A 536,529-nucleotide genomic window follows, 5' to 3' on the forward strand; every position below is an offset into this window, starting at 1 on the left:
GTCTGACAGCTGGGTCAGCACCTTGGGCTTTCTGTCATTTTCCTCGATCCATTTGTTGGATTTTTTTTCTTTTTTTTTTGTATTTTGGCAGGGCACATTGTCCTGCTTGGGGAGACTGCTGCTGCTGTCTGGCAGTGCTGTTGCCATAACAGGGTGTGCTTAACCCTCCTAAACATTGCTGGAGAGTAATAATGTTCAGGAGGTGGTAGATGTCAAAGCAGCATCCACACAGATGCCAGAACCCAAGGTTACTAAGCAGAACATTGCAAGATGATCGATGTCATTCACATCACCTGTCAGTGGTTTTAATGTTGCGGCTCAACAGTGTATTGTGTTAACCCTCCTGTTGTCCTCATTTACGGGCCCAAAGAAATATAGTTCCAATGTCTGAAAAAAAAAAAAATTTCAGCAAAAAAATTACCCAAATTTCTGAAAATTTGAAAAACCTTCAGGAAGAAAATTCCAGTAATTCCTTAAAAGTTTCCTTAAAAAGTTTTCTTTTTAAAAAAATCCCAGAAATTTGACAAGAAAATTCTTGTAAATATTTTCAAAAAATGAGTAAAAATCTTCCAAAAAATCTTAAAAATATCTAAAGTGATTCCATATTCACCAGCGAAAACTTTTTTTTAAAACATTTCTTTTTTCCACCAAAAAATGTTTCAAGATTTTCCAAAAATGTTGAAAATGTGGACATCACGTTTCATCACTGTGAAAATATGTATATTTTTCCACATTTTCAAACTTTAAACCGGGTCAATTTTGACCCGCAGGACAACACAAGGGTTAATTATAAACCTTTACAGGTACCGATTGCATGATTTGTTAACTTTGAAGACAGCTAGGAAACCCATATATAAAGCTAGACGATAAACATATTGCTCAAAAATCAAACAATTGCTTAAATCTGTCAAATTTATTGTATAAAATTTCAAAAAATGGTCAAAATAAAAGCAAGCCTAAATTGCTTGTTTCCGCAATCAACGCTAAAAAAGCTGAAAATATTTAATACCGATCAAATAAAACATAGAAATGCAACAAAACATCACAATTAAGAAGCTTGAATCAAGTCAGATGGGCTAGACAATTGATTAACTGATTGATTCTTTCAGCTCCTAATTAAACCATTAAAATAATGGATAGCTGCGGTGCTTAAAATCATATTAACATATCTGGAGAAAAGCTGTTTTGTCTGAGCTGAAGCCCCTCCGCTGTGTTGCGTTACACCCAGAGGAGAAGAGCAGATGTCCCAGAGAAGTGCTACTAGCTCCAGGCAGCCCGTCCTCGGGGGGGGCCTCAAGACAGGAAGCAGCTCCAGATGGGACATCCTGTGTCATAAATATTGTGTGAATTGTACTGACTATAATGGCACATGCCAATTTCTGCAGTGCTGGTGAGTAACCTTGACCGTGGATTTACAAGTATGGGCATAAATCGCGGTGAATGATTTAGAGGCGGCAGGAGTATTCATTGAATTACGCCGACAACGTTTAGAGTTATGCCCCGTGTTATGCCTTGTAGCCAAGCTTGCCACACGACTGTATATTGTTGCGAAGTATTTATTATTTCTTCCTTATGTTGCCGTGTAACTGTAACAACTAGCGTCTACAGGAAACAAAAATGCGCATATTAATTTACTACCCGACAGCTTTCTTCCCTTATTAGTTTTTATCTGGGGGTTTAATTACATCTTCTCTCTAAAGGTCTTGTTTAGATAATGTAGTAGGCTCTAATTAACCAGCTTGCTCTCCCACTTGTAGCTGAGGTCACAATATTGCTTTGTTCTCGTTGATCCAGCAGCTAAGCCGAAGCTCTCTGCTCTCCATTATACTTAAAACCAGAGAATGCTGAAGCAAAACTACAAAATGAATTCTGGGGCAAGAAATGCAAACGCTGTGCGAGCCGTGTGAGCTGAGTGGATTATCTATAGCTGCAGTCCTGCTGCCTCTCTGGGATAGTGCCTTTTATTATGGAGTGTTTTATTGCTGCTGGAGTAAAGCTGACATGGAAGAGGCAGCTATAAAATGAAGCCTCCCATTCTTGGTCGTCTGCCACCTCCTGTGAAAGCGCTGCAGTCTGTATGCATGCATGTTCACATGTAGCGTGTGTGCATACAGGGGAGTGATATGCATTGAGAGCTTGTTTGTTTGTGGGGTCGGAATAAGAAGCCGACTTTCTAGAATAAATAACACATCAGTGATTACTCGTGTGTCAGTGTAATCTATGTGGCTCTGATATCTAATCTGCACTGTACTACGACTACAGAGTGCGCACAGGAGTTTATTTGTAGAATAACATTAGCAGGAAGTTTGAGAAATGACTCATTTTAATGTGCTGCCACATCTGTTTTTGGGGCTGACAGAGTTTTGGCTAAAATTAAATGTCCCAAATATTTTTCCAGAACCCACAATGAGCTAATGGTTCAATCCATAAAACAACAGTTGAACGATGCTGTATATCACTGAAATGTGTTTGTTTTTCACCTTGCTGTACATCAGCAGATGCGGCTTCCCTGGTGGACGGTGGGACACACCCACAGAGATTTTTCCAGTGCCAGTGTGTGGACGACCGTGTTCACATGCTCTGCAGTGGGGAGCAGCAGGGATCAGTGGAAGCAGAGCGCTGACAGGTTGACCCATACCAAAGCCCTCTGTCATTACAGGGATCAAACTGTTCAAGGCCACAGACTTTCACTTGTACTCCTACTGAAAAAATGCCCTGCCTGCCCTCCTCACTTATACAAGCACAGTCACACAATCGGGCAGTTTGAGGACCATATTTTGTAATTTTGGGCTTTTCGCCATTACTGTAGCTGGTCTCTGTCTTTAGCACATTGTGTGAGCATAAATGCACATGATGCATGCTTTAGCAGATTTCAGCCTCACTGCCATTCATGTGGAAAACACTCTGTGAGGCTTGAAAGTTGCCCAGCATCTATAATTTTACCCTTGTGAAAATTATGCAGAGGCCTATTTTTGATGAAATTACTGTACTTCTCTGCAACAACCCATTGAAGTTTTGTACGTAGATATTAAATCTTTTCTGTTTTATGCTTCCAAGAAATGAATATTTTTCTTCGACTGTATCGCTCTCCCTGGCCTTCCCACACTGGATGTTTTTTGCAGGAAAATAAAGACAAGAGGGAATAGCGAAGACTTGATATCATTTTGTAAGTGTATATACCAGAAATGGGTTTTGCAAATGTCCTTAGAAAAAAAATCAGAACTGCAACCTGGACTACAGTTTTATTCATTAAAGAAGTGTTGCATTTTGTGGTGTACAGAAATTGTGGTGAGGTGGTTAGTGGGTACTGAGGCAATGAAAGATTGGTGCAAGAAAGTAAGTGTCTGGTTAAATATTGCAAAATTATACATGATGCATGTCATGCCTCAAGCTAGTGTTGATTTTTGAAATATTCTACCACAGACCTCAAGCTTTTTAGAACCATATCCAAGTTCTTTCGGTACTTAAGCTTATCGATAGGCTCATATGATTGCTACAAGCAGGTACTGTGGGGAAATGAAATGTTTTGCTGAAACATTGAGGTCAGCATTTCATAACTTGACTGATGCATCTATTGAAGATGTCTGGTGGAGTTGTCTTGCAAATAAAGTTTCTGTTTAAGTCGATGTTACCGGAACATATGGTGTGGTATCCTTGAAGAATACCAGAGTCAACATTAAAGGTCAACATTAAACATAAAAGGGTTTATAGAAGCAAGTTGTGCTTGGTGTCAAAATTTAGGGAAATTCCTGTAATTTCACATGATGTCTTTTATTTTTTGATACCACCTATCCCACATGCTGATATTGACCTTTGAATCCGAAGGTCGGACAGATATTTTTGATTTTTAGCTGTTCATATTTCATGCATTACATACCATAGCAATTTCATTTTATACAGATCCAATCCTTAGATAGCCAAATTATACCACATAAAATTTCTAATGGATATGATGATTAGTTTTTGTGTAATGGGTGGCCAAATGTAGCAGTTTAGAAGTTTGTGATGGATAAAATCGCAACTTTGTCATTCTCTGTAACATGCAATTATAAATATAAAGTAAATATTTTCACATTTCTGAGGACTATAGGTCACTGTGAAATGATTCTGAAAATTTCAGATCTCCATCTTTTGTTGTTCAGAAGTTATAGAAGTCTGAAAATGGTCAAAAATTTCAAGTCTTAATTTTTGCTGCAATAATAGGGTACCCCCTACCTACTTCAAATGGCCATAACTTTGAAACTAATGACAATAAAGCATTCAAACTTTGGATTTTCCCATCATATATAATGTACTGAATGTATGTAAAAACGTAGCAAAATCTGAGAGGGTCAGGTGGGAAGTTGGTTGATTTCATATGGAATGACCTGCCAAGTAAGCAGAGTGCATTCACTATGAACTAGGAAATCTACATTGTTTACATCCGTTTCTACGTACTAGAAGCTGAGTGTCTTGTTATGTTACTGCCTGGTGTATCATGTCGGCTGAGAACACACATGCACAACAAAGCGCTCTAATGCATTTCCTCGTATACATTAGTACATTAAATTCTAGGAGCCAGCGTTGTTGATTTACACCAGTCTAGTGTTTTAATAATGGCCTCAGAAACAGAGGCATCCATCAGATGTTCAGCAGCTGTTTGAGCAGTATATCTGGGGAAAGGAAATACTAAGTTATAAGTGCAAGTACATGTTTGTGTGTTTATGTTTTCTAACACTAGAGGGAAAAGGAAGGTGTCTGTGGCGAGTGAGTGGGTTTTTCTCTCCTCTCCCCGTCTCTGATTACTGCTGTTTTGGCAGCTGACGCCCAGTAATGGAGACCTGGCTGTCAGGGAAATTTGTAGCTGTCTGCCGTAGCGCAGCTCTTCATTCCAATCAGCAGCTGTCAGACCAGCCTAGGCCGTTATTAATGATGGCCACTAACTGCCTCACAAATTCTCGGCACTATTTGAGAGCCAGCGTGAAATAAGGTTACACTCTCCCAGTGTGCTGCTGTGGGTTAATGGAGAGATCTCAAATATCAAACAACTCTGGAAGCTACTTCTGAAGCCTCTCTTATTTTAAGGAGCACATGAATCATATAAAAAGAAGGCTTGTGATTTTTGAATGAAAACCGTAATAAGCAGGACCACAAATTAAAGTTTTGTTCTTGAGGGTGCTTCAGCTGTTGGAACAGTTTGCTCTTTAAGTCGCTGTTATCGTGCTGACGCCTGCAGTGCCGTGTCGCTGTGTGCATTGCTGATGTAGTCACCTTGTTTGATTGACTTAGATAACTGCATCATAAAAACTCTTTTATACCCTTGTATGGTCAAGGCCGCACTAATAGAATTGTGTGCGAGGCCATAAATGCGACGTGACAGAAAAAGCATGCGTTTGTCAGCTGTTAAACATGGGCCGAGGGCATTCAGAACGGCACATTGGGGAACAGCTGTCATATAAATCACTCACCTTTGAAATGCTGCGATGAGCTTTCCGCCCTCACCGTTGATCTACGGGGGAACACAGGAGCGATTCAGTGGGGAGCAACTGACACCCAGGACGTGACTATGGCTGTAGTCAGCCAAAAAAAAAACCTTGCTCCACTGAAATTGTACTTACTGTTCAGCCAATTGATTGGAAAGGGGGAAAAATCTCCACATTATCTCTACAGTAGGTAAACTGGCCACCGTGCACTCCACCCCTAAGCCTTATTAACCTAAATGAATTAGAAATAAACATAAAAGGCTAGTATTTGCAGCATATTAAATCATTTTAACCTTTTTTAATGGCCCACATTCATTTGAAAATAGAACTACATCAATTGGTGGTTAAAGTTAGTCTGCTATTGTAGGTGCTTAGCTGTGATATACTGACTGCTGTTTGCAATGCTTAAATTCAATTTTTACCATCAGTTTGAATAATATGAAGCCAACAAATTCTTTGACATGGTTGGACCTGATTCTGAGTAGACATTCAGTGTAGGCATTAATTAGCCAAGCAGTTTCCAATTGATTGGGTGAGTTCAAAATGGTAAATGGTTGTATTTATATAGCACTTTTATCCAAAACACTTTACATGATACATCACATTCACCCATTCACACACTGATGGCGGAAGCTGCCATGCAAGGCACTAACCACAACCCACCAGGAGCAATTAGGGGTTCAGTGTCTTGCTCAGGGACACCTCAAGGTGAGCTCGACAGGCCGAGGATCAAACCGGCAACCTTCCAGTTACAAGATGGCCACTCTACCCACTGAGCCATGCCGCCCATAGTTGTATGAATGGTGTTCAGAGATCATTGGATTCCCTGCCAAAAATAATTAACCCAGGAATGCTCTTATTGTAGTACAATAACGCCCACAATTTCCCAGCCAATGAGAATCAGGTCAAGGACATCATCATACCATCCAATCAACCAATCAGCCTGGACTTTACTGCCCTAGATGTGATTTCACTTCTAATCTCCTGATGTTATGTTTGTACAAAGATAATTTGCATCAATAATAACTTTTGTAATTGACATATTTGGAAAGTTTTCAAAATATGGAAAGGACACTTATTTTTGAAACGGTCACTAACGCCACTTTTGTTTTCTGTCCTAATATTCCCTTGTAGTGGCTCCAGCATTATTAGACTTTGTACTGTTATATTTATATACATTCTTGTAAATCAGCCATTAATAAATGTATCACTACATTCAACACAAGTTGCCAATCCAGCCTAATCCAGCCAGCAATTATGTTTCATCACCAAAACGATTTGACAACAGATAAACGTAACTCCTAGCAAAGCAGCAGAGAACATCACCGGCGTCCACTCAACAAGTTTCTGGTTGCTTAAGCCTGCTGCACCCCTGCTTCCTTTTTGATTCAGGTAAAACAGTGCGGTGCAGCACCGCCCAGAAAGACACAAAGAATTTTACCACAAGCTGAACGGTTGCATTGACTCACACGGTTTCCCTGTTATCTTTCATCTGCCAGATTACTTATCCACCCTTTTAGGTTGATGAGTTACACCACAAAGAAGATTGATGCTCTTGGCTATTATGGGTCTTGTAAAAGAAGGAAGATTCCTGTCCTGTGACAGGTAGCAATTAAGTCTTAAAGAGGTGTAACAAGGTCTTGGATTATTCTTGTCAGAGGTCATATCAAAGAACAGTGAGTCTGCTCTTTGTGAGTTGCTACAGAAGGATCAAGTAGATGGAGTAGAGATTGTTGTTGATTTTTTTTCTGTGTGACCTTTAGTTCACAGGTAATCCTTATCTCAGGAATCTTTAGCCTGTTTCCTACCGTCATTCACAGGGCAATCTTTCCATCCCTCCCAGTCTGCAAAGGAATGCTCACACCTGTAGCACTTCACCCAAATGTGAAGCCTGTTGTGGGAATTCATCGGGGCAAACCGTCTGCTTGCACATGCTGATCACTCCTCAGATAACAAGCTGTTGTTTTGGCAACAGCCAGACATCTGAGAAATGATAGAGCAAAAGAAGGAATGATAATAATAATAATAATAGTCACTGTTATATGAGGTGCTGGCGCCCTGGAGTCCTGTGGCTGTTTGTGGTTCATTAAGACCTGTTCTCCCTCCGCTTTAGTGTTGAGCCACATTCCACAGCGTGTTAAGTTGTTTGTTAGCGGCTGTGTCGTGCAGTGGAGGGTGGAGAAATGGATATGTGTGTGAGTCAACAGCTCCACTGATCTGGGATTGAGAAAAAAGCAGTGTGACATACAGCTAAGCACTCAACCACCTGTCAATCCGCACGCCGTAACCACCCTGCCCTGTAGGCACATCACTGGGAAACTGCTGACAATTACAGGAAGCTGTAGATACAGTTTCTCCAGGAGGAGGAGCGAACAGATCTTGAAGTATTCTGTGGTATTCGACCTGCAGTGTCAGGTTTATAATTTAAGAGCCGTTGTGTCAGGCTGATGCTCTTCTGTGGAGTCATCTCCCTCTAGCTAAAGAATGACAGGACAAGAAGTGGCTGGCAGCTTAACTCTGATCCTCATCTGAACGATTGTCTTTGAGAAAATATTGCAGCAGCTTTTGTTTTTTAGCCACACTCATATTTATAAAAGACAATCAAGGCAGAACAGTCAAACAAAAAGATACCCGAAAGCACACGCACTCATCAACACAGCAGGGGAAAGCCTTGGGTCTAGTTTCACTTATCAGTTCAGCGGCTGCATAATTGTCATTAGCTGTCAATTACTTTGACCAATTGTAAATATGTAACAAACGTATGTGGAGTTTCATGGTTGGCTCTTGCTTCTTGTTTGCTTGTAACCACAGTCAGACCTGAAACATGATCGGATGCCTGAAAAGATGAAAGGAGAGCGTGGTGGGACAGAAGGCCACCGAGCCTGAGGCAGCGCTGTCAGGTTCCTGTGTGACACTTCACACCCGTACACAGCAACACTGCAATGGACATGATCAATTCTTTTCACTTGGTTTTGTGCATACACAAACAGAATTGTGCTGTTCTCTTGCAGTGCTAAAAATTGACAGGTAACTAATATCACTGCCTTATTTCTGTGTAATCCAATAATGTTTGAATGTATGATGCAAAAAAAACCAAAACTATTTCCAGACTAGCTGTTTAAAGCTGGAGTTCTTGGGCAAAATGTGCTTTGCTCTAACAGCTAATTGTGAATGAGTTGATCTTAGACTGTATTTAGTAGATTGATGCAGCCACAGCGATGCTACCCACTGCTTTGAAGTCTAGTTTGACAATTTGCCCATCACCATATTGGTTTTACAAACCCAACATGATAAAGTGTGGATCTCTTGCACTTCCATTTGGTAGCAACTTGTCAATCACAGGGTGGCCACACTCTAAAGCATGCCTCACCTTTTTATCTAGTTTTGCTTTAAATGGGTCGATAATTTACAAAATACGCAATCCTCTATATTGAACAAGACTTGAAACTAGTGATTGAGATCATAAACTCATTATGAAAATATTTACTATGGTAACAAATCAAGTGAGAAGTAGGGTCAGATTCTCTTGGACTTCCATACAGTTTAACTTCTCTTTACAACCAAAACAGTCACCCCTGCTGGCCATTAAAAATAATGCACGTTAAAGGCACTTCTGAGATCCAAAAGGTACATCCACCTTTAACCTTCTGAACCCCCAAACCTGCCTGCATGTTTGGATATCATGTTATTGCTAAAATAAATCCACAGTACTGCACTATTTATCATCAGAATCATCAGATTTTCAACTTCATTTAATAATTTCAACTTCCTTTAATTAATCATCTGTGATGCGACAGTCCATCCAAAAGAACTTTACCAACTTTACCATGGTACATTTGGACATTTGCCAAAAAAAAACTGTTAGCTCTGACCGGATTATGTAAAAACACACAAAAAAATGACACTCCAACAGTCAGAAAAAAGTCCAAGTTACATCAGCTTAACTGCAAGCTGTATTTTTACAAAACAGATATTTGACTAGTACAGAAGTATATAAAAATGTAAGTAGTAAAATACATAGTATGTAGAGTCACCATTTTTTCAGTATTAGTGACACCTGTGGAAGCTTGAAAAATGCTGTGTGTGTTGATTATGGTTAGAGAAATGTTTTCCTATCAATTTTTGTAAATGAATAAAAAAAAGAAATTCCGCTCTTGTTTTTTTCTTTAAGTTATTCATAGTATAACTTGATTATACTGCGCAAAAGACATTTGTGAATTCTCTCTACTTCTAGCCATGGATGTGCTGTTTTCATGGAGCAGCAGGACTTTATGCTGCAGTGAGAAAGCCCACAGACCAGTGGCTAATGTTGGCACGCCAGCTAAGAACACACAACATTATATCACCACAAGACAGCTTTAGAATTATTGAGCAGCAGTTATTTTCTTTCTGAAAAAACTTTATCTTTCTTGTTTTCATTTTAGACCAATTTGAGACCAATTAACTGATTAAAATAATCAAAGGATCAATTAGTGATAAAGCTGCACATATAACAGGAAGGCAGAATTTTATCAGGATTACGCAAAATGATTTTTGTCTGATCACGACTGAAAATACTGAAAATAAGTATCTTACATGTGTAATGTAAAAAGGAGAAGTGTATCTTTGACGACTGACTAGCTGACTCCTCTCAGGAATAAATAGAAGTGACTCTGGGACCTGCTAAATCCATCAGCCTTTGTGAGTGTAACACCACACTGTCAGGGGAAATGGTAAACCTCACTTTTGTTCATGTCAAACAAAACATGATGAACGGTCATAAAGTCGCACTGCATTAAAAGTCCACTTTTCCCACGTCGCGCTGCCACAGCACAGGGCACGTCTGCACAACCACAGGACTATAACTCTTGCACGCTCTATAAACTAATCACTTCCTGGGTTTCCTTATTCCCAGGCAAGGCTGTTTCATCTGTGTGCAGATGACAAAATCATGGGTTGTGAAATTTACACTCGCTGATGTATCGGCTTATTCTTAAATACTCAGCGGACAAAGAAACACCTAAAACTATTTCATAAGGGAGCTGTTATATTCACAGAGTCGCTGTTCTTCTGTGTACTTTTGCGAATCTAGTTTCAGATGCATGAAATAGGATGCGTCTGTGTGGGTAAGACCCAGACGCTGGGTGTCAGAATCGAACGTCTGAGTGGCTGGGAAGTTGTTTTAGCACTGATCTCTAGAGGAGAAGCAGCAGTTAAAATGTGCTTTAAAAAAAAAAAAAAAAAGAAAAAAAGACTGGACTAAGAAACTGCTACTTCAACCCTCAGTGGATTTCACACTTCCATACACTCACATTTCAATTCATTGTTTGGATCACTCTGGATGAGCACCTCGAAAATTGCAGCCAGGCCTCATAAAGTTGTTTTCACTGACATTAGCAGCTGAAGGGAATGTGTTTGACCTCACAGATCGGTTCACTGCAGTGTGTCTCTTTAGAGTGACTGTCAAAGGGATTTTAAAGTGTAACATGGACGGACTCTTTTGTCCAGAGCACAGTGTTGGTCATCATTTTAATTAGTGACAGTGGATTGTTCACACTCGATAGCGGGACGTCATGAGGGTCACATCGAACTTATCAGTAGGCCCACCATAACTATCCATCATGTCAGTGCATCGTGTGAGTAATTTATTAACATCTGGAAAAAGCAATGGACAAAATCTCACCTTAAGTATCTTTTCACATTGAAGAACTAGAAGTTAAAAACAAAAAAAAAAACAGACCTTACAATGACAAGTAAGGAAATCAAGCAAAAAAGTAACACAAAACAACAGAGTTTAAGAAAGGGATTTTATTTTGAAAAAAAAGAAGATTACATGTTATTTTGTACGTTTATTTTTAAGTCTCAATCTAAATCTGAAAAAAATGAGGATTAAATTGCATCCATTCCTTTGTCTTTAGCTGGTCTGTTTCGTTTTAAAATGAGCAAATATTACAGTTATTTTAATGACTTCATTAAATAACATTAAATCTGTGCCACACAAGCTGCAGTGTATTATTCTTGCTACATTCCCACTGCAGACATGCATTTAACTTTCTCGTCAAATCTTCAGTGGCCTATGTAGCCGGAATTGGCTAATGGACAACTGCCAGATCTTAAAATCAGTTGTAAAATTAACAGCAATCTGGAATGAGGATAATATGGCAGCTAATATGTCTCCTAATCCTCGTTAAAAGTGTGGCTGTGATTAACCTCGGTGCAGCCAAGTTGTTTCATGGATTAAATCACATTATTACGGCCCACGTTCCACAAGATGAGCTCCTAAACTGCACTCCAGTTTCAGGAGTCGTAGACGCGTTTAGCATGGAGGGGGAACTGTACGCCGCTCGCAGGCTTCCATGACAGTGTCCATGATGGAGTGTCATGTTGAAACAGGCTTTGTAAAGAGGCACCCACAAATACAGCGAGCTGCTTCCCTGATGGAGTGCTTTGTAAGGACCAGGCTGTTAAATGTTGGTTTAAAAAATGGATTGTGTGCAGCACAGCAGGCTGACATCGTGGAGCCAAAGAGGAATATCAGCCTCAGTGTATCTGCCATACACTGAGAGCAAACACTCCAACAGGGAAAGGAAACCATGGAAATTAACAATTTTGTGGCTAAGCTATTAGTGGCTTTTTGGCTGGCAATGCTAAAGATGGATAGCTTATCTGACTTTAATAGCTGGCACAGCAGCATTAGTGCTGAGCTGGAGCGAAGAGAGGAACAATACGGCACATTAGAGGAGCAGCCAGCACACGCCAGAAACTGCTCCAGACTTCTAATTAGCATTCATTAACAGTAGGGGAAAGAGCGATTATGGTCTTTAAGTAGTGCATTAGCTAATGTTGCTTTTTCTCATGTCAGCAGATTTAAATAGAAGGAGTGTGCTGCCACATCAGAGCCGCTGCTTTGTGCTGACTGGGAGGCTTTGGTTGATGTTTGTGATGACCTTAAAATACACTGCTGCTGTTTGTTTACACTAGTTATTACTGCTAACAAGGCCACAGGCTCAGAAGAGACATAGCTGCCTGTTTGCTGCCATCACAGCTGCTGCAGGAGCTTCACAGCAGCTTCCACGTTTTCATGTTGCCGCCGTACAGAGTTGCTAGACAGGTAGAGAAGAAATGTTGCTTTCTTTGTGATCGCTTAGGTTGGTTTTAGTTGTCAGACTTATACTCATTAATCTAGTGAAATTAAATAGCAATTCAGTCCAGTTATCTGGCTTATGTTCTCCAGTACACGATACTTAGAAAGGTCTTATCCCAAAAAGGCTCCATGGGTGTCATACTCTTGCTCAGAGCTACCAGGCAAATAGGGCTGCCACTAATAACTATTATTCTATCAATAAATCTATCAATTATTTCATGAAATAGTTGATTAATTACTAAGCAGTAAATAAGCAATAAATTTTCCTCCAAAAAGGCAGAATGAACGTATCATTTATGTTTTTTATGACATACTGTATATCATTGTATAATTCATGCACATAATGTAAACAGAGGTTAACATAGGAAAGGGTAGAGTTAAACTTGAGACTCAATCATGATAGCAAAATAAATTACATCCAAGTTTCTATTAAACCCTTAAACAAAGTGAAAAGCTTTGGTTCATGTATTAAAGCCCACCACTCATTTTCTCTGTATTGTGAAGTCATTCTTTTTGCAGTAACTTCAGTAGTTGTAGTTGCAGGAATTCTGTGAAAACATCGCAACACAGCCGTCGTCTTTAATTCATGTGTGGTGAACTTGTCAGGCGTCACGGATTTATAGTCAGGATTTTAGCAGTTCACAAAACAGCAGGTGGGAAATGACTGCTGGTTAACATGTAGACGTGATGAGCTGCCTTTCTGGCACTTTTTCATACTCACTATGTTGTCTGAGAACAGAAATAGAAACATATATATTATGAGGACATCTTTATTGGGAATTGAGCTGTAATGTAACGCAGTGTATGTGAGCACAGAGAGCACATTGTCTGACGCTGTGGCGCTGACTGCAGCCGATCAGTGACTGGAGCCAAAAGCAGCTGATGTCATGGCACAACAATTGGATTGTGATACTGAAGAAAAGCATTTGTTAGAAGAAACTAAAGTAAAAAAGAAACATAAGGAATGTTTATTTTGACTCATTTTCAGTGTTGACGTCATGGATTCATACTAGTATACTGAAACTCATTCAAGCTGCAGCTTAAAACAAAAATCTAAAGTCTATGAAGCCACTTATCTTTCTCCACTTGCTGCAACTGGAGCACACCAGCTCACCTTCAACTCTGCTGAAATACTGTAAAACTACTCCATGATGCACAGTGGCGAGTTGTAATATTGGAGTAATTCAACTGTACAAGTCAGAAACAGATTTCTGAAGAATAATGATACAGAAAGTCTCCCCTACAAGTCGACAGGTTTGGCTGTTTGGGTTTTTTTTATATATAAAAAGTCTGAATCCATGTTTTTGAGACAGACGTTAGTGCACTGCAGCTTTAAGGTGGAAATGCTCAGCTGCGGTGTTAACTTCTGATGTGTTATAGCACATAAAAAAAACACCAAATTGAAATGTTAACAAAGAAAAAACCTTGATTTTCATCATGAGGGCTCTTTAATGAAATTTTGGTGGCTCACTTTGTGTCTTGAGGGAAATATCTGGCTTTTTGGCAGCTAAATGTTCCACTGTGTTCACCAGCTAGTTCCCTGTTTGCTGTCTTTGTCTATATTTGTACAGTGTTTTTTTTTTTTTGAGTTGTTGGCTGTTTTTTTTAGCTGACTGCTGTGGCTGGAAATGACACTAATGAGCAGCAAGAACACAAGAGGAACGGTGAATCGAAAGCAGCTATGGCGCTCCTTAGAAGTGATGGAACCACAGTCAGATGAGTTCTTATTTGAATTATTTCTTCAACAGTGTCTTCAATGTTGCTTAACATAGAAACATGAGACGGTCCCTCATAATCCCACTTTATATACTGTTGCTTCACACAGAGCTACAAGAGCAGTGCTGTTCACAGTATTTCTACATCGGTTATCACGTGATGAGAATACAGACTGCCTTGGAACTGTTGGCTTTAACGTCACTGTTTCAGCACAACATCTTTTCTGTAGACATACTGAATGAAGTGCATGTTCAAGTCCCTTGTTTTATAAGATTTAAGTTGTGAAATGAGTAATATGAATATTCGGCATCTGTAAATGCAGCATATTGTGGGATTATTAGCATCATGAAGTGTTTGTAATGCACACCACTTCTACTGTTCACTTGTAAATAAAATTCAGGCCATTATATTGCTGGAAAATAATCCTTTCTACCATAAAATGGCTTAGATATAATGGTACCCCAGTGCTTCTTCTAGAATGTGCAGATCTATGATGTCCCCTCCTCATTCTCCATTTACCCCTCCCCACTCGCTGCATCTTGAGTACACCAGCTCAGCTGCAGCTCTGCTGAACAGGGGCGGATCCAGATTAATTTTAGTGGGGGGTGGGGGCACAGGAGGGTCACCGAAAAGTTGTAAGAAAAAATTAAAGCTGCTACCGACCTCTCGCTTTTACAAAGTATTTTTCATGGTGTTTTTTTTTGGCTCTTTAACCCAGTAGGAAAGCCGTATATGACCTTCTCATTTTGGATTATTAACATTCAAATTATGATGGACTTGTTTTCTTGTTTATGTGAATTACAACATCATTAGCTGCAGCATCTGCCTGTTATGTAAAACTGGTAAGTTCAACAACAGTATCCTGAGGGCAATTAAGTGACAAATATTGTGCAAGAACAGCACTATATACAACCCTGTGGATTTCCACTTCTTAGAATGTTTACTGACAATTATCACACCTAAAATAGGAAAAATGGAGGACTACTCATGTCCTCCATAGCCCTTGAGTTTAGTGAGTAAAGTAAGAGCAGAAAGGGAGCTGCCACTCTCCATCCAGAGAGGACCTCTTTGTGCTGTCGCTGCAACACATACTGCCCTAGTTGAGGTTTTAGGTGGAATATTCCTTTTAACCAGCCCCTCGGGTCTCTGAGGATTTTGGATGGAATACTCGGTTAAACCAACAATTTAGGTGCATGTCCAGGGATTTTTGGTGGAATGTTCCTTTAAGGTGGATGTGTGAGGACCTTGTAGGTGGAATACTTCCTGAAACCAACCCTTTAGGTCAACATTCAAAAATTTAAGGTGGAATATACCTTTAAACCATCCTAAATTTCATGTTTTGACCATTATCAAGTGAGAAACCTCAATCCAGACTCCTCATAATGACGTTTGAGATTTATGCTGCTGTTATTTGTTTCGTCCAGACTAAATGACAGAAATCCACAACTGTAATTTTATTTCAGGACTCGGTTATTAAATGTCAAAACCATCCATGTGACTCTAAAAACTCAACAGCTTTACAAACTCTAAGATTAAACTCTCCACAAGGATCCAGAATAAGTTGGACTTCTACATGAGAGCTTTAATTATTCTTCATCTAATTCCTGAAAAGTTTGGTCAATAAAAAAGACAAAAACTAATACTTTCCGCTGAACTAAAGGCAGACTTAGTGATTTTTCTGCTCACATATTTTGTTGCTGTAAACCTTTTCAAATAAACAGCCTCCTAACCCCCTTGAAACCAGTGTTTGTCTTGTTTTTGTGTCACTCCTCGGCGACCCTAGACAGCTGGGTTGTAATGTTTTTTGAGCAACACACCATACTATGACGTTTTTACAGTGAAGGTTCTACTATGAAGCCAGTTTGACATGTTCAGGTGTTCTTTGTGTGAAAACTCAGAGATTTCAAGTATCAGAAGGTGGTTTTCAACTTTCTTTGTTAACTTTCTGCTTCAACTTTAAACTAAATTTACTTCACTAAGCCAGCCCTCTGGACTTCCAATAAGCTGTGTTCCTATTGGCTGTCCAGGTGGCTGCTTGGTGTTATCAGGAACACCTGAGCAGCTCAGTGTCTTCCTGCTTTATGTCTGCAGTCAAACGTTTCCTCTGCTTCTCTTCACTAAACTGGGTTTGGCTCCATTGCTTTAGTTTGTTCTTTAGGCATTGGCTTGCAGCTTCCAGCAGTAAAATCATCTTTAATGTGTATCTTGGTGTGTTTTAGGGCTTTGTACTGGATAGTTGTCTTGGTAAATGTGGTTCTTTAGCCACAGTTAGCACATGGTGCTAATGTATGCAGTGATTAGTGGATTTGGTGCAGCTGAGTTGTCTTTATCTTGGCTGTAGTGAGTCTTTAGAGGTTTTTGGTCAGACACATTCTGTATTCTTGTTTGTGAACCAATGTTGGTTGTCCAGAAGGTGAGAGTTCCTGTCCTGATTCTGTTTAAAGAGGTTCTCTGGTAGGCTGCAGGAGACCTTAGTGTTTGGGTTGTGCTAGTTCGGTTTTTGTACGGTTTCATTTGGACGACTATCTTGAGGCCCCTCCATGTGGAGCAGCAGAAACATTTGTCAGCAGTTTGAGCAGGAGAAGGTGAGCTTCAGAGTAGAAATGAGAAGGAAACCTTCTTGACCCGTGTGGTGAGGTCCTGTACCAAGAGTTTGAGCAGGTTGTGAAGAGTCTGTAGTTCACGGCCAAAGCGTGAGAGTTGGCAGCCCAAGTAATTTAGCATTAATTTCCTGATTTTTGGCTTTAGAAGCCTCCAGGCGATTGCAAGATGTTTTCCAGAAATCTAATTTTAAATTTAAAACCATTATAATTGGTATATTTTAACCGTAATGGTTCCAAAAGTTTTTTGTTAAAATAGCATCTAAATTAAAAATAAAACAATGCAAATGAAATTCCACCCAGAATAAACTTTCTCTGCTCCAAATTTAGAAGCTGTGATACTCATTATGGGAGTTTGTTAAATTGAAAATAAAAAGTCACAAAATGCAAGTTTGTACATGAAAATCAAAACAGGAGTCTGCTACTTGTTAGACTCTCTCTCTCTCTTTCACACTCACACACACACCTGTGAGTCTGCTGCTCCTACACACTGTTTATCCAGTCCTGCAATTAATACATGAAGCTTGCTTTTATTCATGTATTCTGCTACTGGCCTGTATTAAGTTACTATAAAGTAATATTATGGCTGCATGCCTGTTGTGTTCTTTTGTGTTGTCGCTTTGCTGGTGTTTGGATAGGAATATTAGTTTGTGTGTGTGACTGCACACAGCATTTGTATGCTTTAGTCTCCAGGACAGTGGGGGTGGTGAAACTCTGGTATCTTTATTTTGTGGGTCAGTGGCTGAAAAGTCTGAGAACCTCTGCTATGTAGTGAAGAAATGTACACAGTCAGAACTGAGACACTCAACTAAAATGGCGGAGTGTAAATATCGTGGATTGTTTCGTAAATAGGGAGAGATTTCGGACACAGCCTAAGTCTGTGAAACGCTTATGTGAGAGACAGATAAAGAGTGATAAGGCGAGTGAGTAGGCCTGCATGTGGTGAATAGTCTAGTAGGTTTGCTTATCTCTGTGTTTTGTGTGTGTGTGTGTGTTTTATGGTTGGGTAAAGCTGTTAACATTATGGCTGCAATGTGTAACCGAAGATAAGAATTTAATATCTGCATTCAGATTAAAAACGTGCTTTGGCACATAATACAAGCTTTTATTCTCGCTGCCAGCAAGTTTGACAGCACTTTGTTTTCATCACCGACACACAAACTACACAATGGCCCCAGTGACAAACCCGTTTTACAACCTCAAGGACTCAATGAGCTTAATGACAGAAATGCCGCACACACATAAACACAGCGTTGCCCACACGGAACAAGAATGCCGTGTGTGATTTCACAGGAAGACATTTCACAAGTGGCTGTTATTGTGTATCTGTGATAAAAGGCGCAGAGTGAGAAAACATTTGTGTATGGACCAGACTGCGAGCTCCACCTCAGCACCTTCAGCTCTCTCGGCCGACAATCATCAGCTGCGGTTCTCTTGCTCTGCTTTACATTAGCACCACAGCTCCAGCCTGGACAGGTCCACGGCTGTTATCTCAATGATGTTCTAATTCTAGTCAAACAGTTCTGTGTTTGACTCAATAGAGGCAGTGTTAGTCAGGAGAGTCAATATTAGCAGAGCACACAGAGCAGGGCTGGTGTTAGGAAAGACAGGAGTTATGTGTGTGTATGGTGGTGGGTGTGTGACAGGATACATGGTTAAGTGTGCTCTGCTAGTGAACCTTGACCGCCTGCTGCAGTAATAATAATAAAGATAATAAGAAAAAGGAAGAAGGTGAACTTCTGCTTACTTTTGCCTCAGTGGCTTCCGTGTTTGACCAGAATGACATTTCTTTTATCACCTGTCTCTTAGGTGGATGTTATTGTTAGACATCAGAGTTCCTGCATTCATTCCTTACTGCCTGGACTTGCTAACATGTCCCACATGAGCGGCTCGGCACTTGAGCTGAAGGTCTCGAAGGAGACTTTGGTTCAGTTCATTCAAGGTCAAACAGCTGCCAATGTAAACAGCCTGATTAGAATATTGTCGCTATCAGATTGCACAACTGCTATATTAATCTGTCCTTTCAATAAATGTGGTGTCGATGTGTAAAGTCAAAGTGAAGTCAGACTTAAAGGCCACTCGCTTTGACTTCAGTACATAAAACATGTTGTGGCAGAAAGCATACTTGTGGCTGAATGAAGTTTTAATTACAGAGGGCAGCTGAATAATGTTTGCCTTATTTATAGTTGTGAAATAAGAGGAAATTATAAACCCATCAGCTAACAGCACCTTCTGTTTGTTCAGGATTCATCTAGCAGCACAGTTTACTCTACAGGAGATTGTGGAAAAAACATCAAAAATATTGAGCTTCTGCATCTGCCACACACTCTGTTTTTTGTGTGTCGACTACTCCTCTCTTCCATTTAATTATTTGTAAAAGACTCCTTGTTGGGAATTTTGAGGGACAAAGGGAAAGATGAGGGGGAAAGAAATACACTTTTTTTTGTTTCTCCTTTCATTCCTTGCTTTTTTGTGTTCCCCCAACATCTGTGGCCAGAGGTATAATGTTTTTGGATGTTTGTCTGTCCATCCATTTTATTATTGTAAACATGATATCTCTAGAACTTCCTGAGGGAGTTTCTTCAGATTTGGCCTAAATCTTCACTTGGATTTAAGAATGAACTGATTAAATTATGGTGGTCAAACATCAGTGTGACCTCAAAAATCTGTCTTTTGGCCACAACTAAAGATTTCATGATCTCACATAAATATTTCCAGCCTTCTTGTTCATTCTTCTTGTATCACATTAAGTGTCATGCAAGGCAGCTTATCTGTCAACTGTATATTCATCCATTGTTGTGCACAAGTTTGTTTACATGTGTGAGGCTGAATCTCTGGAAACTTGATCACCCTGTTGGACTATAATTAGAGTAGGTTAGTTCAGTTTGATTGTCATATATTGGAAGTATTGGAGCCCAGACTACATCAAAAGGAAGATGAGACTCTGAGAATGGAGGCAGAAAGAGAAAATACTTTGTAAAACTGCTGGTTGATGATACGCTGGTCGGACAGACTTTGGGTTTGGGTGGTTGATCAACATATCTTGTACTTTTTGGTAAAAATCCTGACCTAAAACATTTGCTACAAAGAGTGGGAGCTGTTGCTTTTGCTGTTGCATTTTTGTACCCAGCTTACAGGTCTTTGGCAGCCAGATTTTTTTTTTCTTTTTACTGTCAGACATTTTCTTTTCTTATTTACTATAAGAGAACTTAGTTTATTGATTTCTGTTAGAATGTAAAGACATTCTCAATAAATACAAGAAAAAATGACTCTGGAATAAATTACATACTCTAGCTTTAATGTTACGAGAGAGACTTTTATTGCACTTTTCCATTAACACCTGCTCTACTCAACATAACTTGACTCGACTCGGTTTAGGTTGTTTTCCATTACAATTGATTACCACCTCATCGTGGATAGAGTCACCATCGCACAGCGGCCCCGAAGTCCCTTAACGCTATTTTCGACACAAATGCAACACAACAATGGAGGACATCGAGGTGATGGTATACCTGTTGCTTGGTCTATAGCTTTTTGTCAGATGCAAAGTACAAGAAGAGAGTCAGAGAAAGCTGAGGGCGGTGAGTCGAAATACTCAGGAGCGTTTGGGAGGCGATACAGTGGAATCAAGCTGAAGACAAGAGGATACGAACTAGACGACTTATGAGGGCAAGCTAATGCTAGTTCGCTATAATAATTGTATATCAGTCCTGTGTACAACCCTGCAATGGCTGCAGTTTGTTGCTATTAGTTATTAAAATATATATGCTGTGTAGTGTCGTCACGCCCTGTCCAATGAGTGGCCTGCACTCTGTAGACATCAAGTTAACAGCTCGACTCAGCTCGCTTGGAATCCCGGCCCAGTAGGTACTAAAGTAGTACCTGGTACTACGTCCTAATGGAAAACCTCACAAACTGGGTAGAGTCGAGCCGAGTAGGTGCTAATGGAAAAGCACCATTAGGATGACCACTCACCTATGAATGAAGCAAATGTCTTGGGTAACATTGGCTTCGTTTGTTACGGGCCCAAATCAAAAGAAAATGCGTAACAGTTTATGTTAGCTGTAGGGTATGCTAGTTAAATTGAACGTTATGTTTATGCAAATAACTGCAACTTCTTACATTTTTGCTGTTATATTAATTCACCTATATCTTTATGCCAATGGCTGCATGCACACTGCTTCATGGTAGAGATTTTAGATCACTACAGGGCTAATCAGGATTGTACAATCGCTGTTTAGCGAACGGTCAATTCAGCAATAATTCACGTTTCTGTAATTCATCACCAACTGTATTTAAGTGATATGTGTAGTTGAGCCCAGCCATGTGGATCAGAGGCAGGCCATGTTTGTCAACCACATGAAAGAGGAAGAGCTGAATAGCAGGCGGCTGCAGATGGCAGTGCAGCAATCTTTTCTGCTTATGTGGTTTCATTTTATCCCTACAGGCCCTCACGGTATTTTGAATTGCCCTGGGTTATGTATTCACTCGGTCATGTAAGCTAAATGAACCATCCATAATGTAAATGAGAAAGAAAGAGAGATTGAGAGAGAGACAGGGATGCAAATGCAGTGGTGCCCCTGGTGTTAGGAGAGAAGAGAAAGAGATGTCAGCATTTTCCCACATTTCACTTTCAAATGAGCCACAGCTGACTGGAGAGTCAGACCTTTTCACTGCATACGCCAAATAGTGCCATTACTTACCAAAAGATGCAACAATCTGTGAATTTAAAAAGTCAAAAGCATTACAAATATGTTTTATTCTGTAATTTATAGCCAAGCGTTTCACATTCTTGTCTTGGACTGCGTGAAGAGAGATGATTCAACAGTCTCTGCCCCATCATTTACAGAGCTGCTGACTCTCTCTGACTGGCTGGCAGGAGTTATGTGCTTGTGTTTACTGTGGTCGAACGTCCACCCCCACTTCTTCTGTACCCACAACATCCCAAATGCCCTGTTTTCCCATTTTGGAGACGTAAGGCACTTTTGTAAATAGTTAATAGCTTTCAGGGGACACAGGTCGTGTTTTGAGTGCAGAATAATCAACGTTGGAATTTCTTGTCTACTCGCTTGTCCAAGTCACAGCACAAGGTAGACACATAACAGCACTGCTGCTGTCTGCACTCCATCTCATTTCAATCAGTAATTACCCAGCATATTTGCACTTGGCACCGTGAAACATGATGCAAGTTATTTTGTGTCCTCGATGAGAAATATTTCCTGGCATTTCACTGCTTCCAAAATATTACAGCCAATTTGATATTAGATAAATATTTGAGCTGGCATGCAATGAAGCGTATGTCAGATGAGCAAAAAGCACTGGCACTAAGGATGCATTTAGCTGCTCAAAGGGAGGAAAAAGACAAGGGAGAGGCCTTGTCTGTTCTCCATTAGAATCCACTCACTTCTTCTACAAACAGAGAGGATGCTAGCCAAACAAGCTTATTCAAGGGGGTTCTGTGTGGACCGTGTTAGCTCAGCAAATCCAGCTCCACAAACATGCTTCAAAGAATCCTGCTATCTCCGCAGAGCCTTTGATGTGGGTATTGATCATGCAGCGGTCTGTGAGAAAGAGGGATACAGTGGAGGTTTAGTATTCCGTTCTGGCTCAGATAGAATAGATAACAGCAAAAACATGCACTCCCATCACGCCGTGCTGTGCTTCAGTTATGACAGCTGCACAACCATTTTCTAGCTCTGAGGTAGATGTGATTAGGAGTAAAAGACAAGGGAAGAGCAAATCAGATCATTCGCCCTGAGGACGGGTCACAGCGCATTATGTTTACCACAGCAGAGGAGCCACAGCAGAATCCAAATACAGTCAAAACATCAGTTGACAGAGAAGCGCGCTGTACCTCCAGGTGGCGGCGGAAACAGTCTGAGATTCGTAAACTCACTTCTGAAAGCATTAATGCATTCCTGTTTTGTAAGGTCACCTCGTTCTCAGGAGGAAAAGCGGCACATTTTTTGATAGGTCTTTGTGTCGCACTACAGTGGCAGGGAAAGCAAAGCAAACAAAAACAAAGCTAACACTTCCAGAATCACACAGTCACGCTGTATGCTATAGAAAGACAAACAAAGTCTGTTCTTCTTAGCATGGTAAAACAACCACCCACAGCCCTGCTCCTGTCTCACACTGAGACCATTAGTCACAATGATTTCTCTGCCAGCTGTCCTGGTGTTTGCTTAAGCTAGCCTCACAGGCAGTTTGAGCCTCATTTTAATTCTCACTTCAGTTTATTAGGCATGCACTGAATCATTAGCATCCAGTAAGGCCGATGCAGATGTGCTCCTCAGGTGATGTTCAAATGCAAAGCTGAATGGTCATTAATCATGCGGATAAACACACCATGAAAGTAACATGCTCGGAAATTGTATGAACCCACAGTCATCCAGTGTTTTTGCTTTTTTGGAACAACTGTCTCATTCACCTTGTCAACAGTGGCTGCAGCCAGCGCTCTAATCTTATTTGTGCACATGGATGCTATAATCTCAGCCTTTATATTCATACCTGCGTGGCTCTGTGTGATAAAAGTTGCTGTTCTATTAGAATGAATTAACTTTGCAACTTAGCAATATCCAATGAATCAACTAACAGCTCCTTAATGTGTATGTGTAATTGCCTACCATTTACCAAGTGCAACACGCAAGGTACTGGAAAAAAGCAGCAGACTATTTTAAGATAAACGGCGGATGTGTGGGTTCAAAGAGGCTTTTGTGTTTGCTTTTGCATGGGAGTTTGTGTGGAGGGGCCCGACTGAGCTTTATGCAGATATGAAAATCATGTGGCGCTATTTCACCCTCCTCCAAATGCCACCCATGATTGTTCACAGATAAGCTGGTTCTAGTGTGAGTAATTTGCATGAAAGCATTGGCAGGACAAAGGTTTGAAATAACATTCTCTTCCTTTCTGCAGCAAACAAGGACTCATAGGTATCAGTTTATTGGGTTAATAAGCAGAGTTTTCAGTGCTCATTTGTTCTTTGTCCTTGCACAGCTGAAGCTAGAAAATTAATACGATTTGAGAAAATTGAATCAGTCTCCACCGCATCCAAATACCATTTAGTCATCATACATCATCCTGCATTGTACCATTGTCAGTACAACAATTTCTGGCATCCCCTCTCCTTTCATTTCATCAGCAAACTGCTTGGAACGCTGCTTAAATAATCAGCCAACTGCACGCAAAGCCCGGTTACGCCGCAGCGCTAACTAGATGAGATCAACCACTTGTAAAAAAGCACTCCGACTTTTCTGTGAAGGACACATTGTGGTTACAATGAAAGTGAGTCAACGGAAATCAGTCATGGCATACTGTCACCACAGTAAGGACACAGCCAGCTAAAAGTGCAGCCAAGCCACATATACTGGGCAAGGAGAATACACTCAACTGACAGCTGCAAGCACTTAGTCGGCCGCCAAGAACAAAGACAGGGAGGAAAAAAACACTATTCAGCCCAATTTGGCTATGACAAGCCTACACAGCTATTGCCCCAATATTTTCAGTAAGAAATCAGTCATGTCTTCACTTTGTTTGTCAGAGGTCAGCTCTCTCTCTCAGTTGATGTGTAACCACAACAACAAGCATGAGGACAAATGGATTACTCAGAACAACATGAGCTCTTAATGACAGCTTGGACATGAGTAAAGGAAATGGACAGTGACAGACTCAACATCTGTTGTGCTCATCTTTGTAAAAAAAAAAAAAAGCTGCATAAACTACAAAATCAGATCAGTGAGATATATATTGTCTGATAGTCTGAATGGAGCAGTTAAGTGTCATGAAGGGCTGGAAAGCAGAGCTGCAAGAGGAGCAGCAGATGGGATGAGGTGTTCTAAACCACTAACCAAATGCACTTAAGGGTCAGAGCAATTCTCATCCAGCGTGCTTCTAAACAGCTGAAAAACCAAACTTTACCTCTGGGAGTCTGTGCGAGTTTGTGACTCTTTGACCCATCTGTTCGTCACAGCCGCACCAGCAGAAGAGAGAGCGTGGGAGCTTTTACCTCTTATTAACACTGAACACGGTGCCTCATGCCTCCACTGTGCATGTTAGTATGCATTAAGGCAGATGAGTGTGAGGTGAGCAAGCAGTGAAGAGGAGCCTCGCAAAAAGAAAAAAAAGCCAGATGAGTCCCGAGTGGCTGGGAGATGGGCTGAATGACAATTGACTGGCTGTCAACACTCATCTGCATTCGCATATCTTTCTGGCCGACACATTTAGCTGGCAGACAGCCACGGCCTTGACATATGAAGACGTAGTGTACAGACTCCGCTCAGAGCTTTGGTTTGCAAAGCTCTGCTCTCATGCAGTATTTACTGCTGTTTCCCACTAATTGACTTTAATTGTCAGGGATTGTTATTCTTGCTGCTAAAAGAAAGCAGAAAAGCGTGTAATGGGTTCTGGTTTAAAGGACAGCTGTGGCTGTGATTGAGTCACTTGCTTCAACATGCCCTTCAAATCGGCATTCACGTCAGTCAGTGTGATTCAGCTTCAGAGGCAAATGGAACAACCACCATACCTCAGATGCCCCCTATAGCCAAGTATAGCGTGTTACTGGATAGGGTTACACTTTCATCACACTTATTTAAACTCATACCCACTTTTCACTGCCTGATTCAGAACAGTGTGTTAATCATGTAAGCAGAAAGAGGTCATGTAGCCTACCTGCTGGCAAACATCCCCTTAAACGCTGCTATAATCTGTGTTTTTAGAACAATAGATCAATTGACTGTGTAATGTGAAAAATATTTTTTCAAAATGATGACCCAGTAACCGATAATTTTCAGAGTATAGTATAAAAAAATAGTAGTGACAACTGGCTAATGGGAGGATTTAGTTTTTCGTCCATGTTTCAGACAGAACAGGAGATTGTGGCCAAAGTGGAAATGTTGAAACGGACACTATGATTGGTTGACGCTTCACCGTGTCATTGGAGCGTTGAATGAAGTCGTGGTCTGCTGAACTTTCACTGGTAAAGCATCACACGACAACAAGCGTCGGGCTTCATTTTGTAGTTTCATATCACCGACCTCCATTGAAAAAGACTTGTAGCCGTTTGCTTTCTTAACGGTAGTCTGAGCACACCATTAAAAATACCCCAGACAGACACAGTTAGCGACTAGCCACTGAACCCTGCAGAGCATTTAGCAGCTAAAGAAGCAGAAATGTTCCCTTAGGGGTTTGTGAAGACCAAAAGCAGAAACTAAAGAAGAGGAATTTTAAACTAATTGGTCAGATTGACAGAAACATGAATGATGTGCTGGATATGTAAACAGACAGCAGTTTGCTAACAGCTTCACCATGTCAAATTAAAAGGCATGCTGCAGTTTGTCACTGTTGTGTTCACACTTTATTTTTAGCCCTTGGATGGCCAAAGGTAGGCTCTTGAGCTACAAGTGAGTGCAATAACATATTGTGAAAGGTCAAATTATACGCTGATGAGCTAAAACATCTTCACCAACCTGCCTAATATGCTGTTTGATGCCACCAAAACAGGCGTGGACTCAATAAGACCTCTGAAGGTGTCCTGTGGTATCTGCACCAGGATGTTGGCAGCACATCCTTCAAAGGACCCATATTGGACCTCTTTTTAGCAGGTTAATCAGAGTCTGACATCTCCCCCACAGGGTTTCACAGCTCAAAAAACTACGAAGATGGTTAATGTAATCATAACTGTATAACCGCTGGTTTTAGGGCCAGTCTTAGGGCTGTCTGCTTGTGTGATTGACTGCCATAGCTGCCAGTTTGAGCGGGATGACTGCTGCTTAGTTGAATACCTCTTGTGCCTTACCTACTTACTTCTAAAGGTGGCAGGCTATCTGAGGAATGGCAGGAATGGCAAGTAAATGTATTTATGTCTTAACAGCTGATATTTCAAACCTCCACATTTATAACCACCACAAACACAATAGAAATGGATTTTCACCATATGGCACCTTTAAGTCCTTTAAGTTGGAGCCACAACAGATCAGTCACTCAGTATTTACCACTGCTGACTGTGAGCATATGCAGGGTGGCCCTTGTCAAAGTTGCTCACATCTGCAAATTTTCCCACATTAAACAAGTTGTCTACGAGAACCATCTGTTCACTGAACATCTGACATATCCCAGACCTTAACATATCAGTTGTTACAGGATAATTAACATTGGTTGCTTCATCTGTGAGTGGTCCAAATGTTTTGGCACATTGGTGGAGTTTAAATCAGATAGGAAATTATTATCTGACAGGTAAAATACTGGACAATGTCACTTTGAATCACTGAATTATGAACGGTCCTCATCAGCATCATAGATTGGTGTGAAAATTACTTCATCCTGCCTGTGCCAAAAGGCAGCTTAAGACCTCTTTATCAGAGTCGTTCAAGCAAAGAGTCAATAAAACACTGCAATTAGGCCTGCTCTTTTAAAATCTGAGACAGTCTAATTGACTGTGTATTCAAGTAGAACACCAGAATTCCCTCCAGCAAGTTTAATAACATTGATAAGCAGCATTATGCATAATCATAAGCTCGGAGCTCTGAAATGCAGAATGATGTATTCTTACCATGCAGTTGGTTGAACAGTGTTGTCTTTAAGATTTAGTTTATGCTTCTTGCAGGCCTTTGTGTGCAGTTTGATTTATTTCCCTCAAGTGTCTCTTTGAAACTTCTAATGTTGATCAGGGGCTCAACGGAGTTTCATAATAACATCTTTATAATGCTCACGCCACTTGGTTGTGGAGGGCTTGCAGTGAGGAGCTGGGGATAATAATGCGGTGCAGCACATCAAACAGAGCCTGGTCAAAAAGCAAAGCACTCAATATCTCATAGGAGGGAATTTAATGGCCACTGGTTGCTCTGGGCTCTTGACCCTCTCCAAGAGGCTCCATGTTAGTCACTCTCCAGTGCTTTCCAATTGAAACCCAGCCAGACTGGTAGTAGATGAGATTTCAACGGTCTACTCAAAGCCTGGATGACTGTACCACTAGCTTCAGCTGGTCATTACACTGGTGATGCTCGGCTGATAAGAGATTGTGAAACTGGACGCTGTCAGTTTAGCCAGCTGGAGTTTTTCTGGTGTATTCAGACATAGGGCTTTTTCACACCCATCTTTTTATAGTGATTTCAAATGCATTGCAGACTTATTAAATCAATAATTTGTCCTGTACTTTGAAGCTGCAAAAACATAAATAGATTTAGTCCAGTACTTTTGCTAAGTACAGCTTTAAGTTACCTCCTCTGTACTACATTTTTAGAGGTGAATATTGAACTTTTAACTTCACATATACTTAACAAATATAGTTGCTTTAAAGAAGCTACTTTGTCACTTAGTGAGTGGTTTTACTTTTGATGTTTTGAATACATCCGTTTACTAATAGTGAATGCAGGATTTCATGAACTCTACTATTTCCACAAACACCAACTTTGGCCCTTGTTCTGTCAGTTCAAAGTATCAAAACCATTTAAACAACAAAACCAACCACATAGCAGTTTAAGTCAGGACACAGGACATATTTGGGCTTTTTGCCAGCCTGGGACACAGCTGACTTGCCCTGAGGGCAGCCAACCACACTGATTTAATATGCATTTATATACAAGGTGTCTTGTTTAACATAATGAATATCTAATCAAGCATGAGCACAGGAAAGCAATTTCAGCAAAGTAATTGAAATCAGACTTTGTTTATATGACAGAGTATTGCTCCACTCTTGGCACTCAGTCGCCCAGAGCGCTAACTCGACATTAAATCCCTTTTCAAGCATCGTTTTGAAGCAAATTTGTTTTCTCTCTGTATTAGCCTGTCAACCTCTAACTGTTAAAATTGGTCTTTGCAACTGCCAAAACTCTAAAATGTGAGCAGACATGATAAAATTGTGCCTCTGTTCAGTGACATTGATAAAGTTCACTTTTCATGTTGTATTATTATGGTGCCCACAGATTGTGTGGTATAAGGGATGCCTTGTCATAGTTGTACATCCACTGTTTCAACTGAACATATATACCGTCTCACTGTCCTGTGCTGCCATCTAGTGTTCAAAAACGATCTTGGCCACAACAAAGCAGTACTTTAAAGGAATTTTATTCCTGAGTGTACAGTGAAAGAAAAAACTTCCAAAATAAGCTGATGATTTAAACTTTACCTGTAGCTCAGTGTAATACAGTCAAACAGTTTATAGCAGACATAAATCAATATTATGGCAGCTTCACAATAACTTCTCATGTGCCGAGTAACAACTGTGCAAACACTCTTTTTCTTTTCAGCTGTAGATCCACAGTAACTAAACATCTGCCACTCATTTGACTCAGTCCAACAACATTTGTATTTGACTCAACAGGGAAAAAAGCGTATAAAATACTTTACAAAATAGCTTTGGCGACCCAGGTATATACACTGTTGCATATATAAAAAGCATAGAAAATGTTTAAATATAATCCCTAGAGCTACTACAAAAACAAACTTCAGACTATTGCACAACAGTCAGGTCAGGAGAGAGGAGTGTAGTGATCACTGCTGCAGCCGCTCAACGCTTTCAAGGTTTTCTGCGCCTGTAAGAGAAAACTGAGTCAGTCGTAATCTCCAGCTGTGCCTCAAAACAAAATGCTGATCTAGAAAATTGAGCGCTTACTTGGTGATCCCGTGGTGCTCATATCCGGGTCCCATGTTCGATCCAGCCCTCATCTCCATGGCCACGGAGCACTGGGATGAAACGGTAAATTGTGAACCAAATCTAAGCTGAAGTCTTAAATTTACCGTAATACAAAGAGGACTGTAACTGCGGGATGCATTAGCACTAATACAATAAAGATTGCTAGCTCTTCGTTTCTATTTGTTGACGCTTGCCTATGCTAAAAATGTTTGTATAAAGTTAGAGTGCTACGCAGCGACGGTAACTGTGTTGCCAAAACATCAGTGACATCGACTCAGTGCTGTATGGATATGGACCATAGACTGTATATATAGTGGACGTAGCATCTGGCTCCAGAATTGAAGCCAACCCGGAAGTGTCAAAAACTTGCAATATCACGCCGTCCGCTAGGGTTGGCTCCAAAAAGCTTTTTCTCCATAGACCCCAATTCATTTTTGGAAAAAATAAAATTTGATAGACTGATGTTCTACAGCTCAGGATTTTTTTCCCGTTAGTTTTCATGGTCAAAATGAGAGATCAGGTGGCCGATCTCAAAATAAATCAATACTGAATTTTAAATAAATCGTTAAAGTTGGCGGAGCCAGGGGGCGTGGCTATACTTGATAGACAGCAACAGAAGCCTCTGTGGTAAAATGTGGGTGGGATAAGAAAGTCCTCAGGCAATCCTGCCCCTAGTTGCTCTCCGGTCCAGTCTGTTTGATGACGCTTTTTATGTCACTGGCTCCAAAAAATCCAAAATGGCGACCAGGAAGTAGCAAAATCCGGGCTTCATTTTCTCGGCGTTGAAACCAACGGGTGACGTCACGGTTAGTTTCCGCCTACATACTCAGGAAAACTTAAGTTCATGCCATGATCTGGTTGCTTTCTCAAGATAGTGTTAACTTTACGTTTCTGTGAGGTAAATTTCTGCAACTCTCTCTGTATGTCTGTGTGTTCATGCTCAGGAATAGATTTCATATACGGAATATGTAGACACCGATCTGATATTTATGTATGAGAACGTGTCTTTCAGATTAGAACTTTGTGTAATATAATAACATTGATGCGTTCTTGCCTTTGTGTGCCAACAATCCAGCCTTAAACCAGCACACAGAAAGTTTAATTGAGACTAATCAATTTTATCATCTTACCCTTGTCTCCACATCAGTCCAGGCTCCATCTGTTCCATCCCCACCTGTCGGGGTGCCTTCTGAAGATTTCCTCTTCCGGCTTTAGAGACAGATGTAAAATGAGTATGCTGTTAATTATTACATCTTCACGCGTTTGGAATGAAATTTAGTGCTTTGGCACCTGAGCGAGAAACAATTAACAACCTTTTCAGAATAAAAAAATAAATGTTAATGCTGGGTGATGAGTGTAAAATAAGTCACTATAATATTAATATTATGATTAATGAAATGTGATATTCAAAATGTTTAATGCAGTTTTACATGCAGCAATAACCATTCACACATCTTAAAACTATACATAACTTATGTATTAAATGATAAATTTCAATATTATTGCTAAGTCAAAGTGCACAAAAACTCTGCCCATAAAATCTGTCAGTGTGATTTTTCAGACAAATACTGTGAGTTATTTCTCTCTTTTTGACAGTTAAATATTGTGATTAAACAACCATTCAGAATGAGAAATGTATCAGTGCGGCAGGCTTTTCTCAAGCAGTGGAAAGTGTACTGACATTTTTTGATAAAGTAGCTCAACTTGCAAACTACACACGTGGACAAAATTGTTGGTACCCCTCAGTTAAAGAAGGAAAAACCCACAATTCTCACTGAAATCACTTGAAACTCACAAAAGTAACAATAAATAAAAATTTATTGAAAATTAAATAAATCAAAATCAGCCATCACTTTTGAATTGTTGATTAACATAATTATTAAAAAAACAAACTAATGAAACAGGGCTGGACAAAAATGATGGTACCCATAACTTAATATTTTGTTGCACAACCTTTTGAGGCAATCACTGCAATTAAACGATTTCTGTATTTGTCAATGAGCGTTCTGCAGCTGTCAACAGGTATTTTGGCCCACTCCTCATGAGCAAACAGCTCCAGTTGTCTCAGGTTTGATGGGTGTCTTCTCCAAATGGCATGTTTCAGCTCCTTCCACATATGTGCAATTGGATTCAGATCTGGGCTCATAGAAGGCCACTTTAGAATAGTCCAACGCTTTTCTCTCAGCCATTCTTGGGTGTTTTTGGCTGTGTGTTTTGGATCGTTGTCCTGTTGGAAGACCCATGACCTGCGACTGAGACCAAGCTTTCTGACACTAGGCAGCACATTTCTCTCCAGAATGCCTTGATAGTCTTCAGATTTCATCGTACCTTGCACACTTTCAAGACACCCTGTGCCAGATGCAGCAAAGCAGCCCCAAAACATTACTGAGCCTCCTCCATGTTTCACCGTAGGGACAGTGTTCTTTTCTTCGTATGCTTGGTTTTTGAGTCTATGAACATAGAGTTGATGTGCCTTACCAAAAAGCTCCAGTTTGGTCTCATCTGTCCAAAGGACATTCTCCCAGAAGCTTTGTGGCTTGTCAACATGCATTTTTGCAAATTCCAGTCTGGCTTTTTTATGAGTTTTTTTCAGCAGTGGTGTCCTCCTTGGTCGTCTCCCATGAAGTCCACTTTGGCTCAAACAACGACGAATGGTGCGATCTGACACTGATGTACCTTGGCCTTGGAGTTCACCTTTAATTTCTTTGGAGGTTGCTCTGGGCTCTTTGGATACAATTCCAACGATCCGTCTCTTCAATTTGTCATCAATTTTCCTCTTGCGGCCACGTCCAGGGAGGTTGGCTACTGTCCCGTGGGTCTTGAACTTCTGAATAATATGAGCCACTGTTGTCACAGGAACTTCAAGCTGTTTAGAGATGGTCTTATAGCCTTTACCTTTAAGATGTTTGTCTATCATTTTTTTTCCGATGTCCTGGGACAATTCTCTCCTTCGCTTTCTGTTGTCCATGTTCAGTGTGGTACACACCTTTTCACCAAACAGCAGGGTGACTACTTGTCTCCCTTTAAATAGGCAGACTGACTGATTATGAGTTTGGAAACACCTGTGATGTCAATTAAATGACACACCTGAGTTAATCATGTCACTCTGGTCAAATAGTTTTCAATCTTTTATAGAGGTACCATCATTTTTGTCCAGGCCTGTTTCATTAGTTTGTTTTTTTAAATAATTATGTTAATCAACAATTCAAAAGTAATGGCTGTTTTTGATTATTTAATTTTCAATAAATTTTTATTTATTGTTACTTTTGTGAGTTTCAAGTGATTTCAGTGAGAATTGTGGGTTTTTCCTTCTTTAACTGAGGGGTACCAACAATTTTGTCCACGTGTGTACATCTTCCTCCAATCCTTGTGACCATGTAACTGATAGCCTTTCTCAAAATGTACAAACAGTTCAAATGGCCAAAAATAAAAAAAAATATAATTCAAGACATCTTAGGGACAGTGGACATCATGAGTAAATGTCCGTAGCTTACTACCTTGGGACTGTGGTGAGCTCCTGTTTCAGTGTCTCGATGTCTGTGAACTGGACGGCTTGTCCTCCTCCTCTGGTTTTAAGCACATCACCCTGAATAATGAAGAACAAATATTAGGTGTTAGCCAACTTTTATTTGCAGTTCATCCAGTCTTAAAACTCTGTAAATGTGGTGTTATTCATGTTGAAATACAGATGCAGGCTTGTTTTTTTTTTAACAGATGAAGTACAATGCATTATAAAAAGCGACACATGGTGACATTGTTTGAAATAGAAGTGATGTGTTCACACTTTAACACCTCACTAGTCTCTCCTTGGACAAGCATCGATGAGACTGACACCATTACAGACTTTACAGTCAATGTACAGAAATAACTTTATTTTTACAATTAACAGATTTCTTTGAGTAACATAAAAACTGCTCAGAGCACCAACTGCTAGAGATACTGGCTGGTTAGGGCAAAATGTGAGCTCTTCCGAAACAGGAAATAGCTAACATAAATATGTTGTCAGACTGAGATCAGATGGAGACTTTTTCAGATATGTTTGTAATATCCTCCTGCAGCATATCTCACCTTAATAAGTTGGGTCTTTATCTCGCCATCAGAGGCAACCTCCTGGTGCGTTAACACATATTTGTCACACTTAGACAGGTTCTTCTCACTGGGTGTAGACACCTGGATGGCATTAGGAATGACGGGCTGCAACACTGTGCCCAAGTCCAGGCTGGAGGTCGGCTTGTGGTCCACCCACTTCTCACCACCGGCAGAACGGGAACGACGGTGCAGCGGCCGTACTGGTGTCGTCGTCTGCTTAGATCAACCGAATAACAAATTAAAGAAGGAAACGCCCCAAAGAGGGAAAAACAAACATACAACTCAGTCAAGTTATTACAGAGCTTGGCACAAGGTGTCATAAGAGGATATTTTTACATGAAGGAACCTTAACCGTGATCAGAGCCACCAGGTTTCATTCTACAACTTCATCCTGCTATCTGTAGCTAACTCACTGACCCTGGAGCTTCTCTGAAAAAGATCTAGGTCAAACGGAGGGCAGCAGGCTCGTTCTTCCTCTCTATTCAAGCACATAGCTCTTCTCTTGGACCGGCTGGCTGAGGGGCCTGCTGGAGACTGGGTTCTGATGGGGGTGCAAGGGGAATGGTATTCCTGTATGTTGTCTTGAGCTGACCGCTGCTCCCATGCAGAGGCAGAGATAGAGGTAGCCACAGACCAAGAACTACTGGTGCTGGGGTAGGGGCAGGTGGGCTTTGGGTTCATCTCATCTTCCTCGACTCTAGCGGTACTGACTGGCTGTGAATCTATCACTGGACTGACTTGAGGAGAATCAACATGGCACTGGGGGCAAAGTGGAAACACCGCATATTAACAGTTAGTTACAGACACAAAAGACACAGGAAAATTTAGATCTGTACAGTGATCATGCTATAGATTAGAGTACTGCTTTGTGAGTAGTAACAAGAAGTCAACTGACAACAATAGTTAGCAATATATTTGATAACAGCATAATAAGAAAACGGTCAATTCATGTTCCTCAGTGTAAGAAACTACTGATATTTTGTTATTAGTGCTCTTAAATTTGATGTAATGGCATGTGAAGATGTCAGTTTGGACATTTTTCACCATATTATAGACTATGCAGCTGAGTCAAGTAATAACTGAATAATATTGATTCTGCAAATACATTAGTTAGTCCTTTTTGCAATGCAATTCAGCTCATCTCAGCAGTCCCAAAAATAACAACATCTCTCTGACATTTTTCAGTTTCTCAGTGGTAATTAACAGTTCCTGGACTACATTATAATATGCAAGAGGTGTCTTCTGCTGTTCTATTGTGATTAGCGTTGTTAGTCAGGATGGTTATCAGATTTACACAGAGGTAGATAGATGTTCCCTTTGAAAGGACAGAATTCTGTTCCACCGTTTATGTAATCCAACAACATTTAGCAACATAAATGAAACAGAAGCTAAGCATTATGAGCATAACATACAGGAAGAGGCGACGGGGAGGCAGATCTCTTTGCCGGGAGGCGTTCCTCTCTGGAAGGCCGCTGAGGCTGCGTCTGACGCGGTGGAGGCTGGGGACGTCCTGGAGTCTTGCTCTCTGTAACAATGGCTTTCAGCTGCTTCAGCTTTTCGTCTTTCACCCAGAGCTTGTTTTGCATCTCAAGCTGCATTGCATTAACGCGTCTCTCCTGCACAATAATAGCATTATTGTCCAAGTGCAACAATCACAAGTCATTATCATTAAAATGATAAAAAACATAATAATCCCAGGAGGCTAAAGAGTTTGCTTGTATAATGCGGACAGTAAACAAAATGTTACCAATTCTGTAATTTCTGCATTATGAAAATAAAAAACTCACACATTCTTTCTCCCATTTGTGCTGAGTGTCTGAGACCATGCCGTGCATGCGCTGCTCCATGCGTCTCTTCTCAGACAGTTCCCTGTGCAGCCGCTGTTCTCTGGTTTCCAGCTCCTGCTGCATTGACCGCTTGTCATCCTCATAGATTTTTGTTGTTTTTTGCAGGATGTCGATCTGGAAGAGTGCCATGTGAGACATTTAATAAAACTAAACTATCTTCTTGTCAGCATTCTAAGGGACACTTAAATATTTTTATGTCCCACCTTATGTTCTTGCATCTTGTTTTTCTTTTCCAAACGTTCCATCTCTGCCTTGTTGCTCTGGATGATTTTGTCTCTTTCTGCCAGTTTGCCATTTTGTTCATGAATAAAGTTGTCTTTGGAAATGAGGTTGGCATCCAGATCCTGAAGCATAGACTTCATCATGTTGGCTAAAATAACACGAGGGAAATGAAAGGTGAGCCAAGATTTTTTTTAAAAAGTCCAACTTTTCAAATACCCCAGCCTGTCAAAGCCACCAAGTAACAGCTGGACTAAAATGTGAGCAGACACCTGCTTTGTTGTAGTCTTCAATCATCATCTGTCTGATTCTGTGTCTGTTCTGCAGAGCTTCAATCAGTCGTGGCAGGGTGATGTCATCATGTGGGTCAGTGAGCTCGGAGGAGGGGAGAGGTGGGAGGCTGTGCACCATGTAGTTCATAACAGATGAGACATCTACAAAAACACAATAAACAACTTCTTAAACTCAGTGTTTTTATCAGCATACAAAATATATTCTATGGATAAAACATCTCCACACAATTATTGGTCCAAAGACAATGCTGTGTATTTTTATGGAAATTACTTTAAAAAGTCGGGCTGTCTTCAATTTGAGGACAAATTTTAATGTGACGATGCATCAATCTGCAGTTAAATTTGAAATAAAGTCAGTCTGCATTTAGTGCTTGATAGAAGTGTGTACAGGACTGGCTAATAAACTGAAGCAATAATCATTATCACAGCAGTTACTTATCCTGAAAATCATAAATGAATTTAAAAAAAATCTCTTAATACCTGAATCCACTACTCCATATTGATTCTCTGTGTAATATTAAAATTAGAAATTTCAATGTGTGGCTGCAGTTTGACATGTTTTATTTACATATCTCAGTGTTCACATTTAATGTTTTCACTTCTTTATCATTTTGAATCCACTAATTGTTCTGTCATTTAAATATAGCAGCGTATTCAGATATTAATTATGGCTGTCTGTGATATCATATTAAAAAAAAGTGTCCAACTGTTACCCCTGTCTACTGGACCGCCACGCTCCTCCAGCCGGCGAGACAGCTCCTCTTTGAATGCCTGGTTTCTGTGACGACGGCCTGGAGTGAAGCCACAGATGGGCCTGTCCACTGGCCGAGCCACTTCCACTTCCTGGGTCATCTCTGCAAACCGCATCACCAGCTGCACAAACAGAGCGTGTCTTGGATGTCAGATGAAAGGAAATTTACAAGTTCACTGAACGATAAAGTCCAAGTGTGGGATGAACTTACCAAGGTTTCCTCGTAATCGTCAGCCTTTGGATTCACACAAACAACCATCCTGACTTTTCCTTCTCCATCAAAGTAGTTTTTAAACAGGTGGGTTACTTTGGAGTCTCTGTAGGGGACCATCTGGAAGAGAAAACTTAAATTACCTACATGATTCATGAGTGGGTGTGATTAAAGAGCCCCTATCATGTACATTTACAGGTCTGCAGAGGCAATAACTGGGGCTGACCTGCCCTTCATCCAGGTCTTGTACCTGTCCAGGGTCATGAAGCGGGCAGTGAACATCTCTGCAGACCCCTCACACCCCACATATAAACTCTTTAAACTCCTCCTGTCTGTTGGGCACTACAGAGCACTGTATGCCAAATCTACCAAACACACAGTTTCTTCCCCTAAGCTGTTGCTCTGATGAACCCTTACTACTCACAAAGACTCAAACCACAGTTCAGTAGCCCACACCTATGCGTATTTGCACTATTTTAAATTGTACCACACCTACCTAAATAACCCTGCCACTTTGCACACACACTGAAAATGCTGCTATTAATGGTGTTAATGCTGCTCTTACTTTGATTGTTCTAGGTTATGTCTACTACTCAACCTTTACCTTATTTTTAGGACTTCGTTTTCTCCCTCTGATTACTGTACACACAGAGCTAAGATTCACCAGACACAAATTCCTCGTTTGCATGTTCTAACTTGGCCAATAAAGTTGATTCTGATTCAAATTTTGGGGTACTCTTAGAATGTTTACTTGCTGTAATCAAAAAACATTTTTTTTCTTATACCGTACTTGGTTGCAGCCTCTTTTCTAACCCTCTGTCTGAAATAATCAGTTTTAGCTCCTGTCTCTTCAAGGCATCCTTCACAAAACTCCCAGTCTATTCTAACTGGTCAGAAAGACCAACCAAAGCAAGGCCATGCTGGTTTCACGTCATAGCCCTGGATCTACGAGAATAAGAATGTAGCCCTAACAATAAGAGTTCTAGTGACAAAATACTGCTAACTGCAAGTAAGCTGCTCATTCTAACTACTAAGCAGGGGTTATACAAATGTGTTTACATGCAAGCATAAATAAGTAACCAGTATGTGATATCTGAAGGGCAGGTAAACACACTAAATGATAGAAACACAAAAAGGCATATTTTGGGTTCTTTAAAGTACCGCTCTAGAAGCATTTTGACCACACATACCCTGTTTGTGCCACACATTTGGTTCTCTCGAAGTATCTCAATGCACGTCCGCAGATTCAGCAAAGACTGGTTGATGTTACCTGAAAGGTAAAATGCTGTTAAATCTCACACAAACCTCAGCTGGCATTAAAACATAATCCTGATGTCATTAGCAAACCTGCTTCCCGTATACGAGTGCCTTCTGCCCCCGTCCTGCCAGTACGCTCACTTCCAGCCAGATCCACCAGGCACAGCTGACTGACGCTCACCTGGTTCTTATCCTGACAATCAAAATGAGAAACAGACTGTCAAATACAATTTATCCAAGTAAGAATTACAAACCTGCATTCAACTCTACAGCCAGAAATTTGGCTTCATTTTGAGCTAACCTGGAGAAGGTCGGTGCCGTCTGCGTCTAGTGGAGCTTGAGCCATTTTAATAATGAACACACTGTGTGAGCGACTGGACTCTCTGTTCAGACAGGTGTTTGCAACCTTCCTCTTCTTTTGACCTGGAAAAAACAGGTAACTTTCAGACCACACTGATTCACAGAGAGCATAGTCATGATTAATTAAATTTAAAAAATTTAAGTACAAAACTATTGATTTCCTATTGAACTATTGATTCTTTCAGCTCTTTTATAACCTGCTCAGAGAGAAGATTAACTGCAGTCATTTCCTGGACAGAGGCGACCCGGAGGCTGACAATTCCAGGTCAGACTCATCTACAATCATCAGTGCAGTGATTTAAAATGAAAAAAGCATCATCAGCCCCTTCCATATATTTGAACCCCCTTCTTACAGCAACTCACCTCTCCAGAACACTTGAAAAGCCTCTTCAGCAGACTTGACTTCGACCTCCATACAACCAGCCACATACATGTTGTGATTCTGATCCTCTCTGAGGATTTTAGACTGAGGAGGTCTACGATGAGAAAAAAAAAAGTTATTCCCTGAGACATGGAACTGAGGTTTCCATGCAACTAAAGTTGAGTATCAAGCATTGAACAGGGGTGAGGCAGGGTAGGAAATGTTGCTTGATTCCAGCCAGAGAAAGTAATCAGTTACAATCGTCATACAGAGTAACACACAGGAGTAAGGACATTCAAGAGCTTTACCATGACGAAGACTACAAGCAGCAGGGGGATATGTAAGGATTCTTAAAACTAAAGGAACCCTCATCAACACTGGAGACGTTACCTGGTGGAGCTTGCAATCAGCAGCTCTGTTAGTCATGTTTTTACAGAGGACTGGGTATTATCATATTATCAGTATGTTTTTAGTATTTCCCAAATGAGTCAACAGCGGTGAGTATAGTAAATTAAAACATTTAGCATGAGGTACCTGCTCAGATTCCAAATTTTGCACGGCTTTTTCTTTGAACATATGATTTTACTTAAATGGTAATTTTTCCAGGTCTAGAGCTGCGTGTGATTTTATTGGTTGTTTTAGGACTCTGGCTTTAGGAACTAATTATGTTAATAGTTAATTAATTACTATTTTGTGGATTAAATAACCAATTATTTGATCAATAATATATACAAATCTTAAATATATTCAGTTTACCATCACATAAACAGAGCGTTTTTGCTCGAGGTTTCTTCCCTGTTAAAAGGGTGTTTTCCTTGCCACTGTCGCCTTTGGGCTTGCTCTGGGGGTCAGGCATATGGGTTCTGTAAAGCGTCTTGAGACGATTTGACTGTAATTGACGCTATATAAATAAAATTGAATTGAATAAACTATGCACAAAAACAATTACTCCTTCTGGACACACTAAAACTTGTCTTGCTTCAAAATTTACTTAAACAAGAACTAATTAATTAAGGTTTTATCAGGTGCTATTCATTTGTGAATACTTTCATTGACTTTTCCAGCCATATTTCACTTTGTTTTGTTTAAAACATAAAAGAATAGAATCACTTTATTCATTCTCTTCAGGGATGAATAAAGAAAAAGAAAAAAGGGATTTGTCAGACACTTTTATACTTCTCACGGTAGAGCACTGATTGGGATCCTATTGAATATAGGTCTGAGTAAGAAGTCTTAGACTGACAAAAAAACAAAAACAAATAGATAATAGCATCGTTTTGGTATCTATACTGAAACCTTGGTTTTACATTAGCAGTGGTATAAAATTGTTTAGAACGATACCCAGTCCTATGTGTTTGTGTAGTTTTTGCGAAAACTGATTTTAGATTTGACACATTTGAGTAACTTTACAAACATCTCCAACATTGACAAGGTTCCATTTACAAATTTGACTGTATGACTGTGTTCAACAGACAAAGTTCAGCTAAATCAGGCTGCTACTTTGATGTCTGATGGACGAGTATTCACTGGTCACATACATGAACTCAGTATTCTGGCGCACAGGTGTGCCTCCACCATTCCACCTAGTAAAAAGAAAGGACAGTAATTTTGTCTTCTACTTTCTTTTTCATGTAAAGAATAAATGACAAGAACCACAATGATAAACAGTTTTATGTTCTGCTACTGTCAACAGATAAGACATGATGCTTATCGTCCTTTCATTTTATGCAAATCCGTATATCTGAATTATATACCTTTCACTTTACATTTCTGTGAACTCACTTTGGCTTGATTGCATCTTCCTGAGTTTCCTCCAAGAGATCATAAATGTAGTTGTTGTAGATTTCAATGTAGGAGACGAAGATGCTGTAGCCGCTGTCCGCATCCACACCATCTGCTTTATAAGCCTCGTCTGGCTTGATCATGTCAGCAATCTCAGGATCAGGCTTTTGTCTAAAATTCAAGCAGGAAAATTTAGAGATTACGTACATATCATTCATCCTACTTCAGATCACTGTGCTTCACCTGGACTCAGTTTTCTGTCTTTATATAGTTCAACACCAACAGTTGTTGAAGTTTTTGCAAGTCATACTGTGCAGTGGGTCTAATAAGATCTCCGTCTGTGTCAGACTGTGTGATATCAACTGGAAGCCTGCCAGAAAATGCAAATATGCGGTGTATTGTAGTGCTACAATGTAAACAGGAAAAAAATGAGAACATGTTGTCAGTTCGTATCATCCATCTGTCCCTCTCTTATGTTTAGAAAATACAGCAATGTTAGGTTTACTTTTTTAGCGCAGTCACAGATTTTTTCCTTTTCAACACAATAATTGTTTTGGCGCGTTTGCTTCTTCAGTACATATAAAATGACATGTACACTACCAGTCAAAAGTTTGGCCACACTTTCTCATTCAATGTTTTTTTTAATTATTTTATACATTGTAGATTAATACTGAAGACATCAAAACTATAAAAGAATGCATATGGAATTAAGTTGTAAATAAAAAAAGTGTTCATCTTCAGTATTAATCTACAATGTAGAAAGTAATACAAATAAATAAAAAGCATTGAATGGAAGGTGTGTCCAAACTTTTGACTGATAGCGTAAAATACGCTGGGCCAGCCAGTATACTTTGCATCAATTCATGTCATACTCCGTGTGATTAGTTTGTCCGTAGATAAGACTCATGCTCCAGTCACACTGTAAGAACTTGGTAAATTTCCCTCTTAATTTTTCCACATAACATCTTGGGTCACCAAAATGCCAAACCAGTCAGCTGGTGCATGAGTCTCACCATGTGATCTAAGATCACCATTTTGGATTAATAGCCACAGGTGTCATTGTGTTTCTCTTGCAATTGTCAACTTATATTTCAGACAACCTAAAATTGAAAAGTGTAAAGGTGTCTTTACCTGGACGAGGGTGTCTTAGGAACAGTCACATTGTTTCCCCGCCTTTGGCGCTCCAACAAAGCATCAACTTCACTCTGAACCTCCATGCCATTTTTATCATCCGTCTTAAAAATCTAAACAAACAGAATGCATTACATTAAATAAATACTATACATTCTCAAATTATCTGGGTACAAAACATAATCAACATCATTTTTGGATGCTACTCTCTTACATATCTGTTGGCCTGGTAGGGACCAATACTGTTGAAGATCATGTTGAGAGAGCGAGGTAGAAGTCCTCCCTGGCCTGGAGAGCCAGTCATGGTGAATGTCTTCCCACTGCCTGTCACTCCGTACGTGAAGAGCAGACCTGCAACAAACAGAGAGCAAATTAACCTCCAATAATAAACTCAAAACCAAACTGCTCCTGGTTCCTGGCATGCTTCAATTCATAAACACTCAGAAAGCAAAACAGAATTTCTTATGTGAGGTAAATGACCAGGCCAGATGACTGTGCCTTAACTGATACTGTATAGACAAAAATTCTCCTGACATATTTTTGTGCTCTTACCATTTTTTCCATGGATGAGGTCATCTACGAGCGGTTTGGCCACATCCTCAAAGAGCTCCATTTGAGATACTGAGATTCCAAAGACTTTTTTAAAGGAGTACTGTGTCTATGAGATAAGAGAGAATCATAATATAAGATTAATTCTGGCATTATCACATAGTTTCCTGCCTTTTGACAATTCACATAAAGCTTAAAACCAACAATATGCCATTTCATTATTCCACACTTTTTATTTTTTCAGTCTTTCTGTGATATTCAGGGTCCTACCAAAGAGTACATCATAAAACAGGCTTTGATGAATATACCTTAAATGCTTCCACATGAAGTGTCCAACAAACATCCTATACGAGCACTAATATCACTTCAAGTACTTCAAGGAGCAGCTGCAGCTCTAATATTAGCTGCTTCTGGTTACGTGAACTTCAAACTAAATAGATTAGATATACCTTCTGACCTGAGAACACCTTGAAATCCCTCCAGGAGAGCTGGAGGACATAGCTAGAGAACTGAGATAAGTGGCAGTAGATTCCTAAACCCGTGAGGCATTCCCCAGATGATAAGACTGCATTTTTGAGTAATATAATCAGTGAGCAGCATGATGATGTATGAAGGATTGACCCTAATAACCTGCAGTGCCATAGTGAGGAAGGAAAGTCACACAGTATGAACCATGTGACTCAACAATGTGTCATTTAATTATTCTTTTATAATAATAAACTTTATCAGGCTGTGGTCACATAGACAATATTTAACAAGTGGATCTATATATGTCTTCATCTTGTCACCCCAACAGGGAAACGTGCTAGAGGCTACGAACACACTCATTTAACTGGAGTTACATTCAGTAACTACTATTTTTCCAGCAGAACTTTTTTTTTTTTTTTTAGAATCTTTTTTCTCTGTGGCTGTCACTCCCATACTTCTGCATTTTAACAGCACAACCACCCTCATTCAACCAGGTGTTTATGAGCAGACAGAAAATGTTTAAATTCAAAGATTTCACGCAACTGTCAGCAAAAAGTGCATGGACAGTATAAAAATGCGTAGGTTTTATTTTGTAACTAACAAATGTGTTTGTACATGTTTTCATAGTTTAAGTGTGTATAATTCAGGTTTAGCTGTGGATTCAACTGAAGCTATCGCACGGAGTCTTGAAGAGTCTGGTTTAAAAATAATTTGAAGAGAGTGGTGTGACGCTGAAAACAAGCGGTACAAACTGCTGAATAAAGCAAGACAGACTCAGAACCTGCAGCCGAAAGAAAGAACTTGCAAAACTAAAAGCTGGATGAACAGAGCGTGATGTCTCAATCAGGCAGATGTCCTGAGTGGAACAAGAACACCTTCGCCGGAACAGTCGTACACGTATTTATCTTAGATAAGGTTACTCGTTATTCTCTTATGAGTTTATCAACAATTAAAAGTTTAGAAATCACTCCAGATATCTAATCAGGTGAGGGTTACACAAAAAGCTTGTTGTACTGTGTGTATGACTTTTCATGTACTTAAAGAATTAGTAAGAGTAAGTGCCAGAAAATGTGTTGTAGTCTTAAAGCGCAAGTCCTCAAATATTACGAAACACAAGTAGCTGCACAACTTTCAAATTTACCATTTAAGCCAAACTGTCTGCTACTGTGTAAGGGTCAATACATAATTGTGGGACTTTTTGTAACATAGTTAACAGGTATTATAGTTGACGTTTTGCTGTTTTCAGCCCTAAAATCAGCATATAACAACTATAACCAAACACCAAATGGCATTTTTACAGAAAGATTCCTCTAAATACTATATATACAATTGAGATATATCTAAAATATATATACATATAAAATTGAAAGTTTTTTTTATAAAGATATTGTAGTGAACCTGTTGGCACGCAATAAATCCACACTTGACTCACACACTACCTTATATTAATTAACTAGGAAAGCCTTGGAGTCTTGCCACTCTTTCTTTCAGCAGGAAAAGACATCATGTGGAGCAGGTCATGATATTTAGAATTAACACACTTCCTTGAGGGGTGTTTTCGTAATAGGTAACTTGGTTGAAAGTGATTTCTCGGACAAAGATACAATTTATTATTTTCCATATAAAATTTGATACACAAAAAGAAATATCTGTCATGATTATCTCAATTTAAGAAAAAGAACACAATCAAAACTATTTTTGAATAGGCTCATTTTATTATTGTTTAACTAATTAGAAGGGGGTTAATATTAAATTCGGACAGTTAGTTAGTTGGCATTTTACTGATATCCAGTCATTTGTTATTAATAAGTCATTGTTTCCATAATAAATAATTATGGAATTTGCAAAGACATGATCATAATGAACATAAAAACATTAGTTATTTTTTTAAACTTTTAATAAAAATGTATGCAAGATATAGCCGATGGACTTCAAAAGTCCCTCAATTATATATTGATCCGTATGTTCAGGATTGTTTTTTGTTTTTTTGGGGTGGATTTTCTGACAGTAAGAAAAACATAGCATATCAGCAAACTCCTATTGTTCTCCCAAACTGCCCTTGGTTCACTACTAGAGCCCCTACCTCTTTATATTCTCCATTGCGGTTGGTTTTGAAGCCTTCAGGGGCGTGCAGCTGGATGGTGGTGGTGCTGATCACCTCAATGCAGCACTCCTCGTCCCCCGCACCCAGAGGCCGCACACGACAGTACACCTGAGGAGCAAAAACCACTAAATCAGATGTACTCCAATTGTATCAGGCTTTTTAATAATGCCTGAATAACTGGTGATTAAATCCGTAACAAACTGCTGTAACATGACACCACAATCAGCCAGACATTCACTTATAACAGCATTACAGTATGTTGTCAGTTAACCTGCTGCAGTGACACTCACCCCAACAGGGTCTTTCTGGCTGTTGGGAGGCTTTTTTGGAGGAGGCCTGCGAGGTGTTCTACCCTTCCTGGAGAAAAAATGAGTTTACATTTAATCGTTAGTTAGCTATTTATGACAGAGAGCAGTTATAACGGCTGAACAAAGCTTCTGCCTAGAGGCTACCTAGCCCCCGGCTAACGGTAAAGCTAAGGTATTTAACACGACAACTCCGTACACTCCTACTCAGCATTTAGCAACAGCATACATGTAAGTAATGTAGTTTGAACGTGATACACGAAATATTAATCTGTACTCACGCTTGTCTGTTCATTGTTTCGTGCTGCCTGTCTCGGTTTCGGCGTTTCTGTTGCTACAATTTTGAATCTTCCCTCCGCCTCAAACTAGACGACGTTTTCAAAACGAGCCAGCAGCAGCCAATTAGATTTCACAACGACCACCACGTGATCCTGCCCTCACTGCCCAGCCTTTTACGGAAGCAAAACTGTGAAATATGTGGAAGTCAACAGATATGTGACATGTGATACTGATAAAATACCTCAGCAAAGTGTTTTAATACAGCAGGTAGAGTCGCCTTAGATACCTATTACCAATAGATACCAAATAACAAATGCAAATACACCATTGGAATTCTCACAGTGAGAATATTTGTTTTAGATAATGAGAAATTTATCTTAGTTTGATGTTTCCAATACATGCAGCCTGTTTATTAAAACATATTTTAAAGTGATTGATTTTAAACTATATTAGAGATTATATTGTTTTTATAAGTGACAATGGTTATCAGGTTTACATTTTACCTGGTCAGCTAGGGAAAAACATTTCACAGAGGAATAAAGATTTCTGATTGTTCCACTGAATTATTCTCAATTTTGTTACACACTTTAGAAGAAGAAAATGAGCAGTCAGTGGTCTTCAGTCCAGCCGAAGGTTTTGTTGTACACCAGACAGAGAGTACAAGCAAACCAAGCCAAACCAGTTGTCCCAATATATATGAACTTAAATAGAATTCTTTATCCCATTCATTGTGCATCAAAGGTCTCCCCAAAGTATGATTATCAACTGATTCTCACCTTCAATCATAAACTGCATTGCTACATATTGTGTGATCAGCTATGTTTATCTTCAAACCCTATACAATATTTGTTGCATTTAGATCATATGACTTTAACATTGAGGCCTGCAGAATGTTTGCTAACCAGCATAACAGAGGCTTACAGAACTAAATTGGACAGTTCACCATTTACTTTCCTCACTAAACATGGTTTTTAACCTTCTGATTATTTACTATCATAACATTTAACATATGCTGTTATGCATTTCCACAGGCAAATTAATGATATGTAAAGACATGGCTTACATGGTCTAAATGGGTATACACTTGATTACAGTTTTCCAAAAAATGTTGCAAACATACTATATCTATACATATTGTTGTTCATTAATGTTGGAATGAAACTGCAGGTTTGTTGCAGCCAAAAAATCACACACAAGAAATGCAAAAACAAACAACATATGCAGAAATGAAGAGGAAGATAAATGTTAAAAGCATAAATAACTATTTTTTTATTTTTTTATTGTGCATATATACATGCATGCACGCATACAAGCATAAATAACTAATGCCGCCACAAAAAAGCTGGCGTGACGTCACTCTGTAGTCCTAACAGAACACCAAACGTGGCGCCCAGTAAGGGTTAGTGTTGGACTAACAGCGCCACCCTCCGTCCAGCAGCTGTAACGCACTCCAGTTACAAAACACGCACATTTTGCGGCCATGAGCAGTCACGTGTACCGCTGCGTTATGAAAACAGAGAAGTTCCTGCTGTTGACCTGCAACGCTGAGAGCTGAACCTCACAGGTAAGAACTAAGAACCTCATTCATGCAGACACACGATCCACCGTCCACTCAAACCATCTGCGTTGTGCTGTTTTCTTTTTAACAGGGGTAGAAATGAAAAGCAAACCTGCCAAGCCAGACGCATCTGATTCAAAGAGGAAAGGAAAGAAAAGAGCCTCAGAGGACTCGGCTACTACTCTGTCCAAAAAACTGAGAAACAAGAAAGATGGAGAAACGTCGAAATCAGGTGAGCAGCGCTGATGGGACGTTATCAGTACAGTCACAGTGTATGAGAAATGTATCTGTGAGGGCTGGTTGTGTTTGTGTGTCTGTCAGGAGCTCCTGTCAAGTCTGCAGGAGTCCAGAGGAGAGGTGTTCATGGCAGTATCCTGCACTACATTTATAAAAGCACTCTGGGCCAAAGTCTGCACTCACAGATGAGACAGGTAAGAAAGAGTCAGAATAACCTCCGTGATAACCCCAGGCTCAGTGTGGATAAATAGATAGATAGATAGATAGATAGATAGATAGATAGATAGATAGATAGATAGATACTTTATTAATCCTGAGGGAAATTCAAGTGTTCAGCAGCTTACATACAACGGCAGGTTAGTAACATTAAAATTAAAGGTTAGTATATACTCTGAAAACTTGCTGTACAATGTTATAAAAAATACTTCTTATTTTATAATCCAAATCTAAATTTAATTAAAGTTCAGTATACAGTAGTTGTCTTTGGTATAGAACTAAGCCAAGATCTGCTCTTTGGTGATTTTGATTTAACATAAACATGGGAGAATTTACAACATATTCGCACAAAGCTCATTAAAGATCAGGTAGATAAGCAGGACCTGCCTTCAGGCTACTGACATTGAACTTGTCTCCCAATCACAGTGGGACTGTGAGCAGTTTAAACTTAACTTATTTTGTATGCTTGCTCTAAAAAAAGCTCATAAAGCATGTAACTTTTCTCATTTGGATCATTATCATTCTATCTGTTCTATCATCAACTGCTGCTCTGTATCTGTGGTCCAAACTGTTATTTTAGCCATTTTCCAAGTGTGTGTATCCTTAACATTTTATCACCCATTTAAACTAAGAACTTATATGTTCTTACACCAAGTTTTCTGGATGTCTGCATGAACAGTGAACATGTATGTTACATCCAGTGTAAGCACACCAGACTCTGTAGACTAGCAGACAAATCTGATCCATTGGTTTTCTACTGACACAATACTGACATCATAAAGCAGAGCAGGTTTCTATCTCAATGTCATTTATAAAATTCAATGCTTTCCCTATCAAATGCGTCCCAATGAGCCGCTGACTCTGCTGTTGGTACCTCAGCAGTCTCTGGTCTCATAGAGAAGATGCCAGTGAGTTTTACTTGTTTGATATTTAGGATAAATCCAGATGCATGTGTAGAGGAGCTCAGCACACCAGCTCATCTGCAACTCTGATTTAAAAAAAACTGTAAAGCTACTCTATGCTACAGAGTGGCAAATTGTAATCTTGGAGCGATTCATCCGAACATGTTCAAACTGGAAATTGGTACAGACAAGCCCAACCCTTTTGCTCATGTTCTGTCATCTAGCATATTAATAAAGCACCACATAAACATGTTGATAAGGCAAAAAAATGTGATTTTCACAACATTTGGTTTTTAAGTTTCTGAAGTTTCTTACACATCCAATGTCCAGTTATACAAAAAGCAGTGTCTTGTCACATTTCAGTTGTCAGCAGTTCCACCAGAGGGGCATTTGTCTTCTTAACATGTCAAATATTTTATTTAAATAACAATATTAGGAACAAAAGGTACAGAAAACCTAATATTTAACAATCAGAACAGATGAGGGGGCTGCACAGTGTCGTAGTGGTTAGCAGTTTCGCCTTGCAGCAAGAAGATCCCTGGTTCAAATCCCAGCCTGAGCCTGGGATCTTTCTGCATGGAGTTTGCATGTTCTCCCTGTGCGTGCGTGGGTTTTCTCCAGGCACTCTGGCTTCCTCCCACAGTCCAAAAATATGCTGAGGTTAATTGGTTTCTCTAAATTGCTTGTAGGTGTGAATGTGAGTGTGACTGTTCGTCTGTATATGTAGCCTTGAGACAGACTGGCGACCTGTCCAGGGTGTCCCCTGCCTTCGCCCGAGTCAGCTGGGATAGGCTCCAGCACCCCCTGCGACCCTAGTGAGGATAAAGCGGTGTATAGAGAATGGATGGATGGAAAAGATAAGGAATTAGTAATAAATGTGAAAATGCGAATATGAATTGTAGCATCAGAAAGTAGTTTTAATGACTTCCAGGATTTACTCTGAAGTAGCTGAAAGTGGCTCCATCTCAGCTATAACATTAAGATGCTCATCAGTAGTAAGAATCTAATGATGTAATATATGAACCTGTATAAATCTGTGTTAACTGGGTTAATTGTTGCAGCTTTTAATGGAGTCGGGAAGCTCAGTTCCTTCTTCTAGTTCTCACAACACAGTGCAGATCACTGTGTTTAGTGTTTATTTTATACATAGAGAATATATTCCCAGTGCAAGTTAGTGAGCAGTTGTAACTCTAACTCTGTCGTCTCTTGTAGTGTCTGCAGGAGCCTTTCGTCCGCTCTCTGTCGTCTTACCATTTCCACGGTGCGATGAGTCCCTTCGATCGCAGGATCACCTGTCTGGAGTGGCATCCCACTCACCCCTCCACTCTGGCTGTGGCCTCCAAGGGTGGAGACATTTTTCTCTGGGACTTTGAGGTGCCCACAAAGAAAACCTTCATTCAAGGGGTGAGCTCCTGCGTTTGGTTTAACTGATGCTTGAATGACCAACAGTATGAGGTGTTCAACAAACTGATTGCAGTTTATGATGAAGCATGATTATATTTGCAGACTGATTTCAGAGCTTTGCTACTTAGATGTGCTTGACGACACTGTTACTGGTTCTCTGCTTAGATGGGGCCTGGAGACTCAGTTACAGACATGAAGTTTAACCAGTTAAATCCCACTCAGCTGTTCACCTCGTCTATGGGAGGTACGACAGCACTTCGAGATTTCAGTGGGACGACTCTAACAGTGTTTGCCAACACAGACACACTGAAGTAAGACTAAGTCGCCTTTTTCTGTGAGCGTAAATCAGACAGGGTTCAGGGTTTTAGCCCTGATCAGTCCAGCATCAGTCTTCTTATCAGACGGTCCTGCGCTGTTTGTGTAGTGGTGAAACGTTCGTATCTCCCCAGTGATAGGCCTGCATTTGTGTTTGTGTGCACAGAGCGGAGCGGGAGACTTTATCGGAGGGATGAAGTTTTGCCCCTCGGACCTCTCTAGAGTCTATGTGGCTTCTGGTGTGGGCACACTGACCATGCAGAGCTTTGAGGGCCGAACACCCACCCTTCTGTCCAGAACTGAGGACTGTGGCCATGATCACCACAACGTTTGGTGAGAAGACTGATACTCCACGATCACAAAAAACGTTTTTTCATTAACCTCTACTGTCTGTGCAGAGAGCTTTGGTCGCATTACCTCAGTTTAAAAGCAAATTGATCCCTCTACATTACTTCAAACTATGCTGGAAATAGAATTTTGTGGTGCTCACAGCATTGAAACAAAAACATGCAATAATGCACTGATTACTCTGGATAGTTCACAGAACATGCTGCTGTTTTTAATAAGATTCATCAGGATGTACGAAAAACAAATACATTTTTAAACCAAGAGAAGAGATGCCTCGTGCTAAGTGAAGTTACTTTTCATTCAAAAATGTTCCCGCCTTTCCTTAGTAGAAAGTGTTTCGAATAAAACTGTTGCTGGAGAAGTTAGTAGATTATAAAGAGTACCAGGAACACCATTTCTTGTAAGACATCTGCATCTGATTTTACTAAGTGTTGTTTTTCAAAGCTGTGAGCAGCACAAACCAGATTTAGTCATCCTCCATTTTTCTGAATGGCATTCTCTCTGTGTTCTCATGTTTTAAAACCAATCTGTTTGCATGGTTACTGAGAGGTAAATGATTTTTTTTTCTAGTTGGCTGAAATGTCAAAGAAAAAAGGGATAGTTATTAATTCAATGCATATATGCCTGGTTACTTTTTATTAAATTAGAATTTGTAGAAAATATGTCATCAAAACATTTTTAGTTAATATCTGCTGGTGGATCACTAATTTTGTGTTCCAACTTTAACCTTCCATTTGTTACATCCACTAAATGCTCGTGGTTCTTCGTCTTCTTTCAGTTACTGGTACTGCTGTGTGGATGTGTCTGTAAGCCGGCAGATGCTTGTGACCGGAGACAATATGGGGCAGCTCGTACTTCTGGGTTTGGACGGTCAAAAGGTGTGTTCACTCCACAAAGAAGTGCCCAAGGGAAATGAATCAAATTGAGATCAGTCGTATTTCTCGTGTGTTTGTGAACTGCTTTGTTCTGTTGTGATGTTTCAGATTTTTAGTGATAAACTGCACAAAGCCAAAGTGACTCATGCAGAGTTTAACTCCCGATGTGACTGGCTGCTGGTGACGGCGTCGGTCGACCACACGGTGAAGCTTTGGGACCTGAGGAACATCAAAGACAAGAAGAGCTTCCTCCACGAAATGCCTCATGAGAAAGCTGTGAATTCAGGTACCACTGTCTATCCGACAAAGCGTTTTTATTACTGCTGTATTAGGACATTTTCAGAAACCTCTGCGGTTTAGAGACACACTGACATTTGCAACATACAAGATACGTTAAACGTGTGCTGACGTTTGAATTTACATTTCACAATCACATGGATACTGAATGTTGTGTCATTATTGGTAGAGCACACTGGTATTTTTGTCTTTTAATTTTTGTTCACTTTTGCTAAATTATTTTGATGAGAAATCTTTTGATGCACTTCAAAGTTCAGAATGACTTAATGAAGAGATGGGAGCTAAAAGAACAAAAGCTATCGTTTGCATGAAGACCAGTCGATGCTTTACATATTTTAGATAAAATACATATATTTTGTCATCGTTCCAACCCCTCTGCAGACACCTGTGTGTGGCACTTAATGTGGATGTACCAAGAAAGCAAATGGTGCTCAGAACATATAATTGTTATGAGGAGATTCTTTCATCCAGAAAGTTTTGATGCATCTTTAACAAAGTTATAATTTAAATAATGACCGCTATACATGCTTCCCATCAGCAGTGCACAAACACATTAGCAAGTTCTACATTTTCAAGAAGTCCTGCACAGAAATCCCAAACTGTAAACCTGAAAAAAACATCACAGACTCACAGAAACATCCACAGGAGCTCGGTGTATTTCTGTGTAAAAATTTGAGGGTGAGGCGACTGCTGTGCCCCTGTTCAGTATAAATAAACCATGTGAGCGTCCGCTTTCCACTCCTAAAGTGACATTGGTCTGAACACAGGGTAGCTATAAATTGACCATTCCACCACTATGACCGCTATATATAACATCAATCTTCATAAAACTCTTCATTTTCCTAAAGCTGTTATTTTCGTCTCCTCATAGCCTATTTCAACCCACTGGACTGCTCCAAGTTGCTCACCACAGATCAGTATGACGAAATCCGTCTCTACTCATCTCCTGACTGGTCCAAGCCTCAACACATCATCCAACACCCACACAGACAGTTTCAGCACCTCACACCCATCAAGGTTTGTTTCCTCTCTAGACGCGTTTATGACCTCTGATATGTTCTGTAGAAATGTCTCCTGATAGATCATGACTTCAACCAGTCGGATGGGGAGAACAGAATTTAGGATAGAAGCACAAACATGTCCAACTTCAGACTTTGATGTCAATTTTTGTTTTGTGTAGGGCTCTTTTAAATTGTTGCAGACCACAACATGTTGCCCTGTTGATGATCTTGAAATGCTTTTTTTGAATGAAATGAGCAGCATAAGTACAGGATACGCCACACCAGCAGTCAAGCACAGCCTGACTTTGATACAGGAAACCCCTGATTCTCTTTACTGCAATTTAAAGAAATTTTCATCTATTTATATGACTTAAAAATCTAAATTTCAGGACAGTGAGTGTCTGGAAAAAGTCGAATACTATCATGGTTTTTTGCCTATAAGACTCTGCCAATAACATCAAAATGGGTGTCAGAGTTTAGAAATAACAGTAATTTTATGTAATAGGTGTGGTAGGATTCTTTTATTACATGAGAACTCTGTTCCAATTCTTCTTTAGGCCACATGGCATCCTGTATATGACCTGATTGTGGCCGGACGTTACCCCGATGACCGGGTTTGCACCGGCGATCAGAGGACCATCGACATCTATGACTCCAACACAGCAGAGCTGGTGTGTCAGCTGTACGATCCCACTGTTGCAGGGATCAAATCTGTGAGTATCTTTTCAGAAAACCATAAACATGTCACAGCTCTGAAACTGTAGTAGGTAAGACCTGAAATTCTGCTTTTACAGATCAACAAATTCAATCCGATGGGTGATGTGATCGGGTCTGGCATGGGTGAGACCATAAGAAGCACACTGTTGATAGATGTGGTGTTTATTTGCTTGCTTAAAATCAGTCCTTTGAGAAAATGTCTCACCAAAGCTGCATCTGTCTGAACCAGGTGTGACGGTGCTGGTCTGGGACCGGAACGAATCTCTGATCAGTGATCGGCACAAACCGCAGGAAAGCTCAGCCTCGGCGGACAGTTTGAGAGGACAGAGGAGGAGTCAGCAGCGCTCCAACAGGGACAGGAAGGCTCCTGCTGTGGATGCAAAGCTCAAGAAAAAACTCTCTCTGGAAGAAACTGAGACCAAAACCAAGACCAAGACTGACAAACAAAAACAAGCTCAGATGAGGAAGAAGTGAACTGAAAAAGAGCCAGAGTCTTAAAAACATCTTTGTGTCTATATTTTTTTTGTTACTGTATGTTGTCTGTCTACCTTCAGGGATTGTCACAAATGTCTTATATCTTTTATAAAGCAGTTTAAATTTTGACCACTGTGTACATTCTTGCAGAAGCTTTTCTACTGTATCACAATAAAAATATTCATTCATACATGTTTGGGTCTTTGACAAACCTTCAGCCACACACAGGATTGGCTATAAATGCACACTAGAGTAAGATTAAAGCCAGATGATTTATTGCATTCACCTTCCATTTGACACAGAATGGTGGTTTGTGCGTTAGGCATAATTGAAGAGATAATTTCCACGTAGCTCGTGGACCGTGACGTTCGCCAGCTGGAGGAGGACTCCACCCCAGGCCTCCTGCTCCCGTCTCTCTTCCTGATGCCGGGCCTGATAAGCAGAATACACCAGGCTCAGGATGAGGTTCTCAAACTGGACCGGAGTCAGGGGCTTCCTCCTCTGATCCTCCAGAGTTTCCACCATCTGCTCCATGGAGCTCCGACTTCTGGGAATGTTGTCATTGATCCGAGACAGGAAAGCCCGTCCCTGCCTCATCGATGCCATCTCCTTGTCAAGCAGGACGATGTTATTGTCCTGGTCGATCTCCACCCCGCCCAGCAAGAGCTGCAAACGAGAAACAGATGCATACATTACTTAGTCTGCAAAGAAAGCAGCTTCATATTAAAGTTATCTGCATGAAGATTTAAGAAAACTAAAGTAACATACTTCAAACATCAGGTTTGCGTCAGAGACTGAGGAGACAGCTGTTTGAGAAGCTGGAGTTGTGCCTGCAGCCACTTCTAAACAGGAAAATAACCAAATTTAACGTACACATTTAAATTAGTCCCTGCAGATAAACTGTCAGTACAGTTATATTCAACACCTCTTGTGCTTTTTAATACATTTTGCACCATGCATGCACTATCATCATGTAATTACAATCTACATTTCTGTCCTGAGCACAGCCCCGTTAGCAGATCTTCTGTCTTTACTCACCTTTTATCACTTGCTCAAACCAAAGCCACAAAATGACCAGAAGGCAGATTTTAATCATGATCGTTCCTCGTTTGATTATTACCGACATAATACGCCACATCCCTCTCATCCCAGCTCTCCCTTGTACACTTTTGTGACTTCAGGCGAAAATCAACCTAGACCGAATACCATGAATATTTCCACCTTGGAAAATGGGACCAAAAGCCAGTTGGCTGTGATTCGGAGCAGCTTAATAGTCTGGGATACAGGATCTTCACATCCACAGCATGAAATCCTTTTAGTTTAGGCTTCTAATTCTTTTAATTTCATTATCTTTAAATAGATCTCCCAATGCAATGTAAAACTAAGCAAAACGCTACTCGGTAAACATTCAAGTTAAATGTGAGGAGACTTTCCTCTCAACATAAAGATCAAGAAGACTTTGCAAGTTTGGAGCTTCACTTGTAAGTATTTGTAACTGAATATTATGTAGTATGTCTTTCTCTTATCAACTGTGGCATCTGTCATTTAAATTAAGCTGCATTTTAAGGTGATATTTTTTATTTGCTGGTCAAAGTAATATCTGTGTACTGGTCATATTATGTGATCTTTGTCCTTTAAAACCATACCTGACGAGGATGTTGATAATTTATCACCAGTTGAGCAGCTTAAATTTTTTGTGTACTAAAATTTACCTTTTTCTTTATAGTGAAATGAAAAATAATGTTTTCTCTAACTGCATCATTATTATCATACTGTACTATCCTCGAGTATTGTCACAGTATGTCCTGGAGTCGCTGCATATCCAACTAACTACCTAAACACTTTCCATTCGTGTCAAATGCACTCACTTTCCACTTTATTAGGCACACCTTACTGGTAAAAGGTTGGATCCCATTTTTCCTTCAGAACTGCTTTAATTCTTCATGGCATACTTTCAACAGTGTGTTGGAAACATTCCTCACAGATTTTGGTCCTTATTGACATGATAGCTGCTGCAGATTTGTCGGCTGCACATCCATGATGTGAATCTCTCGTTCCACCACATCCCAAAGGTATTCTATTGGAGTGAGATCTGGTGACTGTGGAGGCCATTGGATTCCAGAGAACTCATTCTCATGTTCAAGAAGCCAGTTTGAGATGATTTGAGCTTTGTGACATGGTGCATTACCCTGCTGGAAGTAGTCATCAGATGACGGTACAATGTGGTCATAAAGGGATGGACATGATTAGCAACAACACTCAGGTAAGCTGTGGAGTTTGGTACTAAAGAGCCCAGGGCATGCCAAGAAAATATCCCCCACACCATTATACCACCACCAGCAGCCTGAACTGTTGATACAAGGCAGGATGGATCCATGCCTTCATGTTGTTTAGGCCAAATTCTTACCATCTGAATGTCGCAGCTGAAATGGAGACTCACCAGATCAGGCAACATTTTCCAATTTTCAGTTGTCCAATTTTGGTGAGCCTGTGCTAATTGTAGCCTCAGTTTCCTGTTCTTAGCTGACAGGAGTAGGTCTTCTGCTGCTTTAGCCCATCTTCTTCAAGGTTGTGCATTCAGAGATGGTTTTATGCATTCCTTGGTTCCAATAAATGGTTATTTGAGTTACTGCTGCCTTGCTATCATCGTATCAAAGTCACTTAATCCCTTTTCTTCCCCCATTCTGATACTCACTTTGAACTTTAGCATGTTGTCTTGACCAAGTCTACATGCTTAGATGTCTAAATGCATTGAGTTGCAGCCATGTGATTGGCTAATTGGCTATTTGCGTTAACAAACAATTGAACAGGTGTGCCTAATAAAGTGGCCGGTGTGGGTTTTTGCCTATTTACTTTATTAAGCAGAAAAATATCTTTAGTGTCCTCCATCCAGAAGTATTTCGGCGAGGAGCTGCAGTACCACCACGTCGCCACACGCAGGCAGCACCTCCGGTTGGTGTCACTGAATCACTTTACGGCTGCTCCCTGAAAAAGTTTATTTGCTTCCTTGTCAACAGTTCAGCTGGTTCTGAATGATAAAGTAGTGGGGATACAGGTAACCACGCTTGTTCATTTGTCCCTTTAAATCGCTGCGGTTGTTTTGTCTGACAGGAAATCCTAGAAATAATACGTCTTTATTGAAAAGGCGGAGTTTGCACATGAGGGAGTGTTAGCCAGCTAGCTGCTGTAAATGCTAACGGACCTAATCATCATAACCGTAAACACAACACAGCTAGCGTTAGCATTAGCAGAGCCACTGAGCAGCTGAAAACAGCCTCTGTGGACTATCGTTTGTAGTTTATCTGATTCCACGCTTATTCCACTTCCAATGGGGTAAAATAGAGCATCAGATAACATTCAAACATTGTCTCAAAAACCATCCCAGTCCCTTCATCGCTGTGTTGTGAACGAAGCGCTGACTTTCACCAGAATTCTTCATTAGTTCATTTAATGGCAACATAGCTGAACTTTGGGGCAGCTGCCTCTGTGCTGCATTCTATATTCCCGTATAGGTAGTGAATTAGGGTATGAAAACTGTGATGTTAGAGGTAATTTTAAAATTATTACCATTTACCAACCATTAGACCATCTGCAAATTTCTTGACTAAATCTGGGCCTTCAATATTGATCCTTTTGTTTGAATTTCAACATAGGTGTTAACTAATTACAACATATTTTAACGTACACAAAGAAGTTATTCAATACATGCAACAAAGTATGCTTTAAGTCCTGAGGTATTGAAACAAAAAAAATCTAATCTCTTCACACTAGATGGCCATAAACATTTATGGTACATAAGCTCTACATATGGTCAAATTGACATTACAGTGGTCACAATTGTTTGATCAGGGACCATGCAATTAATATAATGCACATCTGATGTCTTGCATATGGAGTGTATAGCATTAAGTTCATTTTCAACTGTAGTAACAGTGGGTTTTGTTGACTCTGTGTCAGGTGAGCAGCAAAGATGGAGTCCAGCGAGGAGGGTGGCCTCAGCGTCGGAGGCTCTGTGGGAGAGGAGAACTACTTCCTGGGATACACGTTCACTGATCGCTCTCACTCGAGCCGAGTGGTGAAGAGCATCATGGATCTGTGCCTGGAGGACGGCCTGTTCGCTGACGTCACCGTCACCGTGGATGGCAAAGAGTTTCACCTCCACCGGCTGGTCCTCTCAGCACAGAGCAGCTTCTTCCGTTCGATGTTCACGTCCAACCTGAAAGAGTCCCACAACCGCACTATTGAGCTGAAGGATGTCAGCGCCACTGTCTTTCAGCTGCTGATTGACTATATCTATCACGGTATGATAAAGCTGAGGGTGGAGGAGCTGCAGGACACCTATGAAATGGCTGACATGTACCAGCTGACTGCTCTGTTTGAAGAATGCTCTCGCTTCCTCTCACGAACCGTGGAGGTCAAGAACTGTTTACAGGTGACTTACTGTTTTGTTTTACAGCTCTAACAGTCATATATTTAGCAGTCATCATGGTGTTTAAGTGTTATTTTTGTGAGTCCAGGTGATGTGGCTCGCAGACAGACACAGTGACCAGGAGTTGTATACTGCTGCCAAGCGCTGTGCTAAAATCCACCTGGCTCAGCTGCACCAGACTGAAGAATTTCTTAATCTGCCTCTCTGTCTGCTCTTGGACATCATCAAAGGTATTACAGTTTTGTATTCTGTCACCATGTCTCAGAATTACCAGTGTTTCTAAATATTTAAGTCAGTTTAATTCAAATAATGTGTTTCTAACATTACTGTTATATCTGATCCAAGTTTCTTTTATAGGTGTTTGAATTCATTTTCTTCCTCATTTCCACAAAATCTTTTTTTTTATTATTATTATTCTGTATGATATATGAAAGACATACGTGGGTCTTGAAAGTAGTCAGGTAGATGATCCTTTATAACAAACACCATCTTTGCTTCTTTCTTTACCATACAAATCCTTTAAAAAAAACTAAAACAGCTGATATGCGGTTTTCTTTGGAACGTGGTTTGCCAAACTACAAACCCAATCAAAGCACATTCTGTGAATCTGCTTTAAAAGGCCTTCTGTTTGTGTTCAGATGGTGTTCCAAGCTCCCAGAATCCAACAGTGGCCATCGAGTCGTGGATAAACCACAACAAGGTTGAAAGAGAAGAGTTCTCCTGTATCCTTCAAGAGAATCTTAAGGTAGCGTTTGTATATAGAATATTTTAGCATATGCAGCTGAGAAACATTTTTAAATAGGGTCCTCTCATTTGGCAAATAATTTCTGATGTTTCTTTATCTTCTACGTCGACAGGAAATCGGTGAGAATGTCCACATTTACCTGATTGGCAAAGAGGAGACGAGGACTCACTCCCTGGCTGTATCGCTGCATTGTGACGAGGACGATGCGATCAGCGTCAGCGGGCAGAACAGTTTATGCCACGAGATCACTGCGGCCTGTAAACATGGAGGAGACCTGTACGTGGTGGGGGGTTCAATCCCCCGCCGCATGTGGAAGTGCAACATGCACACCATGGACTGGGAGCGCTGTGCTCCACTGCCCAGAGACCGCCTCCACCACACCATGGTCTCTGTCTCCACTGAGGACGCTATCTACTCGCTGGGAGGTAAGACGCTCCAGGACACCCTCTCTAATGCCGTCATCTACTACACAGTGAAGGACAACATGTGGACAGAGACCAGCCAGCTGGACACGGCAGTTTCTGGGGCTGCTGGCGTCAACCTGGGAGGCACCATCTACTTGCTCGGCGGGGAGGAGAATGACATGGACTTTTTCACTAAACCCTCCCGCCTCATTCAGTGCTTTGACACCTCCTCTCAAAAGTGCCAGATCAAACAGTACATGCTGCCGTTTGCCGGCTGCATGCACGCTGCGGTGCACATGGATGTGATCTTTATCGTAGCAGAAGGAGACTCTCTGGTTTGCTACAACCCTCTGCTGGAGAGCTTTACCCGCCTGCGCTTCCCTGAGGTCTGGAGCTGTGTTCCTTCACTGTGGAAGGTAGCGAGTTGTAACGGCTGCATATACGTCTTCAGAGACAAATGTAAGAAGGGGGACGCAAACACGTTAAAGTTTAACCCAGCCACGTCTGTCGTATCCGTTATCAGAGGTATTAAAATCCTCCTGACAAACTGGCAGTTTGTTCTGGCCTAACCTGTCCTCTGGATGTTCACACTGTGGTCCAGACACTCTGCACAGACAATCAGGGAAGACTGCTGGATAACTTACCATGACTTCACTCTCCAGACATCCTGTGAGGAGACCTGCCCTAAATGTATTTACTCAGCTGTGTCACTCATTCCATTCACACTTCACCTCCAGCCTCGTAACGACGGTTCACTTGTATTACAGTGCGTCTCATTGTGGAGCCGTTAGCTGAGAAGTCAAACAATGTGTGGTGATGCTGTAACCAGTGACAAACTAAATCTGTTGCTTCCTGTGCACTGCTTGTTTGTTGACATGCATGAACCGCTTTAGTGTAAAAAGTCTGCTGAACACAAAACATCCTCCAGTGTATTTTAAGTGATTAAGCGTGTCATGATGTTGTAGGTTGAATATCCTCAGATGTCCAGTTTTACGTCATCGTGCAGAAACATAACAGGATGTTTTCTAACTTTTCAATTTTTCACAATTTCTTGTCTTAAGATTGTATTTTTTGATGTACAGTGTACATGTTCATGTTAAACTGTTAACTGAAATGTCAAATATATCACTGTAGCTACGAGCTGTCACTGTTTTTTGTGATATTTATGGCCCTTCAGCATTTATGCATTAACTATCTCTCACTAATAATACTGTGTTTACTGCCAGGAATTTAGGATCTTTCATTGTTGCAGTTTTACAGTGATCCATTTAGAAATGGTCCACTATGTTGCTGCACAGCTCCTGAAAACTTTCCCTCAATGAAAACATAACTTCTAATAGCATTTGTCTTTGAATTGGTACCACTGGTTGAGAATAGGGAGATGACAAAGGTGGATGTTTCCGTTCTTGGGGGTGAAAAAGCGGAGCTGAAGACAAGAAAGCTGCTACAGAGTGGCCAAAACTTTGATCCCATTGATGTGCTGCAGGAGGCTGCGCAGCTGAAACCCAAGCCCAGTAACATGTCAGACTTTGTGAACTATTCTAAGCATCAGTTGCTGACGCCGAGATGAGGGGTGGGGGTTTCTGGGGCCACATATGCGCCTCCATAAGGACTTCCAATAGGAACTGACGGCCACCGCGAGCACCATCTGACTCACACTTCTGTAATGTTGTGAATTAAAGCCGCTTAGAGCCTCCAAATCACAGTCTGCAGCTGCACATGTGAAGCTGTGGTCACATCCTGTTGGGGATGAGTGTTTCTAATGTTCCAGAAGGTTGTGGTGGGAAAACTTGCAGTCCAGTGTTGGTCAGTGAGGAGGGTTTAGTGTGAAGGTAGATCGCTAGGAGCTGTAGTGACCTTGGGACTGTTTGCTGAGGGCAGAACATAATTCCTGAAGGGACACATGGTCTAGAGTGACAAGGCCATCTGCTGTAGCGCCAGCAGTAGGAGGAAGGTGGAGGGGGTTGGACACAGGGGTGCTGAGAATTCCTTTAGCTGGGGTGTGGAGGGAGTAGATATTCTGGGATATTACTGCTAGCGCTCCGCCGGTAAACGTGTTTCTTTGACGTTTTTCAAATGGAAATCTGACGGACAATTTCTGAACCCTTGATGGTGAGAGGGGATCGCTGCGTGGTTAAATGGGGAAGACATTTTCTCGGGCCTCCAGCTCTCCACGAAGCATATGGTGATAATGGTCTTGGTGTGTCGCCGTTTTACTTCGGTGGATCCAGTTTCTTTTCCGTCTCAGCAAAGCCGGAGCTGATAGAGCGGGATCTGGTAGGCCTTCTGGCACCGACCTCTCAGAGGATCATCTTCAAGGGATCTTCTTTGGAGCTGTACTGTGCATGGCAAGGATCTACTTTCTTGCTGCCTCACTGAAAGTGCATGGCCTAAACGAATGAATATTTTTATGAGGCGCCTTGCACCAGAGATGGGCCAGGACCAAACCAAGCAGCAGATAGAGAAGGGCCTGAGGTTGTATCAGTCCAATCAGACAGACAAAGCCCTGCATGTGTGGACAAAAGTGCTGGAAAAGACCTCAGATCCTGGAGGGAAGTTTCGGGTGCTCGGGTGCCTGATCACAGCTCACTCAGAAATGGGAAAATACAAAGAAATGCTCAAGGTAAGCCTCCACAGCAACACTATGCTACCAGCAAGAATTCATACACTTTCAACGAGTATACAGTAGTACTTCTTTAAAGGAAAGATTCTGGAACAACATGTACCTGGGTGGTGCTTATTTTTAAGTGGTACTCTTAATCTAAACAGCCTCGTAATCACTTGATGTGGATCATTCATGTGCTATGTGATCATATTTTGTGTTATGTAACCAGCAGTAGGTGTGTGTGTGTGTGGTTGCAAATCGGTTAGTAAATGTCACCAAATGCCTCATCGTTTTTCATGTCATCGTGTCTGCTCGGCATCGTTACAGTTCCTGCTGTAGTAGAACACATTTCCCCAATGTGTCTGTGATTATTGAATGAGAAGAGGTTGAAGGTTACCTTCTTCCATTTACAGCGGTCCTGGAAATCACGGGTTAATTTGTGGCTTCCACACGATGCAGAGTAAATAAGTACCCTGCAACCCAAGTATCAGTGTGGGGTGTCTTGTTGACATAATCATCCTTACTCAAACAGCAGCCACTCTCACTTACACAGTTTTAATGAGGGTTTCTTTTTAAAGTCGGGGCCTTGTATCTAAATAAACTCCTCAAATCTTTTTTTTAAATTGTATCTCTTTCAATTTATGAATATCCGTCTGATTATTTGCCTGCACCTTCGATCCCCTCACCCTCTTCCTGCAGTATGCCCTTGATCAAATTGACACAGCCAGAGAAATGGAGGACCCAGACTACCTGACGGAAGGCTACCTGAACTTGGCCCGCAGCAATGAGAAGCTGTGCGACTTCCAGAAGACGGTGTCGTACTGTAAGACTTGCTTAAACATGCAGGGCACCACTGTGAGTTTGCAGCTGAACGGCCAGGTATGTCTTAGCATGGGCAACGCCTTCCTGGGCCTCAGTGTCTTCCAGAAGGCGCTGGAGAGCTACGAGAAGGCCCTGCGCTATGCACACAACAACGACGACAAAATGCTGGAGTGCAGAGTCTGCTGCAGTCTGGGAAACATCTACGTTCACCTGAAGGTACTCAGTTAGGAGAACGCTGGATTTTGGTGATCTTAGTGTGTGCTACACTGCAAACATTTCATCTCACTCTTTGCTCAGTGTTATTTCTCAGTGAATCTCTTTAAAAATGACTATTGTTTGAGACATTATAAGCAATGAGACTGACCAAGAGATGTTAAAACTCTTTGACCTCTCAGCTATGTTAGTTGGGTAAAACATTCCCTGGACTGCACGTGTGACTTGATTACACAATCAACACTTTGCCAGCGTATTTCGAGTATGGTAACACTGCGGAGCATGTGAGCCAACATCATCAATGGTTAGCTCGTGCAGTACTGGCTATTGTAAAACAAGGGCGGAGTGAGGAGGCTGGCTGCTGGGGGCTCGTGTGGTACCCTTGACATCAGAGATTTGTAAGTGTAATCCCCCAGCTTCCCAGGGAGGATTGGTTTCAGTGAGACTGGGATGAAGTGGTGTTTGAGGAATGTACTTGTATGTCACGTTATTTTGTGAAACCGAAAATATTACAGGCTTTAAAGTGATACAGGAACACACAGGCTAGCAAACAGTCACACTTTGTGGTTGGATTCTTTTTCTGAATACAAGAAGAAAACTACAAACCGAACTGCTGATGTTAGTAGTATCTAAATATGACTTTTGTAGGAAATAACTGGACAGTCAAGGTCTTATTGATTGTTCACATCTGCCTACAGGACTATGAGAAAGCCCTGTTCTTCCCCTGCAAAGCAGCTGAGCTTGTCAATGACTATGGCAAAAGTTGGAGCCTCAAGTATCGAGCCATGAGCCAGTACCACATGTCTGTAGCCTACAGGAAGCTGGAACGCCTGCCAGACGCCATGGAGTGCTGTGAGGTATTGTTCTATAACTGCCATCCTTACTGTCCTCAGAGACGGACTTACATAACTTGGAGAATGTCACAGTTTTGGTTTCCTCACCAACCCGCTGTCCCTCGACGCCTTTGGCTGTTCTGATGTTGGAGCTGCAGATACAGTAGATGCTGTGCTGCTGACAGGTGCAGGCGCACAGTTGTTCTCTTGTATGAGGCCTTAGACCTCGACAAAAATATGCTCACAGAGGCGCTGGTTTAAAGTGTTAATGAAGAGGGTGGCTTTAGTCTTCGCCCTGTTCTAATTATGTACCGAGGGTGAAAAATAACTTGATGTCATTGCCTTGGAGTGTAAAATTATAGTAACAAGACAGCAGGATGCATTTCAGATTTATTACGTTGGCCAAACACTTTTAGCTAATCAATTTACACATCCTGTCATATTCCGAATACCAGAGCACAAAAGGAGTCTGAAAGGTGAAACAGCGTCTCACCTTCCCTGTTGCTTTACTTTGTGGGTTATTTGCACACAAACTGATTTTGAAAATGGAAATTAGTAATTGCTGAATAAATATTTGGCACTGTAGTTTACAGAGATACAGCCTTTATAGGATTTTAAACCACCCTTTACAACAATATACCTTATGAATATACACTATAGGGCTGCAGTATGAGAAAAATATACCTGCTAAGATGAACCGAATTCAATATCAGTTTTTTGATGGTATCACGGTCGTAAGTTGAACTCGTTTTCATGCCATTGCATCTTCTGTCTTGTGCTTTAACAGGAATCTATGAAGATTGCTCTCCAGCACGGTGATCGTCCCCTACAGGCTCTGTGCTTACTGAACTTTGCCGACATCCATCGCTGCAGGCATGACGTTGATGTAAGCTTTCCATTATCGCATTCATGTTAGTGCAAACCAGTCCAGATCTTTCAAAACTGGTCTTTAAAGATACATTTTGTCTTTGCCTTGTAGTCTTGCTTTTTCAAAGTACTAATATTTAGATGTCGTCTTTTGTCAGGTCACTATGCGGTTAACTTCATTTCGTTATTTCTCTTCGTCCATTCAGAAAGCATTCCCTCGTTATGAGTCTGCTCTGGGTATCATGACTGAGATTGGAAACCGTCTTGGACAATCACATGTCTATCTGGGAGTTGCAAAGTGTTGGCTTCTGCAGAAAGACTATGAGAAGGTCCTTACACATATATTAAATATATCTGGAATATGTGTTGTATTGATTCTGATAACAAGTACTTACGTGGACTGTTTATTTTCTAGGCTCTTGATTCTTTGCAGCGAGCACAGGAACTGGCAGATGGAATGGGAAACAAGGTAACCAATGCTCCTTAAACAGTTGATCGATCAGTGAGTTGATAGAATTTATATTTTTTTCTGTCATGGTTAACTGAATATCTTTGGTTTTTTTGGCTGTTGGTTGGACAAAACAAGACATCTAAGGACTGTAAAGAATTTTATAGATGAACATAAAATGCAAATGAATCAATTATTAAAACCCTGTGAATATCCTGCTGGTAAGACAGCACACACAGTCTACCTGTCACATTGATGGTCTGTTTCCTGTGCATAAGCTGTGCACGCTGAAGGTTCACTGCCTGAGTGAGGGAATCTACCGAAGCCAGGGGCAGCAGGAGGAGCTCAGAGAGCAGGTGGTGAAGTTTCTGCAGTGCGTGGAAGAGCTGGAGCTGTACTGCGGCATGTGTGGAGAGTCCATTGGGGACAGGGACCAAAAACTGCAGGCCTTACCCTGTTCCCACATTTTCCATCTCAAGTGGGTGTTCATTCACAGCCTACTCTGGTCTGTTGTTGGTGACATGTCAGAAATAACCCAAACTGTTAACTGTAAATTTGATTTTTATCACCTGTAACCACTAAAGACGTATCCAGTGTGGCTTTACTCACACGGATAAATACCCAAAGACGTAGGATAATATGTGAATAACTCATGTTTGCAGACCAACAGAAAAAGAATTAGTGACGTTTAATCTTTTCTTCTTTCAGGTGTCTGCAGACAAACGGGACAAAGGGTTGTCCCAAATGCTTCAAGTCCTCCATGAAGCCTGGATTTGTGTGATTGTGACACTGTGTTTGTGCATTGGATCCGCAGACACAGCAATGATGCCTCACGGGCTCCTGACTGATCTGAGAGCAGCAGGCAGCCTCAGGATGTGCTGAAGATGTTTAAGGGAGTAACAATTCGCTGCTCTGCGCAGAGGATGCTGAACTGATCCCAGAGCGTCCCAGAGTGCAGCTCAGAGGACACGATCGAGGCTTCGTCGCATTTAGACATCAGTCTGAAGCTGACAGAGGAGATATTACTGGCAGTGTTACATTTCAAGATAAGCTGAAGAGCCCACGTCGTCTCTGATGACTGGCCATTTGATGCAGCATTTAAATAGGATATGGACCGTCGGAAGAACATCTATAACTTTAGTGTATTGGCTATTTTATGCTATAGAATTGTTTGGTAAAAATGAGATGAAATGATCTTTGGAAGAGGAATTCAGCGATGTCTCAGCAATCTTAGTGCCACAGCTTGTCGTTCAAACTGAACTTTTTACACCACATCCAGTTGTTCTTGACTCAACAGTTGAGCCATTTCTGAATTTACCTGATTTCATTCAGATTCTATTTATTATTGTATTCATGTACATACTATTCTCATGTTAATTTGTTTGATTTATCTGAGATGTTTTGTAAAACCTAAAACAAACTAAAATCTCTTAACCATTCAAAAACTAGTATGTCTTTACAAAACAGGTACATGCAGCTGTTTTTTTCCTTATTCACACAGATTAAGGAGCAGGATCAACACACATTGTGTTAATAGAAATTCCTTTTCTTTTCATTTCTGCGAATGTTTTCCTCTTTACTCTGATATCGACATATTGTTGCAGTTTAAGATCAAATATTCTTGAGAAGGAAACCTATTGGGAAAGGATCTTTGACCAATCACACACTTATTATATAGTATATAATTATTTAAGGGAGATGCATACAGTATGTTTTAATGTAGTGTATTTGTAGTTACTTGTACATATGAATTCAATGGTCAAATTATGTCAGTGGTCACGATTATTTACTTGCAAAGGCATTGTGATTTTGAGGGAGAAAGCTTGAAAAAGTGAGCTGTCATATCAGTGAGTGGTTGCATGTTTTATTTCCGATGCCGAGAAACAGGATTAGATCACGATTAGGAATCCGTGTACCTGCGTATTGACTTATTTCACTTGTTTATTGTAGTATTTCTTAATATTCAGTGACTTTTATCATTCATTTTCCTCATAAATTGTTCGATTTTAGACATATTGTGAGTGGGGGGGGGGGGGGGGCGTTTTAATGTACAGTTAAAACACTGACAGCTCCTTTTTACTAAATTTCTTTTTACGATTGTGCTTGTAGTTTGTCAAACTGCTCCCACTGACTTGAATGGGAGAAATCATGAGTTCATATCGCAAAAACAGGAAAAATTCTTGGTACTGCGTTAACAAATGCCATTTTTAAACATTCTTAGTTAAAGCAAAGAGGTAAAAAAATATTGCAAACTTGAGGAGTACACAGTACTGTAGCTCTAAATTTAACTTTTTTTTTCTTCATACAAAATATGAGCAGCACGAGAGGAGATAAGTTTGCTTTTACTGCACAGGCACTTATATCTGACTTTAAGAACATTACTTGAGCTCACTTCTCAGCAGCATCTGACTCTTTGAGGTTTCTGATTCATTGTCTGCTTACCTGCAGCACAGTCAGTGTAAAGCATAGATATCATCCACAGCTTCTTCTTGGTTCTGGGGTAAAGAAACGATTTTACAGTGCAGCCGCTCTTCTTTAACAGTTTAAACTACCTCTGTTTTTGCCTCCAAGCTTTGAGGATACGTGCAGTAATATCACAACATTTAAATCCATGTAGATTTGTATTGTTTTTCTAGACATCATGTTGATATAACCGTGATTTATTTGATTTAGAGTCTGACTACAATGCACTGTTAATATGTTTATGCATTTAGTCAAACCATGTTACTGTGTCGAATATGGAAACGTTTCAATATGGAAAATAAAGTACACTGAATGTGAATGGAAGCGTGACTGCTTTGTGAACTTAATCTTCCTGTTGTCCTGCGAGTCAAAATTGACCCGTTTAAAGTTTGAAAATGTGTGTGTGTGTGTGTGTGTGTGTGTGTGTGGGTGGGTGTGGGTGGGGGTGGGTGGGGGGGGGGGGGGGGGGGGGGAGGGGTATTTTCGCAGTGAAACTTCTGATGTCCACATTTGTAACATTTTTGGGAAATGTTTCAAGATTATTGGGTTTTAAAAAAAGAACTGTTAAAAATGTTTCTTAAGAACATTCACCAAAAAAATTAACCAAAATCCAGCGAAATTCGTTGGATTTTGGTTGATTTTTATGTGAATGTTCTTAAATAAAATATTAGAAGTTTTACTTATATATTTATGTAATTGTTTTAAATATTTTTAGGATTTGTTTTGGAAGATTTTTATTCATTCGAGGGATTTTTTTCAATTAAACCTTTAAGGGGAAACTTTTAAGGAATTATTTGAATTTTCTTCCTGAAGGTTTTGCAAATTTTCAGAAATTTGGGGAATTTGTTTTGCTGAATTTTTGGATTTTTTTCTTCAGACAAGGAAACAACATTTGGTGCCCGTAAATGAGGACAACAGGAAGGTTAAAAGAGTTTGTACTTATCTCTGCTGCTAATTCTCAGACTGCAAAGTTAATGTCATAGCTACAGTGAGCAGTGTTATCCTGCACATTCTATTTAACCAGTCATACTAGTTGGCCAGCTTTTACTGGAGATTCCCACTTGTTCCGCCTACAATGACAACACCTGAAGAGCATGAACTCACTTTACAGGAACTCTTCAGCCTGATGGCAGCAAACACTGCGATCTCTGAGCAGGACTTGCTTTGTCCTCAGTGCTCTGAGATTTATTGTGTTCCTGTTCTTTTAAAATGCGGCCACAACATTTGCAGAGTTTGTTTACACAAATTCTGGGAATGGAAAGGATGTCGAGAATGTCCTGTGTGTGGCTGTGTGTCTGTCCCCGGGAGGCCACCTATCAATTTGGCACTAAAGATAGCTGCAGATGAGTATCAAGAGCGAAGGACCAGCAGGGATGGAGAAGTTTGTTTTCTTCACAATGAGAAGCTGAAGGTTTTTTGCAAAAACGACGAGGAGCCTATATGTCTTGTCTGCCAGATATCAAAGCAGCATAAAGTGCATGAGTGCTGCCCAGTGGAGGAGGCAGCTCACCAGAAAAAGGTAAAGTAAAAACAGAAACCGGGTAACACAAACACAGAGACGGGCTGATGACACAGACTGCACAAGACAAAGAAGACAATTCTATCAGCTATCTGCTATTTATAGCTTTGTAAAAGGGCTTCTAATGTGGCTTTAACCGATATCTAATGCCAGCTGTTCTCTACATTAATAATTATGTTGGTAAAATATCAATAAATAGTGAATGGATCCAAAGAAACATGGTTCAGCATGATTCATGAAACAAAACTACATAGAGAACGGGCAATTATTTGGTTTCAGTTCTTGACTTTAACTCATTAATGCTTCTTTGAACATTTCAGACAGAAATTTCAGCCATGCTGGAGTCCATGAAGAAAAAACTCAGACTACTGAACACGACAAAGGAGCAGTGGGAGGAAACAAAAAAATACATTCAGGTGAACATTTTTAAGTCCTTTATTGGTTTTCTTGTACCACCTGTAACTTAAATTTCACTTTTATGGCTGAATCTTGGTGCTATATTTCAAGGTAAGTGGAAAATCCGCCAGCATGACACACCAACACTTTGTTTACTGTAAATAACTAACTTTCTTGATGTCACAGACTCAAGTGTTTCAAAATGAGACAGCGATCAAGGCGGAGTTTGAGAAGCTCCACCAGTTCCTTTGGGAGGAGGAAAAAACTCGGCTGAAGGTGCTCAAACAGGAGGAGGAAACAAAGATCCAGGTGATGTGCAGGAAGCTGGAAGACATCAACGGTCAGATTAAAACTCTGTCCTCCACCATCAGTGACACGGAGGCAGCACTGACAGCGGAGGATTTACCTTTTTTAAAGGTACACTTACAACCAGTATTCAGACACACACAGACAAAATGCATGCCAATGGACATTTAAATCCACGTCTTCTCATGTTGAGGTCAAAATGTTGAAAAATGCTCAATACAGCAACTTAGTACATAATGAAAACTGTCAAAAATAAACCAGCCCCAGGATGGAAGACAGTGTGGATAATTAAAATGTTAATGATAAATAAAACCAGAATAAGATATTGTACATGATGAAAAGCTGTAAAAGCATACTAACAAAAAAATCTACTCAAATTCACATATTTTTCTATTAAAATTCAGGCTCACAAAAGCACAAAACATTCTTTTTTCTTCAAACCTTTTAGAGTCATATTTTTATATATATAAAACTAAAAATATGAGATAAGACTTCTCTTCTAAACTTAGATTTTGGGTATAGCTTTTCCACGACATTGGCCACTGTCTTGACAGTAAAATCCAGCGTGTTAATCGGGTGTGTTGGCTGGCAGCACTTAAACACAGCGCTGCTTTGAGCTCAGTGTCTGCATGCTGGTGATTAGCAGGTCCAACGTTTCCCATGTTCACTATCTAAGTTTTGCAGGCTGCTAATTCCCACAAAGCACAACAGAGAGCTGAGACTGATGAGAAGGTCACAGCTTTGACAGGTTTTTGATCATGAATAGCAGTGGACACACTGAAATGTTTTGTTGGTAATACAGGAAAAGTCTGTACATCATTATAATCATTGTCCTGTGGGGCTCATGCAAAGAGTTGTTGAGACTTTTCAGACTGAATTAAAGGGTAGTTTGAGTTAATAAAGTTTCTATCTATCTATCTATTGTTACTAAAAAGCCTGCTGTAGGCTGTAATGAGTATAGATACTTTTCTTTTTTATTTTGTTTTATTGCTCTTTGCCAAGTTAAATATTTCCAGGGGTGATTTCATCCATCTATGTTTGTGGTTAATATTTAACAGGTCTTTCCAGGTTCAGAATAGTGTTTGTGGGAGTGACTATGTAGTGACTAGAAGCATGATGAATCTCCTTACAGTAAAGGCCACAAATCTATTTCCTTATTCGAGAGAAATATATGCTAAAAACTTATAAAACAAAAAGTCTAACATTCTCGAGTAAATGAACCTCAAAATAATTCAAAAGGTGTTTAAATTCTTCTTTTTAATTCAGAGCTGGCTAAAACCTCTTACTCAGGCTGCCAGAAACTCCTCAATGCAGGAAAAACACCAAAGAATATGTGATGCAATATTGTCTCTACATTACCACCATGTTTGTTTAAACAAGTGTACACACTGGCCGTTCATGTGAGGTTTTTCTGACGGAGGATTTCATTAATGGAATGTATTTCTCCATTCCTTCAATTTCAGGACTACAGGCAGACAAAGAAACAGTAAGCATTACTCAGTACCTGCTAAAATCAGCACTAACTGTTTCCATCAGACAATGCTGTAATTATTTCAACATGTTTTAGGGCCAAATCCAACATTCGAGAGCCAGAATGTGTCAGAGCTATTCTGATAAATTCTGCACAGCATCTGGGACAACTTAAGTTTGGAATTTGGAAGAAGATGGCCAACATCGTCAGATATGGTGAGCAAACAGACAGCTGCCTGCGTGTTAAAGTTTACTCTAAGGTGTGTGATATTTTCAATCTAACGGACTTAATGTTTTACAGTTCCAATCACTCTGGATCCAAACACGGCCCAGTCCAACTTAGCATTCTCTGAAGAGCTGAGCTGTGTGCAGTACAGCAGCAAACAGCTGCTTCCTGACAACCCTGAACGCTGCACCAGCCGTGTGTGTGTGCTGGGAGCCGCCGGTTTTCTATCTGGAAAGCACAGCTGGACCGTAGACGTGGGCCAAGGCAAAGACTGGTACATCGGAGTGGCCCAGGAGTCCATCAAAAGAAAGAGCACCGTCTTCCTCAACCCCGCTGAGGGTTTCTGGGTAATTGGCCTGTGCAACGGAGACTCATTCTGGGCTCAGACATCTCCTCGCACCAAGCTGACGATGAAGCAGAAGCCCCAGAGGATTACCGTGGAGGTGGACTGTGACAAATCAAAAGTAGTTTTCATCAACGCAGCTGATTTGACAGTGATTCACACATTCAAAGACAAATTTACAGAGAGGATTTTTCCGTATTTCTCCCCCGGACTGTATATGGACGGAAAAATCTCCAGTCCGCTGACAATCTGTCCAATGAGGATCAAAGTGGATGTAGAATAGCTTCACACACAGCAGACATGCCTCTCCTGAGGGTTTATGTGAGGAGTGTGTGCTATAGTTAGTGACAAAAACAACAAACAAGTGATAAAGAATGTGATTTGATGAACAAATGTATACCATACTGCATCCAGTGCACATCAGAAGATCATATTTGATCAAACAAGGCTGTAAACATTTTCAGTTTCAACGATTTTCAGAACAGAGACATTTGATTTGTTAAATCATAGTTAATTTGGTGACATTAACCGTCTTTCTCCTTGGCTTTTTGTTTCCTTTGTGATGCCATGTCTTTCAGTTTAGAGTCCAGTTTTCTTTGCAGATAAGCTTTCTTATTGGGGTCCATGGATTTGTCTTTCTTCCCACTCCCGGCATAAAGAACGCCCTCTTTGCTAATTCTCATTCGAGCGTGAGATTTGGCTTTATCTCCACAGCCGTGAACCTGAAAAAGTGTTTATAACATGACAATCAGATTTTTGGGGAAAACACAGAATAGTTACAAGGTGTGGCCTATAAGTTTTTAGCAACAAATGTGTTATTATTTCAGGTAAACCACACCTACAGTGGGGCAAAAAAGTATTTAGTCAGCTACCAATTGTGCAAATTCTCCCACTTAAACTGATGACAGAGGTCTGTAATTTCATCATAGGTACACTTCAACTATGAGAGACAGAATATGGAGAAAAAAAATCCAGGAAATCACATTTCAGGATATTAAAAGAATTTATTTGTAAATTACGGTGGAAAATAAGTATTTGGTCACCTACAAACAAGCAAGCTCTCTGGCTCTCACAGACCTTTAACTTCTTCCTTAAGAAGCTCTTCTGTCCTCCGCTCGTTAGCTGTATTAATGGCACCTGTTTGAACTCGTTATCTGTATAACAGACACCTGTCCACAGCCTCAAACAGTCACACTCCAAACTCCACCATGACCAAAAGCAAAGAGCTGTTGAAGGACACCAGGAACAAAATTGTAGACCTGCACCAGGCTGGAAAGAGTGAATCTATAATAGACAAGCAGCTTGGTGTGAATAAATAACTGCATGGAGGAATGGACCAAAACACCAGCTACAGTGTGTGCAAACCTGGTGAAGAACTACTGTAAACGTTTGACCTCTGTCATTGACAACAAAGGTGATATTACAAAGTATTGAGTTGGACTTTTCTTATTGACCAAATACTTATTTTCCACCATAATTTACAAATAAATTATTTAAAAATCCTACAATGTGATTTCCTGGACTTTTTTTCCATACTCTGTCTCTCACAGTTGAAGAGTACCTATGATGAAAATTACAGACCTCTGTCATCATTTTAAGTGGGAGAACTTGGTGGCTGACTAAATACTTTTTGCCCCACTGTACATGGCCTAAAAAAAACAAAAACAAAACATACACACACCAAACCAAACACAGTGTTGCTGATGTCTGCCTCTCACCTCTGGTATGTGGTGACTGAGACAGTACTGTCTGTTGCAGAACAGGCAAAGCTGCCCAAGTGTCAGCACAGATGCTTTACACTTAACAAAGCTACAAACGCTGTCAGCCTTCATGACAGCGCTGATCAGTGTGTCAAAGTCATCATCTGGGGCAGCGGCAGCAGCGATGTCGCAGGCGCCAGCCTTGGTTCGGTTCTTTCCTGAGAAGAAAAAATGCAGAATGAAATTATCCACAGAGTATACATAAGAAAACACTTTAAGATGTTTCTTTTGGAAGTTTGCAAACCTTTGGCTTTCTTTGATGACTGGCTGGGAGCTGGAGGATTGTGGTTCTGTTGCTTCTTTTGTTGAGCATTTTCTTCCCTTTTCTGCTGCTCCCTCTTCATTCTCTCCAAATGTAAACTCTTCAGGTCTAATGCACGTGGACATGACGGCTCATTTTGGGGATCTGAGACTGTTTCCTCTTCCTGGGCTTCTTCTTGCGTCGGTTCCTCAGCTGGTGTTGCCCTCAGAGGCCTGGAGACAGTGATAGACCGGTCGCTCCCCTCTCCTTTGCTCTCATGAACGAGGCCCAGCTCCTCAGCTATCTGATGGACCAGCAGGCGGTCATGAGAGTTAAATGAAGACGGAAACTGTAGCTCCCCCTGATTCAGCTCCTTCATAAAGGTCTCTACCTGCTGTCTGATCTCAGCATACCTGCTCTCGTTCTGCTCTTGTTCTATCTTTGATGATGTGCAGGACTTCGTGTGCTTCTCTGAACCAGCAATATTTTCCTTATTGCTGCCACCGGTGGGTTTCTTCTGTCCTTGCTTTACCTTACTGGAAGGCTGATCTCTGACCTTCTGTTTGGTAGATGAGGAGGTGCTGGCAGACGCCGTCTTTGTGTCTTTGTGGTCGCGAGTGTAGTTCTGTGGAACGATATCTTGAATATACTCAAACGCTGTTCTGACCTCGCCAAACTCAGTCATGTGGTCGATCAGGGATTTCAGGAAAGCGTGATTCTGGACAGTTTGTGTGTCGCAAACAACAGCGATGTGGCGTCTTGCACGTGTAACAGCGACATTTATCCTCCTGTCCTCTGCCAGAAACCCAACTTCACCTGAAATAAAGGAATTCAAAAACATGTTTGTAAGTGAAAGGATAAATAATTCATGTTCAATGTGACAGAATCAACAAGTCTTCACATCAGAAATGACCTTTTCTGTTGGACCGAACTAACGACAAAACAACCGCTTCCTTCTCTCTGCCCTGAAAACCATCCACTGACTTTATCTCCAGCTCTGGATGCCTCGCAGAAAGTTTCTGACGTAGAAGATCAACCTTAACAGAGATTTTAAAAAACAAACAAGCATTAAAATTATAACATTCATTGATTTTAAGACAGCACAGTTTGATTCTTTGAAGACTGAAGTGTTCCTGTTTATCAAGACGCTAGTCTGAAATGTTTTTATACCTTATATAAAGTTTTATACGAACAATCTGAATATCTTGCAAAACAGTTGCTCAAAACTGTTTTGACAAATGATTGTTAAAAATATTAAACATTCCTCAATTCCAGTTCCTAATTTTTTTTTGAGGATTTGCTGGTATTTTCAGTCATATTTTATGGTAAATTCCATATTTTTTATGTTTTGGACTGCTGGTTGAACAAAACTGGCAATCTGTCTTGAGCTTCAAGAAATTATTATGGACATTTTTTGTTGTTTTCTCTGATATTTTATCGATACATAAATTCAGTAATCATGGAAATGAGCATCGTTGTAGTCTCAAATATGTGCCTTACCTGTAGATTGTAGGGAGCAATAACAGCAATGTCTTTAGCTTTGACTCCAGCTTCAGTCAGTGCTTTTATGTGCAGTTCAACGATGTCGACCTCACCTGAGGAAACGGTACGAAAACTGTTAAATCTCATACCACACAAAGAGTAGAAAAATCTGTTTTTATGCAATAAAAAATGTTTTTAACCTTGGTTGCCTTTGGACTGCTCATCTGTGACCTCCATTTCACTGAGACCACACCCTGCTGTGTCAATAAGAAGAAGTGGAACATTGGTCTCTTCGACACAGGAGACTCCTGTTAAATCTCTGTTTGGAACAAGGACAATATTTTTCAGAGTCACAGAAAATACAAATGTGAGATATTTTTGAAGGTAGTGTCTACAGATACGGACCCGTACCCATAGCCTGTGGCCTACGGATACGGCACTTTACCTTATCATAAATATTAATGAGACGGCTGATGAACGCGCTTTGTGATTGGCTGGTAATCCGACGTACATAAATATTAATGAGCCGGCTTGGTAATCCGAGTGATGAAGGCGCTTCCGTGATTCGAGGTGAATCTGCGTGCCGAGCCTGTCATGTCAGTCATCTGCTGTTCTCTTTTCTATCATGCATAACGTCTTATAAATATCATTATCTGACTTTTTCACGGCAGCGATTTGGGGGTTGAAATCAGCACTACTATTAAAAATAGCAAAACTTTTTATTCACGTGACCCTGTTCTAATAAAGCACAAACAGCAAACAAAACAAATGGCGGAACTAACAGCCAGCAAACTACAAGTATTTTTTTACCTTCAAAAGTAGCGACAGACTATTACATATTAACAACCTAAACAAAACCCTGACGTATTTTCAACGTCTGTCAACACAGACACTGCACGTCAGTCACTTTAATGTTAGCGGACTCTGTTGAATGGCTAAGTTACATAACCACAAACAAATCTCACAATATCACAGTAAATCGAGTTTGTGGGTTTTTTAAATTCATGCCGAATTAAAGAGCTGCTCCTCACCATTCACCAGTGTTTGTTTCATATTCGACATCCTTAATTTTATCTTGTAAATTAGCGTCCGAAATTAAATGGGAACATTTGCAATGGAGTTCGTCAGCCGCTTCCACCACTAAACGCCGTAAACTAATTAATAGGAACTGGACTTTAAACAATTTAGACACGCGTCTAAAAGCATAAAAACTACACTGTATAAAGTATGAGAGGAGACGGTGTATTTTTGGTTAAATTATACAATGTTCGCCGTCAAAGTCATTCATATAAACTGCCTGTAATGTGCAGCAAATAGTAGTTAACCGGTGCCAGCTCTTCAGTGACCTTAACGGGTCCGTACCTCTAGTACAGATGCTACGGGTACGGGTCCGTACCTGTAGCATCAACCATTTTTGAAATGGATTCTCACTTTAATAAATGCTTCTCCACAGAGCTGTGAGCGACTAGTCGTCCCTGGTACATCTCCTTGGAGGCCCAATCCATGATAGCGCTGTTCATGCGGTATTGAACTGTTAACATTCGGACCACAGAGTCTCCATACATCTGGATCAGTCTTTCCATAAGACTCAGGGACAAACCTTTTGATGCAGCCCTGCATGGGGGACAGAAGAGAGCAACATGTTACATACTGTAAAAATCACTTAACAAGATTCTTTAAAATGCCCTGAAACATTTTTCTTAATTGACTTATTTTTGTGACTGATTGGGAGGATTAAGAAAAAATAGCACACAGCAGTATAGAAATACTCCATCATAAAAGACAGATTTGAAAGAATGTAAAACTGTTTTGTTTCCAAATAGTTGCTTATATAGTCATAAATATGGAATTTTATAGAAAAATGCTTCAGAATTGTTGTTTGAAGAAGAACATTTCAGGTATGAGGAAAGAAAATACATTGTCACTGGATGAATGTTAAATCTGATTTACACATGAATGCATAAAAATAAGAAAACTTGTATTTTTACTTTTGTGATTTGATAGTAGGTGGTAGCTGCTTGTAGTCTCCAGCCAGGATACACTTGCGTGCTCTAAGCAGGGCGATCCAGCAGCTGCTCTCCAGGGCCTGAGCACACTCATCTATCACCACCCAATCAAAATGCTCTGCTGGCAGGAACTTCAGAGGGCCGTCATCACAAGCACCTGCAGACAGACAAGCGCTCTCTGATTGCCTTTCATCATCGCTGCTACAACTGAATCGCATTTTCTTTACCGGAGGCCGTTACTGACCTGTGTTGGTTGATAACACAACATCAGCACTCTTCAGGATCTGGGTGATAGCGGTTGCTTCCCTGCTTTTCAGCTCTTTTCTCAGCTCCCCTATTTCTCGTTTGAAGTTCACCCTCTCTCCTTTTTGCTGCATCTTCTTCATTCCCGTCTTAGAAAAAACACATCAAAGATCACAAATCTTTCAACGTGGCACTAGACTGGCACGAAGAAGGAGCTCAGACCGGTGTACTCACAAAAGCTTTATCAATGTCTTTACGGATGTCAGCGATGATGTTTGCATTGTCACTCTGAGCGAGGATGGCATCCAGCGAATGTTTCTGGATGGACTCCAGCAGCCTGGCAGGGTGACCCAGCCTCAGGACCTTGGCCTTGCAGCGAGCCAACGTCTCCACCAAATTATCCACAGCCACGTTTGACGGGGCACAGCACAAGACCTGCACAGCCAGAAAAGCACATTTATCAAAATAACAGTAGCTAGACAAAGATACCGCTATGACAAAATGCAGCAGCCTGCTCCGCCATCGGCTGCCCTCTGTTCCCTCTGGAGAACATCGCGACCTCCCGCTGCTTCAGCAGAGGAAAAAAGATGTGGGCAGACAGCACACACTCTGTCCAGAAGCTGTTCAGCCTGTTGCCATCAGGAAAGAGACTGAGATCCTCAAAATGCAGGACAAACAGGCTGAGAAACAGTTTCTATCCATGGTCCAGCAGACTCCTGAACTCCAAACACTTGTCTACCTGAATGCACAATGCCAGTTTTTTGCTGCTTTCGTGCAATTTCTTGACATATTTATTCTATTTTATTGGTTCTTATTCCGTTTAATTTATTAATGATGTCATTGTTAATACTGTTTTTTTATATATGTACATTTAATTGTATTATTTAATGTTGATATTTTCTTTCGTATTGTTTGTTGTTGTGTACTGTCCAGCGGAAGCTATTTATATTTTTGTCATGCCATGTATAATGACAATAAAGCCATTGTATTCTATTCAACCAACACACAAATACAAGATAGCTAATTAGTAGAGACAAAATATTCTCTTCTACACAAATAAATTGAACTTGTAGCACCTTCTGGCCTTGCTTGACAGCTTGCAGGATGATCTCTACCACAGTGGTGGTTTTCCCTGTGCCTGGAGGTCCATGAATCACAGCCAGTTCCCTCTGAGACAGAGCAAAGGACACAGCTTCTCTCTGGGAGTCATCCAAGTTTGAGTTAAAGAATTCAACCTCATCTGGAGAAACAAAACAAAAACACACACAGAATTAATCTGTAGACTATGATATTATTACAGGTTTTAGGTTCTGAAGTCAACAGCATTCTACATAATAATGTGACACCATTTCAAAACTACACCTTCACAGAAAAATCAGCAGGACTATTTTGATTAGATAAAAGTTTCACTTACTTGGCTGAGACTGAGAAGAAGGTTTTGTTTCTCCAAAGAGAACATTTATCAAGTTGCCAGCTGGTCCACTGCTGTATCCATTTAGTGCATTCAAGGCACTACAAGAACAAAACAGTGAAATTAAGATGCTTCAAGGTTTCTTTATTTCCACACCCTGTGATAGTTTATCTGCAGATGTTACTCACTTTTTCATTCGTTTGTAGGTGACGTCATTCGCTAACTTCAGGAGGTTGTAAAGACCATCGGCATCAAAACTGAGCCCATCCTTTAAGTCATCCAAGGCCACACTCACTGATGCCTGACTGACTCTTGTCACTATTCCTGTACAGATCTGTGAGGCTGCAGTGCATCCAGCAGTGTCATACAAACCGACTATATCACCTGCAATGAAAGACACAGTGTATAACCTCACAGGAATTACAACACAAAATCAAAATTTCAACAGCACAAATGTTTTATTCTTCCATCTCACCTGGTCCAAAGCTGTTGCTTGGCAGAGACGAGAAACCAAGATGCTTTCTTGGCACTAGAACGACAACTGTGCGACCATACAGGCCTGTAGACTGACTTCCTATCTGCAGCTTCAGCAGGCAAACCCCTTTATTTTGAAGATCCTTGAGAGAAATGTTCTCCTGCCATATTCTAGGGGGACACAATTATGATTAATATCATAAGATTTAGTTTTTTAAAATGTTGTGGGAACGACATTGCAGAATGAGGCCAAAGCCGTGCTTTACTTATGCAATGATCTCTCTAAAGGCACTTAAAAAGTTACAAATGTTGCATATAATAGTTGGTTTACCTGTCTGGGAGACCTCTACTCAGGCTATAAAAAGTTAACAAACGTCTAGCATCTTCTCTGGCGCTGAAAGTGTGTCATGAAAAATGCAATATTTTTACTTTCCACGTCTGCATGGCTGTGTCGCCCGATTTGCCCATGTCATGTATTGATGATGTTTGAAGCATGACCCACACCAGGGGGTAAAATTTGAAATTGTGCTACTCATTTTTTTATCTGTCGCCTCCAAAGTCAAAGAAACAAAATTGCAATTTTGAGTGTCCCCTTTTCTAAAAAAATGACACAGCCTCTACGTTTGTTATCATACCTGGTCTCTTCTATTTCAGCCTCCCGCTCCTCTTGTAGAAGCTCAAGGGTCGTGGACACAAATTTTTCCAAAGCCATCGCTTACTAAAAGACCAAAAATGATAATCAGTTATCAAAACATTTCATCTACAGACAACAGAAAACAGAACAGTCTTGCCTTAGTTACTCCTGTTATGTTGTAAAGTTAATTCCACAAGGTTACATTTCACTGGTGGATTTAACAATGTGATTCAAGGATCAGCTAAATTCCCGTTACAGAGGGACAATCTTAAAGGTCGTGGAAGTACAATTTGTCGAATGATATACTTCAGAACAGGTACTTCCACTTTACTGATTTTTATTCTTGAAATAATAAAAACAGGCAAGTGACTCAGGCAACCTGACTTCCTCGGGCTCACTCCACAGTCTCAGGGCCCCAGCTGTAAACACTCTGTTCCCTTCAGTTTTTAAGATGAGCAAAGAAATAAAAGAACAAACAAATCCTGCCCAAACATCTCAAAGGTCATACCTGTGTTCATCTGTACTAAGAAGTCTGTAATAAATAGGAATAAGATCAGAATGGACCCTAAACAGGATAAATTAAATCCTATAATCTATCCTAAAACAGTAAAGATGCTTTCAGAGGTGAATATTGTACTTAAAGCCACTTCTTTTGTTTGTAGTACAAATAAACTGAATTAAATTGAATTTGAATTGCACATATATGCTTTGCTTTACAGCTCTATCATAAACTTCATTAGTAAAATCCACAAATGTAACATTACACTGGGGTCAGTCTGCTGCTGAATGAGTTGTCTTTGACACTTTGGGTGCATTTACTTGAAATGCACTCACTAGATCCTTACTTGTGTTGTATCTACTCTATAGATACAGATAAGATATATTTGAATTTAGGACTTTTGACTGTAGAGGAGTAATTTTTAATTGTGAATTGCACGTGTATCTCACAGAACAGACATACTCCACTATGGTTTATTTTGTTTAATACAGTGCCGGGTTCTACCTCTCAAACCCTATTATTACATTTACTTGTAGTTAATGTAAGAAAAATAAGAGCAGGAACTTGTATTAGTAGTTTAAATGTTTGCTGTAGGTAACTGCTGACATGTTAGCTAACAGCACAACACTCAGTTTACTTTAGCTACCGTTAGCCAAACAGAAGGACACTTACGGTGAGATATATGAAGACACACCGACGCAGCAGAGGACAGAAAAAGCAAAGTTTACGGCTAGTTAATAAAATAATCTCTGGTAATATCTCCTCCAGTTTTCCATTAGTGTGTCTGTTTGGCTCATGTTGACTTCTTCGGCTAGCATGCTAACATGCTATCCACAGCGCCCCCTGTTTGCTCGGCTGACCTCTCTGCTCCCACTCGCACAAGCTTTATTTTGAAAAACACAAAACCGAGGACGTTACCGGGTTCGTTGACGCTCAGAAACACGTTGATGTGAGTTTTCAGTCAAACAGACACCTACCGAGCAACAGCCAGAGACACGGTGTTCACCATAAATCCAGGTTTTTAGTCGCAGCAGCATGAGCCGGGCCGTCGTGGGCCGCTTCTGTGCTTATTGTCGGAGCTGAGGAGGACTTGCTGCTGTTGAATCTGTCACAGCTCAGTCAGGAAGGAAGCAACTGCACTGAAAACCTGCACACCTGACGGAGACCATTTTTCATTTTACTGCTCTTTTATTTCACCGCCTTTTTTGGAAATGAGAGGGACGTTGGTGCTGCTGCATGTCTTGTCATGCTGCTGGCTGGTCAGCGGCACACTTTCAAAAACTGACGCAAAGAAGTCGCACAAAGCTGAGACTGAGGTGAGGAAACTTCACCTGTGTGGTCATGCAGGGCTCCTGTAATTGCTTGGGGTGTCAGTGGACTTACCAGAATTATCCTGAATCAGACAGAGGCCCCCTATCCAGCATGTGTCCTGTCAGGTTTGTGGTTATCTGTCACTGAAATGTGCTTTGTTTCTGTTTACTCTTGTTGTTTTTAGACATCTCCAGCTGAACAGTCAGTGCTGGACAGAGGCCTGGTGGTGTCAAACCTGCAGTGGAAGGACATAGTGAAGGAGGAAAAGAGACACTGTGCCCACATTAAGAAAACATTTCAAGGTCCAGTGCTTGGATATGTCACACCTGTAAGTCTGACGTCCACTCACCGACATGTCTACGCTCTCTGTTTCTCTTGATAACACTGTTATCACAACAGTCAGAAAGGACAAGTTCAGATTCCGCTCAGTCTGCAAAATTCAGTGAAAAGGTCACATGGTTTCCTGAATGTGAGGTTGCTGAATGAAGCTTCTAGTGTTACAGTCTTTTACTGCAAAAATTCACTCCAAAAGTTGTTTTTTTTTTTGCATACTAAAATAAGAAATAGTATCATACAACTGACAGAAGGCTAGCTTTTTTGACAGTAATTTATTCATGCAACTGCAGGTTTTCAATTGTGGTGGATTTGATGTTTGTTTTTGTTTTTTTTTGTCAAATGTGTCGGCAAATTTAAAATCTGTTAGTTATGGGCTGCCTTAAATGAACATTTAGGTTCATTTTAAGTTGTTTCCTGAGGTTTGATACAGCAAACAGTGATTAAAAACTATATTATCACTGCTGCTAACAATAAAAATAAGATTTTGAATCATATTAGTAACAGCTTGACATGACAGTAATCTGGCGTTGCATCTGTAAACTTATTCAATGCCTCCATCTCTCATGCTGGAGGAAGGGAAAATTTCTTGCATGCTGTGGAGAGCAGGAGTGACCGTAGCAAAAATAAATTCTCCTGCAGAATTTTCAACTTATGCTTTAATATTTTATGTGTATGTTGTGACTAGGGATCGTCCAGTTATCATCATGGCCAAACGTCAGGCATGATTTCAGCATTTTTCCGGTTATCGTTATTTTTAGAAACTTATCCCTGAATAAGCTGTATTTATTTTAAAAAGCTCTACTTTGACGCTGATGCAGCTTTTTCTCTGTATCGCCAATCTGTGGTCTTGAGCAACATCCTGACTACAGCACTATTTAAATTGGTTGTATGTATTGAAGGATGAGCGTTGGAAAGCTCTCTTTGAAATAAACATGTATTCACTTTTGTTGCATTCAGTTTTTAACTTTGGGCTCTGTATTTTTGATGTACTCTTTCTAAACTACTTGTTTTTGATTGCTCATAAGAGGAAATACTCTGCTGTTGAACTTGGAGGAAATGCAACTTTTGAGAGAAGATAAGAAGTGATTCTGCACAGGCTTGTGCTCACTTCTGTGTTATACTATATGCTAAATATAAATAAACTCAGGCTTTTCAACAAATGCGGTAATTTTGATACCAATACTAAAATTTTACTGCAAACATTCATTAGTTCCCCATAATGGTCATCAGTCATTTGATTACTAATAACTGATGTTTGTCCTGCAAAACCATATCAGATAGCCACTAGTTTCGACTCAGTATCTGAATTAAAAGTCTCATTTTCCCTTCCTGCAGTGGAATTCCCACGGCTATGATATTGCTAAGACGTTTGGCTCCAAACTAACATCAGTGTCTCCAGTGTGGCTTCAGCTCCGCCGACGAGGACCTGAAACCTTTGACGTTACGGGACTCCACGATCATGACCCAGGTAGATGATTCACGTCAATGACAGCCAAATGGGAATTCTCTACTTTATTTTACTTATTAACCCTCCTGTTGTCTTCATTTATGGGTACTAAAAATGTTGTTTCCTTCTCTGAAAAAAATCCAAAAATTCTGCAAATAAATTCCCAAAATTTCTGAAAATTTGGAAAACCTTCAGGAAGAAAATTCCAATAATTCCTTAAAAGTTTCATTTAAAAGTTTTATTTAAAAAAAACACCCAAATTTGGCTGGAAAATCCTTGTAAATATTTTCAAAAAATGAGTAAAAATCTTCTAAAAAAAATCCTAAAAATATCTAAAGTGATTTTATATATATATATATATATATATATATATGTGTGTGTGTGTGTGTGTGTGTGTGTGTATATATAAGTAAAACCTCAGATATTTTCTGAAGAGCATTCACAAAAAAATCAACCAAAATCCAGTGAAATTTGCTGTGAATGTTTGTGAATGTTCTTCAGAAAATATCAGATATAACATTTCTTTTTTCCACCAAAAAATTTTCCAAAATTCCCCAAAAATGTTGAAAATGTGGACATCAGAAGTTTCACAGTGAAAATATATTTTTCTCCACATTTTCAAACTTTAAATGGGTCAATTTGACCCGCAGGACAACACGAGGGTTAAAAGCATCACTGCAAATGGCTAATGTATATGAACTAAAATGATCTTTTGTCTTTCCAGGCTGGGTCAAAGCTGTTCGCAAGTCTAACAAAAAGTCAGGATGGGTGAGTTGATGTCCTCCTCACTCACTGCCTACAATAAAAGTCAGATCTGTTGATGTGTGTCAGTTCAGGTGGGTTCCTAGCCTAGCAGCGCTAGACAACCCACGGCAACGAATTTAATTCTCTGCCAGGGTGGGTCTAGTTACCCTCCATAAGGCTCGAGGCTGGATGCTCCTAAAACTGGCCGGACCAATCACCATGAAGTGTAGAGTCAGAAGGCGGGCGTCACGAAGTGACGACAGAGGCGTGACGATTCTGACAGAAACAAGCAGCACAATAAACAGTTATCTTTCGACTCGGCTTTGGCCACAGCCCTTAAAGATTTGAAGCTAAAATTCAACTTGAAAGATAAACAAAGGATGGCACTGAAGTGTTTAATTGAGAAGAAAGACGTATTGGGACTTATGCCGACGGGATATGGCAAATCCTTAACACACCAGTTGGCTCCGCGGCTCCGCTGGTTGGGAAGCTAACGGGACTTAGCCACAATCTGCCGGTGCTCTCGGAACTACGTCAGCCTATTCGTTGCGTTGATTGGTTGTTTACCTACCCAATTGCTGCAGAGGGATTTGATAGACAACCTTTTAGCCCGCCTCCCTCCCTGTCGAGCTTCCCTAGACCCTTGTGCCGTCAGAAACATGGGTGTAGCGTGGCTCGGCTAGTGGGTACTGAGTCGATACTGAGTCGAAACTAGTGCTAGTGGGTTCCGACAAAACAGTTGCTTTATTTTGCATTTCTGACCCTCAGTGCCTCGGCTGTTATTTGACGGCTGGTCCTACCAGGATTATATGAGCGTGCTGGGAAGTGAGGATGAAATTGAGGAGCTGGGAGGTGAGCTGGTGGATGTTGCAAAGGTAATACGGTCAAGTGTTTATCTTTAATTCCCTTGAAACAGAGTTCTGTTTGTTCTTTGTCCCTTTAATGTGAATACTGTGGCCTTGCAGACTGAAGGTTTCGATGGCTTCACCTTGGAGCTGTGGAGCCAGCTGGGAGGCAACAAAAGAAAGTGAGTTCTTCTATTGCCAGACCAATATTGGACACTTTTTTATTTCTGGGGTAAATTAGAAAATAAATGTGTCATCTTTTCCTTTCAGGGAACTGGTCCATTTGGTGAAACACATATGTGAGATTTTAAAAGCTAAAAGACTGGACTGCATTCTTGTTATTCCACCTGCTGTGACAAGGTGAATTAAACAGTTTTATATTCTGCAACTATAAATGCTTAAAAAAAAAATCAGTGTGACTGATACTGAACAGCGTTTGTCATTTTCATGTTTGTCAGTACGGGGCAGCCGGGTATGTTTGGCAGGGAGGAGTTTGAGCAGTTGGCTCCGGCCGTCGATGGATTCAGCCTCATGACATACGACTACTCCAGCGGTTCCAGGTGAGTCCACAGGCACAAGGGGCGTCCATATGTTTCAGGTAGAAATGGAAATGTTGACTCACAGCTACAAGAAGATACACAGCAGATTCAGACAATATACTGAGGTGTGTGTTGTTTCTTGACAGACCAGGCCCGAGCTCTCCCCTGCCCTGGGTGAGAGACTGTGTTCTCCAACTTGCCCCAAACCCTCAGTGGAGGCAAAAGATCTTAATTGGTCTCAATTTGTATGGCCTTGATTTTGCAAGTCAAGGAACAGAGCCGATTCTTGGCGGAAGGTAAGATAATACTGTGACTATTGCTGGAATACTTACTTTTTAGCAGCTACAGTTTGTTTTGTTTGTTTTTAATGTTTCAATCCTTTTGAGTACAGTGGTTCCTCGTCATATAGCGGTTTACTTTTCACGGTCTCATTGTATCGCGGGATTATGCGGTATGTAGGCATTTTTATATATTAACTAATGTGGCAAGCTGTGTTCAAACAAAGGAGAAGCTATATCTGCCTTTGATGCGCTCTGCAAATGGTAGATGTTTTTTTTTTTTTGACATACAGAGAGTGATGCTATTGAAAATGTGGCAGGAAGTCATCAAACACGCTACACGTCACACTTCTGACAACATGACACTTAACCAAAAATAAATAGGCTGACGAAACCACACAAACACAAGTAACACTAACTGAATTTCCCTTCGGGGATGAATAAAGTGATTCTATTCTATTCTAACATAAACCACAATAGTGACATTTAAACCCCCAACACCCTGAACTCCCATGGTGCATTGCAGCAAAACAGCTCAGTCATAGCAACCGACTCTGCGATCGCTACATTATTTTGATTATTTTTGCGGTAAAATAAGCATTTTCTAACCTAATAAATGAAAACTATATATATATATATATATATATATGAAAAGATAATAGTTAAAACATATCAAAGAATATTTAATTGAAATAAAACTCAGAGTACAGCACTGGGTGCTGATTGGCTCAGCGACCAGTCTCCTCTGTCTCTTGTGTGTAGCAGCATTCAGCATCTCACCTTGCCCATTTCACATAAGCGTCTGATCGCTGCACATAGTGTTGCTCTGTGGTGTGGTGCGCTGTGTGAGGAGGGTTTATGAAGTCTAAAAAATATATATAAGTAATGAAAAAATATCGTCGCAACTTCGCGGATTTTCACCTATCGCGGGGGGGTCTGAAACGTAACCCCTGCGATAGACAAGGGACCACTGTATTTCACAAATTCACCATTACCCTCCTACACTTTTGTTGGACTCACAGAAAATTATTAAAATTGATGCTGCAAGACCCACAGATACGTGCTGTATCCAAAATCCTTCTCTTGTTCACTCTTTCACTACCTCCTATGTAACATCCAGTCAGGAGGATATTTCATAGTGGTCAGCAAGCTGGGATTTCTGACGCTTATCATCATTTTACATCATCACTAACGCATGTAGAGACGCTCTGTGATCATTTTGGAACCCGGTTGCATTTAAGGATACATGCCACAGGCACTACTTTTTTTTGTTCCACAGTAAAATTCTTGAAGGGACTATAAAAGGAATACATTTATATGAAAAAAGCAGGCTCCACTGTTTAGAGTATTCTGACTCATAGTGCAGATTTGGGGTATTTCCACTGCAGTAATTTACTCTGGTTCTTTCCCTCTTCCACTCTCTGCAATTTATTGTTTTTAAAATCCCCTTAGCTACAGTAAACAACAACCTGCGAGCAGCAACCTATAAGCTGAAAATAGCAAGTTTACTAACGACTTGGATCTTGCATTGAGACAAGTCTGCTGGGCTCTTTTGGTGAATTATCCATTTCATTGACAGTCCTCGCTTCTGTGTGCAAATGTTCCACCGCAGTGATTCCTCCATGAATATCTTGCAGGGGCCTTATTACTGCCTCCTGGGTGTTGCACTGCTCAAGATGATTGTGATTGTTTTCCAAAAATAAAAAAGCTTTTTTTCCCTCTGTGGTAGAATAATAATGAAGTACAGCCAGACCATCCTCCAGCAATGACACAGTGTTGTGGATAAGTCTGATTAGAGAGACCAAGAACCAAAGTTTTTTTTACTCCATGTGCAATAATTGCTGTCAAAACCTGGTGCCTACATCACCCAAAACGGCAGCTAATCCTGAATACCGTTCCATAATGCCGGCCTCAAGCAGGGATAAGGAACAGGCTACAGATGTTTGGTCAAGTAATCTTTCCTCTCACCCCATACATGTCATTTTTTTACATTTTCAAACCTGACTGATGCTCATTTGACTTGTCATTTAGAAGATTTCACAAAGCGGTCTGTGACTCAACATTTTTTTTTTTTTTTTTTTTACAGAATCATCCCTGTAAATAAGTGGATTGCCCTTGAAAGTATTCTTTTGTTAAAATATTCTAGACCAGATAAACAAGATTTAGAGTTTAAGGGAAAAAATACATCTTTTGTGTGGGGCGTGGCTTGATTAGATTTGAGTGACACTGATGTGGCAACAACCACACAGCTGTTATCAGATATTCAATCAAATGTTGCTAAACTCCACTTGTTGCTCAGAAATGCGTGACCTCAACTGTTTCCAATGAAAACGCATATTTTCTATGAAGTAATCAAAACTTTTCAGACTTTAGAAGAACACACTGAGCTTTATATTCTAATAAGAAGCAGAGGGAAATCATTGCAAAATGCTGACTGACAGGTTTTAAGGTTTATTTTCCCAACTCTCTACGTTTGTCTGATTTCCTGCAGGTACATCGAGATTTTGCGAGAACACAGGCCAAAACTGGTGTGGGATGAATATTCTGCTGAACATTATTTCAACTACAAGAGGTACTAATTTAGTAACACACTGAATCAACAACATATGGCTTGAATCTGAAACTCCCAGGAGCCTCCATTAACAACATCTGTCCCTTCCCTCTCATGTCAGGAACAATGCGGTGAAGCATGTGGTGTACTATCCGTCACTGAAGGTAAAACTTGACTTTTTGTTAGAGAAAATAACAGCCATGATATTTTAGGTTAACGGTGATTTAAGATTAACAGTATTTTAATTGCTTTGCAGTCAATCTACCAAAGGATCTCTTTAGCTACTGAGCTGGGAACAGGAATTTCCTTATGGGAATTAGGACAAGGACTGGATTATTTTTATGATCTTCTCTGAGAGATGGACTTGTTGGGGAAGATAATGGAGCTTGGATTTTTCTTTTTCACAGAACTCGGTGGTGTATGCAGGTTATTGTTTTTTTCTTTGTCTCTCTGAGAAATCAAAATGAACTCTGAAATGAGCCATGGATGGGGTTTGGTTAATACACAACTTGTTTGAGGGTCATGAATGTTGAGAAATTGTGTCTACATGTACGAAACAGAGGTTTACTGATTTAAAAGGTTCTTGGAGCAAACAGAAGGTACTTCAGTGCATTTTATTTCTTCTCATTGTGGAAAAAAACGTACAGTTCAATCAGAGTGCAGTAGCACATCTGCATTCAGCAACAAAAAGGTGCATGATCGTCATCAATGTGTATAAATTTTAAATGAAGGGGTTTGTTTGTGTTCGGAGGAGCTTGTGTGCGACAGACACCGGCAGCATCTGTTCAGTGCTAAACTCGAAATCATCTCTGCTCCTGGAACCAGCTGTGCTCGTTGAAAAGATTCATCCATCATCAAGAATACATCTGCTCCTGGAAAAAGTGTGCTCATTTTTTCTAATATTCAAATCAAGACATTCAACTGTGTGGCTTTTATTCGTTTTATAATAACAACATTGACAAGTAATGAAGTTGTATTTGCAGTTTTGCCAAACATCTGCTCTGACCCAGCATCTTCCAATATTTGTTCAAGATAAGTGTTTGTTTACTTACATGAATATAAATGTGGGACAACTAAGCTGTTGAAATTGAGTGCTCCAGGTGTCTTTTTTTTTTCTTATTTGGCAGTACAGAGCAGGATTAGATTATTTACAGCAAGTGAGGTTGACTGCATATTCTGTCCAGTTATTAGGTGTCTGTCTACGACTATGTGCAGGGCGTCTTCTTGACTTGCTGGAAAACACAGAGATGAACATGAGATGGTTTTAGAAATGATGAGAAATCATTATCTATTAATTCAGTGTCTGTGCTCTACAGGTCAGCTCACCTGTGTATGATCCACCGCTGTCTTTTACAAAGTCTTCTACAATCAAGGGCAGGTTGGCAAAGTCCGGCCTCCGCACCAGTTCAAACACTGACGGCTTGTAAGACAAACAGTGAAAACATGTTAACTAGATGACTATATTAAGACACATTTGACTCGTGTGTCCTAAGAACGCTCACCCCTGTTAAGCTGTAGCCGCTGAAAATCCACCTCTGTCCTTCAGTGGCACAACACAGGGCTGACACTCCCTGTCCCACTGCACACACAGGCTCTGGGCAGACAGAAAAACAGCATGCATCAAAATGTCAGAAAAGACGTGCAGATTTTAAAATTAGCACCAGACTCACTTTGTTGCGAGATGAATTGTGTGAGAATGCGGTGCAGAGAGCCGCTGTGTGCCAGGTCGTTCAGCGCTCCAGGACAGTCCGGGATGAGCAGTGCCTGGTATCGGGCACCTTGGAAGGGTCAAAATGACATAAATGAACAGAGTCTGACCGTCAGCAGATGAGAGAAGAGCCAATTACCATGAATGAATATCCTCACCATCTATAGATTCAAGTTTGGCTGGTGTTGCGTAGGGTTTCACATTGAAGTCCTGCACCCATCTAGCTGTACTTTCATCTACTCCAACAAAGTCTATTGACTTCCCCTGCAATTCAAAGAGACACTTAACACGTAGTATGAAGCACTGAGGTGACATTGTGTTGACCAGTGATTACATCTTAAAATGTCTATCCATGATATCTGCAGTCTAGCCAGAATAATCAAATGTTTACCCATGGTGAATCCAGTGTTGATAATAGTGTGTATGTACTCCAGTAATAATGCTACAAACATGGCTTCATTATTCTGCATTCTTTGGCATATTGTTCAGATATTGGAAATAATTGCTGTTTATACTCCTGAATAACATTTTCACTTCACAGCTGTAACAATTTCAAGTGCTCTATTAAGATAAACTTCCAAGCCGGGGTATATAGTGAAAACGGGCTTTAGAGTGATGTAGGGGACTTAATGTTTTTTTTTTGGGGGGGGGGGCTTATGTCCATAACACATTATTAAGTTTTTGTTTATTTAATGTCTCATTTATATATTTTATACTCTTCTGGAAGAGATAATTACATTTTTTCTTGCACTTGTCTGGATATTCTACTCCTGTTGTGTTGACGGATCGAGATACATTTTTAAAGGTTTGCACTTTCAGTAAAAGGTGTTTGTCAGAGAACAGCTCAACTTTTAAGATCACAGGTTGGATTTCAGACACTCATAAATTCAAAGCCATTTTCATAAAAGCTCCAAGAAAACACGTTGAAAGAAAAAAAATCTTTTTATCCTTTTCCTATGCGGTTGCCATGGACACCGGTGCGTAACCGCCTGACGCAGTGACGTGCTGAGGTCACAGAGGGAAGTTGAAGCTAACTAGCTGCTAGCTTTCAGATAGTCTTACCCCAGGTGTGGCTGTCTGGAGGTTAAACGCTGAGCTGCAGAGATTGAAGGACTGATGGAAAGATTTTGCTGACACCCCTGAATGAACAAAACATATAATTTTAAACGCTTTAAAAGAGCACGGTATACATCTGCTTAGCTAGCTGTAGCAGGTGATGCTGTTCGAGCTTCAACAACAACTGGACTGTCACCGATACAAAACTTATTTAAACTACGAACTAACGAACCCACCTTGAGGAGACGCACTCGCCACTATTAAACAGGTTGGTTTCGCAGACATTTCATTGACCTGTGCTTGAAATTATTAAGACAATATGTGGAAGAAACGATGCAAAAGAAACAGACGAGGAAGAAGTAGTCAGCTGACAACAACCTCCGCCCAGATAATTTCAGCATAAAAGTCAAAAACCTCTGGGGAGGAAAAAGGAGTGGAAATAATAATAAATGCGAAGCACCTTTTATTTGCGTACCAACAAAGAAACTGTATATTTTATATTCATTTTAAAATTCTATTGTTAGCTAAGGCTGTGCTATACGTACAAAACTAAATAAACAATGAAGGCCTTTCAATGAAAAATCAATCAGTGCCTCTCACCTAACACCTTCAGGATCATTTGATTGCGTACAAAATCTTTAGCATATTGAGTAAACATAAGCAATGCAAAAATGTACCATCATATCATAAATATAGAGTGAAGTACATAAAGATGGAACAAAATTTTGCACTTTTTCACTCCATCATGAAGGACCCCTCCCACCCCTCAGATGGACTGTTTGTGGCCCTTCCATCAGGAAAGGAGCAGCATCAGGACGCACACATCAAGGTTCAGCAGTAGCTTCTTCCTACTGGCAGTTAGACTGTTGAACACTCTGCGGCTACAACACAGGTAGACCTGCACCCATCACCCCTATACCCCAATACTGCAGTCACATTAATCTCACTCATTATCACCCCAGTAGTGAGTATGATTGTGTCTGATGTATGCTTGTGCTTTTGTAATCTAGTTTAGTCTTTTTAAATTATCTTACATTTATTTTTTTACCTTATTTTTATTCTGAACTTTTTATAGTATTACCCTCATTTCTGCACTGTGAATGGATGTGAGAAACGTTATTTCGTTTAACTGTGACAAAGTTGAAGTTGAACATGGATTTTATTGCATTGTGGTTTTAATGTGCAGTTTCCTGTCATTTCTGTTAAGGTTAATCATGTAAAACTCAGCCCACAATTGATTTTTTTAGCATATACAAAGCTCTTTTGATGTTCACATTCTCAGTGGCATGTTAGTGGCAATTAGAATAATGTTCATTTATTTGGTATTTTATTAGTACATAATTGCCCTGCGACAGACTGGTGACCTGTCCAGGGTGTCCCCTGCCTTTGCCCGAGTCAGCTGGGATAGGCTCCAGCACCCCCCACGACCCTAGTGAGGATAAAGCGGTGTATAGAGAATGGATGGATGGATGGATGGTACATAATTGAAAATAAATGGTTAAATAGGCTGCTTAGGGGTAATGCTGATGTGTTTTTATGTCTGTTTCATCCTCTGATAAAGTTTTTTATGTATAGAGGAAACGTCAGCTGTATTATTTAGTAAGGGCTTTAGTGTTTTGATAAATATTTTTTTAAATGAAATTTAATTCTGAGGTTGACAAGCCACCTGACAACAACTAAATAGATTTTTAAAATAAGAAATAACTAATTTTTTTAAGTCACAGAATAATTATTTTCAATTGTTTCTACAAAAATTGACGCAAATGGACCAAACATACATCTGAATATTAAATATAACCATTCATTTGAAATGTTTTGAAAACACAATCTCTTCTGTACAGTTTTGAAGTTAGATTTAGCTTAAGATTAGATCATTTAAATTGTCCTTTTTTGTGTAATTAAATATGGTATTATGAATATGAGCACTTATTGAAAACAGTAGCAGTAAATAAAAACAAAAAACATTCAGATTTAAAGAACAAAAGCGGTTATTGCGTTGCTACTCTCAATTAATAGATGATAATCGATATCTATCATGCATAATTGAAAGCAAACAGGTGAATTTGAAGCTACATGAATGCAAACGGTGCTGGCAAGACGACATTTATGTAGTTTGCATCTCCAAATACGGAATGGAAACACGAGTCAGTCTCATGAAACTTGGCGCAAAAAAGGAAAAAATTATAGCTGGCCACAAATTTAACAGACTGGTATCATTAGTGTCAATGGATGATCTGACCCGCAGCTTTTCTTCTGCATATAGGACATTTTGGCACCCACCAGAGGTATAGCCAGCACTAAATGGAAACTTTCAACACCAAAATGTAAATAAATGAAAATTTAAAAACAAAAGATGCATTATTATACCAATTTTGTTCATTGAAATTTAATTTAATCAATCAAAATTGGCATTTTTATGAAATGGCCCAAAATAACAGGAATATGCATAGATTTCTGCTTAATAAGGTGAAACAGAGAAGAAAAACTTTAAAAAATGTTAAAAATAATAAAATACACACTTACGATGTTGATGTTTTGACAGTTATGGAAATATGATGTTATAGGTCTTTCTTACAGTCAGCATGTCACTTGTCATTTTTCTAAGATTTTATTAGATTTTTACTATTATCTTTAATTAAACAGAAGAGGAAAAATCTGCAACACAACAGTTTAAAAATATTTTTTCTATTTTTTATCCATTCATATGGAAACAGAACAGTGCTGTCCAGCAGCATTACAGAGTCTCTAATGTGTGTAGTCTGAAAATGATCTTGTCATAGTTTGAAGTTATGCCTTCACAACATACCGGGATTTGCAAAAGTTCTGTTACACTCGGTTTCGTGATCTTTAGAGACGTTTACATGTCGGAGTGAAAAATTCCATTAAATAAACTGAAAGTTCTACCTTATAGGCAGGTGTCCTTAATACAAATTTTTTTCTCCGGTGAAGTTGTATCAAGATGGAAATCAAAAGAGTTGAGATATCTGCTCTCCTTCGTGCTGAACATCAGCCGGATGACCGTCCACAGAGTTGCGGAGAGGCTAAAGAATGGTGAAGACCTGAAAGATCTTCACCATTCTTGAAAGATCACTAAAAGATCTTCACCATTCTTGAGCCTCTCCGCGACTCTGTGGACGGTCATCCAGCTGATGTTCAGCTGCTTGGCTCTGTCAGACTTGTTGTGGCCAGCATGAAGGAGAGCAGATATCTCAACTCTTTTGACTTCCATCTTGATACAACTTCACCAGAGAAAAAAATTGTGTTAATGACACCTGCCTATAAGGTCGAACTTTCAGTTTATTTAATGGAATTTTTCACTCCGACATGTAAACGTCTCTAAAGATCATGAAACCGTGTAACAGAACTTTTGCAAAGCCCGGTATAGCTGTGGAAATATCTGTTGTTGTTGTTGTTTGCAGTATCTAAGGGAACATTTTACAGTTCATAATGTGTTATATTTTATAATATTCCAGAAAGTCCAAAATCAGTACGGGTCTTCTTCCAAACTCCGATAAAGGCAGCAAGTAAACATCATCCCCACAAGCTGAAAGAAAACAGACACGAGGAACTTGTTAGTTCCGCACTGCACACACACAAATATTATTCACAGCTCAGCTACTCAGGTTTTGTACATTGAAATAGATGTTGATATTAGCTTGTATTTTTGCTCTGTGTTCAAGGCTTTACCTGTAGAAATGCAATCCCAATACCCACTGCACTGAGAATATACAGCTGGCTCAGGATGAACTCTTCTAATTTCTCGATGCAGCCTCCCTTGGAGCACGAGAAAATGAAAAGTAATTAAAATCTTGATTTGATGTAAGATTAGGTCTTACAGAGCCAATAGAAAGCTCTTCTCACCTCCACCTTGTAGATGTTGGAGGGATGGTCCCTGATGCCACAGAGTTCACTGGGAGTTTTACAGCAGCTGTCAGGAACAAGCCGCTCGGTTCGGCCAGACTGGATCCACACACTGTCTGTCCAGTCTGAGGAATTGTGACTGCCACAACACTTAAACTGAAAAGGAGGCGGTTCATGTTTTCAATGGAAAGAAAACAAATGAGAAACTGTGCTAATACAGTATTTGTCATCATTAATCGTATTATAATGCAGGATAAAGAGACTGTCTTTTCAAATTGAATGTTTTGTCCTCAAACTATTTGATTAAAGCCTTCCATCCCCCTAAAATTAACCAGGAGACAAACATCATCCCTCCACACCTCCTGTTGTAGTTTGTCCACAGCCTCCGTGATGCTCTCCTGTCCCGTCTGCTGGTACTTCTGCTGCATGGTCCCCGTCAGGTTCTGTCTGAGCTCCTCATCCAGCTGTGAGACAGAAGAAGCACTTTAGCGGAGAAAAAAAAAAAGAATCTGTCAGCCACAAATCCCCTCCCATCAATAAAAATAGACCCCGGTCAAGTTTCTCTCCTCCCCTATAACATTCCAATCTACCTGTGCAATGCCCACACATAACTCAAATTATATGAGCGCGGATTCTTTGGCCTCACTCCCTGATTCACAGGAACATTCTTCACATGAATTTGCAAATAAAAATAGCTTTTGTTTTGGTTGACTGAAGACAAAACCAACTTATATCAGCCTGTTAGAGAAACGGATTTGTGTGAAATAGAAGACTGTGGCAGCAGATTACCTGGTGGCAGAAAGGGAAACACTGGAGCAGGAGAAAGGGGGAAGAAAGAGAGGTGTAAGAAAGATGGAAAAATGGGACAAATGAAGATCATGCACAGAAAGGCATGCAGAGCAGATTTCACAACAGGGTGCAGCGAGTGAGGTATTGCACGAGTGTTAGATTTAAAATACAAATACTGGAAACAGTGAACGGTCTTTAAAATCACATGGAATGCCAAAAAACAAAATATTCACAGAAAGACAAAATGTCAACCTTGTAATTTCATATTTATAATGAAAGTGATATATCAGACTGATATTAGTGGCTGTGTGATTTGGAGGAACATATACAATGGGGCAAAAAAAATACTTAGTCACCAATTGTGCAAGTTCTCCCACTTAAAATGATGACAGAGGTCTGTAATTTTCATCATAGGTACACTTCAACTGTGAGAGACAGAATATGGAGAAAAAAATCCAGGAAATCACATTGTAGGATTTTTAAAGAATTTATTTGTAAATTATGGTGGAAAATAAGTATTTGGTCAATAAGAAAAGTCCAACTCAATACTTTGTAATAAAGCCTTTGTTGTCAATGACAGAGGTCAAACGTTTATGGCAGTTCTTCACCAGGTTTGCACACACTGTAGCTGGTGTTTTGGCCCATTCCTCCATGCAGATCTCCTCAGAGCAGTGATGTTTTGGGGCTGTCGCCGGGCAACACGGACTTTCAACTCCCTCCACAGATTGTCTATGGGGTTGAGGTCTGGAAACTGGATAGACCACTCCATGACTTTGAAATGCTTCTTACGGAGCCACTCCTTTGTTGCCCGGGCGGTGTGTTTGGGATCATTGTCATGCTGGAAGACCCAGCCACATTTCATCTTCAATGCGCTCACTGATGGAAGGAGGTTTTGGCTCAAAATCTCCAGATACATGGCCCCATTCATTCTTTCCCTAACACGGATCAGTCGTTCTGTCCCCTTTGCAGAAAAACAGCCCCAAAGCATGATGTTTCCGCCCCCATGCTTCACAGTAGGTATGGTGTTCTTGGGATGCAACTCAGCATTCTTCTTCCTCCAAACTCGACAAGTTTATACCAAAAAGTTCTATTTTGGTTTCATCTGACCACATGACATTCTCCCAATCCTCTTCTGGATCATCCATATGCTCTCTGGCAAACTTCAGACGAGCCTGGACATGTACTGGCTTAAGCAGGGGGACACGTCGGGCACTGCAGGATTTGATTCCCTGTCGGCGTAGTGTGTTACTGATGGTAGCCTTTGTTACTTTGGTCCAGGCTTTCTGCAGGTCATTCAGGTCCCCCTGTGTAGTTTTGGGATTTTTGCTCACCGTTCTTATGATCATTTTGGCCCCACGGAATGAGATCTTGTGTGGAGCCCCAGATCGAGGGAGATTATCAGTGGTCTTGTACATCTTCCATTTTCTAATAATTGCTCCCACAGTTGATTTATTCACACCAAGCTGCTTGTCTATTGTAGATTCACTCTTCCCAGCCTGGTGCAGGTCTACAATTTTGTTCCTGGTGTCCATCTACAGCTCTTTGGTCTTGGTCATGGTGGAGTTTGGAGTCTTTGAGGCTGTGGACAGGTGTCTGTTATACAGATAACGAGTTCAAACAGGTGCCATTAATACAGCTAACGAGTGGAGGACAGAAGAGCTTCTTAAGGAAGAAGTTACAGGTCTGTGAGAGCCAGAGATCTTGCTTGTTTGTAGGTGACCAAATACTTATTTTCCACCATAATTTAGAAATAAATTATTTAAAAATCCTACAATGTGATTTCCTGGATTTTATTTTCCATATTCTGTCTCTCACAGTTGAAGTGTACCTATGATGAAAATTACAGACCTCTGTCATCATTTTAAGTGGGAGAACTTGCACAATTGGTGGCTGAATAAATACTTTTTTGCCCCACTGTATAAACACATCCAGATGGACAGTAAAACCTCACGTGTTGGTAGGTAATGTAGGCCAGGACACCAGCGATGATTTCCAGCAGGAAAATACAGAGCAGCAAGATCAAATACTGTGAAAGAGAAGCATCAAAAAATGAATACACTTGAGCCGAAAAATATAACATTTTCATAGTGTTTCAATGCTAAAATACGGCATTAAATGATGTTCTAAATGTAACATAAGCAGTACAAATATGTGTGCCTGAATGAATAAGCAAAATAGAATTAATACTCCAAAGAAGAAGCAATCCAACAGTGCTAAAGGAAGTTATCCATTGCAAAGATTGTGGGGAATATAGAAATAGACATAACGTCACACAGCCTGTGCAGGTTTGAATGATGTCCTTTCACTGTGTGTCTGCCTGTCTCTCTCTCACTCTTCAGTCTAAGCAGCCGCTTGTGATGCCCTCCATTCCTCTGGCATGAGCCAGGCGCTAAATCTAAACTCTTAAAGACACACTCTGCATGACTTTGTCTGTTATATCTGACAGGCACGTCTGACATAATGAGCTGCACTGAAAGCAGGCAGACGAGACAGAAGGTCACCAAGGATTAACTTTCAATACACGACTCAGACGAGGCGGTGTGTGTATAAACAGAAACTTCAACGTGTCTTGGTTTCTGATTTGACACAATCCAATAGAGGGGCAGTTGAGCTTTGGTGCAGTGAAGTGAAACAACCAAAAAATTCTGTTACAAGCTTTGTTTTGCAGGACTGACCACCTTACCACGATCAAAAGACTCTTCATCTCCTTCAGAGTGGCACAGCATCCAATTATCCCGGTCATTATCACAATGACTCCAGCTGCTATAAGGATGTAAGCTGAGACCGAGTAGAAGCTGGAATTCAGTAAACTGATGTAGTCGCTCTTTTCCACCAGGGTCCACACTCCCACTGCAAGCACCACTCCTCCTGCCAGCTGACAGAACGCACTGTTATCAGCTCCACTCAAACCAGATGCTCACATCATGCAGCACATAACTTTTAGCAGTTAGATTGTGATGCAACAAGACAACGCCTCATTCATTCACTCTGAGCCTCAAGAGACGCTCAGCTAAATGAGCTTTTATTATCCAACAGACATAAATCTCTGAGTGCATACAGAGTGCAGGTTTAGGAGACAGTTGTAAAGTGATCAGTTTATCTGTGAAGCCGTAAAGAAATTGAAGTTAATAAAGTAGAAAATACATTGATTATTGCAAAAACAATGCATTAACCCTCCTGTTGCCCTCATTTACGGGCACCAAAAATATTGTTTCCTTGTCTGAAAAAAATCCAAAAAATCTGCAAAATTTCAGAAAATTTGCAAAACCTTCAGGAACAAAATTCCAATAATTCCTTAAATGTTTCCCTTAAAAGTTTTATTTAAAAAAAATACCTCAAATTTTTCAAGAAAATTCTTGTAAATATTTTCAAAAAATGATTAAAAATCTTTCACGAAAATCTTAAAATATGTAAAGTGATTACATATATATCAGTAAAACCTCTACTTTTTTCTTTAAGAACATTTTTAACATTTCTTTTTTTCCACCACAAAATGTTCAAAGATGTCCCAAAAATGTTGAAAATGTGGACATCAGAAGTTTCACTGTGAAAATATAGATTTTTTTCCACGTTCTCAAACTTTAACACAGATCAGTTTTGACCCGTAGGACAACATGAAGGTTAACATCAGAAATTGTGTATTCTGTGCAGTGATTCAGTGTCATAAAAGAAAACTCTTCATTAATATCTATGGCATGTGAAACAAAGCATGGACTGGATGTTGCACCTTTTCGTAAACTATTACTACTAATCGTATTAAAATTCATCACAGCATTCAGCAGAGCTCCTAACACCAGTGTTTGTCATTTTAAATTCTGTAAAAAAAAATAAAAATCTTTGCACCTACCCAGAAAAGAATATTGAAGAGGAAAAGTAGATATTTCAGACAAATTGTCCCACAGGTGTGTGTTTTTTCACGTTGAGTTTCCATTCTGGGTTAAAAAAAAAAAGACACATTAGTAGTCTGTAAGCTGATGCATAAGAGCAGAAAACATTGGCAAATATAAAAAGGTTTTCTGGAAATGATTAGACAGCAGAACTGAAACGCTCCTTAAAGAGTGAACACAAGATGTTCTCAGAAGTCAAACCTCCCAATGCTGCTCTCATACTTTACTTTGGATTAGTAACACACAGCTTTCTGTTTCTATACTTGCATGATGCTTATCGTATTAGTTCTGTATCTGATTGAGACTAGTTAGCTGTGGTCTACAAATAGGAATTTCCTCTTTCAGTCTGCTTTAGTTCCACTTTTGGTGTAAAAAGATGATTTACTCATTGGAGATCAAACACAGCTGTAGCACATATGAGCTTTCCTGACAACATATTTACTGAGTTTTTTTACATACATGACATTGGACCGAATTGTGTTGTGGATTTCAAGCTTGCATCGAGCTGGTGTAGCGGTGCAATGGAAAGAGCTCACAGATGAAATCAAATATGTTGTGGGGAAAACATGCTTAACTACTTGTGTCACATGTCATCCAGCAGACAGATATACATGTCCCTCATCTCAGTAACTTAAGCTGATCATCTCACGCTTCAGTGATTTACTGTTCCTGACTTTCTTAGCTCTTTACTTCATTAATTTGTCAAACGCTGTCTTAATCTTAACCTAAACTGAACTTTTCTCTGTTTCTATTTTAGGAGAAGTTGTGACCCTGAGCATCATGGGAGATGGTGATGTTAAATTTCAAGCACTGGTGAGAATCTCTTTTTCCAGCATTACACAAATCAAGAAAAGGCAAAGGGATAAAAGACGGAAAACACTAAACACATGCAAAACACACTTGTATGTATAAGCTTTCAAGAGAAGCTCCCTGTGCAAACATGAGTGAAAACAATGTCCTAATGGTCATATTCAGAGTTATTTTTAACTCATTGTGTCATGGAAAAACTGCTCTCCCTTTCAGCCGAGACCAAAATACTCCTACCTGATGTTAGATTTTGGGCCCCAGAAGGATGCAGATTATCGGGGTAACGTCTTCTCAGATCCCACTAACCCCAGTGTCAATGTGCCACTGTCTTTGAAGGTTAACTACAACGGAGTAAATTCTTAGCTGACAGTGAGAGCCGAGCCTCCTACCAGGCTCTGAGCGCCTGTCCTCTTTTGGCACAGCAGGCAGTTCGCCCCCTCACAAGCCATACAGAGAGCTTTTCTGCCCCCAGCTGGTTTCTTATGAGCTCGACTGGAGCTAAAATCACAGTGTAGTTTAACAAGCATTCAGTTATTTGAAAAAGCTCACACCAGAAAGGAATCATGAAAAATATCTTTTATTGGATAGATTATAAAGATACATGACAACATGGGTAAACATTACAGAAACAATTCAGTAAACTTGTTCACAGGAAAATCCGATGTTTGTGTCTTCAGTTACAGTCAGTGACTTCAGGGCTTGATAAATCATTGTTGGCACAGGACACAACACTGCTCCACTGAACCATAGCAGGACTCCTGAGACGTCTAGTGTTCCAAAAGCTTCTCTCCCGCTGTTTATGTACAGCAAGTTCTTTGAACCGTGTCCTCAGTCAGTAAAAGTGCATCTTCACATTGTCGATCGTTCTGGGAAACCAACATCCTAAAATGAGGAAAATACAAAATCAATGAGCACAACAAACCACGACCTTTAGGAACAAGAGCAATCCGAGATTTCTGACCTCCGCCAAGGGAAGATGTGGATGGTAAAGCAAGATCTTTTTTTGCAACAAGAAAAGTTAATTCTGTCATGATGATTGTCACTAAATTAAATGACATAAAAATCCGGATCCAGAATCCAGATCCTTATCCGGATCAACACAAAATTTGAATGGAGTCTTCCCTGGGCCAAGATCCACCTCTGGTGAAAATTTCATGAAGATCCGACAAGTAGTTTCCGAGAAATCCTGTCCACAGACACGCACACAGACAGACAAATAAATTAACGGACCCGATCGCATAACCTCCTTGGCGGAGGTAATAACACTGAACTAGCTGTCTGATCCTGTTTCATCTCAGGTTTACGACAAATAAATCACACGTTTAGTTGGCGGTTCAACAATAAAAATATGAATTTATCCATTATATGGTAAAGTTATTTAGTCCACTTGTTTTGATGATCAAATATTGATTCAAGTAACCCACTAGGCAATAAATATGTTGGCTGCAGCTTAGAAAACATGGGGAATTGTAACTTTAGCTAGGATTTTTGAGCTATATAAACAAATTGAATTTAAACAAATTGCATTGCCGCACTTTCTGGTTTAATTTTTCAATGCAAATTCAATATCTTTACAGGTTGAATTGTTTGTTAGAACAATGATAGTATTTGACAACATCACCTAATTGTGCTGTAACAAAAAAAAAAAAAAAACACTGCTATAAAACAATAAAATATAGATTTAAAAATTATCGTATAATTAATAGTACTAAGCAACAAAATAAAGTAGCCACAAACATTCTACAGGATCCAAATTATTCAGTAAAAAATGATGCACAATAAAGAAATGTGATGCCATACCCTGCCAGGTGAGTCATCAGCTCCTCCATGTTACATCCGGTCTTGGCACTGCACTCGTAAAACAACGCCTGGTGCTGCTGTAAAATCCAGGAAGAAAAGAAGTTTGATTTGATTTGATTGTTGTGGGAATCACCGTAGAAATCAGTTTGAATACTGAAATGTCCCTTACCTCTGCCAGCTTCTGCCCGTCTCCCGTTGACACTTCTCTGCTGCGTCTGTCTGCTAAGTCCAGCTTGTTCCCCAGCAGCATGAGTACAGAACCTTCACACATCTTCTCCTGCGACAGACAAACAACAGGTTCCAGCAAACATTATGTACAAGAAAAACACCAGTGGGGAGAAATCTTACTGCACTGTTAAGTAAAAAAGCAGAATCATAATCAAGACTTGAAGTTTCTACTGGTGTCAGCTGGGATTCCTACTGCACCATGCAAACCGTTTTGCATGTTTTTTTCACATTCAACCATCCATGACGACTCCACCTGCTCACCTTAACAGAGTCCATCCACCCTCTCACTGCTGTGAAGGAGGCAGACTGAGTTACGTCATACATGGCGAGGATGCCGTCGGCCTTTCGGTAATATTGCTCAGTGATGCTGCGAAACCTGAATCAGTAAGACGAATGAGAAGAAAAAATAAACATCCACAAAGATCAAAAAAGATGTACTAACCCTTGTGTTGCCCGGCAGGTCAAATTGAACTATTTTAAAGTTTGAAAATGTGGGAAAAATACAAACTTTTTTTTTTACAGTGAAACTTCTGACGTCAACATTTTCAACATTTTTGGAAATCTTTAATAATTTTGTGGTCGAAAAAAAATGTTGAAAAAAATGTTTCTTAAGAACATTCACAAACAAAAAAATCAACCAAAATCCAGTGAGATTCGCTGGATTTTGTTTGATTTTTTGTGCGAATGTTCTTCATGAAAATATTAGAAGTTTTGCTGATCTATATCTAATCACTTTAGATATTTTATGGATTTTTTGGAAGATTTTTACTCATTTTTAAAAAATATTTATAAGAATTTCCTCCCAAATTTGGGGGATTTTTATAAAATAAAATTTTTAAGGGAAACTTTTAAGGAATTATTGGAATTTTCTTCCTGAAGGTTTTACAAATCTTCAGAATTTTTTGGGTTTTTTTTACATTTTTTTTTTCAGACAATGAAACAGTATTTTTGGTGCCCGTAAATGAAGACAACAAGGTTAAGCAGAAAACAATAATATGTTAAGTTTTGCAGCCTAAATATAGCCTAGCCATGCTACACCCATGTTTCTGATGGCACAAAGGTCTAGGGAAGCTCGATAGGGAGGGAGGCGGGCTAAAAGGTTGTCTATCAAATCCCTCTGCAGCAGTTGGGTAGGTATACAATTAATCAACGCAACGAATAGGCTGACGTAGTTCCGAGAGCACCGGCGGATTGTGGCTAAGTCCCATTAGCTTCCCAACCAGCGGAGCCAACTGGTATATTAAGGATTTGCCATATCCCGTCGGCATAAGTCCAAATACGTCTTTCTTCTCAATGAAACACTTAAGTGCCGTCCTTTGTTTATCTTTCAAGTTGAATTTTAGCTTCAAATCTTTAAGGGCTGTGGCCAAAGCCGAGTCGAAAGATAACCGTTTATTGTGCGCTGGTTGTTTCTGTCAGAATCGTCATGCCTCTTTCGTCACTTAGTTACGCCCGCCTTCTGACTCTACACTTCATGGTGATTGGTCCGGCCAGTTTTAGGAGAATCCAGCCTCGAGCCTTATGGAGGGTGACTAGACCCACCCTGGCAGAGAATTAAATTCGTTGCCGTGGGTTGTCTAGCGCGGCTAGGCTAGCCTAAATACTGAATCTGACCTCTCTTGTCCTGCAGTGTCCCAGAGCTGCAGGGTGATAGTGGTGGAGTCCAGAGTTAAAGTCTTCATCTGAAAATCTATACCTGAAAACAACAAAGCCCCATGGTTTCATATTTGACTTATATACACTGAGAAGCATGTTAACTGTTGTGTAAAAGAAAAGCTTACCGACCGTAGTGCTCATTTTACTGTGGAAGTGTCCTGTGCAGTAATGCTGGATGAAGGAGCTCTTACCCACTCCTGAGTTACCCAGAAATACCACCTTGAACACTCGCTGAGGACACATAGTTCTGCTCTAAAATTCAGGTAAAGGGACCAAACAACATTTTAACATCAGTCTAAAGTTTCACTACAATTCTTATGCCTTTAAGAGTGGCCAAATCTGTGCGTAGTAACTGATTTATAGAAAATAAAAGCCTCAGAATATTATCTCCATCATTACTGGTCTAAGTTGATGCTGCATCTGTGTAATTAAATTGATAGTTTAGAATAAATTGAGTAGATTTATAGATATACTTTTCCCCTACCTGGGTCTGGGTCTGGGTCTGTTCAACATTTTCACCCCTGACTCTACATGACAGTTGGTGTCTCTTGGATGCATTTGCCACCTCTGTGTTTCTGTCCTGCTCCAACTCATCAGAAGAGCTCAGCTGTCTTCTGAATCAATAAATACACAAAATTAGTGGCTTTTTGTTGCTTTTGTGCCCATTTGCTGCAAAACAAGGACAAATATATGCAGGTGGTCATACAAACCTTTTCAACGGATTGTCTTGCAGTAAGTAGTTACCTATGACTGACCCTCTCTTCTGCAAAGGCTTTGTGAGATTTGGACTCTAAACGGTTTTTGTGGAAATGGAGGTAGAAGAAATGAGTAGAATTAAGATTGCAAAGTTGTAAGTAGATTCTTAGAGTATTAAATGTATGAATGTAATATGGTACATGTCCTGAAAAACAGTCAACACTATCTTTTCAGCAGTGCCACCACTTGTTTCACACATATACGTAGCTGTGTATATTTAAAAAGCAGAAATGCGGTCCAAATGTCACATTTATTCTGCTACAGAGTACTTTAACATCATTGTCTTTTTCCAACATTACACTTATGTGTTTATAAATTATATGACAAGTAAGCAAAACAAGATGTAACCAACAAGCATCCATGGTTTTGAGGTCATCACAGTTTCTTGAATAAATATTTAGTATTTTTTGTGAGAAGTCCAAAAAGACATCTACAGTGAACAACTTTGGCAAAAATGCTTTACATTAACAAAGACTGCGGATGGGATTAATAAGAACCTGTGGAGAGATGCTAAATTAGCAGTTGTTTGAGAACCGTGATAAAAGGCTTTATAAGATTTGACCCACTTTAGCTCACCTGTATAAATAGTATAAGATGTACAATATGACTAATAAACATATTTACAGTATAACACTTTTTCCTTCAAGCTGACACAAGACAGAATAAATGTCTAGTCAACAAAACCCTTCACTTCACTGACCACAGGAAAACAACATTGCAACTTTGCTAATAGCGTGTCACTGGCATTAATCAATAAGCAAACAATAACAGCTGCCCATATAAACAATGATTGTCCAGAGGATGGAGGAAAGCATGAAGCTATTCCAGCTTAGGGTGAATAACCCTGCTGTGTCCTCAAGGTACAAAGGTCTTCACTGAGGTAATGAGTTAATGGCAGATTAGGAAGGACAGAGTGTCTGTGACTAACCCTCTTCTGGGACTGTTGAGCATCTTTCTCATCTCGCAGCCTTTTGTTCATGTCCCTGACACAAAAAGAGAAGTCACATTGCTGAGTGATTACACAAATAAAAAGACACTAAGAATTCAGACACAGTTCAGCTACAATCGTGGATTTAGAGGTACATTTCCGACTTTACTAAAGCAGCAATCAGCAGCTGTTCAGACTGACCTTAATATCTCCAGTTGTTTCAAGAGACTCTCCTTCTCTTTCTTTATATTTCTTGACACCCTCATCACGTTTCTAAAAGGAAACAAACTAAAAACTGTTTAAATCTGGTGACAGTACAAACAAATCCAATGAAAAGGCCGACACTAACAGTTCACGGATCCAGCTGGCAACTACTGCTGTGTATCTGAAGTCTCATATAGGCGATTCCTCTGTGACAATAGCTGTCAATGGAAGAAATGGGTCTGGAGATGTTTTCATAGAAACCAGTGGGCTTGGAGCTGAGTTTCATAAATAGGGTGGGAAGTCGGAAAATATGAAGAGACAGACTGACATTGTTTGTTAGTGTTTTCATGGGATTTCTTATAAAATACTGAATTACAGCAGCCTTATCCTTTAAAACACTCCTACAACTATGATCAGATCAGCTGCCAGGGACGTAGTAGCCATTTTTGCTCTCAACTGAGAAAACAAATCCGAATGGCTGTTTACAGTAATCTTTTTGTTTTGCACATTTGTGTCTTGTAGAGCTTGTCAGATATATGAAAGATATGGATTTTTTTTTTTTTTAAATATCAGCTTGGCTTTGGTAATATTCTTCCAGTCAAAACCATTTTTCAGTTAGATTGTCTAACTAAAAATTTTGATCACAAGATGTTTAGTTTCCCATCTTTGGTTTATTTACAGCAGTTTCAGAATTTGCTCAGCATTGCTAGAACATCCTTCCTTTATTTTACCACCTGGTCTTTGAATAACCTTAAGAACACACTGCAGCTTTCTTTGTCTCATGCTCTGTTCAAAAGATGTGTAACTGAAGAGTGAAACTGTGGCTCCTTAGGTAGATTTTACATTTTAAATGTGTTTCATAGTCCTCTAGGATGTTCTGATGTGGTGTACTTTGGTCAATTTTATGTTTGTAATGTTATGATAGTGTGGATTTTGGCCAGGTCTGTCTCGAAAAAAGAGATTTAAAGGACTTCCTGGTGAAGTAAAGGTTAAATATAAAATGAACAACACTGTCCAGACAAATTTGCTTTTAGTTGAGGGAACACTTCTGAAACTAAATCATCATTATCCAAATAATTAGGTTTAAAAAAAAAGACAGTTTTTATGACTGAGCCAAATGATGAACTTTTGGCCGCTCACCTTTGCCTGTCCACTTGCTCCTGGGCCGCGTGGTTTTGCAGCATGTTGAGTTTACTCAGAGCGACGTGCAGCTGCTCTCTGCTGCTCTCCACCTGCTCGTGTAACTGGAAGTTGAGCCTCCGTAGTTGTTCATTCTGCTCCTTGATGTTTCCTTGCTCAGAGCTGAGCTGGCGGATTCTGGTCTCGAGCTAAAACAAATAAAAGTCCTGTTAACATTAAGCTAGGACCCTTTTCAGAAATAGCACCATTTGGATGTCTACCTCTTTCTGCTTGCTCAGCGTGTTCTCCAACTCTTGCTCCCGCATCTTCAGATCCTCCTCAAGTTGGTGTCCTCTCTGCTTCTGCTTAATACTGTCCTTCATTTCAAAGTACACTCATTAAATGCTAATATAATCAACACGTGTTAAATGCCACAACAGCTGGAATGACAAGCATCTGTCTGTACCTGAGCGACGTATTTCTCTCTTTCCTCTTTGATCTGAGTTTCCATGTCTTCATATATGGACCGAACGACCTGATCGTGCTCACTCTCCCTCCTAAGAAAAGTGGAATTTGTTCAGAAAACTCAACATGATCCAAACACCTACAGATAACTGAGCAGGAGTCATGTGGTAGGAGGAAACTGTGACCTGCGCAGAGCTTGTTCCATACTGTCTCTTTCTCTGAGGGCATCCTGTAAATGAGACACTGCTTGGACCAAGACGCCCTCCAGGACACTCAGCAGCTCTGGTCTGTCTCTCTGGAGGTCACACCACAGAGAACGGAGCTCCTGCTGACTGACATACAACACACAAGTGTTTAAAAGACTGAAAACATCAAACCTTAACCTCTCACTTTCACATCTCTTGTTTACACTATAAGAAGGTACTGGGTTTAAATGCCAAACTGTATGATTGCATTATGCACATCAAAAATTATCCAGTTCAAAGATTTTAACTGCTGATATTTTTTACATTTTAATTTTTAGTTTTTTTGCGTGAGACAGGAAAATATAGACCTTTTGCACACTCTACTAGATACACCTGTACAAGCTACCAAAGCTCGTGAAACTCTATTATAATACTTATATTGGTTAGTTTTTGTTAAAAAAAAAATCTTCTAAGAAGTGTAAATTCATTATTATGAAGGGCTTACTTTGGAGTAGTGTTCTGCTGGACTTTATTAACCTGTTTTAAATGTCCTGCTCCTCTTGCCTTTGGAAATGTGCTGGGCAAAACAGTTAAACATAATTTGTTATAATGCAGCTGATTTTGCCACAACTACAAAAGTCATCGCAGGGGACTTCAACATAATAATGTCAGGATCTTACATTAATATATGTGAAAAAATTTACAATTCCCTTTGAACAAGCACTTGATGACAGCAGGAAGACAAAAGCTCCCTTTTAACTGGACTCACTGAGGACTGACATCAGCCTTGATTGGCTGGAGTGAGAGAAGAGCAATATACATTTAAGTGATTTAGTACTTCTCTAGATCAAAACTGAACTTCCTTTTCTGTGCAAAGACATAATTTATGGTTGAGCTTTTGTATTGGACTGCTATTAAATAGATTTATTAGTACCTAATAAAATAGCCACTGGGTGTAAATATGTAATATATTTTTCACTTATCGTGTATCTTCATATGACACTGCTGGGATTTGAAGAGCAGCACTCGTTTATTTCTCTAAGACCTATGCATCAAAGGTGAAATACATCATGTAGCGTTTATTCACTTTCTTTCTTTCAACCAATTTAACACAAGCAAGCAGTACCCCTTCAACATGTACTTAAAGCAGGTTCTGAGAAGTTAAGGAAGGTATGCGCTAATATTAGAGGATATACTGTAAGTGGCGCGATATCATTGCTATTGTAGAAGTCAGTAAGGAAATCTTAGTAAACAATTTCTAGCTGAGATCTTACTCTTTGAAAAGTTTGTCAGCACCGAGCTCCATTAGTATGTTTACAAATGTGCCTGCTGTGGGGTCCTGGGACCAGTCTGTCTCGTCTACATCCTCATCTGCTTCGTCTTGACTCAGCTCAGTCGTCTGATCCAGCCCAAGTAACTCACCTGAACCACACAGAGAAGAATACGGAAATCAGATGACATGTTTTTAATAAGTGTAAAGCCACTCAATGCAATACACTCACCAAGCCCAGCTTTGAACTCAGCTGGAGTGAGGAATCCGTTGCTCTCTCGGTCCAGACTATCAAACACCGTCTCCAGCTGTTCAGGGGACAATGGCAACTCCCCTTGTAGACTCTGATCAGAAGAGGACAGAGTTCAACGCTAAAATCCGTCCACATGTTGTTTCTAAATCACAATGGCTGCTTACCTGCATATCCCGTTTGGTGATGAAACCTTTCCCCTCTTTGTCACACAGCACAAACAGCTCTTTGGCCTTCCCCATGGCCTCCTTAGGTGGGCTTAAGGGCATTGCCTCCCTGCCGCGAGGTGAAACCAGCGGACTGCGTCCCCGGCCGGGCCTGGGGCTCCCAGGAGGAAGGCTCCGTAGTCTGGGGCTCACTGGTAATGCCTCACCACTGCCTTGACCCACCAGCACTTCGCCATCATCCAGCCACTTAGACATGACTGCACAGAAGTATAAGGGTGTGGGTGGGCAGTATGTACTTGTTGTCAGCAGGTATCTGAGACATCATCTCAATATTTGAAATATAGAAATGATGTGCTGAATTCATTTATGCTTGGATAATGCTACCTGTCTAAACCAATATTAGAAACACTCACTTTTGCTTTCTAGACAAACTAGAGCACATTCAATGACTATTTGGGTCAATTCTCTTAGCGCTCCAAGGTATTCCTAGAAGCAGGCCGTGCAGGGCCTCCCTTGTCAAACATGAGGCGTAGAACAAACTACTGTGACTGTGCACATTATCTAAGACTGCTGTGATCAGTCTGGCCTAACTACACTGCATTTATTTTCTAACGTCAGAAACATCTCCTACTCAAAACTTTTCCTTTCTGACGACGACACCAAAAGACTTATTCATGCTTTAATTTCTAGCAGACTTGACTGTTGTGATGCTCTGTTCTCAGGCTTCCCAAAGAAATCTTTAAACAAACTTGAAATGATCCAAAATGCAGAACCGTGTCAATATTAAACTGAAAGTTGTAAATGAATGTAAAACCTCTTCATTTTAGAAATCCCTTTGAGATTTTTGTTTTAGTTTTTAAATTTGTTAATGGACTTGCTCCTGACAATTAATCTGATATGTTGGTCAGTTGTGCCCCTTTTAGATCTCCAAGATCCTCTAATTCTAGTCTCTTAAATGTTACCAAAAGTAGAACTAAGACATACAGAGATGCCACATCATGTATCTTTTAATATCTTTTAATATAGAATCATGTAATTTACTTGTTGGTTTTGTGCTTTATTGCGTTATGTGTCATTAGTACTATATCTCTATATTTCTATATTATTTTCCGCTTATTTTTACTGATGTAAAGCACCAAGAACTGCACTTGCTACACAAATAAATTCATTATTATGAAGTTATTGATAAATTTTAGAATGGTTTTAAGAATCCAATATCATAGCACGTTAAAGAGGAAATCCTTTTACATAATTCTATCCGACATAAAAATTCCTGGGCAGAAACATGAAGCACAGCCATCTGTCCTTAGTGTTTATTTAGATGAGGAAAATTCAGGCCACGTATGTTCACCAGGATGTATGAAGGGTAAAAAACAGGATGGTGTCATGTGAGAAGAATTAGTGCGCACTTGAAGGGTAGGGCAGATAGCTACTGGAGAGGAGATGCAAATTAAACATTTGCATTGTCAGAACTACCATGGCAAACTGCAAACAAATTTTACTCTGAGGAACTATGAGGGAAATACACGACAGTCTCTCCATGAACATTCATAAAGCAGTGATTTATGACAGGTACAAGCATCACACACAATCAATCTTCAAGTTAGATGACATTCATATAACACAGGGGGCCGTTTGAGCATAAATCATACATAGTTTAATGTAAACACAAGTGCAGAAGAATTTTATCTCGTGCACACTGAAAATAGCCTCAGTGTTGAATGAAATACTGCCTCACCTTCCTATCTCTATCGTCATGCTATCTATAAAGACATAAAATCCTAAAAAAAAAAAAAACGTGCTGATAGTCACAGTAAAGTATTTTGCTGATGATCTGTGACGCATTAAAAACCAGCATTTAGGATATACTGGAATTCCCGGTAAGAGACTTATGTAAACATTGCATGTTAAGGATTTTCTGTGTCAAGCCAGACTCCCAATTAGCCAACAGCCACACCAAAGGGCAAACCAACTTCTATACACCTACACACCATTTATCCAGGTGTAAATACAAGGTGTGCTGACACTTCATTTCAGGGAAAATGACAGCATGTGCAACAGGCTGAAGGCTACAAAAACTTGAAAATCAACATTTGACCATATTCAGTGTGATTGCGTGGGTGGAGTTGGAACATATGTTGCTTGAAAACACTGGTGATAAAACAACTTTCACACACATTATGTTGGTGAAATTCACATTAGACAGTTTCACTCAAAAACAACCTAGCTGGTTAACTTAGAACGAGCTAAATGGCTCACAGAAGCAACTTTAGAGCAGCTGAGGGAAATAAAACCAGCAGCATGTAGCTACGTACATTTATAATTAAAGAGGAGGAGAACCCCACACAACAAACAGTCGGTCGATAATATACTATAGCAGAGGCAGAATGAAAATAAACGATATCTATTATTTCTAAATAACTCGTATTACCGTAATGTGTATACGTCAGTTCAGCGAAGTTGGAAAAAGTTTGACAACTTACCTCCGGTGCGCTGGACGCAGGTGTCCACTACCTTTGCTCAGCTCACACTTATTTAGGCAAATACTCATCTGGGTCACTGGAGGGCGCTGTACACCGCATGCTTATGAGTTTACCGTAATGCTCAGTGTTGAATCCCCGTACTTTTTCACTAAATTGTTATATTCATCGCTTTAATATTCACAAAGCTGCTTTATCGGCCACAAAATTAGATTCTAATTCACTAATGGACACATAACAGATGCAGAAGTTTCTGTAATTTGGTTAAATTTGCTTTTGAGGACTACTCGGGAAGCCTCTATTTCTAGTGTTACGGTAAACGTAGCGTTACCATGGAACTTACGGAAATACACCCGTTACCGCTAAAAAGCAGCACTGGACGCCCCGAGTGGGCACCGTTGTATGCGAATAAAAGTAGAAATATGCTCAATTTAGCCTTTCTTCTTGTCTCGGAGTTACTTGTTTTCTTTATTCATATGTTTTCGCGGTAAGTACGTGTTGGTGAACTGTGCTTGTGTAAGTGAGCGGAGTTGAACAGTGTTGTGGTGGACATGTCTGCTGTTGTTCACGTAGCAAACAGCTTACAGGGAGTTCTTAAGTTAAAATTTGTGACGTGCCCGTGCCTTATCGAGTATTTTGTTGTTGAAACGACCCAGTAGTAACTCTATTATACGTCTCCAAGATTATCTACCTGCCAGGACCGAGTAACGATAGGCTACCGTCATAGGAAGATTAGATGGGTGAAAAGAGAGAAAGGGAGAACACCACGTCAACAACAACAAAACAAGAGATGGAGGTGTCTGCGTAAGCCACGTTTGGTCAGATCTATAATCCCAGCCTTGACCTCTCAGTGCCCGCCTGTGTAACAACCTGGTGACACTGACCTTACAGGGTTAGCTTTGCTGCTAATTTAGCTGTCTGAGACAGTTACAAAATGTACTCATCCCCCCTGGAGATGGTTGCGGAGTGAAGTTAGAGCTATGAATGCGCATCGGAGGTGACATTTTGCATTAATTCTTTGTCGTTTCACTGCTTCTGCTCTTCCTCTCAGGTGATGTAGCAGATGAGGAGACTATCCCCACCAAAGATGTCAAAATGCTGCATTTGACAGGCTCAAAAACATCTCGCCTCATTTCTTGGACAGCTTGCATTCATCGCAGAGATATTTTTTCATCAAGGACGGTGTTTCTTGACAGAAGAGCAAACCAGAGTGAAGAGCACATACATCTAAAGAACATTTATGGGAAAAAAACACTGCTGCTAACTATGTGCATGGACCATTTGTGACTCATTGATGTTTGCTTTTATACCTCCACGAGTATTTTTATACTGAAGTATGTACGAGCTGGATGTTAACCAAACAGATTCTGTCTCCATCAAGTACCTGGATCTCTGAGGAAATTCAGCCAAAAGCCAGGCATGGAATAGATTGTGAAGCTTGGTAGTGAGCAGGATCAACCCTTTAAAATGCTCCAGACTGGCAACTACTCACTTGTGCTCCTGATCCAACTGGCACTGTTGGCCTATGACCTCTTTGTCAACTCTTTCAGTGAACTTCTGAGAGGAGCGCCTGTCATCCAACTTGTGCTTTTCATGTGAGTCACACGTTGAAAAGATTTGAAACTGGTATATGTACATTTTCACTCAAAAATTATTTGATCAGATTTATACATTTCATAACAAACTGAATTACTGGTCAAGCACAAATGCCCAATTTGTGGTAGTTACTTTACAAATTTGCAGACTTTGTCTTTTTTCTTTAAATCCAAATGCTGTACATTTTACATCATTATCATTCATTATTTAAATGTGTGAAAATCTTTAGGGATTCAGTTTGTATTTTGAAGATGTAACATTTACTTTAGTAGTTTTCAGTGTTTTACAAAGAAATTATTTAACATATAAATCCAAAAGATTAATCAGTAACAAAATGATAATAGTAGTTATACTCAATTCTTCTCATCTCAATAGAAAACTTGTAGCTACACCATGTACCTCTACAGTTATAGGATAAAAACCTAATACTAAAATTATATAAAAACAACAAACTAGACATTTAAAGAAAGAAATTGCCACGCTTTGCATTGCTTAGATATTTGAAATCAGTTTGCGTTGATAACAGAAATTCTCTCACTTTCAAAGTTGCTGGAGCAACCAGGTCTATTTTTGAAATGCATCATTCTTGATAATCCTTGTTTAAAAAAAAAAAGAAGAAACATAGATCAGTCATTATCCTTTTATTTTGTACACAGTGTGTTCTTGAAAAGTGTCAATTATTCTGTGAAACATGATTTTATAAAATGGCTGGTCTTTGCTCAGTACCATGGCCGCTTTGTAACAGCCAACAATCAGAACCGGCAAACATGCCTTAATTAAAAGGAACATCTAGTATCCTCACGATGAAGCAAGGAATTTTGGCTTCAACAACATTGAGGTTTTAATCATTTTAAAATTTCCCATTCAATGAATGAGCCCTTGTCATTAAGAGATGACCCCGAGGATATCACTTCTGGGTGTCAGTCAGTACCTAAATAGCATATACATGTTGTTTTTAGATCTAAATTGCATCATATTTTTGTTTAGTCACTCTCATATCTATTTCGTTAACATTTTATTGTTGCATGAAAAAGTAGCTGAAGTTCATTGTTTACTCTGTCAGAAACTCAAGCTGATGTCTGACACACAACCTGTGGTTCTTGTCACCGTGTTCAATGTAACAGAAACCAATGCTAAAAATAAACTTCTCTAATCTGTGTCTGCAGCATCCAGGACATTGCCATCTTGTTCAACGTGATCATTATTCTCCTGATGATGTTCAACACCTACGTGTTCCAGGTCGGCCTGGTGTCTCTGCTGCTGGAGAGATTCAGGGCTCTGCTGATATTCGCCCCTCTTTACCTGACCCTCAGCATCTGTTTCCACTGCTGGGTGTTGGTACGTTCTGTCACACCTTCCAGACAGCTGTGTGCAAATTAAACTCCCATCTGAACATGAAAAGTTGATTAAATCAGTGCCATCCTGTCTCAAATATACCAGTTAAGTATTTTCCTTTTTCTCTAGAACCTACGATGGCTCGATTCAAACCGTTTTGTTTGGACGGACGGTCTACAAGCTCTGTTTGTTTTCCAAAGAACAGGTAATAGGTGGATTAATTCAGAAGTGCATTTTGCATCACATTTGTCACAGCAGTCCATCTATTGTCACTAAGTATCTGTACTTCTGTCAACAGCGGCTGTGTTGTATTACTACTTGTACAAGCGTACAGCGGAGTATATGGGAGACCCACGGCTGTATGAGGACTCTTTATGGCTGCGCGATGCCTTTGCCAGAGCTCGTCAGTGAAGATGAGATGGTTCAGAGAGGGACTTGAAAGGATCGGAGAAGAAAGGCCCATCTGACACTACTACTAACACTGGCCATCATCATCCGCTACTTTGAATTTTGGATTAATTTAGTAGGTTTTCTTCACGATGTATTTTAAAATTCATGGAGCACAATTTCATGGTGCACCGCCTCATTCTCAAGAGTTTTTTTTTTTTTTTTAACAGATTTGACACTATCAATTGTTGGACTATCAAGCATATATATACATATATATATGTCACAAAGCAACAGGATGATGTTGCACACAACTGGAACTCACAAACTGAGAGGGTGAAGCAAAGTCTCCACCATAGTTTGTGTTTACTGGCTCTTCATTGCCAAGCAGCCAACCAGTTAAATGGTTTACAATCGCAGGTAAGCCAAGCATGGCACATGTAGTATTGTATTAATCAGGATTTAGTCTGTTAACCTTTGTGGCCTTGTAAATAACTTTGGGGTGCAGACAGACTGCAACACATTGGAATAATGTTTTTATTTTAGAAAAGGCAAGTTTGTTTTAATCTGTATCAATTCACAGTTTTTAGAACAATATATAGTCACAGTGTTCTTGGAAATTTCTACTGAAAAAGACGAAACCTGTTGGTTGAAATTGCCTTATGTAAGGTTAGTATGTGCTGTTTACATGATTGATGTAATGTTATTAAGCCAATTTTCCTGTAAAATCTGTTGTCTAACTGGGGATCTTTGAATCGTGTCCCGCTGTTTTTATTAAATAATCCTTCTCTAATTCCAGTGTAATCCTTCATCACTAGGGTAGTCGGTGTTATCCTGGAATGAAGACAAGGTGAATCCGACTGCCCTATTTTTAACACAAAGATTAATCAGGGATTGAGGTGTTAGACGCTGCGAGTGAAACGCACCACAAATAGCCTTCAGAGTGTCAAAATAACCTCCTGTAATCTAGCAACTCGCAGGTTACGTTGCAGTATGTTGGGTCAGTTCTGTAAAAAAAATGTTATTTAACATTTTATATAACTGTTAATCTATCATATTAGAAAATCTGTGGATCAGGCTAAGCAAAAGAAAGACACCAGAAGTTGTACAAATCCCCTTTACTTGTGAAATGAAATCCATAGTCCATATGATCCCAAAATATTGTCAGTGCAGTCCAATTAAATCCAAAATCCAGTTCGTGTTGTGAGTCGTGTCCTGCGTTCCACTGGAATGTATCATATTCTTTTACGTCAGTCACCTAAAACGGCAAGAAAAGAAAAACAGGCAGTTAAGTATTTTAATAATTGAAAAATATGAATTAAACTAAAATATATATTAACTGAATATAAAATAAACTTTTATAAGACAGGATTTTGAATGTACCTTCATACATAGATGCCAACCCAGAGTAGCAAGAACAGCACACCGAACCCCATGAAAAGTGAAGCCACGAGGGAGATCAGGAGCTCTTTATAGACGTCCCTGGTGTATTTTGTTGATGTGACCTCATAACTGACAAAAGGTTAAGGCAACATAGCCCATTATGGTCACATTTTAACCAGCAGTCACTTCATAGACTATTACAAATTGCTACTCTGCACTGCTAAACTACACCTAATGGCTGTGCAGTGAATGTATAATATTTCTATGTAAATATACTATTCAGATAGAAAATCCTATTCTTACACACACACACACACACACACATTGATTTTGTGTCAACTGTTTTGCTTCAAGCTGTCAGTCACAGACCCAGAGTCTTCTTCCTGAAGATGATGTTAACAGCAGCAGCTTATCTGTATTTAAAAGCTACAAACACTGAAATAGCCGATTTAGAACTGGGGTGAAACCAGGTTATACAGTCAGAGTTGCAGTATTCTGACCGGACAAACTGAAAGACACATTCTGTACACATTTGACTTTCATTCATTTGCTAAAAAGGAGCACAACATGGTACCTTTAAAATCTGTGTCTGTTTGTGTTTCCTCTCCCATCAAATGTGCCCCCAATCCCAACAAGTTGTTTGGGGAGTGAGCCGTTATCAAGGATAATTATAAGCTAAACTATGAAAATAAGTCCCAAGTTGTAGTTGTGTAATGTCTTCTTAATGTGCTCAATGACTTGATTGGTCAGCACCGGTGTAAAAGTAGGTTTACCTGCAGTAGAGGCCTCGGAGTGCAAAGGTAATTACACCACCTTCCTTGCTACTCTGCAATACCCACTGGTCTCTGCTACGACCCCCCTCAGTCCCGTTAACCTCAGAGCGTTAAGTAGAACCAGCAGTGGAAGGATACACGAAGAACCAGGCGGTGAAGAACATGCCGATGGCCAGCAGGACCACAGTAAGGTGGGGGAACACAGCCGGGTTCACCGGGCTGGTGTATCTAGTCATGGCCTCGAGTTCCTGCAGCCACAGCAAAGACAGAACGCCGATACAATCAGGTTAGAACACGAAATGGTATTTTAACGTTCTGCTAACACAATGCACATAGGTTTTAACTTATGGTTAAGAGACAGAAATACGCTAGCAAACTTGTTTCATCGAGCTAACGCAGCGGCTAACTAGAACCAGTGAATTAGATACTAGAAGCTAACGCTGTCATGCCCTGCTAGCACAAATTTCATACAGAAAGCCATTCGTTTTATTGATGTAATTGAGAAGGACGTGCACAGGTACACCATGAGTCGCTAAATATTAAAATTAAACTTATCTGAACAAGATAATTGAGAGTAATTGTACCATTTTGCAATGAAGTGGGGATCCTGCTGCTACCGTCCTAGTTGAAAAGGCCACGTACTGATTAACACTTCCTGGTTTTTTGACGACGCACAGTTGACGTTGAGATGTGGAGCATTATGTACCCTCAGTATAGCCTTGCAGGCCTAGTACTCTGCTTTAAGTATGTCTACGACTCGTTTATGTTCTATTATAGGCAATACAATGTTCACTAAAATAATATATCTAAACTTTATCATCTCTGTGTTGTTATTTGATTGCTACAGTGTCCTGTTAAGCCTGGAAGGCCAAATTCAGGATATATATTGTAATCTGTGTAAGATTGTCCTCTCCTGCCATCTACTGGACTGAATGAACAACTGAGTCTCAGCTCACAGAGCAAATTGGCAAACAGAAAATTCAATCACAAATTTATTTACTGCATGCATTCATAGTATTACAGCATATTTTTGACAACAAGAGCTTTCAAAATGTAATGATAAAATGGCCTATAAAGAAAAAGTAGTAATATTAATGTTGCCAACGAGTTTGCCATTTTTTTTTCTTTACTGTGTGTGTGTGTGTGTGTGTGTGTGTGTGTGTGTGTGTGTGTGTGTGTGTGTGTGTGTGTGTGTGTGTGTGTGTGTGTGTGTGTGTGTGTGTGTGTGTGTGTGTGTGTGTGTGTGTGTGTGTGTGTGTGTGTGTCAATTAATTCAATGGGTAAAAGGTAAAATATTACTGATAAAAAAAAATCAGTGATAAAAACAGTATGGTAAAACACATCAGATAAAAAGGAGCATTGGTAGTAACAAAATGAAGCTATACAGTTATATGTAATGCAGTTCTATCAGAGTATCTGACACCAGACTGGTGCAGTGGATACAGCAAAAGCAGTTCATATATATATTTTTATATATATACAGTGCAAAAAGTGCTACAGTGGTTTCATTATGCTAGCTGGTGCATTATAAATAAGCTAAAATAGTACTCTATACCCACTGAAGACATAATAATTATAGCTGAAAGCATTGTACAAGGTCTTGACATTATTATAAATTTCATAAACTTTGTCTGATGGCTGTTCCTCCTATTTAATATCGATATTACATTTGAGTTACAAGTGTGTGTTTTTTCTGAATACAGACAGACAGACAAAATATGAATTTAATAGCAAACATCAACAAACACAACTAAAGCATAGTGTGTGAAATTTGGTGAAGAATTCTTCTGAGACAAGAAAAGGTAATACAAAAAAGCAACCCCATATAATTCATATTAAAGTTGTTATTACTGCATATTCTTAGTTGTACAGGCACAGGAAAAATATTTTCAACATCTAGAGGAAAGCATGAAAGAATCCAGTGTATAATATCCAATTTCATCGCTGCGCCGTTGGTACATAAACTTCTTTTCAGCTTTATGATCAAGGCATATAATAGATCTTCCAAGCTGAAGCAGCTTCTGAGCAACGGTGCATCATTTTAGAGAAATGATTGGGCATGCACCTGAAATGATTTATGCCACTTATTGCCTTACCACCATTGTCCAGTTAGCAAAAAATACAGTATAAGCTATTCCAGTGTTTCTTGAAATATTGTCAGTGTTGGACCTCTTGCATTTCCACTATCAGATGGTAAGAATGGTCAGTGTATATACATGTACATTTTGTTTACTTCTCCAGTCTTAACACAGATCATCCAGTGAATCAGCTAAAAATAATCATGACTCGGGAGTCTTTCAAATGTGTGCCTTCACTTAAGGAACGTTTTCAGTGTAGTCATTTGCACAAATATTATCTGTAACATCTTGATGTTTCATACAGTGTCACACCTGAGATAGAAATACTCCAAAGTATGTCTCTCTGTGTACAGTGTTTAATCAGATGCAGTGGAGTCGACTGCAGCGGCCTCAACACAAAATTCCGCTGCAGAGAGCCACGATTTGCCAGTGTGCACTACTGAGGTATATTCTTAACGCGAGATGCAACGATTCACTGAGGCTCCTCTCCAGTGTCTAAAACTATTGAAAAGTATTTTTGCTTTCAGGTGACACCAATTTCAGTGTACATACAGATTCATAGTATTACAAAGGAAAACAAAAATGTATGCAGTGTCATCTACAACATTTTAGCCTGAACTTGTTGCTAAAAGTAATTATTGTTGATATTAAGTATGGCAGACGTAGTGATCAGCAAAAAAAATGAGCTAGAAACTCATGGACGTTAATTTTCAATAGCAGTTAACAGTGACGCAACACAGTTGACAGTGGCAAAAACATTTCCAGTGACAGGAAAGAAAAAAAAAACTTTGACAGTCTTTAGAACTCCAGTGATCACAGCAAAAAGAGATGTCTTAATGCATATACATATGGAGGGAATTACAGTTGGAGCAGTGGTACAATATATAGTTTGTTCTGTAAGAATACCTTTAAAATAATGTACAATAATAAAACAAAGCCCTATCCTATCACAACAGCATAGAAGTCGAACTGCAATGGAGAAACGTGGTGTACTGTAAAGGCGCTGGGATGCATCATTTTCCTCCTCACACACAGCTGCTCTGAATGATAAAATGGTAGTCAGAGTATGATGAGGGTTTTTCATCGGTGGCACAGCTCACTTCACTCTGTCAATGAAAAGCATTTGAAGTTAAAATCATTAGCCATCCACCTATAATTCATCCACAGTGTCTGAACTGTTATTAATCTATATTTGAGGCCATGTCTACTCACGGACTGGGAGACACGGAAGTGATATGTGACGTCCTGGAAGGACAGAACAGGCAGTGACCACAGATGATGAGTCCCCTGAAAGAGAAGCAGAAAGAATAAAAGAACATGAGAATATCAAAGTCAGTCAAGAAGCAATTTACAATGAGAAGGAAGCACATTTGATAAGTATAGTATTTATTTCATATACTTGTGGTGGTAAAATAAGAAAGCAGGTTGTAATTATAATAGAGACCATGATTATGTGCATCATGATGTACCTTTGCTGATGTCCTCTGTCCACTGTACAGCTCTGTTTCTGTGTGGTTGGGACATAACCGTCCCCTGGTTGTTCCACATTGTCGTACCCACATGCTGTTTGTGGACCTGCAATGAATTACAAATGTTTTATTTTATGAGTCTGAACAATTTCCCAATACATTCTAGAACATTAAATTCAGCATTTTGAACTTATTACAGCAAAAATATAAATTAAGTTGCATTGACTTTTAAAGTAGTGACAAATTTCCTGTGTGATTTCCTTGAAATAACTGATTTATTTTAACCCAAGTTAAAAACGGATTCTTCCATCATTTATTATTGACAACATTTTTCTTTACAGAGACTAAACTGTCAAAAAAATATGCACACTCTGCATGTCAAGCTGACCTGTTGTGCGCTGAATACAATGATCTGGGGCTGAGCTAATTAGCAATGCATTGGAGGTAATAAATGAAAGTGCACCAGTCAACCAGTCTCTATTTCATGTGTTTCATGGGTGCAATTAGTTCAGATAATGTGATTCTTTCCAGGAAATCACTATAAACTCACAGACCCATACAACAAAACCTCACCATTATACCTCACCATGTATGCAGTTACAAACAGCAGACAGTGTTTGTGTACTCACATCATGTGCAAAGTGATTTGTGAGATGGAGGAATTTCTTTTTCCATGAAGTGATATTGTATAGCTGCAAACACAGAGAAAAGATGCATCAACGTACAACATACCTGAATTCTCACTGTAATTGTGCAGAAGGCATTCAAAACATGCAGCACAGACAAATGAAACCTTATAAAACTTTGAAAAATAACAGTCAAAGAACAACAAAGCTGTTATATTGCTTGTAGTTTTTAAGACGCATCAAATTACCTGTAAACAATCCAAAATCGACTCAAAATTAGTCACTTTTGCATATATACCTGCAGCTCTCTGCTGTTGCGCAACTCTGTGCTGTGATTTCTTGGTTTGTCTCCACGATATATACACTAATGAGAGAGGGAGCTGACCTTCCTCCTGCACAAAGAAAAAAAATATAGCTGCATTACAAGCACCAAACCATTCCTTTGTACAGTACGTAGACAAGCTTTGTTTGCAGACGTCAAACAAATGACTTTACTCTGTTTGCATACTGCATATTATGTGTGAGAAAAAAAGTGCCATGCCTGAGCTGTGTTTGTGTTTTTACCCTTTGTATGGAGGCTGCGTTGTCTGCGTGGCACTGGCTGCTGCCCCCCAGGCAGGCGGTTGTTGGCCCCCGCGCCGTCCAGGTCTGTAGAAGCAGGCCTTTTGGACTTGGCGAAGTACATGGGCGCTGAGGTGTGACTCAGACGGTTTCTATTATGGCCATCCTTCTCCATTGGTCTAGACTTGGCCTTCTTCATAATAGTGGCTGGTGTGGGAACCGGGCTTCCTAAACCTAGAGAAGAAAGATACTGAATATGCACAGAAGAAATATGTACAATGTGGGAATGCATTTATTGTTGGAGATATTTGTTTTTACCTGGTGTGGATTGGTTGTTACTCAGTGTCAACACGGTAGCTGATTGGTTGTTTACGGCTGTTGTCGAACAGCAAGCTGCAGGGTTTGAAAGCAAAGGCAGAACAAAAGCATATGAAGTTAGTAGGAATTCATTTCAAAATGGTGAAATTTGGTCTGAGTAAGAACATCTTTTCACCTGGTTCGGGAGTGGTTGACATTGGAGTATTTGGACTCTTGCGTGAGGACCCCAGTGCAGCACTTGACCTGCATCGAACCAATGACACAGCAAAGGAGGTCAAGATGCATGCTCTAGTTAAAGTAATGACACACTTCAAAGGTAATGCATTATAAAGTGCTTCAGTATGTGACCCATGAACTCCTTTCAGACAGGATTAAAGAAACACCCCGCTAAGTAATCAAAGATAAGACTGAAAGGGCAGATCAGAAATAGGAATAAAGCAAGAAAGCTAGGTGTTGAGTGTACCATGGGCAGACAGGCGGACAGACAGTTACAGTGGCAGTGAAGATGGGCATCCAAGAGATGTAGAGAACACAGGAAGGAAGATAGCTACAGAGAGTGGGGACAGATTATACAGAAAGATTTTAATGGAGAGGAAGAAATTGGTGGATTTCACTATAAAGCTTAATTGTGTGTGCCGTAAAAGCACATACCCATCTTTCTCGGTGACATCTCCTCTATGGTGAAGAGTGAGCACATAGAGGACGGACATGGAAATGACACTGTGGACAAATAAAGATTCAGTAAATCATTATCGCGCCATGGCTGTGCACAGATCTAGCAGGTTTCTTGGTGTCCCACCACTCCCTTCCCAAACATTTTTCTCTTCTAACCTGAAGGCCATGACAATGACCAGTGCCAGGATGGTCCCCTGCATGAACTTCTGACTGATGCAGCCCTGATCTGGAAGCGGGCTCTGCAATATAATCATGAAAAGGTGTTGAAAATTCTGCTGTTCACCCGCTCATTACACTTTTGAAAAATCATCACCACAGACCTTGCTCCCAGGTTTGACTGGCTTCTTTTTGAGTGGGCCGCTCCCTGTCCTGCTAAAATAGCTTCCTGATTGGCTACACAGACAGGAAAAACAAAAGTAATCTATTAATTCTGTTCTCTTCATACACGATGCTTTGTGAATGTGTGCACGTCTTCTCTGAGGCCTTATTTTTGCATTGAGTTCTACTTGTGTCTCCTACCTGACAGTGCCTCCGCTCACGGTGCTCTTCATGCTGTCAAGACGACGTAGTTTGGCCAGTTTACGGCTCCAACGCTCCAGTTCATCAATACGAGTCTCCAGGTTGTCTGTCAGCTTACACAGCTCCTTCACTGCTCCGACGTTCTCCATAAAGATACGCTCCTTTGAAATTAGAGGAAGCAATTACATCCGATAATGTGAGTATGAAAACATTGTCTGTGAGCATTGTATTGTTTTTCCATATGCGAATTTATTACCTTGTTGACAACTAACAAGTTGGGGATAGTTTCTCCGTTGGCACACACCACGTCACCCCCCTCCTTTACTGCTTCAGGCAGGATTTGTTGAACCTCTTGTGCGATCACTCCTGTATGAGGATCATAAAGAGTGTCAAAGTGAAAAACAGCAACAAAAGCATGAATACAGGCCCAGATAAAGGACATGCTTGCTTAACATGCACATATAGCAAATGGCATATAAATATGACGACATTAAGATGACAACATGATATACAGTGTACAAAGAAATGAGATGTTGGAATTAAAGACTTTAATTGGAACAGAGGTTATTGATGAAGTTGTTACCGGTCTCTGCAGTGTTCTCTATGCCCACGGTGGCAGCAAACTCAGGCTTGTATTGATAATGGACCAGCCTCATCTGAGAAATCCGTTTTAAATTGTCTGTGGTGTCGACCTACATGTAGACAGAATGACAGTGACACCTGTGCAGATGGCATGAAAAGACGATACACATGCCGCAGATGAAAAAGTGTGTGTCAAGTGTAATAAAAAGACAGCTCGGTTTAACCACGCAGCCAGTGGACTGTGCTGACCGTGGGTGCTTGGATGACATGATTCATGATGACAAGCACAAAACAGTTTAGGAACACACACAGACACACACTCATATATATATACACTGAGAGTCATCCTGACCTCCTGGACATTTTCTTTGGCCCTGATGTCAGACGGGTGAACCAGAGATCCCATGACCTTCAGGTTGCCGTGGACAACAAGGGCCTCGTCGGGTCGGTCTGTATTAATCCCCACTCTGCCGTGGTGGTAGACTGAGTCTGGCAGTTGGCCTCGCTGCCACAACACCTCGTTGTCACTTTCAAATTGGCCCGGGTTGGATGCCTGTAACAAACAAAACACAGAGGGACAGAGAATCTGTGATTCAGACATTAAAAACATAATCTGAAAATATATTTGAAATACAATGCAGTCTTTCAAAATAACAGTTGATATGTTTGTTTGCTTTCTTGTAAAGAGCTGATAAGAAGATTGTGCAGGCTATGGGAAGTCACTGCTCCATCACTCATCTCATGTCTAGATTGAACAGCTGTCAGCTTTCCCTATTTTTTTTAAAATTTGTTAACCTTCTGAACCCCAAAAAACTGCCAGCAGTTTTAAAAATGTATCTTATCTTCTTCCTAATTTTGAGAATTCTCAAAAATGACATCATTTATCACAGTTAAATACTGTTAACAGAGAAAGAATCTTGAGATTTTCAGCTTGCTAACTAGTCGTCGGTGATGCATTTAAGTTGGGAAAAATATCCAAATCTAGGCATCAAAATCCCTTATTCTTCAAATAAATAAATAACTGTCAAAAAGAAGAAGGAGAAAGATCTGAGGCACTCCGAGTTCCTAAAAGTCCTTTATTAGGAACTCGGAGTGCCTCGGATCTTTCTCCTTCTTCTTTTTGATATTTAAATGGATTTTTTCCACTAGATCCTGAAGAGCACCCAGTATACCTTCTTCTATCCACTGATGTACTCATCTTTTTCTTGTTTTTACTAAATAAATAACTGTATCTAAAAATAAAATATTGCAGCTTCCTTGGTGTAACCATGAAGTCAGCAGTGACTCAGCCTAACCAAGAGTCATGTGACAAAAATCCAGGGTCTTTTTGTTTACACAGAGTAGATAGAAGGAAAATAAAAATATATATTCATAGAAATTCAGCATTTGTCTTTTCTTTTAATTCATGGCATTATAATTTTGTTGTACTGCACAAAAGGCATTTTTGAGTTCTGTGTACTCCTAGCCATGGTGGTGCTGTTAAAGTGGTGCTGGACTTTATATTGCAGTAAAAATGAGGTCATGGTGAGGAAATACGTTGCAGAGGCAAAGAAACACCCAGAAGTTGCTTGAGGTTCAGAGGGTTAAACAGTTACTTATGGCTTTTTTTATAATGGAAATAATCTTGCTTTGCCTCCCTCTCTATAATCAGCAGCTTTTTTAATGATCTACCTTCCAGTGATGCTGTTTAGAACGACTTTAAACACATTTAATTTCTGATGTGATTTAACATGTTACACAAACTCAGACCTTTTTTCTAGTATGACCAGATAGAAGATCTGACCTTGTCAGATTGGACTGAGCAAAATTAGCCTAAATAACACTTTACCTCAATCTTCTTATCTAACCTCCTGCAAGAAAGCAAGCAGGCTTGATCAGTGTTCACAGAAAGAACAAATTTGTCCAGTAACTTATGATCTCCTGTAAGCATATTGACTATTAAAAATGAATAATATGAATATGTAGCAATCACAGAGCTCTTCTAATTATTCTTAAAGGTCTGCAGCTAACTACACATTGTAATCCCACAACACTATCGCTGTTCATCAAAAACCATATATATACATGGAATTTAGCATTTTTGATGAACTGAAAATTAAAGATTACTTCTAATAAATTTTAAACTGAATATATTACACTAAATGATTAATAAATACATTATACATTACATTTTATATTTTTAAAAGGTATTAATGCAAAAAGAAAGCATCACCACAAAGCAGAAAGCAAATTATTATTTCTATGCTCTGAAAGGCTGACACTTCTAAGATATATGGTTTTCACTGGACAACGATAGTGCACCTTTATCCATAATCTGAACTCTCCTAAACAATATACTTTGAAGTTTAATGAGGATCACAGCCACACAGAGAAAGAGATGAAAAGAATGAAATGCAGAGAAAATGGTGAGGGCAACACAGTGACTTTAAAATCACTGTGTTACAGGAAGATATGTACAGGAGACCAAGTGAAAGGAGTCACATTCACAAGGGATATGATTGTTGTAGGAAGCAGACAGACATGGCCAGACGTTACCCTGACGATGATCCTCTCAGACACTTGAGCAGCCACAGTATAGCTCTGACTGTGGGACTGAGCATGCAGCGCCACCACCAGCATGAAATACCTGCGAGGACAAAATCATCAGGAGCAGATGTGACCAGTGGAGATTTGGATGTGACCAAACTGTGTCGTATGTTTACATGTGGGGGAGTGTCTCTCACCTCTGATCGGGATTCGGTTTTCCCTTCTTCCTCATGTTATTTGCTGTGGTCTCGCTGAAGTGGAGCCGCCCCACTGTGACCTTCGTGACCTGCTCTGGGGGCAAAGTGACGCTGAAAGAGACAAAAATCATAATGATGTGATGTAAAAAAAAATAAAAAATCCTCCTGCAGCAGATTTTTCCTGCTTCCACTTAAATAAAGACTTCAGACTCACAGCACTGGCTTGAAAGGCCTCTTGCTGCGGTCAGACTGTGACTGCTCCACACTGATGGACTGATTCATCGCTTCCACCTGGCGATGAAGAGAGAAACAATATATGCATTAAATACACTGCAGAGCTAATTCTCATCACATCCAGTCCAGACACTGCCACATCTGTCACTGTGCTGCCTTTACCTTTACTCCATTGAGCTTGAGATAGAAGCAATCAATGGGCTGCAGTCCATCACTTGTCTTGATGTATTTAGGATCTCCGAGCATGCCGATGTATACTGTGACCTGGAAGTGGTTCTTCTTCTGGCACACAAAAGCGTCGTCAGCCAAGGAGAAGTTGAAACCTTTGTCGGCATCGACACGGTACGTTGGCATTGGACTGAAGATAAGGCAAGAAATGATGACACATTAATAATGCGAACAGGAAGCATGTTACCTTACGTTAGACTCTGTACTTCATTTCAGGGGATCCTACTAAGGCCAGTCTATCAATAGATGCACATATGGTTAAGCTATATCCATGGTTTAGCAAAGAGACTGTTTCTACTATCAAGATGTCAAAACCCATAATTCTTTTGTCTGTTGGTCATTGATTAAATCCCTAAAAACTCTTCTGTTCCTCAAAATTACATATCTACATTTTTTTCCATGAAAATTAGCCCTTCAGTCCTAGAGATGTAGCTCCCTTGCTGTCATTAGAAGTCTTGCATCTCTTACAGCTCCAGCTGACCTACGACTCTGCTCAAACACTGTGAAGCTCTCTACAAAAGAGCAGGTTGTAATATTGCAGTAGTTCAGCCATGCATGTTTGAACCACAAACTGATTCTGAACAAGAATAATGACATAGAAATCTGCACCTTGCAAGTTGACAGGATTGGTTCCTTAGGTTTATTCCATATGAAACCCCAGAAGTCTAGGTTTTTGTTTTTGAGATGGTTATCGGTTCACTGCAGTTCAGAGGCAGAAATACTGAACCATGATGTTGACTCCTTTTTTTTGATCATGGTACATCTAGCATACATTTAAAAAAAACACCATACGGGCATGTTAAGAGGGTAAAAAACTAGATTTTAAGCTTTAAATTAATGACACTGTTGTTGAATAAACTTTGCGTCACTGTTGTGGACCCCTGGAAATCCCCCGAGAGCCCCTCGTCTTCACTTGTTCTGCTGCAGGTTTTACAACGCTAAGAGCCTCTGAAAGATTTCAACTTTGTTTTGAAGCAGATGAAAACCCTCTCTGCTGTCACGTAGGTGTGGTGTGCTAAAAGTTGTGATGGTCGACCAGGTGGTTTTGATAACATATCTGAGAGGTCTTGTGAGTTCATTCTAACCTTCCTCCCTATCTATACTTCTTCTTATTTTGGCACTGTAAAAGCACGAGTAGGTGCACACTAATTTTTCCCTTTACCCCCTCCTCACGTTGTCTTTCTGAGCCGAAACCCTGCGCTCGTTCACTCCCCCGCACAGCTCACCACTGAGGAATTTGTAGACCTCGGCAACCCCGCTATTTCTTTGCCACTCCCGCTGTATACTCTGTTGAATTATGCATTCAACCAATTAAAACTCCTTTCATTTTTTGACTCTCTGTGGAGTGCTTTGAGTGCTTTTTGTTCCAAAATAAAGAGCTCAACGTGTACAGGTATGCCAAAACAAATTCCACCCACAGCTCTTTGCAGTTGGCATCATATAGTGGAGTCCACTTGTTCTGCTGATGAGGTTGCCACTTAATGCACTGATAATTTGGGTCCAGGTAGGCGTTGTCTGCATCCTGCATTAAACCTGCGACAAACAGTTTGAAATACCAGCTGTTAAAATGTGACCGACGAAGACTGAGAATGTTTACAACTATTCTGTAAAAGTCTTTATCTTTGCGAGCGATTAAGGGTAGGACAGAGGAGGTGAGGTAGAGGAGGTGAGGAAGGAAAGAAAGATGCCTGCCTACCTGGTTCCTGTTTGATGATACCTGTGAGGATTTGGGAATTCAGGGTGCTGTTGGGAGAGTCGGAGTGCTTCCTCTTCTTAGCCTGATGAACTGGGATGCTGCTGTGAGAGGAAACAGAAACACACATACTACTCACTTCAATCATTCCTTCTGTTACAGTGCAAAGTAGAAACACAACCCCTCCCTCCTGTGTATCTTCAGTACTCACTCTTGGCCCTGAGGATGCTGCAGTAACTGATGGAGCATCTGCGTCTGCTGCATGTCTCCGCTTCCGCTCGTGGCTGGACCAATAGGATACTGCGATATCATGGGCTCAGGCTTCAGGTACATGTCCCGATGCATGCTGGGATAGTGGCCGTGCGGCGGGAGGGGTGGCGTTGGAGTCATCTGACACATGTTCTCTGGTGTCATGGTCCTGATCATGTGAGGATCTGGAAAGGAGCATAATGTTGATTATAGTTCCTGGTTTTCTGCTGACTAAATCTGATCACAGTCTCTCTTTTTTGCATGTCACACAGCCGTTTGTTTGACTCTCCTCCAACCTTGGCTAAAGGTATTTTCCATTGTGTCGAACTGGAGAAATGCCCATCAGATAGCACTATTCCACACCTTTTCACTAATAGGTAAGACCAACACAGGTGTGTGAGTGCCAAGAAATGACTTTGAGTTTTGTCGCTGCTTCACTTGAACGCTGCCAAACATTTTTCACCTGAAATAAATGAGCTCAGAAAGCATGATTTTGATGATAAAATACATATCTAGATGTTCTTTATAAACTGTACGTTAATTAAAGACAGACACCAGCTTCCTTTAGTGTCCTTATCTCTTGATTTGTTTTCAAATGAACTTGAGTTTCTCCTTGTCTTTATGCTCTCTTCAGATACCCTGAAGTGATGAGTAACAGATATTGACTTAACCTGAGAAGTTCCTCTGACCCGCACACAGTCCAAATACTTTAGTGTTTGAGTGCTCTACAAATTAAAACACCATTTTGTTGGTTACTTGCTCTCATTTTCTCTTTCCTTAATAAAAACTTTACTTTTTATGGACACAAAAAACATGGTTCTTACCATTCACCTGCTGAGGAGAGTACGGCTCAGAGCTGGAGTCTGGAGGGGACTCAGGTAGTGTCCTAAAAAAAAAACAGAAAAGCAGTAGAAATTACATTCACAAATACAACAATACCAGAATTTAAAATTCTATATATCTTTGAAATAGTACCATGCTTGAAAATCAGGCTTTTAGTTCCTCTGATTTTCTAAGCTTCCATCATATTTAAGGGAGAAACTCTCCTTTGGGATCACAGTAGTGTAGAGGTTCTTTACACAGGATTGTGTGCGTCAGACTTTTTGTGCAGGATGTAATTTGACTCTCTTTCTCTCTGTCTCTTATCAGTCTCCCTCCCCCTCTTGACCAGCCAATGCTTTATTTGTACAAATGAAGCTTGATCATGTATTGATTGCACAATGGACCTGTACTAGGGTGTGTGTCCGCATCTTGACCATGTCTTAAACGATCCAAAGTATAAATTCGTGCCATTTTCTCCTTCTTGCATCCCTAAAAGTCTGCTTTGCTGCTCACCCTGGAGCGTAATGGCCCCTGTGTTCAGGTTTGACGTGACCCTGTTGCTGCTGCTGGTGTTGTTGGTGATGCTGCTGCTGCTGCTGTTGTCCCAGGCAGGGGTAGCTGTGTCGGAGGCCCAGGGATGGACCTGGGGGGTAGGCGTTCTGACAGCTAGGAGGCCCGGGTGGAGGGGCTCCTTGGCGCAGTGGAATAGGGGGGCTCACACCACACACTAACCCTCCGGAGGAGGACACTCCTGCCTGGGGGGATGAGTAATTTGGTCCTGGGGTGCTGTGGACCTCTGAGAAACAGCTGGGAGAGAAAAAGAAGAGGAAGGAAAAAAAGGCATTAGCCTTATCAGGAAAAACAAATTCCTTTGTAACGACATGATCTGATTTGGTTGGTGCATGTTGTTTTGACGTTGGTGGGTCGGTTCAGAGTCCCTACTGACATGTCAGTGCTATCGTCCTCCTTGCTGATGTACTCTTCCAGGATACTGGTGTCGATGTTGGCTGGCTCCAGAGAACTGGTAATATCATGACCTGTGGTGAAGGGAGGGTTGGGAACATGGAGGGGAGATGGAGAGCATCTGGGGATTAGCAACAGGAATCTCTCAGCAGCTCCACACAGTGCCACAGCAGCTCTGGTTTCAACACGAGCTGGTGTCGTAACAATTCCCTGTAAAACTTCTAACAACATAATGTTCATCACTGATGATGTGAGCAGGTTGCACCACAAGGTGAAATAAAGAACTGAACTTGTTGATTAAATTGTATTGATGTATTTATATCATGAAATGCCTTATCTTGTTGAAAATATAACGATCAAGTTAAAAGAAGAACTCTGATTGGCTTACTGAGAATTTACAGATTAAGGTTTCAGGAGTGACCAACAGCCTAAGGGATGTGGTGGTAATCAGCATTACATACTGATGACATACTGATGATTCAGTGCCTCTGACTGGTTACACATAGAGTGGAATCACTGTGTTCATGGTTTGCAGCTGCATTTTCCACATTTAGAAAAAACACAACGTCAGAATCACTGCACAGGCTGAGTTATCTGAGTTTCCTTTCTTAACTTCAGTTTTAGTTTACGATAATAAACATTACTTCTTTTCATTTCACAAGGCGAGTTTAAAAAAAAAAGTTTCATATGATGATATGGCACATAAATGTAATTTAGGAATTTCCAAATTCTCCCCTTTCTTCATCCCCCGGATCATTTTCACCCTTTGATAAGCAAAGCCTCACAAATCCCAAACACATGACCCTACTTAATCTTTAAACACCAACATGTAGAACAAGCACTTGCTTATGCATATATTTGGAACAGAGGTAAATCACTTTATATAAATAAATATTTCCTGTGGTACACAAAATAAAGGGAGATTTTCCTTAAAGCTGTCCACTTGTTGTCCCAAACTAAAGATGCTGGGAACAGAGTGACTGAAAGTGAGGAGGGGGAAGTCACACAGAGGGGGTAAAGCAGAGGGTAAGGACCTGGTATAAAGAGGGTGGGCAGGCAACCCCAGTCTTTCTCTTTTCTCTTGCCCTCAAACACACACTCACTCTTTCTCTGATAGATTAAGCAGCTACTCAGTTGGGAATGCAAGGAATTTTTGTGTTAGCATTGGAAAAAATTCTCCTTTTACTTTTTTTTGTCTACTACTAACACAGCTCTCCATCAGAAACCAACGCAAATGTCACTACGGGTATTAATGTCACAGTTCTTTTAACCTTCTCCAGACATTTCTACAGTTTTTCACAAATCTCTTAATAGCTGATAATATCCTGTGACGAATATTTAAAGCAGAATTAACATCAGTTGAAACTTTTAGTCATCAAAACCGCAAACCAAACCACTTGTCTCAAATCAGACTCTATTATTTAACATTCTAAATCTTTATGATGTCGTATTTATGGGTGAAACCGACTGTCTTTCTTCACTGGATAGAAACAGATGGTTAATGTCTCTTAATACATGCCAGCGCAAGGGGAGAAATGCAGGATGGTTCCCCTTAAAATAAGATCCAGATGTGCACCCCACCCAAAGAGGCAGTAAATTTAAGCTGGCAGGCCTGATAACGAGAAGTAGAGAGGGGAGGATGGACAGATGGAGGCTGAGGAGAGCAGGGGAAAAGAAGGCAGAATGCAAGTTAGATGTCCAAGGATGGAATGATGAGGAGAAAACGTGAAACAGAGCAGCAGTCAAGACCACCTTTGTGTCCAAGAGACGGTTAAGTTCAAGTCAGCAGTGGAACAAGTTCAAGACCCAGACTGACAAGAATCAAACTGTGCTGTTAATTATATTTCTTTTAGTTAGGTACTTAGGGCCCTTCATTGGATAAAATTTTGCAAACTGTAGGTGTAAGCATGATGAAAAATTGTATCTTTTCACCAAAATGTTGGGGATCACCTCCAAGTCGCGATGTGCCTGCTGCCAGGCTGAGTGCTGTATGATGGATTTGTGATTTGCTCTACAGAAATATGTTCATTTGACTTAGGCATACAGAGGAAAGACATTGAAAGCAAGCATTTAAATGACTGAAACCTGCAACAAACCACTGTCTCGTTCACTTGGGGGCACTGGAAGCATTTGATGAATATAGAAGTGACATATGATAACCTGTTAGCTTATTTATATATTGGCATTCAGGTATAGACTTTTTGTTGGTTACCTGGAAAATGTAAATCCAGTATTCACTCAGTTTTAGCTCTGTTTTGGTCTCTTCACAACAACTGAAGGAAATATTGGGCTCCTTGCAGCATTCATTACTTCGCAGAGTTCACCAAACGGCTATAACACTGAAAATGACGACAGTGAACCAGAATAGTAAAGTTGAAGTCCACCAGCTAAACAAGTACAAACTGACTATTAAGCATCATAAAGCTGAAGTGAGTTCTTTAGGCTCATTACAATCAGTGGCCCCTGTCCTATTGTTTTCACACTGCCTCTCTGTTATATCTAAATTAGTGATCATAGCTGTTTTGATTTGCAGCGGTGAAACTTTAAAGGATTGGTACATGAGAAAACAGATGTTTCATCAGCCGTCATTTAACCTTTACACACATGATTTTGGAGCTGAGCCACAGAAATACTCTTATGTAATGGTTAATACTGTGTGTGTATAGACATAAGAATATTTTATGATCGCAAACTCAAGCACAAAAATGAATGTTACGATCGCTTTCATTCATCTATCAATCTGCACGTACCCCAAAGTATGTGGTCATGCAAGGCCTTTTAACTTTCACTTCCAGCATTCTGCAAAATTATATCGCTGAATACTAATTAAAACTGATGAAAAAAGCACCAATAGTCCCGTTGAAATGTCAAGCAGTTCAAAGTCGATATACTGAATGTCAGATTCAAATTTTTCATTTGTGCGATAAGATCACAAGAGCTAGTAATGAGCGGACAGAACCAATAAAGTTAGTGAAGTGCAAAATGAGTCTAAGTTAAAAAAAATAAATAAATCAAGACCATGACAATTGGACCGGACTCTTAAGTTGAGGCTCGATAAATACAACACTGATTGTAAGATAGGAGCTAAAGCAAGAGTACATCCAGCCACACTGATTCTCTTGTCACATATCATCTGATGAAGATCAGCTCTGAGAACAGCTACAGTTTCTTTGTTCTGACTCAAAGACACTTTCACTGTTACAGCTTTACATCGTGACTTGGTTTTCTCATAATTAAAGGTAGTTCAGGATGTCCTTGAATGTTATGTATGTGGAGGAAGAAGAATAGAAACATAAATTAAGTATCTGTAACCTCTAAATTACTGAATCAGTTCAGCATGAGTCGCTGTGAACTGGATGTGTAAATTTCCCTGTCCTCTATGTTTTTCTCTGTCCAGCTGTGTTCAACGACAAACAGTGAAATGATTGTCAGTCCAACTTCGATACAGACTCGCCTTTTGAGAGATTAGGGGCTGTGAGGGGAATGTGTGTGTCTGTGTGTGTGAGCATACGCGTGTAAGCGCGCACTTGTTTGTTTGTGTGCATATGAGTGTGTGTGTGTGTTATGCCACCATTTCAATGCCTTGGTTGTAACACAGAGGACTGAGTGTTTGAGTGTCCATGAAACATTATTTGACTCATATCATTCAGTCAAAAGTATGTTTTACCTTTTCTTTCCATGTTTTTTTTAAATAATTACTCAAAACGATGTCTTGTCTCCCTGACTCTAGGATGAGATCATGTGGATCTTATATCAATTGCTTGACATTTTCCTGGATCATAGTTTTCACAACGTATGGATTTGTCATGCTGACTGTCTACACTATATATGTACGCTGCTCTGTGTCCTTCTTTGTCTCACATGACAGATTCCTCCTCATGTCATACGCTGTACAGATTGTAAAACTCCTCGACAGGAATTTGTCGCTTTAATCGTACAATAAATTAAACTGACTTGACTTAATTATCATCAGTGCCACTGTCAGTCCAGAAAACCCCTCTGACAGAGGACAAACGCTGAATTTGAACAAAATTTCGAACTGATTTTTACTTCCAAATGAGATCTGCATGCGCTCACATGTATGTGTTAATAATTAAACACTTTCAGAGTAACTTAACGAAGAAGGAACAAAGTCCACGTTAACAGTTAGACTAGAATGAACATGGCTGCAGCTGTGGATACACCATCTGAAGAGTGAACACCAACACAAAACATGCCGAGGCAACAACAAGAAGAAAAGCTTGTGAACAACATTAAAACTGATGATTGTGGAATGTATGTATTTATATTTGACAGCTGTAAAGAACAAGCCGCCAAAAGACGTTTTCCTTTATATTTGGGCACTTTTTGATTTTCAAAAAGGCCTGATTTGAATGAAGTTCTCTATTTGTCTGTTTTTCTCTGGCACATTTGGCCTACACACAAAATTCCACTAAAAATAACCTGATGGATCCCAGCAGTGTCAATACAATCACTGCCCACAAGCAACCAATCTCTCTGTTCTTCTGGAAAATGTAGCTCAGTGTAGAAACATGGGGACTGTTCCTACAGCGTACAGTTAGACACACACACAGACAAAGAGTAAACGAAGGTGAACGTTTCAAATCATCACTACAAAGTGTTAGACGGGACTGCCAGTGCCCGAGATTTGCAGACCTTCTGGGTTTGTTTACAAGACAGAGTTACTGGTAAAAGACTGAGAAGCATCACTATGACACAGAGATTATGAAGTTCTATGGGCAGAAAGCCCCTCATCAGATAGAGACTAATAAATCATGTCTAGACAGAAGCAGAGCGGACAGAGTACCTGCACGTAGCCAAAGCATGTTGAAGTCCTTGAGATGAAAACACCTGAAACAGAAGATGAGAAGAACAATTCCTGTCTATTTTTCACATGTTTCCCTGCTCAGGCTGAAAGACTTTCTTCTGCAGACCTGAGAGTCGCAGATCAGGCTAACAAATGTGTGTGTGTGTGTGTGTGTGTGTGTGTGTGTGTGTGTGTGTGTGTGTGTGTGTGTGTGTGTGTGTGTGTGTGTGTGTGTGTGTGTGTGTGTGTCTGCGCGTGCATGCCTAAATGCAAAAGCATATTGTGTATGTGGCTGAGTGTGTATGTGTGTGAGAGAAAGGCTCGGAGAGTGTTATAATGAGGATTATTTCCCAGTCATGAGAAAGAGCTGTACCAGGCTACCACACACAGTCCTTGTCGCACACAAGCACTGGTCCCACCGGCGGACCTGGCTCAGGAGATTACAGGAGTGACAAGGCTTGGACGGGACACGGAGAGACGCTGGAAAATAGAGAAACGCTGCAAATGTGAGGTCGCGTTAGAACGCCAGAGCTAGACAGAGTTGCAGAGACATGGCGAGACAATGACAGAAGAAGACACTGAGACAGACAAAAAAGAAAAGAGCAAGAAAGAATAGCAAGAGGGAAACTATGACCAAATTTCTTTCACTGATATTGGTCAGAATTTAATTTTTTTATTTTAACAACTAATTTTTAAACACACACCACTTACCAACCTGCATTTACCACTGATTATTACTAATAAAATTCAGGAGGACGTTTGAGATGTGGTCCAAACATCGCTGATTCTTCACACCAAGCAATAGTTTTGCTACCATTTTTACCCACAAACGTGACCGCAAGAAGTGAGCCAGTCTCATGAAGTCAAGTTTAACCATAAACAACACAACCTAGCTGAGGATTACTAAGTTGGCAGTCTGCACTGATGGGAGTGAGGCACAACAATGAAAAATAAAACCTACTAGAAAGCGCAGAAAGCCTGACTGCTCAAAAACAATACATTCCTCCAGCAGTGGTTCTCCACTGAAACTATAAATCAGAGGAAACCTTCCAGACCTAGTCCGTTTCACACAGGTTTTACAAGATGGACGGCAACCTTCAGATCCATTATTCACAACTACTGTGGGAGTGCAGTGATGGGAATTTTCATATGGTAACTCAGGTGATGAGTTGTCTGTGGATGAAGAACATGATGAATCCGTTTTTAGATTTAGATGGTGAGGAGGTGAACATGGTCAACGTTTTACATTTAGCAGGTACATTAACAACAGAATCCTTCACCTGCATGACTTCATTTCAGACTGAACTTTTTTTAGCCACATTAGTGCCGTGACTCCGTGGATGGCAGCGACAGTGAATCAGTTCACAGCAGTCAACAGAAAATGAAATATCTTAACAACTGTTGGGTCGATTACCATGACGTTTACAGACATGCAGGGTGCCCAGAGGATGGATCCTTAGCATCATGTAAACTCATGAATTGTGTTGACTTTGCTGAGGTGCTGACATTTTTGTCTTTGTCCAGTACTCATGGCTAAAAGCAGTGGTATATCCATCCGCATCATATATTTAGATTGCAATCTTACTTCTTGGCTACTACCGCTACAACACCTATTTTAACACCTGATTCATCATTTCTTTCTTTTTTGTTCCAAAATTACTTGGAGATGCATTTACAGCACTGGTTTTATCTACTCAGCTCAGTTGTGACAAATTTTCTTTGTCTTATGTATCTGTAAACTGAATTGCTTTTGGATGATATTGTAACGTGCATTTGTAACACTCTATGTGCCAAATAACGAAGCAGTTAATAATGAAAATATCTTACAGTTACAGACAGTTGACAATAAAAAGGAAAAATGTGAACCCTTGACCCCTACAGTCAGAGGATCCAGCGGCTCTGTTATGCTAGCATGGTTTAGATCCAGTCACTGTAAATAAATACAAACTAGATCTGAGTGACCGCCTCTGTCCTCTGATGTGACGTTTCTATCCTGATGGGAGCAGTCTCTCCTGTGATGACTATATCCCCATCCATAAGGACACTGAATGATTGGATGAAAATGATGAATCAGATGCTTTGACCTTTGTAGTCAGCAGATCTCAACCGAGGTGAACACTTACAGGAGATTTTGGACTGACATGTTAGACATCACTCAATATCATCAAAACGGCAAATATGTTTTGAAAGTATAGGTTTCATCGCTCCAGTAGAGTTCAGATACGTGGAGAATCAAAAGCTGGTCCAACACCCGCTCAGATTCTTTATGTTGGAGTTTCCTTTAATTTGTCACACATCTGTACTTTATAAAATACCTATTGGTTGCAGTTGTAATTCTGATTCAAAGCTAAGTGTAAGTGCAGCTTCACAGAAATTCTGGATCTGCATTTTTTTTCCAGTGGCAAAAAAAACAAACAAATAAATAAAAAAATCATCATGAATCTCACTGCACACAAATGTTTCAGTTCTTACTCATTATGAGGCTGAAAAATGAAACGCAGTCAGCGTGACTTATCGTTTAACCCAGTATTTGGTTGACTTTGGAGGGTGCGTTACTTGCAACGAAACACGACAAATCCTCGATCTTTAGTTTGAGCACACACGGCTCACGGTTTGTTGTCTGAAGTGAGTCAGAGAGGAGAAGGTCAAGTTTTGAGGGGGTTGGTGGTTTTAGTTGGGTTTCTCTCAACACACCGGCCTCTCTCCACCCCGAGTCTGCACTATCTCACCTCCTCGGCCTGTCTGCTCACTGTCACTCTAATGGAGCCAGAGAGAGAGGCCAAATACCCAGAGACACACCAGCCTCACCTCATTGTGTTTTAACAGCCACCGGGGCTATGCCAGGAATGTACATTAATGTGAATGTATACATATTTCACTAATCCTATTAAAACACTGTTTAACAGCACTGAAATCCATTAGTGCCCTAAGTGTGTGTGTGTGTGCCCGCATGTGTGTGTGTGTATCTATGTGAGTGTGTGTTTGTTTTAGCCACAGGGCAAAGATGAACAGGCACCTATTTTTACTAGTTCTGAATTATATAACACTTTAAGACTTACTGGTAACACTCTTTGTTACTAATTTAAATTCATGTTTGATTCTGTCTTGAATTTATGATCAGACAGAAACATAATTAGGTGGTCAGTATCACTTGGGAGGCTGAAATGAAATAGGAAAATAAGCATCAAAGTCAGCACCTACTGTATACTACTTCTCCTGGACAAGTTGACATTTTAGTCCAAGCAAGGGTGGCTGAAATAAAGCCAAAGTAAGAACATGTCTCTTACTCCCAAAGCAAGAATGTAAACACACTAAATTCCTGTCAGAATGGCGAGGAACCTCCGACAGTCATGGATGGCTGTGTATATTTAAGTCAGCACTCAGTGTATACTATTATAAAGTGCATAGTGTCCTCACAGATAACTTATTATGTGGTACGTGTTTTTATGTGCACCTGACGTCTCCTCCAACGCTTGTTTAGCTAATAAAAAAACTCTAGTGGAAGTGAATTAAAGATTGATTCACAGGCTGCACAGAAAAAACTCTTACAATGTGATTATGTTTGCAGGACCGCATGCGATGTGAAATTTACTGCAGGAGAAGATCAGAAAGGAACAGAAACAGGGTCACAAGAACATGCTAAAATTGTGACTAATTAATTGATTTAAATTCAGTGAAGACCTTCAGGCTGCTAAACTCAACTCAGGTGTGCACAAAAAGGTTGGATATGAACTGTTTTTAACATTTAGAAAAATAGATTCACCCATTAAAATCTCAAGTGATTGAAAGTCCCGAAAATGACACTGTGTCTTTATGAAGCATAATAATGTATTTAAACATAAATTGCTGGTTTAGCTCATGTTTATGTTGCAATCTGGTGACCAACACTGCATCACTGCTTCAAGTCGCATCACTCATGTTTCTAACACACACACACACACACACACACACACACACACACACACACACACACACACACACACACACACACACACACACACTTGCAAAACACACCATTTATCTTGACTTGAATTCCTACACCCTTTCAACCCTCAACCCCACCCTCCTCCACCTCTTTTCTTCCCCCTTAGGATTCCCAGTTTAATGTGATCTGTTACCCATCAGCAGCACTTTTGCTCCCCGCACCCTCCTGAACTCTTACAAGTTTGTTTTTTAAGGTGAACAGCAAAGGGGGAAATGTAACTGGAAAGGAGAGAGCGGTGCATGCAATGTCTGGCCAACTGTCAAAGAAAAGGAACTAAAGTAAGATCACTGTAATTGTTCTCTTTTTAAGTTGACCACCTGCCATGCGTAGTGTATGCGGACAGTTTAAATCAGGCTTTTTGACACTGAGGTCACACTGAACATGCAGCTCCCCAGGTAGGGAAACTTGGAGTTGACAAGAACTGAGAGTAAAATCACCTTTTCCTTCATAAAAACTACTTAAAAGTCAAAGACGTTGTGAGAAATTAAAAAAAAGACACCTTTATCTAATCACATACGACATTCTGTGCTGTGAGTTTCATATAAATATTGGCTGTGTATAATAAACCAAAATTCTTACCCTCAAAAAATCTCTGTAACGCTTCTGTTTCATCTACCACGTCCATCCTAGCGGGTCCCACATAAAAAATCCATTAAAGTTTCCCCTTGTCCGAACGAAATGAATTCGGATTGGGGGAAACTTTCACATATACATCACGGAATCCAGATTTTTAACCGACGTCTTCTGGTTTCACTTCACATAAATCCACCGCTTGCGCACAACTTCTGCCTCCTGTTCAGCCACTTGGCACTGAATTGATGTTGCTTATTGCCAAACGCCTCCACTGACGCTCCGCTTCGGGACACAATTGTAAAGTTCTCGGCTGATTTCTTCAATTAAAGTGCCAACAGAAATCCATAGAAGAAATGTGCCTTCAGACGCACCTTCACCTCAGCTGCCGCAAGAGTCATAATAATAAACTTTGTTTCTCGGAGTTTTTCATCAGGCTCTGGAAGAGAACGGCGCAAACTGAGCGTAAAATGCGAGGTTTACGAAATTGAGGTGTGCGTTTAAAGTTGTTCAAAGTAGATTCCAGAGTCCTTGAGGCTGATTCTCTTCCTCGTTTGCCTCTCAGACAGCATGTGTGCAGCAGAGTCGGAGGAGAGGAGGCAGGTGAGGGATGTGCGCCAGACTGCTGCTCTGGAAACTTCAAGTGAATGTAAGGACGCATAGTTTACACGGAGTTCCACAGCTGCTTATGGAACACAACTTTCATTTCAAGACAATTTCGTTAATAAACTGCAACATCACTTTTTAATCAATCAATTAAAAGAAAACCAGCGATTATAATTAACGTAACATTTCAGTTTTTTAATTAAACAGTGACACCAAATGTTTAATATTTGGAGCTTGATTGTTCCTAATTTTCATTCATGGTCTCTACTTTTAAAAATGTGCTTTGGACTGTCAAATAAATCAAGCGTTTTCAAGATTTCAGCACTGGGACGTTTTTCATTATATCTGACGTTTAATTCACAAAATAATACAGAATTAAAATTATGATTAGTTTCAGACAGGTTTGATTTTGTTGTAGATTTGAAAAGAATACATACATGTGTGTATTAAATGTCTTAAACCCTCAAACAAAGCAGTTTATGTGAAATTTAGGCTTAAATACATTTTGTGGGCACAGATTTTTGACATAATTTTACTGCCTCTGTATTGATAATATAACTTCTCTTTCTGTTCTGTAGCAGGCATTTCTCAAGTGCTTGTAGTATTGAGTGTTTTTCTTATTGGTATAGAGGCTCTGAATTCTCTGAAGCACATTTCTGATTCTGTGATAGAAATAAAGTTAACTTATGAAAGCCCTTTTCAAATTTAAAACAGCATAAAGCCAAGGGAAGAAGAGGGCTCCAACATTTGAACCACACAGTTCAGTTTCAACAGCAAATGATGCATTATCCCAGCAATAACTTTCATTGGATCTACTGAAACTTTCAGTGAAACTTCACTGCAGCAAACTTTGGCTTTAAAAGACCTCTGTGGGGACTTTTTTTTTTTTTTTTTTAAATCCTCTATCTTAAACAACCGCACAGCAACAGGAGTGTTTTGTGTCAAGGCTTCCCAAGGGGAGGATTTGAGGGAATGATCCATTTCTCTCAACCTTATCAGCTGCATCCCACCCCCCCACCCCCCCTTATAACAATGCCACTGTGTGCAGCCCCCACAGCCTTGACGCCCACCTCCCCCCTCGCCCACATGTGAGATGCTGTTGTGTTGTCTTGTTCCCCCACAGCTGGAGCATCTCCCTCTGCGGCCCTCCACCCCTCTGCTCTTCCTCCATTCACCCCAAACAACGCCTCCGTTCTTCCAGCCACACTATGCAGATTGTTTCAGAGGACAAGCAAGAAAGAGAAACAGATAGAGGCTGCGGAGGACAATGAAACAGCTGGCTATGTTAAAGCAGTTCATTTTGGTATTCTGTATTTCTTATCTCATATAGCTCTGTAGCTGTACGTGTGTGAACCAGAGTGCTGCGTACTCTTGCTATCTCACATGTTGCGTGGATGTAAACTCTGCCAGCAAAGTCACATATGGACACCCTATTCTTGGAAACAGATGCTCACACATTAGTTAGACGTCTTTGGCATTAAAGTTAAGATTAAATGTGGCTTAACATTTTTTTTACAGCATGTAAAGTTCAGGGACTAAATGGAAGTTGAGCAATGCCGTCCTGTACAACAAAAATCATAAATGCTGAAAAAGTCAGCAGAGAATGTTTGACAAACTGTGTCCTGATATATCAAACTTATGGACTTTGTGGAGGAGGGTATGAGTTTCCACCTCATTACTTATGGTATAGCGTACTGTATCGCACTGATGTCGTGGCTACTTGCCATGAAATTGGTGTTTCATTAATCAGCCATTATTTAAAGCTGCACTGGCAGATTTGTTGGCCTCTTGGCTGCAGCTTAGCAAGAAAAAAATAGAGGAACAATTCAAGTTATTATCACCTTAAATTTGCCAAACAAGCAGTTGGCTGCCTAAAAATCCTGCACATATGTAACAAATGATATTTTATTCACCTGTCAAAACATATATTTACTGTTCATTTTGCTCTTCTTTGGTCTTTTAGCTGCTAAACTCTTCACCAGATTTGCTGGCTGTCAACTACGTCTGGCGCTTAGAACTGGACAGGCTACTTTAGTTTGGTTCATCAAGGCTTTGTGGCTAGAACACCAATAATTAGAGCAGAGTTTGCAGACCAGAAAAGCACTGATCCAGACACTGAGTACAGCGGTGAAGCAGGCTGCAGAGTTCTGGTGTTAATCCTCTCTGGGTTCAGCGACCTTTCGCATTCTGCAGACATGTGCTCCATGTGAACATAAAGATGCATTGATTAAAGTTCAGGTTCAGTGTTTGTTTGTAGGCCGTGTTGCTGATATATGTTATTACATTAGTTACCTGTAAGCTGTGGATTATGTCTGAGCAGAGCAGTCTGGGGTCTGCAGTTTCGCTCACTGGGTGGCATTTATTTCAACACACTGATTGGAAACATAATTTCACCAGCTCTGTGGAGATGCAGATCTGTATGTTGACTTTGTTCCTTTCAAAAGAAGTGGTTAAAGCTATCTTGATATAGTATTCTAATAGAAAAAAAGACAAAATAAGCCTTTTTTATTTTCTTATGAGGATATATTTATTATATTATATCAATTTACTGTTCAGATGAGAGTCATAGGGAGCCTCATGCAGTTAAATTCTGAGCAACAACTAAATTTAAAAAAATAAATCCTTTGCAAAAGTTACAAGCTTGTATTGATCGAATGATGCCTGGATGCTTGGGAAGATGCCTTTCACGAGATTTTTCATTTGGCTTTAGAAAAACAAAGTTGTCTAAGGCGATTATTTAATTGCAATGGATGCATTTTAAATTTTTATTCAATATGTATAAATACTTTTAAAGGAAATAAGGATTGTTCTTCTGGTGGCATCTATTCTTAATCATGCACTATGAAGGAATAAATGGCTCATTCAGTAAATAGTGACCTGCTTTATTTAATTTAGCATTAAAGTGTGGGTGTTTTTCATGCCGAGGAAAAGCCCTCAGCCATGTCTCGGCTGCCTATTTATGTTTGAGGCATTAATCACTTATTATATTTGAAATTAAGTGTGTCTTCAGATGTATAAAAGCCTGTTAATTATACTAACACCTTTATCAGCTTTACAAAAAATCCTGAAAACTTTTAAAAGAATAAAGTAGTGTATTAAACAGATTTCTGGGACAAGCGAACACTCCAGTTTTAATTTGATGTCCTCTCAGGCTGCAGTTCACCTTCCATCCAGCAGAGGGAGACTCATCCTGTTTGTGGTTCCAAGTAACGACAACAAGTCAAAATGGCGATACCAGGACCAGGTGGGTGGACGCGTTGCTATGGTTGCTGTAGACACGCTTTTCTATTAAACCTTTAACTAAGTTATTAGACTATTATTGATTCAATTTCACAGAAAATTTGTGCTGAATCTAACTTTCTCTTTCTGCAGGAAGGTCAGCAGGTGTTGTATCCTTTCATTTCATTCAAATCAGCCGCAGAACAAAGAGACTCTCCTTCTGATGATGAACTGAACTTAACTTTGCACCCAGCTGTCGTCTGTTTCCCTGCAGATCCTGCTGAAGCTGACTGCGGTCTACTTTGTGCTCTATTTTCTCTTCACTCTGGGTTTGATCATCAGAAAGAGTGAGTGCAGGACATGCAGATGTTTAGACAGCGATGAACCTGTGGGCAGTGAATGTGTCTGCTGCCTTCAGGCCTGGAGCTGTCCTATCCTGCTGACGCTGTCCTCTGTGATGTCGGCCTGCTCTTCCTCCTGGCTGCTCTGGAGCTTCTGCATTTCTTCTGTGGTGAGAAACCACATGAAAACACAAAGGGGGCACATTCATTCATTCATTCATTCATTCATTCATTCATTCATTCATTCATTCATTCATCCATTCATTCACACTGTACCCAAGTAAGAACATAAAAGATGTAAGCGCACAAATAAGAAACTTGGACAGCAATAGTTATAAAAATATTACAATACCAGTAGGTAAAATAATGAATAATTAAAACATTAATTAGCATTTAGTTTTTTAATCAAATCAATCAACTAAAACAAGAGCAGCTGGAATAAAAAGTAATCAAGCTTTAGGATGCAGGTTAGCAGAACTGGATTTTATCTTTCAGTATTTTTCCAACTCATAATAGAGATGGCTATTTTTTATTTATTTTTTTGGCTCTGATGAATTTAGTTTTCTCCTGTATTACAAAAAATCAAGCATGCTTTCATTATATGCAGCTACTTTAACATCTTATAAATGCTGTTAAAGCTGAAAAAGATGCAAAATAAACTGTAGTGGTTCATTATACATGAGTCGTTTGTTTTGGTCTGTTGTTTTTTTCACTTTCATAGTCATGCCTTTGTTTACTCTGTATGTTAATACAGACACTAAAAATGCAAATATTTATTTTACAACTTTCCATTATATTAAGGAAAAAAAACAGTATGGTGCTGCTTACATGTAGTCATAACTATGTATCCAAAGCTTCTTCTTACCTTTAACTTACACAAGACTTAATGTGCACGTAGCAGTAAATAACACCAATTAGTGGTGCCACGTCACACCCGATTTCTAGTACATTTTATACTAGTCATTTTTAAACATGGAGACACTTCATTCAGAGATCAAAGTCACTTTCAAGTTAGTCTGAACTGAGAGGCAAACATTTGACGAGGATATCATGATCAAAGTCCTTATAGTCACGTCTCCCCATTCGTTATCTGCCATGGTAACGCCCCACCATCAGTTATTTGAGGCTAACAAGACCAGGTTCCTATTTAAATCATCGAAGAGAGAGCCGTTAGTGCAATTTTAAGAGTCACCAGGACATAAAAACTGAATGTATAAAGTCACTGGTCATATCTGATAAAAACCAGCGTAACAAGTTTGGTCACTTTGGCTGAAAATGAAAGTTATAGAGCAGTTTTCACTTGCATTTCATACTAAAAAGCATAAAAGCAGTTTCTGAACACCTCAACATCAATGCGGTAACATGACTGGCTGCATTCTTCCTGATCTGGCTGTTATAAAATAGATGATTGATGGGACATGTGTCACACAATCACTATTTGTTTTTGTTTATATTTCCCAGCAACAGAATTAAATCCACTCTTAAAAGCATGACAATGACAACAAATAGAGAGAACACATTTTTCGTTGTAATAGTCCTTCTCTAGTCAAAAATCACCATGCAGACTGATGTGTGTTTGACACTGGAGGATTGTTTTCATGTTCTTCTGCTGAAAGTGGAGAGTTTATGACATCAGAAGAACTGACGTGGACATGAAGGCTGCATTGCCCAAATTAAGAACGAACTTTCAGGGATGTAGGAGACATGTTGTATCCAGTAGTTACAATTTTAAAATGAGAAATGGATTTTTGGTGAGGAAAGAGGAGAATATCTAGCAAGGTGTGTATGATCGTCTTTCATGGAAAATCCAATATTGATTTTAAAATTACCTGGAACACACTTTTTAAAAAAATTCCAAGCTTGTATTTTAGTACAGTACTGAAGTAAGAGGAAACTGAGAGTTGTCGGGAGAGTTGCAAAACATAAATGGACCTAAAACTGTGATGTGCAGCAGCATGAATATAAATTACACGACTGAAGATCTTTCATGACGATCTGCAATCTAATAATAATAATTAAAGTGACATCAAAACACCTTCATCAATAATGTAAAAGAAAACAGTAAAGTTCTTTCCTGACTCTTATGTTTGTTTCTGCCTGCAGGAGTGAAGGGGAACCTGACGGAGAGCGAGGGGTATATTCTGGGTAACCTCATCGTGACGGGGACAACCATCCTGCTCACCGTCTACTTCCTGGTGTGGCAGACGTACGTAGTGCGAGCAGACGTCATCATCAGCAGCGTCCTCCTCGTTGTCTACAGTTTAGATGGAATCCTGGCGTTGAGCACGTTAGCTCGACTCGCAAGGTTGGTTCCACTTTCATTAGTTTTTACGATAGCTGTTTGATATCAAACCTTGACAGCTGACAGCTGAAGAGGCTTTTATTGTATTATATTAGCTCACAATCATTTTCTGACATGGCCGCCTGTCGGCTTCAATGATAGACAGGTTGGTAAATTACAATATCTGGTGTCAAACACAGATGAAACACTTCATTATCACAAGAAGAGACTGGCCTACATTTTAGGCTCCATTTGTTTTGATTGACAAGATATGCTGATGCAATTAGCATCTCATACGTATGTTCTGTAAGCCACGACAGCACTGAGCTTTCCTTTTGTCCACACTATTGTCCATGAATGAAAACGCCCTGCTTTCCTTTAGGACTGTGTCTAAATTATTAACATGGGTGGCATTCATTCAAGTGATACTGTATACCTTGTACAATATCGTCACATCCTTCAATTTTCCTCCCAAGAAAAAGCCAAAGGCAATAATCCGCTCTCTTAAGTGTCTGATCCTTGAATAAATCCTTGCTGATCAACATTTATTATAAACGGTGCTAACTAAGAATTTGCAAAACTGATTGTTGGACAGTTATTTCTACAAATATGTTCTGTATTCAATCAATGTACAGTTTAATGCAATAATAGATAATTATGTGCTTTCCTTTGTGTCTTTCAGTGCCTATTCCTGAAGAAATCCTCCTTTTCATCCTTTTATCATCTTACTGCTGAACTCACAACATGTCTATTATGTTTCCTAATTTCAAGCAGAAAATCAGAAAATTGTAGTTTGCACTGTTGGTTTGGAGTGTAAATAATGTGTATTCTTATGAGAGAATTGGTATACTTAAGATGTAGAGTTGTTGTCTCTTGTTAGTGGTCAATTTTTTAACACTTAAACATTCAGAAAACCTTTGTTTTTAAAGACAGGTGGTCAGTGAACTGCAGTCAGAATGCTGCTGATTGCAGTCTGTAAAAATGTGCAGGTGAGCATTCTTGGCAAAACACAAAATGTGTGATTTGTGTTATTTTAACTGTTGATGAAACACTTGATCTTTTTCCTGATTATTGTTGTTTGGTCTAAATGATGGAAGAAAAGGTCGAAAAAAGTCGATCAGATGATGTCCTCAAATGTCCTGTTTTATCCACAACCCACAGAAACTGCTAAATATTCAAGTTTTAGAAGTCAGAATAAAAGAGTTTGGACTTTTTTTCCCTTTAAAAAACTACTATAAATTATCAAAATAGTTGACAATTAATCGAATAGTTACAGCTAACCACTGCAGCTCGACATAAAACTAAATGTGACTGACCAGCATCATGTTGGATCAGGAGGTAACTAAAGCTGTACTTTCATTATAGTTTGACTATAAACTACTATTTTAGACTTAGATTTAGACTAACTTTATTAATCCCCAAAGAGAAATGAAATTGTTACAGCAGCATGGATTTTCAATAAAGGGGTAGCCCATAAGACAACACAGAATATTAGGGTATAAATTGAAGGTAAAATAAAAAAAATACACATATATAGAAATATAATATAGAAAAAAATCAACCGGTTATACAAGAGTGATACAGAAAAGTGCAAATGAGAATGTGCTTGGAAGTGCAAATGAATGTGTTTACAGATAGAATTTAAGGCTATATTTGACTAGCTTGTTCCTTTTTGTGGGTATTGTGTTGGAGTCCTTTACATAGAAATAAGTCAACATGCTGATATAAGCAACTGAGACGGTTGGGAAAAGTCTCATTGACACAAAAGCAATAATAAAGTGACCAGTACATGTAAATTACTTTACAGTCTTACATAATCACCTGTAAGGTATGAGGTCTACTGGGCTGTACAGGCCCCAGGGACAGATTTGATCATACAAACGCAGGAACTGATATTTCTTATTTTATTCTGTATATTTTTTCGAGTGTGAAATAAAAAATCTATTTGTGTTACTCTTTCTTATTTATAATAGAATACATTTAATAATGAGTTTAGTTCATTTTTTGTCCAGTAGAGGGCAGACTTGTTTTGATAAAGATTTTGAACAATGACAAGAATTTACAGTTTTTTCCCCCAATGTCTTTGAAATAAATAGTGCATAACGTGTACTTTTTAAAAAATTAACCAAAAGCCTTAATAACTCAAGTCAGCTGCAGTCTAGTCCCACTTGTGTTTATGCACAAATCATTCCAGTCCTGTCCTTTACTAGAACACCACAATGCTCCAAACTTAAACAAACTGCCTTACAAAGCTCCAGCAGCTGTCCTGGAATGATCACATATCTGAAATTAATTTTTCATGTTGGCTGCTTAAACTTTAACTCTAAATGCTGGATGTTAGATAAGCCCTAATCCAGCACACGGAGCAATTTTTCAATGCTGGTCTATTAGTCTTTTCCGACTCCACTTTTTTCAAACAGGTCATTTTTCAGCACTGACAGTAGAAGTTAATGATCAAACCCAATGGCAAGGTTTCCAAAGTAACCACTCTGAAAACAAATCACAGTTCCTGTGCTTAAGCAACACTGATTAACACTGACTGTAGGTGAAGCACAGTTTATAAAATTTGATTCAACCCTCGTCATCTCGCCCCACTATTGGTGTCTTTAGGAATCTGTTAAACTTCAGGCTTTTTATTGCTCATGTAAACAGGATCATTTGCCTTGTTGTTTATGTAATTTGCTTAGTCTAAGAGCTGTATCTCATCTCATGGATTTTCTGAATGGGGACGGAACACTATGACTGGACAAAGAGTGGTCATTCTTAGCAGGCAGTGACACTGAAACCTGGGCAGTGATCCACACTGTTGCTCCCCTTTCAGCCGCCCTGCTGAGTCCATCCAGGTTAGACCAGACCAGACTGTACTGTGCTACACAAAGAGACACCTGTGGAAACGAAATGATTCAACTGCTGAAGTCCGACTATAGTTTAGATTTATGCATTGGCCACTTTTTTAAAATCTATTTTTTTATGATGTATTTATGCTGGTAATGGCTCCTCTGGCCTCTCATAAGAGGTCATTTAGGGTCATTTGAGTTCTGTTTCCCCATTTTGGGTTCAGGATCTCTCAAATGATCCAAAGATGAATTATAATTCCACAAAATGATTAAATAAAGAAAAAAGCAAAACTCCTGCTGCACTATTATGCATTGTTTTCCTTTATAATAATTATAATTACACCATTTAACTCAAACTGCAGGAAGAGGATCAGGTTAGACCAACCCAGAACTCTTGTCTTTACAAACACACATGCCAAAAAGGTGAAGAAAAATACTCTATGTGGATTATCATGACATTATATTTTAAAGATTGCCGCCTGGTGACGAGTTTTGAAAATTTATTTTTAATTTTTGGTAACAGGTGAGTGAGTTACATCACCAGCACGCATGGAAACTTTCACCATCACAGCAGATTGTGGGAAAAGCTGACAACTCCTCCAAATACAGCGTGTGAGAAGCTCCTCCCCGTCAGGTTGAGTTACCTGCAGTGTCACCTATCACTCACCTGCTGCCGTCTCCTCCTCCTTCAGCCACTCTGTGTCTCAGAACCGGCCAAAACCGTCTGTGCTCGCAGCTGGATGACACCTTGTGTAGTTTAGTTTACAGTACTGGAGTTCTACTTTTACCTCAGACATCCAGAAGGTTCCTGCGGAGTTTTATTGTTTGTTGTCCCAGTCGGCTGCAGGTCTGCATGGAAGGCTGATGTTTCACACGCTGACTCACCCACACTCGTCAACTTGAGCATCCAGTCCGGAAAACGGCTCTGTAAGTTCCCGTGGTGGGTAAAAGATGTTGTTTGTGTGTTTATTTGTTTACTCCTGCAGATGCATGTGTAGAATGAGTTCACGTGGCTTCACGGTGAGCACACAACCTACATAAACATGGTTTTACTTGACAAAAATCGCCACGGAGCTTTCCATCGTCTCAAATGATCTTCCTCAGGTGAGCAGAGGGAGTTCAACCTGATCGGCTCAGTCTTTAACATTCCATTTCATTCCCTCTATACACCGCTTTATCCTCACTAGGGTCGCGGGGGTGCTGGAGCCTATCCCAGCTGACTCGGGCGAAGGCAGGGGACACCCTGGACAGGTCGCCAGTCTGTCGCAGGGCTACATATACAGACAAACAATCACACTCACATTCACACCTACGGGCAATGTAGAGTAGCCAATTAACCTGAGCATATTTTTGGACTGTGGGAGGGAGCCGGAGTGCCCGGAGAAAACCCACGCCTGCACAGGGAGAACATGCAAACTCCATGCAGAAAGACCCCAGGCCCAGGCCGGGATCTGAACCAGGGATCTTCTTGCTGCAAGGCGAAAATGCTAACCACTACTCCTCTGTGCAGCCCCAGTCTTTAACATGTTGAGATTAATTAGTTTAAAGTACTAATTTGCAGTCTCTCTGAGTGAATCGGTGCAGAATATAAGATATTTGGTGCGTGCGTAAAATACGCACCAAAGTTGGCTGCAGTTTGGACAGATGGAAACTATGTGAGGAGATCTGTGTAGCTCAGCTCTGAAACAGACTACATGGTGTGGAAGAAAACTGTCTGAGAATATTAAAGATATTAATTTTGGGGTAAAGAAGAAATTCTTGGTCTAAAGATTTACGCATAATGTTTTATATCTCTGGGTGTAAATAACGAGAAGCTCAGCATTTGTTTGTCCAGAAAATCCATGTTTGTCTTAAGAGCAGCAAGCTGAAGACATATGAAGAAACCCAAACTGAGTACATTTAATATAAAAAATGAATGTGAGGATTAATCTTTGTGTAGCCAGTCTTTAAAACTGAGATCTCTGACAATACTATGGAAAGAAGAAGCAGATTTGTTCTTTGTGCTGCCTGAAAAATACAGAATATGAGTTTATTCAGTTTTCTATTGCCTTTTTTAAAAACTGGCAACAGAAATGCTTTGTTTATTGAAATAAAAAAACTGACTGTAGACCTTCTAAGTATGAATATTGCACATGAAAGACTCATGAATTAACCAGGTAGCTGATGACAGCCTGGAAGAAGAGATAATCTCTGGGTAGTTCTCTTTTTTTTGAGCAGTTCATTTAGAACTTTGGTTTTCTCTTATCTCTTTAATTGCGTCCTCTTTGCTCTTTTAGAAGATGTGCATTTTTGCAAAGTTTCATTGTTTGTAATCCCGTGTGAGATGGGCCACATGTTTGGTTCAACATAAGTCAGTGCCTCTTAGCATGTTTTATTCAAACTGTGCCATTAGGAAATGACTCCTAACAAATCATTCCTCAGGACATCATTGATGTTCTGTTACCGTGGAAGTTTAATTAGCACTTTATTGATTTCTTGCCTTGCTTCATTCAAGCTGTAAGAGAGCAGAGAAGTGCACCTTGTGAACCTCATTTACATCCGATGTCATCTGAAGCCATAATTACAGCGTTTTGCTGCGTGGTCAGAGGAATGTAGTTTCATTAGAGGTTAAAGAGGTTGAGAATGATCCCCCAACATGCTACACATTAACAACCACAGGAGAATTCACTGACTGCTACGTGAGAATCTCAGCCTTTCTAGTAATGCTTTTTCACTGGCACAAGACTGTTGTTGTGTGTTGAGCTCTTGATGGGTCAAATGAATGTCATGTGAACAAACAGGGATCGTGGCTGTGAAATGTGACCTGATTTTATCTTGTGCTTCTGCTCTACACCCAGATTTAGAGAATGCACAAACAATAAACGTGCAACATCATCATTAGCAGTGTGATTCAACCAAATGACTGCATTTCCTTAAATGCGTAATATCAGATAACTATTTTCTCTGACTAAAAGATTAGGGTCATGGGGCAAACTCCAGATTGCTCCTATCAGAGCAAAATCGTGTTTTCATAGATAAATTACATAAGATGCCACTGTCAATATTTTCTATTTCTGTAGTGTGTCAGAAAGTGTTGCAGTGAAAATGACACTGATGTGACCTCACTGTCTGGCTGAAGCGATTTAAAAAGAAAATAGCACTCACACTAGAGGCTGCTAATGAGCATGTGCTTTAAATGCTGAGTTTATCTCACCATAATGAGCCTGTCAGCTGTGATTCACGCAGCTTCAGTTGTGTAATGGGGCGTGTCTTGTGTCGCTTGGAGCGGAGAAGCTTAAGATATATAGATATTGATTGCTGTTGTTGAGCTTTATTTAAAGGGCTAAAACCTCTTGTGGTGCTGATTAGTGCTAACGAGGTTTTCATGTGGCATTAAATGTGTTTGAGCTTTAAGTCTTTGGTTTAGTTTTTGAGCAGACTTGAAACTTAAGATCAGGTGCTTGGTTTTCTGTCTTATTAATATATCCTTTGTGATGTGTTTTTGTATTTTGTTGTTGATATTGTGTTTTGTACAGTGCATTTATACAATTTTCAATGTAATAATGCACTAAATCAATCGATTTTTGATATGTAAAAGAGCTCATGACATGGCAATAGTTCAGAAGTCGCAGTGTGCGTTGGTTAAAGAAGTTCAAAGTGTCTTATCTAATAATCTATAGCACTTGACATAATACATGCATACGTTACTGATACGTGTGGCACTAATAATTTCTTATGTTATCTTATATAGGTGTTTTTCTGTTCATAGTTGAAGGCTTTGTATAAGTTTGAAGATTTAACTGCTTGAATGCATTGACATTTAAGAGTTTTAATGCAAAAGTCATATGACTGCTACCACAAACTCAAAATATTAGACTGTTTAAGGGCTAATTGCACATAACTGCTTGGTTATTTTGTTGCTGCATAAACCAGGATGGGTGCGAAACTTATCCAACCTACTTTCATGAAATTTGAAAATTAAAGCGTCCACATACAATCAGTTGTTGAAAAGGGTGGAATGAAATATGAGACAGCTTTCATGAGTAAGCAAGATAAGCAGCCTCCACCTTTCTTCCTTGTGAGTGATTATTGTTCTTATACCGTGTAATCACCTCTGAATAAGGGGTTGTAATCATTCAACAATAAGCACCTTACAGTAGGCTGAGTGGAGGTGTGCAGGCGGCCTCTTGCCATGAGGCTGACAGCACATGACACCCGTCCCGCCTGCTCTGGCTTCACCTCCCTCCTGAAACCTGGCAGCAGGCCACAGCTGTGAACAATAGCATGGAGAGAAGATGACCGCGGAGATAAGGACAGAAAGAGGAAGCCTGTCTTTTGTGCAGACTCCACTTTGTAAAGTAAATACGACTAGTTTTTGTCAGCTTACCTGCATTTTGCCGTAACATCTTGTCTCCAGTTATGGCCCTGTCTCAGTAAAATCATATTTTAACTTGCATCAGCTATGGCCCAGGTTGTAAAAGCTGTTGTGATTCGACCTCCCTTTGTTTCAGAATATCTGAGAGATTATCTTTGTGGGGCGATTCTGCTTATGATCTAACGCTGGATAAGCTTTCATCTGTAACTTCCATAAACAGTATTTATCTTGTGCATCTGTCGTGTGGAGCTCTTTGATTAGAAACAACAGCTTTGACATCAGAAAGGAGAAAAGGCCTGTCATGCGGAAATGGCTGTGTCATAACAGTTTGGTCCAAAAACGGATGTTTATAATTGTTGTGAGAATCACACCCTGTGCGACTAAATCACATAGGCTCAGTTGGCTTGGTTGTTTCCTTGGTTTGGATTGTAGCTCCAGAAAACTAGCTGGCTGGTGACACCGAATCTTAATCTCTGGCCACCAATTAATAATACAAAATAAGCCGGTTTCTTAAAGTGATGCATGGCTCCTTGGAATCCAGTGTTAATGTCCCTCTCCAGGCTTTGATTAAACCCTAAAAACACTCCTCTCTGTGTATCAGAGTCACATGTTTAGCTTAGTTTTTTTCCCCTTAAACATCCCCTCATGCACGCACACATAATGTACGTTTACCTCAATGCAGTATGCACCTTATAATCACTACTGTAGTCACGTTACCACTGTTATAGTCCCTTTATCCCAACCAGATTTACAGTGGACTTTGTGACCACTGCAGTTTAAGTATGCTTCTATATTTTTGAAGAATTTTGAGAACTGCTGTAGTTTTTTCCTACATTGTGTACATTTGGTTAAGAAATATCAGCAAAGTAAGAATTTCATCTATGAAGATCCATGAAGTCCCTGCCTCTTTGTCCATTCACCCCTCCGTCATTCGCTGCAGTTCAAGCACACCAGCTCACTTACTGCTTTGGTCAAATACTGCAAAAATACTCTATGCTACACAATGGAAAGTTGCAGTATTGGAGTAATTCAGATATACATATTCTTAATGGAAACTGGTTCTGAAGAAAAATAATGACAGTGAAAGCTTCACCCTGCAAGTTGACAGAATTTGTTTTAATGTGAAACTTCAGAAGCTGGAATCTGTTTGAAACTCCTGTTTTAGCCTCTTTACATTGGCTCCCAGAATGTTTTAGGATAGATTTAAAGATTTTACTGCTTTACTTTTAAGGCATTAGTGTCCTCTCTCCCCGCTGCACCTCTGGCCTGTTAGCACTGCATGCATCAATACACACTTTGAGATCCTCAGACGGAGCGTTTGCAGTCGGTGCCCCGAGGCTCTGGAACGACCTGCTTAAAGAAATCAGGTCGACTGAGTCAGTGATTTGTTTTAAGTTCATTCCTAAAATGTATTATTATTGTAAAATCTCTCCTGACTTTGTTAGAATTTTTATTTCTTTTAGTATTAAAAATTTTACCTTTTCTAACACCATTTTAATTTTCTATCATATGTTTAATTTTCTATCATGTGGTGTTTTTATTTGTTATTTAGAATTATTTTATGATGTGGCTGTTGTTATTTTCCCCCCTTATGAAACACTTTTTGATAAGTGATCAATAATAAAGATTATTATTATCATATGGACATGTTTACAAGATAAATAATTTGATTTTCATCATAGGGGCTCTTTAAATTCAACACATATCAGCAGTTCCATTTTATTAAGTGATAAATTCATAGCAAAGGAAACCACACAGAACAATACTCTGTTGTGTTGCAGGCAGCTTGTGTTCAACCCCAGATAGACGTTGCATAACCTCGTCAGTGCATACTTTGACAGACAAGTCAAAGTCTCAGGGCTCAGAGAAAAAGGTGTCAGAGAGTTGGGTTCTCTGGCTTTCTGCTCCCTTTAATCGCTCAGATTTAGATGCAGCAATTTGTTCCACGTTGCTTTGTCTCCTTTGAGGCCACACTAATTATCAGATAGTTAGCATGGCTGGGTGTAAAGCCCAACCAAATTAATTAATTGCAACTATGCAGATATAGTCATCAACAGAGTGGATCTAATTACACAGCGCATATCAGCCGGCTGTCTGCTATTGTCCCAGATCAGTCCCCCGACTACCAGCAGTACAGGCCCAGCACCTGGCTCCCTGCAGCGGAACAACAGGCTGTTTGGTCGACTTTACATTTGCATTATGTATCTGCAATCTCAATGAGGTGTCTATAGCTTTTTAAACTTGCACACTATGGACTGTTTTAGAGAGCTCATTAAAGTGAAGAGACAGAAAAATGAAAAATGCCTGCTGTAAAATGCCAAATTAGTACTTGTGGAAAATGATTTTCCTCCTCCACCAAACACTGTCTCTCATGATCACCCACTCCTTCTCTGATTCTTCTCCTCTTTGTGTCTTCATTCAGGTGGATGCCTAAAATCATGAGCGCACTGGGACCTCCAGAGAGGCAGGCCAAGTGAGTGCCGCACACATTGTCGCTGCTTCCCCTCAGATATTTACCTTTCTGTGTGTTGGCCAACAGTGTTATGCTGAGCTGCTGTCACACAGGCGGAGAGAATCACTAAGCCAGTCTGTGGAAGGTGCTGTGGGTCAGGGACTTTGGGCACAGAGCGCCTCTGTTGAGGATTGTTTGCTTTGCCTGGGCTCCTGGCTCCCTTCATGCCCAACAGCCCCTCTCTCCACCCTCCCTTCTCTCCCTTTTCCACTCTCTCTCTCTCTCCCTCTCTGGTCCATATGCTCCGAATCTCAGGCTAATCTCACCCTGTGCTGGCCAGTCTGCTCCCTGTTTACCAAAGCTACATTTTTTTGTGGGACTTCATGAGAAGTGGCAGTGTGGGATTTTCAGAGGGTTTGTGACATCCAGAGGTGCAGGGGAGAAGATGAAGGGCATGCAGCGTAACCCCGTATCCTCTTCTTGTCATTGCAGTGGAGTGGCCAGATCGGACAGCAAGCTCAGCGCCAAGGCCCTCTACGGTAAGAAGCGTTGTGGAAGTGTACGGAGGAATTGCACGGCTTACGGCAGGAGGAGTATTTGATTGTTGGCTAGTTTTCAACACTTTCCTTTTCGTGCCCCAACATGTAATTAGATCAGCTGTTATGTTTGTTTACAGAATATAATTTTAGAGGTTGTGCAGTCGTACGTGTCAAGGGATAGTTCTAAGAAAAGTCACTGTTGGTACTGTAGTTCTTCTTTGTTGTTCATCCTTATTTCTATACTTAAAAGTTGCCACTGTTTCACGTCAATCTTATTGTTTAAAATTTCAATTAAAAAGCAAAACCAAGAGTTTATTTAACCCTCCTGCTGTCCTCTGTTACAGGCACCAAAAATATTGTTTCCTTGTCTGAAAAAAATCCAAAAATTCAGCAAAAAATTCCCCAAATTTCTGAAAAATTGCAAAACCTTCAGGAAGAAAATTCCAGTAATTCCTTAAAATTTTCCCTTAAAAGTTTTATTTTAAAAAAAAATCCCCCAAATTTGGCAAGAAAATTCTTCTAAACATTTTCAAAAAATGAGTAAAAATCTTCAAAAAAAAAATCCTAAAACAACTAAAGTGATTACATAAATATCAGTAAAACTTGTAATATTTTCATGAAGAACATTCACATAAAAATCAACCAAAATCCAGCAAAATTGGCTGGATTTTTTTTTTTTTTTTTTTTTTTTTTGTGAATGCTCTTCAGAAACATTTTTAACATTTCTTTTTTTTTCCACCAAAAAATCTTCAAAGATTTCCCAAAAATGTTGAAAATGTGGACATCACAAGTTTCACTGTGAAAATTATTTTTTCCCCCACATTTTCAAACTTTAAAACGGGTCAATTTTCACCTGCAGGACAACAAGAGAGCTAACCTAGAAAAGGGTGCCTGTGTACACAACGCTGAAAAAACCACATGAATGACCTGTAATGTTCCTCTGGTTTACTTCATTATGTTTAAGTCAGATCCACATATACCATCCTGCTGCTATAAGTACTGATTAGTGCAGTAAATATGCATGCCTCTGTGGCTGTAACACTATTTACTCATATTTGTGCTTACTTTTTGCCACATTTTCTACTCTTCATTCACTTCATAAAAACTTGCATTTGTGACACATTTTTAAAAGTTTACGGCTTCAGATGAAACCAAACATAAATGCGACATTCACCCCCCACCTTATCCTCTGATACTTTTCCAAACTAAGCCGTGTGGATCAGCACTGTTACACACACAAATCACGGCAATATTCAACTTGCCATGCAAATGACTTTATCAGGAAATTTAGCACTCTCACTGTGTAGCATGTTGCTGCAGCTGTGTGGCGTCACTCCATTATCGCAGTCCTCTCCCCAGAGCACACACACACACACTGATAAGACGGGGCCAAGGTCCTGCTGAGGGGCCCCGTCATGCTCAGCCGGCTGACACCTCAGACGCTGAGGGTCATGGGAGGGAGGCGGAGCTCCTGAAGGGAACTTGAGTTTCCAGCTCTGTGCCAGGCCTGCGCTGCCTACTGGGATTAGCTGCCGGATGCGTCGGGCTTTTTGTGCGTTTAGTCACGTTCTCATGTGTGCTGAAGACTCTCATTCTTTTGTGCATGCTTTGAATTCAGGGACATGTTTGTGTTATTGTAGCGCTGCATTTATGTCTGCGTTGTCAGGCTGCATCACTGATCTGTTGTAACTGCTGTGGAGCTCAGTGATACAGTAACGCCATGGTGTGAAATTTTATTTTAGGTGCTGCATACTTGTATTAGGGTGTGTGTGTGTGACTGAAATGCGCTGTGCTACAGTGCAGGGTGTGTCTGTTTTCAGTGTGCGGTTGGAACAGGGTGGGGATGCCCAAGTCTTGCAGGTGAATAAAAGGCGCATTGAAAAGCAGAAAGGAAAAGGCCCTCTCTCACCTCTGGTCCTCCCCTCGTAGCCTCAGACATTAGCTCACTGGTCCCCGCCAGGGCCTCCTTCCACACTGCCAACACAGTGAAACATTTTACAGCGTATCATAGGCCCGGACAGAAACCAACACCGAGGTATAGCACAACAACCTGCTTTCCCGCTTGGCTGCACTGTTCCAAATTTAGAACTTCCTCACATGGCAGATGACGGTATTACAGGGATGCAAGATGTTCCCAAACCATCTGACTGTGCACCTCGTTGTCTGTGAAACCTTTTTGAGCTGTAAATCATCCAAGTAGCCGCAGGATCCAGCCATTCTTGTGATCTTTGCGAAATATCCCACTGCATGTGTGATGAGCCTGTGCTGTTTTTCATTCTCGTGCGGCAGATGGTCAACCACTACTTTCTCACTGTAGGGTGACGGCAGCACGCCTGTCCTTTCCAACCTGAGAGGCAAGAGAGGGGACGGTAATGTGCACCAGCCAAAACAGTTGTATATATTTGGATGGATGTGGGACTGTTGCCAACACCTCGCTGAAAAAAAAATGCAGACTGATAACAGAGCAGAGCAATTTCCCATAGGCAAATGCCCCCATCATTCTCACAATGCAGTGCAGCAAACAAGTGATGCAAATGATGCACAGGCCCTCCCACCTGATCTGTTATCAGCCGCACTGGGGCAGATGAGAAAGAAGCAACACTGAACTTATCATCTCTGGGCTTTAGACCATCATCCTCAGACGGTTTCTCCTTTAGGAGGATGCCTCTGTCAGGTAAAATGTTTTTAGGGGTGAGACAGAATCAACATGTGGAATATTTAGTAGAAATTCTTTGATCTTTTATTGCTCTGGTGTTTTTCTTAAATATCTGTGCTTTTAGGAGATTCGGCTGACTTTCTCTGATAGATCTGGAACTTTTTAGTCATTCATCCGTGTCTGCCTGAGGTGAATCGGGTTGTGAGATGTGTTGATGGGATATTTTCTGCCAGCTTTAGTGGACACAGCAGTGTGGTCCTGTTTTATTGAAGTGCCCTGCAATTAGAAATTCATATCATAAACTTAGCAAGTACAATCGCTTGTTGTTGAAATTAAATGACCTTTGGATTGAGCTTGTTGATGTTGCTATACAATGTTTTCATCTTTAATATCTACAGTTAGTCTGTCTTTATTAATCGAACTAAGTGAGCGAAAATGTGATTGGATGTATCAAACAGTGTGACCTTTGTTTGGTTTGGGTTGATTCAGGTTAAATATCAGACCTCAAGTTGAGGAAATGATGCATTTATTTGGACTGTTTGATTGATCTGGGCCATGTATGGGTTTGATAATCTGCCAAAGAGCCGTGTTTATCACTGGTCATTGACTTTACAGAGCTCTGAGGATCTGCCCATCTGTCTGCTAAGTGGCTCTTATTGCAAGCTGTTGCGGCACTGTGAATTGATTGGCATAAAAGTCCGTCATTAATAAGACATGGGGCGAGCTCGACTTTCAGAACGACACCTGATGCTTGTGTTTTACCTGCTGGGAGCCGGGCAGGAAGGAATCAGCGAAGAGGAAATGGCAGGAACAGAGAGGGAAGACAAATGCTTGCGTCATTTGTCCAGTGACGGAGGGTTGCACGGAAACAAAGTCATTGCCTTTAGAAATCTTTGTTTAGCAGCGCGAACACGTGTGAGCTCTGTGGGGCATCGTCGTTGTCACAGTGAAAAAGTGGACATCAAATATTGCAACATGCTTTAGAGACTTAATAGACATTTTATTAAGTGTTGCACAAACAGAGCAGCTTTTGTGTCACGTTGCCTGAAAAAGACACAAAGCAAAGTGTGTCTGTATAAAAAGAAAAGCTGTGTAGCATCTCAGTGTTGACTCTGCTGGGCGTAGGACACAAAGAGACCTGATATGAGCTCTGGCAGAGGAGTTAATAGGGACATACTGTCATTTAAGCGTAATTGTTACCTGCAGACTATTCACCTGGTAAATAGGTCAATGAGCACAGTGGCGCTCGTTGGCCTGTTTAGAACCGATGACCTCAGCCAACAGCACTGTACTGCCATGAACCAAGCTGCTGAGAGCTGCAGTGTTTTGATGTCGGTTTGACTGAACATGTCATTTTGCATTTTGAGCTTTTTCTGGTCTGAATCATCTTTTTTTGTCTTTTCAGCTCCTGTAATTTATATTTTATCATAGAATTAATATAGATGGCTATAGGAAAACCATGTGATGAACCCACAGAGAGTCTGAAGTTCCCCTCGACTACACAGAGCTTTGGAGGGAATTCCAGTTCGCTGGCTGCTGAAGGGGGGGCATTTTGTTGTTTTCATCTTTAAATATCTGTTAAATCAGTGACATTGATTAAAAAAAAAAAAATCAACATGCTAGACTGTCTCTGATAATTCCACCTGACTCACTCACTGCTCTAAGTCTTTAATGTAGAGCAGCTGTATTTACAGCTGACTTTACAGCTGACATTACAACATTTCCATAAGTGGAGGTAAAATGCCGTAGATGAGGACGTGCAAACATTCTTGCTGCTGATCTTTGAACCTGCAGTAAATCTCTGCCTCTGGTTGTGCCCTGGATCTTTCATGCCAGCTTGGCCAGCATACTACAAAGTGTAACAGGGCACATTCGTTCTTTTATAGAAAATTTGACAACCAACTTCTCCAATATTTCTCTCCTGCTTCACTGTTAAGTATATCATCAAATATACTATTATCTTGGAAAATGTGCCCTACATCCTCACTATACAGCTAACTGTGGGATCAACAGCGAACAGCAAAAAACGTACACACATTACGTTTCCTTATCACTTCCTTATTGCCCAGCTGCTTGTCGTAGCTTGCACATTAGTGTATCTCTTCATTGGTTCATTCTGCTGAAACGAGCAACATGTGGACTTTAGGTCAGTGTTACGCCGATGTTTATATAAAAGGATATACAGCAAAATCACAGGCAGAACCGAGGGATTTTCTTATTTGTAACATTTTTATTTTCCTTTTCACAGAGCAGCGGAAAAAGTACTCCAACTCCAACTTCATCATGCACGAGACGTCGCAGTATCACGTCGAGGTAAAGTCTTTGTTTCTTGGTGTTTTAAGATTTTTAGTTTGTTTATTTGTTTATTTAATAGGGACAGAACAACAAACATTGTTACATTAACCGATGTCATGTTCATAGGTCAATAGCTAACAGCTAATTCGCAGACCTGGTCCCTCACACATACAAACTACAGAAAATACAGTCTACAAAAGTTTACAAAGAATTACGCATACAGTATTAATAAAAATCTATACATTAAAACAAAGAAATGTTCATCAGTGCTCACAGGTTTGGTTCGATTTGAGCCATTGTTAAATTTTTGGGTTAAATTTGGTCTTTTAACAGCTGTTCTAAACAACGTATAAAATAAGGAAATTTTTAAGGCAGGGAAAAGGCTTGAAATTTGATAGTTTAATGACGTAGGACAGAGTCATGTGAGAGGTACTTTGACACGCTCTACCTTTATTCATTGTTTTGTTGAAAAGCTTTTCAGTTCTCAATAACCCTTAAATGTCAATATCAAAAGTTGCACAGAGGTCCTTAAAGACAGAAATATCCACTTCAAAATGCTAAAAAAAATTACATATTAATATTATTTTTCACTGTCAATTACTTTTTTCTTTTAATCTACATCAGTTCTAATTCTAACTACCAAATGTTAAATACTTTTCAGTATTTTAACTCTTTAAATGCTGGTTTATTTACAGGGTACCACTGTTGTTTTTCATGAAAAAAATAACGGAAAAAGGTTTTTTTTCTATATAATAGGTGATTTTTTTTTATAGAATCGCAGTCGAAAATGTGTCAGTAATTAGTATCAACATTATGCCTGATTTTTCAATTTAGTGTCAGCTTTTTGAAAATAAAAAATCCTCACACTAAGAACCTTAAAGACAAAAATGCCCTCTTCCAAAAAACTGCTTAAAATGTTGTATATGAATATTCTTTTCCACTTTTTATGGCTGAATTATTTTAAGTCCTGATCATCAGTGTACCAAATATCCCTGTAAAACACTACACTTTAAAGCCAAGTTGTTTAAATTATGACATGAAAATGACACAAATGAATTATTTAGATAATAAATGCTAAGTGTAAAATTCCTGTTTTAATGGGTTTCAATGCGGACATTTTTGTCTTTAAGGTCCTGAATGTTTCTGCTTTTGTGTCCGTCTACAAATCAAAAATGTCAAAATGTGAAGTCTGTTTTAGTAAGAAACCTCCCTATGACTGTTCCTAGACATTTTCAGTTACCTTTGGATAGTGCTGTTGGTTATTGTTGTGCGTTTTTGCGTTTTATATTTACTTTTTCATAGAATTCAGCGGATTAAATATTTTGTTGAGAATGTATGTGGTAGCTGTTCACATGCCTGATGACTGATAAAAGCATCAGAGATACAATGAAGTCACTGTAGAAACAGGATAAATAGCATATTTAGAAGTGTTTATAAAAAATAGCAATCAAGCTGGAAAATCCAATACTCTTAAATGTAATTTGTCCCCAAAAAAAGACGTAAAAAGGGAATATTGTAGTGTAAATATATAAGTTTCTATTTCTTTAAAAAGTCATTAACCTTGTGGAAAACAAGATCGAGACACTAGAAACATTACAGTGCATTGTTCTTTGCCCAGTGATAAAACTGGAATGCTAGTTAATCTCTTGATGGTATTTCACTTACTGGAACTGTGGAGTAATAAAACAATCAGAGATCTGATTGCAGCAGCAGGGACCTGATCTTGGGAAGGCTTTAGTTAGAGACGTTCTTCAGATCACAGATGGTGCTGAAGTCTTCCCAGTGCATTTAAACAGGTTTTCTTTAAATGCCTCCCTGTTATCACCCTATGGGCAGATAATCCCAGATAACAGACACACTGGCAGCAGCCACACGCAGAAGCATGACCGTGTCATTACTGCAGTCCTGATATCAGATAAATCAGGACAGTAACTCATGCAGCTAAATACCACTGTCAGCCAGCGGCAATATGATGAATGTGTCTCTGTTGTATATTTACTAGTAAGAGCTATAAGAAGACTATCTTAAATGTCAATACCGCACAGTTAAAAGAATGTCTGAATGCTATTTCCTCTCTTGCTCAGTTAGATAAGAAGATCAATATCACTGGCATGTTTGTGTGTTTAAATTAAAGCTGGTGCCAGTTTGGATTATCATAAAGACTGGAAACAAAAGACAGCTTATCTGGTTCACTAATTAACACATTGCGCTGTACCTCATCTGTAAAAATGATGTCTAAAAATGACACGTAGTGGTGCCTGACTATTTCTTGGCCCAGTACCTTCCTGTTGCGACATTTCCTTTCGACCTCCTCTCAGCCAGGTGAAATGCAGGTACATAGTTCCAAGTAAAACCACAAGTTTTGTTTTTGCACTTCTTTCCTGTGGAGAGATCAAACTAAGGTACCATATTTTAATTGGCAAACTTTGATACTTCAAGCAGAGCCACACCAGCTGTTTATAGTCTGTGCTACACCATGAAAATGTTAATAGTCTCCTTATCTAACACTTGGCAGGAAAGACAAAAAGCCAATTAAGAAATAAGCATGAAATCAAGTCCCAAAGTGTCAAATGATCCCCTTTAATGCAGCCAGTTAAATAGTAAAATATAAGTTTGAAATTACACCCAATCGCTTTGCAAAGCATGCCTTTGTTACCTTCCACACAGTCTTTTTGTTTTTGGTTTACTCCAGATCATAGTCACCAACCACTGTTTTCTCCTCAGCATCTCTCCACGTTCATCATGGACAAGACAGAGTCCATAATCACGGTGGACGATGCAATCAAGAAACTGATTCTTCTGGAATCAAAAGGTAAAATCTGGACACAGGAGATGCTCCTGCAGGTCACCGACAAGGCGGTCAGGCTGCTGGATTGTGACACACAGGTAAACATCCACATGTCTGTCTGCACATCTTTAACCCTTTAAAGGACACTCATCGAAATACTTTGAAATTCATAATTTCAACCCTAAAGCGTTGTTGGAAGATAAAAGACTTTATTTTTGTGACATTTTTCAAAATTTTTAATTTACATGTTGAAATTTACATTACCATATATGCTTCCTTGTCCGTTAGCGGGAAAAATAACATTCCAAGAAATGTATATATCATTACTTAGCACAACTACTCAACCGTGAAAAGTGTGAGTTTCGTCTACTAACCATGGGTAGTTTTGACATCTCGACCACAAATATGGAAGAGGACCAAGCCGAAAGTCCGTCTTTTTCCAACTTTGGAGAAAAGAGGAAGTTTGATACATTTCAGGCCTGTGCTGATTGGTCAGATACCACAATGTAGCGTAGAGGGATCTTCACTGATTGGCTGGGTGAAAACCACATGCTTCTCAGCCTCACTGAGAGCAACGCCATATTTAATGTCTGCGGAAGTTACCAAAATTGATCACTTGCACGATGAAGGGCCACCATTATGTTTCCCTGCAATACATGTCTCTGACAGCACAAAATATACATTTTATATGTCATAGTTAGCTCCATAATTTAGGGGATATGGCCATGGAACCACCTAAGAGGTGTTATGGAGCTGCATTATGGGAATTGTATGACCTACTGTAGGTTTTTTTTTTTGTTTTAAAGTTTTTTGGGGGCCTTTAGTGGAGTTGAAAGTGGAGAGAGGCAAGAAATGTGAAGGACATGCAGCAAATGGCCATGGGTCAGACTCGAACCACACGGCCCTTGTGTATGAGTCGCCCACTCAACCAGTAGCAACAATATTGACTTTTTCTTTGCACAAAACATCCTCCAAACAAGTGCCTAACTTCATCTCTGGAGTGCCGTTGGAAGTTTCAGTTACATATAATTTATATTTATTTGGCAGACACTTTTGTATTGCCACAAGTTCCAACATGCAGGTGCAGGATGCAACATTAAAGTGAAGCGAATGACAGTTACTGCATCTGATGACTAACGCGTTTCTTTGGAAAGCAGTTTAGTTTAGTCCTATCCGAAGAAAACCGCAGCGTAAAATCACACCTTGAAAGATAGTTTGTTAATTAGTTAGCTTTAGGGGTGCTGGTAATTGAATTTTATTGCAGCAGCTTGTCCCTGTTTTCAGTCAATTAGATGATCAACAGCTATCTGTAGCTGCAGAATGCAAACAATGTCTATCTCAAAATTTCAAGATATTACTTTTAATTATTCTTTCTCCATCATACATATCCTTGGGAAGACTATTTGTAGCATTATTTTCTTAAACTGGTGACGTAGCTGACTGTGTTTTGCTCTTTCTCTGCCTCCATCTCTCTCTCTAACTGTTGTTCCTCCTGCAGGAAGAGTTGGAGAACTTCCCTCTCCTCACCATCCACATGTGTCAGACGGTGCTGAATCACGCTGCACGCTACCCCTCCGTGCTGCTGCTCGTGTGTCAGGACAAGGACCAGCACAAACCAGACATCCACTTTTTCCACTGCGACGAGGTGGAGGTGCGTGTCGCTCTTTGAATGCTACGGGCTTGGCTCATCCTTTATTGGATGGCTTTGTGTTTTATGTGGCTTTGTGATTCATCAATCCGGGCGGCTGCTGTTGGAGGTCAGATTTCATGGCTGTTTGCGTGCTTGTATGTATCCCTTTACATTTTTGCAGCCGTGTTCAGAAGTATTTGCCAAAGGGAGGATGTATCTTACTGTGCAAACATCAGCTCTTTAAAAATGAGAATCACTACCATGTTCAAAGAGAGATTTTACTCGGCAATAAACATTCACAAGAGTGAGTTCACCTCAATGTAACGACCTTTGGATTGGCTTTATCTCTACTAAAAGAACATAATGAATGAAAGTTGAGGTTTTCTGGTGCCTTCTGCATTTCACACCAAGGAAGAATAAAATAGCCGTATTTAGAATCCTAAGATTAAGTTAACAAAATGGATTTCACCGTCTGTTGGTTGTAGACTGTTACTAATATGTGCCATTATTTAGTAAGCTTTGTGTATTTTGCATTTTTCAAGAGCAGAGACGACAGATTGCATCACAAGTCAATATAAACAGACAAACCCACACTAAAACAACACTAAAGCTTTGTTTTTGTCTGTGGTGTCACGGTTTGGTTCAAGATGAAGATACACTGAGACTAATAGTTAACGAAGGATAATATGTTAGACCAAACCAAAATGTCAAATTCCGTATTCTCTGCATAGATTTGGTGTAATCAGTAAAGTCAGTGTGTGCATGAGTGAAGCATGACGGTCTTGTGAGACAGTAAACAAAGCATCAGGGTGAATTAAGGCAGCATAAAAAAACAGAATGGGAGGGTCAGAGAGAGTGTTTAGACTGCAGGCAGGACTTAAGTAACCTGAAAACACACTGAGCACCGCAGCCGGTCCGGATCACATTAATCAGCCACCTGCAGAGCAGACAGAGATTCACGTTAGAACCAGATCAAAACACAAGGTGACCCCAGGAGTCATCACAGCGGCCTGTTTTTAGAAGCAGTTTTAAAAAGCTAACACCGCTGACCTTTCTAGTGCCTGCAGGGAGAGCATTAAAACAGCAAACGCTAAGCAGATGCTCTCCACTGTTACAGCAGCTACTGCTTTGTGGCTCCCATACTTCAAGATAAGAAAAAGAGAAAATCAACTAATATTCACTATTGTCAGTGCTGTATACCAGTTATAGTGTTTAGATTAGAAGCGTAATTCAGATTTTCCTCCTTATTTTTCTGCCTGTCCGCTTAGAGATAGATATAATATAACATAAAACTATGCATAATAATAATGTCTAATATCCAAATAGATGTAATATATGCAAAATCACTTAATTATATTCTTGTCAGATGTAAGAAAACTCTAGAGAGGTGGACACTGTAAAACTTTTAACTAAAAGAGTCCAAGTCAGAGACAAGCAAACTTTCCTGTTGATAAGATTTTTTTAAGCAAATTTTGGAATTTGAAATGGCAACTTCATGTGTGGATGCAGGGAAACAAGGTGGGCAGAATGTTTTTCCCTCCTTGTGATATGACTCAGAGTAAAGCTACATGGGAATATAAAATGTTCAGATGTATGTTGAGTTTGACTTTGTGTGTCTCTCCTCACTCTGTCCAGGCTGAGATGGTTCATGCGGATATAGACAGTGCCCTTGGAGACAACAAGCATGGAAAGAAAATGAGGCTTCAGACTCTGAAGTGAGACTGACATATACATATGCAAGTGCATCTCATACAATTAGAATGCGGTGGAAAAAGTTAAATAAATTTCATCAGATATTGCTCGAAATGAAAAAAAGAAATATACTTCACTCAGTACAGAGGTACAGCTCATGAAACCCCCAAAATATTAGAATATTTCAAAGAATCAACACAGATCACTTAATGATGCCTATACGTATATTCTTGCACTTCAAACTCTTGCACATCAAATACACATTTGAGGAGGTACCTCGTAGTCAGCTGACTTGATACCAGAATGCTGAAGGTCTTTGTGCCTCCTCTTCCTTCAGGGTGAACCAGGAGAAAATGAAGCGACACAGAGAAACAATCCTCCCTCCCTCGGCCGCCAAGGGCCCCGCTCCAACTCCAAAAGGACGAGTGGCAGCCATGAACAGTACAGACACTAAAAACAGTAACTAATAAGCTCTTTCAGTGGCTGCATTCATTCGTTTGCATTTAGTGACATGAGTTTTTTTTGTGATCGGTTGCAGACGGACGACCTCCTGGACAGCAGGACACAGAGTCGCATGAAAAACTGGCCCAGCGCATTGAGAAGGATGTGGTTAGTTTTTTATTTTTTAGCCACCTGTCATTACATTACGCAGCTGCTTTCATAATGCTGTTTTCTTCTCGCTAAACCTCCGGCTTTGTTTTCCCGCAGCAAATCCTTAACTGTGCCCTGGATGACATCGAGATCTTTGTGTCGCGGGTGCAAAAGGCAGCAGAAGCCTTTTCCCAACTCAACCAGCGCAACAAGAGTAAGAAGAATAAGAAGAAAGGACCAGCAGGTCTGTCTCCCTTTCTTCTGATGCGGTGGCATGAATGCAGTGACAATATGCTCATATTGCTCACCTCGCCATGTTTGTGTCTCTTTGTGTCCTGTTTCCCGGGACTCTCATCCAGTGATGTATGTGTGGTAGTAGTGGCCAGTTTGTGATGTAATACAGTACTCATGACACAATTCTCATAACAGAGGTAATATTATTACTTACTGTTTGTGATGATGTGGTGTCTCTTATACTCACGTGTTGCACACACACAGATGGTGAGTTGAATTTATTGATATAGTTGTTTGATTAGTTTGCACCCCAAAATGCAGCAAAATTGTGTTTAATTTTGTTAAAGCATTTCTCCTTCATGTTTATCGTACTAATATTAGTAGTAATATTACTGTAAATGTCTCTGAGTAATGTTTTACCACCCAACGCTGGCAATGGTGTGATGCTGTGTTTTTTTTGTTTTTTTTGGTCAACACAACCCATTTCCTGTGCAATGAGACACACTGTATGTTTGTGCCTGGTCAGGTACAAAGAAAGTTACTTTCCCACAAATCATTTGGTAATACCAGCGTGAAAGTAGCCCGTGTGTTGTCCCTGACGACACGGACAGAGGTGCTAAAAGTGATGAATTCTCTATTTGGAGAATCTGTTTCTCAACTTGGGGGCCGGTGTTCCATCTGAGGAGGAAATTTGAAATTCAGTTCTCCTGAAATTGCAATTATAACTCAAATTCACATAACGTAACTATGATTTCTGCGGTCATGAGAACTCTGGGACCTTGTGAGTCGCATGTTGAGAAACTCTGCTGTAGCACATTCTTTTGTTCCTCTCTGGCCAAGGTGAACTTCTATCTGTAAAGCTGTTTATTAACTCGCCATTATTGTACCTCTATAATATCTTACACAGAAGCTTTATTGAAGACATAAGCATTTAGGTTTATGTCTTTGAACCCTGGCCAGAAAGTGAGACCTGTGTCTCATGTCAATAAGGCGTTTGTGTGGCCGGCTGGTAACTCTGGAGTCTGTGTGTGGTCATTGTTGCTCTGCTTGTTTACAGAGGGCATGCTGACCCTGCGAGCCAAGCCCCCCTCCGAAGCAGAGTTCATTGATAGCCTGCAGAAACTGAAGCTGGCCTTAAACCTTGTGGTGAGATATCACAGCTCCTAACCTCCCCTCTTCACCAGCTGCTCTCCCCTCATCACCCTAACACTGTGTCTGTTGCTGCGCCCCCTGCAGGCCAAACTAAAGAAACACATACAGAACCCAAACTCGGCGGAGCTGGTTCATTTCCTGTTTAACCCTCTGGAGCTGGTAAGAGCTATGAGTCTGAATGTGTCTGATCTCAGGCAGGTTTGTGTGAATGAAGGACACCGGTGGTGACAACAATATCTAAATCCATGTCACTGGATAGCCTCAGTGTTGATTGAGCTCAGCCCACAGGCACATCTGATGAGAAAACACAAGCTCATTCAGTTTCACACAGTGAGAACAGTCCAGCACTTGCATTATTTTTTTTTTGCCATCAGGCATTCCTCTTATTGTTTTTGCTTTTATGGCACCACACCCACTGCAGCTCTGCTAAACTCTCACCAGACTGGAGAGACGTGGCTTTCAGCTCTGACACAGGTGCAGCCGACTTACATAATGTTGGTTTCCCAAGCCGCAGTATTCAGCCACGCCTTCGATACTGCTGGTTGGAAGCACAGAGCTGTGACTGGACTCTGCTTCGATATGCTGCAGTAATCTCTGCACATGTTGGATCTGCTTGATATGGTTGAGATAACCCCTGAGCTTTAACACTCAGATTGTGACCCCGAGTTGTCTTCAACAATCAGTTTCCACACACAGCAGCTAGAGATACCCGACAACACTGAAACTGATCTAAAAGCGCCTCATCTAAATGTTGCAATCTAAAAAAAATAAAGAGTAATAGAGACAGTTTTGAACCAGTGATAAATGTGGAATTCCTACAAGAGTCTCTAAAATTTTAGACCAAATTTGAAGTCAAATCTAAACATGAAGAATGTTACAGACACAAATGGTTAAGGTTTCTGGAGTCAAATCAATACACGACACAAATGTTGTGTTCTGTTTCTGTGTAAATCAAATGACTGAAATCTGTATATTAGAGGACTTTAAAACATTTCTCATGCAGTCAAGTATCAGAGTTTTCATCACTTAAGCTTCTGTTCAATTGTTTGCATACTGATTGCTGTTTAGAGGTGTTTATTGTTTGTGTTGATGCCTGTGAAGTCTACTTTGATGAATCAAAGACATACAGAGTTGAATTTAGTGTCTTTTGGCAGAGTTGTGGCTTTTGGACATCAACATTTTTTTAGCACTAAACTGTTGCTTGTAGGAGCAAACATGAAATACAGTCCAGTGTCCAAATTGCCACTGAATGCTGTCTCATCACGTTAACTTGGTTAGTTGCTTCTTAATTTAAATAAAGAAATGAGGAAACGTGTTGATTGTTACCTTTGAGATGATGCTACAAGTGTATAGTTATAATAAACTGAGAAACTGAAATGTTTGAATCTGAAAAAATGCTTTTTGTATGGTAAAGGTATTTTGTTAGCCCCGGCACTGAAAGCTTTCAAGTCATACAAAGTTGCAGGTTCTATATTCACAGAAAATACTGTATTTGAATGTCAGTCATCTTGCTATTGCAGCAGTAAACTCACAAATGTGTCCACAGGTGCTGCAGACTTGTGGGAGTCCTGAACTTGCCCGTTCGATCATCTCTCCTCACCTGTCTAGAGACACTGTTGACTTCCTGCGGGGACACCTCACCCCTAAAGAGATGACCATCTTTGAGCTGCTCGGGGACGGATGGACCAAACCCAGGTACTGCTAGTTCTGTCTGTACAGATGTGCAGCTCAAGACTCGTCTTTCAACCGTCCCTTCACTCCTTCTCCTGCAGAGCTGAGTGGCCCGTGGATCAGTGCGCTCCTCCTTATTACCCCAAGTTTCGTAACGGCTGGGAGCCACCGGCGGAGCTTTTCAGAACAGCACCATGGGAAACTGAAGGACCCTCTCAACAGCTGAGGTTGCCCAGCCATGATCACAGGAGACACTCAGCAGAAGAGGTAAGAGTTTTGCTTGCAAGCCTCCATCTGTCAGATTACCGCAAGTTTCAAAATGTAACTGGAGCTGAAAATGTCTGTCTGTTTTCTACAGTTTGACGGAACTCATTCCTCAAGCTCCTCAAATGGGTAAGTAAATAAATCCTTCACGCACATTGCTATGTCTGTCTCATGACATCAAAACATGTTAAAATGTGAAACCATGTTTCTGAACAGGTCTTACAATGGGACGCCCCAAACCCCCAAATACGCCAAAATTCGCTACCACTTTGTAGCGCGGAATGCCAACGAGCTGTCAGTGCTGCAGGATGAAATCCTCGAGGTAGCATCTTATTTTCTTGCCCTTTATTTACACTTGCCTTCCTCAAGACAACCTCCACATCCTGCTGTGTAGTTTTACGTCTTAACTCTGACATCTTAACCACTATATGTGATTGTATCTTCTGTAAACAAATGTCAAAAGAGCGGAAGACTGAAAATGTCACAAGCAGTCAATATAAACAATGAAGAAGCATCAGCTGGAAGAGACGTGTGTCGCAGTTTTCAGTGCTGCCGATTGACATGTGAAATGTGTGTTGCAGGTGATAGAAGATGACAAGCAGTGGTGGAAGCTACGGAATCGCAGCGGTCAGGCCGGCTACGTCCCATTTAACATGCTGGACGTTGTGAAGATAGAAGAGCCAGAAGGTCCGTTCATCCCGGTAAGTTACCTACTGCACATCTGCAGGGATCCAAACGTAGCAGAACTCTTTCTCCTTTGGTTTTATTCTGAACTATTTAAACTATTTCAGATTTGTTTTTTCTCAGGGTACACATTCAGTTCCACAGTCTGAGAGCCATAAAAAGTTCTTGAAAACAAGGTCAATTTGAAACACATTGACCTGATGTGAAGAATGGCTGATTTCGGAGTCAGTGTGGTGTGACTGCACATGTTACAGCTACATTTTGAAGTTACAAATATCTAAATTAGATAGATAGATAGATAGATAGATAGATAGATACTTTATTAATCCCGAGGGAAATTTAAGAGAAATTAATTATCCAGTCTAACAACATCTAGTTTCTTTTACTTTAGCAGGCAACTCTGATGAAGACTACAAGTTTAAAACAGTGAAATCTGGGGGTGTGCAGTTAAAAAGTGAGCTGACACATCTGCTTGAGGCTACATTAGTCACTACTGACAAACATATTCAAATTTCTGGCCAGACTGTCAGTGGTCAAGTTACATTGTTGGTAATGTAGAGGAAAGGTTTGTGCATGTCATTAAATTAAATGACTGAGTTTGAGCCTCAATTTTAATCAGTTTTCCAAGTATTTGTTCAGATTGCAGTTTACTTACTGGCAGTAGGCTCAATGCAGCTACAAGACATTTCATGCTTTTACCAGTTGTTGGTTCAGCTTTGTGTGCGTTATACAACACTGCATGTGTCAGTATCTCTTTAACTTAGTGTGGCTGCAGTTCTAGTCCTTATCTCCCCTGTAAAATTCAAGTATAAGGTAAGGGAAAGTGTCAGGAAGTATTATTATATGTTCTGGGAAATGAAGGCAATCACATACTGACGTCTAACTTAGTGAGAGGGTTCAAGGTTTCTTTATTGCTGCTTGGGGACAAATTTGTTTATCAGAATTGTTGCTGCTGGGTTAAGAGCGCAATGAATGATCTGGACACAGGCAACAGATATTGCTTCTTTCTTTATTTTTTTTTCATTTTTTTACAGCGTTTAAGTACGTATCATAATTTGTTTTATTAAATATTTTAATTTAATGACAAGATTTTATGACAGAACGTCACAAAATAAAACTGCAAAAACGTTTCAGTTGGGGCTGCCACTTGCAATTATTTTCATCTGTTATCATCTATATGAATCAGTTGTTTGTTCTACAACTTGGTAAAAAATGTTGATCAGTGTTTCCCAAACTTCAACATGACTTCCTCAAATGTCCTGTTTTGTCCACAATCCAAAGATATTTAACTTGCTGTCATAAAGGAGTAAAGAAACCAGAAAATCTAAAAGTTTTAGAAGCTCGAATTAGAACATTTATACTTTTTAATCCTTTAAAAAAGATTATTTTGTAATCACTTCTGAAAATAGTTAAAATGGCGATTAATTTAGTACCTAACATCTAAGTGATTCATCGCTGCTGCTGTTATTTTTTGAAGAATGGTGCAGCTTTGTGTGCAACCTCCCTGCACTTTAACATTCACGTTCCCACAGTCACTGAAATACGTATTCTGCATTCCTATATTCTCATGCTGCCTGCATGCAGGCTGTGTGCAGGTTTACTGACAAACTGCAGCAGCTCCTGCATGCTAGCACTTTGTGGTGTGTAAAGCTCACACATATCTTTGCCTTTGGCTTCTGGGCAAGAATCTATCAATCACAGATGAGATGAAAGCCGAACCAGTTTTTGGAATAACATTGCCCTCAGCTGTTTTCTCATGGACTGTATTTGTGTTTGTCTGCAGCAAGGCTATAGGACGCCATCTCCTGGGTCTGGGGGTCTTGGAGACAGCTTCAACAAAGGAAGACCCAAAGACAAAAGTGAGTAAACAAATTCTGATTTAAGAATTTAAATCCACCTTTTTGACAAATAGTTGGTCTTGTTCTGATGTCTGATACCATCCTGTTTCTGTGCTGCAGGGATGGATGAGGTCAACAGTCAGCTGTTGGAGTTCATCACTGCTAACAAAAGCCAGCCGCGTCCCAGGAAGATCACTGTGCCGCGATCATCAGGCATCCAAGTACCGCTCACTTCTGACTCAAGCCCAGAGGAAGTGATCATGTGGCTCAATTCGAAACATTTCTCTAAACCGTAAGACGCCCATAACTCTTAGAAATCCACCAAATCAAAGTACCTCCCAACACCTCAGACACCTGAACATCTTGTCATTGCCGACCTCGTGTTGGTTTAACTGCTCACCTTACTGCGCAGATGTACTTCAACACCCTGTGACAGAGAGGTTACTGGTGCAGTGCTAACTGGTGTTACGTTGCTCTTTTAAGTTCTGACTGAAATGCCAAGAGAGAAGCTTTTCTTTGTGCTGCTGCTTTGTTAGTGTACTTTCAATAACAGATATATGTGGCATTAGGGATGACGCTGATCGCTTCACCTCTCACACAGAATTAAATATCTCAAAGTCTGCTTAATGGATCGCCATAAAAAGTTTAATAACATGTGACACATTGTAAAAATGGTGAAATTTATACCTGTTAAACATCAGCATGTTTGCATACGGATGTCACTATCAGCACAAATGCATGCTGTATGATGGAGGTGCTGACATTTTTTTAAGGATATTGTATAAAATGTACGCAGTATTGTTGAATTTTGATTAGAATTATGTTCACAGATGACCTATTCATTGATGTTATTAACAGTGACGTTTATTGTGTCCAAATGTGGTGACTACTGCAGTTGTTACTTGGCATCTGTTGTGTTGTGCTTCCTGGAAGTGAGCTGCTGTAATTAATAGCATCAATGGTATTTCACTTCAATGCTCCAGTGAGCCAGTATTCATGTCACCTGGGTGATGGAACTGACAACCTCAAAGGAATCCTGTTATTGATGACACATGCGCTCTTCCTGTCATGACATGTCCATTTGGATGTTTTGGGAACAGTGTTTTAGCAACTACAGTGTACGCTCCACTGGCAGCCACGTTCCAATAAGAAATACAGTTATGTCAGGTAATGTGAAAAGGATTTGTCCGGCTGTGTTTTCTGCAGGACTGTTGAATGTTTGGGGATCCTGACTGGAGCCCAGCTGTTTTCCCTGAACAAAGAAGAACTGAAGGCGGTGTGTGGAGAGGAAGGCGGCCGTGTCTACTCTCAGGTCAACGTGCAGAAAGAACACCAAGAGGTGGGTCATGCACATCTGACTTTAAAACCACAAAACAAGCAAGCAAAAAAAAAAAAAAAATTCTAGCTCACAAATGAATGTGTTTGTTCGCAGAAAATTTGAGAGCTTTCAACAGATGCTGAATAAATCACACCCACATCTCAGCTTTCATGTTGGGCATGCTGAGACAAGCGGAGATACTCAGTTATATAAAACCTGATGTCAAACTCCACAATTAATTTGGTTTAGTCAAAAACTAGGTCAGCACTAACTAGAACACATTTGTCAGTTTAACAATGACAAATCATTGTATACAGAAGATGACTGTCCTTATTCTCCGAGAGCAAATATAAACCTTGCGACACGCTCATGTGTTAGACTACAAAGTGATTTATTAACTGTGACGTCTCCCATGATTTACATTGTTTATGAAGGTGTTTTGTGTACAAGGCTTCTAAAGCAAACAGACCCTAAACATGACGAAGCACAAACACAGAGGAACTGAAGAGTAAACTGAGGTGAAGCAGTGAGTCACGACTCAGACAAAGCAGATTGAAGGCTTGTTTTGTGAAAAATTATTTCAGGGTGTAACAATGTTCACTGATTAAACACCCACAGACTTGTTAACCTGCTACCTAATTATAAGCTAATTGTGACCCAACCTACTTACTTTTTGAATTGAATTTGTGTGTATTATAAAGTGTGTTCCCTGACGGCTGACAGTATCTTTTACTCTGTTTTTACGTTGTTCTAACATCAACAGTAACTGAGAAATATTTAAATTTATGTGCAAAACCAGGTTTCTTTTGACTAGCTCAAAAATGTAGCATCTATAGTCACTCTTGTGTTCCAACATGTCCCGCCTACAGCACTCTGTGATTGGTTATACATCACAAGTAACAGCCAGTAAACACTCAAGGATACAATTTGTACAATATAAATTACCAAGACCATTTCAGTGAAGTTTTGTGGTCAATTTTGTCTTATTCTACATTTTCACACTAGTTTTATTTTATTTGTGCATTCGTGTTGCAAAGATGTATTAGTTATCAGTCCATTTGATTACTATTTATCTCTTCTTCTTCTTCTTTTCCTTTTGGCTTTTCCCTTCAGGGGTCGCCACAGCGAATCAATTGCCTCCATCTAACCCTGTCTGCTGCATCTTCTTCTCTCACACCAACTACCTTCATGTCCTCTTTAACCACATCCATAAACCTCCTCTTTGGTCTTCCTCTAGGCCTCCTGCATGGCAGTGGGAAACTCAGCATCCTTCTACCAATAAATTCACTCTCTCTCCTCTGGACATGTCCGAACCATCTCAGTCTGGCCTCTCTGACTTTATCTCAAAAGCCTCTACCATGTGCTGTCCCTCTGATGTACTCATTCCTGATCCTATCCATCCTGGTCACTCCCAAAGAGAACCTCAGCATCTTCAGTTCAGCTACCTCCAGCTCTGTCTCCTGTCTTTTCCTCAGGGACACTGTCTCCAGACCAAACAACATGGCTGGTCTCACCACAGTTTTGTAAACCTTTCCTTTCATTTTAGCTGAAACTCTTCTATCACACATCACACCTGACGCTGTTCCAGCCTTCCTGTACGCGCTTTTTCACTCCTTTTCCACACTCTCCATTGCTCTGGACTGTTGACCCTAAGTACTTAAAATCCTCCACCTTCTTGATCTCTCCTCCTGGTAACCTCAAGAAGGTGGAGGATTTTAAGTACTTACTTAGTATTTATCTCTACGAGTCCTAAATAAATCCATATTGGTCGAACCCTAGCACTCGCACAAGAACATTAGCGCTCATAAATCACTGTGCTGCCACTACTTTAGCGCTACACTCTGTACATTGCACTTTAAATAGTATCTATAAAGGTCCATTTAAAGAGACATGCTGTTGTTTCCTTTCTAGAAGACCAGTGGAGACTCAGAGCTGCAGGATATCATGAACCGGAGGAAGCAGAGGATCGACTCCGGCGGCAAAGACTGAACCTATTGAGCAACACGACCCATCCAGATGTTTCCCTCTCAGCAGACTTTAATCAATCTACTGTTAATCATCCTGCAGTAGAAAATACTGAATATTGTAAAAGTTTTTAATTGTATATTTATTTTGTATCATCCAATGCGTATGTAATCAAGTGTTTTCTTAACTGATTGTCGCTTATGTTTTCAATGTCTCATTAAATGTTGTTGTTCAAGAGATTTCTGCTGAGAAGAGGAACATGTGAGTTTATGTACAGTTTGATGTGTCTGCATGACATGCATGTAACGTACATATTTTGTACGACCAGTGCGGTCGATGTTCATGCTCGTTGTTAATATCGCAGCTATTTGCTAAACTTCTTGGTAAATATGTAGATTTTAGCTGTTGCATTTCCAGATCAGTGCCAGAGTGTTTGACACATTCTCTGATATATAGCCAATAATTTTCATATCGCTATTTACGGGAAACATAAATAATAAACCATGCTCTGTTACTTCTGGCAGGTATCGTATGTAATTTCATCTTGGTTGGTAAATGCCAACCAGCAATAAGTATTAAAATACACACTTGCAGTTTCTAATCAGATGTACAACATTCTGGCAAGCTTAGCAAGCAATAATTCTGCATGAAGTCAATGTGAGTTGCTGTCAATGTGTTTTTTGTAGCAATATGAACAGCACAGACAGGGAGCAGGAAATATGTTGTACTGGTGTGAAAAATTAAATGACGATTTAGAGGAACCATTTAAGGGGTTGTAAATATTTCGGGACGCAATGTTTAAAAAGATCACAATTAAAGAGAATAAACTTGGTAAATATTTTCTAACATTTTTCTGTGCACAGCTCTTGTGTTTGTCACTTGATGAATGACAGCAGAGTTGCAGAAATGCTCAACACAGTTTCTTTATTGTATATCGAAAGAGCAGAACAAGAGTTGCAGTCGAAGAAGAAGCTTGACAGAAAATAGTTAAAGAAACGTTCTAACCCTCGGTTACATTGGGGTTTGATATTTGCCAGCAAAATTGTCATGTTTTATTGTGTAAATTGTATCACAAGATAGAAAAAAACTCAACAATCAGTTATCACAATTGTATTTATGACACCTCACAACTGTTCATCAAGATGCTCTCAGGCAGTTTAGGAAAACCCCGTGAGCACTAAAAATCCGAAAAGGAAATCAAGACTTAACTATAATACCAACAATAAGAAAATATCATTCCCACACTATCGACTGGATTTTAAAATCAAATGGATACAATCAGTTTTTGATGCAAAAGAGGAGAGAAACATCCCTCCTTTGAAGTACAGTGAAGACAATTCAGTTTGTCATTTATGCAGATATGCATCAAGCCAGAGGTCCCCAGAGTTTTTCAGTGACCTGAAAATGAAAGTCAGGAAAACAATAAACAAATCATCAGCTAATTATCAGCCTGTATACGAGGCAAGCAGTTCATCACGGATTCTGTAAGGAGAGAAAATTGAGAGCCTGACAAGAATTTATATTCTGTAAAAGAAAAGTAATTTACACAAATAGTCACAACTTTCTGTGTTGACTGAATCCACACATTGACTCCTGCAGCCTTGTCAGACTGACAATAAGTTACAAATGTGTAAAAACACTGTTATTATTGCACTTACCCAACCACATCAGCGAAGCCCTGCCACATCGTTTTCATCTGGTAAGGAACTCCGTGTTTGTCACAGAGTGCACGGACCAGCGGAGCCACCAGGTGGTAGTTGTGGCGCGGCATCGTAGGAAACAAACTTAGTAGGAAAACAAAACAGGACATGTTTATCAGACAAAAGAGCAGCCAACATGTCTCAGCATTTATGCTCTTGGTTACAGTTAAACAGAGGCAAGAATGACAGCACTAAGCCACACTGGAGAATTTAAATCAACAGGTTCATATTCACATATTCATCAAAATTTTATTGCTCCTTTGTAATAGTATTGACTAAGAAATACAGAAAATATGAACTGCAACAGACTTTTTCTAAGCATGAACCAGTATATAGCTGACTGAAGATTAATAATATCTTTCACCTAGAAACATAAATGAAGGAATCTCATGTTTTACAGTAAATTCACAGGAAAAAAAAAAACTCTAATTCACTGCAGTTCTCATAATTAGACTTTCTAAACTACACAATAGGGTCATCCTCTCTCAAGTTTATAAGCATTAGTTATCCAGCAAATGTCTAAAGATTAATTACATTGTGTTTTGTAGATTCACTAGAGGCACAAAAAGTAACTTCCTAATATCCTTTTCTTGTTTATTTGTTTAGTTTCTCCTTAAGGGTTCTGAAAAACTATTTTCTCAAGTTGTTTCTTTTCACAAGGGGTTTTTTGTACTTTTCCTGATATTTATTGGTATCATGATTTTGTTGTATTTGTATTGTATTTTCATAACGAGGCTCAGTACATCATCTGTAAGGATACAATTTCTGCGTGGCTTCATAAAAAACATAACACTGATTCAGGAGTACTAAAAACATTTGAGTGTTAATGTTGTCTGCATAGAATACAATTTACAATTAATTACAATTTCAATACTCTGTGACATGCTGGTATGGCACTGCAGGACTATATGTTTTTTTTGTTTGTTTTTTTACAAACTTTCGGTAATTTTTTGACTTACTGGTGTTCGATCTGAAAGTTGAGGTGTCCACTGAACCAGTCATTGAAGACGGACTGTTCAATGTTACAGGTGGCCTGCAACTGAAAAGAAGAATGAGGAAAAAATAGTGCAGATGAGTTAAAACTTCCATCTTTTAGCCATTGCTGCTTATCATTTGGAGGGTAGAGGGAATTTAATACAGTACTGAATGGTTATCATAGAACACAGTAAACAGAACAACCTGATCCACCCAATATATGTGATAAGGACCAATGAGACGCCTCCCTGATGGTTCTGCGTGATAAACTATTGCACATATCTGGTCATCAGCAGCACCTGCAGGTGAATGTCAGAGTTTTACAACAAACCAGGTACCTGCATGGTCAGCCAATCCTGGCGCTTCTCGTGATCGATGTCCATCGGCAGGTGATTCATCTGAGTCACCCACACAAACCAGTGACTCTCCAAGAACCTGTAACACTCCAAAGTTATTCACCGAGGAAGGTGTAACACCATGTGACCAAGGTAAATAAAAATGAAATCCCTTCCTAGTAAATCCTACTAAATGTCTTTGATTTAATTCTCTTTCAGATCATTTACCTGACGAAGCTGATGAGCACCAATGAGCCAAACAGACCATACAGGGGAACATAACAGGAGAAGTAGCGAAGGTAGTATGACATGGACCAGGCCAGATCCTAAACAAGACAAAACGGTTAATATCCATCCATTATCTATACACCACTTAATCCTCACTAGGGTCGCGGGGGGCTGGAGTCTATCCCAGCTGACTTAAAGTGAAGGCAGGGGACACCCTGGACAGGTCACCAGTATGTCACAGGGCTCCATATACAGACAAACAATCACATTCACACCTACGGACGGTTTAGAGTTACCAATTAACCTCAATATGTTTTTGGAGTGTGCAAGGAAACCGGAGTACCCGGAGAAAACCCAAGCATGCACGGGGAGAACATGCAAACTCCATGCAAAAAGAACCCGGGAAGGCCGGGGATGTTCTAGCAGCAAGGCAACAGTGCTAAGTACCAAGCAACCGTGCAGGCCCCAAAATGGCTAATATGATTATATAATTTCACTGTTAAGAAAAATCACAACTCATTGACACTTATCTCTTATTCTACTTCAATCAATCAATCAATCAAACTTTATTTATATAGCACTTTTCACACAAACAGAGTTGCAACACAAAGTGCTTCACAGATTACTTTGCATTGTTATTTAATCGTAAATGTTACTGGATATGTTAGCCTAAACTCCTCCTGACATATAAAATAGAGAATCTTCATATAAACTACATTATACCACACAGAGGATGGAATCTTACCACCCAGTCGCGGCGGGAAATCATAGTGTGCATTATCTGAATATGGAAGTAAACTGGAATGAGCAGCGGCGGTCCCACTGAAAGAGAAAAAGAATTATTCCTCAAAAGTTTCAGATTTTATTCTTTTTAAATAACTCTGAACAAACATACCAAGAAAGAAGTACTGGTGTTGACGATGATAGGGCATGTATTTGATCTTTTTTATGCCGTACTGTAACAGAGAGTAACAAGTAGTTGGATGAGCAACTGGGTTGTAGAAATGTTTAAAATAATTACAGTCATCTGTGCTACTTGCCTCCACTGGCTGAGTGGCTCCGAGTACGAAGACGTGCAGCATGTTGACGTCAGGGTCTTTACTGAAGATGTTGGGTTTAGCGTGATGCTGGAAATGTCTGTGATTCCACCAGTTAGCAGAAGCTCCCTGAGAAAGCAATCTTTTAGTACCTGTGCAAAATTCACAAAAAAGACTTGCAGAGTCGAGAAAGGTTACCTTTAAATGGCCGATAATAAACTTCTGCAGGATGTGGTTCCAGCCGGACTTCTTGAAGACAGACAGGTGACCAAAGTCATGCTGCAGCCATCCAGCCTGCGACTGAAGAAGAAAAGAAACAAGTACTGTGAGATTAGTTTTCTGCAGAATTTGCCTTCAATCGGGTTACTAATCATTAGGCCGAGAGACAATGAAGATGGAGTCACCTGAGCAGTTGCCAGCATCACCGAGCACACAAACGTCAGAACCCAGCTCGTCCCCCAGAGCCAGATGATGAGCCACGCGAGGGCCTCCAGCAGCAGGATGTGACCCAGGTGGAGGCAGAAGAACAAAGGCTCAGCTCGAAACAAACCCTTCTTCTCCATTTGCGCCCGTAAAGTGTTGAAATCCTGTATTATTGCTGCCTGGAAGCAAAGAAGAAGAAGCAGACACACTTCTGTAAAGATGAAAATACGACACCCTGATGTAACACTTGCAAAATCTAGAAAAATGTTTTCAGAAGCATTAGAGGATTTTGGGTTTTTTAACAGCTGATGAAACATGAGTGTCTGGAATCTCCTGAACACTGTAAGACTCATGAATAACAAAGAAGATCTGTGAATAGTCTGACCTACTCCTGTTCCTCAGGTGATTCTGGACATGATTCACCGTTCCATGTTGTCAGAGTGAGACTGAAGCTGCATCGCAAATGAAGGACTGAATTTAAAGAATCGCAGATGAGTCTTACATTTTTATTTCGGTCCTGGTTGGGTTCCGTAGCTGCCAACTCTCCAATCAGCAGAGGCTTCAGAAACTTTTGCACAAACTTCAGCTCAGGATGAAAAGCGGTGAACGCCTCCTGGAAAAAAACAAAGTCAAATTCTTGCCTGTGTTCACATGTTTGGCAAATAATGGAGCTGCACCCATGACAGCCAACAATGTAGATAGATAGATAGATAGATAGATAGATAGATAGATAGATAGATAGATAGATAGATAGATAGATAGATAGATAGATACTTTATTAATCCCATTCAATACACTGTAGACAGTCTATAGTGTTGAATAATGGTCAGAAAAGAGTTATTCCAGAAGGTTTTGATGTGACAGTGAAGTTGTCCTTTGACCTTTGCAGATAAAATGCTATGACATCATTATTTTATCTTATTAGTTATTTGTATGAAACCTTGATTTGTTGACAAAAACACATTTTGCAGGTCATTGTGACCTTTGATCAACAAGGTTTTATCATTTCAATATCATCAAGTGAATGCTTGTGCCAAATCTGAAGGCATATGAGGCAAAATACCTCTCTGGTGGAGCAGCCATCAAAGACGTGAAGCACAGAAAGTACTTTTTGTTGTACCAAGTAGTTCTGGGATCCTATTTCTGTAACATAGCTATATGCAAAGTTGCAAGAAAAAACATCTAATTTACTGATTTAGAGAAACTTTTAAGTTGCAAACATAATTTTAATGAGTTGGGTTAATGTTATAATGTTACCTCAACTGTGTGTAATTTAAACTCAAATCCATGCATTTGTTCATAGTAACTCATTTTAAGTTTAGGTAACTTCAAGAATTTGGCTTGATAACTTTTTATATCCCAACAGCTTATAGATGTCGAGTTCACTCCCCTATCAGCTTTGTATGCCTGAGAAATTTCAAACAGCTAAGTCTTGTTTAAAGAAATCAATTTGGAAATATTCTCAATTATGATTAAAATTTCTTTAGGATCAAACTTGACTGTTGCACCCTGAAACTGATGGAGGTTTTTTCATAAAGGGGATTTCATGTTTTTTTTAAATTAATGCCAACTTTACGCTTAATTCTTTTTTAAAGAATACGTTAAAAAAAATCATCAACTAACATTCATGCTCTCAATAATAAATAAAGGATTATGAAATAAAGGCTCATTTCCTTAACTCAGTATAGCTTGTTACTTGAACATAATTACATTGGAACTTGCCGCGCTACTTTTTGGTTGAGGTTAAACATTTGCTCATAGGGTGTGTGAGCTCTAATGATGTTTTGACAACATCAGCTCATCCTGTTTTCCATTATCATGAAATGGAATAAAAGTAAAGAATGAAATAACCCTAGAATGTAATTTAAGACAGTAATTCCTACCATTTACTTAAATGCAAAATAGAAAGACCAAAAAAAAACCTCCTCATTTATAGATGTAAATAAATGTTTTAAGTTGCAAACATTATTTTGATGGATTGAATTTACATAATGACATTAGTAATTGTGTCAACTTCATATTTAAACATAATTTTATACATTAGTTGATTTACAGCTAAACTCAAGTTAAGGTAACTCACACTAAGGTCAGGATTTCAAGTCCTCTACTCATTTACAAAACAAAACAGCAGTTCTGTTCTGTCTAAATGTGTTTATGTGCTAATTTTATTCTAAAGGAGCTAAAAGGTGCCACATATTTACCGTGGCATCCTCTCCAGCGTAGTGGCTGATGACCCGAAACCCTCCTGGATGCCTTTTGGCCCACTGAGTGATGTTATAAACCTTACGATCGATGACCAGCCACTGGTCATTCCTGCTGCAGTGTCTCTGAACCTCCTCCCAGGTGTAAACTCCTCCATCTCTGCCGCTGACTGGCTCTCCTGGCTCGGTCTGCTGTCCTCCACCTCCCATCCTCACCCCTGTGTCTGGCCTGGAGCCACCAGCACACTAAAGGGCCAGTCAGACACAAAGTTCTCACACCTGGATGTAAGGAAGCCGTGTTCAGACAGTCTGTGCAGAGGAAGCAGAGGAGCAGGCTTTTTTTTTTTTACCCTGTTGCTCTTTTCAGTTTAACCACCCAACTGATTGTAACACAAGTGAAGTAAGACAGGGAGGAGAGCAACATCCTCACTAATAATTGATGATGAAATTCGACAACCTGCTATTGGGGGTATGGTGGAGCAGGGCGGTGTTTAACCTGCTGACACAAAATCTAAATGTCAAGTGCATTTAATCACATAATTAATGAGGTAATAATATTAATAGCAATGTGGGTGCGTTTTAGACTGCTCAGTAGATCGATGCACACAAACAGGCTGTCGCTGATCATCATAACAGTCATTTTAAAAGCAAACAGCACAGATGGAGCCACCGTCAGAGCATGAAAAAAAAACCGCCTGAGAATGAATTGAGCAGTAATGGCAGATAACGGGTGGTAGGCTGTCTGTCCAGCCTACAGGCCACAAACATGGAGATGAAATATTCCAGACTTACAGCATCCAGTATTCACTCCTGCTCTCCCCGGGCTTCAGTCGCATTCACACACCGGCTCACTTTATTAGCTCCCGTTCCGTTCTGATCCATTCCAAAGAGCAAACATCCCGAAAAGCCATCCTCAACCTCTCCTCATATGTTCACCGTCGTCTCATTCAGTCCAAACTCCGAGCAGATCATTCGACGGTGTCTGGGCCAATCGGCGCACAGTATATTCTGGACCACTGGTCAACGTGCCATAGGCTCAACAAGCTGCTCATCTCAATGTGAGGATTCCGTCTGAGCGCACACACGGAGCGCAGGCAGCTGGAGGACGCAGGTCTTTACGCAGCCAGGAGGAGACGTGTGGGGCGAGTCAGAAGAGACGTAGAGCTGCGTTTATTGTGCACTCGATCGACTTTAAGTAGGCTCATTTCGACTCCAGTTGCGTTGTTGTGGTAACAGAGTGATAAACACCCACCTCCCTGCAGAGGCGCCCCCAGAAAATCTACACAGAGGTGTCCATATGTAAAATCTAAAGGAGGAGGGGGAGGGTACACCATGATCAAAACCAATATATTTCAGCAAGCCTATGTATTTGGAAATAACGTCAGTATGTGAGTTAAGGGATCATATCCTGAAACACTGTTTGGTTTTCTTTTTATTGTCTGGCTTTGCCATGTTCACTCTCCAGCTCAGTACCAGTAATCTTCCTCTCCTCCGCTATGAGGAAGATCACTGGCCTTGAGTGGAAAGCTGAACTGCTGCCAGACAGACAGGACATGGCTGATGGCATGAATACCTACAGATTTGACAGCATTCCCCCATCTTCTCAGCTCACCCCCCCATCCTCCAGCTCAACCATCTCCTCCCATCCTCCTCCTCCAACCCATGCCTCTACCTTCATCCTCTCAAACGTCCCCCAACCCCCTCCCCCAACAGCTCTGGTTCCCTCCTCCAGCTCATTCCCATCCCCCTCACTTCTCCCCCTCTGACTCAATCCTTCCTTCCTCTAGCTCATCCACCATCTCACCCTCAACAATCCAGCCATTTCAGGTGAAAGGGGAACTGCACAAGCTGAAACGGTGCAAAGCACCTGGTCCTGATGATATCAGCCCCTCAGCTGTGTGACATCCTCACGTATCTATTCAACCTCGGCAGGAATCTGCAGAAAATCCCCACACTGTGGAAAACATTCTACACAGTCCCTGTTCCTAGAGGAGACATCCTACTGACTGCTGTGACTACAGATCTGTAGCCCTCACTTCTCACATCATGAAGACACTTCAGACACTGGTCCTTTCTCATCTAAGACCCAGGATGATTTATTTCATACATGGATCACCTGCAGTTCGCATGTCAGCCCAGCATTGATGTGGATGATGCCCTCATCAACATGCTACAAAGGGTCTATGACATCTGAACACTGTAGATGTGACTGTGAGGATCATGTTTTGTTTTTTTACTTTTCTAGTGATTTCAATACCATCAGGCCAACACTGCTTGGTGAGAAGATGAGGATGACGCAGGCAGAGTCAGCACTGGTCTCCTGGGTCATAAACTATCTGATCTACACACCACAGTATGTTTGCCTGTAGAACTGTGTGTCTAACAAAATCCTCAGCAGTACAGGGGCTCTACAAAAAACTGTCCTGTCCTCTTCATATTATATACATCTGACTTCCAGTATAACTCAGACAGCTGCTGTCTTCAGAAATTTTCTGACTCTGCGATGTTGGCTGTATCAGAAAGGGACGTAAAGAGGAGTACAGGGACATGATCATGGACTTTATTGACTGGTGCAACCTCAACCACTTTCTACTGAACACCTGAAATGGTGATTGACTTCAGGAGGATGAAGTCCACACTCTCCATTCTTGGCACAGAGGTGGAGGTTGTCTCCAGCTATAGGTTCCTGACAGCGCAGCTGGACAAAAAGCTGGACTGGTCCAGACACATGGAGGTAGTGTACAAGAAGGGCCAAAATAGACTTTACTTCCTGTGAAGGTTAAGGTCAATGCATTTGGTCATACTTGATGACTATTAGTGTTGGTAGTCTGTCGGGTTTGTGGGCTTTTTGTGTCTTAACATGCTGCTGAAACAAAGTAATTTCCTGCAAAGGATCAATAAAGTATTATTCTATTCTATTCTATTCTATTCTATTCTATTCTATTGCTTGAAGGGTTCTTTTGTCTTTGTGGTGTAACTGTAGCCAGAAGTACTGAGTCACCAGTGACTGGACCTTGCAGATACAGGTGTCAGATGATCCTCATTTCATTAGTTGTGTAACTTCTAGCACCAACTGACTGTACATGTATTGAATTAGATGAGTTATTCAAAAGGGGGTGACTACCCATGAAATTATTGATTTAACATTTTATCTTCTTAATGGGGCTGCACAGTGGAGTAGTGGTTAGCACTTTTGCCTTGCAGCAAGAAGATCCCTGGTTCGAGTTCCGGCCTGAGCCCGGGATCTTTCTGCATGGAGTTTGCATGTTCTCCCTGTGCATGCGTGGGTTTTCTCCGGGTACTCCGGCTTCCTCCCACAGTCCCAAACTAGAAAAGCACTCAGAGTGCAGACCTCCGCCAAGGATAGAGAGGAAAACAGGAAACCCATGCAGTAAAGGATCATGAGCTGGAATCAAACCTGCGTCTCTGACACAGTTCTGCTTACAAATCACCTTCTTAACCAGTTGAGCTATCTGGACACCTTGCTCCAATTTGTTGGACGACATACTCACCTATGATGTTTTTGTCATATTTTGGACCACATACTACAACATACTAAAGAATTCAAAGTGATCCAGAATCCAGGATCCTTTCCGGATTGCCACCAAAATTAAATCAGCTCTTCCTCTAACCATAGTCTACAGCCCCTCAAAATTTCATGTGAATCTGCCCAGGCGTTTTTGAGTTATCTTGCTAACAGACAGACAGACAGACAGACAGACAGACAGACAGACAAACACACAAACGCCGGGTGTCACATAACCTCCTTGGCGGAGGTAAATATGCTGAGGTTAATTGATTACTCTAAATTATCCGTAGGTGTGAATGGGAGTGTGATTGTTTGTCTGTATATGTAGCCCTGCGACAGACTGGCGACCTGTCCAGGGTGTCCCCTGCCTTCGCCCGAGTCAGCTGGTATAGGCTCCAGCACCCCCCGCGACCCCAGTGAGGATAAAGCGGTGTATAGACAATGGATGGATCTTCTTAACGAACTGACATTATTTGATTTCACCTGCATGTCAGTTATAATTATTGTCAAAAAACCTTAAACAAATAGGCCATGACTCAATCATGAAAAGCAAAAAAAGGGAGAAATTTCCAAGGGGTGAGTTTTTATAGGCTGTCAACTGCAAAACTGCTAAATTTCTAGATTCACACAAGATGGCAAAACATTTTTTGAGTCACCATTATTTACTTTAATAAATTTAAGAATATAGCAAAACAACTGGGATTGACAAAAAGTAATATTTAATGCCAACTGTGCCATAATTAAAGCAATTTAGCATCCAATAAAGTGAATTTTCTCTTAGGCTGTCATCATCATTGTGATGCAGTGTACACAAGTGGAAAATTTTAAATTTGTATATGTTTGTTTTGTCTGTAATCTGAGGTGATACTCAGAAACATGTAGCAAAAACATATCTCTGCAAAATTGTGTGTTGTAAAAATTCAGAGTGATGTATTGATAAATCTGCATGTAAAACAATAATGTGTTTTACTATGCAACATATATTTTGTGTAGATTTTTGCATTTGACTATTAAATACATGCAACGTGTTACTATGTTGTCAACATCAGGACAAACAACAAAGCTAGAGTGAACACTAAGCCACCTGTTGTCATATACTGAGATTGTTGGCAACATTAAATAAGGAGAATGGCTGCAGTATGGTGGGTTATCATGCCGTTACCACACATCAGTATTATGAAATGTGCCTACTGCAAGTTCCTCCTCCACCAGTAGATGGTGCAGATGTGTTCCTTTAATCAAACACCTTCCTTGTCCTCATGTAACCCCGAACCTGTCTGCTGAACAGAGAATAATAAACTGCTGAAACAGTTGGTCTGTCCTTCTGTAAGTTAAAGTTAAACAGGAAGTGGTTCACTAAGGATGGTGTCCATTCAGTCTCCTTCTTCACATCCAGATGAGGTTTTCCTTTTGTTGGCTTCACTCAGAAGATCCTCACAGTGAACATGAGACACCTGAGATGAAGACAGACGTCACAGCATCAGCATCAACAGCAGAGGTTCATTTTAAAGTATCCCTGGAAAGATTTCCTCTGTCATATATATTTTCCAAGCACTGAAAGACAGAAAGGCCTGTAGTCACTTCAGCTTTAGAGGGGAGGATTTTATTATCCAGCTTATCTGTGGTGTAATTTAAATGTAATAACTGTAGCGTTCTTCATTATTTTGGTCATATTTGGGGAGGTAAATTTTCCAACCTACACTTCAGAAATACATACTACAACATGTGAATAAATCATTAAACAATGTTAACGACTAGAGAGTACATTTACTGTTTTCTCAAGTTTAACTTCAGAGACTCAGCAGATATTCAGGACTACTGACAACACAGATCCTTAACCTTAACTTTTTGTTTTCATCACATTTAGGTTTTCTAAACGTTACATTAATGTGAACCAGCGTCCGTCTCCACTGACAGTTTTATTAACTAAATGCACCACATTACACAAACACAACACACTTCAGCTGTTTACATGAAACACAACACAAACATCATTAGCATAATGCTACGTTAGCTTTAATCAGGCTACGATGAGCAGCTAGCTCGGTTAGCATCGCTAACATTAAAGCTAGTATTTACCAGATGCTAACTTTCTTCTCTGGTCAATACACATAGAAATAAACTCCACCAACATCTGGAGTGCACGGCACACATTATATCTGACACTACAGTTGCATATAAAGTGCATAAAAAGTGGCACCGATAAGAAAATACACTTACCGAGCTATGGATAGGTTTCACTGACGTCACACTTCCGGGTCAACAAGTAGCTCAGCGCCAAAAAAAAAAAAAGGTAGCTCAGCGCCATTTTGAGTGGCCAACTTTGTTGAGTCCGTGACTGGAGTTTATCTTTTAGCCTAATATTTGTTGGCTATGGCTGCCACTCAGCTGAAAAAGTATATTGACACACTTGATAGCACTTCAAAAGACCGATATCAGAGGAAGTTGGAGTTAATTGATGGAATCTACCCTTATCAAGTAACACAGAAGGACTGGACAACCACCCACAACGGCCTGCCTGAAATGAAGTAATTTGAGTAAGTTTCAGCCGTTTGCGCTCATAATATGAGGAAGTAGCACTTCAGACACAGATTTTTTTGCCGAGATTTTGAACACAGTTTGGTGTAGAATTCGTCCGAAAACAGCATTAATTCAGGTCGCCGATTTAAATAAGAATGAACCTAATGATTTTTTTCTATTAATTAGCGTATCATTGGTCTATCTAAATTAAATTAACTGGAATAAACAGTGGAGTCTGGCTAGGATCACGCTAATGTGAGCTAACCTCCCAGTATGGTGTCCTGTTGGGGCAATGCGAATCCTCGCTTTGAGAAGCAGCTATTTTGAAAAGATCTTTAGGTCAAAGCAAATAATAACGGTTGAAACACCTAATTTACACAATTGTCTAAGTTATACATTTGCTATCTTTCATTCGGCATACATTAAAACTCCCGAAATGTTTTTTTTCCAATAAAATAATCAAATTTGAGTAAGACTTTTGGCTGTTTGCAAGATTTCAATTGTGTTTTCAAAGTAATTCATGCACTAAAAGTTTATTTTACCACAATAAAGTGTATTTATGGAAGACAAATTGAATGATAGAATACAAAGTAAAAGTGAAAATGACAATTTTTTAATAATACGGGTTAAGCCGTGGACACAACAGGCGTGAACCATTCTTGTCCCCAGTCACACTGCAAACTATATTTATCTTGCTCAATACTTATCTTGCTTGCTGACTCCTGACCACAACAATTTCAACACTTGCCACACAATCCACAAAATATGGCAGACACGGAAGTGTGACGTCATGTGAAACCTATCTATCAGAGTCCTTTCAGTGTCTGCTGGTAGAATCAACCAAAGGCAGAAAACTGGATAAAACAAGCCAACAGGCTGAAAAACTGTCTGTGGAAAAGGTTCTGCTGTTTCACCGATAAATAAACAAACAGTTATTATATCGAAATTTATCCAAACAAGGAGAGCAGAGTCTCTGCTGCCTCCTCCATATGACCTGTCAATCATTCCGGACCAGACTGTAAATAAAGTAGCCCTGGCTCCACAAAACTTTAACACTCAATAAAAAATTCAATATTGATTTATTTTAAGATCGGCCACCTGATCTCTCATTATGACCATGAAAACTAACGGGAAAAAAAATTATATACAGCCTATGCACCGTACTCTGTTTGGCCCCACACTTGCTGATGACCACTTCCGGTCTCAAAGTATTTTAGAAAAACACTCTGAATTACAGGACTTTGCAGAACAGTGCGCTATTGTAGACTGAACATGCAAGGCTAGAATTACATGATTTTAATAGTAATAGATCGTGATCTAAAGTGGGCCGGTCTGAGGCATGAAAGTCCAGGGCTGAAAATGAGTCCCACTCTCATGGGTGGATGCCACAGTCATCATCCAGAAACAAATGCACACAACATAAATGTTATGTTCCATTATTAATGCTTCGCTCTCGGTATCTGATGAAATATGACCACGAATGATGACATACAGTAAATTCTTTCATTATTTATTTGTCCATGAGTGTCCCATGCTGACTGGGTCATGCAGAGGTTCATCTGCATTCATCACATTCACCTCAGCAGTCACATCCATTCACCACCCGAGGTCCCTGTCTGTCTGTCTCCTGCTTACAGTCCATTGTGTCATTTCAGGGTCGTTTGAATGCGATGGAGAAATGTGCAAATCAGCTCTTTTAGTCCTCAGCATATCAGACAGGATTATCCTCAAGCAGCATGCAGCCTGTCTCCCTGTTTGTCCGCCTCTTCTGCCAAAGCTCATCAGGCTGACAGAAGCGCTGCACATCTGACCCCAGCTGCTTTTCCAGGCTTTTCTTCAGTATCACCGCTAACAAAGCACGCTGTCAATCAGAAAACCTGTCGGCTATTGTCAAGCATTTGATGAATTCAGGGGAGAAGATTAACTTACATTTAGGTAACTCAAGTACAATCTTCAGGCCGTGATGGTTTCCTTGAGTATAACTGTTATGAAAGACTTGCCACTGTTGCTCCATTGATATTATATTAGCCTTTGTCTCAAATACATTTACAGTATGTGATGTCTAAAAGTTTGTAGTGACTCTGCAGAAACATACGAGGACATTATTGGTTAGAATTATTTCCTCCAGATTAAACTACCCAGCAGTATACACAGTAAAGTAGCATAAGTTAAAGTATCATTTGACACAAAATGACATTAATACATTTGTACATGAACAACTTTACTATTAATACTTTGACTTTAGAAGAAAAATACCTGTTACAAAACATTCAGGGCTTTAGGGCTTTATAAATACGGTATTTTGGGGGAAATGTACAATAAAGTATCAAAATTATAAGTAGTATAACAACATATGATCATTATTGATTCAGTACGCAGATGTTCTTGGCTATATGGTCACATTTGGTCAATCTATCGAAACTTTAACAAAACTGTATGCTTTGGGGAGTTTAATGTGGAACAAAACATATTGTTTCATCTTCTATTTTGCATGGACAATCTTAAGTCTGCAGTGTCACTAGTTAAGCAGTGTAAGATAGAAATAAAAGTACCTTAAAATTGCATTGTAGTAGCCAATTCACCTCTTACTCAGTACTCAGTGTATAACAGTGTGTGCAGTGGTGGAGTTGTGAGAAGCTGTGAATATTTCCCCAGTGAATAAAGTTATTATTTGCTGTAACTGTTGGTGTCTTTTTATTCAAAACTTGCCCTGGGCTCATCTCAATGATGGAGTTATTTTAAGCCACACTGCATGAATATATTTGAATCATGTCACATTCATTTTAATCTGAACAGCACTTTCCTGGGTTATACAATCTATCTATCTATCTATCTATCTATCTATCTATCTATCTATCTATCTATCTATCTATCTATCTATCTATCTATCTATCTATCTATCTATCTATCTATCTAAATTAATAATTTTAAAACATCACAAATCTACTTATCCTACGTTAATGCGTTGGAAATCTTTAAGTCAATCCAGTACCTCCATATAATTTAAGATCAACATCATGAGGACTTACAGTGATTTATTTTGATTATTTATGGGTCTGTTTTGTGTCAGACCAGAAACTCACAGGAAAGTTGCCATCACAGCATTTTTAATTGGTCTATAAAAACCTGCAGAAGCTAATGTCTGTGGGATTTGATAGGAACCATCACTGAAAATATCATCTTTGGAGATCCAAGAGATTGTGTGATGGTGGTATATTAATGTATGATTATTCAGATTACTAGTATTTATTCAGATTCTGACTTTAGATGAGCAGCAAGACCTTAATTAGAATAATTTGTAAGAGTAAATGTCCGACATTTGAAACGTTATTTCAGTCAAAGTGCATAAGAATCGTCAGCAAAACATACTCAAAATATCGTAAATTAAAGTAGCTACTATGCAATATTCATGCTCATGTTAGTGTTACATATTGCAATACTATATCTCTATGTATGTTGACATATGTGAGCACCTTTAGTGGTATAGCCAACTAAAGAGGATTTTATCTAAAACGGGGCATGGTTATATGGAATGAAAGTGGATGAACATACTGTGTACAGTACAACAATAGCAAAACAATGTCACACAGCAGGAATGAAGTGCAATGATTTTTGGCTTGTCCACCTGTGAAGCCAGCAGATGGACAAAAAACTAGCAAATACTATCCATCTACACACTGCTTTATCTTTGGTAGGATTTTTGAAAACTGGAGTCGAGGGTGGACCCTGACTTTGGGTGACAAACAATCACACTCACATTCACACCTACAGACAATTTAGAATCACCAATTTACCTAAGAATGTTTTTAGACTGAGAGAGTAGCACCAGGTGAAAAAACATGCAAACTCCACACAAGACCCAAGGCCAAGATTTCAACCCAGGATTTTTAATCTATGAGATGGAGTGTTTGACACTGCACCACTGCGTCACAAATACTATTCCATTGGTATTCATTATTCTTACTTATTTACCTTCAAATTAAATTTGATCATTATCTTTGAGGTAGTTGTTAACATAAAAGTTGCAGACTGTGTATTGTCTGTCCAGGCCTTTATATCTTCCAGTGACTATCAAAAATAGCGCTTCATATTTTATAAACTCATCTTATGTTGCCATTTGAAAGCATAGTAGGAGCCATCAACAGTGAAGTAGGATAAACAGTACAGGTTTCCTTATGTAGTATACAGTCCCTGACAAAAGTCTTGTCGCTTCTCTTAAGTTGGAGGAACAACAAATAACAACTGTACTTGTAGTTGATCAATTGGAATCAGAAATGGCTCATATGAATGACAAAGCCCTCTAGATTATATTTATTATGCCAAAATAAAGTTTTGTATCATTCATTGAGTTTTATCATTTAATTAGGACAGAAAAGTCAGACAAAAGTCTTATCGCATACAAAAATAATGTTGAAATTATACATATACTTTGTTCTGAATACACAAATATGCTATAAAAACATCAGAACATTAAGTCATGGCGTCTTGCAAAAAAGAATTAATATTGTGTATGACTTCCAGAGCTTGGAGGACTGCATCCATAAGTCTCATCAATGAGTCAAATAACTTACTGATAAAGTCATCTTAAATGGCAAAGAAAACAGTCTTGCAGGGCTCCCAGAGTACATCAAGATTCTTTGGTTTCATCTTCCAAGCCTTCTCCTTCATTTTACCCCAGACATGCTCAATAATGTTCATGTCTGGTGACTGAGCTGGCGAATCCTGGAGCTTCTGGACCTTCTTTGCTTTCAGGAACTTTGATGTGGAGGCTGAAGTATGAGAAGGAACACCATTCTGCTGCAGAATTTGCCCTCTCTTATAGTTTGGAATGTAATGGGCAGCAAGAATTTCTTGATACTTCAGGCTGTTGATGTTTCCATCCACTCTGCAGAGCTCTCGTACACCCCATACCGGATGTAACCCCAAACCATGATTTTTCTTTCACCAAACTTGATTGTTTTCTTGGTGAATCTTGGGTCAGTGCGGCTTCTGCAGGATTTGCGTTGATTGGGATGCAGTTCAATGGATGATTCATCAGAAAAATCAACCTTCTGACACTTTTCATTGTCCATCCTTCCTGCAAGCTGTGGACATTGATAAAGATAGTGTCTACAGATACGGACCCGTATCCGTAGCCTGTGGCCTACGGATACGGCACTTTCCCTTAACATAAATATTAATGAGCCGTACATAAATATTAATGAGCCGGCTGATGAACGCGCTTCGTGATTGGCTGGTAATCCGACGGACATAAATATTAATGAGCCGGCGACGCTGATGAAGGCGCTTCCGTGATTCGAGGTGAATCTGCGGAATGAATGGGGGAACTAACAGCCAGCAAACTATAAGTATTTTTTTACCTTCAAAAGTAGCGACAGACTATTACATATTAACAACCTAAACAAAACCCTGACGTATTTTCTACGTCTGTCAACACAGACACTGCACGTCAGTCACTTTAATGTTAGCGGACTCTGTTGAATGGCTAAGTTACATCACCACAAACAAATCTCACAATATCACAGTAAATCGAGTTTGTGGGTTTTTTTTTAATTCATGCCGAATTAAAGAGCTGCTCCTCACCATTCACGAGTGTTTGTTTCATATTCGACATCCTTAATTTTATCTTGTAAATTAGCGTCCGAAATTAAATGGGAACATTTGCAATGGAGTTCGTCAGCCGCTTCCACCACTGAATGCGGTAAACTAATTAATAGGAACTGGACTTCAAACAATTTAGACACGGCGTCTAAAAGCGTAAAAACTACATTGTCTACGTAAAGTGTGAGAGGAGACGGTGTATTTTTAGTTAAATTATACAATGTTCGCCGTCAAAGTCATTCATATAAACTGCCTGTAATGTGCAGCAAATAGTAGTTAATCATCGCCAGCTCTTCAGTGACCTTAACACGTCCGTACCTCTAGTACAGAGGGTACGGGTCCGTACCTCTAGCATCAACCATTGACAAATGCAACACAATTTTTTGTTGTCTTCTGTTTAATGCTGGTTTCTATGCACTAATTTGACTATGGAGGACACTGCGTGAGAGAATCTGACAAACTGTTCTTGTAGATACAGGGATTTCTGGTGACCAGTTCACGTGTAACTCTGTTGCAGTTGAAAAAGGGCTGGCCCTGGACTGTCGAAGCAACAAATGCATTTCTCTAGCAGGTGTCTGCCTGACCTGGGCTTGCCATAAACATCACCAGTTTCTTCAGATCTTTTTCTTATCCTCTCTACTTGACATTTGGATACATTAAAGCTGTCTGCCACCTCAGCAGCAGACTTGGTCTTCAGGCTCTTGATAATCAGCACTTTGATCTGTGGTTGGATCTTTGGCATGCTGTCGGGGTCAGGTTGGGCTTCATATGAAGGTCTTGTGTCTTGGGTTTCTTTTTATACACACCTGGGAATGTGTCAGTTACAGTATTTGTCACAGGTGAACTTCTAATCTGTGATTGGTTGAATCATTTAAAGACAAGACTTTTGTCCTTGCAAAAACAGATGTCATGGGCTTTACCAAGACGTGAACATCAGGACACTTTATGACGGGTTCAATTTGCACCCAGTTATTAATGTGAAAGCCCTTGACATTAAAATGAACCATTTTTTGTGAGAACTGATTGATTAGAAATAAAGTTATATGCCATTTAAGGTTACTATATCCTTATGCGACAAGACTTTTGTCAGGGACTGTAGTAGAAGTATAAACATGCACAAAATTGAAAAGCAAGTGCCTCAATTTTGTACTTGGACTTGCTTGTAGTAAGTAAATGTATTAAGTTACATATCATGTGTTTCTGGTTTTTGAGATAATAGCCTATACACAATGCACAGAAATAGATCAAATAATAGGTTTACAAAATATAATGCTTGTGCATTAGCTGAAAATAACCAAAAGCTTCTCAAACAAGGAAAAAAATAGTTCTTGTATCTACACTGGACAAAAAATAAATGCAAATTTTACATGTAATAGTTTATTAAACTATACAGTATTATACAATATGTTATGTTCAACCAAGGGGGGCAAGTTGTGGTTCCAACACACGACATCTCTACATAGAAATGAACGTCATGAAACATCCAAGAATGCACTATATAGGAAATGATGATGGACAGATGGAGACTGGGGGTCATAGACCAGAAAACACAAGTCAGCAACGAGTCACACATCCGTGACGTATTGCGTTGATGTGGTTGATGATGTTGCTTGTGGAAAGTTATTCCACTCTTCTTAAAGGACTTGGTAAAGTTGGTGAACTTTTGGGGGACAAGGTCAAGTTGTCTGACGCGTTTATCCAGAGCGTCATGCTGCCTGAAACTATTTCTTAGATGACAAATCTTCAGTCCTGACGGGCACACCAGCATCCTGCATGTCAGCAGCTCGTTCTCATGTTTCTCTCATCATCTGAGGCACCATGTCATTAACCCTCCTGTTGTCTTCATTCACGGGCACCAAAAAATGTTCTTTCTTTGTCTGAAAAAAATCCTAAAATTCAGCAAAAAGAATTGCCCAAATTTCGGAAAGTTTGCAAAACCCTCAGGAAGAAAATTCCAAGCAAAAATTCGTGAATGTTGGTGAATGTTCTTATGAAACATTTGTAACATTTCTTTTATTCCACCAAAAAATGTTCAAAGATTTCCAAAAATGTTGAAAATGCGAACATCAGAAGTTTCACTGTGAAAATATATATTTTTTTGACCACATTTTCAAACTTTAAAACGGGTCAATTTTGACCTGAAGAACGTCACGAGGGTTAAAATAAAGCTGCGTTTTAAGGTGGTCAAAGGAGGGTCTGTGTTTCGGTGACACTATCTGATTAAAATCCTTTAAATCACATGATTTGTCTATGAATTATGAATTTGTCACCGGTTGAAATTTTTTTTTGTGCACAAATTGAACCCTTTTCCAACCACAGTAGGAAATAGATTTGTAAGTAACACAATTTGAATGTTGTGTTTATATTTTTGATCATATATGAGATATAAATACACACGTGGACAAAATTGTTGGTACCCCTCAGTTAAAGAAGGAAAAACCCACAATTCTCACTGAAATCACTTGAAACTCACAAAAGTAACAATAAATAAAAATTTATTGAAAATTAAATAATCAAAAACAGCCATTACTTTTGAATTGTTGATTAACATAATTATTTAAAAAAACAAACTAATGAAACAGGCCTGGACAAAAATGATGGTACCTCTATAAAAGATTGAAAACTATTTGACCAGAGTGACATGATTAACTCAGGTGTGTCGTTTAATTGACATCACAGGTGTTTCCAAACTCATAATCAGTCAGTCTGCCTATTTAAAGGGAGACAAGTAGTCACCCTGCTGTTTGGTGAAAAGGTGTGTACCACACTGAACATGGACAACAGAAAGCGAAGGAGAGAATTGTCCCAGGACATCGGAAAAAAAATTATAGACAAACATCTTAAAGGTAAAGGCTATAAGACCATCTCTAAACAGCTTGAAGTTCCTGTGACAACAGTGGCTCATATTATTCAGAAGTTCAAGACCCACGGGACAGTAGCCAACCTCCCTGGACGTGGCCGCAAGAGGAAAATTGATGACAAATTGAAGAGACGGATCGTTGGAATTGTATCCAAAGAGTCCAGAGCAACCTCCAAAGAAATTAAAGGTGAACTCCAAGGACAAGGTACATCAGTGTCAGATCGCACCATTCGTCGTTGTTTGAGCCAAAGTGGACTTCATGGGAGACGACCAAGGAGGACACCACTGCTGAAAAAAACTCATAAAAAAGCCAGACTGGAATTTGCAAAAATGCATGTTGACAAGCCACAAAGCTTCTGGGAGAATGTCCTTTGGACAGATGAGACCAAACTGGAGCTTTTTGGTAAGGCACATCAACTCTATGTTCATAGACTCAAAAACCAAGCATACGAAGAAAAGAACACTGTCCCTACGGCGAAACATGGAGGAGGCTCAGTAATGTTTTGGGGCTGCTTTGCTGCATCTGGCACAGGGTGTCTTGAAAGTGTGCAAGGTACGATGAAATCTGAAGACTATCAAGGCATTCTGGAGAGAAATGTGCTGCCTAGTGTCAGAAAGCTTGGTCTCAGTCGCAGGTCATGGGTCTTCCAACAGGACAACGATCCAAAACACACAGCCAAAAACACCCAAGAATGGCTGAGAGAAAAGCGTTGGACTATTCTAAAGTGGCCTTCTATGAGCCCAGATCTGAATCCCATTGAACATATGTGGAAGGAGCTGAAACATGCCATTTGGAGAAGACACCCATCAAACCTGAGACAACTGGAGCTGTTTGCTCATGAGGAGTGGGCCAAAATACCTGTTGACAGCTGCAGAACGCTCATTGACAAATACAGAAATCGTTTAATTGCAGTGATTGCCTCAAAAGGTTGTGCAACAAAATATTAAGTTATGGGTACCATCATTTTTGTCCAGCCCTATTTCATTAGTTTGTTTTTTAAAATAATTATGTTAATCAACAATTCAAAAGTGATGGCTGATTTTGATTATTTAATTTTCAATAATTTTTTATTTATTGTTACTTTTGTGAGTTTCAAGTGATTTCAGTGAGAATTGTGGGTTTTTCCTTCTTTAACTGAGGGGTACCAACAATTTTGTCCACGTGTGTATATATTTGCACATATGAGATATTGGGATAACAACAACAAGAATAACAACAATAAGATTAATAACTGATGCATGCAAAATAACTGACCAAATGTCTTGCGTAATGGTGTGTGCATGTTTTTAGTGTGTGTGTGGTGTGTGTAGACCTAATATTGCATATAAGAATAAGTTTATTATTTTAATGTTTAACCCTGAACACGATGCAGTTCTCTTTAAAAAAAAAAAAAGTGTTTCAAAAGCTGCCTTGTCAGTCAGTGGGGACTGAAGAGAGAAAGTTTTATTGCTGTCATCGCTTTTCTTTTTTTTAAATAGGCTTCTGCTAACACACACACACACACACACACACACACACACACACACACACACACACACACACACACACACACACACACACACACACACACACACACACACACACACACACACACTGTGTATTCCTATCCTTGTGGGGACATACCATTGACTCCCATTCATATCTAACCCCTAACCCTTACCCTAACCCTAACCTTAAACCAGACCAAAACAATTCCTAACCCTAAAGAAACGTTTTTGCACTTTTACTTTTTTCAGTAACAACAACATGGTCAAGAAAACACTGTTTCCCCTCATGGGGACCCAAATGAGGTCCCCACAAATGACATTTCCTTTGGTTTTCCTATGGTTGTGAGGACATTAGGTCCCCACAACCCCTACAATTACCCGCCCACACACACACACACACACACACACACACACACACACACACACACACACACACACACACACAGACCATGTGATGTGATGTCCCCTGTTCCTGTTACAGAGGGAGGGAGGGAGGCAGCAGTTGAATGTAAACTGATGGAGGGAAGCGGCCAACATCACGGGCAGAGACTCTGTCAGTCAGCTGCTGCAATTTTCCAATATGTGCAATTTCTTTTCTCCAGCGTGGATTGTAACTCCGGCAGACCTCGGCCTCTAATGGGGAGCAGCCGCATTAACTAGTGGGCACACTTCCATTAACTGTTTTTTCTTTGCCGCCGGCCAGGTCAGCGAGCTGCGCACACACTGTGGGTTTATCCAGCGACTCCCGGCAGGAAGAGGGGCTGCAGAGCGACTATTTAGTGCCCTAAAGTGGCCCTTTTTTCCTCTCCTGTTCTGATAGAGAGACACCGGATGACGTGAACAGGTGACCTGAAAGCTGAGTGCTATCTTTCTCTTTAAAAGCCTGGAGGAAGTCTGAGAGAGCAGAAGAGGGTAAGGACTGCAAGGATTCAATTTCTGCTCAAAATTCAGCTGCACTTTGTTGAGCTCGACTACCTGCAACACTATTACTTTTATTATTACTATTACTACTACTACTACTACTATTACTACTACTACTACCATTACTATTACTCTACAGCTTCATAGATCCTCCACCGCTGATATTTTCTTTTAAATAGATGAAGCCACCAAGAGATACTTGACAAAGTGCGGTAGCATGGCTGCAACAGTGTTAATTAGTGTGGACTGTAATGCTGTTTGCAGCCGGTGGGTTCAGCCACAAAACAACAGCCGCTGCCAGGCTGAGGGTTAACTAGTCGCAAACGCTGCCTCATCAGATGACTCTGTCCTGACTCACATAGGAGTCAGGGGCTGCAGGCCACAGTAATGGGCAACTCCTCCAGGAAGGAAGAAGAGGAAGAAGGAGGAGGAGGAGAAGAGGAGGCAGCGAAGGATGGAGAGGAAGAAGAGATCACAGAGAAGAAGAAAGAAGAGGAGGTGGAGGAGGAACTTCCATTAGGAGTGGAGGAGCTGTTGGAGAGCGGAGATCCCGTGCTGGACTTGAGCTACCGTAAGTTCAAGCGTCTTCCGTCGCGTGTTTGTGGACTGCTGCACCTGGAGAAGCTTTATGTTTGTGGGAACAGCCTGCGCACGCTGCCGGACAGCATCACCCAGCTGCAGGGTCTAAAGATACTCGCCCTGGACTTCAACAAGATGGAAGATGTTCCGCCGGCCGTTTGTCAGCTCACCAACCTCACCCGCCTCTACCTGGGCAGCAACCGGCTCATGAGCCTCCCCCCGGAGCTGACAAACCTGCAGAGCCTGCGCTGCCTGTGGGTGGAGAGCAACTACTTCCAGAGGTTTCCCCGCGAACTCTATGACCTGCCCAATCTGAAGTCTCTGCAGATCGGGGACAACCGGCTGAAGACGCTGCCTCCAGACCTCTGGCGCATGGAGGCTCTGAGGGGATTATGGCTCTACGGGAACCGCTTTGAGACCTTCCCCAAAGTCCTGCTGCGCATGGAGTTTTTGGAGATCTTAGACATGGATCGCAACAAGATATCAGAGTTTCCCAGCCTGAAGCGCCTCAAAGCCCTGCGCCTTTTCTCCTACGACCACAACCCAGTGAAAGAGCCTCCTAAAGTGGGCGAGGAGGTGCTTCTGGTCGGGGAAGGGGCTGCAGAGTTTTTGGAGGAGCGCGAGGCCAGGAAGGAGAGACGCCGAAAGGCTGCAGAGAGAGAGGCAGAGGAGCTGGCGATGGCCGGAGAGGAGCCGGTGATTCACGGCATCCTGAAGAACAGCAGCTCCAACTCAAAGCAGGCAACAAGTGAAGCTGCAGTGACCATAGAGGGAACAGATGATATAGAGGGAGAGAACCCAGGGAGGGAGGATGAGGGAGGGTGCATGGAATACGGCGGAGCTGAGCTGGAATATAATGAAGACGGGGTGGAATATGAGACAGAAGAGCTGATATGTGAGGGAGAAGGGTTTGAGTACGAGGGAGAGGAGCTGGAGTACGAGAGGGCTCAGATGGACTATGAGTATGAGGACAGGGAGGAGCTGGAGGACATGGGGAGACTAGATGAAGGGGCGTGAAAAAAAAGCCTCAAACATCCAGATGATCTGCAGACAGGTGGATGAAAATCCAAAAGAAACACTTCTGAGAGAGACTAACAGAGAGAGTGTGAGATTTTCTTAGCTGTGCTGCTAATTTATGACCTGTTAAACTGTGAAAATAAATGAGCCGGGCATTATGTTTCTATAAACTGTGACATCTCACAAATGACCAGAACAGAGCAGGACTCAGGTGGAGAGTGTGTGTGTGTGTGTGTTTACAGTGTGTATGGTCCTTTTTCCATCATTAAATATTAACTGGGTTGATAAAGTCAGCATCAATCACTTGTGGGAAAATTTTTCTTAGCCGCTGAAACCACCAGCCACTGTTTACTCGACTGACACACTGTAGTATTTCCACAGAATCATGGTCAGTGTCTGTTTTATGTGCTTGCCAGCGCACCTCGCCTTGGCTCACTGCTATTTTTACAAACATGTGTGCATGTAAATGGGTGTATTGGACTTAGATTTGCAAAATATTTATGAAATGCTAAACACAAACCCCCACCAACCCTCGTCAGTGTTGTGTAAGCAGCCCTGTGAGTGTCAGAGCCAAGAAAGAGACAAGCAGGATTATGAGAGGGATGAATAGCTGGGGTGCTTCACCATAAAAGGTAAGTCCACAGGGAGGCTTCAAATATGAAATGGACTGATAAAAAAATAAAGAAATCAAGCAGAAGATTTTTACTGATATAAAAAACTAAAGCCCCCTGCAGGTCAGAGACTCAGGTTGGTTGTGGCCTTTGTATATTCCTTTTTGTCTGTGAATTCACCTTTCCTTCCTCAGTCTCTAACGTGAAGCAGCCTGCTGCCTGTTCCCCTCTCATCTCTGCACTCATTATTCATGTGGGGCTCATGTGTAATCCAATCCTTTCCCTCTGAGTATCTTTTTCTCACATCTCATTGAAAGAGTGAAATATTTATTCCAATGCTAAAATATTCATGCCTGTGCTCGTGAGGCAGAATTTCTCGACTCGTGTGTCTGCGCTGAGGAAACTGTTGCAACACACTCAAACAGATCACTCAAATTTCACATGGAAGCATTTTTTTTTACATATAAAACCACACTGATCAGATAAAATGATGTTTGTCACATATGTACGGATGAAACTGAGAACTATTTTCCTTATTGATTGAGAGTTTGATCATGAAAATATCAGAAAACTGTATTTTTAAAAACTTTTCTGGCAAAAATGACAAAAATATCAGATTTCCACCTTTAACTTATTCATTAAAGGGAACCTTCGGTTTTTTTCAACCTGGGGTCTGTTTCCATATGTAATTTCATACATGTGAGTGATGGAGAAATTAATTTTCGACATAGCTCCAGTATTTAGCCAGGCAGGCAGCTTAGCAGCTCAGCTAGCAGCTCAGCTAGCGAAAAGTATGGGGCAGCTGGCCCCCCCCCGCGTCAAAGTCCGCCCTAACGTGCTTTTGCCCCACACTGACCGGCTCAGATAGTCTCAATGAGTGTCCCACAACATACTAGAGATGAGAAGTGAACGAAAACCTCCACATTACCACATCTCTAGTATGTTGTGGGACACTCATTGAGACTATCTGAGCCGGTCAGTGTGGGGCAAAAGCACGTTAGGGCGGACTTTGACGCGGGGGGGCCAGCTGCCCCATACTTTTCGCTAGCGGAGCAACTAGCTGAGCTGCTAAGCTGCCTGCCTGGCTAAATACTGGAGCTATGTCGAAAATTCATTTCTCCATCACTCACATGTATGAAATTACATATGGAAACAGAAACAGATCCCAGGTTGAAAAAAAACGAAGTTCCCCTTTAATACATTAATTGCTTCAGCTCTAGTTGTATCATTTCCCTTTTTCACTTTTAGAAATAGCAAAACTAAACTCTTTACTGCCATGGTAGCGGGGTTAGCTCTCAGCTCTGCAAGGGTCTCCTAAGGCACGGCAATGCTTCGAGCTAAATGCTAATGTCAGAAAGCCAAAATGCTCACAGGGTCTGTGTGAACATGCTGATATTTAGCAGCTGTAATGTTTACCATGTTCACTATATTAGTTTGGCTTGTTAGCATGCTAATACTTTCAAATTAGAAATGAAAAAGGCTTTTCAGATAGATGAAATATATTCAAGAACCAAAAGAAAAAAAAAAGTCCTGTTGCTATTCTTTGAAGCTCTGAGGACTTTTAAATGAAAACTAAAGCTCACAGGAATGGTATTAGCTTTGCAGGTATTTCGTATTTGAGAATCATCCTCTGGGGACAGTAATTGAGTGTTCTAACAGTCTATTCAAATAGTTATTTCAGTGTAGACCAAAGAAGTGGACCAACCACCAGACTGCAGTTCCTAAAAGCTACACTGTCAATATAGCATGACTCACATTTATTTTATTTCTCTGTGGACCTCTGGAAGATGTAAATACATGATATTAAATCTATATTTTGATGTAAGATTCGGTCAATACTGGACTTTGAGGATAATGCTGATACTGACGTACATATAGCTGATTAACACGGCAAACTATAAAGTCTCAGTGACAGTACAGCTGTCAAGTCAGGGCTAAGTTAGAGTTTTATGTAAAGGGAAAATGATGACATCATTTTAAATACCTTTCAATTAACTTTGTTAAACTTCCAGAAATTTATCTCACAAATCATTTGGAAACTTAGCATGCAGACACCGCTTGACTCCGCACCACTTTTTGCTTTGCTGTGATACATTCTCTGCTACATGTGCTGCAGGCGGCACTCACAGTGTTGCCAGTGATGAAGCTGGAGCTGCTCTGCTGCACAAACTGTGATGACGCTATCTCTCAATTACACCAATTATCTTGCTGTACATTTAACTCTGTCAAAAAAAAAAAATCCTTTCGGTGCATATCAGACAACATAAACATCAACATACCAGCATATCTGTGATGGGAAAGTATAAGCTAAAAGAAAAAAACAATCAAAAACGCTCAACTGATATATTGACTAAGCTATGCTAGTTCTACAGACAGTCAGTGTGGCCTTTTGCGTCTGTCTCAACAGTCTGGATTGTTCTGCTGATGCAGAACCTCTGTGGTTTGTGGGAGTTGGCTCACAGTCAGAGCACAGTGTGGAGCTGCAGTAAATGACACACAATGTGTCGCTGATGGAATCTCAGCCGTCCTCCTCGGTCGGGACTCTGCTGCCCGACCCACAGCTGTGGGTGGCAGAACAGCTTGACACAGCGCAGATGTCCACGGGAATCAGCGGCACTCTCAGTCTGAGTGTAATTATTTTGCTCATTAGTTTACACTCCTCTCATTCTCTGTAGGTCAGTGACAATGAGGTGGCCAAAGACAATGGTTCATCTCCCTTCACTCCCTCTTTGGATTTCATATCACTCCTCTCACCCAGCTGTACGACTGGCAGCTTCTCAGCTTACACAAGAAGGATCTCAAAAAAAGATGCAAATTAACAGTTTTTTGACTGGATTATTATAAAAACAACACAGATGAGGGAGTAATTAAAGTTTTCAGCACTTCATAATGAGAATACTGTACATGGTCTCACTCACACACCCACTGCTTTTTATTCCTACGCAAACTATCCATCCATTGTCTTCCGCTTATCCGAATACAAATTATTGTATTTATATAAAAAAAACTATACCAATAGTGTTAGAAGACATAATAGGAAGCATTTATTTTTGTGGTGAGCAGCTCTGCAGGAAGCATCACTGGAGCGAGGAGGTCTAACCCCTAAAGATGAACCTGTGGAATGAAAATGGATCATGTGAGTCATGGAAAACATGTGCATGGTGGGACTTAATGCTGCAGCATGTATGTACCTGTCCATTTCCCGACGAGTGTAGCTGTTGTCCATTTTGGTGCTGATAATTCCTGCACAAGTAGGACCAGATTTCAGCTTTTCCAAGTCAGCGTGATGGCAGAAGCTGGTAAAAAAACAATGAAAAACAAAAATTTAGCTAGATAATTGTAATATCTGTTTTATCTGGTACATTTAGCAGTGGTAGAAAGTAATAAGTGTCTGCTTCAGTCACTTAAGTAATAATTTGAAGTTATGGTTCTTTATTTAATGTTAATTTTATAGGACTTTATGTGGCACTAAATTTCAAAGGTTAATACTGAATCTTTTATTCCTGTATATTCTGTAGTATAATATATCTTTGACGCCTAATTGTAATTCTTACATCTTTTCAATTCAGGACTTTTGCCACAGTTTTTATGGTCACAGTTATTTAGAAAAATGATTCTTCCATCACTGCTGGAAATGCCGAAAAAACTTACGTGCTCTTGTAATGCGTAGAGAAGTGTGAACCATCTAAAGGTGTTTTAGGGAAAATTTGGTTGCTCTGTGCTGCTAGAAGAAACCCTGTGGGCTCCTAAAAACATAAAAAACATAACATTACATAATATCGAACAATACACAGATAATCTTTATTAAAAGAAAAAGAAGCTATAAATAAAAACCTTTCTCCCAATGGCCTTCAGAGTTGGTGCATTGCTTTTAGTTTCAGGTGATGGCAGGAGGGAACTCTAGAAGATCACAGATGGTAATGTTATTGTATTATCATAGTTTTAAAAAATAATAAAGCTATTTTTAAAAAGCAAGGAGGGTGTCACTAACTGGGCAGGCCAAAGGAGCGGCGACACCTTGTGTGAATCCTGATTCTCGACAAGAACGGCTACACACCCCCAGTATTGCCTCAGTACCCTCAAACACAGAAGAACAAACCTCAGTTAGTCACCAAATGACACCTGCTTTATTAAACATGAAGATATTCAGTCAGTGTCCTTCTACCTGCAGCCATGACGGTGGTTTGAAGTCGTTTTTCATCACTGTGCTGTGAGCCTGAGGAGGTTTATCCTGACATGTCCACAAAACATTTTAAATACAGCAATGTTTAAAGTAGACTTTGCATAGGAATTGATGGACTTATTGCGCAAGTTTAGCTGTTAGAAGACCTCCAAATAATTATGTAACAATGCGTTTGTCTGTTTCTCCAAATTTTCAGGTTTTCCAAAATGTTTTTGTCTCGTATGTTCCAAGAAATAAATGTTCAACAGTAGCTTACAAATATTTTGTCTCATTTTTTATAAAGGCTCAATAAATTCTCCTTGTACAGCGAGTTTGTAGCAAATAAAGAGTAAAGTGATTTAGTCGGAAACAATATTTTGCCTGTTTTGCAGCTGTAAAAAAGCAATTATAGCAGCAGTCCAATGTGTGTGATGTTGAGTTGAAATAAATTGTTCAGCCTTTGCTCATTAAAATAAGCAAAATGCCGCCCAGTGCAATAATGTGGCTCATTTTTGAGTGTTTAATAGTTTAAAATATATAAACAAAAAGCATTTTGGACAGCAATGGTGCTCTATTGAACAGAGCCGTGATATATTATCCACTTTGGGAAGCGCAGGCAGTACAGTTTGCGCTGTATTTGGTTTTGGTCCTTCTGTTGGGGATTTGTTGACAGTAAGAAAAATAAGGAAATCTAAACTATATAGAAAGCATAAAGCAGGACTCACTGTGCAGTTGTTTTTCTCCTGAAAGGTGAAAAATGTGAGATCTCTTCCCTCAGTGAAACCGGTTTCTGTTTTTGGACCCACGGTCACATGGTACCGAGAAACTGGAGGAAGAGCAACTGTTCAAATCCACTTATATTTCAGTTTTTCCTGTATAGTCTTATAATTTAATTTGTCATTTAATAAATAAATACATCACTTCCCATAGCCTTGACGGTTGCTGCATTTATTTTACCTGCAGGAGGGAGAGGAAAGTCCAGAAACGATCTTTGGTATTCTGTCTGAAGACAAAAAGACAGACAGTTGATGTATTTTACTCTTTTTAACATCTCAAAGTGTTGTTTACATGTTGTTAAACCTACTGCACCTTCTCCTCCATAGCTGCTGTTTTCGGCTGAGTCCTCGTCTGAAGGAAGCCGCTGTCTCTGGGTTTGTTAATGATGTTTGGCAAATAATCAGACTGGATGTGAGGCTGGTAGTGCAGTTTAGTCTGAGACATGTAACTGTCTGATAATGAGAGTCTGGAAACAAAAACAACTCACCTGAGTCTGAGGAAACACTTCAAAAGAACATTTTTCATTCATGACAGTCTGACTGCCTGTTTTTCCTTCATCGCTTCAGGAAGCTAATTTACAGCTGAAGCACCAGTTCCATCAAAAAATGCTCTTGAATCCTGTGAACTTCTGGGACAGAGAGACTCAAAGTTCACCGTAATTACAAAAAAAAAAACACACTGTCTTACTCGCCTGATCTGGCCCAATTTATACCGTATCCTGCTTCCAGCCTGGAGGAGGTGAAGATGAGTGCTACTTCATCTGCTGTGCTCTCATAGCTGAACATTTTGACTTAATACAAGGTTCTGATTTATTTTGGGCAAAGATAGAAGACATACAGTGGGTAAGGAAAGTATTCAGACCCCTTGAAATTTTCACTCTCTGTGTCATTGCAGCCATTTGCAAAAAAAAGTTCATTTTATTTCTCATTAATGTACACTCAGCACCCCATCTTGACAGAAAAAAACTGAAATGTAGAACTTTTTGCATATTAATTAAAAAAGAAAAACTGAAATATCACATGGTCATAAGTATTCAGACCCTTTGCAGCCACATTCATATTTAACTTACATGCTGTCCATTTCTTCTGATCCTCCTCGAGATAGTTCTGCTTCTTTATTGGAGTCCAGCTGTGTTTAATTAAACTGATTAGACTTGATTAGGAAAGGCACACACCTGTCTATAGAAGACCTTACAGCTCACAGTGCATGTCAGAGCAAATGAGAATCATGAGGTGGAAGGAACTGCCCAAGGAGCTCAGAGACAGAATTGTGGCAAGGCACAGATCTGGACAAGGTTACAAAAGAATTTCTGCAGCACTCAAGGTTCCTAAGAGCACAGTGGCCTCCATAATCCTCAAATGGAAGAAGTTTAGGACGACCACAACTCTTCCTAGACCTGGCCGTCCAGCCAAACTGAGCAATGGTGGGAGAAGAGCCTTGGTGAGAGAGGTAAAGAAGAACCCAAAGATCACTGTGGCTGAGCTCCAGAGATGCAGTCGGGAGATAGGAGAAAGTTCCACAAAGTCAACTATCACTGCAGCCCTCCACCAGTCGGGGCTTTATGGCAGAGTGGCCCGACGGAAGCCTCTCCTCAGTGCAAGACACATGAAAGCCCGCGTAGAGTTTGCCAAAAAACATATGAAGGACTCCCAGACTATGAGAAATAAGATTCTCTGGTCTGATGAGACCAAGATTGAACTTTTTGGTGTTAATTCTAAGCGGTATGTGTGGAGAAAACCAGGCACTGCTCATCACTTGCCAAATACAATCCCTACAGTGAAACATGGTGGTGGGAGCATCATGTTGCGGGGGTGTTTTTCAGCTGCAGGGACAGGACGACTGGTTGCAATTGAAGGAAGGATGAATGCGGCCAAGTACAGAGATATCCTGGAGGAAAACCTCTTCCAGAGTGCTCAGGACCTCAGACTGGGCCGAAGGTTCACCTTTCAATAGGACAATGACCCTAAGCACACAGCTAAAATAACAAAGGAGTGGCTTCAGAACAACTCTGTGACCGTTCTTGACTGGCCCAGCCAGAGCCCTGACCTAAACCCAATTGAGCATCTCTGGAGAGACCTCAAAATGTCTGTCCACCAACGTTCACCATCCAACCTGACAGAACTGGAGAGGATCTGCAAGGAAGAATGGCAGAGGATCCCCAAATCCAGGTGTGAAAAACTTGTTGCGCCAATCCCAAGAAGACTCATGGCTGTACCAGCTGAAAAGGGTGCTTCTACTCAGTACTGAGCACAGGGTCTGAATACTTATGACCATGTGATATTTCAGTTTTTCTTTTTTTAATGAATTTGCAAAAATTTCTACATTTCTGTTTTTTTTCCTGTCAAGATGGGGTGCTGAGTGTACATTAATGAGAAATAAAATGAACTTTTTTGATTTTGGCAAATGGCTGCAATGACACAGAGTGAAAAATTTCAAGAGGTCTGAATACTTTTTGTACCCACTGTACTTAGATCTGGTACTTCTGCAAAAGTACAAGTACCATAGTGTAGAAAAACTCTGTTACAAGTATATCCTGCATATAAATCCGAAATTAAGTAAAAGTAGAAAAATATGAACATCAAAACATACTATCCAGTTTACTCATTGTGCAGAATGGCATGTTTCACAATAATGTGCAAAAATATGTTCATCACTTAAATGTTGGCACTGGTAAAGGTGGTTGAACTACTTTATTTAATTTATTTGCTATGTAACTTGTGAATTTCCCCTCAGGAATCAATACATTTTTCTTAAAATTTGCAATAATTAATTTGTTGATCATATTTTTCATCATTAAACCAAATCAGCCAAATACCTTAAGTTAACAAATAAATGCAGTAGAGTAAAAAGTACAATGTTTGCCTCTTGAAGTAGAGTAGAAATATAAAATAGCAGGAAAAAGAAATACTTGAGTGAAATAAAAGTAACTCAAAATTGTACTTGAGTAAATGTTACTTTTTGGAAGAAAGTAGTTCCCCTGAAAAATATTCACAGCAGTCTGTACAGTATCCTGAGCACTCTAAACGTAACCCACATCTGTTGATTGCTGTTTTACAGAGTACAAGCTGACATGCATAAAAATCACAGGTTTGTTCAGGAACAACAACGTCTGCTGAGGTCTTGCTCTTGTGTACGATGACTCACTGGAGTAGCTTACTGGAGCTGCTTTTAATTCCACCTGTGCTTTTCCAACAAGTAAAAATGTCAGCTCTGAAAGTCTGTTTTCTTAAGTGTGGAGGCAGAAACCTCAGATATCTGTAAGACCCTGCACGTCCATTTAAATCCACACAGAAGATTGCAATCTTTCTGGCTGATTAGATTTCTGAGTATGTAGATCTCTGTGTACACTTGGCTGACATCTCACAGTTTCATCTGCAACCTGTTAGAGTTGGACAAATATTCTATCTACCGCTATATCACGAAATGTTTTCACTGCAGATTTTGATCTGTCATGGATAGACAAGCACATTTATAACAACCATGCATTCTTAATAGTCACGTGTCTGAGTGGTCCATCACAATGTAAAAGTGAAAATGCATAAACAACAAGTTTAAAACTCTGCAGAAGTGAGATTTAAAATGTGACGGCCCTCACTGATGTGCACAAATAAAACCCCAGCCTCCATTAGAATGTATGTTTAGTCATTATTGTGTCAGATTGGCTCTTTAACTCTCCTGTTATCCTCATTTACGGGAACCAAAAAGTATGGTTTCCTTGTCTGAAAAAAATCCAGAAATTCCCCAAATTTATGAAAATTTGCAAAACTTTCAGGAAGAAAATTCCAATAATTCCTTAAAAGCTTTCCTAAAAACTTTCATTTGAAAAAAAAAATCCCCCAAATTTGGCAAGAAAATTCTTGCAAATATTTTCAAAAAATGAGTAAAAATCTTCCAAAAAAAGATTGATTTTTTTATTTATGAATGTTCTTAAGAAACATTTTTGGCATTCCTTTTTTTCCATCAAAAATGCTCAACAATTTCCCAAAAATGTTGAAAATGTGGGCATCAGAAGTTTCACTGTGAAAATATACATTTTTCTCCAGATTTTCAAACTTTAAAATGGATCAGTTTTGACCCGCAGGACAACACAGGGTTATAACAATAAAGAAACAATCAGCTGAGCCCTGACACTTACCCAAACTGAGGGTTGTCGGTTTGGTCCAAACTGGGCGTGTAGTAAATCGCTGGTCTCTGGTTTGATGTAAAGCCCGTCTTACTGGGACGTCCGAGGCAGGAAGTGAAGCTCATCCTTCCTGAGACAAATGTACAAAAACTGTCAGTCACACTCTAAATCTGAATCAAAATCAGTATGATAAAAGCTGTTAATCCTGCAGGTCCTCCGCCTCACCATAAGCAGCGTTGAGCAGCATGTTGCTGGTCAGTCGTCCTCTCCTGTCAGTTGCTCCAACAGTCGGCGTGGCAATCCTCCCCTGCTCAGCCATCTGTGACTGCTGTAATGGAAACCTTCAGTGACAACAGTGACGGATAGCAAAAATCCTCCGGGTATGTGGGCAATGCTGTGACCACAAATGAAAGCAGCAAACAAGGTGTAACTCCTGTGTTTTGTGGCTTTGACAGAATCCAGCCAAACTTGGAGCTCAGTGAATAAGTGGTAACACAGTCTGTGGGAAATAATGCAATAAGTGCTCCCTCTGTCAGATGTAGTGGGAGTGAGCACAAACACCCGGAGCTCTCACAGTGAAGTTACAGCTACTTTTATTGAACCTGAATATAAATTACCCAAGCAAAAATAATCTGTCACCGAGGACGAAGCTTAACTTACTCCCAGGACGCACCTGCAACTCCAGCTCACCTCTAGTCTTGTGCTGGGTTTGCAGGTAAACAGGTTTCTGTTGCTAGGAGATCCAACACAAGAGACAGCACAGGAGTGAAACAGTCTGCCCCAAGTCATGTCTTTAATTATAATTTACACTGCGGCAGGGGTTTTTGAGCAGATTCACCTTTTGTTCCCTGCGATGTGTTCAATATTCATTCATTTTGCTCATAATACCAAACAATGAAGGCAGCAGACTGTTGCAGATGAATGTTTGTTTTGTCTTCTGTTGCCTTACAACTGTGTCGGATGAGCTCAGATGTTCCAAATGTTTTTGTAAATTGATTTTAAACTGGATGGAGGGTTATCGATTACCTCTACTGACATAATATACATCAGATTTGCTCTGCAGGACTGTAACGAGGAAATTTGAACCAAACACGTTGATTTTTATTAGTTAGGACCCCTATATCTGGCTGAAAAGATTAAATGACTGTCTTATGAAGTAAAAATGGAATTCTTGCATAAGAACATAGATAAGTATAAGTACATAATATTTTGTAAAAAGTGAAGTCTCCTGAAATAGAGGAGCCAAAGAGCAAATATTTGAGTGTTTGACAAACCAATTTTGTAGAACAAAGTTTGACGAGAGTTGAGGAGCCTGACTTCTTTTTCTAACATTATTACTTCTCAGCTCAAGTGCTTATTTCAAAGAATTTATCACTATTATTTGTATGAAATGCAAATACTTTTTGCTGCACGGTGTTGTCATATAATACACAGTAATCAAAGTGGTTAAACATGGATTTCTTTCATTTGCTTGAGTCAAATTCAAGTTTGAATCCAACAAACTTCCAATTAGAGCAACAGAAGCCGGATGTTTCAGTCATTCATCAGCACTGTTTGCATTATATTTAAACTTCTCTGCTTGCACATTAACTGACTTATACAGAGTCTCAGCAGCAGCAGGTGGTGTTCAGGTGCAAAACTCATTTCTAATCCTATTTGTCAGTTTAATTAAACATAAATATGTCATAGTTACTATTATCTACATTATTACTCAGCAGCCGTTCTATCCACTATTCAATCCACATGTTGCACATTCAGATTTACAGTTCCAGCTTGTCTTCAATAATATGCCATAGTGTTATTAATACTGTAAAACCAAACACCTCATGATTTGACTGGTGACCTTTTTTCAGTTATTATGGATGCACTAACATTGCTCTACAGTAGATAGTAATCATACAGTATATATTGGTAGTTAAACATACAATTAAAGGTAAAATACTGTGCTACTCAGCAGGGCTTTCAGAGTTGCATTTGTGCTCATTTAAATCTGCACAATTCATTAAACAATTTAAATTGTTTTACATTATGTATATAGTGTAGCTTTCTGTTTTATTGATTCAAATAGTTTCATCTGCTTTAATGATAGAGAGGCTAATGAGGGTGTGTGTGTGTGGGGGGGGCACCAACTTGATTAGATTTTTGTGCTGCTGCTCAAACAAATATATTTCCTTCCTTATCTTTCATAATTTTTTTTTTGCTTCACCATCCTCGAACAGAAGCAAACGTTCGCCTGTACGCTTCCTCCATGCGTCCACTGGATGGCATTGTGATGCCACCGTGACTCTGACTCCAGACTGGGGTTATATAAAAATGATGGATGGCTTGAAATTTGCATGACATCTTGATAAAAATGTCCATCCCAGACAGGGAGTTATCATCCAATGCTGTTAGCTGCAGAAAAATGTCTGAACATCATCTATACTACATCCAAACACGTACGTCTACACGAGCATCTCAGCTTAATCCTGGGGATATTCACCTCCTGGTGAATTTACGACATCTGGAACCACATTTTGAGCTGGACATCAGAGTCATTTTTCCTGGATGCTGACATGGGCACATAATACAGATCAAGGAGACTTTTGTGTTGCATCAAAAGGGTAAAACAGTGTGATCTCAATCCTGTGAATCTCACACAACGCCTGCTTTCTATTCTAGATCCCACATCCTTGCTATGCACAATATGGACACTTCAAACACAGCATCATTTTCTTCCCCGTTTCATTATTCCCAAGGATCCTGAATAACAGTATGAAAGCTAAATGTTTTTTTTTTTTCGATGCTAAGCTGCTCACCCTTTGGATCAGTAAATCTGACAGTGCATAACAGTCACACCATTTCCACACCCTTCCTTTAATTCTCACCTCCTATCCCTTCTCTTTTATCTCATTTCCTTGGACTCACACTGCTTCCTCACCTCTGTCACATCACTTCTTGGTCCTTTTCTTCCCTCCATCTGGCCAACACTGGTAGTCGACGGAGCCTGTCTTTACCAAGCTGTTGCTTGTATTGCCGTTCCACAGTCTTTCTTGCTTGACATGCTGTCGAGCCAAGCCTGGAACTGTTCATTATCTTCCACCAAAAAATAACTACAGGGAAACGCCTGCATCATTGAAACTGACAGTCTCATTTCCTGCTTCTTTTCTCTTAAGCACAATGTGCACATTATTGGCATTTCTAATTATAATCTCACAGGATCCATAAAGCAGGAGATATACCAGGCGCCTGTTTTCATTCCAGTCAAAGACAACAACAGATGATTTCACTTATTCGAACAACTCCAGCCTGAGAGTCAGAGAGGAGGAACTGATCAGTGGAAGCACCTGCTGTACTCTGTTTGAAATAAAAACCTGCTCTCTTCTGATTGTTCCTCTCTGCAATACAGCAATCTGTGTTTGCTCTCCATCTGCACAATTCACATGTAGCATGACTGAGCTGTAGTCAGACTCAGCTGTGATGGAGGCTTCTTGATGAAACTGAGCGCAAAACTGACAATGAAGGAGTAAAAATCCTGCACCTCCTGCAACAGTTTGCACTTGAAATAACACTTAGAATGTAGAAGGGGCCTAAAAGACACAAAAAGGTGGATGCAGTCGTTCTAAAAATAGATGGAGGTGATGCAAGCAAGGGTCTCCCGTGGAGCTGATGCGCTTGGCTCGCCTGCAGCCGTCTGTTGTAGTTCAGGGAGGGACGAAACCTCGGCCCCTGTCTGCAGGGGCTCGGCTGGCTCTCTGCTCGTCTCCTGCTCCACTCCGGCTCCTGATACTCTGCAGCTCGGGGAGGAGATTCTCAACGGTTTCTCTGTCAGTTCAATAACCTGTTTCTGTGTCTGCCATAGAAAAGCACGGAATTAATGTTTAGAGACATAAAGAGACAGCTCAGGCGCTAAGACCGTTCTTTGTGTGTCAGGTCTCAGAGGTGCTCTCTCTGCTTCACTGCTTCTCTGTTCTGAGTCTTATCTCCTTCCTGCTTCCTTTTTGACTTCTGTACTTAATAGGCAAATCTGGCACGCACGGTTTGGAGTATATTGCATTGTCATCCTTTTCCATTTTGAGTTTCAGTCAGCTCTGGTGCGTGTAATGCTAAGGAGGCAGACCGTGATGAGTAGAGGAGGCTTTAGGCATAAAGTAAGATGTTTAAAGTCAAAACAAGAACATTTCCTGACATGTACAAGACAGACAAGTTATTCTCTTGATGACAAACTGATTAAATTAAGGAAAAACAATCTTTCACAATCTTGTTGATGCTGCAGGAGATGCCTTTGAATGTTTACGCAGTCATGTCTGACAGAGCGAACTTGAAACACGTGGAGCTGTTGGACCGAAGAGCAAAATGTCAGAAGTGGAAGGAGCTGTATGAACAATGCAACTGCAAATTAATGAGATAATTTGTCATCATCCTTGAAACGGGATGAAAAGTTCCTTCAGAGTGTAGCATGTAGCTGTGTGATTCATTTACTTTCTTGCTGACTAATATGTTGCTCAGAGCAGAGGCTTTCCACTGGCCTATACATTTTAATTGCTCTCAAAGGCAAAAACAACCTTTGCAAATTGCTGCTTCTGTCAGCGAATGGTGGCACGAGTTAAATTGGAACGGTGTCATTAGAGCTTCTGATTATTTACATTGGAATTTAATTACACCCTATGTGTGTACAATTTGAATTCAAAGAACATTAAAAGACACACCGTTTGGCATTAAGTATGTGGGTGCATGTAAAAAACAGACTGTTTTTCCAATTATTGGAGACAGGACACATCCTTGGTATTACCACTGCACAATGATACTGTAGACTCTCTAAACTTGATGTGCAGTTCAGGAGGTTGCTTTCCTGTTTCAATGTGACAAAACCCCAGCTAAATAAAAGAAACAGTTTACCAGTTTGACTGGCATACACTCAGTTCTGATCTCAGTCTCATCCAACATCTTTGTTACAAACTGGAACTTGAACTTGCAGCCTTTCTTATCACAGAACGTCAGCATGACTTCACTAATGCCTTTGGAGCTGAATGGGAGCGAGGATCCAGTTTCAAAATGTGGAATGCATTACCTCAAGAGTTCCTTTAAGGAGCTCCTGACTTATTGCCAGACCTTCTAGAATGTCTTCTTTGGTCAACCAACAGTCCTAAACCAAAGGTATTAAGTTTGCTATCATAGACTACTTAGAAAATCAGCAAATATTCACATTTTAAAATCTGGACACAGTTCATTTTCAACATTTTTGCTAACACCTGCAGGGCAAAACTTTTGTTTCACTTTTCTGGCAGTGACAACAGTAACACAAAACTATTAAGGGGACTCTATGACATATGCCTTATGGTTAATTATTTGTTGTTTAAACTGTAATTTTCCCTTGAATGCTGAATTTGTTCTTTATTTGTACAAATAGGAGATGGAGCACAGTTCTTAATTCACTGCCGTTTCTCGTGCAAACAGACGAAAGGTTCAACACTACCATGTCTTAATCAGCGTCAAAGTGGACAGACAGGTATATTCAAGCTAAATTAGAAGTGCGATTGTCATTTCATAATTATTGAACAGGATTTAGAATCTATTGGATGATGAATCATAGGGTGGGAATTTCTGTCGTCAGTGTCTGAGTGCCACATCACTACACCATGTCAGAAAACAGGTATACAGGCCTCTGTTTCTATTGCAAGCCGTTTAATCACTTAATATCTAGCCTTGGTATGTACTGCAAGCATCTGTAATTAAAATTTTCCTTAAAAAAAACCCTTTCTGATATCCACAGTGTCATTCTTCCCATCCACAGTTATCATTTCAAATATGTGTATTATTGTACTCAGAATGAATTACATCACTTTTACAAGTCATGCGTGTAGAGTTTCTCACTACAAATATCTACAATCCACATTGCAGATATGTGCAGCTGAATTCTGAGTAGTTTCATAGACACCCCCTGTCAAAAGTTTTAGGACACTTTCTCATTCAAATAAAGTAGAACCTGTCCTACAACTTTTGACAGGGGCTGTATCTACCAAATTTAGTAAACATATGCAGTACATCAGGCTGAACAAAAAAGTCAGTGACAGCCACATTCCAAACCCAACAGGAAGTGAGCTATTTTGCGTTGAATGTCGGATTTTGCCCATTTTTCATTTATTTCTAGAGCGAACTCCTCCTAGGGGGAAACTCCAATTCCCCTCAAATTCGGCCAGCACATACAGGAGGCCTTAATGATCCAAAGTTATTAAAATCTTTTTCCAAAGTCAAAGGGCATGTCCGTGGCGGCCTCTGGAATTTTGATCCTTCGCCATGAAATTTCAAATGCTGTGTAAATGCCCTGAACAGGCTTCAATCTGCCTGAAACTTTACATGTATGATCAGAGTCCTGCCCTGATCACATCCATATGATGAAATACACCCCCTGTCAAAAGTTGTAGGACAGGTTCTACTTTATTTGAATGAGACAGTGTCCTAAAACTTTTGACAGGGGGTGTATCTACAGTTTAAGCCTGACTAGTCATAATCCTGGTTCAAGATATCGTTAATTCCCTCATTGTCCCTTTAAGATCTCTTCATTTAAGTTTCAACTAGTCAGAATGACTGCAAATTTTTCAAACTGGGTTGATGGCTATTCAAAATGTAATTACAGATATCTTGAATTAGAGTTTTGACTGTGTGAAATGAAGTTGCAGGTCTCTGTAGTTACGTCAGAAGTCAGAGGCAGAAGAGGCAAACTGCAACCATAACCTCTAATGACAAGTAATTTTACTGTCATGTCAGAGAAGTCTTCTAGTTAATTTTCCCCATATCTCTCGAATGACCAAAGCTCTCTTTGTTTCAAACTCCTCATTGATCAGTTCTTCCCATTGCATGGCAACTTCTAATGATTGTATCCTCCACAGCAACCACCATCACTTCTGCTAATGATGTTTCAAATGCTTTGTTGGACCGATATCCAACCAGGAGCCTTGGGTGCTAACCATGGCAAATGCCACTCTTAAATGTATTAAATAGAGTTAAATATTGTACACCTGGGTTAAGTTGAATATATCACACTTTGGTTGTCCATAGGCCTTTAAAAGTGCTATATAAATAAATCTGACATTGACATATCAGTTTCCCTTGTGGTTTTGTCCACTTTTGTCTCTAATGAAGACACAGTTCTGGTATTGTGTTTGTCTGTTTGTACAATCAAAGGCTGTCAATTGGCGGTGTGCTTCAGCCCTCTATTGTACTTGAAAATTTGCTGTCCTTGAGCTTAGAGGCACCTGTTTCATTTTGCTTGAAGATATACAAATAACCTTGTTTGTACTAGATTTGTTATCTCGAGCTTTTCTTGAACGCTTCATGTTTTTGTCCCCACTATGGGCACTGCAGTACTCCTAGTTGCTATATCCTACTCCATCTTCACATCTGCGGTCGCCCCTGTCTTCAGCTCTTGCAAACCAATCATTGCTGGATGATATAAAACACATTGCTACCTGCGCATCAGTATGGGAACGCTGCCACAGACACTAGATTGAAATATTCAGTATACCGAGAGATACAGAGAGATTTACCTGGCTCTGACAGGCTTAATCAGCATTATGTAAATTCCTCTGACTTGAATGCAACGGATGTTCATTTATGTATTTATAGAATCTAAACGTCTGCTAGTGGCTCAATGAGGCAGCAGTGCTTTGTCTGTGTAATGCTAACGTCAGCACAACTTTCTCACAATGACAATGCTGATGTTTAAAAGGCATATTGTTCAGCATGTCTTGGTTTTTTAATGAGCATGCCAACACTTGAGAATAAGAACGAGAGTACAGTCTAAGCAGACAGGAAGTCACTGGTTTTGCAGGTCAGGTCATAAATCATCAAAGTCTTGTAGCACATCAAATGTTTGACCCAATGATGCCACAAAATGAAGAGCTAAGGGATCAATAAAGCTATTTCAATTTGATCCTTTGACATTTGTTGTAAATTTCATGGCAATCCATTCAATAGCTGAGAAGACTTCACATTCAATACGGGTGCCATAAGTGAAGTCAGGAGCCCAACTAAGTCAGTAGAATGTGTCTGCCGGGAACCATGAATATGTGCAGAAAATTTCATGGCAATCTGTCGAGCAATTGTTGAGATTTCTCAGCCTGGACGACAGCAGTGTCACTCTGGGAATGAAATGATTAATAGATAATCAAAATTGCCGCAGATTAAATGATGAGTTAATTAGCTAATTGTTTTAGCTACAGCAGCATGCTAATAACTGGTTTTAGAATCAGAACGCATACGGATGTGATGGCTCTTTCTATCCATCTCCAGCGTCAGTGGATAGAAATCTCTAAACAACACTGCAAAAACTCAAAATCTTACCAAGTCTGTTTGTCTTATTTTTAGTCAAAATGTCTCATCCCACTTAATTTAAGATAAATTCACTTAACAAGTGACATTTCAGCATGACGGAGGGACTTGTTTCAACACAATGCATCTTAAATATCTTGTTAAGTCAAACAATCCTGAAATTATCTTGTTTTGAGTTGAAAACTCAAAATAAGTTGAACCCTCGTGTCATCCTGCGGATGAAATTGACATGGTTTAAAGTTTAAAAATGTGGGGAAAAAAATAGGTTTTTATAGTGAAAACTTCCACATTTTCAATTTTTTTAGGGGAAATCTTTTTGGGAAATCTTTGAACATATTTGGTTGAAAGAAAGGCATTTTTTAAAAAAAGGTTTCTTTAAGAACATTTGGAAAAAAAGCAACCACAATCAAGCGGATTTCACTGGATTTTGGTAGATTTTTTTCCTGAATTTTCCTAAATATTAGAACTTTTATTGATATATATATGGAATCACTTTACTTACTTTTAGGATTTTTTTCAAGATTTTTATTCAATTTTGGAAAATATTTACAATTTTTATTTTTATTTATTTATTTATTTTTATTTCTTGCCATATTTGGGATTTTTTTTTAATTAAACTTTTAAGGGAAACTTTTAAAGAATTTTTTTTCCTGAAGATTTTGCAAATGTTTAAAAATTTGGGGAATTTTTTGCTGAATTTTTGGATTTTTTTCAGACAAAGGAACAATATTTTTTGGTGCCGTAAATGAGGACAACAGGAGGATTCAGACACCTAAGCTTGGCAATCCTGGTAAAATATAGCTTAAAATAAGTTTTACCAGTTAATTTTAAGATCTCAAGATTTGAAATATCATATCATATTTCAAGAAATCGTACAAAGCCATTTTTCACTTGTTCTATTGGCAGATTTTTTCACTTATTTCAAGGTAAAAGTTCATTGAAATAAGTTTTTTCCTTGTTTTGAGAGGGGCATTTTTTCCAGTGAACCTTGTCAAATGAAACACAATAAGACAAAATCTCTGGACGCAGGTGTAGTAAAAATGATTCTTTAATATGGAACAAAATCAGAGCTCAGCTCCAAGGCTCCGTCCACCCAACACACTTTGTAACACTGATGGGTGGAGGAGAACGAGAAAATCAACTAGTAAGATCACAGTCCGCTCGGCCAAAAAACAGGAGAGGCTAAAAAAAACATGGAACGCAAAACCAAAGTGCTACTGGGCGTGACCTGGAGACGCCCTCACTCCCTTCCCTCCTGACCCAGGATGTGACCACAGGGACACGTCTCTCCGCTGCCTCCCAGGGCTCTCCCACCTCCTCCCCTGCCTCGCCCTTCTCATCCTCCTCGGTGAAGTCAGCGGATCCTCAAACCAGTCGGTGACCCACTGACCCGTCCGAGCCGGGCGAGGTCGGCGTGGAGGTGGGTTTGGAGGGCCAGAGGGTTGTGTGTGAGGGTCTTAAAGCCAGATGTGCTGCCATTTGTGAGTCTGCGGTTCTCAGAGGGACGTGAACGAGGCGTCTTGGTTATTATCATGGCTCCAGTGGAGACGCCTGCAGCTCAGCCCCTCTGCCGTTTTACTCCCAGCCTACGTGAGATCTAATCATCTTTAAAATGCTGCTCGCTAGAGGTTTAGATGGAATGTTTGAAGTTTCTGAGGAAATGAGACAAGGACAGGAGGGAGAGGACGTCTGCGGAGGCCGCCCAGTAAGAACCCATTACTATACTAATACAGGGACATCAACAGAAGTACTACACAGATATGTACAGAGCAACCAAGCAACACATTGGAATACTGAGTAATAAATCTGGTGTGGGAAAGGGAAGGTAATAGTCCACTACAAATGCACATATCCCACTACTTTTTCGTGTAGGCGGTCCAATCTTTAAGGCTATTCTCTTGCGCTTGCTACAAACGCGGCAGCAGCGAAGCCACCACAGCATAGATTTGAGTCACACGTCTGTGCTTGACTTTTTGAATATGGCTGCTTTGTGATTCTGTGTGCTGAGCTGACAGCTACCCTTCTCCTCGGAGCGAGCATTAAGAGAAGGCAAACACCGTAAAGAAAACAAATCAAACATGACCCGGGATGAGTCGCATGCATCCCCTCTTTTTTTTTGTTGTTGTTATGCTAAATCATTCTCTGGTCCACAGAGCTCTGTAGAAGAAAAGAAAAAAAAAAAACAAGGTGATCCTCCGTAATGTGGAGGGTGACGGATGAGAGACGCTAATGGACGAAGAATCACAGACAGATGAGGAAGCATGGATTGCTGTGAAATTAGACTCTGGTGGCGTACGCATTACCAGCTGAATGGGAGAGCAAATGAACAATCGAGCAGAGGAAGTGGAAATCTATACTTAGTGGAGGATTAAAATGAAGCGTTGTAATGAGGAAACAGGGTGGACATGAGGAGACACATGGATACAAAAAGAAAGAGAGGGAGAGAGGGCATCTGTCAGCTTTAGCAAACACAGTCATCCTGCACCTTAACACACTCTGCGTCACATGACAGACTACATCAGAGAGAGAGAGAAGGGAGGAGGGAGGCACTGCACAGAGAGCACTAGCACTACCATGGACGGACACACACCTAACACACACACACACACACACACTACTACACAGGGTCCCAGTCTGCGTTCCACTGCACTCTCCTGGCTGCCAGAACCTCGCTGTGTCTTGTCAAGAAAAAACAACAAACGAACCGATTAACAAACGAACGGACGAAAAAGAAGGAACAACGCACACTTTTGGTTCCCACTGGCTATGATAAAAAAATAAACCAGAAACAGAACCGAGAATATAAAAAGAGCCAGTGGCACCGGGTTTTACAGAAAGCATTTTCTCAATAACTGGCTTTTGAACAGCTCTACGCTTTTTCTTTTAGTCTACCAAGTATATACTATTAACCTTACCAGGCAGCTAAAATCTATACAGTACTGTCATTTTTCATATATTTATAGATATTTATACACTATACAAAGTTGGCAAAAATACATAAATAAATACATTAAATTAGATTGTACACATCACAATTGTGTGTTTTAAGTTAGAGCACTCTTTGTTGAAGAGGTGGGCCACGGCAAGTCGAGAAAGGAGGTGAAGAAAGAGGAGTGTTACCCTCCACATCCCATCACAAGTCCCCATCACACTTGGTAAGTAACATTTCAGAGTATGGCGTTAGATCAGTTGAGTGTATTGCTTATTACCTACCTGATTAAAAATGTCCGCATTATGGCAGGAGTTAGAGGCTGCTCTAACCGCTTCACAAAGTCTATTTACAACCAGCGGGGGGGGAAGGGAAAAGCACACCGAAGGATCTGGATTTAGGGAAACTGGTCAGAATTTATTTTTAGCGAGCTTGTGGACTTTCTGACTCCCCGTGGGACTCCGTCTAAAGGATGGCATTACGAGTGAAGGCAGGACTGTATCCGCTGTCCTTCCTGCTGACGGCTGCTGGGAGTATCTGCTGTACCGTATTATGTCTGTGGCAGAGACGCTCCCAAAAGTAATGTGAAACTGATAAGCTCCATCCCTGCACTGTACACAGGCCCAGGCCGACACATAAGGCTATGGCATATGGAAAATGTGCAAGTGGGTGTACTGACACCTGCAGTGATATAACTGGACTACAGCCCGGTGCCTTTGCTGTTTTTTGGATGAAGCAGTGGGCTGAGTAAATGTCACATTTTAGACATCTGGAAAGATCTCTTTTCTATTTTTTTATGATTAAAACACTTGTTTACTCTAATCCTGGGCTTTTTTTTAATTGGAGTTTGAGAATTCTTTCAAATATCTGACAAAGCAAAAGATAAGCCTATTACATGGCAAGTTCATGTCAGTCAGTTGTGCTTGATCAAAACACCCTAAATAAGAGGCTGAATAACAAGCATGCAAGTTGTCTTCACAGGGTCAGATGGATGCTTCACGTCCTTCTACTCGGAATCCACTCTGGCCTCCATACATGCCCATCCCCATGTATGGCCTCCAGCAGAGCAATAATGACTCCAAATTCAATGAGGAAGGCATCATCAGTGTCAGTACAGGGCCAATCCCGTCTAACACAATGGCATTACAGTAAATCCCCAAGCCTATAAGCAGACAGGGCGAGATGTGATGCCAAGCGACCGGGGCAGAGTGACTCCACAGGGAGCTGAACGGTCCTCTCGCACAGCCGGGGAGCGCTCTGTTCCCGACGCTTGTAACAAAAACACAACAATGTTTCATGGCATGAATAACACAAGCTACAGTTTGTGCCACATATCGCACAGTCAATCTCCTGGAGGTGTGTGTGGGGGCAGGCGGGGAAAGGTATGTGGCAGTGCTGCTACAGTGGGCCTGGGATGTGTCGGGTATCACTCCTTCCCTTGGTTTCTCTTGCCCTGACCTCACGACGCCTCCAACAAAAATACAGCGGACATCAAAAGCCCTTGTTCAAGAAGGGCAGGTATAATCAGCTTCGGCATCATCAACATCACCACTGTTATTCATGAATATCATTGTTTTCTTCATCATTTCAAGTGACAAATGAAAACTCAGCGTACAACAAATGTTAATTTTTCACCAACAATATTTACATAAAGTTTTTCAAAAACAGAAGGATTTTCTTCTCACGGTTTTGTAAAGAAAGCAACCCAACACAAGAACACCAAGCACACACATACATACACACTGACCAACAGTCAAATGTGAACCAAAAGGAAAAAGAAAAGATATTATTACTCATTATTGTTTTTCATATTCACTTTTTGTTACTATTCAAATAATGCTTACTCGAACCCTGATTGGGAGAAGTCACACTGGCTTTCACCAGATGCTTAAAACAATTGAAAGGGTGAGTTGGGGGAGGCGAGGTCTGTCTGCGCAGGGCGAGACGCACACAGATACTGACTGGACAAATGACAAAGGTGACCCAGGAGGCTTCTGGGCTTACTCAGCCATCATAACATGATTCAGCAGAATAAAACATCAGCCGCACTCCCTCCAGGATGAGATTACTACAGCCCGATTTTTACCCACACACACATACACACCTAAAGTTCTCCAAGACATAAAACACCTTAATCTAATATTGCAAAAAAAAAAAAAACTACAGCAAAGCAGGCACCTTTCCAATAGAGTGACTCATTGACACTCATCTTAAGAAAGCAATATCCATCAAGGCAAACTAGTACCGAGGAATAAGAAAAGGAGGAAGAGAGCATGACAAGGACAAACAATATCAGCAGGCTCAGAAGAATATCTTGCTAATCCCTTGGCAAACAGGTGTGACCCTTCAGCCAATAAAGCTTTAAGGTATTTAGAAAGTACACAGAGAAGGGAAGGCTGCTGGTGACAATGATAAATTTGGGGGCGCACACCCAAGAATAAACATCTCAGAGAAGATGGAAGTCCAGCAGTGAATCGTTTACTTCGCTAAACCGAGCTGATGACAAGAATACCGCCATGCTAGCAGCTCTGTGAGGATCTATGTAGGCACAGCGGGGTTTGGAGGTAAATACGAACATCAACATGCTAACATGCTCACAGCGACAATGCACACATGCTGATGTTTAGCAGGCATAGCGATGTTTACCATGGCTATATTAAAGTTTATCTGACTGTCTAAATTTGTGAATGGACATGTATCTGCTGCACAGAGTGAAAAAAAAGAAGTGGAAATGGCAGTTTTGCTTTTTAAAGTCGTTTCTGGGTCAAAACGCTGCTTCAAAACCCAAACAAGCAATGAGGCATCACTGAGGGTTAAAAAGGGCCTAAATTCTTTCAACTTAAAATCGCTACTGTGCATGTTCTCCTAGGTAGTTTTAGTGAAGGTGTAGTCCCGGCATCCATGAAAAAGAGGATTTACAGGCAGAGTGGGTTAGAAATGATCAATAACCTAGCTAGATAGCTGATGTCTAAATAAGATTTGTCAAATTACGGCTGCAATATTTCTAAAAAAAAAACAACCAAAAATGTACAGGAGTGCTGTAACTTTGAAGATAAGTTGAAAAACTAAATATAACAGCCTCGTTAGAATATATTCTGCAACCATGCAACCATGGCTAGCTCAAGAGGTACTGGTAGACTAATATAACCAAGCACTGGCAGTATCTATATGAAAACTGAAAGTTAAATTCCTTTTAATAAAAGTGCAGATTAACGGTCGGTCAGTGGGTCACAGCACCTGTGGGTCATATGGTGGGGCGAAGATATCGGAAAAGGCAGAATTTGCATTCAGAGGAACATCTGAGGTGACATCACCAACGACACAAGGTTAGTAGTTAGGTGATGTGATGTTGTGACTGAGTTGCTACTGAAAAACTATTAACTCCTAGCTGAATTCGAAACAAATCCTAGCTGTTCAGTCATATTCAGTTAATCTTTTCTGAGGTATTACATTTTGGTGTCCAGGACACCGTGCTCCTAGAGGCTGTAATACGCAAAGGGAATTTTAAAAGGTTTAGCTTAAAGCATATATATAAATGAATAGTGTTAAGGTTGTGAACGGGTCAAATGACAACTGAATAGTCAGTCTGGACTTATTCAAACAGCACAGCACCACAAGATATTGAAAGATGACAACCTCAGTTAGCGCAGTAGAGCCTTGGACCTGGAGACAGTATTATCAGGTCAATAAGTCACATCTTACCAAGCAGATAGAGCTTTTTGCAGCAGTCATTTTGACATTAAATATTAGGTAAACACAGGTGTTACTAATCTCTCTAATGAAGGCTCTAAACAGAACAGAACAGAACCTTCATTAATATCATTACTAACACCCGTGTTTACCTGCTGTTGGATGTCAGAATGGCTGCTGGGAGCAACGAAGAGCAGTTTAGAGCGTTGGCATGCTGACAGTTGGTAGTTCGTAATAAACACAAAGTACAGCTGAGTTTTGCAGGTATTAGTCATAAAAAAAGCACAACAAATGCAAAACCAACAAAATTTTCAACTGTTTGCTATTTCCAAGGGGAAATAAACAGCTGTCAAAATATCTCACTCTATAACTAAGACCAAAACTATACTTGAGTGACCAGTAATGTCTGTAATAAAGTAGATGCTGAGATATTTTAGTCTGTAACAAAGTGGCAGGCCAAATGACAAGCCGTCATTGCCATTAGGTTGACCATAAACACAACTTGTTTGCACTTAAAGCTGCGGTAGACAGAAGTGTGAGACAGACCAACAAAAAAGCCAGAATTTCAACCACACAAGCACATATTTCCAACATGCAAAGACAGTTAAGCTAAGAGTCAGCATTCATGTGTGACTTTAATCAGGATTCAGAGTCAGACTGTTGCATGTAAAAAACACTGGGAATGGCTAAATCACTGGCTAGATTTCCTCAAGCCTTCAGAGCCAAGAGGAGGTGCAGAAGTCTGGTTTCCTCTTAGACCACTTGTAAAATCCAAGGGCTTCTTGCAGAATTTCTACCCAGTGATGGCAAAAGAACCTGCCTACCCTAGTAGTAGATGTAGATGTTACACACCTCTGCCAGCTGAGTGCTGCTTGGAATAAGTCTACATGGAAGGAAAGTAGAATTTGCATAAGAGTTTGTTTTAGTCTGTGGCAAAGTTGCAGGCAGTTTTGGCTGGGTCTGACAGCTCGACTTAATTACGCACCTGCATCTACCAGTTGGCTCCACCAGGGAATGATTGTAAAGATGAAAGCCAGATCTGAGGCCGAACACAAGCAGAGCAAGCACATGGAGTGGATGAGCTCAGGATTGTTGAAGGTCAGTGCTGATAGTCTTGGTGCCAACAAAACGCAATAAGTTTAGAGGTGTGAGACAGGTGGCAGTATAATAAAACTGGGATTTGGAAATTGCTTCCTCCTTTATACTGTTTGGCTCTGAGCTTACCATCCATTTTAATAGCGTGGCTGTTTGACTGCTGGCAATGAGAACATAATGTTTGGGACTCCTGGATATTTTATGGACTGTGCAACTTCTGGATGATTTATACACCACAGTGAGACATGATTTTCTAAATTAAATAAGTTATGAACATACAGACATTATTACAATCACAAGTGAACATTTTTCTTTTCCTGTCATTTCATTCATCAAGTTAACTTTGTGAACTATTCATCACTTTGAGCATAATGGCTTATTTAAAACTGAGTAAATTAAGATATATTGTTGAATTAATCATTGCGTATTTAGGGCTCATAAGCAGCCAGTTCTCTTATACTTAATATTGTTTTATCATCTTTATATATCATGGGTTTTTACTAACTTTATGACAATGAAACATGAAACATCCATCCATCCATCCTCTATACACCGCTTTATCCTCATTAGGGTCACTGGAGTCTATCCCAGCTGACTTGAGCGAAGGCAGGGGACACCCTGGACAGGTCGCCGGTCTGTCACAGGGCTACATATACAGACAAACAAGCACACTCACATTCACACCTACGGGCAATTTAGAGTAATCAATTAACCTCAGCATATTTTTGGACTGTGGGAGGAAGCCGGAGTACCCGGAGAAAACCCACGCATGCACAGGGAGAACATGCAAACTCCATGCGGAAAGATCCCAGGCCCAACCCGGGATCTTCTTGCTGCAAGGCGAAAGTGCTAACCACTACGCCGCTGTGCAGCCCAAACATGAAACATGATTTTAAACTAATGGCATGCTCCTGAAGTATTTATGGTTGGGTTCTCACTATTTCAAAGGCATTTCATGTTTGTTAGTGACTTTCAGACAATCGAATATATATGTATATGTATATACACGTGTGTATAACTAATATACAATGTGACACATAAGACCTTTCCGTATTTGGTATTTTTCACTTTTGTCAAATGTGAACTTCCAGATTTTGCCATAATAAAAGGCTTCCACTTTAATCGTTATCTATGTATTGGGTTTTAATTAGATTAGAAAAGGAGATTTTGAAAGAATTGGTTGTTTTTGCAGTTATTGTAATTTTCAGTGAAAGTCCAAAGAATGAAGTAAAACACTAAAATTACTTAGTTGTATTTTCTAGCATTTCACGACTGCAGTCAGCTCTGCAACCTTCAGCCTTTGCTCAAACAGTGTATTCAAGTGTCACTGGATAATTATTTAATGGCCAACATTTAAAACATTTAGAAATAGAAAATGTCAAGCAATGGACTTCCATTTGAGAAGTAATCTATATTCAAAAGCACTCAGGGTTGTAAGTTTTAAAAGCTCAACCCTGTAGCCTTGCAGCCTCCAGTCTACCTTCCAGGATCGGTGACATAACTGTGCCTCATGTTACTAAAAATAAAACCCTATCCCCAAGTTTACAGGGTCAGTGATGACTAAGCTTTGCAAACCCCTGTAGCATAACAATTTATCACTGTTTGAGCAACATGGAATCTCGGTGAAAGGAAATGGCAGAGGTATTATGTTGACTCATTGCCTGCACATGTGGTTTTCACAGCTTCAGCAGCGACCGCCCGCTGATTACTTTCCATTTTTTGACTGACAAGCTTTTATCGCTGCCCATCATGTACGAGGTTACTAATGAGCATGCCCCACGTTTCCTACTACTCGAAGCAAGTGTTACCTTTGCAAAGGGTGACTCCCCCAGAGTCCGAGGAAGCAGATATTGCTCCTTTCTGACTGCCTAATGGGAGTGTAATGTGCTGTGACACTGCAGGCAGTGGCTGTCAAAACAGTGGGCCCTGTTCCACGCCTGGCCAATTGTTCTGAAGGGTGCTGGACTGGATCAGCGCATCACAGCAGCCAGCACCGAGGCTCACACAAAACACGCTGTCCAGAACACACTCAGAACACCGTGTGCTGCCCAGACCGGCTTACAGACGCTCCAGATGAGGAGGAACCTGCTGCAGATTACTCTACTATTGCACAATCTTATCAGGTTATTGTTGGCATACAGCAAAACAAGATAGTATCAAATTACTGCGTGATAAAAGCATTTTGAAGGGGCAAGAGTTAATAAGAACTACAAATGTTGCAATCAAACACTGATGCCTCCACTAAAAAACAAACAACTGATTACATTTACTTGCTAAGTCTAACCTGAGAGATGTTTGAAAGGTGGATTCTCATTTATATAATAACAACTAAGCCGCTGGAGTGAGGAAAAACATATTAAACAGCTGACAGGATTATACTTCACAGGGCTTTAAGAGTGTAAAAACACAGACAGGTACAGTAGAGCATATAGTAAGACAGAGCAGATGTCTGTGTGAGGAGCTCTTAATGGCTGACAGTTTCCCCATTGCTGCTTTATGACTGTTTTATTTACGTTACTGAAATATCGAGCTGAGCTGAATACGCCTGACAAGCGGGGCAGCTACCAGTACACTCTGTGGTGCTCTCAAGCACTCAGCAATGAGATAATGTCTAATCTGCTTCTACAGTATCTCACAGTGGCAGATCAGGCCATCATCTAATATCACACCCATTGTCTGTGATACACAGTCGTTCGTAGTTCCTGTGAACTGCAACAAAAACTCAGAGAACGGTTTTGTTATCTGCCTTTTCTTTCACCGTTGAAGCCAAAAATGCACATCAGTCTCACTGTTTCCAGATCTGTACCGATTGTTCAGAATCACAGACTCGCACAGAAGCGTGCAGTACTAGTACAGACTGGTTGGTTAGAGCGCAGAATAGCCTTGTTGATCGACACACTGTGTAATAGCGCTGCTGTGCTGGCCGGCCTCCATGTGACAAGAAGACGAGCCTGATATCTCCATCCTGGGCTGACATTTCAGACAGTAGCAGTCTGCCACCAGGAGTCTGGCAGCTGACAAATGCACACACACACACATTTGCACACACACATCCAGGTATACTGAGGGCGGAAAAAAAGCCAAGAGGAGGATGAGAGCCCTGCATCCTCTGTGTCCTCCACTTCATCTCCAAACCCTGAAATCACGGAGCAGACGTCACCTCTCCCCAACTTGCCGCTCACCCCTTCAGACACTCCTCCCTTGATTTTCACCAGTACTGCAATCATCATCAAAACTATCATCATCTTTATTATTGTTATTACATTTTCAAAAAGTGCAGAGAGAACTTCCCCCGTGCCCTCGTTGAGAAGGCAGGGCAGTAGAGGATGGGGAAACAATGGCAGTAAGAAGAGCAAGAAGAGCGCGAGAGGAGAAAGAGAAAAGAGAAGAAGATTTCCGTTGAGTTTTGAGTTGTGTTGCCGCTTTGAACGCACACACAGACATGCAGGCGCACCCACAGACGCACACGCATACATCTACAGGCACACATTACAGTCAAGCTGGTCTAGACTGACCCCCATCAGCGCAGAACAAGAGCACAGGGCAGCACAAGGAATTCATAGCATCAATAAACAGAGGGAAGTGTGCGCGCACAACCGAATGCATGTGCAAGTACAGCACAAAATGAGGTTTTTGCTTCTGTTTTCATCTTAACATCGAAACAACATTTCAAATTGGTTTCCTCAGTTGGTGATGCTGTGAAAAATGACATCATAGTATCTCGAGGGTTGGAGGGGATTAGTTTGCGTGTTGTTGTTTTTATGTTTTTCATCTTCTTTTTTCTCTCTCCGTGCCAGGGCTGTTTTGTCTGGAAAAATCAAGAGCGATCCATTTCATAAGTTTATCGTGTCCCCGCTTTCCCAGTTTCAGAAAGTTCAGTTGAATTTTTTTTGTGTTTTTTTTTAAATCTCTATTTTTGTTGGAGCTACAGCACAGCACCCACAGCACACAGACGACAAGGAGGGGGTCCAGAAAAGGGGGCGGGGGGGGGGGGGGGGGGAGTAATCCACTAATATTGTGCCAGATGAAGAGAAATAGGGAACTATAATGGAAAAAATGAGAGATAGAAGAGCATAGAGAAGAAAAAGAAGGAGAGAAGAGACACCAGTATCAGCAATCCCTTCTTGAGTTCAGCTGGTTTCATCACAAACCGAGTATTGATTGCTTTCGACAACTTCAGCTGAACCTTTAAACCACTTTCGAGTAGAAAGGACGAGGGACTGAAATGGGGGAGAGAATATAGTACACTTGAGACAGATGACAAGGACGAGGCGACAAATGAAGAGACGGAAGAGATGGGAAACGGCAGACAGGCTATGTATAACATACTGTATACTAGTCATGTGTATAAGGGGAGTTCTGCCAATCTATACTCCTAATATATTAATATGTATATGTACATATAGTACATACTGTATAGTATCATGTACCTGGAATATTCATACAATAGGATTATATGAGATTAGATCATTACTGAAGATTCTCTGTGATCCCACGGGACTGGCACCTTGAATGGGGTCACGGGCTGCAGTGCAGTTCAGAACTAAGGGATCGACAAAGAAACTGATTATCAGACCTCCACAGGCAAAGTGCATAAGGACAGACAGACATACAGACAGTCAGAAACAGGGGAACCATTGGCGAAGTGGTGAGACGAAAATTAAGACACGCTGCATGAGAGGGAGGGAGCAGAAGAGAAGAGTCGTAGAGAAACTGAGATTTTGAAAGAAAACAGAAGAGAGTTTAAAGGTTTAAGAGAGCAGATGGCTAATTGTACCCGTGTTTCGCAGCCTGGCAGCAAGTCAGTCTTGTGCATAAGGACGGGAGTGGGAGGAAGGGAGGGAGGAGAGGGGACAAAACGGGAGACGGGAAGGGGCGATGGAGGAAGCTGGGCGGTGCGATCAGGCCTTGAGAGCGTGCCACTGGGCAACGTTAGTACGCGGCCGAGCGAGCATGTCTTTCCAGTGCTTCACTTCCGCTGGTCCACTCTTCCACGATAGGTAGATCTGAAAGAAGAAAAAAGACGATCATGTTTGAATTCATACAATAATCTGTTCGCTGCCACAGATGTGAAAAATGCATCACTGCTGGCTCTGTTGCTCTGTTCACGTCTTCTTTACAAACGCTGCTCGCTGCTTCATTAATACATGGCGGCATTTTTACAAGGACAGCCACAACATTCATGCGATATTTGGCATCTGGAACATGAGAAAGAGCGGCGTCGTTGCTGGAGGGCTGCAATGAGTTGGAAAAATAGGAATTGCAGCAAGAATAGTGATTTCAGTTTTCTCACAGGCTGATTTACTGATGGAATTTAAATGTTTTTGCAGTTTCCTAAATTAATTAAGCCTGTTTCTTGGCCTGGACCAGTAACTTTCTGGAGTCTCGGCTGCGGCCAAGAAACAGTCTGGCACATAAACCCCCCCAAAAAAGCACTTTAGTTTTTGTAGTTTTTGAACAATCCAGTTAAAAAGTTTAAGTTACTGAACTTTGAAGGTGCTAAAAGGGAGATAGTGTTATGTTTGGACAGAGCAGGCCGATGGCATCGTTTTCAGTCTCATGCTAAACTAAGGTAACCGTCTGCTGCCTTTTTATTTAATGGACAGACATGAAAATATGACTGTCCCATAATCAGACTCTGCATGACATTATTATTGTTGCCAAAAGAATTCACAATAATGACAATATTATGATATTCATGGTAAATTTGTTTAAAAAAAAAAATGCTATTATTTACATTGACCTTTAATCTTGCTGAAAACACGTGTAGAAAGGTAGACAGAGAGTCCATCCTCGCCGTGTAATCAAACTGTGAAGCTAATTTTGCTCCAAGATCGTTTCTTTTCATTGATTTGTTTGTTCACTGCTGGTGAATAATATATGTGTGTAGCTTCATTAAATAATAATATTGTTCTCAGTATGGTCACAGTGAATCACAACAGAAAGTTTGACTTCAGTTAAAGACCTTTCTGAGAGAACTTTCTGGTCAGGTGCATTTCCAGACAACATGTTAAATGCCCTCACATGTATGGAGCAAGCAGCTGAAGAGGATTGTATTATGTACCTGAGAGCTCTAACACAGATCCTACTGTAAAGCGTTACCTTGCCGATAACATCATTGCGGCTGAGCCTGTCCTTGTCCATGACGGTGATGATGATGGTGGTCTCCCTCAGAACATGGGCGGGCACGTCGAAGGGGAAGGACTCGTTGAAGACGGGGTTCAGACAGCGCTTCATCGTCACCGTCTTTTTCTTCTCTACACGCTTGTCCTTGTGCATCAGCCACACCTTCACATATGGATCTGTAACGTGGATGCAGGGCACAGCACTTTACATGAGAGAGACGATGAAAATGCACATGGATGGTGATTTTTAGGGTCAGGTTTGCAATTACCCTCTTAATTGTTAAAGTCAGGGAAGGCAGCAGGGAAGCAGATACCTCGTTTGAGCTCAAGGTCAACCTATCCCCTGAGCTAGGAAACATACAAATGAGGAAGTATTTATGGAAATAGGGCCTGGGATTTGTACTACCAATTCTGGAGCATTATCATATTCTGTAATACTAACAGACACGCCACTCCTGCCACTGCAGGAAGCTGTAATTTTACAAAAATATGCCACGGAAAACAGCGGGACTTTAAAAACTAGCAGCAACCAGACTGAGCTGACACAGATTTGGCTGGGAGGCTGAAGATCCTCATAGATATACAGAAAGAGGGAGGCTAAGGCTTGATCTAATGTCACCTTGGTGCTGCAGCCATCCACAGTGGACAGAAACCTACCTGGACAAGTCAGTAAATGTTTGAACAGAGCCATGTGTGAAGCCACTGGGCTTCCAAAGTCATGAGAGCGTCAGACTGGTGAACAAAGGTTAGAAACAGAAACGAGTAAACAAATAAAGAAGCATCTCTACCTGAGGTGCCCCCGATATCCATGGCTTTGAGATTGCGCGCTTTGATGATGTTCACAGTGATGGTGTTGGCAGTGGGATTATAGCAGAGAGACACCAGCAGGTCTCCTCGTCTCCCCTGAGGAACACATGCACACAAACACAATGGAGTATGAATCACTTGGGCTAATATCAGATTTCATCAGGGAATATCAAACTCCCGATTACTCACTAGCTCGTTGTGTAATCTTACATCACTGCCCTTTCTGCTCTAACCCTTTAGTGCCAAACACAGATGGTCCAATGACCAGGCAGACTTAGCCGAGCACGTTGCTCACCCGAAAATTGCGTCAATCAAGCTCACATGCTGAAAGTAGTCAACAAATGTGTCACACTTGTTTTAATGGCACTGCATGCTGTAATTAAATAAATACATTTATCATGGCTCGGCCTGATGGCCCCCTCTTGCACTCTTACACTGCCATCACTGCAAGGCTTCAGCTCCTTCCAGAAGGTCTTTATCTGGCCCAGTTCCACCTTATTAAGGGGGATCGACACCTCTCCAATGGGGTCATTCCTGCTGAAGCGGTCGTAGTCCAACACCTGAAGGTAGAGAGTGCGCTCTCTCACCTTTTCATAAGGGAAGCCTAAAACGAACAGAGAAACGGATAACAGTGCGACGTGAACTGGAATAGCAAAGACACAGAGAGTGAAAAATGTACTCCTGACAGCGCAGAGTGGGCAGTTTAATCTGCACCGTGCTAACAGGGTTGAATTTGGTGAAGGGCAGAGTGCATTTCTGAAACTGCTGGAACAGAATACGTCTCTGAAATAACTGAGAGGAAACATTATACTCCAGTCACAAAGAACTATCTCATTAATTTTTTCTACAACACTGGCTGTTGTTCTGATTTTCATTTGAGTCTTTTGAACATTAATTTGGCTATGTTACCATTGTGCTGTCATCCAAACACAATGATCATAATGAAACAAATTCATATTGTACAAAGATGTGACACTTCAGTGCTGCAGCTGCTGCAAAACATCCTCAGCTTATAACTACATTATTATTTTTATTTAAAATGAAAAACTCTCTGCAGCTTCTTGAGGTGGAGGCTTTCTTAATGCAAAAAAAAAGCTTCACACCTTCTTTGTGATTTTCACACAACTCCCACAATGCTCTTTTTGTGTTAAGAAACAGCTCGTTGCCCCTGCTACGAAGGCTAAATTCAAGTTTAAAACTTTTGAGTCACTCCTTAGTGAGCATTTCTGCAACACTTAAACTGTAAAATAATAATACATTTATGCAAAGTTTTTCATTTTGAGACATGAACATATGCATTTACTGGAGTAGCATCACTTTAGAGGGTCAATATTATGTCTTTTTTTCTCCATTTCCATTCTTTATTCTAAGCGAAGCAGCTTCTGGTTGCAGCTTAACACTGTATTTACGGTACTATTTTTAGAGTGGTAGCAATCTTCTTATTTAATGTTCAGAAAAAAGCAAATAAGCAAATTGTCAAATTATTGCATTAAATAGAGTTTACAGCTATTGTGAGCATTAATAGAATTCATCCCCATCAACTGAGAAAAACATTTTTGAAAAATGTGCCTAAAAATGTGCATGAAAGCCTATCTTCTGCAGCAGCTTCTTATTAAAGAGCAACAGTATCTTAAATTAATAATTATGCTTATTTAATATGGCAGATGTCCATATTTTGTTTTTTGTACTTCTGTTCTTGATTTGAAGTGTGTGGGGTTTATTTTGTACCTCTGTTCAGCAATCTGATAAAGCTAAACTCTTGACAGATTGTTTAATGGATAAACAGGAATATATTAGCACCTTTATGGGCAACCTGACAAAATGCAACATAATAACATGTAGTAAGAGTTCTCTGATAAGTGTAAATACTACAGACCCTCAAACAGGAAGGTTTCGTTCCAGTGGGGGTTGAGGTTCTTCCTCTTGACCTTGGTCTCCAGCTTGTGCTTCTTGTCAGGCAGCAGGTAGATTTTGACAAATGGGTCAGATGTTCCGGAGAAGTCCTTGGCCGGGAGGTCCTGGCCCCTGAGAACTTTGACGGTGAGGGTGGTGTTCTGGAAGCTGTAGCCTATGCTGAACTGGATCCGGCCCAGCTTTTCACTGATAGGCCCCTCACCATCGTCATCCTCCGACCCTGGAGACAGCTGCAGGGCCACAAACACAGGCAAATAAATACAAACACTCACATCCAGCAGCAGCGGCAGACACTCTCACATGAAAAGTTCAGTTCAAGGGCACACACTTTCTGTGTCACAAGCACATGCACACAGGCCTTGACAGAGAGAAGCTGTGAGGGGAGGAGATTTTAGAGCTGCATTTCTATCACGCCGTACTCAAGCAGCTGCTCACAGGCAGAGATTGGTCTGACATTAAGAAGACTGAGAGAGTTTAATTTCCTTACTAATGTTCTTAAGAGGCAGGAGGTGCTCAGATTGAAGATAGGAGAGCTTTAGACCACCCATTCTCTCTCACAGCCACTCTGACTGCTTTATCATTGCTGTGCACTAAAAGGCCACTATCTGATAGAAGCAGCAGACAGAGAGATGGAATGAAAGAGTGAGAGACAAACGGTAAGAGTGGCAGAGAGAAAGAGAGAGCATTGCGTGAGAGGCATTGAGAGAACAGCCAGGGAAGCACAGCTCAAGGTTGGCATTCTGCACTTGCAGCTGTCTTTACTGTCGCTTCTTTTCTCCCTGTGGCTCCACCTTCTGTCTCTGTCCTTTATTTTCTTCGCTCTCTCTAACAATAGCATAAATTGGAACAAAGAGTTTGAGGACTTGGTGTGGAGATTAGCAACCAGCAGTTCATAAAACCACTTTGTGCAAGAGCCACAAATGACACTTTGAAAAAGACTAGCCCGAGGTGTGTTTTGCATGCAAATGCTCTCTCCAAGCATTACCTGAAACTGTTGATTTTGGTGCTTTAGGCCAGAGCTACAATTTCAAAGTGACAAAGACTCACTCAGCATTTGTCAATATGGGTTTTAGAACCATCAGGCAGAGCAAGTGTGAAATATTCCAAGTATAATTTACCAAACAGTGTGAGTCACCTTGGATGGCTTGTTTCATTTGATTGCTCCGGCAGGAAAGGCCTGTGTGTTATTTTTTGCTATTATGGCTCCCTTACTACTAAGTCCATTCTTAGATCAACCTGCCGTATATGGATAAGTATGATTGCAACAAGTCCTACCTGGTGACTAGGAATTACAAGTGTATCTCCAAAAGTACGTGGACTCCTGAACACTACAGACATGTGAACAATTCAATAACATTCCTCCACTCTTTAGGAACATCTTTATTACTAATGACAGACACTAAGTCTGACTGATAAGGGTTGTCTCTAAGTTGGTGTTCTGATTCATTACCAGAATTGTCGGACTGAGATGCAGGATGGGTTCTTCCGCACCAAGCTGGAATTGTTATGCCAAGAGTTGTTTTTCCATCACAGGGAATGCAACTTAGCTGGTGTGCTTTCTAAAGTCAAATCAAATTACCCTGAAGATTTTATCAGGGTAATCTAGGCTGGGGCTTGCAAATTACAGCTTTAAACACATGAATCAGACATGTTGTTGCTCTTGGTGACACAACCTTCAACAGAATGACCTTGGGCAAAGTAGTTCATTTTATTCAATTTTGCTTGCTCTGTAGTGGTGCCATGATTACTCTTAAATATAATAATTTACATCTTCAGTAGCAGCCAAACATATTCATGATACAGCTGTTTAAGCGACACTATAATCATGCAGTTGGTTGCTGGGGCCACAGACAGGGAAACGGAGTCAGAAAGTATCGAGAGAGGGGGCGGCCATCACAATGTTGATTGGGGGATTTTAATGCGATAACAGCTGCCTTTTCCTGTTATTAAAACTACAGGGCCAGTAGAAATCAGACCTAGATCAGTACACAGAAATATGTGGACAGAGGTGTCACATACATGTATTATATGGATTGTGAGTCACTAGCCTACATGACAGTGAGATGGATGCGAGTTGGGACAAAAGCTCTTACCATCACCATGTCTCCAGTGAGAGAGTTGGCCAGGTCAGTAACGGAGGAGTGGCCGTCAGCATCAGGGGGTTGGCCCTTAGGGCTGTTAGCTGGCTTGTTGCCCCTGTAAGCAAAAGCACAGGTTGACAAAGGGAAGCCAGCGAGGACGGTGTGCTGAGAAGCTAACTCGTCTACAGAAAAAAGAGAATGTCTGAGCGCACAGGGAGTCCAACCTCCACCTGCTTAACGCTTGAAAACTGCCTGTCTGAAACGACCAATTCGGTCCAAGTTTACTTTGGATAGATGCCACTTCAAAGTAGATTGAGCTTTCTGTAGCTATCATGAGCGAAGCCAAATAAAACCTGCCAAAGATTCCACAGATTAATGGCGGGCACAAGAACTGAAGACAGTCGATGCAGCGAGTTGTGTTTGATGAAAATTGGAGCCTGAGATGACTATATATATGTCCAGTGTGGCACGAGTCCACGTCTCTAACAAGAAAGTTACCTCCACCAAGAAACAAACACATTTTCAGACAAAACACAAAACAAAACCACTGAATTACAATGGATAGAAACCAATAAATTATCTCCAATCCCCATAGAATTATTGACCTACCCTTATTCCTTCTGAAGACGTTAACGAGACGCACATGTATAATGACATGTATAGCAACGTGACGCTACTGTTAAACAGTAGACAGACATATACAGTGACATGTAGAGGACCAGATGTTTAACGGGACAGACACTGAACAGTATTTTTAAATTTCTCTCAGTTGCACCAACAACATAAATGATTTTTTTTAAACATAAAGGAGAAAGCAGAGATCTCCCATGGCACAGCTGGTACTTCGGTATAAATGTTAAGTTTAGTGCCTTCACAAGAGGATTGTTGAAAACATGTGGCATAAACATTCTAGGAGGAAAAACCTCTATGTTCATACATCATGAAAACAAGAATCACAAAGTTTACAGAAAAGGAAATCAGCAAAAGAAGACAAGAAATTAAAAAGAGGTTATGAGATTAAAGAAAGCATGAAAAAAGATCGAACAAGAAAGAGTCAAACGCTCAAGTCCTGGCCAGTGTAACGTGACACATTGGACACACAGCACTCCATAGATGACTGGTCAAGGCACATGGAGAGGCTGAACACTGAAACACCGTTAGGCAATAAACAAGCAGTAAATAGAGAAGAAAAACGAGAACATAGACACAGAGAAAGAGAACAGACATGAGCAGACGCAGACAGAATGCACACAGACATTTACACTGGACAGAAATCATAAAGACTGTAGACAAGATAGAAGGTTCAAAAAGGAATGCAAGCTGAAAATTATTTTATCTGTATTAGAAGAGATAGCAAGTATTAATAGCATGAACAGTACGAAAACCAAAGCCAAATAGAGAGTGAGATTGTTACAAACACCAGCACATTAGAGAGAAAAACAGAGCTGCAAGAAAAGATAGGGAATGAAGGAAGGAAAGCCTGAAAACACAAGAGAGGCTTAGTTTGGTCAGTCTGATAAGTATCAAAGAATAAGAGACAAAAAATAAAGAGCTACGCACACACAGTATCTCTAACAGGAGACAAAGGGGCAAACATGCTAAAAGGAGAAAAAGAGCACAAAGAAGAAAAGAAAAAGACAATAAATACAATTGATCATTGAGAAAAGAGAGCATCGTTGTTCACGAGGAGAGCTCAAAATAATCGATAGATGAGATACAGTATGAAAGAGAAATAAGGTGAAGGTATACCATACAAAACGATAAGATCACTGAAAACACAAAAAAGGGACGAATAGTAAGAACATAGGAGAAGCACATTTAGAGTGTTACAAAAGAGGGCCTTCTTAGAAATAAATGGTAACTACAAATGATAAAAGTACATTTTACAACTAGCCTGATTTTCCAACCATTTAGCAACACTCTAAAAGTGTGGACTGGGAACACAGGGGCCAAAGCACAAACTGGCATTGGCTACATGTGCATATATAATATATGCAAGTAGTTGTCACTCAGAGAGTGAAGGCAATGCCCTGGACAGGCAATCAACAAGGAGCCCATAGAAAGTCTGTCTGTCAGGCCAGCATTCTCTGTTGAGCTTCTCACCGAGAGAATGTATGTTTCGAGGGTCGTATTGTTTTTGTGGGTCACTCTATACTGCAAATTTAGATGAGAATTGATGTTGAATGCAATAATGTGTACATTTTTGCAAAAGACAAGGACAAAACTGGGGGGAAAATATACTGACAAATAGACAGACAGAAAAAGCAAGCAAACAAGACAAGCAAACAGACAATCACTTCAACCAGCAAAGGAACCAGAGCGAGACGGGGGGGAAGGAGGGATGTTAACCATTTCAAGAAGGGACGGGAATATTCATCAATTGGTGTTAGTTGTATTAGTTGCCAAGGGAGGTAATTGCATTTGCAGGGGCGTGTTTATTTATTTTTTGCACAGACTCTAAACTGCAGGCAATGATTTTGAGAGGAGAGGAAAAGGCTGCGAAGAACAGCTAAGATATGAGGATCAATGCTCTAAAGCAAGGAGAGACTTTTAGCGTTTTGACGTAAAGCAAGGCACCTCCCTCCTCCTCCACCTCCCAAGTATCGATGGGGGAGTGAACGTCTTCAATTATTCATTCTCCTTCATGCTTCATTCAGGGCTTCAGTGCATTCTCAGGTAAGAGCTAGTGCAGCCAGGGGAATGGCCTTTCTACCAGCCTTGCTCTACAGCACCTGAGGTGGTCCTCTGCTGGCTGCCTCCAGGCTGTTTAAACAAAGTGGCTGGGGCTGCACATTTGTTGCAAAAAAATAAGGTACTTCCTCCAAATCATTTATTATATCATGGATTAAAAATGAGGATTCAGTTTATTCAATTTCTAAAATGGCAATATTAATTGTGGCAGATGGTAGTACTACAACTGTTACATTTTGGTGCCAATGCTGCTTCTGTCAGACCCCTTGGGGGGTTGATGTGGTTGATATGGTTCTGTAAAGCCTGCAGTTGTCTACAGTATCCAGTGGGAGGCAGAGTGGACTCAGATCAGATTCTCCCACAGCTAGGACACAGAAAGTGGGCTGTTGGCATAGCAACGACTCTAGAAACACAGACCATACATATGGGGGTTTGGGGTGTGTGTGACAGGAGGCTGCTGGGAGTGGGCGCAAGGGAAGGGTGTGTTTAGAGGGGTGCAACAAACAGGCAAACACACTGAGAACAAAGAAGATAAGGTATAGGATATATGACAGGTACGGGTGAGAGCCTCGCAGACACACACATTCACATGAACACACATATGGAGGCAGGCGGGACCACTTTGGGTTTCACCGTCCTGTGATACTATCCTGTTTTGTTACCTGACCGAGGGCCAGCAGCTCGAAGAGAGGGGGAAGGGGGGAAAAGACACTCCACTTCTAGGCTGGAGAGAGACGCGAGAAAGAAAGCCCAACCCAGCCCCTCTTTTTTTTCCCAGACATTCAGACTCCCCACCCCTCTGCAAACATGTCACACTCAAACAAACACGCTCGCCTGAGACGATGAAGTGATGTATTTCAATGTCTATACTCAATTTCATAGGCGCCCACGAGATCTATCATACTTCTGAGGATCATACATAGTCAAATCCACAGCAGTGAAGCACGGTGTTGCTTACATAACTCATCATCCACGTGAAACACATGTACATTCACACCAGAGTCAGACAGTCATCCCTGCTGCCTCACTTCTCAGGCTACAACCAAAAATTCTGCTGCGACATATAAATATGGATGCTTTCGCTGTCTACTAATGACTTCCTGCATGTTGGAACAAGAAATTAGTCTAAAATAGCATCATTTACTGAAATCCCATTTCAGGAATAAGCGACAAGGGAGGTGCTAAACACTGCCTTCTGTGTGTCTGCCTCTTTCACAGAGCTCCAAATGGAAATAGGAAACCACAACCAAGGCAGTTCTGTCACTGCCAAATGCTGATGCTGTATTATGTCCAACTATTTTGTGTTTTTAACCATACTGCCTTTTTTTTAGCATTAGCTTCCTTGTCCACTACATCCAATAAAATGAAGATAGTATAAGAATTACAAACATGATTACTTTTAAATCCAAACACGAGCTTAGTGTCTACTCAATCTATAACAATTCAAGGTTCCACCATCCCTTTATGGCCTCCCAATACTCTGCGCAATTTCGTTTTCGCACCTCACAGCTCAATTAAAACTAGTAACCTATCATTTAAGGGAACAACAGCAGCACACTATCATCAGAACATTTTAAAGGCTCATTAAAACTCCAAACACGAGTCTGTGAAATGCTCTGAATCCTGATTATAATCCAGCATATGTGCCACATGTTCTGAGGCAAGAGTCCCAGGTTAATGCTCCGAATAGCTCATCTCCCCAACCGCCATCCATCTATGTGGATGTATGAGATGAGAATGTGTACCAGCATGTACCTGCTGGCTAGAGTGCTGCCTTCAGCCCCACATAATGCATGGATGTGCAGAGGACACTAAGTACTCCCTCCTACTACTCTCATTGAAGGAAGATGGATTTGCACTTTGAATTTTCCCTCATCCTCCCCTGACCTACAGATGGATGGATGGATGGATGGATGGATGGATGGATGGATAGATGGATGTATGAATGCACTCCTCTTCTTCCTCCTCCTCTCTTTGTGACTCCCTTTTCTTCTGCCTTAGTGCCGTCTACTTTCCCTTTCTCTCAGCCTGTAACTGAATGCATCTCGATATTCCCCTGGTGATGTGCGGATGAGCGCGGTGGCCGCAGGGTGCCAAAGCCTCTGGGACGGTCTAAGCCTGAGCCCCTGAAGACTCTGCTGATTAGTCGGGTCTGCAAAGCCCTTGTCACAGGAGGAGCACTGTGTCAGACTAGCAGAGCATAGCAAAATCAATTTACATGTTTATGTACAAACACACATACAGATTGTATCATCTGGAAGAATAATAAAAGCATCCATTTTTTCCTGTTATCCAAGAAACCAAAAGCTGAAATGACCACTTCTAAATGGTAAACTGTGCATATGTGCGACCTCGAAATGACCTAACATTACATTAGCCAACACACAACCTGCTCCCGCCACATAAAGACTTAACTCCTCCTACTCCGGCTAATGCGGTTAGAGGACAAACACGCAGTCATGACGGTAAATAAACACACATTTTTATTGATTTGAGTAAAGGGTCATAACTCCATGCATTGTATATATATATATTAGTCTTTCATGTCAAGTTAAGCAATGTAATAAGCTCATAAATTATGAAGTAACATTACATAGCCCGCTCAGCAATTAACAGACACTTACAGAGGAATCTCGCTAAGTGCATCATATCTTTGAGGCATAGAAATATACATTCATATCTATAAATAACTATGAGATGTAGTCTGAAACAAGAAACAACTCCACTGGCTTACACAAAATGATGTAACATGCATGGATGAATAATTGAAGGACCACAGGCAAATGGATTGAATGTTAATGTGGCACAAGGATATATCCCGCCTCCTCTGTGCCGAACCTCTGTCCTCACTGGGTCGCTCGCCTGCTGCTCAGCCAGAGATCTAGATTAAAAGCTCTTGGGGATTGTGGCTTCTCTTTATAGCAACACTGGAGGAGAACCTACAATATATGTTCACTGAATCGCAACTGAATAGTATGAGTGAGGACCAATGAGGCATTAACAAGCTTTCTCTCACATCCTAATTAGGCCTTCGAAGAACCACAACCTATGCTTGGGAGGTAAACATCTCAGTGTGTGGGGCCCCGGAATCGAAGCAGCACACAATTTTTAGAATCCGGCCCAGTTCCTCTCAACCTTCCCTCCCTCCCTCTCTCTCCCCTGAAAATATGTAACCTTGGTTTGAAAGTCTAAATCCCTACCACCAACTCTGGTGCAGTTTAAACTGTCAGCCTGCTCCTGCCACACTTCATAAACGAATGGGCACACAGAACGCTTTCATCCAGCGAATGCTCACACAAGGTCAGCGAAGGAGCGTAATGAATATCACGCACAATAACACCTTCTCATGGCCAGCGGGGATGACCGCGTGTTTGGATTGCTTTGAACTACAGCCGAGGAACAATGAAGTGTTAACACACAGCTGAAGGGTTAACGAAAAGCTGCTGTGATGTTTGTGCCTTAAGTACTTTGCATTCATTTTGCATTAAGATTCTTCGGCTAATTGTAGTGCAAGGTCAGAGGTAGTGCGGTTCCCAGTGGTGGAAGAAGCACTTTGTTATTACTTCCATAGACTGTATTTAAAAGATGGAAGTAGCCTGAAAAATAAAGCCAATGTGGAAATCACTTAAAGTTGCCTTCTGTTTAACAGCCAGCAGGGGGCGACTGCTCTGTTAGCAAAAAGGAGTGAGATGATATGAGAAAATCATCTTACTTCTCACTTGTTTTGGTAACTCGATTAACTTCTTTCTAATGAGTTTATGGCCTCAATCTTAAGAAATAGTACAGCAGCATTAAAAGTATCATGACTTAATATTCTTAAAGTGTTACAGTAAAAATACACTTGCTTCATAAAATGATAGTTGTCCATGATATATTATATTTAACATTATAATTTTAGTTTCTTCATGATGCACAAGCAGCATTTTGCTCTTGTATTTGGCCGAGGTAGAGCTAATTTAAACTTACTGTATTTCACATACAATAAGGTAGTCGCGATGATAAGAGTCACAAAATTAATCTCAAGGCTTCTGGGATAATTAATGGAACACAGAAGAAAATCACAAAGTTACGAGCAAATTTGCTTAAAATTCTTGCACTTCTCTCTAATCTTTGCTTTTTTAATCAAGTATTTGACTCACTTTATCTCCTTAGACCTCAAATATTCAATTAAACCGTGAGAAATTTAGAAGGGAAGTCCTCATGACTCATAGACATCTGAGACGTGAGAAGAGGCCCCAAACAGACGTAGGCTTTTTGTACTCTGTTCTGTCTAAAGCAATAGTTTATCCTTTAATAATGTATAGATTTTTTTAAGCACATCTATGTACAAAGAAGCTTGAGTACTATATTTACATACAGTCCTTGAATAAATATACTAGTTACTCTCAACCACTGGCTGTTTCACAAATGTGGGGCAACACACATCGTTTGCGCAGACAGCAGCTCTTTGCTATTCATCTGGAGCAGAGAGAATTCACTTTGATGTTCCCACTGATGGTGTTAACATTTGAGAGCCGCATAAACTATTCACACAAACTTCAGACGCTTTATGTTTGGCTGCAATAGTTTGTCAGTGACATGTTGCTCACACGATCAGTTTAGTTTAATAAATTCATGAGGCGTAACATGAGTGATGCAGGTGGAGATGAGTGATGAGCACAAGCAAATGTCTGAATGCGCAGGCTGTGATGATACGGCTGTACACGAGGCAAAGGAGGGCGAGAGGCGAATGATAGCACGGCTTTGTCTCCGGCTCGAGAGCCCCGTTTAGACTGAGCAATATGCCAGCAGCGTGATTGATTAAATCATGGTTAGACATCTGTGAAGTCAGCACTAACACCACGGGGAATGATATACTCCCAGCAAGCTTATACCTTGCATTTATAATGGACTGTCGACTTAAAATGTTTATTTGAGGCTCCAAATATAGCAGGCAATTAAGGTGTGGCTAACTCATTTATTAAACATTTGAAATTGCAATTTTACATCAAACAAGCAAAACAATGAGTGGCTCAAGTGGAATTAGTTTACACCTCAGGGGAGTTACAGACAGGAGCTCACTAAAGGGTCAAGGCACTCACGGCTTTCATTAGAGTCAAATCTTTTTTTCTCCTTACTAGATCTCTGTTGTTCAAAGGATATAAGCTGCCAGTCATTCTGTTTTGAGTGAAAGAAATTAAATGAACCTCAGGTTAATCCAGAAAATACCATAATGTACTCCGTCACTGTTAATCGAGGTGGATCCTGCTGGCCACATGCGGGACGGAGCAACCTGTGGTCCCTGCTCGCTGTTTAGTCTATTAGTGGATTTCACAACCCATTTAAGGAGGTTTCCAGGTGAAACACAAAAACCTGGAAAGGCCAGATGTGAATGTACACAGCAAATTGCACAGAAAATTTCCTCCTCTGTGGCTCAATGGGTTTCACACCAATTTGGAGCAATGGAGATGGTTTCGATGTTCTTAAAAGAGACATTGTTTCTCAAAGATTGCCTTTCGGTTCGTGCTTCCGCACAGTGCTGTGTTGACTTTACGAAATGGTCACAGAATGCTGCAGGGCGGGAGATAAAAATAAGAAGGCAAACTAGATGTCGACACAGTGTCAAAGTTTTTATGATAAATAAAGGTGCTTATTAGTCCAGGGAGGACAATTTGAGCTTCATGTGCAGCTTCATAGTGCAGCTGTGCAGTTGAGATAAGAAAACTGTTACCATCTGTATCGCAATAGAGCCCTAGTTTTAAATCATGTGTCAAATTGATGAAACACTTGTGAATGAGGAATAATTGGTGTGACGAGTACATCAGAATTTGTTCGCCCTCCTCTGCCATTTTGTTTTAAGGTGTGTGTCATATTATGTATCTCCAAATTGTCTCCCATTTGTCACAGAATCAAAGTGAGGTTAAAACTGTCTAATTGGACTGCGGGGGAAATTGAGTGTGTCGCATCTGCCGAGAGCTCGACCAAACGCAGGGTTTCACTCTGACTCTGTGGCAGTGCAAATAATCAAAACACCATCCATGGCCGAAAATGGTTTGAGGCTTGTGTCTCACTTGACAAACCCACTGTGGCCATTTGTTAGCCTCAGACTGTTTCACGAAAATTAATTCCTGAACAGAATGCAAACCCAAATATCGCAGGAGATGCAGGCGAAGCCGCCATTTCCTTATAGATGAGTGGAAATATTTTGTCTTCTAGTGTGTAAGTTGGCTGGCAAGAAAAAGGGTTTATTTTTAGCAGCATGTTTATGTAAGTGACTAACATGTTGAGGAATAATGAGGAAGCTCTCTGGGCCCTCGGTGGAGCTACAGAGATGAGACTCTCAGAGCAGCAGAGGGTGATTGAAGGAAGCTAATGAGCAGGAGGGGAAAAAAAGAACACAGGAGCAGAAAGGACTGGGATAATAAAAGCATGAAAATACAAAGGAAATACGACAATTACCAATGGGAGGTCTCTGAAAGGCAGGAGTGAAAAGATAAACAAATAGAGATGAAAATGGTGGATGAGAATGTCATTGCGATAGGGGAGATAATTATCACGGTCAGGAAAAGAAAGACCACGAGCATGAGAAAACACTGTTTTATTTGATTGGCTGACATTTTAGCACTAAAAGCAGAAAAAAGGACTGGAGTACCAGTGAGCGGCTCACTACTGTGATTTATGAGCTCATTACTGCTTTTCAGCTAACACCCAAATTGTTTTATCTCTTTAGTCGTCTCAGCATTAGAGGCTTTCTTTTTTCTACATTTGGTTTCATTTCAGTCATTTTTATTTCTGTAACCGAGCGTCGAGTTCTGATGTTATTTCAGAAGCAGGTTTGTGGCACAAAACACTTAAGTGCAGTGACTCACCGAAAACACTGCCAAACAAAACTACTCTACCTAAATTCTGAAAACCATCTCTAATTTTTCCTTAATATCATCCCTCCACTTGCATCCCATCCTCTCTCACGCACACACACACAGACACACACACAGACACACACACACGCACACACACACAATAAACTCTCCCACACATTATCTGGTACCTCTTCTCAGGAGGGGGCTCCTGATTGGCTGGTGGTGCTGCCTGCGCTGTTTCCTGCAGGTCAGGGATATTGGCAAAGTCATCTTGCTCTGCCACACCAATGGTCAAAGCCAGGACCACCAGCTTCCCTTCGCTGGCTCCCCCATAAAAAAAAAAAAAAAATACAATAGATAGAAACAGAGATAGAGAAGGAGAGGCGAGAAAAGAGAACAGATGCGAAGGATAGGGAAATCGAGCATAAAAGAGGTGTGGCGCAGGGAGAGAGAGGAAAAGGAAAGGTCATTATAGGTGACAGTGAAGACAGTGAGCAGTGAGAGGCGGCGGAACAATAAGAGACCATATGAGAGTAAACAGGAGAAGCGGTAACAGAGAAAACGGTCATAAAAGGGAAATATCTGCAGCATCACATAACACCCCAGCAGTGAGCACTTTGTCCAGGGAAGGATATTAAGAAGACATCTCAAACCGAAAGGCCAAACTTATAACGATCTAATGAATCTAATGAAGTGGTGCCGACAACAGGTACAAGCTGTATTCACATCGTACGGGCAAGAAATAATCCCAGGAACTGTTGGTGATTAGTTAATGATTGTTAATAGGCGTGATATTCAGCAGCTTGCACATCGGCTTCCAGACGTGTTTCAGCCATCTATGTGCTCACACAGCGACAACACACGCAGTCATTTATGTAGTTACTTAACCTGCGTTGTGCTTTCCCTCCAGACTCACCTTTCCCATTGAACATGCTAGGCGTCTTCCTCCAGAGTTAAGATTTAATTAAGCCTCATTAGGAAGATCTGGACTAATTGTTTCTATTTGAGCGATACAGTATCTTGAGGTGCGTGGTGTGTGTCACCGTTTTCTGGGTCACTGCTCTCTCACTCTCCGTGTTGCACTCTTCTCATTTCATCTCCTCTATTCTGCCACAGTTGCTCTCCAAATCCACCCTTTTTCCCCCCCTTCATCCTTATTCCCTACACTTAATTCGCTGCCTCCTCACCGCTGCCTCCTTCCCTCCTTCCTGTCATGCACACCCACGGTTCTATAGCTTAAGCCCCTGACTGTATTACAGTATCCCTGCTAATATGAAATATGGTGCTGCCAAGCTGTGGAGAGATAACACCCTAAACTTCACAATTTCATCTTTTTTCACACACCGATGAAAGCTTTTCTTGCAACACCATAAAGCCCGTTTAATAATCTGCCTGTTATACGTCTGTATTGGTGGTTCCCAAACTTTTATGTCTTCTAACCCAGTTTCAGATTAACAAAAGTCACTGACACCGCTTGTCACGAATGTGCTCTTTTTATAAGTCGTGTTATCCATATTCTATTTTGACTACATACTACTTACTTATGGTTAACCATGTCATTCAGTCATTCCTGCAGTACTGTAATCCTTTTCAAATTCAATACTCACAGTACAGATACTAATCAATTACAGCTGCATTTAGTTTGAAGAAGTACGGCCTACTAAAAGTGCCACCTCGTTTTTTTTTTTAGACATGCAATTGAGCCTTCCTCCTGCCATATCATTTTTCTGTGAAGTGCTCTTTGGGCAGGTTTTCATCATTTCTGCTGTCAGCTTTGAGCATAAAAGAAAAATCCTTTGGTGTCGTCCTTATTAGAGTATGGATTTGTGCTGGCATGTGGGCACATGTAAGGTTTAACATCATGTCTTTAACTGACAATAAGATGACACTGCATCTCAGGTGATGATGCCGAATAACGCAAAGGTAATGATACTAATTACTTTCTATAGGGAGCAAATGAGCAATCTTTGAACAATGACCCTGACACTGACATAGCTGTTGACTAAAGCCATCAATTACTTTGATTGGTTTCAACCTGTTACCCTTTTTTCATCTTCTTTTTAATTTTAAGTCCCTCCAGTCATTGACTAAAGCCCTAAAAAAGTCATCTTTGGCTTTCAGAATTACATATTTATATGTTTTTCTTCCATGAGCATAATCCATTCCTGCCATAAAATGCAAAGATTACCACCACTTGCTTTCAATGGGTCCTTAAATTTGTTCATATGATACCTTGGAAGTCTGAACCCATGTTTTGGAGATGGTCATCACTACATTTCAGTTTCAAGGCATGAATCTTGTTTATTTTGCTCATGATGTGTCTTGCAACATATGAAATAACACCATATGGACATGTTAACAACCTTAATTGTCACCAGAAGGAGTCTTAATAAATCATTTTTGAGCATTTCTACACGCTCTGCTGTTTATTTTTCACACACTCAACTGCAACATGTGGTGTTCTAGTGTTACAGCTCGCTCAATATGTGAAGTGTGCTATCTGTCTTTTCAGATTAATTGACATGTTTTATGATCTTCCAACATATCAACTGCAGAAGTGCCCTCTGGCATGTCTGTGGTTGAAAGTCAGTGGTCTATACATTATGGTATGGTGCTTATATTGATAGCGTAAGTTTAATGGTTATTGGATCCAGCCTCTCTCGTCACTTCTTAAGCATGGACATTTACGCCCAACAATACTGTAAAAGCACTTTACTCAATGCACTGGACATTAAAGACGCAGAGGAAAGAGGGGGAAGAGGCAATAATGACGTGGGGTTAAAATATTGATCTTAAGCCAAAAAGCACAAAGACCAATTTCCCAAGAGGTCCATTTAGTCAAACGGCTCCGAAGGCTACATATCTGTGTCAATGACATCAACACATTCATTGAGCAGTGATTCATGCACATAGGGAATGTGGCCAAGATTGAAATAAACCGGCTTGAACAATGGGTCATGTCTATTACTGGGCCAGTCTGTCATCAATCATGTGAGGTGTTGCCGTTAAGGAAAAGGAAATACAACAATAATGACCTCAATTTCGCATTTACAATGATGAGTGCTGCAGCTGACTCTTCTGGGTGATATTCTCAGTGACCTTGGTGCTTGCATGTGCTACGTCGCTAATGCTCGGTTAGCCGGTGGCGTGAGTTCAGCTGCGTCGCATTCAAACGCCCAGTGAAGCTTAAATGTACATTAAAGAAAGAAGGAAAAAGAAGAACGGAGGGTGAGAAGCTACTGTAAAAGTGATTCAGTGCACATTAAACACATGTTGTACCTTGGCAGTGTCCTTGCTCATCCCTTCTCCCTAATCCACCCTCCCCTCTTCTTTAGAGCATGAAGTAACAATATGTTGTAGAAGTAATGGTGCTGGTGACATAAGATCAATGCTTTAGGGTTAACACAAATCAACACACAGCTGCTTAACCTTTGTTCTTATACTGATGCACAGTGGCATGGCGGCTGTGTGATGTACACATGTTCATGCACATGTCAGCCAGCCTGCAGCACAGCCAGCAGACAAGGATTTACTATCCGCAGAGAAAATACAGTGGCACCGAAAAGAGAGGTGCTATTTTTGTTGGGAACACTCGTGAAATATGGATCAGGCCTAGTGGTGTGTCTCTTAAACAGGATATTTAACAGTCATTCCAAAGGATGATTCCGAAATAACATCATTTAATTGCCTGGGAATATAAAATATATTGTGACTTTTCGTGACAACATCTCATGAATATTATAAACTAGCACCAGTAGCGCTATTCTGTCAAGACAATTGCAGCAGCCAGGCTGAATGCCATCCAAACAGATGTTGGTGTTTAGCAGAGCATGCAGCGTAAACATTTAACAATTCTATCACAGAATGGGATGGAAATAGCCCCCAATATGTCGCACCTCCTTGCTATTTTTCATGCATGTGACATTCAGTCTAAAAATAGAAATGATGGTTTTTAACAGATTGCTTTGTAATTCATTACGGCTCATCGGTGACATGTTGAAATGTTGGAAACTATCATTGCTCAGTTTCAGTTGGGATGTGAAAGAATCATAAAACATATCAAACAGCTTTACCTCTAAGAATAAACATAATACACAACTGTTAATATCATGTGAGTGGTATGATGTCTTGATAAAGAAAGACAGTTATCTGTCTCCTACACAACCACAGGGCTTAGAGCTGAAAGACAACTGCTTATTTACATTCATAACTCTACCCTTATTAACAGTTTTAATAGATTTTCTCATATAAGCCAGTTTCTCGCCTCCTGATCTGCATTAAGCTTCATCATCCTACATTAGCATGCTCAGCTGTAACGTGCACTAAATTGCCTTTGTAACTGTATACTGAATATCTCCTTTGCAACAGTAGAAAGCAATACCTAAACTCATTCAGATGTGAACACACTTGTACACGGATGTGCACAAACACACAGGGAATATTTTGACAGACAGAAGTAATATCCTTCCCTGGATATCAGATGCAAACTGAAAGGAACCACCTGAAGGAAGAGGCACAAAACCATATTTCACACAGATAAAGGCAAAAGCAGATTAGACTTAAACATAGATATCTATTTTATGACATTAAGCTTTAGACATTAAAGTAAAGACATGCCTTAAAGAAATGCTTAAAATAACTCTGCATAGCATAACACAGCACATACTGTCAGACACAAAGAGGCCTCAGCAGGTGACACTACAAAAGACTCCATAAAGTTATGAATGAAGGGTTGGAGAGACTCACAGGAAGGATTTGACGTCAAGGCCCCGATTCCGGATCTGGTCCATCATGTAATCCCAGCTGCCAGGATTGGCACGCGAGCGCCCTCCTGCTCCACCTCCCCTATAGCGAGAGGTACCTGCTCCTGCCGGGCTGCCCCGTGCACCCCGGGGACCGCCTCGAGTACCTGAACCCCCACCCTCACCACTGCTGCCACCTCCCTCTCCTCTCCCAGCACCCCCGCCTCCCCCAGGCTGTCCGGGTGCTGTGTGTAATTGTCCCAAGCTCTGGGATGTGGTGGGGGGATGGCAGAGACCAGGGCCTGACGGGTGGATGAGAGGCTGCTGTAGACTCTGCTGGCGCAGCAGCGTCCGAGGCCGGGCCGGCCCCGACGGAATGTGCTCCAATGTGGAGGCATAGGATAAGACTGGATCCCCAAAGCTGGGAGGGCAGAGGAGCAGGGAGGAAAGAGAGCGTGAAGAAGGCCACGGCCGGCAGAGAACAGGATGATGAGGAGGGTTAGAGGAGCCAGAGGTAGAAGAGGATGTAGGAGAAGAACCGTGGCAAGAGGATTTGAGTTGGTCAGAGGTGGTGAGGTCAGGAGAAGATATGAAGAGGAAAGGTAAAGAATCATCAGAGATGAGACAAGGTGGCACAGGGCAGTACGGAGGCACAGCAGAAGTCAGGTTGACGTCAGGTTGAGGATAGTTACAGGAAAGTTCATCCAAACAGAAAGTTGATGATTGTGGGATGGAGGAGGAGGAGGAGGAGGAGGAGGAGGAAGGAGAAGGAACGGTGGTATTTGAGGACAGAGTGGAGGAAGAGGCAGAGGGAGGAGTGTTGGGAGGTGGAGACAGGAGGAGGAGGAGAGAGAAAGAGAGCAATGTGAGGCAGCAGCAGTAACAGCAGTAGCAGAAATAGCAGTAGAAGGTGCAGCCTGAGTGATGATCGCTGTGTGCTGTGTGCTGCTCATGGGGCGGCGTCGGGCAGCAGTGTGTCGACTGGGAACCGGTCTTGTGCGACAGATGCGTGTGCGCCTTGCGTGTCTGCGCGGTTTGAGAGTGCTGTTTGCATGAGGGTGTGTTTCGCAGTGGCAGTGGTCGGATGTGCACTGTCCGCAGGGGCGTGGAGCGGCTCTGGGCCATGTGACCGCGTCGAGGTGTGTGGGTCGCAGCTTTGCAGCTTCCGGGCCTCGCTGCTGAGGGTTTTTTGCTCTGATGAGAGATCCCCATTTCCTCCACTCGTCAGTCAACTTTTTCCATCTCTGATAGTCTCTCCTCCTTTCTCTCTAAGTCTTTTTCGTCTTTTAAATACGTGCTGCATCTCTAGAGACATCCCAACAGCCAACCAAGTTCTACAGTATGACTCCCTCCCTCTGTCAGCCGCTCATTTTCCACTCCTCCCCTTCATAAATGCTGTTTAATTGGCTCATTGCATCTCTTAAAATGCCACAGCTACGTAAAGGTGTGTTGCACGTCATCGCTTGCTTACTTGCATACATCACTCCTGTCTCTTGTAGACTCTACAGTACCTATCAAGATCGTTTTTTTTACATTTTCTTATTCTAACTAAATATATCCTCCTCTCCTCTCTGATCGCTGTGTAACCCAGACTACCAGAATTAGGTCAGTGAGAGCTATTCACATCAGTTAGGTGCAGTTTACTCCACTTTGCATTACTTCAGCTAACACAATTTTGCATAAGGCTTTCAGTGTGATATCCAACATATTTAACAGTCACAAATAAAAGAATGAAAAGGGCAATGGGAGGTTTCTTTCCACAACCTTGGGTAAAACAGAAAAAAAGGAGAATAAACGGAGTGGCTTTACACAGAGACAGAAAGATGGAGAGAGTGATGGGAGCGATAAGAGCAGAGGGTGACGATGGAGGAGAGACAGAAAATGGGGTGCGAGACACAAACACAAGAGACACAGACACTTATAGCAGCCTGAAAATAGAATCCAATTATAGACAGGGGCAAAAAGAAAGATGAGAAGAGGAGAGAAGGAGGGAATGAGGAGTGAGGTAGTGATGAGCGTAAATGTGTTGTGGAGGAAGAAGTCACAGCCATGAAGTGCCAAAAGAAAGTGCCAAAATCACAAGAAGCAATAAATTGACTGCCTCATTTACAACACACTGACTAAAGACGCTCAGTGATGTCACACGTCACGGCTGTGGGACACACGCAGTCAGTAACCAATATGTCGTTCGCTATTCAGCCGAAATCTAAATTAAAAAGGTGGGATGACAGCATGTGACGCATTATTTCTGGTAGTGTGAAAACGAGACTATTTCTGTGCTGGTTTTTTTTTTTAAGCTACACTTGCAGGCGGTGCGGTTCCTGCAGTAAATAAATCATATTCTCCTGCAGAGTCATACAGGAAGCTGTACTGTGCAGCTGGGCCGCCTGTGTCAGCTGAAGGTTCGAATCAGTGTGATGCGGCTCGAGCGACTATTGTTGGCTTCTCCTGACGCGAGTTTGCATTTCCCCAGCGCTCACACCTCGATCTGTGCCCACGCGTTCACCTTGTCACCCAAGCTGCACTCTCCTCCCCGCTGAACTCGACCTGGCTCTCCCTGTTCCCCCCTCAGAACGGATTCACTCATCTCAACATAGCTGCTGCTCGGGTAAAAGCATGTAACGTGTGCATAGATGTGAGGTGTTGATTCTGCTGCACAAAGACCCGGTTCTGAACTCACTTGCTGGGTCTCAATCCTCCAGACTGCATGTGGCCCTGGACGGTCTGCCACCTCCCGGCCTTCACTCCCTCTGTCACCATGCTCTTCACGCTGTCACTGCGATAAGGGCCCCCCCCAGCATCCCCATGCCCAGTTGCTGCCCCCTTCTGACCCCCTGACACTGCCCCACTAAAGAGGGGGGGCAGGGTGCGGAGATCCCACAGCAGACAAGAGGGTATAGAAGGAGGATAATGACAGGCAGAAGAGAAAAAGACCAAAGAGTGTGAGAAAGACACACACGAACACACAAACACACACACAGGAAAATAGATTGAGCAATCACATGGCTAAGGAGGTGAGACAGATCAGCAGAGTGTGGGAAGGGGCAGGTCAGGTTTTCCAGGCCAAGTGAGAGGCAGGCAGATGAAAAAAAGAAAAAAAAAAGGTCTGGAGTCCAGTGTGGAGAAAGAGAGGGATGGGGGAGAGTAGAGCAGGGAGGAGGAGGAGGAAGAGGAGGTGAGGCATTTATAGGCAGCCTGTGAAGGGTGGAAAACCGGCAACAAGTCACTCCTTTGGGCCTGAAGGACTAATACTACCATCGCTAGCGGCAACAGTGTGGTCATTTAGTTCTCATTTTCTCTTTCATTTAGGCATTTGGGGGTCGAGCTGTGCTACTATACAAGGTAATTCATTGCAGCAGCTTAGAGCAACGGGAGGACGGCTTGTACTTGAATCCCTCATAAGCAAATAATTGACTTATTTGGGAAGCCATCCAAAATTATATTCAATTTTTTACAATTAAGGTGCATATGTTCCTGCAAAACACTGATTATACTCTATTATTGCATCTTAATATGTAATATTTCACTTGTTAAACATCGGCTTGTCTTTTGATCACCACTTAGAGTCACTAACAGTGATTTGGAAGCAGTGAAACACTTGCATCACACAGTACAAAGTATTATGAGGGCTTTTTTCTCACACTGGCCTCCAAAACAGGCACAAGGTACAGAAACTAATCAGCGTTCATGTTTAGAGCAGTTGTCAAGTCAGATTTCGCCTCAAAACAGGTTTGGGTTTAAAATGTCATGTCTAGTCTGAAAGCGACGATGATCAAAAATAAAGAACATTAGTGCCCTCTGGTGACATGACTACATTTCATTAATATGCATGTTCTCCTGCTCCTGGAGACACAAAATATGAGGCACCGCAGACGTCCACGTCTGGTGTGCAGACGTGGGATTGGGGGTGCTAAACTTGCATCGTGCGCCCTTTGAAGGTCACCTTTCACATTTAACTCTGACCAATTGACCTGACAGTGCATGCGGATAAGTCATCAATCACAGCAACAGCATGGATGACACTGCTGGAGCAACGGTCAACACAGGAGACACGAGGCTCATTCATTGAGCCGAGCACAAGGTGAATGTCCTTACTCTTTATTAAAAGTAGGAACACATAAATGGATGGGATTATGAATCATCAAGGGCATTCACAGGACCGAAGAGCCTTCAGAAATCAATTCTGTTTCTGACTAGGCTCACTGAAAGTGAAAGTGATTTCAAAAGACATACAGCCACATAAGATTTGATGTTTTTTCATCGATGCTATCAGAGAGATAAAATATAGAGAGTAATATACAGTGAATATAAACTCGACTGCATAAATTTGAAAAATGGGCTTTGTATGATTTTCACAACTGTTGACTGCTGCCAACACAAAATGGATAACAAATATAGTATTTTAACCTTAAATCTAATAAATCCTTAAACATGAGATGGATAGCTAAGGTACTAACCTGTTTGATAAATGAGGCCCACTGTCATTACTGAGATTGAAAGCTGCTGATCTCAAGAGAATCTCAAACAGGAAATGATTCCCCAGCTACCTGTTGGCTTTGGCAGCGTTTTATTGGTTGGAGTCAGGAGGTTGTCCTGTGGCTTCCTTATTTTAGGTTTTACACACTAATGATAAAACAGATCATTTTACCATTACTGCTGTAAATAGTTTGTCTATTTTTTGAAGGCAAGAACTGCTGGAAAAGATCTTTACAAACAGTAAATGTCAACCTTGAGGGCTTTTTGAAAAATGAACCCCTCACCTGGGTCTAAAGCTTGCATTCCAAGATCAGCAGCCAACATCTTAAAGCAGAGTTTTCAGACAGTAATCCATATATCCACTGAGTTCATATGCACACTGCTGCCTCCTTTCTCCAGGCAATTTACCGCACCGTCTTCAACGGCTTGGTCCAGTAAAGATGGCCAGTTATTAAGCAGTTTATCAGACATGTGCCTGGTAGCAGGATGTCTAGGCTTAGAGCCCTCCAGTGCCTGGAGGGAGATAGGTTTGACCTCGCTAATGCTTTATTGTATTCAAGTGCCTAGTGGGTGAAGAAAATGCTTACATTGCAACAGGAAAAAACACTGTTACCTTGTCTCCAAAAATTTTAAACAACAGATGCAGTTCAGGTGATTCAATGTTAGGGCAAAACACATTAGATATTACACTGATGGGGATCGGAGAGAAGCCACAGATGGATGTGAACTGCAAGTGAACACACTGGCACCACATTGCTACCCGGTGTAACGGTCAACCCTCCACAACAACAGCAGCAGCGACAACGACAACCAGCAAATTTCAGTTTACACAAGCCAAAGACAGGGAGATACACAGATTACAAAGAAGGTGGGTTAGAGTACAGCACGTCTCTTTTGGAGAGGAAAACTACGAGGGTTGTCCGTCTCCATGGTGACACTCCATGGGAGAGAGGTGAGAGGTTAGAGTTCAGGAGTTAGTGAGGAGCGGCAGGGCTGTAGGGAGTAAGGGGGCAGCTGAACATGCGCCTCTGTGCTCATTTAAAGGTGACAAGATGTGAGCAGAAGCAGCAGAAATTAGCCTGGGGGGATTACAGGGCTGTGCTGCTTTGTCGCGGCAGTAATAGTCAAATGACTGTCACGGGATGCCGTAATGTGCATGTATGGCATTTCCTACACTAACATTTCCCAAGCAGATTATGAGTAATCATTAGTAACCATTTGTGCCCTCGAGTGTGCTAACACTGGATGGGATGTTATTGTTGTTGTTGCTACTATTGATGATGGAAATTACATAATACAACAAAAAAGGTCTATAAATGGGCAGTTTATGCATGATGCAATACTCTGACTTTTATGGAATGTGCTTTTAAAAAAGGCCTCAGGCTAAATATCCCCAGTTACTCATGAGGAAATTTTGTCCTGAGGAACAGAAACATAATCAAGATTACAAAACTATGTGGATTTAATAAGCTGTGAGGCATTATAATGTCTACATTCAGTGGTTCAATTTGACGAGTGGTGGCGAATACACAGCTACAAAAATTGGAGGGTGTGAGGAGGGGAGAGGGGAAGCAGAGAAAAGGAGGAAAGGAAAAGAGGGATCAAAAAGGAAAAGGGAGAGAGCGGCACTGCCCCTGCCTCGTTACAGCCCTGCTCAGGGGGGAAGTCGCTTACCAGCCTTGGACCAAGACTCACTTGAGCGTGAGGCGAGGATCTCCATATGGGGCATAGGGAGAAATGTTTAGTACGAACTCCTTGGGCGGATAGGAGCTCCACCTCTGCTGCACTGTGCTGCTGTCATTGTTATTCCAAAAGTCTCTGTCTAGATCACTGTGGCCAAAGAGAGAGACAGGTCAGAGCAACACAACTATGGACAGCCTCGGCACCAACCAACCATTCGCAACAGCAGCTCCTCCTTTTGGAGATGATGTCATCCTCGCTTTGAGGAACAGGGTTGTTCTTACAGCTGCATCAAATGGGAGGTTGAAGTAAAACAGGCTCAGATTAATGTCTATTTGTCTACCTGAAGTCTACCCATTTAAAAATAAAAGAAAAAGGGGCAGCCTGGTGGGAAAAAAAGGCATTCACAACAGCGTTTCTTAAAGCAATATACTGTAGCAAAGACAGGGAGATAGAAAAGAAGATAGATAGCAAGAAAAGAATCATAATCTGATGAATACATACATTCTGTTCATTGAGCACAGCACCACTAATGACAGACATTTGAGTAAACATCAAGAAGTCTGGGCCCCCATCCTCGCCGTGAGCAGTGAGAAAAGCGTGAACGCACGAGACACAAGGCAGAGAGATAAATCGCAGACAGTCAAAGTAGAGGAGGAAAAGGTGAGCAGAATCACTGATGTCATACAAGTCACACAGCAGCGGTCATAGCTGTAGCACAGGGACAGAGCAGGAGAGAAAGGCAACGCACAAAGAGAAGGCGTTTGAAGCCGAAATGACCAACAGAGCACAGCAATGCTGCTGGAGGCAGTGAGAAAGAAAATGCAGAAATTAAGAGATTGAAGAACCCACGTCTGAGTACATTCACATACAGTAGCCCATTTTTAAGTGTCCACACAGAAAATAAAAACACGCACACTGAGAAAAAGCTGAGGCAAAACCAGGCTATAGAAGAAAAATAGTGAGGAGCAGGTTAATCGAGGTATTTTGTGGAATAAAGTGGTATGCTTAGCATAATAAATCTGACATTTTCTGGTACTGACCTATGGCCTTGTTTTATAGAGAACAGAAAATGCCTTAATCTTAGTTTGAGCCCTGAAAGAAATGTTAGAACAAAGTCCTCCCCAACATGCACGCTCCAAGCATTTCAAAACGAGTGCTCAGGCCTCCGTCTTTTTACTCAAACCTGCACCATCTTAAGCGATGCAGAGGCGTGGCACTTAAAGGAGACCTATCTTACAAGCCATAAGATAAGTGCAGGAGCAGTCTCGTCCAGGCAAAAGCTTCACAGGTAAGATAATGCAGATTTAATCTATACTGATTAAATCACTAACCTTTCATTTATTGTCTCCCCGAACATACTCTTGTAGAGATTGTGCTCTTCAAGATAAAACAACAGGGCTCATTTTCTGCCTTGTTTGCGTGGTGTACATTGAGGAACTCAAAGCCGAACCAAATGGAGTTCATTATCACCAGATTATTCTACCCCAACCAGTTACCAGGCACTTACTTGATGGCTTTCTTCTCCCCTCGCCCACGTGCCGAGTCTGGAGTGTCTGCTGTTTCCACTCCTGGCTTATTCCTCTTCCCCTTCAGCCAGGCGGAGGGAGGGGATGACAGAGAAAGCACAGAAACAAAAGGTTAGCTTAAATTTGTCCTCTGAAGCTCTGTTTTTGCCATACTAATTTCAAGTGTAAATGCCTCTCCCATTATCTCAGGAACACTGTGCCATCAGTCCTTTACCTCATGGTCTCCTGATTACACTAATCAAAGTCAAATCAAATCTCCAGTGAAGAGCCATTTCTGACTATGATTATCACTCGCACCACCCTGAAATTTACATGGCAATTGCCTCTTTAAGGTAATCCGCAGGGTACTGGAGAGAAACCTCTAGAAAGTCCTGCAAGAGCCTGATTTCAAATAGCTAGTGCATGACCTGCAGTAACCATGGAAATAATGGCAATTTGAAGGCTTCGAAAAGTAGGGTTTGCTGTGCGCATTCTTCTGGAAAACCTCATTACAGTTAAAGGTGTTTCACATGTGTCTCACTGCAGGTAATCTCTATTGACACTTTGCTACAAGTGGAACAGGGAGGGGATCAGTCTAAAGCCGCCCTGTCCCCCAAATACCACGCATGCAACGCTGAAAGTGATGCTCTGATACACAAGGAGGATAGGCGAGGATTCTCCGTCCCAGAAAACCAGTGGGAGGAAAAACACTCTGAGCTGCTAGCGTAGCTCAGACAATTTCCTGGGGTAGGGTTAGGGTTGGGGTTAGCCGGCTGAGGGCTGAGCATGGATCTCCAGACTGGAAGTTTCAGGTTCAATTATTGTTTTGCACAGACTTGGCAACACCCCTAGTTCCACTTTGCTCTTGTCAGAAGCCATAAAAAGCTTTACCCTGGTAAAGATCTGCTGCACCACACCAACCCCAGTGCCAACATGTCTGGCCTCAGGCTTTGGGTGTTTAAATTTTGGCCTCAGTTTGGGTTCTGGCCTGCTTGTCTCTAAACATGATTTTTTAAAGACTTTTCTCTCTGTGTCTTTTGTTCTTCTTGAGTGTTCCTGTCATTATGTGGTATGTGTTTCAAGTACAAAACATGGGTTGGGATACAGGAAATGTAATATGGTGTGAACGTAGGGTTTAGTTTTAGTTTAAATTCTGGACTGAAGGCAGGCTGATCTAAGCATCATTAATGGAAGATACGAAATAAAAACCTGCTCCTAAAAACTGCAAATGATTTGGAATAGACCTTAAATAAAATAATTTTCTTGAACATTATGATTTATTTGCTTGAGCAATTGTTGCAATTATCTTCAGGTTGTTATCACCACAACAATTTTAGAAAAAGGCAAAGCTAATCATAGACAATTATGAAACCTTAAAATTTTGGCTAAACAACAATCTGTAGCATGATCTGTTAGCCACTGATTCATTTTTATTTATGAGAAAGCTGTTCTTGTCTTTTGTTGTGTGGCTGCTTTGGGTTCAGTTTGAATCTTGAAAACTTTTTGACAATGTCAGTCAAGTTCATTTGTTTTGTGTCTTCAAAGCACTAGTCAGAGTGAGGTTCTGGTCTTAGTTTTAGGACTGCCAAAAATTCTAGACGGTCAGCAGATGACAACTGCACCTTTAGTGGCGGCAAAACTCTATGTGGCATAGATCAAATCTATCACTACGTTTGCAACCGAAAGGCATTGAAAATATGTATGTTTTTAATATCAATGGAGGGGGGGGGGATTTTATTGAAAGAGGAAGGTTTTCTAAAGCTTTGGAGCTGACACTGCAAAGACAAACCTCCCTTAACAACTGGCCGTGATTGTGGAACAGCTAAAAGCAGTTGTTCTAGGCATCAAAGTGGCCTAAAGGCAGCGGAAGGGCAGAGAGTCTCTTCTCCCCAACAACACTTCTCAGTTTCTCCGGGGGGATCCCAAAGTGTTCCCAGGCCAGATGAGACATGTTTCCCCTCCAGTGAGTTCTGGGTCAACCCCAGGGTCTCCTTTCAGTTTGACCTGCACAGAAAACCACCAAAGGAATAAACCACCCAGGAGGCATCCTAATCCGATGCCCAAACCACCTCAGCTGGAACTCTACTAGTTCCCTCCGGATGTCCGAGTTCTTCACTGAGCCCAGACACCCTACAGAGTAAACTCCTTCCACCCCATGGAGGGAAGTCATTATAGCCGCTTATAGCAAGTTCAAGTTCGAGTTTACTTTATTGTCTCCCGTGGGAGAAATTTGTCTTAAAAACAAGGCAAGAAATCAAGCTGCACTGCAACACAACAAAACAGAACACATACTATTAAGAATATATAATAAATACATTACATATAATAAATAAGTTAGAATAAGTTAAAATAATATAAGAACAAAACTAAAATACACACATTCCACCACATACATAAGTGTCGCACATCCCAAATTACCTCCCTTTGGTAGCTGCACCTAGTCGCTCATTGATGAGCTTGACTGAGACGGGGATAAAAGAGTTTTTAAAACGGTTGAGTCTGCACAGCGGGACTCTCTACCTTCCTGCCTGAATTCAACAGCTCGTACTCTGTGAACAGGACATGGGATGGATCAGCAAGAATACTGTTTGCTTGTCTGATGGTGGCCTGTATAATTAAGTCTTGTGGCATTAGTGGAACGGGGTACCAATGATTTTACTCGCCGTCTTCACCAGGTTATGAATCTGTGTTTTCACCTTGACTGTGAGAGCCCCAAACCAGCAGGTGCTCCCGTAACTAAGTATGGATTCAGTGGTTGCACAGTAGAAGATCAACATGATTTCTCTGCAGATACCAAAAAGCCTGAGTCGTCTGAGGAAATGGAGGCGATGATGGATTCTGGCACAAACACTTGCCACCTGTGTGTGCCAGCTGAGGTCGCTATCAATGTGCACACCAAGGTACTTAAAAGAGGTGACCCGTTTAATGCAGTTACCGTGTATGGACACCGGACTATGGCCACCGACTGATTGAGGGTCGATCAGCATCTCAGCAGCTTTTTCTGTGTTTATCTGCAGTTTGTTGTTGTTACACCAATCAACAAATTTATCCACAGCAGTTTTATGACTGTATTTTATATGCGCAATTTCATTCTTTTTGTCTCCAGCCAGAGCTCCTCTAGATGAGGTGTGGAATTCACCAGATCTTCACCTTCAGCTCAGCTCCCTCATCACTACAGCAGTCCGGTACAACGCCTACATTACTGTTGACGCTGCACCAGTCCATCTGTCCATCTTACTCTCCATTTTAACATCACTCATGAAGACTATTCTGAGATACTTGAACTCCTTTGCTTGAGGCAGCAACTGACCCCTAACCTAGAAAGAGCAATTCACCAGTTTCCAGTTGAGAACCATGGCCTCTGACCTGGGAGATGCTGACTCTTATCGAAACCAATGTACACTTCAATAACACATAAAAAAAACAACTTAAAACTACCTTTGTGTTTGGTAGTCTATGCAGGCTGTTATACCCAATTTAGGCTAATTGTCTTTGTTATATGTCAATAATTCTTGTGCTGGGATCACTGGCTAGTTCTATTATTAGAATCATGTTAATATAAGCAGGTGCAGACTGCTTTGAGTCAGCTGTTGTCATTTTAGTACAAAATAACCATGCTAAAATAATTTATTATACTACAAATGCTATTTTTATTTATGACTCATTCAGGCTAATAAAGCTGGCAGAGAGAGTGCACTTAGTGCAGCGTGGCTGATTTAGTTCATCTACCGAACGTGCAGATACTCATCCCTGCCGACCAACTGATTGGTTGAAGAGTAGGTGCAATCTCAGTGAAGCAAGATTTGCTTTGGTTGACTGCAGACCCAATAATAATCCAGTCTTCAAGAGATTAATGTGGTGGGAACAGACCTTTTGTGAGTGAGAGCGAGGATGAACTTCAATCTGACAATGTTGTTCAGCTGAAGACAGCAGTCAGTCATTCACCCCAGAGCTGATATGTTTGTCAAATTTTAATGCTAAATCAAAAATGACACCAAGATTCCTGGCATGACGGTTAGATGTCAGTGATTTTAAGTGGTTCGTTATAAGTTATTATGATGTTAGGGAGAAAAAAAATCATTTCTGTCTTAATGTCATTTAGCTGCTTTTTGTCATCAAAAATTTCACCTTCTGGAAGCAATTAAGAGTGGGAGTAATACAAATGCGGGCAGGTATATTTGCTTGATATCAGCATATTGCCAGTATTTACAATAATGATTACCTGTCTGTGTAAACACAAACCCAGGAAACAAGCACTAAATAGGTAGAAAAATGCAGTCAGCCTCCGTTTTGTGCAAGTGTCTGACTGACACCGGACTGACTCACACTCACATGATCAATACGATGCTCATAAACAGCAGGAGCATATGGAAATGCAAATTGCGCTATACTGTCTATACAGCGAGGTTCAGAGCCCCGCAGCCATCGACTATAATCCGCACCTTGCATATTGTGGCTTTGGACACTGTTGGGCTTGTTACAAAGCCTGAGTTAACAATAGCACTGCTGAGAAAAAATGATAAAGCCCACAATAGCACTGCTGATGATATCCATTACACACAAGGAAACAAAGCCGCTCATCTATTGTATAATCAGCACTAACCTGCACTGGAAAGGTCAACAAATGAATAAACACAGATCGGACAGGATGACTAGTTAAACAGCTACATACGGGGGGTGTGTTTGTAATTTACACATTGACTTCTAGATAAACAGCCTCTTTATGAACTGACACAAACATGTCAGCATTCTCTGAGTCTACATTAGAGATCCCGTATGATCTGTTTTGCACAATAGCTCTGATAAGTGGCTCATGTGCTGGGAAGATACATTAAAGCAGCTCTCATAATTTTGTACACTATTTCAGATACTTACAGTCGTACTAACAAAACAATGGACTCTTCTCCAGGCAGATAATTGCACATAAGCACAACACAACAAATACTGTAGTCGTGCATGACAATTTCTAGGGAGGCGAAGCTGTCTATAGTTCTGTGAAGCGAGGACAAGCTATCAAAGGAAACTCATGTATCATTCAATGCTATCGTAAAATTTTCAGGAAGGAGGGAGACAGAGGATGAGTGAGAGTCCAGTACAGAGAGAGAGAGAGAGAGGGGTGAGAGCTGAAAATAGAAATCAAATCTAAAGAAAAAATAAAAATAAAAGAGGCTACCAGAAGGAGAGAAAAAACAAAGGCAGTGCAGAACAGCATGTGAGACAAAGGGATGGGAGGGAGGGGACAGGTGCAAATGGTGAAGTGAGTGAAACAATGAGTGACAGATAGTCCCGAGTGGATTGGATGTGAAAACAAGGAAGGACTCGAATGCTCTCCAGTGAGCACACATCTTCCTTTCCCTGCGCACACACAATGAGATGCACGGCTTCAAAAAACATCTCCTCCACTCAATTTCTTCAGCTCATTCACAAACACTCAGCTTCTATCTTCAAGGGAGGTCTAGCAGCTGCAAAAATCCACAGTGATGAATATAACAAAGCTCAGCAGCTGTACAGACACGAGACGAGAGACGACGAAGAAAACCGACTCAGAAGCTGAAATGACGGTTAAAGAAAACCACACACTGTACATCCACCCTGGCTTTTTGTTTTACCAGGGAGAGTTTGCAACGATCACAGTCTGGCTCTGAGCCATTACTTCCTAATAGTTCCAACTCAGATGATGAACCAATTATGAGATATACCCACATAGCAGCAAACTTCCACTTAGAGACAGACAAACACAGACTTTTTAAACAATCAAACAGCAGTAGAGCATGTTAAAAAATCACATCTCTTAGTGTAGATGAGGAGGGATGTTGTTGTAACGGATGTGGCGGAACTAAACAGCTACTCAAGGCCCTCAGAAACTTTGGAATTGAGCTCATTTTTATCCAGTTATTCTGAAATTTTACATTATTATCATTACAATTAATGAGGCACAGTGGGCTGAAAAAATAATTTGACATGCCTGGTCTCACTCCCAACTCATCACATAGTGCTGTTCTGTCAGGACTACTTCATTGTTCTTCAACATGTGGGTTAGTTCAGTAGACCTGTTGTATAAAAGTTCCTAAATGTTGTAATGCTATGAGTGCGCAGCCAAACCTAACGTTGGCACTGTCGCTTCTTTTAATGAGAAGTTTGCCTTGTAATGTGTGGTTATTGTTGTAAAAAGATGGTCTTTTCCTAATCTTCACCAGTTTTGGTGCCTAAATTTCACCAGTCAGTGAGCGACAGTGAGACCTCAAATAAAGTGAAACAAAGTGAAAAACATAAAGCACTTCTTAAACTTCAGTCTTCTGGGTGAAAGCTCTGTGGCTTAAAGTCTCCCTCACTTTTCTAACCCCCTTATGAGGCTTTTTTAAACTGAAAAAACTCCTTTCTGTGTCAATTATTGATGCAGGTCGCACTGACTCTAAAGGATAGCTTGTGTTAAAATGGCAGTATGTGATGTCCTGGGAATGGGGTGGTTTGACAGACTATTTCTTGTTCCTAAACAATATTAGACCCTTTCAGCCATCCTAATCACTATTAGTAAAGTGTTTTCTGATGCACATACATTTTTAGCAACAATAGAAAGGTTTAATAACTTAGACAGAGTTAATATTTAAAGGTGGACAGTTGTATTTCACTGTTCCTCTCACTTCCACTGCTGTTTTTTCCCATCTCCCCCCTACCTGCCCCACTGGAATAGTGCTGTGTGGATCGATCCGAGCTACTTTGTTTGTTTCCCATTTACAAGACCACGGCTGTGTACAAGCGCATATTTTCTTCAGTGCATACACAGGACAGAGAGTTAGTAGACCATGAGGAGATATTCAGTGAATTTGACGAAGAACTGAATCAGATCAGAATTACTGACTCAACCTTTAGCATGGCTCCTGTATGAAAGTCAATCAGTTTGAGAAAGATGACAAGATCTAATCTGACTTTTTTATACAGTTTTTATACTGGGGCTTCCATTTGGTATGTATTTACTCTGTAATGTGCTTCTAAGCTTCATTGTGCCACTTTTATATAGCAGCAGATTGGCCAGCACTTGTTGGAAACGACTTTACTGAATAAAACATGATTTCAGTGAAGGTGACTTTTATCAGGGAATACGGTAATCCTTCCTCAGAAGATTGTCTTTCTAAGAAGAAGAAAAGCATCAGCCCTCTTTGTCATCAGCACTGACAAAGCCCTCTGACTGCCATAGTGATTATGACGTCGACAATGGGATGGGGGAAGTCAGGTGCTATCATTCTATAACAGATCATTGGACTCTAACACTAGAAGCTGCAGTTTGTTTCCGATTTTCAATCAAGAGACAACTTTATTTTAAGCAAAAACATGATTGCTCCCTTAATATGGAAATATGTTTATTATTGTATTATTACTGTATTGATGAAACTCCCCTATCCTTAGCAAAGTAGATGGATTAAGTCCTTAGGAAGCAGCATTAGGCATTTAAGCCCAAATCATGGAACTTCCGTACTTTTCGCAATTGATTTTTACTCTGTCAAAAAATGCGACGGAGTTACGTGACAATCAGCGTGCGTTTGTCTGTCTGTCTGTCCACGTGCAACGTTACTCAAAAATGGACCAACGGACTTGGATGAAATTTTCAACGAAGGTCAGAAACGACACAAGGACCACCTCATTAGATTTTGGCCGTGACGCGGCTTAGTCTGGATCCACGAATTTGCTAAGGATTTTCCATTGCGAGATACAGCGGCTGGCACGGTGTCACCGTAACTATGACAACACATGATTGTGATCCTACTACAAATCGACCGCTGCCGACTTATCGGAAATGATACAAGGAGTAATTAATTAAATTGTGGGGGTGTTTCCAAGTCCCATCAATTAACGACAGCCGCTACATGTTTAGGTCACACGGTTTGGTATCCGTACATAACATACACATGCATAACACATGGCAGGATTCAGCGCACAGTCAGGGAATGAACAATCTTGACAGAATATTGCGCTCTCTGAGTGCTTTTCTTTTTTTAGTTAAGTTTTGAAATTATTCATCCATCTGTTCATTTTGTTGTGCTAATCCGGGGTCAGGTTGTGGTAGCAGCAAGCTAAGCAGGGCAGTCCAGACGACCTTCCCTAATAGCATTATCCAGTTCCCCCAAGGTGTTCCCAGGCCAGATGAGATATGTAACCCCTCTAGCAGGTTCTGGGTCCACCACTCACAGTTGAACACATCAAGAAAACCTCAAACCACCTCAGCTGGATCATTTCGATATGAAGGGCGGGATTTCTAAGTCTCTAAGGCTGAACTGAGCCAACTTAAGGGGGAATCTTATTTCAGCTGCTCATATCCACAATGATTTAATTCTTTCGGTCACTACCCAGAGCTTATGACTGACAGATAAGGGTAGGAACTTAGACAAACTAAAAAAGTGAGAGCATCACTGTCCAGCTCAGTTCCCTCTTCACCACAACGGCTCAGTACAACACTCTCATTACTGCTGATGCTGCACCAATCCGTTCATCTCACTCTCCCTTTTCCCATCATTCATGAACAAGATCCTGAGAAAGTTGAAGTATTTTGCAATCCACCAGTTTTCATTGTGCATTCACCATATTATATCCATTTTTCTTCAGAACAAATGAGGTAAGAATGAACCATTGTCCCATCTTAATTGTGCACTCTTATCTAAAACTGATTTAATGTATTTTGTAATTTAATTTTCAGGATTTGTTTCTCCTCTGTGTACAGTACTGAGCAGTCAGAGGGCTGTGCAGCTTTGTCTTACGCAGATGGCATAATGAAGACCTAAACAACTGTGAAAATAAATTGTGTGGTGCAGAGAAAGCTTCCCGCAGTAGTTCCAGGATGTAGACTGACATGAGCTGAAATACGCTGAGATTTCAGATTGTGCTGACTATCTATTATAAACACTTCAGCATTGATTATGAACATAATAACCACTAGAGATGCATGTGTCCACAGGCTGATTCAGTGACTTTCTACTGGCTTGACAGTGTTTGTATTAAAAGGGAAAGGAGGCCCGTTGAGGATGCACAAGGAGGAACACAATCTTGTTTCATTTTTTATTTTTTTGCTACACCACTGCAGATGAGTGAGAGAAGTCTTGGCGCTGGACTGCCCAGGGTGATGTGAGGGTTTTCTTGAAGAATCCAGACATGAGAGCAGACAGAGTGAAACTACCACTCTCTCCGTCTCAGTTGGCAGTGCACTGCCTTCCAACACCCAGCTGTGTTTGTTTGCTGTGAATTAGCAGGCAGCAAGAGTCTACATGCTCGCTCAATATTACCCACATCACACCATAATTAGAGAGGAGTGCACTATTAAAATGGTCGTCTGCTGCTAAATCATGAAGCGATCATTTGTCTGTAGCATCTGTCAAAACATTTTTTATGTACCTGTGTTCTTACCCTGACATCAAGAAGCATGTAGAGGCATAAAACACAGATATGACCAGGAAGCTGCCAGCGCTGTCACTTAAATGTGACAGGTCAAGACTGCAGATCCACTTAATGTGCTGTCATTATAATTTTCCCAATGATTGTGGCAAGTCTCATTTGAAATTCTGTAATTATCGAGGGACATAATTACTATCATCCCCCTAACAAATGTGAACTCTTAACTCCCGAACAAAGCGCTGTTGACATAAGCTCAACAGGGAGGCTGTGAATGTGGTCAGGTCCAATCTCAGCCCCACTCACAACGATGTCATGGATCAAATAGCAGAGGGCTCACAGGAGCAGGCAGAGGGTTTCTGAATGCCAAACAGCCACTGCTGCTCAGACAGATGTTAGCTGCACTACCTCTGATATCCCAAAATCTCTCCTACAACACCTACAACACCAGCCCCCACTGACAATCATCCGGCCCACAACAACACAGGAGCTATATAACCATGTGACTCATCCTACTATTATTTGCATTTTCCTTCATATTGTCGTCTCTAATTACAAAGCGACTTAAGTCAGTGAAATCGTTAGAAGCACAGACAGGAAAACAAGCAAAATCAATCAGTAAGGGATTACTTTAACCCTCCAAACTCCAAAAATCATGCTATATTTAAAAAAAAATATCATACTTAGGAATTGAAAACCAGAAAGAACTGTGGAATGTTCAAGCTTAAAACAGTCACTGAACTACTCATCTGTGAAGTGCTGGTCTGTCAGACAACTTAACTAAATCTAAGCTTCACTGCTATTCTATATTTCTTGCTTGAAAATTTCCCAGAAACGAACCGCTTGCTTTAAGTAGATTCTTTAAAGGACCTTAATGCAACTGTGAAGCCATGACTGACTCAAGTCGTACAAGTTGATTCCAGGTTTTCAACATTTTTGTAAATACATATAATCCAAGATTTTTTTCCCCAGATTTCTTTGTGATTTATGGCCTTTTAGTTTTGTTATATTGCACAGAAGACCTTCTTGAGTGCTCCTACTTCCAGCCTTGGCTGTGCTGCTTCCGTAGAGGAACAGCACTTTGTACTGAAGTGAAAAATGAGCAAACAGTGAGTAAAAAATTGTGACAAGAGCAAACCAGCACCCAGAAACAGCTTGGTTTTCAGAGGGCTAAAACCTGAGTACAAAATCAAAGGTTTTTCTCATGAAAACAACATTGGCTCATATCACATATTCTAAAAATATGATGCAGATGAATCTATAAACAGCTATAAGCAAGCAGACAGCAGAAGGAGAAGCATTCAATGCGCAATACTTCCAGGGGGCTTAGATAACAGAGAGCCAAGCAGGAGGGAGGATTCAGGATGACTGCACATGAGGACTTTTAAAATAAAACCCATTGCACTGGTTGCCAAAGCTAAAACACCGAAAGCAACACTCGCCCATAATGTCTTGTCTATTAACCTATGAATCATAACCAAAACTGGCATAGGCCCACTCGCAACTGACACGTGAAGCTCCAGGCAAACGTTTGTTCTTATGAAAGCTGACACTGTCAAAGAGTACGCTCAAAATATCAAAAATGAAAGTTAGACAAGGACTGGCCTGTGGTATCTTCATGTAAAGGAGCATCAAATACTGAGCACTTTTTTAACCTAATGGGGACACTTTTGTGCATAGAAAATCAGTCTGCATTCATTTACAGTAGATATGCATTTATTATAAAGGGTCTTAGTTGAAAGTGACTGTTTATGCAAATCTTACATACATTTTGATCATGTGTTCTGGGAATATAGTGCTGCCATGGAGAGCAACGGAGAGAGAGAGATCAAGGAAAACGAGGTGGAGGAACTTTTTTTAGAAGAATAAACTGTATAGCTGCCAAACCTTCATGACTGTTAGTCACATATAGAAAACACTCACTTTGCGATGAGGATATTACTCTAAGAAGATGATTTTTTAACAAGATTAGCAGTATTTGTGCTTCGTGAAAGTGTGCCATCAATAAAATGTTTCTCATCCCAGAAACGACTGCCATTCATCTCAGTCACACTTAATTATTTTGTACATTAGGCTTCTGCGTTTAATGTGGTTTCACACCAGTGGGCGGCTGACATTTTTCCCAAAGTAAGCGGTCCGAAGACTACAAAAGCTTTAATTAACATCTTAATGCCACACACAATCACCACACAAACACACACACGGCCTGAAGCAACCAGGGTAAGATGCACCGATAAGAAAAAGACAAAAAGGCCTGCATATTCAGTGTCTCCAGTGAGACAGGGGAAATCATCTTGTGCATGGGGATGTGATTGACAGTTGCCCTCACAGGGTTATGAGGTCAAAACATGTCGACCCATCCAGTCCCGCTGCTGCTCCTCAGCTGCAGCCCAACACTGTCACAAGACGGGAATAAGATACATTTACAGCTCTGCTCCGGAGAGGACCTCAGGGACTTTCCAAGATGCTGGGAGCAGAACAACCTCCATCCACAGCCGGAAACTAGGAGTCATTCACTGCTCCATTTACTTTAAAGTGGAATATCAAACATAATATGATGTTCCAGTGAGGCAAACAATAGAAAGCCCGTGTTGTACCATTGTCCCATTTCAACATGGACCATTTCCCCTCTATAGGTTACAATGGCATCAACGAGTAATCTAGATACAGCCACCTTAATGGTGAATCTCACAACAAAAATGATCTTATGTGGTGCAGCATGTGGCGAGCGCAGCCTTGTTGCAGCGCCAAATTCTGCCATCTGTGGACCAATAAGCTTCACAGCAGAGTGATGGCGAGCTGACACAAGTAGGAGTCCGCGCCAACATTAAACTTAAAATAGGTGACTTGTGTTCCTGGTTGTACGAGCACAGGAGGAATCAGAAATTAATTAGTTTTAAAGGCATGCAGATCTAAAAAAAAAAAAATCAGTCAAGTTAGTGGCACTCAGCCGTACAGCTCTGTCTGTCTAATGACTGGGTGCCTCCCTTTAATCAATCACATTTCATACCACATAATCACAATGACATGCCCTCTGTCAGAGGTCAGTGTGTTTGAAGCGTGTTCTGTTTCTCCTCGAACACTGGACTGTTACTGGTGCTGTATCAGCACAGTTTAGCCGATAAGGTCGGAGAGATTAATTAGTACAAGTCTGGACTGTCGAAGCACTGATATAACTCTATAACAACACGCAGAGGTGAAAAATAAAGGACTATATTTAATCAAGTACACTGAAAAACTTTTGAAGGACATGTACAGTATGTCACTTGTGTCTTTCCATTTTTATTTTTTTTGCCCTGTGTCGTATGAACTTCATACTTGATCTGCTGTTCTTTTCTCCGTCTCGTCTTTACTCTAACCTCAGCCAGTCGAGGCAGGTGGCTGCTCTCCCTGAACCTGGTGCTGCCAGAGGTTTAGAGAGATTTTTTCATCCTACTGTTGTCAAGCACTTTGGGGAATTGTCTGGATTTTTTAAAAGCCATTTTTTATGGTTAGTTGAGAGGCAAACAGAAAGTAGAGAGAAGAATAGGGGGAAGACCTGCAGTAAAGGACTGTGAGCTGGAACTGAACCCCCTGTTTATGGGTCGCCTGCTCCACCAGCTGGGCTACCTGGGCACCCTGTTTGGATTTTTTAGATATCAGAAGCAGAATGTCTGTATTGTCATTGTATTAAAACAATAAAATTGAAAGTGCTTCCTTAAAGTGCATAATAAATAAAATAAATAACATAAAAAAACAAACAGAATAAAATAAAATAAAAAATATGTAAGACCATCACTATAAAAGCATTCATTAAAAAAATCTATAAACCATCCAATAAAACCCATTAAACACTAGAATTACTTCATGTGTCCTGAGTTTAGTGCAAAAATGGCATTTGGAAAGAAAGCATTTCTTTCTATAATATAATATTGTAAGGTATTCAGGTTACTACATAAAGTGCCTCGAGATGTCATATGATGTGAACTGCCCCTGATTTAACTGGAATCAACTATATTACTTGACAGTTAGAGTTCCTAGTTAAATTTCAGATTATTTAAAAGAACAAACACACGGTAAACTGTGAAAATACTGTTTGAGATTAAACTTGTTGCTAGCAAATTTTTGGACCTGTACTCCTAATTCCTTCACGACACAAAGGAGTGTCACATTTGGCCCGTTGTTCTGTTCCACATCTGAATTATTTTCTATCCCACCACAGAGATATTTCACATCTAAACTTCTCAGATGGTTTCATTTACATAACTGTTAAGAGACCCAAAGAAAGTCTAACATTTCATATTTCACAAGAGAAAAAAACAAAACAAAAAAATCCAGGGAATACAATTATGTGAAGTTTTTCTCTTTGTCTGCCTCATTAGTAACCGTCCTTCTGATTTATCTTATGGCCCTTTGGAGAGAATCCAACATCTACATGTGCAAACGCTGGACTACACCACCTAAAGGCCTCTGCTTTGTTTCTCCTACCTTGTTAACATGTCCATATGTTGTTTTTTATAAGCTAGAGGACATACCATGAGTGAAATAAGCAGTCAACATGATGGCTGAGTATTTTCACCTTGAAGCTGAGTTGTTCCAATGACAGTCTTAAAAACACGGATTCACAAATTTGCAATTTGTCAATTAGTGAGTGGGGAGACTTGAAATAAAAACCTGCTAAATATTTAACTTTGATAAACGGCATTGAGATGGGTTTTTATGGGTTCAGTCAACAACAGCAGAGTGACTTTAACGGTAAATAACTGTTTGTGAAGTAGGTCAAATTAGCTCCAAGTCATCCAGCTAGAATAATAAAACTACTTACACTGATCCTTCTGTATTGACAGTCTAATAGTGTAACTTTACAGAGGACATTTTTGTGCAGGATGAAATGCATTATACTAGTGTTTTAGTACTTACGACTGGCCTTGGTCATGAGAGCACTTTTAGAATTTCTTGGTCTCATCTCAGAATACTGCATTTTTACTCTCTTATTTCTCCCTCAGATGAAGGGGACTCAGGATTTCATGTCAGCACCGGTGAAGATCAAGGGGTTATTCATAAATTGCTTGTGATTTTTCTGTAAACTTTATTATTGTGATTTATCCTGCTTCGAATACAACCAAATAACGTGGCTTCATTTCTAACACAAATTTTATTTTATTTCTTTTACTCGTAATGACTTTCTCCCTTCTTCCCCTTCACATTCAGAAGATGAGGCTGATGCTGTCTGGCCAAATCTTCTGCAATTACGTTTACTACCTAAACCACAAAGAGTTAATATGCAAAAAAGAAAACTCACAGGAGGATGTAAATTCTACGATGCAATGTTTACTGAGATGGCAGAGACAACATCAGACTTTTAACGGCTTAAGGCCAGTTTTTGGTTTCCGCATCCCCGTGTTCAGATTGAGGCGGATTTTCAAACAGTGGATGTGCACGTGGCTCTGTTCATACCGGGGTGAATGTCAGACTGCTACACTGACGGACGGTCACTCTGCCCTCTGGTCTGAAGTGAATGTTTCTGAAAGATTGGTTGTGACTTCACACCTTTTTTTTTTTTTTTTTTACAAAATATAGCCGTGAGTTGCAGACCAAACTCCAGCACTGTGTCAATGTGATTATTCCTGAGCTGTGCAGAGCTCAATGGGCAAACATAGAGCAGGACTTCTGGAGAATTTAGACTTCCTACTGTGTTTGGGAACCTACAGATGGAAAATATGCAGCTATACATCAAAGCACCTCCAAAGTTCTGCAGCAACAACTTCAGTTACACACGCTTTTAAGGTGTGGATGATGGAGAATTTCTTCAAAGAGACTCTCTTTGGAACAAGCTTTTGTTTTGAGCATCTTTTGTTTTCTGGCACGTGCAGCGTGCAAAGCGTGAAGCCTCTGGACGGATCCATGCAGACCTTTTGAGAAGTTGGTAGGTGATGAGATTTACGTTATGAATAATTTTGTGGATCTTCTCCAGACACACACATGTGAAAAGTATGGTTTGGCCTTCCTCACAAAGGAACCATTAGGAAAGTAATTGCAGCATAAATGATGCTAGTAGGACTTGCTAGCTATACATATTAAGCTGTCTATGTACTGAATGTTTGAGAGCACTAGTTTCAGTGAGGCAGTGCAATAGTCAGCATGTATGCCAAATCAAAACTCAAACTCTTCCTATTTAAATGGTTTTTGATACCTAGCGGCATAGTGAAATTTTATTACTTTTATTTCTTTTAGACGTATATTTTAGTGCTGTTTTATTGCTGTTTATTTTATTGTTTTATTGTATATTTTACGGGCTACAGTAGAGTATAGTGCTGCCCATGGTGGTTAGCACTTTCACCTTGCAGCTAGAAGATCCCTGCTTTGCGTCCCAGCCTTCCCGGGATCTATCTATAATTTTTCTTGTACTTTACATCATTCCATAAGACACTTTTGCCATCCTACACTCTTGAACTTACTGTGAATATTATTATGATTATAATTATATTGTTGTTTATTGTTGTTCATACTGTATGCTGTGTGCTGCTGTAACATGGGAAATTTCCCCGGACACGGGGAGTAATAAAGGATTATCTTATCTTATCTTATCTTATCTTATCTTATCTGCATGGAGTTTGCATGTTCTCCCTGAGCATGCGTGGGTTTCCTCCAGGTACTCCAGTTTCCTCCCACAGTCCAAAAATGTGCTGGGTCAATTGATTATTCTAAATTTGCCCATAGGTGTGAGTGTGAATGTGATTGTTTGTCCTGCTTTAAGTTACTGTACTGTTTTAAGTTATTCTCTCATGTTGTTTGCATGTCTTGGTGTTGACTTAGTCTCAATCCCTAAAAACTTTGGTCTTGTACTAGTCTCAGTACACTCTGGTCTCCATCATGACTTGGGCTTGGTTTAAGTTGTCTGATCCACCAGATGTAGACTGTGGAAGCTACTAGTTGCACATTTCATGTGACTTTCTCCTCCCTTTTTATCATTTATGTGACTGTTTTAATAACCCCTTTACAATGGGAAACAACAACAACAACAATCTCCAGAAAGCAACGTAGCACACACAAAATTTCAAGTGTGGTTGAAGGTTTTAGCAGCCCTGCTAGCACTTGTTAGGTGAATCATCCATTATAATGACAGAACTCACCTCCCTGGAGGCAAGTATTTCACCAAAACAATTTTTCTGTTGCTATTTTTCAGGGACACAGTTTCTGCTTCTTGGTTCTAGCACTGCCTAAGATGCCTGGACAATCATTGCGAGATGCAGTCAGACCATTCGACACAGTGCTGTGTTAGTTGCAAGAGAATTGGTCTTGACAACAACACTCGTTTAATCCTTTATACTTCAGGAATTTGAATTTTAAATGCAAGAGTTTCACTTGTAAACAGATTCTTATTTCCGAGCTTTAATTCTAACGATGCAACAGCCTGTTAGGATGTCTTCATTAATAACTACCATGTAGCAGCAATTTCTCAATTCAGCAAGACTGCACATAATATTTGCACAGATTTTCATTATATTTGCACACATTGTCCTTTCCGCTTCTGCACTAAAAGTGTGGTTTTTTTTTCCCCATTTAACCCACAATGTTTATAAAGGCTCTCTGATTATTAAAGCATATTAGCATGGCAGCGAATGTGACTGGAAGCTACAGCGTATCTGTTAGTGAGGCTTGTGTGTGTGTGCAAACTTACCAGCTTGCGTTGACACCAACCACAGACGCCACAAAGAGCCACCAGCCAAACAGCACACACTGTCACTGCGAGGGAGACCAGGAACACACTGAGGGACACGGAGCCTGTGCACACAAACACACACGTATGCAGGGAAGGCAGAAAGAGGGAAAAAACAGAGTGACGCTTTATTTTTTTCGCATACATGGAGTTATTTTTTTCTTCAGCGTGTGTGAAATAAAAACATGAGATCGTAGCCACGGAGCTGATGGCATGCGGCAGTAAATCATGTTGTCAGAAGGGGCAAACCCAAAATAAAGTCGGGCCTTCTGCCTCCACATTTAATTGAATAGCCGGACAGAGCTGCCATTTTTACATTCTGTCACAAGAAGCTGAGAAATACAATCTCATCACTACCCCTCTTTCGTGCCAGAGCATTTCAATACCTTCCCAATAAGGACTGCAGCCAGGCATCACTCAGTCGCACACACATCACTGTCATGGTGTCACAGCTTGTTAGCTGACAGGCTGAAAGAGAAGTGAGGGAGGAGGGGGAGAGAGGAGGGGAGGCTGGGCTGACAATACAAGAGAGCTCATGATTAATGGGTATCAGTAGATGCCCAGTGAGAGAGGTGGCTCTGGTTGAGAGTCATAAAAAAAACATCATCTATCGCATGTGTTTCGGTTCGTGTGTTTGTCTGTGTGAGACGGAGAGGATTCGCACATCGACACTCTGTTTTAGATCGCACGCTCTCCACATTTAAACAATTGGACGGCCTTCACTTCAGAGGACAAGGATATACAGCTTCATTGAGCTTTGATATTTACACAGTGGGAAAGATGCTAATGTATTCAAATTTCCTTCTAACAATTCTGATTCCTAAATAAACAGCGATAAATAGATGTCAGAATACATCTTCACATCGCTCAGCGACAAACACTGACAAACTGGCAAGCTTTCCTTTCGATAACTGGATTCGTCTTCCTCCCAGCTGCTGTCTCCCTCCCTTCCTTCGTTTGCCACAACTGGCCTTTTTATCTCAACTCTATTTCAAATCTTTGAATTATTCTGCTCCTCGTCGTGTCCTGTGGGAAGACATGAGCTCAGAAAGGTTGAAGGTAAAGTTGTTTCATATGGAAAATCAGCATGGGATCAGTGCTGTGTTCCATAAGTTTCCTTCAGCCTCAGCTGCTGCCTTGAAATCAATGTGACACCTGAGGCCACTTTAGAAAAGAGAAAATGAATACAGAACAGTTCAGACCATTGACAACAAACGTAATGATTAGGTTTCTGGTGGCAGAAAATCCTTTTAAAAATCCTTGACAATTCAAATTACCACACAAATTGGGCCACAAGTGGCTCTTTTGTGGCACAAAATAACTACTTATTTTGTGCATTTATATTGAAAACTCAGAAAAAAGCAGACTCTTGGATGACAACACGCTCTGCAGGGTGATCTGTGAGACTTCTGGAAAAGACCAAATGTCTTGGTAATGTTACTTCTGTGTGGGTTTTTTTTTGTCTTTTAGAATAATTTAGTTGGTATTTTGCCTTTAGGTGCAGTAAAAAATAGACTACAGAGGTGGGGAATAGCATTCAGTAAAGGTTCAGCAAACTGAGAATCAAACCAGAGACTCAGTGCTGACTCTGCTGACGGCATTTGTGGACATGTGATATGCATCTGAACAACGCTGGTATCTGGTCACTCATTTACCTGAAAACTCTGTGATGATGGTCAGCCATAGAAGGCAAACGTGTAGCAATATGGCTGCTTTATGCAGTCCAACTCAGACCCTTAATAAGAGCCAATATTTAATTGAATATACCAGGGGATCCATAAAGTCGCTCTACAATTTCAATAATTTATTATAAACGCAGTTAATAAGATATCTTCACCAGATTTGTTTTATTGTAATCAGTGTTTATCCAGATATCACTCCCGTGGACTTCTTTCTATGGGGATATGTTAAAGATGTCATGTATTGAACAAAGATACGGGACATTACTGACTTGAAACGAAAGATTTCTGATGCCAGTGCCACCATTGATGAGGCTATGCTACAGCCAACATGGCAAGAAATCGAGCACCGTCTTGATGCGCTTCGTGCAACTAGTGGTGCCCATATAGAGGTGTATTAAACGAGGTAGAAAAACTTTGACAACCACTGATTCCAATAAAACAAATCTGGTTAAGATACCTTATCAACTGCCTTTGTAATAAATTCTTAAAATTGTAAAGAGACTTTATGGAAACCCTGTATTATTATTTAAACATTGATTGGCAACATGTTTACAAGAGACTGGAAGTTCCTGATTCTAGAGAGACAGCTAGGGCTTCCTGACACCACTGGAGCTGCCACACTCAGGACCACACCTGATCCTCTATCCATGGCAACCAAGAAAGCAGTTCTGCAGGAGCCGACTGTCCCCTGGGAAGAACGGATGGAAGAGGCAAGAGAAAGCAAGACTCAGGCATGCAGATTTGGTCGCTAAGTGGTGGAGAAATGGGTAGAAAGCCTGCTGTGAATCGGTTGGAGTGGACTGCAGGGACTTCACAGGACACTCTTTATCCCTGGTACTGAGATTCTTGGGGATTTGCAGGTTTTAAAGAAGAAGGAGGAGCATCTTGGAAGATTGTGAAAAAGCTTCCTGTTGGCTCTGGTTGAAGAATGGTGTAATGCACAGTCTGGTCACAAGTCAGAGTTTGATCATTTGAGATCGTCTGATGTTCAGACCAGAAACAAGCGAAGACCTCGGGTTCATGTCTGACAATGTGACCAGGTGGCAGCATAAGGTGTATCAAAGAACTGCTTAAATTCTTTATCTGTTACCTGTGATTCACATCTACCCAGAGTGATTAAAATTAAATTTGCAGCATATGTGTTACCTGTAGGTACCTCTGCCTTATGCACTTGCACCTGTAAGACCAGCTGGTGGTTTGATGAAACCTAACATGTGGGGTTTTCATCTAAACAAGTTTCAGCTCATACACATAAAATACACAGTGTATGGAATTTTGACTTCTGACGTGCTGAACACATTTCCCTCCACATCCAGTCATATTTAAAAAAAAATTTGAAGCCTGCACTGCATATCAATGTATAAAATTGAGTAAGTACAGTTTATTTATATAGCACTTTCTAGGATAAAAACCAAAGTGCTTCTCAATAAAACACAATAAAGGAAACATAAATGAAAGACTAAAAAACAGAGCCATAAAAACCCTACTCTTACTAAAAGCTTGTCTGAATAAAAAAAAAAAAAATCTTCAGCTGTTTTATTTAACAGAGTCAGCACAATCAATGCCATGCAAAGACAAGGGAAGTGCATTCTGCAGTCTAGGTGTCACTGCTTGAACGGATCGATCCCCTGGGTGCTCAGATCTGGGGAACCACCGGCAGTCTCTGGTCAGATGATCTAACAACGCTCTAAGTAGGGGGATAAGGCTTTAAGATGGGGAGCTTACATGTAGAAACCTAATGTAATAGTTAGCACCGGGGCTTTCAAATTAATCATAAAATTGACTGACAACCAATGAAAAGACGATAAACCTTCCACTGGTCTCAGCTGCCAGCGTTGCAGCAGCGTTCTTTACAGTCTGGGGACCATTACATGCTGCTTTGTTGAGTTTTCTGAGAAGTTTTCTGCCTCCCTGTCTTTTTTTGACATCCGCTTGCCACCCGTAGATGGTGGAGAAGTGTGAAACCAGCGAGCAAACTGAACCTGAAGACACTCATAAAACTGACTCTAGGGGTCAAAAACTCCAGCTACCTTTGACAAATTCAGGAGCTTGCAGAGCTTTCTGTGGATTTTCTGGATAATAATAGAGATAAAGGGCGTGAGTGTTAGCTCCAGTGGGAATTGAACTTTGCTCTCTGGGGTTGATGGAAACCTGCTCTTGTGCCTTTATCACTGAACAGATAAGAATCCTAAATATCTTACACAGTAAACGCTTACATTGAGTTTATCTCTTGACAACAGCAACTGACCCAGATTGAGAAAAGACTCGATCCGACTTGACTGATCTTGTTTTGATTGTAAAGATACAGATATAATCAGCATTATAGTCATTACAAGTGTCCCGCCATTATTTATCTATCCATCTTTCTCTGCAGTGAGAGACACTGCTAATGGTAAAGAGGCACAGCCATGCCCCCCTGAGGATGAGAGGGTCAGTGAAACACAGTGATCTCCTGAATGATGAATGTCTCTATTCATAGACGGTCAGAAATAGACACTATATGCTCTGCTACTGTATATTCATAGTCGGGTCAATAAAGCCGAGTCCATTAGATACCACGACATTATAAAGGGTAGCAATGGATCTTAAATAAGGAGGGCTGAACTGGTCTCCAGCTAAGGGCATCTGGTAGCATCAGTGCTAAATGGCTCCGTGATGGATGTTTTGATGTGTGGAGAGTCAGGTGGATCTGTGAGAGCCAGCAGCTGATGCAGGGTCCGACGTCCTGTGGGCTCTCTGAAGGTCGGACAAAGGAGGGGGAGTAAAAAGCTTCCAACTAAAATACAGCCTCCAAAGAAACCATGCTACTGCACTCAGTAATGGACAGCTGGACTCCCACTTCATGGAATGTATGTTCCTTTTTAGAAACTACAGAGAGCTATAGCGTTCAGGCTGTGCAGAGGAATAAAAGGAGGGAAATACACTGTGTTGAGTGTAAGAGAGATATGCAAATCTTCAGTACTTTGACTGTGGAGAATGAGAGGTATCATTAGAGAAAGAGAAGCTTTCTCAACACCCAGCTATCCCAGTGGTCGGGAGATTCAATTTATCTTTCTCTGTGAACACAACCAAACTTTTGGTTTGAAATAATCCAGCAGGTGACACATTACTAAGGTGAAAGAAAAAAAGGCTTTTTCTGTGCTGGAACTAGAGGAATATTCCACTTGTTGTTAAATGAGAACAGCTAACATAACATACAGCAATCTTTACAATATTTCACCAAGTGATGAAACAAAAGATGCTTTCATATGGAGCGTGGTGAATCACATCTAATGGCACCACTCAGCAAAGCTGACAAGTGAGCTGAACAAGCCATTGAACCCTTTGATCAGAAGCCTTTAGAAGTCAGAGCACTCTTGAACTTGAAAGTCACTTGTTTGTTTGAGATTTCAGTGGCTACCACTGTTACATGCACATAAAAGGGTGAAATAAATGGCACTGTGTAGTGGCAAGAGTGGTGACAATAATTTTGCAAATGAGCTTGAAATAAACCCTTTCACTAAAGAGGACAACAAAGAGCAAATCACACCGGCAATTAAATACAGACGTTTAACAAGTACGGAAAAGACAGACCTTGCAGAAAATATCAAAGTCCAGAGTCTTCGGTATGGAGTGCAGAGCAGCACTGAGTACAACAAGCATTGCCGGGGTTACACAGAGCCACACTGCGCAGGTAGGTGATCTGGTCCACATGCAGTGAGCTAAGCCAGGCAGAAAGGGACCAGTCCTCAGGGGTAGAAGGAATTGCTAATTGGACAGGCGGAACTGGAGCAGCGTCCAGTCAGCAAAGCTGCCACAGCGCATCTTTATGCTCCGACTGAGGTGGAGAGGGCAGTGCCTCGGAAGCTCTGGGTGCAAAGCTCATCGCCTAATCGCCACTTCAAAGTGCCCGCTTCTTTTACTTGAGCCTGGGTTCTGCCCTCTTTATAGCCACTGAGCTGCTGGGTAATCCTCAGATGTCACTCAGATGTCTTTACAGTCCATCCCCTCTGAGGCGCAATATGTGTGCAACAGCAAAATGTTATTTACTTCCACTTATATTGTGATACAGACTGTTGCAAATAGCCGTCTACCTTCTGGCGCAATTTCTACACTGCAGATTATTGTTTTGTTTTGCAGTCATGTCCCCAGACAAGAGCCTGGGTGGTAGTAAACAGCACATGCACACGAAGGCGTCGGAGCTAAAATATTTCTCCCTAGCTCAGCTGCAAAAAATAATTAATGGGAAGGTGCCTGTAATTGATTCCAGGGAATAGATGTGGATAAAATGAATAATTACTATGGTTCCAGGTAAATAATGCAATTGTCAAATAAACCGATGAGGTGACATTTAACACAGTGAGCTCCGAGCTGGTTGCTACGAGTGTGGGGGCGTGCTCAGAGAATGACCCGTTGTTTTGGCATGTTTTATCCCTTACAGTGTTGTCGTAAAGCCAGCCAGTCTGGCGGGGCTCAATGGGCATTTGCTAGTGACAGAACACCATTTCAAGTAGGATGGACGACAGATGATTGACAGCTCTCCCCTTCATGCAGACAACAATGTAAACCACTTGGTGGGTGGGTATTGGTATTTGCTTAAGAAAAACATGGCAGCTCTTCTGGAAATGTCAAATATCGCCTACACTTTCCTCTGTAATTCTTTTCTGAATCCATTCATGGTTGCAAAAAATTATGCATCACTATATCTATGACACCTAGTTAAAGCAGTTGTTTACAAGGTTTGGGTGTATTGAAAGGTATCAAGTCAGGCCAAATTTAAAATGCTTCCTGTAGTTAGTTTTTTTTTTTTTTCTGCATCTGTCTTATTGGGTAATTCTCACTGGACTGGCTTTGATTGTACTGATATTTGCTATGTTATGTCATTCCATCATTTACTGTTGTATATTTTGTATAATTTCCTTAAATCTTTAAAAAAAAACACATCTTTTCATTTTGCAGACAGTCACTGGTTTCTCTTAATGTTAGTAGGGCATGATCCAACAAACTCAGTCATATTTATGTTTTATGAATCTTACTGTGCGGTATTATATCACAATGAAACAGGCTGATCCATTTAAGTGCAGATAGGTCAGTTAAATATCCATTACTGTGCTTGAGAACAGCAAAAGAAGATATATATTTATAACACACATGCATCGAGCTATACATTATAGCTGTGCAGTCATGGTTGCTTACTGTTACTGCTCCAGAATTTGACTTTCTGACATTATGTTATAGCTTGTGAAGAACTGGCAGTGGACTCTCAGCTCTTTATGCCAGTGCCACCACCACTTTATATTACCATGCAAGGATAATTGTGGGAAACCATGAAAACAATTTAATGTTCGCTGCAATGGATCATCTCAAGCAAGCTGGCAGAGAGGATGAAATGCAAAATATTCCTTGTGATGTCTAGGAAACATCAATACACCAATATAAAAAGCTTTGATATGGTTTTTGAGATTGACGGAAGGGTTGTTTGGCTCATGCAGTTTGCAGCAAATGGGAAAAAAGAGGCAAGAGCACAGTATTATCATTTACCCACTTGGGAGTCCCAGTCCACAGTGGACACTAGAGCCCCATGTGCTGCAAATCATAGGGACATGTAGAGGAACCAGTGAAATTTTGACAGGTGGAGAGCACCTGTGGTGAGAGTGAGTGTCTCTTGCATCCCCTGTAGGCAACAGGGAGCTTTGCCGGTTTTCTGTCCCTATATGCTCCCTGTGGCTCAGCTGCAGCTCTGCTGTCACAGAGGCTGTTTCACAGCGAGAGTAAGAGGACTGCCTCCCACGTCTGTCTCAGTTGAGGGAGAAGATCCAACTCAGCCCAGTGACAAGCCAGGCTGGACTATGACCAACAAGACGTCACATGACACTTGCCGGGTGTCACCTATAATGACACCATCATCCTATTAGCGCCTCTGACAGTGAACGGGCGAAGCGCCAAAAAACTCAACAAAATCTGGAAAATGGAAGTGTAAATGAGTCGAAGCTGTGATAATATTTTAATAAATTTAAAATAAAGTTTGGTATTTTTCTGATGTGTGCAGCACTGTATGAAATCTAGTCTTCTTGTAAGTAAATGTTAGATTTACATTGCGTGTTATTTTAGTGCTGTGTATATCATTGTGGTTTACCATACATGATTCCTTCCTCACAAAAAACATTCAAAATAGGTTTTCTAGAAGAGGTCTAAAACTTCACGGAGTACCTTTAAAGCCAGGGTAGGCAGCATTTTTTGGCCTCATTAGGCAAAAATTCTATATTAACCTTTCAGTATGTTTTAATTCAAATAGTCTGAGAAGAAATTTAAAGCACTTTAATGCAGTCAAATGTGTCAGTGTTGACAAAGCGGACTCATAGTACTGAAGTTACGTCCATAAACTAAAATATTCCCAACTTGCCTTTTTTCTCCTGGACAGTTAACCTGCTAATTTAGCTTTTCTGTAACATCTAAATGTGTTTGCTATGGTTGGTAGTTAGATAGCGTACGCAGATTTACCAAACTGGCAATGTGTCTCTATGATAAATGTTGCTAATAGTTTAGCCTTTTCTGCAAGCCGTAGCCAAAGGCCGATGTCTGTGGCTAATTCCATTTCATGTTTTTCATCATGTTTCGAAAGAACCTTTGGGAGATTGTTTCGGACAGAGTTCAGGTCTGCAGGAGGAATGCTGCATTTTCAAAGTCTAACTTCTGCCTACCCCAGCTTTAAAAAACAACAAAACAACAAAAGAAATAACACACCATAATGTTCTTAAATGTCTTAGGCAAATACTGCACTGAATAATGTATGAGCCCTTCATATACCTTAGACATTTTCAACAAATACATTACCCACAAAGAGAAATACTGTTGTCTTATCTACTGTATGCTAATAGCAAATACTCAGGAGTGTCTTTGAAAATCAGCCGGCAGCCTGCTTACTATAAGATGCTCACTGAATCGACTGAACAGCTTAACTTCTGTGCTGTAAACAGGTCTGTATAATACAGTCAGAATGACACGCTTCAATAAAAATAAAAAGGTCCTGATTAGTGACTTTCTTTTCAACATACATATTTAAAAGAACACACAGAATCAGGTTCTTCTCCTGTACCCTTCGTTGCAGTTTAGGTGCCTATTTGGATCCGTATTTTAGCTCGGATTATCATTTTCTAAGACCCTCGTCCCTTCATAAAAACACGGCTCCTGCTGCTAACTGTGTGATATCAACATGTTGATTTTGTATAATTTTTCTTTAATGTTGCGATCACAGCGGGAGGCAAATGAATTTTATCTCTTCCTAATTCCGATTGAATAAAAGATAAAGCTAACATTTTGGTTACATCTATTCCTCCTGCGCCTTTGATAAGGACTCTATCCTGCATGCATGGTCTGATCTATCATGCGATCTATCACTGCCTCTGCCATGATTTCCCCTCCCAGCTCTGCCTCAGAAAGACTGAATTAACTGCTGAGATTGAAATGAATGACTTTCATATGTAAGCCCACAAAGAGCCGACACATTTACCAAAGGCACTCTGCCCTGCCGTCTAACAGGCCAGCTTGTATTTATAAGTGCCCCTGCCTCGCATCAAACACTCATTAATAATGGATTACAGTCATATATCACAGGAAGACTCCAAACATTTTTTAAGAGGTTAGCTCATCTGTCTGGATGGACATTATTTTAGTGTTGGTATTTGTCTGTGCAGTTTATCAGCTAATTATCTGTCAGGAAAGAAGAAATAATATAATCACAGATTAAACTTCTCATCAATTGTACCTCTTGACCTCTGTGCTCCTTTCTAAGTGCTCTCCCCACTTTTCACCTCCTGAGTGTCACACTGGGATAAATGACTGTTATATATTGCAGAAACCTGATCAAGCTGGATGAGCTTCTCGTGGCCCCTGAGCTTTAGGATGTTATGGCTGCTTCACACAGTTACAAACAACCTATTATTCACCAGTCCCACTGATGCCCTTGACTTTATTGATTTAAGTCCATATTGTGGCTGCTGATGCTCTGGAGGTGGACTAGTGTCCATCTCAGTAATGAGTTTGTGAGCTGTAAACTTAGTCAGCCGTGACTACCATTATTCCAAGTTCAGGGGCATTAAATTGCCTCTATATAGCCTTCATTATTCGTTCTAAGCAGGGCTCACAGCAAACAGCTCCTTACTAAACTGTTTTCTTCCCTGGTGTCTTCTTCTTCTCCACATTTTCAGTATGTTCATTATTTAATAAGCCCCTTAGCGAGTGCTTTTATATCTGTCAAGCTTTCCATTCTCACATGATAAAAGATCAGAGCAAAGGTCAACAGGTCCAAGGCAAAGAGTCAGTTGATTTTACATTTTCTTGTGCTTATTTTTTGCCATATGTGCCACGCTGAAAATGTAAATGACTCCTCTGAACTCCAAAACTCAATAGCATTTTTTTTTTAAAATTACCCAAATTACGCCATTTTTCAGTCTTTGACCTAATTAAATGTGATGCACGGTTCCGTTAGAAAACTAATCTAAGCTTAAAATCATATTTCATCAAAATCACTTTGTTTCATTCAAAATATTGTCAAAATTAAATAATTTTCACTAACCAGATTCTATTTAAAAAGCTAAATAAATGAATAAATTCTGCACTCATTACCACCACCGAAAAGCTGATAGAGACCCATTTCTGAAATGGAGGCAGGTGACAAAAAGTCAGAGTTTTTAGCTGAAATGGGCTGAACTGCAGGTTGTTTACAGAGACAGGAAACATATTTAAAAAATAAATACTTAATTATTTATTCTATGTAGGGCTACTACTTTTTTCCAGTAATTGCAACACCTGGGGGCACAATGTTTGTAGAAATAAGAAAAGGAATTCAAGTAATTACTATTAGACATTTTGGAGTTTTCTCTACTTCTAGTCTGCTCAGTGGTTTCCTTGGAGGTGCAGAACTTTATATTACCAGGAAAATAAAGGCAGACACAAGTTTTGCTTTCCCACTGATGCTAAAATAAGTGGAGATTGTGAAACTGTCTATTACACGTGGAACAGATACATAATAATTAGGTCCCACTCCAACCGGTCCTACAAGAAACCTGTGCTTGCAAAAGATTCCAAGGTACGTATTGAATATGCACAAACCGGCACTGGGGGAATGGATACGCTATCTCGGCTGCAGTCTGAATGAAAGTGGTATGTTGTGAACTTGCAACAATAAGCGTCAAGGGGTTAAATAGTGAGTATTACTACGGTCGTGTTTACATCATTTCAATCCTTGCAGAAGCAGAAAGCATGAGAGAACTGCTCTGCCTGCTCGCTGTATTGTTGCAGACAATCGCTGCAGCCAAAGCTAAAACATTTTATCATTCCACTTTCTATCTCCCATCCCATCTCTAATTTTCATCAAGGCCTAAAATGGTCATAGCCTTGTGTCGTTGCCAAACATTTTCCCTGGCTCCCCCTGACTTCCTCCACCCCCTCACTGTTCGCTTTCCATCACCTTCTTCGCCGCTGTGCGCTGCTGTAACTTCTAATTCACTGCCGTATCCTCCTTTACCAGCTGCGCTGAAAGTTGCAGCCTTTCTAAAACTGCGTACGCACACACACACATGTGCTCAGAGCTGCACACACCAACACGCACACACATATTCTTCCACTTGACACAGCTTAAGCGCAGTGACATGAGTGGGAATGCGTGCACTTTAGGAATGTGAAGAAACCAACAAAGTGGAGAGAGAGAGAACAGTGCAGGGAAAAGCAGAGTGGGAGTGAGGGAAGAGGGACTCAACTGTAATGCTATTGAGAAGCAATTTGTGAAGCTTGTGCATATGCATACAGGCCTACAGTCCCCATCTGCCCACATCATCAGCTCACTGCTGGTGACATCAACCAAGACAAAGAGGTCTCGGATGCTCCAGATGTATTATGTGGGTGGTATTATAAAATCTAATCCAAGTCAAAGTCAATTGTATTTGCCTAAGGATACAGAGTTGCATGTATTTGTGGTATGCGGGAGTGTCTGTGTGCGCGCATACCTCTGCACTTTTATATCTATGTCCAATTTCCATTGCCACTCCGCCCATGAAGAATATTAGCCTAAATATTCCCTGTCTTTCAAAAATGGGAAAACAATTATTGAGGGTGTAATTAAGTATTGGCAGGACAAGTGCAACTTTAATTGAATGACAGCTAAATGACAGTTAAATGACAGTGAAGCAGCCCAGTCTCAGCATATCCGTTATGGTTTATGTAAAATCTCATCAAACACCACGCAACCACACAATGAGCTTAACTTAAGGCGTTTAGGAATGCTCACATCCAAAACAGACGCATATCTGGCGAGCAAAGTTCATATGAAAATGCCAGACAGACTCCATTTGTCGTAAATGAATTCATTTTGATTCATGATTACCTGGAGGCCTCTACCTTTGTCTTCTTCATTCAATTAAAGGCCACTTGTAAAAAGGACTTTATTACTTGTCTGGACAGACCAGGCAGTAAAACTTGAGGACACAGCAATCTGTGGCTTCCAGCTAGAAGTTCGAGTATTGACGAGGCCACAACCCAGTCAAAGTCATCTCCCTTTAGACTCCATTAAAAGTTGCTAAAAGACAGACCTTAAGCGACCTTCTGCCACCTTCATGTGTCTGTACATCTGCCTATATGTGTCTGTCTTCTTCCAAATGGCGCTCACTTTCCCCGCAGTCAGATCCTCACACGGACTGCCTCCGACCGGTGTGCCGATCTATCACTCTGCGTGTGACCACAGCCTTCTCACAACCGGTGTCAGGAGCGCTGATGAGAGGAGGATGTAAAAGTGTACGACAGCTAAGTGAGAGCGAGAGAGAGGTTACTCCAGGAGAAGTAATGGCTCTGGTGTCTTTGTATGTGCAACAGGCAGGCTGGTCAAACTGTAATTTACACTGTCATAGGAGCACAGAGGGAGAAACTCCACTACAGGGTGCATTATATTTGCTCACTGACTGCTGCTCTCATCTGATGGAACAGAGAATCCCACCTCCCCGGTGACCACCCCCCCTCTGTCTCAGGTGACCTTTCTCGTCACCGGGCTGTGCATTAACGGTGACGCTCCACTTCGGTCGGAGCGATCCTGTCCACTCCGGTGCTGTGGACTGAGCAGGGGCCCCGGGGACAGCGCTGCATTGGCTCTGTGTCAGGAGGAGATTTAAATACCCCTCTGCTTTTAGACTCCAGCTGGAGTGACACCACAGAAAATCACCCTCATTAGCATCAGCCAATGTCAAAGGAAGGACAGATTAAAGTAATGAGAAATATCCTATAACTTCTACTGTACGTTTTAATGTATCTCCCTCCTCGGTTTCTTCCAAAAAACACATTTGATAATTAAAGATAAAAATGACTCTGCGGCACGTTGCCCAAAATGAAGTTCCACGTTTCGCAGGCAGACAGTTCTATATAAACATAATTTGCTGCTATAAGCACAGAGGTCATCGCGGAAGGACCTTCAATCTGTCTGCTGCTTGAACACTCATTGATGTGTTTGCTTGTATAGCTGTCAACAATTTACAGCTGGATAGTACCCAGCAGACTGAGACTTATTGACGACGCCACGCAGCTGCTCGCTTGCAGCAGGATACAGTCAAGAGCTCATGGGAAATATAGTTTTCCACAGCTACCGGTCCTTGTGGCCTTCACTTCTGCAGGGAGCAGTCTGTAATTTTCCTTCCACATTAACTCAATTACACAGCACCTGAGGACATTTTAGCTTAGCTCCACGTTGTAAGAGCTCGTCTTAATTCTTCCTCACAGGCATATTAATAGTAACTGTTGTGGCGATGCGATCGAGGGGCTGCAGTCAATATCACCTTGGTAGTATAGTTTGGGAGTGGCCGTAATACCTGCAGTATCGTGCATGTCACCATTTGTCACGGCAGCCAATACAGCAAAGCTTTCCATCTGGCTGGCAGGGCAGCGGAGAATTAATGGCAGGCTTGGCTGCCATTAAGCCGAGTGATACACACACACAGAGCTCTCACACCTACTTGACATTATCACCCTAACATCATGACAAGGATGTCATTTGGCTAACTATTGCTGGCGTAGCTGAGGGGGAAAAATAATAGCGGGAGTGTGAGTTCAGGCTGGAGAGGAATTAATAGCGAGAAAGAGACGAGATTTAAGTTATTACTGGAAATCACCGTCGATGTCTCTTCTGGCAGAGTAATAATGGGCAACACAGCATTTCTGCCTTAAATATATAATTAAATGGGGAAGTGGTGGCGCGCTGCTTTCCATCACTTCCTCAATTTACTTGACACCCTCTTGAGGGCGCACAGCACTGACCAAGCCACATGCAAAATAAGTTGTCACAAACAATCTCGCTGCCACCGCTGCTATTATTTATTGTAATTGGAATGAAAAACAAACGCTCTGAACGAACCTGATCTGCGGATGATTAATTAAGTCGCTTCAAAGGGCTATAATTCTCGTCATGTGTAATGGGCCAGATGAAATAGGCAAAGAACAACCGATGCTGTCGAGGCAGCCTCTCAGCCTCGCATCTCTATGAGGTCTGTTAGACTAATAAAAGGACAAATGGGGCAGTTGTGTGATTTGTATGCATCCTGACCTTTAAGCCAATCGAGGGGCTCTTGAGAACACATCCAGAAACAGTCTCAGAACGAAGGCTAATGTTAGATCAGATTTAGATGTATTGAACAGAGGATGTTGTAGCTCAGCTTTCCCAGGTCATTCAAAAAAAGATTCACATAGTCTCTTTTCTTTGGTTAAGAATTAGTACAGTTTGGTGGAGAAAGGTCATTTTTTATCAAAGCTATTGGCAGGCCATTCCTAGTGCTGTAGACATTTTAACCCTCCTGTTGTCCTCATTTATAGGGACCAAAAAATATAGTTTCCTTGTCTGAAAAAAATCCAAGAATTCAGCAAAAAAATTCCCCAAATTTCTGAAAATTTGCAAAACCTTCAGGGATGAAAATCCCAATATTTTCTTAAAAATTTCCATTCAAAGTTTTATTTTTAAAAAAATCCCCAAATGTCACAAGAAAATTCTTGCAAATATTTTCACAAAATGAGTAAAAATCTTCCAAAAAAAATCCTAAAAATATCTAAAGTGATCACATATATATATATATATATATCCATAAAACTTCTAATATTTTCTTAAGAACATTCACTAAATAAATCAATGTTCATAAGAAACACTTTTTTAAATTTCTTTTTTATTCGACCAAAAAATGTTCAGATTTCCTGAAAATGCTGAAAATGTGGACATCAGAAGTTTCACTGTGAATTTTTTTATTTTTTTCCCCACATTTTCAAACTTTAAAACGGGCCAATTTTGACCCGCAGGACGACACAAGGGTTAAACACCCATTAACTTTGGCACTCTCTTATTTGGTTCTATACACTGGTTATTATTTATATGACCTATAATAAATGTTATGATTTTACTAACTGAAGCTTGTTGTTCTCTCATACTGACCCATGTACACACGTGGACAAAATTGTTGGTACCCCTCAGTTAAAGAAGGAAAAACCCACAATTCTCACTGAAATCACTTGAAACTCACAAAAGTAACAATAAATAAAAATTTATTGAAAATTAAATAATCAAAAACAGCCATTACTTTTGAATTGTTGATTAACATAATTATTTAAAAAAACAAACTAATGAAACAGGCCTGGACAAAAATGATGGTACCTCTATAAAAGATTGAAAACTATTTGACCAGAGTGACATGATTAACTCAGGTGTGTCATTTAATTGACATCACAGGTGTTTCCAAACTCATAATCAGTCAGTCTGCCTATTTAAAGGGAGACAAGTAGTCACTCTGCTGTTTGGTGAAAAGGTGTGTACCACACTGAACATGGACAACAGAAAGCGAAGGAGAGAATTGTCCCAGGACATCCGAAAAAAAATTATAGACAAACATCTTAAAGGTAAAGGCTATAAGACCATCTCTAAACAGCTTGAAGTTCCTGTGACAACAGTGGCTCATATTATTCAGAAGTTCAAGACCCACGGGACAGTAGCCAACCTCCCTGGACGTGGCCGCAAGAGGAAAATTGATGACAAATTGAAGAGACGGATCGTTGGAATTGTATCCAAAGAGCCCAGAGCAACCTCCAAAGAAATTAAAGGTGAGCTCCAAGGCCAAGGTACATCAGTGTCAGATCGCACCATTCGTCGTTGTTTGAGCCAAAGTGGACTTCATGGGAGACGACCAAGGAGGACACCACTGCTGAAAAAAACTCATGAAAAAGCGAGACTGGAATTTGCAAAAATGCATGTTGACAAGCCACAAAGCTTCTGGGAGAATGTCCTTTGGACAGATGAGACCAAACTGGAGCTTTTTGGTAAGGCACATCAACTCTATGTTCATAGACTCAAAAACCAAGCATACGAAGAAAAGAACACTGTCCCTACGGTGAAACATGGAGGAGGCTCAGTAATGTTTTGGGGCTGCTTTGCTGCGTCTGGCACAGGGTGTCTTGAAAGTGTGCAAGGTACGATGAAATCTGAAGACTATCAAGGCATTCTGGAGAGAAATGTGCTGCCTAGTGTCAGAAAGCTTGGTCTCAGTCGCAGGTCATGGGTCTTCCAACAGGACAACGATCCAAAACACACAGCCAAAAACACCCAAGAATGGCTGAGAGAAAAGCATTGGACTATTCTAAAGTGGCCTTCTATGAGCCCAGATCTGAATCCCATTGAACATATGTGGAAGGAGCTGAAACATGCCATTTGGAGAAGACACCCATCAAACCTGAGACAACTGGAGCTGTTTGCTCATGAGGAGTGGGCCAAAATACCTGTTGACAGCTGCAGAACGCTCATTGACAAATACAGAAATCGTTTAATTGCAGTGATTGCCTCAAAAGGTTGTGCAACAAAATATTAAGTTATGGGTACCATCATTTTTGTCCAGCCCTATTTCATTAGTTTGTTTTTTTAAATAATTATGTTAATCAACAATTCAAAAGTGATGGCTGATTTTGATTATTTAATTTTCAATAAATTTTTATTTATTGTTACTTTTGTGAGTTTCAAGTGATTTCAGTGAGAATTGTGGGTTTTTCCTTCTTTAACTGAGGGGTACCAACAATTTTGTCCACGTGTGTATGTTTGACATAAAAGGACTACCCTGTTTGAAGTTATGTGTATGGACAGCAAATGAAAATGAAGTTGTGTGAATCTGAATCTGACTTGTTTCAGAGAACATTCTGTCACTCAGTCCCTTTGTTACGGCAACAAGTAATTGTGTGCAGTCTTGTTCTTTGGGTGGATTCCTTCTTGACCGTTGTATGGGGAGGTTGTCTGTGTGGGCCCAGCTCTGGCTGGTTTGGGAGCCTCTCTGGAACTCCAGCTGCCATTCATCTCAGCTGATGAGTCCGGAGTAGAAGACTCATCCAGCTCTGGATCTTCTTTTGGTATGATCCGTAGGTTCTGCAGTCACTGGGGACTGACTACGGGCATTTAGAGCTTCTGTTGCCAGTGGCTAATTCGGTATGGAGCCTCCAGTCTCAGTGAAGACTGGCTCCTGTTAGCAGTCTGCCAACTTCAGGAAGAAGCTCTTTTGTAATTTGAGTCTCCGCGTACTGTGTGTTAAATGTCTGTGTTTAGAGGCACCAGTTTTGTTTAGTTAGTTCTGTGCACTATTCACTCATTGGCTAGGTTCTGTTACTTGTGGTGGGTGTTGCTACTCTGTTTATGTTTTGGCTCGGGAGTTTAGTAGTTCTGTATGTGTTGAGACAGGTTGTGAACTCAGTTAGCCTTCGTTTGGTTTTATTTGGTTCTTTGATTTAGCGGCATCCACCAGCCCTTTTTTCTTTGTGTTATCACTGTACTTTTGTATTAGTTTGCCACTGAGCAATAAATTGCTTTACCTAAACCAATAATATCTGGTTATTATGTTACATCCAGCTGACCCAAGAGGTTGGATCGTAACATACTTATCGGAGGAATTGCAGTGGCATTCACTGTAGCTGTGACATTCATGGTTCCCAGAGGATGAGCCCCTGTGACGTCGGTGTATTGCTCAAGCCTCTGTGGGGCTAAGTGCAGCCTCACTGACCTGAGGGATGTGCTGCAAAGCAACATTAACGAGCAAGGTTTGTTGAGCCTGAATTCAGAGTTTTTTTTCAATATCACAAAGGTGGCTCTCCTGAAACCTGGCTAAACCCTGACAACTTTAAGAGAACGAGGAGGTTCTGTTCAGAGTTTTAAATTGGCCGTAAGAAGCGCCACCCTCTCACCAGATGCTTTCCTGACAATTTTTTTATGAGCGATACAGATTCTCAGCTGAGGAGATACATTACATCTGCAAACCTGCTATGAATACATTAGTAACTCCACTGAACAAAGCTGTGTGGTTAAAGCAGCGAAAACTGTGTGCATTGAGTTGCCACGGGAACCTACATGCATTTAGTTGATTATGTAGAAAATCCATTAATATGTTTTATGTTTGGTCCTCATTTGCTGATGAGTCAATTTTACACTGAAGCCAACAGAAGACAAATTTAAAAAACTGATTAGTCTACTAGTATTTATTAAAGAGAACGTTCTATCAATTACATCAATTTCACTTTAATCTGGCCTAAAACTGAAGTGACATTAAGAAGTGCATTTAGGTCTGACGTTGTTTGAAGAGTGTCATATTTAAATGTATGAAGTTTAGAATTTAAGAGCTCTAATGTGCAGCTGTCATACTGGAAATAAGCAGCTGCATTGAGAGCGCACTGATTGGAAAAATAAATATATTAGCATACACCACTAACAGTTTTCAGCTGACATTTCCTTCTTTTGCATCATTTGCACAAACAGCACTTTTTCCCATGATAAATTTTTATATCCCTCATAGCTCTCCATTATAACAGCTTGTTCCTCTTGACTGAAGTAGGCGGCACACCATTGCTCTGCATTTTGTGCAGAAGAAGAGTCAAATCACGTGTCAAACTGGGCCTTTTACGGGAGCGTGCACAAAGTCTGGTGAAAAAAACCTGGGTTAACAGGGAAGTTGATAACCGTTGTGGCAATACTCACGAGCCTTGATCGGGGTTTGGGTTTTGTCAAGCCGGCTAACGCAGTCAAATTTGCTTTGTCTGACACTCCTCTGCTAATGTGGCTACTCTTAAGCCTTGTATAAACTAAAACAAAAGCCCTAAAGTGGTGCAACAATTCCAGGTTAAGTTATATGTGCTTATATATAAATGCCAATATTGCTGTTGTTTCATTTTTATGATTAACACAAAGGAGCAACTGAAAAACTCCTAAATTCTCCACTTTACATGTTGTTGATCATGTCCCCACTGATATACATTAATATATGTTTTTAGAAATGTTGACTCCTAAAGGTGTTTAAGCTCCAAATCTCTGTTTAAGTGACATTAAAATGTTGCAAAATATTCATATAAGTGTTGACAAGGTCTTTTGCCTTGTTCAAAACATTATATCACAGGCTCTGCTTCCTAAAAAAAACTGCATAAAGTCCACCCGGAACTCACGTCGGGAAGGTAAAATTAATATTGAATCAAGTACTTAAAAGCTTTGTGGTCATGTTGAGACTAAACTCGGCACTTCTGTTTGAAAATCAGCGGCTATTCATACGTTAATGGAACGGTTTTATACAAATCACTAGTTATCTAATGGAAATGTGTAAAGTGGCAACACCATACCATTTCAGCGCATTAAGCGATGCGCAGATGAAATGTAAGGTTCAAGGGGGAGGATGTGTGCGTGTGGGTTTGTGTCCACGCTTGTTTGTGCGTTCGTAGCTGAGCCGTGTTCAGCTGTGGATGCAGGGTGAATCACCAGGTTGTTCTGGAGGATTCCTGTGTGGGCTCGCCGTCATGGAGAATGGGATCTGAGACAGGGAAAAAGAGGCACACGGCGCACAACACAAAGATCTGTGCTTTCCCTTTGGTGAAAATGACAAGTGGCACTTTCACAGCATTTCTGGGTTACGTGTGGTTGAACGGCAGCAGAGATGATGTAATAATATGTAAAGGTTGAGGGCGGCGGCGGCAGTGGTGGAGGGGAGGGTGGGGGGCTCCAAAGTGTCACTTCTCTGTGCATCTGGACTGAAGAGATTGTGCAAACCTCTACTCAAAAAAGCAGCACCCAAAATAGGATTAGTCAAGAGCAAGTTAAAAAAAAAAAAAAAAAATCAAACGCAGAGGAGTGCCATCATGCCCTACCTCCAGGCTGTGCTAGTTGGGGTCTGGCAGGCTGGAGGCTGTGGAGGGGGAGGTGGTGTGGAGACCACGCGTGTTCCTGGCTGTGGTGATGCAGCCTGGCCGGAGGAGGACAGTGAGCGAGCATGGGCACGCAGGCCTACAGATGCTCAGGGCTTTTCATTAGTCTGCTTCCCCTCGCCGAGACAAAATAGGACCAGGCAAGGCTCACTCGTTACTCACAACACTTATTTCCAACTCAAAATCAACTGGGAATCCTTTGGGACTTCATTATTGACACCAAGATTTGCCAAGTAGGGTACAGCTTGCTAAGAAAAAACAAATTACATATTAAAAAATAACATAGCATATATCCAGTACACTGCTTCCTGGCACACATCTGATTCGATCTGTGGAACCGCTGCTGAATGGAAAAAAGCTATTTGTGTTCAGGAAAAGATTTACTGTAGAGACAAGAGAAGCTGTGTAGTACCTCCCCTCATAAATTGACTTCAAAACATTGCCCAAGCTGTTTGCACCAAACAAACAACTTGTCCTGCTATATGCATGTTGTACAAAGCTGAAGCTCACCTCACAGCACTCGCATGCAGCCAGGGAGGCACTTGCTTTCACACTACACTGAATATGTGGTCACATGCATCGCTGACCTCCGCCGATGCTGTTTGAGCAATTTGATCGCCGGAGATCCTCAAAGCTGTTTCAGTGCACCTGTACGAAGAGTTGCACCCCCATGATTAGATCGCCCAGGATGCAATTTAGGTCAAAATGCAAACAGGAGCCTCAGTGAGGAGGGTCAGCCACAACAAGCGTGCACACAGCCCTAATTCTAGTTATATTCCCATTAGGGCTGAATACCAGGAAATGAGATCCCAGCTTTTCCCGGAAATTCTTGCCAAAGACTGTATCAGAACTTGAAAAGCGGTTAGCACAGTGTAAGTGGATCAATTTACTGCAGCAGAAGTTTCAAACAGTTATATGTCATGCTACATTGGCAGCTTTTAATCCAGCTGCACGGCAAACACATTTTTGCATGAATGAAGCCGAGGATGAACCTGTAAACAAACACTCAACACGTGTCTTCATCAGACGTGCAGGCCTCCATTTCTGAATCAGACCTAATTCAACAAGTGCAGCGTCACTCGTATAGGTCTGATCTTCCATCTAAACATCCAGCTACGCCTCAAAGCACTGAAACAGCGTGGTGCAATGGACGCATGCACACAGTCATAACCTGAGGACAGCACTATAAACATGGTCCTCTGTAACCACTCAGATAAACTCAAACTGCTGCTGGTTACTCTGAAAACCAGAACATGAAATGATAATGAAAGGTTGCCATTATGTTGTTTACAATTTAAGAACAGGGCATTGTTCAGATTCATTACTAAAATCAGAGTTCTGTGACTTTTCCCATTTCAAAATTGCACAGTTACAGATTTCTTGGTGGATTTGTCAGACCATATTTTGAGATCGAGGACCATTAGTTAGTTGTTTATCATGTAAATAAGTAGTTTTAATCCAACTATTAACGTGTTTGTTGCATTCTCACTGTTACTGATAATTTCCAGAAGATTGTAGCTCTGCCAAAAGAGGAACGCTGCCTATAGACTTACTATTTTCACTTAACATACTGAATAAATAACAATATATTATTGTTCCCCCCATATTTCAGTCTAATTCAGGGGTCGGCAACCCGCGGCTCCGGAGCCGCATGCGGCTCTTTCAGCCCTCTGTTGTGGCTCCCTGTAACTTTGGAAAATAAATAATCAGCAGGCTATTTAATTAAAATTTCTTTTATTTTAGATTGTTAATTTTTAAAATTTAATTCTAAATTTGTAGATTATGGTGATCTTATGACATCAAAATAAAACGTCTTAATTTTTTGTCTGTCAAAATATGCATCCCAGCCGTCAATCTCCGACACTCGCCGGCCTGTGTGTATTCATTTGGAGTCCTGTTGATCTTCAGATCCCAGTGTTTGCTCTACATTCATTCAGCAGCGGCGGGCCACCATTCCTAAATCCTCGCCGTCGCTCCTTCAAATTTCTTTCTTTTTCTTATTGTTGCAAATACACCACTGCCGCACGTCTCCACCTTCACAGCAGAGTCCTGCATTGTGTCAGGTACTAGTGAGTACTAAGGTAAACTACGGATAATTGTCTTGCTCAGTATCTACTCTTTGATAGGGTAATACACGTTACTCACGAGAACACGGATCGATGTCACGTCCAGCATCCAGGCAGCAGGTCAGAGAGTCAGAGGAGTGTCGTCTTGGAAAATAGGGCAGCGACTTACCGGAGAAAAGTTATTAGCTTAAGATAAATAGATTTTACAAGTTAAATAGACATTCACAAAATACTGATTTCCAGCTAACATTGCGTAACATATGAGGTCCAGGAGCAAAAATGACATTAACCAAGTAAGATAAATATTAGTGGTAGGACACAATTACAAAAATGAATCTATCTAATTAGAGGCTTTGTAATTAATTAATCACGACTGATTAACAAGGGCATAGAGGTAAAAAAGTGATATATGCAGTGTTGTCTTCATTTTAAATGCAAAAAGGATTTTGCGGCTCCCGGTGTTTTCTTTTCTGTGAGAAACGGGTCGAAATGGCTCTTTGAGTGTTAAAGGTTGCCGACCCCTGGTCTAATTGAAATATTAGAACTCAAAATGAGTTGAAAATAGTGAAATAACTAAATGCTGGCATAAATGCAGCCTTGTTCATTCATGGTTCTAATGGAAAGTAGCCATAAAGGTATGGCATCCTTATGCAGGAAAGATAGTTTGTTTACTTTTCATTTACATCACAACATTTCATCATTTATGATGCGGTAGATGGATAGATAGATAGATAGATAGATAGATAGATAGATAGATAGATAGATAGATAGATAGATAGATAGATAGATAGATAGATAGATAGATAGATAGATACTTTATTAATCCCGAGGGAAATTCATGGTGTTATGTATATGTAAATATGTATATGCGTTTATGTTTTTACAAGCTAATCTGGTTGCGGATGTCTGGATTTGCAGGCTGCGACATCCAGGCAGCTCTTTGTAGAAGCCAGCGTTCATTTGCACACCAAAATTGATTGCCTTTTATCAAACTCGCTCTGATCTGTGTCTCCAACACGGTGGTAAAACTGTTGGCTATGCTGGCTGCCTGCAGCAAATTGCATGAAAAACACAATCAATTTGTTTTTAGAAATATTTTAGAAAACAGAACGAGGCAACAGCAAGGAAGTCTCACAACAAAATGTGTGGTAGCAAGATTAGTCTGCAGTGCAAAAAGGTACTAGTTTTAGAAAAAAAATGTAAAATTGTGAGATCGGCCAGGGTCTGTGTGACAAAACCTGCAGGTTTCGAGTCATATAACACACATGATTAGTGCAACAAAGTCCACAGAAGAAAGAATAAGTCACAGGACTTTCACCTTGGAGACTGGGGTTTGTGTTGTATGTGGACCCACTGTTCTGGTCTGTGTGGCATTTCCTTTTTTTACAAGGCAAAAATAATTGGGTGAGTTTTTGCACCAAAACTACTTGGTTAGGCTCAGAAAAACATAATGGTTTTGGTAAAAAAAATGCACCAATGTAAATGGGGCTCTGGCTGTTTTCTACGTTCCTACAGTGATGATTCCCACCTCTTGAACTGCCTACAAGAACCATAAGCATCTCACAATTTTACATTCTTTTTTTTGTCAGTAATCATCATGCACTGTGGCCCAACGTAGCTGTTGCACATTTTTTAGTGAGTCTGTTCTGACAGTAGTCTAAAAATACAAATATTACATCATACTCTCTTTTCTTTTTTCCTAAAAAGCCTTAACCAGACTAGAAAATGACTAAAATCAAATTCCATGCTTTTCCATACCGGGTAGCAGCCCTGTAGAATATTACCACATAATCTGACTGAAATGAGACGATAACATCAGACACTCGGAGTGAAACACCATTCTACGGAGATACATATTTAAAATTAAACTTCATTTATGGGGAGGAACATTGATTTAATTGTCGTTTTAAGGTTGGGGGAATATCTTTGACCTTAATTCCAATCTCTCTGTGTCCTCACTTGCCCATCCGCCTTCCATTAACTTCTCATTTTATTTTTACTGCTCCACCTCCAAATACCTGGGTTTGGAATCTCTCGGTAGATAGTACACTAACAGGAGGCATTTTATGGTCCACGTCCTGGCTGTCAAATCTGTCTGGAGCACATTACACAAAGTGCTGCTGCAAACGATCTGTAATAAACAGTGGGAAACAGAGCACGGCATGCTGTGTTTAGATGTGGAGGAAGAGGAAAATGAAACAGCCGAAAGGACGCAAGATGCATTTTCTCTGGACTCTCTGAAGCATTTCCCAGCTCACATCACACACTCTAAACTCTCCTCGTCGCCCAGCCATCATCTACTCCTCTGCCATTCTCATTCTGTTGCCGTCCTGCAAGTTCTTAAAATTTCAAAGGTAATCTGAAATAAGACTGACCAGCGGTTTATGAGATGCAAATATGACACTGAATTAAATATTTAATACAAATAGCCTATTAGATTATATTAATATTTCAGAGAAGTTAAGGAGAGAGGGGTGAATGTGGCTCTGGGATTTGGATTGAAACAGAGGTGTGTGTGTGTGTGTGTGTGTGTGTGTGTGTGTGTGTGTGTGTGTGTGTGTGTGTGTGTGTGTGTGTGTGTGTGTGTGTGTGTGTGTGTGTGTGTGTGTGTGTGTGTGTGTGTGTGTGCAAAATCCTTCTACACAGAATGATAATATTCACTCCATCGCTTTTTACACCCAAGACACCAATATGTAATCCAATCCAATCCAAAGGACTGACTGGAACTGCCACAGATGCATCACATATGCGTTTACAGTAAAGGTAAGAGCTTATGCAGCATGAGGCAGCCACATGCACATAACCTTGGGTCATTCATGTTCTATACATGACCCTTTCTTGGTTTGTCTCATGTCAATAGACCCTGCGTGCATAGTTCTTAATGAGATTTGTCAGGCGCTTTGAGAAGGAGGAAGACTGTCGGAAGAGGCTGGGAGCCACATGCCTGTCAATCCTCAGCCATGTCTGATGTGCAGTCATTGTGTGTTTCCCTCAGAGTCAGAGCCTGTTCAGTGGGGGATCGCAGATTGCAGCGATCATCAAATATTAACTGTAATTTCGGAGCAACGCCACTCCTAAAACAATCCTAATTACGAACACTCTCCCCGTTCACTTTCTGGCTGCCACTCCCTTGCACCCATTTTACCTCCGTTAGTTCCACGCTCAGAGCTCCTTCGTCTCCCTATTTTTGTCTTTCTCCCACTTTGTCTTCACTTCCTCCCCATGTTGCTCTGTAATTAAGCAGTGTTTTTTTAGAGGGCAGCAGACTCAGAGACAAGGGAGAAACAGACACACCCCAGGGAAAGATGGTGTGAGAGGCAGAAACTATGATGCCCTGCGCACGTATTATCCCTCTATGATAGCTCATTTAGCGAGCGAAGATCTCCATCATCTCATTACGAGCGTGCCGACTGTCACAAACAATTCGCCGTCCTTATCGGGGGGACGATCGCGCATTAGACAAACATATTGAAGCAAAATCAGTCAGCTCGCAAACATTACCACCCAGGAAGGCCCATCACCACAGGCACGAGGCACTGCGGACTCAGCACACTGAAGGATACCATGACAATTATCATTTAGTGGTTGTAGGCATCGAGGCTTCTTGTTTTGATTATGTAATCGCCATGCTTATTTTGGTGGTGAGTGAGCTGAGCTGAATCACGGCGCATTCTGGGAGGTTTATGTTTGACCTGCGTGTTTGTTTTTCCGGGCTGTGCGGCAGCATCCTGCCCGTACCCAGAAATCCTGAGTGCACGAAACACACCACGGGACTGGCAAGTCAAGATTTCTCTGTTTGCTTGTGCAAATGCGTGTCTGAGGGCATCTGAGCGTGTGCCAACTCCGTGGGCAAATAGACTCCGAGAGTGAGTGACCAAATATTGAAATATCACCCAATGTCAGGCCTATTGGAGTGTATAATTCTTCGCCTTTTATGACTCATTAAGGGTATCAGCGGCCCCTCCCAAGCCTGAGAGCCATAATCACTAAGAAGGGTCTCAGGGCGGTTGGCATTAATCAATGGATGTTGCGTACATGAAATATGATCCGTGCAAGTCGAAAAGTGCTGCTGTTCTTTAGCGTGGAGAGAGAGAACGAGAAACGGAGAGCGAGAGATTTCCACAGAATGTCAGATGTGTGGACCAGTGGCACAAAAGGCACATTTCAGCTTTGTAGCCCAGACCAATCAGAAATGTACTGCTTGGACGAGCCAGCCCAATCTGCTGTGTCTCAGCTCTACTGAGTCCGAGGCTGAGCTCTCTCAGCTCACTCCCATGCATGCACAATTGCTTGCATCCAATTCATTGTGCTCTTCCAGCTGCACCAATTCACGCCGCTGCCAAGGCAAACACGGGACGATAAGCCCGCGACCGCGAGAAAAACTTCGATGGCTGGTGGGGAATCGAGAGGCGCAACGAAAACAGTAATCCAGATCATTTTTGGAGATGGAGTGGGAGGCAGCGAGAACAAAAGCACAAGACTCCCAGCTGCTGGTATCAGTAATTTGATCTTTTTGTGTTCAGAACAGGTACTCAGTCTTTTTGAGCCAAATATTCAGATGATGAATCCCAAGCCCCCCTAATTCTGCACACACACACACACACACACACACACACACACAAACACACACATTCTTCCATTTCCTAATCGGCCATGTGAATCCATATTTGGGTTTAGAGATGTGGGACTGTGTGTTTCTTTTATCTGTCAGGTTTTCCCACATCATCTGTCCCTACTGCCCAGTCTCATTACTCTCTGTTCTGCCTGCTCCTCCTCCTGCTCCTCCTATTCTCCCCGATGCTCCCTCCATCATATTCTCCACGAGGAACTAGACACTTTTAAAGCAGATGTGAAACATAATGGCTGTGTAAACACGTCCACTGAAACGCTATCTTTGTTCCAAAACTGTATACTCGGTCAAATACAAATCTACCACAAACAGATTAGGACGGTGAATAGAGCAAAATGAGAGCATACTGATAGCTGTTGCTGAAAGTCTGTCTATTGTCACTGTAGTTCTAGTAAAAGAACAAGTGTGAAAGAAGCAGCCCACACAGAGACACACACAATGACTCTGCTGAATCCTATTCATGACCCAGCCCAGCCCCGCAGAACAATAACTGTCTCCTCTTCATCACACAGTGCATGTGCATTTTCTGACTGCTCGTGATGCTGCTAATGGAAGAGTCTAAGGCAAGGACATGCAAAGTGCTCGCTGCCATCGCTGGCATTTTAACCTCACACTGTCAAAAGCTACCTCCTTGGCTGGAGCGCAGAGGAGACAGACCAAGACGGCTGATCCATCATTTATTATAGCTACAGTTATGGAACAGTGAGGCGACATAATCCATGCAGAGGGCCTACCTATAACTGCTAAGATAAGGCAAATGAAGGAAAATATCCCCTGCCCTGCTGCTCGCCACTGAAGCAGTGTATAGGGAGATGAGACGGAGGAAGCAGGAACGAGGGAGAAACGCTCAGGCAGCCAAGCTGAGGAGATGGCACTCATACAGCCCAATCTGTCAGTCTGACTACCTTGCCAGATACAGGGTGGCTCACACAAAATCACACACTTTTTGCTAAATACCAAGAGACAGTGAGGCTGCACACACAAATCATTGCTCGAGCACACACACCGAGTTGTGGAACATGCTGTACTGAAGCAAACAGCGTGATGCAGCTCCTCGTATAAACGATCATTTTATAAATAAATAACTGAACTTTTCAGCTTTTGCCTATCCTCTTTTTAACTCTGACACGCCGTCACTACCTGCAGATAAATTTACTGAATATCTACATGTGGTGACCTTGGCCTAACCAAAGCGTAGGATTCATTTAATTTACCGTCATTGTTTGTAGTTTGCTTCATGGATATGGATGTGTGATCTCCCTTCAAAGCAATATTTGACATTTTGGAGAAAATACTTATTTGTTTTCGTGCTGAGATTTAGATGAGATGAACAAAAGCACTCCAGTACCCGTACAGTCTCTTCGAGGCTGCAGTCAGTATCCAGCGGGCTTGGCTTAGTGTGCACACTGACAATAAGGGGATGCAGTTACCCTGACTCTGTCTGAACAAAATCCATCCAACAACACCTCTAAAGCTCACTAACACATTATAAGTGTTTGCTATTTTCGGGGGATTTTCTGCCAGACTATTTCTTGGACAGGAGAAGTAAATAGGCAAACGGCAGAAACTTCAGGATGCTACCGGTAATGGCCAAGAAAGAGTGTGGCACACAAAGGCAAATTGTGATTTTTGCAACAACAATGTGAACTCAGAGCAGCTTATTTTACTCCTGTCACATTTTTACACATGGTGGGCCCATTTTTTACTACAGTATAAAGCTCTGAAACTGTATGGAAACAGCAGAACCATAGCAAGAAGAACAGAGAAAATGTCTTCTGTGCAATATTAAAAAAATATAATGCCTTATATCATTAAAAAGAAAAACATCCTAAATTCCTTTAATTTAATTTAATTTTTTTTCAAAAATTGGGGTAAAAAACAAACTTGGAATTAACGTGCGCAACATTTTGTGCCCCGCAGCTGATATCACACAAAATAGCGGTGACTCTACGTAAAACACATAAACAGGAGGTCATCGGTTTACGACGTCCTTGACCTATGGCATTTTGTCATTATGTCAGAACTGGAACTAATTGGCGAGCTCACTGAATATGTCGTCACGCGGCGCTGTAAGACGTCTATGTTTACATTCACCAGTTGTACGCCACCTGGACTGTGCTACATTCTCTAACTTTTTGCCCTTAAGCCTTAGTCAGACTCTTCTGATGGCAGTACTTCGGAGAAAAGGAAAACCATTTCCATACAACTAGTTTCCAAGCAACCCGTGCTTGCAAAATAAATGGTGACTTGTAGCAAACGTGACGTCTTTACTGTAGCTCTTTACACACATTGCAAACAGAGTGAAAAGCGCAACAAAAACAGAATAAAACAACATAAATACATGCAAATAAATCCTTTTAACTTAACCAGCAAGTTCAAAAATGAAGTTAATTACTTATGACACTGCCTCCGTGGTTTGCAAAGTAGAGAGCCGAGCATCCACAAAAGCACATACGTATGTAAAGGTAAACATCAAAATAGCAAACAGGAAGTGACAACTGTCAACAGACAACGTCAAAATAAAGGCCTTTTCAAAAATAAAAGCAGATAGATAATTCTGCCTTAGGGCGTCACACCATTGAGGTGAAATAAGACATAATAAAATGCTCGGAACAGGGCGAAACACCAACGAACATCGGCATTATTAGATCAAGTTGTAAAAACAGTGCAACATATTCTGTAATCTTCTTATAAAAGTATTTGGTATTCATGACTTTTATTTAGAATTGATTTATATCTCTGACGTAACGGCTTTGTTTACATTTTGGCCAGAGTTCTGACTTATGGCGATAATTCACTTACATCAATCTGTAGGAAGGGAACTCTGACATAAGTCGAGGATACCCTGTATATCCTTTTTTTTTTAAATCACTAGCTACCTGTAGTTCAGCCCTGTACAAAAAAAGGGGGAAAAAAAACAATTCCAGATTTTTTGCTACCAGACTGTTGGCTGGAGCTGAAGCCCTGTCCACACGTATCCGGATAAGTCTGAAAACGCATATATTTTTCTCCCATTCAGCCTGTCATCCACACGTAACCAGAGGTTTTTGGTTCAGAAAACGGAGGTTTTGAAAACTCTGGCCAAAGTGGAGATTTGGGAAAAACCCCGGGTATGCATTTACATGTGGACAGACATAACCGGAGTTTTAGGAACGCAGACGTCACTGCCTGCGACAAAACTGCTGTGACGTCAGACATGCGACCTTTGTAGACAATCGGAGCTCAAAAGTGTACTGGTTTCAACAATACTACAGGCGCTTTTTGCTTGTTTGATCTTACAAGCTCATTTACTGCTTCACCTCGAAGAGCATCGGAGAAGAAGGACTGCTGTGACTTCTGCTATTTTGCACCTGACAATCATTCCACGTCCTCGGCATGTTCGACGCGAGAGACGCCGCCGCTTCTGATTGGATAAGCTTGATATATACGTACATGTATCCGGATATGTGTAGACGGAGATTTTTGTAGAAAACGGAGACGTGTGGCCGCAGATTCTTTCCTAAACGGAGGGGGGCGGATATTCGGTTTTAAAAATATCCGGATACGTGTGGACATGGCCTGAGTCAGTAATGACTTTAGGGTTGCACCAATGAGTGCAGAATTTATTGTTTTTACAGAATCTCATTAGAGCAAATGGTTTATTTTGGGTGAATTTTTTAGTGAAACATGCAGAATGCAAATATTTAGACAAAGTATCATGATTTTAAGTTCAGCACATGACAGACTAATAGTTCAAGGACAGTTAGAAAGTTGAAAATCCTGTGATTCTTTGTGTTTTCGCAGTTTCTGGCCCTAATAAATGATGTAATTTGGAGGATTTCTAAAAAGATAGCATCACTTTCATAACCACCGGCATGTTTTGGGGTTCAGAGGTGAAAATTACTGGATGCGCCATTTAAGTGAGCTTTACGGGTGATATTAGATAAGATTTTGATACCTTTAAACACAGCTTGGTTTTCCCCTAATTTCAGTCTTTATGCTAAGCTAGCAGGACTGCAGGATTATATTTACCATACAGGTAGCCTACTGGGTAATACCACATGCATATAGTTTGAGAGCTGGCTGGGTTTTTGTTGCATGTCTACAACCCCCTTGCTGTCTCCCTGCATTTGTCTGCATCTGTCAAATCAGGGCAAAAATGCCAAAAAACATGATATAAAAAAACAGATGGTACAAATTGTAGAGTGATGTCAATCTTCCCATTTAACTCTCAATTACAAAGCGAATATGCTTTTTCCCCAAATGTCAAACTATTGCTTCAATGACTTAGGGCACTTTTCTTTAAAGGGTACCGTTGTGGATGAGTGGCTCCAGCTGGGGACTTTTGTTGCATGCCATACCTCTGTTTCTTTCTATGCTAGTTTATTTCCTGTATTTAACAGCTTTTCAGTCTAATAATACAAAAGTTTAGGGTCATTTATTTTCTAGTTCCCATTGTAGATCAGCTCTGCAGAGTCTGCTAAGATGAGTAAAATTACAGTCCGTGTTTGGCAAAATGCTTTGAACCCATTATTACGGAAGCTATTACCCCTCATCTCTGTGAAATCATGGTGTGGAAAGATTAATTACACTTTGGAATGGTAATGATGTCTGTCAACAGGATAATTTGCCAAGAATTCGCTGGGAGTCTTAAACTGAAAGTGATTGTGTGACCACTGGAGGTTTAATGTGAGGATTAGCGGTGGTGACTGCGCTCTGGGATGACAGAGTGGAAAAAGCAAATTTTTCTAAAAAGTAAAATGCATCTGCAGTGCTTCGGGGATGAGACTATCAAAAACAATGAGAGTGAGAGCTGACCTCAGAGGGCCACCCACAGAGTGACCTCTTGACCTCCTACAAACATAGCCATCATATGTTATCACGACTCAGCACACTATTGCCGTGCAGAGATAATGTCGCAGAGCACCCCAGCCACCTCTGATCTTTCACATCAGCACCTTGGTGCTCAAAAACACTATGGCAACTGCTCACACACGTAATCTCCCCTGGGTGTGAGAAGCAAACAGAGCTAATATGTTTGAAGAGACGGCGGTGATCACATTTCCAAGTGACTCTTTGCATCCTGCTGGGATAACCGAATAAAGAATGTTCTCAACAAACCACAATCCTGCTTTCAAAACACTTGATCCTAAGACGACAAGCACCGGGCCATCCATTATGCAACAGTCTCGCTTTCTCCATCGCTAATCAAAAGTAGAGCAAGTTCTCTGTGCGGGATTAACACGGTCTCCTACTCTTGTCTCGTTGCTTTCAGAATATGGTGGTAGGATGCACCTGCAGAGCCACCGCGTTTAATTTTCACAACACATGCACTTAATGAAATGCATCACGGCACCTCCTGACAGTAGGAGCTGCAGCGAGACAGCAGAGGTCATTGAGTAGTGAGGGGGGTTGGGGGGGAAAGGAGCAGGGAGAGTTAAGAAAAAAGAGACGGCGAAGACAAAATGGATCAACACAACGGCGGGACTAGATGGTTATGCAACAGCATATTTGGAAACGTTCACCGCAGTACGCAGAGGACCATAAACAGAACAAACATCCCACCACTCAACAACAGGATCTCTCTTTAGCCTCCTCTCCTCACCCCCTCCCCCTATAAAACCCCTCATCCCAGACTAAACCAATCTGCTGTCAGAGACCCTTCATTCTTTACTATGTAGGCCTCCTGCCTGGCTGTTTCTCCCTCCACACACACACACACACACGCACACACACTCAGGGCCTCCTCTCCTCTGTGTGACCTTGACTGGCTAGCACTCCAGGGCTTGTTCTTTGCTTCTCCTCTCTCCCTCTGCCTCTCCTGCTCTCTCCATCTTTTTCATGCTCGTCTCCACTCTATCGTCTGCCTCTCTGGCTCTTGCTTCCTATCACTCTTCCCCCTGGCCGGCTGATGTTAACCGGCGCGCTCCTTATTCTCATCCTCCTCCCCGAGACACAGAGGAGAAAGGGACAGAAGATGGCAGAGAGAGAAGAGAAGTGAGAGACCTCCCCCTCCTCCGCAATCTAGTCAGCTGAGAGAGTCCACTATAAAAATAACTCCGCCACTAAGAAGCTGCATCAACAAGTCTGCTATATGGATCCTGTAAAATCTAATACTTAGAAAAACAGACAGGACTTCTAACATTAATAATTTATAGCGGATGGTTAAATAAATATATTGCTTTTGGCTGGTTTAGCATCTATAGAAGTATGTGGATATACTAGCTGTACTTCAATGCATTTGATCCCTGTGTACCCATACATAGACGCTGGTATAATATAATTGGTATGATGATATTATAAAACACAGTGGTGACAATAAAGTGGTTATAGGTTTTGAAAAATGATGCACAAACTACAAAGTTGTCGAGTTTTAAACGGTGTATAAAACATTCATATAGTGCTAACAAATGCTAAATTGGTGAATTGTTGTTGAATTTAGCCACGAATCTGTAACATTTCTTTACATTGTATGAGACTAATTCTGCATTATGTAACCGTAATTTTCCCAGCAGGCTACCAGTTAGTAAAAAAAAAAATCTATTCTTCCCAAATGCGATTTTATTTCCCCGCAGCCCCAATTGCTTGATTCAAAGTGTGATTAGACTTTGCTCTAATCAGCTGATACGGCTTCCTGCTCCACGGCGGAGGATGACGAGCTCTCTCGGTGGAACAGTGAAGCAGCAGGTTCAAATCCGTGTTTCGTTGCAGGTGTTCCTACAAAAGCATCTAATTGCCTCCACCGCAGCCTGTTCCTCTGACTCCAGTGATCCTTGAGATTCTCCCCAATGGCTCGACTCACAACATCCATCTGTATCATAAATTGGCGCTGTTAACTATTTGACTATGCATCTAAAAGCTAAATAAACTCCAGCTCGAGTGACAGAGAGATCCATTAAATGTCAAACAGGCTTAATAAGCGCTCTTTACAATTACACTATTCCTGTCCCAGTTTATGTACCTTACATAGCTAAAGGTCTCCGCTGTGATTGTGTTCACCAATCTGATGCTCCCAGACTGAATCTGATGTGTTTAATTCACGCTTGTCTATAAAATATGACATTTTCATCTACTCTACATCTGATATCAACACAGTGAGCTGACAGGACAACAAAATAGCTCACTGCTGCTTTATGCTTTAAACGATATTAGGAGGGAAAATAGAGGGCATCATGAATGAATATCTCCAGTAATCTTCCTTTTTAAGTTTTGATCACAGAAATATAGAGACTTGTTGAATGCGGCTGTTATAAGGCAGATACCTTTTCTCCCAGCTCTTTTTTTTTTTCAATTCATCTTGCTCTAAGAGGCATGGACATTACAAGACTGCCACAGCAATTCCCCCCAAATAATTTCTCATCCTACATTAGTAAAATAGCTATGAAGCAGAGGGACATCGTCATTTTCTACAGGGCAACAATAACAAAGAGGTTAGGAACTCACAGTTGTCTGCTGACACTTACACTTCACACCATGTTAAAGACACCCCACAATCTCCCTCCGCTTTCCATTTCATTTCCGTAGCAGTTAAAGTCCTTTGATGCATACCAAGAAATGTCAGACACCACCGAGCTAGTAAACGAAAAACTGTCAAAACCTGAGGCACAATGAGGGTCTTTTCATTCAGAGGTAAGCGACTACAGGAAATCACATCACTACCAAGGTTTGAACCATAATTTAGAAAATGAGTATAAGAGCATAAGTAGGGCATGCGGTTTAAAAGGTGATGACAAACCACAACTAAAAAGGGACTTTAAAAAATCCAGTTTTATTGCTATATTTTTGCAACACCAGGGTTGAGACAGAGGAAATTTTGGCACCACCAAAGAGGCGTAAGCCAGCGCCAACCTGAAAAAAATGAGAATCTAGAAATTTGAACATTTTTTAATTGCTGTTGTTAACTGTGGCTTCATTTACTGCAACTCAAAGGACATTTTTGTTTACCAAATGTTCAGAAATAAGAGGAAAATTAACAGATTTCTGTTAAAACAGTAACACAGATGCATTGCTTTTGCTGTAAGCAGATCAGTCATGTTTATTGTCACGTATAGTTACTCCCCACAGGCCCCTTCTAAACCAGGAAAAACCCTGAACACTCATAATAACGGCTTCAGTCATATATCAGTTCTGTAAAGTCGCGCTAATGTGCAAACATTATCCCACTGTCAGTGTTAACACGTTAATGTTCTTCAAGTGTTATGTTCATCAGGTTCATCATCGTAGCTAGCGTGTCAGCATGCTACCTTTCACTAATTAGCACTAAACATAAAGTACAAATGTGGAAAATGGAAGTATCATTAGTTTCATAGATATTTGGTCGTAAAACAAGATGCGAAGCAGATTAAGGTCTTACAAACACATGCGGTTTCTTCTTACTTCCAGTACACACTACAGCTGCTTAAAAATGCGTACTTCTTCATGCTGTATGTTGAAATCAGGACATGCTACTTTGTCATAGGATTGCACCTTAAATTTTGACTATTAAAGTCTGCTGTGCCAAATGATCTGTCTTCTATCTGTTCATTCTAACTTGTTTATACTCAGTGGGAGACAATGTGATGTATGTGACAAGAACTGTGGGCCAGAATAGCCTGCATACTGCAAAAACCCACCGCATATAGTAGGACATCCTGGTATTTTTTTTGGCATACTGCATTTTGTATTGGGACATCGTTTTCTAGCATACTATATAGTATATAAGCATAGAGAGTGCATATGGTATGCACTCCTTTTTTGACCTGGGGACTGGTTCTTAATTAAAAATAATGGGATCACCCAAATGATTACATTCCTATTCTTGGGATCATCCAATGCAATAGCTGTTGAGATGATTCACATTCATGGTATTCCTCCTCTAAAGTGATGCCATCTGCTCATTGCGTAACCCATTTAGGTTGCAGATTTATCTATGAGCAAGCCAAAACAATAAACTCTACCTGAGGAGTGCTCTTAGTGCAGGTGCTGCATGCCAAACTTAAGTCATTTAGATTGGTAGCCCTGGCCGGAGGTTTGGACCGCAGCCCAAAACCAAGGCCAGCATCAAGCTAAATCAATACTGAACCTCACGGTATTACTATATATCATATTCAAGTCGTAGATAGTGCGGGGTGCCAGACAGAGTACAGGACCACACATCAAATAAATTTAAGGCAATTTGTCCCTGATGTACAAGCTCTGTCTCTAGACGTAGCATCGCAAGAAAGAAGGAGATACCGAACTGTCAGTTAAAGAGGAACAACACTTTATGTTGTTAAGCAAACAAGTGAAGCTCCTCACTGATTTCTTCATTTGAAGTTTTATCCTGCACTAGACTGATGAACGCAATAAGACAACAACAGCGAATGTCCTGAGGTGGCATTACTTCACCTCAAGAGGTCATAAAGCTGTATTAGTGATCCACCTCTTGTTGTCACTTATACAGATCAGGGTGATTGCATGAATAATACATGAAGTCAATCAAACCACAGGTTCCTTCTCTGAACACATCTCCCCAAAACCTAACCTGTACCTGAACCATTCTCCCTCGGTGCAAACGATCAATAAAGGCAGCGGTACCTGGCCAACAAATCTATTACAGTCACTTCATCAGAAAAGTCATCAATAGATGAAGCTGCAAAGCTCTTCATTTACTGGTCCCGTGCTATTTGACAGGCACTGAGGGAAGGAACCCTCCTGTTTCTATGGCTGAAGTGTAGCAGGGACATTTCACAAGTAGGGACGCTCTTCTAATAATGCATGGGGTGACAGTGCTGCGAGCCTGACAGATGTTTCACACTCACTGGTGATTGCTGAAATGGAAACAGACATGTTATTATATGTAAAGCCACAGAAATATATATTTAAACCAAATCCATTGCTATATAGTTTTACTGTTACTTTACTGTTCCATTAAAAAATAAACTGAGAAAACTGAGAAACTGTTGGTCAGTTCGTACAATTATCATTAATTAAGACATAATAGGTATTTTATGGAGAACAATAATCTTTTAAAACAACAGTTAATTTTAGATGTGGGGTGACTAGACCTTTACTGCAAGTCATTCCCTGCTCTGTTTTCCAGCATTTTATCCAATGAAAGTAAAATGCTGAAAAAAAACACTGTGTTCTAGATACAGACATCAAAGCCAATTGATGAACCACAAATGAAGCTACAGTAAGTTTGATAGTTGACAACCTTTCGTTTTTTAAGCAACAACTTGCTGTTCTCAGCTTCTCAGACATGAACATTTGTTGTTTTTCTTTGTCATTTGTGAAAGTACACTAAATATATTTGTGCTTTGAACTGTTGGGGTTCTACAAAATGGAATCTGAAGCTGTTACACTGAAGTGCAGAAACCTAAAAGGAACTTTTTTAAGTTTGAGAGAAAAAATATCAATTATTCAAGACAACGGTTGTCAGATTAATAGAAAGTGAAAAGTTGTTCCAGCCTACAAAGACACTATCGTAAACATAAACTCTACACCATCCAACATCTCACAAAATTAAAAAGATTACTATTACTTAAAGAGCCCATGCTTCTTGGATTTTTTCTTTTTTTCTTTGATGTTCTGTAAAGCTGTTTTTTGTGTGTCTAAAATGTTTGCTAGTCCACACCAAAGGGAGTTCTCTCCCACAGAAGTCACTGATCCTTACCTGCCTGAAATGGCTCGTTTAAGGTTCAGGCATTTCTTTCCTCACCGAATTATGTCATCATGTAAAACAAAAGTCTTTGACACACCCACAAGCAGAATGAGCAGCTTCCTCGCATTTCGCCATTATTTCCTCCTTTGCATCTACACTGTAGATAACAATATGTAAATTCTTTCTCATCAAAAAGAACATTTCAGATATCCATGATGTCATTCTTCCTATTCCCAACTGTCATGTCTATTTATTTCAAGACAAATGGCATCACTTTAGCCATGTATGTGTATGAGGTCTCTTGTTGTAGTTATTTCCAATTTAGTTGTAAATACCGACAGTTTAATTCTGACTCGTCTTTATTCATGCTCAAGATACTGCATCTGTAATTCCCCTTAAGGCTACATATCTAGAGCGTCCTTACAAATACACTGTGGCACTGCAACCATAACGGTATACGGCAAGTCATTGTGCTGCCATGTTAGAGCAGCATTCTGGTTGTTTTCGATCCTAAGTCTCGAACCAACAAAGCTCTCATTCTTCACAAACTCCTTGCTGATACGATCTTCTTATTTTACAACATTTTCTAATATGATCCACCACAACTGCTATTACTTCTGCTAACGTTAAATGAACCTTCTGCTAAAGGGAAGTTTTGCATGAGCAGCGTCACGCACAGAAATTGGAAGTAGTCATGACATTTGAAATATCTACTTCACGTAATAACTACTAGTCAAAATGAGACTGCGGATCTCTGTAATTTAAGCAACTGTTAAACTATGCCATTTCCTTGGGCCAGCTGACCAATCAGAATAAGATGGGCCTTAAAGACACAGGAGCTAAAACTGAGTATCCTAGACAGACGTTAAGAAGAGATGCTGAAGTAATATACAGTGACAGAGAAAAATAATGTGGTTTTTGAAGATTTAAGCATGTAAACATACTCTAGAAGACGCGATAAAAATAATTCTGAACCTGTAATCACGTATAATATGGGCTCTTTAAGAAGTATACGTGTCACTATGCATGAGCTTGTATTTGCTGAGTGTTTAAATATGAACTGTTTCTATCTTTAGGGTTACAGAGCACATAAGCATTGCTCTGAAATGCTGTTTATCCTGTCTCTGTCCTAAAGCGTTTGGTCTCAAAAAATTAATTCCTTCTGTTGCCAAAAGCAACAGTGAAGTGATGTGCGCCATACTAATCACAAATAAGAATTTTGTTTCTGTTGTGTTTGGCTTTGTGACAGTTTTACTAATAAAAGTTACAAATAACTCACGAATGCTTTAAAAAAATTCACATTTAAGTAATTAAATGTTCATTAATATTTCACTGTGATTAATAAAAGCTGGCTGTATGTGAGCTGGATGGTCTGAACATCCCAAATTTATCTTACAATAGTTGACAATCGGTCCTGTTGCAGCTCACAATGCAGCATTTAGACCATTAGTAGCTTAAATAGTTGCTGAATGTTTTCCAGAAGGTATAAATGATGGATCACTTAGCCGTCATACTGAGGAAACAGCAACAGGGTGCCACATTGTCTCCACCATTCACTCCTTTATCCTTTTTGTAATTTAGTTTCTTTTTTCTTAAGTTCAGTATTGATCGAAGGCCAGATTCAGTCTTATTTCAGATGTTTATTGGACAGTAGACGACAGTCTGTCAGGCTCACATATGATCAACCTGTTTGTCTTCACCCCCCCTTTAATCCTCTGAGGCCATAATCAATACGTCCCCGGTAGACCTTTCTCCCTCGCCCTGCCACTCCACCTTGAGACGCGGTGTGAATTTAAAGGCCACAGCAGTGCAGTGAGGGAAACACCCGCTTAGGTGAATCAATTAAAGGCGTCAGTCAAGTACTGAGTTCTTTTTAGAGTAAAGAGTAGCCCCAGCACATTCAGAGTCAGCCTGCTCATAACTTTACAACTTTACTGGCAGTTCATTAATCCCTGGAAACAGCCTTTTTGTCTTTGCCCTGGCTGTGACGCCTGCAGGTCTAACAAATGGTTTCAGTTACATTCACTTTGCAATGGTTGCCTTTGATTACTTCAGCGCCTCACGCTGATGCTCTGATTCTAATTCCTCATCTAACACCTGCTGCTGAGCCTCATGACCTCCAGGATCATACAGACCCACATACTTTAGAGTGTATTATGTTCCGGAGGTTTCCCTTTGCAGAAAATGTGCTAGCCATGTTAGCAGCTGTGTGAGTTGGCAAAATGGTGGTCACTGTTCCAGCATGCTAACAATGACAATGCTAGCATACTGCTATACAGCCAGAAATATTCACCATCCTAGATATGCAGACAAGTATTTGCTCTGTCATATTAAAGATTGGAACAGGAGGCTAATGGTGTCATTAATTTACCACATTCTTCCTCATAAACCAAGCATCAGAGTTTTAATTTTGACCTGAAGGTGACACCTATCCTCCCTCCATGCAAACACTGGATAGAGCTCATCCTTCAGTCTGACAGCAACAGCAAGTAGACCAGTATAGACAGCACTGTGGTTCTCACTTGTAGTGTTTCTCGCCCATATCTATCTATACTTTTTCAGTTTTTCATGGCTAAAAAATAGTGGGAATTCCAATGTAAAGTCTCCTCAGCTGTAAACAGGCTTGACAAATACAATCATATCTAGTTCCTATCGCAACATTGAAAACAAAATATTCCACATGTACAAGAAGAAGAAACAACTCCAGATAGCTTGAACTGAAAAGCCACTATTGAAACATTTGTGGAAAATATTGCATTCCTGGATTACAATTTATTTAATGGAGCGTCACTGTGAATCCTAAAAAGGTGGTGATTAACAAAACGATTATTCTGTCGAACCTTAATCCTGGCTGGAATCAATGACAAACAACTTGCAACTGCAGCCTCGGGTCTGATGACTTGCTATGTCACAGCTATTAAATAAACCCAGTACAAAAAAGTAAATTTATAAAAAAAAATAAAGCTTACATCTGTATTGACGGTCAATCACATATAAAAATCAGTGTTTAAGTCCCTCTAGAGCAAGTGCCACTTTGGTATTGCCCTTGAGTATCTTTTTGTGTTAAAAAGACAAAGCTTCAATTAAAACAAATGTGGAGAGAGTGAAAACATCCGTTTCAAAATGTCACTGAGACAGAAAAATGCATGTATAGAGTCACCAGTCAAATCCAAATCACCAGTTGAAAAGGTGTGTTGATTTTCCCTCAAAATTGGGTTAAAAATGCCCAAGCAATCTTCTGCCATGCACGTGAACAGTCTCAGAATATTAAACTTGCATCCATGCAGCAACACGATAAGCTGGTTGTATCCTGAGTTGGCTGTTATAAAGCAGATGGGTTTCAGAGGAGGACGGGCAGGACGTTTGTCATGCAACCACCATCTTTGCCTTTCCAAAACTGGTGAATCTTTATGTTTTGATGTCTCCATTTAAACAGTTAGCGCCTTGTTTCCAAATAGCTCTGTGTTCAAATACAAATCAGCAGGAACTTCATTCATCCCCATGAGAACCTCTCTGATCTCCCATGTGTTTGTGAAACTGCTGTATGTTTATCCCCCCACCGTTGCAGTGGATTATGGAGAAACCAAATTGTCAATTCGAAAAACTAAGTTAGCTAATAGCCTACTGAGCTGTTTGACTATGCTGACGGTCAAATTGGCAAATGTGTAATTACAAAATAAAGTTCAACACTTGCCAAGAGTGCACACATACATTGTTTAACAAAAATCTTTCACAAAACTGGCTACACATTTGACAGAATAACCTCCTCAATAAATCTGATAATGTAATATTGGCGCTGTTTTAGTGGCATTAATGCTCCATGCACAGATTCCATTAATCTGCATGGAAAAATCTAATACAACCTAATTCATCCATCCATCCATTCTCTATACACCGCTTTAGCCTCACTAGGGTCGCGGGGGGTGCTGGAGCCTATCCCAGCTGACTCGGGCAAAGGCAGGGGACACCCTGGACAAGTCGCCAGTCTGTCACAGGGCTACATATACAGACAAACAATCACACTCACATTCACACCTACGGGCAATTTAGAGTAATCAATTAACCTCAGCACATTTTTGGACTGTGGGAGGAAGCCGGAGTGCCCGGAGAAAACCCACGCATGCTCAGGGAGAACATGCAAACTCCATGCAGAAAGATCCCAGGTCCACCCCGGGATTTGAACCGGGGATCTTCTTGCTGCAAGGCGAAAGTGCTAACCACTACGACACTGTGCAGCCCAACCTAATTCATGTCTATGATAATAATCAGTTGTTTTATTGTAGTGAAATCTCTTTTTTGCATATTTTTTTAAAGCTGCTAGTTCCAAGAGATGCCAAACTACCCTTTGTAATATATGGCAATGATGATTATATTATTTTATTAGCCTTTCTCTTTCTCTTTTCATGGCTGGGGTGAAGTTTCCATCCACCTGTAATCACATGCATTTCCTCGGCTTGACCACCAGGGGGCCCAGTCTGTATAACGTGGATTTACAAAACTATATGAAGTGTCAAAGTCAAATTCACTTGTGGCTTTAAGGGGGACTTGAACCCAGCTCTCTGGGGTGAAAGTGTTTATGATGATGCTCTTGTTGCTCCTCATGCTGTCTCACCGGGCTGAGATGAGAAGCCCTTTGATTGGCTGAAATCACCCATCAAGGTTAGATTTTATAAAGCCTGCAAACAAAGCCAAGAGGGCTCTAGTTTGCTCTCAGACCACTTCAATGACAACATGCTGAAAGGTCATCATGGAATTTATGTTTAAAAAAACCCTGCCTACCCCAGCTTTAGGGGTGGCACTTCTCTAAACATTCACAGCAGCAGCAGCAGCAGCAGATATGTTTTACTTTGTGACACATTCACACAGTGATCTCACTTACATCATTGTTTTTAAAGCCTCTCCTCCACGGATGCTGCTTGCTTGCTTGCTTGCTTGCTTGCACATCCCTGTACAGTATCGTGTTGTGGTCCGATCACATTGTCTCACATCACGGGGAAATGAAGAGGAAAAGGTGGTGGTGGTGTGTGTGTGTGGGGGGGGGGATCGGCACCTCCCACTCTGCCTTTTTGCTCTTTTTTACACCACCTCCCTCCTCCCCTCCCCGGTGCTCGGTAGCAGCAGGTGTTATTCTCGTATAACCTGAAGATTTAGGTGGTAATTAGCATAACCTCTGAGCCCCGGAGAGTTATTTATGCTTCGTGGTAACAGCGGGGGGACGCGAGTCGAGTGTGTTCCTGGGCGCCCGATGAGAGGAGAAATCACGCCTCAAAAACACGTGGGAGAGATTACTCAAATATTCCTCCTTTGTACCCTCTTTACCTCTCTCTCTCTCTGTCCCTGCTGCTGCTCGGTTATCTCGTAATAAGCTGCAGCTCGTGTCGTTTAGTGTTTTTTTTTTTTTTTTTTTTGCAGGATGTCGGACGCTGTGGAGCACCATTAATAACCCATATACACTTGGGTTTCATTGTAGCTAAAGGCTTTGACCTTGTGTTATGTTGCCCTTAAGTGTTTTTTTTTTTTTTTTTTAACGGAACATGATCAACACACAGGACAATGCACTCCTGCAAATTTCATACATGCACATGATAAAGTGTCCACAACAGGTTCACTATTGATTGTGCACGGTGCATTGGAACAGAAAGAAAAGCAGGATCGGAGCTAAAGATAAGCGTCCTCCTCGGAGGCAATTAACTGCACTGATATTACATAATGACAGCCCACACTTTTCACCATGCCAAAGGATGAGCCTGTTTTCTTTTTAGTAATAATTATAATGATGAAATAAATGACATCCAGGGCTGTGTGTGTGTGTCTGTGTGTGACTACATCCCCACCTATTCGGCTCCAAGAGGAAAGCAGCAGGTCAGGGATGAAACACCTTGAAACTGTCAGGATGCTCCTCGCAAATAAAAAAAAGAGTGTCAGGATTCTTGACGGGATCTTACCTTTGCTGTTGTCCTCTTCCCTGTTCAGATACATGGCTGTGACTTGACTCCGAGGCAGATGCGATGGCGTTGATGTGTTGGTACTCCTCTGGCGTGTGTCGTGAACTCCGCTGATTTTTTTTTTCTCTTTTTGTAGTAGTAGCTGTTTATTGTTGTGTTGCTCCTCAGCAGCCTCTCCTCTCCTCCTAGTGGATAGGTAGGCTAACCAGTTAGAGACTCTCCCTCTCCTCTCCCTCCTTCTCTCACTCTCTCTCTCTCCCTCTCCCTGCCTCTCTCGCTCTCTAATAAGCAGCGTGCACTGTGGCTCAGAGGACAAAATGGGGAAAGTGACTTTTGCAGCTGTGTAAAGTCTCCACAGCTTGTTTGCTCTGCTGCCATGTGCGATCCCCGATTCCGTTTATGCATCCATTTATCATATCTGAAATATTGCCTATGGGGATGTTGTACACATATGCACAATGGTGGGATTCAATCCACATGGGTTAACTGGATTTTTTTTCTCTTTTTTTTCTACAGATTCTTTTTTTTTTAACCTTTGTGTTGTCCTGTGGGTCAAAATCGACCTTTAAAAGATTAAAAATGTGGGGAAAAAATATATATTTTCACAGTGCAACTTCTGATGTCCACGTTTTCAACATTTTTGGGAAATTTTTGAACATTTTTTTAGTGGAAAAAAAAGTCAAAAATGTTTCTTTAAGAACATTCACATAAAAATCAACCAAAATCCAGCGAAATTCGCTGGATTTTGGTTGATTTTTATGTGAATGTTCTTAAAGAAAACATTAGAAGTGTTATTGACATGTATGTAATTACTTAATAAATTTTTAGGATTTTTTGGGCAGATTTTTACTCATTTTTACTCAAGAATTTTATTGCCAAATTTGTTTTTTTTTTAAATATTTTTTAAGGGACATTTTTAAGGAATTAATGGAATTTTCTTCCTGAATGTTTTACAAATTTTTAGAAATTTGGGGATTTTTTTTGCTGAATTTGTTCAATTTTTTTCAGACAAGAAAACAATATTTTCTGCTGCCTGTAAATGAGGACAACAGGAGGGTTAATGAAATAAAAGTACCAAAGTCGTAAATTCCAAACAGAAATCCTGCATTCAAGCATGGAACTTAATTAAAAGTGTCTAATTAAGACAGGACACTACAGGTGAAAAGGGCATCAACAAGAAACTTCCTCAGCTGATTGCTTAAATTAAGACAATATTTTTTGCAGTGCAAGTTTTCTGGAATGTTATGCTTAAATATGCAAATGAGTTACTATCTAATTTGCATTCATTTCCAGAATAGATATCTAATGAAAAAACTATAAAATATACGAGCATTAAGTCACTGAAGCCTAATTTTTCCTTCAGTTAAAACCACTTTCAAATGGATAATCACTTTTATCTTTCTAAAAATCCTACCTCATGTCTCAGGCATCTTTAAAAGTCCTGGAATCTTCTCCGAAATCCATTATTTTGTGTATTAGTTTGCAATCCAGTGAGGTCAGAGGTTATTTTTGAGACATCAGTGTTAGCAGAAATATGGAAATCTGGCAGCCGTAACTCTGCATATTGTATTGTGAAGTGCTGAGCTGAAGCTGAATAGAACAAAGCAGCAGCCATTTCGCTTTGAAGGAATGAAGACACATCTTTATATCTTTCTTCTTTCATTCTATTGACATATTGGAGGCAAAGGTTTTTACAGATAGGAAATTTGGGGAGTATCTCTTCTTAGCAGTCTATAAATCAGAAAATACTGTCAACAGCCAGGGGAGTAAAAACAATTTTCGCCCTGTTTTTTAGGAATGAATGCCCTGTGAATCAGGCTATTACTGATATATGAACAAAGCCCCTGTGTGAAAACCTTCTGAATACAGATGGGAACAAAACTGGAAAGTGTGTTGTATGAAAGTGTGAATGGCGAGTATGAGGAAAAACTAATTCTGTGAACATGACCTTTAAAGATTAGTATTGTCATTGAAATCTACAGACATAAATACACAAAAAGCAGAAAAAGTAGCGATCAAATGTATATTTTGGATGTTTTCTTACCACTAGTCTGCCAGAAGACATGTTATGGAAGCAAAGAAAAAAAAAAAACAAAAGGCCCCAAATCTCAAAATAGACCAGTGCATGAAAAAACATGCTTTTTGCCTGCAGTCTTAAGTACTGAAAGTACTCATTATGCATAAATTCAGTCTCTCAGAAGGCTATATTACAGGCTATATAATGAATTTTTGTTACTTGTGAGTTGGTCTCAAGAGGCAGATTAAACAAATTAAACCAAACTAAAGAGTAGATGAGACAAACTAATGCAAAATAAGGTGCACTAGAATATTGTAAAATACTGATGCATTCAAGGGAAGTAGGAACTTTATGTTGTATGTGGTGAATGTAGAGCTTAATCCTTTAAAAATGCACCATATTTTATGATATGATCATGAGGGGGTTTTCTTAATGTAAAATAGCAAACTGTGATTAGCTGTTGTGATAACTGAGGAATCCTTTAAGTCATGTATCTGGCAAAATAACTTCCTACTACTACAATATGAGGGTTTCAGGCTTTTTCCTGTTTGAATTTGCTGTCAGTCAAATAGCACACTTGAATTTTGGTGGTTTGGTGGATCAGGCATCTGAGGAAACTGTCATAGGTATGTGCTATTTTGGTATAAAAATATAAATGATTGAATTAATATATTTTAAAATCACAGGGTAATCTACAATAATCGTTTGTCATTTTGTATTTATACGGCTGCAGCTCAGTAATTATGAATAAGTACTGAGTCGCCAAAAGGGCAATATTTCCCTCTGGCATATGATTATAGTTGAACTATAAGTTGACAAAAAAAAAATGGAAATATTCAAGTAAAGTACTTGAGAATATGTGTGTAATTGCTTTCCTCGACTTCACTATGACAAATTATTTATTAAACCTACAGCATAGTGCGGTCTGAGTGACACATTTTAATGGATCAATTTGTAAAATCCTGTGAAAATTCGGCTTCTCCGTCAGTAAACATTGATATAACGCGAGAGAAGTTGGAACCCATCTGGTCCTGTCACTTCAGCCCACCTGCCGCATATCCATATCCCCGTTTTATGTGGCCTGGCAGGACAATGTAGGACACGGTGGTGTGCGAGTTTACTAACCACATTATTAGGCACAGGGCAGAGATTAAGAGCTCTTGAGGAGGAATTGTGTGCGTCCTCTGCCAGTTTGTGATGCAAGGTGATGTGGCTGCTATGCAAATGCTCCCTAAATTAGATGCAGCAATGAGATGTAGATTATTTTACCGCTCAGTATTCAGGCTGTCTTACATCACACAAAGGCAGCTCTGTAAGAGGAGGAGGAACAGTTTGTCCATGACCTTGACTTAGTCCCAGAAAAACCCAGTTAGAAAGCAATTTAAAACTATTTCTCCAATTACTTTTCTTCTTGTTCTTTGAGCAAATTTCCAATTTGTGATGGAACTTCTTGTTGCATGAAGCTGGGAGTCAGAGACATGGAGCATTATAAAATAAATGGGATAAGCCACAGCAGTATTAAAACCACAGCATGAAGCCTGCATCAACACGTGTGCCACTTGGCAGTCATTGTTAATACAGAAGTTGTGTAATTAAACTATGATAATGACTTGAAAATCATTCACTGGACTCTGATCAACCGATCCTCTCTGTTGTGAAACCTGAACAATGTCTCCTGTGATATTTGTTGTACTCCGCAGTCTTTCCGTGGCTCTTGGTGTAATAAATATGCAGGTTTTTCTTACAAGACTGCAAAATAGAAAACTAATGCTCCGTTCAATCCTGTGACTCTCTGATATCAGCGATTAGGAATTCAATAGGATATGAGTAGAGCTGTACTGTAGATGCAAATCCTGTGCAGTTTGCCTGCATTTTGTCAATAGAGCTGGGAAGGTCATTTGCTCAAAGCATCCTGCAGTGATTTCCATTTGATTACATTTTGTTTTTGCACTGCGCTCCGTGCTATTTGTTCACTACTGAGAATCTTTCGCCATTTGTTAGGAGAATTCTCTGCAGACTAATTTGACCACAGTCTATTCCCAGATTTCGCCTCCACCCCCCACCCCACCCCTGTGCTCCCAGCAACATTGTGCCTGTCACTGATGCATCTGTCTCCACTGGTATCTATAAATACCCCCTTCTCTCCCCTTCAAAAACCTGATTCCCATTGATTTAGTGACCTATATACACATCACCACCGTCCCCTCCCTTCCTCTGGCTCTGTGCTCCTTCTGTCGATGGTCCTTTACTGTCTCCACCTCTTGATTTCCCTTTTTTTTTTCCTCTCCATCATTCTTTCCCTTTAAGCTCAACTTAGACTACCTCTTCCTCCACCTTCTCCCCTCCTCTTGCTAGAAAGCAAGAAAGGCTAATAATAGTTCACGGTGGAAGCCTAAGTCATGACACATGAAAAGGATTTAAGTGAGCATAAGAACAGTAGCTGCTGCTCATTTCTATATTTCAAAGTCTTGTCATTGTGGTAAACTGAGCCTTCGGCTAATCTCTTGTGTGTGTGTAAACACTGGAGTAGATAGTGTGATGAAAGGAGTCTCTCAAAGAGGCACAAAATTCAATATGAAATCTGACTCTGGCTGGAATGAGATCACAATACAGCGACATATAGGAAGACAGGAGGGTGTACAGGGGTATATGAAGGTGCTATGATGTAATTATGCTGCTGCAGGGTGCTGAGAAATAGCACCCTGCAAACTAAAGCCATAAACACTAATGTTGAGCGCATAAAACAGCCGCGGATTAATTATGAATAAACCCCTGTCGTAACATGAGTTCTGCTGAAACGTGCAGGTATCATTAAACCCCGAACATGAGGTGAAATCCACAGGAAAACATATTTCCATGTTCTGATCATGGAAGTTATACAGAGCGTGTCTATCAAGTGAAGTCACAGAGATCAGAGGTAAGAGAGGCATGCTACTGGAAAAGCTCCATCACAGCTGCTGGAGATACAAAGTAGCCCGACTGAGAATAAGATAGCTAAGCGAGTGAGATCAGAGCGCGTGATTTGCTGGCACACCACCCAAGCTCAGCGTACACCTGTAGTGCATGGCTCCACTGATGCTCTCCCCACTCCCCCCACAACAGGAGGATCAGGGCTCTACTGCAACCCCACACTGACCCCTGGTGGCTCCACGAGGCGGCAAATCACAGCAGCAGTCTGAGCTGCTCCTCTGTCCCGAGGAGTCACAATGCCATTCTCGTAGCCTTCAAAACATCGCCCTGCTGTTTAGTTTTCACAGCACTATTACGGGCAAAAAAAAAAAAAAAAGCAGTGTCAGTTCTTTTGTGTTCTGTCAGACAACTGGTGAACCTTAAAAGCAAATACAGTGATGAGCAGGGAGGGAAAACACACCATAACCTTCGGCACAGAACACTGCAGCAGTCGATCTGAGGACAGTCATTTTATTGAACAGCAAATTGTGACAGGGAACATAATATTTTCTCTTTTTTTCCATTGCATTGTAAACAATGTCTAGGACAACTGTGTCATTCACCACACATATTCATAAACACCCTCTATGTCATAGAGAGACTTCATAGATGGACAGTGGGGTGGGGGTCCTTGTTTTAAAGTGCTGTAATGCACGATTCCTCTTGGAGGAAGAGAACAGAGGCCTAAAGTGAGCTCAGACCCCAAAAGGCCTCCAAGGTCCCCGGTTGCATTATTCATACATTGTGTGATGTTGTGATTGACAGGTGTTTTCTTTTCTGTGTTTTCTCTTCTTAATATTGTGTATTCGTGCGTGGTTTCTACTTATTGCATATCAGTGAGCTGGTTCATTAATTTCTCAGTGAATGTGTAAAGCACAAATCTTTAGATTAAAATGTAATAAACTCTTCACTATAATTATAATACATCTTATAATATCTAAGTTACATTCTTATATCTGATTCATTTAGAATATGTAGGCGATATACATTTTGTGGATAACTGCTGACGGGGTAACATAGTGGACACCATCGCCTGAGCTGTTGTCTCAGCCCTATGGATCCAGTATTTTACAGACATAGACAAACTTTTCTTACAAGACTATAAAGTTAATTTCAGTCAACATCTGCACAGAAACAATACTCATGTGTGCAGAAGAAGCACACGGATTTCCAAGAACTTGGGCCACGTGGTTTCTTGTGCCTAATAATCCTTTGTGCTTTCTGTGATTGTATACACTCTAAGTCATACATTTGGTGTTTTAGAGGTTCCTCTGTGTCACCCTGCACCCCGGCGGTGGATGCTGGGTAGAGTAGATGGCAGAGGAAGTGTGACAGACAGAAAGAAAAAGGGGAAGAGAGAGCATGGGACTGACAATTAAAGAGAAAAATACTGCAGAGCCACACTAACAACTACACATCAACTACAGCACTACACCGTCAGACACACATACAAAACCATATTCACAAGGTCAGTGGAAATTCACAGCTGAGTAAAAACAAAAAGACTTGCACGACAATTTCAAGATTCGACCGAAAACAGGCGAAAATAGTGACGGGGAGGGGTGCGGGATTCAAAAGATCGCAATCGACAATAATCTCAACAACACAAAAAATGAGGCAATTTTGATCACAACAACAGCGTATATGAGATGAACTCGGAATGTCAAAAAACTACGACAGGAATCTATGAAGCCAGGTTGGCTCAGCTTCTGCCAAAACGGCTGGAGGTGCCGGTCGATGTCTAGCCGTCCCTCCCTGACCTATGGCTTTCAGGACACTGATAAAGCTGAGATGAGCTCACATGTTATTCAGTCAGTACAGCCTTGGTCGTTAGCGCCGCCACCGTTATATTGCAGCTACCTCATGAAAGAAGCACCATTCAAACAGACAGATCTACATTAGGTCCCTACTGGCCTTGTCCAGAGCATATTACATTTCAGTTCCATAACTGTGCCGTAACTCATTCCCTTTAAAACTAACCACGTGTCTATGAGCATTACACGATGCTTCATTTGGTCCTAGTTAATTAAACAGTAGGAAACAGGTTGAACCCAAAGACTTCACCGACAGCTCGGGGGAAATGGCACCTCCAAAAATCCATCTAACAAGATCTAAACTCCCCTTTGCATACAGTAAAACAAAAAAAACCCTCATTAATGTGCTGCATTTAAGATCAAATGATACTTGTTGCATTAATGTTACTTCATTTGATATGTCCACGTCATCATAACATAAAATTACCACAATATGAATTGAGGAGGGGGGGGAGCTGGAGAGGTAGGTGTGCAAATAAGCCATCATGTACAAAACAAACAATAAATGCTATAACATAAAGTTCATATCATCTGCATATGTACAATATAGTTAAGGTGGACACTTTGACAGAAAAAACAACACATACAAATATAGAGTGCTATACTGCCTATAGAAAGGAATATCGATAAATAAAGCTCACTCCCACAAATGATACGACACTGAAAAGTTGCATCGTGTATCTACAGTGCAACGGTACAATTGACGAGCTGCTTGAAGAGTGGGAGCGAGGAAGGAATGTGATTGGATAATACACATCAAAGTCACCTTGATCTCCGACGAGATAAACCAATGGCAGGGCTTCAGTGCTGTGATGCATAAACAAGATAGGACAGGGCTGCTTTCCCTACCAGCTTAAAGCAAACAAAACCTTTAAAGCAAACAAGCAGAGATGTTTGGTAAAAAAAAAAAAAAAAAATCATAGCACACCGAGAACACATTGGTTTGCGACAAAGAATGGTTTTTCATTAGCTCTTTGGGTCCTGCCACTGAATTCAAGTTTGGACAAAGAATTAAAAATTGAGTGTGACCTCAACTGTAAACAAAATGAATTAGGTGTGAATCTAAGGGGCACGGACTGCTCCTGACTTAGTGGCTCCACAATGGACGACGGTACTCACAGGTGTCAGCAGGTGATGTCAGACCATTTGTCAGAATAATAGCTAATAATGTGAATTTCTGTCAAAACGACTTTCACTCCTTTTAGTGTTTTAGCGGTTTTGTCTGAATCCATGATGAATCACACGTGGCACAAAACTGCTGCTGCACTTTAGGCCACAATCCAATCAGTGATGTCACAGCAGGTGTTTTTTTTCCACAAAGGAGAAACTCCTGCTGCTACATCACTGATTGGGGTGTGGTCAGAGGTACAACATGCCGTACAGTTTTGATTCACAGAAGCACAAAGCAGCAGCAGCATTTTTGGGATTCTGTCTCAGGTTTAACGTGTAGCTTGTGCATAATGCCCAAATGTTGTACACTGCTGCTTCAGTCCAGGGTGTAACCAGGAATCTGAGATGTCTTCCAGGCAAGAAAAACAGCCGAACCATTGTGGTAGCACTAAATATCATATGGAACCTGATCTACGCAAAAAGCCAAGGCAATCAAAGCGTGCTCGGAGCAGAATGGCTGAGTTCATTAAAACCACTTACAGGAAGGGAAGTGGCTTCTCAGGAAAGATCACAGAGATCTGTGCTGGTATCACATCAACACACTGTGCCTGGGTCTTTGTCTGGAACACAGGCATGTCTTTTACTCTAATTCTATGTGTGTCGACTTTAAGACACACGATCCGGGGAAAATAAGAATTTCTAAGAGCATCCTACCAGACGTAATATTCTCAGATATCTTTCTAAATGAGGAATGTGCATTTCATTTTTGATTTAAATTACTTATAATTTATCATTTAAAATTGCTAGGGTCTTCTCTGTCATTAAAAGGCTAATGAACTTTTAAAAAATTAGGTACTGTAGCGTTTGCAGAACTGCAGCAACCGAGGGCAGTACATCTACTCTGACAATTCAACAATCATATTCAAAAATGCAGTGAAATGTTGTAATGATAAAGCAATGTTCCTTTTAAAACTTCTACTGATATTTGTGGCTTCATTTCCAGAGAGCTAGCTGAGCCTGCCGACTGGAATTCGTGTGCCACCGTAGGCAGCTTGGCAAACGAAGGCTCCGTCCTGAACTATATATATATATATATATATAAAACATTCAACACAACAGATTTAAAACAAAACACACTGACTGGTCAAACTATGACCCATCAAGAATTTCCTTCAGAATGAGATGAATCCTCATGTAGTTGGGGGAATGCGTTATGGGAGGGGAAGGCAGAAAGGAGACGCTTCTTAGTTGTCTTTTTTAGGCAAGAAGCTGAGGAGAAATTCACCCACACCCAGGAAGTAGACCACCTGGGCGATGCCAAACAGAGGTGCGATGACCAAGGCTCGACAGTAGGCTCCCTTCAGGAAGGCTGATGGACCCTCATTACGCAAAATTTTCCTAGAGAGCAAACAAAAGCTCATTACATAAACTGAAACACACAGCCAGCACTAGTGACGTGCCAGTAGACATTAAAGCTAACTATCCTTGCAGCCTCACACATGGTGTATCAGTAAAGACATAATGAGGTCACCTGATACAGTCAGTCACTCCACTGTACGTGTCTTCTGTGCTCCCTCGGGTCAGGGACTGCAGTCTAGTCTTTATAACTGCAACACAATGATTTCAGGTGAGCACATAGCATCAAGAATGAGCGCACACATTGCTGAGTCCACAGTCCCACCGCTCACCATCAACAGGGTTGACAGCAACAGCCGCTGTGCTCCCTGCAAGGCAGCCTGATATAAACGACACGTAGAAAGGAGCGGGACCGTCCACGCCTCTTTTTCCTAGGTTATTTAGGTTGGCAAAAAGGGGGAAATAGATGATGGAGAAAGGAACATCCCTACAAAAACAGAGAGAGGAGACAGTCACAGTAAGAAGAAGAAATTTATTGCATTTGGTTTGTAAAATTAGAGCCTGGTTGTCGGATCTGTGTCACCTGAGCAATGTGGCACCGAGGCCTTTATACAGCCCAGCAATGCCCTTTTCCCTCAGCAATTCTCTGGTGATCTGCATGGCTGTCGGAGATTTGGTCTCCACAGTACCTGCTGCCACCGTCTCTGGCATCAGTTTCCTCTGAGCAGCTGTGGTGCACAATAAAACACAACATTAATTACAGAAAAAGTGTCACCCTATGCTAAGAATAGTTATATGGGGTAGACATTTGGAATTTATAACAGCAAGCAGAAACGAGGAAAAAGCTCTAATGTCTGATATGACCACATGAGGCCACTGTTTCTCCAGTGTATAACCAATACTTGATTCTTTGTTAAACCACCATCTGAATTTAATTTCCTCTTACCAATTCGCCCAGCGTCTTGGAGCTGGATTTTCAACATCTCCATAGGAGTTGTGACAATAACCTATAACAGAAGCAAAATAAAGGTGTCAAGCACATGTTAACATATACACACTGTAAACAAATGAGCCCACCTCTTATCCATGTCTGTGCAACGCATTTGGAAGTCAGAGTTTAGGACTGTACCAAGTGTGTCAGCACAGGCATGTTTCTAGTGTAAATCTACTGGCATGCATTAGCAAAACGTCAATCCTTGTTTTCCTCTGTAATCCACGCAGTAGTAACTAGTTAACTGGATTAAGGGTGAGATGGCTATGTTCTCACCCGCAATCTTAATCCAAGGCCTGCTACACTTAATCTAATCACGTTCCTTGGGCTTGAAGCCTTTGCCCTCATTGACAACAGGCATTTCCCTCTGACTCACTCGCTCGGTGCACATGGCCAAGCACTCTCACGTCTTATCTGATCACTCACATCTCACTGCCACTGTATCGCCTGCTAACAGGACAACATTTCAGTGATTACAAATCATTCACTAAAACGGAACGTTACAGGTCACATTCACATCACAGATAACACAATCTACAAACCGCAAGCACGTTTCTATGACGACCACGTCGCATTTAAATGTGGTTGGGGCTAATTCTGGCAGACTGCAGAGACCAAAGAAGCAATGGAAGATTTTTTTTATTTATTTTTTTTATGTGATCTGACTCTGGAAGCACTAAAGTTGGGAGTTCCAGATGGAGAAGCAGGGGATGCAATCAAAGCAGCATCTCACTCACTCACCTGGCATGTACCTGCCCCACACCCAGCAAGCATCTCTTTGACCAGAGTGAGTTTTCTGGAGGGAAAAAAAAGGAAAGATCAGATTAAAGCACACGGTAGATTGACAATGTGAGAGCGAGACAACTTTATTTCCCCAGTCTACGAAAAAGGAGTTGTCACCACCGGTGCTGCTGATGCTAATCTTTGTCTTCCATATCAACATGTCAGGCACAAGGACAGATTAATAATTTACAAGGCAAGCAGCTACACCAGACAAGTCAATCATTCATCAGCCTGCATGTTTGTCACCATAGCGATGGAGAGAGATGCCCCAGAAAACTATCTATGCAGATGGTGCTCATGGTGGACAATGGGGGCTCACTTTCAGCAGCACCAGATGATGCTCGCTAATGTTTGACATGCGATACCATTATGTGCTAATTTTACTTCATGATTTCAGACAGAACATCTGCTGACACGTGCAAGTAAATCTCTATTTATAAGCCAGGCAGTTAACAAATCATCATGAAAGGTGTGCGGTGCCTCGGAGGAGATGACAGAAAGTTGGAGGATTAACGGGAGCAGTGGCGAGAATACAGACAGCTAATGTGTCAGGTCGTATGTTAGTAAACACGCCGGTTAATCACACAGGGGAGGGGGTGTCTGTCAGTCAGCCTGTCAGCACTTTCATCCCTCACCCATCTTTGGAGAGGTGATGCCTGAAGAAGTCATTAGCAGCCAATTTGATGGCTTTCTCTGGCGTGACTAGTGTCAAGTTCACCGCAGCACCTGGGAAGATAAAAAGGACGGAGAGCCAAAGGAAAACGGAAAAACAATTAGATGGTTTTCAGTGGAAGGTTTTGCCCACAATTACCTGTATAGCCACACATATAACTGTATCTGATGTCTGTAGTCTCACTGTGAAGCTAGAAGTAAAATCCTATGCAACCAAACAGCTGAGATGCTTCTCATTTTTGTCCATCTTACCTCGGTACATCCCAAAATACCCCTCTGATCGGATGGTCTTAATAAGGCAATCTGACCTGAAACACATCCAGGAGTTGTGATATGTTAGTCAAAGTGTTGCCAGACAATCCAAGCAATACTAATTATTCATCCTCACTATTGCCCAGATAGAAGCTGTTCATGTGTGAAAGCAAAAACGCTAAAATTCCGTACATGCTGGTGTAAAGGCGAGATCCATTTTGCTGGTTTTGCAAGCGAGTCTTGGCCAGGTCAATGGGAAACACACAGGTCACTCCGATCAGGCCAGCGATCCCCCCATTGATCAATTTGGCAGGCAAACTGAAGAAAACGGGACAAAAACATAAAGTGTTAAAGTTAAGTAGATTAAAAGCAAAGCCACCATTTTGCTCTAAACCTTTGCAGCCACATTCAGCCTCACCTGATCTGCTTGTCAGCCATTTATCTCAAGCCCCGTCTGGTCAAAGTTCAACGTGTCTGTTAGCTGGTCACTCGGGTGCCGTTCTTTTTCTTTTGTTGCGTGTTAGAGTGGTGTTCCTCTGTCCGAGTGGGATTATGTGGAAGGATTATCTTTCGTCCACTTGTCTCCTTGCAGTTGTTAATTCAAGTTGGGAGATATCTGTAAAGAAACACACGATGTTCAGAGCTGACAGTCCAATTAGGTCAACAGAAGCACTTTATAAAGTACATTTCCAAAGTTCTGATGAGGCAATGTTGTCCTGACAAACATTTCAACATGGGTCTGTTTAAGTTAAAAGCTACTGAAAAACATCAACTGGTCAGAGCAGCAACTGAGGATTGTTTTTAATATGAATTACTTTATCATTTTATTGATGAGTCTGGACATATTCAGAAATATTCTTACAATTCAGACTTTGCGTGTTCTGGTACATTATGCTTATTTGGAAGTTTGACACTTGTTTTCAAAGTTAAATGCTAAGGCAGCTAGAGCTCATTAGAAACTACAACTTAAAGCATTTTAGTTTGGTTCTTTTCAAAAGTGACATGAAAGATGGGAGTGCTGCTGTCAATGTGCTGCCTGAAAAACAGGTGTTCGTCCAATGGGGAATATCGGTCAGTGACTCTGCGGTCGTCAGTCGAGAGTTCATTCCACTTTATGTAACCCACAAATCACAGAGAAACTGCAAGTATGTAGAACCACATGAAGCCAGTACAATTTTAAAAATGCATCTCTTTCTGTTGGATATTTGTCCACTAAGAACTGTTTTCTCATTTCCTCATGCCAAAATGGAGAAGTTTCCAAAAATGCTGGCTTTGTGTTTTCATTTGTTTGGGTAAAATTGGAAGTTTAAGGAATGATTATAAAAGGGTTCCCAGGCTGTAATGCAGAAAGAAGAACTGTATGATTTTACTCCCAGGTGCAATGAAGACTAAACAAATACAGCCCTGAAATACAGCGCAGTGGGAGGTGTGACCAGCACTCTAAAACTCAGTTTATGATCACATAAGACAAAGAGCAGTAAATGGAAATGAATGAGAATGTTTGGCATGTTTGCTCAAAAAAGAACTGAAACTGCTATTATATTGTGAAAATAGTGAGACTAATCAAGTACTTGCTATTGCTGATTCTCAGGAGTTCTGCACGTCATTAGTGTATGTAGTGAAGCAATATCATGCAGCATTACTGACAGCTCCCTCAAAGTAAAGCCTTCACTGTGGAGGATTACTTTCTGTTAAACAAATCCATCACCAGTGCAACATCTCTGCGTCACGCGTGCCCTTGAATACTCATGTTTTATGCATAAGCGCTTTCATTGTGAAACTGGGGTAATATTGTGGAAGCTCAGGCCTCTGCAGTCGACTTTACAGAAAACAGATGAAATACGTGTGATGAAGCCAAGATGCTCCCTATTTTTGGTACAGAATGCCCTCAGTGTGAAAAGATGCTTCCCATTTCCCCATTTATTCTCTCCACCCCCTCCATCCACCAATCACAACCTGCCTGCCCGTGTGCAACCCGCCTCCTTCTCTCTCCTTCCCACCAGCCCTCCCCCGTCATTTCCCTCAGTCACGAGTCACGACTCTCAAACACAGCTTTTCCGTCCCAGATCTTTGCTGACTTGTGGGTTTTCTTTGTGAAGTGCATATACGTTCAGTCATACAGCGCCGGCATCACGAATCTCTCAGATCTTCTTCCAGGGAGATAGCACTGCAGGGGTGGATGTTTAAGTTTCCGATGAGCGTATCTGGGCAAGAGTGCAGCTGCAGTCTGGTGTGTTTAGCTTAGATGGAGACTTGAGGCCCTCGGCTCCAGAGGTGGAGGAGGGAGGGGGTCAGAGCAGGTCAGTGAGCCGCCTCCCTGGTGTTTGTCTGAGCAGCGTCCTCCTCTCTGCTCCCTGGGTCTTCACACAGCTGACTTCAGTCCACCTCCATCGCCAGTTGTCCTCTTACCGTTTATCACTAGCTGCTTAACACTTCAACACCTCCTTAAATCATAATTCCAAGCAGACTACATGGTCTGGACTGAAGAGAAAATGTATGGGTTGTAAAGATGATTGCGGTCTCATATGAGTCACCTACCAAACAGACATCTACCTCCTTGTCCTCCATGCCTGCAGCTTTACTCGTCCACTTCCCTTCATCCACACCACACGACAGCGTCTGCACCAGGACATTCATCTGACCCCCAGCCATAGCCAGGCTGTAGTGTCTTGTCATGACAATTGGAGTCTGTACGGAAACAACTAGCCTCTGTGTGCAGAGTCCGAAGGCAGAGCCACTGCTCATCAACCAAATCTACAAGGAGTTTTTTCTTTAACTCTCACAGCATGACAAAAATTAAACAGTCAGGAAGCTGCAGTGGAATTTTTCACGAGACCTCACATAAGCACACCTCTAGAAGTCATTTTTGAATTCACATAAATACTTCAGGCGAACAAGACAATAAAATGGGGAAAATCTGACTAAAAAACATTTTATCAAACCAGCCAACCAGACAGACACACATACACTCGCACTGAGGTCATATTTTGAGTCTTTATCACTGGAGCTACTAAGCACTGATGAGTAAACAATATGCAGAACCTTGAGTTTAAGCCAGGCCTTTCTAAACGAGCGATTAGACACACTTGACATGGAGTTCAGGTACAAACTGAGACAGATAACAGTTCAGATCCTTGACCTTTGACGCATGTTCATCACTTGGACTTGAACAATGGGGCAATCAACCCTGCCTTACTGACAAGAACACATTAACAATCTACATGAAATCTGTTGCTAGAAGTTAAAGTGACCATAAAAAACTTGAACCAATCCCGGACCAGTGCTTTAAGTTTAATGCTTTGGTCCATGCGCTCTTGTGAAGGTAGGGCAGAGGTTGCATAATGCTCTGCATACCATTTATAAACGATACCACATTTTATATGCACTACAAAGAATAATGCATCACAAAGGGATGGCTATTATAAATGTGATTCTAGGTCATTTTCTCATCTGAAAGCAAAAAAAAAATCTTTCAGCTACCATTGATTAAGGGTAATAATGTACAATAGCACATGCTAATAATGATAATTTAAAGAAAATTTGATCATAATAGCGAATAGGAAACAGAATTTAAGATATAAATAAGACTAAATAATTGAAATGAATACAATTATAGGAATAAAATTAAAGAAGTGCAATATTTTGACATTGGTTTTAATACTTTTTTATCAGATAAAGAGCATACTGTGAATTTTAACAACTTAAATCTAAATGAAGTGATTTTTTTAAACAAAGAACTTTGACCATTTTTGGGTAAAAATAAGTGAATCAACTGACAGATGCATGTTTGTATTGACACATTAAATTCACAAGAATCAGCTGTTTCATCTCCCAACAATATAAATGAGTATGCACACTGGAGGTGCATGCTGACAAAACTGAACAGGTAGAAATCAGGGAAGAAGTGCTGTAGCTAGACGCTTGTACTAATCTGCCCTGAAGCACATTTCACTCACAATAGAATTACAGAAAGATAAAAAAATATATAATCCAACAGATACTGAAAATCTGGACACAAATCCACCCCAGTGTATTTCCGATGCAAAACTGAATGCAAATGTCACTGCTTCCATTCAAATCAACCAGAGGAAAAAATTACCTTGCCCATCACAGCTCCTTGGCAGCTTGTTTGTTCTCGAGTGCCAAGAGGGTGAAGGTCTTGCTGACGAAACGACAATGAGTTGGGTGAATGATAAAAGGAAGTGAGTAGCTGTAGTGACAAAGCACTGTGGAAGTCAGCACTCAGCTCACGTGACAGTGTCGAGCTGAAGACAGTAAAGAAGTGAAAATCACACGAGTCCTCCTCATGAGTGCGGTGCAGGCTGTTGTTATCAGTCCATCTGTCTCACATGGACTAGTCTGATTAACACACTGCAAACTCTAAGCCATCTACAGAGCACTGAGCACGGTTGCAGACACAAGAGTGTTTCTGCAATCCTCCATCAGATGTCAAGTACTTCCCTGAGATGCAAGAGTACAGAGTGCAGATCTAATATAAAACTCAATCTGTTCAGTTTTACACTCCTTCTGTAGCCAGTTAATAACACAATTTGAATATACTGCAAAGCTAATGTGAGCTAGAATTATATGACTTGGCTCCAGAGAAAAATCTTTGCATATTTGTTGCGTGATTATTTATTAGAGGAATGGGTTTAAAGCAGTCCTCTGCACTGACAGCTATATATCTACTGTTTTTCACGATGAACCAACAGCTACTATGATGCTATTATGGTGCTTTTTTTTTATTTTTATAAATGATGGTTTATAAGATCCATTTTTGGACATCCACGGATGTGCAGGAATAAGAGAGGAAATTTGTGGTGTCACACATAAATCTGATTACTATTCCCTCTTCCCCACAGCATCAGGATTATAAACCTAATGCCTACTTACAGAAGCTGTCTCGCAATCTCCATTTACAACCAGAGGAGTGAGAGTTATGATCTGGACACAGCAATGCATTTCCACAACAAGTGTTCACAGTGTACCCATTACACTGGCACAATTATTCATTGTTGTAATCACCTGCTGTAGGCAAAGTCTAGCCTTTCAGGGAGCAAAAAGCACCCTTTCTTTACAGAGGGGTGGTGTAGTGTTTAGTCCCTCCTCTGACACTGCAGGTATCCCTAGTGGCCCAGTTTCTGGAGTCATCTGGGGCTTTTCTCTCTTATCCTCTGTTTTGCCTACATCTCAGCTTTCCTACGGCCTTGATAAAGAAATAATAACACCATTGTTGGTGGACTCTCCTAAGAAAAAAATGGCAAATTCATCATTGAAGTGTCTGGTTACAGTTTGCATATTACAGTAAGGGATACCGTGCATGACTGTAACTTTCACACAGCAGCTACTCATCATTCACATTCAGTGCACACACAGGATACCAGTGACATTTAGCAAGCCTTGCCTGTGGGACTTCAAAGTGTGGTCCTGTCCATAGAGCAAACTAATATGTAACATATGGCTGTTGTTTTGTGCTAAATGAGGGTGAATCAACGTCCTGGGTATAAAGGTAGAACAGTTCCAGCGGAGAGCACAGGATGTCACCCTACACCCAAGAATGGCTCAGCTCATCAATAATTTCAAGGCAGCAGGAATGCTTTATTACACTGCTTGGCCTCTTCATTATATACTCTGAGATGCATTTGTAAAAGAAGCTTGGCTGCAGGTTTGCATGACAGCTTGCTCAGCAGTTGAATATTTAACTCGTGTAATGCATTCGGGGAGTTTAAAGGCCGCCTTCATTGATGTTCAGTAAAAAAAAAAAAAGAATTCCAAATACTTAGGTTGTGGTTAAAATGCAATGTTTGGCTTTGATTCTAGAGGTGACACTATGCTAATGTTTAGCTAGAGTGTGAGGCTGTCAGCAGCTCTGGCAGTGAGTGGAGGTGGGCACCGTTTAAGTGGGTTTACCTCCACTACCAACATCCAGCCCACATGATAATTACACCGACACTACAAGGCGGCCGCACAGGCTCCCTGGCAGGAGAAATAACGGACTATGAGCCGGTGACAATCAAAACTAGCTAAAAACGTCCGCGCGAACCGTTAGAGTTAAGCTAGCACCGCTCGTGTGAAACGCGTCCACACGGTAACACCTGAGCGTGTGTAACGGCACATTCATGACCCCCGGTACCTTTCAGTTTCATAACGGTAGTATGCAAGAGGCCCGACGTTACCGTTAACCCCGCATCTTCACACCACCGGAGGATGAAGCCGCCACATAACGGAAAATGATTTAACCGCCTCTGACTGAAGCGACACGTAAAACCCCAGCTTTAAATGCCACACGGCGTTTCGTGTTATCTAATTCAAGCTTTTACCTTCATCCCCAGGTGAGACTGTAACGGCTTCACGCCAACAGACACATCGTTACCGGACTTTTTCCACTGCATCCCGGTGTGTACATACCGCACAGAGCTGTTTCCGTGGTCTCCTCCGGGGCGGTGGGGCTGAGAAATCAAAGCCTTTACAGTCAGTGTCTCCGGCTGACAGACCGACAGCAGCTAACCTACCGGCGATAGTAGCATTTGAGTCCGGAGGAGGGAGGTGGAGGAGGTGGGAGTGAAGGCAGGCAGGGAGGAGGAGGAGGAGGAGGAGGAGGAGGAGGAGGAGGGAGCAGCCTGGCTGGCGATGGAGGAATAAAAAAAAAACAGAAATGGGATTTAAAACAGTGGTCCTCTAGTGGTATGTAGTAGAAATACACACACATTTTTTATGTGCACTGACAGTGTGGGGGTGGGGGATGGGAGCCCGCGTCATCGTGACGTTTCATCTCTACACAATGACCTTGAGTACAAAAATAGAAAAAAACAGAGAGTTGAAATATAGGGGGTGAAGGGGGACATGCAGCAGCAAACGTGAGTGAGTCACCATCACACTCCCTGCAGAATACTAAAAATAATAACAGCTGACATCCACACAATTTAGATCACAGGTTTACTTGTTAAATTGATGGAAACTTGCAATACAAAAATGTAATATCCTGACGTGTTACTGAGATGTTTCAGCAGCTGATTACTCAGTGACCAAAAGCACTCAAGAAAGAGATTTAATCAGCTGTAAAAAAGGCTGCCTCCTGCACTTTCAGAGCATCACTCAGACCTGTGAACTGTCCCACAGCTGCCAGTGTTTGCTCTGCCTGAACAGGTACCTGTGAAATCTGTGGAGGCTCATTTCTGCCAGGAAAAAAAAAGAAAAAGAAAGAAAAACATGTCAAGTTTTGGCCCATTAATGCTTTCCGCCTTCATGTGTGCGCAAGGATATGTGTGTTGTAAATTCTGTCATCCACCCGACTCAGCATGCAGCCCAAAATCTGTGGCTTGTTAGGAGAAGATTCTCCACACCTTTATAATCCATCATTGAAAGTGTTGTAACTGAGGTAGTTGCTGCCAGACTTCAGAGGAGCTTTGATTTGTGTATGCTTTACGTTAACAGCAACTAAATATAGTTGTAAAATCTAAATTGTCCAGATATCCTGCGGTCTGTCCGCCCACTATGCTTGCTAGTGAATAACCACGGACACAGTGCTACAACCCAATCTGTAAGGAGCTGCTATATCCTACAAAAAGTCTTTTGAAACATCCATGGAAGCCCCGAGTGTTTTAGACAATTGTAGACCTATTGTAGTAACAGAACCACGTCCAAATCAGCTCGTGCCTACAGATGCAGAAAGTATGAATGGGCCCTTAGGTGTGATTTTTCAAAAAATATGTCAAAACAATGAGATACCGACACAATGTTATGATCTACAAAGTCAAATTCTTGATACTTGGTCAAAATTATAAAGTGCTGCGTTACAATGAAGTGACCTTTGAAATACTGAGGTGAAATCAGTGAAAAAGTAGTGCTTGCTCTGTAAAATGTAACAAACATACGAAAAAATACTGTGAACAAAATGACAGGTATTGCAAGTGCAATATGAGTGATGACTTTAGTGGGAATTTTCTGAAACTCATTTACACTGAAACAAACATAAAAAAATTCTGTGATTTTACTTCAGTCTGCACCAAACTAGCATGTTCCCTTATGTCTGGAGAATATGACAGGCTGGAACATCTCTTTAACACCATGATGCTAAATATAAAATGGTTTGCTGTTTTGGTGATTTGGATATGGCACTTGGCTTCTGGTAATATTTTCAGTAACTGTTTAGCCCTAACACAAAAATTTGACTTCCTAAGTTAAAATCCTGAGATGATTCAAACTGACTGCACACTATGCTAAAATTATTACATAGCATTGCATCTGTTACTATTACACTATTAAATGTTTTTCTTTTCTTGGCAGAAGCATACTTCTGTAGCTTGCTTTGCATACTGACACAGTTCAAAACAACCAAGCCACAGGTCATTAAGCCATCCATCCATTTCACCAGTTCTTCTGTAGGTCTTATGAAAGGTGTTGCCGGCTGGTCGTGAGCTATCGTGGCTGTGACAAAGAGACGCCTTTTGTGCCCCAGGACAGTTGTTTAGACTGCAGGATGAGATGATGGGGCTCCTCTGTAAACAAACAGGTTACTCAAGTGTAAGTCCGCCATCTGCACCCAGCGTGGGCCCATCTACTGCTGTGCTTCACTGAGGGAGGAGCTCTCTGCTTCCAGTCCTACTCTCCTCAGTGATTCCGAGTACTTCCTCCTCCCTATGTTGACAATGTCCTCGATCTCATCAGCGATGTCTCTCCTGCCGCTCTCTATCATCGCAGCCACCAGCCTTGACACTGCCCCGGGTCCTGCATTGCTCTGTGCCCGGGCCCAGTGGAACAGCATGTCCAGCACCAAGGCGCCAAGGTTGTCCCTGGTAGGTAAAGCAGAACATACACATAAAAATTTACACTATATGCCTCAAGCTGCAGTGATCTACCAATGGATGGAAAGGTAACTCATTAATGTTTCTGATTTAAAACAACATTAATTATCACATTACTGCAAGATTGTTTTCTCCAAATAACCAGATATGTGCACCTCATATCTGCAGCAGTGACGTATAAATCAATTTTAAAACATTTCTTCATCCCTGCCTTTGTCTTGAGTCAGCTCAGATAGGCTAATGGATGGATGGACATTCATTCCTGCATCAAATCTAACTCACAAAACTGTCACCAGAATGTGTATATCTGATTTTACATGATGAATTTTTCTCCCACCTCCAGGATGCGTCATGAGAGGTTTTCTGAACACAAGGAGAAGGGGGAGGGCCAGATGAGCATCAGCCTGTATGTAATCTCCTGCAGTGTCCCAGATGGCTTAGTGATGGCTGACAGTGCAGATTAAAACAATCAAAATTCTGTACCATTTCTCTCCCATGGCGGGATTTCCTCCAATTACATGCCCTCTCCCTCCATCTTGTTTCCGTAGAGGCTTTGGTTGTGCCAGAACCCATGTGCACCAACTGATTACATCATTGACAACCTTTAACAGTAAATTTTACATTTTTATCTAAATCTCTGCTCTATTTTTTTATCCGCATGTATTAACTGTTGCAGACTTCAAAAGAGTGAAAGTGCATTTAGACTCTTTACAGACTCTTGCTGAAGGCATAAATTGTTCAAACGCCAATTTTAACCCCTTGACGTCTGAATTTATTTACAATTATATATTTCTGGTAAAATGAAAAGATTTCATTATTTTTTTGGTGGTATACTTCAGTAGTGTAGCGTCTATCTTGGCCTCAACACAAACACCCAAATGTAGATGACTTTTTACCAAATGAAAATATCTAATTTTCATCGGCGAATTACCAGTATTGCTGCAAAGACCTTTCTCACAGCAGACATTGTGACACATCGCAGCGAGAAGAGCACAGAAACATATGGCTCTATTTAAGCGTTCTTGTAAGTCATGAAAGTATATCAGTGAGCCAGGCTATACAATACTAGGGCCCTGAAACTGAAGCACCAAAGTGGAAATCAGTTATAAATCCATTCATTTTTTATACAGTTATATATAGTAATAGAAAATGTCTCTAAATAAATATGATTTTTTAAACTAGTTTTGTTAATAAGGGTTTCATTTACTCAAGCATAGATAAACATTAGTGCATTGGTTACTTACCAAATGGCCAGAAACACAAATATTTTTGTCCAGCCTGTCCTCAAACAAAAAACGACCACATAGGTCATCTGTACACGCCCGTATTACCACCCAGTGTTACGTTTTGACGTATGTGACCTCTGGCGGTTGAGTAAATATTGACACTCTGGAGTCGCAGGTGAAACGTCATCATGAACAAACTTTTATCTAACACTATCCCTGTCCCTATCCCTAACCCTAACCTTAACCATAACCCTAAAAACGTGTTGGGAAAGTGAGAAAAAAGCCATTTTGCGACGGAAAAGCCGTTTCGCGAATTAAATCCCGTAATGCGTTCGTTTTCCCCGTAGGGGCGCAAACGTTCATACGACGGCATAGGTCGTATTCCGGTGCACGGAGCAAACGACCGATGCGGTCGTATGAATATGAGGACTTCTTGTTTTTGTGAAATAGGGAACACAGACTCTAGCGTTATTCTGAGCCACAAGAAAACCTGTATTACATGTCCAAATGCATTCCCTGATAGAGGCTTGTTCTGTTAATTTTGAAAAAACTCTGCTTTTCATTCCTACCTGTACTTGTACTGGATGCGGTCCAACTCTTGGTAGCTCAAGCCAAGATTGATGCCAATAACACGCCAGTCCTGCGATATCTGAAGAGAGATGGACAGCAGGTTGGCCTCTGTCAGGTAGCCGCTCTCAGGGTCACCCAGGTTCAGAGGAGGATGCTGGAGCTCCTCCATGATGAAACTGTTGTCTGAGTTGAGTGCCTGCAAGAAAAATACACAAAGCGTTCCTTTCAGCTGGTGAAAGCACTTATACACTGAAGCATAATGAGCAGATCACATTTAGGACTAAGTATTCACAGCAGCAATGCTTACATGGACTTTGTTAGCAAAAATAAGCATCTAGTCTAGAAACTGAATAATCATGTTAAAGGAGAGGACATTTTAAATAGCATGAAGTGTTTTAGGATAATATGCAGAAGTTAATATTAACTTAAACACAATTAACAACTCAGGAAATTTGATCTGCCACTTTAACCTACGGGAAGTTTTAGTGGTAATGTTGCAAGCCACTGGCTGTCGAGTCCTTTCCTCTTTCTGGCAACTTCCTCTGGCAATTCACTGGGAATCTCCCCTCTGTAAAACGACACCTGTAACAGAGGGGCAAAGCACACTTGCAGTGTGTTGTCCAAACAATACTTCAATCATGATTCATGGGACAAAATAACAATGGCATCCTCTGACTGGCCTTGAGCTGAGAAGCTATGGTGAGCAAGTGCACTTTTTGATTTTTTTTGGAGAGAATATTAGGCGATCACAAAGATGGACATGGCCATACAATGTAAAACAAATGAAAATACCAAATAGTTCATTTTTTCAATGGTAGGTTTTTGTTCTTTATTAAAGGTGAAGTGGTATAAAAGCAGGGTGGCTTATGCTCTGTCCAGTTTAGAAGAATAATTCTAGTTGCACCTGTACTTCCTTCTATCTGATGACCAAGCATGCATGTTACAGAGCAGACAGGAAGAATGAAAGACCATTTCTCTATTCTCACAGTGAAACCAACATGAAATTTGAATGTTATTGTCCATTTTAGATAATCTAACAGGGGTGAGGTGTGATCTGTATCAAATTTTGCGCTGAATAATTCTGTATCTGACAGATTTTGGGGAGCTGATAGTCGATTTCCAGATTTCTTGATGTTTGAATATTGTGTTCTGATGTGAGTTGCACAGTTTATTACTGATAAGGATGGATCTTGAGCAATAAAGCATATATATAGAACACATCTCTTCCAGTTTTTGCACCTCTTTTCAAGGTGTTATCTTATTCATTATGGAAGGCAGCAGAGGCATCCTCATTACATATCTTCGTTACAACATAACATGCAGCCTGTGCATATGCAAAAAACAAGAATCTGGGGCGGGAGGATTTATTTTGGCTTTTTAATTAGATAATAATAGTGGAGAAAGACAAAAAAATGTAAAAAGGCTACAACATGCAGTAAGGGTGTGGGCTGTAGCAGAAAATTTTATTACCTCATAGTGATCTGCTGAAGGTAGCTCAGGGTGTAACCAAAGAGTTTTAAGAGACATATTTCATGTTTTCTTCTGATCACACTCAGCTACATGGTTTCGATTTGGATTTATTGGATCAGCACAGTGTTTAGCTGGCATTACAGGACAGATAACACTAAAAGAAGCCATTGAAACCTTGGCTGCTTTCTTATATGTGATTCTTGAATTCCTATCGTTTCACAGAAAACAAACCAAAACAGATTTAATATCTTTGAGCACAGTCAGGGGAATTTGTCAAAACATAGAGGAGATAATATATGTAAGCCGAGGCAGAGCATCCGTTTTTACTGTTTCCTCTCTCCCTCACAGAAACAAAGGTATGGTGTATGTGATTTTGAAGAGAGTGCAGTCATCTGAGGCCATTATTACTAAAAATGTTTATATAGCTGGAGAAGCATTATTAATCCTCACGCACTTAATTCCTTTCATTTTAAAAACAGGGGTTTAAAGATATGTATGTGGAGAGCGTTGGCTTTGCTTTTATCCCAATAAATCCTCTCTATGGTGTGTATGATTCTGGTATGCTTATCATCAGTATGCTTATCTGATGACATGGAGGAAGATAATACTGAGGGTGACTCCTTTTCATCTTTAGAACCTTCAGGAAAATAACCTGAGTATACATAGCAGCTACTTCACATGCAGCTTTGATAGATTCATGTTTTATTTGTGTTTTGATTGCAGGTTTTGACTAAATTGTAATTTACATTCTAGGACTTTACATTGTGATTGTAAATAATAAACCACTTTACGTTGAAAGGTGTGTCAATTATTTTCTATACGATGCAAAAAAAGTATTAGATGAAGTGTCTGAAGTTCGGTTTACACTGTGTAGAAGTTGCTGCACTGTATGTAGATGGGTTATATGTACAATCTGTTACTTATTGTTTGTTGAAACATACAGTAGGCCAGGTCATGCAGTCCTTGGAACTTCTGTATCACTATGTACTGTGGAAATGTACATTGCATAATGTTAACTATACATGTCCAAACAGTTTGTCAATGTTTGTCTTACTTGTCCTCTCACTGGTCCCTTCTGACCCTGAGCGGGACAGACGTACACTTCCTTCAGATTCTTCAGGTTGGAATAAAACACGAAACAAAGTCTTCCTTCTACACAGTCTGGTCTGTCTGGAGAAGACAGGACAATGTCAGTTTAAGACTTCTTGCAAAAAGCTGTGTCAGGAAAATTATTACACAACAGCACATTATAAGACCTTGGAAGGAAAGGGACCAAAGGAAAATTGTTTATTTAAGATAGAGCCGCAACAAGGACTTCAGACCTGTGCTGATATCTAAGCCTCTCTCAAAGCCAGCGAAGAACTGCTCTCCCTCCAGTAGGACACACAAGTCTGACGGCTGGGGACCGTCATATTGCTCTGATAAAGACTCCACTCTGCACTCTATCTGTGAAGGAACCGTCATAATCACTGCTTAGCATCTGTGCATACACTTTCACAAAGACACTCGCACCACTGACAAATGAGTTCAGTCAAACATCCTCAAGGCTAAGACACAAAACACACAGAGGCTGCTATAGGTCAGCTGATACAAAGGCTGTTTGTGGTGTCAGTAGCACTATTAAACTCCACAGTAGCAGCATAGAATGAAGTATTACAAACCCTGTTGGCAGGTAAACACTGTAGCAGAACTTGTGAAGGATCAGTCTTCCGCTGAAGGACGAGGAACTGAACTTTAAACTGTTTTAGCCTTTGGTAGACCTTCCTGACAACCCCACTAACGCAGGTGCGTGTGGTGTACCACAGCCAGTACCTGTGACAGTGCAGACAATGCAAAGGTGTAATAATACAGTGTGGTATAGAAATAAATCAGACACACATCATGAGAATACAGTACAGAAACCTACCACGAGAAATGTGTGATGTAGAAAATGGCATACAAATGGGTCACATAGAGAGACACTTGTGATGTGATGTCAGTCCAGGTTTGGGCAGTGGGGTCTCCATGGAGCAGATGGAGGCAGGACATATCAACTGTATGGCCTGTAGAAGCACCCAGCATGTTATTACATGCTAATCTCTTCTGTTACTACACGTGTGTAAAAGTCAGGATGGTGTAATATACCTGTGACTCCAGATGGCAGAGGGATCTGAACTTTGACTGGTTGCAGGAAATGAACACTGGGAGTCTGGGAGAGACACAGGAGGGGGCCGACTCTCGCCTGAGGATCACCACACAGTGACTGCACCTCTGACACAGACACCTCCAGCACCTTCAGATAAGGACACACCGAGATCTTGCAGATTATCGTACAAACAAACTGAAATATAGCACTGCTGCTTGCTGATTTTACCTGTAAAGTTACGGTACGAGTCTGCACAGTGGAGTCAGGAGGGAAGTGCAGCTTGACTCCAGGGTCAGCACTGGATACCAGCAGAGCTCCAGCTGGTGTAACAGAGCAACTGTCCTTTACTGGACGCGACACTGCCATAAACCAGGAGAAGTGGCTCACTGAGCAGCAGGCCAGCTACAGATACAAGAAGAAGTCATTTTTTCGACACCAACATTACAAGTTGTATTCTTTTGCAGTGTGAGGTTTGATGTTTACCCTGGCTGGACGTCCCCTGGGGTGACTGCTATGGCTCTCGCTCCCTCTCCGTAGATCAGTGGGCAGAGTGCTCCATGACTGTCCATCAAACCTCCGCACCACCACCTCCCTTTTTCTTGCCCGATGATATGGCACACATACCTCCACAGGCTGGAAGGATTTTAAAGATAACAACAATTTATCTCACACAAGTGCAAAAAAACATTCAGCAGAAGGAACAAAAATGATTACTAGATAGATAGATAGATAGATAGATAGATAGATAGATAGATAGATAGATAGATAGATTTTTTGACAAAAGATAGAAAACCGAGTCTTTACAACCCTTTACACACCTTTAAAAATGTAATCCCATGAGGACGGAGTTCCAGCGGACGACTCAGCAGGATGTCATGCTCCTCCAGCCACACCCACTTCCTCTGAGGCCTTCTCTCAGCCCACTCTAGTCTTGTGGTTGTCACCAGACACCCCGGGGGGAACACCAGCTCAGCCCCCCCTGGGATAAACACATGACACCCAGCAGACGAAACACAAAAACTATGGAACAAAAGAAGCACGACACCTTTAACGCTGCCAGTCAGATCTTCACTGACAGTATCACTTGACATAAGAAAATATTAACATACAAGGCCGACATTGTACCTGTGCTGAGTAAATCCAAGGTGCAACTCTGGAATTTTTGTTTCTGCTGGATCTGGTGAGAAAACAGTGATGAAATGGAGTGAATATACTGATGGCAAATGTATATATTGCATTTGTGGACTACAGTCAAAACAGTCTGAATCAATGTGAAGCTTTGTTTCCTCAGCTCACCAGGTGTAGGAGGGAGAGGAGGAGGTGTTGGGGGTCGTCCCAAAGGATTGTCACGGACATCTATTTTAAGCATAGGCAGTTTGTTCAGACATTGTGGGATCATGCGGAGGTCATTGCTGTAGATGACAAGTTCCCTGAGTGAAAGGAGAGAGCCTGAGCAATAAAGAAGACAGGATTATTTCTTTTGATGTCATTGCAATTACACACTTAAGAAAATGAGAATTCCAGTTGATTTCTCTGGTGGTGTTCTCACTCTTACCCATGCTCTCCGGTAGCTGCTTCAGCCTGTTGTGAGACAATTCCAGCTTAACGAGCTCCTCCAGAGACCCAATTTCATCAGGTAGCTGCTGCAGGAGGTTATGTGACACATCCAGTGTCTGTAGTGCTTTGAGATGACCCAGACTTGGGGGAAGAGACGCCAGCTTGTTCCCCAGGAGGGAGAGGGAGGTGAGGGAGGAAAGCTGGCTTATATCAGGAGGCAAAGCTGAGAGGTGGTTATAACAGAGAAGTAACGAAGACAGCGCAGGTAGGCTAAGCAGGCAGGATGGCAGACAGGAGAGCTGGTTGAAGGAAAGATCCAGGTGCACCAGGTGAGAAAGGGAGGAAAGACACGTTGGCAAAGTGGTGAGGAGGCCAGGCAAGTGTTCGCCTTGTGAGTCACATAAACAATGTCCTTTAATAAGAAAGATTAGTGCAGTTAGAAGCGAGGGAAAAAAACAGAATGATACCAAGATTATACTTCATATATTCTTGCATGTACAAGTTATACTGAGACTAAAAACTGAAAATGCAACAAAACAATGTGAAACAGGAGCTTTACACATCTAAGAAAGTAGATAGATGTTACTTCATAAAATGAGAAAAGCACCTCGAATAGCCAGTGAGCGCAGCCCTGTCAGATGGGGTAGGACGTCCAGAGCACCATCCAGGCCTGGTTTATCCTCCGAGCCCAGTCTCAGGTACTGTAGGCCCCTCAGCTGATCTGGGATGGACCTCCATAGCAGTGGCAATGCAGCGGCTCCTCCCTGGTACACGTCCAGGGTCATTCTTGTATCAGTCAACACAGCTGAGAGCTCCACAGAGGGAGGCAAAGGTGGAGTCAAAGACAAGACAGAAGCAGAGGAAGACGAGGACGATAAAGAGAAGTTTGTGGGGGGACAGATGGAGGAGGAGGAGGTGCAGAGACTTGATATGGACGGATCACATGTGTCCATGAGGCTGGAGGGAGACACTGAGGGAGTATCCCTCTCTGGTTCAACAACTTCTGCCTGGACTTCAGACATCACACCGCTGGATATTGTAGGTCCACACTCCTTGTCTGACTTCTCATCCCTGGTGGCAAGTCTCTCCCAAACTCTGCGAGCCAAAATATCTGCACAGATGTCTGGACCTCCATCTTTGGATGCAGGTGTAATTTCCATCTTGCCATCCTCAGATCTGCTTGGCTTCGTTGTCCGGCTGGCTGTCTGGTCTCTACTCTCTTCATCAGAAGCTGTATCTTTTTCGCTGTTTCTCTTCATTGAAGACACACCAAAGAGCTAAAAAACTAGCTGAGCTGCCTACAAGTCCAGTACAGTCCCGAGGTTTTCTTACTACATGTCCGTAACGTTACTCGTGATATGATTTACTATGTTTACTATCATAACAGCTACATAGAGCTAAAAGACAGCCATGTTTTCTAAACAAATAAGATACAACCATTAAAATAGCTAGCGTTATTAGCTAGTCACAGCTACGGTATAGCACTGTCATATTCAACAAATACGTCAAAGTTAGCTGTAAAGTTTCATATCTTCTTGCCGAAGTGGACACCTTTATGTTTCGTTACGTGTTGCTTACTTGTTTATTCGGTTTTCTTCACGAAACAACGACTAACAATAGTGTCCGTTTTGAACTGTTTACTACTCTGTAACACTACTTCCTTGAGCCTAAATGTTTTTAAAGACAAGAGGCTGCGTCACAAGTGCTTGTTCGCTTTTTTTTACAGCGTCTCCCGGCAAAGGACGGGAGGAGTCTACGCATGAATGTCGCATTAGAAGTTCTAGCCCCGCCTCTCTGGGTGTTCACGTACAAAACATTGAGCGCAACGATGTCGGCGCCGCCAAAGTTTCAACTGAGGGCGGGACGATTGTGTCAGCGTGTCCGGGAGAGGTCAGTCCCTGCTCGGCCAGAAGGCGGCGCTGTTTAATTTGCTTTACTGCCCTGTTGTCATGATTTGTGTGCTGATAAAACGCACACCACAAATGGCTCACCTTGTAACTACTTCACTTTTTTCTTTTTTTGGGTGGTGGGGGAGTGGGGATGTTAAATGTTTCATTTTATCATTTTTGCTACTGCATGGTTGTATTTATTAGGAGTTAAAGTTGAACTTGAGAACAGATATTTGATCTGGCACAAAACTGACTTTTGTGAAATGATGAGCAGACACATGAATATCATGATAAAAGTATTTACAACCCTCTGAACCCCATGCAGCTTCTGGCCGTTTTTAGTCTCTGTCACATTTTTAATTGGAGAGGGCTTGTTTACCACAGCAATATAATATCCTGCATCTCTATTGAAGACAACTCTAAATGTGTTTTGTGGAACAGAATAAATTTAAAATGCCATAAATTATAAAATAACTCCAAAAAAGTTGAATTTCTGCCATTATTTGTTTTACAAATAAATTTAAACTTGGAATTAAGATGTACACCATTTTTCCAAGTGCCTACAAATGTTACCAATGTTAGGGGAACACGGGAGCTACACATGCTATGGATCATATCTATTACTATTGATTTGGTCTATTTACATCAGAATATTGTTTATTTTCCTCTCATTTTCTCCTGTTGTCTTCTCTCTGCTCTGTGTAAACACGGCCTGGAGTTTAGCCGAAAAATCCATGAATTTTTCCTTTGTTACTGTTGGCCTTCACTGAAATGACTGGGTGCAGAATGATTCCATTGTTTTTAAATGTTCAGTTCAGTACAGATGGTTTATTTTTGGTGAATTTCTAAATGTTACACATAGAATAAATCGAAATTGGTAGAATATCTCACACTGCACATTATATGATACATCCATAGACCATTGAGAAGCTGAAAATCTTTATTATAGCTGTTGTTTTTACATTCTTTGGATGTGATGAATGATGTAATTTTGCAAATTAGGGTTCAGGGGTTAAAAGGGTTAATTTTAACAATTCTTCTGCAAAAAAAATAGAAAGAAACCAAAAAAGTCAAAATACTGTCATGAAGGTCAGCTTCATTACTTATATGGGAGCTCATATTCTGAGACAAAGCTGTAATAAGACCCAAGACAATGACTGTTGGATAGGTTTAATGAGTGTGGCTTTGGGATAATGTGCTGCCATGTGCTGTTTGATGGTTTCTCCTCACAGCACTGGGTGAAAACCCTGGTGAGGCCTACAAGACAAAGAAAATATCAGTTTTAGTAACATGATAAAGTGATAATTATTAACTGAATGACTATAGAAGTTGGAAAGTGGCAATACTTTAAGAATGTGTAAATTGAAAAATTTGAGATGGCTCACCTGTCTTTTTTTGCCTCAGGTGTTCCAACCAAAAGAGGAACACCTTTTTAAAGGTTCTAGAAGGAACCAAGTGCAGGTGAGGCGAGGATGAGTATCATTCAATCAAAAAAAATCAGTCAAAATGTATTTGTCGAGCATTTTACAACAACATGAAAGAAGACCAAAGTCCTTTCCATTAGCATGATAAAACAAAACAATACCATTTTGTTATTATAAAACCATATAACCCATAAAAACAAAAAAACATGAAAACCATAAAACCATAAAAACCATAAAACCAAAATGCAGCACAGATAAATCGGTACCATTTCAATGAGACATTTTAGGACAACATGAAAATAAAATAGTCGTAGGATTCAAGTAATAATCTCTGCATGTGATCAAATAAATACATTGCTTAATGAGGATGTCGGTATTCATTTTTAGGAAATAGATACATAGTTTTAATGTTTGTATAAAAGATATATAGCATTTTTATGAATTTCTTGTGTGATTATTTTTGGTTAAGCCTTATGTTGGTAGGTCTGAGGGGCTGATTAAGGGCTGCCTTTAAAAAGATGGCAGTTGAATGAGAGCCATAGAGTGCCACAACACGCCAATTGACCACCTTGCATTGTTTTTTTTTTGTGTGTTTTTTTTCTATTTTGTGTGTTTTTTTGCTTTTGTAATGTGAGTGTCAGTAAATAAACACCAGGCTTGTTTGCTGTTATCTCCCCTAGCACCTGCTTTTTTTTCCAGCCGCAAAACGGTCATCCTAACAAATGCATTTATCTGTTTAAAAAATTACTACCTCTCTAAGACTCACTTTGTAAAGTGTACTTGCATAAGTTTTATGTGATCTCTTTCTTGTGTTCATTCGTCTTTAAAGGGTTTTTCATCTTGTTTTTCTTTTATATATGTGACCGATTGACCGATCAGAAAGACAGCATTACATATTGTACAAGAAATGATGTGAAAAGTTCATCTCTGTTGTAGAAACCATTCACTGATGTAGAAAAGAATTTGATCGATTCAGATGCACAGTCTGCCAAAGGCCAACAGTCAACTATTTTGGGTACAACAACAAAATATTCCTTAGAAAACACCACAGTGCAGCTGTTATCTTCAGGTCAGACACATTTCACTTCTATCGGTCACTTAAGTTGGTGCTGATCCAGAGTGATGTCTCTTTGTGAATCCACATGGAGCCCCTGGAGATGTGAATCCCTCTGGAACAGCTGGTACACAGTTAGTACAAACTCGATGAAGCAGAGGTTTACTATTTAAGAAAATGTACTAGCTGAAGGTGGTTTCACAATACTCTCTAGAGAACCAGGATGTCCTAAACAGAATCTGAATCAGTTCCAATTAAAGAGACTATTTGCTGTTTAATTCTGTGAATACATTATTCAAAGAAATGTTACAGGAAAATATTTCAGAGTTATTGCAGAATGTACTTCAGATGCAAGAGACTTGGGATTTCAGTGCTATAACAGTACTATTGTTGGCTGTTTTGTAACCAGGACACTGCAAACAGGCCAGATTTGTCCATCCTTACTACTAGGAAAGATTTTTTATTTTTTTTGCTGAACAAAGTTGCGAAAAAATGTCAACGAGGCCATTCATTGCAGTAGCCGTATGTACCTAAGCCCATTACTCACGTACTATGTTAAGCGCCAATATGAGGTACTTGTCTAGAAGTTTTGTCTTTGATACCATTCTGTGCGTCTACTCCAATGCATTTCAGAGGAACATATTATATTTTTACTTCACAACATTTATTAGCCAGCTTTAGTTTGAACACAAATGACATTTTTTGCAGCCAAAACATATGAAGAACCTATAAAAATATATTTTGTTGTAGATTAATGTATTCAGAGGTTTATATAAGTGCAGCTGAAGGTAGTTGAACAATCAGTCAGTTTGTGATAGATTTGCTGACTATTTTCAGAAACAATCAATTGATTAGAGGGGAAATAATCAGCAGATTAAGCCATAATGAAAGTAAATTGCATTTGGATCCAAAATTGTTCAAATTAAGCTCCACCTTTACAAAGCACAACAGTAAAGTTCTGATTTTACATTGCAGAGCCATGATAATCTTTTAATACAACTTGTAATAATGCAACAGTCACAGAGGATGTTTTTCTGCATTGAGTCCTTTTATTTTTTTAAATACTTGAATACTTTTACTAAAGCATAATTTTAAATGCATACTTGTAGGCATTTTTACAACGGTTATCAGTGTTTTTACTTAAATGAATACTTCCTCACGGATTTATTGATAAACATTGAAACAATGAAAGTTTTTGTTGAACTGCAACAACTGCAGATAAAAAAAGTTTACACAACTATTAGTACCTATTATTGCGGGCTTGTTTTGATCGATCTGTCGACAGCAGCTTAAACTCATCAATATTGTATCGCAGAGAATCAATTCACATTCTTCCTACAGATAACACATATTGTGAAAGAAAGTCCCAACACGACCGAGTTTGGATTTTCAGGACATTTCCCTGTCAAAAATATGAACATAAACAGGAAGATATATTTAGAAAGGACAAAACAAAACTTGGAACACCGCCTGGGGACAAACAGCTGTCACAGAGATGTGTGACCGCTATCTAACTTTACGGGTTATCGGCGGTGCCGATTATGATTGGTCACATTATCACCGCTTTCCACTGTGATTGGTGTACTTGTTCTGCGTTGTCTATTCTGATTGGACAAGGCGGTTCGCTGACCGCCCTCCTCCAAATACATGCTATCAAAACAGTCGCTGTAAAACCTTGCTCAGGACTGGTTTTATTACGCTTTGCTAACGTGGTACAGCTTTGGCGTTTTTATTTTTGTTGTATTTTTTTCACTTAGCTCAATTTGCTACTCTAAATAAAGAAAGGACTTCTGCTGCTAGCGAGAGGCTTAAAACAATTAGCAGACAAAGTCCAGCGTTGCTCGGATAGCATATGAACAAGAAACACTGACACATGTGAACAGTGTCCAGCACTAAAAGCAAACTATTAGATAGTTTGTTGTCAGTATCTGAAGGTGGTCAGCGGTCACACTGTTTGCCAGCGACTCCAGGACCAGTGGACACAGGACGGTATGTTTCCCTTAGACTCTCCGTGGAACATCTCCTTCGCAGGTTGCGGCTTCCTCGGTATTTACCACATCGGAGTGGCGAGCTGTCTGCTGGATCAGGCGCCTTTTCTGGTCAAACATGCCCGACACATATATGGAGCATCAGCAGGAGCTCTCACCGCCACAGCTCTGGTCTCTGAAGTATGTCTTGGTAGGTACCTTTAGGATATCGAAGCATTTTTGCACACTAAAAGACTAATAAACTCCAGTTCAGATAGCTTGTGCTCTAGATGTCTTGAAATAAATGCACCTGCAGCACCTGCTGAGCCCTCTTCAGCTCAGTGGTGCACCTCAAATACATTATTTTTTCTTATGAGAAACCATTCACACAAATTATTTTGCAAGAGTAAACCTTTCGGACACACAGAAACTTATTGAAAATTGTTCTATAACAGTCACAGACTGTCCTGCAAATATATGCTTTTCCAAATAGAGAGGTATCAAAATTTATTTAGTAGTTGCTTCAGTTTCTTGATTTTAACGTAGTGAAAGCAGCATTACCACATTTATTACTATCCATCACATCTAAGAGTAGATACAGTGCAAACAAGGATCTAGACAGGAGGAAACCTGGACAAGAACCACAAAACAAGTTCAAGGGTGATAAGAGGGCCTTGGTGTCTATAAGCAGTACAGACTGAATAGGATTTTTTTTCTTGCATGAACTTTAACTTAACACTGGATTAGAAAAGTTTTATCTCATATTAATCCAGTCATTTCTAGGAAAAACAGTGTTAATTTCCTTCCATCCCTGATCATTCCCTGTTATCCACCTGAGTATAAACTTCTCAACAGTTCCCACACTTTCCTTTTGACTTTGAACATTTCACAGGAGAGACTGGTGCAAACATCATCCAGGTTGCCAAAGAGGCGAGGAAGCGATTCCTCGGACCCATGCATCCCTCCTTCAACCTGGTGAAGATCGTACGTCACATGCTGTGGCGCACTCTGCCGACTGACTGCCACCACCGGGCCAACGGGCGACTGGGAATCTCTCTCACAAGAGTTACAGACGGTGAAAATGTCCTGGTGTCCCACTTTAACACCAAGGAGGAGCTGGTGCAGGTACGCACAGGATGCTGTGGAGTTGTATCACAGTTGCATCAAATTTAATACCCCAGTGCTGTCAATGTGACAATATTTTGGGGATGCTCATAAGTGTCTTCAGGTTGTAAATGTGTACAGCAACATTTAGAGAAGTGATCATTACATTGTAGAACTTAAGGAAATAGTCAGTGTATATTTCTCAGCAACAAATCAGAAAAATATGTGAACTCCTTGAGTCAGCTCTCAAGCAAAGTGCCAAACTGCTCTATTTTAAATTTGTCTTATGTGTGATTTTCCAATTTCTGACTTTTCTTTGTTACATAATTGTAAACTGAATATTTTTGGGTTTTGAATTTTTAATAACTTTGAATTAAAATGACAGACTTTTTTTTCTACCATTTTCTGACATGTTAGCCACAATCAATGTCTTGACATAACAATTTTCAGGTTATAAATTATAAAAATATATATTAGTTGCAACAGTAATTGATAACCGATTTTCATTGTTCTCTGTAACAGTGACAATGAAGATCTATTCTATTCTATTTATAAATATTGTATTTCATTTTAATGCATTCTTTAAGACCAAGAAAATAAGGACACCGCTAATATAGTAAATAATGTTATAATATCCATATAACATTAGTATCTTGTTGTATCTCTTGTTGTATGCTGCCTCTTGACCAGGTCGTTATCGAAAATGAGAACTTGTTCTCAACTAATGCACCTGGTAAAATAAAGGTTAAATAATAAAAATAAACAAAAAATAAAAGTATCATTGAACTGTAATGTCTTAATGACCTTTTTTTGTTTTCATTTAGGTTTTCTTCAAAGATATCAGCAAATGTTCAACAATTTGTTCAATAACTACATTTCTTATTCGCTTAATTTGCCTTATATTCTTTTTTGTTCATCAGGCGTGTATCTGCAGCGCCTACATCCCAGTCTACTGTGGCCTCATTCCTCCTACACTGCAAGGAGTGGTGAGTAGATTCTCTGTTTTTCACCAATTCTGCAATTTTCTGTGGCCTCTTTTTTTTGCTAATGAACAAAGTTACTTATCCATTTGCATGGATTTTAAATGATGAATACATGTTGTTGCCCTTGAAGGGGTGTGACGGTCGGCCCAGCTTGCTGCTTTGGTTGGATTATTTACAGCGTTTCCTCACATTGTGTTTTATAGTTCCTACTCCTGCCACTTTTTTTCTCCTGTAACTGTGCCCACCAGAGCCCTCCCTTCCTCAAGAATGTGTTTGTTTTGAATAGCACGTGTGTGCAAACAATGATTATAAAATTCCTCTGGAGTTAGTGCTTGTCAGGGATCTCACACTAAAGGGGGAATACAGCTTGTGTTTTTGTTACTGGACATGTTTCTAGCGCAAAGGTTTTCTGGGAAATATCATTAAGCAATACCGGCGGTCCTGTCCTCCCTCTGTGGCCTTTGTGATGAGTTTTAGGAGCTTACATGTGCTTGTGTGTGTGCCGGGCTTGTGTCCAAAATTAGAGAGTGACAGAGCCAAATGTGACCGTGCTGGGACCGGCTTGAAGGTTGTTGCGTCCCCTCCTTCCCCCACAGTGGCCCAAGTTCAAAAAGTTGATATCACTGGGATCTTATCTGCTGAAGCACACACTGTCCGCTTCCAAACAAACATTTATCATCAAACAGGATACGATGCCGCTATGACGTCATGTTTCATAACTGCTCCATGGTCAGATATGTTTTCCATATCTCTGATTCCCAGTGACATTAGGGCTGTCTTTCTTTTTATTGTGATACTAAGGTTTTTTTTTTTCATTTTTAATCATTCAGCGATATGTTGACGGAGGAATCTCGGACAACTTGCCTCAGTATGAGCTAAAAAACACCATCACTGTGTCCCCGTTCTCTGGAGAAAGCGACATCTGCCCCCGGGACACCTCAACCAACATCCACGAGCTGCGTTTCACCAACACAAGCATCCAGTTTACCCTCACCAACCTCTACAGAGTTTCCAGGGCGCTTTTTCCTCCAGATCCCATGGTAGGTCATTTGAGTACTATCTTCCAGACAAACCGTACAGCGTTACTGATACATTGATTTACTCAGATCAGCTGAAGTGAACTTAGTAGACTTGTTTGCCTCATTTATGAAAGACTTATGTGTGTATCTTTATTTTATTCAGGTTATGAAGGCCATGTGTAAACAGGGATATAAAGATGCTCTACACTTTTTAAAGAAGAATGGTAAGAGTGATTGAGTTATTTCAAAGTTTTTGTACCAAAAACAATAATTGATCTTTTGTCCCTTAGCTAGAAAATATCAGTGTGTACATTCAGTATCACCTGATATGCTATCACAACTTGTGCTTCCGTTACTCATGTCACCAAATCAATAGACTGCTTGTCCTTGTGATTAGGCTTGTCGTGCTTCCTGTAGTTATGTACTTGTTTTTTTTTTTTTCTTTTGAAATGTTTAAGAACACAGTCAATGTGGTTTAACATTTAAAAGTATATTAATTGTTTCAAACTCATTGAGAAATTACCTCATATCAGGGATACATATTACATAAATATTACGCAAAATACTATTTTATTTTCAGGACTGTTTAATGTCGACGGACCCTACAGAGACAGACCCCTGCTTGTTAATGAAGAAGAAAATGAGGATTTTGATGAAGATGAAGATGAAGATGATACTAAAAGTGAAGAGGAAGACAAGCCAGACGTAGAAGCGAAAACAGTGATGTTTCTTGTCAAGTCCTCACCAGAGGAGCACATCATCGAATGCCTCCCACCTAAAGTGCACAAAGGTAACATGACTTTCGGACTTAAAAAGAGAAATGTAAAAAGGATTAGATGTGGTTTAAAATGAAGTGTATGCACCATAAGTTAGATCTAGTCCTGCCAGTCATCAGTTTACATTTATTTACCTTACACAGTAAATTATACAGACTTACAAATGACTTAAATGAAAAAAAAATCATTCCTGTATTTTGTTTTAAACAGTCCAGGTTGACTTCTAACTGCTCTTCTTTCATTATCTTTTGTTGCTTCTTCTCAGATCAGCTCATCTTTTTCCTTGTATACAGTCCATTTCCCCCCAGAATTTTCCAAAGTGTCCAGCTGCTATCCTGAGTTTAAGAGGTCATGATTCAGCCAGTGCGTTGTAATGACCTTTGAACATGCTAGAGAGTATCAAAACAATTCAATATCCCTCTGGATCATGCTATCTCGTGTTGATTTCAGGAACTCAATGCTGAGCTCCCTGGGAATCCTGTAGCATCGAATCTCCCCCACAGTCTGAGCTTCTCCATCCCAAATGGGATATATTTTCTTACATAACCAAACAAATCAATGAGTGATTGGCATTTTTGCGCCCACGCTGTCTCCAGCGTTGCTCTTGTATTAACAGCTGTTTACTGTTTATGTCGGGTGTAGTGACAAAGCAAATTAAGTACTTCCTGCTGAGTAATTACAGGTTTAATGTGATGGTTTGACAAACTGAAACGATGTCAAGTTGAATCATCAGAACGGAAGCCTTTTACATAAATAGTGACACATTTGTTAGTTTTTAGTACATCTTAATTTTTGCAGTGGAAAACTAATGCATTGATTTCCATTTTACATAAAAATATCTAGATTAGCCAGAATAATCAGTCTAATTCCTTCCTCCTCATTGAAAACCAGTTTGGAAAGTAGGATAAATATGTTCCAAATTCAAAACAGCAAGTAATGCTTGTTTTCAACATGATCAGTTATCTGCAGCATGGACCTTGAAAGTAGCGGCATCAAAACTGTGCCATTGCTCTTGATGTGGGGAGGTTGTTTTTTTTTTATACCCAACTCTTACTTAACAGTACTTTTCCTTTTCCTGTTTTCTTTGCTGGTGAAGAATACTGCATTTGTGCATTTAAAGTGGGACAAGGACATGTTGTGCAGACAGAAAACATTATGTTCACTGAAATGAACCAAACCGTATAATCATTTGATATGCTTTAAAACACAGCTTCTGTTTGGGTGTATTACTACTTTTTGCACAAAGAGGGGTAATTGTGTGTCTCTGCCTCCCCCTGCAGCTCTGGTCGAGGCCTGCATGGAGAGGAGGAGTCTGGCGCAGTCGCTAGGCAACCTGCTTCCTGTCAGGATGGCCTCAGCCATGATGCTCCCCTACACTCTGCCTCTGGAGTCTGCCATGTTCTTGACTCTCAGGTGCTGTAGGACTTAATTACATCTGCCCCCAATCCCTCAACGTTTGATCTGCACCGTGTATCTGTTTGAGCTTTGTAAATGCAGCAGCTTAAATTGATTTTGAGATGGATTTATTGATTGTTGGAGCTAATTGCTTTTTAATTGTGTTTTGTTGGCTGTGGCAGAAACTGCTGCACTTCCACTATCTTACAACCCCTAGATTTACCTTCTGTCAATTGACTGATAATCACGTGTTCCATGTACAGACTTCTGGAGTGGCTGCCAGATGTGCAGGAAGACGTGGGGTGGATTCGAGAGCAGATCATGAAAATCCTGCAGCGTGCTCTTCGCCAGACCTCCAGAAGTATTTCTCGGAGTGTATCTGCCAGGTAGTTAACTGCATTTACACAGACATTCAACTTTCAGTTTCAGCTGCCGACATATGCCTCATATTTACAAAGACTGTAGTTGTAATGCCATGTCTATACATCCATTGTTGGTCCAAGCTGCTAAAGTAACATGGCTGGATTTTAACCTGCTTAAATCTGCAATTATTGATTATTTTAGCAAATTGGAAGTGAAAGGAAGAAGATATGATTGAAATCTTCTCTTAGGATGATAAGCTGAACTTGTTTGTGAACTGTTGCTTATCTACATATGCAGCAGTTACACAACGGCGTTATGGTTCTCTCAGAGAGTTTGACCTGATCACAAATTAGTAAATTATTCAAGTATATTTGTTTTCTTGAAAACGACCAACTACATTTGTCACATTAAGAGTAAACAAAAGAAATTTAAGGTGTTAATATAATGCTCAGAAAAGCAGAAAAATAAGTTCAGTCAATAATTCTCAAGAAATTCATCACAAGCACATTCACACAATGACATTTAATGCGTTGTTGGTATAAGATTTCTATTGTACCTGCGTGAATAACACCTCACTGCTTATTCACGCCTCTGTGTGCTGGTAAATGCTCCTAATAAACACCAGGTTGTTCTGTCAGCTGGAGCTGCACCAATGCCAGGCCCTCCCATCCCACTTCAGCTCCACTAGCCTGTTTCCCACCTGGGTGAACGGAAGCGGTTCTCCAGTCCAGGATGTCTTCGTACGTCTCGACCACTACAAGAAGCAGCTGCTGGCTGGAGTCCTCTGTATCGACATGGACCTGCAGGGCTCCTTTAAAACTGGAGTTATGTCACCAGACAACAGCCCTCCACCTAGTCTCTCGCAAGAAGGCCTCATGATGCGCAGTCTTCATATTCCACAAGATTCCAATTCTGGAAAAACTCAGACTGTCACCTAAGAGCTTCTAATAGGCTTCTGTTGCTGCAGCACTGAGGTTCAAACATGCTTATCGCAGGGCCAAAACATATTTAAAGAATTTAAATCAGATTTGAATATCTGTTTTCTGTTTTGTGACCTAATTGGCTCCCTTCTGTAGTGGTTGAAAATGGTAATACATTACCATAGTTACACTTACTATGTATTAAGTTGTTCTGGATCAACGCATGACCCTAAAATAACTGTTTAGCTACAGTAGTCATGCAAGCCTGCAGACATACTCTATGTCAGTAAGTGTATTCAGACTTAGCACAAATGCTCAGTCATGTACAAACCTGAATTACAGGATGGTACAAACAAAAATGCGCACTTGAAGTAGCACAGTTAAAACAGACGAGTGTTTATGTTTTTAGTGGAATGCAGTCAGACCAGCAGTTAAGCAGCATTTTCCTGCTGCATCCGGTTATGAGCTTTAAGTTACTTCAGCTACACAGGCAGTGTAGGACTACAGCAAAAAGAAAAAAAAAAAAGGCTATGTTTGCACCAATCTGTTACAACTAGTTACTCCATTTATGTCATGCAAATGTCAATGCACTGTTGTGAAAAATCACATTTTATTTCTAAGTCTGTCTGCATGTAAAATACAAAAGTGCTTTTAGCAATCATAGACTCTTGTTTGTTGTCATCATGATTTACATGTAAAATACAACTCTTTTAGAACTTATGTTAAATCTTTGCTTTGAGTTGCTGCTTAGAAAACTTTTAAACAACAGCTGGGATGCTGTATTACATTTCTTCTGCTTTTACAGTAAATCAAATGTAGGATTTTTAATTACTCAAAGAATCCATTTGATTTGAATTTTACTTCTTCTTCTTAGGTAATAACCTACCTATTTAAATGCTTCACTTGTACTGTGTACAATATTGTCTTCAATCAAGATGTGCCTTCAACTTCAATGAAATGATTGCCAAGTGAATACAACATATTGTAAAAATGTTGCAGAGGATAATATTTATGTGATCATTAAATAAAGTGGACAACATTAACTTTGTGTTTTCATACTTAGCTACTCCCACATTAACCAGAAAGACTGTGATCTACCGTGAAAGGTGTACAGATTGGAGGAACAGCAAATACGCCCAGCAGTGACTGAACGGTGACTCATGAAACTGAATGAGTTTATGGCAGGCTCTCAAATGATTCAGCGAAATAGGAAGCATTTACTGATTATTCCTGAACTGTAAATACGAAGGGCAGATATAACGTATCTCTTTTGTGTACTACAGGATAAAGTTGGCTGACCACAAAAAGAAGCAACATAAACATTGAAATCTGAAAAATGACAGCAGGTTGGAAAGAAAAACTGGAATGTGTTCCTGGTTCGTTTTACTGGTACATTTCCCAAAACTTACTCTTAATACTCTCCTCAGAAAATTAGAGGCTGCAATGATACATTCATAACTTCTACAATAACCACTGATATCTGTTTGGTTTTGTCAAAATAGGAATAGATTTCGGAGCCGTGCCTGTGATTTCACCTCTGCAATCACCTGTCATCAAAAATTTTGAATTCATTGCTCAGTTTATAGTAATTCATAGCTATCTGTAATGTAGAAGCAAATTTAATCTTACTGATTGTACATTTATCAGTACACTCTTGACAAGTGCTTGAGCAAAGGGATTCGTTGGATTTCCTGGTTTTCTTTCTATAATATAAAGTAAGGTCTTGGCCTTAGTGTGTGAAGTTCCCTGAGATGACTTATGTTACTGAACTGAGCTCATTGACAAATCAAAAAACATTCCTATTTGATAACGTAGCTATTAAGACACTCTGGTATTACAAAATATGTAAAGGAAATGCTAGTTTGTCTTGAGAATCTTGGCCGTTTTGTTTTTTATTTACTTTTCCTTTTTTTTAAAAAATTCTCCTGCTTGGCAAGTTGCTTTAGAAAAATATCTGGAGAAGCTGTTCAAAGTTATTCTTTTAAACTGGTCGCATCAGAAATTTGCTTACATTAGGGCTAGGTTATAACTTCAGTTCTATGAAACTCACATGTATTGACTGTATCTAAAGATAACAAAAGTATTTTAAACTTAAATTCAGATATTAAAAATAGAATACCTTAAATTATATTATTGTATATACTAGTTCATTAAATCAATATGTACCACCTGGAGCTCAACGCTCAGAAGACAGCGGAGATGAGGGTCAACTTCAGGAAAGCCCCAGCCCGATACAAACTTCTACACCGCCATCGTGAAGTCCATCCTCATCACCGTGTGGTCGCTGGGGCCACTGCCAGGGACAGACAGACTTGAAAGCATTGTAGCTCTGCTGAGAAAGTGATCGGCTACAGCCTCACATCTCTCCAGGACCTATACGTCTCCAAGACTCAGGGGCGTGCAGGCTGGATCGCAGCCGACCCTTCTCACTCTGGACACGAACTTTTCGAGCCACTTCCCTCAGGCAGGAGGCTACGGTTCATACGAACAAGAACCTCCCGCCACAAAATCAATTTCTTCCCCTCAGCTGTCGGACTTATGAACCATTAAATAACGTCCATTTACCAGGCACTTTATTTTTTTTTTTGCTTGCACTCACTCTGGTTGCACTATTCTGTTCTGGGAAAAATGATGACAACCATTTTTGCTTGCTGTTTTACTATTATTATGTATATTATTATAATTAAGTTTTGAATGTAAATTGTAAAAAAATATTGAATAAAATTTAAATTTTACCTGTAATGATTTTAAGAGGCAGCAGCTGTCAAGTGTGGAGCGACACAGTACCGACAACGGCATCAGCACGGGTCGGGGGCCACCGCAGCGACTCGTGACGTCTCATCTGAGCGAGTCTTGATATGATAATCATGTTTCATTTTTTGCACCAATGTAAATCTGATCATGTTTTTTTGCTCAAATTTAATCTGGCTTACCCACGTTTGACCTGGATACAATCCAGGCAGATTGCTCGCTCAGATGAGACGTCACGAGGCGCTGCAGCGTTTATCGGTGCTGTGTCGCTCCACACTGACACCTGCTGCCTCTTAAAATCATTACAGGTAAAATGGTAAAATTTAAATTTTATTCAATAATTTTAAAAATTTACATTTAAAATTTAATTATAATGGAAAACTATGACTATATATATATATATATATATATATATACATATATATATATATATATACACATACATATATATATATATACACATACATACAATTTCTATTAGTATATTTGTTTAAAACATGTTACAGCAGGTACCGTACTGGAGGCTCAGATGCAGGAAATGAACAAGTAGACAGATTTGCAACAACTGTACGAATTTATTCACAGAACCAGGAAGAATACAGAACTACAACCGGAACCGGAACTAGCTGTACAACTCAGGGAACCAGCCTAGGAGCCTGTAGAGGCTGGGAAGACTAATCACAAAACAAACCCAAAAGCTAAGGTTAACCCAATGTTGGTAACACCAAGGCAGCAGAACAAAATGACAAGGGAAATCTAACTAACATAAACTAAATAACCAGAACTCTGCACTAAGACCCACAAGCTCAACCCAAACTGCTCTTGACTATAGGGAGCTACCACAGCCGCTATGGTAACCTAGGGAGATTAGTATAACTTGTGTCTGATGACACCAGGGCTGGGGGACCTTACTGCCTCTAGGGGGGCTGACAACAGATGATTTTCCTTGACCCAGCAGAATCCAAGGAGGACCAGGAGCAGACCAAGGAGCCAGAGGAGTCAGGTAACCAAAAACAAGCACAGGTCAGCATCAAACAACGACTGACGACGGTTTTTATAGGACACCAGGGCCTGATTAGCTGGCCTTCACCTGCACATGATCTGGTGATGACAGATGACACACACCTGGACTCCTCATCAGCACAGCACACACCTGCAAAGAGAGAGAGAGAGAGCAAGGCCGAGGGAGGAGAGTCTTGCCACAGCTCACAGCCTAAGCTGTGGCTGTAATAAAACATGTGACTTTGCATGTTTTAACACCTTATTTTGCAAATATTTTGCAAATAAGGTGTCCAGCAGGCCGATACATTCATCATGCCTGTTTGCCTGTAGTGGGAAAACAAAATATATGTAAATATAAGTAAACGGAGTGCGAGATCTCCCTGGTCGATAGAGTGCTTTGAATTTCATTATGCAACAAGTTGTCCGGCCTTTATAAACGAGGCCCGTGAAAAAGAAGTGATTGCTGGATGTGATAGAGATTAAATGTAATAGTTTACACCACCATGAATCTGACTGTAACGTCCACACTATTGGAAAGGCTGATAAGAGCATTTTTGACTATTTGCTTGGTGTCATAAAGGGAAGTGGGTGTTTGATTAATACGAACAGCTGGACAGCTGCAGGTTCAGCTCATTCTGATGTTTCATATAACTTACAGAGGTGGTAATGGGCCGGTTTATATACTAAATGTGATCTGTCACACATGTGAGATGAGCAGAATTATGACTAACACATTCTGCATTTCCCCCAAGTGCTGCATTTGATATGCACGCTGTGTAAATGTGGATGAGTAATGTTTTGTTTTCACCAAAGAAATATTAATTCGGGTGACAAGATGCTATCTGCTAATGTGGTTTATACTAAAGTGTAAAACTGGTTGGTTTCCTCATTCAAAAAAACATATAAATCTTGCTCAGATTTACGCTGCAGGGATGGATTATAACAAGACTTCACCCATTCAATCAGTGTATCAGCTCAGCAGTTTTTCTTTTACATGCATTTTTCAGCAGTCTTGCCAGTGAAACAAACCAGTTAAGGTTTAAGCTCCGTTGAATTTACCTCGGGATTAACAAAGTGTCTATCTATCTATCTATCTATCTATCTATCTATCTATCTATCTATCTATCTATCTATCTATCTATCTATCTATCTATCTATCTATCTATCTATCAATACTGTTGCACCTCGACTGTTTTTGATGCGACTCATCCAGATTTCCACAACAGTTCCGACGACATGATCTAAAAAGTCTGTCTCTAGGTTAGTCTTTCAAAATCAGTCCTGATGTGCATGCAAAGTTTGACGTGTTTTGCGGTATGTTTAGGCCACCAAAGTGGAGTTTCAAAAGACGGGAAAAGAGTGAAGAAGAAGAAAAAGAACCCCTAGGGTTTCAATAGGGTCCTTCGGCCCCATTGGTGCCTTGGGACCGTCGGTGCTCGGACCCTAATAACAGTGTAACGATCCAACAGGCTTCACTATCGGCCTGAGGAGGCCTCTGCTGATGCTCGCAAGACACAGCAAAACTTATCACACACAGTCTTTACCAACTGTGGTCTGTTGTAAAAGCTGTTTTACCAGTTAACCAGCTTTTAAAATCTAATCTACATATGTGATGATATCACCTAGAACAGAAAAATAACTGTACATATGTTAAATCATGCATTCTAGTGTGTTTTAATCAGACAAGAAAGAAAGAAAGAAAGAAAGAAAGAAAGAAAGAAAGAAAGAAAGAAAGAATAATAGAGTGACAAAGGTCACACACTCCGCTCCCTTATGAATAAAAAAATTCCGAGCAGCACTTGAAGGTAGCGCAGCACTGCCACTCAGTCAGAAGTTCGCTGATGAGTTCACGGCCTCGGCTCCAGTCCGTCCACCAGGGGGCGCAGCCCGGAGGAGGCTCAATCTAAACCCCACACTCGGCTCCTCTGCTCGTACCATGAGCTGAATCTGTCCGGGACAGACCAGGGAAGATGGCGGCCACTGACCATTCCCGGTCCGAAGCTGCCAAACAGCGACGGCAGGATCAGCTGCAGCGATGGCTGGGCTCGGAAACGGACCAGACGGGCTCGGAGGCCCGCGAAACTTCGAGCGGTTCCGGGACGCGGCGGGCGAAAGTCCGGTTCGCCCAAGGAGCCGTGTTTATGGCCGCCTGCTCCGCCGGGGACCGGGAGGAGGTTTCTGCGCTGCTGCGGCAGGGAGCTGACATCAACCACGCTAACATAGACGGACTGACAGCGCTTCACCAGGTAGGAAGTTTGACTGTTAGACTGAACTCCGGACTTTATTGTTTGTGTCGGAGTTGCTGCCAACTGTCGCTCCACTAGCGGCAATCGTTGATCCGTTAATGAGCCCCGCAGCGAAGAGGCATTAACGGGAACTTACGGTAACTAAAGTGTGCCGTTAACCAGCATCTAACTAATTTTTTGAACTTAGTATCTCCGCTATCTCAAACTGAACCCGTTTATCCCGGTGTGTAGTTTAGTTTCAGCAGTTCAGGCCTTTGTGGACAGTCAGCGGCTCTACTGAGACTGCTCGTACATTTAGTCACTTACAGTTTCTTTTTCGAGCATAAAAGCGGACAGCAGTGCAGCAGACCGTAAAAACAGGTCATGAAAGAGCCTGTGGGGTCAATTTCAGACGTGAATAGGTTCTGACTGGCAGGCTGTGACTGACAATTATTGGTGAAGTGTCAGAAAAAGCAGTGTTGCTGAAGTCTGACAGTTTTCTATCATTTGGTCAATAGGTTTATCGTGGAGACTCAGTCATAAACATGGAGAACAGTCTAACCTGAGCTTTATGGCTGTGGGTTGTTGCATTTGTTCGTCCCATGTCCAGCGTTATAGCAGTTTAGCTCAGTGTCCCTCCCTCCCCCTGACTTCATCATAACACCGAGGAGCAGCCTGGACAACATCACTGTCACACAAGCCCTCAGTGATGCAGCATTTCCTCTGCTTGTGTGACATGCGGTGTCATAAACACATTGCTGTCTCATCACATAAAGTGAAGGCGATGTCAGATGGATTTAACTGTGAAGGGTAAATAGCAGATTGGTGGTTTTCATTCTTCTGCCCGCTGGAGCTGAGAGCTGGATGAGCTGGCCTGTGGTGATGTGGAGTTTTCCTCCAGTTAATGAAGCTGCTTCCCCATCACTAATGATCGTTGTTGGTTCACCAAACCATTGCATGGTCGAATGGTGAAAAATGTTCATCAGTGCTTGCCAAAGCCCAAAATGAAATCCTTAAATGTCTTGTTTTGTCCACATCCCGGAGATTGTCACTTTACTGCGGTAGAGGAGTAAAGAAACCAGAAAATATTCAAATGTGAGGAAGTGGAATCAGTGGATTTTTTGGATCGCTGCAGCTTTACTCATGACCACCTCAGACTAGCTGAATGCTCTAGAAACGGGCCATCTCTTGGTCGATCCACTTGTCGTACTGTCACCCAGTGTGGTCCCTCCCCTGCTCCATCCCTTTCTCCCCTGTTGCTCATCGGTTGCCTGGAAACTTGAATTAAATATAGGCCCACACTCTCCAAACTTTCCATCCTCTCCATCCAAAGCCTTTCTGTCTTCTCCACTACACCCCGCTCCTCCTCCTCCTCCTTTCTTTCTCTCTCGTGCTCTCTTTCTCCTTCCCTCTGCCAGTTCCCCATGGAGGGGACTTTAGGGATTTCAGATGAAGAAATGGAAAACATTCCTCAAACGGCAACAAGCTGCTGTTGTCAAAGGCGATTTCCACAATGAGTCACTTGATGACCCAGTGAAGGAGTCTGCCCGTTGAGGCTGTGCGTCCACCCTGTCAGCACATCAGGGTGCAAGAAGTGCCTTCTGTTCATTCATTCATTCATTCATTCATCTTGGAGCACCCACTTGTTCGGAGGTGCTCCCCCTCTGCTGTGAGCGAGTGCTGCTTGACTAGGCAGGCTCCCTGTAGCACCACAAGCTCCATCTTCAGGTTTTCCACTGTCCACGTTTTAGTCATTTCCACCCAACCACCTGCTAATTATCTCATATTATGAGGGTGGGAGGAGGCTTGTAGCAGCTTTGTGATTAGTTGATTTAGCTTAGCAAAGCCGCTTAGGTGACTTAAGTCAGGCCTGATAGACAAGGATCTGTGCGGGTTCAGACACTTGGTACAATAACATCCTGCAGAGTGGTTGTGATGATACACTGGAAAAAATGCCCCTCTAAAACCAAGAATAGAAAACTTTTTTCAAGGAACTTTTACCTTGAAATAAGTGAAAAAAATCTGACAATAGAACAAGTGAAAAATGGCTTAGTAAGATTTCTTGAAATAAGATATATTTAGAATATTGAGATCTTAAAATTGGCTGAGAAAACTTGTTTTAACAAGATTGTCAAGGTTAAGTGTCTTAAAATAAATAAGCCAGATATACTAACCCTAACCTAACCTTGCTTTCATGTGTCCTCCTAATTTGAGAAGTATTAACCCTCCTGCTGTCTTCCATTTATGGCCACCAAAAATATTGTTTCCTTGTCTAAAAATGAAAAAATCTGCAAAAAAATTTCCCAAATTTCTGAAAATTTGCAAAACCTTCCGGAAGAAAATTCCAACAATTCCTTAAAACTTTCCCTTAAAAGTTTTATTTAAAAAAAAATCCCCCCAAATTTGACAAGAAAATTCTTGCAAATATTTTCAAAAAATGAGTAAAAAAGTCGTAAAAATATCTAAAGTGATTCCATATATATTAGTAAAACTTCTAATATTTTCTTTAAGAACATTCACAAAAAAAATCAACCAAAATCCAGCGAATTTTGGTTGAAACAAAACAGGTCAATTTTGACCTGTAGGACGACACGAGGGTTAAACTTATTTTGAATTTTCTTGTAAAATTCAACTCAAAACAAGATAATTTCAAGATCGTTTGACTTAACAAGATGTTTAAGATTTATTGCCTTAAAACAAGTCTCTCCATCTTGCTGAAATGTCACTTGTTAAGTGAATTTATTTTAATCAAGTGGGATGAGACATGTTTTGCTAAAGATACAAAAAATAGACTTGGTAAGATTTTGAGTTTTTCCAGTGTAATGAATGACTGGAAACACAGTCGCAGTACTGAGCGTAGTCTTGTTTGTCATCAGCTGATAGTGGTGAAATCAGACAGAGCATACACCAGCACAGTGAAGGGTCTTTTTTATAATAAATTCAGGTTGGTTTACGTGATAAATGCTGGTTTAAAATCCTTTCTTTATCAAGTATTTGTAGCAATTCTAGCAACTGGGGAGGATACAGTCGGTCTGTCCACCACTGTGGTCCAAACTCAGATATCTCCGCAGGAATATGATGGATTGCCAGGAAATTTTCTTCCAGCATTCATGGTGCCCAGACGATGAATCACAATGGCTTATCATAAGGTTCGCATTCTTGGTTTTCATTGAAAAGTCATGAAGGATTGTCATGCAGTTCAATAGAAATGTCCCCTTAGAACCAATGGTAATGACTTTGGTGATGTCTTTATTGGTCCAGCACATTGTTTTACGATCAGATACTTATGTTCTCATGTCTTAGTTGTGTTGTATTGTCTGTGTTTTCCGTTAGTGGCAGATTAATTATCTGACTGATTGTTTCTGGTTTTTTAAAAGCATACTGCTCACTCATTTTTAGTGCCACATTACCATTCTACATTGGCGGATAAATAAGTTTATGGACCATATTCAGATGCTGGATCAGTATTAGACTATTTTTTTATTTACAAGGAGACAAGAAATAATCCTGTAGATGTCTCGCTACGGAGAATAAAAAATAAAAGAACAAATGTACAATTATCAGATCTGATAATCAACATTTTTTTCAATTATCAGTATTAGTGGGGTTTTTTTGTCAGTTTTTTTCTTACCTATTCCAGATAAGATCATTTAAAAATGTGTTACTTTAGCTCTGGTGCAGTCGTCTCTCTCTCTCTACGTATAGTGTTTTTTTTTTTGTCATTTTTTTCCTTACGTATTCCAGATAAGATAAAGTAATTTTAAAATGTGTTACTTCAGCTCTGGTGCAGCTGTCTCTCTCTCTATAAATTCAGTCATCACGCTCTCTTCGTGAGCAAAGTCCCGGGCGCAGCACTATCTGATTGGCTTTATATCCTAACTAATAGGCTCTCGACCCAAAGAATAAATGTTTAAAAGTTCTCTTCTACATAAATATATACAACAATAATTACACAAACAATTTCAGCGAAGTGTCTGTTGGAGTTTGCGTTCTTCAAAATTTTAACACCAAGATTTTTACTGTGCTTTACAGTTTCGATATCGATAATCGGTCTCCTTGATAAATTATTATCAGTACTCGCCCTGAAAAAAAAACATATTGGTCAATGCGAATGCCAATCACTGCCTTTAGCTATTCCAAAGTACAGTCTCAGAGTCATTGCCTCTAGGCTGTCTTCTTTTTGTTTTTAATTGACTCCTACAGAGTACAACCCCCTATTTTTTCTATCTATAAGCAAGAGAGAAAACTTGTTTTGATCAGCCCACCAGCAGAATGTTCATCAAAAGCAATTTTTATAATCCATTATTCACTCATGAAAAAGTGTCAGCTTCACAAATATGCTGATCTGTTGCTTTGTTTCTTAATTCATGTTAAGTAATCTGATAGCGCACATTAGTTTGGGCTCTGAGGAACTACTCTGGACATTTGCATTAATATCTGTGCAGGTAGTTCATTCGTGCCCGTCTGGTCCTTACAACATCACACCGTGTTCACAGATATTAATAATGACTCAGTGGTGTTTTTGCATTATTTCCTATTAAGGAGGCTTGACTTTCTCTCAAAATAGCTGAATCTTTGTCAGTTTTTGACCCAGTTGCTGGTGTACCGTGCAGAGTCTCAGGTTTCCTTTATTTTTGGCAACAATTGAAACTAACAAAGTAGAGCAAAGATCCGCTTCGTTCTTGTTTCAGGTGTAAAATTAATTTACGGTTAAGATAATTTGATATATTTAAAATGAAATAGTTATATATAAATATGTAATTCAATGTACAAAGTAAAATATTTCTAAATAGTTGACAATTTTTTAAAAATAATTATTGTTTTAAGAATGACTTGCAACTGGCAAAATGGCTTGTCTTACTGTGGGTGCAAAAGAACGTTCATGTAAAAGTGGGACAAACAGATCCTACCTTCTCTGGTTATGTTTCTCACAGATAGTTGAAATTAAAGCAACTTATCACAGCATAATCCCATGAGGTCCTCGTGGGATTGATCTTGTGTTGGATCACACTGAGATGTTTGCTCGAGCCGGCCTCAGGAAAAGCTACTAAACAGAGTCACTGTTTTACTCGTGCCACGAAATGACTGTTTTGGAAAGCACTAGAGGGCTTTTAGAAGGCCACTTAGCAGAAAGTCATTACAGCAAGTACACACAGTAGTCATTGTTTGAGCCCCAGTGCTTTGGTTTAGTTTAATAGATTTTGGAAGTGTCTGGATTTTTGCCTTTCACAACAAACCGTCCTGAAGTGGGTCACAGGCCTTCTCTACTGTACCGAAACTGTACTCAGGCTGACATCTGTTTGGTAATATGCGCGGTGGGGATTCTTAAGAGTAAACAGCAAACAATAAACACTTGTACAGCGGTCCATCATGTGGCTGTGTGTCCGCCGGCAGGCCTGCATCGACGAAAACGCCGAGATGGTGCAGTTTCTGGTGGAGAGCGGGAGCGACGTCAACAGAGGAGACAACGAGGGCTGGACTCCTCTTCACGCTGCAGCCTCCTGCGGCTTCATCCAGATCGCTAAGTGAGTGCCGACCGCCTTCACTCTGTCACCGCACTGACGTCGTGATTAAAGTGGTGCTGAGTGTTTAGAAAATATTGGCCTGCATGCAGTTTTGGCCACTCTAGAGGTCAACGCTGTACAGGACGTTGCAACAGCGGTGCACATTCATCTAATAAATATTCTGCTATGTTCTGGTTTGAGCGTCACTGTTTGTGGTTTTTGTTTTTGTCTGTAAAGATACCTGATAGAACATGGTGCTCAAGTTGGGGCGGTGAACAGCGAAGGCGAGCTTCCTCTGGATGTTGCCACAGAAGACGCAATGGAAAGGCTGCTCAAAGGTGAAATCAAGAAACAAGGTGAGGAATGGCTGTGTTAACCTGGCAATAGCCAGATTAATAATTGTGTAGTACGTGATAGTACTCCACAATATCTTGAGAGATTTGTGAACTCACAAATACCGCGAGAAATCAACTTGCTGGCAAGGTTATGGCTGTGTAGTAACTGTAAGACACCAACTCATTCTTAAAGTCCAGAGTTTTTACTGTATAGAGGGATTTTTAGGGCCAAAGAGGTTTTAACGGCCCCAAAATGTTGAAAACTGATAGTGTTTTGTTAGTTGTGGATTCATTTTCTTAAGCATGCTAGACATTTTTGTTGACTAAATGGACAGAAATAGCTGTAAAATGCACAGATTTCTGTCAAATAAGGTAACACAGACTCAAGGCCTTTGCTGTTCACTCATAAATCATGCTTACTGTCGTACATAATCACCCCCCAAAGGCCCGTTCAGAGCCATGGAGGAAACATGAAGTCCGTGCTTGGTTGTATCTTGTTAATCCTGCTGAGATTTAGATGTGATCTTTATAGCTGTTATAGTTTGTCACATATTCATACTATCAGAGTTGACATAAAAGCGAGGATTTCATAACAGGCATCGTGATTATCAGAAGTGTTGAAACCATTCATTAATGTATTACTTTACTCTTAAACAAAATATAATTTGCTGTTGTCTGTCAGTTGAGGATTTTTCTGTTTTTATGTAACTGTAACTTGAATAACTTTGTTGGTTGGCTGAAACAAGCAATTTGAGTGTGATACTTTGGGCTCAAGAAAAGTGTTATAGATATTCTGAACTGTTTCCTTGGGCTGCAGAAAACGGTTCTTTTCACGGCTGATTATTTTCTTGATGAATCGGTTTGTTGTTTGGTTTGTACATGTGGAAAATGTTGGTCAATGTTTCCCAGAACCCAAGATGATGTCCTCACATGTCTTGTTTTGTCAACAATCCAAAGATATTCAGTTTGCTGTCATAAAGAAGGAGCGGAATCAGAAATGATTTCAATTTTAATATTTGAAGAATTTCTACTATTTTCATAAATTAGTCAAACCTGTTGATCAGAATTATCTGAATCATTACATTTAATGACTAAATGATGAATATTTTGAGCTCTATTTACACTCATTTTATATACTCGAGTATATTTTTCAAGAAATTACTAAGTTATAAGTTTTGTATATATATTTGCCATTTGAAAATGAATGCAAATTTTTTGCTTTAATTCAAGCAATTGTTTAAAAAACTGCATGTTTTGTTCATTAAAGTAGACATATTATTCCTTTACAGATTAATTTAGTCATTTCATCCCATTTTGGACCTTTTTGCCCGTTTTGTGACTTCATTAAGTTTCACTTTTGAGTGTTATTATTATCAATGCTTTAGAAAACAAACATATTTTAAGATACTGCTGCTTTCCTAACTAAAATTTTGATCATTTTCAGTGGCGATGTGCACCAGAAATGATACGTTTCAGGGTCGCCGGAATGTCCGTATCTTTCGCCTTTAATCAAACCAAATGTTGAATCCTAAAAGTCAAACCAAGCATTTCAGTGTGATGACTAATTATGCCAAATTAGAAGAAAACTTTATATCCAGTTAGTAATCTTACTGATGTTAGAGGATTTTCTTGGAAAATGTTTTTAAAACAAATGGATCCAGTGCTGTCTTAAGAGGCTAAAGATGCTGGGAATAATCTGCGCAAAGTGAAGATTTACTGCATAATGATGTCGTTTGAATGAATAGCTTGGCATCCGTTTAGTTTTTTTACTTCTTTTTTTATGAGAAAAATCAATTTGGAAACGATGCAAAGCTCAGGCTACATGCTCATCATTCTAGTCAATGTGGATTCCCAGAAACCTCTTTTCATCTTGTCCTGTTTTTACAAGCGGTCACAATGACTTGCAGAAGTAGGTAAAGAAATGAGGACAGAGTCTCTGTGCAAAATGTTCTGTGATGTTCCTTGTACTGAAGGCTGCTGACGCCCCGGGCATGTTCTTTACTCACTGTCAAATGCACTTTGATGAGATCCAAATGCAGCTAACCACAGATGACACGTATAAAACAAATCGGCGTAGTATTTCTATCTTTCTTGTCTATACATATAATATAGATTTAACCTGCAGGTGAGTTTTTTTTTCATCGCTTTTCACGGCGTCTCTTTCAATTAGCCACTGAGTCTTCACATGTGCCTCTAACAGGAATCGACGTGGACAAGGCTCGGAAGGAGGAGGAGAGGATCATGCTCCAGGACGCCACGGCGGTGCTGGCGGGAGGTGGCACTCTCACACCTCACCCAAACACCAAGGCAACAGCTCTGCACGTCGCCGCTGCCAAAGGCTACATCGAAGTCCTGAAGTGAGCAGCACACGAAAGCAATGACAGCTTGTTAGCTTTTGTCTTAATTTGGTATCACACCAAGTCAAACAGCTTTTATTCATAGCCGTGTCCTTTCCTTCTGGACATTCCTCATTCTCCCCTCTCGCTTCTTGCTGCCCTCCCTCTCTCCTCCCGCCTTCCTCGCCTCGGTCAGGGTACTGTTACAGTGTAGGGTGGATGTGGACGGCAGGGACATCGACGGGTGGACGCCCCTGCATGCGGCGGCTCACTGGGGGCAGGAGGAGGTGTGCACCCTGCTGGCTGACAACATGTGCGATATGGGTGCCGTCAACAATGTGGTGAGGGCAAGACGAGCAACCTTTTACTTGTCAGTAGGTTTGTGATTGAAGCTTCAGCTCTGCGCCACGACTAATTGCTCTCTGCGGATGTCCTTGTAGGGACAAACACCTCTAGATGTTGCAGACGAGAACCTCGTGGACGCTCTGGAGGAGCTGCAGAAGAAACAGAACGCTGTGAGTCTGCCTTCACACAGGCTCCACGACTATCTCACTCGGTTAGATAAACGTGATATGATTGATGGTGTTACGGCAGCGAATGTTCTCTGTGTTTATGTCTGTTTATATTCCTCTTCAGTTACGCAGCGAGAAAGAGAAACAGACTCCTGTTATTGAGACCAGTCCGCCAATCTCCATGGTACCACTTCGCACACGCAGGTCAGTGCCAGTGTGTTGGTGTTTGTGTGTGTGTGTGAGTGAGTACACGCTATGCTCTTCCTCAGCTGATTCCCAGTAATCCCTGTACCAGTTGTCTGCATGCAGGTGTGATGTTAACAGTCCTACTGGTCTTTACGTCTGTCCACTGACATTTAGATGTAGCAGCTAGCAACCTTCTGTGTCTCAGTTTCACTCTAATTACTAGTGGTAATTGTTTTCAGTGTGCAATATATCAAAGAAATATATAAAAATCACACACAGTTATGTGATGAACTGTAATGCTGGTCAAAGTGCTGATATTTATGTTCCCAAGAGCAAATTTAAATGAGCACGTCATGGTGAGGAGTTGAGTAGAAACACTCTCCTTCAAACTCTGTTGGTTGATCTTTTATCATCCTCATTAGCCAGCAAATATTTTCCTCATTCCATTGTTTTGGTGTGCTTTAGTCTCTGAATTGATTCAGTTGAAAAGTGCTATAATTGATTGATTTGTTTGGGTTGTAATTTAATAAATGTCCTTGGGAGCATTAAAACAAATGTGCCTCAAGAATGTGTGATATGGTCACATTGGAGGTGACAAAAATGCTAAACATGCTGCTACTGGACATAAAGTTAGAAAGTTTTCATCTCCAGCTTTTACAAGACCATCTCAGCTTTCATAAAATGAAGGAAAAGTAAACTATTTAGGTAGAATTAAATTAATAAAAAAAAAAACTAGAACTTAAAACTGAAATCATTAATAAGTTTGGAAGATCATTCATCTTTAGATCCAAGTGTATTATGGGTAAAATCCCCTCACATGGTGTTTAGAATTACATAGAGAGCAAAGTGGTGATACATTAAATCTAAATGAAAATCTGTTGAGAACCTGTTGAAGATGAAATAAGAGGAGTATGCTCCACATTTTAATATATAGTTTACCAGCAGTGTTGAGTGTGGCACTAAGACACAACTTTTGTTTTGCCATTTGTTTGGATACTCTGTTGCTCATTTCTTCATGTAGATTAATGCAAAAAAAAAAAAAGCAACATAAATAGTAGGTCAACAAGAGAGAAATTCTACACATGGCATCACAGAAAAGCGACCCACCGTTCCACTGGCTGACATGTTGATTGGTGCATGCTTGCTCTAATTGGCTGCACATGGAATGGTTGCCCTCACTGATCAGCTCCCTGCATGCCACCTGTTCTACCACCCCACCTTGGCCCCGCCCCTGCAGGACTTCTATCTCTCGTATGAGCAGCAAGGAGAAGATCTGCCTCCACGAGCGGGAGAAGCACCCGCCTCCTGCCCTGCAGAGCAGTCCGGCGGAGGACGAGGAGGAGGAAGGCCAGACGGGACAGAGCCAGACTCAGAGCCAGACGAAAGCCTCCAGCAGCTCCAGCTCAGAGGAGGAGAGCGAGTCTGAGAGTGACGCTGAGTCAGGTGAGAGAAGCTGCAGTTGTTTTTGTTGTGAAGGTCTGTGGGCTAGCTCCTGCGGCATGCTTTATCAGGTGACAGTTTTATGATTTTGCTGATGGCTTATTAATTGCTGGCCTTTCCGCTGTTGCAGAGAAAGCAAAAAACAGAGAAATCATCAACAACTTGAACAACAAACGCAACGCCAGCCTGCTTCCTACCTCCATGTCATCGAGTACCACCGCAAGCCAAGTGAAAAAGGTGGAGCCATGGAGACGTAATAGACAGAACATCAAAATGTCTGTTTTGCTGCATGTTAGCATTGCTAAGTAACACAAACTGTTTCTTATATGTGTAGCAGGAACCAAGTAAGCCTCCAGCCACTGAAGCCCCGGGCTCATGGAGAACGTCTCTGAGGAAGGCGGGCAGTTCTGTGACTCTGGGCTCAGCTGGTCTGTCTGACACCAGCCAGGACACCAGCAGACCTGCAGAGTCTGCACTGGGCATGACCCGCTCTGCCTCCAGCCCCCGCCTCAGCTCTGAGGCCGACACCAAGGTACCCAGGCGCCGTCGTGATTCAAAGATTTATACACCCATGAAATCACAGTCGTTACTTTATAGATCTAACTTGACAGGCCAAATAAAGACTTCTTTTGCAGCTTCCATTTGTTAAGTCCCATAAATATCTAATCAACTGTTTTGCCCCCTTGCTCTCAGGAGCCAAGACTCGCTCGAGTACCACCCATTCCTACACGGAGACTCTATAGTATTCCCGATAGCCGACCAGACAACTCCAACAGGTGGGCCTGAACTCTAATATGCTTCTGCACTTGTGAAAGCAGAATCTGAGTCACAGCACATGTGCCCTTGTCACCCTGTGTCTCTCTTAGCTGGCTAAGCCGTAGCTCCTCTTACACCCGACGCCTTCATAGTCAGTCAGGGAATGAGTTCACTAGTTCCACCCCGTCTTTGCTTCACAGGTCAGTCATGCTGCTCACCACCCACCGTCTGTTTGTTTGCTCTGCTGTTTGTGTGTGATTGTTTTTGCGGTGTCACGGCTTATTGTTGTCCCCTCACCGTAAATACTAATTTGCGTGCGAGTGTGTGGCTGTGAAAGATGCCCTTGTGTTCCCAATCGGTTCTGTCTTGTTTCCAGCTCATCTTATGGAAAGAGACTGGATGACCCCAGCGTGACCTCAGCTAGCACAGGAACAAGCTCTACTGGATTCAGCCGCCTTAACAGTGTCTTAGCTCAGAGGTATGCCGTTTTTTATGCTGCGTGTAATTTTGCCTGAAACATTTCCTCACTTATCTGGAAAATCTGACGGCCACATTTTATCTTCCTTCCAAAGAATTCCTCAGGAACAGACAGAAAAGAAGGACCAGTCTGCCATCACCACCTCCAACTCTCAGAGCACAACAGGCGAACCGGAAACCAAACAGAGGCGCAAGTTAGTGTTGTGTGGATGTTAAAGTGTTGTTTAGGTGGTCCTGCTGGGTAGCTAAAAGCGTGATTCCACTCTTGTAGGTCTTATCTGACACCTGTTCGGGATGAGGAGGCGGAGGCTCAGAGGAAAGCTCGCTCCCGACATGCAAGGCAGTCCCGCCGCTCCACTCAGGTACAGATATCAACCACTCTCATGTTCACTGCCGGTCCACTGTGTGTCCGTCTGGTACATGACTGTGCTTTCTCTCAAATGAAGGGGGTGACACTAACAGATCTTCAAGAGGCAGAGAAGACCATGAAGACCATGAAGACGGACAATAAAGGGAGAGAAAAGAAGGAAGAAGAAGAGAAAGAGAAGGAAGCAAAACAGAAGAAGGGAGAGGAGGGGGTGAGAGCTATATATCAGAGTTATAGGCTTGTTGGCTGCCGCGCTTATATAACGTCATGTGACATCACATAGCGGGGGATGCTGTGTTTACAGGAAGTGAGCTGGAGGTCTCGCATTGCCAGCCTGCAGAAGTCGGATCTGCTGGGCCTCACGCAGCCTGCTGGCACTCCTCGGCCTCAGACCTCTGACAGGAGAGGTACACACCGCCGCTTCCCCTTTCTGACAAAGCATCGCACTTCAGAGCGTTGGTTTTTGTTCAAATATTCAATTTACTCTTTGAAGACTGCTGTCTGGCTTTGTTCCAGATGTTGAGGCCAGCACAGGGGAGAGCGAGACAGAGCGATGGGCCAGGGAGCGCAGGGAGAGGAGGCAAGCCCGGGCCAGAAGGAAGGCACAGAGGACCGGGGAGGTAAACACTGCACACAGTCTTTATCTGGAAAACCGATGCAGGACAGACTGCACACTATTCTAACGAGAACAGAAAGACCCACCAGTGGCAAATATAAAAAGAAGGCGGATAAAATGATTGGCAGTGAAAAACAAACTAGTGTTTAGAGTTTCATGAGAACATTTTGTTCTTTGTGTGTCATCCACAGAGTGACGACAATGATCCCAGTGGGGAAGAAGAGTTCTCAGGCAGTGGGCTGGATCCACAGGTGTGTGCCTTTTGTGTGGGCATTTGTATGTGATCTCAGGGGGCATTAGCCTAAGACAGCAGCTCTAACTAGTTTGCTTTGCTCTCTGTTTACAGACAGGCCAACAGTTGAGTTCCAGGTATGAATCCGGCCTTTGAGCTGTTTGATCTGACCTTCTTCATTCTGTCAGCACAGTGTACATGACGGCGCTCCCTCTGATCTGACCTCTGCTCTCTTCATCCTCTCAGGTTGAATGTATCCTGTAACGATCGCACCCTGGGAGGAGGATCTGAGACCAAGGATTTTAAGAAGGTCAGAGGGCAGGATTGATATAGACGCTGCACAATGTGTTTTCTTTATTCGCCCCTGTTATTGATTGCTCGTGTTTGTGTATCAGTTGTTTGAAGAGGTGTCCAGAGAGAACAGCCAACTCCAGTCTCAGCTGCAGGACACTCAGAGGATCATCAGTCAGACCAGGTTGGACCTGGAGAAGGCCACTCAGGTAACGACACAGACACACAAGTTCAACATGACGTGCTTTTGTATCTCTCATTATCAAAGCATCTTAACAAGCAATCAACAGATCAACACGTTCATCATTACCAGTTATTACCTGTGCTTTTTCTTGGAATTCTGCTGTCCTAAACACCGTTTCTGAATATAAAAATACACAGATGGCTGACAGATTAGATGGAAAAACCTCAACCCTTGACCCCTACAGGGGATCCAGTTACTCTGTTATGCTGAAGGAGCCATTTTACTGGCATGGTGCGGGTCTGCTTGACCCCTTAGGAAGACGAATCACTGCTCCCTCATCACCTTTATCATACTGAAACAGTTCTATCCTGATGGAAGTGGTCTCTTTCAGAATGAAAATGTCATCATCCGTAGGGCACAAAGGGTCACTGAGTGGTTTGAGTATGAAAATGATGTGAGTCATTAGCTGTGACCTTTGCAGTCAGCAGATTTCTCCCCAACTAAATGCCAATGGAAGATTCTGGATAGACGTGTTACAGTCTAAGACATCATCAAAACACCAAATGAGGGAATATCATTTGGAAGAATGATGTTCTGTCCATCTAGTAGAGTCCTAGAGACTTAGAGAATCAGTGCCAAAGTGTAGCGAAGCTGTCGTTGTGTCCAAAGACCTTACTATGATGCTTTGATTTTTCCTTTAATTTGTTGCATATCTTCATATATCCTTTAATGTTTTTAAACACTAAATCTAAAGACCCTCAACGCTCATGTAAATGGTAAATCAGTAAATGAAAACACATTGTAGCAGAGCAGAAGACATCACTCACAGAAATCATTTACTTTCAACATATGTATGAACGCTCAGCATTTTTCATGTTCTCTAGTGAGAATTATTAAAATTTATTGACAAAATGACCCCACAGTGCATTATAAACACTATACAGTCAGTGGTGCGTAGCTGATGCTTTGCACAGACGAGGGAAAATATAGACAACTGCCAGATGAAGGAATAGGTTAGGTAGGAGCTTTCTGTTTATTTACTTTTTTACGTTTTGTTCCAAGAAGTAGAATTCCCTGTTTACTGTACAGACTTATTTTATGTGCATAAAGCCAAGCACAGGCCTTCTAGCGCTCAAAACCTACTGCTGTGGTGATGATGTTGACATGCTTTGTCGTATCCAACAGAGACAGGAGCGCTTCAGTGACTGTTCCGCCCTGCTGGAGCTGGAGAGAAAGGTAAGCATCCCCGCTGACGGTGATGTGTCACGTTGTTGTTGTAGCTTCATCTGCCTCACCACTGCCACCCCTGCCGTCTGTTGACACGTTCTCCTCTCTCCCCACTCGAACCGCTTCTTCGCTTGTCTTCACTCAACTTTATTTTGCTCCTCTTCCTCCTCCTCCTCCTTCTCTACATCACTTCTTCTCTGCCCCCCCCCCCCCTCACATTTTCCCTGGCACCAGGACCGGAGGATGTTGGAGCGGCGAATGGCAGAGCTGGAGGAGGAGCTAAAGGTGAGGAGATGTTCAGAACGAGTCTTATTCTGGCCACGGACACTTTGCATGCTTCTGCTCGATTAGCCTTGGCTTTAGCTTGTGCAGTCCAGCAGCGTGGTGAAGTTGCACTGCAGAGAGCTGTTTGACACTGTGTTCAGGTGCTGTGACAAGGTTGGTAGTCAAATTTATAGACATTCTGTTTTACCTCAAACTGCACAGAAGCAGCCCCTGATCTCTCTGTCATCATGATTCGAAATGTGAAATAGCATAAATTTTGTTGTCTGATATTCCCAGTAGGATTGAGTGTCTAGGTGATGAATGCTAGTCATTTTCTCAAAGGAAAATCTTGGTAGTTTAGGAAATGTTTCTTCTGTACAGTAGGTATGTAGCTGGAGCTAACAGGTTAGCTTCGCAGCAAACTTGGCTCCATTCAGCGATAAATTCCTGGAGTCTCAGCTGGCTGACAGCTGCTCCTGACAGGAAAGAGTTCATCACATAACCCACCGCAGGACAGAAAAGTGATTCATTTTTACCTTTTAGTTTTAATCATTAGTGATCTCTCCAGGCCAATGTTGCTGCCTGACACAACCAAGCTAGCCACGTTTCCAGTCTTTATGCTAAGCTAACTGTAGCTTCACATTTACTGTACAGATATGACCGTACCAGTCTTCCCATCAAATGCTCAGCAGAAAAGAAAATGTCAAACTCTTCTTTAAACTTGCTCTGATTTAAATATGGGAAAAATGAATTTGATTTAACAAAGATTTATATAGAATTTATTTAAACAAATAGCTTTTTAATTGTGGTTCCAGTTTGTTTCTGTGCCAGTTCTCTGCCATGTGTATTCTTTGTAATCCATATTTCAGCCAAATAGAGCACATGTACATGGCTCATGGTGTTACATGACCAAAGCAACAGTGTGACAGCATAACTTCACTGACCTTCTGGTTTAAAAAAGTTTGCAACTGTGGACATGACATGAGTTGTGTGCCTTCAGTCTTCTTTTAATGTTGCTAATTCAGAACGGCTTTATTCCATTTCTATTAATAAATCTGCCTTTTCAGTTATTTAGTTTATACCTTTTTTGAATTTTTCTTTGGCTGATTAATGAGCCATTTTGACATGTCGCAACATTAAAAAGCACAGGTAAGATTTACGAGAAAAGTTCTGGTGATATTAGTTCCATGTGTTTTTCCTCCTGCAGTGGGTCACACAGTCTGCTGTGAAACCAGCCAACAATATATGATCTCTTAACATTCAATATGTCATTAATCCACTTGTATGAAAACAAGCAATACACCAATGCAATAAAGATAAAAGCACTTTTGTATTGTAAAATGATTTGTTTTAATATGAGCTTAATTTTTACCTCCAGGTTCTGGTTGACCTGAGAGCAGACAACCAGCGTCTTAAAGATGAAAATGGAGCACTGATCCGTGTCATCAGCAAACTCTCCAAATAGACGGAGAGACATATGGAGAGCAGGGAACCCCCCTCCCTCCATCCATCCATCCCTCCTTCCATACATTCCTCCCAGTGCCAAAGAGTGAGAGAGGGGGGGAGAAGCAGCAGAATGTCCTATGTACATGAACACCACAGCTTGACTTGGATTGTGAAGCCTCCCTGTGAACAGCTGGAGTGTCTTTTGTGAGCCTTATTGTCACAGGAGGACCTGCGGCTACGGCCAGAGGCTCCCACAGTAGCAACATGAGACCTGACAACAGCCAGAGCGTTCACAGAGCACAACAACGTCCTGCTGTGCGTCTGGGGAACGCTACCATGCACACACAGTCCTATGCGTGCGTCCATATTTCCTTGATGCACATTCCACTGAGCACACAAGACGGCTTGGGCCTTAAAGCTCCCACTTTGTATTTATTTTTTTTTTGTGAACACATTCACGTCACACATTCACAAGTTTTCCCCACTCACAGTCCAAGTCCAAATCTAAAGTGTTTTCAAGCAGTAAAAGGGTTTTTTTTGCGAATTCTTCTTTACAGACTCTGAAGCGCATTTCAGGCTCTGCCTTCACATTCAACGACGTCCTGACAGCAGGGGAAGTCCATGAAGCTCTGCTGGGTTGTTTTGTTTCCACATGCAAGTGTTTGAACCCACCTACCTCTCCACCTATGCACTTCCCCACATGATTTTTTAAAAAAAATTTGTGACCACAGACACACTCCATGCTCTTAAAAATGACCGCAGAACCAGGTCAGTCGACCACAGCACTTTACTCTCTGCAAAGCAATAAAGATCTGTGAGGCTTTGCCCGTCCTTCAGACAGAACACTTCAGTTCAGAGCAGCACCTTCTCACCTTGAGCAAGTACAGGGAGAAGTTACCCTAAAGGGCAAAGGCCATTGCACAATTACAGAAATTGCTGTTCTGTCAAAACCTATTATGCTATGAATGGTTTTAACTATTACCATTGATAAAGATATTATTTTCATAGTTTTTCATTGTCAATTCCTGTCTTAATAATGAGCATGGTTATGTATATGTGTATAAATGTCAGTCTTGAATTATCCCCCTTTGAAGTACATTTCCATGTAGCCTCTCTTCACATTTTGGTTTTCTAATATATTAAATGGATGACTGCACCCTAATAAAAAGTGTGTTTGTAGCAACTGCTTGGTTATTACCTACATTAGTTAATAATCTAATCAGGCATACACTTGTATTGGCTCAAGCAGAAAAGTAAATGTGACCAAGATGCATCCCAACAGCGGACAGATCAACACTCAGTTGTTGCTTGGATTCCTCTCTCCTTTATGTGCTTGTCAAGTTTTTTGCTTTCTTCTTTTGTGGTCACCTGTTTGTTTGCTTTTTGCTGTTTCACCCGTACTATACTTGTCATCCTGCGTACAGAGTTTGTCTGTTTGCGAGCAGCCAGATGTCCTACATCACTGGGGAGGAAAAAAAAGGAACAGCTGCAGCACTGCGACGCTCACACACCATGAGCCTCACAGAGGAAATAGGACAACACAGATGTATTTACAGTATGTTCGCACTGTTAGATTAATCTGATGCCGCTCCCAGGTGGGCAGTACATCATGAGTGGCTTGACTAAGATGATAGATATTAGTGTCATTATGTGTGCGGGAGTGTTCAGCCATCAGGGTGAAGCTGTGCGAGTCCTGAGCTCCTGTCCGTTTGCACTGAAGTGTAGTTAACACAAGTCAGCCATCTGTTTGTCTCATCTGAAAACAGGGAGATGGACCACTGTCCTGCAGGGTAGAAGTACTGACAACAAGTTGAGCTCCTAATAAGGAAGGGCAAGCTGGCCGAGGCACTCTCTCTGTAAATATCCCTCAGGTCTGAGAAAGACCGAGGAAGGGAGCTGGGGAGGAAGAGGGAAGCGGATGGATTGCAGCCTTATATGGACAAAGCACTGCTTTTCCCAGGGTTTGTGGCTCTGACCTCCGGCATGATGCCAGATGCTGCACAAACGGCTCCTTGGCACCACCAAGAGGTGCAGCTTGTGTAATGCTGCAGCTGAGCAGCATATAGTCTGAATACATTTTTTAAAAAATACATTTTTGTCAATGGGCTTGCAATGAAAAAAAAAAACTAAGATAAGATCTTGTAACCAGGAAAATAAAGCAGAGATCAACATCCAGACAAGGTGGGTGATTGGCATAGACCCTCAGGGGCCAGGAGGCTCCAGGTGGTTTGTGTGGTGATGACAGTATTCTGAATGATTGAATATTTTGGTAGTTCACAGCATAATGCAGCAAGAACTGATCTGTTAACAATCCTTAATGTGGCTTTGGTATTTTCACCCAATCTGTCCCATAAAATTAGCAAGTGATGGACAGTGGAGTCAGATTGCTCCCAGTGACACAAAAAACTGAACCACACTACACTGAAAGTTGACCTAAGTCATCATACTTCAGGGGTAGAATCACATGATCTGTTCAACTGAGGACTTAGGCGATTTAACCAGAGGTGGCCAGCATCCTGAGGAGATGATTTAGGCAAAACAAAATGACTTGAGCCACTATTTTGGGAAGGTGACTATATGTAAAAATATGTTCTGGGTGACTGTTCAGGATTTCAGATCACATCGACACTACATTTGAGGACTCACTAGTGGCAGATTTCTTCAAAATTAAAGCAGCAGATGTGGAGTCATCCTCCCAATTTCGTTGTATACCTGTGTACAATTACAATAAAGGCTTTCTATTCTATTCAGTTCTACAATTTCATTTAGCAGACGCTTATGCAAAGTTACACACATCTGAGAGTAGACATAACTCAAGTTAGGATCCTAGTCAGGAGAAAATGACCTCGATAAGTGCTATACAACATTTCACTCACACAATTCTTGTTATATAACCTATGCAATGGAAGAGTTGTCGTTAAACCTTCTCTGCCTGTGAAATGCCTGTATCAAAGACTGTGTCATTAATCTGAAGTCTGATACCATTAGGCAAATTCTTGAACGCTCACCCAGAATTACAGCAGCTCAGTTGTACTCTCTCAGATGATTTTTATGGTTGAAACTGCAGTGCCACTTAAACAAATCTCTGTGTAAAAATATCACAAACTAAGTTCTCCAACATTAAGGTACAGGTTAGTCTTTGTGACTCAAAATAAACGGGTTGCGTGTTTGTACGGTCTTCTAGCAGGTTGACTTTGGGCCTCCGCTCCCTTCAGCAAAAAACAAATGTTGACATTCAGATGTCACCAAACACACTGAATGAATCATGAGAGCCAGCAAAAGTGTGGAATGCATTTCCTTCCGTATAAATACTTGCAAAGCCAAATTGTAAAATCCTCCCTTGTTTTTATCCTCATTTACTTCCAAACAGTCTCTTTCAGTGCCTCAGTTAGCTTATTTTTGTGCATCAACTGTGTAGCAGTAGAAAAGATTGAAACCAACATCGGGATGTGAATCAAGCTTCCCACTTTCACAGATGTCCCTGTGCACTTAGAAACACAGTCCCAAAGCACCGCTAGTGGTCAAAAACTCCACAGGGCACCTTTTATGGAGCCCGACTTTGGCTCTACCTCTTTTATTAAAGCACATGTGGTTTGTAGTGATGGTGGCCTTTGCTCATGGCTCCCAGAAGGACAGAAGGAGCTCTGTTTAGAATCCTGCATGGATTCTAATAATAGTAATAAGGCACAAAGAATATCAAACAAATTTTAGTAGAGCACCAATAAAGTGAAATCAAGTAAGAGGCTCCATAAAAAGCTGTCCCCTGGAAGTGAAGCTTCAAGCAGAGAATTTAAGCACAATACACACGAAGTCTCTTTTCTGTCTCCTTTTTAACCCTCCTGTTGTCTTCATTTGCACAAACCAAAATATATTGTTTCCTTGTCTGAAAAAAAAATCCAAAAATTCAGCAAAAAAAGCCTCAAATCTATGAAAAATTTGCAAAACCTTCAGGAAGAAAATTCCAATAATTCCTTAAAAGTTTTATTTGAAAAAAAATCCCTCAAATTTGGCAAGATATTTTCAAAAAATGAGTAAAAATCTTCCAAAAATATCTAAAGTGATTACATATATATCAGTAAAACTTCTAATATTTTCTTTGAGAACATTCACATAAAAATAAAACAAAATCCAGCGAAATTCACTGGATTTTGGTTGATTTTTATGTGAATGTTCTTAAAGAAACATTTTTAACATTTCTTTTTTTCCACTAAAAAACTTTTAAAGATTTCCCAATAATGTTGAAAATGTGGACATCAAAAGTTTCACTGTGAAAATATTTTTTTTCTCCACATTTTCAAACATTAAAATGGGTCAATTGACCCACAGGACAACAGGAAGGTTAAAGCATGAAGGTAAAACTTGTAGGTGAGCTGAGGATAGATGGAATGATTTAGTTTGGAGAGAGTGACGCGATGCTTCTGGGAAAAGATGGGATGCAAATGTAAACTCTCTCACTGTGACCCTTTACCAGCCTCAGCCAAGTGGCTTTAACTGTGGATATGTCAGCTTGAGATGGCTTCATTCTAAGCCTGTGACAGGACTGTCAAGTATGGAAAGATGGAAAGTGCACTTAGCTTTTCAATTAACCCTGATGTTCACCTATTGATCCACTGTGCAGCTGTTTTTTTAATCCATGCCATGTTTTTCTGCAGACCAACAACAAAATCCAGGTTTTCTGTGCAGCACTCAGAGCTGTGAGGCCTCCTCCTACAAATGCCACAAGTGAAACTACTAACTTGGACACACTTTAACTTTCTTTGCTCTCACTCCATATGGACTCTGAAAGAGACTGGAGCACATAAGCTGTTTTTCTTTACAAGTTAAGCTGCAAAGAACAAGCGGTCTGGGAACTTCTCCAGGTTTTGCCTGCACTCTGGTTTCTCCCGCATTCCTCTTTGTTGCAGAAACAGATGCTTCTTCCTGTTCACGTGAGGCTGAAACATTCCCACTGTAGTAATGTGTTTATGGGAATTCTGCTGGATGTTTGTGCAGGCTGCTGACAGTAACAACTCAGATTGACTGTTTAAAGTGTATGTCTGTGTTTGATGTATATTCATGTGTTTTCATTTCAGTCCTGCTATCTGTGTGATGCCTTAATTTGTCACTTGGACACATCTTGTGACACAAAAGTGTCAAAGTACACTATAAAAATAGCCTCTGCTGACAGGAACCTGTGAAAAGAGTGAGCAGTAAAAAATAAAATAAAAAAAAAAGCAAACAAACAAAATAACCCAGTAATGCTCTAATGTCTGCAATTTCTGCTTTGTGAACAGGACATATTTGAGTGAAAAGGTCATGTTTTAATAGCCTTTAATAAGCACAATGCTTGTTCACACAGCTGCAGACCTCCTGTGACCTGCTGACTGCTCTGAGAAACGTCTCTCTTGGTTTGATTTTACCGTTTTAAGTGAAGATCTCCTCCTCATCATGTCCTCTGACCCGTACATCTTCACCACCGACGCTCTACCCAGTGACATCCGCTTCCTCCCTCCTCTGGCCAACGGCCTTCTGGGCTGGAGGGTGTACAACAATATCATGCACATGGGTGGTGTTTACAATGGGGAGGGTGGACACTGCCACAGAGCAGATGTGCCCTGTCCTCTGGATGTGAAGCTGGAGACAGAGGAGCCTGTCCAACACACCTACAGCCTGAACACCCACACAGGTAGCCCCTGTAGAAGTTATGTTCTTCATCCTGTGAAGCATTATCACCTCATACCATCTCCTCCTCTTGTCCAGGTATTTTTACTCACACCCTGAGCTCAGCCAGCGTCACCGCCTCACAGTCTTTGTATTCTCACCGGTACCACTCCAACCTGATGGTGATGGAGGTTCTCCTGGTGCGGCAGGTCACTTCAGAGCAGCCGATCACAGTTAACCTGGTCACTTCATTCACACCTCAAAGCAAAGACATTGTTTTCCAGTCAGGTCCTGACTACAAAGGAGGAAGGTGAGGTTTACAACATTTTTTTCAGCTCCGCATACTAAGCACAAACTATGACACAGTCCACATTCTCTTCTCTCTCAGCCACATCCTAGGACAGACAAAAACAGCCGAGTTCCAAGGAGGCTCCTGTCCCACAGTGCACCTGATCTGGAGCCCTATTCCCCCCAGTCTGACGCTGCTGCCAGAGCAGAGCCAGGCCCGCTGGGGCTTCATCCTGGTTGTGGCCAACAGTTTAGAGTCTGCTAAGGCCAGTTTTGATCAGGGCCTGAGTCTGATGGCGACTGGTAACCTGCGGCCGTCTCATGAGAAGGCCTGGAAGGAGCTGTGGCTGCAGAGCAAGGTGGAGGTGACGGGATCAGAGAACCTCTGCAAGGCTCTGATTGGCTGCATGTTCTATCTCCTCAGCGCCTTCCCGTCCATACACGACACCTCCAGCTCTTTTGGTGGCGTCAGTCCAGGCGGGCTGTCTAATGGTGGAGATGGTCAGGACTACTGGGGCCATGTTTTCTGGGACCAGGTGAGGCTGGTGGCAGCTGATGGAAACTTATGTTGTTTGTTGGTGTTGTATGATGTATCACACGGTGACTTAACTTTCCCGTGACAGGACATTTGGATGTATCCTGGGATTGCGCTTTTCTACCCCAAGTTAGCCCGAGCTGTGCTGGAGTACAGGGTAGGGACTATAGACGGTGCCAAAGACAACGCAGAAAAGCAGGGATACAAGGTATGATGATCAGTGAGATCCTCTCAGCTCTTTTCTTCTCATCGTCTCTGAAACAGTGACAGTAATGTTGGATTTCATGGAGTGTTGTCATCACTTTGTTTACATCACCAGCAGGGACTCCAATAAATAAAACCCTTCCTGTCATTTAGATGTTTATACAGATACTGTACATTTGTATATATGTTTATCTGTTTGTGTGCAGACTAAATGAATAAGAGACAAGATGTAATGACTAAGCTTTAGAGGAGCTTAAAGGTGTATTTCATAACTTATTATGGCAAGAACGAGGTGGTAAACTAATTAAATCCTGTTCTCTCGTAGTGCAAACACTAGAGCCAGAGGTCTTCCTTTATGCCCTCATAAGAAAAACAACCTGGAAATTATTATTGAACACAAAAAATAAGCATATAGAGTTCACAGAATACTCAAAATTTGCGCTTAATACACTTCTTTAATAGTTGCCCAGAGGGATGTCGTCTTAGCAACTTAATAAACACTTAAGATCAGAAATAAATCATAGCATTATTGTCAGATACAATAAGTAAAAGCCCTTCTAGGGACGGACTTTGCAAATTAGCTCTGGCTATGAATGTCATAGTGTTATACATGTTTATTGTATACACTGGTCCCTATTAAATAAACAATAAATAAATAAAATAAATAAGTTTCAACAACTTAACCTCTCATAGATCCATTTCAGCTACAAAAAAAGAAAAAAATCCTATTAGATTGTGTGAAACAAGCTCTAGTTCCTATGGGGAAGCAGAAATAAATTAGAAAAAAGAACTGATTTATTTTGAAAGATAAACAGGACGACTGTGCTGAAACCTGGTATTCCTTCCTCATTTACTTGGAAAGCGATCACAATCTTAATAGCTTTTGCTGGTTGTGGTGCATTCACTGTGCCTGGTTTTTAGTGGCGAGGTCGAGGAGAGGATTTCCTCCTTATATTGCAGAGGTGCATGGATAAAGGTCAGCTTGGTTAATCAAAAAAATAAAAAATAAATATAACCGAAAACTGAAGAAAACAACTTCAACAAACAGAGCTTCTGCAGATAATGAACTGTGAATAGTTTAGTTGTGAATAGTTGCTTGGTTGGACCTGACAAACTGGTTTCCTGTACAGATACACTGTTAGTAGAAACTAAAGGTTAATGCAGGTGAGAAATTGTTGGAGCAGGAAATATTTTAGGCTGATTATGTGTTAGACATTGTCTGACTCTACATTAACAGTGTGAGTTTTCTAAAGAAAAGATCGTATCTTTTCAGGGACTAAAGTTCCCATGGGAGAGCGCTGTTTCAGGGAGAGAGGTGTGTCCGGAGGACATTTATGGACAACAAGAGATTCACATAAATGGAGATGTCACGCTGGCCTTCCAACACTATTTCTACCTCACTGAGGTTTGCTCGTTTATTTCCTGTTCCCCGTCTCACTGTCTGACTCTGATGGCTAACTGAGCTCTTTGCTACAGGATCTGTCCATGTTCAAAGAGGGACGTGGCAGCGACGTGATCTATGGTGTGGCTGATTACTGGGTTTCCAGGGTGACGTGGCACCCTGAGGACCAGAAGTATCACCTCCTGGGTAAAGACCATTGTTAGGAAGACTATACTTATTTGGAATTTATTTAGCTTGACATGGTTTTCTGGCTCATTCTTTAATGAAAGGATCTTACTTTTCTATCACCAGAAACTCTTAGTAGTGACGTAACACCTGGTTTTAATTGTTATTAGATATTGTTAAGGCCTTTTATTTTCTGGATTTTTGTTAATTGTCAGTTAATTAATTTGACTGGGAAATTTTTATATTTAAAGTCCAGTAAAAGACACTTTAAAACACCACATGAAAAGCACTTTTTTTAGACATGAAAACAAAACATTGCTGGCTTCATCAGGCCATTAAAGTGACGGCACTGTGACATTTAGACAGAGGTCACTAATTCTGTTCATTTTCTTCACAGCTTTATTCAGATATACCCACCACAATGACAAAGAAAGCTGCGATAAACACACAACATTTGTCATTGTGATGCAAGATTAGACAAATACCAAGTGAATAATGCAATAACAGACTAATCTAAACTAACTACAACTTTATAAATGTCCAGATAACTAAGCCCAGTTAATTAATGTTTTCCTAAACACTGAGCATGGTCTTCAGGTGTGATGATAATCTAAATACTACTTTACCAACAAGAACAGTAGGACTTGATGTTAGATCCCGATCAGTCCTTTCTCCATGTCAGAGATAATCATAATAAACTAGTGTTTTTTTTTCAGTGCACCAATGTGCACAACTGTCTAGTTTTAGGGACTCTTGTATAGATCCTGATGCTGTCTGACGCAGCAGGTCTTTAATAAAGTCAGAGAAAAGACAAATAAAGTCACCTGTAACTCTTTTTGTGTCAGCACACCTATTCGAAGCTAAGAAAATAACAGTGTGACTTGCCGAAGGACTCTCTGATTGAGGATATTGGTGTTGAAATGTGGAAAAAGCCTTCCTATAATCACTTCACACAACTTAGAATACCATTGCTTGTGCATGTGAATTGGTTAGTGTGACTGAGTGCAGTTCAGACTTGTGATGAAAGTGAAACTGAAATCCTTCTAGGTTTGACCTCTGTGACTTTTACAGAAATGTAACTACTAAATGTTCAGACATCAAGCTAACATGTTCAGTTTCCCTCAGGTTACAGAAAGGAATGCATGTCTGAACATGGCTTTGATATGAATCAAACTTTGGTGATCTGGACGAATAACTCTATTATACGCATGCAGTCATCCTTATATAGTGTGATTTGTACTGTATTTGATCAATATTGCTACACACCTCATTGTCGTTCCACTCAGGTGTCATGCCACCTGATGAATACTACCGCAATGTCAGCAACTCTGTGTACACAAACACAGTGGCCAAATTCAGGTACTACTATTAGTGTCTCGACATATTACTACATTACACATCAGCTTATGGATACCAGTGAAACAAAAACTTCTTTTTTGTTAGTCTCCAGTTTGCTGTGGAGGTGGCCGATCTCCTCCAACATCCTGCTCCGAAGGAATGGAAAGAAGTGGCTGAGCACATCAAGATTCCCTTCGACGAAGAGTCTCAGTACCATCCTGAGTACGACGGCTATGTTAAAGGTCAGTCTCTGGGCCTTTCTGACACCATTCATTACGAGAAAATCAAGCCCCCGTAGCATGAATGTCCTTTGGGTGTGGCACAGGTCACCCAGTGAAGCAGGCAGACACAGTGTTGTTGGGTTATCCTCTTGGACTGGAGATGTCCCCGGAGGTCAGGAGGAACGATCTGGAGGCATACGAGCCGGTAACAGACCCTCATGGTCCCGCCATGACATGGGTAAGACAGACATGCACAGGTGGTGTTGTACAGTTAACACTGAATTGCTGCTAAAACAAAACACTTCTCCTCAAACAAATATATGCAATAAAGTGAGTAATGATGAAATATGTGGTGCTCCCATGCTCATACTGTGATGTTGTTGGAGCAAACTTGGTCTTGTGGGTTCTTATGGCAAGTCAAAATACACTACATTTTAGCATTAAGTACTATTAGGGCCACAGTTCAGCATCAGTTGCATTACATTCAAAGTAATTGTTGCAGTTTGTTATTCAGCAACTTTAAGCTTTAAGATGTATCAGACTGAACATGCCCAAGTTTGAAGTGCAGGACTCGGTGGAATAGTCTTGAGTAGTTCCATCTGGGCTCCTTTCTTTCCCATTTACAGAACCAAGGCTGTGTGTTATGACAAGGTTTTTTTTCAGCTCACACACAGAATTAACAGCTAATGGGCTGTCAGGAGATATTTACTCAATTCCACAACGACTGTACTGATTGGAATCACGTACTCCAACATCAATGCTGGTTTTATATGCATAAGTCTGGTAACTAATAGGAGTCAGTACCCGATGCGTAGTCCACAATAACAATGCTGTCATGATATGCAAGACAACCATCTGCTATTCACCATGTTAACTGTTAAACTGAAGGGGAAAAACATAAAACTTAAAAAGCAAAATTCAAAAAATATGTGTTTATTCACCTCAGTGTGTTGCCAGTGTACGCTGTTGAGTATGAATAATGTGTCAGTTCAATTAATTTGAATGCTAATTTGCTTCCCCTCACTGTGAGTTTCTTCTTCTTCACTACAAGTTAGCTAACTTCCACCATAGACTCTATATAAAAATGGACGTAGCATCTGCCTCCAAAATTGAAGCCCACCCGGAAGTGTCAAAAACTTGCAATATCACGCCATCCGCTCCAAAAAGCCTTTGCTCCATAGACCCCAATTCATTTTTGGAAAAAATAAAATTTGATAGACTAATTTTCTACAGCTCAGGATTTTTTCCCGTTAGTTTTCATGGTCAAAATGAGAGATCAGGTGGCCGATCTTAAAATAAATCAATACTGAATTTTAAATAAATCGTTAAAGTTGGCGGAGCAAGAGGGCGTGGCTATACTTGATTGACAGTCCCATTGACTGGTCCTGCCCCGAGTTGCTCTCCGGTCCAGTCTGTTTGATGACGCTTTTTACGTCACTGGCTCCAAAAAAATCCAAAATGGCGACCAGGAAGTAGCAAAATCCGGGCTTCATTTTCTTGGCGTTGAAACCAACGGGTGAAGTCATGGTTAGTTTACGCCTGACTTCCACTCACTTCAGCTTTATAAATCTGTTAAGCGCCACCATGAGGAGTCTTAAAGTAGTGACTCTGGCAGGTCAAACTGACTGTGGGCATCCATTAAGTAAATAAAAATACTGATATTTGGATAATGTATGTTAAGAACAGACAATGTGATATATTGCTATATCAATATAATAATGACGCACTTGTGTCCCACTTGTATGCACTAATGCCTTTTCTGTCAATTGTCAGGGTATGTTTGCAATCGGCTGGCTGGAGCTTGAAGAGGCCGAGAAAGCTCAGCGTTTGCTTGAGAAGTGCTTCAACAACATCCAGGGACCCTTCCAGGTATCCTCATGACTCACACACCCACCTAATGCTAACATTTATACAGTGAATGTGTGGTTACCTCTCCTCACAGGTATGGAGTGAATCATCAGACGGCTCTGGTGCAGTCAACTTTCTCACAGGTATGGGAGGATTTCTGCAGGCCGTACTGTTTGGCTACACTGGTTTCAGGTCAGTTATTAATCCTCCCAACATACACGGTGAATAAAACACCTCAGTAAGTGCAGTGCACAACGTGTCACAGTGTTACAAAGCTTCATGTTGTGTGTGTGTGTGTGTGTGTGTATGTTTTTTTTTCTAGAGTTCAGAAGGATTGCCTGGTGTTTTCGCCACTTCTTCCTAATGACATTTCTGAGCTGTGTATCCGTGGTGTGAACTATCTGGGCAGTCAGATGGACTGGCTGCTGAGGAAAGACGAAGTCTGTATCATACTGAGGGAACAGTCAAGCACTGCTGGCCACACTAAGCCCCATAATCTACAAGTTGTCTTGAAGGCATCAGGCACCAAAATCCCTCTCAGGCCAGGTAACTCACAAGCTGGGACATGCAGCTAGAGCCGTTGATTTCTGTTCTTTGTAACATGGGTTATTTTTTCAATGAATACGAAAATTTGTACATTAATAATATAGACAAATGCACGTCACTCCCACAAAGTGCAGCCAAAGAGCTGTTTACACAGTACAGACAGGTTAATAATGGCATATGAGATAAGAAGGAGTGCAGTAATGAGGAAAATTAGTGTTAAATGTCAGGTATATAATCTTTTCAAACACCGTCTGTCGTATCCACGATGAAAATAATGTAGAGCACTTGCTCTGTTTAATAAAAGACTGACAGGCTTTCATTACAGTGACACCTTGCATAATGCCTCTCATGCAGATAAGAGAACCGGGAGGTGTTGGGATCCCTAGAGAGTGACATGCCATGTGTCAGTATGAGACAATGTGATTTCAATATACTGTGCAGAAGATGTAGGAATGTCAACTGTTACACACTGGAGGATATTAAGCTGATCGTTTGTAAAAGAGTTTTAAACCCATAGGAATTCCGTTTCTCAACAGTTTGATTAAAGGATGCTATTAATAAACACTTAAGTGCAAACCTGACCCCAATCCAAGCTGACTTGTATACATTGTACTTGCAGGGCAGCCGGTCACCTTTCCCCGAGAATCCGGCTGTGTTTGTAAGCTGGATTCCACATTGGATTCTTCCTGCTGGCCTTTCTGAAACAGGAGCATCGATTCTTCACATCTGTCCATTTACCGAGGATTAAAAACATGATTGATATCCAGTTTTTGCTATGTTTTTTGTATCCATTCCTTTGAACAACTGAGGATTTTTTTGTGTAAAATTAAATCAAATGGGCAATTTCATTTACCGTTTTTGAATATAGCTGCCTACAAATCACAATGCAGTGCCACATATAAGCATAAAGGGCTTCAAAATGTAAACGCACTGTTTGTTTTGCTTTAATAAAAGAAAAAATGCATGGAAGGAAGTTGTCAGTGCTGGCTTTATTTATTTATGAACTCAGTGGATCCTCAACAGATTATTTGGAGTCATATGATCAATAATTAGAAATGTAGTTCAGTAATCTGTCATATCACAAAACTTTAAACAAATACATTATGTTGAAAGCTTTGTCTAGTAGGCCAGAGACGCAGTGCACAGCTTGCTTCTTTTGTGGTTTTGTTGCAAGTATGTGAACAGTACAGTTCAGAAATGTTTATCTTACCTTGATGAACTAGAGAGCTGGATAGACAGTTGGTTCAATATATAATTGCATGACTGTAACATAGTTGACTTGTTTTCTTCTGTTTTCAGGCCTAAAATCAACATGGCTCTATAACCAAACACCACATAGTATTTTTACAGAAAGATTTTTCTAAAATATTATATATAGAGTTGAGTAAAATTGAAAGTGGTTTATAAAGATATTGTAGTAAATCTGTTGAAGTGCAATAAATCCACACTTGACTCACACACTACTTTTTATTAAAAAATAAATAAGAAAGTCTTGGAGGTGGCTGCACAGTGGAATAAGTGGTTAGCACTTTCATCTTGCAGCAAGAAGATCCCTGGTTCAAATCCCGGCCTGAGCCCGGGATCTTTCTGCATGGAGTTTGCATGTTCTCCCTGTGCATGCGTGGGTTTTCTGCGGGCACTCCGGCTTCCTCCCACAGTCCAAAAATATGCTGAGGTTAATTGATGACTCTAAATTGCCCGTAGGTGTGAATGTGAGTGTGATTGTTTGTCTGTGTATGTAGCCCTGCGACAGACTGGCGACCTGTCCAGGGTGTCCCCTGCCTTCGCCGGAGTCAGCTGGGATAGGCTCCAGCGACCCTAGTGAGGATAAAGCGGTGTATAGAGAATGGATGGATGGAGAAAGTTTTAGAGTCTTGCCAGTCTTTTCTTCAGTAGGAAATGACATCATGAGGAGCAGGTCATGTGATTTAGAATTAACACACTTCCTTGAGAGATGTTTCTGTAATGGGTAACTTAGTTGAACGTGATTTCTCAGACACAGACGCAATTTGTTATTTTTCACATGAAATATTATATATTGCCATAAAAGAAACATCTGTGATGATGATCTCAACTTAATAAAAACAACACAATCAAAACTGTTTTTGAAAAAGCTCATTTTATTATTGTTTAGCTAATTAGAAGGTGGTTATAAAATTCAGATGGTTATTTAGTTGACATTTTAGTGATATCCAGTCATTTTTTAATAATAAGTGATTGTTTCCAGAATAAATTATTATGGAATTGACATGATAATGCATCCATTCATTCTCTATACACCGCTTTATCCTCATTAGGGTCGCGGGGGGTGCTGGAGCCTATCCCAGCTGACTCCGGCGAAGGCAGGGGACACCCTGGACAGGTCGCCAGTTTGTCGCAGGGCTACATACACAGACAAACAGTCACACTCACATTCACACCTACGGGCAATTTAGAATAATCAATTAACTTCAGCCTATTTTTGGACTGTGGGAGGAAGCCGGAGTCCCCGGAGAAAACCCACGCATGCACAGGGAGAACATGCAAACTCCATGCAGAAAGATCCCAGGCCCGCCCCGGGATTCGAACCGGGCGAAAGTGCTAACCACTTATTCCACTGTGCAGTCCTGACATGATAATAATGAACATAAAAAAACATTATTATTTTTAAGCTTTTAATGAAAAGTGCACACAACATACATCCCGCGGACTTCAAAAGTCCCTCAATTATATATTGACCCGTTAGCTTTGCCACTAATGGACTCAAACATTTTGTTGCTGTTTGCTGAAGAGAGGAAGCAGTGTCACGATCTGCACGAGAAATTTGAACAAAGAGTAAAAATATGTTCATTATAATTTATGAAAAACAAACTAAATAACTCTAGAGCTGGTACACAGCGGTTATACTTAAGCTTTTTTTTCAAAACAAATAAATGTTTGTTTACGTGTTTCATTTCATTGTAACGTGAATGTGCTGTGGGCGGAGCGGACAGGTCAGACGAGATACTGATTGGCTGATTTAAATCTGCGCAGCTCTGTATTTCCGCCTTAAACTTCCTTTGAGTTTGCTAGATTTGTGTCACCAGTTTCCGCACCCGGCACCGTTCTCCGCTATTGTTACAAACGTAGACTCCGCCCTCTCGGATGTAGCTGTTAACAAATCGAACGTGTCCTTTCCTCATACAGCTTCAGGATTGGCTGGTGAGGTTTGAACTAGTTATAAACGGTTTCAGCGGGTCAGTGGGAAGGTTTGCTATTGTCGCCCGGGACTTTTAGACTGCGGAGACTTTACACATGGAAGTCTCCCCCTCTTTTTTTAGGACATTTATTTTTATGCAAGTATGCCATTGATTTAACTTTTAAAATTAGCGGAGCGTTGCGTTGCTTTCACAGAAACTCTGATATCAAAGGTAAAAGATTTTACGTTGGTTTGAATGATAAACGTTAGCTAGCTAACACTGTAACGTTAGCCTTTTAAGTCTGTAGAACAGCTGTGAACTAAAAACTCTGTCGCCAACTCGGCTGAAGTTATTAAGGATGTGTCAAAGTAACTGTTGCCACAGGCTTAGGGCAGCGTTTAACAATATTTTAATGTTGAAGTTCTATGCTAGTTGATTCCTTTTGTGTGGCTAAGCTAGCATGTTGCTCAGGAAACGTTAGTCAGCTCGGCTAATTCTGTTTACTGCATTACTTAATGACTGTAGAAATGTTAGGTTCATGTAAAGGTGCTGTTTCTCATTGCGAGACAACATGTCAGTGCCGCTATACCATGAAAACAACGCATGTCATGTTATTCTCGGCCACATTGTTGTTAAATAGCCCCAATACTTTAATCGATCTGTCCGCGAAAATGCAAGCTACTGCGCATGCACTCATACAAAGCAAAAACACTGCACAATGGATCTGAGAGTGATGGACTGTAGAAAATAATCAAAACTACATAGACGGAAGCAGTTGGTTTGTTCAATTAGTAAAAAGAGAAAGTCATTTTTCAAGTTCTGCACATCTGTCAAACGTTATCAAGTCATGATGTAAAACTTTGTATGGGCAGTATTGGTTGTGACTTTGAATTACATTTTGATTTACAAGTAATGCTATTTTTTTTGACTCGACTAGTTAATGATAATAATAATAGAATAGACAGTCCTCTAAACATGTGTGTACCTCACACTTCAAGGCTCGCAATAAATATGGTGTGATGTAAATTACATATCTAAGGCATATCATCTATGAAGAGCACTAAGAGTAAACATTGGGTTTTGGTATCAGTTCAGATTGGGGGAAAAAAAACAAAACAAGGACCTGTTACCTATTAAGATACAAATTTATTTGTTAATGATTTCCTCAGTTGTTGAAGTTTCATCAATAGGCTGCAACTAAAGTTGTAAATTCTGCAGTTATTGATGTCATAAGTGTAAGTGACTTTTTTTGACTAAATTTATCCAGACTGTGCAATGTAATGAGTTTAATTCAAGTTTGTTTATATATTCATGCCAAAAGAAGGGAAAAGACTGCATCAGAATGCACAATAAACATAAGGAAAATGAATTATAACTGGCTCTGTCTTTATAGGCTCTAGGTAATGCTTCAGTTTACTTTTCTCTTACTTGTCATGTCAAATCTGTAGCAGCTTGTCCTGATTTTAATTACTCATTTTCTCCCCCATGCAGTCACTATGAACTCCATGTTATCATCCGTGCGATCCCTCATGGAAATGTTCGATGGCAAAGCTCAAGAATTCATCAGTGAAATTGATAATGTCCACATGGTTTGGCTTGAGGAGATCCAGCAAGAAGCCAATCGCATGTTCTCAAGGTAAACTTAAAATAAGACCATAAAAGACTATTTAGTAAATTTGTACTTTTTTATCATTTCAACTTCCATTTTAGAAATCTATTCTATATAGCTCTTCGCTATAATTTAGCAATGTTCTCATCAAGCTGTAATTTTTAATTTCAGGGATTTTAATGCAGAACCAGAATTAATGCCAAAAACACCATCACAGAAAAAGAATAGTCGCAGGAAGCGTGTGTCTGTGGGGCGTCAAGAAGAAAATCAAGCCAGACGAAGGTTTGTAATGTCAATTACTGCTTTTCTGAAAGCTTCCTTTTCAGTTTGTAGTTTCTTCAAACTTGAGCAATTTGAAAAATGTTGTGCTTTTGTAACTCTGCATGCATTTTTCTTCCTGTCTAGATTTTCAAAGGGAAGACGCAGTAACCTTCGGGGCTCTGGAACCTCTGTCAAATCACTGAACTTGATTGCTGAAGAGGAGAATATTCCTGAACCCTCCACCTCTGAAGCCAACAGCACCACTCAACCTAAACGCACCACTCGCAAAAAACAGAAAAAGCCTGAGGTGGCAGAGGATGTGAGTTTGTCACCAGACAGCAGTAAAACCGAAGAGGTGCTGAACAAGAAGCCAGAGCTGGTAGAGGAAGAAGATGCAAACAAAGAAAACAAGGCGAACAATGCTGAAGTCCAACCTGATGACACAGGCAGCGCTGCCCCGTCTCCCCCTAAGATACCCTCCCCTGAGGTTGTTGTCAGCATCTCTCCAGCAGAACGCTTGTCTGCTGAACTCGCTAAAAACCCGGTGCTCTCTCCTGGCCGTACAGCTGCTAAGATCGCAATAGCTGGAACTTCTCAAAGCTCAAGGCGCAGCTCCGTTCGGTGCTCCCTCAACCTCCGTCGCTCGCGGGCTGGTCTGCGGCACAGCATGACCCAGGAGTCTGTTCGCAGAGCCTCACGCCGTTCTATGCTTAAGAAGAAAGCAGCTCGTATGGGCAACTCCACATGTAGCAGCAGCGTTGGTGGTGAGAAAAAAAACTGCATTGTCATAATAATTTCATAGATGTACAACATTTTCAGTATTTTTAGGACTTTTGTTCTTGATGTGTATAATGTTCCATTATTCTTTTGCTCATGTTGTAGATGACTCTTCAGTGGACACTGCAGACGAGAAGGATGAGTGAGTAACAAGTTTTCTTTCTATGAATGACATAATGTCCTGAAGTAACAGTGTGGAGCTTTGTAATAAGTTAAATGGCAGATCTTTTTACAGAAACAGCATGAACACAACCCCTCTATCCTCTATCCCTCCTTAAAAATATAAAAAAACACACATAGTATGGCTAAGAAACTTTATGATAGGGTTTCTGTAGGGCAATGAAAAGCATTAATAGTCATTAAATTGATTTTGTGAAAATTAAGGCCTTAAATGGCATTAGAAATCATTAAATTTGATTCTTATTGGCATTAGAAATTCTTTCTGCAGCTTTCAAGAAAAATGTTTGACAATAATATATAATTATAGACTGCGATTCGTCAGATTTGTGCATCTGCGTAAACATGCCGAAGCATTGTGATAATTCCGGCCGGTCGGGTACAATTGCCAAAAACTGCTTGCTTTTAAAGTGGCCGGCAGGCTGAACCAGGTGGAGGAGAGCTGGGAAATGGGGAAATGCAAATTCCAGAAAATTTGGCCAAAAAAACGTGAATTTCAGAGAATGACTGCAGCCCGTGGGCGCTCAGGGTTGGTTTCTGGATTCAGAAATAGTGAAATGTAGGGACAGCTTTCATATAAAAATCATCTTTTACAAAAAAGCAAGCACATGTAATTTGTTGAGTTCACGGTCGTGGCATTACAATTTTTACAGTATACCATTAAAAAGCATCAAATTTGACTGACTGATTTCTGCAGAAACCCTGTATTAAGAGATTATTAATGGATTTTGAAAGCTGACATAATCCAAGAACCTTAAAAAAGTAATGTTTTCTTGGTGAAGTATTTAATCTGCTTATTGTAGAGGAATCTTTTGTGATATCATTAGTCCGTGGAGCTGTGTGTAAAAGAACTATAATGTCCATGTGTTGTTTTTTTTTAAGAACATGTCATTCAGTGCAAAGAAATAGATCTCTGAAGCAGTCTTTGAGTTTTTAACTGTGGAGCTCACTGACCAGAGAAAAAAAGTGAAAAAAAGAACCAACAGATTTTGATTACGTTCACTGTAGTTTTAATATCTTCACAGGATCAGAAAATAGATGATCAGTAGAATTATCACTCTAGGAAATCTGTATAATTTAGGGTTTTGGAGGCATATTGTACATAATACAAATGATTTTGTACACTCTAATTTCACTTGAACACTAAATCTCTTGACTGACTAGTAAATGTACCTGCAAATGCACCCTCAGCTACACATAACTACTTTAGAATTCACTGAACCGTGTTTATTTTCTTCCCCATGTTCATATATTCTGTAGTGTGGTAGAAGATGTACCTGCAGACACAGTGGATAATGCTGTACCAGAAAAACTTAAGGAAACTCCAGAGGTACGAACATATTCCTTTTATTGTTAATATTCCTGTATTTGAAATTGATTAATCGATCGACTGTTTTGTCTTAAAAAAACAAACAAATCTAGATCCCGATTAACCAGCATGTTGGGCGCATCACTCGTTCTGTGGCTGCAAACTCTCCAACACTTGCGCCTCCCTCATTGTCTGTCTTTAATTCAAAAATGAGTACTCCAAGCAAAAAAACAGGTATGGGAGCTTCTTTTTTTTTTAAACTGTTTCTTCTTTTGATATAGTTTTGTACTAAAATGTAACTTATGTGTGCTTGTCTTTTAGCTGTCGCTGAGAAGCAACAGATGTCCCAGGCTGTTCGCCGGTGAGTACTGTGTGTTTTACATAGATTTTGATCGACTTTTGTCTTGTCTCCCATATTCTGAGCATTTTGTTGTTGTTGTTCTAAATGACAAAAGGGAAATTGGTGTACTTTTTAAAATCTGTTGTGACGTTATAGTAGATTCTTTTTAAAAAATTTTAATTACATTTTTTTCTGTTTTTCAAGGTCCAGTCGCAGTACTAAGCGCAAAGCGCCCGATACTGTAGAGGAAAGTCCCACAAAGAGGTTCTCTCCTCCCAAGAAAAGTCAAAGTGTATGTTACAAAATTGTTGTGCTGTGGTTAAAAAATAACATGGGTGTTAGGGGAAAAAAAGTATGATTTATGTTGTTTTGTTGGTGTAATGCTAATCTTTAGGCTTTGTTTCTAACACACAGGCAATCAGACCAAACATGAGATCTTTTCTCCACACTGTGCAGAAGAATCAGATGCTGATGATGACTCCAAATTCCCTGGGCCGGACCGCTGTGATCAAGTCTTTCATCAAACACACCACTCCTTTGAAGGCTGATCCTAAGGTAGGCTTTGTACTTAATAACAACCGTTCTGTAAATTTCCAAAGCTAGTTTAAGATAACACCAACCCATGAATTTGAACGTTTGCAGCTGGTGTTGATCCAGCATAAAAAACTTACCAACAAAATTTAGACACAAACACAACAACGATGCCTTGTGTTTATTGATGTTAAACATGCTAATTTAAAAACACATTTACCCTGCAGTGTGGATGTGATATTCCTTTTATCTAACCAGTTAGATTGTGCTGTGGCTGACTGCATCCATGCATAAGTAGTGTGTTATCAAGTAGATAAATTTTAACAGGATTCAGTTAAACGATAATGATGTTCATAATTGGAGAAAAGCAGATAATCACTTCATCCCTAGCACATATGTGGTACTGCAGAAAATGGAAAAAAAATCTGAATTAATTCTCAGTTGATATTCCTACTAATGTTTGAATATTTTTCATGAATGACTTTTCCTAAAACCAAATTCTTGTGTATCTTTGAAGAACGTTCGTAACAACACAAATACACAAGAAGTGTCAAATTGAATTAAAATTTTTGCAAGTGATGGTGTGTATTGTGGGTCACATTTCTGTCACTACCAAATGATGTGATCCTCTTATTTCTATATCTTTCTCCCCTCCTCAGTTGAGCAGTGGTATAGTGGTAAGTTAAATGTTGAAGCACCGTATGTTGTTTGTGGGCATTTTCTGGTGTCTAATAATCCCACTGTGCAACTCAATTAAATGTCTCATCATTTAGCTACTCTATAATTAGCCCCTTTCCCACTGTCGCATTTTAACACAAATATTTGAGCAGTTTAGAAAGATTTCTCCTAAATGTGTTCTTTTGAAAACAAGGCTAGCAACACACCTGGATGAATTGCTGAAAATGTCACACTTTCTTACATGCAAACGTCAAAACACAGTAGCTGAACTGTGCTGTTGTACAGGGTCTATGTGTGGAAGGGGCAACTGTGATGTATTTAGATTTCGCTAACACACTACAGTTAGTGTGAGTTGATGGTACTTCTGATCCCACTGGTCACTAATGGTGTTTGTACAGGCTGGTGTAATCTAACAAGCCTTCAACCCACCTAATATAGCTACAATAAATAACCTCATACATGAAAACACAGTGAAAATCCATCTCAACTGGGAACTCTTAGAGCAGGAGTGTCAAACGTAAGACCCGCAAGAGGGTCCAATCTGGCATTTGGAAGGACTTTGTGAAGTGTTTTGCACATTTTCAGCGATGAAAATAAATACTTACTGTGAAAGTATTTAAAGACATTGAATATTGTGCAAAATGATGTGAGTCAGCAGCTTCAGTGTGACTGGGTTTGGTTTGGGTGAACCCTGTTGTTGATGTACTGCCACAGCCTTTATACATTTTTATGTATGAATTTACTACACTTACAAGGCAGGGCAATAACTTAACCTTCTTCCTTAAAAGATCCAACTTTAGTTTGTGTGGTGTGTCAGGATTACTGCACAGATGTGAAAATAAATGGGAATTTACAAAAATTTCTAGATCTTGACAAGTGGTAAAATACGATATTGTTCAGTTCCAGATACCTGCGACTGTGCCTTTTGTAGACACACTGTGATGTGTAAATTGTGATACACAAATGATAAACTGAGGCTTTATATTATTGAAATTTCACTTATTTTGCTTAAGAAAGTTAAGGTTGTTCATAATATTTAGTAACAAGATAGTTTATAAAATGTGAACATTGTCAGAATGTACTTTATTGCACTAAAACAAAGGGGAAAATTTGTAGTTGTTGTTTATCAGTTATGTTATGATTTTACTGATCCGGCCTACTTGAGATCACATTAAGCTGAATGCGGCCCCTGAACTAAAATGAGTTTGACACCCCCTTCTTAGAGCATTAAATCTTATTTGTTGTTTATAGAAGTGGTGTGAATGGGTTGAGATGAACTATAGAGGAGAGGAGATCAAGTCATTGTTCTCTTTTCAGGAACTGGATTCTGTTTAAGAGTAACTTCTAATCAAATTCAACTACTCTCGGTTTTTTGGTCTTTCTTTTCATTTGTGTTTTGCGTTTTTTCTTTTTTAAATTTATTGTCTCAGATACAACAGTAATTGGTCTTTGCTGGCTACCAAAGCATCTTCAAAGAAACACAAGCTCTATAAGAGCATCAGTCACCTTTGGAAACTTTGTTGTAGGAGGTGGCTGTGAATTTGTTGGTGATCTATTCTAGTTATTTGTCAGGAAGCATGTCCAAAATGTTAATCTCACAATTAGAAGACGTTTATTGTACCAGAATTTGCACATGGCTAATTTTCATAAAACACTAATTTAACTGTTGGTGTAGTTTGCTTTTTTTCCCTGTCTGTTAATCTGCTGATCAGTTTCTGCTGTACAGTTACTGCAACATAAACATGCACTTTATTAAACCCTTAAAGGCCATAAATATAACACACAGTCTGTTAGGATAGATTTTTGCACGGGGCTGTTTTCTTCATTAATGCACTCCACTTTGGGTTATTTGGATGAATGCCACCTTTTACATTACAGCATATTAGTATTATGTGTTTTTTAAAATGTGTTTTCCGATACCGTAATTGTTTTCTCTTTTCTTAGACAAAAGAGCGTCACAAGTTGGAAGCCCTTAAAAAGAAGATGGAGCAAGAGGAGGAAAGGATGAAGAAAATGGAGGAGGAGAAGAAAAGAAAACAGGATGAACTTAAAAGGTTAACCCTTCATCTCAAACCCTTGTAGGGTCTAAAGCAATCCAGTAATTACTTGCCTTTGTTTTTTTGAAACTCACTCCTAAAGTGTGTGTTCTAGGAAGAGGGACGAGAGGTTAAAAAGAGTGTTTGAGGCCAAAGTAAAAGAAGAGCAGAGGGAGGAAGAAAAGAAAAAGAAGATTGAGCAAAAAATGGCTCAGATCGATGAGAAAAATGATAAGGTAAGACACTGATGGCTCCAAGTCTGGATGTTGACCTAAACGGACTGAACCCTTTTGTTTGATCCTTAAATCCATGCCTCTCCTTGCAGCGTCAAGCCGAGGAGAAGGCCAAGAAGAAGGTGACCCTGAAGCGCCTAGAGGAGCAGGAGCAGAAGAAGAAACTGGAAGAAGAAGCCAAAAAGAAGAAGATTCAACAGGCAGTGAGACAACGCTCTAATATTAGATTTATTCATATAATCCTTTGTCACTGTAGCGGTTTGTTTTCTTTGGCGCACACTAAATCAGGTGTGTATGGATGTAATAACACGACAGACTGTATATATGGGGTTTTCACTCCATGGAGGAATTGTTTTGAATGTCTTCATGGAAAGTTTTTCACTTTGTCATGTGTCCAACCAGTTATTTACTGATTAAAATGTGTTTTCCATTACACAAGCCAATCTTTTCTTATGTTATGGCTTTTTTTTTTTTTTTTAAACTTTCAGGAGGAGGAGAAGCGGCAGCTGGAGTTACTGGCTAAGAAGAAGGCCGAGGAGGAGGAACAGCGAGCTCGTAAGCTGGCTGAAGCTCGCAAAGCTCTGGAGTTGAAGAGGGAACAGGAGAGAGAGCTGGAAAGAGAACGACAAGCTGCTGCTGAAAGGTCATCTATTGTGTTTAATACTCCTTACAGCTGGGGTGGTTACGGAGAACGAATAAGAACCTGGTTATTTAACTGGGCAACATTCAGCATTTTCACTTGCCTTGCTGCTAATGATAATGGTGTCATTAATGTTGTGTTCACTTTCTCTAGACTGTAGTTACACTGAACACGTCAAAATGTTCAGTGAGCTCATGTAATAAGCTGAAAGAAAAGCTTACATTTCCTGCCATGGTAAAAATGCAAAGTGTCTAGCTTCTATATCGGCTCCAGTCAGTTTGCTTTACTGGGTTTTTGGCCAGCGACTCCACTGCCCGTATTAGGACAACCATGTGACTTCATTCAAACCATCACTCGTTTTCAGGTTTAAAAAGCGTAATTTAACTGTTACAGGCTACAGCACCAGACAGAGTTTACACACTGACGTTAATTTAAGTGCTGCTGGTCCCGTCATCTTCCTGCTGTCAACAATTAGCGGCTCTCTGCTTTGAACTCTATGACGTGTATTTCAAACCATTAGCAGATCACCTGCTGTGCTTATCTTGCACGACTTCATCCAGGCCTCGTTATGTTTTATTTCGTTAGTTTGGATTTTTTTGCCCAGCACACAGACACGTAATGACCAAATAAAGATAGTCACTGAATTTGACACAAATTATATCGCATTACAGTAGGAAATGATCACGTTATAGTTTTATAAAATAAATGGATAAAGGGTGCTGTGAAGAGGAAGAATATCAAAAAGGCTACATATATTGATAAGATTTCAACGACACCCATCCATACCTATCAACGGAACCATAATAGCAATGACAAACTCAGTCACCTGAGTATCTTTTAAATGTTGCATATGTAGTGTAACTCTAACATGAGTTTTGTTTTGCTTCCAGGGAGCGAGTGGAAAAAGAAAAGGCTATCGCTCTGCAACGTGAACTGGAGCGAGCAGCGAGAGAAAAGGAGATTAGGGAACTGGAGCAGAGAAGGAAAGCACTTGAAGAAAAAAGAAAACTGGTAAGAAACTGAAATATGAAACAAAGATGTTTTACATGATGTGCAAAAATACAATGAGTTTTACACTACAGGGATCAAGTTTAGATGTTTAGTCCACTCATATTTGCTTAATGTAGAAAGAGCTTCAGTAGCTCTGAGTTCGACTCTCCAGCTGCTCACCTTGGTTATTGATGTGATTTATGTTTTATTTTTTTCCATCAGGAGGAGCAGCAAAGACTGGCTGCAAAAGAGAAAGCTCTTAAAGAGACCGAAGCCGCCAAGCTGAAGGAGGCTACACAGGTACACCGACAGTGGAAAATAATGATTGACTGAATAAACACAGGCACAGTTTAGAGCGAGGCAAAGCTGAATTCTAGCGTAATTATTCTTAGTTTACGGATTCAGCCAAATTACGACCAGCCAGGAAGGTAGTTTTAGCTTTATTTGCCTTAGTTGTTCTTTTGTATTGTATGAATAAAAAGTGGTTGGTTGTTTTTTGTTGATTATTCCCTGTCGTTTGGGTGAAAAATTTATTAAAGGGCATAAAACCTTTCAGAAAACCCATGAAAACAGAATAATTTAATCACTATTTCATTTTTTTTAAATTATATTTAACCATATCATTCCAGTATTCTTTAGCTAAATGTACCTTTTTATCCTTTCTTCCAATCTCTAATGAAGACCCGTGCTGCTCTAAATATGACCGTGGACATTGAGGTAAGAATCTAACTGCACACGCTGTCGCTTTTATCCTCAATCTTTGGCAGACACGTGGATACACTGGAAAAAATAAAGTCAGTGTTTGCAACTTGTGCATGTAGTGCAACAAAAGCTATGATGTGGCATAGGCAAATCAGTTATGAGGAATGTCTATGTGGTGTTTTTCTTTGACAGAAAAAGTGCTGGCAGGGCACTGGATGGTTTTTCATCCTATTGCTTTATCAGAAATGTGTGTGGAATTTGTTTCTTTACCAACAATATCTTGACATCATATCACCACTCTGTTGTTATATGATGGATGGACTAAAATCTGTTATTGTTATTGTTTTTATTATTATTTAGATTTTATTTTATTTTTCTATATTTGGGTTTATATATTTATATACGAATGCACACAAAATTATATATATATTTGTATATTTTATTTATTTTTTGCTCATTTTCTTCTATATTTGGGTTTATATGTTATCATTATTTATATTTTTATTTTTTTGTTAATTTTTTTCTATATTTGGGTCTTACTGGGTTAAAAAGAGCATCAGTGATTGCAGCAACACCTTTCTGTAAAGTTGGAAAAATGTCTAACTTGATGAGGACAGTAATGCAGAAAAGCAAGTGTGTTGAATGAGGTGCATTTTCTCAAGGTGGCCTTATACTCTGTCTCCACTGGGTCAATTAATCAAAGACAACAGGGCTTAGAAAAAACATTGAATGGACACTCAGTCTAGTTGTTAAATCCCGTGAATCATTTACCTGAATGTTTGGAGGGCTTTGTGTTTGAGTTATTCTTTCTGTTGAAATACTCATTGTCCACTTTTTGTTTTCAGCGCTCAGTTTTGAACACACCCGTAGGAAAAGGTGGTGGCATCAGCGTCGTGGATTGTGAGGTAAGCATGAATGATTCAATTTCGGCCCACCTAGTTCATCTTTTTCTATCGAAAAACGGAACAGGAAAAACTGCATTAGTATAAAATGTTATAATGGGGTTTTCTATCCTCCTCTTGCAGCAGTCCTTATATATATATATATATATATATATATATATATATATATAGTATGAATAAAAAGTGGTTGGTTGTTTTTTGTTGATTATTCCCTGTCGTTTGGGTGAAAAATTCATTAAAGGGCATAAAACCTTTCAGAAAACCCATGAAAACAGAATAATTTAATCACTATTTCATTTTTTAAAACGATATTTAACCATATCATTCCAGTATTCTTTAGCTAAATGTACCTTTTTATCCTTTCTTCCAATCTCTAATGAAGACCCGTGCTGCTCTAAATGTGACCGTGGACATTGAGGTAAGAATCTAACTGCACACACTGTCGCTTTTATCCTCAATCTTTGGCAGACATGTGGATACACTGGAAAAAATAAAGTCAGTGTTTGCAACCTGTGCATGTAGTGCAACAAAAGCTATGATGTGGCATAGGCAAATCAGTTATGAGGAATGTCTATGTGGTGCTTTTCTTTGACAAAAAAAGTGCTGGCAGGGCACTGGACGGAATTTGTTTCTTTACCAACAATATCTTGACATCATATCACGACTCTGTTATATGATGGATGGACTAAAATCTCCCTTTGCTGTGATTATCTTTAAAATATACTGCTAATAATAGACAGGCATGGCCAGAACCAGATGCTCCATTTTCTTGGTAACCAGGCTGACGAGTTCCACTCGTGTTCAGAAGCCTTAACCCTGTAAAACCCACTGTTGCAGAAAGAAATCAGTTTTATATATGTATGCATTTTATTTTTGCTAATTTTCTTCTATATTTAGGTTTATGTATTATTATTATTGCTGTTATTTTTATTATTTAGATTTTGTATTTTATTTTTTTCCTATATTGGGGTTTATATATTTATATACATATGCACACAAAATTATATGTTTTTCTAGATTTTATTTTTATTTGCTCATTTTCTTCTATATTTGGATTTATATATTATCATCATTATTTTTTTTATTATTTTTCATTTTATGTTTTTGCTCTTTTTTTCCCCCTATATTTGGGTCTTACTGGGTTAAAAAGAGCATCAGTGATTGCAGCAACACCTTTCTGTAAAGTTGGAAAATTTCTAACTTGATGAGGACAGTAATGCAGAAAAGCAAGTGTGTTGAATGAGGTGCATTTTCTCAAGGTGGCCTTATACTCTGTCTTTTCTGGGTCAATTAATCAAAGACAACAGGGCTTAGAAAAAAAATTGAATGGACACTCAGTCTAGTTGTTACATCCCATGAATCATTTACCTGAATGTTTGGAGGGCTTTGTGTTTGAGTTATTCTGTGATGTTCTGTTGAAATACTCATTGTCCACTTTTTGTTTTTCAGCGCTCAGTTTTGAACACACCCGTAGGAAAAGGTGGTGGCATAAACGTCGTGGATTGTGAGGTAAGCATGAATGATTCAATTTCGGCCCACCTAGTTCATCTTTTTCTATCGAAAAACGGAACAGGAAAAACTGCATTAGTATAAAACATTATAATGGGGTTTTCTATCCTCCTCCTGCAGCAGTCCTCACCACAGTCATACGTCATCACACCAAAAGGCAACAACAAACCTTTGATTACGTCCAAAAGTCTTGAGGATTACGGGATGGACCAAAACAGTGACGACTCCACTGATGACGAGTCTGCACCGAGGAAAGCTATTCCATCCTGGGCGGAAGGTGTGCAGGAATTACTGCATTTATGTATTTATTGTGATAGTGCACAGAGTCTTCAGTAAACACGTTGTATTGTGGCTCATTAATCCAACACATACTGTCTAAAACATGCAACTTTATCCTGAGTCTGTTAGCATGATATCAAACATGAAAGAATCAGCCCAGCCAACATTATCTTAATTACCTCACCACTCACAGCTAACGAGGTCTGCCTGCATAAGTGGTGATTGCAGCCAACAAAATTAATGGTTACACGATTAAAATCAAGAACATATTGTTTTGATAATGAGTAAGAACTTTGATGGTGAAAGTGCTCCACTTACTGTCAGTTGCATTATGTGAACAATTACAGCAGCAGTATCTATGGTGCAGTCCGCTGAAATGTGACTTATTCCAGATTGATTTCAGCCCACAGTCATGACTGTAAATAATAAATGCTGGTTAGCTGTTTTTAAACACACCTATTTGACGAATGTTTTTTCTCCAGGGCCCAATCTGCAGCAGATCATCATGAAGCAGTACTTCAACCCTCCTGATTTAGACTCTTTCTTCGGAATAGTTGAGCCACCGAAACTGGAAAGCATCTTTTACAAGAGCAAGCCTCGGTATTTTAAACGCACCAGCTCAGCGGTGTGGAACTCGCCTCCTGGTGGAACCAAGTAATGTCTGTACACTCATGCAGATGTACACGCTGCTGTATAAACTTTAATCCTTGAAAGTCTGTTTTCAATAAAGTAACTTGTTTTTTCCTGAATGATTTTAATTGTATTTTTGTTTAAGATTTTTAGTTGCTGGTGTTGTTTTTTTTTTTTTTTTCCAGAGATGACCACATTTTCATATGCCAGACTTTCATTTGTTTGGTTCTGATTTTAAGTTACTTTTGTAGAATTTTGACTTTTTACTGTGAGAAAGCAGAACAACTAGTTTTGGTGATGGGACTATTGTTGTTGTATCAGGAAAATAAGGCAGCAGGTTCTAATATTTATGGGTGTTTTGCTTTGCCATGTCAATATTAAAGGGCTGATTTTGTCTGATGATTTTGTCACCTGGTAGCTCTTAGCAATGTGATTTTCTTTTGTCTTTTAAATGAAATTCAGTGCTGTTTAAAGCTAGTGGTAATTTACAGATAAAAAATAAACCAATGAAAATGCACAATTGCGAATTTCCAAACTCTGTGGTTGAAAGCTGCACAAGAGATTCTGTAGTGAGGTTATTGTCTGCTTCATGCTTGTCCTTTCTCAGAACAGGAATGCGCATTACCTGCATATGTCAGATTTACAAAAGGGGGCACTAAGAATGTGTCCTGACAGCTTTTTCAAATGAATGATTTTTACGTTATGTTTATTTGCACAATAGGACAACATGCAGCGCAGTGTAAATACAGACAAAAACACACTAATCAGGATGTTTCATGGAAACGGTATTCTGTGGCTTCTTTCAGCAGCGCAATGTGCCGTGCCACAAAGCAAAAATTGTTTGGTAATGGTTTGAGGAGCAAACAACCAGTTTGATGTGTTGACTTGGCATCCAAATCTCAGTCCAATTTAGCATCTGTGGAATGCGATGGACAAACAAGTCCGATTCATGGAGGCCGCACCTCACAACTTGCAGGATTTAAAGGATCTTCTGCTAACATCTTGGTGCCAGATACCTTCAGGGGTCCAGTGGAGTCCATGCATCCACAGGTCAGGGCTGTTTTGGCAGCAAAAGTGGGACCAAGACAATGTTAGGCAGGTGGTCATAATATTATGCTTGATTGGTGCATATCATTAAGTTACAAAAAAAGTAAGCTTAAAGCTGAGTCTAACATGACCCAACAGCATCCATTAATAATGTAATAGAAAGTTCCCAGCTCTTTCTGCTGTTGTCCATCTATACTTGTGGATTAAACTGGCTAATGCAGATTCTGATGCAAAATTATGACAAATGTGGTACTTGATAAACTAAGACTAAGCAAGAGCCAACTTGTGGTGAGATTGTGGCTTAACTGGAGCAGTTTCTAATGCCTAATTCCCTTCTATCTTGGACATCATGTTTTTTTGAATTGCTGTTTATTTTGATGCTGCACATGTGAAAAAGAAAACAGTAAATAGTGTAAATACTAAACTTTTAGAACATGTTTTTCATCTGAGGCATTACGCTCCCAGCACTTTTCAGTACAAAGTGATGCCCTTATTACTATGAAAAGCTGTGTTGTTCGGTATTAAATACACAAGTATTTCCATGAAATGGCTATGAAATAAAATCATAACTAAACATGAAAAAATGTAACAATTTTATTCATTTTATTTTAAAAATAATATTTTTATATTTATTCCATTTCAGAGGGCTTACATTTTCTAATGGCATATTTATTTATTTATTTCAGGCTTTATTTGGTAGCCATGTTTATTTAATTGTAACATTTATGTAACATTGAATAAAAAGCCTTAAATCTGAACACATATAGTAAACTTTGCGAAACTTGGAAATAGCAGGTTTACATTCAGTCGTGTAATGAAATGATTAATGGCAAAGGAGATAAACACTATATTATTGCTTGTGAACCCAGATGCTGTGCCTCAAATCTTTATGAATCCATCTACTGCTGTTGGCAGACTATAAACGTGAGTATAAGGCCATTTTAAAATATAATTTAAATTTATCCGTGACGCAGCTTTACCCGCAAACGTCTCTCCGTCCTGTCGAAGTCAGACTGCGCTGCTGACAGCAGGTACCGTTAACTACTGAACTAGTCTGTGTTTTTGGACATATAACGCCGTAAACGTCGGAGTGCAACACAACCAGCATCCATTTCTTCTGTAATACGCGAGGAGTCGTCGAAAAGCAGGTGAGTTTATTCAAATAACAGCTCGACCTCACAGCTAGCTAAGTAACTGTCCTGTTGTTTACAAGATGAGCTGATGGAGATTTACATGCTAACAGTGACTAGCATCGTTAGATAACTTAACTAGTAAGCTAGTTAGCTCGTTATCTACCCGGTTTAAGTGGGACATGTTAGTCTGCATCAGTAAAGTCAGTATTATCACCGGTCAAGGCTGCTTTCTCCTTCAATATAGTGTCCAGTCTCCGTGTTAGCATCATTTATGAGACCAGCTCAACTTTATTTGCATTAGCAGGTGAACAATATTTGTTTCATTTTTTGTGAGGTTTTGATAAATTACTGTAGCCGCGTGTGTTCTCATGTTCACATCTTTTAAAACATTCAGAGCAGTAACTAGCTGTAAACTGAAGACTTAAGTTAGTTAAGTATGTATGACTAATAACGTCTCTATTAAATAAGCAGTTAACCAGCTTTTTCTCCGTTATTGTGACTTGAAGGTCATTTAATCTGGATCGATATGAATGCAGTTATGCTCTTAAAGGGTTAATGCGCACAAACCCGTGAGCTCACAGACCTGGAGTCAGCTTGTTTTGATGTATACTACAGGCCAGAAGTTTGGAGGAAAGATCACATTTGTACAAAAGAAAATGTAGTTTCATTGGTATACTTTGCAATCACTGTAAATATCAAGTAAAGAGTTTGTATCTGTACTCTTGTCTCTTTACTCAGCTGCTTCTTTGTAGACATTGCTGTAGTAGTTACAGACATATGGACACAGTTGAGATTTGTTGGGATTTTTGTGTAAAAACTCTAAAAAGCCAAAAAGCTAAAGAAAATAATGTTTTTCACTTTTGCACTGAAGCTGTCCATCCATCCATCCATTCTCTATACACCGCTTTATCCTCATTAGGGTCGCAGGGGGTGCTGGAGCCTATCTCAGCTGACTCGGGCGAAGGCAGGGGACACCCTGGACAGGTCGCCAGTCTGTCGCAGGGCTACACATACAAACAATCACATTCACACAATTTAGAGTAACCAGTTAACCTCAGCATGTTTTTGGACTGTGGGAGGAAGCCGGAGTACCCGGAGAAAACCCACGCATGCACAGGGAGAACATGCAAACTCCATGCAGAAAGATCCCAGGCCCACCTCGGGATTCAAACCAGGGATCTTCTTGCTGCAAGGCGAAGTGCTAACCACTTATGCCACTATGCTGCACTGAAGCTGTGACTCTTGTAAATCTTCTCAACTCTAAAACTAAGCCAATCTTTTTGTTTCTTCATATTTATTCAATAATTGTAAGAAAGACATTGTGAACAGGAACCTGAAGTTGCTTCCAAACTTGGATGGATGCTTTGTTAGAAAGTAATAGTCCACTGAAGGTTGACTGCAGAAAAGCATCCAGGGATGCAGGTAAATTATCTCCATCACCTTCACTGTATAAAGGTGATGTCAGAAATGACAAAGATATATCTCTAAACTTGAATGTATACTGAACATAAATATAAATGCAGAATCCACTATTTTTTGATTCTATCCATTATTTCCAACATTGAAGAATAAATATTGTTTTTTCCAACCCACAGAATCCCTACAACAAAGTGGGCTTCATGAAACAACAATGTTCGCACTATACTGGGAATGATAATTGGTAGATGTGTAGTGTTGTCATAGAGTAGAAACACAAGTCAGTAAGGAGTAAAACATCTGCAAAGCATAGAATTAATGAGCTTGTGGCATGTTGTCCCGCTATTTCTGAAGGGCTTGGTGAAGTTGGACATTCAAATGTACCTTTAGTTGTACCAGGCATTAAAATGAACAAGAAATTGAAGAAACAAGGTTGGTCTAATCATTTTTCCCATGACTGTATATGTTACTCCAGTTATGTACTGCCCTGCATTTGACCAACACAAGAATCTGAGGTTGTTTTTTTCACTCACATATTAATTGTCTTAACCTATACAGAAATGACATCACAAATCCGACAAAACTTCCACCAGGACTGTGAGGCCGCCATTAACCGACAGATAAACCTGGAGCTGTACGCCTCTTATGTTTATCTCTCCATGGTATGAAATTCTTTCCAGCCAGCAGCATCATGTTTCATAGCTCAGTGCTAAATCAGTGACTGCAAATGTTTCTTATTCTGTTTCTCTGCTGGATTTTAGGCATACTATTTTGAAAGGGACGACAAATCCCTTCCAAATTTTGCAAAGTTCTTTCACAAACAGTCCAAAGAGGAGCGTGAGCATGCAGAGAAGCTGTTGAGTCTGCAGAACAAGCGAGGAGGGAGAATTTTTCTGCAGGATATCAGGGTATGTAAAGATATTTCCACGATTGGAAGCAATGTTGTAATGGAAAACTGGATTAAGGCCTGCAAAAAACACACAGTGTCCTTATAAATGCCCAGTCTGAAATGAAGTCTCCAGATTTTCTTGGACTAAAATTCTAATCTAACAGATTAGTGGGGTTTTTTTGTCATGAATTATCTATGTGTCAGAAACCTGATAGGGATGAGTGGGGGAGCAGCCTGGAGGCTTTAGAGTGCGCCCTGCAGCTGGAGAAAAGCGTAAACCAATCCCTGCTGGACCTGCAGAAAATGGCGACCGATCACAATGACCCTCATGTAAGAAGCAGAGCCAGAGAAATTACAGGATCTGTCATTTTTATTCTGACACTCTAACAAGATGCAGCATTTTGTCCTTTTTCCCGACAGATGTGCGACTTCATTGAAACACATTTTCTGGACGAGCAGGTTAAATCCATCAAAGAGCTCGCTGACTGGATCTCAAACCTGCACCGTATGGGAGCACCGCAGAGTGGCATGGCCGAGTACCTCTTTGACAAACACACCATGGCAGGAAAGGGCAGCTAAACTAAGCTCTGACAGCAGCCTGACATCTCCTGCAGATGACAACATAACGCTGCTTTATTTATGTTTGTTAGCTGTTTGAAAAAGCCATAGATGCTGTAGCTCTCTAAAGTGGACTGCTGCAGATATCCCTTAAAGTAAGTCACTATATTTCACTCATTGTTTTAGGGTTTAAGTAAGTGTTTGCTTCTCTTTGAGTATTAAGTGTGAGTGGAGGCTGGCCTGTACCACTGCAGCATTTAAGTGCTTTGGAAAGTGTGAATTGCAGCTTTGAATATTTGTATTTATCGTAAGAGAAGAGAAAATATGTATCTATTACATAAAGTTTTGTTTCTTCTGATTTTGTGAAATGTTTGTTTTGTTTTGTTTTTTGGGGAATACTTCATCCTTGTGCTTCCCCTCAGACAGCTCTGGAAGGAACAGTTGCTCTTTAGTTTAACCCTCGTCCACAGAAAAGCTAAAACCTTACAAGGAAAGTAGAAGTTTTTTCAGTCATGAGAGGATGTGTTTTAATGGTGGAGTAAGTTATTCTAATCCAGTACACTTTATGTCATATTTAGTGAATGTCTGTTAGCTGTCCTTTCTGAGTGTGTGCTGAATCCTCTGTAAAAGGAAAAAAAGCAAAGTGGCTAGCTAACCTAACCGCTTCTCTACTCACTGTTTCCAAAGAGAAATCACTACCATAAAGTCCCTTTCAGCACCACCAGGCTATGCTTCTTTGCTCATGGACACAGACCGAGACTCACATCGTCCGTCTGGCTGATCTGGAGATGATGTCTGAAGCTGCCTCTGTGGTTCTACTAGCCGGTAAAAACAACATCACCCTAGTTTTTACTCAATTCATGTTTTGCTTCAGTGGTGAGAAACAGACATTCATTTCCACACTTATAAGGCCTGAATATTACTTTTTTCGGTCGGCAAGCCTGCTTCTTAGTATCACTGCGATGGCAATGTGGGTTTATGAATTTGGAGGTGAGGACACTGAAGGCTGAGTTGAAATATAACAAACTCTCTCAGGAATGGCTTACTCCCCCTTTAACCCTTATGTTGTCCTGCGGGTCAAAATTAACAGGTTTTAAAGTTTGAAAATGTGAAAAATAAAATCTGTTTTCACAGTGAAACTTCTGATGTCCACATTTTCAATATTTTTGGGAAATCTTTGAACATTTTTCTGTGGAAAAAAATTCAAAATGTTTCTTAATTCACAAAAAAATCAACCAAAGTTCAGCGAAATTTGCTGGATTTTGGTTGATTTTTTTGTGAATGTTCTTAAAGAAAATATTAGAACTTGTACTGATATATATGTAATCACTTCAGATATTTTTAGGATTTTTTTGGAAGATTTGTACTCATTTTTTGGAAATATTTATAAAGATTTTCTTGCCAAATTTATTTTTAAAAATAAAACTTTTAAGAGAAACTTTGAAGGAACTATTGGCATTTTCTTCCTGAAGGTTTTGCAAATTTTCATAAATTTGGGAAATTTTTTTGCTGAATTTTTGGATTTTTTTCCGGACAAGGAAACAATATTTTTGGTGCCTCTAAATGAGGACAACAGGAGGGTTAAGCAGTTGCATTCCAAAAAATGGGACCACAGCCACAGACCCCTCCAGGATATTCTTGTTACACTATGTATTGCTTAAAACAATGTGATTTTTAATGATTTGTATTTATTTATTGCTTAGTTTCAATTTTTAGTTTAATGACAAAGAAGCATAACATGTGTTAAGTGATATTTATCAAAGAGTACACTGATAGAAACAACGCTAAGACTACCAGAGATTAAGAATATACACATTTTGGCCTCTTGTGGCTGAGTTTCGGAGGAAACCGGAAAGTATTTCTTATTCCTCCTTTACATGTTGACGGTTAAATCTCTTAAGGTGCTTTTTGCGTTAAAAGTAGGTTAATTCTTCTGTGAGAGTTCATCAGGAAGTAGAGAATAACTGTGTTGAGGCGGGGTCCGGATGGCTGTAAAGCATTTCAAAAGTAACACAGTTCAGTCCCTGTTGGTGTGAAGCATGTTGAATACCCCACACAATAAAGAAAAACAGTGTGTCACACCTTGTTTTCTCAGTCCTGCTCCCTCCCTCCTGCCGCCTTGTTCGCCCCGCCGTCCACCAGAACGCCCAGCAGGTCCCCTTCAGCCAATGAGATCCCTGAATCATTGGGTGAGTTTTGCTGATTGGTTTCTTGCTGCGATGGTGCTGAAGTGGAAACAGTGTTCGTGTTATTGCTCGGCCCGCCGTTGGTTCCCCCGCTGCTCGCCTTCACGTTGGCGCTGAAGTTCCCATGGTTACTGAAATTACCGTGACCTGTACCGTTGCAGAGGCTTCCTGTCGTGCCAGCGCTGTTGGTGCTTGTTGCATTAATGCTGCTAGAGCTGCTGTTGGGATTACTGGGATTTGCTGGCGCCGTGCGAGAGGGAGGACTGAACGAGAACACCCTTTCTCCTCCACCTCCTGCTGCCCGAGCACTTGGGGGTCCAGGCTGGCTGTCTCCTGATGGGAGGGTGTCCAAAGTGAGGCGAGGAGGGGGAGGGCGGCGAGACAGCAGGCCGTGTCCCGGTCTGAGCTTAGATATCGGACAAAGTTCGGGCGGAGGGTCAGGGAAGGAGAAGGTGGGGGTGCTCTGCATGTCACCATCCTCACTGAGCCACGGGAAAGCAGAGGACGGTGGTGGGGGGATGTGGTTAGGTGTGTCAGGAGGAAGAAACTGTGAGCCCACCAGCGGAGGAGCCAGGGAGCTGCAGCTGCGGTCCCACTCATTCTGGGTTCTCCGGGCGGGTCGAGGTCGGGGCACCGCAGGAGGCACACAGTGGATAGGTGTTTGAGGGCAGCTGTAGAAACCTGGTCTCTCATACAAAGGCAAAGTGGAGAAGGCGTAGTCTGGATCTCGCTCCTGGTTCAAAGGGTGGCGGCCTTGACTTGGAGTTAAAGGTGCTTCTGGGTGCAGGTAGAGAGGGAAGCGGCTTAGTGGAGCTCCTGGGCGGCGGCGCAGCAGAGACACCCGGGATGAACGGGGAAAGTTTGGGGACTGGACACCAAAAAGACGACCCAGTCCTCCAAGCAGCGGCGTGGAGTAGTTGGCTTCCTCGTTTTCTTTGATCTGCTCCAGATTGGACTGAAACTCCATCTCCTCCTTAGGAACACTGGTTCAGATCAAGCAGAAGGTTAACCACATGTGAAGGAGTAGATTCAAGAACTGTCTGCCAGAAAACAAAAACAATAGTGAACCTGATATCCAGCGCTGAGCCCATGAAGGAGGGTTTGCGATGTTCGGCGCTGGCAGTAGTGTAGGGAGGCTGCGGTTCAGACTCATTCCAGTACATGTCCCTCTCAACCAGCGGCAGGCTGTCGTACATCTCATCCACAGACAACAAGGACACCTGGGAAACGAAAGCAGGAAAAAACACGGCAGGTCAAACAAGACAGCTACAATACACTGGAAAAAATGCCCCTCTCAAAACAAGAAAAAAAACTTATGTCAATAAACTTTTACCTTGAAATAAGTGAAAAAATCTGTCAATAGAACAAGTGAAAAATGGCTTGGTAAGATTTCTTGAAATAAGATATGATATTTAGAATATTGAGATTTTAAAATTAGCAGGGAAAACTTATTTTAAGCTATATTTTACCAGGATTGCCAAGCTTAGGTGTCTTAAAATAAGCCATGTAACCTCCTAAATTGAGATATATTAAACTTATTTTGAATTTTCTTGTAAAATACAACTCAAAACAAGATATCTAAGATGCATTGTCCTAGAACTAGTCTTGCTGAAAGGTCACTTGTTAAGTGAATTTAAATAGGATGAGACATTTTGACTAAAAATAAGACAAATACACTTTGTAAGATTGTGAGTTTTTGCAGTGATATGGTCCATAAAAGGCAAATATTTTTGATTTAGATCCACACCTGCAAATTGCGATCAACGAGCCAGTTAGTTTCAAAGTCATCGTCGTCTTCACCAAAAGGGTTTATGAGTTGCTCGGCCACCTGAGACAAAGCAAAAGACATCCTCTATTAATATTAGAAGTGGACAAATTAATCAAATTTGCGTGAGTGAATCACATGATTAATCAGCTGTGCCTCACCTTCAGCCAACCAACATAGAAGAAAAACTGCAGCAGGGTGAAAACAGGCAGGTAGAAGTCCAGATCATGACCGGTGTAACCCTGAGCTGGATCCAAGAACTGACGACCAATCAGACAGGCCAGGAAGAAGCTGTAGACTGCCACTGTCGCCACCTAAATAATTAATTTTAGTTGAGTGTTCACAACAACTTCAGAGAGAATTTACAAAGTTAATTTAATTATTTTATTCTCTTTTCATTCATCAAATGCATTTGATTGACTTAATCATTGCAAGGATTAAAGAATTATTGTAAGAAAACATCTTATCTTGAATTAGTTTACTGTCATTGTTTTTCATTCGTCATTAGTTTGTGACAGTGAATGAAAATGACTGAGTATTTGTTCTAATGCCAAATCATCAGCTATTTTTCAGTTACGGCATACAATGCAGCATCCAAGAAACCTGAGTATAGACAAGAGGCAGGCTGATCCAGTCATAACCGTACAGCTTCATACACTTTGCCCGTAAACTATTCAACTCCTGAACAGAGGAAAGAAAAAGCAGGTAATGTAAAACCGGAAAATGTTTCTTTAGGCCAACAATTCTTCAAACTGAAGAAGTTCAGGCTCTTGAGGCCAGCAGACATGAACACCTACAGTGAGGATGGCTGTGAGCGCCACGTCGTTGTTGATGCGACCCTCAGTCCGTGCTCTCAGAGCCAGGCTGACAAACCACATGCAGGGCACCCAGAACTTGTTATGTGGAGACGGCAGATCCTCCAGGTGCCTCAGTTCCTCAGACGTCATCAGACCTGAGAGGGACAAACAGAAACAGAGCGTGGCGATGAAAGCAGCCAAATAATCATTGTTTTGATTTTCATCACCAGAACTTGTGATCTCAGTCCCCAAGTGGTTACATGTAGCGTGCGGAAAGTTCAACCACATCAGATGGAGACAGCAAGTCTGAATTGGTTTGCTTTGGGACCTTTTCTTCTTTACCCTGTATGTCCAAAAGGAACATTTGACTGTTTCTGCAAGACTTTTAAATGATGCAAATCAACCCTCGTGTTGTCCTGTGGGTCAAAATTGACCCGTTTTAAAGTTTGAAAATGTGGGAAAAAAAAATATTTTCACAGTGAAACTTCTGATGTCACATTTTCAATATTTTGGGGAAATCTTTGAACATTTTTTGTTGGAAAAAAGAAATGTTAAAGATGTTTCTTTAAGAACATTCACAAAAAAATCAACCAAAATCGAGCGAATTTCACCAAATTTTGGTTGATTTTTTTGTGAATGTTCTAAAAGAAAATACTGGAAGTTTTACTGATATATATGTCATCACTTTAGATATTTTAAAGATTTTTTTGGAAGATTTTTACTCCATCCATCCATCCATCCATCCTCTATACACCGCTTTATCCTCATTAGGGTCGCGGGGGGTGCTGGAGCCTATCCCAGCTGACTCGGGCGAAGGCAGGGGACACCCAGGACAGGTCGCCAATCTGTCAGATTTTTACTCATTTTTTGAAAATATTTCCAAGAAATTTCTTGCCAAATTTGGGGTATTTTTAAAAAACTTTTAAGAGAAACTTTTAAGGAATTATTGGAATTTTGTTCCTGAAGGTTTTGCAATTTATTTATTTTTTGCTGAATTTTTGGATTTTTTTCAGACACGGAAACAATATTATTTGGTGCTGGAGGGTTAAGTGAGCAGCTTTGGGTGTGTTCTCCATGATATAAAGTTGGTGGTTGAATCATGTCATACCTGCTTGCACCAGGTGCTCCATGGTGGGGAACCTCTTGTAGACGGCTGTGCTGACAGAGCGGTAGATGAGAACACCAGATAGGTTAGCGTAGCGCATCAGCGTTCGACGGGTCAGCCTGGAGGCCTCGTCAGCACCACGAACATGACCTCCTACTAATGCCGCTAAACGGTCTGGCCAGGGCACATTCTCAAACTGGCCCCACCAACGGGACACCACCAAGGTCACATAGAAACCTGGTTTGGAGACAGTAAAGGATTAGATGGCAGTTTTTAATTAAGGTGTCCAGGTACACAGCAGTTTGGGTTAACCTGACAGTAGAAAAAACCATCAACCAAACTCACCCAACACGAATGACACTGGGATGAGCTCTGCATAGCGGTCACAGTATATTGACAGCTTCTCAAACAGCCTCTTCTGATCGTTGTTTAACACAAATCTGGTGAAAGAAACATGGTAAGTTCTTCAATGCTGAGGAGTTCTGGGGCAAATACTTTGTGCTGCGTTTACTAGTCAAATGTAACTGTGGTTCCCAATCCTTACTTTGTCAAAACCTTTTTTTCTTGTCAAATATGAGATGTTTTAGGACTCTAAAAACTGTTTGAAAACTACACTGTTCAGCTGTAATATTAAACCACTGACAGGTGACTTGGATTATATTGAATATTCTCCAGATCCTTGTTTGGTGACCACAGCCATAAAATTCTTTTAAATACAGTGTAAAAAAAAAAAAATGTAGAAAGCTCTGTTCTGCTTGGAAATATTGGGTCCTTCATGTGGATGTTACTTTGACATGTGCCATCTTCCAAAATGTGTTGCAAGCATCCCACTTCACTGACAGCAGTACTTCCCCACAACAGCTACCTCCCTCAGCAGGGTAATGTGTGCCACCACACTGCAAAAACTGCTCAGGAACAGCTCGAGGAACACCACAAAGAGCCCAAGGCCTCCAAATCCCTGGATCTAAATCTAATTGTGACGTACTCTATCCATGGAGATCCCACATGACCTACAGGATCCACTGCTGCCAACATCTCAGTGCCAAACACTACTAAACATCCTCAGAGGACGTGTGTCCCTGACCTGATGGATCAGAGCTGTTTTAGTAGCAAGAGTTGGACCAACACAGCGTTAGCCAGGTGGCTTTAATGTTGTAGCTGATCAGTGTTTAACCCTCCTGTTGTCCTCATTTACGGGCACCAAAAAATATTGTTTCCTTATCTGAAAAACAATCCAGAAATTCAGCAAAAAAAAAATGAAAATTTGCAAAACCTTCAGGAAGAAAATTCCAATAATTCCTTAAAAGTTTCCCTTAAAAGTTTTATTTTAAAAAAAATCCCCCAAATGTGGCAAGAAAATTTTTGTAAATATTTTCATAAAATGAGTAAAAATCTTCAAAAACAATCCTAAAAAATATCTAAAGTGATTCCATATATATATATAAGTAAAACTTGTAATATTTTCTTTAAGAACATTCACAGAAAAATCACCCAAAATCCAGTGACATTCGCTGAGTTTTGGTTGATTTCTTTTGTGAATGTTCTTAGGAAACAGTTTTAACATTTCTCTTTTTTTCCACCAAAACATGTTCAAAGATTTCCCAAAAATGTTGACAATGTGGACATCAGAAGTTTCGCTGTGAAAATATATCTTTTTCCCACATTTTCAAACTTTAAAACGGGTCAATCTGACCTGCAGGACGACACGAAGGTTAACTGTGACAACACGTCAAGACCCACTCATGTCTTTGTGTAAGTGCTGTTGTAAGGATCTCCTAGACATGTACTGACCTGCGTGAAAATTTTTGTCTCACTTTTACGAAAATAGTTCTTGCTTGTATTTATAACAGCTGAAATGAAAGCAGACAATTGTTCCTATATTATAGTTGTATTTTTTTGTATAGTTTTACTATTCTGATGTCCTCAAGACAACTCATAGACACCCAGGAGTCTGAATATCCTTGTTTGAAGACCATAGCTTTAAAATCTTGTACATTTGTTAAGCAAATGAAAAGTGAAAAAAATGTTATTACTGGATCTGATATTTGGTTACCCTAGTACTACTCATCTCTATGTCTGCAGGTTGCTGGACTGTGTCTCTCCTCAGAGCTTACCTGTAAACAATACTGAAGAAGTAGTAGAGCAGAGTGAAGATGATGAGCTCTCTGTAGAGCAGTTTGTAGATGCTGCCCTTCCATCGCAGGAGCAGATTGAAGAAGGTCCCCAGACCTGCATCAGCAACTCTGCGTGAATATGTCACAGTCATTTCTGCTGCTTGATGCCCAACTTTCTGGCAGACTGTGGCCTGACATGAAGGACATCAATGGGATGTTTTCTGTGCTTCGTCTGAGCTCAAAGTCTGTGATCGACCTCAGTCTCATAAGGCCAACGTGGTCGCATATCTGCAATGAAAAACAAAACAGCTCTCATGTGTTTATTACTTATTCTATAATTCACAAATTTGGATTTACACGGAGCACAGTTCGGAAACTATATCAACTAATATTAATCTCTATTTACTGCTTAATTAAATTAATAGAATTTCTCATTTTATTGATTGATTAAATACACCACTACATATGTACATAAACTTTGCAGCGATAAACCAGAGAAATACTGTATATAAAGGTCACAAATAGGTCAAATTTTCTACTTACCAATGAAAATGGAAATGTTTCTCTGTGGCTTTGAGATGCGTGGCGGCAGCGTCCGGAGAGAATGTTGGGGAAAGAAAAGTAGGAAAGAAAATGAGAGTGAGGGACTTCTACACCTCCGGTCACTTGATGTGTTAATCTGTTTCTGCAACAAAGCTGCATTGTGAGGCCAGGTCCAGTTAATCTGAACAAATCTGAGGTGAGTGGAGCGCGCACACACCGCCACAAATAGGCTGGTTAAAGGCACGAGTGCTGAGTAGACGTGTTTGAATTAGAAATAGGGATACAAAACTCACTTCAGCAAAGATTCAAAGTTCAACAAGTCATTTCTGTATATTTCTGACTCTATCAAACACACTTCTGAACATGTTTCATCTTTCAATACTATTTTTTCCACCTGAAGAGTTCAGTAAGTTGTAATGAAAGTCTTGAGGTCAGGTGAGACTGTGTGTGACCCCCTCTGCTGGAAACAACTGTGTACTGTGAATTGTTCCTGGTCAGATGGTGTTAGTGATTAACCCTTCCAGTATAACCAGGAGAACAACAGCAGGGCGAAGTGCGGAGACTTTACTGAGCTCAAGCTGGAGATTATCAAAGCAGAATTTCTGCTGTTTTTGCAGATTTTTGGTGCACTTGCAACAATTGAGAATCATTTTTGTCCATTTTGGTGAGTATATTCTCTGTATTTGTTGTCTTTAGATCTTTGTAGAATTGTATCACATTCCACTTGTGCTTAACTTCTGTTTACTTTGGATATCTCAAAGAAAAATTCCTTTAGCATGACAGCCTGCAAAGTAAAGCTCTGCAGTGTTCAGAGAGGAGAAATGTGGTTAAGTTACAGTTTAAACACTGGAGAGGTCATGGTTTGTCCACTGGAGGACTGCTCATAAGACATTTAGGATTCATGTGACTTTAAGTTGCAGTATGTAATTCTGTTTTTTTCTGTACTTTAGGTGCTAAACACCTACAGATATCATCATCACCTGACACCACAGAAGCTATTCTACAAGCTAAATCTTCAGTGACAATTTCCAGTAGTGTCAGATGAGTCTCTGCGCTGCCTGAGAGGGACAGATGGATGCTTTTGAGGGAATTCATAGCGTCCAGATTTCCTCCTCTCCACCATCTTCAGCTTCATCGAACCCAGGATATGAAGTCCTCAAAGCGGGGAGATCAGGAATAGCAGTGTATTCCTCTACCGTCTTCTTTGGGACTCCTGATGTGGCTGCAGTCAGACATAAGTCCAGCAGAGTCACTGAGGAGGGAGGCTGCGTTGTTGGACGGTAAGTTTTAAATCCTGAAGCACTGGGGCAAAAAAGATGAGTTTGAGCTCATCTGTATGGCTCCTCTTGGATTGTGGATGCTTTCACTCATAATTATCACAATATAGTAGCAGCCAGGCAGTCAAGTCAAACGACTTCATACATCATGTAAACTAGCAAGCAAACATCTATATTTATCCACTTGTGTAACTCAGACAGTGCATGATTTCATCTCAGGCATGTTTTGCATGTGAAATCTCATTTTGCAGAACAGCCATCACACAGATGTAGTAAAATATGAGCAGAGCAGGGTCAGATCAGGACTTGTTTTGATTGTACCTTTAGCTTTTATTAGAGGGTACAGCAGACAGGAAATTAGCGGAGAAAGAGAGATGGAGGACTAAACTCAGAGAAAGGATCCTGAGACTGCATGGTGAGTGTCTTAGGTTTGGTGGTACTAAGTCTTAATGCATGCAAGAGTGTAAAAAAAATCTGCTAACATAAGTTTGGCAAATCTAATTTCTAAATAAACACACAACAGGAGCAAAATAATCAGAAAATTGCAGGACATTTTAGAGTAGGGGGCTGCGCAGGGGCTCAGCGGTTAGCATTGTTGATGATGGACATTAGTGTAGAGTCTTTTGACATGAGAGTAGAAACTGTCCTTGAATATGGAGGTAGTTCAGCATCAGATGGTGGGAGTGTGAAGGGGGGATGTTGGTGTTTCTGAAGACCCTCTGTTGGTAAATGTGCTGCAGAGATGGCAGGGATGACTTGACTGCTTTCTGCAGGCACTTGCGGTTTGTTTTTTGTTGAATTCATGTATACTAAAATGATGCTGCTAGTGAGAATGGCCTCAATAGTTCACCAGTAGAATTCAAATGTCCTCAGCCCCCTCAGGATGAGGTGGGTCCAGATGATGGTTCTTAAACATTTTTGTCGTATTTACACACAATAGCCGTAAATCATCATAAATTAGACTAATTTAACTTATTTATGTTCAATCCGCATTTATTTGTTGATCCAGTTGCTCTGTGTTCCTTAACCCTCGTGTCGTCCTGAGGGTCAAAATTGACCCGTTTTAAAGTTTGAAAATGTGTGTGTGTGTGTGTGGGGGGGGGGGGGGGAATATATATTTTCACAGTGAACTTTCTGATGTCCACATTTTTTGGTGGAAAAAATAAATGTTAAAAATGTTTCTTAAGAACATTCACATACATTTTTTTGTGAATGTTGTTAAAGAAAATATTAAAAGTTTTGGTTGATTTTTTTGTGAATGTTCTTAAAGAAAATAGAAGTTTTACTGATATATATATGTATCACTTTAAATATTTTTAGGATTTTTTGGGAAGAATTTTACTCCTTTTTTTGAAAATATTTACAAGGATTTTCTTTTTTTTCAAACAAGGAAACGATATTTCTTGATGCCCGTAAATGAGGACAACAGGAGGGTTAAATTGCCCTCAAGGGAACAAATGAAGTTGTTGGGCGTTTTTTTGTATTGCATAGTAATTTGAAGTCGCACATTTAGAGAATGATTGATCCAGCTGCCTGCACTCGTGTCATTTTCAAGAGGGCTGAGCTTTGCAGAGAACACAGTGTCTCACACTTATTTCACTCTGAAATTACTTTTAAAATGAAGCAGTGACCAGGTTCCGATCAAGGTATTTGCGGGTGGGTGGGTGTGGATCCCGGCAGGCCTGAGGTGAAGTGTGTGTCCGGACAGGATGTGTGTGTTTGGGAGTGGATGCGCTGTCATGTGACCTGCGGGAGAAGGAGCAAGAAGAAACGCAAGAGTCACTGCTTTTCCTACCTGGAAATACAGAGAGGGAAGCCCTGACAGAAGCACCTGAACAGGCACTGGCTGCATCGTGGCTGTTTGTTTTTGTTTGTGTCACTGCTGCTGCTGTTGTTTGTCTACGTCAGCGTCCGCATTCCTCCGCTGTGATTCCTGCCTCTGTGTCAGGGAGACGCGCTAACATTAGCTCCGTCTGGGATAAAACTGTTCATTTAATTTAAACAACGACAGTCGGAGGAAGCTGGAGGGGAGCAGCTGACAGAAACACAGACAGACAGACCGACCGGCTGGGAGGTTAGTCTGCTGTCCCGGACACTGACAGGGTAAGGGCGGACGCTGACGGAGCACCTCTCCGTGGAGAAAACTTTAACAGTAAGCTAACTGGCTAGTTAGCTCAAAGTCTGCTAATGTGTGCGGGTAGTTAGCTGCTGTGGACTTTAACTACCAGTCCGGGATAAAAGTTACTGCGAAAAACAATGTGGTTTATTTAAAATGAAATGCTGGGAATGCTAATGCAGTGTGGGTGCCAAACTGTGGTCCGGGGTCCCTCCGGGGTCGTCAGCTGGGAACATGTGTGACAGATTAGAGCTGGAGGAGAAACTATTTTAATGTTGTCAGACACAGTTCAGCTGCAGACCTGAATGATAGGCAAATAGTTTTTAAAGGTTCCAACGCACTGATGCGCATAATAAAGTTATGAATGCAGTTTATCTGCTTCAGTTTCAGGGCTCTGATTCATGCAAACTGGCTCTGATAGGTTTTAATGGCTTACTGGGACTCCTTATTGCACCAGAGCCAGTGTTGATGTTAGTAATTAAAGCTACAATGAAGTGTTATTTTCATAGTTTCACACATTGTTCTCTAAAGCTTCCAAGTACTGCTCACTATAATTATATAATGTTTTATACAGATCTCAGTTTTAAATTAGGGCTGCAACAAATACCTCTTTTCATTATTGTCTAATCAGTTGTTCATTTTCTTGATGAATCAGTTTAGTAAAAAGAAGATTTTAAAAAGATCACCTACTGCTATACATGCTAATGTATAAAATATATGTATGTATTAAATATTAGATTATTTGTGTAACTGATCTGAGTGTTTTGCCAGTAAAATGTCGGATAACATTGAAAAGTAGGACAGCAGCTAATGATTGTTTTCATTGTTGATGAATCTGTTGTCAATCATTTTCTTGATTAGTTGGTCTGTAAAATGACAGAAAAATGTGAAAGATGTTGATGTTGATGTTACTGAACTCGGTTAACTGGTTATCTAGAACTAATTGATTATTTGATAAATCTCTTTTTAATACCTGCAATTTGTCTGCTTTCACGAGGCAAATGTCTGCTGTGAAAAAAGAAAGACTGATGATTTTAACACCCAATGCTCATCTATTGGAAACTTTTTCTCTGAAAAGCCTGAACATGCAAATATGGCTCAGTAGAAGCAGTGACATTTTACATGAAAAGTATCATTTTATCCTCAGGGTTATAGAGGCTATACTTTTTGTTTCATGAATGACAACTAATTAGACGCGTCTTTCAACGTCACACAATAAGATTCAAAGTAAATTATGAGGTTTATACTGGCTGTTACGGTTTGACCAAAAAAAAAGTCCGTTTATTGTGCTGATTTCTGGTTTTGTTTGTGGTCTTGTGAAGGCTGGTAGATCTGGATCCAGAGCCAGAGTCCAGAGTGGAGGGAGGAGGTCAGGCCGGGCCCACCTCAGGCAGAGGTCATGGCCAGCTCTCCCGACTCCGCAGCTCCTCCCTGGAGATCAAAGAAAAGGAAATAAGAGAAAAAGGGTCAGAGATCCTGAGGGAACAGCTGGACGCCGCAAAGAAGGTGTTGTAACCTACTTCGTGCTCTCACGCACAGACACACAAAAGATAGTGTTCCCTGGAAGAAATAAAAAAGAGATGACAATGCAGATGTTGTTCCCTGTTATATGCGGTTGTGACATATTCTCGTCTGCCTCTCAGGAACTGAAACTAAAAGACAAAGAGTGCGAGCGTCTGTCGCAAGTTAGGAATCAGCTGGAACAGGAGCTGGAGGAGCTGACGGCCAGTCTGTTTGAGGTCAGCAGTAATGGACGGTCTGCTGAGTGAACTGTAATTTGTATAGCTGATAACAAGGAAAGTTTATGATGATGTAAAAGTGTTGAAATACACAATTAGAATTTATTACAGGTGTTCTAGTTTCTAAACCCACACCACTTAAGTAGCAACTAAAAACAGTTATTACTTTAGAAAACAGTTTCTTTATGTCCAGCAAATGTGAAGCAACATTGTTATTTATTATCTGTTCAGTTAATACAACCAATTTCAGTATTATTTTTCTCTTTAGTGTCCACCAACTCTTGAGGATATTTTATTCTGACAATATTTGTCTCTTTAACCCTCTTGTTGTCCTCATTTACAGGCACCAAAAAAATCCAGCAAAAAAAATCCCTAAATTTCTGAAAATTTGCAAAACCTTCAGGAAGAAAATTCCAATAATTCATTAAAAGTTTCCCTTAAAAGTTAAAAAAAAAAAAACTTGTTTGGCAAGAAAATTCTTGTAAATATTTTCGAAAAATTAGTAAAAATCTTCCCAAAAAATCCTAAAAATGTATAAAGTGATGACATATATATCAGTAAAACTTGTAATAATTTCTTTAAGAACATTCACAGAAAAATCAACTGATTTTTTTTTTAATGTTCTTGAGAAACATTTTTAACATTTCTTTTTTCCCACCAAAAAATGTTCAAAGATTTCCCAAAAATGTTGAAAATGTGTACATCAGAAGTTTTACTGTAAAAATCTATATATTTTCCACATTTTCAAACTCAATTTTGACCCACAGGACAACACCAGAGTTAACTGTTAAGTTACTAATTTTTTTTGGCTCGTGAGCACATTGCATGTCAGGTCTTTATTGTTTCAATGTATGTCTTAACAGGAAGCTCACAAGATGGTGCGTGAAGCTAATGTCAAACAAGCAGCAGCGGAGAAACAGCTTAAGGAGGCTCAGGGGAAGGTGTGTGAGTTTTGACTGTGTTTCTTTACTGCGGCTGAAATGTGAGGAGTGGTCATTTTCAGAACCTGTTTGTTTGATTACGGAGCTTGTGCACCTAAAACAGTTTCAGGACCAAAATCAGATTTGTGCTACTTGAAACAGCGACTAATAAAAGTTTTGTTTTCAGCAATGTGGTTCTTTTTTCCAAATTCTAAGTATTTCTTTCTGCATCTGTCTCCCAGATTGACGTTCTGCAGGCAGAGGTGACTGCGCTGAAGACTCTGGTGTTGACCTCCACACCTTCTTCACCGAACCGCCAGCTGCATCCTCAGCTGCAGTCTTCAGGTACCAGGGGAGCGTATAAGCACGTCGGCGGCCACGTTCGGAACAAGAGTGCCAGCGGAGGCTTTCCAACTTCATCTGGAAAACCAGAACCTTCACCTGTTTCTATTCAGCCTAAAGAGGACCGAGAGGTAACCTGCTAGAAGTTTGTACATTTGTTTCTTCTCTCCTGCAATAATGTTTCTGTAACTTTGAGCTTTGCGTTCCTCTGTTTATATTTTATTCCACGCTTCCAGTCTCTCTTATCTCTTGCATTGAGCCAAGGTCGCTTTCTCTCACTACTAACCTCTCTCTGACTTTTCTTCTTGTGGGTCTCTGGTGTGTCTTCCTCTGTCAGCCTACTGCTCCTGCTCTCCTCTCTCTGATTCTCTGCCTGGTACCTGGACACTCTGTCAGTGTCAACTATGACCCTTCATGGCAGCAGCACAGAGAGGGGCTGGGCACTGACAGCAGACAGGTAACTCGCAAGTCTTTCGTGTTCAGCTACTGGCATTGTTTTCTGTAATTCTCTTTACCTATGAACCAGTCTAGTTTTAGAGCATCTTTCTCCAGTTTGTAAGAGACACGCTGAAGAGTCCGAGTGTTGATTCTTTGTCAGTGCAGCTAATAAATGAAAATGGGCTTCTTGACTGCAACTTTGGATTTTTAATACATTTTTTAAATTTAACCTTTAGATGCACAAGTGGGTCAAACATGATCCAGTGAGGTTGTTTTCTGGCAATATCTTTGTAATGAAAGGTTTTTATCATTTCATATTCTTGCATACTCCTCAAAAAACATGTTTTTGATATCATTCCATTTAAATTTTTAAGTTACCTTTTATACTTTTTTAACAAATTGTAATATTTCTATTACTACCCCAAGCGCTTTACCATTGATAATATCATACAAGAGATGATAAAGTGCACAAACTTGGTGGTACGGAGAGTAGCAACAGCTGGAGGAAAAGAGTGGAAAAATGTCTACAAAATAGATGTTGGCATTCTTCTATTGCTGTTCTGTGCAATATTCTTCTTTGTCAATCATCAGAATGTTCAAAATATGTCATAAAGTGACAAATCAACATATTTCAAACATGAAATCATTCACGTGGTGAAAAAATTATAATACAAACAATAATATAAATTATTATTCTTAACCAAAATGACAAAAGAATCAGAATGTGGGGTACATACACATGAGAATATGTCTGAAAGATAATGCAGAACTTCTGAGGTGATGGCTCCATATGGCTCTAAAATGATCGAAGGTGATTACAAAGCACATTGCATCTGAAGTGTAGCTTCATGTAGTTTATTGACAGATTGATTGATTTTCTTTTGTCTTTCTGCAGATGGACTCGGTTCTGTTTGCTGAGTTTTTGATGTGGAAAGAGCATCCAAGTCTGGACCGTTCCTCTGCCTTCCTGAGTCGAATTTATTCAGAAGACATCGGACCCTGCCTCTCCTTCACACGATCAGAGGTCAGACTTTTTCTGCTTTGTTGTACAACCCCTACGCTGCCACACTAGTATTTTAATGTAAACATTAGTGCTTGCTGTTGTCCACAGCTGTCCCAGTTGGTTCAGAGCGCAGTGGAAAAGAACTCTCTGACTATCGAGCCTGTGGCCATGTCAGCGTTACCGATGGTTAAAGCCTCGGCGATAGAGTGTGGAGGTCCTAAGTGAGTTGGCACATCTGTACTAACTGTTATTCTGTCCTCTGTTTCACCATCACTGCTAAACAACAGTCAGGCCAACACTGGACATTCACTCTTATTTGGTTTTGGTTCTTTCACTGGTGATTTCTGATCATAGCTGACTCCTTTTCACTGTCTTACCATGTATCTGAGTGGTTTAATCAGTGGGCACATTTCTAATCACTGTCTGATCTAAAATCTTTTTTTTCAGTGGCTTTAGGGCTGCGATAGAGACGTAAGTCCTCTCAGGAACCAATCATTTGTTCAGCTTTTCACTAACTAAGCTGTAGCATGAAATGACGTCTGCTTATCCAGATGTGTTAGAAGTTGTAAACAAATGTGTAAATGAATGACCCACACGGGGGCTTGCATGTGTCTGGTTTGACATTAATGACACCTACAACCACGTCCTCTCTCCTCGTCTTTCTGTGACTAACTTTCGCTGACTGTGCACCTCTGTTTTGTGCTGTTTTTCTTCTGCAGTGTGTTTCCAACTGGAACATGTTTTGTCATGTAGCTTTATTCAGATACGTAGGTTTCATTGCTGAATACCTGAAGAAGTGTAACTCGTGTTCCGTGTATGTCATCATAAAACAATAATTGTGTCTATCCACGTGTTGTAGCTGTAGTTTTTTGACAGCTGATGTTCTCCGCTTGTAGAAAATGTGCATTAAGTGGCATGTCACGACTCTGCCGACATCGCATTAAACTCGGCGACAAGGGGAGCTACTATTACATCTCTCCTTCCAGCCGTGCACGGGTGAGTATCATTTTTCCTGCTATTTTCATTAGGAGCATTTCTGTTTCTACTGCCAGGAGCGGCTGTATGTGACCTTGTCCTTTCTTTCACCTCTCAGATTACGGCTGTCTGCAATTTTTTCACTTATATTCGGTACATCCAGCAGGGCCTCGTGAGGCATGATGGTAAGTTAACATTTGTTTAATCTTAAGATCTCGAAGTTTTTTTTCTTGCTTTGAAAACAGGATTCCACATAACTGACTTGTTATTGTTTTGTCGTGTCTTCATCCTCGTCCAGCGGAGCAGATGTTCTGGGAGGTGATGCGTCTTCGCAGAGAGATGACTGTGGCCAAGTTAGGTTTCTATCTCACTGACCAGGGCTAGAGGACCTCACTGTCCACTGAAACACCCAGCAGGACAACTAATCCCAGGACCTTGATTACTCAGAACAGTAACTAGGGTAACTATGGTAACACACAGGTCAGTTTTTGATCAGGTTGTGCAGCATTAATTAGTGCTGCAGCAGAGTTCAACCAACAAGGGAAACAGTTAATGTTCATGTGCCACTTCTGGAAACATAATGAGACAATTAGAATCAAACCAGCACAACAAGAAAGACGTAAAATTACTTTAAAGATGATGTTTAAACCAGAAATGTTTTTTTTCTGTCGTACCACATGCCACCATACTAACTACTGTCTTCCGGTAATCGTCTCCACTAGTGTAAAGGATGTTTGTTTTTATTGTTGTGAGCGTTTAATCTCCCGGGTGGAGACAACACAACTTCACACAGTGAATTCTATGTGTCATGTTTCAGGCATTAGTCTGTTGAAAAGATGAGCACAACACAGGACGGAGCCCAGAGAGTATAGCTGCTTGTTTACCTCAAGTATTACAGCTATGTAATTTGATCGTTATATTGTTTCCACAAAGCAGATATTCTCATTGTTTTCTAGCATCTCAGTTCATCATCAGCTCGAACACCACAGCCAAGACTTTCTATCTCAGCATGGCCTTAATTATGTTGATGCACTCTTGCACTTCCTGGTCTTGATGCCTTGTATTAAAACATAAATTAGCCACATCCAGCCTCTTGTAAGAAACATCTTCATGTTCGGCCTGGACTTAATAATCAGATGTATTGTTAACAAAGTAATTCTTACACCTCCATGCACAAAATAGAGGGAGCTTTACAACATAGACAGAAAAAAAGGAGCTTTAATGCAAGTCTTTGCAACATGTTTCAACTGTAGTTTTGCACGTCTACAATGAGCAGTATGTACATAGAGTAAAAGCCATACATGACTTTGCATGAATGCAAACCATAGCCATATTACACAGTGTATACTGGTTGTACCTCATAGTCTGGATTTGTTATTATTAATGGCCAATTTTTTACAACAAACTTTTGAAGGTGAAAATGAAGAATATTGTCAGAAAGTGCAATAACTGCTTCTCAGCCTTATTAAAGGCTTTGAGGGTCATAACCTCAGTGTACTGATAATTAACTGTAAACGCTCCATTAAACACAAGGCATTGTAGCCTGACTATCACCTTTGTACTGTGTGTCATTTATAGGTCTTGATTGTACAAAAACTGACAGCTGTTGGTAGTTAAGCTGCTTTGGCTTTGACACCTGGACTGGAGTTTGAGAACGATGACTCAGTGTTATTAATTTCAACCAGGTGATACAGAGATTTGTTTCAGTCAGGGCCGGTCCCTGATTTGGTTTTAGAATAAGGTCATTGCCAGGAGCTGCCTGGTTACCCCGACACAAAACACTCTGACACACACCCACAGTTGCCTAACAGGTTTGTAAGCAGGAAGCAGGTACAGAGACCGAAATACTGAGACCGTGTCCTGCTCAGAGGGGCTTTATCGTCTGAAAATCTGTTTTTGGAGCAGACATTCCAGTAAGATTTTAGTTTCCGGATTGAAAATACTTCTGTAAGCTTCTGTTTTTATGGCCTCTTTGCACACAACACCAGAGACCTTAATAAATAGTTTGACTTGGGGTTTATGAATCAGACTGGCCGCTGTCGTAACGTGTAGTTAGCAGGCAAAACATGATTGCACATGATCAGGTCATGGTCTTTGCATAGAAACAGTCTAATTACCTTCATCAGCGGTCAACAGCAGCAGCAGTTCTGTAACATTGATTTGTTCAGCCTTATAAATTAACATGACAAAAATTATGCTGTTACAGTCAAATACAATGAGACAGTCCAAAAGACATTAAGATCATTTTCATAAAACAAGAATATTACAAGAAAAGTTGACTGAACTGGTGATTAACTTTTCCCCTGGCAACATTCAGCAGCCACCAACTCTTCTGTCTTGGGGAAATATCTGCAAGGAGCAAATTCACAAATTCATATATTCCTTCTAGACAGGGACGAAAAGACAGTTTTTACAATATTTGTTTTAGTTATTTCACTGGCTATTTACTGCTTCATTTTATACTATAAATGAGCATTTACTACTCTGATATGAAGGCACTCTAGTCACACATTTGCATGAAATAGATAAACCCGCACCCATGTAGTTTTCCCTTTGATTAATTTCCACCTCCAGTGACCTACCTTCGATAACAGATCATGATCATCACCAGCACAGCGACACCACCAATCACCACGATCACTGCAGTGACGATAGAGACAGGAGACAGCGAGGAGGACTCTGGATCACAGAGAGACATGTTGAGGATCAGAACCGAATGAGTGTGATGTGTTGTACAGGAAACAGCAGAGTAACGTGTAATTAATCTGAACCGACCTGAGCAAATGAAGGAACCTGGTATGTTGAGACACTCTAAGTGTTGTGGACAAGGAGAGATCAGGTCTTCACATTCATTGGTATCTGCAACAATCAGACAAAACAAAGAGACCGATGAAAAATCAGTTTTGTTTCTGGAAGGGAGAGGTAGCTGTTCAGAAATATGTTACTATATTTAGTTTAATTCCATCATAGTGAACATTGACTATGTCGTTTCAATGACACTTGTCAAGAGGTGGGATATTTTCGGCAACAAGTGAACAGTCAGTTCTTGAAGCAGAAATACTGGGCAAGAATCTGAGTGACTCTGACAAAGGCCAAATGGTTTTGGCTAGACGATATGTCCCAGCATCTCTAAAACAGCAGGTCTTGTCGCGTGATCAAGGTCGCTGCTAAAACTCATTGATGCACCTGGGAGTGAAGGACGGCCTGTGTGGTCTGATCTCACAGAAACTGACTGAAACCTTAATGCTGGCAATGATAGAAAGAGCAGACAGTGCATCACAGCTTCCTGCACATCCTATGTCCTCTGTACTGGACATTTGTTTTTGATCTTTTATATTTTGACTCATTAGAGCTACCCGACTAAGTCCTGACATGCTTAATAGACGACATCCTGGCCTTTCCAATGATATCTCGAGTGATTTGGTGGGATGAGGGGAACTTTGTTTTCAGGCTGTGACAAAATGCAAACGGAAGCAAAATGCCAGGAAAAGAGAAAAGTTAAGATATCGTTGTTCTACCTATCATCATCATATTTTGTTTATGAATTTGTCGGGAATTCTAAACTGGGGTCAGAGTTCAGTTAAACTTTTTGTCAGGAAAAATAATAGCTCCTGAATGTCAGCTGTTGGGGTTAGCTAATAGCTAACTAGCTTGTTAGTTCTTTGTTTACATTCAAATTTCTGCCCAAAAACTCATTTCTTTGTGGGGTAATAAACATGTTGAATGTAAAATAATTAATGTAATAAATAAATAGTTATTATTATGTTTCATTCAACCTCTTATTTTTTTACACTATTGCTGTTGAATTTAGTTTTTAAAGTTTCATTAGAAAATAGACTTGTGTTTTCTTGTCGGCCTATTTTGATTTCGAAGTGTTGCTTTTTTGCTTTTTTTATAGTAAAATTGTTCTGTTGTCTCTAAAATGAAAATTTTTTTTATATAAAATTCTAAATAGTGAGTTGTTTTAGCTCCAAAAAAGCAGTAAATCACAAAAAAAGTTAGATTGAAAGATACTGTTTTCCCTCGGTTCTCAGGAGGATATGGAGTTGTGTAGCTTCAGACCAATCCGAACATCCATGCTGACCCGTCCACCACTGAAAGCTCCTACAGTGTGATTCTCTGGGCAGTGTTCTGCCAGGAAACCTTGGCTTCTGCCATTCATGAGCAGCTACTTGACACCACTTCATGGTAGTAATATTCCCCGATTGCAGTGGCGACCTCTTTTAGCAACAGAATGCTTCCTGCCACGCTGCAAAAAGTACCGGAATGATTTAGAGAACATGGCAGAGAGTTCAAGGTGTTGACTCGGCCTCCAAATTCCCCTGATCTCAATCTAATCCAGCATTTGTGAGAAATGCTGGGATAAATAGTCTGTTCCAAGCAGGCTCCAGGTCAACTTCTGTGGAGTCCAGTGAGTCACAGATGTTCCGGCAGCACGAGGGAGACAGACATAATATTATACAGGTGGTTTTAAACCTGTAAAACCCACTTTGACATACTGTCTATCTATCTAATCTGTGAGATTTGTTTTATATATTTATTCTTTTTAATTTTTTGGCTAATTTTTCTTCTATATTGTTTTTGTTTGATTTTTTGCTATTTTTTTTCTATATTTAGGCCTCACAGGGTTAACGTAGCTGATTGTTGTGTACTGTATAGAGCTAACTAAAGTGCACTGGTCACAAGAAAAAGTTAAAGAGGTGTAAGACATTTTAGAAATATACAACAATTGGAGCTTTTGCTTTGTATACAAAATTTCGAGGTTAGTTTTCCTAGTTGGCATGAAATTAATAACTTAGAACTTTCTGAACTTCTCATCCACACTAGAACAAAAATTATGATGTGAGGCTTTACATGAAAATTGCAGTGAGATTGTTTTGTTGACTTCAGAGTAAGCATGAACTTTGCATCTCAGAATTTAAGCTAACACAGTCAGAAAGTCTTTACAGAGCTTAATTCCGCAGTTGAGGGAAATCGTGATGCATTAGACCAGGCCTTGGGTTTAATCTCTGTACCTTGACATGTTGGGGGCACAGGGCCCCACTGCTGGCTGCTCGAATCACACTTGATAGATGAAGAGCCCAGCAGCTTGAAGCCTGAGGCACACTGATAAAGAATCACGGAGTTACAGAGCACGGAGTAGCCGGACTGAATCCTGGGTATCGGACCGCAGCTGGGGTCTGGGAGAGAGAAGTCTGTGAAAACACAATCCTGATTTTACACTCAGCATGTCTGTATTTCCACTTCCTCACCTGACTCTGGTTCTTTCCAGGGACTGAGGTCGAGGTGGGGGATGAGCGGGTGGGAACAGGCCAGCATGTCCTCTGGACTCTCTGTTCGTGAGAACGGGTCGGCAGGGACGTGGGTGATGTGGCTGTTGTCACAAATGATGCGGGACAGAGAGATGCCATGCAGGTGTCTCCTCTGGGTGCTGGTGAACACTCCTTCCCGCTCCCACCAGAACCTTGGCAGAGAAAGGCAGATCTAGACTTCACTCCTTGCCCTATAATACTAATCATTTTGTTTTCGCTTCAGTTGTACCTGTCTCCGTCTCTCAGTGCTCTGAACTGTCGGGCCAGCAGGCAGGACAGCAGCGGCCCGACTCGGCCTCCAGGCAGAGCAGGCTCAGAGATGGCTCCCACCCACACATCGATGTTGTATGGAGTCCCGTATAAACGTTGGAATTTGTGAGCTAGAGTGAAGTTGCCAAGAATTTCAGCCAGTTCGGATGTATTGGTGGGAACAGGAAGGCCGCAGAACCTTCGCCAAGAAGCGTATCCTGAAAGAGTATGAAATTAAATATCCTTTACAGGAAAACAATGTACAGGTAACAGGAGGAGATAACTGCAAGTCAAAGCAAAATAAAAAGAAAGCAAGTTTTTAGATGCAATTTAAAGAATTCTTTGAAATTTTCTGTAAGGATTTTCCAGACTAGGAACGTCAAAAGCATCAAGCATCAACAAAACTGACTGCGTGATGAGATGCAGCCAGATCTAGGTGGCTTAGCACCTCAGCAAATCCTTTTTAATTCTAAACTGACAAGTAACACTTATCCATACAACTTTTCTTTTCACAAAAGAAAAATTGTATGTTTGATTTTTAATCATTCACATTTGGTTTGTTGTTCCTGAATTTGATTTGTAAAAAAAAAAAAAGAAACATGTCTAGAGGAGTCTGCAGCCAGCCACAGACCCAGTAGCTTCACCACATTACGTAGCCTGTGGTATACCTCATCTGACCATGCAGTAGCATCAGCTGCAACACATATTAGAGATTACTAAAATACTATAGATGATATATTAGCTTTAACACTACTAAAATAACATTCTCTTTCTTTGGTTTATTTAGTCATCCATTCATTCATTCATTCATTTATTGGCCAAAATTCAACAATTGAGGATTTGTGTCATAATATCAGCACCTCATACAGTGGCACCAATCTATGAGTAGTGTTAACGTAAGTCTCCAAACACCATCCATCCATCCATCCATCCATCCATCCATCCATCCATCCATCCACCCACCCACTACAGGGTTACACATAGAAATGAACAATCACACTCACATTCATGTCCGGAGTATTCGGAGAAAACCCACACATGCACAGGGAGGTCCAGGCCGGGAAGCAAACCAGAAATCTTCTAGATGCAAGGCAACGGTGCTAACCACTGAGCCTACATAATGCTAGTACACAATGTGCTAGCCTATTTTTAAAAATAATTTCATTCTGAAGTAACAACCAAAACATACACAACTGAAAATTGCACCGAAAGACAATTATTCCTTTGTGAAATTATTAAGAAAAAGGATAATGAAAGTTTCAAAATCATTTTTCATCTGATTCCTTCTGATAATGTGAGTTAAACAAAGAACTGCAAAGCATCATGTGGACTAGTGGGAAACTGGGCTGCTAATAAACTTACATCCAGAACTGTTTAATAAACTAAGAATTAATATGTAGCATTTAATTATTACAAAACAACAAACATAATTTATTAGACTTTGTAATGACTTGTATCTTTTCTATTATGAAGATCAAAATGCTGTAATTACTTCTTCACAATCCTAACTAAGTTTTTTCTCTAATATTGTTAAAATTTAATTCAGTCTTAACCCTAAAACACAGTTGTTTTTTTGTTACATGCTCTTAGTCATTTCTGTTAAGTGAATAAAATAAGTCAGTTGAAATCTTAACGGAAATTCAAATATAAATAGTGAGGAAGTGAAAAAAAATTCAGCCTGACTGCAGAAGCAAATTGTTGCTGACAGTCAGCAGAGGGCTTTCAGAGCAAAATGATAAAGTCACTGTGCTGTGATGAAATTAAGACAGCTGATTACCCGGCAGGCCGTGGTCCCGACCCCTCTGGAGGTTAAGAGCTCCGAGATCCAGCGGCATCCCTCCCTGTGCCTGAAATAGCCTCTCCGTCAGCTCCTCCACCATCATCTGACCTGCAGTCTGCAACTTAGCTGGAGACAGCAACAGACCACGCAGCACAGGGTCTATCCCCCCTGAAACACCAGGACAAAATGAAGACACAGAAGGACCCACATGTGATTTAAATACAATGACGACAACGTTCTTTACCTTCCTGCACAACCCTCCAAGAGGCAAACAGTGAATGATGCAGTGGCAGTGGGGGATACTGGGAGTTCATGGTGTATCCTGGGCCCAGCCGGGTCACCACTGGCTGCACCGTGACGTGGGCAAAACGGAATGCAGCAGTTGCAAATATGTTAGCAATGCTGGGATCCACATCAGGATCATAGCCCTGGTAGGGAGGCATCAGAAGAGACATGGCGCTCTCACCAAGGATCCGCGGCAGGTAGTGTTCCCACGTTAGGATCTGGAAAGATCAAGAAAACAACCTGGAATGATGAGAATTCTAAAACGTGGCTGTGGAAGAATATCCAGCTGAAACTGCTGCCGATACCTGATGGATGGCTCCTATGATCTTGCGGGCCTCTTGGTAGAGAGTCTCAGGGCTCCAGTGAAGGTTGAGAAGGTGCAGCTCTTTGACCAGTCGGTTGTGTTCTCTCAGGAAGAGCGTGTGCAGCGCGATCAGCCCCAAATGTTCATTGGCTCTTGAATCACCTGTGAAACATTGACTGTGAAGAGGAGCTGCACTGAAACCTGAAAAGAGCAGATGATTCACTACATTCATTCACTAACTCACCAGCTTGGAAGCAGGAAGTGGTGTTGTCTCTGTGCGCAGATCTGTCTGATGAGGTGGTGGAGTTGCGAGGACCACAAGGGTCCAGGTGAGCCTGCAGGCGGGGCAGGAAGGGCATGTAGGCCAGATCCTGGTCTGAGTGCTGGGAGTTGAGAGCCATCGATCCCAGAGGGGACGAGTTGTTTCTAAGAACGGAGGCCAGACTGTTGGTGCTGCCATACACCATGCTGGCATCTACAAACGAGGTGATGGCGTTGAGCTGCTCCCTGTGGCGGTGAGGCAGAACTCCAGCACCACAGCTGGGAGCAGAGCGGAAAAAAGGCATACAACTCTGGATGCCATGGCGAGGATCAGAAAGTGGGATCTAGAAAAGAAAGTTTTATGCTTTAAATTGCTGCTGATAGGGAAAACAAATGTTTTCTTTTTTTTTTACCAGAGTAATTCATTATCAGGGAGAGACTCACCACTTAAAAAATCCTGAATAGAAAGTTAGAAGAGAACTGAGTAATCGCTATGATGGAGGTTGTATTTCCTCTCAAAAGCAAATCATTGGCTTTGTAACAGTCAAGAAACTGGTGAAAGTAAAGCCCTTTTCATTTGTAACACACACAATAGTCTGCAAAAATAATATTTAAAAAAAATTCACATCAAATCCTAAAGTACGACGAACGTCCAAAATGCAATTTCTAAGTCTGGTAGAACATTAATCATTTTCTTCCAAATATGTTAGATTTATATCTAGTGTACACTCAAACTTTTTGCACACAACCATAATGAGAAAGGTCCACATCTTGGATTAGATGGAAAAGTTGTTACAAATGATTACAACCGTCACTTTCTTTTATATTCTGGCTTTATCCTTGACATAATTTAGTACTGGCCAAATGTGATTTTTTGTTTCAAATGAAATCAGAAATATATATATATACTGTTACATATATCATCCATCCATTCTCTATACACCGCTTTATCCTCATTAGGGTCACAGGGGTGCTGGAGCCTATCCCAGCTGACTCGGGCGAAGGCAGGGGACACCCTGGACAGGTCACCAGTCTTTCACAGGGCTACATACACAAACAATCAATCACACTCACATTCACACCTACAGGCAATTTAGAGTAATCAATTAACCTCAGCATATTTTTGGACTGTGGGAGGAAGCCAGAGGCCCACCCTGGGATTTGAACCAAGGATCTTCTTGCTACAAGGTGAAAGTGGTAACCACTACACCACTGTGCAGCCCCCTGTTACATATATTTAAACATAAAAACTTGAAATTGCCGAGTTTTACAATTCTACAATTCAACAATTTCATTTAGCAGACGCTTTTGTCCAAAGCAACGTACAACACAAGCAAGAATTCAGACAAAAGGAAAAACCTTTAGTAAGTGCAAAAAGTGCTTCAAGTGCGATTGGTCAAAGGTGTTGCCATCAAGTTGCAGAAGAAGTGCCAACCACACACCCCCCCCCCCCCTTTTTATTTATTTATTTTTATTATTTTGAATTTTTTTGTTTGTTTTTTTTGTTTGTTTTTTTCAACTTTGTCAGCGCTAAATAAGTGCTGGGTTTTGGACCACCTGAATTATTCTACCCCTAAGGTGGAGTCAGATTAAGTGCGTAGGTGTTCTCTGAACAGTTGAGTCTTCAATTGTCTCTTAAATGTAGAAAGGGACTCAGCAGAACGCACAGACTTTGGTTGTTTGTTCCACCATTTGGGAACAACAGAGGAGAAGAGTCTGGCTAGAGATTTCAAGCTGTGCTGGGTTGGAAGCACCAGGCGTCTCTCACATGCAGAGAGAAGTGGGCGTGAAGGGGAGTAGACCTGGATCAGGGAATCCAGGTAGGCTGGGGCCGTTCTTGTAAATGTTTTGTAAGCCAGGAGGAGAGTTTTGAATTTGATTCTGGCTGCAACTGGAAGCCAGTGAAGGGAGACGAACAGGGGAGTGACATGAGCTCTTTTGGGCTGGTTGAAGACCAGACGTGCTGCTGCATTCTGGATCATCTGTAGAGGTTTGACTGTACATGCAGGGAGACCTGCCAGAAGCATTAAACTATTCTACAAGTGTTTCCCAACCTGCAAGTTGTTGAACCTTTAGCATACTGCAAGATAAACTTAAGTACCAAAAATTAAAAGGATACCTTTACCAAACAGTTTCCTCACTGCATGACCTCTTCATAACTCATCAACAGGACGTCACAACTAGACATTGCTTTGTTTTAGGGGATCACAATGGGAAGCACTGTTTCTGAGGTTTACTTTACAAACAGGAAAGTGCTGATGGAGTTTGCAGGTGATATTTACAGCTTTAGTTTACTGTATGCTGTAAGTCTTTAATGTGAGCACATATTAGTGTACACACTAAGACCACATGATAAGAGACAGAAAATTAAAACACCTGAGAGCAGCAGACAGCGAAGCGCACCTGTATGGGGAAGCAGGGTGTGTCTCGGCTGCAGGTGTGGGTGCAGTCAGCTCCGGCCTTGAATGTGGCTCTACTGGGGCTCTGAGGCGTCAGCACCACGTCGTGGTCGATCCACTGACCCCAATCCACCAGCAGGTGGGACAGAGTGGAGTCCACAGAGATGTTGTCATTGTGAGTGAACAGCACTTCCTGTGACACGAGCCGCACCTGGACCACAAATAAGACGAGAAATGATGGAGTTAAAGCACCTGAAAGGACGGAGGGGGCCTGAGAGCTGCTGCACGGCTCTTACAGGAGGCAGGCTGAAGTTGTGGTAGGTGTGTTTGGGCTCCCAGCCTCGAGGCATCCCCCACACGTCCTCGTACTCTGGAGGCAACCAGCGGGAATACGGGATGTTTGCAGCACCCCATCGTGGATGTTGTCTGAACACAAAAGGGAGACAGTTACCTAGAAACCACAACAACATCTTTTAAGCGCAGCAATATTCTGCTACTACATCTTTTCTATGTCAGCTCTGACCTGTTGTTGCACTCGCCTGTGATGGATCTGTAGCGCTCAGACAGACAGCCTGTCTGACAGCTGGGTGTCTGCAGCTCAGCAGAGCAGCCTGTCACCTGAAGAACATTCTCCACGTCCCCTCCACTCAGCAGCTCTGTGGGAACAAACAACAAAACCCAGATGATGATGATAATACTTAAACAGTTAGAAAACACGTCATCAGAAAGACACATTTTTTACAATATGCTCCTGAAATGTAATTATGTATTTTCAAAGCATCTTTAGAGGAGCTTAATTCTGAGACTGTTGGGCTTTTTGACTCTTCATAACTTCTGTACAGTTACATTTTCCGACACAGTGTGAAGTACTGCAAGTACACAACTGCATATTCACAACAAATTTGTGTGTGACAGGAGTAAGTTCTACAATTTTCGATCTGCACAAATACTGTAAGGTTTCATAGCTTTAATGGCCTTTTGAAATAAGTGTAACAGTGATGCAGCTGAGTGGATACTGACGAGGAAGTTGCATGCACTAAACTGTCTCCTGAAACAATCAGAAAGATGGTATTACCTAAGTGTGGCGTGGAATTAAATGTTTATATCATCCTTAATTAAATCCTTGAAATTGAGTAGAGAAATAATCCTTCTTACAGGTGCAGAATCATCCATGCGTGGTGTTATAGAGCTGCTAACTACCGTATGGCTTTGGCTGCATCATGGTGTTGGTGTAGACCATCTCTCTGATCAGCTCCACTGTGTTGTCCAGCAGTTCAGCAGCTCGGATCTGAGCTCTGGTTCTGGAATCAATCTGTTTAAACTGAGCCAGCAGGTCACTGGGTCTCAGAGCGCCTTCGGACAAAGACTTCTTCACTCTGGAAACATTGAGAGCTTTGTCTTTTAGTGCCTCGCAGCTTTAAAATCACAATCTGTGTTTTGCTGTGAGTTTGAGATATTTCTATGTCAGACCAAAACGGAGGAATTTTACCTTTCACTCGTGCGAGCATAAGCAGCATCTGTCAGCTCAGTCGCCCTCTGAAGAGCCTCATCAACGTATACAGAACCCAGATACACGGTTTCTGAAATTATCACAAAGGAGAAACGATGCGGTTAGAAGCGCTCTTTGGTATTTGCCATTTTGGGCAATAACGACACAGAAATCCTACCTGAGGTGTTGTCAGATACACTGTTCAGTGAAGCATGCTCAGGCAAGGAGAGCAGGACAACAGCCAGTCTGAGCAGAGACACAGACACCTGAAACAAAAAGACATCCCAATGAATAAGTTAAGAACTGCTGAGTAAAATGTATTTCAACTAATAAGCAGAAACTCACCATGAGTGCTGCCTCCATCTAGATCCTGTAAACTGTTCAATGAAGAGGAAGCACTTCAGGTTTAGAAGACGAATGACGCTCACAGTGTCTTGCTGCTGCGCTCAATTTGACTCATCTTGAAAGTCAGCAGGTGTAAGCATGCGTGTGCAGCTCCAAGTGTCCAGGTTGCTATGTATACACTGGCGGCGGGGCCAACAGGTATGTGCAGAATCCCCTTATCTGTCCTTCTGGTGACAGGAACGCAACATCAAACACCGGACTCACCGCCGCGACCTAATAACCTTTCAAATCAAATTTACTCCTCCGCTCTCACCCATGATGAAAACCCTGTCAAATCAGCATTTCAAATAAATGAAACAACTCTACCCATCCTTTGAAAGAGCAGAGAATCTATGACTCGCTGTAGTGGACCAATCAACCAAACAAAGAGGCAGTTGAAATATTAGATGTCACGGTAACTTTAGTAGCAGATTAAAAAGTCAGGCTTGCTTATTATTTTTAAGCGGCTAAACTGAATTTCACAATGACAGCAAGGTCAGTTTTGATTATTTTTTGTGACAAGTGTGTCTCTGTGTCTGCCACATGCCAAGAGTTTCAATCTGATCGTCCCGGTGCCAGTGACACAGGCAGGTGGGTGAGCTGGAAGATGAGGGAAGCAGGGATTTTGGGAAATGACAAACTAAGAGTGAGGATGAAAAGGAGAAGAAAAAAAAACACAGGCTCAGACAGAAAGGTCTCAGTGGTTGTATCCAATGTGAGCCACTAAAACTCAAATGTGAAGTGCCAGGATTGGACCTGCCCACTTTCTCCTCTTTGATGCTCCAGGTGTGTGATACTATCAAATGAGTCATCAATCCCATTTCATTACGCTGTTATTAATATTGTCTCTGTTGATCCACATTACCCATCATCTGCTGTATGTGCAGGGAGGAGTGTTGATACTGTAGAAATCGTCTGTTCTCAAAAATGCGACCAAATATTTGAGATACAGTCAGATTAAAGACCAGTTGACCCCAGTGGCGGATCTTCTGTGAGGGGCACGGGGGGCAGTGGTTCTCCCGTGATCTGATTGGCCACCCCATGTGCCCCCCCCCAAAAAAAAATAAAAAAAAAAAATAAATAAAAATAAAAAATTTTCGTTGGAAATTTACATTTGTGATACTCCCATTTCCGACGCTCATGAACGCAACTTCGTTGTCCGACTGCACTAGAATGCACCAATGACGTTAGTTTGATCTTTTGATTGTATTTGGTTTGGATTTGAAGAAGCTTTGAAGACATTTCCTGATTCTGGAGGAGAAGACGAGCAGCATTGTACCTTTGCGGTAAGAAGACTATGGCCGTTTCTCAGTACGTAACTGTCCGTACTTGGTTCTCAAGTGCATCGAAACTGCATCGGACCAGGCTAGTGTGCATAGATATGAATCAGTAGATAGATATATATCTATGACTGCAGCTGCCAGTAAACAGGAGGGTTTCATTAGAGAAAGTCAGACACAGTCGCACAGACAGACATTACACCTCACACTGAAACGGAGGTACAGCTCTGAGTCTTGGACAGGATTTATTTTCAAAGCTGCATGTGTGACGGTAATAATCCGTGCCAGAGCAGACCTCATTAGCACTTCCGCTAGCTCGGCTAACTTCCGGTCACTCCATGGATGCTGTTATCGGTAATGTAGCCAGAATATGGATAAATTTTTCGTTTGGGCTTGACAAAGACGACAACAAAAATAATCAGAGCAAGTGGAGCAGCTAGCCGACGCTATTACAGTTTGATTTACATTTTCAAAGTCACATTTTAAAAATCATGTAATTTTCCCGTAGAACAAATCACAGCTTTTATTTTGTCAGAGAAACCTGGAAACGTTGTTTATCCGTAATTCCGCTAACTTGACTGAACGTGGGCTGCAGTTCCCGTTTTTTAAACATCAATAAGATGTATAAATACAGATGGATTTCATATATTTTACTATGCAGACATTTTTATTGATGTCCAGTATATTTTATAGACAAACATATTTTATAGAAATATTAGAAATGGATTTCTGTTTCCTCATAATAATTGAGTTAATGCCATTGTGAGACATTAAAGGATTGTTTTCTTAGGTAAATTAATTTAAGGTTTAATTGACTGAAATCTTTGTTGTGTTTCTTTCAATTTGAAATATCTCGGTTTAATTAATACGGCTCAGTCAGTTACTTTATATATTATTATATATACTTATTCAGTTTAACACTAAATGACGCATCAGTTCATTGAGTATTTCAGAGCCACTTTTTTTCTTTTCAATTGTCTGTATTTAAAGTGAAAAAAAGATCTATTAGTTAGAACATGGTGAAAGTGCAGCTAAAGTCAAGTAAAGTTAGCAAAACTATGGATAAGCAACGTTTTCTTTTACTTCCAGAAAAATAAAAGCCTTGTAGTGGGTTTACATAATTCACCCACGGAACGTTGGGAGTGATGGTTGTGTGTGAACACGGACTGTTTAGGTTGTTACTCTTCATGTTGTTAAGTTACGTTCCACATGTACTGAGTGGCATTATTCTGTCAGCTGATGTCAGTAAAGAGGTTAGCACCTGCTTTTGACACTCCGCCTCAGACTCCTGTTCTTCGGCACTACATTGGTGACCCCGACGTCAGTCCCGTTGAAGTTTCAGAGACTATACTGACTTTCGAACATATCGGCATGGCTAACCCCGCCATCCTGAGACTGCCGGAGTTTTGGGAGACGTCTGCAGCCACATGGTTCGCGCAGGCGGAGGCTCAGTTTGCCCTCCGGGGGATTACTGACGACGACTCACGCTACTACCACGTCGTGTCAGCGCTCGGGAGCTCCACTGCAGCCAGAGCGGTGAGTTTCATTACGGCTCCCCCCGCCCAAGAGAAATATGCTGGGCTGAAAGCTTACCTCCTGCGGCTTTTTGAACTGTCACGCTCGGAACGAGCACGACGTCTCCTGGCTATCCAGGGCTTGGGGGACCGAAAGCCTTCTGAGCACATGGAGATGATGCTGAACCTACTGGGCGCGGAGGAGCCGAATTTCCTTTTTATCGAACTGTTTTTGAGACACTTGCCGCCGCACGTCCAGACGGCGCTTGCTAACACGACTATCACGGAGCCTCGCGCGCTGGCCGAAGAGGCGGACCGATTCTTCTTGGCGACCCAGCGCTTCGCCCCGGAGGTTCTGGCCCCGACGCGCAGCCACGCGCCGCCGAGCGCCGGCGCACCCGCCGGTAGGAGCCGCGCCACCACTGACAGCCGTGCAGGCACAGGCCTGTGCTACTTCCACGCACGTTTCGGCGCAAAGGCTAAGAGATGCCGTTCCCCTTGCAACTACGGCACGGGGGGAAACGACAAGACCTGCACTCAGTAGTGGCCGTGAGTGCAGGTCCAACGAACCGGCTGCTTTTCATCAGAGACACTCTCTCCGGGCGCAAATTCCTCTGTGACACGGGCGCCCAGAGGAGCGTGATTCCGGCTTCGGCGGACGACGCGGCTGGCGGAACACACGGCCCGCCATTAACATCTGCCAACGACGCCCCCATACGGACGTATGGCTTAAGGACTGTGGACCTGTGCTTCAACGGTCAACGTTTCACATGGGACTTCGTTACAGCCGACGTTTCTTTTCCCCTACTCGGTGCTGATTTTTTGTGTGCCCACGGGTTGCTCGTGGACGTCAAGAACGAGCGCCTGGTGGACGCACTGACTTTCTCCTCCCTGGAGTGCGTCCGAGATGTGGGGACGTACAACGGCCTTTCCGGCGCGCTCTCTGTGGGGGACAGTTACCAACAGCTGCTGAGTGAGTTCCCCGGCCTTACTCGGCCCACCTTTTCTGCCGCAGCGACGGGACACGGAGTGGAACACCACATCGTCACCGAGGGACCTCCTATCTATGCCAGACCCAGGCGGCTCGACTCGGTGAGGTTGGCAGCGGCTAAGTCAGAGTTCGCCAACATGGAGCGCCTCGGGATCATCCGCCGTTCGGACAGCCCGTGGGCTTCGCCGCTTCACATGGTCCCGAAGTCGGAGGGCGGTTGGCTCCCATGCGGTGATTACCGCCGTCTCAACGACGCCACCACGCCCGACCGCTACCCCGTCCCCCACATTCAAGACTTCTCTGGACACCTGGCGGGGAAACAGGTGTTTTCCAAGGTGGACCTGGTACGGGGATACCACCAGGTTCCCGTTCGCCCTGAGGATGTTCCGAAGACGGCGGTTGTGACGCCTTTCGGTTTGTTTGAGTTCCTGAGAATGCCTTTTGGACTTAAGAACGCGGCCCAGTCGTTCCAGCGGCTGATGGACTCAGTGTTGAGAGACATGCCTTTTGTTTTCGTTTACTTAGATGATATCCTCATCGCCAGCTCTTCCGAGAAGGAGCACTTGGCTCATCTACGGACCCTGTTTACGAGGTTGGACCAGCACGGCCTCATTATTAACTCGGCAAAGTGTGTTTTTGGGGTGCCGGTTATCCAGTTCCTCGGTCACCTCATCAATAGAGATGGGGCCGCCCCCCTTCCGTCGAAGGTGGAGGCCGTGTCGGGATTTCCCCGCCCACGTTCGGCCCGGGGACTTCGAGAGTTCCTCGGGATGGTCACATTCTATCATCGGTTCATCCGACGGGCTGCGCATATCTTTTGCCCACTGTACGAAGCCCTTAGGCACAAGAGTCCGAACCAGGACATCGACTGGACGTCCGAGAGGTCGAGGGCGTTCGAGGACATTAAGACTGCGCTGTGTCAGGCCGCTTTGCTTGCCCACCCAGCTCCCGGCGCCCCGATCGCCCTCACCACCGACGCATCTGACTTTGCCGTTGGCGCTGTGCTGGAGCAGCGGGTCAGGGGTGCCTGGCAACCACTCGCCTTTTTCAGCCGGCAGTTGGTCCCGAGGGAGCGCAAATACAGCACGTTCGACAGGGAGCTGCTCGGCGTCTGGCTGGCAGTCCGCCACTTCCGGTTCCTTCTGGAGGGCCGTGAGTTTACGGTCTTTGTTGACCACAAGCCCCTCACGTTCTCTATGTCCAAGTCTGCCGAACCTTGGTCTGCCCGCCAGCAGTCTTTCATTTCCGAATATACCACGGACATCCGCCACATCTCTGGCAAGTCCAATGTGGTCGCGGACTGCCTTTCCAGAGCGTTCGTCAGCACAGTCCATTTAGGGCTGGACTACGCCCGCATGGGGGCGGAGCAGGCTTCCGACCATGAGATTCGGAGCCTGAAAGCCTCGGACACGGGACTGCGCTTAAAGGAGGTCGCGGTTGGCGACTCGGGTGCCCGGTTATGGTGTGACCTTTCCACTGACCAGCCCAGGCCGCTTGTTCCTGTTGGTTGGCGGCGGGCTGTTTTTGAGGCTGTGCACGGCCTCTCCCATCCTGGCAGGAAGGCGTCTGTGCGACTGGTGGCTCAGAAGTTCGTCTGGAGGGGGCTGAAGAAGGACGTGCGATCATGGGTCGATTCGTGCGTGGCTTGCCAACGTGCCAAGGTGCATCGCCACACCAAAGCCCCGTTAGAGCCGTTTACCGTCCCTGCCAGGAGGTTCGACCACGTTAATGTCGACCTTGTAGGCCCCCTTCTCCCCTCCCATGGTTTCACCTACCTCCTTACCATGGTGGATAGGACGACCCGTTGGCCTGAAGCCGTGCCCCTCGCTTCAACCTTGTCCACGGACGTGGCCCGTGCGTTCATCGGGACGTGGGTCGCGCGCTTCGGAACCCCCTCCAACCTCTCCTCAGACCGGGGCGCGCAGTTCACCTCAGAGATCTGGAACGCGGTGGCCGACGGCCTGAGGGTCAAGTTGCACCGCACGACGGCCTATCACCCGCAGGCTAACGGGTTGTGTGAACGGTTCCATCGCTCTATGAAGGCTGCCCTACGTGCCAGTCTGACGGACGGCGGTTGGGTGGACAGACTTCCCTGGGTCATGCTCGGTCTCAGGACCGCCCTCAAAGAAGACCTGCAGGCCTCGTCGGCCGAGCTCGTCTATGGACAAGAGTCATTCCATCTCATTTCAACAAATCTGAGGAAATTTTGTTGCATGACCTCCTCTGATCATCTCCAAACTTTTTTTTTAACTATCCCAACATAAGAATAGATTACTTGCAAAGTTTTAACATCATATGATTGCTATTTGCTAAGTTATAAAATATTTAAATCCCTATTTTTCCACTCGGAAATTGATATGTTAGGTAGAAAGGCTTGATTTAGGAAGATAATACTGGGAACTGACTGATGATATAGACTTACAAGTGATCTGAAGGGTTCAAACACCTTAACAATAGAGCAGGAAAAAAAAAATTGGAATGAATATACCCATTTCTCTGTGGTACAGGGCAATTTAAAAATTTGGCGAAAATGGCATTTTTCAAGAATTTAGGCATTTTTTTCACAAATTTTAATAAGTAACAAGGTTCATATGTTATAAAAATCTCAAAGTACCTTAAAAGTTCTCTCTAACCTAAAAATATCCAAGAGCTAGCTAGTCTCCTTAGACCTCAAAACGATGCCTATTTATGAAACAGACTGAAAAACACCATACATATATTGGCACAGAAACCAATGTGGGACATGGAGTAGAAACATGAAACTTTGTCTGTATAACAATAAACATCCGAATAATTGATATCTGAAGTATCAACATTGTTTCTTGAATCCTTCATGGCCAATTTAACCAAGAAATGCACTATGTTTTATAGGCGTTTTTTTAGGAATTCTAACTAATATATTGCAGTTAAAATGAGTTATATTGCCTTAGGTCCCATGTAAAACATGTAATTTGTCCCCAACTTATCACACCACTATTTCTGTCCTTTGAACTGCTTGAATTTCTCTGAAATCAGGCCATCATCTGCACCAGATATGTGGTACTGTCCACCACGGCGTGTTGAAGGAGCAGTGATTGGACAGAGGATGTGGGCTGTAGGCACCCACACTACGTCATCCTTTCTAGGCCATGTGAACTTCTTGCTGGGACCTTTTGGGTGCATGAATTTCACTTGCAAATCTTCAAATTCAGCTGATAAGTCAAATACGATACCGAGGCTGTCCTGAGAATGCAGTCTGGGAGTGATGCCATTTCTTCTTATTCAGTTACTGTATGAAAGAAAAAACAATGTCTATATAATAATTAACTTCAGATATGCCCTTTGTAACTTATACTACGATGCTGATGCTTCAGATTCATCTTTCATCTTTAGTTGGTCATGTAAATGGTTCCTAAAAACAAAAACGAGGATCAAAATGTATAGTAAATTGATTCAGCAGTTGCTCATCTTTGGCACAAGAAACAAATATGAAAGTAAGTTCACACATACTTCACACATACTAGTTCCTCCAAAAAAAATTTGAACCGCGTACCATGTATCCCACATGCACTTTTTAATGCCTAAAGTTAGGCTATTTTGGGTCTACACCTGAGTTCAACAGCCTATAAATCAATAAATAAGCTTTATTTTAATGTTTTAAAACTTTTACCTTATGCAACTTTCATTAGTAAAGAAGAAAATTCATTCTTTCAATGTCTTTTCACAAGAATAAGTCCTAAAATAGAGGCATGAAAAACCCAAAATAAAGTCGCCCATGAAATAATAAGGATATTTTGGGAAATTCCACAGTCCAGTATTTTTTTATTTTCATTCATTTCTATACTTTTCTCACCAGAAGGGTAAAAGTTTTGGAAGGGGAAAAAATTCTGACCATGTAAAAGGAGTATAAATTGCTTTTTTTAGTAGTTTAAAACCCTAAAATCATAGGCGAGGATTAAGTTTGGACTGACTATGGGTATTAGATTAGATCATTACTGCTTATACAGTATGTTTATAACCATAATACTTTGCATTTGTTCATAAAATTACCCAAATAAAGCCCAAAAAAATTTTTGGGAGGATCTGAGAAAGTGGTGCAACAAGCATTTGTTGAATTGACATGGAATGACTCACAAGTGTTTCGAGTCCCTGGGGACTTCATTCCGGAGGCCACGTCCGCTTGGTCGGCTGCCAGGCAGCGGTCCTCCCTGTTGGAGGCCGCAGGTGCTTTCGCGCCTGTCCCCACATCGCAGCACGGCACTCCTGCCTCCTGTGTGCCTCCCGCCCTGCGTTCGGCGGGTTTTGTGTTCGTTCGCCATGATGCCCACCGGGGGCCTCTGCGCCCCCCCTACGATGGCCCGTTCAAGGTCCTGCGACACGGGGATAAGACTCTGGTTGTGGACGTTGGTGGACGGGCTGAGACTGTGTCTGTTGACAGGGTTAAGCCCGCCCATGTGGACGTCTCTGGGCCGTTGGAGTTGGCTCGGGCTCCGCGCAGGGGCCGCCCCCCTCTTCCCCGCCCCGACCCGGTCCCCGTTTCCTCTTCGGGATCGTTGCCTCCCGGTCCGGTGGATTGTTTTGTTTCGCCCGCCTTCCCCCTTTTTCCCTCCCTCCCCGCCTCTGCTGTGCGTACCCGTCGGGGTCGGGCCGTTGTCCCTCCTCGGCGCGCGGACTTTGACTATGGGTGAAGTCTGGGGGGCTTGTGTAGTGGGTTTACATAATTCACCCACGGAACGTTGGGAGTGATGGTTGTGTGTGAACACGGACTGTTTAGGTTGTTACTCTTCATGTTGTTAAGTTACGTTCCACATGTACTGAGTGGCATTATTCTGTCAGCTGATGTCAGTAAAGAGGTTAGCACCTGCTTTTGACACTCCGCCTCAGACTCCTGTTCTTCGGCACTACAGCCTCATATTTGCTATTTATTAAAAAAATCACTAAAAGCAACACTTCCCGTTTGTTTTAGTTTGTTGGTATTTATCGGTGGAGCAGCAGCACATTTTCCACAGACAGTTTTACTGTCTGTTGTCTTGTTTTAATCAGTTTTCAGTTCAGTAATTCAGTCCTTCAGCTGATTGGACCAACAGACACTGAAGGACTAATAAAATAATAAATGATAATTTACTGATTGGTGCCGGTTTTAATACACTTTATGTTCAACTTCAAAACCTCAACTAAGGCAGTATGTGTAGCAGCGACAGCAGAAAGAGGTCCTCTCTGGGTGGAAGAACTGCGTCCGAGTGGCAGCTCCCTTTCTGCTCTTACCTTACTCACTAAACCCCAACTGCTGCGTGGTCCATCAGGATGACTTCTTCAAGCCCCAAGATCAGATTGAAGTTGGTGAAGATGGCTTTAAGCAGTACGATGTCATCACTGCTCTGGACATGGACGCCATGATGAGTACGATATACGTGTGGCTGGAGAACCCGGTGAAGTTTGAGAAGTCTCATGGCGTTCATAACACCCTGGACACAGAGATCATCTCGAAGTCTGACCACAAGGAGGAGACTCACATCCTCATTGTGGAGGGCTTCCTGCTTCAGGCCTTTGATGGACGTGCTAAACCAACGTTACTTTATTTCCATCCCATATGAAGAATGCAAAAAGAGGAGGTGCTCTGGGAAGTACACAGTGTCAGACCCCCCCCGGCCTGTTCGATGGCCACGTCTGGACTATGGACCTGCGACACAAGAACATCTGCTCACTGTGAAAGATTACGGAGAGCAGGTTTTTGTGACTTCTATGCAGAACACTATGGTGTTTGCTGAGCTGTGAACTATTAAATGACTTAAGAATATGGAATACTGCTACTGTTTATTATTGTTCTCTGGTTTACTATTAAATGTATAGAGTGCTACTTTCTGTATTTTGTTGTATTTTAAAATTTACATTACTGCACAGAACATTTCGGATTATTTTACCACAGATCAAAGGTACAGATTGTTGTTGTTCACTGTGTATTGGGTAGTACTCATTTTGATTTAGACTCATTAGTATACAGAACCCTATGATGTTTCTGGTTTACAGCTGAGAACTAGTTGCTAAAAGTACAGAATATTATTTCTTATTTTAGGTGTGATAATTATCAGTAAACATTCTAAGAAGTGGAAATCCACAGAGTTGTATATATAGTACTGTTCTTGCACAATATTTGTCACTTAATTGCCCTCAGGATTCTGTCGTTGAGCTTACCAGTTTTACATAACAGGCAGATGCTGCAGCTAATAATGCTGTAATTCACATAAACAAGGAAACAAGTCCATCATAATTTGAACGTAAACAGTCCAAAATAAAAAAGGTCATATACAGCTTTCCTACTGGGTTAAAGAGCCAAAAAAAAAAAAAAAACACCATGAAAAACACTTTGTAAAAGCGAGAGGTCGGTAGCAGCTTTCATTTTTTCTTACAACTTTTCAGTGCCCCCCCCCAAAAAATATCTGTTGTACCCCCCTGTGCCCCCCCACTAAAATTAATCTGGACCCGCCCCTGGTTGACCCACATTTCCCACTAATAAATACTGGTTTCTCGTCGTCTTTTGAAACATCAAATGAACCAAAACTGTCTCCAAGGTTGGATAATGGGGATGAGTTGGTTTTTGTTTTTGATCATTTGAGAAAAAAAAAAAAACCTGAAAAGTAAAAGAATGTTTATTTTAATGCTTTTTCTGTGCAGAAATAAACAAAAGCAGATTATTAACTAATCTACAGATTGGATTTGAGCCTCTTTTGTGTTTGTACTCAGTTATTTTTGTGGATTTTCCCCCAATACTTCTGACTTGATTATCATCATCATACTGACTAAAACCTTCTAATCATAAATACAAAAAAACAATCAAAATAGTAACAGGTTCCAAAGAGACAGCTTTTATTGACATGATATTACCGAGCTAAAATACTACACAGCTATTATTGCCAGTTTATTGTTTGTCACAGCGGTAAAATTTACTGATTGATTTGACCTGGAAGTGCAAAGATAAAGGACATGAGATATTTTATTACCTGCACATGCAAAAAGAATCAATATAAATTCTAAAAAAAAAAAAAACCTGTAAGGTGTACATACACCTGAATACTGACAAAATTGTCCAGTTAACAAAATGTAGACAAATTAGACAGATAACACTGTTTCACTAGAGAAAAAGTAGCTTTGTGTCAGCTGGGAAGCTTTGACAAGTATCAGTGTTTAAACTAAGTCACAGCCTCGACAGCAGTTAGTGGGAAGACTTATATAAAGTGTTAGTTGTGTTATTTCAGAGCAGCTTGTGTCCACAGAGTGTGATGTAGCATTAGGCATGTTGAGACCACAGGAACCGATCGCAGCGCTCGAGCATCATCTGGATCATCGCCCTGAGAAAGAAAACACCTCTGTTTCTAGAGTTTGATTTTTTATGACAATGTTAAGATGTGACAAACTACTTTCACACAATTTTGGTTCAGTATCTACTCATTTAAACACATCACTAAAATAACTAACATTCTTGAGACCACTGTCAAATATCTTTAGGCAAACTGAATTAAGCTGATGGGTCAAAGTATATTTTTCCCAAATATTTCAGTATGTTGTAGTGTATGCTCATCCCAACATGTAAACCCTCCTGTTGTCCTCATTTACGGGCACCCAAAAATATTGTTTCCTTGTCATGAAAAAGTCCAAAAATTCAGCAAAAAAAAATTCTCCAAATTTCTGAAAATTTGCAAAACATTCAGGAAGAAAATTCCAATAATTCTTTAAAAGTTTCCCCTAAAAGTTTTATTAAAAAAAAAATCCCCCAAATTTGGCAAGAAAATTCTTGTAAATCTTTTTAAAAAATGAGTGAAAATCTCCCCCCAAAAAATCCTAAAAATATCTGAAGTGATTACATGTAGGTATATCAGTACAACTTCTAAGATTTTCTTTAAGAACATTCACATAAAAATCAACCAAAGCCTGCGCTGGATTTTGGTTGATTTTTATGTGAATGCTCTTAAAGAAACATTTTTAACGTTTCTTTTTGTCCACTAAAAAGTGCCCAAAAATGTTGAAAATGCAGACATCAGAAGTTTCACCGTGAAAATGTTTTTTTCCACACTTTCAAACTTTAAAACGGGTTGATTTTGACCCGCAGGACGACACGAGGGTTAACAAATGCAGGTTTGTTTTTGTGACTGTCTCCCAAAAATTCCAAGTCAGAAGATAAATATCAAACCAGGAAATCCACACATTAGTCTGATGCCACAAGAAACCCAGATTTGTGTGTTGGGGAAATCTTTATTGTTGTCTACATCTCCATCTTGCAGGCTTGGAAAAAGCTTCATAGCTTAGTAATCGACTCACCTCTGCCTCTTCTCAGTGACTCTCAGCAGCTCACAGACCAGTTTGGAATGAGGTGAAAGTACCAGCTGCACTCCACAATCCTCCAGGACCTCCAGGGCTCGGTCAGGCCCGGCGGTCCGAGCCAGCATCAGGGTCAGATTCTCTGGGCTGATCTTTCCACCGCAGTCCGCTGAGTCGTTGGACAAGCTGCTCCCATTCACGCCTGTGAGCTGCTCCGAGTCTGCTGCACAGCTGCACTGCTGCGACAGCTGGATCAGGAGCTTCCACTCATCCAAGATCTGTGGCTCCACACCTGCAAGGTAACACAGAGACAGAGCAGACAGTGAAGCCAGCATCATTAAGGTAAATTCATAATGAACTGGACACTTCTTTGTTTTTATCGACATGCTTTCTGTAAGAATTAATAATCAAATGGGCATCTGAAAGCCAAAAAGGTTGTCACTGTTACTCTAAAAAGAATTCATGTAGATACTTTCAGGTGCTGCCATTTTACTCCTTCAAAGCAATGACAAGGTGCAGCAGTAGCAGAGCTTAACAACAAACAGTAGCTGTGTCCTGTAATGGAAATGGAACATAAAGGTGTAAAAGGACCAGCTGAATCTGAACCTCGTCCTTATAAGGAGTCAGTTGTAAAGTTTTCATGTTTATCACCAGGTTGTTTTCCTAAATGGCCAACAGAGCATAAATGCTTGTGTTAAACTGGGGCAAGTAATGTGGCAACGAGGTTAAAACAGTCAGTAAAATCATCGTGTTTCTGCTGTTTCAATGTGTCACAGCTGTCAGCAATCAACATCTTCTGCTGCTCAGCACATTTTGAGGTTGTAGCTACAGTTTACCAGTATTAATGAGTCTATCTTCATTAATGGTAATGTGTATTAATTTAGTATCTACTGTAGTAAAGCTAGTTTTTCACGTAGCAACAGATTATTTAGTTACATCTAACTCCAGTTGCATGCAAATAATGACGGCTACCCCTAAAGGTAAGGCCTCCAAACCTATTCAGATAACACATACTGATTTCTAATGCAATCAGTAAGAAGAACAGTACAGGTGGAATTTTCCTCCTATAAAGATAATTGAGTTGTAGTTTCAGATTTAGATATTTGCTTGTCATTTATGTTTATCTTTCTATACTTTTGCTATTGGACTCATATCTTGTATTGTAATGAGGTTATATTACAGTGGGGCAGCATTTCTTGTCTATTACCCGTATGGATGTACGTGCACTGGCCTGGGATGCAGCTAAAGTATCAGTTTCAGCATATCTCCGTAATTTGATGACTGACTTTCCTCGCAGCCCATTTTAGATTTAATCAATTTAATTCTCCTGTCTACGAGACAATGTTTCGATGGAACACTTTTACCATCGGGTCCCTCCAGCAGGCTGATGTCATCCAGCTGACAGACGGTGGAAAACGCTTCTGTGCGACGCTGCAGCTCACTGCAAAGGTAGAGGTAACCGGTCCAGTACCTGGAAGCACACAAACACAGATTATACTAAGGGTTACACACTATTTGACTATAAACTCCCTTCTGAAAATCAACTACACAACACAGCTTCCTTTTCAAACTAAGAAAATTAGAAATACCCGTGACTGCGGCAAGACTCTGCCATCTTCTGCTTTGAGGAGAAGTCTGCAGGAAGACGAATCAGCAGAGCCAGAAGACGACCATAACCCCAGCTGAAGCAATGCGAATGCCACCTGCAGCAGGAGACACAGTAATTCAGTTACATTTATTCATGTGCTTCACTTTCACTTCAGCTTCTCATCTAGTTGTGACTCAAATAGAATCCAGTAGTGAAGCGTAACCATGACAGCAGCTTAGTTCACACCTGTCCAGCTGTGGTGGTTTTAGTTTGTGTTTATTTTGTTGATGTCTACACTGTAAAAAATATGTTTGGACATTTTACGGTGATGAACTGTCAAACCGTGACGCTAAAAATCTAAACTCCAGAACAGTTTGATGCAGTTTATATGACACTGAATCACCGTAAAAAGGTTAATCAGGAGAAAAGTGTGCTGTTTATATTTTTTTTCTCTTGAAAAAAATACATTGAACTGCACAGTTTTTAATGGAAAAATGCCATGATATGTAAAAAAATACTGCATATTTTTGCATTTAACTCTCAAAAAGAATCCTGTTTTTCTCAGTTAAATGCACATAATGTTGTGCTGATAATGGAAACACGCTGCAATATTTATAACAAATAACATGGCAATTTCTACATTTATCACATGTAAAAAATACAGTTTGTACCGGTCAAATTGATGTACTTGTGTTATAATGGACATATGCTTTAATATTTATGGCAGCTTTATCTGCAATTTTTGCTAAAAAATACATATATTTAATGTTAAATACACTAACTGTTGTGCTGATAATGGACAAATGCTGTAATATTTATAAAAAGTTAGACAAACTTCATTTTATATAGCATTTTCATGTACATTTTCAAATTTTTGAAGGTTAAAACTTTTTTACAGTAAAATATGGAATGAAGCACATTTTTTTCACCCTAAAATCAACAATATCAATACATTTCTTTACCGTAAATGCAGAAAATGTTTCACCATAATTTTACGGTAGCATTTTGGCAACCACAGCTGCTGCAATTTTACCGTAAAAACAACTTCTTTTTTTACAGTGTACATCTACAGGGCCTCTGAAAGTTAAAAATATATAACTTATATTTTTATACACTTGTATACATGGGTACAAGCGATACCCAAGTGCTATTTAGCATTTTTCACACAACATTAACAGTATCAGACCTGGGCTGTCCATCAGGAGTCATAGTGTCACAGTGCTGAGGAGCATCATGGGTAAGAGCGAGTTCCAGCCAATCCTGTCTCAGAGATTCTGGTTCAAGAAGGGACTGCAGAAATGATAACCTAACGGGAGAAATAATGCAAAATCATTCCACAAATGGAGCTCAGTGTCTTCGTATCCGTACTTGACCAAGAAATGAATCTAAGGACGTACCTGTGCTCCTCGGCTCGTGACTGAACCAGATTATCCAGGTATGCCAGGAAGTGGCTTTGCTGAGCCATGGTCATTACATCAGCAGGAGTTATTGTGGGGTAGAACTGGGAAAACGACCGGACCGCTGCCTCCCCGTGCTTCTCATACAGCCTGGAAAATAACACAGTGAACTTACTTTCTACAGTTCAACACTATATTTTCATTTCAAAACTTTAGAATTAAGATACAAGATGTTTTCTGCACCACTGAAAGACAACTGCCTTAAACTCAGGTTTCACATGAGTTCGGTGAAACTTCCTACAGAATTAGAAAACAATCTCAAACATAAAAGTATGAACCTTCTTTCTCGAAGCTCAGCTAACCAAGAGTTACAGTTACCAAGTGGAAAGGAAGTTTAAATATGTGCTGTTGTGCTAGAAAGAAATAACGGTGCTGACCTGTGCAAGTGAGCCAGGAGGGGAGGAGCACTCCAGGGCTGCAGCTCTCTCAGACTTCTCAGAGATCTCAGCAAATCGCCTCTTTGAAAAACTTCCACCACCTTGCTGGACTGAGTGCACTCTACAGGGAGCAAGACATTTTAAATCCTGTTAGTCATCACAGATTAAATTATTGAGCAATTAAAAATAAAAAGTCCTAAGATGTAGATGAGGAGTTACCGGAGATGTATATTGACAAAGAAATAGAAGAACATACGGCATGTCTTACAGATAAGTTTAAGTCATTTTCTTGTTTTGCCCACTGAATGCGTACATTTAAAAGGTTTTGTATCGTATACCTGCACCTGCTCATGACATCAGTAGGCATAATTCTGTGGTCATTCTTCTACAGGAGTGACTTAATGCTCTCTGCATTGAGTGAAAAATAAATGTATACATCTGTAACTGCATCCACCAAAATAGGATGGAGAATATGGGAATATATATTAACAAAAATCCAGTATTGTCCTTATCTCTTACTTATATCATTCAGTTGAAGCAGATACATTGATTTAATGTTAAAACATGACAGTATTTTGGATGTTTGAAGACCATTCCTTTAAATTTACTTACTTTTCACATCAAATTGGGTCAATTTAGCCCTGCTTTTTTTTTTGATCTTCTATTTAATTTTTTTCTCTTTTGATATGTGAAATTTAAATAATTCTGAAACAAATAGATAAAATAGGTGGTTGTTGTACAGTCAAGCAATCTGAGGACAAGCGTCTGACCTAGCATGGCCTCGATGAAGGAGCTCTTCATCTCCGGCTGCTCCTGGTAACACAGCAGACTCATTCTCCTCACACGCTCCTGGTCCAGCAGAAAGAAGTAACGACGCAGGAAAGTCAGGCTACCCAGCGTTTGTTCATTCTGGTTTCTAAAGCAGCTCAGCTCCGTGTACAGTGTGGCCAGCTCGGTGAGATTAGTTAGTAGATCCGATGGAACAGGTTTAGGGGATGCCACTCGGACAGGCTCTGGAGGGCTCCCATTTAAAGCGTCGTTTTCAGCCGAGTCTACTGTCAGCTGATTCTCATACTGGCCCTCTTTTTGTCCGAGCTCAGATGTCTCTTTCTTCTCCTCTGTGACAATCTCTGTGGGTTCTTCTAATGAGCAGGTAGACTCCTCTTGTTGCTCTGAGCTGGTGTTCATATAATCCCTCTCCTCTTCTGGTGCATCCATGTTTGAAGTTGCAGCAGCTGACCCGGGCTCTGCAGGGCCGAGTATTCGCTCCAGCGTCGGCAGCCAATCCAGCAGAGCTTCTCCCAGGCAGACTGGATCTAGTAGTACCAAAGGATCCTGTATCTGGGAGCTGATGTAGGGAAAATATTTGCAACATCTAAATACATCACAGCTGTTCAGTTTAAAAACTTTGCAGTCAGGATTCTAACAAAGTGCTGTGGAGTACTTACATGGCTCGCTCTGTTGCCAGTCGAAGCTCCTGCATGTCGGCCTCGGTGTTGGACATTTCATCATAAACTCTGCAGCAACAAACATAACCGACTGGTTTAATTTGATTTACTTACAGTGATGCATTCACAACAAAAGCACGAGAAAATAAGAAATGACTTTGGATTTAACATATTCTAGTTCTCTGTAGAAATAGTTCTAAAACTGTAGTTGAGTTTTACAGGTCTGTACTTACTCGTTCTCCATTTCCTCTGAGTATGGAGCTGCAGTGGCTGATATTTCCGCCTGTCCGCCCTCCCTCAATTCAGGTCGCTGAAAGAGCTCCGAGTTCATCTGGAGGGTGTTGATTTTCTCTGTTGTCTTCTTAACGAAACTAGAAACACTGACGAAGAAGATTAAATGTAACAGGTTTTATTACGCGATTCTACAACGTACCTACCAGAAAGGTAAGATTTAAAAAAAAAAAAAAAAAATGAAGTAGTTTCATACTGATGTTATATGACTGCGAGGCTTAGAAATGAAACATGCCACCCCCCACATGAACGTGTGAATAACAAAACAAAGATGTGGGTCTTCAGCAGAAAGAGGAAGTAAGCCGTCTGAAAGCACAGCTGCACTGGAGTGAAAGTTTAAAGTCGGAGTTTCAGTCCTCAAAAGAAAAACAGCCAAAAGAAGTACAAACCACAAATACTTTCATCAGTGTTAAAACTCATACTGATTAAAAATATAAATGCAGCATGTAATATTTTAATAAATTGTGTCTATTCTTTTTAATGTAGGGGAATGAGCATTGGTTCTACAATCTACTATATTGTAAATAATAATGTGAAGATCTAAAGTGGGGTCATAGACTAAAAAAATCACAGCTACTGGTTTATGATTTCACACATCTGTGACAGAGTTAAAGAAGTTTGTCGATAGTGATTTCTCTCCTACTCTTTCTGAAAAGGTCGGTGAAGCTGCATAGCTCAAAAACATTTTGTGCAGAGCTGATTTATTTACCCTTTTTCTAACCAAAACAATAACAATTTAACTTTACATTTTTTTCTCAGTCAGAAAAGAAGACCATCTGCATGCTGCATTTATATTTTTTGTTCACAGCTACACTCTATAGCTACATGTCCGTAGAGCGTGAGCTACAATGACACACTTTTTAAAGCTATTTGCATGTCTGTCCTGTTTCTGTCTGGACGTTAGTTCACCTGTCTTTGACGGCCTGCAGTGCGACGCGGGGGGGTTTGGGACGGAATGAGAGCGGGAGGTGGAACTGCAGGCCCTGATCAGATCGTTCTGCCTCCATTCGCTCACTGCTCTGTGGATCTGAATGAAGGTGGGGGCAAGAGTCGGAGGAAAAACACACATGGATGGAGTACTGGAGTGGAGTGATGAGAGGCAGTGGATATAATGCAAGCAGATAAAGCAAATGTGCCAGACACCACTGTAGAGAGAAAGTAAATCAAATGCTGCACGATACAAAAAACAGAACCAAAATGGTGACGTATGCGTGACACAATGAAACATAAGAACACATAAGAAACTTGATATTAACAGTGGGGTAAAGTGAGGATTGTATTTGTAAAGCAAGTCAGTCATCACAGTGATTGTTCAGCTCTCACAGCAATCCAGTGGTGCAGCAGCAGCATAGCAACATTTTTAATTCAAATGATTTTTTTTTTTTCCAAACTCAAATCAGAAACACATTCTTTGTCGTGGCAAAAATACAGACGGGTATTAGAAACAGGTAGATATGATGATTACAAAAGAGAGAAAGAGTCAAATTATTATCAGTAATTTTTACAGTGAAACATCTCCCAGCAGCTACAAATGTTCAAGTCCAAATGTTTGGCTTTTTCTGTGTCAGGTTCGTTTTCTGTACGTATTTTAATAAAGTGTTAGATGTAGAACTGAAAATAACTTTACTCTCTTTTAACACTTAAATCAGAGGAAGAAGAAAATAAAGTTGCTCGAGCTACAAACACGCACACAAATTATACGCATGTATGGAGAGAACACAAAGAGAAGAGATCCAGTAACAGAGAGAAAGAAAAAGAACGAGTAAAGACAGAAAGAAGAACAAGTGTGAATGAGAAACGCTTTATACAAATCAACCCTGGTTTGTTGTGCTACTGCTATCATAGTAGTAGTTTCATTTGTGCTGCGGATACGTTGATTTTAAGGAGTTTATTTTGACTGAGAGTAGATTAAAACACCACAACCTCAAGCAGGATGCTGCGTCCACCTTCTTCTCCACGGGTAAATTCAAGTAAGGGCAAAGAGCTTTTCATTCCAGGAAATTTTGAAGTTTTTCATCATTTGTATGTATTTGTGACCCATATAGAAAATACTTACTGAGAAAAAGCAATTAGCAATTGCTTTTTTTTATCATTATTACAACATGTAAATATTACTGCCACCAAGAAAAAGATTTTAAGTGCATGACTTTAAACAGCCGTTTTGTATCATTTCAGACTGCAGTTAAACATTACCATTAGTTTTTCTGTTTTTTCTGGCTGCTGGTGCTACAGATGAAGTTCTTACCATGATCTCCCTGATCGTCCTCCTGCACAAAACTAAATTCCTTGAGCCTCTCCTCCTCTGATGTGGATGGATTGATGAGGGAGCCCGTTTCCTCATCTGACTGGCTTCCTCTGCGACTGATCACACGATAGATTCCACAGTCCAGGACGTTGAAACTCTCCTGGAAAATCATGCATCTCCCATCACTGTACTCATTTGTTACACGTGCATGCAGATTGACAGAAGTTAAATGTCTTAGTTTAAGCATGTTCACTGAAATAAAAACGCACTGAATGGATAATTGTTTTCACAATAGTGCCCTATCTGCTTGTTGTCACATTATTTTGCATTTTTGGACCTCATGACGTCATGGGGAATTTATTTAAGTCACTGATTAGTTGATTTTATACAAACGAGTGTAATTCCACAGTTGAAGCCTGCTAACCCTTCCCAAACAGAAAATATAAACTTATGCAAAAGCAACAATTGTCCCTCATCAGCTGAACATGAAGACTTTTGTTCTTACATGTGAGGAGATGCTGCTTCTTCGGCTGCTGGAGGCAGAGTCGAGAGGCTCGAGCTTTGAGATGACTTCCTCCAGCTGGCTGATCATCTCCAGGTCTGTGCTGGAACTGAGCTGAGATCTCAGGTGTTCAAGGCGGTCGATGGGAACTGACTTCCTGGCCTGAGATCAGAAGAGATCTTATCAAGATACCTGATTTCTAAAATGCTTGATGCACTAAAACATTAACCTTTTCATGTAAACTTGTGACATTTGTCTTTTACCATCTGCACAAACTCATATAGGTGTAACACTTTGGACTGTACAGTGATTTTTTTTAATGTGCTGAACAAAAAAAACTATAATACTGTTTGTCAATTGCAGGAATCACATCCACCATTAGCACGTTTCTTTTTAGGTGTACATTATGTATATTCTGTGCTTTATCCTTACAAACCCAGATTGTAAAGAATTCAAAGAACAGCTTTGGCCAGATAAGACTGGAATCTGGGTTAAACTGTGCACAGAACTGAAGCCAGTCAGTACAGCAGTCGGCTCCATCTTACCCTGCTGGTGGTGACTGCGTGCTGGAACATACAGCAGACAGCAGCAGCTAGAGACCAGGACTCTCTACGCAACAGACGCTCAACACAGCGCTCTGCAGATAACAGGGAGAGGTGGGACAGATGCCCGCTGCCATGGAGACAGAAGAGTTCGCTGCGGTAGACTGCGACATCAACCAAATCTACAAAACCAGAGAAAAAATCTGAATTAATTTACACATAAACACAACGAAGGGTTTGCTAGAATTGCAACTCTCATGATTTTTCCACACACTCACATCACTTGGATTATTAATGGGTAGCTCTCCTGATAACTTTGTGACTAAGTTTTAGAGTCTATGTAAAGATAATTACAATACTTAGAAAATGAGAACAGGATAATATTAGACAGAGGTGACGGTACATAATTACATGATATGAGAAAAAAGCTAATTTCTCAGGTACTCCGGAGGATTGCTGGTGCTTTGCGAGAACACACCTTTAACTTCACTCCACAGAAGTACTTGTCCAGTCTGAGGTGTAAAGATGTAAATAGCTGAATCAGTCCAGGTCAACAGGTTTTGGTCTCTACACAAATAAGGAATGTGTATCGTTAGTCAAGTGACAAAAATGCTACGTCTCTGTGTGTTATTAAAGCTCGTGTCCGGAGTTTCCGTTTGTTTTCAATTTATGTATCATTTTCTAACAAAACTTAAATGTGTTAGTCTAGTTCGATACTATAATATAAAGTTAGTATAACGCGATATGAAAATTTATTCCTGAGCTCCGCCTTCCTCTCATAGACCCCCATGTTATTCCAAAAAGCGCCGGTCGCTGCCGACCAATCAAGTTCGAGCTTCAGCTTTGTCATGCTGTCAATCAACAGTTACGCGCACAGCAAGCAAGCCCATGCAGAGGTGGGCGAGCTACTCACTACGCAACCGCGCGCACATTTGTTTTGCTTGTGGAGGAGAGAGCATCAGGGATCAGCAACTTCCAGAAAAGTTATCAATCCCACGGCTTGTCAGGCCAAGAGACTGCAGAACGTTTTTTGGCTCGGGGTGCTCGCCTCGCTCCCCGACCACGGCTTCCATAGCCCGCCTGACGGCTTCGTTTAGATGCCCGACCTCTGGAGGAAGATGTTGGGGCGTCTGGGACATACTCTTCGTCAGAGGAGTCATGCAATTCTGAACTCTAGATAGAAATAAATAAACAATGTAACACATATACACGCGTAAATGCACTAAGTTTGATAAACAACGTCATCGAGAGGGATACTCGAGTGTAATCACATATTGAAACTTTACTCGTTCGTCCTAGCAGATTCATGTTATTTTGGTATTAGGACAAGTTAGACTCAATACAGAATTCTAACGTAATTCCTTTATTATTTACTAAATGTAGAAGAGTGGAAAACAGCAAAACAGGCAAGATGCTGCAGCACTCCGGGCACTCCTCTCATGTACTGCGCGCGTGCAAATAAAGGGGCGAAATCAGAGGGAGGGAGGGACCAACAGTGTTTTGGGAGACGCTGCGATTCAAACTCCGGATACGAGCTTTAATGCTGTGAAAGTTTAGTTAAGAACATTATTATGTGTTCAATAATGTGTTTCCAACAAAATATACGGACAATATGAGTCAAACAAATTGAATGTAACTGATATTACCCTAAATAAAGCAGTTTAGGGAAGGCGACTGACTGTGGAGTCTTGTGCACTGGATTGTAATTTGGCTCGTTTCTGCAGGAAAAAAGGCAGAGAACACACATTATGAGTGTGGATATTTATAGAAGATTCATAAGTAGAAACACACATTACCTGTAAGTGATGAGAGGTAGTGGAGGACAAGCCAGCAGCTGTTTGAACTGATGGGTGCTCAGAACCTCGCCATTAAAACTGGCCTCCCATATTCGAGAACCTGGCCGGGCACAGTAGAGCAGCGGGGGCTGACCCAATAATAACCCCTTGTTCTGAGGGAAAAAGCAAGCTCCATATTCCCCGTCACGTTCCTTGTTTCCAACACGCCAGAACTTCTCTCTGAAGGCAAACAGAGAAAGAAAAAAAAGAGGTATTTAAGATAAAGGAGAGGGATCAATTTCAGGAGTAATGAAGAACATGTTGGGAACCCAAATTAATAACCATTTTCATCACTGATAATCCAACTTATTTTTACCCACTTTCTAAATCAGGACAAATGATAAAAAACATACATTTATTACCAGAGAAATGTGCTTTTGATTAGGAAAATATGAATGGAAAAATCTAAAATTTGTCAAAATCCTTATGGATTGACTGTCTTACTAAAATACACCTTAGTTTGGGAAGTATTTCCATATTCGGGGGCATTAACGTGATCCCTCCTTAAGGACAGAATAACAGAGACACACCTGTCAGTGTCACAGAGGTAGCAGCGGCTCAGGGAAGACACAAGCAGGCGGCCATCTTGGTACCCAAGCTGAACTACTCTAGAGTCAACAGTGGTGACAGTCTGGACAGGGAAGATGACGAATGCTGACCCCTAGAGACAAAAAAGAAAATGAAATAAGTAATCACATAAGACATGGATATAAATCAGACACATAAAAACATAATAAATGCAGAGAGCTGAACATCAGTGAGACCAACACAGATGAAGTTTTTAGAAACAGAAAGTAGCCTGCCATTACATGCACTATTATCAGACATCTAATGGATAGAAAATACTTAAACCACCCTATTTCTTAAAAGGATTTCATATGCCCATGTTTTAGCCAGCTTTACAATACGGCCTAACTTTCACTGATCAGCAGTCATTACCTTGCCCAACTTAGAAGATCCTGCACGGAGGAATGATACCTTCCCTCCAGAGTCCCCGACAAAAACTCTGAGCGTGCTGGTATCCCAGCAGAGTGCAGTGATGCTCTGACCTCGGTGCTCCCAGGACACACTGACTCTCTCTGGACGACCTCGGCGCTCCAGCTGCAGCTCCCACACCGCCACCAGCCCCTGACTGTACGGGGGGGGCGTACACCATGAACAAAACAGCCAACAACATCAGGAAAGAAAAAGAGGAGGGTGGCCGAATGGTGATTCTTATTTAAAGACAGACAAGTACAAAATATTTCTTTAATTTAGCCACAAACTCTAACCTTGTTGAAACAGCAATAAAATCTTCATCATGAGGGCAACATGCCACCTGAGTGATAGATCCCTCCTGAGGAAGAGAGCACACATTTGGTGAAGCGTTAGTAAGGCTTTCAGAGAAAAAGCTACAGTACAATCCTCTTTATGTGCAGCTGTGTCAGTGCAAAGTCTCAGTTGATATTACCTTGTGAGTAAGTATGAGTCTTTGTTTCCAGCCTTCCCTCTGAATCAGGTGTAAACCTCCTGCTGATGTTCCTAATGCAAGCCACTTCCTCGACACTGCCAAACAGGTGCACTGTAACACAACAGTGAGTAGCGTTTAGAACAAGTGCACCTTATCTGCTGTGTAAACAAGACCAAAAATTTTGAAACTGATTAATTTTTTTCATCCACATTTCTTTTGCTGTAGCTGCAGGAGATTAAATTTGCATGTCACTGTGCATTTTTTCCCACTTTTTAGTAACTTTAATTAGCTTTAAAAATACCAGAAGGCATCTATAAAACTTTAACTACTTATTTAAATACGACTGTCTCAGATGTGATGTGATTGTAAAAACCTGCCTTGAGCCTGCCGGAGTCTAAGCGCAGCGCAGAGAGAAGTGGATCGAGGCAGTCGAACTCTGCCAGGACATGACTGTGGTTCTCTGGAACAACTGGTGTCAGAGGCATCTTCACTGGTGATCCAACACAACTGCAGAAAAGTTTGAAAAACAAATGTGATGCCACGGCTCACAACTGTGTGGCATCTCATGACTTTCAGTCGCTCTTTAATTGTCGAGCCATGACTCCACTTTGCACTGCAGCCCGGAAAAAAATCCATTTCAGACTTTCTTGTAAGACTTATATGGTGCACAGACCACACTTAGGAGACTTTTTTGAATTTAGCAACATTTACTGCTTCCTGTACCTAATAGGAGCATTAAGCAGAAACAGCTATCACCAAATACATAGAGATGAAACACTCTATAAAATGGCTGAAGGCTCTATTTTTGTAGAATCAGTGTTGTTTAAATGTCCTTTCCCTTAAAGTATGAAGTCAATATTGTCAGAAAGACCATTCTGACAGAACACTATGATACTGCATACTTTGGCTCTGACTTACTTGTTGTGGTTTTGTATGTATTTTTAAGGAAGCAGAAGTAAAACTAAAACTGTAAGCCATCAGAGTAACCAGGCGGCAAACTGTAGGAGGAAACATGTCAATATGAATGCTAGGAAAAATGCTGTAAAACAAACTGGTGGGTTGTAAATGCTTCTTTGCATTGTAGTAGTTTACAGAAGCAATTCAACAGAACATGATAAGCAGGAGTCAACTCCAACAACAGTCCCTGTCTTTGCTAGCACTCTACTGTAACAAGGATGTATTTCATTGTGAGTTTGTGCACTAATATGGGCTAAATATAGTTGAAATAAACTGCTAGAGGCGTGAACGTGAAAACCGGTCCCTTTTGAAAGCTGCGTTAAAGGCAAGTTCAGCGCCCAAATAACGAATATAATCCAAGGCGACCCTGGAGCACTTGTTTTTATAGCAATTTTTCCTTGAATGTTACACCAAATTATATTACAAGTCAACTGACACATTTAACGTCAAGCGCCTTGGGGGGAATATCCACATCTGGAATCCGTGTCCAACTTACCGTAGATTCTTTGATAATCAGGGTTTTGGTTTGGATGTTAGGCTTTATGAGAGGCGTACAAATACATAATCATTCCTGAAGCCTGATGATGCAAATAGCATTTCACTGTTCTAGTTGTTTGAGCTGGAATAAAATTCACAACTAAAACCCTCATCATGCATCATATTTTAGATACAGCGGTGGAAGAATTAATTCTCCACTTCTTTACTGAAGTGGAAGTATCATTACAGCAGTTCAAAAGTCCTGCATGAAACATCCTACTAATGTAAAAGTATGTACGTATTAGCAGCAAAATGTAGTTCAAGTATTAAAGTACTGATTTGGTCTGGCTGACTGGTATAATATTATAAAACATCTTTAGATGATTAACTGTGAAAGATCAGTGTGTCAGCAGGTGGAGTGTGTTTGAACTACTTCATATCCAGTTTTCTTTACAGAGAAACTGGACAATTAATGGGAGATTAAAGAAGGATAACCATAAATGTGCTGTCAAGTTTTGAAGTTTTAAGCTTGAATCTTTGTTTTTTTGTAAAATATTTAATCATTTAAACATGTACTGAAAAGTCAGAACTTTCGAGCGGAAAAAAAATCTGTTTGTGGAGCTTTTAACAGCTCATAGACATCTGAAATATGACCCGAACACACAGTACTTTTTGAAAGAAGTAAAAAGCCTAAAAATGTTGGCGCCACTAACTTGTAATTTGAAAACTTTAAATATTCTAATGTAGAGCACAATAATACAAGTACAAAAAGTACCTGTGAAATGTAGTGGAGCTGAAGCATAAAGTTTTAATTTATTCAATATTGTAAAAAAATATTAATTAACATTAATATTTCAATAAAAATAAACAAATGAGGCAATAAATATAAAAAATAAAGACATTTTTAAAGGACTTCCATATTTTTCAGGAGCCTTCATTTATAGCCTCATGCCTTTATTCATGTTATTCACAGCTATATATGTTTTTTTAATGGGACTAGCTATTTATTTATGTACATATTAAATATCGAATAGAACAGTAGCCCATGTAAATTAGAATACATTAGAAGTTGGAAGTACAAATACTCCACATTCGCTCTAAAACACAGTGCTTGTACTTACTTTCCACCGCTGGTATGCAGCATTGGAGCTGTAGTATCTGATAAAAGCGAAAGTGTAAATACTGTATGTCCCAAGAAACTGCAGTAGAGTGGAAGTATTAAGGAAAATTAAATGTAAAACTCCTGATTAAACCTGAAATGTGTATTAGCCTCCTATAGTAAACATACTAACTTTAGCTAAACCTCTGCGAGCTAACACACATTATTACTGAAACTTAACGTCCTAATGTTAATAACCGTCAACAAACTTCGAAATGTCAAACTTTGGAGCTATATCGGTTTACCTGACGTTCAATACTGATAATTACTGTCACTAAGATTAACTAGACTGCTAATTTATGTCAGTTTTCATTAATAATCCTTAGTTAAACTGAGTTATTGATTAGAAGCTGCTGCTCGATCAGCCGATTCATGGGCTGCATCACGAGACCCGTCCGATGACACTGATGCTAACGCTTCTGTCAAAACTACTGTAACCACACGAAAAGACGGGGAGAAAACCCTTATTACACAGCTCTGCTATGTTAAATTACACGTCTGACTGATTATTATAATTAAAATAAACGTTATCACTCTGTTTGAGCTCCAACTCACCCCACACTCTTCAATAACAAGTTAGCAAACAGGCTAGCTGAAACGCTCACTCGCCGTTCTGTCAATTAAAACTCACCAGATAGATGGACACAGACTGCAGCTTTACCGCCGGTGAAACCACACCAAACCTCCCTTACATCCCTGGCTTTGTTGCAGTATTTTTGGGGGGAGAAAGTCCGCGGTCAGTCTGCTGTCAGCCGGCCCGTGACAGCTCCACCAGCTGGTGCTAGGACACTTCCTGAAGGCTGCAGCTCTGCTTCCTCACAGCAGGAGGATCCAGTCTGTCGCAACCACAACTCAAGCATCTCCACCAAGAGCAGCTTCACATTTACTGACGTAACACCTGGATACTGCAGTTTAAAATGCACCATGATGATATGATATGGACTAAGGAATGTGATTCTTAGCACAGAACAAAATACAAGGTGTCCCAAAAAATTTGACATCATTTTGCAGGCCAATAATTTTGGCAATTCTTGTTGAAATAACCTAATTTTTTCACAGAATGTATAGAAACAGATCAAGATTTTATATTTAATGTTTTAGTATTGTTCTGTTTTCAGGTTGAGTCATGCCGTTCACTCCCAGAGAGAATTATTTTGCGCCTTGGATATGCTCGCACACAGTAACCCAAGACTGTGTAGCGCCGTCAATGCAAAATGTGGAAAAACTTCACCAACTGGCAAACAAATTCGAACTTGTACCAAAAATCTAAAGAGGAAGGCTGCTTATGCAAGGCTAAAGGATCTGGTAGACCATCATCAACATCAGCATATTCCAAGGTGCAAAATGACTTCTCTTTGGGAGTGAATGGCATGGCTCAACCTGAAAACAGAACAAAAATTAAACATTAAAAATAAAATCTTGATCTGTTTCTAAACATTCTGTGAACATTTGAGGTAATTTCAACAAGAACTGCCAAAATTATTGGCCTGCGAAATGATGTCAAATGTTCTGGGACACCCTGTATAACATCAACTCCAAGGAAACTGAATGAAAACTGCAGTTTGAATAGACAGCGGCAGGAACAAAAGCCTTATGCCTCACTTTAATTCAGAGTTACAGATAGTGCAGACGTTACAAACCAGTGACAGTGTGATCCGAGTCACACACACTAATGCACTCAAGTGTGAAATGTCTTTACAGTATTGCTATATTCACTTCCCCCTCTCGCTTCAGCTTTTGTGGAACGCTGCTTCACGGATCGACCCAGTGTTCAGAGGGACTCCTCCTATGTCAACGCACTCTTTCTCTGCTCAGTGCACGGATCAAACACGTTGCCAGTCCTCTGTGTGCATCTCACACCTCAGTCTGTTGTCCTGAGAGCCTGTTTTTCCGATTTCCATCCAAAATTTGGTCATGTTACACGATTTTAAAAGTCCTGTTTAACCATAACCGACATCAATCTCTCAATCACTGAGAAAAAAAAACACAAAGAAAAGAGAAAACTAATTACAGTCATTTGTGACTGAGATGCGTTAGACTCTGTTGAACATTTGGGGTTGTAGCAGTCCCTCCACATCATCCTCGTTAAGCCCTTGTGAACTATGTTCCATTCGGCTGTGGTCTGTGGTCTCTTCACAGCAGTGCAGAGGACCTTCACAAGTCATTTGTCCATTTAATGTCTTTCTTGTCTTCTCTTTGACAAACTAGACGAGCTCAGGTTTTCCTCATCATGCGGCGGGTTTGCCAGATGTGGAACTTGCTATAGGCAGTCTGCAGCATCTCCTCCAAGTGCCCTGTGAGCTGTGGGAACGTCAAAGAGATTTAATACAGACGCTAAATGATGAAAGCCTCGGTGACACTGTAAATACCTCTGATACTTACATTTGTACTCAAGTACTGTCGCTGGATTTTCTCTTGAAAGGGACAAAGCTTGGTCACCTGAAATCTCTCGAGGTTTGACTTCATTTTCATCACCTTTAAGAAAAACAGGAAATGATAGGAAATGGAAAAACCTTAAGCTTAGGACATTTTGTGGTGTAACTGAAACACAGAAAGCTCAGTTTCAGTCAATAAAAGCAGGATTTTCTGCCACTAATGGAGAGAAAAAGAAATGGTAATGCCAAGGTGAAATTGCAATTTAACAGAAAAAAATGAGATTATTGTGATAAAGCTTGTGATCGTAAAAGAAACATGAAAATCTACATTTGTACAGGCATGAATACCTTTGATCAGACTTGTATTCTAATTACTATGTGTGAAATATTGTATATATGGAATATATATCTCTTGTTGGCTACACTGTTATGGACAACTGTGGTTTATGTTTGTAAATCAAAGAAATTCGTATAATTGATTTGTATGTTTGTAAGTACTTTTTAAAAATAGAAATGTCGGCTGATTTTCTTGTGTTGCCAAAATCATGAGAATCAGTGATCAAGGGGATAATATATAAACTGAGTATTAGTCACCTTCTCCTCCAAAAAGGGTGTGTTTACAGGAAAACAGGACCAGAAGTGTCTCAGTAACTCCCCAGCAGCAACATAAAGATGCCTCAGCTCTCCTTGAACCTCAGTGGGCACCATCTCTGTTAAAAAAAAAAGATAAGCTAAATTTTTCATATTAAACACAATAGGTTTAGCAAGATAAGACTCAGTTTGAGACAACAATCGATGATAAATAGGGGAGAAGTTTGACATTCATTGCATTGCTCAGCTGCATTTCAGCTTGAGCAACAGATGACAACAATTTTACAGTAAGTAATATTCATCTCGTTTATAAAACACACTTACGATTTATGGCTTGCTGTGCACCTGCCTGCATGAGGACGCCGCCTGGAGAAAGTGCTGCGATGGCAGAACTAGCTGCTGTGCTGGACAACACCTGCAACAGTTAATTAGCAATTCAACAATGCTGCAACAATAAAAACATTAATTAATCGAAAGAAAACTATCGGCAGAATAATCAACTACAAAAACAGCTCTTAGTTGCTGCCCAAAAACATTAAACACATTCTTGATTTAATTTGAAAAGCTCTTAATTATTTCAATATTAACTAAATCACATATTAAATTGAAAGGTTTGACTATATGTGCTTCATCTGTAATAATTTTAAGACTGGAGTAAGAATCTTCAGATTCCATTTTGTTACAATGTAAATGTTCAGAATTAATTCTAAAGTTATTTTAAAATACCAACTCAACTGTTAATCATTTGAAACTGGTGCCATTTCTATAAAGTCTCACAATAAAGTCAAGTCTTTTTTTCTTTTTCAACTGTTTTTGTCATTTAGACTGCCAAGACAGTATTAAGATGTTTCTCATCTTGGGGGTTTAAATTCTCACAGGAAGTTGGATACCTCGAGGTGTATTACAGGAAGATACTGTCCTCCTGATCCTTACTTAGATAAGTGTTGTAGTGGACTGTGTAACCATGAATGATTAAAAAATGATTTTAGCTCTGTCCAAAGGTCAGTGACTGTCGAATCATAACAAAGCCTCTTGTTTAGTTTGAGCAAACCTGATTACAGTCTGGTGAATGTGTAAATGCAGGATGAGATAAAACACCTGGTGAAGATCAGATGAGAATGATTTTCATATTACCTTTCAACCAAAACAGCACGATAAAAACACAGAAATGCAGTGTAGAATCTCACCTCAGTGAGGTTGGGTTTGTAATTCATCATCTCATGCCGGATGTAGTTGACAGAGTTGATGATATCCTGGCTGGTTGTATAGTGCTGGGACTGAAGCGGCACAGGGCCATGAGCATACCTGATAGAAAAAACAGAGACGTGAGAAACGAGTAACGATTACAACAGGATTGTTTTATCAGTCGGTGGCTGCGAAATAGAAGCACTGTACTCACTACTCTCATTCACAAAGACTCATTTTCTGTGACAGGCTGGTGTTGTGGCAAAGACACTGAGAGGGTTTTTAACAGAGTAAACAATGACTCTGAGACTGTAGTACTCTTATCTACAGCAATGGTGGTTTGTAATAATTGCGGAGGATGTCGGTGATCTTAATCCCATTCGAATGTGCCATGTCTGTAATTTGTAAAAATTACTGCAAATTACCTACCATATTTCGCAAAACTCCGACGTCCTGTGATAATACTAGTCCCATGCAAATGTGCATGTTAGTAATTGGTGGGTATTTTAGTTGGGGGTTTTTTGCACGCCTTTTTCTACCTCTTTCCCGGTTGAATTATGGAGACTTCATTGACAGGATTTTAGGTGGAAATGCAAGAGTAGGCCTATAAACAACAGGCCTATGGACCATTTGCAGACCAACAACAAGAGGGAAATTTCAGAGGATATTGAGTTGGATGACATGCGTAGCAGCATGCAGTAAGAAACATTTTTCTAGGCCTATTTTTCAGCAGGCTTAATACAAACGCCCTGACGGCTCATTATCCCGACAACGCTGCCCGCTGTTCTCAAGTCACGTTGCTGCTTTGACATATTTACTGTTGCCATGACGACTACATACCACGTTAACAACATGACAACAGTGGATGTTGCGAGGTGCACAGGGTTGACACCATATCACAGATGTGGGGGTGTAATTCACAAATTACTAGCGATCCCCAGGTAACACTAATCCTGTGTGAATAGTACATATGACGTATTTATCATGAAGCAGTCAAAAGTGAAAGCTCTGTCCAACAACTAACGCTCTTCCCAAATTTTGCTTTGTCGATTTTTGGCTGAGCTCAAATTTATACAGACTTTTCTCAAGCTGCCACAGCTCATCAACTACTAAATGTTTATTAAGTCTCCGCTAGGTTAATGAAAATAAGATGAATTAAGTGTTTCATTTCAAAAGATTTCACATCAATTCCAAAATAAAAATAAAATCATTTGGTTCTTTAGACTGAGCAATGTGACAATTTGGTTGACAAAATAAGAACTTTCCAACCCACCACCCACTTGTTCTGATAGATTTTTAGATAAAAGAAACAAAGAAAAACAGACAAAAGTTATAAAAATAAATGTGGACAAACTGTACCTGTCAGACTTCTTCAGGTTTAACGCGACTGTTTTTGGTCTGTTTTCCCTTTGCAGATCCTCGTATTCTATGGCTTCTTGTAACTTAACCTAAAACGTTTGCCAAGAGAACAAAATAAGTCAGACTGTTACAGAGTCACAGCTACATTTTGCAACAACTGGGCTACACATCTACAGGGCCATCAAACCTTCTTAACAGGAGGCTGAAAGAAGTCAGAATCCCTTGAGTTTCCATCGGTACTGCTCGTCTCACTAGCTTGGTCAGTCGGTGTCTCCCTTTAAAAACACAATACAGTTAGCAGAGAGGTGAAGACACTTAGCAGGTTGTTCAGAGTTGGTAAATCTGACTTTCTTTACCCTTTGCGTGAGCCCGCTGCCAGCACCATGGCACTATGATGGTTGAAGCGCTTTATAATGGCAGAGTTGCTGCTGTCCTTCACGCTCTTGCTTGCGTTGGAAGTTGAGGGTAGTGTTGTGCAAATTCCATAGCCCTGTGTCACAAAAATGCCAAGTTTTAAGGTAGAAGGGAGCAAAGAAAAGTAAGGCTGTGCATGTAAATGATCAATGAGCAGTACGCTGTGGCCGAGAATGGATAATTATCTCAGAAATTCTTACCTCGTCTAATGTTTTATCCTCCAACGACAGGAGGTCAACCAAAGGATTCTTCACTCCTTGAATCACCAGAGACTTTAACCCTGAATGAGACAGATTGTAAAACAGACTTGTGGCTCAGTGGTTTACTTGGACTAAAGTGATAAGACATGTACTAACCCTTCAAAAAAAAGGTTTAGAACTCTTACCTTTCTCATCCTGCTTGGCACACTCAGAGAAGATATCCTGTGTTCCTGTGTTGATGCGATCTCTGTGAAAATAATGGGACTGGAAAAAGCGCGTCCAGAACTCCTTCTCTGTCAGGTTATGAGGCACGTTTTCACTATACTTCTGCTTAACTGCAAGTACAAAGCAAGTTAACATAAATATATTAATTCCAATGTGTTGTACAGATGATGAGGAATACCAGGTGCTTAATTTATATCAAATACTGAGTAGAAAAATCTGCACCACATTAGTTTGTATCTAGCTAAATAAAGATAATCTTCCTCTTTGACTTCCAGAGAGTTAATCGGTAATATCTTTTAAGTCTTTGCGTAAAATAAAATCTGAGCAATCCGTGAGTTAATATGTTTACAGTTGATAGGTTAACTTTAACTGTTTACCTGCAGGGTACGTTCTGAAGATGGATTCAATAATGTCAGCCGTCAGATTATATCTCAAGCCGTTGCAGCCATCTGTCTGAGGTCTAATGTCGGCCTGTGACGTATAAAAATGATGTTTAGCCATACTGTCTGTTGCTAATGCTGAAATTATTCAGCGGTTCATGCTCGGTTAAGAATTTAATTGACGTTACGAAATATACTCACCAGAAAGGCTCCAGATATACCGACTTCCTGCTTGTTGTTGACCACTGCGGGGTCTGTGTTGTTGATGCCTCCTAACCGGTTGGCCCAGAATTCCTCAGCACTGATCACTTGGCTCACCACAAGGTCTTTATATAACTGGAAAAGCACCGGATCTTCTTGAAGCATCCTGCAGAGGAGAAAAAAAACATAACAGATAAATTGTTGAAAACACTTAAGTGGATGAGAAAAGTTTTGGTCGACTGAGTTTGGATTGGTCGGTTGTTTGCAGTCATGAATGGATATTATCGGTTTTACGACAAACACGTCGCATATGTTGGGCCGGAAATTTAAGATGTGGCATTTTGAGAGGGATAAAGACAGCCCTAAGAAGGTGACATGCAAACATTCATCTGCTTTTCATTGATCTTTAACGTGGCCTAAATATGTAAGCAGCATGTTAGCCACTTAATTGAAAGTTAGATAGCTTCAAGAAATGTAAACAATTCACACATGCAATGACGAGTCAACTATTGTAAACAACTGCTAGCCGATTAAGAGCATCTTTGGTTGTGAGGCGACCCTAAGACAATCAAATACTAATCAGATAGGAGATGTCTGGTTCCTTCCTCAGCTCATTAAATCAGAAGCATATACACTGTCCAAAAAAAAAAAAACAACGTCGTCACTTGGATTGAAATAAGCAAATATGCAGGAGAATTCCATTGGATAATTACTGCAGTGATGAATACGTTTCAGTTGGCAACAACTTATTTAACCCGAGCTGATGCAGTGAGTAGCTTCTCATTTCTTAAACAACCGTGTTTGAAGACATATGCTTTGTTTTGTTGAACGGGCAGTGTATGTTGATAAACTTGCAGTGTCTGATTTGAAAAGTGCCGGAGATAACCGTTTAACCATTTACTGTTTCTTTTATAATGTAAATAGCACACACACATCAGACTGCTGTTTATTTGAGACAAAACAGTGGCTGATAAATCATGTGCCCGTGTTTGCTTTTCAACTTTCTTTTAGTAAAACTAGCATGGCATATTTTCATTTATTGAACTTATTCATTAAAATGCAAATGCTGTTGTGTCTTGTCTAAAGGAACAATTTACAGCATGAGACATAAAACTGAAATGGCTCAGATGATAGGATCATAAAAAATGACTTCATCAACATCATCATCACTGTACAAGTTCATAAAAACCTACAATCTGAAGTACGCCGCTCTGCACCTTGAAAGTAAGACTAGAATTTCCTCGAGACTCCTCTTTCTAGTTGTTAAGCTGTTGCTGTCATGCATTACTGTGACTGATGCAGCCGTTTTAAAGCGATGAGGCCGGTGATGTGACTGGCTAAGCGTGAATACGTTGAGCAGCACACTCTCTGATGTATATTCCACCTCAGCCTACCCTTTTGCACAGCGCGCTGCTGCACATGACGAAACTAAAATAGCAGGTGTGCTTGAAGACGCCCACATAGACAGTGTGACCAAGACTTTGCCGCTCAACAGACTCTGTGTTGAAAAGACATTCACTGTCGTTGCAAAAGATTCAGATTAAATTTTTGCCTATTTAAGAGGCTGTTGTTTGTGGTGTTCCTAAGTTGTATTTTGTGTATCACCAACTCTATTAACAAGGTTGGACTAAATATTATCAACACCTGTCAACTCAAAAACAAACACCTTTCTAAAGGAATTCTACATGAATGAATCTTGAATTAAAGTTAATCAGTCATGCACTGCTCCCAATGTCAGCTACCAAGCTTCACACAAACACTAAACATCAGAGACGTTCTGACTTTGCTACCTTGTCTAGGCGCTCTGCTCCAAACCGATTTGTTCATACTGTGGATGCAAATCTTTCCAAACAGAGCGGATGTTTTTAAAAGGGTAAAGTATTTCCTAAATTTCTGTGCAGTGTAGGCACTTTTCTACACTTTTTTCAATTACTCAAACAAGAATAAGCTTTTTGGTTATGGATAGATTTGATGCAATGTTAAATTTTAGGTACACCAGAACAGAGGGCTGTTATTGAGATTACTGAGTTAGCGAGGAATGTTTAGCCTGAAGCTAGAGTTCATAATCAGTGTTTGGGATTTAAATCTACTGTAAGAAACACTACCCGTTCGCCAGGGTTTTTTTAGTTTGTAACAACTTGGTCCTCTCATTGTCACATTATTAGTCCAGTTTGTGGACTATTACCCCTTTACAGGAGCATACACAGCCTGATGAAAAAAACCTGAGTTAACAAACAAATTTGATAACCACCGTCATGATACCCATTATCTCTGATTGGGATTTTAGGTTTTATCAAGCCAGCAGTACGCTGAACTTCCCTCACAGTACAGGGTTTAGGTAAGCCACTGCAACTTGTGACTTGCTGGAACTTGTGAGAAGTATTGTCTGTGTAACTTATTCCTACACAGACAATACTTTTTATCTGGATAAAGTCAGCATTGGTGTTCTCATACATTTTGATGATAAGCAACAAACGATGGAATATTAGCAGACTTATCATTTTGGGACAATCTTGAGAAAACCGCCTGTTGTCTCACCTGTTTTTCTCCTCCAGCTCCTTGTTGGCTTTCTTCTTAAACTTGGGCAGTAGCTGCTGCAGCAGTTCCTTGGTGGCATCTCTGTCTTTGAGCGCACTGCTCTCATTGGCAAAGTGGAATGTGGTGCTCTCGCCGGTGTGAAGGACCAGCTGGAGCTGAATTTTGGCTTTACCATCTGGGCTGATCTTCTGACCTGTACAGAGCAGCAATACACCAACACACGAGTGTCTTAGCACTACTTGTAATTACAGCTGAACAGTTGGGGAAATATATCCATCCATCCATTATCTATGCAATACTTAATCCTCATTAGGGTTGACAGGGGGGTGGAGCCTATCCCAGCTGACTTAGGGCAAAGGCAGGGGACACTCTGGACAGATCACCAGTCTATCACAGGGCTACATATACAGACAATCACACTCACATTCACACTGAGGACGATTTAGAACTATCAGTTAACCTCAGCTTGTTTTTGGACTGTGGGAGGAAGCCGGAGTACCCGGAGAAAACCCAGGCATGCACAGGAAGAACTTGCAAACTCCACGGAGAAAGATCCCAGGTCGGGATCCAAACCAGGGATCTTCCAGCTGCAAGGCAACTGTGCAGCCTGGAAATATATCTAACAACAATTTTTCTAAAAGATTCCAACATCAGGTTTTAAAATCAAGCTCAAGTTTAATGTTCACTGTGTATTTTAAAACATGAGATGGAGCAGTAGCACATAAGATACTATTAAAAGCATGACTGTTTTTCTTAGTTTCCTGATACTGTTAAGTGAATATCTTTGGGTTTGAGACTGTTGGTCGAGTAAAACAAGCCATGTGACGAAGAACTACAACTACTGATCAATGGGTTACCACAACAAAATTAATCGTGACATATTTCAATAATCAATTAACTGTTTTGAATAATTTTCGGGTAAAAGTGTTTTCTAATTCTAGCTGTTTAAATGTGATTATTTCCTGATTTCCTTTGCTCTTCTATGACAGCAAGCTGAAGACTCCTGCCTTGACTGTTACACAGTGTGAATTTGTAAAACCACTGACACGAGTGTGTAAACTCTAGATCTGCAAAATGTACAAGATGGCTATTAAAAATGAGACTGAGCTTATGTCCGTTCAAATACAGTGTGCATTCCAGAACCAAAGAGGACACATTGATCAAGATGCAAACATAAACAACCTCTGAAAAATTCAATCTGCTCCAACTGAGCAAAGCAGAGTAAAGGCATTAGTCTCATTACTTAGTAGCCAGACCTCATAAATCCACAGATGTAAGCTTTGCAATTTGCTTATTGCACTGGTTAAATTTTTAATTTCAAATCTATTAACTTCTGATTTAAGGGTATCAGGTACTCACATCGAATATCTGCATACAAGTGGCTGACTGTGAAGCGGTCCTTGCCTTCGGGACACCAGGCTACTCGCTCAGCCATCAGGTAAAGTGTGCCATCCTGCTTCCTCTGACGGACCTTTTTCACCACCAGCAGCACCTCCTCTGACAGTGATGCCATGGCTCAGACAACTGAGAAAACAGACGAACTCCCATTGATTATCCACAATAATCATGTTATAAAGACCGACCGTGCTCTGACACATTGCCACATATGAAAGAATAAAATGATGAACAGTATGAGATGTGTGTTAGCCAAGTCACACGAATGTAACGCTCTGACCAAACCGTCCTGTCCTTACTCGACCTGTAGTTACAGATTTAACACTGGCAACATGAACGGCAGCAACAATAAAGGGACTAGTTCACCACTCTGAGATATGGAGCTCTCTGTGTGATGAGCGAATGATTTGAGCTCACAATGTCCTGAGTACATGTTCCGTCTCCTACAACACCTTTATCCGCTGCTACGCAACCTATATGCGCTTTAAACACCCGCAGGTCGCTGCTGTGTTGACAGTTTTATTCTGTGAACTTAGCTGAGCAGCCTGACGTTAGCTAACGCTCCCAGGGAAGAAGAGAGAAAGCCTCCGAGAGAAGTCGGCACGAAACTTACTTTACCTCAAAATAAACCGACACTGCAGCGAACACCTCGCTTCTCCTCAACGCATAATCACCGGGTAATGTTGTCTCGAATGTAAAAACGACGCAAGAAATTACTTCTAACTGAATTTTGTCGACTCTAACAGTAAGCGATCTGACTTCAGCGCCGACATGACTGCCAAGCGGTGCGTAACACTAAAAATGTTCCGGTGGAATGAGGCAGTGAAGAAATGTTCCGCTACGAGACGGGCCAACTCTTTAAATACCGAAAGACAAAGAGAATATTGGCAATGCAGTTTTATGCAAATGAACAAATAAGACACTATAAATGACGGTTCTTTGTTTCACTACTTTTAATTAATCTGTTTTATTTAAGAAATTACGTGTTTTCATATTTCATATCTTTTTTCACTTTTTTGAGTCTGTCACTGTGACATTGCCTAAAAAATGTATTCCCTTTATTCAGCAATTCTGAACGGTTTTTGATTTATTTTATTTTTTGTTATCCTGATCTGTTTTTAATTTTATATTTTACATATTTTAAATTTTTGCTTTTTTTAAAAAAATAACTTTGCCTGTGAAGCACTTTGAATAACCCCTGTCTGATAAGATGCTTCTTTAAAATTTTAAAATAGAGATATTTTGAATTAAAATAGTATTGTAGTATTATAGTATTATAAGTAATTTATGTAACTATCAATATACAATTTATTTAATGTATTTCATTTTTTCATGTTAAAGGGGTGTACAATGGCAAAAAATGTGGTTACGACAAAAAAAATACAACTAATTACAGGCTGTCTTATTAACTTTTTCATGCTTAGGCTATTCCATGGTTTGATTACATCAGTACGAGTAGTCTATGTGTGTTGCTATTTAAAGTCTGCCTCCACGCAATGATTTCAGCTGCTCTTTGCCTGTTTATTTCTCCCGCTTTGCTTATTTATATTTTCAAAGCTTTGTGTTAAATCTTCTCACTCACTCATAGACATATTCAAAGATTCCCCCAAGTCCCATCACTCTTAAACAATGTTACTAAGCAGCTTCTTTTGTCCATTTTTCTGAAAAATCTGGATAATGATGGTATTTCTTTCTATATTTTTAATCAGATTTAGTTTCTAGATTATTGGACTAGGAATACCAACCAGTCAAATTCTGCCACTGCCTCAGAATGAGTCCAGCAGAAAATTTTTTTAACAAGTTCTGCAGGGTAATCCAGCCGCACACCACTCAAAAGATGTGAGCCCCACGATATGTTAACAGCAACCAATGCTCTGATACCATTTTTATGTTACACCTATGTCAGTTACACATTTTTTAAGTACTTGCACAGATGAAAAGTTATGCCTGTGTAAGTTTTTTGAAGCATCACTGCAGAAAAAGTCATTTTGCAGTTAATAAATTGTGGAATGAAATTCTTGTAGGTAGACTTAATCTCTATGAATATCAGCCACTGAATCACAGACTGCATCCACATATTTAATCCGACATAACATGTATGAGATGATACATACAAAGGTGATGAAGTTGTATTTCTAGGGGAGGAAACTGTATAATGGAAGTTTATACATGCCGTCATCGTCATTTCTTCCCAATTTAAATTATTTTTGTTGGCAGCCAGAGTCCATATGATGTAGTATAGTATGAACTCTGGTGGTTTATTATGAGCTTTTCAATGTTACATGATGCTATTCATAGGCTTATCTACCAACATGAGGCTACACAATGTTTAGTTAATCCTATTGCGTTTTGATTGAACATGTATCTTTCTTTTTTCTTTCTGAGTGTTTGGTCATTATATTAGATATTTGTGCTTTTTCAAATAGCAGAATTTCCCTATCAAGTGATTTGTGTAAAAGGAATTTTAAATGTGACAATGTTTCTACTGCACCCTACACCCCGATGAAGACTCTCTGAGGTGTGATTGTTGGTTTAAATATGTATAACAAAGGATTTTTATGTTATAAATCAAAGTGCTTCAGATGCTCTTTGGCAGGGCCGGCCCTAGGACTTTGGTGGCCCTAAGCAAGATTTTTTTTTTGCGGCCCCAAAACATGCACAGGGCAACTACCAAATCACGTGCACAGCTTGTAATTGGGTTAAAACACACATGCACATGATTAACAGCAAATATTTATTTTTTAAAAAATGTATCCTTAAAACGATAGAGACAATTACCAATAAGTGTTCAAAATAATAGAAAAAAAATAAGTTAATATGGCACGAAGCATGGAGTCACTAACTGACTGCTGGTTTATTTTTTCTTTCCTGTATTTTTCCCATATAGTTTTCTAATAAGCCAGTTTAAATTGATATGTTACCATGATGATTTATGTTTTATTGGAATAAAGACAGGGACAAAATGCGAATCACACACTTATTGTGGTGTGGCCCCCTCTAGTGGATGTGGCTATAAACAACGGCATAGAGTGTTTATGCCAGCGGCCGTCCCCTGCTCTTTGGACTGCTGACCAACATTAGGGGTCTCTATTAATAAGAAATGGGACAGTCATTGTTTCTCATCTTTGCCCCCTCAAAAAAAAAATCACATTTTGTATCAAAATTAAGTGTTTCTCTTCATCATCCATGATGCACATTGCATCAAATCTACATGACAAACACACAAGAAATAAATACTGTGAACACATGATCAGTAAACTTGAGTTTTAATGACACTAAAGAAAGATGTTTGAAACACCACATATTAGAGAAAGAAAACTTTAATTTAAAATTCCAATCCATTTTTTAAAAAATTGTCAGAATTTAGCACAAATACAGTCCCATTTCCCAAACCAAAGAAAAGAAAGAGTATTGCTACAGTATGCTCTGTATATCTGAAGCCATATCTCTCTATCATTAATAGTAAAATGAGGAAAAAACACCCTTTAAAGCTGAAACACCACACTTTACAGTGTTTAAAGCAATTGCTTCTTTAAAAATTAAAAGACAAACCATCACTCAAATATGTGCCGTTATCATGGAGCACCACACCTCCCAGACAATAGATGAGAAAGTGCTGACAGGTGTTGTGAATGTATGAGGCGCTAGTTAAAAGAGAACACTTTAGACTAGAACACTTTTACTCTTTAAGAGGTTCCGCTTTTATTTGGCTCTGGTTCACATATTAGGTATTTTTATTGTCTGATAATTTTGGAGAGGAATTGGCAAAACATATTCATCAAATCTTCCCTTCAATGAAGCTCGGTTGTCGGTTTTGCCTGTCACGGTTTTCACGGTTTTAATCCTTGCTTTTCACATTCAGCGACTTCGCATCGACACTTGTCAACTGAAATGTAAGTGTATGGCCTCATGATGCCATCGGAGCATTTCATCTCCACCGTCACGTTGCTGACTTTCATTTCTTGACAGCAGGAACAAGAATGCTTCATAACATTGCTCTCCGCCGAGTACCTGCAGATAAAGAGGTTCAGAGTCAGATGCCTGCTGTTGAATAGCATGCAAACGGTTAAAAATTTACTCTTCACATTGGTGATTTTAGCAGGACTGAGTTAGCAGATTGTACTGAACTACTCTGTCATAAATCTCACATTGATGAAGACGCCCCACAGGATCCCTCACAGGTTCCGAGTTCCACAGCAACTGACTCACAGTTCTTCATCTTCAGGTAGGTGGTTTTCTTTTTCACCAGACAATTGAAACGAGGAGTACCTGTAAAGGACATTATGAAGGACTTAACAAGGAAAGCACAGCTACAGGCAAATGAGCTTAGTGGCCAATGGGAACACTTGATTACTGGATGGGTGGATGTTGGCGGATTGTACGACTTGGTCAGGTTTTTGTGTTCATATATAAAACGGCATTTTCTGATGTTTGTCAAATGAGCCCTAAAGTGAGAGTATTCCTGCCAAGAATGACAGAGTATTTGTCTTCTGTGATTTGACAAAAAAGGAGAGAGAGAGAGAACAGAAACTGAAGACCTCATCTCTGGCTCTGGAATGTGTGGGTTAGTTGCATGTTGAGACAAACAATATGATTAGCAGATAAATAATATGAGAAAAATATCTCCAAATGAATGAAATTTATTATATATCAAAAGTGGAATATTTTATATGGAATATTGTGTACTCTGTATTTATGCTTACATGTTTTGCAACAACCATTCATGTCACTCTTCTCAGTTCCCTGAAACACAGACAAAATATAATGTATATTATGAGGAAGGACATGAAAAACACACGACCTACATGTACTGAACCCTTAATCCTTGTCTTTCAAATATGGTATGCACATTTGAATCTAAAAATGTGATAATAGGCTGCCTGAAAAGAGAAGTTATGGACTTTTTATAAGTGGATTATACTTACTGGAACACAGTTCTCTGGATCAAATTCCGGACAGATTGTTCGGTTTTCAGAGGTTATGAAACTATCATTCACCTTCCTGCAGTCGTACTTGGTACAGTTGTCATTTGGTGGCGACCAAGACTGAGAGGGCTGTTAGAGGTGTAGAAGAAGAATGCAGAATGAGTTAAAATATCTTCTGGATTCAGGATCATTTGAAATTCAGGATGCAAACACAGATTCTGCAGATGTTTCCATTACACTGTACTCACCTTAATAATTACAGGAGATGGAGAGTCGACGTCCAAAACGCAATGTGTCTGAACACATGCGCAACATTTATCGGGTTGAACTTCAGGCACAAAGCCCTATTTGAAAAATACACAAATCAATATAGTCTGCAACCTCAGCAAATTCGATCTGTATATAGTCACTAAGTAGTCATATTAATGTAATACTTTTACCTTTAAGGATAGTTTTTCTCATTTACTACCATATATTCAGGTAGATTTTAATCTAAATGCAACGTTGATTTGAACTAAGTTAAAAATGCAACTTTTAGCTAAAAATATTATGGCAGCATAATTTTAAAACACTGGACAGTTTCTTCAGTATGAGCTATACAATAAAATGTAATTAATCTCTTTGGCATTCTAATGGCAGCAGAAATGTCACAATAATACCTCTGCAACCAGTGCGACAAACACCAACATGTCTGCATGGCTACATACTAGATCGGACATGGTTAACTGAACAGCTCTTTGTGTTTAAAGGTAACTTTTCCAGCACTAGAATCATAAATGAATTTTCCCATTGAAGGCTGTGATTTCTGAAATAGTTGATCTTCCAACCTGTCATTATCTGGACAGAAATAAAACCAGTGCATCACCAGCTGTTATAAGATCAGTTGTGCACTTCTTTTAGCTTTGTCTGAGAATAAAGTATGTGATGGAATGATGTAACTTTACTAGCATCAGTCACAAACGATGAAATAAGCAGAAGTGTTTCCATGCAGTCGTACCGGTGGACAGGAAGCACATTGAATCTGAAAACACAGAAACTCGTTCAGCTTCGTGCTGGGATCCTGAGTGGCAGTGCAGTGGCAGTGTTCGCATGGGCTTTTTGCGAAATCCACACCAGGCTGTATACAATAAAATGTAAAGTCTGTGTCAGTTTCATACAAAGCCTTATAGTGACAATTTAACAAGCAGGTATCCTGGTAACAAAAATGCATACAGTATGTTATTCCTTACCTTGTACTCAGTGTTGTTGAAGACACAGACACCTTTGGGTACTAGATAAAACAATGTTTACAAATATGATCGCATTAAAACTGAACCTTTCACACACAAATATGATGAATAAATGAAGCCTATATGCTGAGCTTACCACAGCGGTGAACAGGGCAGCAACTATCATTTGAGACAAAGATCTCCAACTCAAATCCCAGGTCACACTTTGGTTTTTCTGATGAACAGCTGTTCTTATCACACTCTGTTAGTATAGAATTGAAAAAAAAAATATCACGGTTCCCAAAAAATGTCACATTGAGTAGCTGAAAGTAATCAGGTACCGCTGGAATAAAGGTTACTATGTACTATATATTACTAATAGGCGATTAGATTTTTTTTTACCCTTTTATAAAATCCTTTTAACATAATATGGAATCACATGTTGCAGATTATACCTGGATGAAACACACAATTATTGAATAATGACTGCCATTTCCATCCATTATCTATACACTGCTTAATCCTGTGTAGGGTCGCAGGGGGGCTGGAGCCTATTCCAGCTGACCCATGTCTGCATGGGATCTACACCGAGTTCTCTGGCTTTCTCCAAGAGTCCAAAGACTTGCTGAGGTTAAATGGTGATTCTAAATTGTCCGTAGGTGTGAATGTGACTGTGATTGTTTGTCTCTGTGTAGCTATGTGATAGACTGCTGGTCTGATGTCCCCCGCCTTCATCCTACATGCACACTCCATGCAGAAAGATCCCAGGCTGTGCTAACAGCGGAGCCACCGTGCAGCCTCTGACTACCTTATGATGGTAATATTTCTTTGGCACAGTTTAAGTTCCTCTCTGAATATAATTTTTTTTGTTTGTTTAAACTGAGTGTTTTTCTTCTGTAGAACTGGGAACTCAACTCTACAAATAATAAAAAAAAAGAAACCAAAAACTGGGCACTGTTGCAGCACTGCACTTTTAGTCCCTAGCATGCTCCAAGCTCTAGGTATGCTGGATCCTACAATTCCCATGATGCAGAGCAGTACACCTCAGTGATTAAACAGACCAAGGTGTTTAAAGTCTGCAAAGTGATTATTTTAAAGACCTTTTCTGGTAACAAAAAAAGAGAGAGTTTTTTTTTAACCTTGCTAGCATGTCAATACATTGTTACCTGTAATCATCAGAGTTTGTTTGTCTGTCTGTCTGTTTGTCTGTTAACAGCATAACTCAAAAAGTTATGGACGGATTTTCACCAAATTTTTACAGAATGTCCAGAAGAGCAAAAGTAACAATCGATTAGATTTTGGAGGTGATCCGGATCACCGTCTGGATCCAGGATTTTTTTGAAGGACTCTGTACAATTGAGAGATGGCCGCCTGGGTTAGGTTAAATTTGGTGAAAATCCGTCCATGACTTTTTGAGTTATGCTGTAAACAGACAAACAGACAAACAGACAGACAGACAAACAGATGGCCTGGCGGAGGTCTGCGCTCTCCAAGTGCTTTTCTAGTTTTTATTGTTTTTATATGCTAGAAGACATAATGAGTGACAAAGCTGTGAATACCATATCATTTTCATCTTGAAAGTGGAGTGCAGCAATGCTAGTCTCAAAAGCTTTAGAAGTAAGAAACTTGAGGAACCAATCATGTTAACAGACTTTGGACTATCTGCATCGTTATTACCTCTGCCAAGGAGGTTATGTGACACCCGGCATTCGTGTGTCTGTCTGTCTGTCTGTTAGCAAGATAACTCAAAAATGCCTGGGCAGATTCAGATGAAATTTTGAGGGGATGTAGACTATGGTAAGAGGAAGAGCTGATTTAATTTTGGTGGCAATCCGGAAAGGATCCTGGATTCTGGATCACTTTGAATTTTTTAGTATGTTTTAGTATGTGGTCCAAAATATGACAAAAACATCAAAGGTTAGTATGTCGGCCAACAAATTGGAACAAGGTGTCCAGATAGCTCAACTGGTTAAGAAGGTGATTTGTAAACAGAACTGTGTCAGAGACGCAGGTTTGATTCCAGCTCATGATCCTTTACTGCATGGGTTTCCTGTTTTCCTCTCTATCCTTGGTGGAGGTCTGCACTCTCTGAGTGCTTTTCTAGTTTGGAATCTGCATTCCGGTTTGGAACATGTATGGTTGAATAACTTCAGTACTGCAGCTTAAAACTGTGTAGTGTAGATGAACTGGTGTAGTGTAGATGAACTGGTGTGCTTGAGCTGCAGCAAGTGGGGAGTGGTTCATGGATAGAGAAGTGGGACTACGCAGATTGCAGATTCTCAAAGAATGAATGCTGCTGAGTTACATCTAAGTCACCTTCAGGCAAGGAGGGATTATTTCCATGGAAACCAAGCTACCAAATGTGAATTTTGGTATGCAGAGAAGAGTTTTTAGAAGTTTAATTCATGATTTTACAGGGACTTTAAGATCAGTTGCCATTTCCAACATGCTCCTGTTAAAGCATTCTGTTGCTTACAATCTAAAGTCACTCACCACATGTCAGTCTCTCGCAGCAGTCCACTGTGCGGTTCACCAACACCTGTCCTTCCTCGGTACAGGTGATTGGTTTTTGCGTGGGACACATGACAGGCTCACATTGAACACTCAGGCTGTCCTTATCGCAAACACAGTGGTGACAGTCGGTCTTCCATGTGTCTCCAAGCTGTTTGAGGGATTGAAAAGAATAAATATCATAACAGCAACAAATATGAGAGAGAAAATGTGTGGGTTTATTTAACGTATTGTAGCATATTGTGTGGGGGGGGCTCAATGGGTAGAGTGGCCGTCTTGCAACCAGAGGGTCGCTGGTTTGATCCTTGGCCTGTCGAGCTCATGTCAAGGTGTCCCTGAGCAAGATGCCAAACACCCAAATGCTGCTGATGAGCCATGGTTAGCACCTTGCATGGCAGCTTCCCCCATCAGTATGCGATAGCAATTTCGTTGTACTCTGTATATTGACAATAAAGACATTCTTCTTCTTCATTTACCTGTTTAGGTTGGCCATCAGGTCCAATGCAACCTTCAACAATAAAAAAAAGATTTGAACTGTATCTTCATTTTTTTCCACAAAGATTCACATTAGATTGCACCTCAGTAGACAACAGAACTTACAGGAGGTCACACATGTGTCGGTCGCTGAACTAAACAAAGTCATTCCCTCTGGGCAGAAACATCCCTCTGTGAATCCACCACAAACTTTGATCTGGTCACCTTCTTCCTCTTGGCATTGCTGTGTGTACTTTTTATTGTATCTAAATATGAAGACAATTGACAATTTACAGGTTTGATTATTTTTTAAATAACATGATAATTGATATGTGGAATCCAGTACAGACACCCAGCCCTGCACAACAGTGTTTCTAATTTATGGGCTTTTTTTCTTGCTATTCAAGAGACATGGCTCTCCAGGTGCTCTTCAGTCTAAAATCTACCCCTCTGGTTCAAGCTGAAACATATCAGGACCTGTTTGATGGGTTGTAATGAAATTTTGCACATACATTCATATGATTTTTCTATCACTAATGAGGTCGACATTTGCAGCTTTAAGTGAAACATCTCAAACAATCAGATGTCATGACAAATTGTATAGACATTCTCATTCCCCTCAGGATTATTGTAATTATTTTTGGTAACCTTTTAACTTTTTATCTAGCAACATCATCACATTAACATTCAGTTTGTCCAAATACCTGCAAAACCACATCACTTTGCATTCAGTGTATTGTTAGCATGCTGACATGTGAGTTGCAAATGAGCATATTAATGTTTGCATTTAGCTCAATCCAAGCAGACTGTTAGAATTACTAGCATACCTGCAGACACTGTTTTGTTTTTAATTCCAAGCTACTGACATTACTGAATTCCAGGTATTGTTTAAACAGAACTATGGGTCATTCCATATCACATAGACAAAAGATGGTTGCACCACCATCTCAGATTGTCTTCATTTTTGTTATTCTGCAGAAGGGTAAAAATGATTGAAAAACCCAAAGTTACAGCCTCACAGGCCCACTGGTTTTCATTTTATAGCCTGTTGAAGGAGGGGGTCCTTAATTTTTAAAATCCATCTGTCAAACCCTAATAACTCAGGAAGTACTCAATATATCTTCTTCAAATTTTCAAGTTCTTTTAAATGTATACAGATGCATAAAATATAGTGGTCAGACAAGTGTTATGATGAAAATCTGTTGAGGCACAACCATTTAAAAAGTGCATAAGATTATAATAAGCTCCAAAATGAAATGCATTTATTAGGTACTTAACATTACTCTGCTGGGTCAGGATAGGTCAGATTTTGTTGTCTGGGTCATAAGCAATTTTTTGAAACATTTATGGGACACTAAATGTGCCTAGGGAGGGCTAGGGAAGCTGTCAATCACAGGCCGTTTGCCAAAATTCACCATATTTAGGCTGAAATTACTCCATGTGGACAAGGTGGCACATTTTTGAAATTTTGTAGGTTTGAAGATACACATGAAAACATGTAGAAAAACTTAAAATGAACATGTGGTTCTTGCTGTATTCATTCTCCACAGCTTATACCAATAAGGACGTTTTTCTCTTTCCAGTTGGTGCTGGAAACATAGTGAACAAATCATAGCTGTTCTTATGTTTTAGTTAGTGAACCAGGTGACACTACAGAATCCACAGCTGAGTCAGAAAACATATCCCCTGGGCAGTACGTAGCATGTCTATATGATGGCCAGTGGTGGCTTGAGGGTTTAGGACCTCAAAATTTTGGCTTTCCCAATGAAATGTACCAAAGAATGGTAGAAAAAAATATGAAGCAATTTTGAGGTGGTGGGTGCAACCACTTTTCTGGATTTTTGTCTATTTGGTATGAATGACCCCTATGTGATTACCTCTCATTGCAAGTTGGTTCAACCTCCGGCCCACATGGCTTGTAGACTTTATCTCCTGGACATTTAAGCTCTGCAAGAAGAGAAAGTGGGTTTACCATCATAATGTGAAGAAACTGTCGTCTGTAAAAATGAATGGTTGTTTTCTACGAAGACAATACTGTCTTACCACATTTTCCCTTTGTGGCATTCCTCCAGTCCACACAGACAGATGCGTCCCCGCACCTCGAGGCGTACGTCTCCATACTGGAACAACTCACGTTGGGATTAGACATGTGGCAAACATCATATTTGCAGGCCTCATAAAACGGTTTTGGATCAATTACTTTGTGGCATTCCTTAAACACCCTTATAATGTCCAAAATAAAAGAAAGGAGATTAGTCGAGACAGCACAGTGAATTGACGTATTGTGCTCATATTTATCTTGGAAATTCTTACGTGCTCGTCAAAATTTCACAAATTTCAGGATGGCATGGTATTTGCGTTGTCGGTGTTACTGTTGGGATTGGAGGAGGCGGCCTTTCACAGTACGGCTTCGTGATATTATATATTTTCCAGTCATGGGCCGTATCAGAGCATGACGGATGAATCGTGCCATTTCGTAATCCGCAGTCATTTTTCTGGTCATTGTCACAGTTTCCTTGTGAAAGGAAATATTCAAATGAAAGATTTTACAACCACACATGTGGAAAAGGCTTCTCAATTCCCAGATATAAACATTCATTAGCCACTGGCCTTGTCAGACGTACTAATAACCTGTCAGTGACAACCAATCCAGACAGTGTATTTCTGGGATTCTAGCTAGCAGTGATACATTAAAAATAACATGTTTTGCAGACTGTTTTTATTGAGGTACAAATGATTAGCAGAGTGTCACTCCCAGTTTATCCATATGGATTAAAAACAAATGATATTTTTCCCCATAAAGCCTGTATAGAAAAGGAGGTTCTAGCTATCACAATTTGGAAAGTGAAATGAGAAAATGTGCTTTGTAGAGATGAGAAAACACACCCTTTTTACGAAATCTTATCACAGTATATGTAGTGCATGCATTTAAGTTTTTAATTATAAAATATAGAATGTCCATACGTGATCTATCCTCTTCTATTATAAGTTAAATAATACACAATTATATGGCATTAGTCTCACTACTGAATAGCCACGCCTTGTCTTTAAATCCAGCAATCAGCTATAATATTAAAACTATATAGTATTGTGTCCTCAAAGCAGCCCTGAACTGTTGGGTCATGGAAAAAGTTCCTCTGGGGATGTCCTGCCAATGTCCCGATGCCAGATACAACAGGACAACCACCAAGGTCCTTGATCAAATGGTCTCCCAACGGTGAGTCCTTCAGGTACTGTGTTGAGGGTGGGGCTTCCATGTTCCAACACATCCTATGAATGCTAGATTGGATTAAGATCTGGCAAGTTTAGAGGCTGGATTGAAGCTTTGAGGACTTTGTTATGTTACTTAAGCTGTTCCGGAGCAATTTTTGTTGTGTGTCATGCCACACCATACTGCTAGAGAAGGCCACCGGTGTTGGGAAATGCTGCTACCATGGGTGGGTGCGTTTGGTCTGTAACAATGTTTGACTACTGGTTGCAGCATCCACATGACGATCAATTTGTTACAATTCACCTGTCAGTGGTTATAAGGTTTGGCTTTTTGGCGTATATGCATATTTAAATTTATGAACGTAACAGGAAGTCCAATTCACATTACAACATATTGTTTTAACAGGTAATCAACTATCAACTTACCGCACTGTCCCTCAGTGTTGTTGTGGAAAAGAGAAAATGGCAACTTAACGAAGTAAGAAATCCCTTTGAACATCACGCGTGCTTCAATTTCCGGGATGCTCAAATGCACCTCAATTCCTGCACTTGTGACGCTGAGGTCTTCATTAGAGTAGGCTGGGATTACCCGCTTGCCGTTGATGGACACCTAAACAGTTGCAACGTTATTTACTGTCGCTGAAAAACATATTAACTGTAATCATCGATGGAAATTATTTAAATATATTAAGACAATGTGTTGCGGTGATATTTACCATGGTTACAGTTCTCGGTATTCTCTGCTGTGTAAGAATCACTGTATAGTTTTTGTAAAGCACAGTCAAGGCTTTAACGCAGGTCACAGTTCCAGAGGCATCACAGTTTTCATTGTCAATGAGAACTGTAAAATTGTATTTGATGTTGATCTCTTTGACCAGGATGTATGTACAGTTTTGCTGGAAGCTGTAATATTTGCCATCAAATGTTACATAATGAGGATCTCCCCATCCAGAGCAAATACCTGCAGATATCAGAACAAGATAACACTGAGTGTTAAATCAAACAAAAAAACATTTTTTATTTTGCCCGTATGTGTCGCAGTTTTAAGATGTTGCTAAAATGCGATACTTTAAAATGCTTCGATTTGAACTTACATTGGCATTCATACTGGAAACAGCAGCCCGCTTCATCATAAACTCGAACTGGTTGGTATCCATTTTCACAAGTAGGTTTAGGTGCCGGTTTGCATGGTACATGTTCTTTGATTACTTTACCTTTGTCACATGTTTCTGTGGTGCAGTTGTTCGGTCTCCAAGATTCACCATGCTGTAAAGCACAAATTGAGACTTTTAGCAATCTATTACTAGTGAAAGGCATTTTATATTTGATACCTCCAGGTGCATAAATTCTATTTGATAACACACACATCTAGAATTTACATTACATTGACAAAACTCGTTAGGTATTATTTTTGCTTTTACTTTTTGTAACTCCGCTGAACATAATTCCTGTGCCAAATGGAGGAGCTAAATAATGTTGATTAAACAAGAAAGAAGTAAAATATCTGTATCTGTCATAAATTTATGGATTTAAATTAATCTATCAATGTCAATTGAATTGGGTATTGTTGCATTTCACTGAGATGCTGTTGCTCAAAACTGAAAGGTCCAATGGTAATCAAAATGGTTTATCAAAACAGGAATCAATGACTTTGTGTCAGCCTGGAAACAAGCTAGTAGAAGCAAAACTTAAGCCATTCTGACTAATGTTAAGCACCAGTGCATAGGAAAAGTATTGGTATTTTCCATGCTTCCATATTTCTTTTAACTGTCTTCATTTTCGTTTCATTACAGTATATATCTAAATACAAATACCTTCCTTGGCGGAATAAGATATGAGCATTCTGTGGGAGGTTCCTCTGTGGTTGTTGGTTGGCTAACGGGTGTTGTAGTGCCAGAACTTGTTGTAGTAATCACAGGAGGTGATGGAGTAGTAGACTGACATGGTATGGAATGCTTTTCAACATTACATGTCACATTGCAATATGCAGTGTAACACCACCCGCTTTTATCAGTCATGTTGTAGATCAAGTTGCCTGCATGAGTATAAAACCAAGGCAGAGATCAAAATGAGTAATGATGTGGGAAAACAAGGCAAAAGCATGTCACCATTGTTATAATGCAACTTTTGTGAAGTCTAGTCACATTTTTGCTTTTACAGTGGATAATTAAACAGTAAGTCCATGGTAAGATCAAGTTTGACTCAGCAATATAATGAATAAAATGAAGGATTCCAGTTGCTGCATTTGTTGGTCCAAAGGCTGGGCATGGACCTGGGTAATGACCAAATTTTCCTGCAGTCACTTATCCCTCCATTGTGCAAGTCAGCCACTAAGTCAGTACTACATGGGTTTGGATTAAAAGCTCTTTTTTGAACAAAATGAATGTGTTTGTTGGCATACCACATTTTTAAGAGGTGGTATGCCATCCTTGGTCCTAAATACAGGCCAACTCAGAATGAAGATTGTGATATCTCAGTATAAACAGGACCTTATAGTTAAGGTACCCTTTTCTGTTGTGATTAGACGTGCCAGGTTGCATTGAACGGACAGGTGTATGAGGGTGCTTCTCAATGTTCTCGGCTTCAACTGGAAGCAAGAGCTGCAACTCCCATTTTCGGGGCATAACTGTATGCTAAAAAGCCAGACAAACTCAAATGTTTGCCACTTCTTTTCAAGGAGAGAAAAGCTTCAAACTGGCATGCTGTTGCTCCAGGACAATGCACCACAGCACAGGTGGCAGAAGCAGAAACAGTCATATGTGGCTTTGAACTGTTGCCCCATTCAGCTCACTTACCTGGCCTGGCACCATCTGACTTCAAGAAGTGTAGAAGTGCCACCTGTGCTGTGTGGATGAGTGCGATATACTGGAGCAACAGCATGCCAGCTTGAAGCTTTTCTCTCTTTCAAAAGAAATTACAAAAAACATCTGAGTTTTTGGATAGGCTCCAGCAGCCCCCGCAACCCTAATGAGGATAAAGCAGTGTATAGAGAATGGATGGATGGATCTGAGTTTTTGTAGACAGTAATACAAGGCTTTATAATGTACAATTAGGCCCCAAAATGGAAGTATAGCCCCTGTTTCTGGCTGACACTGATTTTTTTTTTGAAGAACCCTTGTAGAGATGACAAAAATATTGCAAAGACAATATAAACAGCAACTGAAAACAATGGCACATTGCTTACCACGAAAGAATGTTGTGCCGTTGTAGATGCATAAACAAACAGTTGTTCTGCCTGGTGTTGAAGACTGAATAGATGAAGTAGTAGTTTCAAGAGAGGACTTTGTTGTGGTGGGTTTTTCTGTTACTGTGGTGGTTGTGGGAGGTTGTGCTGTGGTTGTTGCCTCTGTTGTTCCAGAGGGCTTTTCTGTGACTGTTGCAGATTCAAGAGTTGTAGTGGTAGTAGGTTTTTCTGTGCTTGTGGTTGTTGTGGTAGGTCTTGCGGTGGTGGTTTCTGCTGTTGTTCCAGAGGGTTTTTCTGTTGTGGATTCAAAAGTTGTAGTGGTAGTGGGTTTTTCTGTGATTGTGGTTGCTTTGGCAGGTCTTGTGGTAGTTGTTGCTGCTGTTATTTCAGAGAGTTTTTCTGTTGTGGTTTCAAGGGTTGTAGTGGTTGTGGGTTTTTCTGTGATTGTGGTTGTTGTGGCAGGTTTTGCAGTGATGGTTGTTACTGCTGTTGTTCCAGAGACCTTTTCTGTCGTGGATTCAAAAGATGTAGTGGTTGTGGTTATTTCTGTGATTGTGGTTGTTGTGGCAGGTTTTGCGGTGGTGGTTGCTGCTGTTGTTCCAGAGACCTTTTCTGTGACTGTTATGGTTTCAAAAGAGGTAGTGGTAATGGGTTTTTCTGTGATTGTGAATGTTGTGGAAGTTTTTTCCGTTGTTGCTGCTGTTGTTCCAGAGAGTTTTTCTGTGACTGTCGTAGCTGTAATTTTAACTTGAGCTTCTGTTGATTGTGTTGCTGTAGTACTGGATTGTACTGTGTATGTAACAACTTCCGAGGTTGCTGTGGTGGGTTTTTCTGTTGTCGCTGTCCTGCTAGTGTTTTCTGTAACTGTGGTGGTTGTTTCTGTTGTTGTTCCAGAGGGCTTTTCTGTGACTGTTGTGGATTCAAGGGTTGTAGTGGTAGTGGGTTTTTCTGTGGTTGTGGTTGTTGTGGCAGGTTTTTCAGTGGTGGTTGCTGCTGTTGTTCCAGAGGGTTTTTCTGTTGTGGATTCAAAAGTTGTAGTGGTGGTGGGTTTTTCTGTGATTGTGGTTGCTTTGGCAGGTCTTGTGGTAGTTGTTGCTGCTGTTGTTTCAGAGAGTTTTTCTGTTGTGGTTTCAAGGGTTGTAGTGGTAGTGGGTTTTTCTGTGATTGTGGTTGTTGTGGCAGGTTTTGCAGTGGTGGTTGTTACTGCTGTTGTTCCAGAGACCTTTTCTGTCGTGGATTCAAAAGATGTAGTGGTTGTGGCTATTTCTGTGATTGTAGTCGTTGTGGATGGTTTTGCTGTCGCTGTAGTTGTGGTGGATTTTTCGGTGACTATGGTTGTTGTTGTGGCAGGTCTTGTAGTGGTGGTCGCTGCTGTTGTTTCAGAGAGTTTTTCTGTTGTGGTTTCAAGGGTTGAAGTGGTAGTTGGTTTTTCTTTGACTGTGGTTGTTGTGGTAGGTTTTGTGGTGGTTGTTGCCTCTGTTGTTCCAGAAGGCTTTTCTGTGACTGTTGTAGATTCAAGAGTTGTAGTGGTAGTGGGTTTTTCTGTGATTGTGGTTGTTGTGGAAGGTTTTGCAGTCGCTGTCGTTGTGGTGGGTTTTTCAGTGACTATGGTTGTTGTTGTGGCAGGTTTTGTGGTGGTTGTTTCTGCTGTTGTTCCAGAGGGCTTTTCTGTGACTGTTGTGGTTTCAAGGGTTGTAGTGGTAGTGGGTTTTTCTGTGATTGTAGTTGTTGTGGAAGGTTTTGCAGTCGCTGTCGTTGTGGTGGGTTTTTCAGTGACTATGGTTGTTATTGTGGCAGGTTTTGTGGTGGTTGTTTCTGCTGTTGTTCCAGAGGGCTTTTCTGTGACTGTTGTGGTTTCAAGGGTTGTAGTGGTAGTGGGTTTTTCTGTGATTGTGGTTGTTGTGGTAGGTTTTTCAGTGGTGGTTGCTGCTGTTGTTCCAGAGGGTTTTTCTGTTGTGGATTCAAAAGTTGTAGTGGTGGTAGGTTTTTCTGTGATTGTGGTTGTTGTGGCAGGTTTTGCAGTGATGGTTGTTACTGCTGGTTTTCCAGAGACCTTTTCTGTCGTGGATTCAAAAGATGTAGTGGTTGTGGCTATTTCTGTGATTGTAGTTGTTGTGGATGGTTTTGCTGTCGCTGTAGTTGTGGTGGGTTTTTCGGTGACTATGGTTGTTGTTGTGGCAGGTCTTGTAGTGGTGGTCGCTGCTATTGTTTCAGAGAGTTTTTCTGTTGTGGTTTCAAGGGTTGAAGTGGTAGTTGGTTTTTCTTTGACTGTGGTTGTTGTGGCAGGTTTTGTGGTGGTTGTTGCCTCTGTTGTTCCAGAAGGTTTTTCTGTTGTGGATTCAAAAGATGTAGTGGTTGTGGTTATTTCTGTGATTGTGGTTGTTGTGGAAGGTTTTGTGGTGGTGGTTGCTGGTGTTGTTCCAGAGGGCTTTTCTGTGACTGTTGTGGTTTCAAGAGTTGTAGTGGTAGTGGGTTTTTCTGTGGTTGTGGTTGTTGTGGTAGGTTTTTCAGTGGTGGTCGCTGCTGTTGTTTCAGAGAGTTTTTCTGTTGTGGTTTCAAGGGTTGAAGTGGTAGTTGGTTTTTCTTTGACTGTGGTTGTTGTGGCAGGTTTTGTGGTGGTTGTTGCCTCTGTTGTTCCAGAAGGCTTTTCTGTGACTGTTGTAGATTCAAGAGTTGTAGTGGTAGTGGGTTTTTCTGTGATTGTGGTTGTTGTGGTAGGTCTCGCGGTGGTGGTTTCTGCTGTTGTTCCAGAGGGTTTTTCTGTTGTGGATTCAAAAGATGTAGTGGTTGTGGTTATTTCTGTGATTGTAGTTGTTGTGGAAGGTTTTGCAGTCGCTGTCGTTGTGGTGGGTTTTTCAGTGACTATGGTTGTTGTTGTGGCAGGTTTTGTGGTGGTTGTTTCTGCTGTTGTTCCAGAGGGCTTTTCTGTGACTGTTGTGGTTTCAAGGGTTGTAGTGGTAGTGGGTTTTTCTGTGGTTGTGGTTGTTGTAGTAGGTTTTTCAGTGGTGGTTGCTGCTGTTGTTCCAGAGGGTTTTTCTGTTGTGGATTCAAAAGTTGTAGTGGTGGTGGGTTTTTCTGTGATTGTGGTTGTTGTGGCAGGTTTTGCAGTGATGGTTGTTACTGCTGGTTTTCCAGAGACCTTTTCTGTCGTGGATTCAAAAGATGTAGTGGTTGTGGCTATTTCTGTGATTGTAGTTGTTGTGGATGGTTTTGCTGTCGCTGTAGTTGTGGTGGGTTTTTCAGTGACTATGGTTGTTGTTGTGGCAGGTCTTGTAGTGGTGGTCGCTGCTGTTGTTTCAGAGAGTTTTTCTGTTGTGGTTTCAAGGGTTGAAGTGGTAGTTGGTTTTTCTTTGACTGTGGTTGTTGTGGCAGGTTTTGTGGTGGTTGTTGCCTCTGTTATTCCAGAAGGGTTTTCTGTTGTGGATTCAAAAGATGTAGTGGTTGTGGTTATTTCTGTGATTGTGGTTGTTGTGGATGGTTTTGTGGTGGTGGTTGCTGGTGTTGTTCCAGAGGGTTTTTCTGTTGTGGATTCAAAAGATGTAGTGGTTGTGGTTATTTCTGTGATTGTGGTTGTTGTGGAAGGTTTTGTGGTGGTGGTTGCTGGTGTTGTTCCAGAGGGCTTTTCTGTGACTGTTGTGGTTTCAAGAGTTGTAGTGGTAGTGGGTTTTTCTGTGGTTGTGGTTGTTGTGGTAGGTTTTTCAGTGGTGGTCGCTGCTGTTGTTTCAGAGAGTTTTTCTGTTGTGGTTTCAAGGGTTGAAGTGGTAGTTGGTTTTTCTTTGACTGTGGTTGTTGTGGCAGGTTTTGTGGTGGTTGTTGCCTCTGTTGTTCCAGAAGGCTTTTCTGTGACTGTTGTAGATTCAAGAGTTGTAGTGGTAGTGGGTTTTTCTGTGATTGTGGTTGTTGTGGTAGGTCTCGCGGTGGTGGTTTCTGCTGTTGTTCCAGAGGGTTTTTCTGTTGTGGATTCAAAAGATGTAGTGGTTGTGGTTATTTCTGTGATTGTAGTTGTTGTGGAAGGTTTTGCAGTCGCTGTCTTTGTGGTGGGTTTTTCAGTGACTATGGTTGTTGTTGTGGCAGGTTTTGTGGTGGTTGTTTCTGCTGTTGTTCCAGAGGGCTTTTCTGTGACTGTTGTGGTTTCAAGGGTTGTAGTGGTAGTGGGTTTTTCTGTGGTTGTGGTTGTTGTAGTAGGTTTTTCAGTGGTGGTTGCTGCTGTTGTTCCAGAGGGTTTTTCTGTTGTGGATTCAAAAGTTGTAGTGGTGGTGGGTTTTTCTGTGATTGTGGTTGTTGTGGCAGGTTTTGCAGTGATGGTTGTTACTGCTGGTTTTCCAGAGACCTTTTCTGTCGTGGATTCAAAAGATGTAGTGGTTGTGGCTATTTCTGTGATTGTAGTTGTTGTGGATGGTTTTGCTGTCGCTGTAGTTGTGGTGGGTTTTTCAGTGACTATGGTTGTTGTTGTGGCAGGTCTTGTAGTGGTGGTCGCTGCTGTTGTTTCAGAGAGTTTTTCTGTTGTGGTTTCAAGGGTTGAAGTGGTAGTTGGTTTTTCTTTGACTGTGGTTGTTGTGGCAGGTTTTGTGGTGGTTGTTGCCTCTGTTATTCCAGAAGGGTTTTCTGTTGTGGATTCAAAAGATGTAGTGGTTGTGGTTATTTCTGTGATTGTGGTTGTTGTGGATGGTTTTGTGGTGGTGGTTGCTGGTGTTGTTCCAGAGGGTTTTTCTGTTGTGGATTCAAAAGATGTAGTGGTTGTGGTTATTTCTGTGATTGTGGTTGTTGTGGATGGTTTTGTGGTGGTGGTTGCTGGTGTTGTTCCAGAGGGCTTTTCTGTGACTGTTGTGGTTTCAAGAGTTGTAGTGGTAGTGGGTTTTTCTGTGGTTGTGGTTGTTGTGGTAGGTTTTTCAGTGGTGGTCGCTGCTGTTGTTTCAGAGAGTTTTTCTGTTGTGGTTTCAAGGGTTGAAGTGGTAGTTGGTTTTTCTTTGACTGTGGTTGTTGTGGCAGGTTTTGTGGTTGTTGTTGCCTCTGTTGTTCCAGAAGGCTTTTCTGTGACTGTTGTAGATTCAAGAGTTGTAGTGGTAGTGGGTTTTTCTGTGCTTGTGGTTGTTGTGGTAGGTCTCGCGGTGGTGGTTTCTGCTGTTGTTCCAGAGGGTTTTTCTGTTGTGGATTCAAAAGATGTAGTGGCTGTGGTTATTTCTGTGATTGTGGTTGTTGTGGTAGGTTTTGTGGTGGTGGTTGCTGCTGTTGTTCCAGAGACGTTTTCTGTGACTGTTGTAGCTGTAATTTTAACTTGAGCTTCTGTTGATTGCGTTGCTGTAGTACTGGATTGTACTGTGTATGTAACAACTTCCAAGGTTGTTGTGGTGGGTTTTTCTGTCGTCGCTGTTCTGCTAGTGTTTTCTGTAACTGTGGTGGTTGTTTCTGCTGTTGTTCCAGAGGGCTTTTCTGTGACTGTTGTGGTTTCAAGAGTTGTCGTGGTAGTAGGTTTTTCTGTGGTTGTGGTTGTTGTGGCAGGTTTTTCAGTGGTGGTCGCTGCTGTTGTTCCAGAGGGTTTTTCTGTTGTGGTTTCAAGGGTTGTAGTGGTAGTGGGTTTTTCTGTGGTTGTGGTTGTTGTGGCAGGTTTTGCGGTCATTGGTGCTGCTGTTGTTCCACAAATGTCACGACAACACTTGATTCGTATTTCATAATCTGAACATTTACGTGTAAACTGGTCTCTGTTATGACAGATCAGTCCATCTGTTGGACTACATGTTACTTTTTCCCCTAGGTCCTTCAAAGGTACATCTTTCAAATCTGCAGATCTACATTGTATTTCCAGGGGTTTTGTACAACGACTCAGATCTGGATCAGTAATGCTTTGAATGGTTTCATATTCTCCACCGTCGGCGCTGAAGTCAGGGTAATGGTTGTTTATCCATTTTGTCCATGTACAAACAATGCAGCCAGCAGTTGTTGATGTTTCTGCCATTACTGTGGTGGTTGCTGCTGCTGTTGTTGTTGTTCCAGAGGGCTTTTGTGTGACTGTTGTGGATTCAAGAGTCGTAGTGGTTGTAGGTTTTTCTGTGATTGTGGTTGTTGTGGCAGGTCTTGTGGTAGTTGTTGCTGCTGTTGTTTCAGAGAGTTTTTCTGTTGTGGTTTCAAGAGTTGTAGTGGTAGTGGGTTTTTCTGTGGTTGTGGTTGTTGTGGTTGTTGTGGTAGGTTTTGCAGTGGTGGTTTCTGCTGTTGTTCCAGAGAGTTTTTCTGTTGTGGATTCAAAAGATGTAGTGGTTGTGGTTATTTCTGTTATTGTAGTTGTTGTGGATGGTTTTGCGGTCGCTGTAGTTGTGGTGGGTTTTTCGGTGACTATAGTTGTTGTTGTGGCAGGTTTTGTGGTGGTTGTTGCTGCTGTTGTTCCAGAAGGCTTTTCAGTGACTGTTGTGGATTCAGTAGTAGTAGTTGTAGTAGGTTTTTCTGTGATTGTGGTTGTTGTGGCAGATTTTGTGGTGGTTGTTGCTGCTGTTGTTCCAGAGGGCTTTTCTGTGACCGTTGTGGATTCAACAGTAGTAGTGGTAGTGGGTTTTTCTGTGGTTGTGGTTGTTGTGGCAGGTTTTGCGGTGGTTGGTGCTGCTGTTGTTCCACAAATGTCACGACAACACTTGATTCGTATTTCATAATCTGAACATTTACGTGTAAACTGGTCTCTGTTATGACAGATCAGTCCATCTGTTGGACTACATGTTACTTTTTCCCCTAGGTCCTTCAAAGGTACATCTTTCAAATCTGCAGATCTACATTGTATTTCCAGGGGTTTTGTACAACGACTCAGATCTGGATCAGTAATGCTTTGAATGGTTTCATATTCTCCACCGTCGGCGCCGAAGTCAGGGTAATGGTTGTTTATCCATTTTGTCCATGTACAAACAATGCAGCCAGCAGTTGTTGATGTTTCTGCCATTACTGTGGTGGTTGCTGCTGCTGTTGTTGTTGTTCCAGAGGGTTTTTCTGTGACTGTTGTAGATTCAATAGTTGTAGTGGTAGTGGGTTTTTCTGTGGTTGTGGTTGTTGTGGTAGATTTTGCAGTGGTGGTTGTTGCTGTTGTTCCAGAGGGCTTTTCTGTGACTGTTGTGGATTCAGCGGTTGTTGTGGCTTTTGTGGTAGGTTTTCCTGTAGCAACGGTGGTTTCTGTAGATAGAGTTGTTGAGAACGATGGCAGTGTTGTTGTTTTGGACATTGGGGTTGAGAAGGTCAAAGCAGTTGTAACAGCCTCCGTTGTAGCATTAGGAGTCTTTTGAGTTGTTGTGATGGGTATTTCTGTGGTGATTTGTGGGACAAAAAATGAGACCAAAGCATTTAGTTTTCCTCACTAGGGTCAAATCCTATAAGAACAAACACCTAGGCTTTGTGATCTTGAGTGTCTTGTTCTTACCAGTTGTGCTAAAGACAAAAATTGTTGTCGTTGTTGGAGCAGTAGTAGTGCAAGGCTTCATGTCTCTGGTCATATTTCCATTTTCTCCACAAACAGCAGTGATACAGGTTCCATCTCCATCATGGGTATCATAGACTGTTTCTCCATAGTGGTATGTTTGACCATTATATAAGCAAAAACATTCTGCAAAAGAAGCACATTGCAGAAATTATTGTTTCGACATCTTCACATTGTTGTCTTAATAAATCTGTATGCTACATTTCTTAGTGACAACAATCAATTCAAGCAACAGTCATAAGCATAACGTTGTTTATTCTACTTACTTTGGACATCATTGCTGCACACCTTGGTTGTTGAGTTGCAAGAACTGAAAGAGAAACAAGAGAAGAAAGGTTTATCTTTAATAAATTTAAGAACAAAATTCATTTACTTACTCTATGTTTCTGTGCTATTGTGAATATTTTCGGTATTACCTTATTTCTTTGTTATTTAAATTTATGCAGCATTTAATTTGGTTTAATACCAGATAAAATAGTCGTGACACTATGATATCACGACCCAATTAATTTTTTTCAGAGACTCTATAAAAGTTATTATGAATCTTTGCACCAAGTGAGGAATTTGTATGTTGGGAAGTGCCCTACCAGCTCTGACAGTTCTTTGACGGCATGGGGTCCCCTTCTGTATAATGCTTCCCTTCATCATCATAGCAGCCACATTCCTCCTTTGACACACACTTCATAGAGACTTCTTCCAAATAAGGCTGTTCAGGTGGGCAAGTTGGATAGCAGCCTTAAAAAGTAAAATGTCTTTGTAAATTGCAAAATTGGCACAGAATGGGTGCAGGCACAAAATCTCACCTCAGCCTTGTGAACAATTCTGAGTCGTGGAAACACATCAATAAACAGCTGAATTTAAAACGTAATCAAGATCACATTATAAATTTTAATGGAAAAGAGCATGCATTGTCAGTAGCCTCTCGCTGAATAATTCTAACCTTGAAAATGCACATATGAGCCCTTTTTCATCATGTATACCTTCTAATGCTGGAAGTTGATTGTAGCAGTTTCCTGATGGATTCCTGCATGTCTTCATGCATTTTTTTCCACAAGGCTTATAGTGCCATTCACACTCTCCATCAGGGTTGTAAAAATCACAGAATAGAGCTAATTAAATGAAAGACAGGAATATTAACAAGATAAAGTATTGCACAGTTGTGCATGGAATTTTTGTAATAACAAGATACTCATACTTGCATATATTGAAGGTACAGACACATCATACATTGTATTTTTTCTCAGTTTCTGCACATAACATATACAAAATAAGAAGAACAAACTCACGGCAGATGGTGGGTGTTCTCCATTTCACACAGGCTCCAGCCTCATTACAGGCTGCTGCGTAGGCGGCTACAGCGGAACAGAAACACTCACGGTCTCCCCCCGAATTGCAGGCACATGAGTCTCTCACACAAGCATCATAATAGTGTCCTTTTTCCACCTGTTTAAAAGATGACATTACAAATGTAAGAAAAGTAGATTGCTAACTACATTCTGCAGCGACAGAAATCACAATTTACTAGTTACAGTGACTTTGAGATTATTTGTCATGTGACAATGCTTGCCAGTTAGTTTTTTTTTTTTACCTTTGAATGGCAGGCAGCAAATACTTCACTCGTGATAATGCTGCACTTTTTAGTTGCCCATGCCATCCTATTCGAGTACAGATTGCAGGGATTTTGTTGAGTCTTTGCATTTGGGCATTTAGTTTGCACTTTCCAGCTGTTTCCAAAATCAAGCGGTTTAACCACCACTTCTTTGTTTCTTGTGGTCAAATCGTTCTTGATTTTCCCATCGTAATTCCCGCACAGGCCACAGACTTTGCCCTGGGATAAAATGACACTTATTAGGTCTGTAAAATTATCAAATTATCAAGTATCTGACAACCTGAATTTGTGCTCACCCACCCTGAATTTGTTGCTGAGTCTGATCATGAGTGTTGTCTTCTTATTCCAAATGAGAACAAGACCATTCTCTGCCTCAATGACAACATATAAACCCATAGTGTGGACTTTAAAGGGTATGTCCTCCCCTTTGCTTTGTTTGATAACCTTGGCATTTTCTTCTGACAGGAGAATTTCATTATTCTGAAAGAAACAAAGCACGATTATTTGGAATCCTGCAAAGCCATTTTGATCATTTTTAAAACAGAATTTGAAATGAATAAAGCAGAGTTCATGTGGATGTGTGTTGAATTCACCAAAAAACCTCCCCAAAACAATCCATTTCCTAATTGTGATTTTTCTAAAAATGGAAGCACATATGAAACACGGTCCATGCTGCTGCCTTCAGTGCAACACACTGTATCAATGGCAGCATTTCACCAATTAGCCACAGCACTGAAACCACTGACAAATGAATAACATGAATAATCTTATCACAGTGCAAAGCGCTTTTATGTTGTGGCTGATTGGTGTATAATTTCTGTCTTATGTAAAACTTTACATCTGATTCTCACATTGAAGACTTTTACCATTTACAAGGATAATCAAGGTCAAATTCAATATGTTGGATCAAACAGAACAATCAACCCTAATCTTTAACGCATATAAATTACTGACCACCTTAACCTTTTTCTCATAACTATTAGATAAAATCAGTTTTTTTCATTTGTGGATGCACTTAGCTTCCATAGTTACGTACCCCTAAATAGAGCTTGATTTTCATGGAGCAAATGTTTGCAGTGGTTTCACAGGGCACGTTCTTAGTCAGCAGCTTGAAGGAGCCTTTGTCTTCATCTCCGCAATAATCCTGAAAGAATCTTAGGTCAGTATCACAAGACGGACTTGACGAGTCAGAAAGATTGAACATAGCTTTGTACTATACCTGAGAGACGATGTAGTCACAGTCCCCATTAAAGCTAAATTTCTTATCATCAAAAGTGGTGTAATGCCCCGCTCCATATATGGTACAGGTTTCATCACATTCATGATCTGTGCATTCCCATTGTCTGCTTTTGCATGTGCTAAGATTTAAAATAAAGAAGATTTATTATCCACAGTTCTAAAAGCAACTGCGAAGTGACAGCTAATTAAATGAAAGACAGGAATATTAACATATATATACTGCACCATAAAAGGCTCACCATGTATTGCATCTCACAGTGATTGATTGCCCAGGATTATAGGATTCTCCATTATGCAGACATGGGCAGTCCTCCTTCTTAATACAGCCTCCTTTACCATCTGACAGCAGGCCTTCAGGACATACGCAGCCTGAGATACACTGTGTACTGACCTACGCAGCACAACAGTAATTATTTAACATGTGATTCTGTGTACACATGACTAGAATATCTAACGGTAGTCATGAACCATTATCCCACTCTTACACATTCTGTGTCCAGTGTCTGGCAGCTGTTTAGGCACTCGGATCCGGTGTCACCTGGCTTTGCGTTTGAGCAGTTGAATAAAACCATTGGAGCAGTGCATGCTGATGACAGCGACAACGTGTTACAAAGGACATTACTGCATGTTTGCTGATGCTAATGCTGCGCTTTACTATCGATGATAACAGTGTTTTGAACCTACTTTCACTTATGTGGCTTCCTTTACAGTCCAATTTTCCACCATGGCAGAAGCTGCAATGCATAGAAAGATAGGCAAGATAAGAAAAGTGGGCAAAGAATGGAAACATATTTAACAGTTCACTTACATTTCCACCAGCAGTTACCTTTGGGATAAATGAAATATTTAATTATATGTGCCGTTGTGTATATTTATTTACACTGTTTGCAGGAAAACCAGAAGCAAGAACATCTGCTTCACTAAATCACACTTGCAGAAAGTACTGTGGGTACAGTGGGGGATTTTTTTACACAAGTTCAAATCTGAAATCACTTATAGATTTGTGAACACATTACAGATTAACGTACAATTTTATTGGCACAAGTATAGACTAGCATTCAGTTTTACATCAATTGCTACAATAATGCTGCCATGAACAGTTGAAGCCAGAAAGCAGAATATTTCCCTTAGGACTGGTCCGAATAGTGGTTTCTGGTCTCTGGATATTCGGGCCCGATTAAAGACAAATATCCGAATATTCATTCCGCCCCGTAACATCCAACGGAGGGGGAGGGTGGCGGAGATGGCCTGAGTATTTGGATCCATTTGTCTGGTCTCTCGGACGCAAATTTTGCACACTGCCTTCGTTTTGTCTTCAGTTAAACTGAAGAATTCCCAAACAGCAGAGGTCTTCAGCATCTTGTCTAGTGTTTACGCAACAAAGTGAAACGTGACGTCAGAGTCGGCAGTCACCTGGCCATTCAGGTGGTGGTAACGAACACGAATGGATGAGCCAAGATGAGCCGAACGCGGCGGGATGAGCCAAAGTGGGCCGAAGGCGAAGGGAAGAGACAAGCTTCGAATATTCCTATTTTCGTCTGGGGGGAGGAGGGGGTGATCACATAGTGGGGGGCAATATTCGGATACCAAAATTAATATCCGGATACTGCCGTAGCGAACGAATATTCGGATATTCGGGATATTCGGGCCCTAATTTCACTGCACATGAAGAATTATGCTTAATATGAAAACTGTACTTCAGATAACCCAAATGACAGACAATTTGCTCAAGGTTTCACAGGGTTTCTCTTTCATCTACTCTCTGCTTGTCTGTTTCCCATCAGTAAACTAATTATGTTAATAATGTTCAGCTTTGATTCACAGGAAACACTGAAATCCTCACCATGTTTGTCCGTGCACCGTAATGACCTTTCCAGAGCGCACAATTATGTCACCGACATGACAGGAGCATCGTTCCGCCAACACACACTCTCCCTTCTCATTTAGATAAGTTCCCTCAGCACAGCCGCAGCCATCGAGCGGGGTAAAGTTAACCTCACATGTCAAATCTGATTGGCTAAGAGAGCGGCAGGTGCGGCCGCAGCTTGTCATCTGGTAGTCGTACACAAAATTAGAAGGACAGACTTCTGTGTAATTGTCTGTTGAGAGAAGAAAAGTGTTTATTCACTCAGTGAATAAACACTGAAGACAGACAGACTGAAGTTAGTCCACCATCAATTGCTTTGGATTAAACCTACCACATATGCTGGCCCTCCATTCTTCCAGGATGACACCTGCAGCAGCACATGCATGGACATAGGAGGAAATGGCAGCACACATGCACTCCTCACTCTTTTCGCAGGCACAGCTGTCGTAAATACAAGTCTGCACAAAAGAGCAGCAACAAGTGAAATGAGACACTAAAATGTAGTTTTATTAAGAAGCAAAATAAAACAAATATGTACACACGCATTAGGCTGCACGCAATAGGAACAGGAATCATTGCTTACGTCTTGATAGTCTTCTGGGTTTACTTCAGAGTGGCATTCTGAAAAAATCCCATCTGGGTCTGACAACTTGGAGCACCAGTGCTTGGCATATTGTTCTGCAGAGAGAAATAGACATGTTCACTGGTAGAGCACTGCAAAGAGTGTTGTTAAAGTGTAACTTCACCCTCAGCTCTCAGCGTAACCCCACTGACTCACTGTCATGCTAAAAAAGTAGAATTAAAAGGATTCAAATTCCACTGTTCTGAGAGAAAGTCCTCTGTCTAACCGTTGGCACAATCACATCCTGCACTCATGTATTCTTAGAGAAAAACATTGTGATTTGCTCAAATTTCAGATCACGAGATGTATTATAAAGCCTCAAAATGTAGCCAAGAGGTGGTGTAGTTTCCTCTCAAACCACTTGAATTACAATCTGTTGAGAGTTTTTCAACATTAGTGGCAAAGAAATAACTGCATAACTCAACCTTGAAAGCACATTTGGCATCAGTGTGTGCAGTCCTCTAAAACCTAGAGCACGATGTCTGTAACCTACCTCTGTCTGCACTCAAATCGCAGGGGTGTGCAACTATGTCTGTCACATCAGGGCAGCTTGTTTTGGTCTTCCATGTGTTGGCAAATGTCACAGCTGTTCCCTCAATTAGTCCGTTTCTTGCTCTGAAGTCATCATTTTCAACATCATTAAAATTTCCACAAAGACCTGAATAAAGAAAATGACACATTGATTTATTAGTCAATAAAATAGTAAATGCAAAATGCTCCTTCTTTACACTTTAATCAGTTCTGCTCCAGATTTAATACACACCGCTGAGTTTCCCTTTAATGGAAGTACTGGCTTTGATGTAGACCTGCATGGTTGGTACGAGCTGAATCTCCAGATGAAGCCCGAAGGTGGTGCTGATTACAACAAAGAATGTAGATGGTTTGAAGACTGTGACTTCATCTGTGAAGAAAAAAAATGTTTTCCTCCAAAATCAGTTGTTTCAATTTGAGCAAACTCGCTTATGGGTTGTGACTCCATAAAAGAAATTCACCTGTGAAAAATGGAAGCTGAGAGACCTGTTTGTTGCGTAAAACCTGCCCACTGGCTTCGACTACAACCACCTGCAGGTCAAAGTGAGGTGATACATCAGGAAACGCTATCTGAATGCTGTCCAACATATATTAGATGGAGAGAACAACATAAATGAGCCTTTAAATATGTTTTACTGTGTTCTCGTGTCGTCGTAGAGTGACTGTTGTCAGGCAAGTTGCCCTGTTTGATTTTTCACATTCAACCAAGTCCCCAAGGACACTGAAAGTCCCATTAGTTTCCTATAGTCAAGAAGAGAAAAATACACTTAATTACACTTTATTTTATTATTTACATTTGCTGTCATTTTCTTTCTCAGTTAAAGGACAGAATAAATACCTTGGAGAGCACATAAGAGCAGTCTCCATGGAAAGTGTAAGTTTTATCATCAAAGGTGGAGAAGTGAGAGCCGCCACGTATGGAGCAGACACCAGGACAGTCCACATCCTGACAGTTCCACTGACCCCGAGAACAGGTGCTGTCAACAGAGGTCAGTAATGCCAACTGCACAAACCATCTTATAAACGCATGCTGTGAATGCAAAAGTTACCAGTTTTGACAGGCTTTTGAGTACGACTCCCCAGGGTCGTATCGCTGACCGTTGTGCAAGCAGGAGCACTGGTTCACAGCGACACACCCGCTTTGCGTGATGTCATCAAAGACGGTCCCTTGGGAAGAACATGATGACATACTTAGTTTTAAGCCAACAATAAGTTGCTTTACACAACCCTGTAAGAGAGCCGTACATGCGCTGCAAATGTAAATTCAACTTTCTCAAGACATGGCCCATCGTCAAAAATAATGTTGAGGTCAAAAGGATATGAACAAATATATAACATACCAAACACTATTTTGAGTATTTTTTTTATGTAAAACAAGTTTGTTGGTATGAAATAGTTTTGAACCAGGTTGAAATTGGACTATGCAGAGTTCTAAATTTCTAATATATCAGAATAGGAGAGTGAAATAACAGTGTCATTAGCATAAAGGTGTATAAAATTATTTGAACATATCTGACGTACACTACCAGTCCAAAGTTTGGACACACCTTCTCATTTAATGGTTTTTCTTTACTTTCATGACTATGTACATTGTAGATTCTCACGGAAGACATCAAAACTATGAATAAACAAATATGGAATTAAAATTGAAGGCACTGAACCAGCATGGCTCCCACAGTACCCTGCAGTAACATGCCATTAGGTTTGCATTTAGTTGGACAATTATTTATTTTTCAACCGGACAATGACCCCAAACACACCTCCAGGCTGTGTCTAAGAGCTATTTGACCAAAAAGGAGAGTGATGGAGTGCTGCGTCAGATGACCTGTCCTCCACAGTCACCTGACCTGAACCCAATCCAGATGGTTTGGGATGAGATGGACCACAGAGTGAAGGCAACAAGTGCTCAGCATCTCTGAAAACTCCTTCAAGACTGCTGGAAAACCATTTCAGGTGACTACTTCATGAAGGTCATTGAGAGAAGGCTAAGAGTGTGCAAAGCAGTAATGAAAACAAAGGGTAGCTATTTTGAAGAATCTAAAATATAAAACATGATTTGATTTATTACACACTTTTTTGTTTACTACATAATTCCATGTGTTCAGTCATAGTTTTGATGTCTTCAGTGAGCATCTACAATGTAAATAGTCATGAAAATAAAGAAAAAACATTAAATAAGAAGGTGTGTCCAAAGTTTTGACTGGTAAAATGGTGAAATGTGAAGGTATCCTAAGGTGGAACCTCGCCCTTCCCCACAATTGAATAGACTGAGAACCCAGAGAGAGGACACACTGATGTCTATTTTTGGTCAAGAAATAATTCGAACAAGTAACTCTCTGTGAAATTACAACTTTTCCGACACTGATATTGATGAAAACGAGTAACAAACTATTGCTTCAGATAACTCAGCACCTCAAATTACTGAGGGATGTTAAATCCAGGAAACTTACCGGATGGACAAAAGCATCCATCTATGCAGTGCTCATCACTCGTTCGGCTTCCCTGTGGGTTGCTGCAGGTGTCAGTACACGGATTACCACATTCCTTATACTCCATGTTGAAGGGGCATGTTTTTGCTATTCAGCACACAAAAATGTAAATTTAGAAACACAGATTGAGATGTAACTAAAGTAACAAAATCAAAGCTTGAGAATGGACAAATCTTATTCCTGTTCTCACCGCATAGTTGTGCGGTCTTCCACTGCTGTGGGTTCCCGCCAGCATGAGAACACTGCCGGGAGTACTCTGATATTGTCGAACACAAGCATGAAGCATTGCTGCTACAGTAACACAAGTCTTCCTCACAGGCTTTAATAAAGGAGTTGGTGTCAATCAGGTCTTGACAGCTGAGGAATGCTGGTCCAGTAAGCAGGTTCTCACAGGTCTTTGTCTGTGGGCAACAGTATATCTTATTAAACAGTACCTAAACAATATGAAGTCATTAAAAGCAAACATTTTTTCGCATACCTGCTTTGCACAAGTCTGTTTGGATAAAGAGGCTGTTTCTTCACAGCTGTCAGTGGGACCACTGGCTTTCCATCGTGAGGCATACAGTTCAAGATTTACAGAATCCTCTGTTTGAAGAGAAAAGGGATGTTTTATCAAGTTTAAAGACTGATTTGAGTGTTTCGGTTAGTTTTAAACATCAACATTTTGTATTTACCTGACTGAATGAACTCATCATGAATCTGGACTCCATTGAAGTCGCCACACAGGCCACATGTTTGGTTCTTAAATTTTGCATCCAGCTCAATCTAAAAAACAGTTAGAATTTTAAAAAAAAATTCAACCACAGATATTAAGATGAAATCCCCCAGTGTTACATTTTTTTTTCAGATGCCCTTTGTGCACAGTGTCTGGTGCAGCTTTTTGTGTTCAGCCATATAGGAACAACAAGATTTGTTTAAATCTAAAAACTCCATCTGAAGTTTGGTTTGTCAACTGCTGTCTCCGTGTACGAATAATCAAGCCTCTCTAAACAGTGATTGTACACTGTTCTCTTTAACCTTTCTAAAGTATACAAAATATATGTTTTAACACACTAGTGACACACTGTTACACTAACCTTGGTAGTATTTGATTTTTGTAGACCTTCCCATCACAACAGCATTGCCAGAAAAAATAAATTGTTGACATGCCCTTTAGAAAAGCACTGGACCTACACAACTAGATTTTGATTTAACATGGGCTAAAAGAAATGTTAAAATCACCTAATTCAATTTGGTAATCTTTTAAATAGTGCTCAAGATAATTCATTTATTACAGACTAGTCCAGTCAGGTCATATACAAAAATGTATAATTTAAATAGGTTTTTTTTTAAAAAAAAACCCATAACAAACAGACAAACAAAAACTGTGAATACACATACCCAGAGGGAATCTTTTTGATTCCACATGACGACCAAACCCAGATCTGCCTCGATTTGAACATAGGACTCAGCAGTTTTTACGATTGAAATGCCAGTCTCGCTGAATGGCATATCGACACTAGAGAGGACAAAGAAATCATAACAGTTTCATGATTAAAAATTAACAGTTAACGTACCCAGCTGGTAATTAAAAGTGAGATTATCCAAACAAACTCACGGGTTGCCATTGACTTTAATGGAATCGCTGGTTAATTCCACCCAAACTACATCCAGCTTCATCAAGACTTTCTTAATAGTGACAACACCATTTATCTCCTGTTGCTGGAGCTGAATGTTAAAACTGTCATAGCTGCCTTTACACTGGTGCGACAGGATGTAGTTGCAAGTGAGTGGAAGATCGAAGAAATCTCCATCGAAAGTCATGAAGTGGTAGTTTCCCCATATGCTGCACAACTGGCCATTGTGAGAGGATCTCAGCTCTAGTTTGTGGAGCAAAAACTTTCCTTAGACAGCAGTTTGTAGTGTAAATGTTTTGCTTTTTTAAAGTTTAGTTTAGTTTTATCTTTGAAAAAAACTAATTATTACCTGTGACTACTGGCATTTTGGTCACTGTCTGAATCGTAACTGAAAAAAGAAAAAAAAAACGTTTAGCTCATAACTGCACACTATTATAGAGTGAGACAAAAGCAGACTGTATTTACATTTCTATCATCCAGTATACACAAGAAACAAATAGAAGAACCTCCTACATTTGATCAGTTGTTCTTCACAGGATGTGGCCTTTTATACCTAATAGACACTCAGTGCCTAACAGACACTGCAGGGTTATACGGTTTGATAAGGTCTCATCTTAGCTCACATTCTGTCCCATTGGTTTACATACCAGTGGTGGCTGCTGATAGTCCGAGGCTGAGGGTGAGCCATGGTATCACCCATTCAAGCAGCATCCTGACTCCTCTCATGGTCGCTGGGTCGTGCCTGTCCTGATGGGGTTACTGGAGGCAACTGCAACCACACTGCCAAGGTCATGTATTATACTTCACTGGATGTTTGCAGTTTAGGAGGGGTGACAGATCCATTCTGCACGTCAAGCTTTGTGGGTTTTGACTCTATGCAGATCACACCCATGAATAGAATGCTGTCAAAATCTCTTCATCCTTATCTGTCTGTGTCACAAAGCATCTGTGTTTAATGTTAATCTTTGGGAAAACATTAATGTCAGCAAGAGAAATGTTTGAAACTGAGCTGCTGTACAGTTGCAGTTGATGAGTTAATTCAGGAACACTTAAAGCTCGTGTCCGGAGTTTGAATCGCAGCGTCTCCCAAAACACTGTTGGTCCCACCCTCCCTCTGATGTCGCCCCTTTATTCGTGCACGCGCAGTATCTGAGAGGAGTGCCCGGAGTGCTGCAGCATCTTGCCTGTTTTGCTGTTTTCCACTCCTCTGCATTTAGTAAATAATAAAGGAATTACGTTCGAATTCTGTATTGAGTCTAACTTGTCCTAATACCAAAATAACATGAATCTGCTAGGACGAACGAGTAAAGTTTCAATATGTGATTACACTCGTGTATCCCTCTCGATGATGTTGTTTATCAAACTTAGTGCATTTACGCGTGTATATGTGTTACATTGTTTATTTATTTCTATCTGGAGTTCAGAATTGCATGACTCCTCTGATGAAGAGTATGTCCCAGACGCCCCAACATCTTCCTCCAGAGGTCGGGCATCAAAACGAAGCCGTCAGGCGGGCTATGGAGGCCATGGTCGGGGAGCGACGCGAGCACCCCGAGCCAAAAAACGTCCTGCAGTCTCTTGGCCTGACAAGCCATGGGATTGGTAACTTTTCTGGAAGTTGTTGATCCCTGATGCTCTCTCAGCTCCTCCACAAGCAAAACAAATGTGCTCGCGGTTGCGTAGTGAGTAGCTCGCCCACCTCTGCATGGGCTTGCTTGCTGTGCGCATAACCGTTGATTGACAGCATGACAAAGCTGAAGCTCGAACTTGATTGGTCGGCAGCGACCGGCGCTTTTTGGAATAACATGGGGGTCTATGAGAGGAAGGCGGACCTCATGAATAAATTTTCATATCACGTCATACTAACATTATATTATAGTATCGAACTAGACTAACACATTTAAGCTTTGTTAAACAATGATACATAAATTGAAAACAAACGGAAACTCCGGACACAAGCTTTAAACAGTGGTGGAAAAAGGTTCTTGGACACCCCATGCATTTGTGAAATATTGCATTAAGAATCACTCTTAGGCAGTGGTAGCTGGCCAATAGAGGGCGCTCGGGCGCCGCCCCCCGTAGAGTCCCTATATTATCAGAGTAGCGACAACTGGGGATTTGAAGCCATTTTGTTTCCATTCACTCAATATGGGACGCGCAGCGCGAGGTGCACATTAACGAAAACTAGCTATTTGTGGATTGTTTACTGATTTCAATACATGTTTTGGACCAAATATTTTACTGGCTTGTTTTGTCTGGATGTCCAAGGTTGGATTATGGCTGTTTTTTGTGGAATATTTTCATCTGTGACTAGTTATGAGGATTCAAAGGTGAGTTGTGCTGTTTATGTTATTTGTTGGACAAATGTGTTTATATTACCCACTGTGGTAATCACATCTGAAAGTGGTTTATACCGGCGGATTCATGAGAATCTAAGCTTTCCATGGGTGTATAATGTTTCTATCATCGAGTTTGCAGCTTCGGTCAATTTAGCAAAATACGTTTGCACATCTCAAGACGGCCCGAATACGGAAGTTTAACGGGTTACGGTACGCAACAGTCACCAGTAACACATCTCCATGCCTGAAAATGGTCAAAGTCAAAATAACCACAACTGCTTAAAATCACATCAAACTTTTCTGTCTGTCATTCACCCATACATCATAACATGTAAGTACATACATGGGACTAACCTGGCACAAAAACGATGATGAAGTCGGTTTCCATCCCACTCTCCGGACTTTATTTTCCCCCAGTTTCCTTCTTTCAGGATCACTGGGAAATCTAAACATGTGGAATCCCTTCTCTGACCGATTTGTGCACCCAAAGGCACAACAGCAAGTCATTTTTCAGGGAATTTAGGAAGCGTTGGAAGACCTGGAATTACTCTCTGCGGCGTAAACAATGTTAACAGGAAAACCCGGCATTCATGAATAGGAAACAAAATGGCGCCCATAGATCGCGTGACCAAAATTTTTTGGACCCGTCATGTCGATACTCTGATAATATAGGGAATCTAGCCCCCCGGTGTTTTTGATTTTTCACTTTAAAAAATAAATATTCTTTAAAATAAACAATAATCAGTTTTTAGCACCATGTGTGTTTAAATTCGCAATCACATGTCATGTACAAAATATTAATTAGAATTTTCGGGGAAAATAGTTTCCTGCTCATCTCTGCTGAGCTGCTGGGGTGCTGGAGAAATCACCCCTCCAGTGTAGCAGAGCAGCCAATGACCGACAAGAGATTCGACATAGCAACAGAAATTTATCCAATCAGCGTCCTTGAATCTGATGCCCAGAGGGGCGATTTCGATTTTGCCCCAAGCCAAGTGAGAATGCGTGAGTGCGGTGGATAACTGTGACAGTGACAATGATGGGCGAGGCGGACGGTGAAAGTGTCAAGAGAGTACAATCTCTTCTCCTAAATCTATTTGAAAGGAGAACATTGGTGGAAAAACTCAAAATAAAACAGCGAGGCCCAGATTAACCTAATATCAAAGTAAGTCAACAAACCAGCGAGAAAGGTAAATTTTATACAAGAGGCTTCTCTCGTAATTGGTACAAGAGGAAGGCTTGGCTAGCTGGATGCAGTCATGCAAAGGCTTTATATTGCTTCCCGTGTTTGCTCTATAAAACGGCTGGGACGGACACGGCATGGACTGTTTTAGGAGTAAGAGATACGAAACGTTTATCCGAGAAAATAAAGAAACTCGAGAGTAGGAGGGCACATATGGAGAACACCATTAAGCTAAGCTAACGATGCTAGGCAAGGCTAACATCGCAACGCAGCTAGATGAAGAGATGAAGAGTAACACACAGTTACACACTGAACCAGTGGCGACTGGTGAATTTGTCTCTTGGGGGGCGCACTTAATCTACCAAACCAAATAGCTGAGTCGGCAACACTGGAATACAAGAATTGATGTAAATTATGTTCACAGCCATTTGATGTGCTATTACTATGCACCACTACGAGGGTACACCTAAGCACTACTGCTGAGTCAAATAGACAATTAAATGCATGTAAATGTTACCAGTTAGTGAATTTGAATTTATCTCCCCAGTGTTTGATATGAGTTGCTCCAGATAAGGTGTAATTGGTACACACAAACCCTTAAAATCTCCTTTTCTATAATTAAACAAATTAAGAATGTATAAATATGCAAATCTATTTTTTACTTCAAAAGTAAAAAAAAGAAACAATTCATTTTTCCATCTTCAAAGAGTGCCAAGTGCTTCTTCTGTCCAGCAAAATCTTTGGAACAATATATTTATATTTACATACTCAAATAAACAAAAACAAATCCATACCTGTGAAATCAACAAACATTGGACATTTTGTTAAAAAAAACTAACTATAAGGCTTAAAGCAGACAGTGCTTCTGTGAGCTAACTTTTACATTAACAACCTTACATGACAATGAGAAAACAGCAAATCTGCATATTTAAGATGAAAGCAATAAAAATTTGTCACTTTGCCTGAAAAAAAAAACTGAAACCATTAGGCATTATACTATGTATAACTGTACATGTGACAAATAAAACCTATCTTATCTTATCTTAGGCTTTGAGCCCAAAGTGCTTCTGTCAACTAACATTAAATATTTACAATGAAAATAAAGAAAAACAGTAATTCCTCAGATTTCAGAACATATGAAAATCAACAGGCTTTCAGTCTAAAGAGCCACTTGTGTCAACTAACATTTCTATTTACATTATTAAATGACAAAAAAGTAAATCCTCACATTTTAGAGATTAAAGCCAGCATCTCGACATCTGTGTTCTCTGCTCGCTCTCTGCTGCCACCCCATGGACGATCAGAGGGAGACGGGCTGTCTCCCTCTGATCGCTCTGATCGCTCAGCAGGGCGCTGTCAGCCTGCGCCCCGCGGTCTCCTATCTCTTGTATTGAAGAGGAACGAACTGCGCATGTCAAAGTTATAACGAGAGTCAATGGGGAAAGATGAGTGCGCCCTGGCCGTATATGACGTTTCTAATCTGACTTTTTATTACAAATGATACATTTTAGTAACTCTCTACAGGCTCTATTATCCATTTTGCTTGTTAAAACATATGATATACATGTAAATGTTATTTTAAAAGCGTTTTATTAAAGGAAGGGCTGTGACTCTACATGACGTGAGACAGAGGGGGCGGCGCCCTAGCGCCCTCTATTGACCAGCCACCTCTGCACTGAACTGTTCTGAAGTGGCGTCCAATGAGCCCAGATCTGAATTCTACTGAACATCTGTGGAAGGAGCTGACACATGCAGTCTGGAGAAGGACAGCCTTCACACCTGAGACAGCTGGAGCAGTTTGCTCACCAGGAGTCGACACGCGCAGAAGTCTCACTGAGAGTAACAGAAATCACCAGACTGCAGTGACAAAATTAAGGGTACCATAATTTTTGTCCAGGCCTGTTTCATATTCATACAAAATAATCTTCAACGGAAGAGTACTGTCTGTCTGTATACACACACACATTTATTCCCTTGATCAGATTTTTCTTTATATAAATATAAAGTTGACTTTAGCACAACACATCATCCAGCAATGTATTGCACTGAGTAATTTTTGGATATTTTGTCTAAATAGTATGTGTTTGCTTATGTAATCTGCTAATCATTTTCTGGCTTTTTCACTGAAATGTTGAAATCATCAAAATTGTTGCAGATTGTATTTTTCTTTGTCTGCTAATTGAAAAATCACTTAATTGTTGCAGTTCGGATCAGTTAGTAACATTTAGCTTTATCATAAATTACTGTACAGTATTTTTCTGTTCTAGTATTAATTTCTTAAATATACTTAACACTTAACATAATACTTGAGTTTTCAATTCAACACTAATGCACTGTTTCCTGTGCTCAGCTGTATATATAATTTATTGCCAAAATTGTGGTTATGCAATGTCGTTCACTCTGTGTTTGATCTGGGCTTCTTGGGAAGCCCAGATCAAACACAATGCCAATATTGAGACAAAAATGCCTCAGTATTGGCATTGAATAATTATTATTTCACAGAGCACTGATATCCTGCCGTTTCTGTTGTATTGGGATGGCTACTGAAACTGACTTGATATGGCACAGCCCCACCTAGAATATTTTTCACCAGCCGCCACTGCTCTTAGGTCTTCAAGTGCAATTTCCTTTAGTACAGTCAAAGCCATAGCAATAAACAAATCCTAAAAAAGACATTAGATACTTAAAATTGATTGGCTCCATAAAAAAAAAAGAAATTTAAGTATTGGGTCATGTTGGTATCAGTGATCCACTAATGAACGCTGTGCTTTTTATTAAAAGACACAATTTTTGTTCCTGTGCTTCGTGTCTACATAAAGCCAGCACATTTGAAAACTCTTTAGAGACAATAATGGCTAAAACAAGGAACCTAACGTAGTAAACACAACTGAACATACAGATTCTCAGCCATTAAGGGTACATGTGCTACTAGAGAGCCAGGAAGTGCAAATGCAGTCCTCCAGCAGATGGATACAAGTATCCATGAGCCAACAGGTTGGACGACAAACCAAGATCTGGGCATCCAAGGCTTTCTTCAGCAAGAAATGACTGCATCCTGATCCACAGGTACAGTACCTACTGTCAAGCATGGTGGAGGCAATATCATGGCATGGGGATGGGTAAGTGCTGCTGGTGTTGGTCATCTCCCTGTCTGTGATGGCAAACTGAACTCTACCTAGTATTGTGCCATTCTCTAAACCCACATGCTCCCTTCTGCATGTGCACTGTTCCATCGAGGTCAAAACTGGATGTTTCAAAAAGATAATGCCCCTTGAACACATCCAGGGCCAGTAGAACTTGGCTACAGGAGCACAGTATCCAGGTCTTAGAGTGGCCATCTCAATCCTCAGGCATGAGCTCCATTGAAATTCGGTGGTGGATTTTCAAAAGGTCTGTTTCAAAGTGAAAACTAAAGAATTTAGAAGAATTAGAAGCACCCTTCAACAGTGTGAAGGGCTTGTGGGGAACATGCCAGCCAGGATTAGAGCTCTACTGTGTGCTAATGGCAGGACAACTAAATATTAATTTAATAATGTGACGGGTTTTTAAAAAAAATTGTTCAGTTTTGAACACAGTCTCTGTTTTTTGTTGCCATAGATGCCAACAATGTTGAGAACTGACATTCAAACTGTCAAGAATTTCGTTTTGTTCATTTTTCTTGTGAATAATAAACAAAAAACATATGTAATTTGTATTTGTATGTGTCTGTCTAATGCAGCCACACCTTTTGAAACATGAAAAAAATTCCACCAGTATTTCATGATAATTTTTGAGATTGCATAAAATTTTGAGGGTGTCTGAAACCTTTTTTCGACCACTGTATTTAGGTCCTGGTTGTCATGAGGAGAACATGAGCATGCGGACTTATTCAAACAGCAGATGCATGCTTTTCTCACTGAAGCAGAGCGTTTTCAGCTGTGGGTTGTGCCTCCATATCGACTAAGGACGGAGTGCATGTGTTGGTAAAAAGTAAATCCATTTATCATTGGAGCATGGAATGACCAAACATTTGCCCAAGACTTATAAAAATTCTGAAATGTGGGTGTATCATGTCCACTTTGCTTTTCCAGACAGCATTGTTCTTGCGCATGGAAACTTGACATTTGCTAATACAGAGCAGGGCATAGACTAGGATTAGTGAACCTACTCAGATAAACTTAGAATCAATAGGGAAAGAGTCAGGCAGGTGAGATCATTTTAGGATAAAGGTTATCATTGTGATATCCAGTCATGCTAGCTGTAAGGATGACAACATTGTTTCATTTTTCATTTAGACAGAGATTTCTGGGAAATTAATTTCAGGCCACAATGATCTCCACTGTATATAAACTGCCTCCACAACATTCCCATGACCCTTCTTCAGATTTAGTTTTGTGCAAATTAAACCATTGTTGCATGGTGTTAAAGCCCTAGGCGCTCTATTTATATGTAGGCAGACTGTGATTTTTTTCTCGTTTTGCACATGCAAAACAAGATGGTAATGTTCTAATCATAGACAGTATATTTGATTTTTTTGTTTGTTTCTTTTATGTTTCTGGAACAGTTAGCAAAAATATTTACTGATTTATACTATCAGGTTTACAAAATAATTGAATATTTTTTAAATTAAGAGAATAAAAGAATATCTCATGGAAAGAGAGGGAATTTAAAGATTACTTTGCATCTTATACACACGTGGACAAAATTGTTGGTACCCCTCAGTTAAAGAAGGAAAAACCCACAATTCTCACTGAAATCACTTGAAACTCACAAAAGTAACAATAAATAAAAATTTATTGAAAATTAAATAATCAAAATCAGCCATCACTTTTGAATTGTTGATTAACATAATTATTTAAAAAAACAAACTAATGAAACAGACCTGGACAAAAATGATGGTACCTCTATAAAAGATTGAAAACTATTTGACCAGAGTGACATGATTAACTCAGGTGTGTCATTTAATTGACATCACAGGTGTTTCCAAACTCATAATCAGTCAGTCTGCCTATTTAAAGGGAGACAAGTAGTCACCCTGCTGTTTGGTGAAAAGGTGTGTACCACACTGAACATGGACAACAGAAAGCGAAGGAGAGAATTGTCCCAGGACATCCGAAAAAAAATTATAGACAAACATCTTAAAGGTAAAGGCTATAAGACCATCTCTAAACAGCTTGAAGTTCCTGTGACAACAGTGGCTCATATTATTCAGAAGTTCAAGACCCACGAGACAGTAGCCAACCTCCCTGGACGTGGCCGCAAGAGGAAAATTGATGACAAATTGAAGAGACGGATCGTTGGAATTGTATCCAAAGAGCCCAGAGCAACCTCCAAAGCAATTAAAGGTGAACTCCAAGGCCAAGGTACATCAGTGTCAGATCGCACCATTCGTCGTTGTTTGAGCCAAAGTGGACTTCATGGGAGACGACCAAGGAGGACACCACTGCTGAAAAAAACTCATAAAAAAGCGAGACTGGAATTTGCAAAAATGCATGTTGACAAGCCACAAAGCTTCTGGGAGAATGTCCTTTGGACAGATGAGACCAAACTGGAGCTTTTTGGTAAGGCACATCAACTCTATGTTCATAGACTCAAAAACCAAGCATACGAAGAAAAGAACACTGTCCCTACGGTGAAACATGGAGGAGGCTCGGTAATGTTTTGGGGCTGCTTTGCTGCATCTGGCACAGGGTGTCTTGAAAGTGTGCAAGGTACGATGAAATCTGAAGACTATCAAGGCATTCTGGAGAGAAATGTGCTGCCTAGTGTCAGAAAGCTTGGTCTCAGTCGCAGGTCATGGGTCTTCCAACAGGACAACCATCCAAAAACACCCAAGAATGGCTGAGAGAAAAGCGTTGGACTATTCTAAAGTGGCCTTCTATGAGCCCAGATCTGAATCCCATTGAACATATGTGGAAGGAGCTGAAACATGCCATTTGGAGAAGACACCCATCAAACCTGAGACAACTGGAGCTGTTTGCTCATGAGGAGTGGGCCAAAATACCTGTTGACAGCTGCAGAACGCTCATTGACAAATACAGAAATCGTTTAATTGCAGTGATTGCCTCAAAAGGTTGTGCAACAAAATATTAAGTTATGGGTACCATCATTTTTGTCCAGCCCTATTTCATTAGTTTGTTTTTTTAAATAATTATGTTAATCAACAATTCAAAAGTGATGGCTGATTTTGATTATTTAATTTTCAATAAATTTTTATTTATTGTTACTTTTGTGAGTTTCAAATGATTTCAGTGAGAATTGTGGGTTTTTCCTTCTTTAACTGAGGGGTACCAACAATTTTGTCCACGTGTGTATTTAGTCTCTATTGTAGCTGGAGCTCTTGAGTCACTGAATACAGCGAATACAAATGTAATTTTTGCTTGTCATTTTTATAACACCTGCCACACAAGACAAGGACTTGAGTGACATTTGGAAATTCTCCAACTGAGGTGAGCACACATTATCAATGTATACAAAGGGAAAATATGACAGCAAATGTCATCACTCCAGTTTACTTAATCATTTTCGATTCACAAACAGGATCACAGGTGTCACGGGTGAAGGATGTTGTTCAAACTATGACGCATCTTGCACAGTAACTCTCCACCCCATCATGCCTTTCTAGATGTACACATGACTATCTTCAGAAGCAGATGCAGTCAAACCTTGCCACTAATTTTAGCTCATGTTCCACTGTTTCCCAATCTATATTTATGCATACATTTTGTAAATGAATAAATCTTACAGATAAATATTTGTGTGGCTTTTCAGAGTTTTATGAAATACCAGTAAATTATCCTTATTCGTTAAATGTGTCTACAGTGTCTATGAAGAGTATTCCCTCTGCTTGGAAGTTTTCCCCTTTGATCACTATTCAATATTGAATCAAGGTCGGTTTAATTTTTTGGATGTGGAATTACAATAAGGCAACACAGTGGCTCAGTGGTTAGCAGTTAGAAGATCCCCAGTTCTCATCCTGGCCTAGGCCTGAGATCTTTCTGCATGGTTTTCTCCGGATACTCTTGCTCCATCCTACAATCTAAAACATGCTCAAGTTAATTGGTGGTTCTAAATTCTCTGTAGGTGTGAATGTGAGTATGATTGTAAGTGTAGCCCTGTGATAGACTGGTGACCTGTCCAAGGTGTCCCCTGCCTTCACTCTAAGTCAGCTGGGATAGATTTCACCCCCCACGACCCTAAAGAGGATTAAGTGGTGTATGGAAAATGGATGGATGGATTTTAAGGAATCCAATCTCCCACTTTCCTACTAGATTTGTTTCACTGTAGCAGGCTATAATCCAGATAGCGTATAAGCCAAGCCAAATATATGGCCCAACACCATCTCAAATTTGGGCTGTAACATGTTACTTTGATATTTCATGCTAATTTCATACTGAGATAAGGGTCAAATCCTAAGAATGTCAGTAATATGAAGAGTTCTTTCTTTCTTTTTTCTTTGTTTGGATCTGGCACATCAGCTTAAAACCTGTCTTCTTAATGGCCAGAGCATAGTCTGATAGATGGATATGGCTCAGAAATTATTATCTGTTTATTTATCACATCTCTTGGCAACATAACTCCTATTATTTATTATGGCCATGCATATTAGTCATTACTATTTGCTACAAGCAACTCTGGCTTCGAGTATTATCAGAACAAATGTGATGATAGTTTTGTCAACAAACCTTTCCACGGAATCCATCAAAGTATATACTGTTTAGTTTTAGTGTGTTGTAACAGCACACGCAGTGTTTTCTTTTCACAAACCACTGGGCTGACACATAGCAAACAGAAAGGTATCATGTTGATACTGTAAAATTTAGCTGGAAATGTGTGCTTGTGTGCGCAGAGGCTCTTTCTGAAATTCTCAAACATGTTTCTGAGGTTATTTGTCCACACGGTGGGCAAAATATGCTTATCTACTCCTACATTTTGACTGAGCTGGTTGTGAAACAGGCTGCACCGTGGTTTGGTAGTTAGCACTTTGGCCTTGATCTTTCTGCATGGAGTTTGCATGTTCTCCCTGTGCATGCGTGGGTTTTCTCTGGGTACTGCAGCTTCCTCCCACAGTCCAAAAATATGCTGAGGTTAATTGGTTACTCTAAATTGTCTGTAGGTGTGAATGTGAGTGTGATATTTTGTCGCTATGTGTAGCCCTGTGATAGACTGGTGACCTGTCCAGGGTGTCTCCTGCCTTCGTCCTAAGTCAGCTGGGATAGACTCCATCCCCCCTTATCACCCTAGTGAGGATAAAGCGGTGTATAGATAATGGAGGGATGGATGGAGGGTTGTAACATATCAGAAAGTTATACCTACAGTCATGCATGGAGGTGGCATTGTCATGTTGTGGGCATGCTTTGCTGCTTTGGGGCAACTTGCTATAATTGAGGGAAACATGGACTCTGATCTTTGATGGAAAATCAAAGTTTATATCTATAGCCCTTTACAACATCCCAAAGGGTGAGAAAGTGCTTCAAAGTGAAAAAAAAGTGAATAACTTAAAAATAATACAGTAACTTAAAACAGGACAAACAATCACACTTGCGGGCAAATTTAGAATAATCAATTAACCTCAGCACATCTTTGGACTCCTGAAGAAAACCATCAGTTCATCAGTCTGTAATTTGTAGCTCAGGCCTTATTAGGTTATGCAGTTAAACAATGATCTAAAAGCATGAGAAATGTCTATGTCTGATTGGCTAAAAGTTAAATAAATTAAGGTTTTGGAGTGGTCTACTCTGTCGGTTACTTTGTCACATTGGTCGTTGAGGTACTGGATAACCTTTTCAGCTTTAGTAAGAATAATTATCTTTAGAATTGTGTGTTTTGTGTTTATTCAGGTTGCCTTGATGCTTGAGCAGACATGGTGAAGTATGAGATACACAAAAATAGAAGAAGAATCATAACTCAGTACTAGCTGTTACATAAAAACTTAAAAGCCTCCTTAAATGTTGCATAAAATATATTCAAACACATAACAGAGGTTTGGACTAGATGCTATACATTTGTAATATAAGCTTATATTGCAGTTTGTTTGTTTTTTACTAGTGGAGTATGGAAATGTATTGGGGAAAATGTATTCATGTATTTTATCATTTTCTTGTGTGGCTTTGTCACATTTCTATGGAAAAGCTTGTGTTGTATTCTGACAGACTACTGTTTGAACTGCCTCAATGACAGTCATGTCAATGCGTTTGTGCAATGATAACAGGTGTTGAAAGTTAAATAGTGCTATATCAACATTGATAACATCTTACACAGTCCTGTCTCTGTCCAAAAGTGTCTCTGGTCAATTCAGTGAAAACTCTATACTCCCTAAATAAACACATCGCTCCCTGCTACTGAGAAATTAAGCTTCTTTCCTCATCATACTGCTATCTACATGTGGGAGTTGTCCAAAGCCATGTTTGCACTTGGAGGAGCTTCCATTTGCGAGGTTATTTGAGAACATGCAAAAATAATTTTGTAATTTCCTTTTGGTCCCAAGAAGCCCAGATCAAACACAGAGTGAACGAACTTTAGAAAACTAAAAAAACAGCTAAACATACTGGGATGGCACACAGGCTACATGATCATACCACCAGCAGTAGTGACTTTAAGACCCTCAATTAAACATTCTTGTAGTGGGCTAATTTGTTGTTGTGTGACTGGAAGTGTGAGCATATGCAGGGAACTGTTTCTTAGGTGCTGGCCTGGCGAGCTTGGAGTTCTGAGTATTGTAGTACTGCTTCTCAGTGCAAGAAAATAAATGAAAATAAATTTTGTAACTCCTCCTACTACAGACCCCTCCTCCCGTCCCCCACGAGACTTGGAGACCAAGACTCCAAGTAGCTGTTTCGTAAATTAAACCCTGAATGGACTTACTGCTCCAAGCATTGCATAGGACCTTACTTTAAATCCATTAAGTAAAATATTAAATTGAAAGTAATGAGGTAAATTCCCCAGTTTTGTTACACTGTGAGTGTGTTGCTCCTTCAAACTGTATGTTTGCTCATCACTGCAGTTTATATACTGAGAATAATTTGATTTATATCTTCTGCTTTCAGCCTCCATTAAAGTATTATAAAATAATAATAAGGTTGCTACGTTCTTTCATTGTGTGATTAAGTGTGTGTTTGGTTAGGCCTATCGGTGCGTGTGCTCAGTCGCATGCTATGTTTGAATAGCCTCACAAGGATCCCATTTGTTCTGTGGGTATAAAGGGATGGTGTACAGTATCTATCTATCCATTATCTATACATCACGTAGTCCTCATTAGGCTCACAGGGGGGCTGGAGCGTATCCCAGCTGACTTAAGGTGAAGGCAGGAGACACCCTAGACAGCAGTCTATCACAGGGCTACACATAGAGACAAACACTGATGGACAATTTAGAATCAGGTGTGAATCAGGAAGGCAGAGTACCCGGGGAAAACCCATGCATGCACAGGGAGAACATACAAAGTCCATGCAGAAAGATCCCAGGCAGGGACATGAACTGGGGGCTTTCTAGCTGCAAGGGGACAGCGCTAACCACTGAGCAGCTGTGCAGTCTGGTGAAAAGCATGATTTTGGCAAAATTCTGCGCATGCAAGTACCTATGGAAATTAGCTCAAGAAAATGCTAATCCAGATGCTAAAATTCAGGAGGGACTCCTCACCCTGACTAGACACAGGGTCCATAAGAGAGGCAGGAAACAGAGCATTGGATCAGACAGATGCTGTTGTGATGCCTTGTCTTCATTTAAAAAGAAACCTAAAGTGCCTCCTGAGTCACTAGTTATTTGTGTGAAGACAGTTTCAGCAGCACTCAGATAAAAGAGAATGAAATGTGCTTCAATGTACTTATCTCTGTACCATATATTGAATGATCACATTGATGTTATTAAGATTTGAACATTTAAGCATTATTTTGTGTTTAATATTAACTGTTAATGATTAGTGTGTAAGCGTTATTCCCACCTCTCTCTTACTGTTTTGTAGCAAAAGTGTGCCACCTACTGGAAGGATATATTAACAGGCTCATGGGAAACAGGTAAGGCTTTGAGGTAAAGTTGGTTTACACAACAAATCCTTGTGATTTTGTAAAGTTTTTACAAACCTAATTTAACTACTTCCCTGATTTATATTAACTGTAAACCAGTTGTGTATAACTTCTAATGGTTTGTACGACTTAAAGTATTTTTTGAAAGTATAAAAATCAAGCATGTAACTGAACTTTATCGATACAAGATAAACATTTATTCAGATTTAAGATAAAAGCCATTTAATTTGAATGACAGTTTGTGTACATTTTAGATTTCAGCATCATCAGAAAAAAACAGCACAATTCCTAAAACAGAAAAAAAATTGCTTCAGGTGACAGAATACACCTCAAGTACTTTGCCATAAGTGTGACTCAAACCAAAGCACAATAAAAATAATACTCTGCAAATAAACTCACCTCATCTTGATTTTGGCGTCATCACAGCTGAAGTTTGGTTAGTGTCGAATGCTTTGGTGTATTATTTGGTCTAAAAGGCATCTCTGTCAGTGCAGGCTGTAAAATAAAACACAAGGATACACAGTTGAATAAAGATGCCGTAATCATACAATGTTTTGTCAGTGATTTCTGCCCGAAGCACACAGATATGTCTGTACGTTACAGCCTTACAGTAGGTGTATTACACATAATAACATAGCTGCTTTTTCCCTGATAAAACAAGCACTAATGTCATGCCATTTGTAGTTTCTTACCAGTTTTCAAGCGGCCAATCCCCCACGGTCCATTTGATTTTCTTAAATGTGACTGTTCTCTTTCATTAGAATGTAGCAACAGGCTTCACGCTGTTGTAAACTATAATATCAGAACCTGAAAAGACTCTTTCTATCATGACAGTGACAAAATACCATGTCCTTCGCATGATAAAATATGCGAATACATTTTTTTGCCATTCTTTTCCACCCAGGTTGGCAGTCATATTTGTTTTCATTGGGAAACAAAGTAGCAATTAGAGTACTAAATGGTCGGTGCCTTGCTAATCGAGAGACAACTGATGTTAAAATAAGACAAACAACAGCTTTTCTGATTGATAAATGCTTGATAACAATCAAAATCAGGCAGTCGTTTAACTGTATCCTTGTCTTGAAGATATCTTCTGAGAAATGTTCTCTCCATTAACTTCTTCCCCACATTATGATGCTATAATTCCAAAGAGCTCATGACATTCAAAGCATTTTAATATGGAAGGAAATTGTAACTAGTAAATGAAAAACATTTATAAATATACTACAAGACATATTTTCTGACAGTTACCTAATAATTTATCTTACAGCTCACTAAAAAATTTGCATCAATCCTAAATGACCTAAGACAGTGATATTATGTTTCTGTTTTTTAAATGACTTGAATTTTGACAATAGACAATAGAATTTGACAATTAAATTTAGGCTCCTAAAAGGGGATATATCCAGTCAAGATGACCAGAATCCAAAACTTCTAGTCAAATATTACACAAGTCAAATAAAACAACAGTGTTTGACTTTTCTCACAATCAGCTAGCTTCTGTTTCCCATATGACTCCAGTGAAACAGAAAACATGACTCAACATAATATCTCTGACTGTTAAATATAAGATTGACAGGACTGTATGACAAGAAATGGATATCAAAGTTTTGCTATTTCTGTTCTACTTTGTTTCATCCCCCCACCTGAGGCCTGTTCTGTGAAGCAAGGTTTGGGATAGCAAGGTAATTTCAGGTTCAATCCTGGATTTTTAGGGCGACGGTGGTGGAACATTATGCTGAACACCAAACCTGCTCTGGAGCAGAGATAACAGATCAAGATGTTAAATTTGAAAATGTCATGCTCATTAGTGGAAGATTATATCGAGCTCAGTGTGCAGGTAGCAAGAGGCTAAAGGTAAGAGTTTTCAGAGCTAAGACATTTTCATTGCTTTATATTCCTTTTTACTGGCACATAATCTGTGTTTGTTTGGTTTAGTGCAGCCGGATAATAAAAGTATATCTCTGGTATGTTAAAATTGCTTTGTCATAATATGTCCAATGTTATTATTGTTAGCAGCAGTAAGATAAGGGAAAGGGTAAAGCAAATCTTTGCTGGGGATTTAGCCTTAGAAAAGCACACAAAATAGTCCAGATAAGTAGGAATAATACAGATAAGCATGACATAAACAACAAAATTAGAGAGCTTTTCACCATTAACCTCACAAATCTAAAAAATCTTCACAAACCCACAAAACTTTACTTGAAATTCTTGCCTTCAAAAGTGAGAAAAAGTTTGAATAAAGGAAAAATATGTATAGAATTATGCACAAATAAAAAATATTGTGATTTGATTGGATTTCCCTAACCCTAAAAATAAAGTGCTGAGTTTGAATGTTTCACTCAGAATAAATATCATATAGTGAAGATCGGAAGTGTGGAATACGACAACTTTTTTGACATATTGTCCAAAAAAGTGCTATTAAAGTGAAAAGTGGGAAAATTGAATGTTTCAATACATTCAGCTGAGATGATAGTTAAGAAATATCTCTGTCTATGTGATCCAGGAAGGCGGGAATTGTCTGGGAATTATCGTCATTCAGAGATGTGGCGCAGCAGGATTCACAGTCAAGTGAAACTTAACACTTCTTTGGTTTCTGACTTAGTGCTGCTCACTTGTGGGCTGTTTTGCTGGTAAGTCACCAACTTGTATACATAAACCTCTTTCTTCTCCTTACATGCTACAATTTTTGATGATTTTGATTGATTTAAAATGTCCATGTACCTGTGTTGGGAGCTTGATTCCA

General features: G+C 40.6%; 34 protein-coding genes, 2 long non-coding RNA genes and 1 other non-coding gene across 93 annotated transcripts in view; 17 read left to right on the plus strand and 20 right to left on the minus strand.

Moving 5' to 3' along the window:
- Window positions 1-28,945: 28,945 nt before the first annotated feature.
- On the minus strand, window positions 28,946-45,801 carry kif23 (kinesin family member 23). 2 transcript variants are annotated; one of them, XM_022189934.2, is made up of 23 exons: window positions 45,538-45,801; window positions 45,242-45,308; window positions 44,931-45,059; window positions 42,383-42,488; window positions 42,045-42,181; window positions 41,831-41,943; window positions 40,700-40,870; window positions 40,456-40,500; window positions 38,920-39,032; window positions 38,498-38,619; window positions 38,287-38,389; window positions 38,130-38,209; window positions 36,940-37,059; window positions 36,691-36,850; window positions 35,957-36,118; window positions 35,669-35,835; window positions 35,406-35,579; window positions 35,031-35,234; window positions 33,598-33,831; window positions 33,027-33,115; window positions 30,660-30,738; window positions 29,509-29,579; window positions 28,946-29,428 (listed from the first exon to the last, which is right to left on the minus strand). In XM_022189934.2, the coding sequence occupies exons 1-23, from the start codon at window positions 45,549-45,551 to the stop codon at window positions 29,413-29,415; spliced, it is 2,676 nt and encodes an 891-aa protein (XP_022045626.1). In that variant the 5' UTR covers window positions 45,552-45,801; the 3' UTR covers window positions 28,946-29,412. The 2 variants fall into 2 exon arrangements, with proteins under 2 accessions (XP_022045626.1, XP_051808547.1); XM_051952587.1 differs by lacking the exon at window positions 40,456-40,500.
- Window positions 38,754-38,850, minus strand: LOC127535295 (Z30 small nucleolar RNA). The gene has a single exon (XR_007944143.1). It is a non-coding gene; the product is annotated as a Z30 small nucleolar RNA (small nucleolar RNA).
- Window positions 45,802-46,958: 1,157 nt separating the features above from the next.
- On the plus strand, window positions 46,959-54,069 carry ddb2 (damage-specific DNA binding protein 2). 4 transcript variants are annotated; one of them, XM_051952423.1, is made up of 11 exons: window positions 46,959-47,099; window positions 47,185-47,325; window positions 47,415-47,524; window positions 49,661-49,852; window positions 50,018-50,163; window positions 51,294-51,393; window positions 51,499-51,676; window positions 52,559-52,704; window positions 53,246-53,401; window positions 53,483-53,528; window positions 53,635-54,069. In XM_051952423.1, the coding sequence occupies exons 2-11, from the start codon at window positions 47,193-47,195 to the stop codon at window positions 53,877-53,879; spliced, it is 1,452 nt and encodes a 483-aa protein (XP_051808383.1). In that variant the 5' UTR covers window positions 46,959-47,099; window positions 47,185-47,192; the 3' UTR covers window positions 53,880-54,069. The 4 variants fall into 4 exon arrangements, with proteins under 4 accessions (XP_051808383.1, XP_051808381.1, XP_051808384.1 ...); XM_051952421.1 differs by lacking the exon at window positions 50,018-50,163 and adding an exon at window positions 50,334-50,500; XM_051952424.1 differs by lacking the exon at window positions 50,018-50,163 and adding an exon at window positions 50,334-50,500 and having other exon boundaries at window positions 47,436-47,524.
- Window positions 54,070-54,176: 107 nt separating this feature from the next.
- Window positions 54,177-55,005, minus strand: LOC127535090 (protein FAM180B). The gene is made up of 2 exons (XM_051952075.1): window positions 55,000-55,005; window positions 54,177-54,545 (listed from the first exon to the last, which is right to left on the minus strand). The coding sequence occupies exons 1-2, from the start codon at window positions 55,003-55,005 to the stop codon at window positions 54,198-54,200; spliced, it is 354 nt and encodes a 117-aa protein (XP_051808035.1). The 3' UTR covers window positions 54,177-54,197.
- Window positions 55,006-56,844: 1,839 nt separating this feature from the next.
- On the plus strand, window positions 56,845-60,597 carry kbtbd4 (kelch repeat and BTB (POZ) domain containing 4). Its single transcript, XM_022189896.2, has 5 exons — window positions 56,845-56,934; window positions 57,837-58,311; window positions 58,397-58,538; window positions 58,947-59,053; window positions 59,166-60,597. The coding sequence occupies exons 2-5, from the start codon at window positions 57,850-57,852 to the stop codon at window positions 60,024-60,026; spliced, it is 1,572 nt and encodes a 523-aa protein (XP_022045588.1). The 5' UTR covers window positions 56,845-56,934; window positions 57,837-57,849; the 3' UTR covers window positions 60,027-60,597.
- Window positions 60,598-60,699: 102 nt separating this feature from the next.
- On the plus strand, window positions 60,700-67,249 carry rapsn (receptor-associated protein of the synapse, 43kD). The gene is made up of 8 exons (XM_022189598.2): window positions 60,700-62,080; window positions 62,762-63,100; window positions 63,796-63,954; window positions 64,718-64,816; window positions 65,004-65,126; window positions 65,213-65,266; window positions 65,524-65,723; window positions 65,954-67,249. The coding sequence occupies exons 1-8, from the start codon at window positions 61,856-61,858 to the stop codon at window positions 66,024-66,026; spliced, it is 1,272 nt and encodes a 423-aa protein (XP_022045290.1). The 5' UTR covers window positions 60,700-61,855; the 3' UTR covers window positions 66,027-67,249.
- A 2,551-nt stretch (window positions 67,250-69,800) lies between these two features.
- On the plus strand, window positions 69,801-72,308 carry LOC110949118 (zinc-binding protein A33-like). Its single transcript, XM_051951624.1, has 4 exons — window positions 69,801-70,040; window positions 71,393-71,415; window positions 71,497-71,615; window positions 71,701-72,308. Exons 1-4 carry the CDS (start codon window positions 69,801-69,803, stop codon window positions 72,249-72,251), a joined length of 933 nt encoding a protein of 310 aa, XP_051807584.1. The 3' UTR covers window positions 72,252-72,308.
- Window positions 71,161-81,567, minus strand: ighmbp2 (immunoglobulin mu DNA binding protein 2). The gene is made up of 16 exons (XM_022189883.2): window positions 81,391-81,567; window positions 80,221-80,303; window positions 79,587-79,756; window positions 79,300-79,495; window positions 79,115-79,212; window positions 78,777-78,940; window positions 77,935-78,135; window positions 77,702-77,849; window positions 77,440-77,614; window positions 76,883-77,065; window positions 75,652-75,770; window positions 75,470-75,564; window positions 74,883-75,006; window positions 73,973-74,785; window positions 73,687-73,886; window positions 71,161-72,690 (listed from the first exon to the last, which is right to left on the minus strand). Exons 2-16 carry the CDS (start codon window positions 80,295-80,297, stop codon window positions 72,493-72,495), a joined length of 2,961 nt encoding a protein of 986 aa, XP_022045575.2. The 5' UTR covers window positions 80,298-80,303; window positions 81,391-81,567; the 3' UTR covers window positions 71,161-72,492.
- Window positions 81,568-81,671: 104 nt separating this feature from the next.
- chid1 (chitinase domain containing 1) lies at window positions 81,672-89,856 on the plus strand. The gene is made up of 12 exons (XM_051951623.1): window positions 81,672-82,034; window positions 82,214-82,357; window positions 83,701-83,833; window positions 84,537-84,584; window positions 85,325-85,431; window positions 85,522-85,583; window positions 85,672-85,761; window positions 85,860-85,961; window positions 86,087-86,236; window positions 88,710-88,790; window positions 88,891-88,933; window positions 89,026-89,856. The coding sequence occupies exons 1-12, from the start codon at window positions 81,930-81,932 to the stop codon at window positions 89,122-89,124; spliced, it is 1,164 nt and encodes a 387-aa protein (XP_051807583.1). The 5' UTR covers window positions 81,672-81,929; the 3' UTR covers window positions 89,125-89,856.
- On the minus strand, window positions 89,365-91,922 carry gatd1 (glutamine amidotransferase class 1 domain containing 1). The gene is made up of 7 exons (XM_022189869.2): window positions 91,770-91,922; window positions 91,540-91,616; window positions 90,636-90,741; window positions 90,440-90,547; window positions 90,272-90,363; window positions 90,096-90,189; window positions 89,365-90,001 (listed from the first exon to the last, which is right to left on the minus strand). The coding sequence occupies exons 1-7, from the start codon at window positions 91,816-91,818 to the stop codon at window positions 89,886-89,888; spliced, it is 642 nt and encodes a 213-aa protein (XP_022045561.1). The 5' UTR covers window positions 91,819-91,922; the 3' UTR covers window positions 89,365-89,885.
- Window positions 91,923-92,281: 359 nt separating this feature from the next.
- tmem138 (transmembrane protein 138) lies at window positions 92,282-116,496 on the plus strand. 3 transcript variants are annotated; one of them, XM_051951622.1, is made up of 6 exons: window positions 92,282-92,425; window positions 100,828-100,883; window positions 113,437-113,980; window positions 115,148-115,319; window positions 115,446-115,521; window positions 115,615-116,496. In XM_051951622.1, the coding sequence occupies exons 3-6, from the start codon at window positions 113,853-113,855 to the stop codon at window positions 115,725-115,727; spliced, it is 489 nt and encodes a 162-aa protein (XP_051807582.1). In that variant the 5' UTR covers window positions 92,282-92,425; window positions 100,828-100,883; window positions 113,437-113,852; the 3' UTR covers window positions 115,728-116,496. The 3 variants fall into 3 exon arrangements, with proteins under 3 accessions (XP_051807582.1, XP_051807581.1, XP_022045512.1); XM_051951621.1 differs by lacking the exons at window positions 92,282-92,425; window positions 100,828-100,883 and adding an exon at window positions 109,978-110,099; XM_022189820.2 differs by lacking the exons at window positions 92,282-92,425; window positions 100,828-100,883 and adding an exon at window positions 112,686-112,872.
- Window positions 94,846-101,311, minus strand: cd151 (CD151 molecule). 2 transcript variants are annotated; one of them, XM_022189837.2, is made up of 9 exons: window positions 101,115-101,311; window positions 100,031-100,115; window positions 98,867-99,058; window positions 98,135-98,209; window positions 96,184-96,204; window positions 95,754-95,858; window positions 95,395-95,550; window positions 95,221-95,307; window positions 94,846-95,077 (listed from the first exon to the last, which is right to left on the minus strand). In XM_022189837.2, exons 2-9 carry the CDS (start codon window positions 100,112-100,114, stop codon window positions 95,018-95,020), a joined length of 780 nt encoding a protein of 259 aa, XP_022045529.2. In that variant the 5' UTR covers window position 100,115; window positions 101,115-101,311; the 3' UTR covers window positions 94,846-95,017. The 2 variants fall into 2 exon arrangements, with proteins under 2 accessions (XP_022045529.2, XP_022045537.2); XM_022189845.2 differs by lacking the exon at window positions 96,184-96,204.
- cracr2b (calcium release activated channel regulator 2B) lies at window positions 101,439-112,446 on the minus strand. Of its 7 annotated transcripts, none has more exons than XR_007943649.1 (17): window positions 112,389-112,446; window positions 109,906-110,162; window positions 109,721-109,832; window positions 109,493-109,640; window positions 108,219-108,365; window positions 108,035-108,125; window positions 107,850-107,945; window positions 107,590-107,777; window positions 106,447-106,533; window positions 106,246-106,300; window positions 105,272-105,351; window positions 104,691-105,175; window positions 104,520-104,601; window positions 103,167-103,281; window positions 102,847-102,954; window positions 102,678-102,754; window positions 101,439-101,759 (listed from the first exon to the last, which is right to left on the minus strand). XR_007943649.1 is itself a non-coding variant. In XM_051951619.1 (11 exons), exons 2-11 carry the CDS (start codon window positions 110,158-110,160, stop codon window positions 105,262-105,264), a joined length of 1,269 nt encoding a protein of 422 aa, XP_051807579.1. In that variant the 5' UTR covers window positions 110,161-110,162; window positions 112,389-112,446; the 3' UTR covers window positions 105,027-105,261. The 7 variants fall into 7 exon arrangements, 3 of the variants coding, with proteins under 3 accessions (XP_051807579.1, XP_051807580.1, XP_051807578.1); XR_007943648.1 differs by having other exon boundaries at window positions 104,687-105,175; XR_007943650.1 differs by having other exon boundaries at window positions 104,520-105,175; window positions 106,447-106,518.
- Window positions 116,497-116,806: 310 nt separating the features above from the next.
- Window positions 116,807-118,541, minus strand: tmem258 (transmembrane protein 258). Its single transcript, XM_022189830.2, has 4 exons — window positions 118,444-118,541; window positions 117,998-118,107; window positions 117,087-117,215; window positions 116,807-116,961 (listed from the first exon to the last, which is right to left on the minus strand). Exons 1-3 carry the CDS (start codon window positions 118,444-118,446, stop codon window positions 117,089-117,091), a joined length of 240 nt encoding a protein of 79 aa, XP_022045522.1. The 5' UTR covers window positions 118,447-118,541; the 3' UTR covers window positions 116,807-116,961; window positions 117,087-117,088.
- A 297-nt stretch (window positions 118,542-118,838) lies between these two features.
- On the minus strand, window positions 118,839-141,615 carry myrf (myelin regulatory factor). Of its 6 annotated transcripts, none has more exons than XM_022189786.2 (27): window positions 140,971-141,615; window positions 131,583-131,673; window positions 131,150-131,443; window positions 130,639-130,700; window positions 129,777-129,999; window positions 129,590-129,669; window positions 129,291-129,405; window positions 127,807-128,002; window positions 127,625-127,701; window positions 127,411-127,521; window positions 127,208-127,313; window positions 125,040-125,240; window positions 124,689-124,797; window positions 124,362-124,471; window positions 124,106-124,266; window positions 123,907-123,979; window positions 123,743-123,825; window positions 123,563-123,631; window positions 123,375-123,458; window positions 123,087-123,154; window positions 122,912-122,986; window positions 122,597-122,827; window positions 122,331-122,424; window positions 122,036-122,098; window positions 121,407-121,512; window positions 121,150-121,224; window positions 118,839-121,043 (listed from the first exon to the last, which is right to left on the minus strand). In XM_022189786.2, exons 1-27 carry the CDS (start codon window positions 141,014-141,016, stop codon window positions 120,963-120,965), a joined length of 3,084 nt encoding a protein of 1,027 aa, XP_022045478.2. In that variant the 5' UTR covers window positions 141,017-141,615; the 3' UTR covers window positions 118,839-120,962. The 6 variants fall into 6 exon arrangements, with proteins under 6 accessions (XP_022045478.2, XP_022045463.2, XP_022045444.2 ...); XM_022189771.2 differs by having other exon boundaries at window positions 127,223-127,313; window positions 129,569-129,669; XM_022189752.2 differs by having other exon boundaries at window positions 129,569-129,669.
- On the plus strand, window positions 140,519-149,361 carry LOC110948256 (transmembrane protein 80-like). Of its 3 annotated transcripts, XM_051951961.1 has the most exons (9): window positions 140,519-140,669; window positions 141,527-141,610; window positions 142,691-142,870; window positions 144,719-144,811; window positions 144,940-144,956; window positions 145,040-145,133; window positions 145,205-145,297; window positions 147,231-147,432; window positions 148,091-149,361. In XM_051951961.1, the coding sequence occupies exons 4-9, from the start codon at window positions 144,793-144,795 to the stop codon at window positions 148,101-148,103; spliced, it is 438 nt and encodes a 145-aa protein (XP_051807921.1). In that variant the 5' UTR covers window positions 140,519-140,669; window positions 141,527-141,610; window positions 142,691-142,870; window positions 144,719-144,792; the 3' UTR covers window positions 148,104-149,361. The 3 variants fall into 3 exon arrangements, with proteins under 3 accessions (XP_051807921.1, XP_051807922.1, XP_022045408.1); XM_051951962.1 differs by lacking the exon at window positions 142,691-142,870; XM_022189716.2 differs by lacking the exons at window positions 140,519-140,669; window positions 141,527-141,610; window positions 142,691-142,870 and having other exon boundaries at window positions 144,692-144,811.
- A 7,837-nt stretch (window positions 149,362-157,198) lies between these two features.
- eps8l2 (EPS8 like 2) lies at window positions 157,199-179,216 on the plus strand. Of its 3 annotated transcripts, none has more exons than XM_051951654.1 (19): window positions 157,199-157,590; window positions 162,495-162,559; window positions 165,266-165,427; window positions 166,828-166,980; window positions 168,595-168,674; window positions 168,989-169,092; window positions 169,190-169,260; window positions 169,360-169,456; window positions 170,534-170,622; window positions 170,713-170,787; window positions 172,175-172,323; window positions 172,401-172,566; window positions 172,658-172,692; window positions 172,780-172,885; window positions 173,145-173,264; window positions 175,031-175,106; window positions 175,206-175,377; window positions 176,292-176,424; window positions 178,315-179,216. In XM_051951654.1, exons 1-19 carry the CDS (start codon window positions 157,497-157,499, stop codon window positions 178,390-178,392), a joined length of 2,025 nt encoding a protein of 674 aa, XP_051807614.1. In that variant the 5' UTR covers window positions 157,199-157,496; the 3' UTR covers window positions 178,393-179,216. The 3 variants fall into 3 exon arrangements, with proteins under 3 accessions (XP_051807614.1, XP_022045378.2, XP_051807615.1); XM_022189686.2 differs by having other exon boundaries at window positions 157,200-157,590; window positions 169,360-169,486; XM_051951655.1 differs by lacking the exon at window positions 157,199-157,590 and adding an exon at window positions 160,122-160,264 and having other exon boundaries at window positions 169,360-169,486.
- A 59-nt stretch (window positions 179,217-179,275) lies between these two features.
- Window positions 179,276-186,452, minus strand: fads2 (fatty acid desaturase 2). Of its 4 annotated transcripts, none has more exons than XM_051951658.1 (13): window positions 186,060-186,442; window positions 185,268-185,546; window positions 183,569-183,679; window positions 183,048-183,245; window positions 182,842-182,943; window positions 182,647-182,772; window positions 182,502-182,562; window positions 182,352-182,428; window positions 181,607-181,704; window positions 181,382-181,478; window positions 181,028-181,107; window positions 180,027-180,152; window positions 179,276-179,766 (listed from the first exon to the last, which is right to left on the minus strand). In XM_051951658.1, the coding sequence occupies exons 2-13, from the start codon at window positions 185,475-185,477 to the stop codon at window positions 179,715-179,717; spliced, it is 1,338 nt and encodes a 445-aa protein (XP_051807618.1). In that variant the 5' UTR covers window positions 185,478-185,546; window positions 186,060-186,442; the 3' UTR covers window positions 179,276-179,714. The 4 variants fall into 4 exon arrangements, with proteins under 4 accessions (XP_051807618.1, XP_051807616.1, XP_051807617.1 ...); XM_051951656.1 differs by having other exon boundaries at window positions 185,268-185,576; XM_051951657.1 differs by having other exon boundaries at window positions 185,268-185,513; window positions 186,060-186,441.
- A 14,490-nt stretch (window positions 186,453-200,942) lies between these two features.
- LOC110953740 (leucine-rich repeat-containing protein 10B) lies at window positions 200,943-204,078 on the plus strand. The gene has a single exon (XM_022197885.2). It carries the CDS (start codon window positions 202,574-202,576, stop codon window positions 203,780-203,782), a length of 1,209 nt encoding a protein of 402 aa, XP_022053577.1. The 5' UTR covers window positions 200,943-202,573; the 3' UTR covers window positions 203,783-204,078.
- A 3,336-nt stretch (window positions 204,079-207,414) lies between these two features.
- ppp1r32 (protein phosphatase 1, regulatory subunit 32) lies at window positions 207,415-219,420 on the minus strand. 5 transcript variants are annotated; one of them, XM_051952600.1, is made up of 12 exons: window positions 216,376-219,420; window positions 213,681-213,783; window positions 213,468-213,581; window positions 209,645-209,798; window positions 209,513-209,558; window positions 209,281-209,381; window positions 208,559-208,624; window positions 208,385-208,471; window positions 208,228-208,293; window positions 208,045-208,139; window positions 207,585-207,689; window positions 207,415-207,507 (listed from the first exon to the last, which is right to left on the minus strand). In XM_051952600.1, the coding sequence occupies exons 3-12, from the start codon at window positions 213,578-213,580 to the stop codon at window positions 207,489-207,491; spliced, it is 852 nt and encodes a 283-aa protein (XP_051808560.1). In that variant the 5' UTR covers window position 213,581; window positions 213,681-213,783; window positions 216,376-219,420; the 3' UTR covers window positions 207,415-207,488. The 5 variants fall into 5 exon arrangements, with proteins under 5 accessions (XP_051808560.1, XP_051808558.1, XP_022053587.1 ...); XM_051952598.1 differs by having other exon boundaries at window positions 213,468-213,585; window positions 213,681-213,796; window positions 216,376-219,416; XM_022197895.2 differs by having other exon boundaries at window positions 213,468-213,585; window positions 216,376-219,415.
- A 3,377-nt stretch (window positions 219,421-222,797) lies between these two features.
- On the minus strand, window positions 222,798-322,828 carry syt7a (synaptotagmin VIIa). 3 transcript variants are annotated; one of them, XM_051952790.1, is made up of 13 exons: window positions 322,550-322,828; window positions 279,381-279,484; window positions 262,345-262,424; window positions 260,850-260,984; window positions 257,359-257,526; window positions 254,683-255,099; window positions 250,125-250,256; window positions 240,419-240,521; window positions 238,288-238,555; window positions 236,846-237,015; window positions 236,393-236,507; window positions 235,582-235,781; window positions 222,798-234,485 (listed from the first exon to the last, which is right to left on the minus strand). In XM_051952790.1, the coding sequence occupies exons 1-13, from the start codon at window positions 322,581-322,583 to the stop codon at window positions 234,381-234,383; spliced, it is 2,031 nt and encodes a 676-aa protein (XP_051808750.1). In that variant the 5' UTR covers window positions 322,584-322,828; the 3' UTR covers window positions 222,798-234,380. The 3 variants fall into 3 exon arrangements, with proteins under 3 accessions (XP_051808750.1, XP_022053590.1, XP_022053588.2); XM_022197898.2 differs by lacking the exons at window positions 250,125-250,256; window positions 254,683-255,099; window positions 257,359-257,526; window positions 260,850-260,984 and having other exon boundaries at window positions 322,550-322,821; XM_022197896.2 differs by lacking the exons at window positions 262,345-262,424; window positions 279,381-279,484; window positions 322,550-322,828 and having other exon boundaries at window positions 254,683-260,968.
- A 5,144-nt stretch (window positions 322,829-327,972) lies between these two features.
- slc25a22a (solute carrier family 25 member 22a) lies at window positions 327,973-341,095 on the minus strand. 3 transcript variants are annotated; one of them, XM_022197902.2, is made up of 11 exons: window positions 340,814-341,095; window positions 334,912-335,109; window positions 334,686-334,811; window positions 334,494-334,549; window positions 334,205-334,295; window positions 333,528-333,582; window positions 332,742-332,802; window positions 332,379-332,523; window positions 332,128-332,282; window positions 331,971-332,046; window positions 327,973-331,837 (listed from the first exon to the last, which is right to left on the minus strand). In XM_022197902.2, exons 2-11 carry the CDS (start codon window positions 334,929-334,931, stop codon window positions 331,684-331,686), a joined length of 939 nt encoding a protein of 312 aa, XP_022053594.1. In that variant the 5' UTR covers window positions 334,932-335,109; window positions 340,814-341,095; the 3' UTR covers window positions 327,973-331,683. The 3 variants fall into 3 exon arrangements, with proteins under 3 accessions (XP_022053594.1, XP_022053592.1, XP_051807808.1); XM_022197900.2 differs by having other exon boundaries at window positions 340,902-341,093; XM_051951848.1 differs by lacking the exon at window positions 340,814-341,095 and adding an exon at window positions 338,593-338,716.
- Window positions 341,096-341,412: 317 nt separating this feature from the next.
- On the minus strand, window positions 341,413-352,074 carry pidd1 (p53-induced death domain protein 1). Its single transcript, XM_022197903.2, has 15 exons — window positions 350,853-352,074; window positions 350,244-350,657; window positions 349,985-350,137; window positions 349,814-349,865; window positions 349,507-349,708; window positions 349,172-349,321; window positions 348,917-349,090; window positions 348,688-348,835; window positions 348,470-348,605; window positions 348,225-348,375; window positions 347,886-348,009; window positions 347,618-347,733; window positions 345,568-345,675; window positions 345,093-345,289; window positions 341,413-343,285 (listed from the first exon to the last, which is right to left on the minus strand). Exons 1-15 carry the CDS (start codon window positions 351,502-351,504, stop codon window positions 343,051-343,053), a joined length of 3,012 nt encoding a protein of 1,003 aa, XP_022053595.1. The 5' UTR covers window positions 351,505-352,074; the 3' UTR covers window positions 341,413-343,050.
- Window positions 343,164-343,931, plus strand: LOC127535213 (uncharacterized). The gene is made up of 2 exons (XR_007943934.1): window positions 343,164-343,288; window positions 343,641-343,931. It is a non-coding gene; the product is annotated as an uncharacterized LOC127535213 (long non-coding RNA).
- Window positions 352,075-356,261: 4,187 nt separating the features above from the next.
- On the plus strand, window positions 356,262-364,182 carry pnpla2 (patatin-like phospholipase domain containing 2). 2 transcript variants are annotated; one of them, XM_022197905.2, is made up of 9 exons: window positions 356,262-356,790; window positions 357,472-357,704; window positions 358,604-358,669; window positions 359,497-359,706; window positions 359,849-359,909; window positions 360,266-360,475; window positions 361,742-361,874; window positions 362,120-362,242; window positions 362,858-363,076. In XM_022197905.2, exons 1-9 carry the CDS (start codon window positions 356,604-356,606, stop codon window positions 362,925-362,927), a joined length of 1,293 nt encoding a protein of 430 aa, XP_022053597.2. In that variant the 5' UTR covers window positions 356,262-356,603; the 3' UTR covers window positions 362,928-363,076. The 2 variants fall into 2 exon arrangements, with proteins under 2 accessions (XP_022053597.2, XP_022053596.2); XM_022197904.2 differs by having other exon boundaries at window positions 356,263-356,790; window positions 362,845-364,182.
- A 4,547-nt stretch (window positions 364,183-368,729) lies between these two features.
- zmp:0000001167 (protein phosphatase 1 regulatory subunit 12A) lies at window positions 368,730-386,469 on the plus strand. Of its 3 annotated transcripts, none has more exons than XM_022197907.2 (25): window positions 368,730-369,138; window positions 374,512-374,642; window positions 374,859-374,977; window positions 377,157-377,313; window positions 377,489-377,633; window positions 377,733-377,807; window positions 377,929-378,008; window positions 379,228-379,433; window positions 379,561-379,667; window positions 379,768-379,962; window positions 380,124-380,206; window positions 380,297-380,386; window positions 380,563-380,664; window positions 380,759-380,857; window positions 380,935-381,025; window positions 381,110-381,241; window positions 381,335-381,437; window positions 381,547-381,650; window positions 381,838-381,897; window positions 381,993-382,015; window positions 382,125-382,188; window positions 382,274-382,378; window positions 383,539-383,589; window positions 383,815-383,865; window positions 385,223-386,469. In XM_022197907.2, exons 1-25 carry the CDS (start codon window positions 368,863-368,865, stop codon window positions 385,307-385,309), a joined length of 2,736 nt encoding a protein of 911 aa, XP_022053599.1. In that variant the 5' UTR covers window positions 368,730-368,862; the 3' UTR covers window positions 385,310-386,469. The 3 variants fall into 3 exon arrangements, with proteins under 3 accessions (XP_022053599.1, XP_022053600.1, XP_022053598.1); XM_022197906.2 differs by having other exon boundaries at window positions 368,733-369,138; window positions 379,765-379,962; XM_022197908.2 differs by lacking the exon at window positions 380,297-380,386 and having other exon boundaries at window positions 368,731-369,138; window positions 379,765-379,962.
- Window positions 386,470-389,959: 3,490 nt separating this feature from the next.
- Window positions 389,960-398,446, plus strand: pgghg (protein-glucosylgalactosylhydroxylysine glucosidase). Of its 2 annotated transcripts, none has more exons than XM_022197911.2 (14): window positions 389,960-390,320; window positions 390,629-390,955; window positions 391,030-391,240; window positions 391,319-391,754; window positions 391,842-391,961; window positions 393,231-393,362; window positions 393,434-393,545; window positions 394,811-394,883; window positions 394,968-395,104; window positions 395,188-395,321; window positions 396,857-396,952; window positions 397,026-397,123; window positions 397,254-397,477; window positions 398,097-398,446. In XM_022197911.2, exons 2-14 carry the CDS (start codon window positions 390,718-390,720, stop codon window positions 398,177-398,179), a joined length of 2,094 nt encoding a protein of 697 aa, XP_022053603.2. In that variant the 5' UTR covers window positions 389,960-390,320; window positions 390,629-390,717; the 3' UTR covers window positions 398,180-398,446. The 2 variants fall into 2 exon arrangements, with proteins under 2 accessions (XP_022053603.2, XP_022053601.2); XM_022197909.2 differs by having other exon boundaries at window positions 389,960-390,218.
- Window positions 398,447-400,569: 2,123 nt separating this feature from the next.
- incenp (inner centromere protein) lies at window positions 400,570-414,637 on the plus strand. 10 transcript variants are annotated; one of them, XM_051952431.1, is made up of 23 exons: window positions 400,572-400,866; window positions 402,127-402,271; window positions 402,416-402,526; window positions 402,650-403,269; window positions 403,388-403,424; window positions 404,720-404,789; window positions 404,882-405,002; window positions 405,090-405,129; window positions 405,313-405,400; window positions 405,523-405,663; window positions 406,299-406,316; window positions 408,262-408,371; window positions 408,469-408,589; window positions 408,679-408,789; window positions 409,075-409,229; window positions 410,117-410,237; window positions 410,439-410,516; window positions 410,898-410,933; window positions 411,764-411,823; window positions 412,203-412,238; window positions 413,270-413,329; window positions 413,453-413,606; window positions 414,091-414,637. In XM_051952431.1, the coding sequence occupies exons 2-23, from the start codon at window positions 402,132-402,134 to the stop codon at window positions 414,264-414,266; spliced, it is 2,604 nt and encodes an 867-aa protein (XP_051808391.1). In that variant the 5' UTR covers window positions 400,572-400,866; window positions 402,127-402,131; the 3' UTR covers window positions 414,267-414,637. The 10 variants fall into 10 exon arrangements, with proteins under 10 accessions (XP_051808396.1, XP_051808391.1, XP_051808393.1 ...); XM_051952430.1 differs by having other exon boundaries at window positions 400,576-400,866; window positions 413,450-413,606; XM_051952438.1 differs by lacking the exon at window positions 406,299-406,316 and having other exon boundaries at window positions 400,576-400,866.
- A 1,555-nt stretch (window positions 414,638-416,192) lies between these two features.
- Window positions 416,193-419,639, plus strand: fth1b (ferritin, heavy polypeptide 1b). Of its 3 annotated transcripts, none has more exons than XM_051951532.1 (6): window positions 416,193-416,433; window positions 417,338-417,402; window positions 418,393-418,496; window positions 418,596-418,742; window positions 418,928-419,053; window positions 419,144-419,639. In XM_051951532.1, the coding sequence occupies exons 3-6, from the start codon at window positions 418,395-418,397 to the stop codon at window positions 419,300-419,302; spliced, it is 534 nt and encodes a 177-aa protein (XP_051807492.1). In that variant the 5' UTR covers window positions 416,193-416,433; window positions 417,338-417,402; window positions 418,393-418,394; the 3' UTR covers window positions 419,303-419,639. The 3 variants fall into 3 exon arrangements, with proteins under 3 accessions (XP_051807492.1, XP_022053609.1, XP_051807491.1); XM_051951531.1 differs by lacking the exons at window positions 416,193-416,433; window positions 417,338-417,402 and adding exons at window positions 417,414-417,840; window positions 418,014-418,266; XM_022197917.2 differs by lacking the exon at window positions 417,338-417,402 and having other exon boundaries at window positions 416,199-416,433.
- Window positions 419,640-421,372: 1,733 nt separating this feature from the next.
- Window positions 421,373-427,400, minus strand: best1 (bestrophin 1). Its single transcript, XM_022197918.2, has 9 exons — window positions 427,249-427,400; window positions 425,480-425,574; window positions 425,138-425,371; window positions 424,030-424,184; window positions 423,836-423,913; window positions 423,394-423,546; window positions 423,215-423,295; window positions 422,536-422,687; window positions 421,373-422,450 (listed from the first exon to the last, which is right to left on the minus strand). The coding sequence occupies exons 1-9, from the start codon at window positions 427,398-427,400 to the stop codon at window positions 421,373-421,375; spliced, it is 2,178 nt and encodes a 725-aa protein (XP_022053610.1).
- On the plus strand, window positions 421,376-438,154 carry rab3il1 (RAB3A interacting protein (rabin3)-like 1). 7 transcript variants are annotated; one of them, XM_051951528.1, is made up of 14 exons: window positions 421,380-421,470; window positions 428,409-428,455; window positions 428,742-429,071; window positions 432,507-432,690; window positions 432,828-432,923; window positions 433,787-433,864; window positions 434,086-434,316; window positions 434,523-434,642; window positions 435,519-435,647; window positions 435,735-435,847; window positions 436,074-436,097; window positions 436,523-436,622; window positions 436,720-436,786; window positions 436,900-438,154. In XM_051951528.1, exons 3-14 carry the CDS (start codon window positions 428,863-428,865, stop codon window positions 436,983-436,985), a joined length of 1,437 nt encoding a protein of 478 aa, XP_051807488.1. In that variant the 5' UTR covers window positions 421,380-421,470; window positions 428,409-428,455; window positions 428,742-428,862; the 3' UTR covers window positions 436,986-438,154. The 7 variants fall into 7 exon arrangements, with proteins under 7 accessions (XP_051807489.1, XP_051807488.1, XP_051807487.1 ...); XM_051951529.1 differs by lacking the exon at window positions 428,409-428,455 and having other exon boundaries at window positions 421,376-421,470; XM_051951527.1 differs by lacking the exon at window positions 421,380-421,470 and having other exon boundaries at window positions 427,433-428,455.
- An 82-nt stretch (window positions 438,155-438,236) lies between these two features.
- On the minus strand, window positions 438,237-457,744 carry epx (eosinophil peroxidase). Of its 2 annotated transcripts, XM_051951524.1 has the most exons (18): window positions 457,462-457,744; window positions 449,026-449,252; window positions 448,859-448,946; window positions 448,681-448,771; window positions 448,392-448,567; window positions 447,715-447,847; window positions 447,488-447,617; window positions 447,196-447,402; window positions 444,776-445,136; window positions 444,533-444,693; window positions 444,187-444,445; window positions 443,940-444,110; window positions 442,143-442,380; window positions 441,854-442,065; window positions 441,617-441,781; window positions 439,377-439,460; window positions 439,184-439,280; window positions 438,237-438,950 (listed from the first exon to the last, which is right to left on the minus strand). In XM_051951524.1, exons 2-18 carry the CDS (start codon window positions 449,041-449,043, stop codon window positions 438,893-438,895), a joined length of 2,649 nt encoding a protein of 882 aa, XP_051807484.1. In that variant the 5' UTR covers window positions 449,044-449,252; window positions 457,462-457,744; the 3' UTR covers window positions 438,237-438,892. The 2 variants fall into 2 exon arrangements, with proteins under 2 accessions (XP_051807484.1, XP_022053576.2); XM_022197884.2 differs by lacking the exon at window positions 457,462-457,744 and having other exon boundaries at window positions 449,026-450,114.
- Window positions 457,745-459,668: 1,924 nt separating this feature from the next.
- Window positions 459,669-476,307, minus strand: hps5 (HPS5 biogenesis of lysosomal organelles complex 2 subunit 2). Its single transcript, XM_022221933.2, has 23 exons — window positions 476,101-476,307; window positions 473,254-473,383; window positions 472,877-472,987; window positions 472,698-472,762; window positions 472,366-472,558; window positions 471,957-472,087; window positions 471,388-471,606; window positions 471,238-471,309; window positions 470,070-470,158; window positions 469,595-469,773; window positions 469,053-469,211; window positions 468,548-468,707; window positions 467,212-467,329; window positions 466,245-466,391; window positions 466,012-466,080; window positions 465,334-465,911; window positions 464,564-464,684; window positions 464,127-464,276; window positions 463,916-464,035; window positions 462,731-462,844; window positions 462,506-462,612; window positions 461,142-461,433; window positions 459,669-460,174 (listed from the first exon to the last, which is right to left on the minus strand). Exons 2-23 carry the CDS (start codon window positions 473,359-473,361, stop codon window positions 460,114-460,116), a joined length of 3,363 nt encoding a protein of 1,120 aa, XP_022077625.2. The 5' UTR covers window positions 473,362-473,383; window positions 476,101-476,307; the 3' UTR covers window positions 459,669-460,113.
- A 738-nt stretch (window positions 476,308-477,045) lies between these two features.
- gtf2h1 (general transcription factor IIH, polypeptide 1) lies at window positions 477,046-487,133 on the minus strand. The gene is made up of 15 exons (XM_022221935.2): window positions 486,951-487,133; window positions 486,297-486,461; window positions 484,938-485,130; window positions 482,400-482,565; window positions 482,196-482,289; window positions 481,779-481,928; window positions 481,594-481,673; window positions 481,336-481,469; window positions 481,167-481,254; window positions 480,980-481,068; window positions 479,623-479,740; window positions 478,760-478,850; window positions 478,439-478,554; window positions 477,852-477,944; window positions 477,046-477,770 (listed from the first exon to the last, which is right to left on the minus strand). Exons 2-15 carry the CDS (start codon window positions 486,448-486,450, stop codon window positions 477,684-477,686), a joined length of 1,653 nt encoding a protein of 550 aa, XP_022077627.1. The 5' UTR covers window positions 486,451-486,461; window positions 486,951-487,133; the 3' UTR covers window positions 477,046-477,683.
- Window positions 487,134-502,814: 15,681 nt separating this feature from the next.
- LOC127534980 (uncharacterized) lies at window positions 502,815-506,388 on the plus strand. Of its 2 annotated transcripts, none has more exons than XR_007943620.1 (3): window positions 502,815-502,891; window positions 503,828-504,025; window positions 506,303-506,388. It is a non-coding gene; the product is annotated as an uncharacterized LOC127534980 (long non-coding RNA). The 2 variants fall into 2 exon arrangements; XR_007943619.1 differs by lacking the exon at window positions 506,303-506,388 and adding an exon at window positions 505,112-505,197.
- Window positions 506,389-507,796: 1,408 nt separating this feature from the next.
- On the minus strand, window positions 507,797-519,055 carry LOC110950318 (mucin-2-like). The gene is made up of 10 exons (XM_051952076.1): window positions 519,029-519,055; window positions 518,322-518,413; window positions 518,127-518,208; window positions 517,839-518,049; window positions 517,610-517,735; window positions 516,209-516,326; window positions 515,998-516,136; window positions 515,796-515,900; window positions 515,664-515,690; window positions 507,797-507,817 (listed from the first exon to the last, which is right to left on the minus strand). The coding sequence occupies exons 1-10, from the start codon at window positions 519,053-519,055 to the stop codon at window positions 507,797-507,799; spliced, it is 948 nt and encodes a 315-aa protein (XP_051808036.1).
- Window positions 519,056-534,252: 15,197 nt separating this feature from the next.
- The window catches only part of LOC110950325 (mucin-2-like), a 13,042-nt gene continuing 10,765 nt past the window's right edge, over window positions 534,253-536,529 (minus strand). The window contains 1 exon segment of the mRNA XM_051952077.1: window positions 534,253-534,278. Within this exon segment, the coding sequence (XP_051808037.1) occupies window positions 534,253-534,278 (26 nt within the window).

This window comes from Acanthochromis polyacanthus, chromosome 8, assembly GCF_021347895.1.
Source record: "Acanthochromis polyacanthus isolate Apoly-LR-REF ecotype Palm Island chromosome 8, KAUST_Apoly_ChrSc, whole genome shotgun sequence".
Taxonomy (NCBI): Eukaryota; Metazoa; Chordata; class Actinopteri; family Pomacentridae; genus Acanthochromis; species Acanthochromis polyacanthus.

What these genes read in the sequence shown, in the direction of transcription:
- LOC110953740 (XM_022197885.2), top strand. Translation starts at nt 202,574, where the DNA reads ATGGGCAACTCCTCCAGGAAGGAAGAAGAGGAAGAAGGAGGAGGAGGA.
- kbtbd4 (XM_022189896.2), top strand. Translation starts at nt 57,850, where the DNA reads ATGGAGTCCAGCGAGGAGGGTGGCCTCAGCGTCGGAGGCTCTGTGGGA. An exon ending in AGGTCAAGAACTGTTTACAG is followed by an intron (nt 58,312 to 58,396) that starts GTGACTTACTGT and finishes TTGTGAGTCCAG; the next exon opens with GTGATGTGGCTCGCAGACAG. An exon ending in TCCTTCAAGAGAATCTTAAG is followed by an intron (nt 59,054 to 59,165) that starts GTAGCGTTTGTA and finishes CTACGTCGACAG; the next exon opens with GAAATCGGTGAGAATGTCCA.
- myrf (XM_022189727.2), bottom strand. Translation starts at nt 141,016, where the DNA reads ATGGACGTGGTAGATGAAACAGAAGCGTTACAGAGATTTTTTGAGG. An exon ending in CAGCATCCTCAGGGCCAAGA is followed by an intron (nt 129,697 to 129,776) that starts GTGAGTACTGAA and finishes TGAAGTGAGTAG; the next exon opens with TATGTGTGTTTCTGTTTCCT. An exon ending in GATGCCAACTGCAAAGAGCT is followed by an intron (nt 128,003 to 129,290) that starts GTGGGTGGAATT and finishes CCTTATCTTCAG; the next exon opens with TCCAATGCCAACGTACCGTG.
- incenp (XM_051952430.1), top strand. Translation starts at nt 402,132, where the DNA reads ATGAACTCCATGTTATCATCCGTGCGATCCCTCATGGAAATGTTCGAT. An exon ending in AACTTAAGGAAACTCCAGAG is followed by an intron (nt 404,790 to 404,881) that starts GTACGAACATAT and finishes AAACAAATCTAG; the next exon opens with ATCCCGATTAACCAGCATGT. An exon ending in ATATGACCGTGGACATTGAG is followed by an intron (nt 410,934 to 411,763) that starts GTAAGAATCTAA and finishes TTTTGTTTTCAG; the next exon opens with CGCTCAGTTTTGAACACACC.
- epx (XM_051951524.1), bottom strand. An exon ending in TCATAGGAGCCATCCATCAG is followed by an intron (nt 444,446 to 444,532) that starts GTATCGGCAGCA and finishes TGATCTTTCCAG; the next exon opens with ATCCTAACGTGGGAACACTA. An exon ending in GCACTGAGAGACGGAGACAG is followed by an intron (nt 442,066 to 442,142) that starts GTACAACTGAAG and finishes TTCTCTGCCAAG; the next exon opens with GTTCTGGTGGGAGCGGGAAG.
- slc25a22a (XM_022197902.2), bottom strand. Translation starts at nt 334,931, where the DNA reads ATGGCTGACAAGCAGATCAG. An exon ending in TCTCGCCTTTACACCAGCAT is followed by an intron (nt 334,550 to 334,685) that starts GTACGGAATTTT and finishes GATGTGTTTCAG; the next exon opens with GTCAGATTGCCTTATTAAGA. An exon ending in GTATTTTGGGATGTACCGAG is followed by an intron (nt 334,296 to 334,493) that starts GTAAGATGGACA and finishes TTATCTTCCCAG; the next exon opens with GTGCTGCGGTGAACTTGACA.
- pgghg (XM_022197911.2), top strand. Translation starts at nt 390,718, where the DNA reads ATGTCCTCTGACCCGTACATCTTCACCACCGACGCTCTACCCAGTGAC. An exon ending in CAGAAAAGCAGGGATACAAG is followed by an intron (nt 391,962 to 393,230) that starts GTATGATGATCA and finishes GTATCTTTTCAG; the next exon opens with GGACTAAAGTTCCCATGGGA. An exon ending in GTACGACGGCTATGTTAAAG is followed by an intron (nt 395,105 to 395,187) that starts GTCAGTCTCTGG and finishes GGTGTGGCACAG; the next exon opens with GTCACCCAGTGAAGCAGGCA.
- eps8l2 (XM_022189686.2), top strand. Translation starts at nt 157,497, where the DNA reads ATGAAGGGCATGCAGCGTAACCCCGTATCCTCTTCTTGTCATTGCAGT. An exon ending in CGTCGCAGTATCACGTCGAG is followed by an intron (nt 162,560 to 165,265) that starts GTAAAGTCTTTG and finishes TTTTCTCCTCAG; the next exon opens with CATCTCTCCACGTTCATCAT. An exon ending in TGTTTAACCCTCTGGAGCTG is followed by an intron (nt 170,788 to 172,174) that starts GTAAGAGCTATG and finishes ATGTGTCCACAG; the next exon opens with GTGCTGCAGACTTGTGGGAG.
- best1 (XM_022197918.2), bottom strand. Translation starts at nt 427,400, where the DNA reads ATGACTGTGACATATTCACGCAGAGTTGCTGATGCAGGTCTGGGGACC. An exon ending in CCCAGTGTCATTCGTGTTGG is followed by an intron (nt 425,372 to 425,479) that starts GTGAGTTTGGTT and finishes TCTCCAAACCAG; the next exon opens with GTTTCTATGTGACCTTGGTG. An exon ending in TCTATGTTGGTTGGCTGAAG is followed by an intron (nt 423,296 to 423,393) that starts GTGAGGCACAGC and finishes GCTTTGTCTCAG; the next exon opens with GTGGCCGAGCAACTCATAAA.
- ddb2 (XM_051952421.1), top strand. Translation starts at nt 47,193, where the DNA reads ATGAAAAGCAAACCTGCCAAGCCAGACGCATCTGATTCAAAGAGGAAA. An exon ending in AGAAAACCTTCATTCAAGGG is followed by an intron (nt 49,853 to 50,333) that starts GTGAGCTCCTGC and finishes TTGTGTGCACAG; the next exon opens with AGCGGAGCGGGAGACTTTAT. An exon ending in AGCACCTCACACCCATCAAG is followed by an intron (nt 52,705 to 53,245) that starts GTTTGTTTCCTC and finishes ATTCTTCTTTAG; the next exon opens with GCCACATGGCATCCTGTATA.
- LOC110949118 (XM_051951624.1), top strand. Translation starts at nt 69,801, where the DNA reads ATGTCACAGACTCAAGTGTTTCAAAATGAGACAGCGATCAAGGCGGAG. An exon ending in AGGATTTACCTTTTTTAAAG is followed by an intron (nt 70,041 to 71,392) that starts GTACACTTACAA and finishes CTTCAATTTCAG; the next exon opens with GACTACAGGCAGACAAAGAA. An exon ending in GGCCAACATCGTCAGATATG is followed by an intron (nt 71,616 to 71,700) that starts GTGAGCAAACAG and finishes AATGTTTTACAG; the next exon opens with TTCCAATCACTCTGGATCCA.
- pnpla2 (XM_022197904.2), top strand. Translation starts at nt 356,604, where the DNA reads ATGTTTCCCTTAGACTCTCCGTGGAACATCTCCTTCGCAGGTTGCGGC. An exon ending in CCAAGGAGGAGCTGGTGCAG is followed by an intron (nt 357,705 to 358,603) that starts GTACGCACAGGA and finishes TTTGTTCATCAG; the next exon opens with GCGTGTATCTGCAGCGCCTA. An exon ending in CTCCTACACTGCAAGGAGTG is followed by an intron (nt 358,670 to 359,496) that starts GTGAGTAGATTC and finishes TTAATCATTCAG; the next exon opens with CGATATGTTGACGGAGGAAT.
- fth1b (XM_051951531.1), top strand. Translation starts at nt 418,242, where the DNA reads ATGAACAAGAAATTGAAGAAACAAG. An exon ending in CAAGAAATTGAAGAAACAAG is followed by an intron (nt 418,267 to 418,392) that starts GTTGGTCTAATC and finishes TAACCTATACAG; the next exon opens with AAATGACATCACAAATCCGA. An exon ending in CCGATCACAATGACCCTCAT is followed by an intron (nt 419,054 to 419,143) that starts GTAAGAAGCAGA and finishes TTTTCCCGACAG; the next exon opens with ATGTGCGACTTCATTGAAAC.
- hps5 (XM_022221933.2), bottom strand. Translation starts at nt 473,361, where the DNA reads ATGCCTCTGACACCAGTTGTTCCAGAGAACCACAGTCATGTCCTGGCA. An exon ending in ACGCAGTCACCACCAGCAGG is followed by an intron (nt 469,212 to 469,594) that starts GTAAGATGGAGC and finishes TTCTGATCTCAG; the next exon opens with GCCAGGAAGTCAGTTCCCAT. An exon ending in GGACGATCAGGGAGATCATG is followed by an intron (nt 467,330 to 468,547) that starts GTAAGAACTTCA and finishes ACCTTCATTCAG; the next exon opens with ATCCACAGAGCAGTGAGCGA.
- cracr2b (XM_051951618.1), bottom strand. Translation starts at nt 110,160, where the DNA reads ATGTCTAAGTGGCTGGATGATGGCGAAGTGCTGGTGGGTCAAGGCAGT. An exon ending in TCACCAAACGGGATATGCAG is followed by an intron (nt 109,833 to 109,905) that starts GTAAGCAGCCAT and finishes TCTTCTGATCAG; the next exon opens with AGTCTACAAGGGGAGTTGCC. An exon ending in CGCTGAGCAAGCAGAAAGAG is followed by an intron (nt 107,778 to 107,849) that starts GTAGACATCCAA and finishes TATTTGTTTTAG; the next exon opens with CTCGAGACCAGAATCCGCCA.
- tmem138 (XM_051951622.1), top strand. Translation starts at nt 113,853, where the DNA reads ATGCTCCAGACTGGCAACTACTCACTTGTGCTCCTGATCCAACTGGCA. An exon ending in ATCCAACTTGTGCTTTTCAT is followed by an intron (nt 113,981 to 115,147) that starts GTGAGTCACACG and finishes CTGTGTCTGCAG; the next exon opens with CATCCAGGACATTGCCATCT. An exon ending in GTTTCCACTGCTGGGTGTTG is followed by an intron (nt 115,320 to 115,445) that starts GTACGTTCTGTC and finishes CTTTTTCTCTAG; the next exon opens with AACCTACGATGGCTCGATTC.
- LOC110950318 (XM_051952076.1), bottom strand. Translation starts at nt 519,055, where the DNA reads ATGTGGAATCAAAAAGATTCCCTCTGG. An exon ending in TGGATGCTTTTGTCCATCCG is followed by an intron (nt 516,327 to 517,609) that starts GTAAGTTTCCTG and finishes GTTCTTCCCAAG; the next exon opens with GGACCGTCTTTGATGACATC. An exon ending in TCAAAAGCCTGTCAAAACTG is followed by an intron (nt 516,137 to 516,208) that starts GTAACTTTTGCA and finishes CTCTGTTGACAG; the next exon opens with CACCTGTTCTCGGGGTCAGT.
- zmp:0000001167 (XM_022197906.2), top strand. Translation starts at nt 368,863, where the DNA reads ATGGCGGCCACTGACCATTCCCGGTCCGAAGCTGCCAAACAGCGACGG. An exon ending in TGCAGAAGAAACAGAACGCT is followed by an intron (nt 377,808 to 377,928) that starts GTGAGTCTGCCT and finishes ATTCCTCTTCAG; the next exon opens with TTACGCAGCGAGAAAGAGAA. An exon ending in GCTCTGAGGCCGACACCAAG is followed by an intron (nt 379,963 to 380,123) that starts GTACCCAGGCGC and finishes CCTTGCTCTCAG; the next exon opens with GAGCCAAGACTCGCTCGAGT.
- cd151 (XM_022189837.2), bottom strand. Translation starts at nt 100,114, where the DNA reads ATGGAAACTCAACGTGAAAAAACACACACCTGTGGGACAATTTGTCTG. An exon ending in TGAAGAGTCTTTTGATCGTG is followed by an intron (nt 98,210 to 98,866) that starts GTAAGGTGGTCA and finishes TCTCTTTCACAG; the next exon opens with TATTTGATCTTGCTGCTCTG. An exon ending in CCTACATTACCTACCAACAC is followed by an intron (nt 96,205 to 98,134) that starts GTGAGGTTTTAC and finishes CTCCTGCTCCAG; the next exon opens with TGTTTCCCTTTCTGCCACCA.
- rapsn (XM_022189598.2), top strand. Translation starts at nt 61,856, where the DNA reads ATGAATATTTTTATGAGGCGCCTTGCACCAGAGATGGGCCAGGACCAA. An exon ending in CAGATGGAATGGGAAACAAG is followed by an intron (nt 65,267 to 65,523) that starts GTAACCAATGCT and finishes CCTGTGCATAAG; the next exon opens with CTGTGCACGCTGAAGGTTCA. An exon ending in TCCCACATTTTCCATCTCAA is followed by an intron (nt 65,724 to 65,953) that starts GTGGGTGTTCAT and finishes TTCTTCTTTCAG; the next exon opens with GTGTCTGCAGACAAACGGGA.
- ppp1r32 (XM_022197895.2), bottom strand. Translation starts at nt 216,414, where the DNA reads ATGGAGGGAAGAAAAGGACCAAGAAGTGATGTGACAGAG. An exon ending in GCTGCTCAACGCTGCTTATG is followed by an intron (nt 213,586 to 213,680) that starts GTGAGGCGGAGG and finishes CATTTGTCTCAG; the next exon opens with GAAGGATGAGCTTCACTTCC. An exon ending in TGAAGGCCATTGGGAGAAAG is followed by an intron (nt 208,140 to 208,227) that starts GTTTTTATTTAT and finishes TTATGTTTTTAG; the next exon opens with GAGCCCACAGGGTTTCTTCT.
- gatd1 (XM_022189869.2), bottom strand. Translation starts at nt 91,818, where the DNA reads ATGTCTGCGAAACCAACCTGTTTAATAGTGGCGAGTGCGTCTCCTCAA. An exon ending in ACAATTCATCTCGCAACAAA is followed by an intron (nt 90,364 to 90,439) that starts GTGAGTCTGGTG and finishes CTGTCTGCCCAG; the next exon opens with AGCCTGTGTGTGCAGTGGGA. An exon ending in GCGGCTACAGCTTAACAGGG is followed by an intron (nt 90,190 to 90,271) that starts GTGAGCGTTCTT and finishes TTGTCTTACAAG; the next exon opens with CCGTCAGTGTTTGAACTGGT.
- ighmbp2 (XM_022189883.2), bottom strand. Translation starts at nt 80,297, where the DNA reads ATGGCTTTGGAAAAATTTGTGTCCACGACCCTTGAGCTTCTACAAGAG. An exon ending in AAGCAACAGCTTTGGACCAG is followed by an intron (nt 79,496 to 79,586) that starts GTGAGATGGAAG and finishes CTTTCATTGCAG; the next exon opens with GTGATATAGTCGGTTTGTAT. An exon ending in CCTACTATCAAATCACAAAA is followed by an intron (nt 77,066 to 77,439) that starts GTAAAAATACAA and finishes TCCCCCATGCAG; the next exon opens with GGCTGCATCAAAAGGTTTGT.
- chid1 (XM_051951623.1), top strand. Translation starts at nt 81,930, where the DNA reads ATGAGAGGGACGTTGGTGCTGCTGCATGTCTTGTCATGCTGCTGGCTG. An exon ending in CAAAAAGTCAGGATGGGTGA is followed by an intron (nt 84,585 to 85,324) that starts GTTGATGTCCTC and finishes TCTGACCCTCAG; the next exon opens with TGCCTCGGCTGTTATTTGAC. An exon ending in CTGGGAGGCAACAAAAGAAA is followed by an intron (nt 85,584 to 85,671) that starts GTGAGTTCTTCT and finishes TTTTCCTTTCAG; the next exon opens with GGAACTGGTCCATTTGGTGA.
- tmem258 (XM_022189830.2), bottom strand. An exon ending in TTCACCGCCTGGTTCTTCGT is followed by an intron (nt 117,216 to 117,997) that starts GTATCCTTCCAC and finishes ACCTTTTGTCAG; the next exon opens with TTATGAGGTCACATCAACAA.
- kif23 (XM_022189934.2), bottom strand. An exon ending in CGCCAGAATACTGAGTTCAT is followed by an intron (nt 39,033 to 40,455) that starts GTATGTGACCAG and finishes TTCTCATCGTAG; the next exon opens with ACCTCCTCAGTCTAAAATCC. An exon ending in ACAAATGGGAGAAAGAATGT is followed by an intron (nt 35,235 to 35,405) that starts GTGAGTTTTTTA and finishes ATTATTGTGCAG; the next exon opens with GAGAGACGCGTTAATGCAAT.
- rab3il1 (XM_051951529.1), top strand. Translation starts at nt 428,863, where the DNA reads ATGGATGCTTTTGAGGGAATTCATAGCGTCCAGATTTCCTCCTCTCCA. An exon ending in TGACGGCCAGTCTGTTTGAG is followed by an intron (nt 432,924 to 433,786) that starts GTCAGCAGTAAT and finishes ATGTCTTAACAG; the next exon opens with GAAGCTCACAAGATGGTGCG. An exon ending in TCTCCTTCACACGATCAGAG is followed by an intron (nt 435,648 to 435,734) that starts GTCAGACTTTTT and finishes TGTTGTCCACAG; the next exon opens with CTGTCCCAGTTGGTTCAGAG.
- LOC110948256 (XM_051951961.1), top strand. An exon ending in GGGTTTGATCATCAGAAAGA is followed by an intron (nt 145,134 to 145,204) that starts GTGAGTGCAGGA and finishes TGCTGCCTTCAG; the next exon opens with GCCTGGAGCTGTCCTATCCT. An exon ending in GCTTCTGCATTTCTTCTGTG is followed by an intron (nt 145,298 to 147,230) that starts GTGAGAAACCAC and finishes TTCTGCCTGCAG; the next exon opens with GAGTGAAGGGGAACCTGACG.
- pidd1 (XM_022197903.2), bottom strand. Translation starts at nt 351,504, where the DNA reads ATGAAGAGAAACAGCGAAAAAGATACAGCTTCTGATGAAGAGAGTAGA. An exon ending in GCGCTCACTGGCTATTCGAG is followed by an intron (nt 350,658 to 350,852) that starts GTGCTTTTCTCA and finishes TTCTTATTAAAG; the next exon opens with GACATTGTTTATGTGACTCA. An exon ending in TACATCACACATTTCTCGTG is followed by an intron (nt 348,376 to 348,469) that starts GTAGGTTTCTGT and finishes GCACTGTCACAG; the next exon opens with GTACTGGCTGTGGTACACCA.
- gtf2h1 (XM_022221935.2), bottom strand. Translation starts at nt 486,450, where the DNA reads ATGGCATCACTGTCAGAGGAGGTGCTGCTGGTGGTGAAAAAGGTCCGT. An exon ending in TGCCAAGCAGGATGAGAAAG is followed by an intron (nt 481,674 to 481,778) that starts GTAAGAGTTCTA and finishes TGTCTCATTCAG; the next exon opens with GGTTAAAGTCTCTGGTGATT. An exon ending in GACAGTACTTGAGTACAAAT is followed by an intron (nt 477,771 to 477,851) that starts GTAAGTATCAGA and finishes ACGTTCCCACAG; the next exon opens with CTCACAGGGCACTTGGAGGA.
- fads2 (XM_051951658.1), bottom strand. Translation starts at nt 185,477, where the DNA reads ATGGGAGGTGGAGGACAGCAGACCGAGCCAGGAGAGCCAGTCAGCGGC. An exon ending in TGATGCTGGCAACTGCTCAG is followed by an intron (nt 182,944 to 183,047) that starts GTGACTCCATCT and finishes TTTCTTCTTCAG; the next exon opens with TCGCAGGCTGGATGGCTGCA. An exon ending in ACACCAGTACTTCTTTCTTG is followed by an intron (nt 182,429 to 182,501) that starts GTATGTTTGTTC and finishes TTTCTCTTTCAG; the next exon opens with TGGGACCGCCGCTGCTCATT.
- syt7a (XM_022197896.2), bottom strand. Translation starts at nt 255,890, where the DNA reads ATGGGGATCTCTCATCAGAGCAAAAAACCCTCAGCAGCGAGGCCCGGA. An exon ending in CTTGACGTCAAATCCTTCCT is followed by an intron (nt 250,257 to 254,682) that starts GTGAGTCTCTCC and finishes TGGGGGAGCCAG; the next exon opens with CGAAGGGAAGCTGGTGGTCC. An exon ending in GGATATCGGGGGCACCTCAG is followed by an intron (nt 235,782 to 236,392) that starts GTAGAGATGCTT and finishes TCCACGTTACAG; the next exon opens with ATCCATATGTGAAGGTGTGG.